Source organism: Hypanus sabinus, chromosome 12 (assembly GCF_030144855.1).
Source record: "Hypanus sabinus isolate sHypSab1 chromosome 12, sHypSab1.hap1, whole genome shotgun sequence".
NCBI classification, from domain to species: domain Eukaryota; kingdom Metazoa; phylum Chordata; class Chondrichthyes; order Myliobatiformes; family Dasyatidae; genus Hypanus; species Hypanus sabinus.
Genome location: NC_082717.1, coordinates 17,351,081 through 17,834,170, shown reverse-complemented (window position 1 = coordinate 17,834,170; position 483,090 = coordinate 17,351,081). Strand labels below are relative to the sequence as shown.

General features: G+C 44.3%; 2 protein-coding genes across 3 annotated transcripts; both read left to right on the top strand.

Annotated features, from left to right (window-relative positions):
* The first annotated feature begins 86,827 nt into the window (after window positions 1–86,827).
* crim1 (cysteine rich transmembrane BMP regulator 1 (chordin-like)) lies at window positions 86,828–348,958 on the top strand. Of its 2 annotated transcripts, XM_059985617.1 has the most exons (18): window positions 86,828–87,714; window positions 96,363–96,536; window positions 208,539–208,781; window positions 218,234–218,354; window positions 222,167–222,288; window positions 249,485–249,667; window positions 252,546–252,743; window positions 294,654–294,782; window positions 299,737–299,893; window positions 308,280–308,401; window positions 318,027–318,236; window positions 321,025–321,240; window positions 326,058–326,279; window positions 333,541–333,735; window positions 336,141–336,269; window positions 337,550–337,731; window positions 341,971–342,147; window positions 342,892–348,958. In XM_059985617.1, exons 1-18 carry the CDS (start codon window positions 87,402–87,404, stop codon window positions 342,904–342,906), a joined length of 3,108 nt encoding a protein of 1,035 aa, XP_059841600.1. In that variant the 5' UTR covers window positions 86,828–87,401; the 3' UTR covers window positions 342,907–348,958. The 2 variants fall into 2 exon arrangements, with proteins under 2 accessions (XP_059841600.1, XP_059841601.1); XM_059985618.1 differs by lacking the exon at window positions 341,971–342,147 and having other exon boundaries at window positions 86,829–87,714.
* A 33,928-nt stretch (window positions 348,959–382,886) lies between these two features.
* On the top strand, window positions 382,887–481,887 carry riox1 (ribosomal oxygenase 1). Its single transcript, XM_059985616.1, has 15 exons — window positions 382,887–383,020; window positions 389,532–389,882; window positions 408,978–409,117; window positions 411,510–411,609; window positions 414,926–415,039; window positions 418,671–418,777; window positions 426,151–426,258; window positions 429,074–429,108; window positions 429,220–429,398; window positions 442,408–442,512; window positions 456,553–456,697; window positions 465,651–465,771; window positions 475,845–475,944; window positions 476,389–476,475; window positions 481,138–481,887. The coding sequence occupies exons 1-15, from the start codon at window positions 382,949–382,951 to the stop codon at window positions 481,210–481,212; spliced, it is 1,839 nt and encodes a 612-aa protein (XP_059841599.1). The 5' UTR covers window positions 382,887–382,948; the 3' UTR covers window positions 481,213–481,887.
* The last annotated feature ends 1,203 nt before the right edge of the window (window positions 481,888–483,090 follow it).

Genomic DNA, 483,090 nt, shown 5'->3' with positions numbered 1-483,090 from the left:
CGTTTCACTTTCTTTGTAGTGTTTTATTTATGAATTTAACACTCATTATATCTATGGCTTGGTCTTGTAAAGCCTTACTTTGAACATTTGTATTACAGCCATTAGCCAATAATTAGGTTGGTTAAAAAGTAGTGAGAAGCCCCTACTACTAAACATATCTTTACCTTCCCCCACCCTCTCCGCTTTCTGCCAGGACCACTCCCTCCATGATTCCCTTGTCCATTCGTTCCTCGCCACTAATCTCCCTCCAGGCACTTATCATTAAAAGCAGCCTAAGTACACCTACCCATTCACCTCCTCCCTCACCTCCATTCAGGGCCCCAAGCTGTCCTTCCAGGTGAGGCAAGACCTCACCTGTAAATCTATTTTCTCTGGTGCTCCCAGTGTGGCCCCTTCTACACTAGACAGACCCATCGTAAAGTAGGGGACTGCTTCTTTGAGCACCTCCGTCACAAGCAGGGTTTCCCGGAGGCCAAACATTTCAATTCCCCTTCCCATTCCCATTCCCTTTCTGACATGTCAGTTCATGGCTTCCTATTGTGCCAAGATGAAGCCAACCTCAGGGTAGAGGAGCAATACCTTATATTCCATCTGTGCAGCCTCCAATCTGATGGCATTAATATCAATTTATCCTCCAGCTCAGCAAATTTCCTCCCTCCCCCTCAACTTCCTCTATTACCCACTCAGTCCTTTTACTTTTTTTTACCCGTCTATTAGTTCCCCTGGGTGCCCTTCTCCTTCCCTTTCTCCTATTATCCGCTCTCCTCTCCTATCAGATTCCTTCTTCTCCAGCCCTTGTCCTTTCCCACCCACCTGGCTTCACCTATCACCTTCTATCCAGTCTCTTACCCCACCCCCCCCAACCTTTCCCTCTTCTTTCTTAGTCCAGAAGAAGCCCGAAAAATGGTTCACAGAGATATGATGGGCTGAAAGGTCTTACTGCTTATTTCTCAACAATTATCAGTGACAAAAATTGCTGCTCTTTGAACAGAATAATATGTAAGTTATTTAAATACTGTTTGCTTGAAGCACAGTGTAGTGTGTAATGGCCACACATGAATAATGCTATTGAGAAACTGTTCAGCAACAGATCCTCTCCCAGTTAAGCAGCATAGTGTCCCAAATAAACAAAGGGAACCCAGTTATTTTCACAATAAGAATTGTCTCAAATAAGCAGCTGTCCCAATTAACTGATGGCCCAATAAATTGGAATTCACTACATATGGCAACCATAATTATATAGTTCAAAATAAATTAAAATACAAGCCTAGGCTCCTCTTAGAGTCCCCAGACCTGCAACCTCTATCACCAAGCAGGACATGGATGCAAGCTAGAGTTGACAGCCAGTCCCTACTTCCTTGGGCAGCAATGGCTAATATGAGAGGACATATTTTAAAGTACAAAAAAAATACAACTGCAGATGGGGCCCCCGTTCCCAATGAAGGGTCTCGGCCCGAAACATTGGCTACTCTTTTCTCACGGATCCTGCCTGACCTGCTGAGTTCTTCCAGCGTTGTGTACGTATTCTTTTAAAGCAGTTAGAGGGAAGTGTGAGGGGATGTTAGAGGTAGTGGTAAGTGCATGGAAAGCACTGCTGCGGATGGTGGTAGATGTCCCGGTTAATTGGTCATTGTAAATTGTCCTGTGATTAGGCTAGGGTTAAATCAGGGGTTGCCTATTCCGTGCTGCAGCTCAATAAAAACAAAAGTAAAAGGTCGGTACAACAGCATGGGCCAAAAGGCCTATTCTGTACTGTACATTTCTATGCTAACTTGACAGAATTTGTCTTCAAGGTGTGAATACAAGAAGGCAACTTTTGCAAAGTTAAACAGTTTATTGCATACCTAAAAGAATTTAATACTGGTGGAATTGTAATTATATTAGATAAACATATTTAACTCTGTCAACAAGATGAGAAAAGCACAGAAAGAGTGATGTGATTAACAAATGGGAGTGCACCATTTGCAGTGCTATTTGTTTCTAATTAGAAGGATAAAGTGCAATTACAGTTGACGACATGCTACAATATGAAGTCAGTAAGTGTAAACAAGTGAATACAGCTATGTACATAATTCTATACATCTTGTCTCAACATCTCAGAACATTTCATTCCGACTCCTTGTCACAATGTCACGTCCCAAGATGGCTCCATATTGAAACGGCATAGTCTAAACCCCTGTAGCAGTTGTGAGCAAGAAGTCAATGCCCTGTGCTGCATAAACTTTCACTGGTTTGTGGCAGTGTAGGGAAATGCCAGGTAACACAGCTCTAAAGCTTTTGCAATCTTGAAAACTCTTCTACTATATAAAAGCATGGTGACATTACAATAAACTTGTAAGAATCTATTCCAGTCTGAAGCTTCGCCCAACAATGCCTGGTAGGGGTAAAGTGGCATGTTTCAGGTGGTAAACTGCAGACTGAATCTATGCCAGTCCTGTTCTCATCTTACAACTTCACAAAACATTGGTAAGGCAGCTACTGGACTATTGTATAGTTCTGGTCACGAAAGAGTAGGAAGGATGTGATTGCCATGAAGAAGGCGCAGAGGAAATTCACCTGGATGTTGCCTGGATTGGAGTACTTAAGGAGAGATTGGAGTGGGTTGCGGCATTTCAGTTGTAAGGAGGGATCGGATAGACTGAGATTGTTTTCCCTGGAGTGAAGAAGGCTGAGTGCTAACTTCATCGACATACATGTGTAGCGACGAGCACTCGGTAACTGCACTCCATTCACGTGCACATTTGTACACCCGTACACAAACATTGCCTTGTCATTCTGCTGTTACTGTGCCGAGTGTACGCACTTCACTGTCTTCTCCGCGGTACGTTCTAATGACGGGTCCAAAAGGGTCGGCTCTGTGATTCCTTTACAACCATATACAGCACAATATTCCATTTCTTTAGGAATGGGGATGGTGTAAATGTGTTTGTATATTGCAGATACTTCTGTTTATTTGGTAATATGATTGTAACTACATTTTACGGTGCATCGTATTCTGATTCATGTGTAGTCTTAAGTTAACTTTGTGAGTAATTGAATTGGTATGTTCTGGAACCTAAAAACAGGGCTTAGGTCTTAGTGGGAGAGAGAGAGAAAGAGAGATCGAACTGCCGAGAATTCACACTGCAAATAGTATGGAGCTGTTCATTGTGTTGTCTGGAAGAAATATTTCTGTCAACCTTGGCAATTTTCTTTTTGCTATTTTTGCTCATTTTTGGAAGTTTGATTATTGACACACCAAATAAACACCATTGCACGTATGCACCAAGCAACTCCAGCTATCTTTTCTTCAATCAAAACCCACGTGTGTAACAATGTGAAATTGGGAGGCATGCATTATTTACTTATCGATTTATGTATTGAGATACAGCGCAGAATAGACTCTTCTGGCCCTTCGAGCTGCGCCGCCCAGCAATTCCCCCTAGTCTAATCACGGGACAATTTATAATGACCAATTAACCTTACTGCTATGGTGAGCACCTTTCTCCCATGGCGGGGAATCAGAGGGGGAGTGGTGGATATCTGGAACATGCTTCCAGAGGAGGCGGTGGAGGTAAATATAATTGTAACACTGAGGCATCTTGGTGGATACTTGAATAGCCAAGGCAGAGAAGGTGTTAGACCTCATACAAGCAAATGGGATGAATGTGCTGAGCACTTCACTGCTGTATGACTCTGTGACCCTGACCCTCACAAAATGATCCTTTGTAACTCAAACCCTATTTTTATTGTGCTGAATAGCTTTACACTTCCACTTGAACTTGACAGCTCTCATCACAATTCTCACGTTCCATTTTATGTCACGCAAGCAAAATTCGAAATGTTGCCATCTAAACCACATAGCTATATGAGAGAAAAGCATTTTTTTTTCCCCCTGGCTCAGGCTCAGCACAGTTCTACAATAAAGCTCTCTGCAGGAACAACCGTACAGGATTTTAATTCTATGCAACCACGTAATTGTGTTTTAAAATACACAATAAATTTAACAAAGAGGAATTTGCGGTCATGCCTTGGGTAAAGGGAAGGCATGCAGTGGAACAGAGCGGTCTCCTTGATCCTGGAGGAGCAAGGGGCCACACTGGGAAAATGCAGGTGCAATACCACTCAGATACTCTGAGGGAGAGTGATATACCTTCCTCGTCAAAGCGTGGTGACAGCTCTTTGCATGCTGATGCACTGACATTATGTGAGTTTCACGCTGCTACCTCAACACAGACACCTGAGCTGGCAATACTGTAGTGGGAGCTGTAAGTACCACACTCAGAGGTAATATCAGATGGTTCGGCTCAGGGGGATTCAGCTGGCCATAACAGTCTTGGCTCAACAAGGTCATGGTAGCCTGGATCTCCCAACTCTACTGATTCTATTGCTGTCTATACAGGAAAAGAATCACTGTAGTTACCAGCTGAAGGTGGGGAAAGCTATGACCCTCGCTGCAAGCTCTTTGAGAAAGTAGATTATAAAACAATACAGCACACTGTGGGCCCTTTTACCCACAGTGCTGTGCTGACCTGTATAAACCTACTGCGCTATCAATCCCTTTCTTCCTACACAGCCTATAACCCTACATTTCTCTTACATCCATGTGCATATCTGAGAACATCTGAAAAGTTCCTACTGTATCAGCCTCTGCCACTAACCAGGAAATAAATTACAGACAGCTGCCACTCTGTGTCAAACCCCTACATCTGATATCCCTACAGCTCCCCCCAGCTTAAATGGGTGTTCTCCGGTGTTGGTCATCGTTGCCTTGGGTAAATGGTTCTGGCTGTCCACTCTATTGATGACTCTCAAAATTTCTTACACCTCGTGTCGTCTGTCACACCAAAGAGAAAAGCCCTAGCTCGCTCAACCTTTCATCATAAGATAAACTTTAATCCAGGCAGCATCCTCGTAAATCTCTCTGAAGCTTCCATATCCTTCTTATAATGAGGTGACTAGAACTGAACAGAATACTTCAATTGTGTCTAATCAGAGCTTTCTCGAACTGCACATTACCTCACAGTTTTTGACTAATACAGGCCAGCACACCACACACCTTTTAACAACCCTTTCAACCTATGCACAATGTTTAGGGATCTATAGACTTGGACCCCCAGATCCCTCTATTCCTACATACTGCCACGAATCCTGCCTTCAAATCCTGACCTTTCAAAATGAATCATTTCACACTTTACTGGTTTGAACTCCATCTGCCACTTCTTGGCCCAGTGCTGCACTCTGTCTGTATCCTGTTGTAACTTATGACATCCATCTACAGTATCTACAGTATCCCTCCACTTCCTCATCCAAGTCATTTATAAAAATCATAAAGAATAGGGGCCTCAAAACAGATCCCTGTGGAGCACAACTAGTCACTGATCTCTAGGCAGGATACATTCCATCCATCTTCACCCTGGTGGTCTGTGGGCAAACCAATTCTGAACCGGTTCAGCCAAGTCTCCCTGGATCCCCTGCCTCCTCACTTATTGGACGAGCCGGCAATGGGGTATCCTGTCAAAGCCCTTACTAAAATCCATACACACCACATCCAACACACTACCTTCATCAATTTGCTTTGTCACCACCTCGAAAGACTGAGTCAGCCTGGGCCTTAAGTTCAAAGGTCAAAGTTTAAAGTACATTTATTATCAAAGTATGTATACCATATACAACCCTGAGATTCATCTCCTTACAGACAGCCACAAGACAAAGAAACCCAATAGAACCCATTAAAACAAAAGAAAACTGTCAAACACCCAGTGTGTGGAAAAAAAATCAATTTGTGCAAACGGTAAAAGTAAGCAAATAACATTCAGAATTGAAGGTCACAAAAATAAGTTCACAGCCATGAAGCCAGTCAGAGCCAATCCAGGAGCCCATTAGTTGCTGGCCACAGCCTTACTTCAGTGCTGAGACAAATAAACCTCGCAGAACTGTGAGATGACCCTCTCCTCCACCAGGACCTTTCCAAACTGGCCTGGTGCTTAAATCAGTCAAATATCAGCTTGTTCCTCGCTCTTGGGCTCATGGCTGTGCCCTAATGCCTCATGTTTAGTTCTGCCACTTTGAGTTGGCTCCAAGTCTGCTCCAGCAATGGCCAAACAATGGCTCACTCCCTCCTCTGAGGCCCAGACCTCACCGCCTCAATGCAGCTTGAAAACCGTGCCATAGCCATGCCGCACCCTTGAGACATTGGTTCACACTGCAGAAGTGCAGGTTGTAGAGACAGTTCAAAAACTCAACTCCGGAAGGGAAGTTGCAGGCAATTAATTGCAGTGATTGTTTTTCAGAAAAAAGTGTGATCAATAAAGTAGTTAGTAGTTTTGTTTGCTGCGAGCAAGTCATCGCTGTATTTCACCAGTGCCCTCTTAAAACTTACAAGGCCATGTTGACTATTCTTTTCTAACAGCACACATTATACTAACTTCAGCCTAGTGCAATACAGTGAAATCAAAAGCTGAGCTGAGGAAACAAATGTTATTGGTGTGATAAGACATGCTGCCTGTTGTAATATGGAACGTGGGCTGACACATAAACAAGATTGTGTTATGAAACATTGAAAGGTTACAGTTTTGTAGATGATAGGCATAAAGACCGAGTAATTAATCACTGCCATCAATTCTCAAGACATATTACAGACTTGAGACACATTGCATACAGTATATGCATTTTCTATGTAAAATTTATTTATATGACCACAAAAATTTATAGTGGTTGTAAGTAAAAGATGTACCTTAGGATTTAAGCTGATGCTGCATATGCTTCCAATGGTCAAATAAATGAGACTCAAGGTTTTAAGATTCTCATTTGCACGAACATCCAGTCTATAGTCACTTTGTCTGGTACGCCTGTGCACCTGCTCGCTAATGCAAGTATCTAATCAGCCAATCGTTCGGCTGCAGATCAATACGTAAAGGCATACAGGTCAAGGGGTCCAATTGTTGTTCTTATCAGAATGGGGAAGAATTGTGATTTAAGTGTCTTTGACCGTGGAATGACTATTGGTGCCAGATAGGGTGCTTAGAGTATTTCAGAAACCGCTGATCTCCTGGGACTTTTATGCTCAGCAGTGTCTAGAGTTTACACAGAATGGTGCGAGAAACAAAAAGCATCCAGTGGGTGGAAGTTCTAGAATGCCTTGTTAACAATCAAGGCGAAGGGACAATGGCCAGACTGGTTCAAGCTCTCAGGGGGGTGACGGTATCTCAAATAACCACGAGTTACAACAGTGGTGTGCAGAAGAGCATCTTTGAATCCACAACACGTCAAACCTGGCAGTGGACGGATTACTGAAGCAGACCACAAGCATACACTCAGAGGCCACTTGTACCTAATAAAGTGGCCACTGAACGTATGTAATTACATTTTCTCCATTTCTTGTCATCCATGGAAGTAAGAAAGCAATTTGTGCACACGGAGAGTTAAGTCCTGGGTATTGTGGTAATTAAACTTATTTTTTACCGTGTAATATGTGCTCCCTGCTGTCAGTGAACTCGTACATCCTGGTTGCAATTTGTTAAATTTAATTAATGTTCCCCCATTTGTAAAATCTGCCTTTAATCCCCCCTTCTTGGAATAATTTAATATCTCTGCCTGATTTCTCCCAAGATCTCCCTTTGAAATACTTTTTTTTTCTGTTGTGATCTATGATGAATAAACTGTTTTTTCCAGTTCTCAGTGTGATTAGAAACACCTGTTAAATCTGAGGGGTTCAGGCTTCTATTTATTTTTATGCTATGGTAGTTTCAATTAATTCATTCCATGGCTTTACCGCATATTCTGTGTTTTTCAAATACATCTGTTTGTTAATTCTTCAATAGAATAGGTAAAATTGAAATTGATCTCCTGATGAATATTAAATGCATTACAGTTTTCAATTTGTAGAAGATCAAGGAAACACGTTTTTAATTTGCTGTACGTATTCTCTATGCCCATATGCATGGATTTTAATTTCTGCAGATACGCAGAATTTGTAATTATGTGAATTTAACAGTGTTTTAATCTGAAGAAGAGTCTCAGCTCAAAACATCGACTGTTTATTCTCTTCCATAGATGCTGTCTGACCTGCTGAGTTCCTCCAGCATCTTGGGTGTGTTGCTTTGGATTTCCAGCATCTGCGGACTTTCTCGTGTTTACTATTTTATTCTAGTTTTGTAGCTAATGCAAAGATTTTACAAAAGTATATACAGCAGTTTGCATACATGCAAACTACCAAAAGGGGTGTCAGGCACACCTTCCCTCTGCTAGCCTGCAGGTCACCCTAAGGCAAGGTGTGATAACTCTTAGTCCCACTTCCCCGATCGGGGTCACGTGAAGCCATGAGAGCAGGTGGTGCATATCACAAGTCCTGCTTATGCAACCACTGAGTCCAGGCAGACAATCTCTGAAGAGTATTGATAATGGCTGGGGTCACCCGTCTCGCAAAGACACTGCCCAGAAGAAAGCAATGGCAAACCACTTCTGTGGAAAAATTTGCCAAGAACAACCATGGTGAAGACCATGATTGTGCACTTCTCACGGCACGGCACATAACAGTAATGATGATGAGTCAACATACAAGGTCGGCTATGGTCACTTGAACCCGAGTCATCATTGCACAGGTTTAAGAACAACTGGAAACCACAGCACAAAACCGGGGTTAAAATTCCTGTGAATAATACATTTTGCCTTACTGCACTCTCAGTTGTAAGTTAACGTGGTGCTGTTGTTTGAAAAGATGTAGCAAAATACTTCAACATTTACACTTCAACCAATGTTATTAAAGAATGCTTGTATCCATTCTTTATTTCTGTTCAGTATGTGGGATGTCATTGTAGGTAAATTTATTACAATTGGCTGCATCCTGCCTTGAGATGCTGTAAAAAGTGGAATAAAAAAGGCTTATGTTTCTTTCGATGCACAGAAGTGCCCAGCTGAGACATCCTCTGACCTTTGACCAGGGAAGAATGGGGGTTGTGTCCTCCGGATTTGGTTTGTAGCCTGCCCATCTTTAGCTTTAATACACGTGTTTTAGATTCTGTGCATGCACAGGCTGGGAAATTCTGCCTTTAACACCATAGCTTTACCAATTGAACTGATTTCACGATTTCCCTTTTAAATTAATAATGGAGCAATTATGATCATGAAGATAATCGTGAAGACTTGGAAATATGTCACCGTTTCTGGATCTCAAACCTAGAGCTTCTTTTCCTCTTAGTGAGCACCTTCTCCAGAAGGACAGCACCAGCTGGAGACAGTGGATGGAAGGTGGATCACCACCAACATCCCAGGGGAATTAGCAAAGGAAAGTAACTGGCAATTTTGCCAGCAATCCTGTGATCGGATAAAAATCCCAAACAGATCCTTTACACCCAGCTGAAGATGGTGCGTATTTAATATTTCAGTAATATTTGAGTAATATGGTGAATATATTGTTTCTTTAAGCATTTTTTGTTGTCATTTCTTCGGCAGTTTGAACGGGACATGACTGTGCAAGACTGATGCACGAAGCATCAGGGACAAAGGTGATGAACTGAGAGCTTGGATACATACATGGAATTATGATGTAGTGGCCATTACGGAGACTTGGCTGGCACCAGGGCAGGAATGGATTCTCAATATTCCTGGATTTCAGTGCTTTAAAACGGATAGGGGGGAGGGGAGGAGGGGTAGCATTACTGGTCAGGGATACTATTACAGTTACAGAAAGGGTGGGTAATGTAGCAGGATCCTCTTTTGAGTCAGTATGGGTGGAAGTCAGGAACAGGAAGGGAGCAGTTACTCTGGTGGGGGTATTCTATAGGCCCCCTGGTAGCAATAGAGATACTGAGGAGCAGATTGGGAGGTAGATTTTGGAAAGGTGCAAAAATAACAGGGTAGTTATCATGGGTGACTTTAACTTCCCTAATATTGATTGGCACCTGATTAGTTCCAATGGTTTAGACGAGGCAGAGTTTGTTAAGTACATCCAAGACGGATTCCTGTCACAGTATGTTAACAGGTTGACTAGGGGGAATGCCATACTAGATCTAGTATTAGGTAATGATCCAGGTCAGGTCACAGATCTCTCAGTGGGTGAGCATCTGGTGGACAGTGACCACCACTCTCTGGCCTTTAACATTATCATGGAAAAGGATAGAATCAGAGAGGACAGGAATATTTTCAATTGGGAAAGGGCAAATTATGAGGCTATAAGGCTAGAACTTGTGGGTGTGAATTGGGATGATGTTTTTGCAGGGAAATGTACTATGGACATGTGGTCGATGTTTAGGGATCTCTTGCAGGATGTTAGGGATAAATTTGTCCAGCTGAGGAAGATAAAGAATGGTAGGGTGAAGGAACCATGGGTGACAAGTAAGGTGGAAAATCTAGTCAGGTGGAAGAAGACAGCATACGTGAGGTTTAGGAAGCAAGGATCAGATGACTCTATTGGGGAATATAGGGAGGCAAGAAAGGAGCTTAAGAAGGGGCTGAAGAGAACAAGAAGGGGGCATGAGAAGGCCTTGGCGAGTAGGGTAAAGGAAAACCCCAAGGCATTCTTCAATTATGTGAAGAACAAAAGGTTAACAGGAGTGAAGATAGGACCGATTAGAGGTAAAGGTGGGAAGATGTGCCTGGAGGCTGCGGAAGTGAGCAAGGTCCTCAATGAATACTTCTCTTTGGTATTCACCACTGAGAGGGAACTTGATGACGGTGAGGACAATATGAGCGAGGTTGATGCTCTGGAGCATGTTGCTATTAAAGCAGAAGAGGTGTTGGAGTTGTTAAAATACATTAGAACGGATAAGTCCCCGGGGCCTGACGGAATATTCCCCAGGCTGCTCCATGAGGCGAGCGAAGAGATTGCTGAGCCTCTGGCTAGGATCTTTATGTCCTCATTGTCCATGGGAATAGTACCACAGGATTGGAGAGAGGTGAATGTTGTCCCCTTGTTCAAAAAAGGTAGTAGGGATAGTCCGGGTAATTATAGACAGTGAGCCTTACATCTGTGGTTGGAAAGCTGTTGGAAAAGATTCTTAGAGACAGAATCTATGGGCATTTAGAGAATCATGGACTGATCAGGGACAGTCAGCATGGGTTTGTGAAGGGCAGATCGTGTCTAACAAGCCTGATAGAGTACTTTGAGGAGGTGACCAGGTATATAGATGAGGGTAGTGCAGTGGATGTAATCTACGTGGATTTTAGTAAGGCATTTAACAAGGTTCCATACAATAGGCTTATTCAGAAAGTCAGAAGGCATAGGATCCAGGAAGGTTTAGCCAGGTGGATTCAGAATTGGCTTGCCTGCAGAAAGCAGACGGTCGTGGTGAAGGGAGTATGTTCTGTTTTGAGGGTTGTGACTAGTGGTGTCCCACAAGGATCGGTTCTGGGACCTCTATTTATCGTGATTTTTATTAACGACCTGGATGAGGGGGTGAAAGGGTGGGTTGGCAAGTTTGCAGATGACACAAAGGTTGGTGGTGTTGTGGATAGTGTAGAGGATTATCGAAGATTGCAGAGAGACATTGATAGGATGCAAAAGTGGGCTGAGAAGTGGCAGATGGAGTTCAACCCGGAGAAGTGTGAGGTGGTACACTTTGGAAGGACAAACTCCAAGGCAGAGTACAAAGTAAATGGCAGGATACTTGGAAGTGTGGGGGAGCAGAGGGATCTGGGGGTATATGTCCACAGATCCCTGAAAGTTGCCTCACAGGTAGATAGGGTAGTTAAGAAAGCTTATGGAGAGTTAGCTTTCATAAGTCGAGGGTTAGAGTTTAAGAGTCGTGGGGTAATGATATAGCCATATAACACAGAAACAGGCCATCTCCAGCCCTCTAGTCTGTGCCAAACACTTACTCTCACCTAGTCCCACTGACCTGCACTCAGCCCATAACCCTCCATTCCTTTCCTGTCCATATACCTATCCAATTTTACTTTAAATGACAATACCGAACCTACCCCTGCCACTTCTACTGGAAGCTTGTTCCACACAGCTACCACTCTCTGAGTAAAGAAATTCCCAATCATGTTAACCCTAAGCTTTTGCCCCCTAACTCTCAACTCATGTCCTCTTGTTTGAATCTCCCCTAATCTCAATGGAAAAAGCCTATCCACGTCAACTCTGTCTATCCCCCACATAATTTTAGAGACCTCGATCAAGTCCCCCCTCAACCTTCTACACTCGAAATAATAAAGACCTAACTTGTTCAACCTTTCCCTGTAACTTAGGTGCTGAAACCCAGGTAACATTCTAGTAAATCTTCTCTGTACTCCCTCTATTTTGTTGACATCCTTCCTATAATTTGGTGACCAGAACTGTACAAAATACTCCAAATTCAGCCTCACCAATGCCTTGTACAATTTTAACATTACATCCCAACTCCTATACTCAATGCTCTGATTTATAAAGGCCAGACAGCTCTATAAAAGGCAGCTCTATAAAACTCTGGTTAGGCCACACTTGGAGTACTGTGTCTAGTTCTGGTCGCCTCACTATAGGAAGGATGTGGAAGCATTGGAAAGGGTACAGAGGAGATTTACCATGATGCTGCCTGGTTTCGAGAGTATGTATTATGATCAGAGATTAAGGGAGCTAGGGCTTTACTCTCTGGAGAGAAGGAGGATGAGAGGAGACATGATAGAGGTATACAAGATATTAAGAGGAATAGATAAAGTGGACAGCCAGCACCTCTTCCCATTGGCACCACTGCTCAGTACAAGAGGACTTGGCTTTAAGGTAAGGGGTAGAAAGTTCAAGGGGGTTATTAGAGGAAGGTTTTTTACTCAGAGAGTGGTTGGTGTATGGAACACACTGCCTGAGTCAGTGGTGGAGGTAGATACACTAGTGAAATTTAAAAGACTACCAGACAGGTATATGGAGGAATTTAAGGTGGAGGGTTATATGGAAGGCAAGGTTTAAGGGTCTGCACACCATTGTGGGCTGAAGGGCCTGTGCTGTGCTGTATTGTTTTATGTTCTAAGTTCTTTACGTAATTAATTAATTTCGGGTGATATATAAAAGTATATGAATGGCTTACATCATTACGCCACCACATCATAAGGTCGCATCTAACTAAAGAAAAGGAAATTAAAAAGTAAGTAGGCACGCATCTCCCTGGTCTTTTCTCTTTCTTACAATTACTTTCTGGGATTGCAAAACATAAAAGTGGCAATGAGGGAGTTAACTACCTACTGTACCTATTTAAGCGCATAAAGTTTTACTTTGCAGGGAAGATAATGATATTCAAGTTTAAAAAAGACACAGAACATTTTTTTCCATTGGAAGAAAAAGAGACAGTTGAGTTTTGAAAAGGCAGAAAAAAACAAAATTGGGGTTCATAAACAGTGAATACCTGGTGATAATAATAATAAGTTTAAAGAAAACAGAAATGACTAACCACATTGGAAAATTAGACATGTTCAATTGCAGCGCAGGATAATGTATGCTGAACGAGTTGAGCGGCATTTTAAAGAAAATGGAATAACCGATGAGAAATAACTGCCAGTTTTGATGAGTGCAATTGGTGGAAGAGTATATAGTTTGCCTAAAAGTTTGACTGCTGCAACCAAACCAGCTGAAATGAGCATTGCTGATATTATGCACTTAATACAGAACCAAGACCACTATTGATTGCAGAATGCTTTAGGTTTCATAAACTGAATCAAAAGGATGGGGAGTCCATTTCAGCTGAATTGAAGAGGTTGTCCAAGCATGGTCAGTTCAGTAATGGACTTAATGATTCACTGAGATAATTCAGTTTGTATAATCTTACAAGGAAGCATTCAAAAATGGCTCCTAACTGAAGTACAGCTTACATTTGAAAGAACAGTTGAAATTGCTGTCTCAATGGAAACAGTGCCCAGACATGAAATTGGGTTGCAGCCAGGAATGAAAGTGAGGATGAATAAATTTGCAAAATCTAAACAGAAACCTGCCTGGCTAACAAATTCTGTTACTGTTGTGTCAGGTGGTCACATACACTGAACTACTGAAGTTTAAAGACAAAACTTGCAGAAAATTTAACAAAGTGATACACATACAAAGAGCATGTGGATCAGACAAAAATAAATGACATAAAAATAAAAAGTCAAGTTACAGTTTCAAAAGCAGCACTATTCTGCATTCTGTTGATGAAAAATGTGATATCTATGAGAGTGACACAGGGCTGAGCCTTAGGATTTACCAGGCAAAAACTAACAGAAGATAAGCAAAATGGCTTACTCAACAAGAAAACAGCAAATTAATTAAAATGGGATTGGAGTCTGGCTCATCTTTCGTTCCACAAAATGAGTCTGAATGGCTTTCAAGGGCACTGAACTGAAGCCTGCAGTTATCCAACTAAGAACGTATACTGAAGTAAAGATAACTCCTGTGGTAATGGCATTCATAACAGTAAAATACAACAATCAATGAGCCACATTGGGCTCATATGTGATAAAAACAGAAGGGTCAGCATTGTGGGGCCAAGATTAGCCGAAACAACTGCAACTTGATTGGCTGTCCATCCACTATTTGCATGCCAAATACCCTGCAATGGAGTCAACTGAAAGTGAATTAAGAAAGGTACTGGATGATGCCACAGTAGTTAACTCAAACATATTAAGGTGTCTCAGAAAGACAGCATCTATTATTAAGGACCTCCAGCAACTCACTGTTACCATCAGGTAGGAGATACAGAAGCCTGAAGGCACACACTCAGCGATTCAGGAACTGCTTCTTCCCCTCTGCCATCCGATTCCTAAATGGACATTGAAGCTTTGGACACTGCCTCACTTTTTTTAATATACGGAATTTCTGATTTTGCACATTTTAATAACCTATTCAATACATGTAATTGATTTACTTGTTAATTTAATGTTTTATTTTACTTATTGTTATTTTTTTCTTCTCTCTCTCTGCTAGATTATGTATTGCACTGAGCTGCTCTTGCTAAGCTAACAAATTTCACGTCACATGTCGGTGATAAGAAACCTGATTCTGATTCTAAAATAGAGTTAATGAAAATGCCATACCCAAGTTTTACAAAGACATCCCAGTCCAGTTCCTTATACCATCAATGGTAAAGTGGCTAGTGAGCTAGATCACATGGAGGCTGAAGAAATTCTTTCCAAGGTTGAGTGGAGCCCATTGATGAATTTAGTAGTCCCAGTGGCCAAGAAGCATGGGCTTGTCAGGATCTGTGGTGACTTTAACATTGCCATCGATCCAGTACTGAATAGACTCAGCCTAGGATAGGGGATATGTTTGCAAAATTTTTCAGAAGGAAAACACTTCAGCAAAGTTAACTTCAGAATCAGAATCAGGTTTATTATCACCGGCATGTGACATGAAATTTGTTAACTTAGCAGCAGCAGTTCAATGCAATATATAATCTAGCAGAGAGAGAAAAAAATAATAAATTAAATAAAATAAAACATAATAATAAATAAACAAGTAGATCAGTTAAGTATATTGAATAGATTATTAAAAATGTGCGAAAACAGAAATACTGTATATTAAAAAAGTGAAGTAGTGTCCAAAGCTTCAAAGTCCTTTTAGGAATCAGATGGCAGAGGGGAAGAAGCTGTTCCTGAATCGCTGAGTGTGTGACTTCAGGCTTCTGTATCTCCTACCTGATGGTAACAGTGAGAAAAGGGCTTGCCCTGGGTGCTGGAGGTCCTTAATAATGGACACTGCTTTTCTGAGACACCGCTTCCTAAAGATGTCCAGGGTACTTCGAAGGCTAGTGCCCAAGATGGAGCTGACTAGATTTACAAACTTCTGCGGTTTCTTTTGGTCCACTGCAGTAGCCCTGTGCAGTTAGCTGAGAAGAGCCCAATGTGTTTCTCACCAAAAACAATCACAAAGGGCTTTATTGTTCTAATAGACTTATTTTTAGAGTAGCATCTGCACCTGCACACTGTCAGAAAGCTATGGACCAGGCACAGATTCCCAGCACTCAATGTTACCTGGATGACATCATTGTAACATATTACATCTGCTCCGTACCACCCAGCTACAAAAGGTTTGATGGAATTATTAATTGAGTATAAAGAATTCACTGTGGGCCACGAAATCAGAACACACTACACTAGCGCTGAATCAAAAGCTCACTAATTTTCTCCTTGCATATCGCAGTGCAGCACACCTTACAACCAACAATTCACCAGAAATGCAGCTCCTGGGTTGTCCCTTGTGCTCATGCTTGGATCTCCTCAAACCAAATCTCAGAAGGAGTATGCAGGACAAGCAGCTGAGACAAATTGAGAGCTCATCACACAAGTAGGTTCATTGTTTCACTCCTGGACAAGCAGTTCTGGCAAGGGGCTGCAGAGGTGATCAGAAGTGGCTACTTGGAAAGATTAAGGACAGAACTGGGATATCTTCTTACATAGTGGAGATCTCGTCTGTTTTCATCTGGAGATGTCACATCAAACAGTTGAAGAGAGCAAAGTCAATTGTTTGAAAAGAAAGGTACCAGAACTGTCAGAACTACTCCCTGCAGTGCCAGAGTCAACTCCTACCACCACCATGAAGGAGGTTTAGTTTATACATGTATAATTAATACATATTAATATATATATATGAGTTTAGATATATTCTATATTGAGTTAGAGTTTATAGCTGAGCAGGAAGGAATGTTGCTTAATCAAATATATTGTTTGATTATGCATTCTTTGTTGTTTACACAATTCATTATGGGTGATATATAAAAGTGCATCAATGGCATACATCATTATGCTACCATGTCATAAGTGTCTGCCTCACTAAAGAAAGGGAAAGTAAAAAATAAGTAGATATGAATCTCCCAGATCTTCTGCTTTCCTTTCAATTAATTTCTGGAGTTACTAAACATAACAGAAGAAAGGTCAGTGAACCCCTGGTGGATAAAAGAAACACTTCAAAGTTAACATCAAAATCAGCCTGAAGAAATTCACATTACATCTAAAAGCTGATGTGAATGAATGAATACACCCAGAAGAAATTTGTTCAAGAGGGAGCCGCAACTTAGGAGAGCAACCTCCACTGTGATGCCGAGAACAAGCAGTAGCTGTGAAAGGAGAGACTGACCAACCAAACGACCCGACCACTGACCACAGCCGCCATTTGCTCAAGGCCATACTGCACCAGAATGAGTCGATTCCAGATCGGCCTCTAATAGACCACACCTTAGACACAAGTGATTGAACTACCACCATAAATGTGTAACTTATGGTGTTATGCACCATTCCACCACAACTATTACAACCCCAGCGACTTGGGTTCAATTCCACTGCTCTCTGTAAGGTGTTTGTTCTTTCTCCCGGTGACCACATGGGTTACCTAGGTGATCCAGTTTCCACCAGCTGCACAGGCTTGTTGGGCCAAAAGGCCTAACAGAAAATAAAAATGAAACTATAAATTGTCTGTAGATAGGTAGTTATAGAGCATTTAATGAATACTTTATATGAAAGTATTTTGGTCCTCAGCAATGGATAAGAAGCACAATTAAAGATTTTGACTGAACGATAATGGAAGAAATTAAGATAAGTAATGAAAGATTAACATGTAACTTAAGGATGATGGTGATATTGCTGCTATTATTACTTCCAGAGAGTAAAGGTGCTGTCAAAAATAAATTTGCCCGAGCCATTCCTGTAATGAATATTTTCTAGCCAATTCACCGGTAGTAAGACAGGTGAATACTGAGGATCACAGCTGAGTATTGATTCTCAGGGAAGCACATGGTGTTCTTCCACTGTGTGATCACCTTTCCAGATTGCCACTGAGTTCATTCAAATCAATGGGCAGTATTCCAACAGAAATTTGATCCAAGACGTGTAGGTTGTGAAGAGTCGCGGGCAATCAAGAAAAAAAGTGTTTTATAGTCCTGCCCTTGAAGACATAGTGCTGGTAAGCCAGCTGAAGTTCATTTTGAAGTTATTGTAATCTTTCCTGCCCTCTTCCTCTTGTTCTAAATCATTATATTACTTGTCCAGCTGACAAGACTCGGTGTGCAGAAATTTTTCCAACTAACTGCTGCAAAGACAGAATTCATTGTCCATGATTCCCAACACAAACTGCAGGACCGAGTTACCACCCACAGCAGGGGTTCCCAACCATTTCTATGCCATGGACCAATGCCATTAAGCCTTAGAGCCATAGAGTCACACAAAGGCAAAACATGCAAAGAGTCACTACACCTGCACTGACCGTCAACCATCTATATTAACCCCTTTTTAAATACCCCTTACATTCTTGTCAGCTCTGGGAACTATAGATTTCTCCTAGATCCCAAGAACTTGCAGGGAGATAGCTTAATTGTTTACTGTAAGCATGCTCTAACTTAAATGGCTGAATTTGGTGGTGGGGTGAAGGGCAGGAGCTGAAAGAAGGATGGAGAAAATAAAATGGGTTAGAATAGGATTAGTGTTGAAATAAATGCCGTACCCATCCCAGACATTCCTTCTTCCCCTTTCTCCCATTGGGACAAAGATACAAAAGCTTTAAAGCAAGTACCACCAGGCTCAAGGCCAGCTTCAACCCCATTGCCATCAAACCCTTGAACAAACCTTTTCCGTGATAAGATGGATCCTTGGCTTCAGAGTCTACTCATTATGATCTTGCACTTTATCGCTTACATACACTACACTTCTTCAGTTGCTTTTACTCTCTGCATTGTTATTGTTTTGCTCGATGCACACAAGTGCACAAGTATAAACAGTACACAAGACAAGCTTTTGGTCTGTGCAACAATACCAATACAAAGAAACCAATATAAGGCTCTCCCCATGCCCTGGATTTCCAAACTGATGTGTCCTGAAGGTTGCATTGCAAGTAGGTAAGGTGGTCAAGAAGCTACATGGCATACCATACTTGCCTTCATTGCTAGGGGGACAGAGTCAGGAAGGCCACACTTGGAGTAATGCATGCAATTCCCCATCTGGGAAGGGGAGGCTCTGGAGAGAGAGGATTCAGAAGAGGTTTACCTAGATCCTGCCTGGATTAAAAGTCCAAAGTAAATTTTATTACCAAAGTACATCTGTGTCACCATATACAAGCCTGAGATTCATTTTATTGTGAGCACACTCAACAAATCCTGAAGACCATAAGACACAGGAGCAGAATTAAGTCATTTGGCCCTTTGAGTTAGCTTTGCCATTTCATCATAGCTGATCCAATTTCCCTCTCAGCCCCAATCTCCTGCCTTCTCCCCATATTCCTTCATGTCCTGACCAATCAAGAATCTATCAACCTCTTCCTGAAATATACATAAAAATTTGGCCTTCACAGCTGCCTGTGGCAAAGAATGCCATAGCTTCAACACTCTCTGGCTAAAGAAATTGTTCCTCATCTCCATTCTAAAAGGGCACTCCTCTATTCTAAGGTTGTGTCCTCTGCTCTTAGACCCCCCCCCCCCACCATAGGAAACATCCTCTCCATACCCACTCCATCTAGGCCTTTCACCATTCGATAGGTTTTAATGCAGTCACCCCCCTTTCTTCTGAATTCTAGCAATTACAGACGCAGAACCATCAAACACTCTTCATACGACAAGCCATTCAATCCTGGAATCATTTTTGTGAACCTCCTTTGAACCCTCTCCAATGTCAGCTCATCCTAAGGGGCCCAAAACTACTCACAATACTCCAAGTGAGGCCTCACCAGTGCTTTATAAAGCCTCAACATGACATTTTGCTTTTATATTCTAGTCCAGCTGAAATGAAAGTTCACATCACATTTGCCTTCCTCACCACAGACTCAATCGGCAAATTAACTTTTAGAAAATCCTTTACAAGTCCCTCTGCACATCAGTTTTGGGTATTTTCTCTCTATTTAGAAAATAGTCAACCCTTTCAGTTCTTCTACCAAGTACATGACCATACTCTTCCCGACACTGTATTCCATCTGCCACTTCTTTACCCATTCTCCTAATCTGTCTGAGTCCTTCTATAGTTTCTCTAATTCCTCAAAACTACTTGCCCCTCCACCTATCTTCATATCACCAGTAAGCTTTGCAACACAGCCGTTGATTCCATCATCCAAATCATTGACATATAACGTAAAAAGAGTCGGTCCCAACACAGAACCTAGTGGAACTCCACTAGTCACCGGCAGCTAGCCAGAAAAGGCTCCCTTTACTCCCACTCTTTACCTCCTGCCAATCAGTCACTGCTTTATCCAGGCTAGAATTTTTCCTGTGATACCATAGACTTGTACCTTGTTAAGCAGCCTCATGTATGACACCTTGTCAAAGGCCTTCTGAAAGTCCAAATACACATCAGACAATTCTCTTTTGTCTACCCTGCATGTTATTTCTTCAAAGAATTCCAACAGATTTGTCAGGCAAGATTTTTCCTTGAGGAAACCAGGCTGACTATGGCCTATTTTATCACGTGCCACCAAGTACCCTGAGACCTCATCCTTAATAATTGACTGCAACATCTTCCCAACCACTGAGGTCAGACTAACTGGCCTATAGTTTCCTATCTTCTGCCTTTCTCCCTTCTTGAAGAGTGCAGTGACATTTGCAATTTTTCCAGTCTTCTGGAACCATTCCAGAACCTAGTGATTCATGAAAGAATATTACTGATACCTTCACAATCTCTTCAGTCACCACTTTGAGAACGCAGAGGTGTACACCATCTGGTCCAGGTGACCTATCTACCTTCAGATCTGTCAGTTTCTCAAGAAACTTCTCTCTGGTAATAGTAACTTCACAAACTTCAAGACCCGACACCTGGAACTTCCACCATACTGCTAGTGCCATTGACTTCATGACAGGCATTGATTGGGTGGATAGTCAGAGGCTTTTTCCCAGGGCTAAAATGGTTAGTGCAAGAGGCACTGTTTTAAGGTGCTGGGGAGTAGGTACAGAGGAGATGTCAGGGGTAAGTTTTTTACTCAGAGAGTGGTGAGTGTGTGGAATGGGCTGCCAGCCACGGCGATGAAGGGAGATACGATAGGGTCTTTTAAGAAACTCCTGGATAGATACATGGGCTATGGGTAACCCTAAGTAATTTCTAAGGTAAGGACAGCTTTGTGGGCTGAAGGGCCTGTATTGTGCTGTAGGTTTTCTATGTTTCTATGTGTCTTCCACAGTGAAGACTGATGCAAAATACTTATTCAGTTCCTTCGCCATTTCCTTGCCCAACATCACTACCTTTCCAGCACTGTTTCTCAGTGGTCCAATATCCAGTCTCACCTCTTTTTTACAATTTATGTATCTAAAGAAACTAGGTATCTTCTTTGGTATTACTGACTAGCTTACTTTTGTATTCCATCTTTAGCTTCTTAATGACTTTTTTAATGCCTTTTGTTGTTTTTTAAAAGCTTCCCAATCCTCTAACATCCCAATAATTTTTGCTCTATTATATGCCCTCTCTTTCACTTCTATGGTGGCTTTGACCTCTTGTTAGCCACGGTTGTGTCATTTTGCCTTTAGAATACTTCTTCCTCCTGGCGATGTATATGTCCTATGCCTTTCGAATTGCTTCCATTGCCATCTTCCCTGCCAATATTCTTTTCCAATCAATTCCAGCCAATTCTTCTGTCATGTCTCCATAATTCCTTTTATTCCACTGAAATACTGATACATCTGACTTTAGCTTCTTCTTCTTAAATTTCAGAGCGAATTTGATCATATTATGATCACTTGCCCCCAAGGGTTCTTTTAACTTAAGCTCTCTAATCAATTCTGGTTCATTGCACAACACCCAATCCAGAATAGCTGATCCTATAGTGGGCTCAACCATGAGCTGCTTTAAAAAGCCATCTCGAGGGCACTCTAGAAATTCCCACTCCTGAAATCCAGTACCACCCTGGTTTTCCCACTCTACTTGCATGTTGAAATCCCCGACGATTATTGTAACATTGCCATTTTGGCATGCATTTTCCATCTCCCATTGTAATTTGCCAGCCATTTGTAATTTCCTTACTACTGCTTAGGAATCTATATACAACTCCTATCTAGGTCTTTTATCTCCATCCACAATGATTCAGCACCTTGTGACCCTATGTCACCTCTTTTTAATGATTTGATTTTGTTTTCTACCAACAGAGCAACGCTGCCACCTCTGTCTTCCTGCTTGTCCTTTCGATACAACGTGTATTCTTGGACATTATATTCTTGGATTATAGCTCCCAGCTATAATCTTCTTTCAGCCATGTTCGAGTGATGACTCCAACATCATACCTGCCAACCTACAAATGTGCTGCAAGTTCTTCTACCTTATTCCATATACTGTGTACATTCAGATACAACACCTTCAGTCCCGTATTCACCCTTTTCAATTCTGTTCACTTTTACCATAGAACCATAGAACATTACAGCACAGAAACAGTCCTTTTGGCCCTTCTTGGCTGTGCCGAACCATTTTTCTGCCAAGTCCCACTGACCTGCTCCTGGACCATATCCCTCCATACACCTCTCATCTATGTACCTGTCCAAGTTTTTCTTAAATGTTAAAAGTGAGCTCACATTTACCACTTCATCTGGCAGCTCATTCCACACTCCCATCACTCTCTGTGTGAAGAAGCCCCCCCTAATGTACCCTTTAAACTTTTCCCCCATCACCCTTAACCCATGTCCTCTGGTTTTTTTCTCCCCTAATCTCAGTGGGAAAAGCTTACTTGCATTCACCCTATCTATACCCATCATAATTTTATATACCTCTATCAAATCTCCCCTCATTCTTCTACACTCCAGGGAATGAAGTCCTAACCTATTCAACCTTTCTCTGTAACTCAGTTTCTCAAGTCCCAGAAACATTCTTGTAAACCTTCTCTGCACTCTTTCAACCTTATTAATATCCCTTCCTGTAATTTGCTGACCAAAACTGTGCATAATACTCCAAATTTGGCCTCACCAATGCCTTATACAACCTCACCGTAACATTCCAACTCTCATACTCAATACTTCGATTTATAAAGGCCAATGTACCAAAAGCTTTCTTTACTACCCTATCTACCTGAGACACCACTTTTAGGGAATTTTATATCTGTATTCCCAGATCCCTCTGTTCTACTGCACTCCTCAGTGCCCTACCATTTACCTTGTATATTCTACCTTGGTTGGTCCTTCCAAAGTGCAATACCTCACACTTGTCCGCATTAAACTCCATCTGCCATTTTTCAGCCCATTTTTCCAGCTGGTCCAAATCCCTCTGCAAGCTTTGAAAACCTTCCTCACTGTCCACTACACCTCCAACCTGTATCATCAGCCAATTTTCTGATCCACATTATCATCCAGATGATTGATATAAATGACAAATAACAATGGACCCAACACTGATCCCTGTGGCACACCACTAGTCACAGGCCTCCACTCAGAGTAGCAATCCTCCACTACCACTCTTTGGCTTCTCCCATTGAGCCAATGTCTCATCCAATTTACTACCTCACCATGTATACCTAGTGACTGAATCTTCCTAACTAACCTCCCATGTGGGACCTTGTCAAAGGCAACTTGTCAAGTTACATTGCAACTCGTCCTATTGGCAGGAGTTTTGCCCTATCAGCAGCCTCTCATCACTACTCATTGCCTCTGTTTGTAAACCATCTACCTCATCCTCAGCATTATCATCCGCCTTTCCTATGATACTTCTTGCATTGAAATATACACTGCTCAGGACACGAGCACACCATGCACAAGCTTTAGATTCCTAACTTTCTCTGAGGTCTTACCATCATCTGCCTCCTCAACCTCTCCACTAACAGTTCTGGCACTCTGGTTCCCATCTTCCTGCAACTCTAGTTTAAACCCCATCCTGTAGCATTAGTCCTCTCCACTTCTGGTGCAAACTGGCCCTTCTGTACAGGTCCTAGCTTTCCTTGGAGAGAGCCCAATGATCCAGAAATCTTATGCCCTCCCTCCTACACCAACTCCTTAGCCACATACAGTATTACACTATATACTCTTCCTGGTTCTGACTTCACTAGCACGTGGCACGGGTAGCAGTCCTGAGATCACAACCCTGGAGATCCTGCTCTTTAACTTAGTACCTAACTCTCTGAACTGCCTATGTAGAATCGCATCACTCATCCTACCCATGTCATTGGTACCTACATGGACCACGGCTTCTGGCTGTTCACCCTCCCACTTATGAATACAGAGGACTCAATCTGAGATATCCCGGACACTGACACCCAGGAGGCAACATACCACCTGGGAGACTCGTGCTTCGCACAGAATCTCCAGTCTGCTCCCCTAACTAATGAATCCACTACAATGTACCTCTTCTCACCCTTCCCTTCTGAGTCTTAGAGGTAGTCTCAGTGTCAGATACCCGACCACTGTAACCTTCCCCCCAATAGTATCCAAAGTAATCTTCCTGTTGTTGAAGGGAATGGCCACAGAGGTATCTGCACTGGCTTCTTAACCCTTTTCCTCTTCCTGACTGTCAATCCCTTTCCTCTGTGCTGCACCTTGGGTGTAACTACCTATCTATCACCCACTCAGTCTCCCAAATAGTCCAGATTTCACCCAGTTTCAGCTCCAACTCCTTAACGCGGTTTTTTAGAAGCTGCAGCTGAATGCACTTCTCGCAGTTGTAGTCGTCAGGGACACTGGACGTCTCCCTACCTTCCCACTTCCCATAAGAGGAGCATTCAGCTATCTTGCCTGCTGTCTCTTCTGTCCCAGCTGAACAGATATAAAAAAAGGAAGGAAAAAAACTTAACCTAGAGCTTTTCTTTCCTTGTCTTTCTCTGACTGAAGCCTCTCTCTTCTGAAGCTTCAAAGGGCTAAAGCCTCAAGACCACCACTCTGACTCTATCCACTCCGAGGATAGCCGCTACGACGATGGCCACTGCACTTGCCCCTGCCTTCCTTTAATTTGCTCTTGCTAATCAATTGCAGATGCCGACTGGTCACTGGTCAAAGCTCTTTTTTGCTCTCGCGACCCACCACTTCTCGGGCACTGGACCTGAGTGAAATCCCTTCCTCTCAAAACTTCTGATGTCAGGATTGGTCACTAGTCCATATCACCATAAGGCCATAAGACATAGGAGCAGAATTAGGCCATTCAGCCCATCGAGTCTGCTCCACCAATACATCATGGTTGATCCCAGATCCCACTCAACCCCATACACCTGCCTTTTTGCCATATCCTTTGATGCCCTGACCGATCAGGAAACAAAAATATACTCACTTCAATATACCCTGGACTTGGCCTCCACCACAGTTTGTGGCAGAGCATTCCACAGATTCAATAGTCACTGGCAAAAAAAAAAATTCCTCCTTACTTCTGTGCTGAAAGATCACCACTCAATTTTAAGGCTGTGCCTTCTAGTTCTGGATACCCCCTCCACAGGAAACATCTTCTCCACATCCATCCTATCTAGTTCTTTCAACATTCGGTAGGTTTCAATGAGATCCCTACCCATTCTTCTAAGTTTTAGTGAGTACAGACCCAAAACTGCCAAATGCTCCTCCTATGTTAACCCTTCCATTCCCAGAATCATCCTCATAAAAATCCTTTGGACTCTCTCCAATGACATCACATCCTTTCTGAGATATGGGGCCCAAAACTGTTGACAATACTCCAAGTGCAGCCTGACTAGTGTCTTATAAAGGCTCAGCATTATCTCGTTGCTTTTATATTCTATTCCCCTTGAAATTAATGCCAGCATTGCATTTGCCTTCTTTACCACAGACTCAACCTGTAAATTAACCTTCTGGGAGTCTTGCACGAAGACAGATACATTAGTGGCATTCAAGAGGCTTTTGAACAGACACATGAAAAGCAAGCAATGGAGAAATGTGGATCATGTGCAAATATAAAGGATAAGTTTAATTTGGTAAGACATTGTGAGTCAGAGGACCCGTCCCTGTGCTGTACATTTCTGTAGTCTCTGCAATGCAGCTGTGGCAATATTCACAGGCCTTGAGAAAGCAGACTGTGGTGGTACCCAAAAATGATAGAACCAGTGGTGTTCAAGTTTGCAAAATGCAATGACTAAATACAGAAGTCTTGCAATTAGATGAGTCTTTCAGAAACTCAGAATCAGTTTAATGTCACTAACATACATTGTGAAATCTGTTGTTTTGCGGCAGCAGTCCAGCGGCTGGTAGTTGGCATCCATCTGTCTCGAAGGACAATGGGTAACGTTGATCATCATCACAAGCCTGGGCGGAAGGTATAGAGATCCTGAGGTGCCCTGTCATCAAGATCTCCCTCTTGGTCTCACCAGTGTAGTCCAAAGGAAAACCTATGAAGCAATATCGGCACCAGCTTGGCTGCAGGAGTTGCTGGAAGGATGTTCAATACATCTAGCTGCCTCAGGGGTTCCACTCCAGATTTACTGTCTGGGTTTACTCCCGTAGCCTCCATCTCTCCTCGGGAGTGGGACTACTTACCCATAGCTGGTGATCTGGTTCACGAGCACCAGGGTGTGTCCAAATGCCAGTGGGCCTGCATGCTACATGTGCTCTAGCCAGACCTCGTCCCCGTCCTCTGTAGTTCAGCCTGAGTCTGAAAGGAGTTCAGTTTCCATGTGTCGCCAGCGAGGAGCCATTACAGGGGGCTTGCTGTTGGAGAGGCTCTGTATTGGTAGGGAGGGTCTTGCACATTCAGCTTTGCTTTTCACAAGATTGCTAGCCATGGAAGCTGAAAGTGAGAGCGACAAGCGCTATCCACTACACTACCACAAAAGGCACATCATAACAGCCATTTTGACACCAGCATGCAATACATTAAAAACCTTTCAACTATAATGAAAAATATATACCAAAAATAAATTAAATACTGTAAGTAGTGGAAAAAGCAAAAACAGTGAGTAATATTCATGGATTGGTCCATTGTCATAGAACATAGAACATAAAAATCGACAGCACATTACAGGCCCCTCAGCCCACAATGTTGTAGCGACCATGTCACCTACTCTAGACACTGCCTAGAATCTCCGTACCGCATAGCCTTCTATGTTTTTTAGGCTCCATGTACCTACCTAAGAGGCTCTTAAAAGACCCTATTGTATCCACAGAGATACAATTGTCCATTCTGAGATCTGATGGCTGAGGGGAGAAGATGGTCCTAAAATGTTGAGAGTTTGTCTTCAAGGTCTTGTACCTCCTCTCTGGTGGTAGTAATAAGAGGAGAGCATGTCCTGGATGATGGGGGCCCTTAATGATGGATGCCACCTTTCTGATGCATCGTCTTTTGAAGATGTCCTTGATATTGCGGAGGCTAGTGTCCTCGATGAACTGGCTGAGCTTGCGACCTTCTGCAGCTTTGTCCAATCCTGTGCGTTGGTCCTTCCTTACCAGGTTGTTGCACAACCACTTAGAACGCTCGCCATGGTACATCTTAGAAATTTGCTGGAGTCTATGGTGATATGCCAAATTTCTTCAAACTCCCAAAGAAATGCACCCTACATTTCACATCTGAAGTGAGATTTCATCCTGGTGAAGCCACAGGTCTGCCTTCATGTTAAGTATCAAAACCAACATGCAACTACCTACCATCAAGGACATATATACAGAAGGGTACCAGAGAAAGGTCAACAACATCATAGAAGATCCCAACTGCCCTGCGCGTGGCCTCTTCATCCCACTCCCACCAAGGAGGAGGTTACGAGGCCGCACCAGGACCACCAGACTCAACAACAGTTGCTTTCCCCAAGTAGTAAGACTGAGCAACACCTCCACCCACTAATCCCTTCCACCATCACTACTTTCTCACCATTCCCTGTCAGGCTCACCTTATGCACAGACACTCCTGTGCCTAGTGTCACTTTATATACACACAATCAAGCTTCAAGCTTACCTTCATGTTACGTGTACTACTCTGCTTTACACCCAGGTTTGGAAATATGTTGTCTCATTTCTATATACATTATATGGTTATACATTATATACATGTATATAGTTAAATGACAATAAACAACTTGACTTGAAACTATCCTATGTATTTTTTTTTTAACTTTTTTTATTGCATTTTTAAACTATCCTATGTATTTATATTTATTGTGTTTTTTTATCATTTTATTTATTTACTTAGGCTACATTGTAAGTTCTTCCTAGCGAGCTGCACCACCTGGCTACCCACCTATTTAACCCTAGCCTAATTATGGGACAATTTGCAATGAACAATTAACCTACTAACCAGTACGCCTTTGGAGTGTGCGAGGACTGGAGTACCTGGAGGAAAGGACGTACAAACTTCTTACAGAGGACACCAGAAGGGAACTTCAAACTTCAATACCTCAAGCTGTAATAGTGTTGCACTAACCCTATGGCTATGGTGTTTTGTGTTTGTGTGTGTGTGTGTGTGTGTGTGTCTTCTTGTCCTACATCAGTTCTAGAGTATCAATTATTTCATTCTCTCCAGATTAACAATTATTTCATTCTCCTTTGCACTTGTGCACTGGAAATTATTCTAAAAAATCTTGAATCTCGTACAGACAAAGCTGCCTGATGCTAAGGATTCTCACCAATGACTGAGACTTTCCCCTTGTGATGTTAGACGTGCCACTGGTTTCACCAGGCGAGCCTGCTTACTTCAGAAGTTAGGCAGGTGAGAATGAGTTCTGTTTGTGCCCAAATTAAAACTGCCTTCGTTAATGAAGGAAGCACATTCACTGAGAAAATCCTACAATTATTAGGTGGGGGTTGATATGTCAATTGTGTCCATGTCACTTTTGTCTATTCCCTCCTGCTAACACCAACATTGATACAAGCAAAGTGGAAGTGTTTGATGCAATGTAAACTTCCCTGTGGGTACAATCTGTATTTTTCACATTTGTCCTCCAAATTAATTAAGTCACATTACATGGAGGAGATAGCAGTGCGAGGTTTATATTCAAGCTTGTTCAATTCCAATTAATTCACTGAAGTCCTGGGGTAATTCACTAATAATGTCCACTATGCAAATCATATCTAATTAGAATATTGTTAGAGAAAGGACATTGAATGCATGGAAAAATTGGCAGTGAAACACTTTGTGCCTTGTTGTTTATTGCATTCAGTAAGTTAATTCCTGAAGCATTCATCTGTAACCGTCATAAAAATAATACTGAGAATGTAATTAAAGTACAAGAGGCCACAAAGCCAGTTCAAATGATGACATGGGTCTGTTGGACCATAAAGGTTTATGGTCAATTTAATATTTTAGGAATTAGAATGTTTAGGTGCATTATTTTAATTGTTTAAGAACATATAGTACAAGGTAGTTATAATATTATTTTGTCTGAGGTACAAATTGAAATCAATGTATCTCACTCATGTTCCAGCCTCTTGTGACCTGCTCTGCCCCTGAAGCCAAACACTTTGTCTCTGGGCCTGATTAACACGCAAAGGAAGCAGTAAGGTTACAAGGATGGCAGCAATTGTTAAATTGGTCTGTCTGAAGAAAGGGCACAAAGAACAGATCTGTTCCCATTAGCAAAGACACTGTTCCAATGAGCAGATGAAAGGAAAAATACTCTTCACTTGATCTACACTCTGTCTGTGACCCTTCAAAGCTTCTGGGTCCCCGCACTTTGGCCTGTTTTTATACCACATTTGGACCGTGTGTCTGTGCCAGGATATTTGTTAGACTGCCATAATTACCACTTAGAAGATATTCATGATGCAGTACCCTGAACCTCGGGAGGAAACTGGAGCACCCAGAGGAAAGGGGGTGCAAACTTCTTACAGAGGACAGCAGAACTGAACTTCGAAGTCCAGTACCCCAAGCTGTAATAGTGCTGCACTATCCTATAGCTGTGGTGTTTTTTCACCTTACATATGTCTAGTGACAATGAAAGACTGATGATGTTTTCCAAGTCGGAATGGCGTGTAACTTGGTGGGGACAGAGGCCATAAGAGTTTTAAGAGGTGCTTTTTGTTGAGTGTTTAATTTTTCAATAATATTTGAGTAATCATGTGTATATATATATATATAAAACAATTGCATATATCATCACGCTACCATGGGATACGGTGAGCACTTTGCTTAAAGTAAACTGAAAGTTAGACCTGCATTTCAGAACTCCATGGCTTCCTTTGAATGAGTTTAACTTTTTGAAGTTACAAACCGTAACCCTTTTGGAACTGCCTGCGTGAGTAACCACAGTGTATTTTGTAGACAGTGCACACTACAGACGGATTGGTCAATATAGTTTTATTTATTATTTTGAGGTGGCGCGGCACGACAGCAGCGGCCTTTCAGACCTGGTGTTACTTTAATTTAATTTTCTATTTTAAGTTTGATACACAATTTTCAATTAGGGCACATGGATAACAGAGCAGCTATCTACCATCGCCAGGTACTACTACAATACAGAGATCGCCCAAAAACAAACCTCCACAAAGATCTGCTGGCTGAATTATGCGACGTCGGCTTGCTGAGGGGAACGGGCCTACAATCCTCGGACTTGCCTGATGTTGAGAGCTGGAGATAGAGATGGAGACGTTGAAAGCGATGTGCAAGGAAGCAGAAGTGAGGCAAACGGGCAGGGGTCTGTGCCAGGCTCAAAGCAAACCCTAGCCGGCTGGCTCTCCCGTCCATTCTGCTCTCCAATGTCCGCTCCCTGGATAATAAGATGGACTACATCTGACTCCAACGTAATACTCGGCAGGAGTACAGAGTTTGCTCTGCGTTTGTCTTAACAGAGACATGGCTCACTGATGGGATATCGGACGCCGACATCCAGCTAGATGGTCTAGCTCTGTTTCATTCGGACAGAGATGCAGTTGTCTCCGGTAAGGCTAGCGGTGGCGGTGTCTGTGTTTACATCGACACTGAATGGTGTAAGAACTCTGGGCTGGTTTCCAGACACTGCTCATCGCTAGTGGAGTTTGTGGCAGTTCGATGCAGACCATTTTATTTGCCACGGAAATTCACCTCTCTCCTTGTATTCAGTGTCTACATTCCCCCCAGCGCTAATGCTAAGGAGGCGCTCTGTGAACTGTACGGGGCTATTAGCGAACTGCAGAACGCACACCCTGATGGTCTGTTTATTGTCGCCGGTGATTTTAACCACGTGAACCTTAAGTCAGTGCTCCCCAAATTCCATCAGTATGTGGACTTCGCAACAAGGGGAGATAACGCGTTGGACCTGGTTTACACAAACATTCCCGACGCATACCGGGCAGAGCCCTGCCCCCACCTCGGATACTTAGACCACATCTCTGTTGTGCTAATCCCAGCATACAGACCGCTCACCAGGCACTCCAGACCAGTTCAGAAGCAGGTGAAAACCTGGCCAGCAGGAGCCATCTCTGCTCTTCCAGACTGCTTTGTGCACACTGACTGGCACATGTTCAGGGAGGCTGCAGCTGATGGCGACTCTACCAACTTAGAGGAGTACACAGCATCAGTGACCAGCTACATCAGCAAGTGCATGGATGATGTTACTCTGTCCAAGACCATCACTATACGCGCTAACCAGAAGCCACGGATGACTGCAGAGGTGCATGCACTGCTGAGGTCCCGCGACTCCGCCTTCAGAGCAGGAGACAAGGCAGCTTTAACAACAGCGAGGGCCGAACTGTCCCGAGCCATCAGAGGGGCAAAGCGTGTACATACCCAGCTAATCCACAGTCACTTCCAGGACAGCATGTGGAAGGGCATTCAGGACATCTCCAACTACAGGAAAACATCATCTGACTGTGCGGGTGATGCCTCCCTCCCAAATGCGCTGAATAAATTCTACGCCCAGTTTGAGGTGGAAAATGACATGGCGGCGAGGAAGTCCACCCCTCCTACAAATGACTAGGTGCTGTGTCTCTCCGTGGCCGATGTGAAAAGAACCCTGTGCAGGGTCAACCCACGGAAGGCTGCTGGACCAGACAACATCCCTGGTAGAGTGCTCAGAGGATGTGCCGACCAGCTAACAGATGTTCTCACTGACATCTTCAACATCTCCCTGAGCAGTGCCACCGTTCCAACGTGCTTCAAGGCCGCCACCATTGTCCCCGTGCCAAAGAAGTCTTTCAGTGTCCTGTCTAAATGACTACCATCCCGTTGCACTCACATCTATCATCATGAAGTGTTTCAAGAGGCTTGTCATGAGGCATATCAAGACCCTGCTGCCCCCCTTACTGAACCCCCTGCTGTTTGCGTACCATCCCAGCCGCTCAACAGATGACGCCATTGCCACCACCCTCCACCTGGCCCTAACCCACCTGGACAAAAAAGACACATACGTTCGGATGCTGTTCATAGACTTCAGTTCAGCATTCAACACAATCATCCCTCAGAAACTGATTGGAAAGCTGAGCCTACTGGGCCTGAACACCTCCCTCTGCAACTGGATCCTAGACTTCCTGACTGAGAGACCTCAGTCAGTCTGGATCGGAGGCAGCATCTCCAACACCATCACACTGAGCACGGGGCCCCCCAGGGCTGTGTGCTCAGTCCACTGCTGTTCACTCTGCTGACCCACGACTGTGCTGCAACACACAGCTCAAACCACATCATCAAGTTCGCCGATGACACGACAGGGGTGGGTCTCATCAGCAAGAACGACGAGTCAGCTTACAGAGAGGAGGTGCAGTGGCTAACGGACTGGTGCAGAGCCAACAACCTGTCTCTTACTGTGAACAAAACAAAAGAGAGATGGTTGTTGACTTCAGGAGGGCACGGAGCGACCACTCTCCGATGAACATCGACAGCTCTTCAGTAGAGATCGTAAAGAGCACCAAATTTCTTGGTGTTCACCTGACTGATGTACAATGTCCTCTGTATGTTACTCAAAATGGGTTTTTTGGTTTGTTAAGAGTAGGAATGCTTCTTTGTTTGATAAGTGTTTCTCTCGCAGTTATTTTGTTTTATACTTGTTGATATGGTAATTGTATTCATTTGTTAACCAATGGGGAATGTTATTTTGTCTTGTGAGGCTGGGAACTTGGGGGAGGGGTTTTTCACGGGTTTTTGGGAGAGAGCCGGGAGGAGGACGTCGAGGAAGGTAGACGTGCATTGCACTGCTTGGAAGACCACGTGGTCCTAAGTGCGAAGACGTAGAGAGTCAGGATGAAGACGCCGAGGAAGGTGGACGTGTGCTGCACTGCTCGGAAGACCACCGGGCGTGGTCCTAGGTGTGAAGATGTGGAGGTCGGAGGCATGCGATGAGGGGTCGAATGGTTCGATGTTTGAGCTCCAACGATGTGCACTAAACTGACTGAACTTTGATAAGTTGGCGCTTTTTTTGTTTTTCTCCCTTGCATATATATTGTATTGCCTAATACTCTTTTAATTTTAGTAAACTCTTTAAAGTGTATTTCATAACGGTATTTGTTGTGGGTTTGAAACTGTGGGCGGGTGCGAGGCATAAACTCGATTCTCACAGCACCTGTGTGTACAGGAGGTGGGATTGGTGTGTGGCTGGATCTCCTTTTCCCCTAGACATATACCAGCCTGTTGGGTAAGTGTTACACGGAGAATCTCACCTGGTCCCTCAACACCAGCTCCACAGCCCAGCAGCGTCTCTACTTTTTGCGAAGGCTGAGGAAAGTCCATCTCTCCCCCCCCCCCCCCCCCATCCTCATCACATTCTACAGAGGTTGTATTGAGAGCGTCCTGAGCAGCTGCATCACTGCCTGGTTCGGAAATTGCACCATCTCGGATCTCAAGACCCTGCAGCGGATAGTGAGGTCAGCTGAGAAGATCATCAGGGTCTCTCTTCCCACCATCACGGACATTTACACTACACGCTGCACTTGCAAAGGAAACAGCATTATGAAGGACCCCATGCACCCCTCATACAATCTCTTCTCCCTCCTGCCGTCTGGGAAAAGGCTCTGAAGCATTCAGGCTCTTACGACCAGACTATGTAACAGTTTCTTCCCCCAAGCTATCAGACTCCTCAATACCCAGAGCCTGGACTGACACCTTGCCCTATTGTCCTGTTTATTATTTATTGTAATGCCTGCACTGTTTTTGTGCACTTTATGCAGTCCTGTGTAGGTCTGTAGTCTCGTGTAGCTTTCTCTGTGTTTTTTTTTATTACGTAGTTCAGTCTAGTTTTTTGTACTGTGTCATGTAAACCACGGTCCTGAAAAACATTGTCTCATTTTTACTATGCACTGTACCAGCAGTTATGGTCAAAATGACAATAAAAGTTGACTTGACTTGACTTATTTAGAGATAGAGCACAGCAACAGCCCAATGAGCCTGCGTTTCCCAATATCAGCCACTTGATCAATTAAGCTATTAACCTGTCCACGTGCCTTTGGAATGGGAGCAGAAACTGGAACACCGATGCAGTCATGGGGAGAATGTGTAAACTCCTTTCAGCCAGCAGTAGGAATGGAACCGTGTCACTGGCACCGTAACAGTGTTACGTTAACCACTATGCTACCAAGCCGCTCGTGTCAGTACAGAATGTCAGTCAAATGGGGTGCTTTGTCCCGGAGAGTGTCAAGCTGTTTCAGTGTTACTGGAATGGCAGTCTTCCAAGCATGTGAATGCTCTTCACACTCTATCAATCTCACATCCTTCAGATACAGAGGCAGTAAGGTGAGGGCCACACTCCAGCTGTGTCGCAGAGGAACAAAAGGTCGGTTTGTGAGTAAAGGTTAGTTCCAACTGCAGTATCAAATGTAGCAGTAATGGTGGAGCATCATCATTATGTGCTCTGTTGTATGACGTTGGTGATCATGGTCTCATGATCGTGCTTGACCTTGGCAAATTTTTCTGCACAAGTAGTTTGCCATTGCCTTCTTCTGGGCAATACATACCTTCGCAATACGGATGACCCCCAACCATTATCAGTACCCTTCAGAGACTGTGTGCCTGACATCAGTGGTCACATAACCAGGACTTGTGATACGCACCAGCTGCTCAAATGACCATCAATCACCTGTTCCCACGCCTTCACGTGACCCTGATCGGGGGGGCTAAGCAATAGACAATAGACTGTATGTGCAGGAGTAGGCTATTTGGCCCTTCTAGCCAGCCCCGCCATTCACTGATATCATGGCTGATCATACACAATCAGTACCCTGTTCCTGCCCTCTCCCCATATCCCTTGACCCTGCTATCTATAAGAGCTCTATCTAACTCTCTCTTGAATGCATCCAGAGACTTGGCCTCCACTGCCTTCTGGGGCAGAGCGTTCCACATATCCACCACTCTCTGGGTGAAAAAGTTTTTGCGCATCTCTGTTCTAAATGGCCTACCCCTTATTCTTAAACTGTGGCCTCTAGTTCTGGACTCACCCATCAGCGGGAACATGCTTCCTGCCTCCAGCATGTCCAATCCCTTAATAATCTTATATCTTTCAATCAGATCCCCTCTCATCCTTCTAAATTCCGGTGTATACAAGCCCAGTCGCTCCAATCTTTCAACATATGACAGTCCCGCCATTCTGGGAATTAACCTTGTGAACCTACACTGCACTCCCTCAATAGCAAGAATGTCCTTCCTCAAATTTGGAGACCAAAACTGCACACAATACTCCAGGTGGGGTCTCACCAGGGCCCTGTACAGCTGCAAAAGGACCACTTTACTCCTATATTCCATTCCATTCCAAAGGCCAGCATGCCATTAGCTTTCTTCACTGCCTGCTGTACCTGCATGCTTGCTTTCATTCAAGCAGGTGCTACACCTTGCCCAAGGGTGACCTGCAGGCTAGCAATGGGAAGGAGCATCTTACATCTCCTTTGGCAGAGATGTATCTCCACCCCCCACCCCACCCTAGAGCACAGTGGTGGCAATTTGAGTCATTTAAGTGCGTTTTTCCATATCCCCATCCCATGAAGTCACCCATTATCCTTCTCATTATGCTGAAAACTCTCTCTAAATTTCTAAAAACAGTGTGCATATCGGAGATGAATAAACTATTCTCAGCTTGAGTTTATTCTGCACATAAGCCGGGAAAGCACTAGATCCTTTTTCACATATCAGAGATGTTGCAAATTAATTGAATGATTGTCCAAACGGCATGACCAGCTCAAGCACAGCTTCTATCAGACACTTGAACAGACCTCTGATATGATAAAATAGATCGTTGTCCATGTTATCATTATGATCTTACACTTTATCACTTACCTATACTGCATTTGTTTGGCAGCTTTTGAGCTTTATTCTGCATTGTTCTTGTTTTCTAGTTCAATGCACGGTGTAATGACCATCTATATAAAAATTGTGCAAGACAAACTTTTCACTGCATCTTGGTACATGTGACAATATTGAACCAATACCAATAGACCTTGAGGATTTGATTGTTCCTTACTAACAAAGAGCAGTTTCTTCACTGGGAGAGGTAGTGCTAATATTCTGCTACATCACCTGATTCTCCCTATGACCATATAATTTTCCTCTGAGTATCCTGACAAAGGGTCTTGGCCTGAAACGTCAACTGTTCTTCTACCTATAGATGCTGCCTGGCCTGCTGCGTTCCACCAGCATTTTGTGTGCGTTGCTTGAACTTCCAGCATCTGCAGATTTCCTCGTGTTTCCTCTAAGTGATCAGGTGTCATCCCACATCCAAAGTTAATTGTAAATTAAGGTGGCACAGTAGCATTGCGATCAGCACAATGCTTTGCAGTACAGGAGACCCAGGTTCAGTTCCTGCCACTGCCCATAAGGAATTTGTATGATCTCGCTGGTACCATGTGGGGTTCCTGCAGGTGGGAGAAAGGGAAGGAGGAGGTGAGGAGACAGGGTAAGAGGAAGGAGTGAGGAAGCGAAGAAGAGGGATGGGATGGAAAAATTACTGGAAGTTGGAGAAGTTGATGTCAAGCCAACAGGTTGGAGGCCAGACGGAATATGGGATGTTGCTCCTCCAACCAAGAGTGGCCTCATTGTAGCAGAAGAGGAAATCATAGCCTGGCAGGTCAGAATGGGAATGAGGATAGGAATTGAAACAGTTGGAAACCAGGAGGTCCCACTTTTTGGAGGCTGAGTGGAGGTGCTTGACAAAACAGTCCTCCAGTTTGCATCGGGTCCCACCAATGTAGAAGAGACCGTATCGAGAGCGCCGGGTGACAGCGACAGAATCGCGGGTGAAGCATTGCCTCACGTGGAGACACTGCTTGGGACACTGAACGTGGGTGTGGGAGGAGGTGAATGGGCAGGTGTAGCTCCTCTGTCACTTGCAGGGATAAGTGTCCGGAGGGAGATTATAGGGAGGGAAAAAATGACCGGGGGAATCACGAAGGGAGAGATCCCTGCAGAAGTGGAGAGTAGGAGGGAGGTAATGTTGTGTTTGGTGGTAGGAGTCGATGAGAAGGTGAGACAGGACTAATGTAAATGATTGGTGTAAATATGAACTTGACAGTCGGTGCAGAACTTTGATCACAATCTTCTGTTCACAAGTCTATGCTGATAAACCTAGATCAATGGAATTCGCTCATGTGAACTATTTGGTCAGCATAACAAGAAGGGCGGAAGGACCTGGTTCCATACTGTATAACACTATCACTCTATAAACTGTATGGCTCTAAACTTTGATTTGTGCCACCCCTCAGGAGCCTGGTTAGCCTCTTTTATTAGTCATTTTCAGAACCTGAATTCAGCATCTTAATTGCCCTTGATAATCAGGTGGTGGTCCTTGTGGGACCGACACTCCCACAGTGCTATTGGATGGCGACATTCAGGAGTTTGGCCCAGCAAAGATAATGGAGCGGCAATATATTTCCATTAAATTTAAATTTAAATTATAATCAGGAACTTAATGAAAAACACAATTCATCTTCATAAGGGTGACACAAAAAACTATTGCATTGTCATTGAAATCTATCTGGTTCACTTAATATCCCCTTTAGGGAAGGGAATCTGTCATCCTTGCCCAGTTTGTTCCTCCTTACCCAGGCATAACCCATGTGGTGGACTCGTAAAGACCCTCCCAAGTAGCCTGTCAAGTGACATAGGCGGACCCTTACTGCTTTGCCCACCTCTGATGTAAGACTGACTGGCCTGTAGCTGCTATGCTCTCTCAGTAAACAACAGCACAGCTGGACATTCAGGAAATGAAATCACTTCCTGCTAATGAGGCCATCAGGTGTGGTCTTTATGATTATGGCCACAAGGGTCTTCTCCATGGCAACCCAGTCTTGTAGCCCTGTAGCCACCTGGAAGGCGTTGATGCTGTCAGCTTTGCTCAGTGCCTGTGGAACTGAATGATGTCAGACGCACACATGGAGAGGGCTTCCATGGCCGGTGTGACGCAGAGAATTTGACGGGCTGCCAGTGACCACTGACCACCAGCAGCTGCCAAGAAGCGACCAGCTGCACGAAGTATACACGTTATCAGCTTCACGGAGCAGGTCCCTGCTGAAGGAAGGTTCAGGGTCAGTCTGCAGCAGCTGCCAGTTGCCGGCAGCAGCTCTCGGGAGGGGAGCACAGCTTTCCCAGGGAAGGCCGAGACAATAGAACTTCCCTTTGGCCTGACCCGCAGATCGCCTGTTGCTGCCTCCTCATGGTTTCGGTTCAGTTCTCGGATGTGTGTGCGTTGTCCAAGCACAGCCTTGCTGAACTCCCCTTGCACACTTAACATCTGTTAGCCCATTCCTTAGGAGAACGTGGATTTCTATGGTCCTTTTCATAGACTCAGGATGTCCCAAAGCACTTAATAGTCAATTACTGGGTATCTTCAACTTCAACTAGGCTCCCACAAAAGCAGTAATTAGTAAACAGCTACTCTTTTTTGAGTGAATACACATGAAGGACAAGTCATAGAGTCAAACAACTTGGAAACAGACCCTTTGGCCGATCTGTTGCATGCCGACCAAGATTCCCAGCTAAGCTAGACCCAGTTGGCCATTATCTCTCTAAACCTTTCCTCTTCTTGTGCCTGTCCATTTCCTTCCCTTTGTGAATTGGCATAGATTATATTGCATTGATACACGGGATAGGATATAAAGTCTCATTCATAAGACAGCTGCCTTGAAATTTACCCATGGTTAGGGGGGTAAAAATAAGCAGAAATTAAGCCACCAGTGCAGAAGCAGAGTAGAATGTGGCACAGGCCAGTCCTGGGATCAGAATGCCCAACTCACGGACACCTGGATAGGGCCAACAACAGGCCGATGGGACTAGCACAGGTCACTTTGATACCTTGGTCAAAGGTAAAACTTGAGCCAAAGAGCCTGCTTCAGAGCTGTTTAGCTCTATGAATTTAAGACCCCTACACATAGATGAGCTCCAATAATATATTATTAAATTTAAAAGTCCATGCACACACATACACTCACTCCTACTTCTGTCCACTTTTAGAAAATATTCTTCCTTTACAGTCTTTTGATAGAACATACGACATAGAACAGGAACTCAGAAATCAATATATGATTTTAGATACTGTTGGAGAGGTTGACCTGACAGAGGAAGACCACAGCAAGTGGGACTCTGGCACTCTGCCCAGTGCCGTGATCAAGACAGCAAGGAGAAATGCCGTTGTTGTAGGGGATTCCATAGTGAGGGGAACAGACAAGAGATTCTGCGAGCCAGACAAGGATACCAGATGGTTTGTTTCCTCCCTGGTGCCAGGGTACGGGATGTCTCAGATCGGGTCCAGAGTCTTCTGAGGAGAGAGGGCGAGCAGCCTGAAGTCTTGGTACATGTTGGTACCAATAACATAGAAAAAGAGAGGAAGTCCTAAAGGAAGATTGCTGAGAGCTGGAAGAAAATTGAAAAGCCTGACCTCCAGAGTAATAATTTCAGGATTACTGCCTGATCCACGCACTAATGAAGGTAAGAATAGCAGAATAAGCAGAAGAATGTGTGGTTAAGTAACTGGTGCAGGGGGCAGGGCTTCAAATTCTTGGATCATTGGGATCTACTTTGGGGGAGGTATGACTTGTACAAAATCTGAACTCAAAGTGTACTAATATCCTGGCGGGATTGTTTAATATAGTCGTTAGGGAGGGTTTAAACTAAATTGGCAGGGTGTTAGGGTCGAGGAAGAGGAAAATAGAAATACGTTAAAGATACTGTGCAGCAAAGATGACAAGAAGGACAGGCAGGTGAATAGACAGGATAATTTGCTGTGCGATAGAAATATAGCAAAATTGGTAACAGATACTGATCTAAATGTACTGTGCTTAAATGCATGCAGCATTAGAAATAAAGTGGATGACTTTGTACAGCCACAGGTTAAAAGATATGACATGGTGGCCATCACTGAGTCACGGCTAAATGATGTGATTGGGGGCTGAACGTCCAAGGATACACTGTGTATAGGAAAGATAGGAGGGGTAGGTAAAGGGGGTGGCATGGCCCTGATGGTAAGCAATGATATCAAATCACTAGAAAGAAGGGACATAGGATCAGAAGAAGTAGAATCCCTATGGGTCGAGTTAAGAAATGGCGAGGGTAAAAAGACACTAATAGCAGTTATATCCAGGCCTCCAAACAGCAGCCAGGATGTGGACTATAAGTTACAGCTGGAAATAGAAAAGGCGTGTCAGAAGGAAAATGTCAAGATAATTATGGGGGATTTTAATATGAAAGTGGATTGGGAAAGTCAGGAAGATACTGGATCTCAGGAGAGGGGGTTTGTAGAATGCCTACGGGATGGCTTTTTGGAGCAGCTTGTCCATAAGCCCACCAGGGGATCGGCTGTTTTGGACTGGGTGCTGTGTAATGAGCCTGAGGTGATTAGGGAGCGAGAGGTAATGGAACCCCTTGGAAGTAGTGATCATAATATGATTGAGTTCAGTTTCAAATTTGAAAAGGAGAAGCTGGTATCAGGTGTATCGATACTTCAGTGGAACAAAAGAAATTACGGTGGTATGAGAGAGGAACTGGTCCCAGTTGATTGGAAAAGTAAGCTAGATGGAGGGACGGTAGAGCAGAATTGGATGAAATTCCTACAAGAAATAAGGAAAGTGCAGGAAAAATATATTCCAAGAAAAAAAGAAAATCATGAATGGAAAAATGGCACAAATGTGGCTAACGGGAGAGGTTAAGGCTAAAATAAAGAGACGGTGTACAAGGAAGCAAAAATTAGAGGGAAAATTGAGGACTGGAGGACTTTTTAAAACTTACAGAAGGAAACTAAGAAAGTCATTAGGAAAGAAAAGATGAATTATGAAAGGAAGTTGGCAATTAATATAAAAAAGGATACTAAGAGGTTTTTTTTAATATATTAAGAGTAAAAGAGTGACACAGGTAGATACAGGACCGATTGAAAATGATGCTGGAGCAATTATAATGGGTAACAAAGAGATGGCAGAGGAACTACATGAGGATTTTGCATCAGTCTTCACAGTGGAAGACATTAGCAACATACCTGATAGCCAAAGGTCACAGGGAATAGAATTAGGTACAGTCAGGACTACTAGAGAGAAAGTGCTTGGGAAGCTAAATGGACTAAGGATAGATAAGTCTCCCAGACCAGATGAGGTGCACCCACGGGTTCTGAAGGAAGTGGCTTTGGAGACTGTGGAGGCATTGGAAATGATCTTCCAGGAATCAATAGACTCCGGCACAGTTCCGGAGGACTAGAAAGTCGCAGATGTAGTTCCACTGTTTAAGAAAGGAGGGAGGCAGCAAAAAGAAAATTACAGACCTATAAGTCTGACATCGGTAGTTGGAATGTTATTGGAGTCGATCCTCAAGAACAAGGTTATGAAATACCTCAAGGCGCATGACAAGATAGGCCCAAGCCAACATGGTTTCATGAAGTGAAGATCCTGCCTCACCAACCTATTGGAATTTTTTGAGGTAATCTCAAATAAGATTGACAAGGGAGAGGCTGTGGATGTTGTGTATTTGGATTTTCATAAGGCCTTCGATAAGGTGCCGCATAAGAGGCTGCTTGATAAGATGAGAGTCCATGGAATTACAGGAAAGATATTGGAATGGGTGGGGCATTGGATGATAGGCAGAAAGCAAAGGGTGGGAATAAAGGCATCCTCTTCTGGTTGGTTGCCGGTTACTAGTGGTGTTCCACAGGGGTCGGTGTCGGGGCCTCTTCTTTTTACACTGTATATCATTGATTTAGATTATTGATTAAATGGTTTTGTGGCTAAGTTTGTGGATGACTCCAAAATAGGTAGAGGCACAGTAAGTGTTAAAGAAACAGAAAGGTTGCAGAGAGACTTGGTCAGTTTAGGAGAGTGGACAAAGAAATGGCAGATGAGATACAATATTGAGAAATGTACGGTTGTACATTTTGGAAGAAGAAATAATTGGGCAGATTATTATTTAGATGGGGAGAAAATTCAAAAATTGCATGTGCAAAGGGACTTGGGGGTCCTCGTGCAGAATACCCTAAAGGTTAACCTCCAGGTTGGATCGGCAGTAACGAAAGTGAATGCTATGTTGGCATTCATTTCAAGAGGAATAGTGTATAAGAGTAAGGAGGTGTTGACGAGGCTCTATGGGGTACTGGTGAGACCTCATTTGGAATACTATGTGCAGTTTTGGGCCCCTTATCTTAGAAGGGATGGACTGATGTTGGAGAGAGTTCAGAGAAGATGTATGAGGATGATTCCTGGAATGCAGGGGCTAACATATGAGGAGCATTTGTTGGCTCTTGGACTGTATTCATTAGAGTATAGAAGAATGAGAGGGGATCTCATAAAAACATTTCGAATGTTGAAAGGGTTGGACAGAGTAGATGTGGAAAGGCTGTTTCCCTTGGTGGGTGAGTCCAGGACAAGAGGCCAGAGTCTTAGAATTAGAGGGTACCCATTTAAAACAGAGATGAGGAGAATTTTTTTTAGCCAGAGGGTCGTGGATTTATGGAATTGGTTGCCACATGCCGCTGTGGAGGCCCGATCACTGAGGGTGCTTAAGGAGGAGATTGACAGGTATCTAATCAGTCAGGGTATCGAGGGATATGGGGGGGGAAAAAGCCGGAAACTGGAACTAGACGGGAGAATAGTTTAGCTCATGGTGGAGTGGCGGAGCAGACTCCATGGGCCAAATGGCCTACTACTAACCCTTTGTCTTGTGATCTTGAGACCTTCGGCCCACAATGTTATGCTTACCTTTTAACGTACTCCAATGTCATTCTAACTTTTCCTTCCTGCACATCCATCCATTTTTCTTTCACTCATGTGTCTACCTAAGATCCTCGTAAATGTCCCTAATGTTTCTGCTTCAACCATCACCCCTGGCAGTGTGTGGCCCGCTTCCGCCACTCTCTGTGTAATAAACCTTCCCCTGACATTTCCACTATACTCTCCACCAATCACCTTAAATGTATGCCCTCTCTGGAAAGAAATTAATCCACATGACAGATGTATGTGTTGGGGAGCACTTCGGGTCCAGTGATCACAATAGCATTAGCTTCAATATAATTATGGAGAAGGACAGGACTGGACCTAGAGTTGAGATTTTTGATTGGAGAAAGGCTAACTTTGAGGGGATGCGAAGGGATTTAGAGAGAGTGGATTGGGTCAAGTTGTTTTATGGGAAGGATGTAATAGAGAAATGGAGGTCATTTAAGGGTGAAATTATGAGGGTACAGAATCTTTATGTTCCTGTTAGGGTGAAAGGAAAGGTTAAAGGTTTGAGAGCACCATGGTTTTCAAGGGATATTAGAAATTTGGTTCAGAAAAAGAGGGATGTCTACAATAGATATAGGCAGCATGGAGTAAAGGAATTGCTCAAGGAATATAAAGAATATAAAAGGAATCTTAAGAAAGAGATTAGAAAAGCTAAAAGAAGATACGAGGTTGGTTTGGCAAATAAGTTGAAAGTAAATCCAAAAGGTTTCTACAGTTATATTAAAAGCAAGAGGATAGTGAGGGATAAAATTGGCCCCTTAGAGAATCAGAGTGGTCAGCTATGTGTGGAACCGAAGGAGATGGGAGAGATTTTGAATGATTTCTTCTCTTCGGTATTCACTAAGGAGAAGGATATTGAATTGTCTAAGGTGTGGGAAACAAGTAAGGAAGTTATGGAACCTATGACAATTAAAGAGGTGGAGGTACTGGCGCTTTTAAGAAATTTAAAAGTGGATAAATCTCCGGGTCCTGACAGGATATTCCCCAGGACCTTGAGGGAAGTTTGTGTAGAAATAGCAGGAGCTCTGACGGAGATCTTTAATATGTCATTAGAAACGGGGATTGTGCCGGAGGATTGGCGTATTGCTCATGTGGTTCCATTGTTTAAAAAGGGTTCTAGAAGGAAGCCTAGCAATTATAGACCTGTCAGTTTGACATCAGTGGTGGGTAAATTAATGGAAAGTATTCTTAGAGATAGTATTTATAATTATCTGGATAGACAGGATCTGATTAGAAGTAGCCAGCATGGATTTGTGCGTGGAAGGTCATGTTTGACAAACCTTATTGAATTTTTTGAAGAAGTTACGAGGAATGTTGACGAGGGTAAGGCAGTGGATGTAGTCTATATGGACTTCAGCAAAGCCTTTGACAAAGTTCCACATGGAAGGTTAGTTAAGAAGGTTCAGTCGTTAGGTATTAATGCTGGAGTAATAAAATGGATTCAACAGTGGCTAGATGGGAGATGCCAGAGAGTAGTGGTGGATAATTGTTTATCGGGATATCGGGATAGGCCGGTGACTAGCGGGGTGTCTCAGGGATCTGTTTTGGGCCCAATGTTGTTTATAATATACATAAATGATCTGGATGATGGGGTGGTAAATTGGATTAGTAAGTATGCCGATGATACTAAGGTAGGAGGTGTTGTGGATAATGAGGTGGATTTTCAAAGCTTGCAGGGAGATTTATGCCGGTTAGAAGAATGGGCTGAACGTTGGCAGATGGAGTTTAATGCTGAGAAGTGTGAGGTTCTACATTTTGGCAGGAATAATCCAAATAGAACATACAGAGTAAATGGTAGGGCATTGAGGAATGCAGAGGAACAGAGAGATCTAGGAATAACTGTGCATAGTTCCCTGAAAGTGGAGTCTCATGTAGATAGGGTGGTGAAGAGGGCTTTTGGAACGCTGGCCTTTATAAATCAAAGCATTGAGTACAGAAGTTGGGATGTAATGCTAAAGTTGTACAAGGCATTGGTAAGGCCAAATTTGGAATATTGTGTGCAGTTCTGGTCACCGAATTATAGGAAAGATATCAATAAATTAGAGAGAGTGCAGAGACGATTTACTAGGATGTTAACTGGGTTTCAGCAATTAAGTTACAGAGAAAGGTTGAACAAGTTAGGTCTCTATTCATTGGAGCGTAGAAGGTTGAGGGGGGATTTGATCGAGGTATTTAAAATTTTGAGAGGGATAGATAGAGTTGACGTGAACAGGCTGTTTCCATTGAGAGTAGGGGAGATTCAAACTAGAGGACATGATTTGAGAGTTAGGGGGCAGAAGTTTAAGGGAAACACGAGGGAGTATTTCTTTACTCAAAGAGTGATAGCTGTGTGGAATGAGCTTCCTGTAGAAGTAGTAGAGGCCAGTTCAGTTGTGTCATTTAAGGTAAAATTGGATAGGTATATGGACAGGAAAGGAGTGGAGGGTTATGGGCTGAGTGCGGGTAGGTGGGACTAGGTGAGATTAAGGGTTCGGCACGGACTAGGAGGGCCGAGATGGCCTGTTTCCGTGCTGTGATTGTTATATGGTTTATATGGTTTGTCAGTTGTGGTTGGCAGCTCCTCTAGGAGAAGGAAAACTCTGATCTCAAACCTCCACTGCCTTGCAGCTATACCCACTCATGGAGAAAACTTTGGGAGTAAACCTCTAGGGAAAAATCAGGAGCTGCACTATGGCTGTCCTATGTTGAGTTCAAAGCTGACTAACAACTCCTGCGGTGCTGCTGGTACCAGACAGTATCAGTCTTTGCCACTCCTTTGTGTTCATTAGATGTGTGGAGAGGGGGAGTTTGCTACATGGGCCTGTTCTTCATATTGCACTGCCCAGGATTGCGTATCTAGACAGATGAGACACAACATCTGTGGTTGACTCTGACCAGCAAAGGCCTCACTCACTCTACCCTCTACCCCTTCTCCAGCCCTTTATCACTTCAGCAATCAACTTCCCAGCTCTTCACACCCTCCCCCTCTCCTGGTTTCATCTACCACTACCACCTTGTACTTCTTCCCTCCCTTCCCCCACCTTCTTACTCTGACTTCTCATCTTTTTTTTTCCAGTCCTGGTGAAGGCCTTCAGCCCAAAACGTCAACTGTTTACTCTTTTCCTTAACTGCTGCCCGACCTGCTGAGTTCCTCCAGCATTTTGCATGTGTTGTTTTGGGTTTCCAGCATCTGCAGATTGTCTCGTCTTTGCCATATGCAAGTTGTGCTCCTCTTCCAAAATTCGGGTGCATCCAGCATTGAGCAACGCTCTCCTGATCATTGAACTTTGCACTGCCAAAAGGAAGCAGCAACCATCAAGGACCCCACCAACAGGACAACACACTCTTCTCACTTCTCCCATCAAGCAGGAGGTACAGGAGCCTTAGGACCCACACGACCAGATTCAGGAATAATCATTACCCTCCAACCATGAGGCTCCTGAACCAGTGTGGATAACTTCACCCACCTCAACTCTGAACTGATTCCACAGTCTACAGACTCAATCTAAAGGACTCTACAACTCACGTTCTCAGTGTTATTTTTATTTGTGAAATTTGTCTCCCTTTGCACTTTGGTTGTTTCAGTCTTTGTCTATGTAGAGGTTTCATAAATTCTATGGTATTTCTTTATATTCCTGTAAATGCCTGCAAGAAAATGTATCTCAAGGTAGTATATGATAACACATACATGCGTACTTTGATAATAATATGACTTTGACTTCGAAGTTTGAAAATGTAGTGCAACACCCATAAAATTAATATATTGATTATCACAGCTATTAAGGATGAAATTTAACCCTGTATATAACTCAGTAAGATGGCTAGTTACAATTTCTAGCACAACATGAAATTGTGGCAGACTCCATTGCACGCTGTGAAATTCCAGTGGCAGATGGAACTGAGGAATGAACAATAACTCCAGTTTTATTTAGTACACAATCAAAATTGGGTGTGCTTGCACTCAGAACCCTCACACAAATCAATGCATGGTTTCCTTTGGGAGAAACATTATACAATGAAGGAAAAGCTTTTGCCTGCGGGGCATTTGTCCGTGTATTTTATGAAGTGATCGGGTTGTGCCCCAAAACTCCACAAATTTCAAGTTAAGTCAAGCTTGCCATTATGTGCAGAAGCGCATCTAGAACTGGATGGTCATAGGTTAAAGATAAAAGATGAAATAATGTAAGGGAACTCGAGGGGGATCTTCTTCACACGGAGGGTGGTGAGAGTGTGGAGTAAGCTGCCAGTGGAAGTGGTGGGTGCGGGTTCGATTTCAACGTTTCAGAGAAATTCGGTTAAGTACATGCATTGGAAGGGTATGGAGGTCTGTGGTCCAGGTTCAGGTTGACGGGACTCGGCAGAATAACAGTTTAGCATGGACTGGATGAGCTGCAGAGCTTGTTTCTGTGCTCTGGTGTTATATGACTCTATAGTGAGGCATAGGAACAATAAAAAAAATTGCTTGTAGCAGCATCACAGGTTAAGTACAGACAACAGGCAGAACAGTAACATAATGGTTAGCATGCTTTACAGTACCAGCAACCCAGGTTCAATTCCTGTCGCTGTAAGCAGTTTGTACATTCTCCACGTGACCGCGTGTCCTTCCCCTGGGTGCTCCAATTTCTTCCCATATTCCAAAGATGCACTAGTTGGTAGGTTAATTGGTCATTGTAAATTGTCCAGTGATTAGGCTAGGATTAAATCAGGAGATTGCTAGGCCAGAAGGACCTATTCTGTGCTGTATCTCAATAAAAATAAAATTAAAATTATTATACAGTACGGTGAAGGGAGAAAGAAAAAAATAGCACGGGTACAAGATCTTAGTGCAGAAGAAGACAGAGAGAGTGACAGATCTCTGGTAGTTCCAAGACAGGGACACCAGGGATGCACTTTGAACTGAAACCAAGGTGATATGTCAAAACTAATGGCCTTACGCTCATTCAGAACCAATACTGGAGGATGCTTGATTGTCCTCCTTAGAGTAGACAGAGAAGACAGCAAACGGTTCTGTTTTCAGTACGGCATGAATCAGGAGAGACTATTTCCAGGAGTAAGTGGCATGTAACCAGGAAATTGAGCTTAAAAATGAAAACCACTGGTCAATTCCTCTAAGGAATGGTAGATACAATGGTACTTTAAAAAGGAAAATTGAATTACCTGACAGGAGAATAGTTGTAATATAGAAATAGTAGTGGACTGGGACTATTGGATAACTCCATCAAAGATCTGACCCTGGGCACAATAGCCCTTACTTCATCATTCTATCAGTCCAATATCTTTAGCCAGTGGGGGGTGAATCTGTGGAATGTGTTGCGAAGGGTGGCTGTGGAGGCCAAGTCATTGGGTATAATCAAGGCAGAGGTTGATAGAATCTTGATTGGTCAGGCATGAAGAGATACGGGGAGAAGGCAGGAGATTGGGGCTAAGTGGGAAAATGAATCGGCCATGATGAAAAGGCAGAGCAGACTGAATGGGCCAAATGGCCTAATTCTTCTCCTATATCTTATGGTCTTCTGGTCGTATCTCCATTCCTGCCCACTAGCTGAAGGCGTTAGTCACTTCCTTCATCCGATCAAAATGATGTTGCATGCTCCAACTATGGCCTTCACGTAATTTGATTGGTCCATTTGATAGGAATTAATGGCCGTGATGTAAGCCATTCAATCTACCTGCTGAGCTATTAATTTAGACCCTGTCAGGGGTTCAGGGGTTCCATCAAATATAACAATGCTAGTCATTTCTCTGAGCATCTAAGTGCCTACTGCTGAATTTCTGTGTCCTCTGGGAGTGTTTATTCTCTTTCCCCTACAGCTTTGTCAGTGTGTGTGTATATATATATATATATATATATAGATATAGACAAGGTTAGTCATCCTAACACTGACTACTGAAGAACCCACTCTTTACATCCATCCTATTTAAAAGCAATTCCATGATTCCTCTACCTTCCACATTTCATCCCACCTCCTACACTTGATGTCATGTTCCCTCTAAACCCAGAAACCATGGATTTATTAACAAAACTTCTGTGCAGCACAGGTGAGTCATACTGCCAAGCTCCAAAGTTGATTATGGTGCAGCTTTTATAAGCTGAGTGCACGGGCTTTGCAGGGAGACAGATAGAGGTGCCATATTCAAGTCATCATTTGCCTATGCCATCGCTGGTCTCTCCAGGTAAAACCCATGGAGACAGAAGTCCCAAGATTGTGGTAAACTGTTTGCCACTCTTCCTCCTACCATGCCCCAGTGCTGAACTCCTGGGATGGGTAGGAAAGTGCCAGATCCCAGTTCAGTCTGCTTCTACACCCTGTGCTGTTCATTCTGTCTGCAGCAATTTCAGTCGAGGGCACACAGCGGGGAGAAACTACTATTTATTCAGCAAGTCTGGTTTAATTTATTTGAGTGTGGTAGTAGTGTGATCACTCGAGTCGAGTGTGATGTTCTCCTAAGGAGTTGTCTATTGGGGTCATGGAATGCAAGATGACTGGGGGCCCTTTGTTGCTGCAGCCTTCCTCTGCCTTCACTACTGCTATGATGTGTCGTCATCTTCTTCCAGCTCCACCATTAAAGTTCTGGTTGAATTTCTCTTTTTTCTGGAACCTCCCTCTTAACCTTACCACTATGATGACCCTGCAAGGAATGAAGTGCCAAACGGTTAAACTGCAGAGAGCATCACCCTTAGGATCTGACAAACTCACCACCATGACAAGGTGATAGTCCTCAGAGAAGGATGTGAGTATTTGAATATACTCATATGATCTTGTGTTTTAGGTTTTTGATATCTTTCGATATTTTTGAATTAATTTTTAAATGATTTTAATAGCTTTCATTGTTTGTTAAAGCCAGAAGTATTTAGAACGTTTATTGAACTAGACTAGCTGTCAATGCAGTTTCAGTTTTTCTTGCAGGTGTGGCCTGCCCTGACAACTTCCCACCTGACTGAAAAATAAGTCTTCACATTCAGGGTAGCAATTCTATAGCGTAGCAATTAATACAATGCTTTACAGCCAAAGCAATGAGAAGACTGGGCTACGATTTCTACCGTAGACTGTTTGTTACTTTGTTCCCATGACCACACGGGTTTCTCCCAGGTGCTCTGGTTTCCTCCACATTCTAGAGAGGTAACGTTAAGGTTAGCCAGTTGTGGGCACGCTGTGCTGGCGCCAGAAGCATGGTGACATTTAGTGCCTACTCAGTACATTCAATGCTGAATTGATTTGACGCAGACAACGCATTTAAATCTTTCAACGTATATGTGACAAATAAAGTTAATCTTTCTTCTTTAGCTATTGTCTCTGCTAGGAGATCTGCACTAGTGGGTCCAAACTTTGGTCAGTACATGGGCTGAGCCAGGACATTATTACTGTGACAATAAGCATCAATTTAAGATTGGAAGGAATGATTACGCGGCGAAGATTGGCATTGACAAGATTTGCTTGGTAAATCGTACAAGAATAGCAGAATTCTTTGGGATCTGACAATTTTATTTTGTGATTGTCCAGGGTAAAGCTGCCAGTTGGGAAGTACAGTCATTAACATTTGACAATTATTATCCCATATCCCGATGTATTTTTTTTACCAAGTAAGTCTACATTAATTTCCAATTTTTGAAAAAGTACACAGATACGTGCTACTGATTGGACAAGTCAGAAGGTCAACATGGCACGGACCAGATGGACTGAAGGACCTGGTTCTCTGCTGTAGCGCTCTACCAGTTTGAGATATCAAGGGGTCTTGGAGGGGAGGGACCAGAATTTGACATGTCTACTCTTTAATCTTTGCAGGATGCCGACATAGGGGAGACCGATTAGCCCACACATTAGCCCTTCTCCCAAGTCAGGTAGTCTGCCCCACTCATTCCTGATTTCCACTTCTCCTTATCAGCCATTTGCTACTGGAAAAGACCTCAGTCATAATCTTTGGAACAAAATTCCTAAATTTCTCCATTCCTGCATTTCTTTCTTCCAATTAATAGATTTTACTTATTTTTTTCAAACAGTTCAGTCCAGATGATGGGTCCCAACCCAATATGTTGACCGTCTATTTCCTGTTTCAGATACTGCTCCAGCACATTGTTCCAGATTCCTCTTGTGTCTCCATTTCAATCAATCCTAATTGTTTCCACCTTCATTATTTTTATTATAAAGCAGACAGCAAGTATTGCAGGAAGGGTACTCTATAACTATCTCACATTTGGAAAAATATGAAACAAAACTGCAGGGAGGTAAAAGCTCTCGGGATAGAGGTGGTCAAAATAAGCAACACAGGTTGTAGAAACACAGAATCATAGAATCGTTCTGTCTCTGACAGCTCCTTGTACAATTCTGCCAATCCCTTTCTCCTGATCTTTCCCCAAGTAATTCTCCCTCAAGTGTAGAGGGTATCCAATTCTCTCCTGCGAGCACAGATTGATCCTATTTTCACCACAGCAGGCAGGCAGATCCAGATCAGTATAACTAAATAGAGACACAGGAGATTCTAGAAATGAGCAACATACACAAAATGCTGGAGGAGGTCAGCAGGTCAGGCAGCGTCTATGGAGAAGGATAGTCTGCTGATACTTCAGGCCAGGACCCTTCATCAGGACTGTCCCACCTCATGAACTACCTATCAACTCCTTCCCTTTATTCCACTGAACTCTCCGATCAGATTCCTTTTTCCTCAACCATTCATCTCTTCCACTTACTTCTTCCCATCTTTTTACTTCACATCCACTCCCTTATCCACCTACCTTCTCCCTCCCCGCCTCACCTCACCTGTTACCCGCCAGCTTGCACTCTTTCCCCTCCACCACACCTTATTCTAGCTTCTGCTCTTTCCCTTCGCTGATGAAGAGACTCGGCCCAAATTATTGACTGCTTATTCCCCTCCATCGATGCTTCCTGGCCAGCTGAGTTTCTCCGGGATATGGCACTTATTATTTATAATAATGAGGCACACCCAACAAGTATGAGAAATGCAACAGCAAATTTAAGCAGAGCAAAGTCGCACAAGCAGCATTTTTGGCGTCAGCCGGATATTCGGTTTTAGACATGGGTCGAGGATCAGGGTAAATCTGATTTTCTTCAGAGTCACAAAATGGCATCTTTTATATCCATTCCTAATGGATGAAAGGCCTCATTCAGCACCCAAAGGAAAGTACCTTCTCCTGAACAGGGCAACCGGGCACATGTATAGGCTTCTGGGCTGACTTTGAATATACACCAATGCTGTTGATAGAATCTAAGGTGACAATCTGGAGGCATAAGAACATAAGAAATAGGAGCAGGAGTAGGCCATCCAGCCCATTGAGACTGGCATGCTGTTCAATAAGATCATGGCTGATCTGTCTGTAAACTCAGCTCCATCCACCTGCCTTTTCCCCATAACCCTTAATTCCCTTACTATGTAAAAATCTATCTAACTGTTTCATAAATATATTTAGTGAAGAAGACTCAACTGCTTCCCCGGGCAAAGAATTCCAGATTCACCACTCTCTGGGAAAAACAGTTTCTCCCCATCTCCGTCCTAAATCTTCCCCCTTGAATCTTGAGGCAATGTCCCGTAGTTCTAGTCTCACCTACCAATGGAAACAACTTTCCTACTTCTATCTTATCTATCCCTTTCAAAATGTTGTATGTTTCTATAAGGTCCCCTCTCTTTCTTCTGAATTCCAGAGAGTATAGTCCCAAGTGACTCAATCTCTCCTCATAGGTTAACCCCTTCATCCCTGGAATCAATCTGATGAACCTCCTCTGCACTGCCTCCAAAGCCAGTATATCCTTCCTCAAGTATGGAGACCAGAACTGCACACAGAAATCCAGATGCGGCCTCACCAGTACCCTGTATGGTTTCAGCATGACCTCCCTGTTCCTGAATTCAATCCCTCTAGCAATGAAGGCCAACATTCCGTATGCCTTCTTAATAACCTGTTGTACCTGCAAGCCAACTTTTTGCAATTCATGAACAGGCACTCCCAAGTCCCTCTGCACAACAGCATGCTGCAATATTTCACCATTAAAAATAATAATCTGCTCTTCTATTATTCCTTCCAAAGTGGATGATCTCACATTTACCAATGTTGTATTCCATCTGCCAGACCTTGGCCCACTCACTTATCCTATCTATATCCCTCTGCAGACTCTCCACATCCTCTGTACAATTTGCTTTCCACTCAGTTTAGTGTCATCAGCAAATTTTGCTACGCTACACTCAGTCCCCTCTTCCAAATCATCAAAGTAAATGGTACGGGCCCAGCACCGACCCCTGCTGCACCCCGCTCACCACCAGCTGAAGAAACACCCATTTATACCAACTCTCTGCCTTCTATTGGTTAACCAATCCACTATCCACACCAATACACTTCCTCTGACTCCATGCATCGGTATCTTATTTATAAGTCTCTTGTGCAGCACCTTATTGAATGCCTTCTGGAAATCCAAGTATACGACATCCACTCGTTCCCCTCTATCCACTGCGCTCATTGTGTCCTCAAAGAGCTCCGGTAAGTTTGGCAAACAGGACCTGCCCTTTCTGAATCCATGCTGCGTCTGTCTAATGGAACCACTCCTTCCTAAATATTTCCCTATTTCTTCCTTAATGACAGATTCAAGCATTTTCCTGACTACAGATGTTAAGCTAACTGACCTATAGTTCCCCGTCTTTTGCCTACATCTTTTTTTAAAAAGTGACTGTCTTCCAATCTGCCAGGACCTGTCCAGAGTCTAGAGAGTTTTGATAAATGATTACCAACGCGTCTACTATAACCTCCGCCAATTCCTTCAGCACCCTGGGATGCATCCCATCAGGACCAGGGGACTTATCTACCTTCAGGCCCTCTAGTTTGCTCATCACTATCTCTTTAGGGACAGTGATTTTAACAAGGTTCTCACTTCCCATTTCATCCATGATATCCTTCTTTAGCATATTAGACATGTCCTCATTCAATGCCTCAGCCATTTCCTTATCACCCAATATCAATTTCCCTTTCTTGTCTTCCAAGGGACCTACGTTGACTTTAGCCTCTCTCTTCCGCACTTTCACACTCTATCTTCCCTTTCCTTATTTCTTATTTAATTGTTCTCTGTTGCTTTGTAAGGTTTTCCCAATCCTCCAGTCTCCCACTACTCTTTGCAACTTTGTACACATGAGCTTTTAATTTGATACTATCTTTTAATTCCCTAGTTATCCAAGGTTGGCTCTCCCCTCACTTTCTGTCCTTACTTTTGACTGGAATATACTTTTGTTGAGCACTCTGAGAAACCTCTTTGAAAGTATTCAACTGTTCCTCAACTGTCCTACCATACAGCCTGTGCTCCCAATCCACATTAGCCAATCCTCCCTCACCTCATTGTAGTCTCCCTTGTTTAAGCATAATACACTAGTTTTAGATCTAACTATTTCATCCTCCATCTGTAAGTGAAATCCAATCATACTAAGATCACTCTTTCCAAGAGGATCCCTGACTACAAGATCGTTAATCTTATCTGTCTCATTGCACAGGACTAGATCTAAGATAGCATTTTCCCTTGTGGGTTCACTAACATGCTGCTCAAGAAAGCCACCATGGATGCATTCTATGAAGTCCTCCTCAAGACTTCCTTGACCAACTGGATTCACCCAGTCTACGTGGAAGTTAAAATCCCCCATGACGACTGCCATTCCGTTCTTATAAGCCTCAGTTATTTCTCGGTTAATCGCCTCTGCCACTGCAATATTTTTATTAGGTGGCCTATAGACAACACCCACCAGTGATTTTTTCCTCTTTACTCTTCTTAATCTCTACCCAGATGAACTCAACATTCTGCTCCACAGATCTTATATCACTTTCACAAATGCCCTGATCTCATCTCTAATCAAGAGCGCCACCCCACTTCCCCTGCCTTCCTGCCTATCTTTCCATATTACCTGATACCCTTGGATATTTAATTCCCAGTCATCTCCACCTTGCAACCAGGTTTTTGTAATGGCCACTAAATCATACGCCTTGGCACTGATCTGTGCCACAAGTTCACTAACCTTGTTTCTAATACTACGGGCATTTAGATAAAGTGCCCTTATACTCATTGTCCTTTTAGAATCTAGTGACCTGTGTGATTTTTGCTTTTTACTTTTATGCACTCTACTCTTATTTTTTCTTCACTAACTCTGGCTTTGGTCTCTGCATCACTTCCCTCTTCTTTTCTGTGTGGGTTCCCACTGCCATATTAGTTTAAAGCCTCCCCAACAGCACTTGCAAACAATCTCCCTAGAACATTGATCCCAGGCCTACCCAAATGTAGACCATCTGGATGGTACTGGTCCCACCACCCCCAGGAGTGGTTCCAATGCCCCAAGAATCTGAAACCCTCCCTCCTGCACCACCGCTCAAGCCACATATTCATTCTAGCTATCCTGCTATTCCAACTCTGGCAAGCACGTGGCACCGGTAATCATCCTGAAATAATTCCTTTGAGGCCCTACTCTTTAATTTAACTCCTAGCTCCCTAAATTCAGCTTGTAGGACCTCATCCCGCTTTCTCCCTATATCGTTAGCACCTACATGCACCACGACAGCTGGCTGCTCACCCTCCCCTTTCAGAATGCCCTGCAGCCTCTCTGAGACATCTCTGACCCTTGCACCCGGGAGGCAACTCACCATACGGGAGTCCCGTTTGTGGCCACAGAAGCCTCTCTCTATTCCCCTTACCATGGAATCCCCTACCACAACAGCTCCGCCACTCTGCTTTTGCCCTCTTGTGCAGCAGAGCCACCCACAGTGCCATGATCCTTCATGATGAGCCATCTTCCCCAACGGACTCTGAAGCGGTATATCTGCTTTGGAGGGAGATGACCGCAGGAGACTCCTGTACTACCTTCCTGCTACTACTCTTCCTGTTGGTCACCCATTCCCTATCTTCGCTTAGATCCTTAAACTGCGGTGTGACGAACTCTCTCGGATGCTCCAAAGTGAGCCCATACGCAGCTCCAGTGTTGCCATGCGGTCTATCAGGAGCTGCGGCTGGACACACTTCCTGCACATATGGTCTTCAGGGACACTGTCAGCCTCCCTGAGTTCCCACACGGCATAGGAGGAGCGTGGCACAGGTCTGAGCTCACCTGCCATGACAGAGCAATGGATGTTAGTGAAAGAGGACCACGGGAGAAAGGGAAGAGCCCGCTGGGGAAGTTGAAGCTCTCTCATTCTGCTGCCCACTGTATATGGCGTTCTTCTTTTTAACCTCTTCCCACTCTCTACTGGCTGACGTCACATGCCTTTTTACCCTGAGTAGCAAAATGCCTTCTCTCTGAAAATCTTTTCAAACGTTCCACTCACAGCCTTTTTGCTTCAAAGGCATTAAAGAATGAAATAGATTGGCGTTTGGCTAGTGTCTCAACGACAACTTCACACACAATGTTGGTAAGACCAAGCAATTTATTGTAGACTTCAGCAAGGGGAAGTCAAGGTGGGGGGTAGACATTGAGGGGTGGCTGGTTGAAAGGGTGGGCAGCTTTAAGTTCCTGGGCATCAATATCTTAAGGGACCCAATAGGATGATGTAATCACAAAGAACTCACACCAGTGGCTATATTTCATTAGGAGCTGGAGGAAATTTGGTCACCAAAGACGCAAATAAATTTTTACAGACGTGCTGTGGAGAGCACTTTGACTCGTTGCATCACCTTGTGGTATGGAGGCTCCAGTGCACAGGATCATAAGTGTAAACTCAGCCAGCCCCAACGTAGGCACAAGCCTCTCTACCAACTGGGACATCTTATGTGCTGATGAGTGGAACTGTGAAATAAGAAAAATATGACCACATTAGTGGGACTACAGTACAGACCACCTAACAGTCCAAGAGAGTTAGAGGAACAAATTTGCAGAGGGATCATAGACTGTTGCAAGAGACACAAGGTTGTCACAGTGGGTGATCTTAACTTTCCATGTATCGACTGGGACTCCCATACTGTAAAAGGACTAGATGGGATAGAGTTTGCCAAATACGTTCAAGGAAGTTTCCATAATCAGTACACAGAAGTCCCAATGGGAGAGAGCAATACGTGGTCTGATATTAGGGAATGAGAAAGGACAGGTGACAGAAGTTTGTGTAGGGAAACACTTTGCATCTAGTGATCACAATGCCATTAGTTTCAAAGCAAAAATTCAAAAAGGTAGGTTTAGTCCGTGGGTTGAGATTCTAAATTGGAGGAAAGCCAGAGTTGATGATATCAGAAAGAACCTGGCAAGTTTGGACTAGAACAGGCTGTCCTCAGTCAAAGGTATACTTTGTAAGTGGGAGGCCTTCTGAGAGTACAAAGCTTGTATGTGCCTGTCAGAATAAAAGGTAAAGATAACAGCTGTCGGGAACATTGGATTTCAAGAGGCATTGAGACCCTGGTTAAGAAGTAAAAGGAGAGCATCATAGGTATGGTCAGAAAGAAACAAACGAGGTGCTTATGGAATATAAGAAAAGCAAGAGAACATGAGAAATATGCTAGAAGGGCTCACAGAAGGCATGAGGTTGTACTAGCAGACATGGTGAAGGAGAATCATAATGGATTCTACAAATATGCTAAGACCATAAGGGTTGCAAGTGACAAAATTGGTTCTCTGGAAGACCAGAATGGTAATCTGTATGTGGAGCCAAAACAGATGGGGGAGATCTGAAATGCATTCCTTACGTCAGTATTTACTCGAGAGACTGATACAGAGTCTATAGAAGTGAGGCAAAGCGGCATCAATTTTCAGGACCCTATACAGATTCCAGAGGAGGAGGTGTTGGCTGTGTTGGGGTAAATTAGGGTGGATAAATTCCCAGGGCCAGACTAGGTGTTCCCTCGGTTCCTGTGGGAGGCAAGTGCAGAAATCGACGGGGCTCTAGTGGATATATTTAAATCAACCATAGCAACAGGTGAGCTCCTGCTGAATTAGAGGATAGGCAATGTTGTTCAAGAAAGGCTGTAAAAGTAAACGAGGAAATTATAAACCAGTGAGCCTGACATCAGTAATGGGAAAATTATTGGAACGTATTCTGAGGGAGTCACCATGGCTTCATTCAAGGAAGCTACCAGAAAGCTGATTAAGGCAAAGCAGTGGATGTTGTCTACATGGACTTTAGTAAAGCATTTGACAAAGTCCCACATGGGAGGCTGGTCAAGAAGGTTCAGTTGCCTGGTATTCAAGATGAGGTAGTGAATTCGATTAGATATTGGCTTTGTGGGAGAAGCCAGAGGGTGGTAGGAGATGGTTGCCTCTCTGACTGGAGGCTTGCGACTAGTCGAGTGCCACGGGGATCAGTGCTGGGTAATCCATATCAACAATCTAGGTGGTAATGCAGTTAGCTGGATCAGCAAATTTGTGGATGCTGCCAAGGTTGGGAGGTGTAGTGGGCAGTGAGGAAGACTATCATGGCTAGCAGTGAGATTTGAACCAGTTAGATAAATAGGCTGAGAAATGGCAGATAGAATTTAACGAAGACAAGTGTCAGGTGTGCCCTTTGTTAGGTCCAACCAGGGTAGGTATTACACACTAGGACACTGAGGGGTGTGGTAGAAAAGGAATCTCGGAATACAGGTCTATAATTCATTGAAAGTGCTGTCACAAGTAGATAGGGTCGTAAAGACATGTTGGCCTTCATAAATCAAAGAATTGAGCACAGGAGATGGATGCCATCTTGAAGTTCTATAAGACATTGGTGAGGCCTAATTTGGAGTACTCTGTGCAGTTTTGGTCACCTACCTACAGGAAAGATGTAAATAAGGTTGAAAGAGTACAAAGAAAACTTACAATGAGGTTGCTGTGTCCAGAGGACCTGAGTTATAAGGAAAGACTGAACAGGTTAGAACTTTATTCCTTGAACGTAGAAGACCAAGGGGAGATTTGATATAGGTATACAAAATTATGAGGGGTATAGATGGGTTAAATGCAAGGAGACTTTTCCACTGAGATAGGGTGGTACTACAAGCAGAGATCATTAGTTAAGGGTGATCGATGAAGAGTTTAAGGGGAATATGAGGGGAAACTTCTTCACTCAGAGGGTTGTGAGAACATGGAATGAGCAGTCAGTGCAAGTGGTGCATGCGAGCTTGATTTCAACATTTAAGCAAATTGTCAATAGGTATGTGGATGTAGGACTATAGAGAGCTATGGTCTGTTGCAGGTCAATGGGAGTAGGCAGATTCAATGGTTCAGCATGGACAAGATGGGCCAAAGGGCCTGTTTCTATGCTGCACTTTTCTTTGACTCTCTGACTCTCTTCCAAAAGTGGTACATCAAGAAGAAAGTATCTATCATTAAGGACTTTTGCCATCCACAACGTGTCCTTTTCTCATTAGTTCCACCAGGGAGAGGTACAGACACCTGTAGAGCCACATTCAATGTTTCAGGAACATCTTCTTCCCCTCTGCCATCAGATTTATGAACTGTCCATGAACACCACCTCATTATCCCTCCTGAGCACTATTAATTTTTTATTGTAACATAGAGTAAATTGTTTTCCCTCCACTGTACCGCTGCCACGGAACAGTAAACTACACGACTATGACAATAAACTTCATTCTGCCATAAAGGTGGAGCACCCAGCCACTGAAACATGGATGATAATGATTCTTTGGTATTCAAAAAAAAATCTTTCGGGAGGCTCCAAGTAAATGGCTAAGAAATAGAACAAGAATTCCTATGTATGCACATCAATTTAAGCCTGTGCAAACACAAGCAGATACAACAACTCTTCCACTCAAGTAAGTCAGAAAGAGCAAGGCTATAATTATAATACGCCAAGAATGTTGCACATCTCAGCAAGGCAAGACTCTTCCTGTTATTACAATTCTCAATTAGAGTCATCTTTCTTTTTTTTGTGAATTCATTTAAATCTGGGTTTCACCATTTGAAATTTAATTAGCTTTCATTACAAATATTAGGGTAATTTTGGTTGTCACAGAAAATAAAATGAAAACAAATTAATATTGTAAAACAGGAGGTTTTATGTTTGGAATGGGGATTGAAGGTGGAAAGTACTGCTTCACTCAATCCTCTGAATCTAACAGCAGAGTTGTAATCGTTTTTTTTAAATCACGTGTTCATCTTCTCACATTTGAAACTCCTGCAAATAATTAATTAGTCACCGCTCTCATAAAATAATTGATGTAAACGAGATGTTTCAATGGGCTTATCCTGAAGTCAACCCTGCACGCAGGGATTATATTCCGCGGTTCCAGTGACAGTGAAGAAATGGACTCATGGAACTCCTTTAGTGATTAAGTACAACACATTATCAGATAATAATCTATATGGCATAGAAGGTAGCACGCTTGTCTTGACGTATGTGGTGTTGGGCACTGCACTTGACTCAGTGACAACGTCAGTAACCAACAATAACAATCCAGGTGCCACCTTTCAGTTAGCGCATCTGCCTTATCAGATGGATGGAGAAGATCCCTTTTCTACAATACAAAGAAAAGCAAGGTCCTGATCAAGATTTTGGAGTGGCACGGTAGCATCATGGTTAGAGTGACGCTTTTCAGCACCAGCAACCTGGGTTCAGTCCCACCACTGTCTGTGAGGAGTTTGTACACTCACACTGTGACGGCGTGTATTTCCTCCGGGTGCTCCAGTTTTCTAAATAAAGGGTCTGAGCTGTGCCCACATTTAAAAGAGAGGGTGGCTTGGTAATGTAGTGGTCAGTGTAATGCTATTACAGCACCAGCTCCTGGGTTCATTTCCTGTCGCTGTCTGTGAGGAGTTTGTACGTTCTCACCATGACCACCGAGGCTTCACATTTAAAAATAAGGGGTGGAGGATAGCTTAGCAGTTAGTGTAATGCTATTACATCGCTAGTGACCCGGGTTCAATTCCCACTGCTGTCTGTGAGGAGTCTGTACATTCTTCCCAAGGCGCTCTGGCTTCCTCCCAAATTCCAAAGTCCTACAAACTAGCTGGTTAATTTACCACTTGGGTGCAATTTGGTGGCACAGGGTCCAATGCTGTATCACCAAATAAATAAATCAATCTTTAGCCCTTGCCAAACACGAGGCGATCTTGGGGGCCCTTTTTGCTATCATTTCCAGAATTTCACCGTGTACAAAATGTCTGCCACTTGACAAAAATGCTCCATTGATGCTGAGAGCATCCTAAGGCTGTGAAAGGCACCACATGAATGCAAGTCACATACTGTCTTTCACAATCTCAGGATGATGTCCTGGATTTGGAAAGGGGGTGCTGAAACAAATCTCTCAGGTTTCACATTGTCCTGAAGAAAGAGTGTGCATGGGGTTCAAGTCGGCAGCCTGATAGAACTCAGTGACACTACTACGTTAAGACACAGACCGGATGAGGCATCAGCAGAGGTTCAAGCTGGAAATCTGAAACAAAGGCAGAAAATGCTGGAAGGAGTTGGCAAGCCAGGCCGTTTCTGTAGAAAATGAAACAATGAACCTTCCAGGTTCTATAGTCTTCATCCGAGCAGGGAATGAGAGAAAAACAAGATAGTTTTCAGTAACAGAGAAGATGAGGGAGGGAATGTTTGGTAGAATTCTCCAAATTTAGATAACTTATGCTTCCTTGGCCCTTTCAACCCTTCATTACATTGGTTTATTTTCTCCATTACAGTTTATGGTGTCTGACCTGCTGAGCAAATCCCACAGCTGTGAGGAACACGTTACAAGAAACAAGCATAATGTGCTGGTAACTGTTCCCTTAACCTGGCTGGATTCACTCTGCTGGGGGTTTCCTTTTGTTCTACTTTTTCCTGCCCCAACTGAAAACTAAGTTGCTTGTTTTTATCCTTCTTCGTGGTTTTGCAGAGGGTCCAGTCCGGAAAAAATAACTCACATATCATAAGATGCTGGAAGTCTTGAGCAACACACATAAAATGCTGGAGGAACTCAGCAAGTCAGGCAGCATCTATGGAGAGGAATAAACAATCAGCGATTTGGTCCAAGACAATCCTGGTGATGGATTGCAGCCAACTGTTCATTTCTTCCATAGATGTGGCCTGAAATTCAGAGTTCCTCCAACATTTTGTGCGAAATATTACACCATAAGACTGAAAGATATGGGAGAATTAGGCCATTTGGCCCACCAAGTCTCTGCTGCCATTTCAGCATGGCCGATCCAATTTTCCTCTCAGCCCCAGTGGCCTGTCTTCTCCCCATATCCTCCCATGCCCTGAGCAAGAAAGAATATTAACTGCTCTTTTTTTTCCACAGATGCTGCCCAACCCGCTAAATTAAAGCAGCATTTTCCACTTCAATATCAGCGGACTCCAGGTCACGAGAAAATTGTAAAATTAATAATTGTATCACCTCAGAGATGAACAGGGTAATACAATTTTTCAGCTGTTAAAATAATTAGGACCTTTCATCATGAATTAACTTACATATTATTTCTTCAGAATGGGATCCTGTCAGGAAAAAAAGGGAATTATCCAACATCTTTAATCTTCAGTTTCTGCAGTGGTTTCTTTGATAAGCCCAACGCACAAGTCTTAGCAAGCACACTCTACTGCTTCACTTGGTTTTTGGGATGTGAATTGTATGAAGACACACATTTCATTTACATCATTCTGGAGCAGCTAAAGAGAATAATTTAGACCATGGCTAATACTTACTTCAGTGTCACTCCGCAGCAGCAATCCCCACATCCCTTGATTCCCATAATATCTAAAAGTTCCTAATAACTAAATACATTATTTAACATTTATTTAATATTTAATATTTATTTATATTTATTAATATGTAACAGTCTATTGATTTCTCATTTGGATAGACTGAGTAACTATGACTTCAGTAAGGACTATGGTTGTGCAGAGGAGTTCATAGACCACAAAATTAAGTCACTGAGAAACATTTCCAAAAGGGTTAAGACCATAGGACACAGGAGGCCATTTTGCACATCCAGTTGAATCTACCATTTCATTATGACTGATCCAATTTTCCTTTCAGCCCCAATCTCCTGCCTTCTCCCCATATCCCTTCATGCCCTGATCAATCAAGAGACTATCAGCCTCTGCCTTAAATATGCATAAAGACACGGCCTCCGCAGCTGCCTGTGGCAAAGAATTTCACTCTCTGGCTAAAGAAAATCCTTCTCATTTCCATTCTAAAAGAAACCCTCTGTATTCTGAGGCTGTGTCCTCTGGTCTTAGACTCTCCCATCATAGGAAACATCTTCTCCACATCCACTCTATCAAAGCCTTTCACCATTTGATGGGTTTTAATGAGGTCACCTCTCATTCTTCTGATTTCTAGTATATGCAGGCCCAGAGCCATCAAACATCAGACAAGCTGTTCAATCTTGGAATAATTTTTGTGAACCTTCTTTGAACCCTCTCCAGTTTCAGCTCATCCTTTCGAAGGTAAGGGCCCAAACCTGCTCACAATACTCCAAGTAAGACCTAGCCAGTCTCAACGTTACATCCTTGCTTTTAAATTCCAGTCCTCTTGAAATGACTGCTGACGATGTATTTGCCTTCCTCAACCTGCAAATTAATCATAAACAATCCTGCACAAGGACTTCCAAGTCCCTTGGCGCCTCAGTCATTTGGAAAATAGTCAATCCTTTCATTTCTTCTAAGGAAGTGTATGATCATAGGGTTGATTATCTTCTACACTATGAAAGTCATACTATCATATGACTATGATCATACACTTCCGGACACTGTAATCCATCTGCCATTTCTTTGCCCATTCTCTTAATCTGTCTTAAGTCCTTTTGTAGCCTCTCTACCTCCTCAAAACTATCTGTCTCAACACCTACCTTCATATCATCTGCAGATCTTGCAATAAAGCCATCAATTCCATCATCTAAATCATTGATATATAATGTAAAACATAGAAACATAGAAAACCTACAGCACAATACAGGCCCTTCAGCCCACAATGCTGTACCGAACATGTCCTTACCTGAGAAATTACCTAGAGTTACCTGTAGCCCTCTATTTTTCTGAGCTCCATATACCTGTCCAGGAGTCTCTTAAAAGACCCTATCATATCCACCTCCACCACCATTGCCGGCATCCCATTCCACACACTCACCACTCACTGAATAAAAAATTTACCCCGACATCTCCTCTGTACCTACTCCAAAGCACCTTAAACCTGTGCCCTCTTGAGGCAGCCATTTCAGCCCTGATAACCTCTGCCTATCTACACGATCAATGCCTCTCATCACCTTATACATCTCTACCAGGTCACCTCTCATACACCATCGCTCCAGGGAGGAAAGGTCAAGTTCACTCAACCAGATTTCATAAGGCATGCTCCCCAATCCTGGCAACATCCTTGTAAATCTCCTCTGCACCCTTTCTACGGCTTCCACATCCTGTAGTGAGGCGACCAGAACTGAGCACAGTACTCCAAGGGGGGTCTGACCAAGGATCTATGTAACTGCAATATTACCTCTCAGCTCTTAAACTCAATCCCATGATTGATAAAGGCCAATGCACTGTATGCTTTCTTAACCACAAAATCAACCTGCACAGCAGCCTTGAGTGTCCTATGGACTTGGACCCTAAGATCCCTCTGACCCTTCACACTGCCAAGAGTCTTACCATTAATACTATATTCTGTCATCATATTTGACCTACCGAAATTAACCACCTCACGCTTATCTGGGTTGAACTCCATCTGCCACTTCTCAGCCCAGTTTTGTATCCTATCAATGTCCTGCTGTAACCTCTGACAGCCCTCCACACTATCTACAACACCTCCAACCTTTGTGTCATCAGCAAATTTACTAACCCATACCTCCACTTCTCCATCCAGGTCATTTATAAAAATCACAAAGAGTAGGGGTCCCAGGACAGATCCCTGAGGCACTCCACTGGTGACCAACCTCCTTGAAGAATATGATCCATCTACAACCATTTCTGTGCCTTCTGTGGGCTAGCCAGTTCTGGATCCACAAAGCAATGTCCCCTTGGATCCCATTCCTCCTTACTTTCTTGTATGGGGTACCTTGTCAAATGCCTTGCTGAAATCCATATATACTACATCTACTGCTCTACCATCATCAATGTGTTTTGTCACATCCTCAGAAAATTCAATCAGTCTCATAAGGCATGACATGCCTTTGACAAAGCCATGCTGACTATTCCTAATCATATTATATCTCTCTAAATGTTCATAAATCCTGTCTGTCAGGATCTTCTCCATCAACTTACCAGCCACTGAAGTAAGATTGGTCTCTACATAGAACCCCTGGTCACCGGCAGCCAGCCAGAAAAGGCTCCCTTTATTCCCACTCTTTGCCACCTGCCAATCTGCCACTGTTTAATCCATGCTAGAATCTTTCCTGTAATACCATGTGCTCATAGCTTGTTAAGCTGCCTCATGTGTGGCACCTTGTCAAAAACCTTCTGAATATCCAAGTACACAACATTAAGCAATTTCCCTTTGTCTATACTGCTTGTTATTTCTTCAAAGAATTCCAAAAGATTTGTCAGGCAAGATTTTCCCTTGAGGGAACCATGTTGACTAAGGCCTATTTTATCATGTGCCTCCAAGTACTCTGAGACCTCATCCTTAATCCAGTATCTTCCCAGCCACTGAGGTCAGACTAACTGGGCTACAGTTTCTTTTCATCTGCTTCTCTCCCTTCTCAAAGAGTAGAGTGACATTTGCAATTTTCCAGTCTTCTGGAGCTACCCCAGAATCCAGTGATTCTTGAAAGATCATTCCTAATGCCTCCATGATCCCTTCAGCCACTTCTTTTAGTACTCTGGGTCCAGGTGACTTATCTACCTTCTGACCTTTCAGTTTCCCAGGAACCTTCTCTCTAGTTACGGTAACTTCACACACTTCATGCCCTCTGACACCTGGAACTTCTAGGGTCTTCCACAGTGAAGACTGATGCAAAATACTTAGTTGGTTCATCTGCTATTTCCTTGTTCCCCATTACAACCTCTCCACAATCGCTTTCCAGCAGTCCAATATCCAATCTTGCCTCTCTTTTACACTTCATGTACCCAAAGAAACTTCTGGTCTCCTCTTTAATATTATTGGCTAGCTTACTTTTGTATTCCATCTTTGCCTTCTTAATGATTTTTTTAGTTGCCTTCTGTTGGTTTTTGAAAACGTCCCAATCCTCTAACTTCCCATTAATTTTTGCTCTATTATATGCCCTCTTTGGCTTTCGATTTCCTCTTGTTGTCCACACTTGAGTCATCTATCCTTTAGAATACTTCTTCCTCTTCGGGGTGTATATACCCTGTGCCTTCCAAATTGCTTCCAGGAAATTCCAGCCATTGCTGCTCTGCCATCATCCCTGCCAGTGTTCTTTTCCAATCAACTCTAGCCAACTCCTCTCTCATACCCCTGTAATTCCCTTTACTCCACTGTAATACTGATATGTCTGACTTTAGATTCTCCACTTCAAATTTCAGTGTGAATTTGATCATATTATGATCACTTTCCCCTAAGTGTTCTTTTACTTAAGATCTCTAATCAATTCTGGTTCATTGCACAATGCCCTATCCAGAATAGCTGATCTTCCAGTGGGCTCAACCATGAGTTATCTCATAGGCACCCTAGGAATTCCCCTCCTGGAATCCAGCACCAACCTGATTTTCCCAATCTACCGGCATATTGAATTCCCCTATAACTATTGTAACATTGCCCTTTTGGCAGGCATTTTCTATCTCCTGTTGTAATTTGTATGCCACGTCATTACTACTGTTTGGGGGTCTTATGCAACTCCTATCAGGGTATTTTTACCTTTTCAGTTCCTTATCTCTATCCACAATGATTCAACACCTTCCAAACCTCTCGACTTTTTCTAATGATTTGATTTCATTTTTACCAACAGAGCAACACCACCACCTCTGCCTTCCAGCCTGTCCTTTCAATACAATGTGTATCTTGGACATTAAGCTCCCAGCTATAATCTTTCAGCTATGATTCAGTGATGCCTACAACATCATACCTGCCAATTTGTAACTATGCTGCAAGTTCATCTACCTTATTCTATATACTACACACATTCAGATACAACACCTCCAGTCCTGTATTCCCTCTTCTCATTTCTGTCCGTAAAAAAAAACTATTGTTAAGCTAATATGTGTCTCTGGAAAGTTTTAATTAAAGAAGAATCTTCATTTTAAAAAAAAGGTGAGTCACAATTAACCCAGCAGAAAGGCAGTAAAGATTTGTAAATCAATTTTGAAAGTGTCGTCTAAAAACGTAGTTAATTAACTTCAAAGTTGTGAGGGTTAAGGAAGTGTCTCGGAATTGCTGATGGAAGGAAAAAGAGCTTCTTGCTGGCTCCTGCTCCAGAGCTGATATTATGTCAATTACCAAGTGATCTGTTATTCAGAAACACAATGCAAAGTGGTCCTGTTGTCCAGATACTGTGGCAGACAAGACAGGTATGTGAAGAGAACACCTGCAGATAAAATTACATCAATGCTTCCACCTGTGGGGAGAAAACTACACAATGAAATTGAGATTAACAACCCTGGGACGCAATTAATTATTAATAAAATAACTATAAATTCAGATTTTTTTCACTGCCTGTTAATTGAAGAAAATTGCCTGTTAATTGGGACTGATGAACTTTTCTACAAAAGCCAAATCAGCCAAAGCACATGTTAAGCCCGGCGTGAAGCACCTCCTCTGGTACTTAAGCAATGGTCTTCAAACCCAGGCAAGTGTCAATTCTTCCATCTACAATGTCGTGGAGTCTTCCATAGGCAGTCACGTTGGCCTTGATTCCATTGGTAAACTGTGATGAGATCAGATGATGAGGTCATGATGTGGACACTTCAGCTGTGAGCCCAACATCAAATAGTGGCAAAGTGCCATTTCCATTCCAAAGTTCAAAGTACATTTATTATCAGTGCATGTATATGTCACCAAAGCCAAGAGATTCATTTTCTTGCAGCCATTCACAGTAGAACATAGAATTACAATAGAACGAATGGAGAAATACACACAAAGACTGACAACCAATGTTCAAAAAGACTGACTGACTAAATAAATTTTTTTAAAAATCGAGATCATGGGTTGTCAAGTCCTTGAAAGTGAAATCATGGGTTGCGGAATTGGTTCACTGTTTATTTATTTATTGGGATACAGTGAGGAATAGGCTCTTTGAGCACTGCTGCTCAGCAAACCCCGATTTAACCCCAGCCTAATCACGGGACAAGTTACAATGACCAATTAACCGGTACATCTTTGGACTGTGGGAGGAAACCGGAGAGCCCGAAGGAAACACGCGCCATCACAAGGAGATCGTGAAGACTCCTTATAGGCAGTGACAGGAAACGATCCCGGGTTTTTGGGACTGCAAAGTCTTGTGCGAACCACAATCCTACCACGCCACTTGAGTGAAGTTACCCATGCTGGTTCCAGAGCATGATGGTTGAAGGGTAATAACTGTTAACCCAACTCTCTACTGTGCATCTATAGAAGTTTGTTAAAATATTAGATGACATACCAAATCTGCTTGCCACCTTATGGAGACAAATTTTACTCGTCACTTATTTCTGTGCCTTGTTGAAACGTCCAGCTCATGCTGCAGGTGGTTAATAACTTAATAAAGACTCAAACTTTCTGCACGATAAGGTCTGCAAATACATTAAGTTTCCCATCTCAGACCTAAGCACTAAAGGTTTAAGAGCATTAATCTACTCATGGTAATAATGCATACCTCAATTAGGCTTTATTTATGGGTTTCCTGTTGAGATTATTTAGGGATTCCAAAGCCCAAAATGAGTGTGGGAATAAATCAGACGCTATTCTTTATGCTTCATATTTGATGAATGAAGTCGTTCAGCAATTCTCATTCCCAAAGTAATATTGTGAACGTAACTACCTAATTTCACACAGCAGCTTAATAAAAAATTAATACAATGAATCATCACTTAAACCCTAATAGTTTTTGTTCCTTTACAGTTGCTGAAAATTTTCTCTACCGCATGTCGGTTCTTGTGCTGGATACAGAATCGAGTTGTGTTCGGACCCAGGCTCTGACAGCTTGGACTGCAGTCACATCCTGCAGATTTAAACTATCCCATTAATCATCACGGGACCCCCTTCATGCCTGTGCAAACCTGCGATAGCTGAAAATTATTACGCTGTTCATATTTTCTTTTTTCTTTGCCCTTGTTTTCCCTTTGTCTCCCAAGGTGGCTCAAACCCTGACACAGTTTGGACTCTTTGTTTAGGGGAATTACTTTGTTAACTCCCTCAAGTATCCTTGTCTGAAAAAGCAGATTAATTCTGCTTATTTGACTCTCCTGAGCCCTATCCTCTCTCTGTCCAAACTTGCACACCTCAGGAAGGATGTAGAAGTCTTATTAGTTATCTTCTCCTTAAACAGGGTGGGGTCAGAGGGAAGCAGGCCGTTTCAAGTACTGCTGCGGCAACCCTGGCTAAGGCCACCTAGATGTGTAGATCACAGATCAAACTTGTACATTGAGCCAATAAAGGGCAAGTTTTGTTTCTTTACGATGAAAAATTGCAAATCAGAAGTAACAAGCTTGGGTGTTATCCTTGATTTAGTTTTGAATTTTAAATCCCACATAAAGGAAGTGGCCAGTGCACCATTTAGAGTCATAGAGAAGAACCGCAGAGGAACAGGCCCTTCGGCCCATCTAGTCCTTACTGAAAACTACTTACACGGCCTATTCCCAATGACCTGCACCAGCACCACAGCTCTCCATATCCCTACTATCCATGTACCTATCCAAACTTCTCTTAAATGTTGAAATCGAGCTCGCATGGACCACTATTTTTGGCATCTCATTCCATTCCCTCACAACCTTCTGGGTGAAGAAGTTTCCCCTCATGTTTCCCTTAAACTTCTCACATTTCACCCTTAACCCATGACTTATGGTTGTAGTCCCACCCAACCTTAGTGGAAAAAGCCTGCTTTCATTTACCCTATCTATACCCCTCATAATTTTGTATGCCTTTATCGAATCTCCTTGCAATCATCTATGTTCTAAAGAATACGGTCCTAAACTATTCAATCTTTCCTTATAACTCAGGTCCTCCAAACCCAGCAATATCCTTGTAAATTTTTACTGCACTCCTTCTACCTTGTTTACATCTTCCCTGTAGGTAGATGACCAAAGCTGCACAGAAGATTCCAAATATGGCCTCACCATTGACTTGTACAACTTAAACATAACATCCCATCTCCCGTACTCAATACATTCATTTATGGTCAACGTGCCAAAACCTTCCTTTATGACCCTACCTACCTGTGACACCACCTTCAACAAACTATGCAGCTGTATCCTCAGATTCCTTTGTTCTACCACACTCCTCAGTGCCCTGTCGTTCACTGTGTAAGATCTACCCTGGTTGGTCCTACCAAAGTGCAAAACCTCGCACTTGACTTCATTAAATTCCATCTGTTATTTTGCAGGCCATTTTTCCAGCTGATGCAGATCCCTCTGTCTTGTCCACTACACCCCCAATCTTGGTGTCATCCACAAGCTTGCTGTTTTGCGTATATTTCTGCACTGAAAATATATTGCAAAGGTACGTCCATTCCTGTCACATAATTATGCTGAAAAAATAATTTGAAACTTTATATCAAATAGTCTAAATTACTGCCATGCCTTCCAAAGCAATCTATTAACAAACTTCAACTCACTTTAAATACCCCTATTAAATTTTTAACTAAAACCAGATTGAGGAAGGATATCACTCCTGTCCTCACAACTCTACATTGGGTTCCTGTATATTTTAAAATTGATAAGCTCTCTTGTTTGTTTTTAAAGCTCTCAATGGTCTGGGACGAGAGTACATCACAAAATCGCTTTGGTTTTATAATTCTGCGCGAGCTCTCGGGTTTTCTTCTGCGGGTCTCTGAAACTTAAACAATCTCCCTCAAAAGAAAATTTGCAACTCAGCATTTTTTGAACTACGCTCCTAAACCATGGAACTCAATACCTAAAACTGTAAGGGATGTTGACACTTTAAACACCAGCTCAAAATCACTTAATTTAACCTTGCTTTTAACTAACATCATTTTGTCTTTAACTTTCATGTAAAGCACTTTGAATGGCATTATTTGCTTGAAAAGTGGTCTATAAATAAGTTATTATTGTTTAATTTTTCCTCAGCTCAAGCTGGTAAAATGTAGAAACATAGAAAATAGGTGCAGGAGTAGGCCATTCGGCCCTTTGAGCCTGCACCGCCATTCAGTATGATGATGGCTGATCATCCAACTCAGAACCCTGTACCTGCTTTCTCTCCATACCCCCTGATCCCTTTAGCCACAAGGGCCATATCTAACTTCCTCTTAAATATAGCCAATGTACCGCCCTCAACTGTTTCCTGTGGCAGAGAATTCCACAGATTCACCACTCTCTGTGTGAAGAAGTTTTTCCTCATCTCGGTCCTAAAAGGCTTCCTCTTTAACCTCAAACTGTGACCCCTCGTTCTGGACTTCCCCAACATTGGAAACAATCTTCCTGCATCTAGCCTGTCCAATCCCTTTAGAATTTTATATGCTTCAATAAGATCCCCCCTCAATCTTCTAAATTCTAGTGAGTATAAGTCTAGATGATCCAGTCTTTCTTCATATGAAAGTCCTGCCATCCCAGGAATCAATCTGGTGAACCTTCTCTGTACTCCCTCTATGGCAAGAATGTCTTTCCTCAAATTAGGGGACCAAAACTGCACACAATATTCTAGGTGCGGTCTCACCAAGGCCTTGTACAACTGCAGTAGAACCTCCCAGCTTCTGTACTCAAATCCTTTTGCTATGAATGCCAACATACCATTTGCCTTTTTCACCGCCTGCTGTACCTACATGCCCACCTTCAATGACTGGTGTACAATGACACCCAGGTCTCGTTGCACCTCCCCTTTTCCTAATTGGCCACCGTTCAGATAATACTCTGTTTTCCTGTTCTTGCAACCAAAATCTGGTAGCAAATCTGGATGGTTACTATGGATTGTCCTATCTGTAATAATGGATTGGTTGTAATATAATTCTGTCAGACTCTGACTCTAAAACAAGAAGTGTGGGCAAAGCCAAGCATGCTCATTTGTCAATTGGACTATTCTGGAGGTGTTTAATATTGTGGCCTTCTGAAGCTGTACAGAGGTATTGCTGTGTAGCCCGAATTGTTTAACGCTATTGTGTAGTGCCTTTGGGATGACACGAGTTGTAGATGTTACTATTGGGACAATGTGTACCCCATTCATGTTCCATAGTCTTTCAATTTCCTCTTTTAAATTCAGCGTATTTCTGGTGTTTTGCACCTATTGATTTCTGTATGTTGTGTGTTTGGAATGGCTGTGTCTATTAAGCAAGTTGTTCCTGCTTGTTTATCCAGTATTATTAAATCTGGATGGTTACAATGGATTGTCCTATCTGTAATAATGGATTGGTCGTAATATAATTTGTGGGATTCTGACTCTAAAACTGGATCAGGCTTGTATTTATAGCAAACTCTTTTATGAGTTTGTATTTTAAAGCAAGTTTTTGGTGAATGATGTTTGTCACTTGATTGTGCTTGTATAAGTGTTATTATTATTAAATGCTGAACATCTGCATCAATAAACATGCCACTCCATAGCCAGGTAGCAGGTGTAGAAAGATCCTGTTTTCCTGTGCCAGTTAATCTGTCTTCTTTAATGTTACATCAGAGAACTGATGTACTTCTCTACTTCAAATACCCAACATCACCCTCTCCAGATCTGCCAAGGTATTTATTAAATCAAAAGGAAATCTCCTTCTCAGTAACTTACAACAAACCCTCTGTTTCAAGTCCTGATAAGGAGTCGTTGACCTGAAATGTGAAGTGATCTGAAAAGTTAAGAGTACTATTTCTGAGAGATCTAAGTTCACGTGCACAACAGAAGCACCAGAAATTCTGAAGATGCTGGAAATCCAGAGCAACCCACACAAAACGCTGGAGGAACTCAGCAGGTCGGGCAGCATCTATGGAAATGAAAAAAGCAGTTCATGTTTTAGGCGGAGACCTTTCGCCAGTCCTGATGAAGGGTCTTGCCCCAAAACGTCAACACTTTGTTCCTTTCCACAGATGCTGTCTGAGTTCCTCCAGCGTTTTGTGTGTGTGTTACTCGTGTGCATGGTGTGTTAAAACTGAGAGGCGGTAAGGACAGGCAGTAACACCTACGGCACAATTACTCCAAGCACTGGTGCTCCACGAGGCCCCGACTCTGCTTCCTGTACACTCACGATTGCACAGCCAGACTTTGCTCTTACCCCTGTAAAGGGCCATATCTCAAATAACAGCGAGTATCTCCCTGAGATAGGGAGATTAGTGACATGCTGCCATTACACAACCTTTTCCTCAATAAGATCAAATCTGATTGGGTGTTTATGCTGAAGCAGCCTTGTTTTAATGTGGTCAAAAATGGACACAATATAACGGAAAAGTAATTGCAAATCCATCAGGCTTTCAAAAAATCTGTGCTCCACTGGTTCTGAATTCATGGGCTTCCCAGGATAACCCAGCTCCAAGCTCTGAAAATGCCTAACCCACTCTGCTTCTCCTTCCTCCTTGAGGAGATTCCTTAAAGCCTGCTTCATGGCCAGCATTGGATCCTCTATCTTAAAGTCATCGAATGTCTTACCGTGCCAACTTTTGCTTGACATCACTCCAGTTGAATGCATGACATGCTTCACTCTGTTAGGGCAAAGTATGAATAGGACAGCAACATTGCCTGCTGCTCCAATTGCTGTTGCTTAATTGGGGGTTTATTCGGTGGGGATGGTTTCACAGCAGCTGAAACCACTTTTAAAGTGACCTTCAAGAGCTGCGAATAAAGAGCATTTCCTCTGGGGCAGACTCACTCCCTCACCCCCACTCCCCCCCCCCCCCGCCACACCCCACCGGCCAACCCACCACCCCGCCCAGTCACTGATGTCGGTTCTGACACAAGCCAAAGCCAGCCTGAGCTGAACAAGGAGGCTTTGCCCTGGGCCCCCGAAGGCGACACTTTGAGCATCGAACAAGCTGTGCCGCGGTAGTGCCACAGCCAAGGCACAGGCAGGCCTCACTTCTTGGCAACGTTTTTACTCCCAATGATACAAGTGCTTCAGTTGCCCGGGAGCTGTCGTTGATACTGCGCCAGGTTTACAAGCATGCCATAATGATCAGCCAAGCAGCAAATGTGCATTGGTATAATTAGCTATAGATTAACATGTGACATTCTTGTCTCTGACTCAGAAGATCATGAGTTCAAATCCCACTCCAGTGTCTCCATATAATTTTGACTGGCATGCTACTGCAGGGGCGGTGGGAGAATTTTGAAAATATTTTAGAGTCATAGAATCATAGAAAAGTACAGCATCGATACATGCCCTTTGATCCATCTAGTCCATGCTGGACCATTGAAACTGCCTACTCCCATCGACTTGTACCAGAACCATAGCCCTCCATAGATACCCTTACCATCCATGTTCCTCTCCAAACTTCTCTTAAACATTGAAATCGATCTCGTATGCACCACTCACACTGGCAGCTCGTTCCACACTCTCACGGCCCTCTGAGTGAAGAAGTTTCCCCTCATGTTCCCCTTTCACCCTTAGCCCATGACCTCCATTTATAGTCCCACCCACCTTCAGTGGGAAAAGCCAGCTTGCATTTACCTTATCTATATCCCTGATAATTTTGTATACCTCTATCAAATCTCCTCTCAGTCTTCTATGTTCCAAGGAATAAAGTCCTAACCTTTTCAATCTTTCCTTATAACTCAGATCCAGACTCCAGACATTGGACAGGACATAGAATATAAATGTCCGGATGTCATGTTGCAACTTTACAAAGCTCTGGTTAGAGTAATGTGTCCAGCTGTGTTTGCCACTCCATTGGTACAATATGGTTGCAGTGAAGAGTGTGCAGAGGAGATTCCCCAGGATGTTCCCTGCGTTGAAGGACTTTAATCATGCCGAGAGATTAGAAAGATTGTGTTTGTATTCCCTGGCCCATGAGAAGCTGAGGGTTGGCCTGACATTAATATTTAAGATTATAAGAGGCATTGGCCAGGTAGACAGTCAGATTCTTTTCAGTTTGGTACAAAAGCAGGAGGACATACATTTGTGCAAGGAGGAAGATTTGCAGGGAAAGTTTCTTATACAGAGAGTGGTTGATTTTGGGAACTTGCTGCCTGAAGAAAGAAGTGGTGCTCAGATATATTTAAGGGGTATTTAGGCAGATGATTAAATAAGTAAGGCATAGAAGGATACAGACCTAATGCGGATTAGTGTAGATGGGCGGAAAGGCCATCTCACTGGTCCAAAGAGCTCCTTTCTGTGCTGTGCTACTCTATCACTATGGATTCCACTAAGACTGAAAATGTTATAACATTTAGAACAATATAACTGTCCTTTGACAGCACCTCCTTCATATATCTACATCAATCTGAAAGTCACTGTCTGGTTGTGTGCCTGTTGTCACATTTTTCTATAGTCTGGCATAGAGGGAGCTTCAGCATCAGTGACACAAGAGATTCTGCCAATGCTGGAAATGCAGAGCAATGCACACAAAATGACAGAGGAACCCAACAGGTCAGGCGATACCCATGGAGGGAAATAAACAGTCAATGTTTCAGCCTGAGACTATTCATCATGCTAGAGTCTTCTTATTCTAGCGTTTGCCCCCTTCCCTTCCAGGACTCATGAAGAATCTCAGCCAGGACATGCTCTCTTCTCTCTGGTGCCATCAGGAGAAGGTACAGGAGCCTCAGGACTCACAGCACTGGTTTCAGGAACAGTTACTGCCCCTCAACCATCAGGCTCTTACACCAAAGGGGATAACTTCACTCAACTTCACTTGCTCCATCATTGAAATGTTCCCACAACCTATGGATTCACTTTCAAGGACTCATCCCATGTTCTCAATATTTATTGATTATGTCTTTTTTATTATTGTTTCTTTCTTTTTATTATTTCTTCTTTTTATTTGCACAGCTTGTTTTCTTCTGCATTCTGGTTGAACACCTTAGTTGGGAGGTCTTTCATTGATTCTGTCCTGGTTATTATTCTATAGCTTTATTGAGTATGCCTGCAAGAAAATGAATCTCAGGGTTGTATATGGTGACATATAGATACTTCGAAATTTGAACGTAAACTCTTTATTTCCCTCCATAGATGCTGGTTGACCTGCTGAGTTCCTCTAGCATTTTGTGTGCATTTCACTGTCACTAATGCTTTTAAAAATCATACAGACTTCTAGAAACAACTTTTTCTACTCTGTAGATTTTATCGTTACTGTTTGCTTTAACAACAAATGTCAGTGACAACTGAGGAGGAAATTGATAGGAAGAGTTAAAATGCCTGATTGAACTGAATTGCATTTTAAAGATGCATAGGTGCTTCAATTAATGCCCTCAATAAACATCAAATTTAAATTAAAATAAAAGCAGTTTTGGACACAGCAATTATACATTTTCTGGCATGAAAATGCCCATTTCCGTAAAGTTCGAATCTGCTTGATCTGCTATTCCACTGACAATGTAATTGCAATGATAAATTAAAGTTGAACATCCGTCATTCGATCTTGAATGCTTGTTAAGTGAGATAATTAATTATGGTGCCATGTACAAAACTCTGTGGAACTGTAGCCACTATTCTCTATCTTATGGAGGAATGAAATTCACGTTTAGAAAGTGCTGGGCCTGTTTGGAGAGAACATGCCACATTTCTAGACAAATCCGTCAACCATTGTGATGGTTTGCGGTGGGGTATGTAGTAGTTCTGAGGGAGCAGGAACGCTTTAGAAGGGCAATGTCATCCTGAACAAAGCAAGATTTCCGCCAGGCTGTCACTCCCCTGGAAACAGCGCACTGGGCCTGCAGAGTGTGTCATCTACCGAACCCAGTGCAGCATCTCACCCAGTCACCTTCATCACCTAGATCCACCTCTGCTTTCACATGAGGAAGGGTATGTGCCCTCCAAGGGAGTGTGGTAAAGTAAGAAGGAAATGCTTTCAGAAAATGGACAGTGGTGGAGTGAAAATCAGAGAAGGTCAAATCATCAGCTGTGGGGTCCAGTTAAAAATACTTCTAGAAACTTGTCATCTGGAAGTCAGACATGAACCTGGCACCACCTCAGGTTCCTGTCCGAGACGTGTACCATCCTGATTTAGAACTTCACTGTAGTCCTTTCACTCAGAATCAGTCTGAGAAAAACAGAGATCGTGACCCTCATTGTAGACCCTCCTGTCCAGGAAGATGGCATTGACGTACCCAGCACAGGCAGATTCATCTACCTGGGCAGCATCATTCGGCAGGGTAGTGGGACCAAGGACAATATCCAGTACGGACTCAGCAAAGCTAGGAATGCCTTTGGATAAATGAGCAACACATGGGGATCAGCCAAGTTCAGCATCCTCACCAAGGTGAAGCTGTACCAGAGCTGTGTTCCATCCACACTCTTGCACGTGTCAGAATGACAGAGAATGATCTTGCTAAGCAGTCCCATGTAATTAGCCTCCAGGAGATCCTCTGGCCAAGAACAATTCCCAACCATGCCCCACTCCTTCGGTGTCACCAAGAGGACATTGCCACAATCATCATGAGGAAACATTGGAGTTGGATTGGGTATGTGATGAGAAGAGAGGGAAAAAACCATCATCAAGACAGTAGTTCAATAGACCTCTGAAGGGTGAAGGAAACGCAGGAGACCAAAGACAATTTGGTGCTGTACCATAGAGGCAGAAGTGAGGACCCTGGACCACACCTGGGCACAACAGAGAAGATGGCCAAGGACAGGCAGAGCTGGTGGACCTTCAATGCTGCCCTAAAGGCCTTCTGCGTAACAGGAAGTTAACTCCGTCATCACTGTTGCTTGTAGATCTCCATTAATCTGGCATACAGTTGCCAGACGAGCCAATTTTCCAGACCGTCTGATTTTTAAATGTAATATTCAACATAGTTTTAATGCACTTCTAGAAGAGGCGTTACACAGTAACATTTCAGTGAACCAAGTAAGTTCCAAAGAAGAGTCACTGACAGACCCGGGTGAATTTAAAGGATGCTTGGGAAACAGGGCCTCAGTGAATGACAAGGAAACTGTGGACTAAGCTCTTGATGAGTCAGAGTCATAGAACATAGAAATCTACAGCACATTACAGGCCCTTCAGCCCACAATGTTGTGCCGACCATGTAACCTACTCTAGAAACTGCCTAGAATTTCCCTACCGCACAGCCCTCTGTTTTTCTAAGCTCCATGTACCTATATAAGAGGCTCTTAAAAGGCCCCCTATTGTCGTCGTCGTGGCAATCCCTCAAGGTCAAGGATGATGGTCTTCGTTCCATTGATCTGTTTATGGGCTCTCAAGTGGCTTATGAGTCCAATCTTGGCTTTGAAAGTTCTTCCGCATTCAGGACAGGTAGTTCCAGATGGCAGATCGGGCTTTGGTTGTTGCTGCCTCTCTTTCCATTTTCTTCTCTTTTCTTCTAATTCTGCACATCTGTTGGCTTCAAAAGTTGCTGTTCCTTCCCGGATGACGGCTTGCCAGAGTTTCCTGTTCTTGGCATTGGTTTCCCAATTGTTGATGTCAATGTTACATTTCTTCCTGTTGGCTTTTAAGTCGTCTTTGAATCTCTTCTGTTGTCCGCCTCTTTTACATTTGCCTTCTTTAAGCTGGGAGTAGATTTGTTTCGGCAGACATTCGCCTTTCATCCGAACAACGTAACCGCTCCATCTTAGTTGCTTCTTGATGACGTAGGCTTCAATGCTTGTTGCTTTTGCTTCATTTAGCACGCTGACGTTGGTTCTTCTATCTTCCCGGCTGATATTTAGGATGTTTCGAAGACAGTGTTGATGGAACTTTTCAAGTGCCTTCAGATGTCATCGGTATGTTGTCCAGGTCTCTGATGCATACAGGAGCATTGTATCCGCTTCCACCCCACCGCCTGCAGTGCATTCCACACACCCACCACTCTGTGTGTGAAAAACTTACTCCTGACATCCTCTCGGTACCTATTTCCAAGCACCTTAAAACTATGCCCCCTCGTGTTAGCCATTTAATCAAAGTAAATTTATTATCAAAGTACACATAGGTCACCATATATTACCATGAGATTCATTTTCTTGTAGCCATTTACAGAAAAATAAAGAAATACAATTGAATTTATGAATACCTATAAATAGCAAAGACTAACAAACAGCCAATATTCAAAAGAAGACGAGTCTTGCAGATAATTAAAAAATGTTAATAAATACGTAGTAATGAGATGCGTTGGAGAGTTCTTGAAAGTGAGTTTATAAGTTGTGGATTCAATTCAGTGTTGAGGTATGTGCAGTTATCCACATTGCTTCAGGAGTCAGATGATCATAGAGCACTACAGCACAAAGACACGTGCATTAGCCCCATCCAGTCAGTGCAAACAGAACGTTTTCCTGGTCCCATTCACTCGCACCTGAATCACAGCTCTCCACACTTCTCTCATCGGTGTACCCATCCAAATTTCTCAGATATGTCACAATTGAACCTGCATCTATCTCACTCCATCTTCTGAGTGCAGAAGATCCCCCTCGGGTTCTCCTTAAAAATTTCATCTTTCACCATAAACTAATGACTACGAGTACTAGTCTCACCCAAGCTGAGTGAATGGGGGGCGCGGAACCGAGGCCTCAGCATGTGAAAGGCAAATGGGGCCCAATGATTGGACGGAGGAGGTGATAAACATCACCTGTGGGGAGAAACGGGGGGGGGGGGAGGTGGGGAAGAGAGAAAGAGAAAAAAAGAGAGAAAGAGTGAGAGAGAGTGAGTGTGTGTGTGTGTGTGTGTGTGTGAGAGAGCGAGAGAAACAATCTGAATTTCCAAATGGTTAGATAACAGATTATCAAACTGCAAATTCCACCCAACAGCACAGCAGAAATGCCCTCACCAGGAGGATTTCAAGAATGCAACTCACCAATAACACCCCACAATTAACTAGTGATAACCACGAAATGCTGATCTTGCCTCGTATTAAAATAAACATAAGGGATATCCCATCACGGGTAGCTCATTAACACTGCTGGCTGCTAAGTAATTAAAACATTCAGAGTGTTCAGGTATAAAATTTGAAAGTTTGCTTGATTTAATTCACTGTGGTCATTTTCTGCATTCTTGCATTCAAGAATCATACATTGCAAAACAATTTAAAGTAAAACCTGAGTTGTTAGGGAAGATTGAATAGGTTAGGACTTTATTCCTTAGAACGCAGAAGATGGAGAGGAGATTTGATAGAGGTATACAAAGTTATGAGGGTATAGATAGGGTAAATGCAAACAGGCTTTTTTCCACTGAGGTTGGGTGGAACTACAACTAGATGACATAGGTTAAGGGTGAAAGGTGAAATTTTGTATGGGGAACTTGAGGGAGAACTTCTTCACTCAAAGGGTGACGCTAGCAAAGAACAAGCTGCCAGTACAGGTGGTGGATGCAGGTTCAGTTACATTTATGAGAAATTTGGATGATGTTCCTTGATCAGTGAGGTGTGGAGGGCTTTGGTACAAGTGGAAGTTGATGGGACTAGGCAGAATAACAGTTTGGCACAAACTAGATGGGCTGAAGGGTCTGCCTATGTGCTGTAGAGCTCTACGAGAACCTAAAAGTATAGAAATTGAGGAGTATAGATGGGGTAAATGCCAACAGGCTTTTTCCACTGAGGTTGTGTGGGACTACAACTAGAGGTCATAGGTTAAGGATAGAAGGTGAAATGTTTAAAGGAAACATGAGGGGAAACTTTTTCACTCAGAGGGTGGTGAGAGTGTGGAATGAGCTGTCAGTGCAAGTGAGGCACACAAGAGCTCAATTTCAATGTTTAAGAGAAGTTCGGATAGGTACCTTGATGGTAGGGGTATGGACAATTATGGTCTGGGTGCTGGTTGATGAGAGTAGGCAGTTTAAATGGTTTGGTATGGACTAGATGGGCCAAAGGGCCTGCTCCTGTGCTGTATTTTTTCTGTGACTCTATGAAACAGAATAACCTTCTCTTAAAAATACACCAAGTACACATTCCACACTATGAATTTATAAAATACGTGACTTTGCAAGGCTGTGGTATAGTGTAGCAAGGTAGCCTTACTAACCTCTGACAGTGAATCAAAAGCTGTCACTTTGTACTGCGGTGCCAGATAACATTCACGCACTCTATCACAAGGAATTCACTGTTCCCTACTCAATTGTTAAGAACTGCATATTGAATACACGTTTAAAAGGTATAATTTGTGGCTTCGTAGGGGACTGGATATCGCTGGGTTGGTGCAATGGATTCACACACTGCCCTTTCATTCCTGTGATACAGATTTGGCTCCAAATAAGGTGAATTTCTCTTCCCTTCTCCACCCCTTTGACAGTTCTAATCAAACTGGCTTTTGTCAGTCTCAGCTGAGTTCCAAGTAGATGCAGACCAGCAGAGAAAAGATCTATGCAATGGATGTCAGTCTCACGGAAAACATACACAGAAATCACAGCAAAATGATCTGAGGGATAAAGAAGATGTTCAGGAATTAAGGAAAAAGACTTGTATGGAACATTTTTCATCCTTTTCAAGGACATGCCAAAGGACTTTGCAGAGAAAAGAGTGCTGTCTTGAAATGCTGTGTTGGTATGTCAGCCGACGTGTGAGCACAAAGACCCCAGGAACGGTAATGAGATCAGACATAAAATGCCAGAGGAACTCAGCAGGTCAGGCAGCATCTATGGAGAGAAATAAAGAGTTGACAAGGCCAGAAGCAGAATCTCCTGCGTTTATGAGATCAGCCATTGTTTATCAGCAATTCTGAGCAAGATAGAAATATTGGTCCTGGACACTGGGAAAGACCCACTGTACTTCTTAAACAAGCCCTAGGGACCTTTCACATCCACCTAAGAACACAGATAAAGCCTTAGTTTAATATCTTGGCTTGACAACTCTTGTTCTCAGTATTATTTTGTTAAAATGCTGTACAAGTCTTATTTTGCACATTGCTCGTTTGTCAGTTTTAGTTTATGTTTCGTTTTCATGCAATTCTACTGTATTTCTTTTTTCTGTAAATGTAAGGAAATGAATCTCAGGGTAGTAGACGGCAACATAAATGTACTTCGATAATGAATTTACTTTGACCTTTGTTCATCAGCATGTACTTTTGTACTCAGGATCTTAGAGCATAACTTGGAACTCATATTCAGAGCCAAGAGTACTATTGAACATCTGTGGTTGGGGAGGATGGGGATGGGGGGCAGACTTCAAGCCACTCCCCTCACCCCCGGCGCTAATGTTATGTTCTCAGTGGCGGGCTGAAGATACATCTCTACCAAAGAAGGTATAAAGCTCTCCTTCCCCCTACTAGCCTGCAGGTAATCCTTGGGCAAAGTGTAGCAGCTTCTTAGCCCAAGTGGTGGATGGCTGTATGAGCAGCTGGTCCTGGTGATGTGATCACTGATGCCGGGCAGACAGTCTCTGAGGAGTATTGATACTGGGGTCACCCATCTTGTAAAGACACTGGCCAGGAGAAGACTATGGCGAACCACTTCTGTAAGAAAATTTGCCAAGAACCATCATGGTCGTGGAAAGACCACGGTCGCACACACCATAGGCACGCCACATAACGAACGAACAAACAAACAAACAAGTGTGCGGTACTGTACAATTCAGTACCACTCAAATGTACAACTGCCTTTTGGATCTCATACATCAACAGACACAAAATCTAATTTAAAAGGCTGAGAGATAAGCTGTGGTTCTATCAGAGACACTTGCCAGCATGGGAAATGTACTCATCTTCAGCATAATTTAAAGAGCCTGCTGGAACTTCCGTAATTCAAAGGATGTTCCAAAGTGCATCACTGCCAACCAAGTAGTTCTGAACTGTCCTTATAACTAATATATCATAGTCTTACCACACAGAAGCTTGTAAGGAGGTGCTACATTCTCCCTGTGTCTGCATGGGTTTCCTCCAACATTCCAAAGACGTATGGCTTAGGGTTCGAGAGGCATGGGCATGCCACGCTGGTGACGGCTGCGGACTGCCCCCAGCGCACCTTTGGGCTGTGCTGGTTGTTGATGCAAATGACACTTTTCACTGCAGGCTTCAATGTGCCTTTGACAAATAAAGCTAATTCTTCCTTTATCTTAAATATGAGTTAACGCAGGAGACAGCAAGCATAGCGCAATGTTGTATGGAACTATCAGATTAATTCATCTGGGAGACGTTTATCGAGGATCTGGTTGCAGTGATGTCGAGAGAGTTCGCTGTTCTGACCCAAGGCAGAGTCATGGAATGTGATAGACATGTTTGCAGACAGGTACTATCTCAAAATCAAAGTCAAAGTTGAGCTTTCTGTCATCTGAACAAGTACATACATGCACAGGTGCAAAGAAAAACTTACTTGTAGCAGCATCACAGGCAAATTACATCATAAAAGTATCATTCACGACAAAAACTAAACTATACACCATTTTTACAAGAAAGGTACAAATTGGAACAAAATAACCCACTTTAGTGGCCAAAATGATCATAGTATAATGATTATGGTTTGTTCAAGAACTGAATGAGCCTACTGGTATGGGGTTTCAGGTCTCTGCATCTCCTGCCCAGTGGTAGCTGAAAAGAGATCTGTGGTGGTGATCTTTGGTTATGCACGTTGGGACAGCACCTCTTGTGGATGGCGAGAGGGGAGGTACCAGTCCAGTAGTGTAGAGATAGGATCTAGCCCTTCAAGCCCATCTTTTCCAGACATGGAGTTGGTGTACCACCATTAACACACACACTTTGCCTCACAATCTCACAGATCTGTGGTTTTTTGTGGAGAGAAAAATTTTCAGGTGCTTATGGAAATCAAGGCAGCTCTGCATAGTAGCTGTACCATCTAAACATCGCAGGACATCAGCTACGAACTGACGTTGGAAGCTGTAGATGCAGGTTAAATTGCAATGTTTAAGGAAAGTTTGGATGGGCAGATGGATGAGAGAGGTATGGAGGGCTGTGGTTTGAGTGCAACTTGATGCGATTAAGCAGAAAGACCATGGACTAGATGCACCAAATGACCTGCTTCTGTGCTGGAGTGTTCTATGAATCTATAAAATCTGATACATCAAACGCTGTCCGAAACATATGATCCGTTGTTATCAATCCACCCGCCAATCAAGTTCCTCTAGTCTACTCTATCAAAAGTGGTGAGAGTTGTGGGTGTGTGGAACTCTCTGCTGGGGGAGATGGTAGAGACAGGTATATAATAGAGACATTAATGAAACTCTACTCTTAGCAGACATATGGATGATAGAAGAATACTATATAAGAGGGAAGGCTTAGATTGATCTTAAGTATAGACATAATACTGTGGGTGAAGGGCCATAATACAATAGTGCTGTACTATGTTCTATGACTCAAGATCAAAGCTCAAAGTAAATTTTATTATCAAAGTACATATATGTCACCTTAAACAACCCTGAGATCTATTTTCCTGTGGGCATACTCAGCAAATCTATAGAGTAGTAACTAAACACAGGATCAATGACAGATCAACCAAAGAGCAGAAGACAACAAATTGTACAAATGCAAATATAAGTAAATAGCAATAAATAAAAAGAACATGAGATAAAGAGTCCTTAAAGTGAGATTGTTGGTTGTGGGAACATCGCAATGGATGGGCAAGTGAGTGTAGTCAACCCCTTTTATTCAGGAGCCTGATGGCTGAGGAGTAGTATCTGTTCTTGAACCTGGTGGTGTGAGTCCTGAGGCTCTTGTACCTTCTACCTGATGGCAGCAGCGAGAAAAGAGCATGTCCTGGGTGATGGCACTCTCTGGTGATGGATGCTGCTTTCCGATGGCAGAGTCTCATGTAGATGTGCTCAATGGTTGGGAGGGCGGACTATACCCGTGACATACTAGACCAAATCCAATACATTTTGTAGGATTTTAAACAAGTTAATGTTTAATAATCACATAAAGAATCTAATATTAACTTACATAGACATTTATATATATTTGCATCTAGCTCTTCTACCATCCGGAAGGACAAAGGTCTAGACAAATGGGAATACCACCACCTGCAGGCTCATAGCATCATCGTTACCAAACTGTCTCTGGGTGTAAGTCAGGAACTGGCACTGTAGGGGAATCGTCACCACAAGACTCCCCACCAACTTCTCCAGAACAGGGGAAAGTAGCAACAGCTGACCTTGGGAGTGGTATTCACATCCCAAGAAAGTGTATCATAAACACAAGAGGTTCTGCGGATGCTGACAATCCAGAGTAACAGACACAAAATGGTGGAGGAACTCGGCAGGTCAGGTAGCATCTATGGAGAGGAATAAACAGTTGATGTTTCAGGCTGAGACTCTTCATCAGGACTGCAGGACTGGAAAGGAAGGGGGAAGAAGCCACAATAAAGAGGAGAGGAAGAGGGGAAGGAGTACGAGCTGGCAAGTGATAGTTGAAGTCAACAGAGGGGGAAGGTAGGTCGGAGATGAAGTGAGAAAGCTAGGAGGTGATTGGTGGAAAAGGTAAAGGGCTGAATAAGGAAGAATTTGATAGGAAAGGCAAGTGGACCATGGGAAAAAGGGAAGGAGGTGGGGCACCAGAAAATGGTAACGGGCAGGTGGGGAGAAGGGTAATTGTGGAGCCAGAATGGGGAATTGAAAAAGATAGGGGGGTATGGGAGTGGGGAAAAAATTGCCAGAAGTTAGAGAAATCAGTGTGATAGAAAGTGTATAATAGGTTCATGTCCATCTCTACTCAGGTTCGCTGTAACTTTAATCGGCCACTTTAGATGGTGAAGTTCAAGCTTTAAGAAACAAAAGTCACCAGGTACTACCCAGAGATTCATTTCCTTACAGGCATTCGCAGTAGATACACAATAGAAGAAATTTAAAACTAAGTTCAGCAATATGCAAAAGACAAAAAAAATGTGCAAATACAAAAAGGAAAACAGTAAACAAACCACCGAACAAATAAATAATAACATTGAGAACACGAGTTACAGAGTCCTTGGAAGTGAGCACATGGGTTGTGGAGTCAGTTCAGTTCAGTGTTGGGGTGAGTGAAGTGAGCGCAATGCAGATTGATTTTCTCTCCTTTATTTGATGGAGACGGGCAGTGTTGGTGCAATATCCCTCTGAATTGACAATTGCGTTCCAAGGTCACCACAGTGCCAGGCTAATTTTCTTTCATGTTCCCGAACAGAACTGCAAAGGATTCCTTCCCGGCTCGCAGGTTGCTCTGGAGACTTCCCTTTAAGTCTGGGGACTGTTGCAGGAACACTGCCCTTTTCCAGTTCGGCACCTACTGGAAGTAAGATTAACTAAAGCCTCACGTGGGAAAAGTATTTGAGTAACCCCATTGGAATGTTGCACAGAAAATTCTTTCTTACCTCATCTACTCATGCTATTTGTGGGGCATTTTTATTCGGACCAGGGTAATGGGACGGGGGAAGGGACATAATCATTTGGCGGATTTCAAGTATTTAAAATTCTTGGCAGATTTAAGGAGTAAAACTGCATGTTTCTTAAGTTCTTTCTTGCACAGGTCATACAGTTACTTCCTGTAATTTTAAGTGAGTCACCACCCCCACTCCCCCATCTTGCCACTGAAGTGCATCCAGTCGCCAAATATTGCATTCATTTTGGAAGCCTGGTATAAATGTCAAAAGATCTGGTTCTACTCGGGTGCGAAATGTTTTAAATCTGAACATGTCCGTCCGGCGAACTCCTGCACAAGTCTTTTATCGGTGCCGTGGGAAGTGAACTCTTTTTAATACGTGTTTATTCATCTGATGTCTGCAGGATGCGCCCCTGCTTGTGTCTCGCTTGGTTACCTGAGGAATAAGTGGGTTCTGAAAGGTGCCCTTTGCAAGAATCCAACGGCACCCGCAGTCTTCGCATCTTATGCGTGCATTTTACTTACGAGTTTTTAAAAGAAAATACACACGGGATTGCAAGAAATATGCGAGGAAGGGAGGAGAAAAAAAGAGAGGGGAGAATTCGAAGCGGATTCCTCGCTCTGCCCGTGGAACAATGTATGGAATGCGCGCAGGCGCACTGCGCGGCCCGGGTTGGGCGGGACCTGCCGGCCGGGCCATTGGGACAGAGCAGGAAGAGACGGGGTGGGCGGGGTCTCGGGGGTCACGTCACAATAGCGGCGTGGGTGGATTGACGAGCGTGCGGGCGAGCTGATTGGCTGGAGCGGGCCAGTGTGTATGTCCATGTGTGTTGCGGATCGAGCGCCGCTCACTTCGCTCCGAGGCGTGCGATCAGCGAAAACGCTCCGTGTGACAGGCAGCCCAGGCGCTCTCAGCCCGCTCGTCCCGGCTCCAGAGGTGGGGGAAAGAAGGCAACCTTGCTCAGCTCTCAGCAGAAGAACCGCTAAGGAAGAAGGAGAAAAAAAGGCAAAAGAAGATTTTGGAATTACGGCGACAGTAGTAGCTAGAGAACAAAAAAAAATTACAGAAGTTTAAGGAGCATTAGTGGCCAGGGCGAGAAGAGGAAAAAAATAAAGAAGCCGGCTCAACTTTGCTGGTCCTTAACCAGGAAGAAACTTTTTTTGGGGGTTGGGGGTAATCCCGTTTCCTCTTCCTTTCGCACAGTGCTGTCTAATATATAAGGGCTTGCCTTTGCAACTGAGGACAGTCGTCTCACCCAGCGTCCAGTTACAAGTTTTTTTTCAACTTTGGCTGTGATTTTTATTTTACTGCGTTTTTTGAGAGGGGAGAAGAAATATTTTTTTTTCCTGAGGGGGGGAAACAGTTTAAAAACCGATTCACGCCGAAAAGTGGTGGAAATGGCCCCTTCGTGGATGTACCTGGCGGTGAGGTTTTTGGGAGTTCTGCACCTTATTAATTTATTGGCTCAGAGTGGTCGGGCTCTTGTGTGCTTGCCCTGCGATGAATCCAAATGCGAGGAGCCAAGGAATTGTTCGGGGAGTATACTGATGGGCTTCTGCGGCTGCTGCGCGACCTGCGCTAAGCAGCAGAACGAAACTTGCGGCGGCGTCTACGGGGTGTACGGCACTTGCGATCTCGGCCTCCACTGCGTTATCAGACCTCCGTTCAGCGGCGGCTCCATCACTGGCTACGAAGTTGGGATCTGCCAAGGTAGGATGTTGTGCAGCGCCGACTTTTTAACATGGCGCGACGGTAACTTCAAAGTTAACTCCAGTAACTGCTGGCGTGTTCGGTGGGAGAGAAAGGGAAGTATCCTCGGGGGTTCTCTATAAAAAGATTCACTATGCTCTTAATGCTACACCGCCCGCGCCCTATTCAGGCCGATCCGCGGACCCCGTGTTGTCCTAGGTACAAACTAATGCACCTTTCTGCAGCTTTTATGATAATTATCCTATGATTACTGATTCCAATTTTGCATTGACGTGATGCTGCTGACCCGGGATTCCTTGTTTAAAAATGCGTAGCTAATGGTTCATCTCCCTTCCCCAATTCACGGGATTTGGGGGTAAAGGAGCAACGATTTCTGTTTTTGATATTGTTGCTAACAGATTCCTTTCTGTTTCTGGACCCGGAGCTGCTCAGCTCGGCTTCTTCGCTAACTGTGGACTGTTGGAGGGTTTTTTTACTGGAATGTATGCTATGTCTGCATAGTGGATCGGATCCCAGATTTGGAAGCCACACTGTGTGCCTCAAGGAAGGGTCTGAACGATAGAGTCAGTACGAGCTGGCGAGTGGCCTCACTCTCCGCTCGCTTTACGAACCGCAGAATAGTCCTGTGTGGATTAAAAATGCGCACCGGGAACTTGTCATCGCAACTTTCGCCCATTCTGTTGGCGTCAAGCGTACGAGTCTGTGTCTTTACGTATATAAAAAAAATGCATCGTTCCAGATGTGTACCTTATGCTAGGCACTCGATGTGGCATTGATTAGTATCTTTGGAGCTGTTGTTTCTAATTGACCGGGATACAGTTTACAGTTAGCGTAGCATCAGTGCTGACTCGCTGTGGACCTGAGGTTTGCAAATGGGAAAGGGTGGCTTGAAATGCAGGGTCCTTTTTTTTACTGGAAACTTTATTGAATAAAATTGGCTAGAGAAGCAAAAACATAAATGTCAGCCAATTTTTCCCCAATACTGTATATTGGAAACACTTACATTTTCCAAATCTGGCATCAATGTGATCCGACGATTTTACTCAGTCAGCGAAGTTCTTTTATGTAAAAAAAAACTTTTATCGATAGGACTGCAGTTGAGAAAATACTGCAATGTCTGAGGCTCCCCACCCCGTTAATTCTCACTATTATTTTTTTCCCTGTGGAGGAACTTGCGGACACGACGTGTGCTCTTTCAATCTTGAAAGAGAGGCGGCAGTAGTGAGTCGTCCGAAAGAAATTCTCACGAATCAACAAACGAAACAATCACTGAATTCAAAATTTCTTCTCCCGGAGCTTAAATTTGTCGCTGACACTTGCGTCTGAGTATAATCGAGGTTAGCATCTGTTAAAGGGACGGGAGTGGGAGCTATGAGAAGTGTGTTTTTGTATAAAGTTAACAATTTTTGGCATTCGGCACAGGGAATTTCTTCCAAGTTCCTCAGCAGCAGAATGTTTCCCTTTTTCATTTCTTATCCTGAAAGTTTAGAGCCCTTCGCCCGTTCTCCTTCCTATCCCAAGGATTTCCTTTATAGTGCCGGAGGGAACTTCTCGGGCGCAGCTCCAAGCAAATGATATAGCAAAACAAGATATCACGAGGGAAAGTAGATTCAGCTAAGCTGAAACACAAACATGACCCCGTTCCGTCGCTTTTAAACAAAACAATGCGTTTTATTTTCGTGCTGAGCTTTGGGTTGAAACTCCAGGACATAAGGTGACAGAGGCAGGCTTGTTAATGATGATGTCTCTTATGTTCCCCGTTGCCTCAGCAAATTGGACGAGTTAGTTGAGGAAGGCACTTGTGGATTATAACACTCTCCGGTGTTAGGGTGTTGTGGCTGCCCTCAACATCTTTGAGGTTAGGGCAGAGAAAGAGCACTCTTCTGGTACATTTACCTCAGCTGATGTAACAACCTGAAATCAGATCAAACCAGTTTATCAATTGCTGTGGTAGTGTAGTGGTTAAGCTAAAGGGTTACGAATTCAGACCCCTGGGCAACTGAGGCAAACTCAAGTTCAAATCCCACCCTAGCTGTTAGGGAATTAAAGATTAAATTAACTATGAACTTAACTTTGCTCTAAATCTCTGATTTGGCTGCCTGTGAAATGGCCTATGAGAGTCATACTGAACAGTGGTATTTGACCAGCCAACTTGGCATGACAGCTTACCCCTCTGGGGTAGATGTCCCAGTCTCATTCCTCTCAAAAGAGGGTAGGATTATTGTAAGAACAAGTAAAAGAATATAATGACAACAAGATGTATAATGTATACCTATCTGCAGTCTTTCTGTAAGAGGAAAAGTTCAAAGTTATTATTAACCTATGTAGATGTTTCCATATATTACCCCTGAGGTTCGTTTACTTGTAAAGAAATCAATGAAAAACTACACACCAAAGAGTGACAAACAGCCAAAGAGGATGAACTGTGCAAATGCAGTAGTAATACCAATAATAATAGTTATCACCACTCACTTTGATAACTGCAAAGTATTACAGAACACCAGAAAGGACACTGTCAGGATACGAAAGGATGTAAAGAGCAACTGATACTAGAGTCTGTAATTCTAAATCAAGCCCAGTGGAAAAGCAGAAATCTTTCATGTTGTTACATTGACTACCAAAGATCATACTCATGGTTAATAGAAGTTCTTAACTACACTCAATACTTGTGAAATTCTCACAACATCTGATGAAGCATTGGCGTTCTATAATCACCATATCTATTAACAATCACCATAACGTGTCAAAATAAACTGAGACATTTTGTAGGACAACTTTCTAAGCCCACTATGATTTTGTCTAGCTTTAAACCCACTGAATCGGATAAAAAAAAAGCATATTGAGTTAAAGATAACCAAATGAATTGTACCTTAATACACCTTCTTTATATGTTTGATTTGAAATTACACACTCCTTCCTCTGTAAAGCTAAGGCAATTAATTCAAATAGTAGAACTATTTTCAAAAGATATAAACCAGTACTTTGGACTAGATAAGTGCAGAACATTAAACATAAAGAAAGGTGCAGTAGAGATAGTAGAATACAAAAAAGAGCAGCAGGATACAATACAACCGATGGATGATATGAAACATATAACTGTTTGGGATATCGACAAGCAAAGAAAATAGATCATAGTGTGATAAACTTTTGACAAAATTTACTTCAAGGCTCTTGTCAAACAGAGCTCAATAGTAAAAATATAACAAAGGCAGTAAACACTTTCGCTACACCCATAATTACATGTCCTTTTTTTTTTGGAGACCTCTTCCCAGAAACAGAAGGGTTTCTTGTGACAATACAGGGCCAGGTGGTTAACACAAAAATATATAATAAAAGACCCACAAATTCAAGATGATGAGCCGAACATGATAAAGAGAAACCAGAAACAATCCAACACATTACAGGATCCTGCAGCAGTTTAACCCAATCTGATTTACTTACATAGGCACAATCTAGTGGCAAGCATCATTCACCAGAATCTTGCTTTAAAATACAGACTCATGAAAGACACTATACCTTACTATAAATACAAGCCTGATCCAGTTTTAGAGTCAGAATCCCTCAAATTATATACAACCAATCCATTATTACCGATAGGACAATCCATAGTAACCATCCAGATATAATAATACAGGATAAATGCCATACAGGATAAACAAACAAGAACAACTTACTTAATAGAATTAGCCATTCCATCCACACATAACATACAGAAATCAATATGTGAAATGACCAGAAAGGTGCTGAATTAAAAGAGGAAACTGAAAGACTATGAAACATTAACAGGGTATACATTGTCCCAGTAGTAATATCTACAACTGGTATCATTCTAAAATCACTACACAGTACCATTATACAAATTGGCCTACACTGTAATGCATACGTCAATCCTCAGAAAGCCACTATGCTGAACATAACTAGAATAGACTGGAAAATTGAGAAATGAGCGTACTTGGCTATGCCCACACCTCAGGTTTTAACAGCTCAAGCTGAGAAAGAAGGTAATAATATTGAACAAGTAGCACTGAGAACGAGTTGCAGAGCCCATGGAAGTGAGTCTTTAGGTTGTGGAATCAGCTTACTTTTGAGGTGAGTGAAGTTGTCCATGCTGGTTCAGAAGCCTGATGGCTGAAGGGCTTCCTGAACTTGGTGGGTGTGAGAGCCAAGGCCCTCTTTCCCGATGGCAGAAGCAAGAAGGGTATGGCCTGGACGGTGGGGTATTTGATGAGGTTGATGATCCAGTGTTTGCCAAGCTCGGCAGTCAGCTCGCCAATTGCCGGTCGAAGTGGCGTCCTCAGTGCGAGAAACACTTCAACCCAAGCTACCAGTATTCTCCACCGTCCTTACACAATCAAACCCTATTTGAATTACAGCATAATGACATGAAGGGAGTATTGGGAATCTTAACAATACCTGCGTCTATTCAGAAACAAGCTGCTAAAGCAAGGCTCCCAACCTGGGATTCATGGACCCATCAGTTAATGGCATAAAAAAGGCTGGGAACCCCTCTGCAGGTCAGGCATCATCTGTGGAGGGAAATGGTCAATCAGTGTTTCAGGTCAAGACCCATCATCTGATTGTATGATGGTTGATATGTAAAGTAAGTTAATTATCAAAAGATTTTTAAATAGCATTTGCCCAATTAACTTTTAAAGGACAGTACAACTCATGTTCTCAATATTTATTGTTTGTTTACTTTTTTTCCTTTTTGTATTTGCACAGTTTGTTGTCTTTTGCACATTGATTGATTGTGGATCTTTCATTGAATCAATGTTGTGTTTCTTTGCACTTACTGTGCGTGCCTGCAAGGGAATAAGTCTCAGGATGGTTTATGGTGGCATATGTACATTGATAGTACATTTACTTTCACCTTCGATTCAAATTTAAGAAAGCTAGAAGTTCAAAGTAAATTTATTATCAAAGAATGTATATGTCACTATATACTACCCCGAGATTCATTGCTCTGGCAGGTATTCGCAATAGAAAAGAAACAAATACAATAGAATCAATAAAAAGTTAAAGCTCCTGTAAAAAGGGCTTGCAGCACAGATCTTAACCCCGTAAGTTTCATTCCTATGACAGATTATTGTGCTGAATATTGCATTGGGCTATGACGCAGTGGTGTGAACTGCAAGAGCAAGTTTACTGTCCCCAGTGGTGGCTTGTTTCATTGCTGGGACTCCTGAGACAGGCTAAGTCCTGGCAGATTGCCCATGCTAAAGTCTAGGGGCTAGCATGGTGGCAATTGCAGAAGCTAGTGCTGTAATTTGTGCCACCCGTGACTGAGCTGATTATCACCGAGTTGAAGGGGATGCTGGAAGAAATAAATGCTTTCCCGCAGAGAATTATCTGGAGACGTTAGAATGATTCACCACAAAGCCAAAAGAAATTCTATCATCACTCAAGAAGAACCGGTTAATATTTGGGAAGAATATGAAAGGAAAGAGGGAAATGCCTTGCAGCAGTTAGTGCTTGTGTTTCTAAAATGGCAACATCTACCACAGGTGGGGAGAGATTCAAAGGTATTAATTTATTTTCAAAGGCAGAGTGCTATTCAAATGTAATATTTCTAGAACAGATGTGGGAAATATAAGTACTTACATTGATTTCCTGCTACCCTTGCTGCTATTTCTCTATAAAGGCCTAAAGAAAATCTTAAGGAACTCGGGCAGCCAAACCATGTGGACCCACAGTGTAGATTAGACATCTGAGTGCGTTTTCTACGGCTGTGTAGTTACTTCCAATTTCCTAGAACTTTACATTGGCGTGGTGATTCTGATGGTATCTCCATGGAACTTTGGTAGGAATCAAACCATAGAAAATTTAGGATCAGGATCAGGTTTATTATCTCTGGCATATGTCATGAAATTTGTTGTTTTGCAGAAGCAGTACCATGCAGTGCATAAAGTATACTACAAATTACAGTAAAATACAGGTAAAAAAAGTAGTGCAAGATAGTGAGTGAGTGTTTTTGGGTTAATCGGCCTTTCAGACATCTGATGGCGGAGGGTAAGAAGCTGTTCCAAATCTGTTGAGTGTGTTGAGGTCCAGCTTTCTGTACCTCCTCCCGGATGGTGACATACGAGAAGAGGTCGTGAGGGTCCTTCGTGGTGGATGCCACCTTCTTCAGGTATCAGATTTTGAAGATGTCCTCATTTCTCGGGAAGCTGGTGCTGGTGTCTGACACAGATTGAGGCCATTCATCTCATCATGTCTGTGCTGGTATCCAGAGAGACGTGAGTCTCCACAGTACAACGCACAGAATGAGAGGACTTTATTGTCAATAAAATGAAGACCGCTTCTGTAGACCGTTATTGAGAACAGCCACTTGTATTTGTCAGTACGTATTGAAGGGACAACTCTCAGCTAAGAGAGCAATGGAGATTGATTGCTTGTCCCCTGCATAGGGGACTGGGTGGTGGGGGATCTTGATGCAGGCTGTGGGTGCATTTTAGTATCAGCAAAGAGCAAGAGATGTAGCACAGCTCTGGGAAAGAAATTACCTGGCACAAGCTTCTCAGAAGGGGTGGTGAATCCCCAGAATTCTCTATCACAGGGAGTTCTGGCAGCAAGAACATTATTTGAGGCTGATGGAGATAGAAAGGATGTGCTGAAACTGGAGAGGCTTCAAAGGAGGCTCACGAAAATGATTCTAGGGTTGAGTGGCTTGTCATATGAAGAGCGTTTGATGACCCTGGGCCTGTATTCACAGGAATTCAGAAGAATGAAGGGTGACCTCATTGAAACCTATCAAATGGTGAAAGGGTTTGATGGAATGGATGTGGACAGGATGTTTCCTGTGGTGGGCAGATGAAGACCAGAGGACACAGCCTCATAATAGAGGGACGTCCTTTTAGAACGGAGGTGAGGAGGAATTTCTTAAGTCAGAGAGTGATGAATCTGTGGAATTCGTTGCCATAGGCAGCTGTGGCCAAGGATAGGCCAAGTTTTCGTGTATATTTAAGGCAGAGATTGGTCAGGACATGAAGGGATACTGGGAGGAGATTGGGGTTGAGAGGAAAATTGAATTAGCCATGATGAAATGGCTTTAGCAGACTCGATAGGCCGAATGGCCTAATTCTGCTCCTATATCATATGGTCTTATATGAGTTTGAGTGTTCAGGGAATTGAGAACTATGGGGATCTGGCACTAAAGAAGATTGAGGTCCAGGGCAGATCAACAATGATTGGGCAGGTGGACTTCTCCTCCAATTGTGTTCTAGTCTCCTTGAGGTGATTGACAGTTGGCACAGCCCAAAAGATCTCTTGTTGCCATTGTGCTACTTTGGATACCTGTCCGTAGCAAAAGCAGACTTGGACAGCTATCCAAACTAGAATATAAAAGCAAGAATGTAACATGCGAGACTTTATAAGGCATTGGTCAGACCACAGTTGGCGTATTTTGAGCAGATTTGGAGCCAATATCTAAATATTTAAGAAAGGATGTGCTGGCATTGGAGGGTGTCCAGAGGAGGTTTGCGAGAATGATGCTGGGAGTGAAAGCGTTAATGTACGAGGAGTGTTTGATTGCTCTGCACCTGTATTCACTTGAGTTTAGAAGAATGGGGGGAGCGGTCGGCATCTTATTGAAACCTATCGAATAGAATGGACGTGGAGAGGATGTTTCTTATAGTGGGGAATCTAGGACCGAGGGTACTGCCTCAGAATACAAGAACTTCCTTTCAGAACAGAGATGAGGAGGAATTTCTTTAGCCACGGGGTGGTCAATTTGTGCAACTAATTGTCACAGAATGCGGTGGAGGCCAAGTCATTGGGTTCTTGGAGATTGGAAGGTTCTTGATTCGTAAGGACTTCACAGATTGGCTGGAGAGTGGAGTCGGGAGGGACAATAAATTAGCTGTGAACAAGTAGTGCAGCAGACTTGACAGGCTAAATGATCAAATTCTGCTACTATATCTTATAAACTCAGGCAAAGGGAAGTCAGTGCATGATATAAACTTGGTTTCTGTCAAACGTTTTAGTTGATTGTGCTTATGGAGGCAGTACAGGAAGAGAAGAAATGAGGTGCATCTTGTTAAGGCTACCAGCCGTGACCTGCCTGCTAACTGAGCATAGATGGTCTGATAAGTAAAACTGGGTATAACATGAAACTGGCCACTGGCCACTGGCCATTTCCTTTTGCTCACAGAATGTGTATGTTGACAGGCAACACGAGCATTATTATCCGTTCCCAATTGCCCCTGGATCAAGGGGAAACTCAAAAATCCAACCATGTATAGGTCAAGTTGATTGACCTTCCTTGCTGAACGTTACGATGAGTCGAGGGGGTTCGTACAACAATGCAGAGGCTCATGTGAGAGCTTCTGAGGCTGATTCCAGATTTAGTTAATCACTTAAGTTTAAATGCTGTGATGAGATTTGAACTCACGATTCCAAGTCTTTGGTCTCAGCTGCCAGTCAAGTTACTTAAGCATTATGCTTATGCCTGGAGTCCACATGTGTGTATCACAGCTAAAATAATCCTACATATGTCCACATAAATGTTTATTGGCTGTAATTACATAAATTAGTGACTAAACAGGTGCCAAGGTTGTGACTGGTTTAATGGTTAAGCCCCGTTTACAGCCGCATGCATGTTGTGCACTTGTTTTGATCTTGGCCGTGTTCTGAGAATACTTTTCTTTCAGATGAGAACTGGGAGGACGACCAGCTTCTTGGATTTGAGCCCTGCAATAAAAACCCAGCAACAGGCTGCAATATTATCAACGGCAAGTGTGAATGTGATACCATTCGGACCTGTAGTAATCCTTTCGGCTTTCCCGATCGGGAAAGCTGCCTCTCGGCTCTGAAGCGGATTGAAGGTGAGTAATGATGGTGGAGCGCCTTGGATTTGGAGTCGTACAATTTGGTAGTGTTTACTGTTCCAGCTAATATCGCATTGTAAACTGTGGGTGTGGGCAGGTGGAGGGTTGGCTAGGTAGTCCTGTAGAGGCTGACCTCTATCTCCATGGCAAAGATCAGATATCATACTTTCTCTTTGTTTCTATCTCTCTTTCTTTGTCTGCCTCTCACTGTGTAAGATTTCTGTGTCTGCTTCTCTTTGTCTCTCTCTCTCTCTCTCTCTCTCTCTCTCTCTCTGTCTTTTTCTCTGTCTCTGTACATTTAGCATTAATGCGAGAGGCTCTGTTTTGTCCCAGATTTTTTTGTCATAAAATAAAGCCGAAGTTATACTCTGGAGCAGAAAATGCAGGAAGTGCACAGGAGGACAGCTGTACCTCTGGAAAATGGAGCGCAGTTAAAAGTTTCAGCTCCATGTTGACCTTTCATCTGAACTGGGAGGAGTTTAAAGCTAGATGCAGAGAAAGCTGGGAAGAGACGAAAAACAATAGGAAAAGTATGGGATTGGGTCAAATGCAGAGTAGGATTATACTGGATCAGACACACACGTGTAACCTCCCAGAACACAGCTACACTAATGGTTACACTTACACTTGAAGCATCAGTCACATGTTTGTCCCCCCACACTGAAGAGTGCAATGGTAAACATTTGTTATGAACCGGGTTATTCTGAGATCTCACCCACAGACTTAGCCAGCTTGTTTCTGCCAATGACTTTGAACTGTTAATCATGCACACATAAAATAGGCACAATAACATAGCTATTAGTGTGACTCTTCTGCAGCACCAGCATCCCAGGTTCAGTTCTGCCGCTGTCTGTAAGGAGTTCATACGTTCTGCCCATGACTGCGTGGGTTTCCTCCCACGGTCCAAAGACACATGGAGTAGGTTAGTTGGTCACATGGGTGTAATTGGGCAGCACAGGCTCATTCTGCTAGAAGGTCCTGTTATCATGCTGTATCTAAATAAATAAGAAGTATGGTTCTGACCTAGAGGCTGTATTGTGAACCATGTCTACCGTGAATTGACCTGAATGAAGTACAACAGGATCACGATTTCACTTGCAAACGATGTTTGTGCCCTGGTTAGTGGAAATTGTGCCCTGGACGTTGAAAAACTCTGCACGCCGGCCAGACTGACCCTTTTCTCACATCAATGCGTCAAGATAGTCCGAAGTGAAAGCGGTAACTGAACGCAGAATTAAGTGTTACAGAGAGTGCAGTGCGGGGCCATGATGAGGTAGACTGAGAAGCCAAGGAGTCCGTCTTATCGTACAAGGTGGCTTACAATAGTGAGGAAAAAGTTGCCTACCCTCCTTGGACTCTGTCTGCCCTTCTCGTTATCTTGATAAAACAATCAAAACATAAATGCCCCACCTACCCTAGATATTCTCTCGTCTCTCCCCTTAGTTTGGGCAGAACATACAAGAAGCCTGACAGCACAGAGATGCCAATCCCGTTCCAGAAGCTCAAGAACTAAAAATCTAGGCTGACGGTTTAACTCAATGCCATTCCCAATTGTTCTGTGAACGAGCCGGTTAAACCAAGCCTGCCTACATGGAGTCAACGGCATCATAGAATCAGAGAGTTATACAGCACGGAGACAGGCCCTGTGGCCTAACCTTTCCATATATACCCAGCACCCTGTGGGGGAAAATGTACCTCTCATTCCTCTGTTAAATCTTTCCCTTCTCAGCTGAAACCTACACCCTCCACTTGTAGACTCTCTTAGTGTGGGGGGAGAAACACTGTCGATTTATTCTAACAATGCTCCTCATAATTATATAAAACTCTATAGGATCTCCCTTCGGCCTTCTTTAGGCATGCTGGTTATGTTGAAGAAGAGCAGGAGTCCACACCACTGTTTATTTCTCAAGTTGCATCATTATTATCTGGTGTTTGTGAAACATTGCCTGCTGCAAGTTACAAGAGGCTACACTTTGCAAGTATGACATTGGCTGGAATCCACTTTGAGGTGTCCTGTGGGGTCAAAAAACTACAAGATAAATATGTGTCTTTTCCTTATTTGTCCTTTAAGTATTGATATTTTTGGTAGCTGGAGATGTGAGGCGGCAGTGCATTTTTTTCCAAGGGAGATCCTATTTTCTCCCATGTCCCAAAGAGATAGATTCCGTGCGTTAATTAGCCTCTGTAAGTTGTCCCTTAAGTGTAGGTGGTTGGTAGGTTCTGATAGAAATGTGGAGAGAGTAGGTTATTAGGGAAATTACTCGGATGATAAGATTGCTCTGTGAACTGGCTCGGACTCAAATTGGACTTGCTTTCTTCTATCACAAAGAAATACGAAATGGTAGCCATTTAACATGTTGGAGCTCTCCACAAGACTGTAAGATGTAGGAGTAGGCCATTTGGTCCATCGTGGCTGATTTTCTTTCCTTCCCAACCCCATTCTCCTGTCTTCTCCCTGTAATCTTTGACATTCTTACTAATCAAAAATCTATCATCCTCCATTTTAAATATGCCCAATGACTTGGCTTCCATAGCCATCTGTGGCAATTAACTCCACAGATTCCCCACTCTCTGGCTAAAGAAATTTCTTCTCATCTCTGTCCTAAAGGGACATCCTTCTATTCTGAGGCTGTGCTCTCAGGTCCTGGACTTGCTCACTATTGGAAACACCCTCTTCACGTCCAACATTCAGTAGGTTTCAACGAGATCCCCCACCTCTCATTTTTCTAAATTCCAACAAGTACAGGTTCAGAGCCATTAAACACTCCTCATATGTTAATCCTTTACAGGGATCATTTTTGTAAACCCCCTCTGGAAGTTCTCCATTGCCAGTACATGTAGGACCAACAGCCAATTCCTCTCCACATAAATTACGTATTTCTGTCTCCATCTTTGTCACCATTTATACAAAGAGATCTGCTTTACTGAACTGTTCAACAGTTGTTCCAAATACTGTACAATCTGGTGATCCCACCTGGTCTGAAGTAAAAATGGGATTTGTGAGTGTTCAAAATTATTGAAGGGAGGAAGGAACACACAGTGATAGAGAGTTCACAGAGGCAATCAAAGTGATGGAGCAAGAGAATGGATAAATAATAATTTCTCTCAAAGGCCCATGGAGACCATTGAGTCAATTCGAGCTCCAGGAGAAATTCCATTCCTCTACTTCCCACCAATCTATTCTTTCTTGTATCCTCATCAGTATCCCCGATTTTCTTTTGTGAAGCACGTTTTTCCTGTATTCAAAGCAAATAAATTGAATTTCTGTGGCATCTTTCCCACATGTATTGGTTCAGAAGATTAGCTTTTTATGGGAAATTAGATGTTTGTGACTAGTGTTGTTCTTCTAGGATTGGTGCTGGGTTAATGGGTGATTGAGTATGCATCTGAGAATGGGTATATCTCTGAGTATGTATATCATATGGTCTGGTTCGCATGTATCCGTGTGTGGGTGTGTTCAGGTGTGGATACATATGCGTGTATATGTTTGTGTGTCTATGCTGCTTTGGGGGGCAGGAAGTGCATGCGTGTGAGGGGTGGCATTTCTGCAAGCGAGTGGTTTGTGTGTTTGTATATACACATGCATACCTTTCTACGTACTGTATGTGTATATGGGAGCATCTATATATAAAGTTGTTTGTGAGCATATGCATGAGTGCCTGGCAGACTGGGAGTGTCTAGGCACATGTTGGGGTGTGTGAGAGAGAGTTTGAGTGTACGTGGGTGTTTTTGACTCTGCACATGCCATGTGGTGTGTAATGGCACGACACTCTGCAAGTCTGATTTGGAAGGTGTGCATGAGTGCATGCTTGGTTTTGTATGCGAATGTTCCTGAACTTGTCGGTGTACATGTGCAGTATGTATCTGTTGTGCTGTAGCTTTGAGTGTGCAAATGAGGTGGTCAGTGTGCGTCTGAATGAGGGCAGGTCCGGGACTGTGTGAGTATCAGAATCGGGTTTAATATCTCCGGCATATGGCTTGAAATCTGTTAACTTTGTGGCAGCAGTACAATGCAACACATGATAATAGAGGGAGAAGCTGTGCATAACACTTAATATATATAAGGGTTAAATTAAATAAGTAGTGCAAAAAATAGAAATAAAAAAGTAGTGAGGTGGTGTTCATGGGTTCAGTGTCTGTTCAGAAGTCAGATTTCAGAGGGGAAGAAGCCGTTCCTGAATCATTGAGGGTGCGCCTTCAGGCTTCTGTACTTCCTTCCTGATGGAAGCGATGAGAAGAGAGCAGGTCCTGAGTGGTCCTCAATGGTGGATTCCGCCTTTATGAAAAAACCCTCCTTGAAGATGTCCCAGATACTACAGAGGCCCATGATGGAGCTGACTAATTTTATAATTCTCTGCCGCTTAATTCAATCCAGTGCAGTATCCCCCATGCACCCCACCTCCATGTCAGACTGAGATGCAGCCAGTTAGAATGCTTTCCACCGTGCATCCTTTCAAGTGTTTCAGGTGTCAAACCAATTCTCCTCAAGCTCTTGATGAAATACAGCTGCTGCCTTGCCTTTAGAGCTGCATCGCATCGATATGTTGCGCCCAGGTTAGATCCTCAGAGATATTGACAACCCAGGAACTTGAAATTGCTCACTCTCTTCCACTTCTGATCCCACTCTGAGGACTGGTGTGTGTTCCCCCGTGTTACCCTTCCTGGAGTCCACAATCAGTACTGATGTTGAGTGCCAGGTTGTTGCAGCTCCACTCCACTAGCTGGTGTAGCTGGCTCCTGTATGCCCTATCGTCACCGCTTGAGATTCTGGCAACGATGGCTGCATCATCAGCAAATTCTTGGATGGCACTTGAGCTGTGCCTAGCCTCATACTCATGGGTGTAGAGAGAGAGAGTAGAGCAGTGGGTTAAGCACACATCCCCGTGTTGCGCCAGTGCTGACTGTCAGTGAGGAGGAGATGTTACTTCCAATCCACACATATTGTAGTCTTCTGGTTAAAAGTATGAATGTGTGAGTGTGTTCTTGGGTGATTTCTGAATTCCCTCTCTGAACAATTAGGAAGTGCTGCCAGACTGGTGACCACAGTCAACCGCGACAGTATCTGCAGGAGGTATCACTGCCGATAAACCGCAGGCAGCGCCCTCATCCAGCTGTCTTGTTGGCCTGGGCTTGCCGCTGGATTTGTTTGGGTTTGCAGCGTGGCCGTGAGCAGGTCCTGACAGGTAGCTGCACAGCTGAACCATTCATTCACTGGAGCACCAGCAACGGGTGACAAGGCTCCACCTGTCTGCAGAAAAACAACATGAGGCGGGGCAGTCTGTGGAATCTGCTGCAAGTTACTTGGTGTGGTACTGATACTGACGGCCTTTCCCGTTCTCTGCTCCCACCACTGCCTCCTCACTTTGGACTCCTCCATCTATCAGTAAGGTGATAGAAGATTGAATATGTTTCCGGCCATTCCAAACCTCAGCTTTCCTTGGGAAGCTCGAGCACCCTCCGCAGTTTCCTCAGTGCAAGGTTTTAAATGTACACTTAGTTTTGTCACAAACCAGTTCTGTTACTAGAATCAGTGGTAATGCCATTCAAAGTGGCAGTTCTGTAGGAAAATGCAGAGAATGGGTTCCCAACCTTTTTAATGCCCTGAGCCCCTACCATTAACTGCGGAGTCCATGGACCCCAGTTTGGGAACGCCTGACCTGGACTGTTCAGAGTATGTTTGGATGTCGGGCCTGTGCTGATGGGTGGCACAGTAGAGTAGTGGTTCACATAATGCCATCGCAGTGCCAGTGATCAACGATGGGGGATTGGATTCCCACTGCTGTCTGTCAGGAGTTTGTACGTTCTCCCTGTCACTGCGTGGGTTTCCTCTGGGCACTCCGGTTTCCTCCCACTTTTCAAAGACCTACGGGTTCCGGTTGGTAGTTTGTGGGGCAGGAAGCTTGGCAACACCCATGGACAGCCCCCAACACAGCCTGGGACTGTAATGGTCGCTGACGCAAATGACATGTTTCAATGTGCACGTGACCAAAGAAAAGCTGAGGGTCTCGGACTGAGACTTCGACTCCATAGGTGCTACCTAACCATTTTGTGTGCGTTACTCTTTATCTTTGGATTTGCTCCTAGCGTCAGTGATGGTGTCATTCACAGCATATAACCATATAACAATCACAGCACGGAAACAGGCCATCTCGGCCCTCCTAGTCCGTGCCGAACTCTTAATCTCACCTAGTCCCACCTACCCGCACTCAGCCCATAACCCTCCACTCCTTTCCTGTCCGTATACCTATCCGGTTTTACCTTAAATGACACAACTGAACTGGCCTCTACTACTTCTACAGGAAGCTCATTCCACACAGCTATCACTCTCTGAGTAAAGAAATACCCCCTCGTGTTTCCCTTAAACTTCTGCCCCCTAACTCTCAAATCATGTCCTCTCGTTTGAATCTCCCCTACTCTCAATGGAAACAGCCTATTCACGTCAACTCTATCTATCCCTCTCAAAATTTTAAATACCTCGATCAAATCCCCCCTCAACCTTCTACGCTCCAATGAATAGAGACCTAACTTGTTCAACCTACATATGGTTCCTACATATGGTTCATGTAGGAATGTGGTGACTGTTCGAAACCTACTGGGGGAGGGGGAGAAGTTCGGGAAGGATCTAGAATGGGTTTACGATCTGTTCCGTATTGAAAGGGAATTTGACTATCATGCAGCCCCACCCAGAATCCCTTCTCCCGCTTCAGTATTGTGTCCTTGAAGCCAGCAGTTGAATCAGTCAGCGACTAGAAGCAACGTTCTCTGTTACCGGTTTGAGAACTTGTATTAGACCACTTGTTTTAGTTGCTTGGAAGCACATATTGTGGTAGTCACACCTCGCGTGCCGTGATGGCCACCGATCCAAGAAATATGCACGTTGGAAATGTGAGAGAGGACACGCTTCCCTGTGAGAGAGCAATGAAGCCACATCGATCATTCGTGCCCTTAACTTGTTTTTCTTCTAAATGCCGCAGAGCCAGTCTGCGTGCACGTGAACTCACGTCTTGTCTGCTTCGATATTTAAGGATTGCAGAGGGGGAAGGAGTAGTTTAGTGGTGAAGTCAAATAGGATGATTGGTTTAGAGAAAAATTAGCATGTCCAGGCACTGAGCTAATAACTACAGCAAGGTGCTGGATGTGAGCTTGCAAGTAATGAGTTGTCTTAAGGGTTGGTTGGAGATCATCTAGGAAAGCATGTGAAACAAATGAACAAAATACGACTGGAAAGTGCATGATAATTGCAGTTTTAACTGTACACTGTGAAGCATCTTGCTTATGAATGCAAATTCCATTGCCCTATGGAATCACTTTAGTGACAAGTGTACTGAGCTGCATAAGTGGCAAAGAAAGGAATTAGCACAAACCGAGAAAGGTCTTCGTGGGGCCCATGGCAACCTGTGTTGTTAAAGAATGTGAAGAATTGGAAAATTGGTCTGGCATCTAGTAAAGGTAGGGTAGGGTATGGGTACTAACGTTCACATACACTCAATGGCCGCTTTATTAGTTGCACTTATGTGTACAGGTGCACCTAATGCAAATATCTCATTAATGTAAATAACTAATCAGCCAATCCTGGCAGCAACTCAGTGCATAAAAGCTTGCAGACATGGTTATGAGGTTCAGTTGTTGTTCAGACCACACTTAAGAATGGGGGAGAATTGTCGGTCTAGTTGAAGCTGACAGGAAGGGGCAGTACCACAATTAGTCAGGCGTTACAACAGTGGTGTGCAGAGGAGCATCTCTGAGTGCACAACACATTGAATCTTGAAGCGAATGGGCTACAGCAGCAAAAGACCGCAATGTGTCTCACTCATGGACCAGTTTATTAGGTACGGGATTGTGGCCACGAGGTGTTGATTGGCATAAACTGACAAGTTTGTGTCTGAAGCACACAGTCTCTGAACATACTCAGAATCAGACTTTAATCGCCAAGTACCTGTGCACATACAAGGAATTTACTTCCGGCAGATGTTGTCTCTCTGCTCATAACAATAATAATGATAAATATAAATGAAAATATAGATTATACATACAAGTAGTGCAATCCAAGTAATAGTTAGCCGACAGTTAACCGGCAGTTAACTGTTCAGCAAAGTGACCGCAGTAGGGAAAAAACTTCTCCAGTGCCTATTAGTCTTAGTCTGGAGGGATCTGAAGTGCCTACCAGACGGAAGCAGTTCAAACAGTCCGTGCGCAGGATGGAAGGAGTCCTTTATGATGTTCCCCGCCCTCTTCTTCAACCTGGAAGAGTACAGGTCCACAATAGAGGGCAGGAAGGCTCCAATGATGCGCTCGACAGTCCTCACTGTGCGCTGTAGTCTGGTTCTATCCTGCTTGGTGGCGGCTCCAAACCACACAGTGATGGAGGTGCACAGGACAGACTCAATGACTGCAGTGTAGAACTGCAGCAGCAATTCCTGAGGCAGACCATATTTCCTCAAGAGCCGCAGGAAGTACATCCGCTGCTGGGCCTTCTTCAGGATGGAGCTGATGTTCTGCTCCCACTTCAGATCCTGAGAGATGGTGGTTCCCAGGAACCTGAAGTTCTCCACGGTGGACATAGGGCTGCTGAGGACTGTGAGGGGGGACATAACGGGGGGATCTCCTGAAATCTACTATCATCTCCTTTGTCTTGAGCGTGTTCAGCTCCAGATTGTTCCGACTGCACCAGAGCGCCAGTTGGTCCACCTGCTGTCGATATGCAGACTCATCACTGTTCTGGATGAGTCCGATGACGGTGGTGTCGTTTGCAAACTTCAAAAGCTTCACATAGGGGTTGGAGGAGGTGCAGTCATTGGTGTAGAGGGGGAACAGCAGTGGAGAGAGGACACACCCCTGGGGGGCGCCGGTGTTGGTGATTCGAGTATCCGAGGTGACCTGTCCCATCCTTACCTGCTGACTTCTGTTGGTCAGGAAGCTGTAAATCCAGTCGCAGAGGTCAGGTGACACAGTGAGCTGAGACAATTTGGAGCAGAGGGTATGAGGGACGATGGTGTTAAACACCAAACTGAAATCCACACACACACACACACAGGGTAGTGTTCTGTGATAGTGTGCCCTTGAATGACAAGAGTGGGCTGCATTAGATTTAGTAATGAGTAAAGAGGAAGATTTGGTTAATGGCCTAATGGTGCATGAACATTTATCCAACAGTGATCATAATAAGATTGAGTATGGTGTAATGTTTGAAAGTGAGAAATGCAAAACAGCTGCTATGAATCCCGATTTAGAAAAGGCTGACTTCACGATGAGTGAGGCTGTCTACTGTAAATTGAGTTAATCCGATAATGGGTAAAATGACGCAGGATCAGCAGGAGGCATTCACAAAAGAATTTAATGTGATTAAAAGCCAGTATATGCACCTAAGGGAAAAGAGCAGTACGTGCCAAAATAATAGCCCCGGGCTGCTAAAGGTGAGGGGCAAACTGAAATTAGCACGTAAAGCAAACAGACAGGCTGATCCGGGTAACGAAAGAGTCCACTTTACAGAATCCTTAAATTGATTTTGTCAATAAGTCAGTAAGTAGACAAAATTCACTCCGTGGTAACCACACTTCTGCAGTAATGTGATGACTGGCATCAAAAAGAACAATTACTTGAAGGAGAGAAAGAGAGAGTGAGAGAGAGAGAGAGATAGTAGGAAAAAATGTACGTACATTTGGCCCGAAGTGTCGACTGTATTCATTACCATCGATACTGCCTGGCCTGCAGAGCTCCTCCTGCATTTTGTGTGTGTTGCTTGGATTTCTAGTATCAGGAGATCAGGAGATTTTCTCTTGTTTGTAACTTCACCTGCCCCATCTTTGAAATGTTCCCACAACCTATGGATTCACTTTCAAGGACCCTTCATCTCATATCCTCAATATTTATTGCTTAATTATTTATTATTGTTATTCCTTTTTGTATTTGCACACTAGTTGAAAGTCCAGTTGGTGTGGTCTTTCACGGATTCTGTTACGGTCATTATTCAATTATAGATTTACTGAGGTTGCTCTCAAAAAAATGAATCTCAGGGTTGCATATAGTGACATATATGTAATTTGTTAATAAATTTACTCCAACTTTTTAACTTTATTGACAGTCATACAATGAGCTCCTGTAATATTTCATCTGGGTAGATGGCATGAACATCAATTTCTCAAACTTTCCGTAATGTTTCACTTCCACTTCACCGTTCTCCATCCCCTTTTCCCTCTCTCACCTTATCTCCTTGCCCGTCCTTCACCTCCCTCTGATGCTCCTCCCCCATTTTCTTTCTTCCATGGGCTTCTGTCCTCTCCTATTAGATTCCCCCTTCTCCAGCCCTGAGTCTCTCTTACACCAATCAACTTCCCAGCTCTTTACTTCACCCCGCCCCCTCCCTGCTTCACCTATCACCTTGTGTTTCTTCCTCCCCTCCCCCCACCTTTTAACTCTACTCCTCTTCTTTTTTAACTCCGGTCCTGCTGAAGGGACTAGGCCTGAAACGTCGACTGTACTCTTTTCCATAGATGCTGCCTGGCTTGCTGAGTTCCTCCAGCATTTTGTGTGTGTTGCTTGAGTGAAGTTATCCCCTTTGGCCTGATGGTTGAGGGATAATAACTGTTTCTGAAACTGGTGGTGTGGGTCCTGAGGCTCCTGTACCTTCTTCCTGATGTCAGCAGTGAGGAGAGAGCTTGACCCGGATGGTGGATGCTACTTTCATGCGATAGCGCTTTATGAAGATGTGCTCAATGATGGGGAGTTCTTCACCCATGATCCACTGGGCCGTATCCAGTACTTCCTGTAGGATTTTCCAAAAGGAGTATAAACTTTTGATGTGAGAGCAGTAAATCGTGGAGAAGCCTGTCAAACCAGCTTGAACTTTTTGAAGGGTGCCTAAAGAAGTAGAGAAGGAAAGGTTTATTAACATTAGTTATATGGACTTTTAGAAAGTTTCCCATGAAGTCTCTTGCAAGATCTCCTGCCTGCGGTGAAGCTCAATAACAGGATGCAGAGAGGTTTTTGGAAAGAGCAGGCATGTGGTAGGTGGACTGTAATACAAGTGACACCAGTGTTGAGGCTGTTTGGATTATGGAAATTTGCACTTACAGGATTCACAAGTCACTAGCTAAAAATGTGAGATACAAAATAAAAAAAAATTTTCTCGTGGAATTTTTGCGGGGGTGGGAAGTAAATAAGTAAACAGAACATTCCTTTCAACCAGTATTTCTTGAAACACGCACTAATGCAGCTTCAGGTTACGGAAAACAGTGGCACCGACTGTAGAGGAGAACCCTATAACCCAGGGGTTGCCTGTAAAGAGAAATGTGAGGAGACATATTTCACGTGAAAATATGACAAGCTGCTACAAGCATAATGACACAAAGCGTACAGGAACAGAGAGGCTTTGCGGTTCATATGTTATGGATCTGTAAAGAGGGCAACCAGATGGACTAATCTGCCCTTGTCAAATGAATCCTTCAATGTTCGTTCAGTAGTTTTCACATTAAAATCAGATTAAAATGTTGCTGCTGCTTTTTAGATTCCACTGACCTGGCATCATTTGACCTGTTGACTAGCATTGGGAGTTGGGGTCTTACTCTGGTGTTGACAGGGCTAGGGTCAGGGCCTAGCTTGCTTGGACTTGGTCTAGTGTTCACCATTACAGAGGTTCTATGGTTCATAAAAGGGGCACCTGGGAAATGTTTGTTTTAATTAATTGGGCCATTAAACTCTTATCATGTACCATTATGAATAATGTAGTTTCTTTGACTGTTTGAAATGGAGGCAGATTAAAGAGGGGGGATTGTGAAGGCATCTTCATAAATGGTGCATTACCAATGTGTCTGCGAATTTCTTTCAGTGTGGGCAGAAGTTTTTTAAAGAGTATTCATTTCTGCATTCACGTTCCATTATTTGCTTGATCTAATATATGTAATCTCTCTAATGTATTAATATGCATTCCAAAGTTATACCGAAAGGAAATCGTTTGCATGCTTATCTGATGCGTGTGCGCACCCAGAACTGTTTTCATAAGAGGGGAAGAATTCTCTCTCCCGCCCCCGTACATTTTAGCTGGCTGATATCTTGATGTTGTGACCTGGAAGTAGTACAGCATGGTGCTTCATAAACGGTCAGTTAAGAACCCATCTGGGATCAATTTGAGATGTAAACCACTCGGTGGTTATTCAGCGTAAACTTTCACCCCTGCTCTGCGCTTTCCTTTTCATTCCATCAGAAGCACAGGGCTCAGAAGCTGTTGAGAAACAAAGTTCACACATGGGGAGGCCCAGCTTCTGGATCTAGAAAGTGGCAGAAGCGCACTGCAGTGACTTCAGAAGCCTTGTTCCCTGTTGTTATTTTAAACGTGGGTAGAGGAGACGGCACTGTTTCTCCTCAGCAGAACCAGGTGGAGACATTTAAGGTGTTAATTAAATAGAAGAACAAGCATAAGTTCAAACACTTCTGCTGCCATTTAAGTGAAATTTTCCTGGAGATTCTATTCTTTAAAATTAGCTTTATTTGTCACATGTACATTGGAGCATCGAAACGTACGGTGGAATGCTCTGCTGGAGGAATCTGAAAAAAAATTAATTTAGCTTTTAGATATATATGCCATAGTTCATAGTTTTAATTGCGAATTGCAGTGTACTGCTGCTGCAAAATAACACATTTCATGACATATGCCAGTGACACTCAGCCTGATTCTGATACCTTGCTTGCGTCAAATCAAATCAACGAGTATTGTGCTGAGCAGCCCCCAAGTTTCACCACAATTCCGGTGTCAACATCACAGGACCACAGGTCTCTAAACCCTGACACTTCCAGTGTCAATGTAACAGGGCCACAGCTCTCTTGCCCTGACACTTCCAGTGTTTTTAGAATGTGAGGAAACACACATAGTGATGGGGAAAACAGGCAGCAGTGGGAGTTGGACCCCAGTCAGTGATTGCTGGTGCTGTGATGTCATTACGCTAATCACTGTGCCGCTTTTCTATGTCGTCCTGCTCTGTAGCTCACACTGCTGAAGCATTGGCACAGTGGCGACTATCCTGATTTTTTGCTTCAGGTCCCACCAGACACTACAACCTAGCAAAATGCAAGATGGTATCTGGTGGCACATGCATAACCTAATACCCTAATAACATGACCTAATCTTGACCTTTGATGACATTATTATAGCCAGTTTCCCAATCACATAGGTCACTAATGACCAGAAATTCAACTAAGCAGGCACATAAATATTCTAGTGACAGGAGCCGATCTTGTGATGAGTGATTCATCTCCGCACCACGCTGAATGCTCAGTCCTGTGCCCACCGTCCTAGTCCCTAATGCCAGCCTTCAATGCCAGTGCAGATTCAGAGCCCACAGTCGCAGTGCCTCCCGTCAGCACTCAATGCAGTGCCCTATTTACATTTGATTTCAGTGCCTTCTCTAGATGCTCATTCCCACCGTTCAAACCCACTGCTTGGTCCCAACATTCACTCCCGCAGTCTGGTCCCACGCTGGTTCAGCAGCTGGGTAAATTTAGGATAACAGCTGTTCCTGAACCAGGTGGCGTGGGACCTGTTGTTGGTGGTAGGAAGAGGGCGTGGTCTGCATGTTGGAGGATCCTCGATGATGGATGCTGCTTTGTTGTGTCACTGCTGAATTTAATTGGCTTTATTTCTCACATCCTTCACATACATGAGGAGTAAAAATCTTTACGTTACGGCTCTGTCTAAATGTGCAATCGTAGTAATTTATAATAATCCATAATAAATAGAACAGCTGCTGGGAAGGGTTTTTCCTGTGATGGACTTTCCATTACCCTGCTGATGACTGAGTGAATTTGTCCTGATTTTTCTGAAAAGGACATCCCTAAGCAATTTTCCACATGGCTAGGTTGATTCGTCCTTTGATCACTGGTGACCCCACATGCAGAATCCAATAGTTTCGGAGCTGTAGACGCAGATTAAAACCTACTGCTAGTATTCTTGCAGAGCGCCTCATTATTGTGCCGGAGAACGTGAAACGGATGGGGCTCTTACTTCTTAAGCACAGGAGATGCTGGAAATCCAGAGTACAGCACACAAAATGCTGGTAGAACTCAGTAGGTCAGGCTTCATCTACGGAAAGGAATAAACAGTCAACACTTTGGGTGGAAATCCTTCAATCAGGACTGATGAAGGGTCTTGGCCTGAAACCTCATCTGTTTATTCCCCTCTGTAGATGCTGCCTGAGCTGTTGCATTCGTCCACCATTTTGTGTGTGTGTGTGTGTCACTCAGGGGTTGCTCCTTTGGTATGTAAAAGAGGTTGAGGGGTTATCTGTCATTGTGGGTTCATGTCTGTACAGTTATTGGAGCTGTGATTCTGCATAGCAATCCCTGCTGTATTCCCAGGTAGTGACTCCAATTCCACCAAGCCTGACCCCTAAATCCATGAAGACTTACTTTCTGGAAAGTGCTGAGCTGCCACGCGCTGTCGCGATGTAATGAGCAGTGCAGACCTGGTGTTAAATGTGTGTTCTCCACGAAACTAACGTTGCTTTACTTACGGCGCGGGCGCCATGGCAGTTGACGTGATGGGACATCGGAGTTCAGAGTTAAGTTCTGCTGCTGCCTGCAAGACCCTTCCCGTAAACTCTGGGTGCTCCGGCTCCCTCCAAAGACGCACTGGTTAGTACGTTAATTGGTCATTGTAGATTGTCCTGCGATGAGGCTGGTGTTAAGTAGGTGGGTTGCTGGGAGGTACGGCACTTTAGGCTGGAGGTCCTGTTCTGCACTGCATCTCTAAATAAAATAATAATTGTCTCTGTGTGGAGCTTATCAAGCCCAGGAAAGTGCTGAAGGAAGAACTGGTCTTCCAGACCCGTGCTCCTCTGGTCTTCTGACCTTCTCAACTAGAGGACATTGAAGGGAAAATGTTTCACATTCCACTGCCTTGATTTTGTGCCTTTATAATCTTTGGCAGGGTAACAGTAATGAATATTTGTACCATGCAGTTAGCCTTGCTATTTGTAGAAGCCTTTGTGTGGACAGAGAGCGGTTATCAGTGCCAAAAGCAACATGTTTCTACTCTCTGCTCCGGGCCTGATGCTTTTGAATAATTTGTTGTTTTATAAGGAAGTTGTGGAGGGAAATAACACCTTATGCATTCCAGCTGCACTTAGAAACCACTCCTTTGTTCTTAATGGCCTCTCTTGCAGTGTCGCAGAGGAGTCTGGAGTTTTGACAGGCTTCCTTGTCACATGCTTCGTATGCTTGTCCAGTCATGCTAAGACATTTTACACGGTCGCCTTTCTCGCCTGCCTTTTCCTGCTTCTTGGCTTTGCCCTTCCGTGTACCAGGCAGCCAGGTGCAGCTGATCCTGTGCGTCCCTGGGTTTTCGCTGCCTTGGCCCTGAGCTTCTGGAATAGCCACCCTGAATATTTGTGCCCCTCCACCTCTGCTCTGCTCCGAGACCACACGTATCCGCTGCCAAGCTATCAGCCTCCGGTTCTGACACCGCCCTTGCATTGTGTGGGTGGGTTTGTATCAGACCTGGGGGGCACCAATAGAGATTCTGCGGGCGCTAGCAACCTGAAGCAACACACACAAGGTACTGCAGGAACCCAGAAGGTCAGGTAGCATCTACAGAGGGGAATGAACAGTCATCCTTTCAGGCCGAGACCCTTCATCAGGAAAGGATAAAGGGTCTTGGCCCAGAGCATCAACTGGTTATTCCCATCCATGGAAGCTTTCTGGCCTGCTGAATTCCTCCAGCATTTTGTGCGAGGAAACAATAGTTCTGCTCTACAGTAATTGCATGCAAAATGCATATTGCTGAGGGACTTATTTTTCCTCCTTTCCATCAAAGAAGTGAAGCCTGGCCTAGCAAACTTGGTTCGGAACGCCTCAGAGACTGGGAAGCTGATCTGGCTTGTCACCTTGCAGATTCCCAGTACCCATTTGCAGTGTCCTGTTGTACCTCACCCCTCCGGGACCAGCCAGCGTATAGTCAGCCTCCGTGGCTGCAGCCAAGAGCTGTTCACGTTAGCATTTGCGTTATTTAAAGGTGGTGGGGGAACCTCTCACCATCAGGACTCAACCTCGAGGAGCAGTGATTAGATTTCACAATTGCCTTTGGGCAGCAACGTGATCGCAGGCACGTAGTGTCGTGGTTAGCTTAATTCTACTGCAGTAGCAGTGACCCAGGTTCAATTCCCGCCGATGTCTGTAAGGAGTTTCTACATTCTCCCCGAGCTGCACGTGCGTCCTCCGCGCACTCCGGTTTCCTCCCATATTCCAAAGTTTTCAGGTTAGTAGGCTAATTGGGCACTTGGGTGTAATTGGTTGCTCTGGGCTCTTCGGGCCTGTTACCATGCTATATCTCTAAGTCAGGGGTTCCCAACCTGGGGTTTAGGGACCCCCTGCTTCAAGGCATTGGTCTGTGGCAGAAATAAGGTTGCGAACCCCTGTTCTAGTTAAATAAAAATTTGAAAGCCGCCACAGAAGCCGCAAAGCAGCTGAGTTATCGTGCGTGGTTTCTGTGGCGCTTTTGTGGTCTCTCTCAGGATGGATGTTTGCATCACCGCTGATGCTGATTTAACTCCACCATGCTGTCCTCCCTCCGTCAACCCCTCCCAGCTACTTCTGCTCTGGTGCTGGCCAATTACTCACCCACATGACAGGTGTAGACAGCAGAGAAAACGAGGAGGCTGCGGCGTGTCAGAGTCGAGGGCCGTTAGTGTTTGCAGTGCGCAAGTGGGGACTCTGGCTTCACGGTACAGCCGTTGCAGCTGATGCAAATGAGCTGCCTGATGCAGCGAATGTACGAGGCCTGACAGCGGGGTGTCAGGCCGGTTACTTTGCCGAGTGCAGGGGCTCCGCAGTTCCCTCTGCTGCTGCACAATGCCTGGCTCGATTTCCCAATTAACCCTACCTCCAGTTGACTGGGTTACTACGACTATATAGCACCTTTCAAATCATTGCAAAGCATCTGATTCAGGGGTTCCCAGTCTTTTTTATGCTATGGACCCCAGGTAGGGAACTCCTGACTTAAACGATATATTTTTGAAGTTTTACCAGGAGAAAAAGTGTAGGAAACGTGAGCATCTATAGGCAATGGACCAAGGCAAATGACCACATCTTGGCCTTGTCTCTGATTATGTTTTTGTTTTTATTCACTGAGATCTTTTTTTTGCATACTCTCTCTCTCTCTCTCTCTCTCTCTCTCTCTCTCTCTCTCTCTCTCTCTCTTCCCCTCCCCTCCCCCTCTCTCTCTCTCTCTCCCCCTCACTGTCCCCCTCTCTCTCCCCTTCCCCTCTCCCCTCCCCCTCTCTCTCTCCCTCTTCCCTCTCTCTCTCCCTCTCTCTCCCTCTCTCTCTCCCCCTTGCTCTCCCCCTCTCTCTCCCCCTCTCTCTCTCCCTCTCTCTCCCCCTCTCTCTCTCCCACTCTCTCTCCCTCTCTCTCTCCCTCTCTCTCTCCCTCTCTCTCTCCCTCTCTCTCTCCCCCTCGCTCTCCCCCTCTCTCTCCCCCCTCTCTCTCCCCCCTCGCTCTCCCCTCTCTCTCCCCCTCACTACCCCCTCTTTCTACCCCCCTCTCTCTCTCCCCTCTCTCCCCCTCCCCTCTCTCCCCCCTCCCCCTCTCTCTACCCCCTCTCTCTCTCCCCCCTCTCTCTCTCCCCCCTCTCTCTCTCCCCCCTCTCTCTCTCCCCCCTCTCTCTCTCCCCCCTCTCTCTCTCCCCCCCTCTCCTCCCCCACCTCCTGTCATGTACAGCTTCTGTGCAATTCATCGTCTTGGTATCTCTGATCCCACATCCCTGTGATGGAGAAAGGTGTGGGTGGGAATTGTCAGAGGTAAGTTCTTCACTCAGCAACTGGTGAGTGCGTGGAATGCCCTGTCGGGGGCAGTGGGTACAGGCATTAGGAGCATTTAGGAAACTCTTGGATAGAGTCAAATCATCACTGGCATACGTGAGATTTCTTTTTTCCTATGTCATGAAATTCATTGCTTTAGTTTTTTCTGCCTGTGATGCTGCTGGTGTTTAGGGCAGCAATGAAGGTGCTCCATCTCTGTCTGTCTTTGGCCATCCCCAGATATAGTTCAGGATCGTCATTTCTGCCTCTGTAGTACGGTGCCAAGTCGTCTGTGGTCTCCCGCATTTCCTCCGCCCTTCAGAGGTCCAATGAAGTGCTGTCTTGATGATGGATTTGTATTATATGAGGTGATTTTTTTTTGTTTGGTATGTGGTGAAATTTGTTGTCTTAAGCACGCACATGGATGATAGAAAATGAGGGCTGAGTGAGAAGAAAGGGTTAAAATGAGATTAGGGTAGGTTGAAAGATCAGCACAACATTGTGGGCCGAAGGGCCTGTACCATACTGTAATATTCTGTGTTCTTTGCTGCAGGAAGCAGGATATTTCTCACAGAATATAGAACACTATAGCACAGGAACCGGCCCTTCAGCCCACAATATTGTGTCAAACCGGCTAAGAAGCAAAGCAAAAATACCCAAACACTAATCCCTCCTACCTACACAATGTCCATATCCCTCCACCTAAAATCAACCCAAATCTGTCCAGCCTCTCGTGATAGCATGTGCCCTCTGAACCAGGCAGCATCCTTCAAAATTTCTTCTGCACTCTCTCCAAAGCCTCAACACCCTTTCTGTAGGTCTGTATGCAGTTCTTCAAATGTGGCCCAGCCATAGTTTGTGCTTGTACCCCACCATCCATGTGCACAAGACTGTAAACCAATTTGATTTGTTTGGAGAGAGACCCCCCCCCCACATGATTTCTGCTAAATCCATAAATCCACTGGCTGGTCAAGCAGTTCAATATCAGCATCCTCTTCTGGGTGAAGATCCTAACATTGAGGCCCCAATAATATCTGGTCCATTCGACACTGGAGCAGAATTAGGCCATCTGGCCCATCGAGTCTGCTCCGCCGTTCAGTCATGGCTGATCCTTTTCTCCGTCTCCTCCTCAACTCCAGTTCTCGGCCTTCTCCCCGTAACCATGCCCAGCTCCACTGGGGAGGAGACGGGAGTCTAATGCTGGCCATGCGAGCAGTGTATTCTGTCCCAAGTTGTACTGGGGAAAGCGGTTGCCAAGTAGACGAGAGGAAATTCTCCGAGCCTCCATGGACGAAGCAGAATAAGTTCCCAGCTGCTCCCGGGAGTCCTTGCCCTGTGATTGGCCAAGGTGGGGAAGGAGCATTCAGGATGGCAGGAAGAGCACCGTGTCCATGCATCAGGAGGACACGGAAGCTCACTGTAAGTAGGAGAACGCTGTCTTACATATGGACACTATGGTAGCGAGCGTTCAATTCCAGCACCATTCTGTAAGTAGTCTCCGTACGTCCTCCCTGTGGAACGTATGGGTTTCCTCCGGCTGCTCCGGTTTCCTCCAATATACCGGATAGGTTAGTTGGTCATTGTAAAATGCCCTGTGATTAGATTAGTTTAGGATTACTCGGGGTTGTGGGGTGGTGTGGGCTGGATGGGCCTATCCCACATTGCATCACTAGATAAACATTATCACATTCAGCAACCCTGGCCTCATGATTCCCACCTTCGTCTCAGCTGTCACTTCAGACCCCACCCGCCTGGAGTGGAAGCATGCTATCCTTAACCCCGAGAGACTGTCGAAGAAGTGAAAGAATACAGAAAGTGCCCCAGCTAGTTGCCTCACATCAAACTCCTACAAACTGATCTAATCTCTCAGTAATGACAAGTGGGGAATGAATATTAGTCAGGGCACCTGCTCTGTTTTTGAAATACTTCCAGGTAGAGCCTCAGAGAAAGGTCAGAAATAGGAGTAGGGGAAAGAAAGCCAGTGTAGCTTGTAAGACAAACCTAAAGCAAAAACTAACCAAAGAGTTCCGAGAAAGGCTTTGTGACTCAAAATATTGTCCTGTTTCTCTCTGCATGGCTGTTGTTTGACCAGCTGAGATCTTCCAGTGTTTTCTGCCTTTGTTTCAACCTCTCCAGCTTTCTTTGTTAGTACGTGGCTCATCTAATTAGTAGCCTCTTTTGCATTTTCCTGCCTGGTCTTTATCACCCTTGATTTTCCCTAGAATCCAAAAATCTGTCCGTCCAACCTATATGGATTACTTAGCGTGCTTGAGGTGGAGAATTGTAATGATTGACAGTCAGACAAAACCCCAAACTCAATTTTAAATCAACAAACCTTACCCTGAGACATAGGGGCAAAATTAGGCCATTTGGCCCATTGAGACTTCTGTGAGACTGTCCTTGGGTTTTAGACTACTTCTACAGGAGAGATACCTGCTATTTTCTCAAGTCCCCCTTTCATTCCCTAAGGATAAACTGTATCCGTTTTGAAGAGCTTAACTGTACTCAGTAATACAACATGCACACTGGTCTTTTGGCCCAACTCATCCAAACTGAACAAGATGCTTCACCTCTCCATCTCCTATTCTTCAAAGGTCCAAAGGTTCATTCTTCACTCATCTCAGGCAGAAGTGAACAAAGCATTACGCTGTACCTTAGTATTCAGATTAATTTAATCTCTGAAGTGAAAACTGGCACCTCCATTTTGGGCCAATCTAACCTCAGCTCAAATCCCTGGTGAGGAGATCATTAGGGCTAAGAGGTGATAGAAAGGCCTACTGAATACTACTGGTGTTATTGCATGAGCCAACAGAGGGAGTTTTTGCTAATTGGATGTGGGCTGCTGCGCTAGCATTTAATGCTCTTCCCTATTTGTTGTTAAATTTGTTGGCCGATTTTTTGGACCATTTCAGACTTGCGCCTTCAGATTAAAAGTCAAGCAGCTGGGCATTCTTCAGCTCAAGACCTAAAATATGGTGATGCACAGACCATGGGAAATAGTTGTGTGCACTTTCAATGGGAGTTACCACCAATCATCACAGTAAAATTCGGATGTCCTATTGTTCAGAAGTCCCAATGGTTGGGCACCTGCAGCATGCATTGTCGTTTCCCAGCACCCCTTATGCTCATTAACATCCCATTTCCCACATCATCTTTTCCCATGCTCTCTTTATGATCATGAGGCCCATATCCCCCTTTCCCTTTGAATATACCAGGGCCCTGTTCCTCATATTCTTCTTAAAATCACTGGGCCCAGTTTCCCACGCTGACTTTAAACATGCCTGGTACCCCATTTCCTGCATTCTATTTAAAATCACAAAGGTCCCATTTCCCATGGTCCCTTTAACTTCCTGAGGCTGTGACCCCTTCCAATGACACCACTGCAATCCTTCCCCCACCCCCACCCCATCCCTTATTCATTGTGTTAATTCCTTGCTAAGCCTCAGAGAACACAGAGCTTGTGCTGTTGTGTTGAGACCCTTACTTGAGTTAGAGCTACAAAGAAGAAGGTTATGAGAGAGTCACCAAACTTTCCTGTTTTGGTCAGCATCATCATTATGCTGTGTCATATGACATCATCTTTATGTGCCATGTCGTATGACATAGGCAGCCATGGTCTCCATGACCTTGATTGTTCTTGGCAAATTTTTCTGTCGAAGTGGTTTGCCATTGCCTTCTTTTGGGCGGTGTCTTTTTAGCATGGGTGACCCCAGTCATTATCAATACTGTTCAGAAATTTTCAGCCTGTTGTCGGTTGTCACGTCACCAGGACTTGTGATGTGCACCACCTGCTCCCGTGGCTTCACATCATCCTGATCAAGGGGCTAAGCAGGTGCTACACTTTGCCCAAGGGTGCCCCCTGCAGGCTAGCAGAGGGAAGGAGCGCCTCACACCTCCTTTGGTAGAGATATATCTTTATCCTGCCACCATTTTAACACTAGGGAAATGACGGCATGTTAGTCTTGTGAGACCACAAATCTGCGCCTGGTAAGTCTCTCTCCAGGGCACAGGCCTAGGCAAGGTTGTAAGGGAGGCTGGCTGTTGCCCATGCAGCAGGTCTCCCTCTCCACGCCACCGAAAGGGCAAGGGCTGATACAGCTGGGCACCAGTGTCATTCGCAAGAGTTGCCAGAGTGAGGTGGAAGGCAACATTGGACTGCCTTAGGGACTCCAGCTCCGGATTTGTCCTCAGGGTTTAGTCCCGAAGCCTTTCCCTTGAGTGGGTATGGCCGCAAGGGAGCGGAGGTTTGAAATCAGAGTTTTCCCTTTCCGATGGACTGCCTTCCCAGGCTGACGGGCTGAAATGATGCGAGGCTAGGGAAATGATGCAGGCATATTGCTAGGCCCATGATGCGGGAAACTAATCCAGTAGCATGCTACGGAACTGTTGTCTAAACAGGCAGAGGCAGCACATGGACCACAGGCAATAAACAGAAGCATTCGGTTTGCAATGGAATGCAATAAACATTAGCAAGGATCCCGATGATAAAATACTCATTACCTCAGAGTCACTGGAAGCATTGATTTCTGCAGAAACAATATTGTCCAACACAGTTGGTTTTCTTAAGAGGGTTTTATAGCTGGGAGCGTACCACTGCTTATAAGTGGATTGGCAGAGTAACCTGTGCAGAATACCAGAAGTCTTGGCCACCAAGTAATTGCTGTTGTTAGTGTCAAGTCACCTAGGATACAACCTCAAGACATGAAACCTCTTCCCTCATGCAGTGGAGTAAGTCAGAACCATGAGGCTGCTGTAGCTTACTCGTTGGTGTCTCTCAGCTTGAAAACAAACTTCTGTGCAACGATCATCAAAGCATACAGCACCAAGGTGAGGAGGCGGTTATGGAAGGGGTGTTGAGTTGGATTTACTCCATCAGTACGAAATTGATTTAAGATTTTCACGGCTCTGGAATGATCTCATTCCGGAATGCTTTCTGGGGTTCGAAGGGTAGGGCATTACCAGCTTCTAATAGATTACCGGTGCCCAAAGCGGTCGGTAGGAGAGTGCCCATATCACTGCACAGAAAGAGTCCACAGTTAATCTAGTTGGCTGGCTGTGTGCTTTTTGTTTACACTTGTAATGTGGGGGTTGAGGTTATGTTTGTCTATGTACATCAGAGTCAGGTTTGATATCACCGACATATGTCATGGAATTTAATATTTTGTGCCAATACAATACATAATAATAAGAAGAACATGAACTACAGTAAGAATATTTATATATTAAATAGTTAAATACTTACTGCCTGCAATGTTGCTGGTGTCTAGGACAACAATTAGCATCTCTTGATGGTGTTCGGGGCTTCCTTCATCATGTCACTAGCTTCCTCTCGGTTTTCATTACTGTCAGTCATGCAAGTCCCGAATAGGGACACAAGAATACCATCACATTCAGATGTAGAAGGATTTTTCATTGCTGTTCCCATGACAATCAAAGCTGGTAAATGGACCTGAGCTACACCCCCAAACCTGGAGGACCGGTGGACCACCGTCAGTCTGAACTTTACCCTCTGACCTGGGACCTTCAACTCCCAAAAGTCAAAGCGTAAAGCCCCGACCCCAGCCAACATAGCTGTTCAAGTCATTGAGGCTTGCAAGCCTCCAAACCACTGGAAGGTTGTGGTCTTCTTGGAGGTAAATTAAATACGTAGTGCAAAAATAAAGATAAAAAAGTAGTGAGGTCGTGCTCATGGGCTTATTGTGCATTCCGAAATTGGATGGTGGTGGGGAAAAAGCTGTTTCAGAATCATTGAGTGTGTGCTTCCGGTCTTCTGTGCCTCCTTCCTGATGGTAGCAGTGAGAACAGAGCATACAGCAGCAATGAGTCCTGTGCCTCTGGGACAGGGGCTGTAGGACAAGCTGATGGCCAGTAGACTTCCTAAGTTCACTCCAGTGAGGCAAAGAGAATGAATGATGAACCAATTCTGTGTAAGGTGTGAGCAATGCCACTGGGGAGCTTTGTCTGGGAGAACCATGCACCGTCACAGCAGAATAACAGTGATCATTAGCATATGTTTTTAATTTCTATCTAGTTCCTCCAGTTGCTTTGCATGCCCGACAGTATTGTTAATTAACTGTCGACATCATCAGGGAGCCTGCCTGGGTAAAGGTTATTGGCTCTGACAGGTTGTAGGGTTTATTTAAAATAGGAGGCAGATTTGCACTGACAAAGTGCCACTAAACTGCAAGTACCCAGTGCTTACAATGTGAAGGCTATTATTTAAGGTTGATGACCTAACCTCAAGAGACAAATATGCTCCCTGGTCTTAGGAAGAATTGTTGCTGAATTACTTGTTCCTCTTTCCCTTTCTCCAATGATCCACACTCCTCTCCTATCACATTCCTCCTTCTTCAACTCTTTACCCTTTCCACTTCTCGCCTCCCAGCTTTTGAATTCATCCCCGCCCACATACCTCCCCCCCCCCCATCTGGCCTGTCATCTTGTACACCTTCCCCTCCCCCACCTTCTTATTCTGGCTTCTTCCCCCTTCCTTCCTGTCCTATTGAAGGGTGTCGTCAAATTTTTATTCCATTCCGTAGGTGCTGCCTGACCTGCTGAGTTCCTCCAGCATTTTGAGTGTGTTGCCCTGCATCCGGTATCTGTGTTTATCACTTGCTTTGGAGGGAGGTTTCCAGATGGGCTGATTTGCAGTAGTGTACCCTTCATGGCCATTGGCTGCCTGCTACCTTACTTCATTGTATTCAGTTGGAAATGGCACAGCATGTTTCACGAGGGTGTTACCGGGATAGGAGAGGCGGCATAAATTGGGACTTCTCCTCTTGTAATGTAGGAAGCTGAAGGTTTACCTTATAGGGATACAGTGGATTCTGCTTAATAGGGGCATGTCAGGACCAGTTAATCTTGGCCCAATTAAGCGGCTGCCCAAATTAGCCAAAGGTTCATGACAGTAGTTTAAAAAGGTATAAAAAAAGACAAACCGCCACTTAACTGAGTAAATTATGTATTTATATGAAGTCCGGAACAAATTAGAACATTACAAGTACTAAAAGACTGTGTGTTGGTTCCTAATAGTTATCAATTCATCCATTGTACATATGTGGCGTTCTTTTGATTGCCTGTAGATGAACGAAATCAGCGCAGGCGCCTAGTGCAGGTAATGGACTATCTTCATAGAATGCTTTCAATGATTGCATCCTCCAACTCTTCATTTTCATTGTAACATTCAAGATGATTGTCGATATCTTCAAGTTCTTCATAGTTCCTGACTTGTTGAAGTAGGGAAACCCTGGCCGTTTCTGGCATCGTCAAGCCTGAATGTTTAAGCCACAGAGAGCAAAGCAGTTCTGAATTGTTTTACTGCTTATTTCTCACCAACTATTAGTGGCAAAAGTCACTGCTTATGGAACGCAAACACACGCAACGGACGCAATTTAAAATTGTTCGCTCTGAACGCGGTGTAGCATCTCGCGGCTACACAAGTGCTGGCAACTGACGCTAGTTGGAAACTATTAGCCAATGGTTTCTTGTCCCAATTAAGTGGCATAATGTCCCAAATAAACAAAGGGAATCCTGGCAATTTATATTTGTTCTTTGAGAGCTGTCCCAAATAAGCGGCTGTTCGATTAACCAAAAACCCAATTAACCGGAATCCACCGTACATAAAATTATGAGAGGTTTTTCCCCTGGGTGTGGGAGTCTGAAGCTACAGGGCATAGTCTTAAGATGAGTGGATACAATTATAACGTTGAAAAGGTATTTAGCCAAGAACATGGATGACTATGGGCCTAACTTGGATAGACGACTTTGTTGCTGCAGATGAGTTGGGCTGAAGGGCCTGTTTCTAAAACTCTGACTCTGACTCTGCAGCATCGCCTTAGATCATAGGACCTTGAAGACGTAGGAGCAGAATTAGGCCAATCAGTCTGCTCTGCCATTCCATTATGGCTGAATTATTCCTCTCATCTACGTTCTCCTGCCTCCTCCACATAACCATTGATACCCTGACTAATCAAGAACTTACCAATCTCCGCTTTAAATATACCCAATGAGCTGGTTTCCCCAGCCGCCTATGGCAATGAATTCCATAGATCCACTACCTTCTGCCTAAAGAAATTCCTCCTCATCTCTGTTCTAATGGGACATCCTTCTATTCTGGGACTGTGCCCTCTGACCCTTGACTGTCCCCTTATTGGAAGCATCCTTAACATGTTCACTTTGTCTATCTCTTTAAGTATTTGATAGGGTTCATTGAGATACCCCCCATTCATAAACACCAGTGAATACAGGCCTAGAGCCACCAAATGCTTTTCATACATTAACCCTTTCATTCCCAGGAATCATTGCTGTGAACGTCCTCTGGGCTCTGTCCAAAGCCAGCACCTCCTTTCCTAGATAAGGACCCAGAACAGCTCACAGTACTCCAAGTGCAGCTTGAAATGCCTTATAAAACCTTGGCAGTGTTACTGGGAGCCAGGTTCGTGCTCAGCAGGGTCGACTTGGTGTAAAGATGTTCTCTGGGGAATTTTGAGTTTGTTAATTGTAATCCATTTATCATCACTCTTGCTTCTGTTTCAGAGGATTTTGAGATTAAGTCCTATTCCACAGAACTCAAAGGGCCAGTGAGGCACCGCTGGTGGAGAATGCATTAAACCAAGCCTGTCCAGGGAGCATTAAAGATCCCAAGGCAGATTTTATGAAGTCAGGGAGCCATCCGTGTGTCCTGGTGGATTTTATTCTGCCAGGCTAACACCCTCCAAGTCAAGAGGGGATGGTCTTAAAATGAGAGGGTGGAGGTTTAGAGGGGATCTCACACAGGGAATGGTTGGAATCTGGGACATGCTTCCTGAAGAAGTGGTTGAGGAAGGTACTCTCAGAGCAGTTAAGAAGCGTTGAAATGCCGAGGCATAGAAAGCTGTGGGCTTCGTGCAAGTAAATGGCATTAGGGCAGATGGCAGTAACTGTGGGCTTGGGCCTGGAGAGCTATGACTCTATGGTTTCTGGTCCCTGGTCTCTCTGCAACATCAGCAGTGCAAATACGTTGGATGTTAGCCCCGGGGGACCACCAGAAAGAGGCTGGAACGCTCTCCAAAACTGTATTTCTCTGCGGTAAATCAAAATATTCCCAGGTCTTTCCGGATCAGATCACCTCACCCAAGGACATAGCCACTTCTATTCTTTGTTGATGCCTCTGTTGCCCTTGGTAGCACTCCAGCCGATCCACTTAGATACAAAGGATGGGGAGGGGAATGACATGACATATCAGACCGCACATTGGATTACTTTGTGTTTGCCCGACATGTCTCATTCAGTTTGAAGGCAATTGCTGTCTCCTCGAGCACAGAAGTTATTACCACCTCCCGCGGTCCACATCCGCCAAGCTGTTATTACACTCCTGTCATTATCGCAAGTCTTACTGCGGTTGTAGCTGCAGCCTCATTTTAATAGGGGAAGACAAACTATAATAAGCTATTATGATGGTGCTGTCGGGTTTGTAATAATGTGTTCTGGCTGTGTTTGGTCTATAGGTGATTAACTATTTTCTGCATACAAAAATACCAGAGCTTTTCCTTATCAGCAAAGGCTTTATTTTGATGGGGAGGCGAAGGAGGCACAAGGTCAGGGAGGAGCCCTTCCTCTCCTGGAGAATGTGCGATTACTGGTGCTGCACTGGAAAGCTGCAGCTGTCTGGTCACTGGGCAAAGTCAGGTCGCCACCCCTCTTTGACAGCCATATGTACTATCATCAACACAAGAGATTCTGCAGATGCTGGGTATAGAGCAACACACACACAAATGCTGGAAGAACTCAGCAGGTCAGATGGAGAGGAATAAATGGTCAATGTTTTGGGCTGAGACCCTTCTTCAGGACTGGAAAAGAAGGGGGAGAATCCAGAATTAGAAGGTGGAGGAAGGGGGAGAGGAAGGAATCCACGCTGGCAGGTGAGCGGGAATGTGGGTGGGCAGGGGAGCAGGGGTGAAGTAAAAAGCTGAGAGGTGATAGGTGAAAAAGGTAAAGGGCTGAAGAAGAAGGAATTTTATAGGAGTAGACAATGGACCATAGGAAAAGGGAAGGAGAGACACCAGAGAGAGGTGTCATGGGCAGATGAGGAGAGGAGAAGAGGTAAGAGAGGAGCCAGAGTGGGGAAAGGAAAAAAGAGAAGTGGGAGGGGGAGCAAAATTACCGGAAGTTAGAGAAATCAATAACCATGCGTCAGGTTGAATAAACAGTCTTGTTTCTCCAATCTGAGAGTGGCCTCATCAAGGCAGTAAAGGAGGCCATGGATTGACATGTCTAAATTAAATAGGAATTAGAATTAAAATGTGTGGTCACCAGGAAAGTCCGCCTTTTGTGGCGGACTGAGTGAAGCTACTCCATCTATGTTGGGTCAAAAATGAGTCCCATTGTCCAGGCTTACGAGTAAATTGCCCAGCTCACAGGCATTTTGAGTTCCAGCTTTCTGTGGTAGAGGCAATGGATAAGTAGTAACAGCTGCATGGAGTAGAAAGGGCTCTGGGGAGCTACCCTGAGATTGCAGTTGTACTCCAGTGGCAATTTTAACATTTAAAAACATATCTTCACTCGTTGGAAGAATGAAGAGTAATAATCAGTCTTTGATTGTTGGATGTGTGGTAGTCACAATCACCACAATGTGAGATACTGGAGTAGAATTTGGCCATTCTGCCCATTGAGTCTGCTCCCTCATTGATTGTTTTTTCTAACCCCATTCTCTAACCTTCCCCCTATAATGCTTAATCTTGAACCTGTCAATCTTTGCCTTGTGTATATCCAATGATCCGGCCTCCACTACCTTCTGTTGCAGTGAATTCCACAGATTCACCACCTTCTGGCTGCCGAAATTCCCCTTCATCTCTATACGAAAGGGATGTCCCTTTTACCCAATGCTGTACCCTGGGATCCTAGTCTCTTCTACTAATGGAAACATCTTTCCATGCCTTTTGGTATCCGGTAGGTTTCATTGGGATTCTTCAATTCCTTCTGAACTCCATGAAGTACAGGCACAGAGGCATCGAATATTCCTCATGTGTTGCGTATATTGTCATCTTGTTCCAATATTCTTTTTCATCAACTAAGACTGAACTTCAGACTTAAAAGTAAAGTTATTATCAAAGCACATATTGTATATTTCACCATATTCTTCCCAGAGATTCATTCTCTTGCAGGTATTCACAGTGCAACAAAGAATTACCATAGCATCAATGAAAAGAATTATACACAAAGACTGACAAGCAACCAAAGTTCAAAAGACAAATTGTTCAACTACGAAAGAAAAATCAAATGATAATGATAAACAGATAGGTAAATAAATAACACTGAGAACATGTGTTGTAGAGTCCTTGAAAGTGAGTCCATGGGTTGTGGAGTCAGTCAGTGTTGAGGTGAGCGACGTTAACCACAATGGTTCAGAACTTGATGGTTGAAGGATAATACCTGTTCCTGAGCGTGGCAGTGTGGGACCTAAGGCTCCTGACCCTCCTTTCCAGCGGCAGCAGAGAGAAGAGAGCATGGCCTGGATGTTGGGGTCCCTGATGATTTCTTGTGACAGCTCTCCTTGTAGGTGCGCTCAGTGGTGGGGCGGGCTTTTCCTGTGATGGACTGGGCTGTGTCCTCCACCTTTCGTAGGCTTCTCTGCTCTTGGCCGTGCCAGGCCTTGATGCATCTTGATACCTCAGAAGCAATATTATCTGCCATAGCTTATCGTTAAAACAACTTGCCCCTATGTAGCATGTCTCGCACTCTCAGGTAGTCTGGTTCTTCTTCCAGGCAGCTACTGTTGAAATATAGGAGTGGTTTTAAAAGGCAGGCCGTTCAGTATGGCATGTGGAACTAAAGCAGGTGGACGGAGATAGGTCCTGACGAAAGGTCTCGGCCCGAAATGTCGACAGCGCTTCTCCCTATAGATGCTGCCTGGCCTGCTGTGTTCCACCAGCATTTTGTGTGTGTTGTTGGACAGAGATAAGTGATGTATTAGGTTTGATCCCCTTCAATAACATTGCATCTTCAAAGGGATGAGTAACCACAGCTCTGCCTGGGCTCACATCTTCTGCACAGTGACTGAAATGCAGAAAGTGAGTGTTCACTTGCAGGCTGATCTGATGCAGAATTTGAAAAAACAGTCATCAGAGTGTTGGTGACCTCGTGTGTAAAGGGGAGGGCAGCAAACTGTGCACATGCAGTTCTGGTGAAGATTTATCCTCTCTGGAGAAGGGCTGGTGCTGCACAGAACATTTTCCCCAAATCCCAGAGCATCTAAACAAGGTAATTCAACAAATAAACTAACAGTTTCAGTAATGAGATTCATTTTCCCAGGCTTTCAAAGGTCACGTCAATCAGTTGTGCTTAGGAACCATAGTCCAAGACCTCACATTCAAGGACTCTACAACTTATGTTCTTAATATTATTTATGTTTTTACTTGTATTTGCACAGCTTGTCCACTTTTGAATGCTGGTTGTTTGTCGGTCTTTGTGGTGTAAGCTTTTCATTGATATCATTGTGTTTTATTCTACAGTGAATGCCCACAAGAAAATGAATTTCAGGTGACATATACATACTTTGATAATACATTAACCTTGAACTTTGAACTGCTATGCATGGATCTGATGAACCACAGATTGAAAGAGTACAGAGGAAATGTACAAGAATGCTACCTTGACTTGAGGAGCGGAGTTATAGGGAAATGTTGAATGGGTTAGGACTTTTTTGCCTGATGTGTAGAATGAGGGGAGGTTTGATGGAAGTTTACAAAATTAAGAGGGGTATAGATAGGATAAGAATTAAGCGGCGTACAGATAGGATGTGCAAGCTGCTTTGGTTGGGTGAGACTAGAGCTAGAGGTCATGGATTAAGGGTGAAAGGTGAAACGCTTAAAGGGAACCTGATGGGAAAGCTCTTCACTCAGAGGATGGTGGGAGTGTGGAATGAGCGGCCAGTGGAAGTAGTAGATGCAGGTTCAATTTCAGCATTTAAGAGAAGTACATGGATGGGAAGGGGTATGGAGGGCTATGGTTGATGGAACTAAGCAGTTTTATAAATCAGCATGAATTAAATGGGATGAAGGGCCTTTTTCTGTCTTGTAGTATTCTATGACATTAATGGACAAGACTCCCATCATCTTGTACTGCTGGGTAGATAATGGTGATTGATGTAGTATTTAATTTGAGATGCCCTTAAGGGTATCATACAACAGGAATAAAGGCAAGTTCAAAACAAATGGCATCATTTAAATTTAATACATTCTAGTCTGAGCATTTAATTAACATTGAATTGATAGATTAGTAGCAATGTAGTGAAATGAGACTTCATGCCAACCTGTGGATTTCGGGTCTACCTAACCAGAGAGCAACCAAGGTGGACTCAATCCATACCCTTGGTTATGCGTCACTTGTTAGCACCTTCAGCATGGCGGGGGTAAACTCTGTCTTCCATCTTTTTTTTCTTTACCCTGACATCCCTACTGGGACATAGGCCACTGACAGAGGCTCGCCAGAGTCCTGGGCCGAAGTCTGATCGGCCCTGAGGCTTCAGCTTTCATCACACAAGTGGTGTCACCGTCCACCTTTGAGGCGAAGATCCACTCCCAGGGTTGAGGTCTTTAGAGCTAATGCTGGCGTTTCCTTAGCTCCAGGTTTTGCTCAACCCTCAGCCTTTCTCAGCCAAGCTTGGGACCATCCTGGGCAGAGTCTCTGTCTCCCAAGCTCCTCTTAATTTGACAACCTCCTTGTTCCTCCACTCACTCACTCATGAGCCTGAGACCACCGGTTCAGGGTATCTGCTGAGTGATGATGGCCACCGAGTGGGGTACGAATTGGCCTCCATCGGCCGAGGAATTGCACACTCGGTCCCCAACAACTTGCTCAGGATCTTATGACTGGTAAGCAGCCGATGCTTTTCCCCAGAGAGTTTGGGAGAGGTCCAAGTGTTGCAGTTTGGGCTTCTGAGAGCAAGAATGTTTGGAGGTTGAGGATTAAGTGTAAGAATCGGGCCTCGTTACCAGAAAAGATGAAGGTCATGTGGCAAGGTGGAGGGAGGCAGCCTCTCTCTCCTGGACTCGGGCTGGAGTTGGAGGGGGGAGACAGAGGGTGATGGAGCATGAGAGAAAGAGACAAGAAAGGAAGGAAAGAGGGAAGGAAACTACGAGGGAGTGAAGTGAGAGCAGGGTAAGACTAAAGGAGGCAAGTAGGAGAAGGGAAAGGAGGTAAGCTGAGTGAGAACAGAGTGAGTGAGGGAGGAAGACCATAAAACATAGGAGCAAATTAGGCTGACTGTGGCAATGAATTCTACATATTCGCCACTAAAGAAATCCCCCCCTCGTCTCTGTTTAAAAGGGACATCCTTGAATGCTGAGGCTGTGCTTTCTGGTCTTGAGACTCTCTCCCTATCCGAAACATCCTCCTCACGTCCACTCTTATCTATGGCTTTCAATATTTGGTATGTTTCAGTGAGACACCACACCCCCCCCCCCCCCATTTCTTTTTAACTACAGTGAGTACAGGCCCAGAGCCATCAAACATACCTCATACGTTAACCCTTTCATTCCCAGAGTCATTCTAGTGAACCTCCTCTGGGCCCTCTCCAATGTCAGCACTTCCTTTCCTAGATAAGTGCCCCAAAACTGCTCAGTGTTCCAAATCCGGTCTGACCAATTCTTTATAAAGCCTTGTTTCTGTTTGGTGATGTTAACCGTGTTTTGTTTGTGATATGGTACATCCTCTCTTGTGGCGTGGCACTGGATCCAAATGTCAACACCCAATCGTTCTTAACAACCCCCACCTTAAAAAATAGCCAGACTGTAGAAGATATTGTGTTACTTAAGAAAATCATTAACTCATGCTATCTTTCAGCCTTCCCTCCACTCCCCTCCTCTGACTGCTGCATATTTGATACGGGACGACCCGCGGCAGGAACAGCTGGTCAGACCTGCTAAAGGTAAAGACAGCAGCCGGTCTGTGCACAGTGTTCATGACTAGATAATAGTTTTCCTGCGGGGCAGCCCTCTGGGTCAGGGATGACTTGCTCCCACCCAGCTCTGTGGGTTCTAATGTAGCTGAAAACTCACGTGCACCATCTATAGACTCTGTTACAACTCTTAAACGCTGGCACTTTGTTCACTTCCATAGACGCTGCTGAGTTCCTTCAGTGTTTTGTGTGCATTGCTCTGGAATTCCAGCCTCTGCAGAACCTCTTCTGTTCAAGTGCCTTCTTGAATGCTGATTTTCCGTATTGATTGAACTGTGGGAATCCCTAATCTGTAACCAATGAGACTGCTGCATTCTTGGAAAACATCTGCTCTGGAGATCTTTGCCCATGTACAGGGCTGGGAGTTGAAATCCCTGTGCTGGGAATCTGAAGTCGAACGATTGGGGCCTACCTCATTGGACCCAACTGAACATAATTTGGATCAACACACAGAAGATTCTGGAGGAACTCGGCAGGTCAGGCAGCATCCATGGAAATTAATAAACAGTCGACGTTTCAGTCTGAGACCCTTGATCAAGACTACCAGGACTGCAGTCCTGATGAAGGGTCTCGGCCTGAAACGTCAACATTTATTTCAAAGTTCAAGGTACATTTATTTTCAAAGTATGTATGCTGTATACAACCTTGAGATTCGTCTCCTTACAGGCAGTCACAAAACAAAGAAGCCCAACAGAACCCATTAAAGAAGACCATCAAACCCCCAGTGTGCAAAAAAAAAAACAAATTGTGCAAACAGTAAAAAGTAAGCAAATAACAGTCAGAACTAAATTTCAAGAAAGTGAGCTCAGAGCTACGAAGCTAGTCACCACTGAGGCCGGTCCAGGAAACTGGTAGTTGCAGGCCACAGCTTGAATTCAGCGCGAGATGAGCAATGATCCCGATCCTTGCCTTGGACCCTACAGGCTGACCTTTTGAATTGAGCCCAGTGCTTAAATCGGCCAAACATCAGCTTGTTCCTCACCTGGGCCCCACTGTAGATGCTGCCTGATCTGCTGAGTTCCTCCTGCATTTTCGTGTGTGTTTCTCTGGATTTCCACCATCTGCAGAATCTCGTATGTTTATAATTTGAGGCAGTTGAGTTTCTAGTTATGCATCTGTTAACCAGTGCAGACGGAAATAATCGTGAACCTTGAAGGATCTTCGGCCTTCCCAGGAGAGCAGAGGTGCCTTGGTTTAATACCTGATCAATACTACCTCTGACAATACAGAGTTCCCTCTAGGGAATTAGCACTCCACTCTTTGACACTTTGACATTTTAAAATGAAGTACATATATATTTTTAAAGTGCAGCTAACATTAATAGAACCTTTGAAGGGATGTTGGGATTCAGTGCATGGTGACTTGCGATGATCATTCATCTTTAATGCAGAGCTGCTTTTCCAAGGGATTTCAGCAGGCAGGGCATTAGAATTATAAAGCTGAGAACAAAGTAGAATTATAAAATTGTAGGACAGTTGTAAGTTTTGAGGAGGTTCTTAAATCTAAGGAGTGATATGGCAGATGGAGGATCTTTATGAAGTGTGCACCATCCCCTCTGCCATCATGAAGGAGCCTGAGATCCGACACTACCTGGTTCAGGAGCAGTTATTACCCTTCGAACATCAGGCTCCTGATCCCGAGTGGACAACTTATCTATTATTATCATTTTCTTGTTGTTCCTTATCGCGCCCTGTGCACATCGGGCGCCATTTTTTTGCTGTTTCCATGCCATTTGTCTGTTTTTTATGAGGCCAAGCTGCAATCTTGACGCTCCATCTGACTTGGATGGAGAGCATGCAAGGGGCCTGCGGGATTCGAACCCGGGACCATTTCCCTCAAAGTCCGGCGCTGATGCCACTTCCTTTTTGTAGTTGCACATTTTGTTGTCTTTTGCACATTTGCCTGTCTTTGTGTGTAGTTTTTCATTGATGCTATTGTGTTTCTTTGTATTGACTGAATTTACTTACAGCCCTTTACGCTGTCGACATTTGGCAATGAAGGGCCACCATTTCTGTCTGTCAATACCGTTGCACACAGACTTGTCTCTGCAACAAGTTTTCTTTTGACGTGTCAGGGTTGTTAGCCCTGAGCTGAACCCCCAAACCTGGAGGACGGCTGGACCATTCTTAGTCTGGCCTCTACCCTTTGACCTATTTGGCAAGAATCCAAAACACAAGGCCCTGAATCCAGCCAGCAGAGCTCTCCAGGTCATTGAGGCACACAAGCCTCCAAACCCTACGGCAAGTTTGTAGCCCTGTTTTGGAGGATTTATTGTGAATGCCTGCAAGCAAAAGAATCTCAGGATAGTATATAGTGACATATATGTACTTTGATAATAAATTTACTGTGAACTTTGGAGGGTTGGACTAAAGGCAGTGGAATGCTTCTGTTCTCCCTGTGAAACATCTTTTCCTTTATACATATCAGAAGTCTCCTGCCACTTACAGAGTTTCTTTGGAGATGAATTAGAATCCTAATCATATTAGCCTAAGTAGAGAATAATGGTTACCATCGCAAGGGGGATTACGCAGCTCTAATCTAATCAAGGGATTCTAAGGATGTATTTAACAGATTGTAGCTGTCATCTGATTCTTCCCAAGCACCCCCCCCCCCATGTCTCATAGTTGAAATCAGTCCCTGCTGTCCCACAGCTTATTGTCAAGCATTGTGTAAATTTTAGACCTTGTGTTTTGAAGTTATTCTTGTGCGCGTTATTGGCACTGATTATAGACACTGCAGCACGTTGCTATCTTTTATTACTGTTATTGTTGAGATACAGTACAGAGTAGGTCCTTCCAGCCCCTTGAGCTCCCCAGCAAAGCCCCGATTTAACCCTAGCCTACCCAATGACCAATTAACCTCCCAACCAGTAGGTCTTTGCACTGTGGGAGGAAGCTGGAGCACCTGGAGGAAACCTTCATGGGTAGAACGTACAGATTCCTTACAGACAGCGGTGGGAATTGAACCCAGGTCACCTGTACTGTTAAAGAGTTGTGCTAACCACTACGCCATCCGTGATCGTGGGGCTATCGATTCATTGCAGAGTGAAAAGACCACTTCACTTATTGATAGTGGCCACCCTGGCACTGGGCCTACTGTGGCATTGGACTGTACATCTCCCCTCCTCCACCCACCCACGCTCCCCATCATCTATCACCCGCCAGCTTGTACTCCATCGCTCCCCCTCCCGCCTTCTTATCCTGACGTCTGCCCCTTCCTTTCCAGTCCTGATGAAGGGCCTCACCCACTTTATTCCCCTCCACGGACGCTGCCTGACCTGCTGAGATCCTCCAGCACTTTGCGTGTGTTACTCGGGGGTTTCCAGCATCTGCGGGATCCCAGAGGTGAGTTTAGTCTGCCTACTGCTTGGCAATTGGAACTACCCTGCCCCTCCTGTAAGCTCCAAGGCACCAGGGTGGACTGATCCCTTACTGCCGTCCTCGCCCAGACTGCAGACAGGATTAGGTTCCGGCCGGCAGGGTAACCACCGATGCCTTGATTTTATTATCTCATATCCCTTCCCCAGGGCTGTATTTCACCGGCAACCCAGACAGCAGGCTGCTGGCTTGGAGCCTCCCCCGACTCTGGGCAGGGCCTGGAGCTGTGCTGATTGAGTGTAGTTGCACCACCGCTGCCCCACAACGAGGCAGTTTCACGCGGCAGGAAGCCAGGCGCTTGCTGTCCATACAGATTAGCATACCTGAGGTCTCTGTGCCGTCCCTGCACTCGCGTGCTGGAGCCTGCTCTACCATGTTGGGCTGTGGCTGTGAAAGAATTTGCAGTCACTGTGGAGGACGGCCGGCGTCCCGGCGGTGCTGTAGGCTCTCGGGATCATGAGCCGCGCTCACAGGGCGCGGGCGGTAGTCACCGCCGCTGCATGCGGCTGACCACTGTGGCAGGGAAGCTGGGCTGCGGAAGGTGCCTGTTGAGAGCGTATGCGAACATTTGGAGCACATTTGATGTACATTTATTCGAAGGACATTTATTGTCAAAGCATGCATGCAGTATATAGCCTGAGATTCGTCTTCTCCACATTCAGTCACAAAACAAAGAAGAACAGAGGAACCAACCCGTTCAAAGAAAAACCTCACGCATCAAAACCCTCTCCCAAACCATGCGCAAAGAAAATCGCGCAGATCACGACAAAAAAACGATCATAAACCCAGAATATAAAAACGCAAAATTCAAAAGGCATATTTCGGTACAATCGCCCTAAAATCAAAAATCGCCCAAAAGTAGTAACACGAAAATGTCAACCAGAACTTGAGCTAGAAACAGAACACTTCCTAAAAACGGAATTAAAGTCCAGATCTGCGATCCACATCGATCAAGCCTTGTTCCGGCTCCATCGGCTGACAGAATCGAGGGAGCGAGGGCGAACTCATAAATATTCCCAGCTCATTCTCTCTGCTGTTCCAATTCCTCTTTCCTGAAGGCAGAGAGCCATGCAGAGGCACATCAGAGAATCAGGCCCTTCAGCCCACTGACTCCTTGCTGGCCCATTTTCATTGATCCAACTCTCATTTTATTCTTCTCACATTCCTATGCCCCCTGCCAACTCTTCCCCATGGATTCTTCCAACCAACTGCACACTGCAACTTCAGGTTTAGAAGTTTATAGATCAAGTGCAGGCAAATAAGACCATAGACATAGGAGCAAAATTAGACAATTTGGCCCTTTGAGTCTGCTCTGCCATTGCATCATGGCTAATTTATCAACCCCATTCTCCTGTTTCTCCCTATAACCTAATCAAGAACCCATCCACCTCCTCTTTAAATATGCCCAATGACTTGGCTTCCACAGCTGTCCGCTGCAATGAATTCCACAGATTCACCAAGGTGGAACTCGTTTGGATGGGTGTCTTGGTGAACATGGAATAGATGGGTCGAAGGGCCTGTTGGATGACTGTGACTCAGATTGACATGGTGTCCTTTACGACCTTAAGGCAACCCAGGGCAGTGAAGCCTTAGTCTGGTTGCTGTAGGAGAAACAAGACAACCGCCAATTTATTAATGCATTTATTTATTGAGATACAGCATGAAATTGGCCCTTTCAGCCCTTCAAACCACGCCACTAGCAACCCTCGTTTTAACGCTAACCTGATCGCAGAACAATTTACAATGACCAGTTAACCTAACAAGTATGTTGTTGGACTGTGGAAGAAAACTGGAACACCCGGATTCCACGTGTGTTCCACAGGGAGGCGTACAAACTCCTTACAGAGGGTGCTGGGATTCAATTCCGGACTCCGATACCCCGAGCTGTAATAGCGTCACGGTAACCGTTGCGCTACCACGGTGCCCCACTTACATGGGGCAAACTCCCGGAGGGGGTACTAGACGAACGATCAGATTAATGGTGCCGGCTGAGGGACCGGTGAGGCAGAGCGGTGCAGCTTCTAGAACTACTGCCTCACTGAACCGGATGCCGACTTGAACTCACCTGCTGTCTGTGTGGAGTTTGCACGTCTTCCTCTCTGGAACTGAGGACCAGTTTTCCTCAACATCTCAAAGACGTGTTGGCTGATGGATAAATTGTATATGGCCCCTGGTGTGCAGTGTGGGTAAGTGGTGGAATCTGGGTGGTGTTAATGAGGATGTGGGGAGATTATCTTCTCAGTTCAAAGTAAATTCATCATCAACCTGTGTAAGTGTCAGCATATGCTACTCTTGAAATTCATTTTCTTGCAGACACTCAGTGGATGCAAAGAAATACTAAACAATCAATGAAAACTGCACATGAACAGCCAATGCACAGTGGGGGGCACGGTAGCATAGTGGTTAGCACAATGCAGGTGACCTGGGTTCAGTTCCTGCCACTGCCCGTAAGGTGTTTGTATGATCGTTCAGTGACTGCGTGGGTTTCCTCCAGGTGCTCTGGTTTCCTCCCACAGTCCAAAGACCAACCAGTCGGTAGATTAATTGGTTGTTGTAAATTGTCCTAGGATTAAAACGGGGGTTTCTAGGGTTGGAAGGGCATATTCCTCAATGTATCTCAATAATTAAAAACGACTGTGCAAATACAAAAATGATAAATAAATGACACAGAGATCACAAGTTGTAGAGTTCTTGAAAGTGAGTATAGTTTGTGGAATCAGTTCATTGTTGAGCTGTGTTAAGTTCATCATACTGGTTCAGGAAGCTGATGGTTGAAAGGTAATTACTGAGCTGGTTTAAAAAGAAAGGATTAGTGTAGGATTAGTACAAATGGCTGCTTGATGGGCAGAAGGGCACTTTTACATGCAGTGCTAGATAAAAAATGTTTCCTATTTAACTCCAGTCTTTGTAAAGAACTGGTAGCTTCATGTTTACAGTCCTTGATGCCAGCTCTTAATTAACGGATTGAAATGCTCCCGATCATGCGGTGAAGTCTGAATGTGTATCTGGTTCACTGAAAAATAATTTGCAGGGCTACAGGGCAGGGGTGAAGGGATGAATGGGATTCCTCTGCTAGGAGCTGTTAGCACCCCAACGGGCCAAATGGCCTCCTTCCATAGCCTCGTGGCTCGAAGATCCTAAGAATGATCCAAGCCTCTGAGCTGGCACCAGTAACATAACCACTGTCCTGCCGTAACCTTGTGAAAAAGCATAAAAATGTGACAAATGTAGGTTAAATCATGTGGTTTTGAGAGAAAGTTTGCTTTTGGTGGTTTGTTATGTAATCACACCAGCAGTCAGTGGTTTGCCCTCTGACAGCCATGAATCATTTAGCTCTGTGACACTTCACTTTCCCTCCTCAGTCATTGATGGTGGCTGCCCTCCTGTTTATGTTTTTGTGCCCCCAGCTCCAACCCTGAGGATTGTCCCTTCTTACCTTATTATATATGGTCTCTTGGTATTCCACTTGCTGTAAGGGGCTTCCGGGTCCTCTTGCCCTCCAGAGGCCTTGGCTTGTGGTGCAATGAGCAGAGCTTCTGTCTCACAGTCCCACCAGGGACACAGGTTTAATCCTGACCTCCGGCGCTCTCCGTGTGGAGTTCGCAAGCTCTGCCTGTGTCTGCGTGGGTTTTCTCTGCTTGCCCTCATTCCCAAAGATGTGCGGATTGGTAGGTTGACTATCCGCTGTGAATTGACTCCCCGTGTGTCGATGAGTGATGGGACTCTGGGAGAGAGTTGATAGGAATGTCGAGGGATTAACGTGGATTAGGATTGGAATTGCGTGGGAAGGGATGATGGTCAGCCTGTTCCCATTTTGTATGACTCTGACTCCATCCACCAAAGCCCACTGATCTGGTCACCCTGCCTCGGTTGCAGTGTCCCTTCCGATCCACTCCAACCTTAATGGCTCTTCCTTTCCCTTTGTTCCGAAGGCGGCTGGTCTCTACCTGTTATCTGAGCAGTGACTGTTCGGGCTTGCCTGTGGATTTACCTGCCTGGTATGTCAGATACAGTCTGTTCGCAGCATCTCCTCAGTGAGGTCACGTTGTGAGTTTGCTCCGATGATTTTTGCCTCTTGCGATCCGTTGAAAAACATAATCGCGCCTTTGTGTGCCTGTACAGTGAATAACTGCCTGGGGCTCCTTTGGTGCAATGAGGTTTTACTTGTGAGGGCATGCCAGGCTCCTGGACCCATGTAAAGCAACTGGGTATAATTTATTTGGTGGGGGGTGCTTTGGATGGTATTGTGTATGTGCTTGTGTCAAAGAATCGTTTCAGGTTTCTGAAGGGGTTTGTTACACTGCCGCTCTGTCGAGCTCCTTTTTATTTCAGAAGGAGAGGAAGCCTTCAACCTTATGAAAACTTACAAGAGCAAAAGACTGTGGAAAAAGTACCCCCCCCCAAAAAAAAACACATTCTTTATGATTTGGCTGCAATTCCTGGCTTTCTGGAGCATTTTTGGAAAGAAAAACAGAAACAGACAGCATTAGTTTCCTGTTGCCAACAGCAGACCACTGAAAATGCCCCTTTTTTCAGGCAGGGTTAGCCTAGTTTCCTACACTTCATAATCCGAGTTTGTGAGTTCAAATCTCACCCTCACCTTTTGGGAATTTGAAATTTATTTTTAAAATATGGAGTTATTCTGATATCCATAAGAATAAACAGGTTGACCAGGCATCGGTATCAATGGCTCCTCAGAAAGTTTTTGCGATGGAACATGGATTTTGATTGGAAATTTCAAAAATGGGATCAATTGTTATTAGGAATGTGTGGGAGTTCAAGGTCCTAGAGTCATAGAATGTTACAGCACAGAAATAGGCCTTTCAGCCCATCTAGTCCATGCCAAACTATTATTCTGCCGAGTCCCATCAATCTAAACCCGGACCATAGTCCTCTTATCTATGTACCTATCCAAATTTCCCTTAAATGTTGAAATCCACCAGTTCCACACAATCACCACCCTTTTAGTGAAGTTCCGCAGGTTGTGTCACTGGGTTTCAGATTGCTGGACTTCATCGCTGCATCACTGCGTCGGACGGAAACTGCACTGCGGCACACAGGCGGGCTCCGCAACGGGTATTGAAAACTGCCCATTGCATCACCGGCACCAGCCTACCCAACATCAAGGACACGTATACAGGGAAGTGCCCGAAAAGGGCCAGGACCATCATGAAGGATGCCACCCCCACCCCTGCTCATGGACCGTTTGTCCCACTCCCATCAGGGAAAAGACTTCACCAGAGTTGTTCTCCGACCAACACCTCCTCCAACATATCGATGCAGGGCGCTGCCACAAGAAAGCAGCATCCATCATCAAGGACTCCCGGCAAGCCAGGCCATGCTCTCTTCTGGCTGCTGTCATCAGGAGGGAGGTATGTCCCACGCCACCAGATTTGGGAACAGTTGTTATTCTTCAACCATCAAGTTCCTGAACCAGAGCAGATAACTTCCCTCACCTCAATGTTGAAGTGTTCTACAACCTCTGGACTCACTTTCAAATATTCTACAACTCAAGTTCTCAATATTATTCACTGTTTATTTTGGACTTGCACCATTTGTCTTCTTTTGCACATTAGTTGCCTGGGTGTCGTCTTTCATTGATTCTATTGTCTTTCTTTGCATCTGCTCCGTAGGAAATGAAGCTCAGGGTTTTACACAGTGACGCGTATGTACTTGGATAATGAATTTACTTTGAACTCTTGAATGAAAGGAGTGCGGAGTTTTCCAAGTCAGGGCTCAGTGATCAGCCAGGATTTAGAAAGGTGACGTTTGAATACCGAAACCCTAGCCACAAAGGAAAAGCAGCTTTCACTAGAATAATGGACCTGTGATGACATCAGCGTGTTCTCTTTCTCCTTGGCTGTTGACAGGACTGCTGAGCATTCTCTGACTTAACGCCATCAGCAGTTTGAGCTTGTAACCACCCCCCCCCCCCCCCGTGGGAGTTCGATAACCACACCAGTCTTCAACAAGTTGCTGTAACTAGCTCTGTTCCCCTAATAACCCCTTTGTTGGACACAGAATTCATCAACATTCCTCAAAACAACCTGAAATAAAGAATCCTTCAAATGAATCCATCGCTTAGAAATGGGCATCAAATAGAATCGCTTTCAAAGAAATCTAGCAGCATTGTAACTTGTATCATTTATTTTATATGGACTGTCCTTGCTCCAGAAAGGTATTAGTTTACATGACTGCCAGATGTTGTAAAAAGGGATTTCAGATACAGTATCCTATATTACAGTACATTTTAATCCACAGATTAAGTTTCTTCTTTGTGTGCACAGTGTTGACAGAAACTCCTGTAATGAGAGCCTGTGGCACTGTCAGCAGAGAGAGTGAGAGGGAGGTGAATGGTAGGTGAAAGAGTGCAGGGTAACCTGAGTAATTGGAAGATAATCGTTATGTGACAGGGTGCTGAGATGATCTGCATGCACGGAAATGCACTTAGCAAGAGAAGCTTGTTTCGTTTTCAGAGAACTTTTGGTGTGCTGAATGCCTCCTGGACTTGACAGGTTGTTCTGTTAACAAGCAGAGCTGGAGGCAAGTGGTGGTGTATTTCTGTTTATGTGTGTGTGTGTGTGTGTGAGCAGGAGAGGGGGGAGGCTGAGTGTGTGTGTGGGAGAGAGAAAGGCAAAGAAATGGGAAACGAGTGAGTAGAGCTCAGAAGCAGAACGTGTGTGTCAGAGAAAGAAGGTGTACCAGTGGCAAGTTATATTGTATGTGTGAGGGACTATTTGAGAGCTAATGTGCACATGTTCAAGTGTCTATATTGTGTGTATGTGTTTGTGTGAGAGAGAGCAGGCAAAAGAAAGATGGGAGGGAGTGAGTGCAGCACAGAGGGAGAGCTTGTGTGACAGAGAGAGAAATAAGTATCAAATAAGTATGTGTTTGACACCACATACAACCCTGAGATTCATTTGCTTGTTGGCATACTTAGCAAGTCTACAGAATAGTAAGAGTGGACCACTCTTTGTCTGACCTTCTACCCTTTGACCTGTTCGGCATGGGTGACCCTACCAAGAGCCAAATCATAAAGCCCAGACTCCAGCCAGCATAGTTCCCCGGGTCATTGAGGCACGCAAGCCTCCAAACCATGACAATGTAGTGGTCTCTTGGAGGCTGAGTGTAAGCTTATTTATGAGTGTGTGCCTGTGTAAGTGGTACTGCTCCCTTAGAGGACATGCTTGTAAATTTTATCGATACACATATAATTCACTAGGAAGAGGATGCCTCGCGCTCAGTTTAGATGTCAGCGCTGTCTTCCCTGCCACTGAATGATATACGCCAGGGAAAGTTGAAAGTGATTCTTTGTAAGGCTATCATAACCAAGGCAGCACAAAGTACTTTGGAGCTGGAGAAGTGCTTTTGAAGTGTGGCTGGTGTTGGAGACGGGTCTCATTGTGTCCCTGGTTCCTGCCGCGATGCCTAAGGGAGTCTGCATTGTGGCAGCTGCTGTTGTTCAGCCGACGCAGTAGACTGACGGCCTGTCTGCTCTCTCAGGTGGACTCGAGTGATCCTGTGACAGTCCTTTGTAATAAAGCAGCCTCGGTGCCCTGGTCAAAATCTGAATCAGGCTTATTAAAACTGATGTTTGTCATAAAATTTGTTGTATTGTGGCAGCGGTACAGTGTAAGACATAGTTATAAGTTACAGTGAGAAATATGTATACAGTGTATATAATGGGTAATGCATAAAGGGAGCAAGGATAGTGTTGATGGGTTCATCTCCTCCCCAATTGTAGTAACGAAAAGAGAGCACGTCCTGGGTGGTAAATATAGATGCTGATTTTTCATTCGGGACTCTCGGTGCTGGGGAGGCCAGTGCCTGTGATGGAACTGGCCTTGTTTGCAACCCTCAGCAGCATACCGTGCCTGACGGTGATGGGACGAGTTGGAATGCCCTCCACAGTACAGCTGTAGGAATTTGTGGAAGTCTTTGGTGACTTATAGCCGCTGGCATGCCTTCTTTGTAATTGCATTGACACGTGGGGCCCAGGATCGATCTTCTGAGACGTTGTCACCCAGGAACTTGAAGCTGCTCACCCTTTCCACTGCTGATCGATCAATGAGGGCCGGTGTGTGTTCCGTGACTTCCCCTTCTTGGAGATCACAATCGGTTCCTCATCTTACTGAGATTGATGTGCTGCACTTAAACACACAACCTTAAAGAGGCAGCTGATCCGCTGGTTACCTTGGTGCCATGTGTGGAAGCTTGCTGCGTTCCAGTTTAACCGCCGGATTTCCTACACTGCAGCAGTCAGTGCACACAAAAATGCTTCCTTTTCAGAAAGCGCTGAAGTCATGGAGGATGCTGTGTAAAGATAGGCTGTCTCATTCCAGAGCCCAGCAGGACTCCAGACATGTTTCCACGTTTCTTGCAGCACCGAAGTAGGTTCCCTAGATCAATACCAACCATTAACTTTGAGTCGCAAGTTGTATGACACAGAAGCAGGCCCTTGGACTGACTTGCTCCCTGCTGATTGTGCTGTAATTACTTCACTTGTACTATGTCAGGCCTTCTCATTCCAGACCCAACAGGGCTCATGTTACATTCACTAGGACTAGGCTTCTATCCCATCCAAATGCTGTCCACAGAGGAGAGGATTGTAACTGGTTGTATCACAGTCCGGTACAGAAACACCAATGCCTAAGCTACACAGGAAAGGACATCTCAGGCAAAGCCTTCCTCATCATCGAGCACATTTACAGTGCATGGAGCGCTGCCACAAGAAGGCCACCCCCATCGTCCAGTCCATGCTTCCTTCTCACCGCTGCCGTTGGGCAAGAGATACAGGAGCCTTAGGTCCTACACCACCAGATTCAGGAGCATTTAACCATCAGGCTCCTGAGCTGGTGGGCAGCTCAAGGGATATGGGGACAAGGCAGGAACCGGGTCTTGATAGTAGATGATCAGCCATGATCTCAGAATGGCGGTGCAGGCTCGAAGGGCTGAATGGTCTACTCCTGCATCTATTGTCTATACCACAACTCCGAACTGATTCTATGACCTACAGACTCGCTTTCAAAGACTCTTTATAGCTCAGACTCTCAGCATTATTTCTAATTGCAGTTTGTCCCCCCTTTGTGCACTTGTTGCTTGTCAGTCTCTGGCTGTTTACGTAGAGGTTTTTTGTAAAAAATTTAAATGTTTTTTATTGAGATACAGCGCAGAATAAGCCCTTCTGACTTTTAGAGCCACATCACCCAGCAATCTCCTGATTTAACCCTAGCCTAATCACGAGACGATTTACAATGACCAATTAACCTACCAACCGCTACGTCATTGGACTGCAGGTGGAAACTGGAGCACCCTGAGGAAACCCAGGTAGTTATGAACAGAACGTACAAGGTCCTTATAGGTAGCGGTGGGAATTGAACCCAGGTCGCTGGTACCGTAAAGTCAGTAGCTTCTCATGGGATTTGCAGCTCTCTGCAGACCCACATAACGCTCCCACGGTTGAGAGCCCTGCCTCACCCACACACTAAATCCCAAAGGATATGCCCTCCGTTCTGAGCTGAGCTGTTGTCTTCAGCATTCCCAGCTATGGTATATGAGGCAAACAACTGACGACAGCCATAATTTCAGCAGGAGGTGTGACAGGAGAGAAGTGAGGATTTGTTTGTCAGCAGGATAGCAGCGTTTAAATTGCTTTCAAATCCATTTTGATGGCATGAAACAGTAATACATCAAGATGTACAGTAAACCTTCCTGGCATTGCGCGAGAGGATAAATCAAAAGAAACGAATTTGAAATATACTATCTTTGCTAGTACATCGCTTTAAGTTATGTGAAGAAAGATAGGTTTACTTTGTACTGCACAACTGAAATGGCATCGTTTCAAAGGAATTAATTACAAGCACTGCCGGCTTGTTCCATTGACATTACATTCTTCATACAAGAAAAAAACTCTTAAATTTGAATGTGCCCCCATGTCTTTGAATTTCTGTGTTTTGCTGTCTCGTTTCCCCAATCATTTGATTGTAACTTCCTTGTTTTTTATGTCTGTTTCTGTGTCATTTGAGCCTGAAGTACCTACTCTCAGTCCCTCAATATCCTCCTGCCCATTGTTCACCACATTCTCTCTCTCTTGGCCTGCCTCTCTCCTCTATTTGCTTCTTCTTTCCCCCTTCTTTCACTGCCTCTCTGAGTCACTATTGATCTAACTTTCACTGATCTAACTCTCCATCTCCTTTTTCTCCCTTGTTTCTCTTTCTTACTCCCGCTAATTCATTCCCATGTGCAGGCTCAATTTGTCCTGCTTTCATCCTGTCTCATAATTTTCCATTCTCTGCCTCACTATCTCCTTCCCCTCTGCAGCTGTAAATCTCTTTACTGACCCAAATTCTGTTCCTTTACTTGTGTTATGCACTTTCTTATTGTGTCTTTGCCTGTCCTCCTTTTTCAGTCCCTGTCTGTCTCTGTCTCCCTTTCTCAGTATCTCTTTGACTATCTCTTTTTCAGTCATCATTTTTCACTTCCTCCCTCTCTCTTACAGGGATGTTGCCAGGACTTGAGGATCTGAGTTGTAGGGAAGGGTTGAATAGGTTCGGAATTTATTCCCTGGAGCGTAGGAGAGTGAGGAGAGATTTGATAGAGATACAACATTATGAGGGGTATAGAAGCAGGCCTCATTCCACTGAGGTTGAGTGCGATGAGAACTAGAGGTCATGGGTTAGGGGAGAAAGGTGCAATGTTTAAGGGCAACATGAGGGGGAACTTGTTTACTCAGAGAGTGGTGAGAGTGTTGAACGAGCTTCCAGCGGAAGTAACGTGGGGTTGATTTCAGCGTTTAAGAGAAGCTTGAATAAGTACATGGATTGGAGGGCTAAGGTCCAAGTGCAGATCAGTTGTACTAGATGGGCCGAAGGGCTTGTTTCTGTGCTGTAGTGCTTAATCTCTCTTTCACTCACTCTTGCTTTCTCTCTCTCTTCCCCCACCAGTTCATTGCACTCAGTTTTTCCTACACTCCGAGCGTCCATCTCCTTGCCTTTCACAATCTCTGCTGCCCTTGCTCATTCCATCGCGGTCCTCGATATTTCTGTTTACATGTTCTCCCTCTGTTAACATATTTCCCTATATTTCGAGTCTCTCTATCCCTTTTCACACTCCCCTTCTCTCTTTAGCTGTTTCTCTCTGATCACCCACCCTCTCTAACTGTAAGTGCGTAATATCTTTCTGTCACACGCTGGTGCTTGGGTCTACACCACATATGCCTGAATGTCACAGTATTTCGTATTACATAGAGCATAGAACAACCCTAGTCTCTCCTTACAGCACACACCATCCAGAAAGCAAGCTGATCATTCTCTTCTGCACCTTCTCAAAAGCTACCACTCCTTGCTTTCTGGTAATTAAAGTTAGATAGACCACCTCAATCGAGGGATACGTAAAATGGGCAGAAACTTTAGCTATAAATAGCGTGAGGAGCCCATGTAAGCCGGAACCTAAAACTGCAAATGGCTGGGAGAACTACAAGCGCCTCTTTTCAGTCAATAAGTGGTTTGACTTAAGGAATGATCAGCAAGTAAAAGATAATGAGATATTAGCAAAACCTTTCATTTACTTCAGCCATCCAAAGAAGTCATTCTCGTTATCTGATCTCATTTGTATTTTAAAAAATTACACTTAATATAAAGAAGGGCTGCTTAGCATTGTTAATGGAAATTTTAGTTATTTTTGAATTTAATATATGTGCCCTCAGGGGTAACTCTTGACTGGAAGGACACTATATCAATCTGAAATCACTGTTATAACATAGAGTCATACGTACAGATACAGATCAGATACATACAGGCCCATCGGCCCAACATGTCAGTGCTAACCGCTGCGCCCAATCAGCAGTCTCAATTTCCTGAGTTTCTCCAAACCCCACTCCTCCCTGTATCCGTCCAATTATACTTACTCAACCACTTCTTTTGTTGGTTCAATCCATACACATACGAGTCTATTTCTTCCCTCATTTTCAGCAGATCAATCCCATGAGTCTCATTTCTTCCTTCCTTATTTCCCTGTAGTTCTGCAGCTTACTCTCTCTCACACATACCCGTCAACTGTTGTGCGTGAGGGTGGAGGTTGTGCTCCCAAGCATATTAACTGCGCCAGTGATCATCGCTTGACTGCTCCCTGATGTTCCCTCACTGGCTGGCGATGGGTTGGGAATATCCCTGCACTACTTCCTTGTGCTACATGGCACCACCTCCATCTCTACCCTGTCCCCATAAGTTTCACCTAGTATTGATCTCTCCGATTTCACAGATCCAACTCTTTTAACAAGTCTTGCAAGATTGTTTCATGTCATTTTCTGTGCATTATAAGTGTAAGGAGAACAAAGTAATTGTTATTACGGATCTAAGGAAAAAAACCTCAAAAGATAAAGAATGAAATAATAATTTAAAAATAAATAAATATAATACATAAGATACGTTACGGTACGTCTCTGGCAACAATGAATATAGGATTGAGAGGTTTTTTATAAACAAATAAACATTTATTAAACTCTGCTCAACAAAAATGAAAAATAAACAAACGACACTTAACTGGAAGTCAATTGCTATACAGCAACTCGAACAGTTCTTAAAGCAATAAATATGAACACAGTTCTTAAAGTGGTAAATACGAAAGCCAAATGATTTATACAGTCAATTAGGAGAGGCTTTCCTGAAGTAACAAATTCCTCGACGATGTGACATTACTGCTGATCCCAACCGAAATATGCCTTGCCTGAAAGACTGACGATGAAGGAAATAAAAACAGCTTAAAGGAACTGACCTTTTCCTTGGCAAATAACACTGCACAACCCTTTCTGCTCTTACAGGCAGGGGTTATCTCAGATGCAGCTTACTATTTCCCTGAACCAAGATCCAATAAGGTCGATCCTGTATTAAACCACCAAACTTTACGCAATCCTTCGGGTTCCCGTACTTCGGTAAAATCTTCACTCTCCAATACTGAGACTTTAAAATTAAATTGAAGATACATCAAATACAACTGGCAGTGATTTTAAAAACTGCCAGCACAACGATTATGTACCTTACAGTAGAAATTAAAACTCCACTTTAAAATGAAACTGCATCATGAAACCAAATTTGCAGCATAACGGAGTAACTGACGTCTTAAACGGCGTCTCAACACAAAAACTCCTGCATCACAGCGGGCTTTCCAGTTTTATGCCTATTGAGAACATGTCACCATGTGACCTCACACTGGTGGGAAATTGCATCACCCACCATCACAAGACCATTACATCATGCTCACCAGATACTCAATTACATCATAGTCATAAGACAGTAACAAGATACCCACGGAGTATGTAACAGATAGCATGTATAAATGTGTGTGTGTATATGTATATATATAAAGTAATGGTGGAGTTAGCGGGTGGAGGCGTTGATCAGTTTTACTGCTTGGGGAAAGTAACTGTTTGAGTCTGGAAGCCATGGCATTGCTGTGTAACCTCCTCCCCGATGGGAGAAGGACAAACAGACCATGGCTGTGTCGGATCCTTCATGATGTTACTGGCCCTTTTCCGGCATCCTTCTACCTGTCTATGACGGTGGGTAGGCTGGTGCCAGTGATGCTTTGGGTACCTTTGACTTCCTGTTTTAGAGCCTCCCTTTCTGCCACAGTGCAGTTTCCCTTCCAAGCAGTGACACAGTTCATTAGGGTGCAGTTTCCATACCGAGCAGTGACACAGTTCGTTAGGGTGCAGTTTCCATACCGAGCAGTGACACAGTTCGTTAGGGTGCAGTTTCCATACCGAGCAGTGACACAGTTCGTTAGGGTGCAGTTTACGTACCGAGCAGTGACGCAGTTCGTTAGGGTGCAGTTTACGTACCGAGCAGTGACACAGTTCGTTAGGGTGCAGTTTCCATACCGAGCAGTGACACAGTTCGTTAGGGTGCAGTTTACGTACCGAGCAGTGACGCAGTTCGTTAGGGTGCAGTTTACGTACCGAGCAGTGACACAGTTCGTTAGGGTGCAGTTTCCGTACCGAGCTGTGACACGGTTCGTTAGGGTGCAGTTTCCGCACCGAGCAGTGACACAGTTCGTTAGGGTGCAGTTTCCATACCGAGCAGTGACACAGTTCGTTAGGGTGCAGTTTCCACACCGAGCAGTGACACAGTTCGTTAGGGTGCAGTTTCCATACCGAGCAGTGACGCAGTTTGTTAGGGTGCAGTTTACGTACCGAGCAGTGACGCAGTTCGTTAGGGTGCAGTTTACGTACCGAGCAGTGACGCAGTTCGTTAGGGTGCAGTTTACGTACCGAGCAGTGACGCAGTTCGTTAGGGTGCAGTTTACGTACCGAGCAGTGACGCAGTTCGTTAGGGTGCAGTTTCCATACCGAGCAGTGACACAGTTCATTAGGGTGCAGTTTCCATACCGAGCAGTGACACAGTTCGTTAGGGTGCAGTTTACGTACCGAGCAGTGACACAGTTCGTTAGGGTGCAGTTTCCGCACCGAGCAGTGACACAGTTCGTTAGGGTGCAGTTTCCGTACCGAGCTGTGACACGGTTCGTTAGGGTGCAGTTTCCGCACCGAGCAGTGACACAGTTCGTTAGGGTGCAGTTTCCATACCGAGCAGTGACACAGTTCGTTAGGGTGCAGTTTCCACACCGAGCAGTGACACGGTTCGTTAGGGTGCAGTTTCCGTACCGAGCAGTGACACAGTTCGTTAGGGTGCAGTTTCCATACCGAGCAGTGACACAGTTCGTTAGGGTGCAGTTTCCGTACCGAGCAGTGACACAGTTCGTTAGGGTGCAGTTTACGTACCGAGCAGTGACACAGTTCGTTAGGGTGCAGTTTCCATACCGAGCAGTGACACAGTTCGTTAGGGTGCAGTTTACGTACCGAGCAGTGACACAGTTCGTTAGGGTGCAGTTTCCGCACCGAGCAGTGACACAGTTCGTTAGGGTGCAGTTTACGTACCGAGCAGTGACACAGTTCGTTAGGGTGCAGTTTCCGCACCGAGCAGTGACGCAGTTCGTTAGGGTGCAGTTTCCACACCGAGCAGTGACACAGTTCGTTAGGGTGCAGTTTACGTACCGAGCAGTGACGCAGTTCGTTAGGGTGCAGTTTACGTACCGAGCAGTGACGCAGTTCGTTAGGGTGCAGTTTCCGTACCGAGCAGTGACGCAGTTCGTTAGGGTGCAGTTTCCGTACCGAGCAGTGACACAGTTCGTTAGGGTGCAGTTTACGTACCGAGCAGTGACGCAGTTCGTTAGGGTGCAGTTTCCGTACCGAGCAGAGACACAGTTCGTTAGGGTGCAGTTTCCGCACCGAGCAGTGACACAGTTCGTTAGGGTGCAGTTTCCACACCGAGCAGTGACACAGTTCATTAGGGTGCAGTTTCCATACCGAGCAGTCACACAGTTCGTTAGGGTGCAGTTTACGTACCGAGCTGTGACACGGTTCGTTAGGGTGCAGTTTCCGCACCGAGCAGTGACACAGTTCGTTAGGGTGCAGTTTACGTACCGAGCAGTGACGCAGTTCGTTAGGGTGCAGTTTCCGTACCGAGCAGTGACACAGTTCGTTAGGGTGCAGTTTCCGTACCGAGCAGTGACACAGTTCGTTAGGGTGCAGTTTACGTACCGAGCAGTGACGCAGTTCGTTAGGGTGCAGTTTCCGTACCGAGCAGTGACACAGTTCGTTAGGGTGCAGTTTCCGTACCGAGCAGTGACACAGTTCGTTAGGGTGCAGTTTCCACACCGAGCAGTGACACAGTTCATTAGGGTGCAGTTTCCATACCGAGCAGTGACGCAGTTCGTTAGGGTGCAGTTTCCGTACCGAGCAGTGACGCAGTTCGTTAGGGTGCAGTTTACGTACCGAGCAGTCACACAGTTCGTTAGGGTGCAGTTTCCGTACCGAGCAGTGACGCAGTTCGTTAGGGTGCAGTTTCCACACCGAGCAGTGACACAGTTCGTTAGGGTGCAGTTTCCACACCGAGCAGAGACACAGTTCGTTAGGGTGCAGTTTCCACACCGAGCAGTGACACAGTTCGTTAGGGTACAGTTTACGTACCGAGCAGTGACACAGTTCGTTAGGGTGCAGTTTACGTACCGAGCAGTGACACAGTTCGTTAGGGTGCAGTTTCCATACCGAGCAGTGACACAGTTCGTTAGGGTGCAGTTTACGTACCGAGCAGTGACGCAGTTCGTTAGGGTGCAGTTTACGTACCGAGCAGTGACACAGTTCGTTAGGGTGCAGTTTACGTACCGAGCAGTGACGCAGTTCGTTAGGGTGCAGTTTCCGTACCGAGCAGTGACACAGTTCGTTAGGGTGCAGTTTCCGTACCGAGCAGTGACACAGTTCGTTAGGGTGCAGTTTCCACACCGAGCAGTGACACAGTTCATTAGGGTGCAGTTTCCATACCGAGCAGTCACACAGTTCGTTAGGGTGCAGTTTACGTACCGAGCAGTGACGCAGTTCGTTAGGGTGCAGTTTCCGCACCGAGCAGTGACGCAGTTCGTTAGGGTGCAGTTTACGTACCGAGCAGTGACGCAGTTCGTTAGGGTGCAGTTTCCATACCGAGCAGTGACACAGTTCGTTAGGGTGCAGTTTCCGCACCGAGCAGTGACGCAGTTCGTTAGGGTGCAGTTTCCGCACCGAGCAGTGACGCAGTTCGTTAGGGTGCAGTTTCCGCACCGAGCAGTGACGCAGTTCGTTAGGGTGCAGTTTCCATACCGAGCAGTGACGCAGTTCGTTAGGGTGCAGTTTCCATACCGAGCAGTGACGCAGTTCGTTAGGGTGCAGTTACCATACCGAGCAGTGACACAGTTCGTTAGGGTGCAGTTTCCGTACCGAGCAGTGACACAGTTCGTTAGGGTGCAGTTTCCGTACCGAGCAGTGACACGGTTCGTTAGGGTGCAGTTTCCGCACAGAGCAGTGACGCAGTTCGTTAGGGTGCAGTTTCCGTACCGAGCTGTGACACGGTTCGTTAGGGTGCAGTTTCCACACCGAGCAGTGACACAGTTCGTTAGGGTGCAGTTTACGTACCGAGCAGTGACACAGTTCGTTAGGGTGCAGTTTCCATACCGAGCAGTGACGCAGTTCGTTAGGGTGCAGTTTCCACACCGAGCAGTGACGCAGTTCGTTAGGGTGCAGTTTCCGCACCGAGCAGTGACGCAGTTCGTTAGGGTGCAGTTTCCGTACCGAGCAGTGACGCAGTTCGTTAGGGTGCAGTTTCCGCACCGAGCAGTGACGCAGTTCGTTAGGGTGCAGTTTCCGCACCGAGCAGTGACGCAGTTCATTAGGGTGCAGTTTCCATACCGAGCAGTGACACAGTTCGTTAGGGTGCAGTTTCCATACCGAGCAGTGACGCAGTTCGTTAGGGTGCAGTTTCCACACCGAGCAGTGACGCAGTTCGTTAGGGTACAGTTTCCGTACCGAGCAGAGACACAGTTCGTTAGGGTGCAGTTACCATACCGAGCAGTGACGCAGTTCATTAGGGTGCAGTTTCCGTACCGAGCAGTGACACAGTTCGTTAGGGTTCAGTTTCCGTACCGAGCAGTGACGCAGTTCATTAGGGTTCAGTTTCCGCACTGAGCAGAGACACAGTTCGTTAGGGTGCAGTTTACGTACCGAGCAGTGACGCAGTTCATTAGGGTGCAGTTTCCGTACCGAGCTGTGACGCAGTTCGTTAGGGTGCAGTTTCCACACCGAGCAGTGACACAGTTCGTTAGGGTGCAGTTTCCGTACCGAGCAGTGACACAGTTCGTTAGGGTGCAGTTTCCGCACTGAGCAGAGACACAGTTCGTTAGGGTGCAGTTTCCGTACCGAGCAGTGACGCAGTTCGTTAGGGTGCAGTTTCCGTACCGAGCAGAGACACAGTTCGTTAGGGTGCAGTTTCCGTACCGAGCAGTGACGCGGTTCGCTAGGGTGCTCTCTGCTACACATCTGTAGAATGACACGAGTATGGATGTGTGAAGTCCAACTGTCTTCAGAAAGTAAAGGTGTTGGTGACCTTTCCTGACTGTGTAGGATGCGTTCTGGGATTACAAGAGGTTGTGCGTGATGTGCACTCCCAGTAGTGTGAAACTTTTTTTTTCAGTTTCCACTGCTGTCCCACCGATGTAAAGTGGGGCTGAGAGTAGTGCAAGTTCTCCTGAAGTCAATAGCCATCTCCTTTGTCTTGTTGACATCAAGGAAGAGATTATTTGCCTGACACCGGGCCTCGAGCTCTTCCACCTCTGCTCATTAGGCTGTCTCGTCGTCATTGGTGATGAGCCCTGCCACCATCGTGTCATCAGTGAACTTGACAGTGTGAATACTCAGGGATTAGGCCATGAGGTCATTTGTGAGCAGAATGTACAGCAGTGGGTTCAGCCCACAACCCTGGGGGGCACCCGTGATGGGGAGGGAGGAGTGGTTGTGCATCCTGACTGTCAGAGGTCTGTTTGTTAGGAAGTTCAATGCTCAGTTGGGGTATTTCGATCAAGGAGATGGGGACTTCCCAAGGTCTGTGGGATGTGAGTGGTCAATAAGACCATAGACAAGGGAGCAGAATTGGGCTGCTCAGCCTATAGAATGCCAAACTCAAATCCAGAAAGAGCATTCTGACATAAGTGTCCTTGTCTTCTAGATATGTCAGGGCCAGCTGAGTGAGCAGTTCTGTCAGTAAGCATATTGGTGAGTGTCCAACGTGGCAGGAATGGAGTGTTTAATATATGCCATTATCAGCCATTCGAATCAATTCATGATGACTGACGTCAGTACCACCGGGCAGTAGTCATTTAGTTCTGAAGATGTGGTAAACAGATGGTGGTGGCTGATTTGAAGCACGTGGGGACAGGAGCCTGGGTGAGTGAAGTGGTGAGGATGTCCGTGAGCTGGTGTGCGCACTCCCTGAGTGCTCGGCCTGGGACATCGTCTGGCTCTGCTGCCTTACGGAAATTAACCTTCTGCAGAGTCCTCCTCACGTCTGCTGCCGTTCCAGACAGAGGCTGCTCGTTCTGTTTCATGCCTCGATTTTGCTTGGGATCTGTTTTTTTAAATCTATCTCAATGGGAGGTGGAGCATCAGTTAAACAACTCAGTCAGAGTGTTCTAATGTTAAGGATTGCCTGGGATGAACTGATATAAAAAGTGTTTTGCCTATCACTTATGTGTACATGGTAAAGACTCTAATGTAAAGCCATATACAAGTCTTCCACTGCACATGTGGAAGCAAATATTATTTTCTGGATGACAATTCTTGATGAACATCCTGATTAAAAATTCTCAGTAGATGGTGCTGCTGGCATTGGGTGTATTTTAATGCAACACTTTTTATTTACTTGCATGAAAGTATGCAACAAATCTATCCTGAAACACAAGCCTTGAGCAAAGCTGCTTAAACATCTAAGAATGCACGATATCTGCTTTGCTTAATAAATTTTACTGCCACATGACAAGATTTGTGACCTCAACAGTGCAGCCAAGAACTAACAGAAACATTGATCACTTGGAGGTAATGTTCTAGACGGAGGTTCCAGCAGGAGAGGAGGCTCCAACTGGAAGGTGCTAGTAGATCAGGATATTACTGTATGGAAATGGGAGGGAATGGATATATTGTGCGTGGTGCAACAAGCATAGGACCTTATAGCTTTCATTTGCATGGAATTATTAAGCACTCACTATGGGCTGTGTCTGAGTGCCAGGGATGTGTTGGGTAACCAATGTGAGTCCTTCATTCTTAACGCCCTCTTCATTCCCCTCCATTCCTCCCCCCCCCCCACATTCATCTGTCTCCTCCACAAAGACCTTCTATGCTAGTCACCTCAATGAGTTCCAAGTTCCACATTCTCACCCCTTCGGGGTAGATCTGCTCCTTAATTCTCTAATGGATTCATCCGTTCTCATGTAATGATGACATGCTCTGGTCTTCCTATCCTGTCTGCCTGTCTTATTGAGCAGTACATATTCTTTCAATAGCTGATGAAGATCATTCTCTCTTTTGAAGGAGCAGCACAGTTTGTTTACACTGTTCAGTAGGCCATGGCGAGCTTTAAACCGATCAATTTCATACATTTACAACATGAACTTTGTCCTGCTATAGTATCTACTTCCACTGTTACTCCACACGGTGTGCACATATGCACACAAAGTGCACGTACGTGCTAACATACATGAAGCAACAAACCTGCACACACGCACACAACTTCGCTAGGTGGCTCAACCAACAGGGTTGCCTTGTTTCTCATCCTGTACTTTGGGTCCTAAAATAGCCGATGAGCTGTACTCTGTGGGTGAATAGCTGGGAATGTTGGGCTGTGTTTGGACTTAGGTCAGCTCTGATTGTATTGAAGAGATCTGACTGGTGTTTTGCTCCTGATCCATGTTAATTGGAATTTGTTTAATATTGTCACATGTACCAAGATACAGTGAAAAGCTCAGTGAAACACAGATCGGATCATTACACCGTGCATTGAGGTAGAACAAGGTAAAGCAATAACAACACAGATTAAAGTGTAACCTCTACAGGGAGAGTGCAGTGCAGGGAAACAATCAAGTGCAAGATCATAATGAGATTGATTGAGGGCAAGTGTCGATCTTATCATACTGGGGAACCATGTAATAGTCTTAAAACAGCAGGTTAGAAGCTGTCCTTGAACCTGGTGGTACGTCCTTTCTGGCTATTGTGTCCTCCGGCCGATTTGAGAGGGGAGAAAAAGAATGTCCGGGGTGGGTGGGGTCTTTGGTTACACTTTATTAAGGCAGCAAGAAATACAGATGAGTTTATAGTGGGTAGGCCATTTTCCATGATGTGCTGAGCCCAGTCCACAACTCAGTTTGCAGATCTGGAAAGCCAAAGCAATTCACAGAAAATGCAAGATGCTAGGGAAACTCCCGCAAGTCAAACAGCATATATGAAAAAGAGTGAATGTTTTAGGCCAAGACCCTCCTTCAGGACTGAGCCACTATCTTTATTGGGTACTAGTTAAATGTTTGCATACCAAATGCGCAAAGTCTGAGATGGATGGGTGAAAAGTGTGGGATATTTTGTCCGCTCCCTATGTGACCACTGATCTCACTGTGGAGAGTCACTGGACCACTCTCCATGTGGCAAATCAGATTCAGGCTTATCTTCGCTGACGTGTATAGTGAAATTCATTGTGTTGTAGAAATACAGTGCAATACATAAAAATCTGTAAGTTACAAAAATAATGAATTCCAATAATAATCCTTTGCACTATGTTAATGGGCTCGTGGAGCATTCTGAAATCTTGTGGCGGAAGGAAAGGAAGCGGTACTTCACGGGTCTGTACTTAGCACAGCTGTACTATGCAGGTCTTCAGCCTCCTTGCTGTGCCTCCACCTCAGTGACATAAAGTCAGATGAATCAGTGTTACAGTAGAGTAAAAGGAATTTACAGTGGCATAAGAGAGAAGTTGGGCAAAATTGATTGGAAGGGGACACTGGCAGGGATGATGGCAGAGCAGCAATAGCTGGAGTTTCTGGGAGCATTTTGGAAGATGACAAAGTATTCTAAAGGGAGGATGAGGCAACCATGGCTGACAAGGGAAGTTAAAGACAGCATAAAAACTAAATAGAGGGTATATAATATAAATCAAAAATCAAATCAAGTTTATTTATCTTTCAGAACATACATGGATACAGTTTAACGAGACAAGGTTCCTCTGGAGTCAAAGTACATAACAGACATTCAAAACAGTGAGAGAAAACAATTTCTCTCTCTCTCTCTCTCTCTCTCTCTCTCTCTCTCTCACACACACACACACGCACACACACACACTCTCTCTCACTCACTCATAATGCAAGAAAACACATGCATAGTCCAAGTCCCTGAGCAACATCTCCTGCCATACCAGCGGTAGACCACTGGAGGCAGCACCGACAGGAGAGGCCAGCTCCCAGCTGAGCACAGACTCCTGCGTCATCTCACCTGGACAGAAGCAGCAGGCAAGCCCGCTTGAGGCCTAGTTCTTGCTGCTTCCGAGGTCACGCTGTTGCCTCATCACCAAACAAGGGAGGCAGGTCTGCAGCATCTCACATTATCACTGTCCAACAGAGTCTTGTGATCACAAGGGAAATGTCCAAGGCATTCACTCACAGTTATACTGAGCGCTGTTTTCGCGCACCAACTCCAGTGACATTGAGTAGCAGGCAAGAACACAGTCTGCATCCAGGTCAGCTCCTCCGAACCCTCTCCGGCCCGATCACGAGCTTCTCCTTCTCCAGCCCGTCCAAACTCAGCGCCGGCTTCTCCTTATCACAGCCGACCGCTGGCATCTCCTCTGCAAACTGAGTCCCAGGTTCTCATTCTCCTTCTCCCAGCTGAGCTCCAGCTCCTCCTCCTGGCCGAGCACTGGTTTCACCTCCTCCGACCCACCCGCTTCTCCTTCTCCGACTCATCTGCCGGCTTCTTTGATACCTTGGCTGGTGGCTCCGAACATCCTGCCGATCACTGATGCAGCAGACTGGCTATACCTCTTGTTCTTGGAGTCCAGTCTAGTCTTATCATCATAAAAAAACATATCTTAAAAAGAAAAGGGCACCTTTGATTGGCTCCTGAGAGGCTGCTACATTTAAATGTGTCGCCATCCTACCAGAGGTATAGCAACATAAGTGGGAAGTTAGAGGGTTAGGAAGCTTTTAAAAACCAACAGTTGGCAACTAAACAGCCATAAGGAGAGAAAAGATGAAACATGAAGGTAAGCTAGCCAGTAATATAAAAGAGGATACCAAAAATTTCTTTAGATATATAAAGTGTAAAAGAGAGGTGAGAGTGAATATCAGATTGCTGGAGAGGTAGCAATGGGGGACAAAGAAATGGTGTATGAACTTAATAAATATTTTGCATCAGTCTTCACTATGGAACACACTAGCGGTATGCCAGAAATTTTAGTGTGTCGAGGGTAGGAGTGAATGCAGTTGCTATTACAGAAGAAAAGGTGCTTGGGAAGCTGAAAGATCTGAAGGCAGGTAAATCACCTGGGCCAGGTGAACTGGGTCCTGAACGAGATAGCTGAACAGATCGCGGGGCATGAGTAATGATAATTCAAGAACCGCTAGATTCTGGATTGGTTCTGGAGGAGTGGGAAATTGCAAATGTCATCCCATTCTTTAAGAAGGGAGGGAGGCGAAAAAAAAGGAAATTACACACCAATTAGTCTCACATCAGTGTTTGGGAAGATGTTGGAGTCGATTGTTAATGATCAGGTGTCAAGGTACTTGAGGACCTGTGATAAAATAGGCCAAAGTCATCATAGTTTCCGTAAGGGGAATTTTGTCTGACAAATCTATTGGAATTCTTTGAGGAAATGATAAGCTGGATAGACAAAGGAGTGTCAGTGGATGGATGTTGTGTACTTGGATTTTCAGTAGGCTTTTGACAAGGTGCCACACATGAAGATGCTTAAGATAAGAGCCCTTGGTATTACAGGAAAGATATTAGCACGGTTTGAAGATTGGTGGACTGGAAAGAGGCAGAGAGGTGGAATAAAGTGGGATTTTCTAGTTGGCTGCAGGTGACTAGTGGTGGTGTTTCGCAGGGGTTGGTGTTGGAACTGCTTCTTTTCAGGTTATATGTCAACGATTTGGATGCTGGAATTCACGGCTAAGTTTGTGGATGATACAAAGATAGGTGGAGGGGCATTGAGGAGGAAGGAGTCGGCAGAAGGACTTGGCTAGATTGGGAGAAGGGGCAAAGAACTGGGAGAGGGACTATTGTGTCATGCACTTTGGTGGAAGGAATAAAGGTATAGACTATTTTCTAAACAGGAAGAAAATTCAGAAATCAGAGATGCAAAGAAACTCCAGGAATCCCTGATATTGATGTTGATATGATAAGGCATTGTTAGGTTTTGGGCCCGTTACCTTGGCAAAAATGTGCAGGCATTGGAGAGGGTCCAGAGGAGCTTTACAAGTGTGATTCCAGGAAGGAAGGCGTTAACATATGAGGAGCGTTAGATAGCTCTGGGCCTGCTTGTATTCACTAGAGTTTAGAAGAATGGGGGTGGCGGGGGCGGGAATCTCATTGAAACCTAGCAAATATTGAAAGGAAGGTCTAGATAGAGTGGCTGTTTCCTAGTGGGTAAGTTTAGGACCTCAGAATAGGTGGACGTCCATTTAGAACAGTAGTTAGAAGGAATTTCTTTAGCCAGAGGCTGATGAATCTGTGGAATTCAGTGCCATGGACAACCGTGGAGGCCAAGTCACTGGGTGTATTTAGAGTGGAGGGTGATGGGCTTTTGTTTAGTCAGGACTCAAAGATTATGGGGAGAAGATTAAAGAATGGGGTGGAGAAGGAGAATAAATCAACCTTGTTGGAATGGTGGAGCACGCTCAGTCTTATGAGAATAGGGCACGTCCTGGATAGTGAGGGTCGTGAAAGATGGATGCCGCCTTCCTGAGTCACTACTTTTTGAGGATGTCCTCGATGGTGGGGAAGGTTGTATCTGCGTAGCTCTTCATCTGTCTCTAATTTGCGCGGTCAAGAGCTGAGGGATTCCCATTGGATGAGGAGGCACGTCTTCACAGAGCCCGAGAGAATGCATGTACGTACACGCACCCCGCATCTCCTTGTACACAAGCACAACCATGGAGACGCACGTGAGGTTCTGCAGATGCTGGAAATCCGGAACAGCACACAAAATGCTGGAGGAACTCAGCAGGTCAGGTAGCGCCTATGGTGAAGAATGAACAGCCGACGTTTTGGGCCGAGAGCCTCCGTCAGGACTCTGTGTGCAGTACATACATGAACTCACAATGGGTTCATTCAAACACATGCTCTGGAGGCATAAAAGTACACATGTAAATGTTTGTGTAGACACGTAAGAAGTACACCAGAACATGGTCAGACAGCAGGGAGTTTTTTTAATACACGTAAAAGGTCAGATGGGGCACTGATTTAAGTCTTGCCTGAAACATGACATATCCAGGACTGTAGAAATTGTAGATGTAATGTCAGAGCTGGTTTGTTTTCCCTCTGAAGGACATGAATTGACAGCGTTCTGACTCAGAACTGAGAGCTCTGCCCACTGACTCATGACAGGCACCACAGCCAGCATCACTAAGAACAGATTATCTGGTAATTAACACCTTGTCTTGCTCAACTTGGCTGCTGTGTTTCCAGGAACACCAACTGCACATCAAAGGACTTCAGTGGCTTGGAAAACAGAGAGGCGATGTTTTTCTCCTTACTCTGTGTTGGGTGCTTGCTGAGAGAGTAGGAGTCAGCCAGCATAGCACAATACTGTTCCCACAGATTGCTGGAGGAACTCAGCAGGTCAGGCAGCACCTACAGAGGGAAGTGAACCGAGGTCCACTCTCCATCCACATCCCCGTCCCCGCCCTCTCTCCATCTCTGACCCCACCCAGACCCACTCTCCATCCCCACTCAGACCCACCCAGACCCACTCTCCATCTCTGACCCCACTCAGACCCACTCTCCATCCCCACTCAGACCCACTCTCCATCCCCACTCAGACCCACCCAGACCCACTCTCCATCTCTGACCCCACTCAGACCCACTCAGACCCACCCAGACCCACTCTCCATCTCTGACCCCACTCAGACCCACCCAGACCCACTCTCCATCTCTGACCCCACTCAGACCCACTCTCCATCTCTGACCCCACTCAGACCCACCCAGACCCACTCTCCATCTCTGACCCCACTCAGACCCACCCAGACCCACTCTCCATCTCTGACCCCACTCAGACCCACCCAGACCCACTCTCCATCTCTGACCCCACTCAGACCCACTCTCCATCCCCACTCAGACCCACTCTCCATCCCCACTCAGACCCACCCAGACCCACTCTCCATCTCTGACCCCACTCAGACCCACTCTTCTGTCCCCACCCATACCCACTCCCCATCCTCACATAGACCCACTCCCTGTCTCTATCCTGACCAAATTCCCAGACACATTCTCCATCTCCATCCCCACCTGGACCAGGACCCACTCCCTGTGTCCACCCAGACTCACTCTCCATCTCTGTTCCCACCCAGACACAGACCCTTCCAGACCCCACTCTCCATCTCCATCCAGACCCACCCCTGGATTGCCTCCTAGAGCCAAACCTAATCCACATCTGCATATTGACCTGGTCTCGTTTGCGTGAGAGGTTTATGTGGTCAACTCTCCCTGTCTGCTTTCCTTTCTTCTGTAATTTCATCCATATGTACCTAGAAGTGGCACTTGCCTTCAAACCTGATCGGAGCTGCTCATTGAGCAAACGCGCAGTGCCGTACCATAGATATTGTGCAGTGATCGCAAGTCTGTCTGAGATGGAACTGTGTCTTTGAACTGTTCTTCTAGGAATAAGGTTCTAGCTTTCCCTACCTTGCTCAGGCCCTCAAGGAACAGGAAAAAAAGAAGTTCTTCTGAGATTAGCCTGGTGGGCTGATCCGTTCCAACCTCAATTATGGAAAGAGATTCCCAGGAGGACAGAGGAGGAGGTTCAAGAATGTGCTCAAGGACTTCTTGACTCTTGGGAATCCCTATTCCATAATCACTCAAATTAGAGATGGAGGGGTGACCTGATAGAAATATGCAAGATTATGAAGGGCATAGGCAGAGTGAGTGCACATCATCTTTTACCAGGAAGGGGCTGCTAAAAACAAGAGGGAAAAGGTTTAAGATCTGAGGTGAGTGATTTAAAAGGGACATCAGGATCATCTTCGTATAGAGGCTGGTTGTGTATTTGGAATGAGGTGCCAGAAAATATGAGAATATTAGCAACTTTTAAAAGCCATGTAGATAAGTACATGGAAAGGAGGGGTTTAGAAGGGTAAGGTCCAGACACGGGCAGGTGGGGCTAACTCACTAGGCAATACTGTTAGCATGGAAGATTTGGGCCAAAGGGCCTGTTTCCATACTATAGCACTCTACGACTCATTGCTTTCTAACTGATAACCACTTCTCAGTCTCCACTGAGTTAACTGCCTCCAAAGTTCCTAAGAAAAAGAAACTGAGAATGACGTTGGCCCACGAAGGCAAAGCAGTCCCTGCAGGTGACAGATCGCAGTGAGAGGGCGGCAAAAGGATTGGGTCCGTTAAATACCTCAGCGTCAGGGAGACCAGGATGAGTGAAAGTGGCCTGTTCTGCGAGGAAGACAAGAACTGTCATTTTCGGTGAAAAATTTGTGGTGGAGAAATCTTATGTGTCACGTTATTTGGGGAGATACAACGCCAGACGGAAAAGTGCTCAGAGGAATGAAAAACGTAGACGCAGATTTCCCATTCAGTGCTAAAGTAGCCAGAAATGTGAACAGAATCACTGCACTCCAGGAATTCTCAAAGCTAAGTGTGTGTGTGTGTGTGTGTGTGTGTGTGTAAGTGTGTGTGTGTGTGTGTCTTTGCTTCCTGTTTGAATAATCTCTTTTGTTACAGTGCCATGTTGTTTTATTGTGTATTATGTGCATTCGTGGACTTCATTTAATTCTGCGATGCTCTTTCCTGCTATTATCTACCTAATCACTGGTTTTGTAGTGTTGTAATCTGCCTCTTATTGAACCACACAGGGAATTCGATGCAGCGGCCTGGGTTAAGGATAAACACAGGCGTACAGCCAGCTGAGGCGCTGTCCATAACTGACAGCTCGTCAGCCGAGCCAGGGCCGCATAATGTTTATTTATTAATCACACATATATTAAAACATACAGTGAACTGCGTTCATGATCGGCACAATCTGAGCGTGTGCTGAGGGCAGCCCGCAAGGGCCGCCACACATTCTGGTGTGCCTACAACATGGCATGCCTGCGCTTGTCAGCAGAACAACACGCAGCCAACATACAACAAGTAACAACGAGCACAAGCCCTTTTCTCACCCCCACCCCACCCATAACCACACAGATGGGATGCTTCCAGGACTCTTGAACGCCGACCCAGGGGCTTCAAGCTGCGGGTCTCGACCTCCAGACTTGCCCCACTATGGCCTTCGACCTTCGGTCTGAACGACTTCTGGGCTGACCGATCACAGAACTCCGACCTCAGGACCTGCCGAGTGACCTTGGGCCTGGTCAAGCGAGTCCAGTTTGTGTGTCTGAGACTGAGATGGGTGTTAGGTGGATCTGTCAACATCATTGTGTGTGTGTGTGTGTGTGTGTGTGTGTGCTGTAGAGCCAGTACCACCAACACTTGTTCACTGCCAAACAACACACACAAAATGCTGGTGGAACGTAGCAGGCCAGGCAGCATCTATAGGAAGGAGTACAGTCGACGTTTCAGGCCGAGACCCTTCGTCAGGACTAACTGAAAGAAGAGATTTGTTAGTGGGGGGGGGGGGGAGAATGCGAAATGATAGGAGAAGACCAGAGGGGGAGGGATGAAGCTAAGAGCTGGAAAGGTGATTGGCAAAAGTGATACAGAGCTGGAGAAGGGAAAGGATCATGGGACTAGAGGCCTAGGGAGAAAGAAAGGGGGAAGGGGGAAGCACCAGAGGAAGATGGAGAACAGGCAAGGAGTGATTGTGAGAGGGGCAGAGAAAGTAAAAAGGGGGGGGGGGGAGAATGAACGAATGAACGAACAAATAAATAGATAGATAGATAGATAGATAAATATATAAGGGATGAGGGGGCATTAACGGAAGCTAGAGAAGTCAATGTTCATGCCATCAGGTTGGAGGCTACCCAGCTGGTATATAAGGTGTTGTTCCTCCAACCTGAGCTTGGATTCATTTTGACAGTCGAGGAGGCTATGGATAGACATATCAGAATGGGAATGGGACGTGGAATTAAAATGTGTAGCCACTGGGAGATCCTGCTTTCTCTGGCGGACAGAGCATAGGCGTTCAGCGAAACGGTCTCCCAGTCTGCGTCGGGTCTCACCAATATATAAAAGGTCACACCGGGAGCACCGGACGCAGTATACCACACCAGCCGACTCACAGGTGAAGTGTCGCCTCACCTGGGAGGAGACACTGCCAAGTTTGACACCTGCACTTCACGTTCACCCGGTGAAGACTCCAGGGTTAATGCCAGGCCTTGAACTGAGTTGTGGTCCAGTGAGTGCGCTGGAGGAAGTGTTAGTATGCACACTTAGCTGTCACTGTTCCATCCGGGACTGAGGCTCAGTCCCTGTTTCGCGGCCAATAACATTGTTTTAACATTACTTTTCAATTGCAGCTATTTGTAAAAGAGAAAGCATCTTGCAAACACCTTCTGGCATCGGCTAACACTGTATAAACACGTCCCCGGTGAGCTGATAACCCTCGCTTTATTCCAGGACCATTGCTGAGTGTACAAGCGGCTTCCCCGAGAGTCTCAGGTCTAACCTGACCTGAGGCCTCTTGTTCCTGGACAGCTGCTGGCATATATGTAACGTGCTAGCAGCTAAAGTTGCTTTGCTTACATTATATTTATGAAGCCAAAGAAGCAGAGGGATTTTAAACTACCCACGAAGATCTGGCCTTCCAATTTGGCTGTGTCTGGCCATGTTACAGCACAGAAAGAGGCCATTCAGCCCACCACGTGAGCTCCCAAGAAACAATATCAATTTGCTCTTTCTCTTAAAAATATTTCTCATGACCCATTAATAGTATCAAAATTGATTTTTTTAGCAGCCTAACAGCACATTAGCATTTATGTTCCTGCTTTTTATTAATGGGGACTTTTAAGAATTAGCTCAAAAGTTATTTTACAATAAAATTGTAAGTGACAGAGATCTGAAATAAAATCCGCAGTTACTGGATTTTATGTTTCAGGGTGATGACCTGACTTCAGAACTGCACCTCACCTCAGTTTTAAGGCAGATGAGGAGTTCCGGCCCAAAACATTAACTGTTTATTGCTTTCTATAGCAGCTGCCTGACCCGCTGAGTTTCTCCTGCATTTTGTATTTATTGTTCTGGATTTCCAGTGTCTGTCGATCTCTTGTGTTTTAGTTTTAAGATTCCCAACCTATGCTGCCTCACTGTCTCCCTCTTTTCAAAGTTCAAATTAATTTTTGTTATCAAAATACATATATGCCGTATATACGCTTAGATTTATTTTCCTGTGGGCGTATTCAGCAAATCTATAGAATAGTAACTATAACAGGATCAGTAAAAGATCAACCAGAGTGCAGAAGACAACATACTGTGCAAATGCAGACATAAATCTCCCTCTGACGAAGCTTTTGGCTATTCCCTCACATCTCCTTATTCCTCTCTGCGTCTGCTTCTGATTGAAATGTTCCTGCGATATTCCCTGCAACAGTCCGTCAAGGTGAAGGCACCGATAGGAACTGCCATGCGGGATCCGGAGGAAGCAGGATGAGAGTCAGAATCGGGGTTAATATCACCAGCACCTGAATTGAAATTCCTTAACTTTGGGGCAGCAGTACATTGCAATTCATGATAATACAAGAAAAGAATCTGAATTACGGTAAGTATGTATAATAGTTGCCTATGTATGTATAAAAGTGCAGAAACAGAAATAAAAAGAGTAATGAGGTAGTGTTCATGGGTTCAATGTTTATTCAGAAATTGGATGGTAGAGGGGAAGAAGCTGATCCTGAATCGTCAAATGTGTGCCTTCAGGCTCCTGTCCCTCCTTCCTGATGGTAGCGATGAGAAGAGGTTATGTCCTGGGTGCTGGGGGTCCTTGATGATGGATGCTACCTTTTTGAGGCATCACTCCTTGAAGATGGTAGCATACAGAAAATACTGGAGGAGAATCTCAGCCCGAAACGTCAACGGTTCATTCCTTTCCATAGATGCTGACTGACCTGCTGAGTTCCTCAAGCATTTTGCGTGTGTTGCTTTGGATTTCCAGCGTCAGCAGATTTTCTCACGTTGAGCTGCTTGAAGATGTCCTGGATACTACGGAGGCTCGTGCCCATGATGAAGCTGGCTGAGTGTTGTTGGGAATGACAACACTTCAATGTAGGAACGATGGTACACACTGCACCATCCTGGTTGAATGCATGGATAGTCTTTGCACAGAATTGCCTGCATTTTATTTCCTGTTTCTGTTAGCAACCACTGCAGAACAGCAGTTGAACGCGTGCCTCACGGCCAAACTTTAAACAACAGCATCAAACCGCATTTCTAAGTTTTTTGCACTGGGTCAGTATCGTCCAGGTGACTGCCAGAATCACATGGTCTGCTGTGGTGTGACCTCAGCTTGTTTATATCTCCTGGGCCAGTAGTGAAAGTGTACAAGGAGTCTCCATCAACAGCAAACAAACCCCCCCCACCCACCTCCATGTGACCCGCCTGTTGTCCAGCTGCCAAGAATAGTGTTCTGTGAAAACAGTCTCCGTTATTGGCCGCATGAAGAAACATCTGCAATCCAGATAAACGGGGTGTTGAGATCACTCAGCTGAGCACATTTCTTGTCTCCTCTCCGCTCACAGGGGAAGTGAAAAATCAGTTAGATTTTATCTCTACCTTCCCATTTGGCTGTTGAGTGAACTGCTGGTTTATTATCCTACACATGTTAGCTGCTGCTCTGAAGGGTCCTTATGAACTGGTGGGCAATTAATCAGTTTAATGTGCCTCATTATTTCTTTCCCATGCAATGCATCTTTTTCACCTAAGTGTGTTCTTGCTCAATACGAAGGGCTCTGTGGTGTACTGGTTGCCAGAGTTCCTTGTATATCAAGTTCTCAATCTTAATTGGATGGGCTTCCAGACACTGGGTACTTCCTCATGAGGTAGGAATATTCCCTTTTTGGCCTTATTCCAGTGGATAATAGTTCAGGCAGCTGGACTGTTGACGGCACTCAGTGGGGAATTCAGAATTGTCCTGTCTTTCAAAGAATGATGGGAATGCCAAACTTTCTACCTCAGGGAGTGGTTGAAGTTTACAATGGGGGTGCATTGACTGGCATTTAAGCCGGACAGGTGTATGAGGGAGAAGAGAATAGAGGATCAGAGCCTGTTTCTCTGCCGTGTACTCTGTGGAGTCACCTTGCCAACCACTTGCAGCTAACGTTCAGGCAGGACGTACTTGAAGTCCCGTGCGGTCAGGTTCGAGAACAGCTGCTTCTCTTCAACCAGGGTAACGCAGAAAATCAGGCAGCATCAATGGAGAGGAATAGCCAGTTCACGCTTCAGACCAAAACCCTTCCTCAGGACTGGAAGGGAAGGGGCCAGACAGAATAAGAAGGTGGGGGGAGGTGGTGAGGGAACGGAGAGCAAGCTAGAAGGAGATGGGTGAAGCCAGGTGAAGGGGAGGGAGGTGGGTGGGAGAGGGGGGGGGTGAAGTGAGAATCTGGGAGGTCGAAAAGGTATTCGGCTGATAGCAGATGAGAGTAGATCATGGGAGAAACGGAAGTAGGAGGGGCACCAGGAGGAAGTGAGAGGCAGGTGAGGAAGCTGGAGTAGTGAGTGGAAGAAGAGAGAAGGGAGAGAGGTAAAAGTCCCTTCAGCCAATCGGTTCTTGAACCAACATGCACAACCATAATCACTAACTCAGCATAGCAACACAATGACAACTTTCGACCACTTCGCACTACAATGGACTTTGGTTTTCTTTTATTCTTACTGAGCCATTTCTTGAGAAGTTGTGTCTGACATCTGCTTAGTTTATGTTTTTGTGTGGACATTGTGTATCTGATGCAATCTGGCTGTGATGCTGATGCAAGTCAGCTTTTCACTGTGCCCACGGCCCTGTGGCAACAAACTCGACTTTGACTTTGACAGCCGGAAAAGCCTGTTTCTGCACTGTACCTCTAAGGAAATAATAGAAAGCCTTTAGGAATATATCAGTGTTCTTGGGGTTTCACAACAGAGAAAGTCTTTATATATCTTATTGTAACCTACAGTAATTTTTAAAAAACTGCATTGTCTTGCTGACACAAAATAACAAATCTCGTGACATAATAATCCTAATTCTGATTTTGACTCCTCTCGCTTTCTTCCCGTATTTAGTGCCATTGATTTAAGATACTTGGGTGGGGGGTTTGGGAAAGATGTTCCCACTGGAGGAGCGATGAAGTGGGGCGGAGGGTAAACCACTGCCTCACCGCCTTTAGAGTGCTTGAGATGCTCGAACCTTTGTGGCCAGGACCCGAGGGTGTGGAAGTGGGATTCAGTCTCTTGCCCTGTTTTGGCGAGTGTTGAATGAACACACTAGGACTATCTTCTATACCGTCAATTTCTCGATTTTATTATCGATTCCAGTCTGGGATTCAACTGAAACATTTCGACACCACAGCATTCCCCAGGTCTTTCAGTGTGAGGCATAGAAAATCTCCAGGAATACATCGGTATTTTCAGGATTTCCGAGCAGAAAATGTCTTTGAATCTCATTGGCTTAAATTGTTAGAAGGAATTTTGTTCTAGGGGTTTGACCTAGGTCACAAAGAGCCAGCAAAGAGAAGACCTCAGTGCCCCTGGCCTGGCTTCACTTCAAACCCTGCTCATGGAGGTGAAAGGACAGTGCCTAACTCACTGCATCATTCGCTTAATGGAACTGTTGTCTAAAGGGAACATTGGGTGAAGTGCCAGTGAATTCCTTGTATAGTTCAATGGAAAAACTTCAGACATATACAGAGGAGAGTTTAGACTGAGAAGTGTTTCTTGTGTAACCAAACTGACAGCCTGCACAATGACTGATATGTTATTGGGATTCTGCAGACTGTAGCTACTTTGTAATGTTAATTGATGGAGGCATGGTACAAGGAGGCAGCTATCCTGAGATTCTTGAAAGATGATGCAGATATAGTTGATTTCAGTTGTGCAGGGTTGGAGAAATTTTGAAAGGCATCTAGAACGCCAGATGGCAGGGCCAGTAAATGCTGATCGATATAAAAGCTTTGGACCCCCAACAACCATGTGCATCAAGTATGTCCACTGTACATATACACAATGGCAAGTGCATGTGCAGACATGTGTGCACCAACACACATGCACAAGCACTTTCTCTGGCTCTCTCACTTGCTCTCGCTCTCTCTCTCTCTCTCTCTCTCTCTCTCACACACTCACACACACACATACACGTACGGTATAAACGGGAGCATACACAAGCATACATACTTTCACACATACAATGCACAACACGAATGATTCACATGCATGGTATGAAGGCACCCGCCGGTCTCGAAGGACAGCAGGTGTTTTGATACAGGAGTGATTATCCAGGGCACAAGCCTGGGCAGAAGCTATGGAGATCCTGGGATGCTCATTCATCAAGATCTCCCTCTTGGCCTCACTGGTGTCGTCCAAAAGAAAATGAAGCAATACGTTTGACACCAGCTTGGCTGCAGGAGCTGCCGGGAGGATGTTCAATGATGTCCAGCCGCCTTAGGGGCTCCACTCCGGATTTTCTGACTGGGTTTACTCCCGTAGCCTTTGTCCATCCCGAGGCTGCCCACCAGGCAGTGGGGTTATTTACCCATCGCTGGGGATCTGGTTCACAAACCAGGGGTTGTCCATACACTGGTGGCCTGCATGCTACGTGCGCAGGGGCCAAACATCCTCCCTGTCCTCTGTCGTTCAGCCTGAGTCTGAAAGGAGTTCAGTTTCCATGTGTCGCCAGCGAGGAGCCATTACAGGGGGCTTGCTGTTGGAGAGGCTCTGTACTGGCAGGGAGGGTCTTGCACATTCAACTCTCCTTTCTGCAAGGCTGCTAGCCAGCGGTGGAAGCTGAAGGTGAGAGCAACAACCACCACCCGCCACACTACCACACTCAACGCGTCACAACAAACATTTGACATAGGTGCACAGTGTACTGTATACACACAATATATGTTTACATGTACAAATCCTATGCTTATAACGCAAGTGCTCATGTAAACCACGTGCACCAGAAAACATAAACCAGCAGTGTTCACACACTATATAAACATATATATAACATGCACTCAAAGCATATATGCTCATAAATGAACATCTTGCAAGGACAGTGTACATACATACTATAAAACACAAGTACAAACTCTGCATACCATTTATGCACTCAACACATCGGATTCCAGTTAATTTGGACACATTGGGACCATACATTTTGGCCCAGTTAACCGGCTGCCCAATTAACCAAAGTTTCATGGAAATAGTTACGAGGTATAAAAAAGACAAACTACAGTTTAACTGAGTAACAATTGATGTATTTAAATGAAATACAGAGCAATTTAGAACAATGCCAATACCTTTACAGTACTATGAAACAGTGCCTTGGTTCCCTTAACAGTTATTGATGAGGGAATTCATCTGTCGTGTTCTTTTGACTGACTGCAAATGAACAAAATCAGCGCAGACACCTATTGCAGATAATGGACTGCCTTCATACAATGCTTTACACCAGGAGTTCCCACCCTGGGGTGCATGGACCCCTTGCTAAATGATACTGGTCCATGTCACAAAAAAGGTCAGGAACACCTGTCTTAGAAGATTGCATTCTCCAAATCTTCATTTTCATTGTAGCATTCAAGATTATTGTATGACCCTCAAATTCATCGTAATTACTAACTTGTTGAAGGAGTGAAATTGTTTCATTTTCACTCCCAGCCCTTCCTGGCATCTCCAAACCTGAATGCTTGAAACCACGGTGAACAAAACCGTTCTGAATTGTCTTACTGCTTATTTCTCAAGTTCCTGCTTTTTGGAGACAAACGCACATTTAAAAAAATTGTTTGCTCTGAGCGCTGAGTAGCACCTAATGGCCACGCTAGTGCGTATGTTTGACACTAGTTAGAAATTATTCAGCAGCAGTCTCTTGCTACAGCTAAGCAACGTAGTGTCCCAGTTAAACAAAGGGAATCCTGGTTCTTTTCTCAATGTAGCTGTTATTCTTTAAGATTTGTCCCAGGTAAATGGCTGCCCCGATTAACTGGAATCTACTGTGTATGTGTACATAATGTATTCAATATGTTTGCACAAAGAAAAGCATGCTCCATTGACAGTTGCGTGAAAGAATCCTGAATATTGAATTTCCTGTGTGGATGTTCAGCACTTAGCTTGTACTGTACAAACTACTCATTATGCAGACCATGAAACGTAGGAACAGATTTTGGCCATTTGGCCCATTGAGTCTGTTCCGCCTTTCAATCATGTGATTTATTACCCCTCTCAACCCCAATTTCCTGCCTTCTCCCCATACCTTTTTACAATATTACTAATTAAGAATATATGAACCTCTGCTTTAAGTATACTTGGCCTCCACATCCAACTGTGGCTATGAATTCCACAGACTTGCCGGCCTCTGGCTAAAGAAATTTCCCTTCATCTCTGTTCTAAAGGGACATCTCTCTATAAAGCCACCTACGGCTGGATATTCTTCCGAGTGAAGTTATCCTAATGTAATTTATGTTGTTTGCTGGGGGGCAGATCCTTAAAATAAAATGTAATTACCAACCATATCACTAAGGGACGCATTCAAACCAATACAGGCAAGCCCTGTGTTACATCCATTCGAATTCTGGAAATTTGTCCTTAGAGAATTTACAAATCATGACTCAAACATTTGAGATGCAGAATAAAATTCACTCTTGCAGAATTTATGTGGAAAATGTACTGTAGGTTTTAAAAAAAAGTACAAAATTACCTTCTTTTTGACTTGTGTTTCCTGACGCACGTGGGGGTGATGCTGTTTTGCATCACGGAAAGCTGTGATGTGGACCGCTTTCCAGGAAGGCAACCTCGTCCTATGCAAGTGTCGCCCGTGAAGAGTGCAGTTGGGGTTCTCCTTTACTGTAAACTGCCGGGATTGCCTGTTTAAAGCGAGTTTGTCCTTGCAAGGAGCTTTGTCCATGTTTAATCAGCTGGATTCCTTACCTGCTTTGCATGAGTATTGCTGATGACCTAATAATGTATCAGGCAATGGCAGCTCTGCTGTGAGGGATTGACACTATTATTTGTTTTTGAAACCGCTGTGGGATTGAGTGCTGTTGACTTTCAGCAGCTGTTTACAGTGATTCAAGATGCTGATAGCGGGACTGGCTTCAGTTTCACGTTCAGTTCACACAGATGTCATGCAAGAAGTGCTTGATATTTTTTGCACTGGGGCATGGCAAGAAAGGGGAGACCATTCAGCCCCTCAGTCCGAACTTGCCATTGAGTTGGCTGTCTCTGTATGGTTCAACATGAGTTGTGGTAATTCTTTGCCTTCCAAAAATGAAAAGCATAATTTAAAACATAACCCACTGCCAGGCTCAGCTGAGCTTTGAATGAAGAGTTTTCTAGATTTGGGGCACTTGCAAACTGGGTTCAATTCCTGCCGCTGTCTGTAAGGAGTCTGTATATCCTTTGGATGCTCCTGTTTCCCCATGTTCCAAAGATGTACGAGTTAGTGGGTTAAATGGACCCATGGGTGTAATTGGGTGACCGGGGCTTGTTGAGATGGAAGGGCCTGTTATAGTTCTCTATCTCTAACTATAAAAACTGAATTTGAGAGGCACTGAGAGCAGCAATATTTCCTTAGATAATCACTACCTACCAAGCTCTCATTCCTTTGACTCAGGAGCAAGAGTTGGTGTCCATTCATTCTTCCAACTCCTGTCATCTTATGCACTCAGACATCACTCAGTACCACAGTGTCAACATCATCATTACATGCCATGTCCTGTGACATGGGCGAATATGGTCTCCGTGGCCATGATTGTTGCTGGTAACTTTTTAATGCAGAACTGGATTGTCACTGCTTCCTCTTGGGCAGTGTTTGTACAAGACGGGTGACCCCCAACTATTATCAATACCCTAAAGAGATCGTCTTCCTGGTGTCAGTGTCCGCATAACCAGGACTTGTGATCAGCACTGGCTGCCTCCATGGCTTCATCAGGGAGCTATGCAGGTACTACGCCTTGCCCAAGGTGACCTGCAGGCCAGCAGAGGGAAGGAGGGCCTTCCATCTTCTTGGGTAGAACCATATCTCTACCCCACCACCCAACCACAGGGTACACAAGACAATTATACTTTATACTTTACTTTATTGTCACCAAACAATTGACACTAGAGCGTACAATCATCACAGTGATATTTGTTTCTGCGCTTCGTGCTCCCTGAAGTACAAATCAAAGTAAATATAATAAAAATTTAAATTATAGATCATAAATTAGAAAATAGAAAAGGGAAAGTAAGGTAGTGCAAGTCAGGTCTGGATATTTGGAAGGAACGGCCCAGATCCGGGTCAGGATCCGTTCAGCAGTCTTATCACAGTTGGAAAGAAGCTGTTCCCAAATCTGGCCGTATGAATCTTCAAGATCCTGAAACTTCTCCCGGAGGGAAGAGAGACAAAAAATGTGTTGGCTGGGTGGGTCTTGTCCCTGATTATCCTGGCAGCACTGCTCCGACAGCGTGCGATGTAAAGTGAGTCCAAGGATGGAAGATAGGTTTGTGTGATGTGCTGGGCTATGTTCACAATCTTCTGCAGCTTCTTCTGTTCTTGGTCAGGACAACTTCCATACCAGGTTGTGATGCACCCTAGAAGAATGCTTTCTACGGTGCACCTATAAAAATTAGTGAGGGTTTTAGGGGACAGGCCAAATTTCTTCAGCTTTCTCAGGAAGTAAAGGCGCTGGTGGGCCTTCTTAGCAGTGGATTATACATCATTCTTAATATTATTTATTCTCTACAGTGAAACATGACTAAAGGTGAATTTTATACTGGAAGTATTGTCCAAATGTGTACCATTATTGTGATATTGTGTGCTTTCCGGCCACTTCATTTCAGGAAGGATGTAGAGGTTTGGAAGAGGGTTGCCAGCATGCTGCATGGATTAGAGAGTATGAGCTACAAGGAGAGGTTGGATAATTTGGGTTGTTTTCTCTGGAGCGTTAGAGGATAGGGAAAGACGTGAGAGGAGAATGGGGTTGAGAAAGAAATGCTGGAGTTCATGTGCTTCCTGAATTATTGCAGCCCACGTCAACTGCATTGGGTTCCTACTCTGGGAGAACTGGTTAATATCGCGGTCTCCTTCCTGTGACGTGCTTGCCCAGGGCAGAAATCTTCTGAGCAGTGTGAATCGTTCCTTGTGTCTGCAATAGTTTAATTCCCTCTCTTTCTTTTGGCCTTCTACCTGCATTGTGTGAGACAGGGGACGTTCCTGAAGTTTGCTCTAAGCCTTGTCACCTTGCCAGAAGCTCTAGTGGCAACAGATGCTCGGTTAGCCTGCTTCCATGGCAACCCGAACAAAATGTTACCATAGAGATGAAAGGTCAAAAGTGAAGCATGGAAACTAGGGTCCTAATGTTTCCTTGGAGATACTTAAACTATTCAACAGCTGTTTTTTTTTCTGCAGTGGGTTTTTTATGTCTTTTATGGATGTTCAATATTAATGATAATTCCATTTTTTTGCTGAATAGGGAATACTTTACCATTATTCAGACATATTTATTGTTATATTTATCCATATTGTCCATAAAATTGATTTGTTAATCTACCACACTTCAACAAGGGAGATCTTTTCCCTCTGCCAATAGACTTCAGCACAGTTTTTTGTTCTTTTCTCAGAGTGAAAGGTTACTGCACCAACTATAATGAAAATAGGAAGAATTTGTTTAAAATCATTGGAAGGATATTCAGTCCTTCCCGTTATCTGTCAGGGACCACTTCAATCGCCCAAGTGCACTCATCAATAATTGTTATTGACAAAGCTTCTTATATGTGTATGCAGTCACAATGAACGAGTGAGATTCTGTGAACATAGACCAATACCACATATTTCCCACCCCCTTCCCTTTATCTCATGGTCTACTGTCCTCTCCTATCAGATTGTTTCTTCATCAGCCATTTCCTATCATGTCCCAGCCCCTCGCATTCTCCCTCTTGCCACCTTCCCCACCCACCCACCTGGATTCACCTATCCCTTGCATTTTCAACCTGTCACACCCTCCACCCCCTCCCCATTCTGGCTTCTGCCCAATGTTACCATTATTTAGGCGTAGTTATTATTATATTTATCCGTATTGCCCTGTCCATAGAATTGATTTGTTAATCTGCCACACTTGAACAAGCGAGACCTTTTCCTTCTGCCAATAGTCTTCTGATAGCGATGGATTATTACAGCAACGATGCTTGTCCCGTGATGAGGCTGGGGTTCAATCGGTGGGTTGTTGAGTGGCACGGTTCAGTGGGCTGCAAGGGCCTGTTTCTGTTTCTTGCTGTATCGCTAAATAAATAATGAAAATATTGTCTGTTGCGTGCTGGCTCTTGCCCTGCTGGTGTGGTCCTGAATTGATTCTGTTAGGGTTATTGTATATATTGTGTACGGCCGCTAGAAAATGAACTTCAGGGTTGCGCAGTACTGTATTTGTCAAGTGGAGCAGAGAACGAGATTGTAAATCTGGCGGAAGCAAAGGATATGGGAACGGTGAGGGTGGAGCACTGCCGGAGGGGTGTGGGCCAGGTGGCAGAGAAGGAGTGCCAGGGGCGGCGGGTGGCATGGATGCAGACACACCCAGCCCTGAGATAACAGGCAAGGTCATTTGATTCTAAACAATCGGTTTATTGATCATTTATAGAAAGTCTCTCTGGCGCTTGCTGCTCCCTCCCCTCTCCCTTCCCCTTTTCCCAACCGTGATTTCCCTCTCCCTGCCTCCTTCCCACTCTCAGACCACAATAGAGACCCACATCAGAATCAGGTTTATCATCATTTACTTGTTGTCAATTTTGTGGCAGCAGTACAGTGCAATGCATAGAATTACCAGAGTACTGAGCAAGGTCCTAGCTCTGTATACTGTATGTGCCCAAGACTTTTGCACAAGACTGTGTATGGTGACATATATATACTTGGATAATAAATTTACTTTGAAATTTATTACCAGTCCTGATGAAGAGTCTTGGCCCAAAACATAGACTGTCCATTTTCCTCCACGGATGCTGCCTGACCTGCTAAGTTCTTCCAGCATTTTGTGTTTCCTTCCCCACTCAGGGTAATGTTGTTTAGTAGTGTCACCAATAAGCAGCCTGGTTTGACATGGATACTAATTAATGAAAATCAATGAAATCTGAGGTAAACACAGAGCATACTGGAAATACACAGATTCAGAGGATGCTGGATATCTGGAGCAACATACAGAAAATGCTGGAGGAAATTGGCAGGTTGGGCAGCGTCAGTGGAGGGGAATTGACAATCGAGGTTTGGGCTGGTACTCTTTATTGGTGCAGGAAAAGAAAGGGGTATAGAAGCCAGAATATGAAGGCAGGGGTGGGGGAGGGAAAGAGATACAAACTGACAGGTGATGGGTGAAACCAGGTGGGAGGGAAGGTGGGTGGGAGGAAAGTGAAGAAGCTGGGAGGTGCCAGGTGAAAGAGGTAAGAGGCCGACAAAGAATAGGAGAGGACAGAGGACTGTGGAGTAAAGAGGAGGAGGAGGAGAACCGAAGGGATTTGATGGCACAAAAGGAGAGGGAAGGGGAGCACAGAGTAATTATTGAGGTAGGATCTCATTGGAGATGGCGGAAGTTGCAGTGAATAATAAAGTTGAAGTGGAGGTGTGGTAGGTAAGACAAGGGGAACCCTATTCATGTTGTGATGGTGGGAGAATGAAGTGGAAGCGGATGAGTGGGAAATAGAGGAGATGCAGGTGAAGACAGCATCAAAGCTGGTGGAAGAGAAACCCCAGATGTTCCAGAACTGTAGGCAGCTGTGCAGCTGTGGCAGAGGTGAAGGAAATGAGAGAAGGGAATAGCATATTTACAAGTGACAGAGTGGGAATTTGAATTTATTTAAATCTTACATCCATGCCACAATGTACAGACATGTGAATTTATAAGTCTGATGGTTTGTAGAAAGAAGCTGTCCTGTAGTCTATTGGTCCTGGCCTTAATGCTGCGGTAGCATTTGCCAGACGGAAGCAGCTGTAACAGTTTATAGATGGGGTGACTGGTGACCCAATGATCTTCCAGGCCTGCTTTCTGCACCTGCTGCTATAAATGTCCTTGACAGAGGGAAGTTCACATCCTCAGATGCGCTGGGCTGTCTGTACCACTCTCTGCAGTGCCCAGCGATGAAGGTTGCTGCAGTTCGTGTACCAGGTGATGATGCAGCCAGACAGGATGCTGAAGTGGTATTGTCAAGATAACTGCGAGAGTCAGTGGGTTTGCTTAAGATGTTAGTAAATACTCTGTCTCCAGAGATGGAGATAAAATCAAGAAAGGGGAGAGGTGTCAGGGTTGTACCAAATAAACTCAAGGGCTAGATGGAAGTTGGCAACAAAGTTGACGAGTTTGACGAGCTCAGCAAGGGTGCAAGAAGCAGCACCGGTCAGTGTAGTGGAGAAAGAGTTGAGGACCATTATCTGTGCAGGCTCAGAACACGGAATGTTCCACGTAGCCAACAAAAGGGCAGGCACGGCTAAAACCCATATGTGTGTCCGTTGCTACACATTTGGTTTGGAAAAGGTGGGATGAGCCAAAACTGAAATTGTTGAGAGTGAAAACAAGTTCCTGCAGATGTAGAAGGATGGTGGTGCAGAGGAACTGGTTAGGTCTATGTTTAGAAAGAGGCGGAGAGCTTTATGGGTGAAATTGAGTCGAGGGATGTAGACACGAGTTCAGTGCGGCAGGTGCAGGCAGAAACAATGGACCTACCAGAACAGTTAGGTATGTGGACCTTGGGCTTGGGAGTACAGTAGAAGTAAGCAGTGTGAGGAAGAAGTACAAGGTGGCAGATGTTGCATGAAACCAGGAGAGGGAGAGGGCTGAAGGAAAGAGCTGGAAAGTTGATTGGTGCAAGAGATAAAGGGCTGGATGAGAGGGAATCTGACAGGAGAGGGTATAAGACTTTGGAAGAAAGTCAGGGGGGAGGAGATAGGCAGGTAAGAGAGGGAAACAGGAATGGGAAATGGTGAAGAGGGGGGCATTTACTGGAAGTTCAAGAAATCGATGTTCATGCTGTCTGCAGGTTTCTGTGATGTTTTGTGGGTTTGGCATTGATGTGAAGAAAGCGGAGGGCAATATTTCTGAATGGTAGTGTGGAGTAGTGAAGACAACCTCTGATGTCTCATCGCATCCAGAATGGGCCGAAGGCTAGAACAGGGTGTCCACGAAAAGGAGGGTGGTTTTAAGTTGTAGACAGAGTGAATATCTCTGACGGGGTTGCCTTGGGGATAAAGAGTTAATGAGGTGACCTTGTTGCTAGATTAATGAGAGTAATTAGAGAGACAACAAGTAAGTCAAAGCTGTGAAGTGCAGGTCAGAACTGCAGGAGATCAGTAGTTTCAGTAGAGAGAAGAAAAGAAAGAGAAACTGATGGATAAGATACAGCAGAACTGGAAGTTCAGATGCAAGCAGAGAAAGTAAAGTTGTCTGAAAATGTTGATTTCAGTATGTGCCCAGAAGGCTGCCACAATGCCTATTAAGGTTTCAGTATGACTTGTGCCTTTTTATTAAGCGTGCTGTGCTGTTTATTATGTTGTACACATTACAGACAAACCCATTTTTTTACTTGCCATAATTCTAATTTTTATATAATGCTAATTTTTTTTGCAAATAATTCAGTTTACAAGTTGCTTTTATTGCCCAAAGACTACCCCCCCCCCCTCTTCTTTTTGCAAATCCAAAGAAAATGGCAAGTGCAAGATAGGAATTAAAACAAATTGCTGGAGATTTGGATTGAAATAGAAATTGCTGGAAGCACTCAGCAGGTCAGGCTGGATCTGTGGAGAGCTGACGTTTCAGGTCAAAGACCCTTTATCGGAACTGGGAATGTGACTAAACGACTTAGTGCAGAGAGAGAGTGGAGGGGGAATGAATAGGATAAAGGGAGTATGTCTGATAGGATGATTCAAGATTCAAAGTACATTTATTATCAAAGAATGTATGCGTTATACAACCTTGAGATTTGTTTGCTTACAGGCAGTCAGGATGCACAAGCCACCCAAATAGTTATTGATGACTGACAAAAATTTATGTTGACACTGTAACTTCATAAATAAAAAGGAGAAAAGTTATGGGTGTTGGGATAAGGTGCCTGGATCTGGTTAATAAATGAATGAATGAGAGATAAAACAAGAAATAAAGAAAGGGGTAGGCTGTCTTCCTCTGTCTTTGCATTATTCACTTGCCAGTCCAAATCTGTCACTTGTGGGATAATAATATTTTGGGTGAGTGTGGCCGAAGTGATTGCTCTCTTTGACAACTTGTGTAGTGTAATGGTTCCAGGATTCTATGACTGAATGGCTCTGTGCCTGTATCCACAATAGTGGGCTTCACGGCCTTCTCAGAGTGCCTGTCTCGTGTTATCGCAGCACAGCCGCATTACAAATCTGGCCTGGGACCGATGGTCAGGAGCTAAGAGTTCAAATCCCACGCCAGCAGCTGAGGGAATTTAAACCTGCATCAAATAGCAGCAGTGTCTGTACAAACTCAGAAGCTACTTGTAACCGGTTAGTAGATTGATCAGTCATTGTAAATGGTAGGCTAGCGTTGAAACAGGTGGATTGTGGATGGTGTGGCTTGTTGGGCTGGAGGGGCCTGTTCTGCATTGTATCTCTAAATTTTAGAGACTAAAGAAAATGTTGCCCTTTGGTCTTTTCTCTCTACCTAGTCTTCACCTTCACCCAGACCATAGTTCTCCATACCACCCCTCATCCAAATTTTTCTCAAATGTTACAATTCAGCCACAACCCCCACTTCCACTGGCCTGCATGCCTTCACCCTATCAAGACTGCTCATAATTTTGTACACCTCTAGAAGATCTCCCCTAATTCTCCTGCACTTCTGGGAATAAAGTCCTAACCTATTCAACCTTTCCCTATAACTCAAGTCCTCAGTTCCCAGTAAAGCCATTGTAAATTTTCTCTGCATTGGTAACTAATGGTGATCAATAAGTATTGATGGTGTCACAATGACTTCATAAATAAGACGAGGAAGTTGTCGGCGTTGGGGTAGAATGCCTGGGACTGACACTGTCTGTCTTCTAGTGGTTTACTCTTGGTCAGGAACTGCTGAGGTCGCTGCCCAGCATGTGTAATGGAATTGCTAGATTTGCCGAAGGCTCTTTATGGAGCCCTGGGGCAGTGAATTAATGCAAGTCTTTAATTAAAGCACCACGAGAGCACCATAAGTTTGCGGAAACAATGGTCTCAGAGAAATTGTGACAATACTGCCAGATTCTATTAAAGCCTGAAGCTCCCTTTCAAAGTGCATCCTCATCAAAGAACTGAAGGTTGAACAGTAGCTTATGGCGCTGGCATACCTGAGGGTATAAATTACTGGTTTACTCCTGCTTCAGGAGCGAGAGTGTAGCCACAAGAAGAGTGAGACCCCGGAGGGACCAGTAGGGTAACTTATGTGTCAAGTCAGGCATCCTAAATCATCTGTATTCACCACGGAGAAGGACATGGAAGATAGTGAGTTAAGGACAGGATACGCAGATAATCTGAATCTGGTTAGTACAAGGAAAGAAGAGATATCAGTTATGATGGGACACCTGAAGACTTGCACTCAATGTTTAGGAACCCTCAGATTTTTGAATGGTCCATGAACCCACAAACAATACCTCACTGTTCCTCTTTTGCACTGCTAACTTACTGTCTTGCAATATATTGCTACCGCATAGCAGTAAAGTGTCACAGCATACACCAGTGATAATGAACCTGATTTTGTAGGGTTGATAAATTCACAGGGTCTGATGAGAGCTGTCCCAGGTTACTCTGGGGTGGGGGGATGGGGAATGAAGGTTGAAGAAAGCTGAGGTCTTGACAGAGATTTTTCCATCTCGTAAAGTGCCAGAAGATTAGAGATTAATTTATGTTAATCCCTTATATAGGAATGGCAGCAGGAACAAGCTACATAACTACAAGGTGGGAGGAAAACTGCATCAATCACTTGTTTACTAATTTGAGTTTATTGTGGAGAAGACGCTTGATGAAGACTGGACAGCAACAGGTTGTCTATATGGACTTCAGTCAGGTGTTTGATAAGGTCCCACAAAATAGCCTGGTCCAAAAGCTTAAGCAAGCTGGCCATTTGGATCCAATGTCACCATGGTGATAGAGGGCAATGATGGAAGAATGGTTTCTGATTGGATGTCCATGATCATTAGATTGCAGCTGGGACCTTTGTTGTATTTCCATTATACAGTTGAAGTCAGAAGCTAACATACACCTTAGCAAAATACATTTAAACTCAGTTTTTCGTAATTCCTTACATTTAATCCTAGAAAGCATTCCCTGTATTAGGTCAGTTAGGATCACTATTTTAAGAATGTGAAATGTCAGAATAATAGTAGAGAGAATGATTAATTTCAGCTTTTATTTCTATCATCTCATTCCCAGTGGGTTAGAAGTTTACATACACTTTGCTAGTATTTGGTAGCATTGCCCTTAAATTGTTTAACTTGTTTTGGGTAACCTTCCACAAGCTTCTCACAGTAAGTTGCTGGAATTTTGTTCCATTCCTCCAGACAGAGCTGGTGTAACTGAGTCAGGTTTGTAGGCCTCCTTGCTCGCACACGCTTTTTCAGTTCTGCCCACAAATTTTCTATCGGATTGAGGTCAGGGCTTTGTGATGGCCACTCCAGTACCTTGACTTTGTTGTCCTTAAGCAATTTTGCCACGGCTTTGGAGGTATGCTTGGGGTCAATCTCCATTTGGAAGGTCCATTTGCGACCGAGCTTTAACTTCCTGGCTGATGTCTTGAGCTGTTGCTTCAATATATCCACGTAATTTTCCTTCCTCATGATGCCATCTATTTTACGAAGTGCACCAGTCCCTCCTGCAGCAAAGCACCCCCACAACATGATACTGCCCACCACCACGCTTCATGGTTGGGATGGTGTTCTTCAGCTTGCAAGCCTCACCCTTTTTCCTCCAAACATAACGATGGTCATTTTGGCCAAACAGTTCAATTATTGTTTCATCAGACCAGAGGACATTTCTCCAAAAAGTAACATCTTTGTCCCCATGTGCACTTGCAAACTGTAGTCTGGCTTTTTCATGGCGGTTTTGGAGCAGTGGCTTCTTCCTTGCTGAGCAGCCTTTCAGGTTATGTCGCTATAGGACTCGTTTTACTGTGGATATAGATACTTGTCTACCTGTTTCCTCCAGCATCTTCACCAGGTCCTTTGCTGCTGTTCTGGGATTACTTTGTACTTTTCGTACCAAAGTACATTCATCTCTAGGAAACACAATGCGTCTCCTTCCTGAGCGGTATGACGGCTGCATGGTCCCATGGTGTTTGTATTTGCGTATTATTGTTTGTACAGATGAACGTGATACCTTCAGGCATTTGGAAATTGCTCCCAAGGATGAGTCAGATCTGTGGAGGTCCACAATTTTTTTTCCCTGAGGCCTTAGCTGATTTCTTTTGATTTTGTTTGTAAACTTCTGACCCACTGGAATTGTGATATAGTCAATTAAAAGTGAAATAATCTGTCTGTAAACATTTGTTGGAAAAATTACTCATGTCATGCACAAAGTAGATGTCCTCAACGTCTCGCCAAAACTATAGTATGCTAATATGAAATCTGTGTAGTGGTTAAACAATGAGTTTTAATGACTTCAACCTAAGTGTATGTAAAATTCTGACTTCAACTGTATATATAGCCTAATGCTTGGATAGGTACATGGATACTAGGGGTATGGAAGGCCGTGGTCCTGGTGCAGATTGTTGGGAGTAGGCACTTTAAATGGTTTTCAGCATGGACTAGATGGGCCAAAGGGCCTATTTCTGTGCTGTACTTCACTGTGTCTCTGTGACTTTTGCATAGTACTGTATTTGTCGAGTGAGATTGTAAATCTGGCGGGAGCAAAGGATGTTGGGAATGGCGAGGGTGGAGTGCAGTGGGAGGGGTGACAGAGAAGGAGTGGTAGGGTGGGAGGTGGATGGTGTGGGTGCAGATACACCCTGAGACACCTTAAACACCAGACAAGGTCATTTAATTCCAAACAATTAGTTTATTAACCGTTACGGAATGTCTCTCTGAGGCTTCCTTTTCCCTTCCTCTTTTCCCAACCATGATTACCCTCTTCCCACCCCTCTCCCACTCTCAGTCCACAATACAGACCCATATCAGAATCAGGTTTATCATCACTCATACAGGTCATGAATTTTTTTTGTGTTGCAGCATCAGCAGTAATAATACATAATATTACTATGGTGCTATGCAGAAGTCTTAGGCACCCTAGCTTTGTATATGTGCCTATGCCTTGCATGGTGCTGTATCTGGATTGGAAATTTGAGAAGGCTACGGGCCAAAAGCTGGCAAATTGGATCAGCTTGAGTGGCCATCTTGGCCGGCTTGGATTAGATGAGCCAGTAGACTTGTTTCCATGTTGTGTGACTCCGTGATCGTATCACATGGCAAGGTATGCCTGAGGGAGCGATGGCCTACTCCTGCTCTATTTCTTAACACCTTACTCAGAGGCGAGAGTTTAAGCCGCATTGCGTCAACTGGAGAATTTAAATTCAAGTCTTTATGTAAGTCTAGAGTGCAATGCAGTTGGAAGTAATACTGATCATGAATGCAAGTGACCATCCAATTCACCAGTTAAACGAATCTGTTGCCAGGGAGTCATTTATTTATCTATCTGTCTGTCTGTTTATTTATTTATTGAGGCACAGAATGGAACAGGCCCTTCAGGCCCCTCAAGTCTCGGCACCCCACAATCCTGACAAACCCCAATTTAACTCTTACCTAGTCATGGGACAGTTTACAATGACCAATTAACCTGCTAGCTGGTAAACCATTGGACTGTGGGAGTGCCGGAGAAAACCCACCCAGTCCACGGGGGAACGTACACACTCCTCACAGAGGACGCTGGGATCGAACTCTGTACTCCAATACCCCGAGCTGTAATAGCATCACACTAATCCCTTTGCTGTCTCTCCCATCACGAACCTACCTAAAAATCTCTTGCACGTTACAATTGAATCTACATCTACCACTCTACTGGTAGGGGCTTGGAAAGGTATGTTCCAGGTGGCAGGTAGATGAGACAAGACAGATGATTGGGTTAGCATGGACTAGATGGGATGAATGATCCGTTTCTGTGCTGTAGTACTCTACGACTCTTTATATGTTTCTTCCATTTCATTGTTGCCGAACTTACATTTAAAATCATATACTCAAGTGACTGTTTATGTCTCTCTCCCAGTGCATCATTACAGATTGCTCACACCATCACTGAAAATAACTTTACCTCAGGCTGGTTCTGCGCCCTTCTTATGTTAATTGCCAGTTCCACAAGGAATGTGTTAGCCCCCAGCCATCTGCTTTTGATGCTGTCTCTGTTAGATTGCAGGACAGCAGGTAGGGAGCACTGTGAGTTGTACTGCTCATGTTTTTGCCTCATGTTGGAGTCCCACTTGCCCTGCTGCATCCCAGTGAAGCTCAGGATTGAAAATTTGCCATCGTCTCCCCCGCGTCGCCTGGCACCCTCTCTACCTCCGGAGGCCGCACCTGTCTCCGAGGTCACCGTGGTCCGCTGAGCCATGGAGGGGCAGGTGGAATTGAGAGAGGACAGCACGTGGATATCAGATGGAGGGATACAAAGAGGGAAAAAAAGGGAAAAAATGCCTCCCCTCCCCTACTGCCTCACAACAGAATACTACAGCACATTACAGACTCCTGGTCCCTCAATATTGTGCCAAACTTTTAATGTATTCTTAAGATCTATCTAACCCTTCTCTCTTACATAGCCCTCCATTTTCCTTTCATCCATGTGCCTTTCTGAGAGTTTCATAAATGCTTCTGATGTATCTGCATCTGGCGCTACCCCTGGCAGAGCTTTCCACGCACCCACCACTCTGTGAAAAAAAAACTTACCCCTGACATGCCCCTTACTTACCTCCAATCACCTCTGACTTGCCCCTATAGTTTCCTCCAATCACCTCTGACATGCCCCTATACTTTCCTCCAATTACCTCTGACATGCCCCTATAGTTTCCTCCAGTCACCTTAAAATGACATCCTCTCTTACTGGTCATTTCCACCCTAGGAATGAGGCATTTACTGCCCACCCTCTCAGTCTATACCTCCTATCGTCTTGTACACCTCCTTCATTCCAAAGAGACAAATTCAAGCTTGCACAACCTATCATCTTCACCCCTCCCCAGTCCAGTAATTATCTTGGGCTCCTGTCTTACCAATCTCACCTTCCTCTTTATACTGACCATCCTTTCCAGTCCTGATGAAAGGTCTCAGTCCGAAAAATCGACGGTTCATTCCTTTCCATTGATGCTGCCTGACCCACGGAGTTCCTCCAGCATTTTGTGCGTGTGTTCCTCTAGATTTCCAGTCTCTGCAGAACCTTGTGTCTTCACCATTTCCTTCCCTCTGCCCCGCCCCTCCTCCACAGTCGCCGCTCAGGCTGCTGTGCCCCTCCAGGTGATTATGGGCCGCCCCATACTCCACCATCAGCAACCTCCCTCGGAGTTTCCTGTCTTGATTCTGTGGAGAAATGAGGATTTGGGCACAGCCCAGCAGTCACACTGTGAGGGGATAGAGCAAGGGTTCCAGACCCCTTGCTTAATGGTATTGGTCCATGGTATAAAAAGAAGTTTTTGAACTAGAGGCATAGCCTAGAATCCTGGACCCTATATACCAGTCTGTACATAGCCCCATAGCGATGAAGTGTCCATATTATCGCAGGGTTGTAAGGAAGCTCGACAACTTGGAACTTCAATAACTGAGTGAATAAACTGGTTAAATTTTAACCCATGCTCACAAATAATCTCACTCACATGCACTTGAGAAATAAAAATGCAATTAACACAATTGATAAATAATGAATGCAATAGGCTCTCTCTAAATGTGAGCAAAGGTCAAGAAAAACATCTATAAAACTGGAGCTCGCGATCCCCTTGTCTGTGCAGTCTGCCAGCCTCGCACTAATAGGCAGACACTGGAGTCATCCATCAGACGACCTGACACTCCTCGGAGCCCTCATTGAGATATCTGCCTTGACATGCTTGAGCAGTCCATTGTCCCTTCAAAGTGGCGGGCAAGCAGCCGCTGCAGTGGATTTGTTTCCTTCTTTTATTTCTGAAGAGGGTTCAGGTTTCCCCTCGGGCTGCTGCCGAGGAACCTCCTCCGCCGGGAATCCGACTCGGATATAACTGCAGGGCTGGGTCAGCCAGACAGTAGCTTGGATGCCTCCGGGGTCGATGGCTTGTTTTCGGCCGGTTTATGAATTCCTTGATAATTAATGACGTAGTTTGGCACAGTAAACTGGATGGAAAATCTTCAGGAAGAGTTCACAAATGGCTTTACTCCCCCGTTATTAGATAGGGGGTGTAAATCTGTCCTCCGTCACCAGTGATGAATGGGTACTGCAGCAATATTGAGAAGGCAGTGGCAAGGAGTTCTGGAGGCAGAGCATTGTCCATCTCTACCAGTATGTTTCCTGTTTAATGCAAGCATCCAATGGCACATTTACACCCAATATGTAGATAGGATGGTATTCACAGCTTATCGCATTTTAGTCAAAGTTCAAAGTAAACTTATTATCAAAGCACATATAATTTACCATTTACGGTACTAACTCGAGCTTCATTTTTCTCGAGGCATTTACTGGAAAAATAAAGATACCATAGAATTTACACAAAAAAGCTATACATAAACAAAGACTGGCAAACAAAAGAAAGCAAACTGCAAATTTAAAAAAACTGAGAACATGAGCTGTAAAGAGTCCTTGAGAGTGAGTCTGTAAGTTGTGGAATCAGTTCGGAGTCGTGGTGAGTGGAGTCACCCATGTGGTTCAGGGGAGGGTGCTAGTTGCAGGATAATAACTGTTCCTGGACCCAGTGGCGTTGGACCCAAGGCTTCTGTCCCTCCTGCACGATGGTAGTTGCAAGAAGAGAGCATGGCCTGCATGGTGGAGTCCATGGTGATGGATGCTGCTTCACGTAAGTGTACTCAGTAAAGGGGAGGGCTTTGCCTGAGATGAACTGGGCATATCCACCACTTCCAGTAGACTTTTTGTTTCTGGGCATTGGTGTTTCCATACCTGGCCATGATGCAACCAGTTCAGATACTCTCCACTGTGCATCTATCGAAGTTTGTCAAAAATGTACAGTGGTGAGTATCAGGGAGTAAAAGTCAGGAAGTCATGTTGCAGTTGTATAAAACTTTGTTAGACCACATTTTAAGTATTCTTTTCACCACTTTACAGGAAAAAGATACCCATTTCCCTTACTGAAGATGCTGACTATTTGACACCTCTACATATGGTAAACTCTAGATTCTAACCACTGTCTGAGTGCAAAAGATGTTCCGCACATCTCCGTTGTACCTTTCGCCCAAAATCTTAATATTGTGACCACTGGTCTTTGAACAATTTGCCAATGGCATTAATTTCTCCCTATTTATAAACAACTTACCTACATTTGCCAGAGGAAGAGATGGAGGCAGGCACATTTAGAACATTTGAAAGACATTTAGACAATGCACAAATAGGAGCAATAAGGATCAAACACAGGAAGATGGGACCAGCTCGAGTAGCCAGTCTGGTCAATTGACATGGCTGAGTTTCCGTGCTGTGTAACTCTGTGACAAACTTTACACTGTACGCTGGAACATGCGACTATAATACCCAATAGCGATACAGTTCCTACACACATGCCATCCTGAATCCAACGCATTGGCTTACACACTGCTCCCAATGCACAGTCTTGATGGCCACAGAAGCAATTCCTGATTGGTGACAAAATGGTTAATTTTGGAATTTTGAGACCCCTGTCATATGGCAGTGAAGGTAATATATTCCACACTCATGTTTTTTTTTGCTGAAAAGTTCTGGTGCATGTTTATCAGTTATGTGTGCCTGCCAATGTTTTGGCTTTAATAAAGTTTTGCACTGTCGTCCGGGCTGAAAAACCACATTCAAACCAGCAAAGTTCCTCACGAAGTGTGGTCACTGCTGGAATGTAGTAAATGTTATAGCCAATTTAGCGAGTTTCCTCAAACAGCAACAGGATAATGATCAGATAATCTGCTTTTAGAGATGCTTGGTATAGAGCAACTATTAGCTAGGTCAGCGGGGATCTAATGTTTTTTTAATGGTGAAGAGACGGCCTTCAGGGACATCTGAATGAGGAGCAGGAGTGGACCATTCAAAGTCTGCTCCACCATCTAGAAAATCTCAGCTGATGTGTCTGTAACCTTAATTGCCCCGCTCCTGAAGAAGGTAATCTTTCAACCCCTTGCTTGTGTGAAAGTTTTCTACCACACTTTAAAAATATTCAAAGAGTGCTTCCACTGTCTTTTTAGCGAAGGAAAACAGTTCATCTCATTTGCGTTTGTAATTTTAGATAGATGCTTTTATTGATCTGAAAGGAAATTACAATGTTACAATAGTATTACAAGTGAATAGTGAAGCCTGATTCCAGATATAAGACGAATTTTTTATCTCCACGGACACAATGCTGGAGGAACTCAGCAGGTCAGGCAGCATCTTTGGAGGGAAATCAACGGTCAGCGTTTCAGGTCAAGGCCCTTCATCAGGACAGGAGAGGAAGGGGACAAAAGCCAGAAGCTGGTTCCTCCAGTACTTTGTGTGTGTGCGTTGCTCAAGATTTGCAACATCTGTAGAATCTCTTGTGTCTGTTATCACCCTATCCGCCCTGTGAAAGCATCTATGAATCGTACATCTTTCAATTCATTTTCTTCTCACTCTTATAAAGTCCAGTGGTGATAAACCTAACCGGTTCCATTAGCTAAAATCCATTCCAGCTATTAGTTTAGAAACCTTCTCTGAACTGTTGCCAAAGCATTAACACCCTTCCTTTGGTAGGGACACCACTGTAGTGTACAATACTCTAAATGTGGTTTGACTGGTGTTCCTGAAACAAATCTTCGTTGTGTCCATTTCCCCTCGCAATAAACAATAAATATTCTGCAGATACTCAAAAACAGAAATACAGACAAAAAATGTTAAGAATACCCAGCAAGTGAGGCAGCCGGAGCAGAGGAAAAAACACCGGGTCAATATCCAGAGAACATTTACAAGGATGTTGCCAGGATTCAAGGACCTGAGTTCTCGGGAATAAGTTGGGACTTCATTCCCTGGAGCTTAGAAGAATAAGGGGAGATTTGATAGAGGTATACAAAATTATGAGGGGTATAGCTAGGGTAAAGGCAAGCAGGCTTTTTCCACTGGGATTAGGTGAGACTACAACTAGAGGTCATAGGTGAAAGGTGAAATACTGAAGAGGAATATGAGGGAGAACTTCGCTGACAGGCTGCTGAGAATGTGGAACGAGCTGCCAGTGGAAGTGGTGAATGCGGGTTCAAATTCAACATTTAAGAGAAATTTGCTTAAGTACATGGATGGGAAGGGTATGGGGGAGGGGGCAAATAGGCCTGTTTCTATGCTTCAGTGATCTATGACTCTATGACAATGTCAGGTTAAAGATCAGAACTGGAAAAGGAAGAAAACAAGATAGTTGTTCTAACTTCCAGATGAGAGTGGGGTGGGAGCAAACAATCGGTTGATTTTCCTGTTAATGGAGTCATACAGTTGGCTTTCCAAATCACGTGCTGTACTTGCATACACTGGTCTTCTACGAATCATTCACAAGTTCACCCAGAGATCCCTCAGTAGTTTACAGCTCTGTAATCTTTTGTTCTATTTAGACAATATGCATTCTTTCTGTTAACATGCCCAAACATCTATTTGAAAGTCCAGCAGTAACATCTCATCCAAAAGCAACCTCCTAATATTTGATCTCAGTCCTGAAATTTTAGCCGGAGAGTGGTGAGTCTGTGGAAGTCGTTGCCACGGGCAGCTGTGGAGGCCAAGTCATCGGGTATATTTAAGGCAGAGGTTGATAGATTCTTGATTAGTCAGGGCATAAAGGGATACAGGGAGGGGGATTGGGGCTGTGAGGGGAAATGAATCAGCCATGGTGAAATGGCAGAGCAGACTCGATGGGCCAAATGGCCTAATTCTGCTCCTACGTCTTACGGGACTAGAAACCACACTTTTCAGGCCTTGACTACTCACTGAGCTATAAATGAGCACTGCAAGCATAGAGGGCATTCTGCTGGAGTTTGCAAATGAGGTGGAAGTAGGAGGTATAATTATGTACAGTCATTTGTCTCTACACTACAAATAGGACATTAAACATTAGATAGGGTGCAGTACAGATTAAACCAGGGAAACGTGAAGGTAAACATTAAGCTTTGGAATTAATATTTTATCTGTATAATGAAAACAATGAGCTGATAAAACTGTTTAATATAAAGGTTGAGTTGGGTGGTTTAGAAACATGTTGTTTCCTGCACTTGGAGGCCAGGGAGACACAAGGTTAAAAGCTGTTTATGCAGAGCTGTGCAGCTAAAGAATGGAAGGTCACTGGTTAAAGCTAAAGCATTTCTGTGTGCAAATTAAGTTCAATGGATGAAGGAAGGGGAGATAACAATTTAGGGTGGGTGAGGTACTGTGTTTGTTGAATTGGAAGATAACTGTCGATCAGCACTGGTGGTGTGTTGGCGATCGGCCTAGTTCAATGTTTAAAGAGAAGGTTTTTGAATGTAATCTTTTTTTCCATTTAGTCTTGCCCCTGGAAGCGACACTGACCTTCCACTCTCCCAAATCTGAGGCACCATCAGCGTAGTTCTGAGTGGAGGAGTGAGAGTTGGAGGTTTGGTGAAGGGGTGGGAGGAGAGGAGGCAGGGGATGAAAGTGAATTGAAGATCCACGTTGTATTCAGAGACCCCTACTGTCATCAGGAGGAATATGAGCTAATAATCAGTTCAAACTGAACTTCAGGCCTTTTTTTTTATATATATACTTTAGAGTAAACAAGAAATTAGAAGAATTTAAAAAATCAGCTGCAAGGCTTATGTATCAGGTGCTGTGAGCTGATAATGTTTCCAGTGTGCTTTGAGAGCATCTTCCCAGTGCAAATTCAATTCCTCAAAAATGCAGCACATCCCCAGTCTGAAATGTTTCATGATATAACTCTAATGACGGCCTTATTAGAGCTTAATAAATCAGTCACGATTAAATGTCAGAGCAGACTCGATGGGCTGAATGGCCTAATTAAGCCATAGGATGATAGAAGCCAAATTAGGCCCATCACGTCTGCTCCGCCATTTCTTCATGGCTGACCCATTTTCCCTCTCAGCCCCAATCCTGTCTTCTCCCCATATCCCTTCATTTCCTGACCAATTCAGAATTTATCATCCTCTGCCTTAAGTATACAGAATGACTTGGGTTCCATAGCTGCCTGTGGCAAAGAATTCCACAGATTCTCCATTCTCTGGCTAAAGAAATTCTGCTGTGGTCTCTTGTATCTTATGGACTTGATATAAAACAGGCCCTATGGTCAACATTGTTGTGTCAAACTGAGATGACCAACTAAATTTAATCCTTTCTGCCCACACAGGAGGAAAAGATTCACGAAAGAAATGAGGAAAAGTTTAGTTTCCTTGCCTCATTTGTAAACTGGCAGCAAAATGCCCAGTTGGGAGGGGTAGAGGGCAGAGGCTATTCCAGCACTGCAAGAGACTATTTGAACCAACATGTCTATCCAGAATTAAGTGGCCACTTCTGGTGTAAGAGGAGAACAAGGAAGAATGAGAGTGAGATACTTTCCATGAAGACTAAAGGAAAGGTGACTTTGACAGCAGTGCACCCTGGCATTCCGCAATTCCTCCACCATAAGGCTTAGAGCCATAGAACATTACAGCACCAAAAACAGATCTTTTAGCCCTTCTTGGCTGTGCTGAACCATTTTTCTGCCTAGTCCCACTGACCTGCACCTGGCCCATACACCTGTCATCCAGGTACCCGTCCAAGTTTTTCTTAAATGTTAAGAGAGAAAGGTTGTAGAGGGCTTGAAGGCTGTAACCTGCTCTGTCAAACTGCCCTCCCTCTGTTGGGTAGTGGCAATCCTAAAAATTACATATGATTCCTTAAACAACCTCTCTCCTGAATGTCCCACAGCATAAAAGCCAGTACCAACAGGCTCCAGGACAGCTTCTTCCACCAGGCCATCAGACTGATTAATTCATGCTGACTCAGCTGTATTTCTATGTCATATTGACTATCCTGTTGTACATAATATTTATTATAAATTACTATAATTGCAGATTTAGACAGAGACATAACGTAAAGATTTTTACTCCTCATGTATGTGAAGGATGTAAAGTAATAAAGTCAATTCAATTCAATTCAAACTGTCTAAAATGGAGAACTGACTACAATAAGTAGCTACTATAAGAGGCCACATGCAGGTCGATGGAGCAATACCTTATCTCCCGCATAGGTAGCCTCCTACCTGCCGGCATGAACATCCAACTCACTGACCTCTGTTGATGCCCCTGCCCCCCACCCTTACTCCCATCCCTATCTATAATTTTAGTCTGGTTCTCTTTCTCTCTCTTTTTTCCCCTCTCACTATAATCTCCCCCCAGCCCCACCTTTCTTTCTCTTTTATTTCCCATAATTCTGCACCTTCCCCCTAGCCCAATTCCCTCCAGTCTATCACTTCCCCCACTTCTTATCCCCCCTCATTTTACTTCACTCCTGATGAAGGATTTCGGCCTGAAACGTCGTTATTACCTCCTCCCATAGATGCTGTCTGGCCTGCTGAGTTCTGCCAGCATTTTGTGTTTTTTACTATAAGTAGCCACTCACTCACTTACTTGCTGCCCATTACAACACTGGCATTCAGGGTAGCAATGAAGATCCCCTATCTCTGGCGGTGTTCAGGGCTTCCTTCATCATGGCAGTAGCTTCCTCACGGTTTTCACTGCTGTCTGTCATGCGAGTCCTGGGTGGAGACTCAGATGTAGAACGATTCTTCATTGCTGTTTCTGTAACAATTTTGTTTTACCAATCGAAATATTCCTACAGTAACTTTCCCTGTTAACTATTCTTTACACTTTCACAGCGAACACCCCTCCCCTGCTCCAACTTTAAAACTTATCAATATCTTAGAGGGCAATTATTCTTCAAGAAGACCGCAGCCTTGTTGTGGTTTGGAGACTTGCATGCCTCAGTGACCTGGAGAGTTCTGCTGGCTTTACGCTTTTAGCTCTCGGTGGGGTCACCCACGCCGAACAGGCCAAAGGGTAGAGGCTGTCAGTAAATGGGGAGGTCCCAGCAAAACCGTGCCTGATTGGATAATAAACCAATGGGCAAGACTGTCACGAGTTCAGATCTTCTTTATTTTAATTCATTCATGAGATGTGGATTTTGCCTTGAAGGTCAGGATTTAATTACCGTAATTGGGCCCGAGTGGTTTCTGGAGAGCTGCCAGCTTAAGCTATTGCCGCTGTTGAGAAGAGTCCCATCTGGTGCTGTTGGTGTTCCCGGTGTTGAGTTGGCTGTACCCCCACTGCTCTTTCAGCTGGAGCGGAAGGCCTGCTGAAAGACTCCCCAGCTGACTCCCACTGGGAGGCTTCGAGGAGATGGTCCAGCCAAGCAATGGAAGTGGCACAGTTGGTAGAGCTGCTCCCTCAGAGCTCTTGTGACCCGCTTCAGTGCCAGCCTCCAGTCCTGTCTGTGTAGGGTTTGTATGTTCTCCTTGTGTTGGTGTGGGTTTCTTTCCACAGCCAAAGGCTATGAAGGTTGGGACGTTAACTGACCATTGTCAATTCTCCCTATTGTGTCGGTAAGCAGTAGGACGTGGGAGTCAATAAAAACGTGAGGAGTGTCAAATGGGATTGGCGTAAATGGATGATTGATGGTTGCCATGGATTCGATAGGCCGAGGGGCCTGTTTCTATGTTGCATGATGGCACAGAGATATAATAATTAGGGAATTACGGTCCAGTGGCCTGAACTGATGATTTAGGGAGCTGAATTCAAAACTCAGTATGGCATCTGGGGAGTTGAAATTGAGTTAATTAATTAAACTTAGAACCTAAATCCAGCAGAGGGAATTTTGGTGGAAAATAGTGACAGTTTGCTACCAATGTTTAAAAAGATTTGGCTCACCAGTGTCCTGCAAGGGAAGCAATCAGCCCCTCCTTACTCAGCCTGGCCTCTTTCTGACCCCAGGCTTAGAATGGTCCAGAAAGCCAAACTGTAGAAGAGCAATAAATGTAAATTTGGCCACATTATATTTCCATAAGACATCCAGTATGTGTGTATATGTAATCTAGGGTGCCAAAGACTTTTACACAATACTGTATTTGTCAATGGGGAGTGGAGAGTGACTTTGTAAATCTGGTGGTAGCAAAGGATGTTGGGAGTGCTGTGGGAGGGGTGTGGACCAGGTGGCAGAGAAGGAGTGCCAGGGACAGGAGATGCCATGGGTGCAGACACACCCAGCCGGGAGGCACCAGGCAAAGTCATTCGATTCCAAGCAATTGGTTTATTGATCATTACAGGATATCCCTCTGGTGCTTCCTGCTCCCTCCTTTTCCTGACCTTGATCCCTGCCCCCTTCCCACTCTCAGTCCACAATAGAGACCCATATCAGAATCAGGTTTATCATCACTCACGTACGTCATGAAATTTGTTTTGTTTTGCGTCAGCAGTACAGTGCACTACATAAAATGACTACAGTACTGTGCGAACTTCAGCGGCACCCTAGCTACATATATGAGCGTAAGACTCTTACACAATACTGTATAAATAGGTTTGGATGGTCTTTGTGTACTCAGTGGAGTAGAAGGCCTGTTTCTGTGCTGTATCTCTCTCCGTGAGACTTTGCATTAAATGAGTTGAGCCATTCTGAGCCAAAGTTGCATAAATATATCGCCATTCCTTCTTATTCCGCCTCTCCCTGTGTGAATACAGTTTCTTTCATAGCTCTCTTTGTGAGCACTGTGTTTTCTTCCACTCTGGTAGTTCCGAGATCCTGCTCTTTGTCTCCAGTGCTTGGCTGCAGGGTCACATGAGAACTTGCAGCACTCGTTCCCATCCAAAACAAGGTGGAGTAGATTGGCATACAAAAGTAAATGGCAGGCGCCAGATTCTTTTGCAGTGTGGTTGGATTAAGATGTCAATGTGTTCCGAACGCACGCCGTTTAAGTTATTGGCAGTGAAGTCACTTTGGATCTTTGCATGAGATTGCCTTCCCAACCCTCCGCCCTCCTGGGAGCCATTGAGGGAGTGTGTTCCAGCCAGAGGCGAGCTCCAGAGGCTTTTATGTTTTTTTAATGCTGAAGTCGTCAAGCAGAATGCTACACTGAAAGGCCGGGCTGATGCCAGAGAGAGAGAGAGAGAGAGAGAGAAGTTTTATCTAATTATTTGAGAGTGCACCTTCAGAGTTGACTCAGAAGGAGAGTACCTTGTGGAGTTATACAAGATGGAAACAGACACTTTGTCCCAACACGTCCATGCTGACTGAAATGTCTGTCCGAGCTAGTCCCATTTGTCTGCCTTTGGCCCATATCCCTTCAAACCTTTCCTATCCAGATATCTTTTAAACACTGTAATCGTATCCACTTGTGCATTATTTATTTATTTATCTGCTGACTGACTTGAGATACAGCGCAGAATAGGCCCTTCTGGTCTTTCGAGCTGGGCCCCCCAACAATCCCCCGATTTAATCCGGGCCTAACCAATTAACCTACCAACTGGTACCTCTCTTTGGGCTGTGGTTGGAAGCCCCAGCACCCAGGGGAAATCCACACAGACACGGTGAGAACATACGAGCTCCTTACAGGCAGCAGTGGAATTGAACCCGGGCTGCCGGTACTGTGAAACGTCATGCTAACCACTATGCCACTGAGCCACCCAGGCAGCCAGACTGCTTGGGAAAAAGTTGTCCCTCTGACCAATAGTTGGGGACGGCACAGTAACGTGCAGCTAACGTGATGCTATCACAGCACCGGTGAGCAATTCTGCCACTGTCTGTAATATGTTTGTATGTTCTCCCTGTGGATTTCCTGCGGGTGCTCCAGTTTTCTCCCACATTCTGAACAATTACTGGTTAGTGGGTTACTCGGTAACGTGGGTGTAATTAGGCAGTGTGAGCTCGTTGGGCCAGGAGGGCCTATTACTCTGTGGTTTCTGTAAATGAAAATAAAAGCAACCTCAGTATAGCAAAGGTTTTCCTTTTAGACTTTTTCCAATCTTCCCCCTCCCACCTTAACCCTCTAGTTTTAGACTCCTCTACCCTGGGAAGAAGTCTGCAGCTCTCAAACTTACCTACACCCCTCATAATTTTGTATACTTGTGCTCCAGGGAAAAAAGTCTCAACCTTTCCAATCTCACAACTCCAGACCTCCAGTCCCAGTGACATGCTCATCAATCTTCCCTGCACCCTTTCTTCTGTAATGACATGCTTCCTATCCGCTGAGCGAACAGAAAGCACAGAGATTTTGGAGAGCTCACAATGTCATGACTGCATTTGGGTAGGACAGACTATTCTGTTTTCTATATTACTATTCTATAGTCTATAATATATTAGAATATATAATATTCTATATTACTGACTATTCTACGGACTATTCAGTAGGCTGTTCAAGGACAGAAGTGGTAGATGTGGCTTCAGTTGTAACATTTGGATAGGGACATGGATGGGAGGGGTATGGAGAGCTGTGGCCCTGGTGCAGGTACATCAGACTGAACAGAAGACCAGGCCATCACAGACTAGATGGTGTTTCTGTGCTGTAGTTACATGTGAGGGCACCTGTGTAAAGTAAAGGGCAAAAATTTCAAGGGGGGTTGAGGAAGAACTTCCTTTATTATCTGGAAAAAAAAGCTGTCATTCAAAGTCCAAAGTAAATTCATTATCGAACTACATATATGTCACCATATACAACCCTGAGATTCATTTTCTTGCGGGCATACTCATTAAATCATTAATAGAATAATAACCATAATAGAGTCAATGAAAGACTGCACCAACCTGGGTGTTCAACCAGTGTGCAAAAGACAACAAACTGTGCAAGTACAAAAATAAAGAAGTAATAATATTAAGTAAATAATAAATATCGAGAACATGAGATGACGCATCCATGAAAGTGAGTTCATAGGTTGTGGGAACATTTCAATGAAGGGGCAAGTGAAGTTGTGTAAAGTTGTCCCTTTTGGTTCAAGAGCTTGATGGTTGAGGGGTAATAACTGTTTCTGAAGCTGGTGCTGTGGGTCCTGAGTCTTGTGTAGCTTCTTCCTCCTGGTAGCATCCAGAAGAGAGCATGATCTGGGTGATAGGGTCCCTGATGATGAATGCTGCTTTCCTCCAAGAGCGTCTCTGAGCCATGTCCACTACATTTTGTAGGATTTTCTGTTCAAGGGCATTGGTTTTTCCATACCAGGCTGTGATGCAGCCAGTCAAGATTCTCTCCACTACACATCTAGAGAAGTTTCTCAAAGTTTTAGTTGTCATGCCAAATCTTCGCAAGCTTCTACGGAAGCTGAGGCACTGCTGTGCCATCTTCGTAATTACACTTACAGGCTGGGCCCAGGACAGGCCCTCCGAAATAATAAACCCAGGAATTTAAAATTACTCAATCTATCCACCTCTGATCCTCTGATGAGGACTGGTTCATGGGCTTCTGGTTGGGGTGGTGAAAACAGAATTATAGCCTTCAAAACATAACTGGAAAGGGACAAACATAGAAACATAGAAAGCTGTGCCAAACTGTCCTTACCTGAGAAATTACCCAGGGTTACCCATAGCCCTCTATTGTTCTGAGCTCCATGTACCTATGCAGGAGTCTCTTAAAAGACCCTATCGTATCCTCCTCCACCACCGTCATGGGAGCTCATTCCAGGCACTCACCACTCTCTGCATAAAAAACTTGCCCCTGACATCTGCTCTGTACCTACTTCCAAGCACCTTAAACCGTGCCCTCTCATGCTAGCCATTTCAGCCCTGGGAAAAAGTCTCTGACTATCCACACTATCAGGTCACCTCTCATCCTCTGTCGCTCCAAGGAGAAAAGGCCGAGTTCACTCAACCTTTTCTCATAAGGCATGCTCCCCAATCCAGGCAACATCCTTGTGAATCTCCTCTGCACTCTCTCTATAGTGTCCACATCCATCCTGTAGTGAGGTGACCAGAACTGAGCACAGTTCTCCAAGTGGGGCCTGACCAGGGTCCTATATAGCTGCAACATTACCTCTCGGCTCTTAAACTCAATCCCATGATTGATGAAGGCCAATGCACCGTATGCTTTCCTAACCACAGAGTCAACCTGCGTAACAGCTTTGATTGTCCTATGGACTCAGACTCCAAAATCCCTCTGATCCTCCACACTGCCAAGAGTCTTCCCATTAATACTATATTCTGCCATCATATTTGACCTACTAAAATTAACCACCTCACACTTACCTGGGTTAAACTCCACCTGCCACTTCTCAGCCAGGTTTTACATCCTATCAATGCCCTGTTGTAACCTCTGACACCCCTCCACACTATCCACAACACCCCCAACCGTTGTGTCATCAGCAAATTTACTAACCCATCCCTCCACTTCCTCATCCAGGTCATTTATAAAAATCATGAAGGGTCCCAGAACGGATCCCTGAGGCACACCACTGGTCACCGACCTCCATGCAGAATATGACCCGTCTACAATCACTGTTTGCCTTCTGTGGGCAAGCCAGTTCTGGATCCACAAAGCAAGGTCCCCATGGATCCCATGCCTCCTTACTTTCTCAATAAGCCTTGCATGGGGTACCTCGTCAAATGCCTTGCTGAAATCCATATATAGTACATCTACTGCTCTACCTTCATCAATGTGCTTAGTCACATCCTCAAAAAATTAAATCAGGCTCATAAGGCATGCCCTGCCTTTGGTAAAGCCATGCTGACTATCCCTAATCATATTATACCTCTCCAAATATTCATAAATCCTGCTTCTCAGGATCTTCTCCATCAACTTACCAACCACTGAAGTAAGACTCACTGGTCTATAATCTCCTGAGCTATCTCTACTCCCTTTTTTGGATAAGGGAACAACATCCGCAACCATCCAATCCTCCAGAACCTCTCCTGTCCCCATTGATGATGCAAAAATCATCGCCAGTGGCTCAGCAATCTCCTCCCTCGCCTCCCACAGTAGCCTGGGGTACATCTTGCCCGGTCCTGGTGACTTACCCAATTTGATGCTTTCCAAAGGCTCCAGCACATCCTCTTTCTTAATATCTACATCTTCAAGCTTTTCAGTCCGCTGTAAGTCATCCCTATAATCGCCAAGATCCTTTTCCGTAGTGAATACTGAAGCGAAGTATTCATTAAGTACCTCTGCTATCTCCTCTGGTTCCATACACACTTCCTCACTGTCACACTTGATAGAACAATTTGCAGAGCTACAATGAATTTCACAAGTGGGAGGTAGTAGAAGCTGAAATGGGCTGAATAGTCTCCTCTCTTCCACTGTAATAACTCTCCAATCTATAATTCATCAGATGTGCTGACCCTGAAAGACAGCATTAGCATCATCCCCTGTCCTTGAATTATCTGTGATTAAATTTATCTGGGTCTTGACTTTTTCGTTTTGTAAAAGCACCCTTGAAAGAGCAGTTTATATTTCATTTCACTGATGAAACTGCCATCAATAAATGTGAAGCAGAATGTACATTTTCATTCCATTTGCTTTAAAAGAACCACAAGGCTTGCCAGCCGTTTTACCCCAGGCTTGCACTGGTAAGAGGGAAGGTGGGACAGAAAATGCACCCAGATGTGAGTCAAGAAAGTCTCTGTGGATAAGTGAAGTTGAAGGACTAATTAAACTAGATCCTAAACAACTCTGTAATTTATCAAAAGATTAAAGAATTGCTTGATTTGTCACATGTACATTGAAACATCAAAATATACAGTGAAATGTGTCATTTGTGTCAATGAGCAATGCAGTCTGAGGCTGTGCTGGGAAAAACCCACGAATGTTGACATGCTACTACTGACACCAGCAAGGCATATGCCCGTATCTTACTGACCCTAACGTGGGAGGAAACGGCAGTCACTAGGCAAATGTACAAACTCCTTATAGGCAGAGGCAAGAATTGAACCCAGATTGGTGATTGTTGGCACTGTGAAGCATTACAATAACTACTCCGCCCCTTAGTGTCATTCACTGTAACTTAGGCGTAACCAGTTGAGATACCAACTGGATGTATGTCCCCAGTAGAGTTTCCTCTCGCCTGAAAAAATATCTCAGTTTTTACTAATATTAAAATGAAAGTACTGAGGATCTAAACCAAATGAAGAACTGAGGTGTTCAAGCCATGGACGTTTCTTGTGCAGAAGCCAGTGATAACTGTCAGCTGACACTTGGGACTTGAGTTGCCCCAGGTTCCGACATCTGCAATCTCTCGTGTTTCCATTGGTACTTTATACTCCTGGTTCAAGCCTAGATGCCTGAGCTGAGCCTGATAGGAGCTGACTGTGTGTTGGGTGCTCATCAGAATGGACAATTCCTTGCTGGCCCAATTCTCTAATTTATCCAAGTCCAGATGACTTACGTGGTTTACTGTATTTGTACTATATGTGTGATTAGCTGGAGAGTATGTGGAAAAACTCTTCCATTCCCAACTTGGCTGTGAAAGAATTACAGAAAAGCTGAGAAAGGGACTTTTCTGTAATCCTTTCACAGTCAAGTTGCGAATGGAAGAATACACTGGACAAGAATTTTTTTCAAAAGTGTTGCTTCCTCAGAAATTTTCTTTGTTAGACCGCTTAAAACTGAGCACAAGTATCATTACAAACTGCTTGTTTCTCCAAATTCCTACATGATACAAGAAGTTAACTTTTATTGAATAAAATGCATTTAACTGCATAACAGTGCTGACCCTTTGCAATAGTTGAACTAAGCTAAAAGCATTTGTTGGTGATTTTCATTTGTACTCAGTGTCTGAGGCTTCTTGCTTAAGTGTCCAGCAATAATCAGACAACATTGATAGATTCCAGTTGCCCTGATTGCGTTTCTCCATGACTGTAATGTCCTGGTGAAACCCTTCACCATGCTCGTCACTGACAGTGCTAAGATTTGCAGGGAAGAAGTCTAAATGGGAACGTAGAAAATGAATCTTCAGTGGCATGTTGCATTTTGTATGCCTGAAGCATGTTGTCAACTAACTGCACGTAGTTTGGTGCTTGTAGTTACCAAGAAGAATTTCAACAACATCTTAAATGTCTTCCATGTGATTTTCTCCAGTCTCTCTAGAAGTTCTTCACATTGCCTGTCTTTGATGACCTGATTGATTTGCGAACCAAAAAAAATACCTTCCTTCGTCTTGGAGCCAATTATTCTGACTTGAATTATTAATTGAAATAACAAATACAGAATTTCAAAAAAGATGGTGCATGTCAGGGAAATTTTGTGGTGATTTTCATGGTCATCAGCCCAAAGTCCAAAAGATACACCCATAGGTATTCAGGGAGCAAAATCTTTGTTGTCCAGTGATATTAGTCCTCGGGTTCAAGCCGGGTTTGGTTGGCTTAAGCTGGATAAGGTTTTAATTTTAACCCCTGCTGACGCTTGCTCTCAGTACTCAGCTGTCTGTACATTCAAGAGAACATAATTCATTACATTCACATTGTCAAATCCAGCTGTGATCAACCACATTAATAAACTGACCACAGGTCACACTAATGAAAAACTGTGATAGGCATTTTCAGTTTTATTGCTTCCTTCTGTGAGTGTAGGCTCATTATTCACAGTACAGATAAGAATCAGTTAGTTTTTGGGGTAGAATATAAAGTGCATTCACATTTAATTATGCTGTTAGAAATATAACAGAACAGAAATTTTTAGCCATTTTCTCTCAAGCCTAAGATGACATAAAACCCTACTTGTGGAACTGCATTGAATTTTCTGGAATGATGTCAGAAAATCTGGTTTATTATCACTGACACACAGTACTATGCAAAAGTCTCAGGCGCATATATATATTGCTAGGGTGCCTAAGACTTTTGCACAGTACTGTAGTAATTTTACATATTGCAATGTACAGCTGCCAAAACAAGAAACAAATTTTGTGATCTCTGTGAATGATGATAAACCTGATACTGATATGGGTCTCTGTTGTGGACTTAGAGCAGGATGGGGGCAGGGAGAGGGGAATCATGGTTAGGAAAAGGGGAAGGGAGAGGAGAGAGCAGGAAGCACCAGAGAGACATTCTGTAATAATCAATAAACCAATTGTTTGGGATCAAATAACCTTGCCTGGTGTCTCGGGGCTGGGTGTGTCTGCACCCATGCCACCCTCTGCCCCTGGCACTCCTTCTCTGCCACCTGTCCCACAGTACTCCACCCCCGTCATTCCCAATATCCTTTGTTCCCATCAGATTTACAAACTTGCTGTCTGCTCCACGCTGATAAATACAAGCACTGTGCAAAAGTCTTGGGCTCCCTAGTTATATGTATGTGGCTAAGACTTGCGCAGTACTGTGTGACAGAAGATTTAGCAAGCCAGTCAAATCAGGAGCATTTGAGTTTGACAATAAAATCTTGCTTTCTACATGCACTTGCTGCATAGCAATTACACACGATACGGAGCAATGCTTCCAAAGCAAAAGGCATACATTTCTATTTTGCACAAATATATAAATTGTTAACTTATTGTGAACATTTTTTATTTTCAGTATCCTGTGAGAAAGTCTTTTGGATAGTCACGTGCAGCTGAAGCCGTAGAAGTTACATTCAGTTTTATGACAAATCACACATAAGCTATACTAGCATTGCCAGAGCAAAAGGCGTTATGTTACCTAAAAAAATGCTCTGTGGGAAGTTGTTGTAAACGACTTTATGTATTCTATGGTTCTGATGACTATTTATACGGCATTTTACAACAAAAGGTAAACTGAGTATCAGGAATGCTGACAAAGCCAGAAAATTCTGGAAGTACTCAGCGAATCAGGCAGCCTCCATGGGGAAGCAAATAAAGTTACCTTTGAGAGCAGTCACCGTACACCTTGAGGTGGACTATTAACTTTGTTTCTCCCTCTATCTGTCATGCTGGCTATCCCTGGCATTTCCAGATATTCTTTTCAGAATCCCTGCACCTTTTCTTGGCTTTGAGCCTGCTTGATTTATCTGCACGCCTTCAGAAAGTCCACTCCAGCACATGTGAACTGAGCTCCTGAATCATTAGATCTAATAACAAACACCCCTCCTCTCCCAAAGTTCCGGGAGTCTCCCGCTTATTGATAGCGGCTCCCTGAAGCCCGCAAATTATATGCAACATCCCTGAAATCAATTTTTTTTGAGGGAGTGCGAGAGCGAGAGGGAGCATCCTGATTGGTCTCTCTTCATACCAAGTAGACCTATCAGTTTTCTCTGTGGGCGGGCTTTACAATCGACCTCAAAAATAATGACACTGTTGCTCGCTGCACTGTTTGCAACAGTGACTTTTCTCTTGTCCCTAGTGGGTTAAAATGTAAAAGACATGTTGAGGTGAGTTTAACAGGTGTCATTCATTCATTCATTAGCATAGCTAACGCTATGTAAACTAGCTGGCTGGCTGCTAAGGAGCTACTCTGTTGATGTCCAACGTGATGAAGCCAAACTCCCTGTAGACTTGCTTAAAGTTGTAATAGAATAAAAAAAAATGACTCCATGATAATATAAGTACATATTTTAATGTCGCAATTTCTTCATATACCCAACTTGGTTTACAGATTAGACAAAATCACTTAAGAAAGTATAACGTACACCCTTGGAGTCGATGGTGGGGGGGTGGTGTATGGGGTTGTGAGGGGCGGGGGTGCTACCTCACTGAAATGAGTTTTTGCAGGGTGGGATGTTGCTAATAATTAGTCAGGAGCTTGCTGTTCGTGGTGTATCCGCAGTCTGTCACGAATACTAGCTTAATTGGATATGGGAAAAACACGGGTGATCAGATCTCACTGAGTTTAAATTGGGGCAGATTATGGCTTTGTGGAGTGGAGCAAAGCTGGCTCCTCAGTCGAGATGGCTACCTCATTCCTGCCTGTAATACATAATTTTTTCCAAGGTCAAAATCCATCCATTGTGGCAAATCAGGGTTTTTACATTGCTACATAGCGGTGGGTCAATCACAGCCTAGCTTCTACTAACTCTCGTGTCTGGTGTTGTTTGGATTTTGTCATTTCACACATCGCCAATATTCTTCTTTAACTGTGCGTGCTCACAGCTGACTGAACTGTACACCGCTGCGAACGATAGTACGCGCACGCATGAATGTTCGTATGAGCATGTGTGAGTGTGGGTGTTTTTCTATGCGTGCGTACGTTCGTATGGGGATGTGTGACTGCAAGGTTAGCGAGATTGAAGATTACTTTCATTCATCACATGTACTAAATCTACAGTGAACTATGCCATTTGTGTCAATGACCAACAAGGCCCGAGGATGTGCTGGGGACAGCCCACGGTGTCACCAAACTTCCGGCACCAATGCCCACAATTTACTAACCCTAACCCGTACAGGAGGTAACTGGAACACCCAGAGGAAACCCAGGCAGTCACAGGGGAGAATGTACAAACTTCTTACAGACAGTGGTGGGAATTCAGTCCCATTCTCCCAATTGCTATCTCTGTAAAGCATTATGCTAAATATTCCCTTTCTCCGCATATTATGTCTTTGCATTTGAGTGTGAGCGCATGTGCAATTGAATGCATGCATGATTACCTGTAGAAAAGTGTGTGTGTGTGTGCATATGAATCGGCTGATTGTATAAAGCGCTACAAAGCCTGGCCTTTTTCAGAAATAACCACAGCCCAGCTCAGATTCAGTCCCTATCCTTCCTACAGTTGTAGCCAATGGGAAAGGGAATTGAATTTGCCACAATGGGTTTAGCGAGGAATTTGTTGATGTTAAATCGTGTGTTGAGGGGAAGAAGCAGTTCATCATTAAAATATTTTTGAGGATGCACTGATCAGAAATTGCATTTTCTTTCTTGAGAGAATTAGATTCCCAGATGGCTAGATGTCCCTTAACTTACTGCATTTAATTAGATATCCATCTTTAATATGTTGCGGTAACTTCAAGATATGGGTTATAATTTTAAAACTCTAAAAACAGTTTAATCAATTCCTTTTTTTTAAGACAGAAAGCTTGCACTGAAACCAATTATTGCACTCTGTTGGCTGGGTACATTTTCCAATTGCCTGGTTTTTAAAGTAGAGAGTGATTGACAATATACCAAAGGTTAATTGCCCTAAATTTACACACAGAACACTTGATCGTCTCAAATGTCAGTGCTTTGATCAATACGAAAATGAGAAAAATGAAATGGAAAATGAGATCTTTGTCAGTGGTCCTATTGAAGCTAATTGTAAAGAAGAGCCGAGTGTGTCTGGGGGCTCCGTGTTGCTGGAAGTGGGCTTCATCCTCCACCCAGGACGCATCGCAGCTTTTACCAAGCTGCAATGGCACCTCACAGCTCTCGAACTCAATCCCCTGACTCATGGCCAACACAGCAAGTGCATTCTTACCCATCCTGTCAGTATTATCCAGTGACTCTACAAGCGACACATGACAGACGTACGTGTAAAAGAGATGGGGAAAAGTGAAGTTCTCGCCATAGAGGCTGAGTTCCTCGAGAGGTCCTCCCAAAGGCATGATACAGTGATATCGTTGAGGTAGCGACCCAGGACTGATTCTTTGCCGTGCAAATGTGTTCTTGCAGTTGGACAATAGCTTTTGTTTTACTCAGAGAGTGGTTGGTGCGTGGAATGCACTGCCTGAGTCAGTGGTGGAGGCAGAGACACGAGTGAAATTTAAGAGATGACTAGACAGGTATATGGAGGAATTTAAGGTGTGGGGGATATATGGGAAGCAGGGTTTAAGGATTGGCACAACATTGTGGGCCGAAGGGCTTGTACTGTGCTGTACCGTTCTATTTTCAATGTATTATATTTCATATTTCCTTGCAAAATGGAAGAAGGTTATACTGTCCATACTGGCTTCCAAAGCAATCCTATCAACCCCATTGCCCCTCTTAATTCCCTATAAGCCTATATTCCCTATAAAGATAGATGTTTCCTTTCAGTTAGTTGCTGACGAAGGGTCTCGGCCCGAAACGTCGACAGCGCTTCTCCCTATAGATGCTGCCTGGCCTGCTGCGTTCCACCAGCATTTTGCGTGTGATCCTTTGCTCCCGCCAGATTTATGAACTTGCTCTCTGCTCCATGTTGACAAACACAGTACTGTGAAAAAAGTGTTAAGCACCCTAGCTATATACATGTGCCCAAGACTTTTGCTCAAAAGCCTCACCAGAGCAGTGAGAAAGCAATTGTTTGCACTGTGTTCATGGAGAAGACTGAACTACAGAGGGCGGCAGCCAGGTTGGGGGAGGACGAACCAATGCTCTGGATAGTGAGCAGAGGAGAACGTAACACCAGTAAGGGAATTTTAAAAGAAAAAAAAATCCTGCAAAGTTTAATTTTCTGTGAAGGTGACAGAAGGGACAACGTTCTGCTGCCAGAGATTTGAAATTCAAATTGCATTTGTGGCATCTTTCAGAATTCTTTTTCTCTGCTGCTAGTCACTGGGGTCTGGTACTTCAACTACAATGGAAGCATTTCTGAAATATGTGTCAGAATCCAATCTAACCTGGTGTAGGAGGTGAGATTGGTTTTGTGGTCATTACCCAGCGACACATCCCACTGGGCTACATTGTGCAGTGAAGAGTGAAAGAGTAGCGGAGACATCTCAGTGATGGCTTCCAGTGTGGCAGTGTTAAGGACATTATTATGGAAAGTGCCGATCCATTTGCGGCTGCAACTGGGGACCGGAGGTGGGGGAGGGGAGCGGGGAGCTTAGCGGAGCAAAGCAGACTTTCAGTTGAACGGCTTGGCCACCTGGAGTTGTACGCTGGAGAGACTCTAGGTAGATCATAATGGGATCTCCAAGCTTTTCAATAACATGGTCACTATACGTACAGGCAGTTGTGGCCCTTGGATCTTCTGGCAATGAAGCAGTGCAAGTTTCTGCCCAGGGCAGTGACCACTGGCTGGGAACAAGCAGAGTGAAGCTGTTAAACGTCGCACTTCTGCAACCTGGCTTCATTTTGGGTGCCTCCATTTGTACTATCAGTCTTTTCAAACAGTTGAGCGGTGGGTGTGTGGGACACCCTGCCAGGCATGAAGATCCATAAGAGACATTTGATAAACTCGAAGATCAATCTAATCCTTTCCTGCTGTACAAGTCTTCCATGCTGGTAACATCCATGGGCCCATCTCAGAGTAGGTTAAGGGGTTGGCACAACATCATGGGCTGAAGGGCCTGAACTGTGCTGTAATATTCTGTGTTCTATAACACAATGGTGACCACTACCTCCCCCTCCCCCAAACACCCTTCTTCCCTCCCAAAGACTCCTCTCCAAGTATATTCTAAAGAATTTCTGGTATCTTTATTCACACACTGGAAGTTGATCCGGCTATCACAACTGATGTATGAAGTCCATCCCCCAGCACGTGTGGGGTAACTTCAGAGAAGCATTGCCATGAGTCCATTGATGTAGAGAAGTCAGGCTGAGCTTTCAAGCACAAATGGGTTTGTGATGACAGCCTACTGATTTTACAGGCTGTATGGCTTGTGTTCCATTGTGGTTAACATAGCCTCTTCTACTGAGGCCACTGCAAGGTTGGAGGAGTAACACCTCATATTCCATTTGGCTAGCCTGTAACCTGATAGCATGAATCTTTAACTTCTCCCCCACCCCCCCTCTTTTTCAATTCCCCATTCTGGCTCCCCTCTTACTCCATCCCTTCTCCTTACCTGCCCATCACCTCCCACCTCCTTCCCTTTCTCCCATGGTCCACTCTCCTCTCCTATCAGATCCCTTCTTCAGCCCCTTTCCTTTTTCCACTGATCACCGCCCAGATTCTCATTTCACCCCTCCCCACCCCCATCCACCTCCCCCTCACCTGCCAGTGTTTACTCTTTCCCCTCCCCCACCTAAATTCCGGCTCTTTCGCATTCCATTTCAAGACCTGAAGAAGGGTCTCCGACCAAGATGTCGACTGTTCATACCCCTCCACAGATACTAGCTGACCTGCTGAGTCTTCCAGCATCCTGTGTGTCGCTTTGGTTAAATGTGTGAATTTAAACCTCTCCCCGTTGTACTGGTGGGATGAGATCTCGGGCCTCCCTCTGGGTTTCTGCTACAGTAATGCTGCCTGTCCCAGTCTTGTCATCGCTCAGTGCCCACACACGTTTTCCCCAGATTTCTCCAGGTTATCAAAGCTTGAGCCTTCTGCCTTGCCTCCTTGCTTGGGACATTCCTCTCCCTCAATTCAACACATAAACCGCAACACAGGGATCAGCACAGTGCTGGTTATTTTGCCCGACTGCACCGTGCGTTTGACCGCAACCTGAGATTAGGCAAATTACACTGAGTTGCTTAGTGGTTACATCATTTCAAACCTATGTGATCTGCCCTCTCTCTCTCCCTTCCGTCCTCCCTCCCTCGCTTCTCTTATCTTTCGAAAGCCTAGTTCTCAGCCAACCTGCAGAGACGGCTGGTGTCAGATTAAAAAATAAACAGAATATATAAAGGGATAAAAGAAAGTTAAATCAAGACAGTGTTCCCAAGCATGCACTGTGACAGAAGTGGTGGAGAACAGGGCCAGCACTGACCTCAGCCCAAGGCAGCAGAAGAGACCGATGTCCTTTAAACGTGCACGCAAATAATCGTAAGGGGTGCCTGCCTCTGCTTTCTGCCCTGCATGATTTCACGGGGAAGGAAGGGAGAGGGTGGAAGGAGCACAATGAAGTAAGGAGTCTGAACATAGAGCATAACACAGTTCAGGCACTTTAGCCTGTGATTTTGTGCAACCACTTAACCTGCTCTAAGGTCAATCCAACCCTTTCCTCCCACATAACCGTCCATTTTTCTGTCATCCATGTGCCTATCCAAGAGTCTCTTAAATGTCCTTAAGGTATCTGTCTCTATCAGGTTTATTATCACTGATATGCAGTACTATGCTAAAAGTCTTAGGCACCCTAGCTGTATACTGTATATGTGCCTAAGACTTTTGCACAGAACTGTAATAATTTTGTGCTTTGCACTATACTGGTGCCAAAAAAAATGAAACACATTTTGTGACATATGTGAGTGATGATAAACCTGATTCTGATATGGGTCTCTGTTGCAGACTGAGAGTGGGAAGGGGGCAGGGAGAGGGGAATCATGGTTGGGAAAAGGGGAAGGGAGAGGCAAAACACCAGGGAGACATTCTGTAATGCTCAGCAAACCGATTGTTTGGAATCAGATGATTCCAGGTGTAACCCCTTGCCAGTTGTCTCAGGGCCGGGTGTGTCTGCGCCCATGCCATCCCATGCTCTGGGCACTCCTCTGCCATCTGTCCCAGACCCCTCCCATGGCACTCCACCATTCCCACCATCCTTTGCTCCCACCACATTTACAAACCCGCTGTCCACTCCTTGTTGACAAATACAGTACTGTGCAAAAGTCTTAGGCACCCTAGCTATTATATATGTGCCTAAGATTTTTGCAGAGTACTATATGTCGTGAAATTTGTCGTTTTGTGGAAGCATTACAGTGCAGGACCATCCCTGGCAGCATGTTTCATGCAACTATCATTCTCTGTGTAAAGAAACTACCTGTGGTATCCCCTCTGTGCTTTCCTCCAATCACTTTAAATTGTGTCTCCTTGTATAGGCATTTCTGCCCTGGCTGTTCACTCAATATGTCTCTTATTATCTTATACACCTCTATCCTTATCCTCACAGGACATGCACTCTAATTCAGACAGCACCTGGTAAGTATGGGAGGAAGAAAGAGAGGGAGGAAGGAAGGAGAACATCAAGAAATACTAGAAAGAAGGAGCATCCTTGCAGAAAGGGGGAACAACTGGTACACAAGAGATGAGGAACTCCAGAGCAAAACGCACGAAATGCTGGAGGAACTCAGCAGGCCGGGCAGCATTTAGGAAAAGAGTACAGTTGACGTTTTGGGCCGCAACCTTTCGGCAGGATTCAGACCGAAACGTCGACTGCAGTTTTCATAGATGCTGCCCGGCCTGCTGAGTTCCTCCAGGATTTCGTGCGTGTAGCTCTGGACTTCCAGCATCTGCAGATCTTCTCTTGCTTGTGATGAGATGCACAGCAGGTCAGGCAGCATCTACAGAGGGGAATAAACAGTCAACGTTTTGGGTTGAGATCCTTCATTGGAACTCTGATGAAGGGATTTGGCCCGAAACCTCAACTGTTCACCCCCCCCCCCTTTAGAAGAATTGGTCACCGGTTTATTGTTGTCATGTGTACTGTGATACAGTGAAAAACTTTGCATTCCATCCGTGCACCTTATTTCACCAGGTAAGTGCAGAGTAGTGCAAGGGAAAGGCAATCAGAGAATGCAGAATTTACTGTTACAGAGAAAGAGCAGTGCAGGCAAACAACAAGCTTCAAGGACCATGATAAAGTAAAGTTGTAAAGTAGGAGGACATCAAAGTAGACATTCAAAGTAGGTTTGTGAGGTAAGGAGTTTATTGTACAAGAACTCCATTCGGTGGGAGCTGGGTATGTGTGAGGAGGGTGGAGACCAACTGGGCTTGGTGAATTACCAGCAGCTTCCTTGCCTGAAGCTTCCAGCATTCGACATTGTTTCACGTCACTTCTAGTACTTGAGTGTAAAAGAGAACAAAACAATTATTAATCCCGATCCAAAGAAACACACAGTGAGCTAACGAACACAATAATAAAAACACACAATAAATATAAATACGTAAGATTAGCTTATGGATTGATTGTCTGTACATTACATGACACTAGACACAGGAATGTCTGTACATAAGGTGACTCTGACAGGAAATGATAAAGTAGTGGTGGTGGGGTGGGTTATTGGGGAAAGTAACTGTTTTTGAGTCTGGTGGTCCCAGGGTGGATGCTGCGTAGCCTCTTCCCGAATGGGAGTGGGACAAACGGTCCATGAAGAGGGTGTATGGGACCCTTCATGATATTGCTGGCAGGTAGGCTGGTGCTGGTCTCGCCCTGGGTCTGGACTACCTGTTGGAAAGTCCTCCTCTCCGCCACAGTGCGGTTTCCGGACCACGCAGTGATGCCGCATGTTAGGATGCTCCCTGCTGCGCATCAGTGGAAGGTTGTGAGGAGTGATGTGCGTGGTCCAACTCTCTTCAGCAGATGGGTGAGATGGCAGAGGTTGGGTGTGGGGTAGGTAAGCAGCACAGGCTTCACAAGTATCAATGGGAGGTGTGCGTCACTGACACATAGATACCCCCCACCCCCCACCATATATTTCTCTAATGTCTCCCCCTTCTGTTTGTTTTGCAGAAGAGAAGCCGGATTGCTCCAAGGCCCGGTGCGAGGTCCAGTTCTCTCCACGCTGCCCTGAGGACTCCATCCTGATCGAAGGCTATGCCCCGCCTGGCGAGTGTTGCCCGCTGCCGAGCCGCTGCATGTGCAACCCAGCCGACTGCCTGAGGAAGGTCTGCCAGCCTGGCTACCAGAGCATCCTCGTTTCCAAGGCTTCGGGGAAACCAGGGGAATGCTGCGATCTTTACGAGTGCAAGAAAGGTGAGGGAGAGCCCTATTCCTCTTTCAGACGTTACTTTAAGGGGTAGCACGGTAGTGTGACAAACGATTTACAGTGGCACCGATCTGGACTCACTCCCCGCTGCCGTCCATAAGGAGTCTGTACCTTCTCCCTGTGATCGCGCATTCCAGGGCCCTGCAGCTCAGGGTTAGTGAGTTGTGGGTGCGCTGTAGTGGTGTCAGATACACTGGTGGGCTGCCCCAGCATGTCCTCGAACTGTGTTAGTCGTTGATGCAAACAACGCACTTCACTGCATGTTGCAATGCACAGTTATTTCTTGCTCTTCCAGAAGAGGAGTTGGTGTTTCATCAGAAGCCAATCCTAGGCACTCCTCTGCCTATAGACACAGGGCGAGTGCAGACGCTGGAAACTGGGGCCAAGAGTAAACTACTGGAGGAACTCAGTGAGGAGGAAAATAGACAGTCCTGACAGAGGCCCTCAGTCCAAACATTGACTGTCCATTCCCTCCACAGATGCTGCCCGACCTACTGAGTTTCTCCAGCAACTTGTCTTTGCCAGTGTTATGCAAATCTGTCCATATTATGCATTCATATCTGGAGACAGGGAAGTCTCACAAGATAATAGAACAGGTTGACCTTGTCCTGTTCCTGTTCCTGTTCCTGTTCAGTGGTTCCATTTAATAAACAGTGTACAACCTGAAATCCTTACTCTTCACAGACATCCACAAAACGGAAGAGAACCCCAAAGAGTGAATGGCAGAAAACGTTAGAGCCCCAAAGCCCCCTCTCCCCCTCCCCCACTTCTTTCAGTAAGAAGTATTAGCACCCTGCCAGATCTATGATGAAGGGTGTTACTCTGCGTTTACACTCTCCTACCAGCGCTGGTCGTCTGGTAGGCCCTTCAGCCCGTCTAGTCCATACCAACCTAATCTCCTACCCTCCACACCCCACTTCCGCTGGTCATTCCACACTTGTACCACTCTCTCAGAGAAGATGTTTCCCCTAGGATTCCCTTGAATAATTTCACTTTTTGCCCTTAATCTATGATCTCTAGTTCTCATCCCACTCAGCCGGAGGGGAAGGGGCATGTATGCATGAGTTTATTGGGTCCAAGTGTTTTCTTGGTCTACCAAAGAGCTGGAAAGATGGGAGGTGTGACTTTGAGCATGGAACTCAGTTCTGTCTCCAGACTTCACTGAAATTATCACCTCCCTTTATCTTCCTTCAGCTTCCCATTTATTCTTTGGAGGTAATTGTAAACCCTGCAATGGGAGTTTGAGGCAGATCCTGGCCACAGCAGTTTAAGACTGATGATAAGATGTATGAGCGGTGTTTAACAGAGAATAGATAAGTTATTGCTCCTGTTGCTCTCAGTCACATTTAGTCCTCTCATCTACTGGTACGTACCAAAATCATGCCTTTGTTCCTCGCCCCTACACCTGTAAGAAATATTTTTAAGATAGAGAGAGAATAGTCACTTAGCCCAAACCTGTGAGGCATGTTGCAATCCACAAGCAGCCATCACCAACAGCACTATATCTCTGAAGTCTTTGTTCCAGTGGTCAGGTTTCCTCCTTCATTGCAAGCCACCTGAAACAGCTCAACTCCTTGTACATCTTTCTTTGTGTATTTGCACAGTTTGTTGTCGTTTGCACACTGGATGAATGTCCAAGTTGGTGCAGACATTCGTTGATTCTGTTAAGGTTATTATTCTATTATGGATTTATAGAGTATGCCCACAAGAAAATGAATCTCAAGGTTGTATATGGTGACATATATGTACTTACATGATAAATTTGCTTCGAACTTTGAAGTTTGCCTTAGTGAAATTCAATTCAATTCTTAATCTTTGCTCAAACTCTGTCAACAAAGTGAACAGTAGAGCATTGAGGAGTGTGGTAGAACAAAGGGGTCTGGGCATACAGGTACATAATTCAGTGAAAGTGGCATGAAAGGTAGATAGGATCATAAAGAAAGCTTTCAACACATTGGCCTTCATAATTCAATGTCTTGAGTACAGAAGATGGAATGTTATGTTAAAGATGTATAAGACTTTGGTGGAGCCTAATTTGAAGTGTTGTGTGCAGTTTTGGTCACCTACACAGGAAAGATGTGAACAAAGTTGAATGAATACAAAGAAAGTTTACAAGGATGTTGCTGGGTCTGGAGGACCTGAGTTACAGGGAAAGATTGAATAGGTTACAACTGTATTCTTTAGAACGTGGATTGAGAGGAGATTTGATAGAAGTATACAAAATTATGAGGGGGATAGATAGGATAAAGGGAAGCAGGCTTTTTCCCCGGAGGTTGGGTAGGATTGCAAGTAGAAGTCATGGCTTGAGGATGAAAGGGGAGAAGTTTGAAGGGAACATGAGGGAAAACTTCTTCAGTCAGAGGTTCACGAGAGTGTGGAACGAGCTGGCAACACAAGTGGTCCATTCGAGCTTCATTTCAACAGTTAAGAGAAGTTTGGATAGCTAGGTGGATAGTACGGATATGGAGGGCTATGATCCCGGTGCAGGTCACTGGGAGAAGGCAGTTTAAATGGTTTTGGTGTGGACTAGATTGGTTAAAGTGCCTGTTTTTGTGCTGTACTTCTCTCTGACTCTGAAGTGCATGGAAAGAGTGTTATGAAGTTGGGGAGAGAGAAGGAGAGAGCAAATGTGAGAAGACTTAAGTTTGAAAGTTTGGTTCCTGGCACCAGATCCCCATAGACTGAAGTTAACAAATTCTCAGTCCTGTTTTGCAGTCTCTCCATGTTCTCCGTAACCTCCTATCTCTGTAACCCCCTCCAGTCTCTGTAGCAGCCTTCTGCAATCCTCCATTTCAAGCCTCAGTTTTTGTGCCTCCTTATCTGGTAGAGATGCCTTCAGCTGCTAAGGACTTCAGCTCTGAAATTTCTCTCCCCAAATTCCCATTCATCCAATGAACTTGTTCCCCACACCTCCCTTTCTTCCTGTGAGATGTTCCTCAAGACCTAGCTCACTCACTCTGTCCACAGTCGCTTGATGTGGCTTCGTTTGCAGTGTGGTTGGACGTCTCTCTGGGAGAGACTTCAGTGCAGTGGCTCTGTTGGCATTATGTAGATGTAGCCTGCTGTCGTTCTGAGCCCTATGATCCCAGGTTTAGGTACACGTGGGCACTGAGGCACGGGGAAACCCTCCATGAGAGAAACAACATTTCAGCTGCATTTGCCATTGAATCCTTTCATTGTTAACCTCAGCACCCAAGGGGTCACTGCACAGCTGCTTCCAGCCACCAAACCCCTCCATGATTATGATTGTCCCCTGGTTGGCAGGGTGGAGATACGTCCCTACCAAAGGAGGTAAAAGGTGCTTCTCCCACCCTCCCCTTGGGTGGCGTGTAGCACCTGCTCAGCCCCCCAATCAGGGTCACATGAAGCCATGGGAGCAGGGGGTGGGTGGTCGTATGACCAGCTGGTGCATATCACAAGTCCTGGTTATGCGACCATTGACACCAGGCAGACAATCTCTGAAGAGTATTGATAATGGCTGGGGTAACCCATCTTGTAAAGACCCTGCCCAGAGGAAGGCCCTTCCCATCCCTGTGCATTTTCCATTCCCATGTCATTCCCATTCCAATGCCATTCCTATTCCATGCTTTTCTCCACTCCCGTTCCCGTGCCTTTCCCATTCCCACATACTTTCCCAAACTCCAGACACTGCTTTCTATCCCATTTCACCCAGGGCTTGGGTCAAGGGTGAATGGTGAAGGGTGAAATGTTTAAGGGGAACGTGAGGGGGAGCTTCTTCACTCAGAAGATGGCGTGAGTGTGAAACTAGCTGCCGCTGGAAGTGGTGGATGCAGGAAATTTGGATAGGTACGTGGATGGGAGGGGTATAGAGGGCCAGGTTAATGGAACTGGAAGCATAATTAATAAATTATTTAGAGATGCAACAGGGAAGGGGTCCTTCAACACCCAGCAATCCGCTTATCTAACCCGAGCCTAATCACAGGAGAGTTTTTAATGACCAATTAACCTCCTAGACGGTACGTCTTTGGACTGCAGGACCCAGTGGATACCCACACAGTCACAGGGAAAATGCCAAAGCTCCTTACAGACGGCGCAGGAACTGAACTCATAACTCTGCAGCACCCCAAGCTGTAATAGTGTCTCACTAACCACCTCGTTACCATGGTGCCCAATAATAATAGTTCAGAACTGACTAGATGGGCTGAAGGGCCTGTTTCTGTGCTCTGGTGTTCTTTAACTGTACGACTTTATTTATTTTCCATCTCTGCTCCTTCCTCTCTGTTCCCAGCCAACTCCCCTCCCCCCACCATCCTTCTCTGCTCCACCCTCTCTTTTCACAGAGCCCCTCTCCCCATCCACCAGCCTGTATTTTGCCATTACAACTGGGTCCTGATTAAAATTGCACAAATGAGGACAAGGGTATTTTTAGAATCAATTGGCCCGACTGAGCCCAGCATCTCTTTTTAGTTCTGATTTAATCCAGCCTCATGCCCAGTGCAATGGAGAGATCTGGTAAAAATCCTTCATTCATCAGCTGGTGTAAAGTGCCGACAGCAGTGTTTAGCAAATTCTGCAGTTCAGTACCATGTACATCCAAGTGCTGTTTATTTTGCTAACAAGGCTCTAAAGTAGCCAGGTCTGAAATTTTCCCATACCTGGTATAACACCAAGTGAGGAAAATTTGTCAGCACCGTGCAGTCAGCAGGGCTGAAGGAACTGGGAAAGGTTTATTGCTTTCATTGCTGTTACTGTGAAGCTCTACACCACGACCTCCTTTTGCACTACCAAGGACTGGTCTCTGATGCGGTCTTCTCTCTACAGCCATCAGGAAGTAGGCACAGGAGCCTTACGTCCCACGCCACCAGGCTTACAAACAGTTATAACACTTCAGTTATAAACCGGCGGGGATAACTTCACTGACCTCAACTCTGCATTGATTCCACAGCCTACAGATTCACTTTCAAGGACTCTACAACGCATGGGGTAGTGTAATGGTTAATGCTGCGCTTCACAGTACAATTCCTGCCGCTGCCTGTAAGGAGTCTGGATGTTCTCCCCCTGACCACATGGGTTTCCTCTGGGTGCTCCAGTTTCTCCCACAGTCCAATAACATACTGGTTGGTTGGTCAATTGGTCAGTATAAATTATCCCATGATTAAGCTAGGATTACGGTGCCTATAAATAGAATTCACCCTCCCCCCCACCTCGGAAGTTTTCATGTTTTACTGTTTTACAACATTGAATCACTGTGGATTTAACTTGGCTTTTTTGACACTGATCATCAGAAAAAGACTCTTTTGTGTCAAAGTGAAAACAGATCTCTAAAAAGTGATCCAAATTAATTACAAATATAAAAGACAAAATACTTGACTGTACAGCTCGAAGGGCTGGAAGGACCTATTCTGCACTGATTCTCAATAAATAAATAGATGTTCTCAGCATTATTTATTTACTTTTCCTAAAATTATTTGCACTTTGTATTCATTGCTTGACAGCCTTAGTGGGTAGCTTTTCATTGATTTTGTTGCATTCGTTGAAGTGCCATAGAATAAATTCAAAATGCCCGCAAGAAAACTTTGATATTAAATTTACCTTGAACTTTTAAACTGATGTTTAACATTGATCCTTTTTTTTTGCACAGTCTTTTTCTCTCCTTTGTATTGTATAATTTATATATAATTTTTGCTCTGAGAACAAAATTACACATAAATTATACAATACAGCCTGGGATGTTGTGGCAAGTAAGCTTGTCATTTTGCCTCCGCTTCACTGTACTCCTCCACCTGACAATGAACTCCACTCGACTTGATTGACAAACTCCAGGCCTTTACAGGTGAATGATTCCATTGGCCTAGAGTTTTGCATCAACCAGGATTCTGTCAAATTCCCCCCAGGTAGCTCACCTTCCTTACTTGGAAATATACCGCCGTTTCATCATCATCGCTGGGTCTGAGTTCTGGGACACTCTCCCTCTTTATCTCATGTTCTCAGTGTATATTGTTTATTTATTATTATTATTTACTCCTGGTTGTGTTTGCGCACTTTGTTGCATGTTGTATACAGGTTGAACTCAGATCTTCCTGTGGACTCTCTCCATTGGAGTTGGAGTCCCGTCTCTGTGTGCAGGTGGGGATGCAGGGAGTGGGAAAGGGAATTGTTTTGCCATTGCTGATTGTTGTATTTTGGCAGAGAGCTGTTCTACTAAACATTGCGGGCAGGCTCTGCTGGCACCAAAATGTGTGGCGACACTTGTGGGCCGTGCCCAGAAGATCCTCAGATTGTGTTGGTTATCAACACAAACAACACATTTCACTGTGTGTTTCAATGTACATGTTATTATTAAATAAATCTGATCTAAATTTTAACAATTCTCCACTTTTCTTTTTGTACAACTAAGGTGCAGAGAAACACATAGCCCCACTAAATACTCCAGCTGTCAGATCTTTTTCTCCATACACCAAGCCTCTTCTATCATTATGGTAACTTGCCACCTGCTCACCCACCACCTTACAGTTAGATGGACTTGTTTTAGACCCACTCTCCCAATATCTTGTGTTTAAACTTAACTTTTTCTGCACTGGCTCCTCACTGTATCTATCAACTGCCCCCGAAGCCTTGCCTCTCTGGCCTCCTGCAGACCCCATTCCGATTCCTTCGACCCAGTTAGTGCCCACAAAGCATCCTACTTAACCTCTGCATTGAGGTTATCCTGGTGACAGTATGTTGAGCCAAGTACCCTCCTCTGTGTGAGTTACATTAAATTGGCATGCAGTTGGCGTTCTGGCTGGGGCTGAAAGGCATTTTGCAATGTTTGGAGCGAAAGCATTGGTGTGGTCATGCAAAATCCACAGGTTGAGCTCTTTAAAATAGCACCAAGGAATTTTAAGTGAAACCATGAGCACATTTGCTACTAATAGACCAACACATGGTTTCAAGCTTTTCTGTATTCGTACAGCATTGTGTCTGTTTAGGATCAAGAAACTTGACAGTCACTTTGCCCACACCCTCCCCCCCACCAACTATCCTGCAGCCACTGATATACAAGTAATCACACACACAAATGCCGGAGAAATTCAGACACGTGCACGCTCACAAAGGCACGAGAGAAATACATACATTCTCACGCAGAAGCACACACATGCCTAAGAAATGCCGACTCTCACACTGTAAACTCAGTCTGCTAAATCATGGGCACTGGCCTCCCTAGCATCCAGGACACCTTCAAAAGGTGGTATCCGTCGTTAAGGACCCCCATCACCAGGACAGGCCTTCTTCTCTTTGCTACCGTCAAGGACAAGGTGCAGGAACCTGAAGCCGCACATTCAGCATTTCAGGACCAGCTTCTTCCCCTCCGCAATTTGAGTTTTGAATGGACAATGAACCCAATGAACCATAAGACAGTGGAGCAGAATTAGGCCATCTGGCCCATCGAGTCTGCTCCGCCATTCAATCATGGCTGACCTTTTTTTTAATCTCCTCCTCAACCCCAGTTCCTGGCCTTGTTCCCGTAGTCTTTTGATGCCATGTCCAATCAAGAACCTATCAATCTCTGCCTTAAACACACCCATCTTGACACTATCTTAGCAGTTTCCTCTCTTTTTGCACTACTTATTTAATTTAATTTATATATATATATATTTATAGTTTTCAGTATTATGTACTGCTGCCACAAAACAACAAACTTCATGACATATGACAGTGAAATTAAACCTGATTCTGATTCACACACACACTGTTGCATATATTGAGGCAAGCACACATGCCGACATCAAGAAATGTGAGCATGCTGTCCCATCTGCCTTCTCACAGAGAAATACAAATTCATTCATGAACACGCATGATTTCTTGCTGTGGGAATCTTTAGCTGTCTCATGTCTCTGTAAGGCCTGATAATCAAGGCAGCCAAGGATCTAATCCAATTGACTGCAGAAGGTAATTTGTGGAATAAAACATGTTCCAATAGTTTCCCAAATTTGTTTTAAGCTTCAGTAACTATTAAAGTCAATGCAAGATCTTTATAAACTGTAGGTAGGAGTAGGTGAAGGATCAGGAAAGGTCTAGGAAGTTGACCACTGGGTTCGTGCTGGCATTGGTCTTCCCTCACACCTCACTAGCAGAAGATACTGTAAATTCACACTTTCTTAGGCTACACTGGTGGGGCAAGCTCGGAGTGAAAAGTAGGGGTAACTATCAGTCATTGTGTGTTGACAAATCTTTGCCTCAGAAAGACTGTTTTCATAGAAATATGAGTATCCGTGCCACAGTAGGAGGCCATTTGATCTCTCACTTTCATGCTACCCTATAAAGAGCCATTTGGGGTAGCTGCCAAGTTCACAGCCTTAAATTATGACAATTGGCCAGCTCATCTGGGTACTTTTGAAATGCTGGAGCTTTTGGCCCACCAGAACTTCAAACACTGTGTGTTCCACTTCCCCTTCATCCTTCAGATTGCCTCAGCTCCCTAGTCTACCTTAAACCTTCGGTTAAGGGCGGTTCATCCTACAAGACTCTGGAAGAACTAGGTGGGTCAGGAAGCATCTATGGAGGAAAATGAACAGTCAACATTTCAAGTCAAGACCCTTCATCTGGACAAGGAAACGGTGACTGTTAGTTTCCAATCCATAGATGCTGCCGGGCCCACTGATTCCCTCCAGCCTTTGCGTGTTCCTCCAAGTACCAGCATCTGCAGTGTTTTCAGTTCATCCGTCCAGTTCCCCCAAATGAACCCCCCCCCCCCACTGAGTTCCCTCCCCCCTCCCTCTCCAAGAATTAACCCTGGGCAGATCACTGTAGCTTGGCAACTAACACGGAATAGTGAAATGAAATTTGCCTGGAGAAGGAACACTCAATGATCATGGGCACAATGGAGAATTTTGGGAATGGTGGGCCCCTCAGGGGCTCGAGTGTGTTGTAGGTAGTAATATTGCATTTTACTTTGAAGCTGCAAATAATCTATGATTTCACCCATCACCTGCTGCCTTGTCCTCCTTCCCCTCTCCCTACCTTCTTTTTTTGGCTTCTTCCCCCTTTCTTTCCAGTTCGGATGAAGGGTCTCAGCCCAGAACTTCGACTGTTTATTCCCCAACATAAATGCTGCCTGTTAAGTTCCTCCAGCATTTTTAATATGCTGCTCTAGATTTCCAGCATCTACAGAATCTCTTGTGTTGACAGTTTATGAAGCCCTGATTATTGAATGATGTAGCGTTGTTACTGAATTAAAAAAGAGAATTGGTGTAAACTGGAGGTTGATGGTCAGTACAGACTCAGTGGGCAGAAGGGCCTGTTTCTGTGCCATAACTCTCTATGACTCCCTCTATCTTCACCCTGTAGAGAAGAAAGCAAATATGGGGGAACCAGGGAACCCCAGTACACAAAGTCTCCCAAGTACCCAGGTTTGTTAACTCTTTGTATCATCATGTGCTGGACAAAGAGTGGGGATGATGTGACTAGCGTTGACTCTTTCTTTTGCCTCCCTTAGTCTACAACGTGGACTGCAGCACAGTGGAGTGCCCCGCCAGTCAGCAGGTTGACTGCCCTCCCGACAGCCAGGAGACCCCGCCCCGACTGACCGCAGATGGCTGCTGCACTCTCCCGATACGGTGAGTCTCTCACTTGGTGGTGCTCAGTGAGGGGGATCTGCTCTTGAAACGTTCAGTGGTCGAGAAGATCCGATCACGACAGTTACTTTGATTGCAGTGGCAAAGTGCACTGTGCAACAGAGAACGATGTAACAGCCTGGTCCAACATTGCTTGAATTATAACAAGAGAGAGAACAAGGCTGGGAGAAGTTAGAGGTAATGAAAGGGGTCCGACAGGGTCAGGTGAGGAAAATGGTTCCACCTGTTTAAAGCTGTAGGTCATAAATATAAAATAATCACCATTAAATTATGAGGGGTAAAGACAGGGTAACTGCAAGCAGGCTTTTTTCCATTGAGGTTGGGGGAGACTAGAGCTAGAGGTCATAGGTTAAGGATCGAAGGTGAAATATTTAAGGGAGAAGGAACTTCTTCACTCAGGGGGTGAGTGTGTGGGGTGATGTGCCAGTGGAAGTGGTGGATGCAGGTTCGATTTCGGTATTTAAGAGAAGTCTGGATGGGAGGGGTATGGAGGGCCTATGGTCCAAGTCCAGGTCTATGAGACTAGACAGAATAATAGTTTGTCATGGACTAGATGGGCCTGTGTCTGTGCTGTAATGCACTATAACAAAATGCAAGGCCCCACTTTCAATCCTGACCTCAGGCCTGTGTCTGTATGCAGTTCGTACAAACTTCCCATGATTGTATGGCTCCAGTTTCTTCCCACATCCCAAAGACATGTAGGGTCGGTAGGTAAAATGGCCACTGTAAGTTGCCCCAGCTTGTAGGTGGATGGTAGACTAGGGTGGAGTTAATGGGAATATCCTGTATTGAGAATCAGAGCCCAGAGGGAAAAAAGTGGTCAGTACTTTAGAGACTGAAGCACATATCAGTCAAATCTTGGTAACTGTTTCCAATGCCTCTTCTCAATGTTGGTTTATTAATTCACCACGATATGTTTGTGTCACCTAATGGAACATTTAGCTAAATCACCAAAAAGACTATGACGTGCAGGCCATTCAGTCCTTCCTGCTCATGCCATAGGAAAACAAATTGCAGCATGAGGTCTGGAGCCCTCTAAGTCTTTGAACAAATATCTAAGTTCTGTTTAAATATGATGGAGGCCTATGTGTGTAAAATTTGTTTCCTCTTCCCTCTAGTTGTTCTGCCAATTACTTTAAACAGAAGCCTCTTTGGTTAAAAGGGATAGGTCCTCGCTATTTCAGCCTCCCATGCTTTCTAGTTTAGGGAGCCAGTACTAGAAGTGAGCACTCCCCAGCTCGGCCCAGCATGGTCTTAGCACGAGTGTTTGTCACTGTGCCAACTTTACCTGTATAACCAAATTCTGTGGACCACCAGTTTGTGCTGCACCATGCAATACCCAATAGTGAATTAATATGAAATTAGGATAGGGATACCTCCACCCATGTATCACATGGACCGCTACAGCGATCAGATGCCGGGGTTCCCTTTCTTCCCTCTGTTGTTAACGGCCTTGAACTGAAGCGGACACAAGAGAGCTGGCAGGTGCAGGAGTCCTTGAGCAACACTTTCAGGTGGAAACCGTTCAACAAGACCTCATGAAGTTCATCACCTCATAAGTCTTGATGAAGGGTTTTGCCCCAACATGTCAACTGTTTATTTCCCTCCGTAGATGCTGTACGACCTGCTGAGCTGGTGCGGTCTTTTATTGATCCTATTATGGTTATTGGATTTATTGAGAATGCCTGCAAGAAAATTAATTTTTTGAAAATGGTAGATGGAGCTTAGAAAACTAGAGGGCTATGGATAACCCTAGGTAATTTCTGAAGTAAATGCATGTTTGGCACAGCTTTGTGGGTCAAAGGGCCTGTATCGTGCTGTAGGTTTTCTGTATTTGTACAGTACTGTGCAGAAGGCTTTGACACATATGTACAAAAGCTAGGGTGCCTAAGATGTTTGCAATCGTGTACTAGCTTTATGTATTGCACTGGACTGTAGTTGCAAACAAAATGATGACCTACAAATGAGCTGGATGAAAATGTAGATGGGGGGGTTAGTACGTTTGCAGATGATACCAAGATTGGTGGAGTTGTGGATCGTGTAGAAGACTGGCAAAGGATACAGCCTGATATAGATCAGTTGCAGATATGGGCAGAGAAATGGCGGATGGAGTTCAACCCAGATAAATGTGAGGTGTTGCACCTTGGTTGGGCAAATGCAAGGAGACAGAATATTGTGAAGGGCAAGACCTTTAATAGTGTTGCTAAGAGATCTTGGGATCCAAATTCGTGACTCCTTGAAAGTGGCTACACAGGTTGATAATGTGGTTAAGAAGGCTTATGGAATGTTTGCTTTTAGTCGAGGAATTGAGGTTAAAAGTCAAGAGGTTATGTTGCAACTTTATAAAACTCTGGTTAGGCCACATCTGGAGTATTGCATATAGTTGGGGTCACCCCAATATAGGAAGGATGTTGAGATTTTGGAGAGGGGGCAGAAGAGGTTTACCGGGATGCTGCCTGGCTCAGAGGCCATGCGCTACCACGAGAGGCTGGACAAACTTAGGTTGTTTTCTCAGAAGCGGCGAAAACTGGGGGGAGATCCAACAGAGGTTTACAAGATTATGAGAGGCATAGATAGAGTAGACATGGGATATCTGTTTTCCAGGTTTGAAATGTCTTAATGCCAAAGGGCATGCATTGAAGGTGAGGGGGGTAGGTTAAACGGGGAGGTGAGGGGTAAGTTTTTTTACACAGAGAACAGTGGATGTCTGGAATGCACTGCCTGGTATGGGAGTAGAGGCAAACACATTGGAGGCTTTTAAGAGATGTTTGGATAGGCACATGGATGGAGAGATACGGACATTGTGTAAGGAGGAGGGATTAGTATTTGCTGTTTTTGGTTTGCCCTTTGGCTGGTTCGGCACAATACTGCGGTCCAAATGGCCTGTTCCTGTGCTGTACTGTTCGATGTTCTGTGACGATAAACCTGTTTCTGATTTGGGTTTCTATCATGAACCAGAAGTGGAAAGGGAGGAGGGAGAGGGAAATCGTGGTTGGGTAGAGGGGAGGGAATGGGGAAGCACCAGACAGCCATTCTATAATGATCGATAAACCTATTTTTTGGAATCAAATGACCTTGAGTGGTGTCTCAGGGCTGGCTGTATCTGCAGCCGTGTCATCCCGTTCCCTCCCCCCCCCGGCCCACCTTCTCTGCTACCTGTGCCACACCCCCACCATGGCGCTCCACCCTTGCCATTCCCCACATCCTCTGCTTCCACCAGATTTACAAAGTTGCTCTCCAGTCCACATTGACAAATTCAGTACTGTGCAAAGGTTTTAGGCACCCTAGCTAAATTAATGTCTTTGCACAGTACTGTATGGCATGACATTTTAGAGCAAGACCCTTCATCAGGACTCATAGATGCTGCCTGTCCTGCTCTGGATTTCCAGCATCTACACAATCATGATGAGCTGCTCCACTGCAAGGTCTCTTCGAGGTATGCCTACCCTGAGGAAGTTTGAATCTTCTCTTTCTTAGATGCTGAGTTCCTCCAGCATTTTGAGGTGCTTGCCCTGCTTTTCCAGCATCTGCAGCATCAGCAGAGGTTTTTCTGCCCATCCTGTCTGCACTGAACACAGTGCCAAATTAAATGAAGTAACTTCTGCCTGCACATAATCCATATCACTCCATTTCCTGCAAATTCGTGTGTCTCATGCTCTGGAGTGTGTCTCCCTATAGCCCATACCCTAATGTTCTCTCGGAGACTTGAACAAATGCATCAGTTGCGCTCCTACACAGGCCCAGGTCTCGGCGTACTCCTGCCTCCCACTCATTGTTTCTGGTTTGTACTCCAGGTGCGAGTGTTTGCCGGGAATCTGCCGCATCCCCAAGTGCGAGCCTGGCACGGTGCCTCGGATTGTCTCTCCCGGTGATGGCATGCCTGGGAACTGCTGCGATCGGTTCGAGTGCATCAACGGTAAGTACAGATTTAACAAAAAATGCCATCAAAGGTCGCTGTGGAAAATACCGCCTATTTTCCCCGGCAGAGGGAGGGAGGGGGGCCTGTGGCAAACAGACTAGAAGGAGAAGCAGGGCTGTGGAGATGGGATGATATTGGTATTTGTTGATAATACTTCAGTCTAATTAAAAAAGGAGTCTAAACAGCGTTCATATTTTAAGTGTTTGGAAAGGTCTTAAATGCCTTCTACAAAATCTGGTCGATGGCCTTTACAATGAAGTAGCTTTAAATCTGTTTTATTATTCTGTTTACACTTTGCCTGTTCTGAAATACAGGTAAAGAATTTTTGAAGAGAACGGCAATAGGAAAAGCCATTTGTTCTCAGGGCAACCCACACACAAAATGCTGCAGGAACTCAGCAGGTCAGGCAGCATCCAAATAGCCCATGTTTTGGCCTGAGACACTTTGTCGGGACTGCACAGGAAGGGCAGGGTACCAGAGTAAGAAGGTGGGGGGGGGGGGGGGTGAAAGAAGTACAAGCTGGCAGGTGATATGGCAAGCCAGGTGAAGGAGAGGTTAAGTGGGTGGGGAAGTGGGAGGATGGGTGAACTGAGGAGCTGGGAGGTGATGGGGGAGAACGTAAGAGGCTGAAGAAGAAGAAGGAATCTGAAAGGAGAGAAGAGTGGACCATGGGAGAAAGGGAAAGAGGAGGGGAAAAGTGGGAGGTAGAATTAAAATGGATGGCCACTGGGAAATCCTGCCTGTGGTGGCAGGCAGGGGTGAAGTTGCTCGACAAAACAGTCCTCCAATCTACGTCAGGTCCCTCTGATGCACTGGGAACACCAGATTCGGCAGGTAACCCTGACAGACTTGCAAAAGAAGTGTTGCCTGCTTGGGATCTTGAGTGGAGGTGAGTGAGGAGGATTTGTTCTCAGGGTTGTAAACCCTTCTCTCCCCTCACTTCCGTGAGGTTCACTTGGATTGGGAAGCCTTCTCCAGTTTTATTTACCCTCATGACAGTCTTGTTCTGTGTGGTATGAGAGTTTCTGTGTGAACTGCTACAGATCTTGCAGTAAAGGTGCTACAGTGGCGATACTAGACAGAGAATTGCCATAGACTGGCCCAATGGTGAAGGCTCGACAGCAGTGGGAGATACCTCTGAATGACATCGGAAGCTGGGCAGCCCATTCAGTTTATGCCATCTGACAGAGCAATCCACTCTCCCGTGTAAGCTATTCTCCCCCGCATCCAAACTCCAGCTAGTACAGGCCCAGAGTCATCAATCACTCCTCGGGTGTTAACCCTTTCATTCCCGGAATCACTCTTGTAGATCTCCTCCAGACCCAATGCCTGCACATCTTTACTTTGATAAGGGGCTCAAAACTGCTGTCAGTACTCCAACTATGGTCTGGCCAATGCCTTATAAATCCTCAGCATCACGTCCTTGCTTTTATATTCCAGTCCTCTCGAAATGAATGCTAACATTACACTTGCCTTCCTTACTGCCGACTCAACCTGCATGTTTACCTTTAGGTACACAAGGGCTCCCCAGACCCTTTGCCACTCTAATTTTCAAATGTTCTCCCTGTTTATAAAATAGGCTGAACCTTTATTCCTCCTCCAAAGTGCATGATGACACAATTCCCTACAATATGTTTCATCTGCCAGTTCTGTGCCAATTCTCCCAGTCTGTCTAAGTCCTTCTGCAGGCTCTCCGCTTCCTCAACCCTACCTGCCGCTCCACCTGTCTCTGTACCTTCCGCAAACTTGACCACAAAACCGTCAATTCCACCGTCAGACCGTTGACATATAACATGAAAATAAGCGGTCCCCACACTGGCCCCTACAGGACTGCGCCAGTCACCAGCACCCAACTTATTTATGGAGACGGGAGGGGAGGAAAACGCTAACCTTACTGGAAGGAATGTATTTTGCAAAGCTTGAAGGATGCCTTGGCTATAACATTTATTATTGCTGTGGTATTCACAGTCAACATAGCAACACTGTGCACCAGCAGAAGTTAGCTATTTAAATATAGCCCAATGTTTAGACCTTGAGGCAAACTAAATATAGTGAACGCTGCGCTGTGTCTCACTGAAATGCTTGGCACGATGACAGTAATGTCTGGAAGGATAAATGAGTCCAACTGATAACTACACAATTAACCTACACTCTGTGCGCTGACATTTAGTCAACTCTAAAAGAGAGCAGTTCGGAAACATTTTGGTGTTTGAAGCTTCCCACACCCTCTCATCACACTTTTGGTTCAACAACACAAAAGCGAGACACTGCATTTGTGAAAATTTAGAAAGCAAACGCCTAGCATTAACAAAAGAACTAGAATGATTTCTGCACGCCACGGATCGCTGGGAGAGGTACAGTTGTGTGTGGTGAGAGAGGCTTCAACAGAAGCAAGTGGGGGCAGTCAGGGCAGTCTGCACGCCAGAGGTGGGACGCCAGATTGTGTGTAGCGAGAGAGGTTTCAACAGAAACAATTGGGGGGCAGTCAAGACACCCTCTGCACCACAGATCGTGAGGAGATGTTGGATTATGTGTAATTAAGCACCTGGCAAGGGCCAATAAGAAGAAGCTAGGTTTAAGCAGAGTGGCCATGGTGAAAATGCTCAGAGCTTCTGACAGAACATATATTGAGATAATCAGGGTTTTAAGCTGATAGACGCTCAGCTGAAGGTACTTGATTCAACCTATCAGCTGCCTACATATTTATGAACGGAAGAAATAAGGAGCAGGAGTAAGCCATTCAGCCTCTGAAACCTATCCTTCATTCAATGACTGATTTGCCTCGGGGTTCATGTCCTCTTCTGTACCGGTTCCTAAAGCCTTCAGCTGGTTTATGTGGAAGGGAGACAAGTGCAGTACTGCCCTCACCTGACAAACACATACCTCAGGAGGTAATGGAGCTCCATCACATGCGGCAGCCAGGCCAGCTTCCCTTCCAATCCTTGTCACCATGATGGGGCGGGCGGGGGTTTGTTAGTTCAGTCCTATTCAGTGCCTTGAGCATTAAAAACCCAGGCTCCATTTTTTTGCTGTTCTGAGGAAGTGCAGCAATGTTTGAGGTGCAGCCTTAGGACATAGAACAAAGAACGTTACCGTCCCTTTGGCCCACAGTCTAACACTTCCCTTCTAGATAAGATGTTCAAAACCTCTTTAGACCCTCAGATAGATTCACAGAGCAGGGGGCTTCTCCCTCATGTCAGGGGTCATGCGAGTCTTCAATGAATACTTCCGAAAGAAAGCAGTTCATCTGCCCATTACTTTGTTGATGTGGGCGGAATCTTACCATGCTCACAGTGTTTCCCAGGTCCCAGGTTACAGCAGAGCCCTCACTTCAAATGTACTTCACTGACTGTAAGGAATGACCTTGAAAGGTGCTGTATAAACAATTTGCTTTCTTTGCAGAGGCAAATTACATTATGTCATGGAAATTTTTAAATATATATATCTACAAATGCTGGAAATCTGAAACAAAGACAGAAACACTCAGCAGGTCAGGCGGCATCTGAAGAGAGAGAAACAACATTAGCGTTTTAGTTCAGAGGATGGGAGCTCCAGTTTTTCTCTCTCAGCAGCTCCTGGCTGAACTACTGAGAGTTTGCAGCAGTTTCTGTTTTTGTCTAAAGATTAAATAGATGAAGTAGATTTATCATATGTACATTAAAACATATAGTGAAATGTGTCATTTAGCGTCAGATCAAATCAGCAAGGAATGTATTGGGCAGCCTGCAAGTGTTGTCACATTCCTGCCCCCAACACAGCATGCCCACAGCTTACTCACCTTTGTCTGCCGTTGAAATCACATGGTACAAGCTCGGAACCAATCCCCAGTCGCTCATCAGCCACTGAGCTAAGCCCCAAGCTTTGCCCTAAAGACAGACCAGCAGCCAGGCAGGGAAATGCTTGAATCTTAGGCACATTCCAAAGAACTTGGCTAAGCAGCTTCTCACTTCTTCCCCTCTCCCCCCACCACCACCCCTGCTTCTTATTCTGACTTCTTAAACCTTCCTTTCCAGGACTGAGAAACGTTGACTGTTTATTCCTCTCCGTAGATGCTGCCTGACCTGCTGAGTTACTCCGATGTCTTGTGTTTGTTGCTTTGGGATTTTTATTTTATTGCAATACAGCGTGGAACAGGCCCTTCCAGCCACCCGGCGATCCCCTGATTTAACCGTAGCCTAATCGTGGGATAATTTACAATGGCCAATTACCCTACCAATCGGTTTGTCTTTGGATTACGGGAGGAAACCAGAGCACCCAGAGGAAACCCACAAGGTCGTGGGTAGTACGTACAAACTCCATGCATGCGTGAAATGAACCCAGGTGGCTGGTACCGAAAGCATTGTGCAACCCCAACTTTTCCTGTGCTTATGTTGTCAAAAGATCATTTTCCACTCACTCTCCCCATGCCCATGCTTTCCTTGGGAGCTCTATTTAAGTCCCATCACTGAAGATAGTTGGGCAAAGGTGAATTTTGGTTAACTACTGCCACAGTGCAGACTCGACTCTTGAGCCTGCAGAGGTTTCATTGCAAGCAGCTAAGCTTCCACGCCAACTATTATCAGAATTTAGTGGTGTTCTTTAAGCCAATTAGTGGTTACATAATTTAGTGGTGCAGTAACAAAGACTTGCAGTAAACTGAAGCTTCCCCAGCTGGAAAATAGGTCACGCATGGAGTGGTAGAAGGACAGCACAGAAAGAGGCCGCTTCAGCCGCTGAGTCCTGCTCGGCTCTTTGGTAATTCCTTGCTACCCAGATTTTGTCCACTTACAGTCATCGTTATTATTATGTGCCATTTCCTATGTCGGAGGCAATCATGGTCCCATAACCACGGCAAACTTTTCAACAGAAGTGGTTTGCCAGTGCCTTCTTCTAGTCAGTGTCTTTACAAGACCCCAGCCATTATCAATAGTCTGCCTGATGTCAGTGATCACATAACCTGGACTTGTGATGTGCACCAGCTGCTCATACGATCATTCATCTCCTGCTCCTGTGGCTTCATGTGACCCTGATGAGGGGCTAAGCAGGGGCTACACCTTGCCCAAGGGTGACCTGCGGGCTAGCGGAGGGAAGGAGCATCTTACACCTCCTTTAGTAGAGATGTATCTCCACCACACAACCCTCCACTGACAGTATTTACCCAAATTAAACACTACCGTGCCAGCAGTGGTAGTGCAATCGCTCGAGTTGAGCATGATATTTTCCCAAAGGGTTGTCTGTCGGTGGGACCTCAGGTGCCTGTGGAGGTCGATCTGGCATCCACGTATCCTAGTGCCGTGTGGGCACCAGTCAGTGGTGCCCGTGGTTAGTAGCTGGGTCCTTTGGGTGTTCAGTCCCTCCTTTTGCAGCTGACACAAGTTCTCTGCGGCACCCCAATAGAGGAGCAGCTGTCGCATCTAGGATTGTACCACAGTAACTAATCATGAGGTTTTCAGCCTACTGAAGAGTGATCCACACATAGAAGGCGATTCCATCAGGCAAAAATAAATTCTGGGATCATTTGACAATCAGATTGATGCTTTGATGGATAACATGTGATCTCCCTGTAAAGCAGGAATTCCCAACTATTTTTTAATGCCATGAGCACCTGCTATTAATTGAGGGGTCCACGGACCCCAGGTTGGAAACCCCTGCTGTAAAGTGATGAGACCGTACTCAATGAACCTTTTTCATCTGTATCTCCCCAGTCCCCAGTGAATAAGATTGTTGCTGACGCAGAAAATGAATGCCTTCTCTGGGCTGTTGCAGCATTGGGGTTATTCCAGGCAAGTGTTTCCACACCAAGACCTTGGAAGGGGCAGGAAGAAGGGGTGAGGGAGAGGTCCCTGTCTGGTGCTATCTGAGGACCATTCGAAGTGCAACACTGAATTGGTACCAACACTTCGTCTTGGGCAAATTGGCACGTTACAACCTCTCAGATCCAGCAGTCTCCAGTGTTCTGTTGTTTGCCTTTATGCCTCCTCCACACCTCTCTTTTCTTCATTCACTTACTTTAGTTTCCACCGTGCTGATTTAGAGACACAGTTCTATTCCTCCATCCTAGTCTTGTCTGACTCCATGAATCACCAAAACCAATGTCACTGTAGGTGTACGTTCATCAGGACTGCAGCAGTCCAAGAAATCTGCTCATCATTGCTTTTCCGAGAATTTTTATTTACAGGATGTACCAGAGACATTCAGTCCTCTTCCATCCTTTTTGGCCCTTTGCCTCTTCAAACTATCATCTCCCAGCTTCTCACTTCATTCCCTCACCTGTCACTTTTCAACTTGTTCTCCTTGCCCTCTCCTGTACTACCTTTTCTAGCTTCTTCTCCCACTCCCCCCCCACCCCACTTCCTTTCCAGTCGCGGGGCAGTGACTCAGCCCGAAACACCAACCGATTATTCCTCTCCACAGGCACTGCCTGACCTGCTGAGTTTCTCCAGCATTTTGTGTGGAACACTCGCTCTCTCGCCTGGGGGACAGGGCACAGTCTAGCAGAAGTAGGAAAACAAGGACGCATTGAAGGGGAGTAACATTAATGAGAAGCAGCTTGATTCATTCAGAACCTCACACACTTGTGATATGCTTCACTTGTCTTTAATGGGTTAACAATGCTAACAGAATAGCAGACAGTGGCATGTTGTGTGAACTTGTTCAGCATTCCTCAGCTGAAATTGCCAAGTGGTTCTCTCTGTGTCAATTATCAAGAAGCCCTGTTGATATCTAGTGGGGAATGCTAATATTGGTGAACGCAACACTAATGATATTGGTGTTGGTGTGGGTTTATTAATGTCACGTGTAGCAAGATACAATGAAAAGCTTGTCTTGCATCCTGTTTATACAGTAAAAACAGTATACCAGATAAGTTAAAAGGAAAGGTTGAGTAGGTTATGACTGTATTCCCTGGAATGAGGACAGATTTGATAGGTACATAAAATTATGAAAAGTATAGATAGGGTAAATGCAAGCAGGCCTTTCCCACAGATTTTGGGTGAGACTAGATCTGGGTCATGCATTAAGGGTGAAATTTATAAGGGGAACATGAGTGGTGAGAATGTGGAACGAGCTGCCGGCAGATGTTTTGGATGCAGGTTTGATTTCAACATTTGAGAGAAATTTGGCTAAGTCCATGGATGGGAGGGGTGTAGAGGGCTATGGTCTGGGTGCAGGTAAATGGGACTAGGCAAAATAATAGTTCAGTGTGAAATAGATGGGCCAAAGGGCCTGTTTCTGTAATGACTATCAAATCATTACACAGTGTATTAAGCTAGAATAAGGTAAAACAATAATAAAGTGCAGGGCAGGTAAGGTATAAATTGCAAGATCATGGCAACACACACAAAATGCTGGAGGAACTCAGCAGGCCAGGCAGCATCAGAGTCTCGAGGCACGAAACATCAACTCTTTTCCATAGATGATGAGTTCCTCCAGCATTTTGTGTGTGTGGCTCGATTTCCAGCATCTGCAGATTTTCTCTCGTTTGTAAGTACGAGGTCATAATGAGGTAGATTGTGAGGCCAGGAGTCCATCTGAACGTACAAGATGTCTGTTCGAGAATCTGATAACAGCGGGGTATTGAATCTACCCTTGGGCCTGGTTGTATGTGCTTTAAAGCAACACAGATGCTGGAAACCCAAAAAGCAACACACACAAAATGCTGGAGGAATGCTGCCAGGCTCCCCTAGCATTTTGTGTGTTTTCTGTGTACTGTGCCTTTGTGCATCTTGTACTTCCTGTAATATAACTGAGAAATTCCAGGGTTAATGATAAGTCTGTATGACGCCAGGCAGGAGACTGGGGGTGGGGGGGGGGGGGGGTTGGTTTTCTGTGTGTGTGTGTGTGTGTGTGTGTGTGAGAAGGTGGGGGGGGGAGGGGACCTTCAAGAGATTATCTAGTCTCAAATTATCTGCCACCATTGATCCTCATATGGTTGGGGCCTGTCTGAGAGTGTGGAGAAATAATGGACTGTTACTGCTAATCGCAATTCCCCTACACGACCACGTTCCTCACAGAGACGACCAGAGCAAAGGAAAGACTGTTTCTGTTTTGTGCTGACTTACTGCATCTGCACGGTATGATGCACAACCAGAAGGGAGAGTAACTTAATTCAAGATCCCAGATTGTTTAATGTCATTTCCAACACACAAGTGTAATGGAGAACAAAATAATTATCTCTGAACTGTCTGAAAAAGCTGATGTGAGTCATTCCCATCAACGACCACCGGTTTGGATTGCGGTTCGTAGCCAGCTCGTGTATAAGTTGTCTCTATATTTGTCCTGCTGTCTGTAATGGAATATATTCTAGCCGAAAAGGCACTTTCATCAGTTTGATTTTGAACAGGTGTACATACTGTTGCTCTAATAAACACGCACACACTTACAAACGTTGACATGGGCATATCGCGTACCGACAAGTGCTGATTGACACTTGTGCAGCTGATTTACATTTAGGTCACCAGCAGTGCAATTCAAGATTGTTGTCACTCTTCAGTACACGAGTGCAAAGGAGGACAAAATGATTGTTACTCCCGGTCCAATGCAGCATAAAGAAACACACTTTAAACATAAAGAACACAATAAAAAAAGCACAATAAATATAAATTCTTAACATTAGATTAGATACATAACTGAATTGTCTGTACATAAAGTGACACTTGGCACAGGAGTGCCTGTATATAAAGTGACTGACAAGAAAAGAGAAGGTGGTGGTGGTGGGGGTGGGTTAGTGGGTGGAAGTGTTGATCGGCCTGACGGCTTAGGGGAACTAACTGATCTTGAGTCTGGTGATCCTGGTGTGGATGCTGTGTAGCCTTTCCCTGTGATGGGAGTGGGACAAATCCTGTCAGTTTGGATTGGCAACAGCATCTCCATCAGTATGGATGCACCCGGAGGCTGTGAGTGCTTAGCTCCCTGCTCTACTTGCTTCACACGAACGACAGGAGGCTAAGCACAGCTCCAATGCCATATTTAACCTTGCTGATGACATCACTGCCACAGGCCAAATCAAGGGTGGTGACAAATCAGTATGTAGGAGGGAGATTGAAAATATGTCTTGAGTGGTGTCATAACAACAACCTCTCACTCAAGTCAGTAAGACCAAAGAGCTGTTTATTAAGTTCAGGAAGAGGAAACCGGAGGTCCATGAGCCAGTTCTCATTGGAGGATCAGAGGTGGCGAGGGTCAGCAATTCCTCAGTGTGGTCATTTCAGACAGCCTGTCCTGGGCCCAGCACATTGGTGCAATTACAAAGAAATCACAGCAGTGATTCAGAAGTTTACAAAGATTCGACATGACATCTGAAACTTTGAAAAACATCTGTAGGTTTGTGGTGGAGAGTGTGTAACTGGCTACATCATGGACTAGTAAGGAAACACCAATGCTCATGAACAAAAAAATCCTACAAAAAGTAGTGGACATGACCCAGTCTATCAAGGCTAACACCCTCCCACCATTGAGCACATCTACACAGAGCGTTGAAGCAAGAAGTAGCATCCATCACCACGGACCACCACCACCCGGGCCATGCTCTCTTCTTGCTGCTGCTATCAGAAGCCTCAGGACTCACACCACCAGGTTCAGGAAGTTATTACCCCTCACCCATCAGGCTCTTGAACCAGAGGGGATAACTTCACTCCACTTGCTCCATCACTCAACGGTTCCCACAACCTATGGACTCATTTTCAAGCACTCTTCGTCTCATATTCTCAATATTTATTGCTTATTTATTTATTATTATTATTTCTTTCTTTTTTTTAATATTTGCAGTTTGTTGTCTTCTGCAGTTGAGTTGTTTGCCCTGTTGGGGTGGTCCTTCATTCATCCTATTATGCTTGGTGGATTTATTAAGCATGCCTGCAAGAAAATGAATCTCAGGGTTGTATATGGTGACGTAACATACTTTGATAATAAATTTACTTTGAACTGTCCATAAGTAGGATAGGTGAGGTCCTTCATGATAATATAGTCACTCTGGGGTATTGAATTCTGAAGTTTGTTTCCAGGACTAGAGTGAGGTTTTTTTGGCAATGGGTTGCAGTGGCGATACATGGCCGTACCCCACCTTTTGCTGCATGTGACACTTACCAAAGCAGTCTTGCCACACACGCACACGGGAGCCAGGAATGGAGAGCCGCAGGGGGTTCAGTGGGCATGGTTGTTTGGGGTGGAAGGGGGTCAGGGGGTGGGGAGAGGGGAATGGGCTATGGGGTGGCAAAGAGAAATCCACCCTGAGTTTATGAATGTGTTCAGGTTTGAGCTTCTTTTGTCATTGCTCAAGAATTCACAACACAGACAAACAGGGCAGCAGCACACAGGAGTAGACAGACAGACCCCGTGATGACAGACGTCCTCAGATTCCTGCGGTTTACCAGCCTGAAACTCATTTTCATACCAGGGCTGGGCTCCACCATTGAAACGAGTGCAAACATTGCTGGCAATGAACATCATGAGGGCCTGCTTCTGTTAGGAAGTCGCCACAGACATCTGGAGGCCACACATCGAAGTAGTGCAACTCTGCCAAGAAATTAAGCCTTATTTTGCCCTCTTTTACTGAAAACAAAACAAAGGCTTAAAGTTTGGTTGTGCTTCATAAATATTTGTGGGATGAATTCTTTGAACTAGCTCCACGATGGTGACTGAAAGGGGAAGTAAGTTTTTAATTCTCTTGTGTGTCAAAATATCTTAACTCAGTCTCATGGACTCCTTTCTGATTAGTCATATCTTACTCAGGCTCTGAAGACTTTTAACTCTTCGCCCTTCACTGTAGTGATCCTGGAGCTGACGGCATTGGTAGTTTCAATCTTATTATTTAGAAGTGGTCCTGCAATATATATTTTTAAAGTCACACTGTAGAAGAAGGCCTTTTGGCCAATTTAGTTCATGGTGAACTATTACTCTGCCTAGTCCCATCAACCTGCACCTGATCCATAGCCCTAAATACCCTCCCCATCCATGTACTTATCCAGACTTCCCTTAAATGTTTCAGTCGAACCCCCATCCACTACCTCTGCTGGCAGCATGCTCCACTCTCTCCCCATCTTCTGTGTGAAGAAGTTCCCCCTCATATTCCCCTTCAACATTTCACCTTTCACCTTTGACCCATGACCTCTGGTTGTAATCCCACCAATCTCTGTGGGGAAAAGCCTGCTTGCATTTACCCTATCTATACCCCTCATAATTTTGGATACTTCTATCAAATCTGCCCCACATTCATCTACATTCCAGGGAATAAAGTCTTGACATATTCAACCTTTCCTCAAGTCCTGGCAACATCCAGGACTTTATATATTTTATATGTACTCCATCAATCTTTTTGATAACTTTCTTGTAAACTTCTTTCATTTTTTTAAAGATTAGCTTTAATTGTCCTGTGTGAGCAAGGACTGCAACAGTTGAAGAGGTCTGCTCACGCCTCTTCTACTTGACCAATTGAGGAGGAAGGCAGGCGATAGGGGCTGAGAGAGAAATTGGATCAGCCTTGATGAAATGGCGGAGCAGACATGATAGACCAAATGCCCTAGTTCTGCCCCTGTATCTTATAAGAATGAATGCCAACTCTGACAGGACAACTGACACAAAATGCTCTGAAACAAAGAAGGAACTCAGAATGTCAGGCAGCATCTATGGAGAGAAATAAACAGTCGATGCTTTGGGCTGAGATCATTCATCAGGACCTTGACATCGATGCCAAAATGAGAACAAAAGTCGTCCAATCTGTTCACCTCATGCCAAATCAGACAGGAATAACAAATCTGATTTCCAGTCTTGACGAAGGTTTTTGGCCCAAAACATCGATCATGTAAGATCATGAGGACAGACATGCAGAGCGACCAACGATGGGAGCATGGAGGCAGGCAGTGAGAATGCAGTGAGATCAGAAGTGATAGCCTCTGTGTCTCGTTGTAGAGGAGATGCGGATATCCCATCAAGCCTGCCCTTGGCACCAGAAGGTTTATAAACCACTTCTAAATACCACCCAGCACTTAGTTCTCTCTATCCCTCCCACCCCTTCCCTAAGCTGTTATGTAATTGCTTGCCAGTTCCCTACCAGTGAGAGCAATGGACATGGTGATAGAGGAAAACATAAATGAAACAATACGACCATAAGACAGAGGAGAATAGGCCATTCGGTCCATCACTTTATTCTGCCATTTAATCACGACTGATTTATTTTCCATCTCAACCCATTCTCCCACCTTCTCCCCAAAACCCTTACTAATCAAGAACTTATCAACCTCCACTTTAAATATACCCAATGACTTGGCCTCCACTGATTTAACACACTCTGGCTCCTCATCTCTGTTTTAAAGTGGCGTTCTCCTATTCCGAAGCTGTGCTCTCTGCTCCTAGACTTTCTCACTATTGGAAACTTCATGTCTACTCTAATTTGGCCTTTCAGTATTCTGCACGTTTAAGTGAGATCCCCTTTCTTGTTCTCCGATGATGTTTATCACGGTGAGAACCAGTGGCCAGCATGGACTCAGAGCGTCCATTTCTCATTTCTATGTTGCATGGTTCTATGACCAGCTGGCAGCAAACATTGTACCAGACATAATTAAGGATTATTAAGTGAAGTTGTGGGCATGCAATGTTGGTGCCAGAAACAGGGCGAGGTTTGCAGGCTGAGCTGTGTTGGTCATTGATACAAGTGACACACTCCACAGCTGTAGAGTCAGACAGTGTGAAACAGGCCCTTTGGCCCAACTCTTTCATGCTGGATGTGTTGTGCAGTGAGTTCGTTCCATCTGCCCTTTGAACCTCTCCTATCCATATACTTATCTAGATGGCTTTTAAATGTTGCTAATGGGCTCATGGGTATTATCATAGACATATGTTGTGAAATTTGATGTTATTTCTTTTATTTACATATTAATTGAGATACAGTGCAGAATAGGCCCTACAGGTCCTTTATGTCACCCCGCCCAGCAAACCCCCAATTTAACCTGAGCCTAATCACAGGTCAGTTTACCATGACCAGTTAACCTAACGACCAGTCCATCTTTGAACTGTGGGAGGAAACCAGAGCACCCGGAGGAAACCCACGTGGTCCCGGGGAGAATGTACAAAGTCCTTACAGGCAGAGGGTTGGAATTGAACCCGGGCCTCCTGTACTGTAAAGCGTTGTGCTAACCACTACGCTGCTTTGTGGCAGCCGTACTGTACAAAGCATAAAATAGATGATCGGTTACAACAGGACATACCTAATAAAGTGGCTGCTGAGTGTATGTTTGTGGCCTTCTGCCATCCACTCCAAGACCAAGTCAACCCAATTTAGCAGCTCTGACTCGTCAAACAGCCTTTGCAACTGAGTCAGAACCTCAAGTCACACTCCAGCCAGGGGATGAAAGGAGGTGGGTCCAGCAGAACAATAGGGAAGTGGTTTGAATGTTCTTGGCAAATTTCTCTGCAGCAGCGGTTTGATAATGCAATACATGATAAAAAAAATACTATAAATTAACTAATGAGAAATATAAAAAAATAAATGAGTAGTGCAGAAAGAAAGCAAATAGTGAGGTAGTGTTCCCGGGTCCATGGCCATTCAGTAAATCGGCGTTGTTAACAATGTGACTGTACAAATAAGAGATGTAAGATATTTCAACCCACAATCCAGAAAAGCGAGCTGGCCCCTGCGGCGTGGTCCCAGGGAGGACTGCGCAGAGTTGCTCTGTCTTGTGGGTGTCGTGTGGACCTGAGCCTCTGATTGTATTCTCAGGCATAGATTTATTTAAATTCCATGTTAAATTTTCTCACAACCCAGCAGAAGGCCATTCTGCCTGTTGAGTCTATGCAATTCCAGGCACCACATCCTTTTCCTGTTACCTATCCTCTCTCACAGGCTCCTCTCGACAACTCCCTCTGATGCTCCTCCCATCACCTACACAGTCAGGACATCTTGCAGCAGCCAGTTGTCCTACCAAGCAGCACATCCTAGGCATGTGGTAGGAAAATGGATGGCCTGGAAGAAACCTCTGCAGTCATGGGGATAACTTAGAGGGTCCTAACCAGTCTTTCTCCTTCAACCAGGACGCAAGGAGAAAACCCTTTGAGAAAACGGGTTAAGAGGAGTTGAAAAATGTCACAGCTGGTGAAAGGAGATGAGAAGCAGTCTCTTTGTTGGATGCTTCAAAGGCAATGGGAGTAAATTTATAACTTTATGTGAAGGATACAAAGAGGCAAGAGGAAAAACTGTTCCAGCACAGGGAGGAGTCACGATTTACAAGGCTGTTGCCAGTACTTGAGGACCTGTGTTGTAGGGAATCATTGAATAGGTTAGGACCTTACTCTTTGGAATGTAGAATATTGAGGGGAGATTCGCTAGAAGTGTACAAAATTATAAGGAGTATAAATAGGGTGAATACAAGCAGGCTTTTTCCACAGAGATTGGGTGAGACTAGAACTAGAGGTCATGGGTTAAGGGTGAAAAGTAAAATGTTTAAGGAGAACCTGAGGGAATTTCTTTGCTCGGGGTAGTGTGAGTGTGGAACGAGCTGCCAATGAAAGTGTTGGATGAGAGTTGAATTTTAACATTTAAGAGAAGTTTAGATAGCTACATGGCTGACAAGGGTATGGAAACCAATGGTCAAGGTGCAGGTTGACAGTACTAGGCCAAATAATACTTCAGCATGGATTAGATGGACCAAAGGGCCTGTTTCTGTGCTGTGGTGCTCTATGACTCTTATGATCTGCAACTCACTGACTGGTAGCAGAGCTGGTCAGGATTTGTAGAGGGAATTGGACAGATATTTAAGGGGTCTGTGTGGAAAGAATTAAGAATGGGGATGTTATACCTAAAGGAAGTACAGGATCTTTTCTGATTCTATGATTCATCAATGCTTTCTTGTTTGCACTACCTTCTGTTTCCTGCATTACATCAGTGATCACCCTTGACCACTGTCCCTGGAGCAGCACACACAAAATGCTGGTGGTCCGCAAAGTCCGCAGTAACCGTCAACCTCCAGTCTTTAAAGAATAACATTTCGGCATGGACTAGATGGGCCAAAAGGCCTCTTTCTGTGCTAAACTACTCCATATGACTCGATGACCATTTTCAACAAACAGGCTGCTCACCTTACAGCAGAACGGTTTATTCACATGGAACAGAGGAAATAATTTGTTGCAAGGCAGCAACAAAAGACGAGATCTTGACTGACGGTGTTCCCCGTGCTGCGGTTTACACTAGTGGCCTATTGTTGTGTAAAAGAAAGCTAGTGGGTCCCAGTTACTGACACAAAGGCTTCCAGGCAACTTCTCAGAGGAAGCCAGGGGACATTTCTGTACAAACAGCAGTCAAGAGGGGCCAGCTGGAATAGGGAGTGGGCGATGGTGGATTTGTCTGTTTACTGAAGCAGGCAGTGCATTTTGAACTCAACACTGTACCGTTCGCAGGTCACGGTGGGGAGTTGTGTGTGGGGGGGGGAGGATGGAATGGCGGGGCAAACGTTCTGGGGAGTGCAAGCTGTCAGCGTTCTGTTTTCAAGCTGCGTGCAAGCTCTCCGAGCTCCTGGTGTCAGCAGTCAGGAAGAAATACTCACGAGTCTGGAATTTTCAGGAAATAGCATACAAAACAAAACCAGAGCTTTCTTCCAGCACTCCTACACAGAGCTCCCACTTCCCAGAAGGAATGCAGAGCGATTCCAGGAGGATGCGTAACCGTGTTGCAAATTGTCAGGAGGAAGGCAAGCGAAGAGATGGCGCACTGAAAACCACAAAGTGCTACTGTGGGGCCAGGCAGCATGGCAGCCATATTGAACCCCACTGCTAACATTAAAAAATCTACCACAGAGAAAGCACTTCATAAAATACGTAGCAGCACAAAGGTGATCAATAACTTCACAGGGTGATCAATAGTCAAAGAGAATATAATGCACGGAAGTAAAGCTTTCTGTATTACGGAGTTTCTGGGAAGTTAAACAGGAGAGGGTGATAGATAACCTTTCAAGGCTTGCAGAGTTGCACTTAGTGTCCGCTTTAATAGGTATGTCCTGTACTTAATAAAGTGGCCACTGAATTCATGTTCATGGTCGTCTGCTGCTGTAGCCCATCCATTTCAAGGTTCAACATGTTGTGCATTCAGAGACGTTCTACTGCACATCATTGTCGAGTTACTGTCACCTTCCTGTCAGCTTGAACCAGTCTGGCCATTCTCCTCCGACCTCTCTCATTAACGAGGCGTTTTTGCCTGGAGAACTGCCACTCACTTGGATTTTTTTTTTTTACACACTGTTCTCTGTAACCTCTAGAGACTGTTGTGTGTAAAAATTCTCAAGAGATCAGCAATTGCCAAAATGCACGGATCACCCTTGCTGGCATCAACAATTATCCCACTGCCAAAGTCACGTAGTTCACATTTCTTCTGCATTCTCATCTTTGGTCTGAGCAACACCTGAGCCTCTTGAAAATGTCTGCAAGCTTTTATGTGTTGAGTTGCTGCCACACGATTGGCTGATTATTTTACTTTATATCTCAATATAAAGTATATAATACTTGTGTGGAGTAGGCCGTTCCAGCCCTTCGAGCGAAGCCACCCAGCGACCTCGACTTAACCGTAGCCTAACTATGGGATAAATGACAATGACCAATTAACCTACCAACCGGTACGTCTTTGGACCGTGTGAGAAGACCGGAGCACCCGGAGGAAACCCACGCAATCATGGGGAGAACACACAAACTCCTTACAGACAGCAGCGGGAATTGAACCCAAGTTGATGGTACTGTAAAGCGTTGTGCTAACCACTGCACCACGGTGCTGCCGCTAAGATATTCACTTTAATGAGTAGGTGTATCTGATAAAATGGCCACCAAGTGTATGCCTAAAGGGGAAGAGCATCTAACATTACCATGCCACACAACAATTATTACCGGCGTTGTATGTATAGATAAAGGATATTTCCTGTCTATAGGTTCGGGATTGAGGGAAGTTTCGGGAAGCTTGAGCCCCAAAGCGAGCTTCTATCCACAAGTTCTATGGACTTCTGGAAGAAGGGCACTAGCCCTTTAGGACATAGAACAGAACAACACAGGAGCTTGCCCTTCAGCCCACCATCTCTATGCTGACCATGATGCTGCATTAAACTGAATCTCATGATGGTAAAGCATAGGATAACTTTAAAGTCAGAGTCACTCTGTTGAGGAGAGCACTTAACAAACACTTCTCACACAGCATTGTAGATTTGCACTTTCAACCTGCAGGAAGTCCTGCTAATCATTCAAAATCTGCCAGCAGCCAGCTCCTGCCAAAAATAAGGGTATTAAGGTATACGGAGCCAAGCTACGTGTTACAATGCAGAGAAGCCATAATCCAATTTAATGTCCTCCTCCTGTTTCAATCTTCTGACTCTCAATGTGGCCTCTTCAGCGTTTACCTGAAGTGCTGTGTGGGGAAGCGGTCCTTCATTTATTTAAGCCCTGTAATCATTTCCAGCTTTGTAGTCAAGTCCGCATGCTCCAGACCTCTGAGCGATGAACTGCACATTTCTGCTCCACCGCGCTCTGGGCCACTGTCAGTACCGGGCTAGCGTCGCATTGGCCCCTTGAGTCTGCGGATTTGCCCATCACCATGGCAACCAAAAGCAAACCAGGCCCCTGGCTCCAAAAACAGCGTAGGTATTTGGAACTTCTGTCACACATCACCATCGTCTTAAATATTGGCAATGGTATATTCATTGTCACATGACAATTTTGCTTATAGTATGCTATCCAGATAGATGGCTCCTTACATAAATAGTAGAAAGGGCAAAGCAACAACAGAATGCAGAAAATATGTAAAAGTGTAGTCCAGGTATAAAATAAGGTGCAGAAACACCAGGATGAGTTAGATTGCTAGATCAAGAGCTCATCTTTATGTATAAGAGGGCTATTTAGATGTTTTATAACAGAAGTTGAAGTTGTTCTTCAGCCTGGTGGTAGGTCTTTTTGTGTCCTAGTGTAATGCTTAGGGTAAGATTTCTACTGCTATGCTGTGAGGTATTTTTTAGCAGTTTTCTGTAAGACCACTGTGTCCTGCTAGTAAGAGTGTTTTGGCTTCAGCCAGAGATACGAAGCAATGTTGCCCAACTTAGGAAATTTGTGTCAGCCAATCAAGGCCGTCTGGGTACACGTTGTAACTTTCTGCCCAATGGGATGCGAAAGAAGATCCTAGAGAGCTGGGCGGAAGCAGGTTTCTGAAGGACAGTAGTCTGGTTTGGGATTTTTTTGGCAGGAGAATGCTGTCCAAAGGAAAGACATCAATGTAAGAAGTGCTTTATGTAGATGAATGGTTCCAAAGAGGAAGAGCCAATACTCCTGAGTTAGCTGGTTCCTGCAAGATGCTCTTCGAGTGAAGTTTGAACTGTGGGTGGTGCTGGGAGTACAGCAATACATCCATCTACTTCACAAATAAGCTCCAAAGTTTACGTACATATTGGACTGGTTTAACAATAATGGGCCTTTTTCTCTTTCCTTTCTTTTCTTGTTAACTGTTTGATAAAGTTGAGAATTGATAAGTACACTTACTTTATAATCTTACGCTGCTGTATGATCTGTCATTTCTTAATGATCGATAATTGCGTGTGGCACAGTATTTACATAGCAATCGTTACAGTCAATGTTCCTTAATTGACTGTAAGAGGGTGAGAGGGTTACATAGTCATAGAACAGTACAGCACAGAAACAGGGCTTTCTGCCCATCTAGTCCATACCAAGCCACTTACAGTGCCTACTCCTATTGATCTGCACCAGGACCATAGCCCTCCATACCCCTCCCATCCATGTACCTATCCAAACGTCTTAAATATTAAAATCGAGCTGGCATGCACACTTGTATGAGCAACTTATTCCATGCTCTCATGACCCTCTGGGTGAAGAAGTTTCCCCTCATGGTTTCCTTAAATTTTTCACCTTTCACCCTTAACCCATGACCTCTGTAGTCCCATCCAACCTCTGTGGAAAAGCCTGTTTGCATTTGCCCTATCTACCCCTGTACTGAGCCACATCTTAAAAGATGGCCGCTAAAAATGGGTTTCACTCCTCATAATTTTGTATACCTCTTTCAAATCTCCTCTCAATCTTCTGCATTCCAAGAAATAAAGCCCCAAACTATTCAATCTTTCCTTATAAGTTAGGTCCTCCAGACCTGACAACATCCTTGTAAATTTTCTCTGTACTCTTTCAATCTTATTTACATCTAGGTAGACGACCAAAGCTGCATGCAATACCCCAAATTAGGCATCACCAACATCTTCCACCCAATAGGGAGGATGGGAAGAGAGAATGATGACAGTGTGTGAGGTCTTTGAAAATATCCAGTGATTTAAAGAGTCATTTATCTTGTTCCTTCTCCCAAAATGGGAACCCGCTCAAAATTCAGGACCATAGCTGAGAAAGTTTTGCCACAAATGGTACCCCATGAAATAGGAGTAGATACCAGAGCTCTGGCTCCCACCCAGCGCATTCCATACTCTCAATTTAGAAGGCTGTAGACTCCACTGCCATGTTAGAACCATTGCCATCTGAGATCACAGCAGGGCCTTTCTTGGTGTGTGCTGAAAGCAGGCTCCCTAATCACGGTTAATTCTATAAAAACATGCTTTAGTGAGGACATGCATTGCCAGTAATGTTAGCAGATGTGCATTCCCTTCTTTAAACGTCATTGTTATTTTTTTTTCTTCAAATCACTTTGTGTTGTGTTTTACTTTCTTAACTTCTGCGGGGCTGCAGGGGCAGATCTGTGAGCAGGGCCACTTGTCGGATCACCTGCGGGATGTCGTGGAGCCATGACAAGCTTGAGACCGGGTCTCCCTGCTTCTTCCTCGTCCCAGCTCCCTTCTCAAAAGGCGAGAGCTTGGCTTTGTGCAGCCCCTCCCCACACTGCAGGCCAGACCAGAGCACTTGGCACCTCTCAGGCTACTTTTGAAGTGCAGTTACGCACACCAAGATCCCATAAATATGTGGAAAACATGCAGCCACAAACCCTGTGAAAGAAAACATGCCATGGTTCCCAAATTAAAAGCATGCAAAGTCAAAAAGTAGAACTAAGAAAAACAGCATCACATACTCAGTGAAATTGTACTCCCCTGAAGCATGCCCTGATGTTAAAGGTCTCAAGTTAAGACTTTTACTTCTTTTGAACAGGCTGTGCATTAAACAGTTCAACTGGCAGAAGCCGGGTCTTGACCCAAAACGCTGACAGTTTCTTTCCTGCTATAGATGCTGCTTGACTTGCTGAGTACCTCCGGCGGACTGTTGTTTCCCATGTCATTAGGTGTATTTGAGGCAGAAATTGATGAGGTAATTAATCGGTGAAGGGGAGAAGGTGAGAGAATGGAGTTCCAAATACGTTAGCCGAAATTGAAGGGGTAGAGGAGACCCGATGGGCCGAATGGACTGCTTCTATATCTTGCAGGCTTATGCTTTGTTGCTCTGATTACAGCACCTGCTGTCTCTGGAGACTCTGACATTTTTGGTAATATCTTGTTTGAGGGCGTGGTAAATATTGTCCTCCCTCCAACCTACACCCAGCTCTTCTCAAAAGTTCAACATAAACACATCATCAAAGTACACACGCGTCACCATGTACAACCCTGAGAATCACTGCCTTGCGGACATCCTAGAAACACTATGAAAATCTCCACGCAAAGATTGTCGAACAACCAATGTGCAAAAGACAAAAGTAATTATTATACAAATAAATAAACAATAAATGACATTGAGGACGTGGCTTCTTGGGCCATGTGAGAGATAGGTAAGCAGGATCTTGGTTTGTTACCTCATCTGAAAGGTTGCAATGTGTCTCTCCCTTGGTGATGCACGGCACATCATTGTAGAGCAGGCTCTCCCAACCTTTTATATGCCATGGACCCTTGCCTTAGCCGGGGTGGGGGGGGGGGGGGGGGAGTGTCCACGGACCCCCAGGTAGGGGATCCCTGTCGTACATGGTGCTTGAGCCCCTTGTTAGGGTCGTGACCCTCCTCCCCTCCTGTTTTGCTACCTCCTTCTGGAGAGCTGCCATCGTTCATCAGTGCCACAATCACGGGCACTGTGCTGGTGCGCTCCCCTCAAGGGATAGCTCTCGGGTCTTTAGCACGATTATTCAGGGTAATTGCTAGCTAGAAGGTGCCCGAGCTCTTTTCCCACCACATTCTGCAGGCGGCATCAGTCAGATGATTGCTGTTGTTCAGAGTCAGTAAGATGTTCCAAGTGTAGCCTCGGGGAATGAAACAGCTCCTGCAGCTCCATTGAAATACCAGTGTGAGACTGAGAGAGTAATGGGCTTTTCTTGAGGCCTGTATGATTGCCTTTTGGCTTGTTTTCTCCTTTTCTTCTATAACACGGTGTCTATTGCACTATTTCCAATTTGAAAAATGATTGTTGACTCAGTTCAGCAGTAGCTAACTGTCCTGGGGACAGGAGTTTTCAACTGAGTTTGGTTAAATGAAACACCAGTGACTGGAGTAAATGGGCTGTCTTGTCCTTTAACTTCCTGCCTTCCCTGGTGTTACTTCTAGTTGTCAATGTCCTGTCCATTCGACTCTGTCTTTTTGTCTCTGTCATCTGCATGTGTGTTGCCATGAGTGTATGTACTGATATCTAAGTGTGTGTGTGTGTGTGTATGCTGGTGTGTATCTTGTCTGTGTGTGTTCGTTAAACAGCTTTAATTTCCTTGGCATCCGCATCACCGAGGACTTCACGTGGTCTGTACACACCAGCTATGTGGTGAAAAAGGTACAACACTACCTCTTTCACCTCAGACAGTTGAGGAAGTTTGTTATGGGCCCCCAAATCCTAAGAACTTTCTGCAGGGGCACAATTGAGAGCGTCCTGACTGGCTGCATCACTGCCTAGTATGGGAACTGTACTTCCCTAAATCGCAGGACTCTGCAGAGAGTGGTGCGGACAGCCCAGCGCATCTGTAGTTGTGAACTTCCCATGATTCAGGACATTTACAAAGACAGGTGTGTAAAAAGGGCCCGAAGGATCATTGGGGACCCGAGTCACCCCAACCACAAACTGTTCCAACTGCTACCATCCGGGAAACGGTACCACAGCATAAAAGCCAGGACCAACAGGTTTTTACTCCTCATGTATGTGAAGGAAGTAAGAAACAAAGTCAATTCAATTCACTCATTTTGTTCATTTGACTCCATTTCTCTGTCTCAGTCATCCCTGATCTCTGATGTTTATGTGTGTTGACATGTGTGAATGCTGGCATATATGAGCATATATATGCTTGTGTGTATGCTGGCATGTAAGTGTATGGTGTGTGTGTGTGTGTGTTAGCATTATGTATTTGTTAGCATGTATGTGTGCCTGCTGTGCCTATGTTTGTGTGTTAGCACACGCAGGTGTGATGGCACGTGTGTGTGCAAAATGCTTGTGTATGTGCTGGCATGTAAGTATGGTGTGTGTGTGTGTGTGTGTGCGCCAGTAAACATTGGACAATGAGATGAAAAATGGGAATAGATGGGATAGTTCATGTTCTTGATATTTTTTTTGGAGTCAAACTTGCTTGTTTATTATTATTTTGTTCTTATGAATTTACACAGTTTGTTGTCTTTTGCACTTTAGTTGTCTGTCTATCTTGTTGGGTGCAGCCTTTCAATGACTCTATCATGTTTCTTGGATTTACTGTAACGCCCGCAAGAAAACGAATCTCAAGATTGTATGTGGTGACGTATCTGTACTTTGATAATAAGTTTGCTTTGAGTTTTGAACTCTGTTCTCGGCCAGCGTGATCGTGATGTACAGAACGGCCCACTTCAGTGCTGTAAGTTTCCATAATTCCACAGCGGCCCAGCGAGGCATTTCCAGCGTGGAGCCCCCAAAAAAGCCAGGGCAGTCTGTAGGTGTTAACATCCTGTTCCCAATGTCAATTGGGGAACGCGCGCAAGCTGATGTTTTCCTTAAGTGGAAGTGAAGTCACGTGCAGACAACTTGCCAGGTCAGAGTTATTTTCATCAGCTCTATCGAACCGTTGCCGTCGGCTCCGTGAGATACTGTGAGCGGGGGGGGGGGGGGGGGAGGGGGCGTGGTCTGAGGGCTTCTATTTTTGCTTTCCAGATCTGAGCAATGTTGTCAGCTCCTTCTGAAAGCTGGCTGCTCGGATTTGCCAATGGAAAACATCTGCAAGAGTTCATGATGCAAGCTCGTCAGGGCAGTGTAGCATTGGGTCTTTACTTTGTGGATGGATTCGTTGCTTGGAGTAGGCCACTTCCACAGTTTTGTTGACAGACCAGTCAGTTGAAGGGATAGTTCTCTCCTCAGCACAACTACTGAGGTCAGGCAGTGCATGCCATTACTCACCGGGTACCATTAGTCAAATCAAGTTTATTGTCATTTTACTATATTCATGTATACCGTCAAATGAGACAACATTTCTCCGAACCAGGGTGTAAAGCACTGTAGTATATATAATACCGGATAACTTAAGGATGTAAGGATGAAATCTACAGATGGATTACACATAAATAAATAAACAAAATGAATAAATTAAATATTGTAAGGTACAGAATGGATTAACTAGTGACACTTTGAATACGATGTGGTAGGGAGTTCAGAAGCCTAATGGACTGAGGGAGAATGGTTTCCCATCCTGACCGTTCCTGTTTTTATGCATTGGATTCTCCTGCCTGATGGTAGAAAGTCAAAGAGGATGTTGGATGGGTGGGTGGGATCCTATATAATACTAAGGGCCCTGGATATGCAGTGCTCCTGGTGAATGTCCCTGATGGAGAGTAGGGAGACCCCTATGATCCTCTCAGCCATTCTCACAGACCTTTGTAGGGACGTCCGGTCCGATAATCGGCTGCTCCCGTACGAGAAGGAGATGCAGCTTGTCAGGATGCTCTCAATGGTGCTCCTGTAAAACAAAGTTAAGATGGAGAGGGGGAGACTCACTTGCCTCAGTCTCCTTGGGAAGTGGAGGTGCTGCTGTGCCTTCTGTTCAGGGAGGTGATATTAAGGGACCAGGTGATGTCATCTGTGATGTGAACTCCCAGGGACTTGGTGCACTCAACTCTCTGTATGGAGGAGACATGTATTTGCAGGGGGGTGGGGGTGGGGGTGGTTCATCTGCATCTTCCTGAGGTCCACAATGATTTTCTTGGTCTTTTCCACGTTCGGGCTTAGGCCATTCGTCTCAGACCAATCCACCAGCCACTCCATTTCCTCTCTGTACTCCAACGCATCATCATTGTTGATGAGGCCAACCACTGTTGTGTCATCGGCAAACTTGATGACACGTTTGAGCTGAATCCCGCGACGCAGTTATGCATCATGTATTACTGCTTGTTACTGGGGCGCCGAATTACTCTGGCTTCAGATTTCTATGACTTGTCTTCTGCTGAACCAGGGGCCCATTCTCCATTTCACTGAAGCACACAAAGCACCTGTTCCTTCACTCCAGTTTGCATTCCAAGACTCCAGTTACCATCTCCCATTGACGCAGTAGGGCCTCAGATGCTGGTTTCCATATCCTCTTTACCACATCTGTGAACTGGTACTTGCACTCCCTTTAATGCACTGGACCCCAGTTCCCTTTAACGCACCGAGACCTCAGTCCCCTTTAACGCGCTGGGACCCCAGCTCCCTTTAACGCACCAGGACCTCACCTCCTTTTTACACACCGGGACCCCAGTTCCCTTTAACAAAGCAGGACGCTAGTTCCCTTTAGCACACCAGGACCCCAGTTCCCTTGAATGCCGCAGGACCACCCCCCTTTCCTTCAACGCACCAGGGCCCCCATTTCCTGCAACACACCAGCACCCTAGTTCTCAACCTCTCTTAACACACCAGGTCTCTGGCTCCCACTTTCCAATTCAACTCGCTGAAGCCGTTTCCCATGCAACCTTGAATCTCACTGGGCAACATCTCCCACTCTTACTGTAAACTTACTGGATTCACTAGAAAAGTTGTTATAATTTTATTCAACATCTTAAAAAGTGAATGAAAAAAAGTGTTGGAGTATCAATTGGAATAATATCCAGCAGTCTGGAAAATTGGTGCCAGCATTGTCCCAGGTATGTCCGATTGTTGGTGATGGCTGTCCACTAGCTGAATGACTAGAGGGCAAGTTTCTGGCCCGGTTTCCCGGCATTCAGTCGGCATTTTCCAAATGTCCATTGATGGCTGTAGAAAAATCCTGCCTTGCTCTTTAGGAGTATGAAAGGGAGAAGCCAAAGGCAGGGAGGAGGGAGGGAGAGAGGGGGAAAGGGAGTGAGGGAGAGAGAGAGGGGGAAAGACAATGAATGAGAGAGCAGTGAGGGAAGGATCGATGAGGTAAGAGAGAAAGAGAAAGGGTCAGGAAAAAAAGGAAGATGATGAATGAGAGGGAAGAGGGAAGGATGGAGAGAGAAAGGGAAAAATAAAGATAAACTGGAAATGAAAAATGGGAGAGATGGATAAAAACAAGAAAGAGAGGAGGGAGGCAAACAGTGAGAAAGGAAACAAACAGACAGGAGAGAGAAAAAGAGGAAAGCAGTGGTCAAGACGTGTAGGAGATGGGGTAGGAGGAGATAGGGAAAGAAAGGGAATGAAACAATGAACAGGAGAGGAAGAAAAGAATGGAAGTAGGAAAGGAAAAGAAAATGAGGAACAAGAGAGAGGAGAGAGGGGAAGGAAAGAAAGAGGGAAATAGCCAAAGGGAGAGGGAGAAAAAGAGGGAAAGGAGAGTGAGTGTGGCTCCAATTAAAATGTCACAGGTAGAAGAACTGCTGCTGACAACATGATGTACCTCAGACTCTGAGCCGTGATGTTAGTGCATGGTGTTCAGAGCACAGAGTGGGGGCCGTTCGGCTGTACGCAGGCCAAATGTGGCACCATGGCACAGCACTCCGAGCCAAAATTCCAGAGCTCCAGCAGACGAGTTCCAACCCTCACCTGGCTGTACATAATTTGCGTGTCCTCGCTGTAATTTCCCCAAGTGCTCTGGTTTCTGACCACATGCTGCTTTGTTCAATTTTAAGTGTATTGGTGTGAGTGGGTGGTGAGATACTTATATCTGTGACAGTGTGTACGTAATTCTTTGTACACTGGTGTGTTGAACTGTGTGTGTGCATGCATGATTGTGTGTGTGTTGTGTATGTGATGGTGTGTGTTGTACATGTGATGGTGTGTGTGTGTTGTACATGTGATGGTGTGTGTGTGTTGTACATGTGATGGTGTGTATGTGTTGTACATGTGATGGTGTGTGTGTTGTACAGGTGATGGTGTGTGTGTGTTGTACATGTGATGGTGTGTGTGTTGTACAGGTGATGGTGTGTGTGTGTTGTACATGTGATGGTGTGTGTGTGTTGTACATGTGATGGTGCGTGTGTTGTACAGGTGATGGTGTGTGTGTTGTACAGGTGATGGCATGTGTGTGTTGTACAGGTGATGGTGTGTGTGTGTGTGTTGCGTGCATGCACACGTTTCACGTCCATAAATTTGCTCTTTACTGGTTCCAGCATTCTGAGCCCTGCCCATGGCAGGAACTTGCTCAGCTGAGAGACCAGCAGGGTACTCACCCTCACTAACCCGTTTACTGGGTTGTCCACGTCTCACAGGCCATGGCTTCCAGCTGACTGAGTACATAGTCCCTCCATAAATCCAGTGGCTCCTTATGACTCAACAAGGACATGAGATCCACAACAACTGTTTCCCTTCCCCATCCAGCCCCTCTGTCCTGTGTCCCCATGACTGGTGTTTGATAGCTCTGGATTTGTATTCAGTGGCGTTTAGAAGAATGGGGGTGGGGGGGTGGGGAGATCTCATTGAAACCTACTAAATATTGAAAGGCTCAGATAGAGCGGACATGGAGAGGATATTTCCTATAGTGGCGGAGTCAAGGAACAGAGATCACAGCTTCACAGTATAAGAATATCTCATTAGGACAGAGATGAGGAGGGATTTCTTTAGCCAGAGGTTGGTGAATCTGTGGATTCATCACAGAAGGCTGTAGAGACCAAGTCAGAAGGTATATTTAAAGCAGAGGTCAAAGGCTACATGGAGAAGGCTGAAGAATGGGGTTGAGAGGGATAATAAATCAGCCGTGATGGAACGGGAGAGCGGGTTCAATGGTGTTGTGCTCCGATGACTTATGGTCTTAAAATGAAAGAACTGCTGTGAGCCAGAGGTGCCTGCAAGATGTGTTTCCATGACATTCCTTACATTCCAATATGAATTCCTTTGTGTTTATCCAGTTTTCCCTGAAGTGTGTTTGTGACAGATTCTGAGAGAGCTGATTTATTTTGCTCTGTCCCTGCAGAGACGAAGCCCACCTGCATATTCAACGGTGTGGAGTATTACGAGGGCAACATGTTCCGAATGGATGCCTGCCGCTTCTGCAGGTGCCAAGGGGGCGTCTCCATTTGCTTCTCAGCCCAGTGCGGCGAGCTGCACTGCGACAGGTACTACGTGCCCGAAGGAGAGTGCTGCCCAGTCTGTGAAGGTAACCCTTCCTGCTTCTTGGCTCGACGACAGAACATGGTTAACAAGGGGTGGGGGGGAGCAGGGAGAACCCGCTCGTCAACCCGAATCAGCCTTCTCATATCACAAGCCATCCCATTAAAACCAGTGGATTAAGGACAGGCTGCATATCAGGCAACACGCTCTAAATGCTGGAGGAACTCAGCAATGGAGGAGAATAAATAGACTGATGTAGGGCCTTGGCTTAAAACGTAGATGGCTTATTTTTCTCCGTAGATGCTGCCTGACCTGCTGAGTTCCTCGGCCATTCTGTGTGTGTTGCTCTGCATTTCCAGCCTCTGCAGAATCTCCTATAGACTGCATATCAGTTTCCCGTTTCTTGTCATGGGCACACGCGTCCAGGGCGTAGGCGCCACGAAAGTGAGCTGTTTTTTAAACAGCAGCTGCATAGTGCAGTACAAATGTGACAACACCAATTGCATAAATTAACATAAATTACACCTAACCTACAAAATAAGCAAAGGTAAACATAACGATGTTGTCTGTCAGCAAGGTGGTACTTGCTAACATGGCTTTCGTCACTTTCTACCCTAATCCTATTGGGCGGGAGATACAATCGCCTAAAAGCAAGTCCACCCGGCTCAAGGACGCTTTCGACACTGCAGTTGTTAAAAGTCTCAAAGTTTTCAAAGACCATTTAATACCTGAGGATGTGTACAGTTTACAACCTGAAATTCATCCTCTTCACAGAGGTCCACAAAACAAAGGAACCCCGTAGAACAACAGAAACATCCAGCCCTGAAGTTCCCCTCCCTTCTCATAAGCGGCAGCAAAATAGGTTATTAGTAAATAGTTCCCGACTAAGATAAGTCGGACTCTTGACCTCACAATCTACCTCGTTAGGATCTTGCACCTTATTGATTACTTGCACCGCACTCTGTCTGTAGCTGTTACACTTTATTCTGCATTGTTATTGTTTTAACTTGTTCTGCCACATTGCACTGTGTAATGATCTGATCTGTATGAACAGTGTGCAAGACAAGTTTCTCGGTATACATGAGAATAACAAAGCAATTCCTGTTGTTATAAGTTGAGGGAAAGAAAGTCCAAGACAGAGTTACGGGTTTCAAGAACTTGGCGCTGGCAGGTCAGTGATCCGTGTATTAAACTGCCCGTCACAGTGGGGTGGTGATGGTGAGGCTTTGAAGGCACCTACTTATTTGCATTAACATCAGAAAACTTCAGAAAACTCTAAAATATTTTATGACCAGTCACCTGACAGGGAACACAGCAGTCAATTGGTCAATTACAAGATCCCGGAAAAGGCAATCACCAGATCACCTTGCTGTGTTGGCTGTGGGGACAAATGTTGACCATGGCACTGAGAAGAACCTATCCCCTTCACTGACTGCACCAGCAGCTTTGTTTTATACACAGCTGAGGTAAGTCAGTCCTGCAGAACTGCCGTAAGTCCAGTGCCAAGTTGAGCTTGACCCGTGCCTCGTTTTAGACTGAGCCACAGTTACACATGCTAATAAGTCTGAGCTGAAGATCTGCCCCCGGTAACGTGGATCAGAGGGCCTTATGTTCCAGCCTAGATCCACACTACTGTTTGCTGGCATGGCCCAGCCTGTTACTGTCAGCCTCACTGCCTCTGAGGTGGAGAGTATCGAGGCTCATGTGGAGCACTAACATTGGCACTCCCTGCCTCTACACTGTACTACTTGTGTAATTCCTGCATTTAAAGCTCTGGTCCGTGATCAGCTCTGGTTACGGTGCTCCCGGCCGGAAGGTACCTATGTGTGTGTCGCACTCAGAACCCTCTCCACTTTGATCAGCCGTGCGTTGGGACAGGCTGCTCGTACTGAATGGCCAGCACCTGGGGGCATTCACAACGGTGAGAGAACAGTGGGGCCTCCAGTCAGTGAACACGTTAAACAATCATGTATGTATCGGTGTAACATGCCAACATGCCCCTTCTTAGAGGCTTTCAGCACAGAATTAGGCACATTTCCATCACATACCCGTCTATATTTAACCCGATCACCAGAACCAGAATCAAGTTTATCACTGTGTATGTCATCAAATTTATTCACTGATCGATAAATTCCCTTTGAGCTGCACTCCCCAGCAATCTCCCGATTTAACCCTAGCCTATTCACGGGACAATTTACATTGAGCAATTATCCTACAACCACTACCTCTTTGGACTGTGGGAGGAAACCAGAGCACCAGGTGAAACGTAGAGACTTCCTACAGGCTGCAGCGGCAGTTGAATCCAGGTCGACTGTACTGTAGTGGTGACCGTTATGCTAACAGGCCGGCCTAGTTGATGTGAGCTCAATGGGGCAATTGGCCTGCTTCATTGCTCCGTGATTCTGCGACTGAATTTTGTGGCATGGTTGATTCTAATCTGGTTGTTTGCGTAGCAGTAAAATGCAAAACAAAATAAGCTACTATAAGTCACAATATAAAAGATAAATCGTGTGAAGAGAGATATTATCTTGATTTGTCACATTTACGTCAAAATTTTGTCGAAATGCTGTGAAATGCGTTGTCTTGCATCAGTGACCAACATAGTTGGTCCAAGTATTGTGCTGGGGCCACCACACTTCCAACGCCGGTATGGCACGCGTGTTACTTACTAATCTTAACAGTACATCTCTGGCATGTGAGAGAAAATCAGAGCACCCAGAGGACACGCACACGGCCACAGGAAGAACATACAAACTGTACAGACAGTGGTGGGAATTGAACCCCGATCTTCCCATCGCTGGCTCTATAAATTACTGACTTGTGCACTAGTGTCTCCCCGTCCCATCTCCCCAGCGATCGGACCATCAACCCCCTCCCGGCTAACCTTATTGTTTCTTTCTCTCCCCACCCCCCCCACCCCACAGATCCAATTTACCCGATCCACAACCCCGCCGGCTGCTATGCTAACGGACAGATCCGCGCACACGGCGACCGCTGGCGAGAGGACGACTGCACTTTCTGCCAGTGCGTGAACGGCGAGCCCCACTGCATGGCCACCGCCTGCGGACAGAGCTGCCTGAACCCAGTGAAGATCCCCGGCGAATGCTGCCCGGTCTGCGAGGGTAAGGGACCTCTCGAAATCTGGCGCGCTTGTGAGTGTGGCATCAGGAAACTTAATGAGTGCACCGATGTGATAGCGATGTGCGTTAAGTCCAAGTAAGTTTAATTGTCACTCAACCATACATGAATTCCCATAAATGGAACCAAAGGAAGCAGCGTTACTCCAGGGCTAAGGTGCAAAACTGAGTCATTTACGGCACAAGGCACATATAGCCCATATAAGACAGCAGCAAACTACAGACGCACAAAAAAAATGGACCAAGTCCCCGAGTCCATGAATATTGCAGCAGTCTGCAGTTGAACACAATCCAGCTTGCCTTCTGCTGAGCGAACACTGGGTGGCAGCACTGACTGCAGCACCACACGGCCTCCGGCACTCCAGTGGTGTGCCCGACTCCAGTGCCTCCCCCTGAGCAACTGCAAGCAGGCGACACCACGGCCTGAGGCCTAGTCCTCCCTACAGCAGAGGCCAAGCAGCTTCCCTACCATTCACCAATAAATCAGTTAATTGGACTTGCCACGTTCCACACCACCAATGTCTAAGAGGGTCTTGTGTTCAAGGAAAGTGACTAAAATGATCACTTTCTGTTAAACTGCACACCTCCTTTGTGCACAGATGCCTCTTTTTTGCAGGCAGCCTTGTGGTCCTCACCAAGTCCAACACCTTCGGTTTCTCTGCCAACAAGCAGGGGTAGACCTGAAGCACTTTTAAGTTCTTAATGATCAGCAGGGTCTTGCAATCATAAAAAATACATTTAAGGAAGACAATAAATCCTTTGGTTGACCTCCTAGAAGCTATCTTACCAGAAATTAATGGTCTGTTCCTGCTGTGCCGGTAATGACAATTACTCTTGGAAGCCAGTATGCTCTGCATCAGTAGCTTCAGAGAGTCTGATATCAAGTTGGGTTTATTGTCATGTGCACAGTGCACAGAGGTAAGGTGAGGGATATGCAACACACAAGGGCTTCCACCCAGAGAAAAGGACCATTTCATCACTTCTGCTCACACAGAGTGGATTCAGAATTATTAACCACATGTACATCAAAATATACAGTGGCACATGTCATTTGCATTAACAACCACCCAAGGATGCGCTGGGGGCAGCCTGCAAGAGTCACCACACAGACCAACACCAACATGACTCGCCCACCATGCTCAGCAGAACCACACAGAACACAACAAATCCAAACTCAGCAGGTAACAAAAGAAAACAGATACACACTCACAGACACTGAGAAACACACACACACACACACACACACACACACTCACACACACACACACACACACACACACACTCACAGACAGACACACTGAGAAACACACACACACACACACACACACACACACTCACAGACAGACACACTGAGAAATGCACACAGACACACACCCAGTTACACACACACACACACACACACACATTCACACACACACACACACACACACACACACACACACACACACACAAACAGCAAACATGGGCACGTAAACACATGCAAATACACAAGATACACACACGTGCAAATACACGCAAACTTTTGTGTACATGCACACAGTCATAGTGTATTACAACACAGAAACTGGCCCTTTGGCCCATGGTCTCATCTTCTGCTTAGTCCCATCTACCTGCAGCTGGACAATATTCATCTTACCTCTCCCATCCGTATTCCTATACAAACTTTCAAATGTTGCAACTAAACTCACATCTACCACTTTGGCTGGTTGAGGGGGAACATGTTCACTTCGAGTGAAGAAGTTCCCCGTAAGTGTTTCACCTTTCACCCTAAACCTATCTCCTCCAGTTCTAGTCTCACCCAAGCTAACACACCCACACAAATGCGCACGTGCACACGCACATACAAGCCTAGGAAATGCTTGTGCAACAGGATTAAGAGAAACACAGCCCCTTTGGTTTTTTCAAGCTCGCACCCACATCTTTGCTAAAACCAGGCAGCTCTGCTTCAAGTAAAGTAGGACATCCCCTGCTTCAGATGGGAAATCAGGAATCTGAGGAATGCGAGCAGTAAAGGAAAAGTTATTTTTGGAATGATATGTATGTTTTCACAGGGATCTTAAAACAACATTTAGAGTACATTTTCAAATTCACGCCTAGCAGGTGGCTGCTTTGAGGCAACAAGGAAACAGATAGAGTTTAGATTTATTTCCCTGTGATCTATGTTAATCCTCGATGTACCCCTAGTCATGGGTAGTGAGAATGTAATTCTCATTGGAAGCTAGCAACGTGGAAAACTGGTGATAATTGTACCACTTTGTGAATGCGAGTGTTTGAATCAGTGGGGTGGGGGGGGGGGTGTTCAAGTGCATGCATGTAACTCCGGAGGTGCATGCCTGCATTAGTTTTTGTGCATTGTGTGTAACTGCATGCACAAGCCAGCCCCATCTTGCAAATACCAGGCCCATCTGTTCTGCAGAACCCAAGAAGTGTTGAAAGTGTTACAAGCACATCTGCACAGTCTCGGGTGTTTCTTGAAAGTCTAGTCCAGGTTTCTGTCCTCTGTCAGAATGCCACCAGTCCAAGAGCCCAGCCTGGAGATCTGAGCTATTGGTTGATGCATCATGGTTTAAGTCACTGGGCCTGGTGTTCAGAGGCTTGGACTGGTGATCTGGAGACATGATTTGGAATCTCACCGATCCAGCGGAGAAACCGAAGGATCAAACATCAGTAATGCAGACCCAGAAACTACTGAAGGTCATAAAAGAAGGAAATTAGCCATCCTTGACGGACTGGCTGAACCTAGATCCTTTGCAGAGTAATGGACAGAGGCAGGAATGTCCATATCATCTCTAGGCCGACAGTCCTTACTGCCATCTATGCCACTGGCAATGAAGGCCCTCCATCTCTGTCTGTCCGTACTGTCACACACAGATATAGAAGGACTCTTCACTGCTGTTTCCATAATGATTTATTTGTTTTACCAGTCAGGGTTGTTAGCCCTGAGCTGAACCCCCCAAAGCTGGAGAACCAGTGGACCACTCTACCCTTTGAGCTGTTTGGCATGGGTGACCCTACCGAGAATCCAAAGCACAAGGCCCTGACTGCAGCCAGCAGAGCCCTCCAGGTCACTGAGGCACACAAGCCAAACCCTACGGCAAGATTGTGGTCCTCTTAGAGGAGGCTGATAATCCAGAGGAGTACAATCAGGTGCTACTGTTATACAGGAAGAGTTATCCATTCTGTCAGATAGATAGACATGCAGCTGTGTGGCTTGATCAGGGAATGTGAATAGGTTTGTCCTCAGTGCTTCGCACCAATCATGCCTACGGCCAAAATTCCATTCCATTGAAGTCAGTAGAACGGAAGTTAAGAAGCATCGCAGCCAAGTCAATAAAACTTCTGTGTTAAACCTTCTTAGAAATAAGATGCAAGTATCTGCCAGAATATTCTGAACAGGGTGAAATGAAGAAGGGTGGGAAGCAACTTATGAGGAATGCCAGCGCTGGCCTAGACTTTCAAGGGGAGATGCCCGTTCCCTGTGTGTGTAACTATGTACTGTTACAGTTGGAGAGGGTGCCACTGCAGCCACACATGGAGAATGTACAGAGTTCTGGCTTCCTTCCTTCAGAATGGAGGCAGTCCAAAAACCTTTCGCTCTGCTGATTCCTGGAATGACAGGGTTGTCCAACCAGGAGCAGCTAAAGAAGGTAAATCCTTGTTCTTTGGAGTTCGAAAGAATAAGGAGTGATCACATTGAAATATGCACTCAGTGGCCACTATTAGGTTCACCTGTACACCTGCTCATTAATGCAAATACCCAATCAGCCAATCGTGGCAGCAGGTCAATGTATAAAAGCATGCAGACATGGTCAAGAGGTTCAGTTGTTGTTCAGAGCAAACATCAGGATGGGGAAGAAATGTGATCTCAGTGGCTTTGACTGTGGAATGATTGTTTGTGCCAGACCAGGGTGGTTTGAGCATCTCAAAAACTGCTGTTCTGGGATTTTCACACACAACAGTCTCTGGGGTTCACAGAGAATGGTGCAGAAAGCAAAATACATGCAGTGAGCGACAGTTCTGTGGGTGAATAGGCCTTGTTAATGAGAGACTTTGGAAGAGAATGGCCAGACTGGTTCAAGCTGACAGGAAGGTGACAGTAACTCAGAAAGCCACGCATTGCAACAGTGATGTGCAGAAGAGCATCTCTGAATGCACAACATGTTGAACCTTGAAGTGGATGGGCTACAGCAGCAGAAGACCACACCGGGATCCACTCCTGTAGCTAATTAAAATCGTTTAATGTTATTTCCTGTACACAAGTGTAAAGGAGAATGAAATAATTGTTACTTTGATGAGTGTCTGAGATTGTTCATGGCATGGCTTAGTAAATGTCAAGATAGTCCCACTAGCGGGAGCGTCTTGAACGAGGGAGACATAACTACAAGATTAAGGGATCAGTCACTTAAAACCGAGGTGTGTAAAAACTTCTTTCATACAGTAATGAATCTCTGGAATTCAGCACCCCAGAGGGTTAGTGGAAGCTGAGTTATTCAAAGTATTTAAAGAGGAAACAGATGCATTTTTGAAAGATCACATTTTGAAAGCACGTTGGCCTTCATAAATCCGAGCAGGAGTTAGGATGTTTATGTTGAAGTTGTATAAAACTTTGGTGAGGTTGACTTTGGAGTATTGCATGCTGTTCTGGTGACCTATTACAGGAAAGGTATTAAAAAGCCTTAACTAGAACAGAGAAAATTTTCAAGGATATTGCCGGGTCTTGAGGATCTGATTTATAGAGGAATGTTGAATAGGTTAGTACTTTATTCCCTGGCGCGTAGGACAGTGATGTGAGATCTTATAGAGGTATACAAAATTATAAGGGGTATAGACTCATGTAGGATTTTACCCCTGACTAGAACTAGAGGTCATAGGCTTAGGGTGTAAGGTGAAATATTTAAGGGCAGTCTGAGGGGGAAGTTGACTCAGAGGCTGGTGCTAGTGTAGAACAAGCTGACACCAGAGGTGGTGGGTGCAGGTTCAATTCCAATATTTCACAGAAGTTTGGACAAGTACATGGATAAGAGGGGTGTGGAGAACTATGGTACAGGTGAGACTAGGCAGAAAAGACAGGTCATCACGGACTCGATGGGCCAAAGAGCCTGTTTCTGTGCTGTAATCCTGTAGGGAAGTGGTACAAGGGGGAAATAAGAACTGGAGAAGAACAGCCATGGTTACATTGAATGGTGCGGCAGGTTTGAGAAGCTTTGTGGCCTTTTCCTGCTCCTTACATCCTCCCATTACACCAGGGGTTCCCGACCTTATGTTATGCCCTGGACCTCTACCATTATCCGAGGGGTCCATGGACCCCAGTTTGGGAGCCCCCGCGTTAAGTGTTGTCTATGATATACTGATCTTGTGAGCCTGGTGTTGGCCGGTCAGTCATGGGATGCTTGTTAAAAGAAAGTACAGGTGTCGTGGCTTGGAACTGCACGACGGTGCATCACAGAGGAACTGTGTCAGTGCCAACGGAATGGAACAGTGATTACATCCTAACATTTGCCTAAAGGGAGTTTGGAGAACAAGCAGAATCTTGCAGCAGCAGTGAACATAAGCATGTGTTATTAAGGCGTGGTAATGTTTCAATCACAAAAACTGGAAGCTTTTCACTAGTTTATTTTTGGAACTTCTGAGTTAAATCTGTGCCCTCCGGCTCTCCTCTTCTCTTTTCGTCCTGATCACCCTCAATTCCAGTGTACTGTCTTTGCTTTCCACACAGAATGGGACGTAATCCTATTTGTAGCAGGGCGATGGCTCAACTCACTGGGCCTCTTTGTCTGTTTGTCAATGCTGCTCCCTTTTACTAATCCCAGTAGCTCACTCCCTGTTTTCCTTAATGGCCTCACTTCTCAAGTATTGTTAACCCACAGGTCAAGCAGCTAAGGGTAATTATGCTTTGCTAAATCAGTTTCATTTTGATACCATTGCAGTTTGGAATTTCCCTCCCTGCACTCCCAAATGCAGCAGAGATCGGCTCTTCTAGAAAGCCACAGGGTTTATTGTTTTGGCAATCGTCAAGCATTGATGGTATGTACGTATAGCATCAGGGAAGGGAGAGGGCATTTGACCCCCTGCACACCCCCCACCATTCAGTAGGGTTATGGGTCATCTATTCATCCCACACCACCCCCCTCAACTCCCTCATAGATTCACCAAACCTGATGAAGGGTTGTCAGACCAAAACACCACTCTTTATCCTCTCCTGTTGGTTTCCTCCGACATGTTGTTTGTGTTAGTCCCTCATAGATTAAAGGTCTGCCCGCCTCCACCATGAATCAGTTGCTGTCTCCACAACTCTCCAGTGAGAAGAATTCCATGGAATCAGGACCCTCAGAGATAAGAAATTCCTCTTAACCTCCATCTTAAATAGGCCCCTTATTCTCAAACAGCGTTCTTAGTTCTAGATACCCCCACTGGGAGAAGAAATATTCTGTTTGCATCACACTCAGAATATAATTTGTTTTAGTAAGGCTGCCTCTCATTCTGCTCTGCTCCAGGCTGTTCAGTCTCTTTCAGCCAGCCTTCTCCATCCCAGAAATCAACCCTTTGAACCTTCATTATTATGAAGTATTACATATAGGACGTGGAAATGTTAGATATAAATATACAAAGGGGAGTCTTGAGTTGGAACTGCTCTGTATGAGAGGGATCTGGGTGTCCTGGTAGACACATCTGGACAACGCACAGAAGCGAAAAAGAAGGCGAATAGAAGTTTGGACTATATAATGCGCTCACTGGAGTTCAAGTCAAGAGGCATTCTCCTGAAGCTGTTTAATGCGTTTGTGAGGCCACACCTTGAATTCTGTGTACAATTTCGGTCTCCATCTTGTGTGAGGGGTGTGAAGGCAGTGAAGGGCGTAAAGAGAAGGGTGACTAGACTCATTCCAAGTCTGCAGGGTATGAGCTATGAAGAAAGATTGAAAGGATTAAATCTTTTTGTCCTATGTAGATGTAGAATGAGAGGAGACATGATAGAAGTGTTCGAAATCATTAAGAGTGTAAGTAAGGGTGTCCATCATCGAGGACACAAGGCCATAGGTGGAGAAAGGTTAAAGGGAGATTTCAGACTAACATCAGGAAGCATTTCTTTACACAGTGAGTTGTGGAACAAACTACCTAGTTGTGTAGTTGAGAGTAGTACCTCAGAGACTTTCAAATCTGAACTTGATAGTTATTTCAACACACGATGTAAACGGGAATTTGACAAGCTTTGTTGGGCCAAGTGGCCTGTTCTTGGCAAAAACTTTCTAATGTTCAAACGTTCTCTGCACTGTCTACAAGGCATATGGGGACAAAAACCTTTGCGAGGTCTAAATGGCATCCAGTCAGTCCACAGAGGTTTGAAGTTACTCATTGAGCTATTGAATTCAAAAACCAGGAAGTTATTTTGCAGCTTAGTAAAAATCTAGTTGGGTCCCGTCTGGAGTACTGCTAGAGAGGGTGTGGAGTCTTTGGAAAGGGTATGGGAAATGTTCAACAGTGGTGGATTAGAGGATGTGTGAGGAGAAGGAGGTTTGAACAAACGTGGTTTGGGTTCTGTGAAACTGTAGAAGATGATGGAAGTTTATAAGATTACGAGATACATCAATGAGTTGTCAGCCATTATCACTCCCCGGGGGTCGGAATGCCTAGTACTATGGGGTGATAGGGGGCAAGTTCAAAGAAAGTGTGTAGGAAAAAGTTTTCTTACAGAGTAGTGGTTGAAATACACCGTCATGGGTGGCTGTGGAGCAAATCCTATGGAGGTGTTTAAAAGGTTTAGGTGGGCATGTGAATGTGCAGAAAATGGATGGGTAGAGACATTGTATAGGGTGGCAGGGTAGAGATGCATTTGTACCAAAGGAGGTTTAGGGTGATTTAAGTATATGGAGAGAGTTGCCAGAGGAGGTGGTAAAGGTGGGTACAATTACAATGTTTCAATGACATCTACCCAAGTTTCATGAAAAAGGAAAATTTTAGAGCAGTGGCTCTTAATCAGCGAGGATTGTCGTGGGGGCTGTGCACAAATGTCACCAGGCTTCCAGCACCACCATAGCATGCCCACAGTTTGCTGACCCTAATAGTACATATTTGGACAGTGGGAGGAAACCAGAGCACCAGGAGGAAACCTGCACAGTCACGGAGAGAACGTACAAACTCCTCACAGACAGTGACGGGAATCAAACACCATTTGGTGATTGCTGTAAGGTGATTGTGCTAACCACCATGTTACCATGCTGACCACATTTGTAAAGCAAACCAGGAAAAAAATCAAGCAAAATTTTGACACTAAGCCACTTTAAGATACATTTGAACGTAAGAGCCCAGCTCTCTGGACACAAAAGGCATTAAATGGTACAGGGACAGAGTAGCCGTATAGTATTGAGACAGAAATTTGGCAATAATGGTAGGGAATGGGAGAAGAGGCCCAAAAGGCTTATTCCATGCTCCCAATTTTCTGTTTTGTTGTCCAGGAAAAAGGTTGTAAGGAATGTCTCAAAGCAGAGGTTCTTTAACTTTGTTTTATGTCAATGGATCCTTTTGGCTCTCCGGTGAAGCCTGTGGACCCCTTCTCAGAATAATATATTTAAATATATAAAATAAAATGCATAAGATTACAACAGAAACCAATTACATTGATATACAGTTCTCAAAATATAAAAAGAAACAAATTTGTCATGCGGTAGTCGATGTGGAATCTAGCAGTGAGCTACCGTAGCTATAACTACCGTAACTTTGAAGTAGTGAATAGCGTAAATGATATTTTGAGCTATTTGTAATAACTATAATGAAATATGAAAATATCTGTGATTTCTATTGGTGCCAAAGTCACACTTACTGCCAATACTGCTGTGGTTTGTTGCCTGCATTCACAATTGAAGGAAATGCCAAATTTCAGTTAGAGGTTAGTGGAAGTAGATACGTAGATATTCCCCAACCAAGTTCACGAATTCCCTGCAGTCCGTTGACTCCCACTCCAAGTGAACAATGCCTGATTTAGGGGGATATGGACCAAGTACAGGCAAATGGAACTAATTTAGATGGGAATTTTGGTTGGCATGTCGAGTTAGGCCAAAGGCCCTGTTTCTGTGCTGTATAATTCTATGAGACTCCACAAGTACTCATAACCTAGTGAGGTGAGCCAGTGCCACATGCCAGTCCGACCACCATTCGCCTTCAGCCAGTGCCACACGCCAGTCTGACCCCCATTGTCCTTCAGCCAGTGCCACACGCCAGTCCGACCATCATTCGCCTTCAGCCAGTGCCACGGACCAGTCCTACCCCACCCATTCTCCTTCAGCCAGGGTCACAGGTCAGTCCTACCCTTGTTATCCTTCAGCACATAGATCTAAAGCTGCCATGAACCAGACCCTTTGAAGGAATTTGGGACGGCTGATGCGATTGCATTCCAGCTTTGAAATCCAGTCACGGTAAGCAAAGCTTCAGGAGCTGCATGAGTTTTATTCACATCCATGTGGAGGAGTGTTCCTGCATGAAACCTGCTGTACTCCAGGGAATCCAGAGCAGGGAGAGGAGAGGGGATTCAATACCAGCAGTATCACACAGATACGAGTAATTCTAGGCTGCCAGTTCTTGTGAATCAGCGCAAAACTTGTTGCAATTCTCAAAGCACATCATGAGTGAGAGGTTAACACTTCAGAATTAGCTCATGACAGCTGCCGCAAGCAAAGACCCGCATACCAAGAGACACATCAGCGCTCATCGGGCTGTTTCAGTTAGCAAAAAGGAGCTGGTATGAAGTCCACGGTTCAGCCTTCTCAAAATAAAACGGTACATTTTCCTAAAACAAGAATAGTTTGCTTTTCCACATGTTGACTTCAATAAATTTATAAGAGAATAAGATATAACAGAACAATATTCCCTCAGGGGAAGCTGCAGACGCTGGATGGGTGTAGATTTATATAGCACATAAACAGGCTCTTCTGCCCAGCTCGCTCATGCTGAACACGTTGTCTACCTGAGCTAGTTCCATTTGCCTGTGTTTGTCCCACCTCCCTGTGTGAGATATGAAATAAAAACAGGAAATGCCAGCAACACTCAACATAGCAAGAGGCGTCAACGGAAAAAGAAACATTTCTGGTCCAGGACTTCTAGTCAGACCTTCAGAACCATCATTTTGAAGTTCCTAGAGAGATATAACTCAGAAACAGACCCTGAGGCCCACAGAGTCTGTGCTGACCATCAACGTGTTTGCTAATCCTATATTGATCTGTATGTATTCTCCCCACATTTTTATCAAATCCCCCTGATTCTACCACCCACTCACTTTAGGGGCAGTTTGCAATGACCAATTAACCCACCAGCTCACACGTCTTCGGGAAGCAGGAAGACCATGGAAACTATGGAAACCCACCGAGACCGGGCGGGCCCTGCGGCTAGGATTGAACCCGGGTTTCTGGTGCCGTGCAAGGCAACTCAGCTAGCTGTCCTATAGTGCTGCCCTTTATTATTTTAAAGAGCTGAAGTCCATGCTTATTGACATGTAAGTTACACACTCTTAAAACTAAATAAGTTGAGGCTAAGTATCCCCCATAAGATTTATCATTAAAGCTAGTACTGCATAATTAAAATGCCTCTCTTGTTGTAACACATGAAAGAAGGAGAGGAGTAGGCCACCTGACCCCTGAAGCTCTTGACCAGTCCATGTTGCCCTCAACTCTTCCACACCCATTCATCATAACCCTTAATTCCTCCATCTTTCAAATATTTATCTATCTCCACCTTACATATATCTAATGATCTGGCCTCTACCACCCTCAGGAGCTGAGAATTCCAGAGGTTCACTGCCCTCTGAGAGAAGAAATTCCTACATGCCTCAGTTTTGAGTGAGCACCCTCCCATTTTGTAGCGACGCCCCTTTGTGACTCTTCCATTTAAGCTGTGCCAGACACTTCATGGCCGTCTCTACTGCCACAATGAGGCCGCCCTCAGCTAGGAGGAACGACCCCTCATGTGCTGTCTGATTACCCTCCATCACTCCAGCATGAGCATCGATTTCTCTAACTGGTAGTAATTTCTCCCCCCCCCCCTTGTCTTTCCCATTCCCCATTCTGGCTTCCCCTTACCCTTTCTTTTCTCCTGCTCTGCTGACCATCCTCCTACCCTTTCTCCCACACTCCACTCACCTCTGCCATCTATTTCCTTCTTCTTCAACCCTTTACCCTTGCTGCTCTCACCTCCCAGCATATCACGTCGTCCTCCTTTCCCCACCTTCTTATTCCAGCTTCAGCCTTCTTCCTTTTGAGCTCTGATGAAGGATCTCAGCCCGAAGCACCAGCTGTCCATAGATGCTACTAGACCTGCTGAGTTCCTCCAGCATTTTTTGTGTGTTGGTCTGGATTTCCAGCATCTTGTGTGTTTAAACCTGTCCAGAGTTCTCATTCTTCCATAAACATCCAAGTACTAGTAATGTGCAGCTAACTTGAGGAGCCTACCACACCCCAAGACCATTGCCCTAAAGCTTACTCCTAGCTTCGTGAGCCAGTAATCGTACATCCACAGAGAGAAGTTAAGTCTGGCCGCTGGCACTGAAGTGTAGTGGAATTTTGGACCTTGGCCATAAGACATAGGAGCAGAATTAGGTCATTCGGCCACATTACATCATGGCAGATTTATTATTCCTCTCAACCCCATTCTCCTGCCTTCGCCCTGTAACCTCTGACACCCTTCTTAATCAAGAACCTAACAATCTCTGTTTTAAATATACCCAAAGACTTGACCTCTATAGTCATCTGTGACAATGAATTCCACAGATTCACCATCCTCTAGCTAAAGAAATTCCTTCTCTTCTCTGTCCTAAAGGGACATTCTTGTTCTCTGAGGCTATGCTCTCTGGTGCTAGACAGCCTCTCCACATCCACTCTGGCTAGGCCTTTCAATTTTCAGCAGGTTTAAGTGAGATCTCCCCTCATTCTTCAAAACTCCAGTGAGTACAGGCCCGAAGCCATCAAAGGCTCCTCATACATTAATCATAGTTTCCTTTTTGTAAATCTCATCTAGGCCAACTCTAATGCCATTACATCCTTTCTTAGATAAGAGGATCAAAACTATTCACATTACTCCAAGTATAGTTTATCTAATGCCTTATAAATCCTCAGCATTACATCCTTGCTTTTGTATTCTCGTCCTTTCGAATACCTTAGTGACCTACCTCACCATGTCCTGCACCACTACTGATGCCAATATCCACAACCAGTTGTGCCCTCACAATCACATTGCACTATTAGCCTAATTTCCAGTCAATAGACAGTAGGTGCAGGAGTAGGTTATTCGGCCCTTTTAGCCAGCACCGCCATTCACTGTGATCATGGCCGATCATACACAATCAGTACCCCGTTCCTGCCCTCTCCCCATATCCCTTGAGCTCACTATCTATAAGAGCTCTTATAGATTCCATCCAAGGTCTTAATGATATGTTTTATGGATTAGGGATGGACAGGATTGGATATACATTAATGTGGGCATTACTTCCAGACTCTTCGAAGCTGCTGAAAGAATTAACTTCATGAAGATTCCTTTCCCCAGCCTCCACAACCCCCTCCGAACTTGGCCAAATGCAGTGTGTAGGGATCTCCTGAAGCAATCAGCACAGTTCAAAAGGACTTCATTGTCAGAACCACTTCAAGATGTTTCCTGGTAATAAGATGGTGCATTGAAGCAAGTGCTGTTATTATAATGGATTGCAGGAAACCGTTGCACGCTACAGGATGGAATAAACAAATGTACAAAAATAACACCATAAAGAGTAGACAAAGGTGTTTACAGCAGAAGTTAGGACATCGGCAGTTGATTTGCACATGTTTTAAAAACACGGCAACCTTCATTCACGTTGCTGGGCGAAATCCAGGATGAAGGAACATTAGCCACTGGAAAATCTTTCTAGTGTTGGGATAGGAAACCCCTAACAGTGGGCCTCATTTCCACTGTGGCTTTCTAAACCAAGCACGCCAGCTACTCTCCAAGAATGAATGGTTCTCAGGATCAGACGCAGAAGGAATTTACTTCTAGTAGACTAGACTATGACTCGCTAGAAATGACAAAATCCATCTGTGGAAGGGGGAGAGCAGACAGTGATTTTGGGCAGTGTAACAAAAGAGTAATATCCAACGAGCTTTCCCTCGCGCCCCACGGTATGTAGATTTAAGATCCAAGATTCAAGTTTATTTATCATGTATACATTGAAACATATATTGAAATGTGTCACAACAGACACAAGATGCTGGGAGAACTCAGCAGGTCAGGTAGCATCTATGGAAATGAATAATCTGTCGATATTTTGTGCCAAGAACCTTCTTGAGGACTGAAAAGGGGAAGATGCCAGAATAAAAAGGTGGGGATGGGGAAGGAGGACTAGCTATGAGGTAGTAGGTGAAGCCAGGTGGGTGGGAAAGGTAAAGGGGTGGAGAGGAGGGAATCTGTTATGAGAGGAGGGTCAACTGTAGGAGAAAGGGAAGGAGAAGGCCAGGGAGAAGTGATAGACAGGTGAGAAGAGGTAAAAGGCTAGAGTGGGGAGTAGAGGAATGGGGGGGGGAGGAAATATTTTTTTCCCCAGAATGAGAAATCAATGTTCATGCCATCAGGTTGGAGGCTACCCAGATGGAATATAAGGTTTTGCTCCCCCACCCTGAGAGTGGCCTCATCTTGGCACAAGAAGCCACAGACATCGTCATTTGTGTTAACAACCAATTGTTAATGTTTTGACAGATAGTGAAGTATAATGAGTGGCAAATTCAGCTTTTACACTGCTGCTTAAACACTGAAGTGGCCGTAATTTCTTTAGTATTTTTTGTTTCGTAGTATGTGCAGAATTTTTAGTTGCCATGTTTATAAATACCAGTGAGATATTTGGTGCATTGTTTTGCCAGCCTGAATATAAATTAACTGAGATAACAATCCCTCCCTAGCTTGGAGATAATGATCTCAGTATTTCCCTCAATGTTATGGTGTTTTTTTCCTCTGTTTATTTGTTTTGTAAATCTATTGTGACCATTGGCAACTGAACTAAGGACTTTGTGAATGATAGAGTTGCGAGCTTGTAGCTTTCACTAATAACTCTGCACAACAAATTCTTTTGGAAGTGTTGTTTCCTCAGATATTTTATTTTTGTTTATGATAGAACGCTTGAAGCTGAACACAAATATAATTTCAGACTATTTGTATCCCCTAAGAATTTGGAGAAACAATAAGTTAACTTTTATTGAATATAATGCATTTAATTGCATAACAGTGCTGACATTTTGCAATAGTTTGACTAAGCTAAAAATGTATTGTTGATGATTTTCATTTGTACTCGGTGTCTGAGCCTTCTTGCTTAAGTGTCCAACAATAATCAGCCAGCATTGATGGATTCCAGTTGCCCTGATACCATTTCTCCATGACTGCAATGTCCTGGTGAAACCTTTCACCATGCTCGTCACTGACAATGCCAAGATTTGTAGGGAAGAAGCCAAAATGGGAATGCAGAGAATGAATCTTTACTGATGTGTTGCATTTCATGGTTTTGTATGCTTGAAGCATGTTATCAACCAGCTTGGTGCTCTGTAGTTGCCAAGAAAATTTTCAAAAACCTCCTTCAGTGCCTTCCATGCGATTTTTTCCGGTCCCACTATAAGTTCTTTGAATTGCCTGGCATTGATGACCTGTTTGATTTGTGGGCCAACAAAAATGATTTCCTAAATCTTGGCATCAGTTAGTTTGGCTTGAATTATGAAATGAATTGGCAAATGTAGGTGATTTTTAAAAAAATGGTGTGTGATAGGAAAAGTTCATGGTGATTTTCATGGTCAACAGACCAAAATCCATAAGAAACACCCAGAAGTATTCAGGATCCAAATTCTTTGTTGTCCGGTATAATTTGAGCTGAAATCTCTTCAGAGCATTGAAGTGATTTAAATTTAGTTAATTTCAGAATTATCATTTAGAACACCACTATCAATAATGGTAAAGCAAAAATCCAAAAAGATGATGACACCCAGCAGATCATGCAGCTCCTGTAGAGGCAGAAACATCTAACATTTTAGCTCTGGAATCAGTCACATCCGATGAACCCTTTATCAGACCTGTATTTCTGCCTCCACAAACTCTGTCTGAGTGCTTCCAGCGTTTTCTGTTTTTATTTCAGATTCCCAGCATCTGCCATCGAAAAAAAAATCACTGGTAATAGTGGCCATATCCAGGTTGCTGCAAAACATCTTTTGGTTCCCCGCAACTTGTGGAAAAAGAAATTTGATGACCAGTAGTGGCACTAAAATGTAATGGAAGTAAATACACGCATTGCTGCTCACACCCACATTCCATGAACAAATTAATTAAGATAAAGCAACTGGGACGAAACCAGTGCACTAGACTCATATGTAGAAATGCAGTCAGTGGCCACTTTATTAGATACAGGTGTGAAGCCTGGTGTGGTCTTCTGCCACTGTACCCCATCCACTTCAAGGTCCATCACGTTATGCAGTCTGACATGTTCTTCTGCAGAGCACTGTTATAGCACATGGTGATTTGAGTTAGTGTCGCCTTCCTGTCAGCTCGAACCAGTCTGGCCAATCTCCTCTGCCTCCCTCATTCACAAGGTGTTTTTGCCCACAGAAATACTTCCTTCTTTTTTTTGCACCATTTATTCATTTTTTAATGGTTTTTATTGTAACATATAGTGATTTTTTTTAACGTATTGCTCTAAATTGCTGCCACCAATCAATAGAGTTTGTGGCGTGCACTCAGTGCCACTTTATTAGGTACATCTGTACACCTGCTTGTTAATGCAATATCTAGTCAGCCAATTATGCGGCAGCAACTCAACATATAAAAGCATGCAGGCATGGTCAAGAGGTTCAGTTGTTGTTTGGACCAAACACCAAAATGGGGATGAAAATGTGCTCTGTAACTTTGACCGCGGAATGATCTTTGGTCCCAGATGAGGTGGTTTGTGTATCTCAGAAACTCCTGATCTCCTGGGATTTTCATGTGCAACAGTTCTCGAGTGTACAGAGAACAGTGCGAGAAACAAAAAACATCTAGCGAGCGGCAGCTCTATGGGTGAGGCAGGGAACCAATGAAGAGGGTGGTTTGCGGCTGGAGAAGTTTCCAGTGTTCAGCACACTGAGGCTTGAGGGAGTTTTGATTATGCAAATAACCAAGTATGCTATTAGTGTTCCTTTGATAGAGATCAAAGTAAAAGATTGAGACATAGATGTGAAGTATAGTCAGTGAGATGGGCTTTGTAAAGACTAAAATGTCCATGAGAGTTTAAAATGCACTTTTGATTCAATAAGGTGTGGGATGGATGAAGAGAGAGCATTGGACAAGTTGGGCCTGACAATCAAAACCTTGGCCATGAGCTTCTCCCCCACTGCATTTCAAATGGAGACTCAGTTTCAGCTCAGCAGAGGAATCGTATTATATCAGCATACAATCAGCCCTCGCATCAGCAGATAATGCATTTTCCTTTTACCTTTTCTTCCACAAGGCCAGTGCAGACAATGAGTTACCATTTCAGTGGTACGGTCAAGGTGAGGTAGTTGCCATGGATTTGGCAAGAAAAGGACGTGAATGCAAAAGAAATAATTAGTTGCTTTTAGCTTGTAGATAAAGTTCCCATGCCAGAATTTACCTCACTTTTACATGAGTGGGACGATAATCCACTCTAAATTAGGGACACTTGTGCACATACTCTCTCTTTCTCTCTCTCTGTCCATCCTCACTCTCTCTCTCTCTCTCTCTCTCTCTGTCCATCCTCTCTCTCTTTCTCACTCTCTCACACACACACAATCTGTCTATCTCTCTCTCGCTCTCACACACATACACAATCTCTATCTCTCTTTCTCTCTCGATGTCTCACACACATACACAATATCTCTCTCTCTCTCTCTCTCTCTCTCTCTCTCTCTCTCTCACGTGCACACACACTGCCCCTTCACACTCAAATTTTCCTTTCGCACAGACTGTCACACTCCCTGACATTAGGTTAAGTATCAAAGGCACAGATCAAGAGGACAACCAGCGGCTTTTTCCCCGGGCAGACTTTTAAGGTGAACAGAGGAAAGTATAGGGATGATGTCAGAGCTTGCTGTTTTACACAGGGAGTGTCGGGTGCATGGAACGCATTGCCAAGGATAGTGGTAGAGACAGATATTGTAGTGTTCTCGCTCGGCATGTAAGATAACACGGAACTAAACACCGAGATAAACCTTTGTCAATAACGACAGGATCACAGTAAGATTAACCGTTTACTGTTCACTCTTCCACATTGACGTATGGTGAAAACTGTTGACAAAACAATACAAGATTTGTACAGCATTTGTTTCCTTCTTGATATTACATTTAAATCACAAATACTTGCAAGGTAAAACTACAACAACTACATTACATTAAAGTGCAGCATACAGTCAGAATCTACCTACGCCATGGACTGCTTTAAATACACTTCAACGCAAACTATCCGCAACTCTTTAACTAACGAAAACATAAACATTATCGACCGTCATTACTTTTAACAGGATTGGCGTTAACATTTTAATTCAACATATCGATTATCTCATAACTCACAGCGTCGCCTTCACAATGTTTCTGGTGCGTAGAGAGAAAACTTTGCTGGTGCTGCTCACGCTCGCATATGTCTCGACCCCCACCTTCCCGTTTCTCCAAACCGGTATTTTCCCACAGGACGCGGCGAAACCGGATGTGACGTCATCACATGCTGCAATCTCTCGTAGTCTCTAATCAGTCCTTAGGTAGAAGTAGAATGACTTCTGTAACAGGCCTTTGGTATATTTTCACATCGCCTTGGTCGGTAGTTTTCAGCCTGACATGTCTGTCCCTGCTAGGGAACGTAGTGAGACCAGGACCAATTTGCCAGAGCCTGGACCTGTCTCCATTGCTTTAAGCACAAATCCTTATCAGAGAAGTCCCCTGGTGGAGGGGGAGCTCCTGCCTTCTGTGTAAGGAGCATTGATGGCGAGAGTATGAAGGGGTTTTCCGGGTCAGAAGACACGGGTAGGAGTGGTCATGCATTTATAATGGCTGTAACCTCTGCCATTAGTGTGTGCAGTACCTCGTGGGTCAATTGGGTGCGTTGCTGCATCTCAGGTTTCCTTTTCAGGGTTTTTTGCAAGGGCGTGAACCGCTTGACCCTGCTCTTTGTTGTTTGGCAAGCACTGGCGTGGTTCTCTGAAAGGCAGTGGGGCGACCCCATTATTTGCTTCATCTCTGAAGACCTTGGTGACCTTTGTTTTTAAGGAAATGGCATCTTGAGCTGATTGAGCAAGTTTATTATCATGCTCAGTTTGAACGAAAACTGACTGACCCAGCGTCTCGTCAGTTACTTTACGTTTGTCAAAGCCTTGTCGTGCTTCCTTAATACACGGGACACTTGTGCGGGGTTGAAAAATTGAATGGCGGCCACTCTCTAGCACATTGGTCTTGAGTGTGCTAACCGTCGGTTTGTATACATTGCCAGGGCACACCTCTCCTATCACCACACAGCCTAGATCCAGGCGTTGCGCAAAGGGGGCGTTGTGTGGTCCATTGACCTGCTGCCTAACCTTGTGCACCCGAAGAGCATCTCTTCCTAATAGCAGGAGTATTTCTGCTTTTGGATCCAGTTCTGGGATGTGTTTGGCGATGTGGCGGAGATGTGGCTGGTGTAGCACCGCACTTGGCGTCGGGATCTCAGTGCGGTTCTTCAAAATTTCATTGCACTCTAAGAGTGGAGGGAGACAGATGACGATTTTACCATAGGGATGGAAGCTTTCTGCCTTCCTTCCATGAGTTTCCATGTTGCCTGAGCAAGTTCTAAGGTAGTATGGGAACTGCTCACTCTCAATGTTGAACAATTTAAAGAACTCTGGACTGACTAGTGAGCGATTGCTCTGATCGTCCAGAATTACATAGGCTTTGATGGCCTTGTCTTTGGCTCCTTTAGGGTACACCTTAGTGAGGCAGATCTTTGAACAAGAACGGCTTGACTGAGCTTGACTGCAAACTTCTGTTCAGCTCGAGCTGACAACTGTTGTCCTGGAGCGAGCCTCTCCCTCCCCGCCGTCCTGTTGTGGGGGTGAAGGAGTGTTGTCGGTTTGCGGTAACGGGCCGGGATGCATGGCCCCATCGTGATTAGTGCTATCACATTCCGGACACTTCACGGCGATCGTACACTCTCTAGCAAAGTGAGAGGTCGAGGAACAGCATTTAAAACATATTCTTTTCTCCTTGAGAAGGGCCATCCTCTCTTCAAGGGGGTTTTCCCTAAACGTTCTGCATTTTCTGAGGGGGTGGGGTTTGTTATGCAATGGGCAATTCTTGCTAGGGTCATTGTTAGTTGTAAAGACTTCAGACTTAAGCACTGAGACGTGTTTATTAATGTTGAAATTATTCGAAGAGGATTTATCTGGCTTGCTGTAAACTACTGCTTCCTGGACCCATGAGGCTAGGGTCATTTCGCTTCTTCGCCTCCCTGCACACAAACCCAGTGAAATACTCAAAGGGAGGAAATCGACCATTGTGGTCTTCTTTGTACTCTGAGGCAACAGACACCCACCTGTCCTGCAGCCCAAATGGAAGTTTGTCCACGATTTGTCTAATCCCGGATGGAGTATCTAGGTATACTAGCCCAGTTGAGTAGCCTTCTTCTTTGGTGCCTTGAATCTCCATGAGTAAATCTCCGAGCTCCCTTAACTTAATGTGGTCCTTGGCTGACACCTTAGGAAAGTTTTCCAGACATCTGTATAGCGCCGCTTCAATAATTTCGGGGGCCGCATAGCCCTCCCGAAGTCTCTGCCATGCTTTGCTTAAGGCTAGCTCGGGGTTGTTGATGTACATGGAACGTATGCATCTCACCTGTTCGCATGATTCTTTCCCCAGCCATTTCGCCATAAGATCCAACTCTTGGGTTGCTCTGAGCTGGATTCCGTCGATAGCGTTGGTGAATGTGGAGTACCATGCACGGTAATTTTCAGGATTGTCGTCAAACTGGTACAGTCCTGAAGTGGCAAGATCTCGTCATGCTAAATACTGTGCCAGGGGTTCAATTGCAAGTGGCCTGCGGCCTGGGGAAGTATGTCGGTGGGTATATGACCAAGGGCGTACCTCTGTTATGGACTTTGCTGTTCTGAATTCAGCCTTTGCCTCTCTCCTCGCCAAATCTTGTAAGTTTGGTGTTGAGAAGTATTTGTCATCAGCTCTTTCATTCTTGACTTCATCACGGAGTTGCGAGGGTAAATTGTCTCCCTCAGATGGACGTGGTGCAATTGGATCTCTCTGAGAATCCTCATGACGTGGGGCGTTATCAGATAAGTATGGAGTGGAAGAACGAATCTTCCAGACTGTTTGAGATTGGACATAGTCGCTTTTGCGTTCCAATCTGGTCTTTTCTGAAGCAGATTTTACTTCAACCAGATCTTGCATTCCTTCAGCATCTTCTATGAACTCTGCTTCTGCCCTGGCAGCTTCTTCTCGTTCCAGCGTCAGCATTTCTAACTCTGCCGCTATCCTTGCCCTTTCCAACTGGTTTTCGGCTTCTCTGGCAGCCGCTTCCATTTTCAAATCTGCTTCTTGTCTGGCGTAACGCAGTCGCACCCTGGTGGCTTCTGCCTTAGCTCTTGCATAGGTGGACTTACTTGATGATGTCCTACTGCCCCCTTCGCTGGGTGGCAACGACTTGACGCTGGATCAAGATGTCATTGCAGCACTTGAAACACCTGATAATGCCGCTTTTTCACTGTAGTGTTCTTGCTCGGCATGTAAGATAACACGGAACTAAACACCGAGATAAACCTTTGTCAATAACAACAGGATCACAGTAAGATTAACCGTTTACTGTTCACTCTTCCACATTGACGTATGGTGAAAACTGTTGGCAAAACAATACAAGATTTGTTCAGCATTTGTTTCCTTCTTGATATTACATTTACATCATAAATGCTTGCAAGGTAAAACTACAACAACTACATTACATTAAAGTGCAGCATACAGTCAGAATCTACCTACGCCTGCTGACTGCTTTAAGTACACTTCAACGCAAACTATCCGCAACTCTTTAACGAAAACATAAACATTATCGACCATCGTTACTTTTAACAGGATTGACGTTAACATTTTAATTCAACATATCAATTATCTCATAACTCACAGTGTTGCTTTCACAATGTTTCTGGTGCGTAGAGAGAAAACTTTGCTGCTTCCCCCCACCTTTCCGTTTTTCCCAAACCGGTATTTTCCCACAGGACGCTGCGAAACTGGATGTGACGTCATCGTATGCCGCAATACCTCACAGACAACTTTAAACAATCCTAACTTTAACTAGAATGCTAACAAATGAATTACTAAGCGAAAATATTATAAACTAAACAACTGCCATAAAGGCAGCACAGATATATTTAGGCAAATGGATGAAAGAAAAATGGAGTCTATGCGGGCAGGAAGGGTTAGATTGACCTTGCAGTAGGTTGAAAGGTTGGTGCAGAAGCGTGGGCCGAGGAGCCTACAGTATACTGTACTGTAATGGTCTATAATTGTATACTGTAATATATCCCACAGTTTGAAAACAGGCCATCCATTTACACTAATCCCACGTTAATCCTGTTTTATTCTCCATCAATCCCTTCACACTTCAAGTGGCCAATTAACCGACCGATCAGCATGTACTTGCAATGAGCACCGAAAGGAAACATTCTCCGTTACCGTCACAGGGACAACGTGCAGTCGGACTCCACACAGGCAGCACCAGGGCTGAGGTCTCTGGTACTACGTGGCAGCAGCTCCACCCTCTGTGCCACTCTGCCATCCAGTGCACGGGCGGCACAGTGGATATATCATCACACGTCAGTTGGGCCAATGAGTGAACTTGTGAGAGCAAATGACTTGCAGAGGAATAAGTGGGAGGAATGGGGGAGATAGCATCATTCTGAGATATAGAATTGTTGGGCAAAATTCTTATTTCAAATGGAAAATATAAAATATAAATGCACACACACACCCAACTATCTACCTTAGATACTGACTAATGCATCCAGTTTGCAGATGGGTGTTGGAAAAATGGAGAGCTATGTAGGGGAGAAAGGTTAGATTGAACCTACAGTAGGTTAAAAGGTGACATAACTTCATGGGCCAAAGGGCCTGTAATGTGCTGTTGTGTTCTATGTTCTTTCTTTCTTTCTTTTTCAATCTTTTTATTAAGTTTCATATATATATAAGAAAAAACATAACATAATAATGAATAGGTTATAAATTCAATAGACTTGAAATTACATTAGTAATAGGATAATAATATCCTATTGAACATCAACAAACAAGAAGTACATTAATCAATCAAGTGTGTTCTATGTTCTAAAAACTGACATAAATACAGCTGCCTCACATGTATGCACATACAGAAACGTTCTTACACAGACTGCCTTGCACTTGCCTGTGTGCACACACACAGACACACACAAATACACATGCATACACATACAGACACACACACACACACAGACATGAACATATGCACAGACACACACATACACTTACACTCATACACACACACACACACACAAACACACACACACACACACACACACACACACACACACACACAAACACACTCACCACCTTTGTTTCTGTGTTGCAAGGCAGATGCACTCACCATTATAAGTTTACAGGCATAAGCTCTGTTACAATCGGCTATTGAGAAACCTGCATAGCACACATTCCATCGGGCTTGGTCTCAGTAAATAATGGCACCCTTGCAGCTTAGGGAGGATCCTTGAGACCGGAGGAGTTGTCAGGGTGTCGGTGTGGGTGACAGTGAAAAAAAATCAAAGATTAAATTGACAGATTCTCTCACGGCATCGGCAAATCGGTATCTCCCCGCCAACCTCACAGAGACCTACAACAATCCCCCTCCACCTTTTTAATCCCTCGAGTCTGGTTGCTTTCCTCAATATCAGAGCACGCTGGTTGAAGGAGATTAGATTGCCCGTTATTTTCCCGATTTAGCTATGTCTGTCTATTCAAGTGCACAGGAGCCTGGTACTGGCCCTGACTTTATGTGTTAGGTCTTGCCTGCTGAAGTGAAAAGGGCAGATACTTTTCTTTCAGACTGCATATTTTTGTGGAATTATTTCCATTGTCCTCTGATCGCAGCTCATTTAATCACAGGCATGCATAAAATAAATAACAGTGTTTGAAAATGCACCTTGACACAAATTAAAATACACACAAGTCTGGTCAAAAAATGCCAGCCTGCAGGCAGATCTCAGTTCTTTATGCAGCACACTGTTTGGAGACTGAATTCCATCAGTCTCTCTGTTCTTTGCACTTTCACCTACCAATAAGGATATTGTGAGTTGAAGTCCTCTTTCCGGTATCAATGCAGAAAGTATGAGAAAAGCACAGCGGGTTCTAACAGAATAAAATTATGAGATAGAGCAGACAGTCACGATCTTCTCAGATCAGCAGTGGAAATAATGAATGCTTCAAGTTCCTGGGCATCAACATCTCAGAGGATCTGTCCTGGACTCAACATATCAATGCAGTCACAAAGAAGACAGGCCAGTGGCTATGCTTCATTTGGAGTTTGAGGAGATTTGGTATGTCACCAAAGACTCCAGCAAATTTCTGCAGATGTACGCTGGAGAGCATTTTGACTCGGTGCACAGGATCAATAAAAAGTTGCAGAGGGTTGTAGACTCAGCCAATTCCCTCATGGGTGCTAGCTTTCCCACCATCAAAGACATCTGATTGTTGGTGCCAGGTGGGGTGGTTTGAGTATCTCAGGAACTGCTGATTCCTTGGAATTTTCACATGCAACAATCTCTAGAGCAGGAGTTCCCAACCTGGAGTCGTCAGAGTCGGGGTCCACAGCATAAAAAAAGGTTGGGAACCCCAGCACTGATGTTTACAGAGAATGGTGCAGGAAACAAAAAACTTGCAGTGAGCAGCGGTTCTGTGGGTGAAAACGTTTTGGTAATGAGGGAGGTCAGAGGAGAATGGCCAGACTAGCTCAAGAATTGGGGAGACTTCCATAAAATGATGTCTGATTGATTGATGGCTTAGTGGCAAAGTTTACAGATGATATGAAGTTAGATGGAGGGGTGTGTAGTGCTGAGGAAGCAATGTGATTGCAGCAGGACTTATACAAATTGGAAGACTGGGCAAAGATAAGTGACAGATGGAATACAGTGTTGGGAAATGTATGATAATGCATTTTGGTAACAGGAACAAAAATGCAGACTATTATCTTAGTGAGAAGAAAATTCAAACATCAGAGGTGCAGAGGGACTTAGGAGTCCTTGGGCAAGATTCCCAGAAGGTTAATTTGCAGGTTGAGTTTGTGGTAAAGAAGGCAAATGCAATGTTGGCAATTATTTCAAGGGGAATAGAATATAAAATCAAGGAGATAATGCTGAAGCTTCATAAAGCACTAGTCAGGCCACACTTGGAGTATTGTCAGCAGTTTTGGGCCTCTTAAATCAGAAAGGATATGTTGTCATTGGAGAGAGTCCAGAGGAGGTTCACGAAGATAATTCTAGGAATGAAAGGGTTAACATATGAGATCCGCTTGGCAGCTTTGCGCCTGTACTCACTGGAATTTAGAACGCCGGGGGGGGGGGGGGGGGCAGGATCACATTGAAAACTACTGAATGTCAAAAGGACAGTGGATGTGGAGAGGGTGTTTCCTTTGGTAGGGGTATCCGGAACTAGAGGGCTCAGCCTCAAAATTGAGGTGCAACCCTTTCGAAGAGTGTTAATTTATTTAGCCAGAGAGTAGTGAATCTGTGGAATGCTCTGCCACCTACTGCGGTGGAGGCCAAGTCCTTGGATATATGTAAAGCAAAAATTGATAGTTTCCTGATTGACCAGGGCATCAAAGGATATGGCGAGAAGGCAGATGCACGGGGTTGAGTAGGATCTGGGTTTAGCCATGATGAAATGGCAGAGCAGACTCAATGGACTGAATGGCCCAGTTCTGCTGCTCTGTCTTATGATTGTGGAAAATAGATTAGAGGGAAAATAGTGGGGAATGGGATTGAGCTGACATGGACTTGACAGGTTTAATGTGAGGTTAATCTCTTGTTTTATTCCATAGCCCAGCAAATAATGGAAATATATAGAAATCCCTAGAGTAGAACAGACAGTAAAAGACATTTTACTCTTTATAAGATATTACCGTAACAAACAATATCTGTCATTTCAGCATGAATTCAGACATATTGCATTGCCTTCATAAGACTGAGATGTCCTGAAGTTGTGAAAGGCCCCAATGAAACACAGGCTACAGCTTGTACCTGGGTGCTGCTGAACTGAATTCTTAATACTTACTTCCCATCTATAATTAATGTTTGATGCTAGAAGTACAAGAGACTGCTGGTGCTGAAGTCTGGACGAACGGATAACATCAATGGAGGGAAATGGATAGCCGATGTGTAGGGTTATAAAGTTGTAGAGAACTACAAGCACAGAACCAGGCCCTTTGGACCATCTAGTCTGTGTCGAAGTGTTGTTCAGCCTTGTCATGTTAGCTTGCAACTCCATACTCCTTCTTTCATCTGAACCCTTAAAGCCCAACCGTCCCCTAGTCTTGACAACATCCTTGTAAATTTTCTCTGTACTCTTTCAATCTTACTTAGATCCTTCAAGACCCTTCATCTGGACAGAAAAGTAGAGAGGTGATAGCCAGTATACAAAGGTGGAAGGAAGGGGAAGAGCTGGTGAGCGATAGGTGGGCCCAGCTGAGCTGGAGCAAGGGGAGGATGGGTGAGGGGGAATGGGAATGGTGCCAGAAGCTGGGAGGTGACAAATAGAAGAGACAAAGGGCTGAAGATGTTGGAACCTGTGAAAAGACAGTAGAACCTGGAATATAGGGAGGGCAGAGGGGAGTGGGAGGGGAACCAGTGGGTGGTTGATGGGCAGATGGAGAGGGTAGGGGAGGGGTAAGAAACATGCTGATGGGAGACAGCTGGATCAGGAGGAGAGATGTCAGAATAAAGGTAAGGGAGACAAATACCAGGAGGCTAGAAACCTGTGGATCAAGAGATTCAGCAGATGCTGGAATTCTTGGACAACCCGCAGAGAATGCTGGAGAAACTCAGCAGGCCAGGCAGCATCTACGGAGGTTCAAAGGTTCATTAATTATCAAAGTATACAACTTGAAATTCTTCTTCTCTAGATAGCCATGAAACTAAGAAAGAAAAAAAAGACAGCACGGACATCAACCAGGGACATAAATAGAAGGCATTTTGAGCCTATTTCCCTCCATAGGTGTTGCCTGACCTGCTGAGTTCCTCTAGCATTTTGTGAGTGATGCTGTACTCGAGGCTAGTCCATTTAAACGTCAGATGTTGGAATGACTGCATCCATTGTAGTTCCAGGGCGATGAGTTCCTGGTCTTTTCCACAGGGAAATGTTTTGTACTTGTTCTGTGAAAGCAGGTAATGTGTGTCCCCTTGATAGGAACATACCTGAGCCCATGTTGACAGTGTTCCCTGGTGTATGGCATCATGAAAAGATGAACCAGGCATCTTGTTCCTGCTTGCTGTCCATCAGTAGATTCAGGAAAATACTTATTTTTTTAGTTATGCAGCTTGGGGGATAAAAAAGCCCTTCAGCCTTCCAAGTGCATCCCAATCAAAATCCAGAACTTTGATTTCTCCAACTACCAGTATTCTCCCCACCCGCTCGTCCCTCTTCTCCTCACCCGCCTATCATAGTACATGGTGTCCTCGCATGTACCATTTTCCCATCGGATTCCTTCTCCTTCAGCCCCTCACCTTTTCCACAAATTACCTCCCGGCTTTTTAACTTCACCCCCCCCCCACCACCCATCTGACTGAACCTACCACCTTCTAGCTTGTACTCCTTCCCCTCCACCCCCACCCCCAACCTTGTATTCTGACATCTTTCCAGTCCCGACGAAGGGTGTCGGCTCGAAACCTCGAGTGCTTTTATAGTTTCATAGATGCTGGCTGACCAGCTGAGCTTCTCCAGTGCTTTATGTGTGTTGCCCTGGACTTCCAGCATCCACAGAATTCCTTGCGTTTATCAGCCATCTATACTATGTTCATCTTGTTGTGTTTGTTTCCCCCACACCATCATCAGCTCCCCGCAGTTTCTGCACTCACCCATATACCACGGACAATGTACAGTAGTTACTTAAATTAACAGCTTGCTCTTCGCTTAATTCTAGGACTAGATAATTGTTTATCAGATTTCAAGTTCAGGTTTATTCACCACATGTACATTGAAACGTACAGTGAAGTGTGTTATCTGCGTTAATGACCAACACCCCCCCCCCCCCCACCCCAAAGATGTGCTAGGCACCAACGTTGCATGCCCACAATTTATTAACCCTGTCGTGCCTGCCTTTGGACTGTGGGAGGAAACCCATGGGGTCACGACTTCCAGACGGCAGCGGGAATCAATCCCGTACAGAGCTCCCTGGTGCTGCGAAGCATTTGCACCAGCCGCCACACCCTGTGACACCCCGGAGGTGGATGGCCTGCGTGGGGGCTGCCCAGAGATGATGTAGTGGCGGGCATTGATATAAGGTACATGAACTTGATATCACTAATAATGCAGGCAAGAGTAGCGGCTAAGTTAATTCAAGAAGAAGTTACCCTTTGGGAAAGTATTACTCAAAGTGAGATTTAAATGCCAACATGGACTGACTTCTGCTCTTTCTAACCACATTGTGTTGATACTCAATCTGGCTTTAGCACACAGGACCCCCAAGGGTCCACATCTTACAATGCTTCTCGTTTTCAGAGTTAAGTGATAAAAAACTTCGCCAGTTTCACCTCAGGCTATGAGATATTGTCCATGTCCAGATGATTAATCGCAAGAATAAGCTGAATTTTACTGCGTTCTCCCATTGCATTTAGCAGCTGTTGCAGTAGGCTGCTGTGGCACTGCAGAGGTTATCCAATCCTGCAAACTGGAGGCATTGTCCACAGGTTATTGTGGGATATGAGAACAATGATTTGCACATAGGGATGGAGTCGAGAATAGGGGTGTACGTGTGTGTGTGCTCCTCCATCTATTTTCACACGTGTAGGTGTGTGTGAAGTATGTGCATTGTGTTGTGTGTTCCTGTGAGAGGTTTCTCATGTGCATCTGTCTAGGCATGAATGTGAGTGTGTGTTCCTGTGCCTGAGTGTGTGTGTGTGTATGTGTGTCTTTGCATGTGCTATTTAAGTGTGCATTTGTGTCTTTACATGTACAGTATGTGTGCGTTGTGTGATCTTGTATACGTTTTCATACATGAGTATGTGTGTGTTGTGTGTTCTGGTATACATTTTTATGTGTGTATGTGTTACTTAAGTATGTGTTTGTCTTTACATGTAAGTTATTTAAGTATGTGCATTTGTGCTGTGTGCTCTTGCATACACTTTTACACGTGTGTGTATGTTAAGTACTTGTGTCGTGTAGTGTGTTCTTGTGTGAGATCATACATGTGCATCTGTGCAGACATGTATATGAGTGTTTCTGTGTTCGAGTCTGCGTGCATTTTGTGATTTGTGCTTACTCTGCATGGGTGTGTGTGTATCTGCCTGTCTGTCATCGTTGCCCTGTAATCGTGCCCCCCTCCCCCGATCTCCCGATAACTTTTTAATTCGGGTCTCCATGGCAACTCTGAGCCGCCATGACTGCCGTTGACCTTGCAGGGGAGCCATCTAATGAGTGAAACAATGGTGGCAGGGCAGCCTTTTCTCCGCGAGTGCTTCTGCTGCCAAGGCATTCCAGATACCTGGGATTGTGCAGCCGAGCTGGAGCTCAGATATCCGAGCAAGTGGAAAGAATGTTACACATGAGAGACAGAAAGGCCGATGGAATGTTTTCACAGGATACAATGGAAATGTTGTGCAAGAACCTTTCGAATAGTGTTTTTTTCCACTCTCCTGCCTGCTCTATTATTTATATTTTACAGCCCTCTCTTTTACTCAACATTGTTTGTGTTATTGTATGGCCAAGAAGCTCAGTAATTCATTCTCCTAGATTGCGGTTAAGTTGTCTCATAAAAATTGTGTTGCTAATTTTTTTTATTATTACCCTGTTGACGTGTGTGTCGATGCCCTAAACATAAGTTTCCTCACCAGAAAATACAATTATCGGTAGCATGGTTATTGGCTATAAACCAAGCTTAATTCCTGGAGGAAAATAGTTATTAACTTGTAAACAGGACATGCATTCAGTTGACATTTTGCTTCTCAGAGCAAGGCCTGTAAGTGAATTAATGTGATATCAGTGCCATCCTTATCATTCCCCTAAGCTCATTCATAAAAACATACAGAATACTCCCATCGTTCAGTAATTTCATCACTGGCCTCAGCTCCTGCCAATTCCCTATCATCCTTGACTCCCCTGTCGTCCAGTATCCTTGAATATATTCAGTGATTCAAGATCCACGAGGGGCACGGATAGGGTGACTGAACTCAGTGTTTTTCACAAGATTGGAGAACTAAGAACTCAAAAGGACATAAGCTTAAGGTGAGAGGGGAGAGGAACTTGAGGGACTAATTTTTTTGCACAAAGGATGTATGTGGAGTCGACTGCCACAGGAAGACTGTGAGGCAGGTACATTATCAATTTTTAAGTGACAACTGGACAGTACATGGCTTAATTGGTTGCAGGCCAAAGCTGGCAAATGGAAGAATTTGGTCAGCATCGACCGGTTGGGCAGAAGGGCCTGTTTCTGTGCTGTTTGACTCTATGCACACCTTTGTGTAGCCAATTCCAGTGATTCGCATCCCTCTCAGAGCCTTAGAAGTACCAGCAGCATCATTATGTGCTGTGTCGGATGATGTTGCCTTTGACCACGATTCTCGGCAACTTTTTCCCACAGAAGTGGTTTGCCATTGCATTCTTCTGGGCAGTGTCTTTACTCTTCAGAGGTTGTCTGGCCAGGACTTGTGATGTGCACCAGCTGCTCGTACGACCATCCACCACCTGCTCCTGTGGCTTCACGTGACCCTGATCAGGGGGGCGAAGTAGATACTACACCTTACCCAAGGGTGACCTGCAGGCTAGTGGAGGGAAGGAACACTTGGCACTTCCTTTGATAGAGACCTATCTCTACCCCACTGCCCAGTGCAAAAAAGAGGCCATTTAGCTCATCATCCCCTTGATGCCCAAGATTCAAGATTCACTTATTATTAACAAATGTATAAATTATACAACTTGAGATTTGCTTGCTTACAGGTAGCCTCAAAGCAAGAAATCCAAAAAAAAATTTAAAGGAAAAAAAGAATAAAAGTATAAGTCCAACACCCAGTGAGATAAAGAAATAAAAGAACAAGTCACACAAACAATTGAAGCAAACAACAGCATTCCGAACCAAAAGTCAGTGCTTATATCTGAACACTGGAGCAGCCCAGAGTAGGCCCAAAGCCCCACTAATCAGTTCATCATATTAGCAGCCATGGAGCCCAGCAGCTAGGGCAGTCTTCATGGCCTCGCTGCCATGGAGAGGACCATTGCAGAGAATGATCAAAATCGGCTCGTGTCCCGACTGACGCCTTGCCTTTTCAGTCTGCCTGGGCTGGCATTTAAACTGATCCAGCTACGGAACAGTAAAAGACTCCCATGCCCTAGAGAGAGAAGTGAACATCATGGAGAGCAAGTGTAATTGGCTCTCACCTCCAATCTGGGCCAACATTAAATTGTCTAAACAGCGCATTGTACCTCACATTGGGACCCAGGCACTGCTGCTGCGAAAGGCCCCAGGTCTAGACCACGGTGCCCAGCCACTCTCAAGCTCTTCAAATTGGCTTGGTGCCCAGAGCGATGCAGTTTTACACCCAGGCCAGTTGTATTGAGGAAATTGAATCTCCTCAACCTGGGCCCCGACGTCTCTTCATTGCGACAAGAGTGATCCAACCTCACCCCTGGCCGGGGCATTGGAACTCCATCTGCGTTGATTCATCCCCTGAACTCGCCTCATCATCGCTCGCCCTTTCACTGCTTGTGGCGATAATTTAACACCGTTTACCTCAGAAAAGGTATTTTTAGTGACCAAAGGTGGAGCTTCAGGTTTTGCTCATGTGGGAAACAACGAAATAGCAGACAAACTGAATAAGTATTTTGCTTCAGTCTTCACTTGGGAAGACACTAGCAGTAGGGTGGAAGTTCCAGGTGTCGGGGACATGAAGTGTGTGAAGTTACCATAACTAGAGAAGGTTCTCATGAAACTGAAAGTTCTGAAGATGGATAAGTTACCTGGGCTAGATGGTATACACCCCAGAGTTCTGAAAGAGGTGGCTAAAGAGATCATAGAGGTATTAGTAATGAATTTCCAAAAATCACTAGATTCTGGAATGGTACCGGAAGACTAGAAAATTGGAAATGTCACTCCACTCTTCCAGAAGGGAGAGAGGCAGAAGAAAGGAAACGATAGGCCAGTTAGTCTGACCTCAGTGGTTGGGAAAATTTTGGAGTCGATTATTAAGGATGATGTCTCAGGGTACTTGGAGGTACCTGATAAAAAGGACACAGTCAGCATGGTTTCCTCAAAGGAAAAATCTTGCCTGACAAATCTATTTGAATTCTTTGAAGAAGTAGCAAGCAAGATAGACAAAGGAGAATTGGTTGATGTTGTGTACTTGGATTTTCAGAAGGCCTTTGACAAGGTGCCACACATGAGGCTGCTTAATAAGCTATGAACCCATGGTATTACAGGAAAGATCCTAGCATAGATAAAGCAGAAGCTGACTGCTAGGAGGCAAAGAGTGGGAATAAGGCAGCCTTTAATGGTTGGCTGCTGGTAACTAGTGATGTTCCACAGGGTGCTGGGTCCAATTCTTTTTATGGTATATATCAGCGATTTGGATAATGGAATTGATGGCTTTGTTGCAAAGTTTGCAGATGATATGAAGATAGCTGAAGGGGTAGGTAGTTTTGAGGAAGTAGAGAGGCTACAGAAGGACAGACAGATTAGGAGAATGGGCAAAGAAATGGCAAATGGAATACAGTGTTGAGAAGAGTTGTCTGCAATCTGTGGTTAACTCATCTCTGCTACTTCCTTATTCTTGCACGATGTTCAGTAATTTCATGCTTGCAGTCATGTATTCCTTTAGTAAACACATTTCTTGCTACTTTAGTCATGTACGTACTATATATTGCAACATGTTAGATTAGCACTCCAAGTTTGTACAACTCCATTTTGTCACATCAGATGGTTACAAAAAATACAAAGTTCAATACATATTTCCACATTTTCCCTCACATCCTAAACACATGCAGGTTGGCAGATTAACTGGCCACAGTAAATTACTGCTGGCATGGTAGCGTAGTGGGTGGTGGTACAGTACGGGCGACCCAGCTTCAGTCCCCACTGCTGCCTATAAAAAGTTTGTATTTTCTCCCCATGACCGTCTGGGATTCCTCCGGGTGCTCCGGTTTCCTCCCGCGGTGCAAAGAGATACCAGTCGGTAGGTTAATTAGTCATTGTAATTTGTGGCATGATAAGGCTGGAATGAAATCCGGGGATAGCTGGGCAGACGGCTTGAAAGGCCTGTTACATACTGTACTTCAAATTAAAAAAACATAAAATTTAAAGAAAAAAAATTAAGAGCGGTGGGAATTGATGATCTGACGTGAGGAGAGCCACACATGAGATTCATATTGGATTAGATTACGTGGGTGGCTGATGGTCAGTACATATTGAGTAGGCGGAAGGGTCTGTTTTCATTGAATATAGACCGTGGGACCATACAGTACAGGAACAGAATGTTGTGCTGAAATAATAAAGATAATGATACTACCTACCTTTGTGCCTACCTAGGTGTCTCTTAAATACTGTACCTGTCATATCCACCTCCACACAGTGTAGTCTAGACACCCACCACTCTGTATAAAATCCTCTCACCAAGCACGGCCATTGAACTTTCTTCCCCCTACCTTAAATACAATCTGTGGCCAATTTATTAATCTAATTAGCCTATCATGTGGCAGCCACTCAGTGCATAAAGCCATCCTGATGTGTTCAAGAGATTCAGCCACTGTTCACACCGATTGCTGGTGCCAGACGGGGTGATTTGGGTATCTCAGAAACTGTGAATCTCCTGGGATGCACATGTACTCTAACTTACAGAGACAAAAAACATCCAGTGACACCTTACTAAGGAGAGAGGTCAGTGGAGAATGGCCAGCTGACTCAAGCCAATAGAAGGACCACAGTAACTCAAATAACCATGCGTTACAACAGTGGTGTGCAGAAGATCATGACTGAACCCACTACTCATCGAACCATGAAGTCCATGGTTCACAGCAACAGGAAACCACAAACATACATCCAATGGCCTCTTTAGGTACAGGAGGTACCTAATAAAGTGGCAACTGAGTGTACTTGCCCTCTAATGTTATCTGCTTTCCACCATGCTGAATCTCTCCATGTGTCCTGTTAATTGGCACTTCTTGCACTAATACAATACATACACAAAATCCTCTTTAAGCTTATCTTCAACCAATAAAAGAACTGCAAAGTCCATGGCGTTTGAAATCACAACAATCGATAACCAGGGATACGGCCAGCAGAGATCACTCAGCTATCCAATTGGCCAGGACCCAGCAGAGACTTGCGGATAGGGCAGTATCCAACCAATCAGAACAAAGAGTCGAACCAATATAAATGCGCGCACTCGGCAGAAGCAACATTTCAATTGAGCACTGATGATGTCACCTTGACTGGTGACAAAGTATTTTCGGCCTAACCTCCAGGCTCAGCGAGCAATCCATGAAGTGTGTCGTTGTTTTCTTGGCCGAACCACCTTATTCACTCTTCAATGCAGTTATCATTTTTGCCCACCTAGAGGGAGAAGTGAGATCAAGGATTCTGGATCCATGGAGAGTGTGGTCGTATCCATGGGTCCAAGACCAAATGAGATGATAGGCAGGGAGGAGCAGCCAGTCCATCAAGGGTCAACTGTATTCACCATACTGTGTGCATTGACTGTTAACGTGCTGGGAATTTGCTGTGGTGTGTAGGCATGGCATGCACCTAAACACTGTGACATTCAACAATCTGAAGGAATAAAGCATGCACAAAAAAAAACAAAGAATTCTATATGTACAGTCATAAAAGTTAATAAAGTTAGAGGTTAAAGGACGGTCATGGAACAAAGTGTGCACAAACCAGCAGAGCTAAACTGCCCTGCCCCATCTTCCCAGTGGCTGGATGTTCCTCACCATGCTGTCAGTAATCCCCCCCCCCCCCCCGGACAATTTAGAAGTGCCAGGGAAGATAAGGGAATAAAATAACTGATGAACCTTTGCTTTCTGTTCATTACTTGATCCCTTTGTTAAGCTTCCACCATAGAAACTTTCAACCTGATTCTCAATCAATAGTTATTTTCTCTTTCCAAGTAAGTTGATGTCTCAGTTGGCTGCAGTTCAAACTAAGCTTCTGCAGGGGGATATATATCGAGTATGAATCTTGGCAATGCCTGCTGGTAGTTTACTCAGCTCGAACAAGGGAACTGAGCCAGCCTACTGCTGCTCCCATTTCCTTTCCTCCAGAATTTCTCTCTCTTGCTTTCAAACACCAACTTTGTGAAGAAACTTTAGAGATACTAGGAGGGCAAGAAGGCGTGTACCTCAAAGCTTGGTTCAGGTACAGTAAACTGTGTTGCCGCAGGAAGCTGGTGATATTTCTATTGAATCTGAAGAGTGTGGGCTCAAGCTGCAGTCCAGAACCTTGGATATGTCCTCTGACCTAGCCCTCCACTGCATTCTTCAGGCTGCAAAGTTCTGTCCCTCTGGAGGCCAGAAAATAATTGATTTTTCCCATCAGTATGAAAGAGTTCACATTTCCCCAGCAATCTCACCCAACACCTAACAGTCTATTCCTCCAGCAATCTCACCCAACATCCCCCATTTCCCCAGCATTCTCACACAACACCTAATGGCCCATTACCCCAGCAATCTCATCCAAAACCCAACAGCCCATTCCCCCAGCAATACCACCCAACACTTAATGCCTCCTTCCCTTAGTAATCCCACCCAACACCCAACGGCCCATTCCCCCAGCAATCCCACCCAACAACAAACAGTCCATTACCCCAGCAATATCACACAATACCCAACAGCCCATTCCCCCAGCAATCTCACCCGACACCTAATAGGCCATTCTATAACTAAATATCCCCTGTCACCGACCCACCCATCCCTCCTGCCTATACATATTTTTTGAAGTTAATAACAATCCTCCTTGCCATTCACTCTGCCTGTAAGTATAATACTTCTGAAAATTGTACAAGTCATCTGTGTATATTAAGGAAAAAGAGTCTGAAAATACCACAGGTCATGCATCACTTCGGCAGATTTATCTGGTCAGATGTCTCTGAAGCCACGTGGGACCTGTTTCTGTGGCTCTATATCACAACAGTTCACAGGCTGTATAATGCTTACGAGCACACTCAGTAGCCACTTATTAGGTAGTGAGTGTACCTCCGTGGTCATCTGCCGCTGTAGCCCGTCCACTTCAAGGTTTGAAGTTTCGTGCATTCAGAGATGCTCTTCTGCACACCACTGTTTAAACATGTGGTTAAAATGAGCTCCCTGTCAGCTTGATCCAGTCTGGCCGTTCTCCTCTAACCTCGCTCATTAATAAGGCGTTTATGCCCGCAGAACTGGATTTTTTTTTTTGGTTTTCACACCAAACTCTGGAAACACTGAAGTGTGTGAAAATCTCAGGAGATCAGCAGTTTCTGAGATACTCTGACACCACCTATCACTCCTCGGTCAAAGTCACTCAGGTCACACTTCTTCCCATTCCGATGTTCGGTCTGAACAATAACTGAACCTCTTGACCATGTCCGCATACTCGTAAGCATTGAGCTGCTGTCGCATGATTGGCTGATGAGATATTTGCACTAATAAGTAGATGTACTTAATGAAGTGGCCACTGGGTGTATGTAGTCACAGAAGTTCCATCTCCATCTTCAAGCACTTCCATCCTAACACCGAGGACATCCTGTTTGTGTCAGCCAGTTAAGCTGTCAACAAACTTCATCAAATCTGAAAAGAGATATAAGTGCAAGCATTAGACATACCTGCCTAGAGCAAGCATTTACTCTGTTAAGCACATGGTGGATTTAAACCCTGTCTTTGTGTCTGGTGCAAATCCTTATTTGATCCAGTTTCATTATGTGCCATAAACTTCAGCCATGCAAGACGTCTTCCTCCGATTAAGCAGGCCATATTTTGGATTCCAATGTTGACCTGCCGGATATTAAGTGGCATTTTTTGCACGTAACCAGGTGCACCGTCAGTTGCTGTGTTTTGTCGAGCCCTTTGTTAATTTGATGCTGGGGACTGTCATGCTCCCTCACAGCCACAGCCGACTGGTGATAAATGGGCCATGCCAGTGCCCTTCGACCCTCCGGCCTCCATAAGCTTCAGTCCAGGAGACATTCCTTGCACGGTAAATAGCAGCTGAGTTTCGCTTGAAATGTGAAAAATGCTCCCCTCACTGAGGTGTTGGCAGATTTACTTAGGGCACTGCAATAAGGAGAAAAGGGATTGGGACAATTCAGTCAACTGGCTTGGCTAAGTGGAATAAAGTCCAGTTAATTTTTAAATCTTGAGTTGCATTAATCTTGAAGGGTTTCACATAAATTCTACAAGGCTTACAGTTCTGTCCTTTGCCGCAGCTAACTTCCACCACTCCACTCCTTCACCCTCTGCATTTTCTCCTCAGCAAGGAAGTGTGTTCTGAACAGATTATTTTGAAGTTTTGATGCTACTGCAAGTGTCACCTTCATCATGGGGCAGCACTGAACACCTTATACTCTCTTCCCGGGCTAGGTTGGGAATTCAGAGAAGAAGAAAAATGAATGGGGGAGGGGTGGTGTCGCCATGGTAGTGTAGCAGTTAGCACAACGTTTCTACAGCTTGGGATGTGGGAAGTTGGAGTTCAATTCCAAGGCCGTCTGTAATATTCCTCCCCATAAATGTGTGGTTTTTCCCCTACTTTCCAAAGACGTAGGTTAATTGGTCAATGTAAGCGATCATGTGATTAGGCTAGGGTTGAATAGGTGGGCCGCTGGGTAGTGCGTCACGTTGGGCCGGAAGGGCCTGTTCCGTGCTGTGTCTCTAAATAAAGAGGTGGGTGGAGGGATCACAGATAGGGTAAGGGGGCATAGATTCAGGATCACACTTATTTATCACATGTAGAGTGAATTGTGTCATTTGCATTAATACCCACAGATGTGCTGGGGCAGTCAAGAGTGTCACCACTTAGATAGACTAAATTTCCACATTGCAAAGATATCTAAAACTAGGAAGCATGAGTTGCGGTTAAGGGGTACAGAAGGGGATATGAAAGAGAACTTTCTTTCCCACCTTCAATTTTGCTTCTTGTTTTGAGAAGGGACGCAGTTTGTTGTGTGCAAGGAACAGAGACCTGGTACACACGTCAGGACAAGGGGTCACTGTCCCTTCACAGTTTCCATTGGGCAGGAGGTACTGACACCCAAAGCCCCATACCACCAGATTCAAGAATATCTACTTCTCTTCAACGATCCGTTTCTTGAACCAACCAGCACAACCCTAATCATTACTGCACTGAAGTGGACTTTGTATTTTTTAGTTCTAATTGTGTCCTTTCTTGTAAGATTTGGTATAATTTATGTTCAATTTCCATTCTTTTGTGAGTGCTGCTTACATGATGCTCCGTTCCCGTGATGCTGCAGCCAGTACGTTATTCATTGCACCGGTGCTCACAGGTACCCGCGCATATGACAGTGAACCCGACTTTGACTTTTGACCTTGAATCAAATCCCAATCAGCTTCATCCGCAGTGCCTGCTGACCCGCCTTGGTCACTGGTTAGGCAATGCCTTCATGCTGAAGTTCGTGTCTCTGTTTTCAGATCCCTCCCCATTTCTGTAACATGCACTAGCTTCACACCCTCAGAATGCTAGCACTTTATCAGTTCTCTAATCCATCGGCAGCCGTGCCTGGGCTCCAAATCTCTGCGTCTCTGGCCCCTCTTTCTTCCTGCTAAATGCTTCTTCAAATCTAATGGAGGTGCAGAAGCCCTTGGACCCACAATGCCAGGTTAAGGAACGGTTATTATTCCTCAGCCATCAGGCTCCTGAATCAGAGGGGTTAACCACGCACTCCAACACTAAACTGATTCCACAGCCTTTCAATGGCTCGCCAACTCATGTTTGCCATGCCATTTATTTATCTGTTTGTTTACTTATTATGGGATATTTTGCACATTGATTGTTTGTCCATCTTTGTGTGCAGTTTTTCATTGATTCTTTTGTGCTTTTTTGTATTTACTGTGAATGTCCACAGGAAAATGAGTCACAGTGTGGTGTACAGTAACATGTACAGTACTGAGCAAAAATCTTGGGCAAAGAAATCTGTGAAATGAAGATGCTTTCAAAAATGATGAAATGAGAAGTTTAAAAATATCAAACAATTTACTATAAAGAGCAGTAAATCAAAAAAAAAAATCAAATCAGTATTTGGCGTGACCTTTAAAGTAACATAATTTCTCTTAGGTACACTGTCGTGCAATTTTATGAGAAATCGTCTGGTAGGTTGTTCCAAGCATCTTAAGGAACTGGCCACTGTTCTTCTGCAGATTTTGGCTGTCCAGGTAATCGCAGGCAGCCTCAATGATGTTGAGAGCGGGGCTCTGTGAAGGCTATGCAATCTGCAACCATCTAAAAACTCTCAGGTGCTTAAGACTTTTGTACAGTACTATATGTACTTAGATAATAAATTTACTTTGAACCTTTGAATCCTTCCACCGCTTGCTGTGCGTGCCGCTACTTTTTGATCACTGAAGTTACATTCCAGTGAAGTGCCCTTACGCTACCAAGTTGTCACCACTGTTGTTGTCCAGTGGCTAAAGCCAGAATGCCCGGAGCCCTCTCCTGGAGTTGATGAGAGTCCATGTGTGTGGCTGGGAGAGAGTAACAGAGCTTGTTCTATGGTTGTTTATTATCCTGTTGTGTTCAGCTCAGTTGCATTTTGTGTTGTCCTACAGAGTATTATGGGTATGCTTTGTTGGGACCAGAACATGTGGCAATACGCTGCCCCCAGCACATCCCTTGCTGTGTTGGTTAACGCAAACAATGTATTTCACTGTGTGTTTCAACTTACACTTGAATCTTAATCTCAGTGTGATGGTGGAATTTCTGGATTTGAGACCAGGGAAATTCTGTTGCGTTCTTGGAAGAGTTCCTTTGATTGGATCAATGAACGCCAAACAAAATGCTGGAGGAACTCAGCAGTTCAGGCAGTATCTATGGAAATAAATAAGCAGTCAACGTTTTGGGCCAAGACCCTTCTTCGGGACCTTCAGAAGGGTCTGAAAGGTCTTGGACTGAAATGTCGACTGATTATTCGTTTCCTTAGACGCTCCCTGACCTACTGAGTTCCTACAGCATTTTGTCTGTGTTGCTTTGGACTTCCAGCATCTGCAGAATCCCTGGTGTCAATGAGCTCCTTACGTCAGAGATGTTTACAGAGTACAGTACAGCAATCCTGACTGGACGAAGTGGTTAAGGTTGCAGATTCGGGAGCTGCTGTCAGGGCAGCTTAGGACAAGTAACTTGAGTGTGTTTTGCAGATGGTGTACGCTGCAGCCACTGTGCCAGGTCCTGAAAACAATAACTAATTCAGGTGGTGTGTGAGCTATCAGTCAAAAGGGCCTGGATGTTGTTTGGCTAAATTGAGTGTTGAAGTTGAACTCATCCAGGCAAGAGTGGTCACACATCTGATGTTGTAAATGGTGAAGTGCTTTGGAATGTCAGGGGGTGACTCACTCTCTGCAGGATGCCCAGCTCGAACCCACTCTTGTAGCCGCAGTATTCATGTGGCCAAGCCACACTGGTAATTGGTTTATTATTGTCATATGTACTGATTGAGTAAGATACAGTGAAAATCATTGTTTTGCATTGCATGGCATCCATTCAGATCATTTCACCACAGCAGTGCATGGAGATAGGACAGGGAAAAACAATAACAGAGTGCAGAATGAAGTGTCACAGCGAAAGGGCAGTGCAGGCAGACGATAAAGGACAAAGCCATAACAAGGTTTACTGAGAGGTCTAGTCAGGTCAAGTGAAATTTATTGTCACCTAAGTGGGTACATGTATACTGCCAAACAAGCAATGTGCCTCCGAACCAGGCTGTAAAGCACAGTAGTACTCATTGCACACAATAACTTAGAAAAGTAAGAATTCACTCTACAAATGAATTGTGCTTAGATAAACTAAGTATGTAAATTAAATATTGTAGGGTACAGTACAAATTATCCAGTGACACTGCAAGTACGATGCGGTAGGGAGTTCAGGGGCCCAATGGCCTGAGGTAAGAAGCTGTGTCCCATCCTGACTGTTCTTGTCTTTATGCATTGGTGTCTCCTGCCTGACGGTAGGAAATCAAAGAGGATGCTGGATGGATGGGTGGGATCCTTGAGAATATTAAGGGCCCTGCTTACGCAGTTCTCCTGATAAATGTCCTCAAGGGACGGGAGGGAGACCCCCATGATCCTCTCAGTTGTTCTCACAGTCCCTTGTAGGGACTTCTGGTCTGATGCCCTGGTGCTCCCATACAGGATGGAGATGCAGCTTGGTAGAACACTGTCAACGGTGCTTCTTATTGTCCCATAGTCTCATAGCAGCAGGATAGAAGCAGTCCTTGAGCCTGGTGGTACATGGTTACAGGCTTGTGTATCTTCTGCCCGACGGGGGGGAGATGGAGAGAGAATGTCTGGGATGGGTGGGACCTGTGGTTATAATGGCTGCTCTACTGTGGCAGTAGGAAGGGTAGTCAGAGTCAGCGGAGAGGAGGCTGGTTTCTGGGATGTGTAAGTCCCTGAGTGATACCCAATAAGACCCCAGCACCAAACCCTCATGTCTGATTCTGTGATTCAGTCCATACCTCCTTGTATGTCCTGCTACAGAGAAAAACAGTGAACAGATTTCCAGATGCCCTGTGAGTGAGAATGATATTGGATTTAAAACATAAAGTTTATTGGACAGCCTAGCTAAGGAAATACTTTCCAATAAAGGAAACATCTCCTATCCTCCAGGTAACAAGCTTCCCTCCTTCCCACTTCGGATGTGGGGTCTTCATCCCAACACAACAACTCAGTTTCTCGTCCCTACCAATGTGGCCTGACTTCCTAAATAGCCAATGGTCAAGGGTCAGCTTAATTCACCGTATACATTTGCATGTATTAGGAATTTGCTGTTTAGTATTGGTGCTATATGCAACAAAATCAACATTCAACAATTATAAGATTAAACAATTCTAAAAAAAATAAATGTGGTTAAAGTATGGACATGGAATAAAACATATTTAAATACATAAATGTCATAATTTCAAGCCAGTTTCACTATAGGATGCTTGGCTGATGAAATGTTGTCCATTTAGCTGATGTGCAGTGATGTGTGCCATTAAAACTTTAAAAGACTTTAACAATGCTGTTCACTTTGGAATGTGTTGGTGCAGTGAATTGCCATTGAAATGGAGGGGTTTTACAGGCAAATTCAATAGCTGTTCTGCCTGAGAAATAGCCCCTCAATTGTTTGTGCGTTGAATAAGCCTTCAGTCTGTCGGCCTGGATAGGGTTGGTCACGGCAGCACTGCCAGTCAGGATATTGGCAGACCTCATAGCTCATCTAATACTGGCACAGGGAAAACCTTAACATCCACATGAATTATTCGAACAGACAGTGCACCTTAGACAATGGACGATGTTTCAGACAATAGCATCTGTAATGTTGACTGTTTATCCCCCTCCGTGGATGCTGCCTGCCCTGCTGAGTTCCTCCAGCAGTTTGTGTGTTGTTGCCCTAGGCTTCCAGCACCTGCAGAATCCCGTGTGCTTATGCAGGAAGGGAACAGTGTGTTTGAACTTCTGTAACATCTCTCACACTCCACCTCTCCTCCCTTACCGCTGCAGAGCCGACGTATATCACCATCGGGCCACCAGTGTGCGAGCAGCTGGCAAACTGTACCCTGACAGAGAGGGACTGCATCTACGGCTTCAAGCTCGACAACAGTGGATGCCGGAAGTGCCAGTGCAAAACGAGTGAGTGGCCTACATTTATATACTTACACACTGATCACGCACGGAGCAAGGACGACAACCAACTGAGCGTTTGTATTGAGTCATATTGGCCATGGTACGCGCTGGGCAACTTGTATTGTGGACGAAATGGGCCCGCCCAGACGAAAAATGCACCCACACAGAAAGTAAGGGGGCCTTCCACACGTAGGAGGGTCAGTCAGTTCACATGCACACTTGCCACATTCTCACAGTGCAGTTCAAATGTCATCCTGCACATCACTGAACTTTGTGTGTGTGTGAGAGAGAGAGAGAGATGGCCTACATGAATACATTTCTATGTGAATGTATGTGCACCGGACAGTTGTGTACATACATGCAAATATGAGTACACACACGTTTTCATTAGCAGGAGAGTCTAGGATCTGAGGGAATGGCCTCAGAATAAAGGGATATACCTTTAGAACTGAGGTGACAGGGAATTTCTTCACCCGGACATTGTTTGAACTTGTGGAGCTCGTTGCCATGGAAATCGGTGTATTTAAGGCAGAGGCTGATAGGTTCATGATTGATGGGGGAGAGGGTGTTCACGGATTCCAGGGATGAAGACGGAAGAATGGGGTTGAGAAGGAAAAAAAGAGGCACGATTAAAAGGCAGAGCAGCCTCACTGGGCTGATTGGCCTAGTTCTGTTCCTATATCTTACATGTTAATGATTTGATTATACATGCATCTATGTATATGTGCACGCGCACCTGGTTACTGGCGGAGTGTGTGCAGTATGCACAGATTGAAGTCAATCTGCGCCGCCAACTGAACCTAACAGGTTTATAAACAGGAACTGCACAGGCACTCTGTGTAAGATGCTAAATATTTGTGAAGTAAATTATGCACACGTTTGGTCATGGCAGCCAAACAAGTGGAAAATATATAATTTATTCCAGTTCTCTGCCACCTAGTTCATTCACAAGGCCTTTGTTGTGAGCTATCAGACCGGGTGAAGCGCTTTCTTTGCAGACAGAGTAAGTGAACTGAAAAAGCTGTTATTGTGACTCTTCAGCATTGTGGTCCTGTGCCAGAGAAAAGCCTCTATCTGTTCATTTCTCTGGTTTTGCTCCACATATTCTCATTGAGAGCAACTGTGAAGCCAAGTGATATCTCACTTCATAGGGCTCAGTGTTTGATGCCTTGAAGTTTTAAAGGCAAAAGGGAGTGGTTGTGTTCCCCCTTTAGTGTGTTTATTCCCTTTGAACAACGCACTGGAGAGCCGAGCTCAAGCACAACACTAACAGATAACGTTCACTGATGTACCCTATCAGTCTGTAGATTCTGATACTCTCAGATCTCTCAGGATCTTTTGTGGTAGGAGAGAGAAACTGCATTTAAATGGAGCCTTTTACAGGCTCAGGGCATTTCAAAATGCCTTACAGTCAACCTCATTTACCCACAATTTATGATGCTGTTTACATTGTAAATACATGCTGGTATTTATTTATTTATGCACATTTTATTCCAAAATCGATCTTTTAACCTCTAATTTTATTAGTCTGTTTTTATTTTTATATAGATCTTTATTCTTTATGATTGTTGAATATTGTTTTTTTTGTGTGTGAAATGCCCTGAGCAACACACCACAGCAGATTCCTAACACGTGTTGTATAACATTAACCCTTGATCCTTCAGTGCTCAGGCAGGCTTTGTAGGGCCTGATGGACTACTTCCTCTCCTATGTATTGTGTTCTTGAAGGGCAGTTGCAAATGGGCAATAAATACTGAGCTTGCTGAGTTACCCTCGTCGTGAATGGATTTTAAGAAGAGAGGGGGAGATGAATGAAAATTATGTGGAGGAAGCCCTCACTTAAATTTGTTAGAACCACCTTTATTAACACATCCAGGGAGTCTCTCAAAGGCTTTGAAGCCTCAACTGACTTTGAACAGAAAATCCTAGTGGATTCATTCCACTACATGACAGGTAAACCATTGAGCACATTTTACATCAAATGCTGTCACAGGAAAGCAGCATTCATCATCAGAGATCCTCGTCACCCTGGCCATGCTGCTGCCACCAGGTAGAAGGTACAAGAGCCTCAGGACTCACACCACCAGTTTCAAGAACAGTTACTGCCCTTCAACCATCAGGCTCTTGAACAAAAGGGAATAACTACACTCAGTTGCCCATCCATTGAGATGTTAGAAACATAGAAAATAGGTGCAAGAGTAGGCTATTCGGCCCTTTGAGCCTGCACCGCCATTCAGTATGATCATGCCTGATCATCCAACTCAGAATCCTGTACCTGCTTTCTCTCCATACCCCCTGATCCCTTTAGCCACAAGGGCCATATCTAACTTCCTGTTAAATATAGCCAATGAACCAGCCTCAACTGTTTCCTGTGGCAGAGAATTCCACAGATTCACCACTCTGTGTGAAGAAGTTTTTCCTTATCTCGATCCTAAAAGGCTTCCCCTTCATCCTTAAACTGTGACCCCTCGTTCTGGACTTCCCCAACATCGGAAACAATCTTCCTGCATCTAGCCTGTCCAATTCCTTTAGAATTTTATACATTTCAATAAGATTCCCCCCTCAATCTTCTAAATTCCAGTGAGTATAAGCCTAGTTGATCCAGTCTTTCTTCATATGAAAGTCCTGCCATCCCAGGAATCAATCTGGTGAACCTTCTCTGTACTCCCTCTATGGCAAGAATGTCTTTCCCCAGATTAGGGGACCAAAACTGCACACAATACTCTAGGTGCGGTCTCACCAAGGCCTTGTACAACTGCAGTAGAACCTCCCTGCTCCTGTACTCAAATCCTTTTGCTATATTCCCATAATCAATTATCTCACTTTAAGGGCTCGTTATCTTGTTATTTCATGTTCTCATTATTTATTGCTATTTATTTATATTTGCATTTGCACAGTTTGTTGTCTTCTGCACTCTAGTCGATCTTTCATTGATCCTGTTATAGATACGATTCTATAGATTTGCTGATATGCCCACAGAAAAATTAATCTCGGGGTTGTATGTAGTGACGTGTATGTACTCTGATAATAAAAATTACTTTGGACTTGGAAGGTAATTAAATATTTCCTGAGGAATTTAATCATTGCTACTATCTTTTCCTAAGGAAGATGGACCTTTGTTGAACATCTTCGCTCAACTTCGGTGAGGTTTCTTTTCTCTTGTTTAAGGCTGTTTGTTCGAACAGCCCACAATGAGTGCTCGCCATTTCTCCGACTGTCTCTAACCCAGAGCCAGAATGTTTTGATCAAAGACCAATAAAAATTCCATTCACCACATTTAATGGAATTCCTACAATACATTTTATTAATTAGCCTGCTGGAAGAACGTTTAAGAGCTGATTCATTATAAAACACTAAAGCAGAGGCCACCCTGAAGCAATCAAATGTGGGTGATTTTTACTTTAAATTTTTAGCTTATTTAATGTATTTGAACTTTTAAATCCATCTGTGTTTTAAAGGGACCATTTGTGTCTAAATTGTAGCTGGCAGAGGTGAGGAAACCAGGCCTTGCAGCCTCAGAAAAGTTCAGAGGGTTAAGAAATAAATCAGGACATCACCCTTAAGTGGTAGGATTATGCTGAAAGGAAAGGTCTTTTTTTTTCCAAACTTGTTGGCTGGATGTCCCAATGGGAATGAGGTGCTGATGGCAAGCTATTTCTTTGAGCCTGTGCCATACTGAGTCATTATATCCATTAAGATTATTATATATCCATATACTCCAGGATTTTAGTTGAGAAAGAGCAGTTGGTTTTCCAAAGGTCGAGGGGAATGTTCTTCTCTCAGCTCACATCAGCAAATACAATTATCTAGGCATATGTTGGCTGCTACTTGTGGGAATTTTCTAAATCAAATTAGCTGTGAGCTTTTCCTAATAAAGAGAAAATTTGCTGGAAATACTCAGCACACCCATTTCTGGGAGTGGAAATAGTTCCACATTTCAGCATGATCCGAAACCCACTCTCTCTCTCCTTGCATTCTCGATCTAATCTGCCACATATTTCACACATTAATTAATCTCCCTTCAGCTTTCCAATATCTGGCGGTTTTTTTTTGCTTTTGGCACTAATTGTGTCACTGAATTATAGCTGGTTCTTCACGTCCTGGTGGCTTACGAATGGCTGGGAGGAGGAGGGGAAGGAGAGACCTTCAAACCAAGATGTAGAAGATCCCTGAATATGTGAATGGCAGTTATGGATTTCAGTGAACCAGTTGGTGTTTCAGATCTGATGAGAGGTCATTGAGCTGCCATGGTAACTCGTCTCTCCCTCTACACATTCTGCCTGGCTTGTTGAACTGTTCCAGCCCTTTTAGCTTTTACAGAGGCTCAGTAATTATACTAAAGGGCAGTATACATTCCGTCAAGGTACGCACAAAATGACAGAGAAACTCAGCAGGCCAGGCAGCATCTGTGGAAAGGAATAAACCAGTCAATATGTTGGGCTGAGACAGTTTATCAGAACCTGATAATTCGGAACGTCAACTTTCCGTAGGGAGATCCCCCAGCATTTTTGTGCATTACTGTAGATGGTAGCGTTGTGGTTAGTACGACGCTATTACAGCTTGGGGCGTCAGAGTTCAAAGTTCAATTCCAGCGTCATCTGTAAGGAATCTTTGTACCCCGTGGAATGTGTAGGTATTCCCTGGGCGCTGCACTTTCTTCCCAAAGTCCAAAGATGTGCTGGCTGGGTTAATTGGGTTAAATTGTCCCATGGTTAGGTTAGAGTTAATCAGAGTTGTAAGGTGGTTGCAGGGGTTGTGGGGTTAAAAGGGCCTACTCTGTGCTGTATCGTTAAATAAATAAAATAAATAAATCTGCAGAATCTCTTGTTTTCCTTCAAGGCATCAGTAACTGTTGGCTGTGAATTCTTAAATAGTTGAGGAACAGATGCAATCATTTCCTTCCTTTCAATGGCATCTGTTCGTTGACCCCGAGTTTAATCTTGTTTTATCTTAATTGCAGGAGAGGAGCTTTGTACGGGCCTGATCTCGGGCTGTGGTTTGGACTGTCCCTTCGGCCTGCAGACCGACGTACATGGCTGTGAAATCTGCCAGTGCCGGGCACGGCCGAAAAGATGCAAACCTGTCGTGTGTGACAAGTACTGCCCATTTGGATACATGTAGGTCCTTCTTCCTAATGTCAAATTCATGTGCACAACAACAGTGAGGTACAGGTATAATTAAAAAAAACACACTACAGCCTCACAGGTACGTAGATTCAGACAACACACAGAACATAAATAGGGGTGACCTCACTGAAACCTATCAAATGGGTGAAAGGCCTTGATAGAGTGGGTGTGAGGAGGATGTTTCCTGTGGTGGGAGAGTCTAAGACCAGAGGACACAGCCTCAGAATAGAGGGTGTGTCCTTTTACAATGGAGTTGAAGAGGAATTTCTTTAGTCAGAAACTAGCGTATCTGTGGAATTTGTTGCCATGAGCAGCTGTGGAAGCCAAGTTATTGGGTATGTTTAAGGCAGAGATTGATAGATTCTTGACTAGTCAGGGCATGAAGGGATACAGGGAGAAGGCAGGAGATTGGGGCTGAGGGGGAAAATGGAGCAGCCATGATGAAATGGCAGAGCAGACTGGATGGGCCAAATGGCCTAATTCTGCTCCTATGTCTCATGGTCTAATGGTCTTATAAATTATGCATCAATTATACAGGGCAGTGAAGAAATAAAAGACTTTGCAAAATAAGGAATTAGTGCAAATAACACACAATCAGACAAGTCTATTGTAGAGCAGGAGGAGGTCCGTAGTGTTGTGTTGCTGAGGTAAGTCGATTCAAGAACCCGATGTCAGAATCAAAATCAGGTTTAGTATCAGTGGAATATGTCATGAAATTTGTTGTCTTGTGTCAGCAGTACAGAATATTGATGAGGCCTCCATCAGTCAGGGTCAACCATGGATGTTGTGTCCTGGCTGTCTATTTACACAAGCCTGGGCAGTACAATATGGAGAGCAAGCTGTTGCCCAAGTAGCAAGCTCCCCCTCTCCACATATCTGATGAACCTAAAAGAACGGCAGAAACATTTGGCACCAGCAGCATCGCAGAAGTTGCCAGTCAGCATTGAACTCAATGTAGGACTGCCTTTGGGACTCCAGCTCTGGATTTTTCCCTCGGGGTTTACTTCCCCATGAGTGGGTAGAGCTGCGAGGCAGCAGAGGTTTGAGATCAGTGTTTTCTTTCTCCTAGATGAGGTGCCTGTCAAGGCTGATGAGCCCCATCTGCCCGAAGTGACTGGTTTTAAGGCACCACTATCCCGCCTTTGCCCCTTCCCCTGTCAGTAGAAATGGTTCCTCTGTACTTGGTAGCTGAGCCACATGTGAAGGCCAGGAGCTGGACTTGGTTGTCAGAGGCTATTGGCGACACACGCCATTGGGAGCATTTAAAGGGTAGTGAGAGCTTGTCCCCACTAGCATTCCCAAACATAACAACCTTAAGGAACCTACATACTGCAGAATAATAATAATAAAAGAAGTTTTTTTTCTCTCTTTTTGCATTACTCATTTAATTTTCTGTTATACATACTTCCTATTGTAATTTATGCTTTCTATTTCTATACATAGTAATAAGAACTATAAATTACAATAAGAAGTACACATAAAAAGAAAATTTAATTAAATATGTCGTGCAAAAAGAGAGAGAAATACTGAGGTAGAGTCCACGGGTTCGTTTTCCATTCTGATGGCGGAGGGGAAGAAGCCGTTCCTGAAACTCCGATGAGGGTGTGAGTCTGTTTGTCCCTGTACCAACACACTGTTGCAAGAGGACTAGCAGGGTGACAGGGCGGATAAATCTGGCAGTGCTGTTTCAACTACCAGCTTCTTAATTTCCTCTCCAACGTGGATGTGCAACCCCAATTTATGAAGTGTCATGTATTCGGACCTGTGCTCACATGATTTGATTTTGAATGCGTGAGTCTTTTGCCATCTCTTAAAGTTATTTCCGTGACCTTATGCACGTAGCAGACAGATTAACTGCCCCTCGAACCTGGCCTGTAAGAAAGGTGGCAGATAATTTACACAGTATTAGCTTAAGAAATGTAGATGTACGAAGCCACTTGGGTGTTTTTGTACACCAATCACTGAAGGCAAGCAGGTAGGTATATTTAAGAAGATAAATGACACGCTGGGTTCAATAGCAAAATGATTTAAGTACAGGCACTAGTATGTTTTCCTGTAATATTGGTGAGTCCACACTTGGAGCGCTGTGTGCAGGTTTACTTAAGGATGGATATATTTGCCACAGGGGAGTGCAGCAGAGGTCCTGGTGGGAGAGTCTAGCACCAGAAGACACAGCCACAGAATAGAGGAGCGACCTTTTAGAATGGAGCTGGGGAAGGAATTTCTTTAGCCAGAGAGTGTTGAACCTTTAGAATTTGTTGCCACAAGTGGTTGTGGAGGCCAAGTCATTGGGTATATTTAAGTCAGAGCTTGATAGATTCTTGATTAGTCAGACCATGAAGAGATATGGGGAGAAGGCAGTAGACTGGGGCTGAGGGGGGGAAATGAATCAGCCACGACGAAATGGTGGAGCAGACTCGAACCAAATGGCCTAAATCTGCTCCTATAGCTGAAGGTCTAGATTCAGCAGACTGTTGCCTGGGATGGCGGTGTTGCCCTATGAGAAATAACTTGGAAGTTCAGAAGAATGAGAGGGAATCTAATTGAAGTTTACAACTTTCTGACAGGATTGAACGGACTGGTTGATGGGAGGATGCTTCTCCTGGCCGAGGTGTCTTGAGTAAGGGATCAGAGTCACAGAGCAAGAGATTTAAGACTGAGAAAAGGAAAGATTTCTCCATGTAGAGATGGTTTACTTTTGGAGTTTTCCACCACAGAGGACCAAAGGAGCAGAGTCACTGAATTTGTTTCAAAAGAAATAGGTATATATCTGGGTAAAGAAATCAACAAGGGGTGTAGTGGGGAGAGCACAAATATTGTATGGAGACAGAGGATTATCCATGATTGTATTGCTTGTGAAGCATGGTTTAAAGCGCTGAGTGGCATATTCCTACCCCTAGCTTCACTGTATAAGGATTTGATAGAAGCAAACATTATGAATGGGAAGCAACACACACAAATTGCTGGAGGAACTCAGCGGGCCAGGCAACATCTCTGGAAAAAAGTGCAGTCGATGTTTCGGGCCGAGACCCTTCGGCAGGACTCAGTGAATGGGAAGCGATGGATTTGATAGGAAGTAACCAGTACTGACTGGGTTAGACCCAACATCTGAAATTCATATTTTTACAGATAGATCCAATTCAGAACACTTTCCCACAAACCACAGTATAATTATTCATTTTAAATATAAGATGAAAGCATTTACGTTAACCCATTGCATTGGAGAATATGGGGAATACACGGCTTTCTGGAATTAGGTCACAGAGCGACTGTGATCCCACTAAAATAATAGAACAGACTCAAGGGCTGAATAATTTCTTCCTCACGGATTGCCGCAGGCAAGCTTGCGTAAGTCCAAATTATTTGCATCTGAGGGACACTCTTTACAAAATGCCGGCAAATCAGAAGGAAGAAGAAGCGTTCAGTCCAAGGTGCCCAACCCAATAAATCCCATTTGCCAGCATTTGGACCATAATTAAAATGCTGATTATACTGATTATGTAAATATATTCTTCAAAAGCTGCCATTTCCTTCTCCCAGCTGCCAAGCTACAGATTTCCTTAAGGTTTATTTAGAGTCATAGAAAAATACAACACAGAAGCAGGCCCTTTGGCCCATCTAGTCCATGCCAAACCATTTAAACTGCCTACTCTCATCGACCTGCACCCAGAGCATAGGCCTCCGTACCCTGTATTTAGGTGTCAATTTCATTGTCCTACAAAGAGGGTCATACACAGTCGCACCTTAGCAGAGGGGAACTAGGTATAGAGCTTCAAAAACTCTATTTCCTTGTAATCTTCTATGGAATAACCATTTCACTTGTACTTCCCTATGACACAGAAGGAGGCCATTTGTACCAACATTCCCATCCCTTTTGCTTTTCCTGATAACACCATTTTTTCTCACATGCCAATCAGCTGCATTCTGAAACTCAGATGCGAGAGGAAACAAGAGCACTCAGTGGGAACTCATGCAGTTACAAGCCTTTCTGCTTACCTAGACTGTGTTGACCTGGTCTTCTGTATAGTACCTTCTACCTGTACCTGGACCATTGCCCTCCGTACCTCTCCCATCCATGTACCTGTCCAAACTTCTCTTAAATGCTACAATTGAACCCTCATCCACCACTTGTTCTGGCACATTTCACACTCACACCACCCTCTGAGTGAAGAACTTTCCCTTCAGATACCCCTTAAGTATTTCTCATCACCTCAAGTTCTAGACTCACCCAAACTGAGGGGAAAAAGCCCCCAAGCCCATCCATACGCTCATAATTTTGTGTACTTCAGTAAGATCCCCACTCACTCTCCCGCATTCCAGTTAGGATTAAAGTCCTAATCTATTCAAACCTTTCCCTATAACTCAAGTCCTCAAATAGCAACAACATCTGTGTAAATTTTCCCTGCATTTTTTCAAGCTTATTGATGTCTTTTTTGCAGGTAGGTGACCAGAGCTGAACACTGTACTCCAAATTTCCGTATCCCAGTGTCTTGAACAATTTCAACATAACATCCCAACTCTGTGTCACCTCCCTTGGTGCCCGCCCTCCTTCCCTTTCTCCTATGGTTCACTCTTCTCTCCTGTCAGGTGCCTTCCACTTCAGTCCTTTACTTGTCCCACCACCCGGCTTCTATCTCGTCCTCCTGCCCAACCTTCCCACCTTTTTATTCTGGCATCTTCCCCTTTCCTTTCTGCTCCTGAAGTAGGGTCTCGGCCCAAAACCTTGACTGTTTATTCATTTCCATAGATGCTGCCTGGCCTGTTGAGTTCCTCCAGTATTTTGTGTAAATTGCTCTGGATTTCCAGCATCTGCAGTATCTCTTGTGTTTATGATGCTGTATGCAATGCTCTGATTTATAAAGGCCAATGTGCCATTTACAACCCTATCTATCTTTGATGCCACTTTCAATGAATTAGGGATGTATATTCCCAGGTCCCTTTGTTCTACTGTACTTTTAAGTGTAAGTTCCACCCTGGTTTGTCCTCCCAAGTGCTGCTGGCTGGAAACAGGCACCGGGCCACTGCCGACAGTAGCCTTGTGTGTAATGCGATGCGGTGCCCGGATACTGAGCATAGTGCAAGAGTTGAAACCTAGGCCATGCCTGAGTCCAGAGAAGTCAGCAGTACGTTACTCACTGAAGCATCACACAAACATTTCTTTCTTTTCAATGGAGCAAAAGCAAGCAGAGAGTCTTAGCAGATGTCCGTGGCTATCAATGCTCAGATCGTGAGTCGTGCCTAAGCAGGGTTATTATTTAATAATAAAAGATAGAATCTAAATGTGATTGTGAAGGCCTGTGATTTACAGTGAAGCCAAGATTGACAGATACACGCACACATAACAGGCTGAGGCGGACACGGTCCTGTTACCCAGAGAAATATGCACAACAATACCATTATTCAGGAATGGCATCTTGGCAAGCTCGTCAGCCGTCGATGCCTCTGCAGAGAAGACAATCCTACCCTAACCCCAGTCTCAACATGCACACTTTTAGTTTGCCTGAGTTTACTTGGCTACTATCAGGACTGAGAGGGAGGATGGGAATAACACACACGCAAACAGGCACACATACAAACATGATATACACGTGTACACGCACACGCACATGATATACACACGTACACACACATGCTCATACACAGACACGTACATATTTACTCACTTTAGAACTGGAAGAAGAGGGATTTCTTTAGCCAGAGGGTAGTGAATCTGTAGAATTCATGCCACAGATGACTGTGGAGGTGTATTTAAACAAGACATCAATAGGTTCTTGATTCATAAGGGCGTCAAAGGTGACAGGAAAGAGGCAGGAGAATGGGTCTGAGAGGGATAACGAATCAGACATGATTGAATGGCAGAGCAGACTCTGCTTCTGTGTCTTATGGCCTTACACACACACGTGAATGCATGCAGTCTTTTTTCTCAGGGAAGTAGAATCATAATCTGGGGGAGGGGGACATTGCTTTAAGGTGAGAGAGAAATTTTTTGAAAATGAATCAAGGGGAAATTTATTCACAGGTGAGGTGGTGCATATATGGAATGAGCTGCCAGAGGCAGGCATAATATCAACATTTAAAAGACACATGGATATGTGCATGACTGGAAAAAGCTTTAGAAGGAAGTGGAACAAACATGAGCAAGTGAGGCTAGCTTAGGTGAGCACTTTGGTTGATATGAATGAGTTGGGCCAAAGGATCTGTCTCCTGGATATATTATGCTCCACGATTCTATGAGTCACCAAAGTGTCATTCTTTTGTAAATTTCTGCTGAAGTTATTCCAGCTCTTCCACACTGATAGTTGCAATAATTCCTATGAAATCCAATTCTCTATATCTTGTTTAATTTTCATTAAAAGGTTATGGGGTGGGTGCAAGGCTCTCCTTCCTCCGCTAGCCTGTAGGTCACCCTTGAGCAAGGTGTAGTTCCTGCCTAGCCCTCCCCCCTCTCCTGATCAGGGTCATGTGAAGCCATGGGAGCAGGTGGTGGATGGTCGTATGAGCAGCTGGTGCATATCACAAGTCCTAGTCATGCGACCACTGATGCCAGACAATCTCTGAAGAGTATTGATAGTGGCTGGGGTCACCCGTCTTGTGAGCAGAAGGCAGCATGGTAAACCATATTTCATATTCAGTTTACCAAACTCAAGAATGTGTTTCCTTCTCTAGAGTCATAGAAAAACACAGAATAGAAACAGGCCTTTTGGCCCATCTAGTCCATGCCAAGTTATTTAAACTGCCTACTCCCATGTGACCTGCACCAGGACCATAGGCCTCTATACCTCGACATCCATGTACCTAATCAAACCTTTCTTAAATGTTGAAATTTAAAAAATCTAAATTATGTATTATTTTAGCTACTTCCCTGTTAAAGCTCCCGGCATTGCTTACGGGGGCAGCACGGTAGTGTAGAGGTTAGCACGTCACTTTACAGCACTAGCGATTACCAATCGAGGTTCAGTTCCTGCCACTGCCCGTAAGGAGATTGTACATTCTTCCCGTGACCGTGTGGGTTTCCACCCAAGACGTGCAGTTAGGGTCAATGAGCTGTGGGCACGCTGTGTTGGTGCCGAAATCGTGCCGATACTTGTGGGCTGCCCAGCCTAATCCTCCCTGAACTGATTTGATGCAAACGAAGCACTTCACTGCATGTTTCAATGTGCCGATGTACATGTGTTAAATAAGGCTGATCTTAAAACTACAGTATCTTTTCGATCTCAAGCACTGTGCAACCAAATGATTCAGCAAAAACTCTTCGAATGTTTGTCAAGAGAAATATTTAAAGCTGGGAGCAAGGTTTTAATAGAGCAGATGATGTGGGAAATGATCCAGAGGGTCATTCACTTGAAGGCGTGGATCTAAGATAATTGTTGGAGGAAGCTCAATGTATTTTTTAAACTTGGCTTGAGCAAACCGTTTCAGACATCATTAGGGATAGTGTCGGTGTTGGTTTTTTATTGTCACATGTACCAAGATACAGTGAAAAGGTTGCCTTGCATGCTGTTCGTACAGATCATACACAGTGCAATAAATTCGGTAAGGTTTATACAGATCAGAGTGCATTGAGTTGGAATAAAGTAAAACAACAGCAATGCAGAATAAAGTGTAAAAACTATTGAAAGGGTGCAGTGCAGGTAAGCAATGAAATGTAGTATCATAACGGGGTAGATTTTGAGGCCAAGGGCCCATTTTTTTTATTGTGAAAGAATCCATTCAAGAGTCTGGTTACAGTGGGATAGAAGCTGTTCTTGAACCTGGTGGTGCGTGCTTTCAGAACCTGACGGGACAGTGGAGAAGAGAGAATGTCCCGAGAGAGTGGGGCCTTTGCCTGACCCCCCCCCCTCAGCCTGATGGGAGAGCAGAGAAGAGAGAATGTTCCGAGAGGGTGGGGCTTTTGCCTGACCCCCCCCCCCCTTCCGCCTGACGGGAGAGCAGAGAAGAGTGAATGTCCTGAGAGGGTGGGGTCTTTGATTTTGCTTGTTGTTTTACTGAGGCAGCGAGAAGTATTGACTGGGCCCATAGAGGGGAGGTGTGTTCCTGTAGCGGACAGTAAATGCTGGTTTAGCAGTGGCACTCATAACCCAGAATACAAAAGAAAAACACTGAACGTGAGAGTATTGGCCACAAATTCCTTTGTTGCCCCAACCTTCCACCTTTGCATTGATAGAATTAAAGTTACAGCATGTTGTAATGCGAAGTCATAGTGGTGCAAAATCATCTTAGTGGATTGTATCTGAGCCTCTAACCAAGGGATTTGAAATTTTCAAAGCAAGTTGCCAGACTGCAATTCCTTTCTGGTGTAATATATCCATCAAGTTGTACAGGTTAGATACCCTGGTTTGCAAATTAAGTTCTCCAATAACTTTTCTTTTCAAATCAGGAAGAACAAACATGGCTGTGATATCTGTCGCTGTAAGAGGTGCCCTGAGCGTCCATGTGACAAGTATTGTCCAATGGGGTTCGAGCAGGACATATATGGCTGCCTTATCTGCAAGTGCAGAGGTAAGGGGAACTAATTGGTTTTACCTGGTGTATTGAGCTGTTGTCACACTGGTCTTAAGGAAGGAGATGATAATTGTCATGGGAATCCCAGTTCTCCGAGGCCTAAGGAAATATTTCAGTGTCTGGCATTAATTAAGATAGTCATCTTTCTAGAAGGGCTTTGATCGTACTCATCTCCCTCAAGGGAAGCAGAGAACGTAAGCTAATCATTCACACAGCAACGGTACCCTTTACAAATTGCAGACTGCCTTTCAGGAGGACAGGTAAGTGAAACGAGTGAGAATTCCTTGGAGAGGTTGCTTGCCGACAGTAATTTTTTATTTTGTATTAGTAGATTGATTGCGTGACTAACAAGCCTTTGCTGCTGAATCCTAGCTCACCAGCTGATGTGCCAGAGGGCAGAGAGGTAATACCCCCACAGACTCCGGCAGGTGTAGCTAGCTCAACAACTTTCTACTGTCTGTCCTTGTTTTCAGATCCTTCCCTGAGCACACACCTCCCTCTATCAGTACCATCTTGCGGCCTTTTGAGATTACTGTGTCTCTACCTCTATCTGTTTGAACACCCCTGGTTTTTAATTGCTTCAGCATTCAGGGCCAAGCCAGCGCATAAAGCTCAAAGTTACCTCCCTGTAGCTCCCTGATTCCCTACTTCATTCTCTTCCTATAAGGCAGGGGTTCTTAACCTGGGGTCCACGGACCCCTTGTGGAACTGTAGATAGACTCCAGTTAGCCGGTGAACTTCAAGGCACAATAATTTACATCTTTATTTTCACTAACCTTGAACTGAAATTTAGCATTTCCTTCAATAATGAATGTGGCGCAAGCCACAGTAGTATTAGCAATTTCATGTTCTTGTATAACAGCCTTCACACAGATATATATTCAACAAATAAAATTTTATTCTAACTTGTCTGTATTTTAAATGTCTAGTCTTGTTATTTATTGTACTAGTAAAGAAGAAGATACAGTATATTACTGTATCATAATTTTTTTTTATATTTTGAGAACTGGAGATCAATGTAATTGGTCTCTTTGTAATCTTATGCATTTTATTTCATATATGTAAATATATTATTCTGAGAAGGGGTCCACAGGCTTCACCGGAGAGCCAAAAGGATCGATTGACATAAAACAAAGTTCAAGAACCTCTGCTTTGAGACATTCCTTACAACCTTTTTCCTGGACAACAAAACAGAAAATTGGGAGCATGGAATAAGCCTTTTGGGCCTCTTCTCCCATTCCCTACCATTATTGCCAAATTTCTGTCTCAATACTATACGGCTACTCTGTCCCTGTACCACTTAATGCCTTTTGTGTCCAGAGAGCTGGGCTCTTATGTTCAAATGTATCTTGAAGTGACTTAGTGTCAAAATTTTGCCTGATTTTCTCCTGGTTTGCTTTACAAATGTGGTCAGCATGGTAACGTGGTGGTTAGCACAATCACCTTACAGCAATCAACAAATGGTGTTCGATTCCCGTCACTGTCTGTGAGGAGTTTGTACGTTCTCTCCGTGACTGTGCAGGTTTCCTCCTGGTGCTCTGGTTTCCTCCCACTGTCCAAATATGTACTATTAGGGTCAGCAAACTGTGGGCATGCTATGGTGGTGCTGGAAGTCTGGTGACATTTGTGCACAGCCCCCACGACAATCCTCGCTGATTTCATTTGATGCAGTGACTCATTTCGCTACCACCAGACTTTACCTTCCCCCCTCCCTCCAGTCTACCACAAACATCTTTACCTCCCCCCCTCCAGTCTACCACAAACATCTTTATCTCATTCTCCCTCCAGTCTACACAAACATCTTTACCTCCCCCCTCCCTCCAGTCTACACAAACATCTTTACCTCCCCCCCTCCAGTCTACCACAAACATCTTTATCTCACCCTCCCTCCAGTCTACACAAACATCTTTACCTCCCCCCTCCAGTCTACCACAAATATCTTTACCTTCCCCCTCCCTCCAGTCTACACAAACATCTTTACCTCTCCCTCCCTCCAGTCTACACAAATATCTTTACCTCACCGTCCCTCCAGTCTACCACCAAACATCTTTACCTCCCCCCTCCCTCCAGTCTACACAAACATGTTTACCTCCCCCCTCCCTCCAGTCTACACAAGCATCTTTACCTCCCCCTCCCTCCAGTCTACCACCAAACATCTTTACCTCCCCCCTCCCTCCAGTCTACACAAACATCTTTACCTCCCCCTCCAGTCTTCACAAACATCTTTACCTCCCCCCTCCCTCCAGTCTACACAAACATCTTTACCTCCCCCCCCAGTCTACCACAAACATCTTTATCTCATTCTCCCTCCAGTCTACACAAACATCTTTACCTCCCCCCTCCCTCCAGTCTACACAAACATTTTTACCTCCCCCCCTCCAGTCTACACAAACATCTTTACCTCCCCCCCCAGTCTACCACAAACATCTTTATCTCACCCTCCCTCCAGTCTTCACAAACATCTTTACCTCACCCCTCCCTCCAGTCTACCACAAACATATCTTTGCTTCTCCCCTCCTCTGCTCCACTAATAAACATATCTTTACCTCAGATCCTCCCCCACACCCCACTTTCCACGGGGAGCACTCCTTTGTCCATCCAGCCCTCCCCACTGTCCTCGCTCCTGGCACATAGCACTGCAAGTGGCCAGAGTGTTACACCTTTCTCCTGCGAACCTGCTCTGGTGTCTGTTGTGTTCAGTGATCCCAATGCGGCCTCCTCTGCATTGGTGAGACCTATCACAAAATGGGGGACCGCTTCGTCAAGCACTTGGGCTCCATCCGCCAAAAGTGGAACTTCTAATTCCCATTCCATTCCTGTTCCGACATATCGGTCCATGGCCTCCTCTTGAGCCACTCTGAGCTCACCTTGTGTTCCGTCCGAGTCACCTCCAACCTGGTGGATTGAATATCGATTTCTTTCCCTCCCACCTCCCCCCTTCTTCTATTCCCCACTATAACATCTTACCTCTTCTCAGCTGCCTATCACCTGCCCCCACCCCCAGGTCCCTTCCTACCTCCCTTTCTCCCATGGCCCACTCTCCTCTCCTATCAGATTCCTTCCTTTCCAGCCCTTTAGGCTTCACCTATCACCTTCGAGCTCAGGGGTTAGGAATCCCCGTATCTAGCTAGTTCTCCTCCCCCTCCCCCTCACCATTTTATTCTGGCATCTTTCCTCTTCCTTTCCAATCCCGAAGAAGGATCTTGGCCTGAAACATTGACTGTTTATTCATTTCCATAGATTATGCCCGGCCTGCTGAGTTCCTCCTGTGCTTTGTGTGAGCTGCATTTCGCTGTATGTTTTGATATACAGGCGATAAATAAAGCTAATCTCAGATCTTTAAATTCAAGAAGCCTGTTATTAATAGAAGCTGTGGTGAGTCAGGGCAGTGAGAAGAGCCAAAGTGCTTGATGTTGGCTCGGGACACTGGGGAGCAGCCGCAAGGGGCAGTTATTCATCTCAACGGTGTTGTACCAGTTTTGTTTTTTTTATCTGCAAAATGTTTTCCAAACTTCTGGAACAAACAGTTTGCAAGCATGTGGTCATGAGCCCTGCAAGGCTACTCTGCTGGGTGGTATTCGACTGGTAGTGGGATCTTTTTTATTTAACCATGGTGCATCCCCTGGGAGCCTTTCCAACTGCAGAGTAAGTGTGCACAATAATTCCTGCTTGATGTGCACCCTGTTTGCTGTTGAGCCTTTCTCAGTACACCTCCCAAGGCAGGATTAAGGTCAAAGTTCTAAACAAATTTCTAATCTAAGTATATGTATGTCACCATTTACAACCCTGAGATTCATTTTCTTGTGGGCATACTCGATAACTCTATTGACTATGGGGTGGCACAGTAGCTAATGGCTGGTGTGACACTCTACAGTTTGGGCAACCCAGCTTCATTTTCTGCCGCTGTCTGTGAGGAGTTTGTACGTGACTGCATGGGTTTCCTCTGGGTGCTCCAGTTTCCTCCCACAGCCCAAGGATGTACCGGTCGGTGGGTTAATCAGTCATTGTATATCATCCCGTGATTAGGCTAGGGTGAAATCAGGGGATTTCTGGGCTGTACAGCTTGGAGGGCTGGAAGGGCCTTTTCTACACTCTGTCTCAATCAAATAATCAATCAATAAATAAATACCTTGACAGAGTCAATGATTAAGACTGCCCAGCTAGGGTGTTCACCTAGAGTGCACGGGTACCAAAGCAAATGCGCCTAAGTTCCCCTCCACCTCAAGGGAATAATTAATAGTTCCACCTTTTGACAGGCTTTATCATAGGCAAACTGATTTTGGCTGGTAGAGGGCACAGATTTAAGATTGGTGATTTTTCTTTCTAGCACGTTGTGAGCTGGAAACTGTTAAGAATGTAGATTCTCTGGCAGGGGAACCATGTGGCTGTCGGGGGGGTGGGGGACGTGAAAGGTAGTGGGTGTGAATGAGGAGAAAGAGGATTCTGGGAAAACAGAGCTTGGCTTTGTACAGCAAGGCGGGTTTTCCATTTTAATTTTCCAGGGTAGTGTAGCAGATAGCTTAACACTTAAACAGCACCAGCTATAAGATCAGGGTTCAATTCTTGCCAATCTCTGGAAATTTTTAATCTTTTTACTGATGCACTTCCGAGTCACACCAACCCTGGTGAACCTGATTAATCACAATGGCCAATTAACCTACCCAATATGTATTTGGACTGTGGGAGGAGACCAGGGGACTGGGGGAAATCCACACATTCCACAGTGAGGATGTACAGAATGGCGCCGGTATTGAACTCCGAACTCCGGAATGCCCTGGGCTGCGATAGGTCACACAAACCACTTGGCTACCGTGGCAGCCAAGGTTTGTACATCCCTGTGACCCCATGGGCTTTCTCTGAGAGCTCCAGTTTCCTCCCACGCTCCGAGGAAGTATGAGTTGGGGTTAGTAGGTTGTGGGCATGCTTTGCTGGTGCCAGTGGTGCTTTCAGGCTGTCACAAGCACATCTTGGACACTGCCGGACATAAATATGCATTTCTCTCTATGTTTCCATCCATATGTGACAAATAAAGCTAATCTTTAAAGGATAATATTTCAGAAAGAAAACCTCTGGCCTCTAATTGACCTTAAGGTACTTGGGGAGCAATTGGTCTTTAATTAATCTCAGGGTGTGGCTGAAGAAAATTTGGCCCCTAATTGATTAAAGGATGATCGTAGTCTCAGCAATGAGATTTTATTGGGTTAAAATGACAACCTACTTCATCAGCTGAAGACTGAGACAAACCCAATGCTCGTAACAGGATCTCAAACACAAGAAAGCCTGCAGATGCTGGAAATCCAGAGTAGCCTGCACAAGATGCTGGAGGAACTCAACAGGTCAGCCAACGTCTGTGGAAATGAATAAACAGCCGATGTTCCAGTCCTGAAGAAGGGCTTCGGCCTGAAACGTCGACTGTTAATTCTTTTCCCTGGATGCTGCCTGGCCTGCTGAGTTCTTCCAGCGTTTATATGTGTTACTTTTATAGGATGTTTCCAGCCCTCTTTACATCATTGGCCACTACCATTAACCGTGGAGCCCAGGTTGGAAAATCCTGGACAAGAGAGACAGAGAGTGGTGGATGGGAGGGTATAATTTAAAAGGAAAAGATCTGTGCTGGAGTGAGGGGCAGCAGGAATGGGTTGAGTAAAGGGTGACTGGTGCAGGGTAAAGAGACGCCTAATGACCTCTGTCCCCTGATGGACTCTGAACCAAGTAAGTAGAGGATGAAACCAAAAGCGGGCCGAAAGGACTGGAGGACGTTGAGTGCTGGTGGATTTTCAGTCGTTGTGAAAGAGTCAGTCTCTCAAGCGGAGGCGGAAGTGGGGAAACAGAAAGAAAACATTCACAGTGTATCCCTGTGCATGACCCAATTCCAATGTCTCCAAGGAGCCTGCCACTGTTAATCACATTACTTGTATCTCTACTGCAAATCAGTAATTATTTAGGTCACTCGATCAGGGACTCTTTACAAACAACTGAATATTTAAATGAGATATTTTGGAATTTGTGCACACAATGTCCTAAATTGTGCTTCTAGAAGTGACCTTCTATAGTTGCACTACCTTCTGAGGAGGGTGGACTTCTAGCTCTCATTCATTCTCTATGTAGATGTTATTAACTGGGTAGTGTTGGGCTGGATGCCCATACTGATCAAATTGTGTGTCAGTGTTAATGATTGGAGCGCTCACACCAGGGCAGAATTAACTAGGACTGTCCATTCTGCCCTTCATTCCCGTCCCTCCTTCTGAATCATCTCCATTTCACCGTACAGGCCCTTCGGCCCACAATGTTGTGCCGACCCTTTAACCCACTTTGATCAATCTAACCCTTAATCCCACCCCCACATAGCCCTCCATTGTTCTTTCATCCACTGTCTATCTCTGAAATGTCCCTAATGATACTGCCCCTGCCACCACCTGGCGACACGTTCCATGCAGTTACAATTCTCTATGTAAAAACTCTGCCTCTGACCTCCCTCTTTTATTTTCATACAAGCACCTTAAAGTTAAGCCACGTATTGGCCCTGTCCTAATCCCACATCCCTGCATCTCCCTTCTACCCTTTGGCCCCAATGTTGTGAATATACATAGGAACCAAACATCTACAACATCGATGTATCTTAATTACCAGTAATTTCCCTTCCCTCTTCTTCCATTCCCCACTCTGGCTCCCCTCTTACCTCTATCACATTCCCCTGGCGTTTCTCCCCCTTCCCTTTCTCCCATGGTCTACTCTCCTGTCCAATCAGATTCCTTCTTCTTCAGCCCTTCAGCTTTTCCACCTGTCACCTTCCATCTTCTCACTTCACCCCCTCTCCCATCCCCATCCTCTTATTCTGGCATCTTTCCCCTTTCCTTTCCAGTCCTGATGAAGTCGACCCTCCATCAGGTTCAGAAGCAGGCCCGAAATGACAACTGTTTACTCACTTCCATAGATGCTGCCCAGCCTGCTGAGTCCCTCCAGCCTTTTATGTATGTTGCTCTGAACTTCCAGCGTCTGCAGAATCTCTTGTGTTTATCTATTGTACAGCCCTCTGCGTGAAGACATCTCTCCTCAGTCATTAAAGCTGGCCTTTAATGCTGACCCTATGGCCTTACCCTGCAGGCTACCCAAAAGGAAGGTAGATTATATTGGGAATGCGATTTCTGAAATAATGTTGCAGGATTCAGCTTAAGTGTCATTGATTCTGTTACAGATTATCTATTTCTCTCACAAACAGCTGAGTGTGGATGTATGTACATTGAGTGAAGACGCTTTTCCTGCCCCATCCCGAATCTGTGAAGTCCCGAGTGACAGTGTAATTCCCCTCACACACAGATGAAACAGAAAGGGGCAGTGAGGAAATGTGCTTAGCAGCCAGGTGTCTGAATGCATCAATTCAACAGGGTAAACACAGGCTTTCCAGACAGAACTGTTTAGCCGAGCGATTGATTTCACCGACTGACATGTCACCGCAGTCAATAGGAAGCTTGCCTGCAGATTCCCAGCAATCCCTCACCTCCACTGTAGAAATTCCTCCCAGCGGGGGCTGACATTGGGTCAATATGCATGAGGAGTGCTGCTAGTGGGATGGAGTGGTATTGAAAGCGTGGAGCCACTCTACAGAATATCAAACCGCAAAATCCAGTGAACTTGATCAGGAGGGAAGGGAATTTGAAGGTTGCAAGCAAGACCCAGTTATCTGAAGAATGGGCAGCTGACCATTGAGGCCACGTGTTGAAAGGAGGCATAAGAGATTCTGTACTTAATGGAAATCTGGTGCAGTGCACACAAAATACGTTATGTTTGTGTCGCGTATTTTGAAAGGAGAATCCATTTTATGAAGGCTTTTGATTGGCCTATTGTTGGGGAAGAGGAAGTGAAGCATCCAGATATCGCTAATAGGAGTTTCAAGCCCATGTGCAGACTGAGATGGACAGTCCAGCACAGGAGTACTGCGTTTTCGGTGTCCTTTTGTCTGTGTGTCACCATATCCAGTGTTTGCCTCCAGGTGCCCATTACAGCAAAATGATGGAAAAACTCAGCAGGTCAGGCAGCATCTCTGGATAAGTATAAACAGTTGACTTTTCATGTCCAGACCCTTCTTCAGGACTGACTGACAAAAAACGGGTTATCCAGTCTTTAGCACAGGGATTCCCAACTTCTTTTAAACCATGGACCAATACCATTAAACAAAGGGTCTACGGACCCCAGCTTGTGAATCTGTGGTTGAAAATATTGCTCTTTATGGAGTTTTCAGAACTGGCTATGCTTAATTTGCTGTGAAATGCTAGGCACATGAACATAAACAATTAGATCAGGAGTTGGCCATGTGCACCTGCCCCGTCTATCACCGTGGTACTTCTCCTCAGCACCATTTTCCTGCATGAACCCCAAATCCCATCATCCCCTTAAAAGCAGAGCACACTCCCCATCTCTAGCGCCACGCACGCACGCACGCACGCACGCACGCACGCACACACGCACACACGCACACACACACACACACACACACACACACACACACACACACACACACACACACACACACACACACACACACACACACGCACACACACACGCACACACACACACACACACACACACACACACACACACACACACACACACACACACACATATCTATGCAGGGAAATAAACAGTCGACCTTTTGGGCCGAGACCCTTCATCAGGACCTGGTTGAGTAGCCATCGAGAAATCACACGAGTTTCGTGCTAAAATAGTAGTTTCTTGGTCCCTGCTGGTAAACACAGCTTTCTGTTTTATTGTTGCAATGTAAATTTCTCAAGTGCCGAGGTGGGATTTGAACTCCGTGTCCTGATCATTGATGTCAAGGACTGTGGAAGCTATCTTACTATTATGTGAGAAAGGTGCAGTGATAGGGATGTTGTGTGGGTAGGAGGGATTTGTTTTGGGGTTATTTTATATTTACTCTTCAGCTGTTCAGTGCAACATTGTGAGCCCAAGGGCCTGTTCCTGCACTGTAGTGTCTGTTCTGGGTTCTAATGTTGAACCTGGAAGAGTGTAACACACCGAGTAGGAGCAGGCTGAATGGCCTGCTCCGGTTCCTGGGTCGAACTGTTTCCAGAATGCTGGAGGAACTCAGCAGGTCAGGCAGCATCTCTGTAGGGGAATAAATGGGCAGCAGTTCGGGCTGAGACCCTTCATCAGCTCTCCAACATGCTGTCGAGATTTGATTCCCCTCTATAGGTGTTGAGTTCTTCCAGCATTCAAAGTTCTCGTTTGAACATTTGCTACTACCGCAAAGATCTGCACTTGTGGCAGCTCCGCCCAGGCCCACGGCCTAGGCTTCCCGTGCTCACAGCGGCATATAGCCCTCTTGCGTGACTACCAGTGACGGTGGGGTATGGGTCTGATACCCCAGGACCATCACTTTCCAGGGCCCGTTGAGCTGGCAGAGAGGATTCCGACTTCCAGGGCCACCACCTTGCTCTCTGTATTGACCAACGCATTTTGTGGGTCTGATGAGTGTTCTGTCAAAATTTCCAGCACCCGCAGGATCCCTTGTGATTGTATTTTGTTGAGGGAGGTGACAGTGTATTTGAGGAGCTGTGCTGTGCTCCCCCCCCCGCCAGGCTGACTGTGGTTCTTGCCTCCGCAGATGTGCCCACCACCCTGGTCCCACCGGTGAAAGCCAGCTCCTGCCTCTCCATGGACGGCCGGTGGCACAAGAGCGGCGAGAGCTGGCACGACGGCTGCCGGGAGTGTTACTGCAACGGTGGGCGTGAGATGTGCGCGCTCATCACCTGCTCCGTGCCCAACTGTGGAAACCCTGCCATTCGTCCAGGACAGTGCTGCCCAACCTGCCCAGGTAAGGGCCCTGATCTGGAGGGCACTCCTTGGCCTTCATTACTGCCATCTTAATACTACATTGTCCATAAGACATAGGAGCAGAATTAGGCCATTCGGCCCGTTGAGTCTGCTACGCCATTCAATCACGGCTAATTTCATTTCCCTCTCAACCCTAATCTCTTGCCATGGCCTTTGATGCCCCTTCTAACCAAGAACTTATTGACCTCAGCTTTAAATATACCCAATGACTTGGCCTCCGCAGCCAATGATTTCCACAGATTCACCACCCTCTGGCTAAAGAAATTCTTCCTCATCCCTGTTCTAAAGATAAAAATTAAAAAAAAGAAAGATAATGATATAAAAACATGGAACAAAGGGAAAGGCCCTTCAGCACAAAATGTCTGTGCTGAACATAATGCCAAATTAAACAAAATCTTACTGCCTGCACATGATCCACATTCCTCCATTTCCAGCATACTTATGTGTCATCCACCAGCCTCTTAAAGAAGCACCTTTATTCGTAGCTGCTTCCTGGCAGCCTGTTCCAGGTACCTACCACTCACTGTGTGTAAAAAAAATCTTTCCCTGCCCCTCTCCTTAAACTTTCTCCTGCTCACCTTAAATACATCTCCTCTAAGATATGACATTTCTACTCCCCCTGGGAATCGGCTGGCGGAGTGAAGATACGCCTCTACCAAAGTGGATGCGAGGCACTCCTTCCCTCTGGTAGCCTGCAGGTCACCCTGGGGCAAGGTGTAGTACTCGCTTAGCCCCCGGTCAGGATCACATTAAGCCACGGCAGCAGGTAGTGGACGGTCGTATGAGCATCTGATGCAGATCACAAGACCTGTTTATGTGACCAACTGACGCCAGGCAGACAATCTCAGAAATTTTTGGTAATGGCCGGGGGTCACCCGTCTTGTAAAGACACTGCCCAGAAGAAGACAATGGCAAACCACTTCTGTAGAAAAATTTCCCAAGAATAATCATGGTCATGGAAAGACCCTGATGGTCCAAGTCATATGACACCACACATAATGAACGAGCAAACCCTCTGAAAAAGATTGAGTCTGCCCGTCCTGTTTACACCTCACATAACTTTATTTATGACATCTCCCTTCGACCTCCGGTACTGCGGAGAAAATAAGCCACGTTGGTCCAATAACTCCTTCCAGGTAATACCCTCTATCTCAGGCTGGATTCCCCCGCCCCCACACCCTTTCGAAAGCCTTTCCATATTCCCAGTAATTATCAAATATTGAAAGCCAAGATAGAGTGGGGAAGGTGTTTTGAAGAATCTGTGACCAGAAGACATAGCCTCAGAATAGGACTTCCCTTTCAAACGAAAAATGAGAAGTAATTTCTTTTGTAGATGGTGAATCTGTGGAATTCATTGCCACAGGCAGCGGTGGAGGTTAAATCATTGGGTATATTTAAAGCTGAGGTTGACAAGTTCTTGGTTAGAAAGGGCATCGAAGGTTACCCAAGAGAATAGGGTTGAGAGGGAAATTAAATTAGCCGTGATTGAATGGCAGAGCAGACTCGATGGGCTGATTGGCCTAATTCTGCTCCTATGTCTTATGGTCCTGGGCACTTGTGATACACAGAAGCGTACATTACAATCATGAGAAAAGAATAATTGCTTAAGATGAATGCAGAGCTCTATTCTGCCCAGTAAAAAATTAATTTCCTTCTCTCTGATAAGTTCAAGTTTAATTGTCATTCAACCGTACATGAATACAGCCAAATGAGAGCGTTACTCCGGGGCCAAGGTGCAAACACAGAACCAACAGTCAGACACAGCACAGAGCACACATAGCTCATACAAGACAACAAGAACATGTAAGATTATCAGTAAAATACAGTCACACAGGAATATATAATCCAGAACCCTGACTCTATGAATGTTGCAGCAGTCTGCAGTCGAACACAATACAGGTTATCTTCAACTGAGCAAGCACTGGGGTGCAGCGTGGACTCCAGTTTGGACGCTGCACCATACCGCCCCCGGCACTCTGCTGGAGCACACCAACCCCAACACCTCTCTTCTGGGCGGCTGTAAGCAGGCGACACTGTGGCTTAAGGCCTTGTCCTCGCTACAACCAAGGCCACGCAGCTCCCCTGCCAATAACTGACCCCTTTTCCTTCATGGCCTGCAGAAAATGGCTGAAGAAGGGGAAGCTACCCAGCACATGCCTGCCTTGGTACTGGCTTTGCAACCTGAGGCACCCACTCATTTATTTCTCTGCCCTTTGCATGGGCCTTATGTTCATGTCCTGCAATCGTTTCCATTTCTGCTTGTGTTAAAGTTCTTCCTCTGAATGGGGTGGAAGTCGATATTCTAAGTATTTTAATATGGAAATAGATCAGTACTTTAGAATCAAAAGGTTACCAGGAGGGTAAAAGGAATGCAGAGCCAACATTGCTGTCAGATCAGCTGTGATTTATTGAGTGAAGAAGACTGCATCACCTACACACTAGGGATTCTATAGATACTGGAAATCTTGGGCAACACAGACAAACTGCTGGAGGAATTCAGCAAGTCAGGCAGCATTCATGAAGGGGAATGATCAGTTGGCAGTTCAGGCCTAGACTATTCAAGGGGGCAGAAGCCGGAATAAAAAGGTGGCAGGAGGGAGAGGAGTACGAACTAGAAGGTGATAGGTGAGGCTGAGGGGGATACGTGGCAGTGTTAGTGAGTCTGGCTGTCAAAAATGGTGGAGGAGCATCTGCTAATTGGTATGTGCGTCTCTGCTGAGCTGTGCTCTCTACTGTGGTGACCTTGGTTCTGACCACTGTGTTCCCAGAGGACCTGGAGCTATGGAAGCCAGATCAAGGCGACTCGTCGATCTGCCATGCGCCTGGCGGAGAGTATTACGTGGAAGGAGAGACCTGGAACATCGACTCCTGCACCCAGTGCACATGTCACAGTGGCCGGGTCCTCTGCGACACGGAGGTCTGCCCTCCCATCCTCTGCCAGAACCCCACCAGGACCCTGGATTCCTGCTGCCCACAGTGTCCAGGTAGGTGCACAACCCACAGAGCCTCTCGCAGCGCACTCAGCGGCCTTAGCAACCGCACGGCAGCGTTGCCGCTCTGGAAGAAGTGTTAAAGGGAGGTAAATGGGTCTATAAGGGACTAGATTAGGAAAGGACTGTGCGCTTGGGGTGGCACTGTAGCACAGCAGTTCACATAGGCGGCACAGTGGCGTAGTGGTTAGCGCAATGCTTTACAGTACCAGTTCAATTCCTGCTGCTGCCTGTAAATATGTCTGTACGTGCTAATTTCTAATTTCCTCGGCGTGCTCCGGTCCAAAGGTGTACTGCCTGGTAGGTTAATTTGTCATTGTAAACTGTCCCATGATTAGGCTTGGGTTAAATCCGGGGTTGCCGAGCAGCGTGGACCGAAGACCCAGAAGGGCCTGCTCCACGCTATATCTCAATAACTAATAATAGTAATGTCATCACAGTGTCAGCGACCTGGGTTCAATTCCGTCGCTCTCTAAAGTGTTCCGGGTGCTCCAGTTGACGATACAGGAAAAAGTGGATCTGATCATCTTGGCGAATGTATTTCTGCCATTCCGGGCTGCCTTCCCACCTCAGCGTCCTTCTCAACAGAGCCAGAGTCCCCTCCTCCTCCCAGTTTACAGTTCAATTATGTCAGGACTAGCTGTGCTGATTTAGTGCATAATACTGCATGCTAATGAGTTCTGCGTGTGAACCAGACAATGTTTAAGGTCTGTAAAGGTCACTGCACCGCAATCTAGATTAAATAAAAATAAAATAGCTACAAATAAATAATTCATCTCGGAGATCCATGCAGAGGAAAGGTTTAGCAGCCATTTATCAGTGTAGGGTACCCTAAGCTCCTGTGCATCAGGGAAGTTACTCAGTCGTATTCAGGAGCAAGGGTGAGGGATGGTGGTGGGGGGATGAGGAAGGAAGTTACCAAAGTCTTAAACAGTGACCCCCCCCCCCTCCCCAAAGACAATGTAAGCTGATTAAGATAAGGATTACTGGGGATTTGGGATTTTTTTTGCTGAGCCAGTATGAGTGAGTGGTAGAATGTCAAGTGTTGAGAATGTGAGGAGAATTAATAGGCTGGGATTACTGCAGAGTGAGTGTTAATGGTGGGACTAGGTCCTGTATCTCTACGTGACTCAGAGTGGGGGGTCAGGAGCTCTCTGCTGAAAGGGTACTGGAGCCCGAAAGGCTCACCAGATGGGAAAGCCACAGTCTGTGGGGCAGCAGCTGAGATGCCGAAATTTCCAGAGACAGTGGCTACTTTCTGTACTTGTGGTAACTTCTACTTTACAAAAAGACCACTCGACAACTCGATGGCCAAAAGAGCATCTTTATCTGGGACGGCAAATGATATTTACAATACCAAGGCTTCCAGGTACCTCGTGCGGCCTGGATGGAGGAACTACATACAATGCATACTGGGAGTAAAAAGAGCGGAAGTAAAGACCCCGCCAACCCCCGATCCCATCTCTCATTACCAACAGCTTCCCGATTAGTATCAACTTACTTTTAATAATACTCGCATTAAAACAGTACTGAAATCCAACATGGAAGCAGTGGTTCTGAGATCAATCCTGGCAGGATGATCAGATCTACGGAGAGGGGGCAGAAGAGGTTCACCAGGATTCTGCCTGGTTCAGAGAGCATGAGAGGCTGGACAAACTGAGGTGGTTGTTTCTGCAGCATTAGAGGCTGAGGGGAGATCTGATAGAGGTTTATGAGATTATGAGAGGCATAGATAAAGTAGACAGGGTTGAAATGTCTTAATACCAGAGGGCACATGCATTAAGGTGAGAGGAGGTGGTAGGTTCAAAGGAGACGTGAGAGTTAAGCTTTTTTACTCAAAGAATAGCGGATGCCTGGAATGCGCTGCCTGTTATGCTGGTAGAGGCAAACACATTCGAGGCTTTTAAGAAGGCCATATGTGGTCATTATCATCATTTGGATAGGCACATGGATGTGAAGAAGATGTAGGGATGTGGACATTGTGTACATAGAAGGGATTAATTACAGACAGACAGATATACTTTATTGATCCCGAGGGAAACTGGGTTTCAATACAGCCACGCCAACCAAGAATAGTGTAGAAATATAGCAATATATTTAAATTAATAAATAAATAAAATGATTAAATGAAAATAAGTTCATCATGCCAAGTGGAAATAAGTCCAGGACCAGCCTATTGGCTCAGGGTGTCTGACACTCCGAGGGAGGAGTTGTAAAGTTTGATGGCCACAGGCAGGAATGACTTCCTATGACGCTCAGTGTTACTTATTGGGCGTTTTTGATTTACTTTTTAGCTGGTAAGATTTCAGCACAACATTGTGGGCCAGTTCCTGTGCTGTGCGACTCTGTGTTCTACGGGGTCACCAGTCACAGGGTAATACAGCATAGAAACACGCCCTTCGGCCCAACTATCCATGCTGAACAGGCGCGTCACCTTTGTCAGCTTTTGGCCCATAGCCCTTCAAAACCCTTGTATCTGTGAAACCATCCACGTGTCTTTTAAAAGCAGTTAATTTACCTGCCTCAACCACTTCCTCTGGCAACTTGTTCCAAATACTAACCATCCATGACAATGCTGCTTGTTCCTCACGTCCCTTTGAAATCTTTCACCTCTCACCTTAAACCTATGACCTGTGTATTTTTTAATACCCCCTCCCTGGGAAAAAGACTGTATGCGCTCACCTTAACTATCCCTGGCATGACTCTGTGCATTTCTAGAAGGCCATACGTGGTCATTATCATCATTGTTATGTACTGTGTCGTACTGACATTGGTGACCATGGTCTTTCTATGATCATGATTGTTCTTGGCAAATTTTTCTACAGAAGTGGTTTGACATTGACTTCTTCTGGGCAGTGTCTTTACAAGACGGGTGACCCCAGCAATTACCCCAGCAATTCCAGAGATTGTCTGCCTGGCATCAGTGGTCGCATAACCAGGACTTGTGATGTGCACCAGCTGCTCGTACAACCGTCCACCACCTGCTCCCATGGCTTCACGTCACCCTGATTGGTGGGTGGAGGAGCTAACTAGGTGCTACACCTTGCCCCAAGGGCAGCCTGCAGGCTAGGGAGAGAAGGAGCGCCTTACACCTCCTTCAGTAGAGACATATCCCCACCCCTCCACCCCCCGCCTGTGGTGCCCTGCTCAACATGGTATCTTTGCTGATGTATGGTTCTTAGGACAAGTGAAAGCAGCCCCTGAAGCCACAGCAGAGAAATATGGCCGACCAACCTAATCTGTCTTTGGCGAGATCTCTAATCCTCACAAGCTCCTCAGAGGTGGATTTCCACAGAGTTTGAGGACTCCTGCCACATTCGTCACTGCAATGTATCAGTGTAGCCTCAGAAACAGAAAATTGCGGCAGCTCAGGTGGAGGCCATTTGGTCCATCAAATCTGTTCCAGTCCTTAATGCAGTAATCCCTTTCTCCAAGGCACAAGAGCGGCAGATGCTGGAAATCTAGAACAGCACACGCAAAATGCTGGATTTGCTCAGCAGGTCAGGCAGTGTCCATGGAGGGGAATAAATGAACAATATTTTAGGCCAGGCACCTTCACCAGGACTGGAACGGAAGGGGTCAGAAAGCAGAAAGAGAAGGTTGGGGGGAGGGAGAGGATGGTGAGAGGTGAAGCCAGGTGCACGAGAAGGTAGGGTAATGGGAGAGTGGGGATGAAGGGGAGTTACGGTGGCATAGTGGTTAGCACAACGCTTTACAGCACCGTCGACCCGGGTTCAATTCCTGCCACTGTCTGTGTGGAGCTTGAACATTTTTCCCGTGACTGCTCCAGTTTCCTCCCACAGTCCAAGGACATTACCAGTTGGCAGGTTAATCTGCCCTTGATTATGCTCGGATTAAATCAGGGATGGCTGGGAGGCACCAGGAGAGCCTGGTCTCAATAAATCAATAAATAAATGTGGGAAGCTCTACAGCTTCTCAATTCATCCCTGCAGACATAGATGCTGCCTGACCTGCTGTGTTCCTCCAGCGCTTTGTATGTCAACCCCATTCCCCTCCTCCTTCCCAGGAGCCCTGTGAATAATTCTGCCACAAATCATTTCAAAGACGCTGATTGAGCCTGTTTCCAACATCCCTTACAGAGAATGTGTGTTAAATCCCACTAATCTGCATAAAACAAAACGGTCCTCACACTTCCCTTTTCTCTGGAGCTCAGAATTTAAGTGACTCCCACACCTCGAACCAGCAAACAATGGGAGCAGCTTCCCCTCTCCACTCTACCCCACTGTGGGAAGGGGTTGACCCTCCCTCTGGGTAAATTCACTGGACAGTTTCTTCCAGCCAACAGCAAGAACGAACCTGTCAAAATTCAACGGGTCAAATAGCATCTATGGATGAAAATGGACTGTCCGTGTCTTGGGGATGGGTGGGGGGTGAGGGGTGTTGGCACAGTAACGTAACCGTTAGGGTAATGCGATTACAGCACTAGTGACCCGAGTTCAGTTCCACCTCTGTCTCCGAGGAGTTTGTACGTTCACTTTATGATGGCAGAGGGCTCCTCCCACAATCCAAAGCTGTATGGGTTAGTAAGTTAATTGGTCACATGGGTGGCATGGGCTCATTGGGCCAGGAGGGTCTGTAATCTTGCAGTATCTCTCTCAGAGAAAGATCTCTCCAAGTAGAGGATCTCAAATCAAAACATTTCCCTCCACAGATGCTGCCTGACCTGCTGAGTTCCTCCGGCAGCCTGGTTTTTCTTTTTGCTTCAGATTCCGGCATGTGGGCGTTGTTTATCACAGGGGCTCAGAAACTTTCCACCCTCCACTCACTAACCTGTTATCTGTTGTGATCAGACGAGCCCCTTCAGCCGGCAGCGCCCAGCAACAGGAGCAGGCCCAGCTACTGCAAGAACGAGGAGGGCGACATCTTCCTGGAGGCCGAGTCGTGGAAGCCGAACGTGTGCACCAGCTGCATCTGCATGGAGGGCAGCATCAGCTGCTACTCAGAGTCCTGCCCGGCTGTCACCTGCCCCCGGCCCGTGCTGAGGAAGGGTCAGTGCTGTCCCTACTGCATCGGTGAGTGTGGACTCGGAGGGGCCATCAGGAGGGAGGATATAGAACAGTGCAGGCCCTTCGGCCCACAATGCTCTGCTGACCTTTCAAACTGCTTCAAGGTCAATCTAATCTTCCCCTACCACATACCCCTCCTTGTTTCTTTCATCCACGTGCCTGTCTAAGATCAATGTCCAAGTAAATTTACTGTCAAAGTACGCGAATGTCACCAGATACCACCTTGAGATTCATTTTCTTGTAGGAATTTACAGGAAAATAAAGAAGTACTGTAGAATTTATGAAGAACTATATGTAGTTTTTTGTATGGTTGCACAGTGCTTTACATTTCAGGCAACCCGGGTTCAGTTCCCACCTCTGCCCCATAAGGAGTTTGTACAATTTCCCCGGGACCGCGTGGGTTTCCTCCCACAGTCCAAAGACGTACCGGTTGCCAGGTTAATTAGTCATTACAAGTTGTTCCGTGATTAGGCGAGGGTTAAATCACAGATCGCTGGGCGGTGAGGCCTATTCCGCACCGTATCTCAGTAAAATAAATAAAGACCAGACACTGACACACATTCAATGTGCAAAGGAGGACAGAACCAGCCAGGAGGAGATTTAAAAAAAGAAATAAAACAGCCTCTTAAATATCCCTAATGTATCTAAGAAATTTAAAAGTGGATAAATCTCTGGGTCCTGACAGGATATTCCCCAGGACCTTGAGGGAAGTTTGTGTAGAGATAGCAGGAGCTCTGACGGAGATCTTTCAGATGTCATTAGAAATGGGGATTATGCCGGAGGATTGGCGTATTGCTCATGTGGTTCCATTGTTTAAAAAGGGTTCTAGAAGTAAGCCGAGCAGTTATAGAGCTGTCAGTTTGACATCAGTGGTGGGTAAATTAATGGAAAGTATTCTTAGAGATAGTATTTATAATTATCTGGATAGACAGGATCTGATTAGGAGTAGCCAGCATGGATTTGTGCGTGGAAGGTCATGTTTGACAAACCTTATTGAATTTTTTGAAGAAGTTACGAGGAATGTTGACGAAGGTAAGGCAGTGGATGTAGTCTATATGGACTTCAGCAAAGCCTTTGACAAAGTTCCACATGGAAGGTTAGTTAAGAAGGTTCAGTCATTAGGTATTAATGCTGGAGTAATAAAATGGATTCAACAGTGGCTAGATGGGAGATGCCAGAGAGTAGTGGTGGATAATTGTTTATCGGGATAGGCCGGTGACTAGCGGGGTGCCTCAGGGATCTGTTTTGGGCCCAATGTTGTTTGTAATATACATAAATGATCTGGACGATGGGGTGGTAAATTGGATTAGTAAGTATGCCGATGATACTAAGGTAGGAGGTATTGTGGATAATGAGGTGGGTTTTCAAAGCTTGCAGGGAGATTTATGCTGGTTAGAAGAATGGGCTGAACGTTGGCAGATGGAGTTTAATGCTGAGAAGTGTGAGGTTCTACATTTTGGCAGGAATAATCCAAATAGAACATACAGGGTAAATGGCAGGGCATTGAGGAATGCAATGGAACAGAGAGATCTAGGAATAACAGTGCATAGTTCCCTGAAGGTGGAGTCTCATGTAGATAGGGTGGTGAAGAAGGCTTTTGGAACGCTGGCCTTTATAAATCAAAGCATTGAGTACAGAAGTTGGGATGTAATGTTAAAATTGTACAAGGCATTGGTAAGGCCAAATTTGGAATATTGTGTACAGTTCTGGTCACCGAATTATAGGAAAGATATCAATAAATTAGAGAGAGTGCAGAGACGATTTACTATGATGTTACCTGGGTTTCAGCAATTAAGTTACAGAGAAAGGTTGAACAAGTTAGGTCTCTATTCATTGGAGCGTAGAAGGTTGAGGGGAGATTTGATCAAAATTTTGAGAGGGATAGATAGAGTTGACGTGAATTAGCTGTTTCCATTGAGAGTAGGGGAGATTCAAACGAGAGGACATGATTTGAGAGTTAGGAGGCAAAAGTTTAAGGGAAACACGAGGGGGTATTTCTTTACTCAGAGAGTGGTAGCTGTGTGGAATGAGCTTCCAGTAGAAGTAGTAGAGGCCAGTTCAGTTGTGTCATTTAAGGTAAAATTGGATAGGTATATGGACAGGAAAGGAGTGGAGGGTTATGGGCTGAGTGCGGGTAGGTGGGACTAGGTGAGATTAAGAGTTCGGCATGGACTAGGAGGGCCGAGATGGCCTGTTTCCGTGCTGTGATTGTTATATAGTTATATGGTTAAGATTATGGATTCAGGGTAAGCACATCTGCATGAAGCATTGTCGCAGGAAAGCAGCATCTGCCACCAAGGTCACACTCTTTGCTCGTTGCTGTCATCAGATAGAAGGTACAAGAGCCTCAAGAACATTTACTGCCCCTCAACCTTCAGGCTCTTGAACAAAAGGGGATCACCACAGTTACTTTCCCGTCCATTGATAGGTTCCCAGAAGCAGTGATATCACTTTAAGAACTCTTTATCTCATTGTCACATGTTCTCGTCATTTATTGCTATTTTATATTTGCATTGGCACAGCTTGCTGTCTTCTGCACTCTGGCTGATCTTTCATTGGTCCTGTTACAGTTACTCTTCTATAGATTTATTGAGTCTGCCCACAGGAAAATTAATCTCAGGTTGTATATGGTGACAGATATGTACTTTGACAATAAATTTACTTTGAACGTTTTGCCATCAGCGTGCCAGTGCGTTCTGTACACCTGGCACTCTGGAGCCCAGCTTTGGACCAGAGAAACAATACAAACAGCAGCATTCAGGTCCAAGATGGTACGCTGGCAGTGTTTGTTCTCCAATTGCACATCTCCCAGCACAGCCCAAGCCTTCGGCAGCTCCAGTATTCCCAGCTCCGATGTGGGTTTGCTGCTGGTGCAGGGCTGGAGAGAGCATCATACTAGATGAGACCCGTACCATAGACCCTCTCCCGATCACTAAGATATCTGTCAGTAACTCTCTGTGCCAGAGGACAACACGTCCCCAAAGTAGCTCTGGGAGCCCAGGCATTTCACCATCATTAACTAACACCAGTGTAACAAAAGGCCATTTGGACTATTAACATTTTTCCAAACGAATACAAGGACTGCTTCACTCTTCCCCAAACTCAGAATCAGGTTTATTGCCATATATCATGAAATTTATTGTTTACAGGTGTAAAGGTGAACAAAGTAATTGTTACTCTGGATCTGATGCAACACAAAAAACATGCACAATAAGATAAAGAATGCAATAATAATAATAAAAAGCTCATCAAGTATAAATACATAAGATAATTTATGTATTTGTGTATTGACTGTATGCCCATAACATAACGTTAGACACAGGAGTGTCTGCACAGTAGGTGATTGACAGGAAATTATATAGTTCTGGTTGGGGTTGTGGAGGGGTGAGTTAGTGGGTGGGGTGTAAATCAGCCTTTGAGCCCTGCGTTAGTCGCAGTTGACTGTGGATATTGCTTCCCGGCTGTCAATGTGATACACCAGCCAGGGCAGGACGATATGGAGGGCAAGCTGTTGCCCGCGAAGCAGACTCCCCATCTCCACACAACTGATGGATTCAAAGGAATGGCAGAGACCAATACCGTTCGGCACCAGCAGTGTCGCAGGAGTTGCCAGTCAGCGTTGAACTCAATGTAGGACTCTTAGAGACTCCAGCACCAGATTTGTCCTCAAAAAGAGAGAGTGTCGATGTGAAAGCAAGCTGGCCCTCTAATTTATGAGTAGCAGGATCTCTCCAAAGATTGCACCTTTTTCTCCAGTGAAATTCCATAAGACTATTAAACATTGGAGAGGAATTCGGCCATTCCGTCCATCAGCCTGTTGCACCATTCCAAAATGGCCAGTTTATTATCCCTCTAAATCCTTCTCCCCATAACCTGTAACACCCTTTCTAATTAAAAATCTATCAGCTTCCACTTTAAATATACTCAGTGATTTGACCTCCACAGCTATCAGTGGCAAACAATTCCACATTACACCACCCTCTGACTAAAGGAGTTGCTCCTCGTCTCTCTTCTAAAGGGATGGTCGGTCTATCCTGAGGCCTGAGGTTCTGGACTCCCCCACCACGGGAAACATCCACACTATTTAGACCTTTGCAAGTGAAGGCGATGTCAGTTTGGAATTCCTCTCATAAGATTCAGCTCAACGAGGGCATTTTTACCTGTTCACAAGGGGATCTAACTGACCTCACCTTCGACCCAATGGATATCAGTCCAGGAATTCGATCGCTGTGTTGCCAGCCCTTCCACACTGTGACCCCTGCACAGTCATGACACCACTGCGTGGGCTCATTTTGGTAATTGGTTTGTTATTGTCACATGCACTGAGATACAGTGAAGAGCTTGTCTTGCATACTGTTCATACAGATCAATTCATTACACAGTGCATTGAGGTAGAACAAGGTAAAACAATAACAATGCAGAATAAAGTGTAGCATCCACAGAGAAAGTGCAGTGCAGGAAACAATCATGTACAAGATCATAACAAGGTAGTTTATCAAAATTTGAGAGTCTAGCTGTTGTACTAGGGAAGTATTTAATCCTCTTACAACATACAGGGTGGAATCTGTGCTCGAGCCTGGTGCTATGTGCTTTCAGGCTTTTGTATCTTCTGCTGAATGGGAGAGGGGAGAGGAGAGAAAGTCCAGGATGGGTGGGGTCTTGATTATGTTGGCTGCTTTACTGAGGCAGTAGAAATACAGACCGAGTCCATAGAGGGCAGGCTGGGTTTCCATGATGTGTCCACAGCTCTCTGCAGTTTCTTGTGGTCACGTGCAGAGCCATTGCCATGCCTTTGGATTTGCAGAACCTGACACTGCAGACTGCTGTCCCACTCCCCCATGCACCGCCCGTGGATCCCCAGTGCTACACCCCATACTTTGAACGCATTGCCCACTCCGAGCCCCAGAGTTTCCTTGTCCGTGGTGCTCTTGCCCCCTCTAGTGGCCAGCCCTAAACCAAAGGGTTGAAAATCCAAGCAGCTGGGTCTGCTCTCCCAGTAAATCATTTAAATTTCCTCATTTATCGTGATTCTGGGGGATCCCTTCAGGAAGGCTGAGTCGTGCAGTTGTGTTAGATTTCCACCAGTGCTGGGTCATTAGGACCATCCAATCATTGTATCAGACAGCATTGTAACAGGGCCTTCAGGTGACAGACATTGAAAACCAAACCATACTTAGCCCACTCACCAGCCCTTGTCCTGTATCTCTCTGCACCTGAGCAATTCAAATGCCTGTTCACATGCTTCTTAAAGGTTGTAAGAGTCTCCCTGCTTCAGAGAAAACAAATTATGCAGATTCTGCCTTTCTTCCGAAGTGAAATACTCCCAAGACCACATCCTAGTGAGTGTCCTCTGTACCCCCACCAACGCTGTCATGTCCTTTAGATGAATCGGTGGAGTTCATTGCCACAGGCGGCTGTGGAGGCCAAGTCATTGGTATATTTTAAGCAAAGGTTGATAGATTCTTGATTAGTCAGGGCATGAAGGGATACAAGGAGAAGGCAGGAGATTGGGGCTGAGAGGGAAAATGGAACAGCCATGATGAAATGGCAGAGCAGACTCGATGGGCCAAATGGCCTAATTTGGCTCCTATATCTTATGGTCTGATAGTCAGGCAACCAGAACAGCCATTGGTACATCATCTTTCTTTCCCTTTCTCCCATGGTCCACTCTCCTGTCCTATCAGATTCCTCCATCTTCAGCCAGTTACCTCTTCCACCAATCACCTCCCATCTTCTTACTTCATACCTCTCCCCCACCCGCCTGCCCTCCCCCTCATCTGGCTTCACCTATCACTTGCCAGCTTGTGCTCCTTCCCCTTGCCCCATCTCCTTATTCTGGCTTCTTCCCCCTTCTCTTCCAGATCTGATGGAAGGTCTCAGCTAGAAATGTCATTTCTTGATTCCTTTTCATAGATGCTGCCTGACCTGCTGAGTTCCTCCTGCATTTAATGTGTGTACATCCCTCCGACTGCATTTCACGCCAGCTCATTGAGTACATTTAACAGGCAGCACTGCCACAAGAAAGCAGCATCTGTCATCAAAGACCCCCCCCCCCCACCCACCATCCAGGCAATGCCCACATCTCACTACGACTGGGCAGGAGGAACAGAAGCCTCATCACCTGGTTCAGGGACAGTTATTACCCCACAACCCTCAGGCTCCTGAACCAGCATGGATAACTTCACTCTGAACTAATTCCACAACCCATAGACTTTCAAGGACTCATTACATCTAGAATTTCTTCCCCTCTGCCATCCAATTTCTAAATGGACATTGAACCCATGAACACTACCTCACTACTTTTTAATTTCTTTTCACTACTCATTTTAACTTAACTAGTATTGGACATCTATAAATATGTAAATATATAAATATATATGTATATAAAAATGTAAATATATATTATATACATATATATACATACTTTATGTTAAATTTTAATTACTATTTATTGGGATATACTGTGTGTGTTTATATATATGTATGTGTGTGTGTATGTATATATATATATACATACACACAGTATAATTCAGGGTTTTTTCCTCTATATTTGTCGTGTATTTCATTATTCTGCTGGTGTAAAGTTTAATTTCACAACATATGCTGGTGATATTAGATCTGATTCTGATCTCATGTTCTCAATATTATAATTATTTTGTTTGCAGTTTGTCTTCTTTTGCACATTGGTCATTTGCCTGACATTGATGATGTGTAGTTTTTCAGAAATTCTATTGTATTTATCTCCCTGTAAATACCTGCAAGAAAATGAAACAAAGTGGAATGGCAACGTTTACGTGGTTTGATAATAAATTTACTTTAAACTTCGTATAACCTGTCCAGGGTGTTCATCCGGATCTCATCACAGCCTTAAAATGTCCCCATGTCCCTCTTAAAATGTCCCTCTTTAATTCATATGTTTTTGGTTTTGCCCTAAAATTGAAAAGTTTTAGCGGGAAGTATTCCATACCTTCTCACAAATTTTTGGGGTCCAATTTGACCCAAATCCCCTTACTGCCTTGTTTGGTATTATTGCAAATGAAGATATAACTTTAAATACTCCTAACCTGCAGTTTTAGTTTTTACCTCTCTTTTAGCAAGGAGAGCAATCTTGCTTAAATGGAAGGAGTCTACCCCTCCTACACATCTTCAATGGCTATGTGATATTATGTCTTATTTAAATTTAGAGAAGATCCGCTGCTCAGGCTTAAATTCGAAAATGTCCCCATTTTGTTTTCTTCTTAAATCCACCCCCCTCCCCCCATCACAGAGGAGACCATTCCGAGCAAAGTGGTGTGTCACTTCAATGAGAAGACGTATGCGGATGAGGAGCGATGGGACATCGATAGCTGCACCCACTGTTACTGCCTGCAAGGACAGACCCTCTGCTCGACGGTCAGCTGCCTACCCCTCCCCTGCCTGGAGCCGGTCTACATGGAGGGGAGCTGCTGCCCTGTGTGTCCAGGTAAATGGGCTACGTTGGCTGGGGAGGGGGTTGCACCCAAGTCCACCATTGCTTCTTTCCGAAGTGCAGGTGGGACTCAGAGCAGAGTACTTTAAAGTTTGCAGGCGGGTCCACTGGGCAGTTAAGCGACCTTTATTGCGAGGGGATTTGGAGTTTACAGTTAGAGGAGTGTTGTTGCAAAGTCAAAGTCAAGTTTATCATTATTTGCGCGACTACATGTCTGCACGGGTGCAATAAAACACTAACTTTCAGCCGCACGGCATCAGATAAACACCATTCACAAGAAAATCGTAAATTAAGCTGGGTCTTGAGGACCTGAATTATAGGGAAAAGTTGAATCAGTTAGGACTTAATTCCCTGGAGCACGGGAGATTGAGGGGAGATCTGATAAACATATACACAACTATGAGGAGTGTAGATAGGGTAAATTCAAGCAGGGCTTTTTGATTGAGTTTGTGTGAGGCTAGAACTAGAGGCCATCGTTTAAGGAACGAAGATAAAATATTTAAGGGGAACATGAGGGGAAACTTGAATGGACTGGGACTTTATTTTCTGGAGTGCAGGAGACTGAGGGGAGATCTTACAGAGGTATACAGAATTAGATAGATAGATAGATACTTTATTCATCCCCAAGGGAAAATTCAACATTTTTCCAGTGTCCCATACACTTATTGTAGCAAAACTAATTACATAAGTATTTAACTCAATATAAATATGATATGCATCTAAAATCACCCTCCCAAAAAGCTTTAATAAATAGCTATTAAAAAGTTCTTAAATAGTTACTAAAGTGCATTGAGTGGTAACTTAAGCTCAGTCCTAACCCCGGCACTTTAACATGTCTTGCCCCTGGTGGTTGAATTGTAGAGCCGAATGGCGCTGGGGAGTAATGATCTCTTCATCCTGTCTGAGGAGCATTGCATTGACAGCAACCTGCCGCTGAAGCTGCTTCTCTGTCTCTGGATGGTGCTGTGCAGAGGATGTTCAGGGTTTTCCATGATTGACCATAGCCTACTCAGCGCCCTCCGCTCTGCCACCGATGTCATACTCTCCGGTTCTGTGCCCACGACAGAGCCCGCCTTCCTTACCAGCTTATTAAGACGTGAGGCGTCTCTCTTCTTAATGCTGCCTCCCCAGCACACCACCACAAAGAAGAGGGCGCTCTCCACAACTGACCGATAGAACATCTTCAGCATCTCACTACAATTATGAGGGATATGGACAGAGTGGGTGCTCATGGCTTTTCCCCCTCGGGTTGGGTGGGACCACCTTCTTCCCCACCACACCTGCTTATTCTGGCCCGTTCCTTTCCATAGATGCTGTCTGACCTGCTGAGGTTGAAAGGTGAACTACTTCAGTCAGACAGTGGTGCAAGTGTGGGCTGAGCTGCCAGCAGAAATGCTGGATGTGCGTTAAATTGTAACATTTGAGAAGATTGGGTAGGTACATGGATGGGAGAGGTATGGAGGGCTGTTGTCCAGTTGTAGGTAGATGGGAATAGGCACACATAGACTAGATGGGCCAAAGGGCCTGTTTCTATGCTGTAGTGCTGTATCACTCCAAACATAAATTATACACAATATTTACAAGAACACAATTAGAACAAAAATTGAACAGAAATAAAGTTTATTCTAGTATTGTGCAAAGTGGTCATAGTGTGGCTACATGGTATGAAATGGTTAGGGTATTACAGGTTGGTTCACAAGGGAATGGTTCAATGGAAGTACAGTGTGTTGGCGAGACTACGCATGGACCAATGTGCACAATTCAGGTCCCCTTATTTAGTAAAGAAGATACTAGCATTGGAGTCAGTCCTGTAGAATTCCACCAAGTTCATTCCTGGGAGGAGACAGTTGTCCAGTGATGGAGAGTTAGATCTGTTAGGAAAATGAGAGTTGATCTTATTGAAACACGTAAAATCTAAAAGGGAATGACAGGGAAGATGTTGAGAGGTTTCCACAATAGGAGAACCTCAGATGTGAGAACCTGGGGTAATTCCTATCCATGGAATTAGAGATTGCCTGCAAGTCCTGTTGCCCAGGGTTACAGGACTGCATAGAACTGTTCCATGTGACGTTCCTGGCAAACCCAATACTGACTACCTGAACCTTATCGGATCAATTGGGAGAATGTGGCCGACTGATCGACGGTGAATTGTTTAGGCTACCAATGCGCGGAGGCTCTTTTAGATTTTCAAGTGCGCACCGTTTTGGTTTGGTGGGCCCAGTTTATTACTGCCGCACTGCGAGTTACCCGGCGTGTATTGTGACCAAAGTGACTCTGTAAAAACGCTTAATCCTACCGTTCTGTTACCATCCTTGCTCCGCGTGTACATAACACTGCCCGACCACCGAGGAACAGGGTCTTTCCCAGGTTTTCCCACTTCTCCCTCCCTCTCATTGCAGACCTGTACCTACCGGAACCCACCAATATTCCCATCGAAAAGTTCGACCAGAGAGGAGAGATTGAGGTGGAAGCACCATTCTGGCCGTCTCCCAGTGGGAACGAAATCCCTGCCCACCTCCGGGACGACGGTGAGTGAGACAGCACTCCTAGCGGCAGCATTGCAACCCGTTCACCTCTCGGCCGCGCACCCGTGCAGCTCAGGAAAACAGCACCACCCTACACCAGAGGTCCAAATCTCCCTCCATTTACCTCATGGAGGAACACCCTGTCACTATGATTGCACACAACTTAATTTACTTTTCCTATATATATTTATATTTCTTATTGTAATTTATTGTTTGTTTGATAAATTGCACTGCTGCCACAAAACAACAAATTCAGTGACACGTGTCAGTGATAATAAACCTGATTCTGATTCTGGAATCCTACCACAAAATGTACCTTTAGCTCCCTCCTCACTCCCCTCTCTGCTTTCCGCAGGAATCACTCCCTCCACGATTCCCTTGTCCATTCGCTCCCCCCCCCCCCCCCCACTAATCTCCCTCCCAGCACGTTTATCTGCAAGCAGGCTAAGGGCTACTCCTCCCCCAGCTCCGGTCGGGGCCCCAGGCAGTCCTCCCGGGTGAGGCCACGCTTCTCCTGCGATTCCGCTGGGGTCGCCCATTGAGTCCAGCGCTTCTGACGCAGGCCGCTCTACATTGGCGAGACCCGTCGTAGATTGGGGGACCGCTTTGCCGAGCCCCTCCACACCATCCGTCCGCAAGCGGGACTCCCCGGGAGCCAAGCGTTTTAATTCCGACTCACCTTCCCATTCCGACGTGTCGGTCCGTGGCCTCCTCTTGTGCCAAGATGAAGCTACCCTCAGGGTGGAGGAGCAACACCTCATATTCTGACAGGGTAGTAGCCTCCAACCTGAATATCTATTTCTCCTTCTGGTAAGCAAATTTACCACCCCCCCCCCCAACCACTTTATTCCCCATCCTGACCTTTTACCTCTTCTCACCAGTCTATTACTTCTCCCGGGTCCCCTTCTCCTTCCCTTTCTCCTATGGTCCAGTCTCCTCTCCTGTCAGATTCCTTCATCTCCAGCCCTTGACCTTTCTTCACCTGTCTTCACCTCTCACCTTCCAGCTGGCTTCTCCGTATGAATGGTGTGCAAGACGTGTTTCTCACTGTACCTTGGTGCACATGACAATGATAAAGAACTTCCCTGCAGCCGGGTGAACCCAGCATTCCGCGTCTCCATTTCATACAGCTTCTCTGCATTTGAAGCTCGCCCTCCAGGAATGTCAACTGAGCTTGCACTTGCGCTGTGGATGCGTAACCTCTCGCCTGACTGGCTTCTCCGTCTCGGTCTCCCTGGCAGCCCGCCCTCGTAACGAGGCTTTGCTTCTCTCTGTCCCCACAGAGAACCTGCGTGTGAACGCCGTCGGCGGAGACTACCCGCGGTTCAGTGAAGACTCTGCCATGCACTCGGTAGCCTGGGTGGCGGTGCCCGTCATGATCGCCCTCATTCTCGTCATCGCCCTGCTGCTGGTGAACCAGAAGAAGCAGTGGATCCCCGTGCCCTGCTACAGAGCCCCTACAAAGGTGAGGCAGCCCTGACAAAGTGTCTTTCTGTGAGGGTAGATCATAAAACAGTTCAGCACGGGAACAGACCCTTCGGCCCACAGTGTTGTGCCAAACCCATTTAGATTCTTCCTACCTGTACATGGTCCACATCCCTCCATTCTCTGCGCATTCATAAGACTTAGGACCAGACTCAGGCCATTCAGCCCATCTAGTCTGGTGCCATAGTTGATTTATTTTCCCTCTCAAACCGATTTTTCACGCATTTGTACCCATCTGACTCCACCACCATTACAGGTACCAACCACGCCTTCTGTGAAAGACTTGCCCCGCAGTTTTCTGTTTTGGATCTTTCCCCCCTCACCCTCTCGATTCATAGCTGAGGTAAAGGACCAGAGATCCATAGCACTTAATGTACACCCCACAATGGGATTTCTGTGAAACAGGACGTGCCCTTTTGGTGGAACATCAAAGGGACAGCATCTTCACATAGAGTGTGCTTGTATACATTGAGCAAGCTGACAGTAAGTGGTTGAGACAGGTTCATCTCGTTCCTTCATTATGTGCCGTGTGGTATGGCCTAGGCATCATGATCTCTCCATGACCATGATTGTCCTTGGTAAATTTTTCTACAGAAGTGGTTTGCCATTGCCTCCTTCTGGGCAGTGTCTCTACAAGACAGGTGACCCCAGTCATTATCAATACTCCTCAGAGACTGTCTGCCTGGCGTCAGTGGTCACATAACCAGGACTTGTGATATGCACCGGCTGCTCATACGACCGTCCACCACCTGCTCCCGTGGCTTCACGTGACCCTGATCGGGTGGGGAGCTAAGCAGGTGCTACACCTCGCCCGAAAGTGGCCTGCAGGCTAGTGGAGGGAAGGAGTGTCTCGCCCCTCATTTGGTAGAGATGTATCTCAACCCCACCATCCTGCAGGTACAATAACAACATCTAAAAGACACTCGGACAGGTACGTGGTTAGGAAAGGTTACAAAGGTCTAACAAGGCCAAATGTGACTATCTTAGATTGGCATAAGGGGTAAAGGGCCTCTTTTCCTGCCATGTAACTGACTCTGAGGAGCAGATGATTGAGAGAAAGGTGTCAAAAAGACAGTGAACTGGACTAAAGGGGAAATGCAAAGCTTGCTGAATTAGCAAATCCAGCGAGCCAACTCATGACCTAAATGTCTAAGTTCAAATCACACTACGACAGCTGGAGAACTTAAATCCAGTAACAAGCTATCAGTACTGATTACCACACAAGCATTAGATTGTTAAAATCCATCTGGATCTTAAGTGAGGAATGTCATAATGTGACACTGTTATAACCTCACTGTTAGAATATTAGTTTTCTGAAGAAGGGTCCCAGTCCAAAATGTTGACTGTTTATTCATTTCGGTGGACGCTGCCTGACCTGCTGAGATCCTCCAGCATTTTTTTTTTTTGTGTGTTACTTTGGATTTCCAGCATCTTGTTTTCATTTTCCAATTGCTTTATTGCCTCTTCTCCAGTGCCTCAATACTCTTCCGTTTTGTACTAAGACCAGAACTGAGCACATGTCAGTTCTACTTCAAGTTCAAGTTTAATTGTTATTCAACCACTCATAAATACAACTAAAAGGAACAGTGTTCCTCCAGGGCCAAGGTTCAAGGCCCACACAGCGCATGTAGTTACAGTAGTGCGTACAGTCACAAAAAATAATAATAATAATAAAATAACTCTTTTTCATCTGAGGTCAGTAAACTGAAATGATAAATATGTTTCTCTCCCTGCAGATGCTCCCTGACCTATTGAGTTATTTTCTGTTGCTATTCCACTACCCAATTATTCCTCCAGAAGACAGATTACAAATATGTGATCCAAATTGCTAATATCATGGGTTGACTCACTGACTCTCCCCTGAATTGGTCCAACAAGCCAATCAGTTCAATCAAAGGCAATTAACATAAGGAATAGAATTAAATGGGGGCAAGAGTAGTTCTTCTGGAGTTGGTTTATTGTTGTCACATATACCAAGGTTCTGTGAAGAGCTTGTCTTGCACATTGTTCATACAGATCACTTCATTACACACTGCATTAAGTTAGTACAAGGTAAAACAATAACAGTGCAGAACAGAGAAAGGGCTGTGCAGGCAAACTTTAAGGTGCAAGATCATAACTGTGAGGTCAAGAGCCCAACTTATCATACCAGGGAACTATTTAACAGTGTTGCAGAAGCAGTGCTTTCAGGCTTTTGTGTCTTTTGCCCGATGGAAGAGGGGAGAACAGAGAATGTTATGGGTATTGGTGGTGGAGGTGGGGGGGGGAGTTCTTTAATTACACTGGCTGCTTTACTGAGGCAGTGTGAAGTATAGACAGACTCCATTGGGGGGTGGGGAGGGGGTGGCTGCACTGTGTCCACAACTCTCAAATCCGCCCTGCAATTCAATATGATCATGGCTGATCTACATTAGGCCTCAGTTGCCAGAGGCCCTGCATTCTCCAATCTTCCAAAATTGATCTACTTTCCCTTTAAATACCCCCGGTGACCCAACCCTGAATACCTGCTGGGACAGAGAACTCCGTGATCACCACCATCTGAAGGAAGAAGTTTCCACACACCTCAGCTTTAAATGACCACCCACTAATCTAGTAACTATACACACGCGTTTAGCTTTCTCTCTCCACTGGAAATATCCTAGTATCTAATTTGTTATCTCCTTTTCTGTTTCATGAAGATCACCACTCATTCTCCAAAGAATATAGATTCAGTTTCTTTTGCTGGTGGAAGGACAACTCTTTGTCATCTATATCAATGATATGAACATACAAGGCATGTTTAGAACATTTGCAGAGGACACTAAACTAAGTTGTGTTGTAGAGAGACCTTGTTCAGCCGAGTAAGTGGGTCAAGGTATGGCAGGTGGTATTTGCTCTGGATAGGTGTGAGGTGTTGCATTTGGCAAAGACAAAAGGTACAGAGAAGACTTACATAGATGTTGTTGGGATGTGAGGACCTGAACTATGAGGAACGGTTGAATGTGTTGGGACTTTGGCACAGGAGAATGAGGAAAGATCTTCTAGAGGTATACAGAATTGTAAGGGGTATGGTTAGAGTGAATGCATACAGCCTTCTTCCCCTCAGGTTGGGTGAGACAAGAACCAGAGGTCATCGGTTTAACGTGAAAGATGACATATTTACAAGGAACCTGAGGAGAAACATCTTCACCAGAGGGAGGTGTGAGTGTGGAACGAGCTACCGACAAAACTGTTGGATGAGAGTGCATTTGTAACATTTAAGAGAAGTTTGAATCGGTAAATAAAGAAAAGAGGCACGCACACCTACGGTGTGGGTACAGGTGAATGGCAGAAGATCAGTTGGCATGGACTAGATGGGCCAGGGAGTGTGTTTCTATGCTGTAGTGCTCTTTGACTCCGTGATTCTAAGTGAGGCTTGGACCTACACAGTGAACCATGTAGCTTTGGAGAGTGTTTTAGAACCCAGGTGCACAAGTACAGGTTCCCTGGTAGACAGAGTGGTGAAATTTTGGTACGCTGGCCTTCAGCAGTTAGGGGCCTGAGCATAAACGCCGGGATGTTGTCTTGCGGTTGAAGGTGACGGTGAGACCTCATTTGGAACGATGTGTTCCGTTTTGATCACACTGATGCTAGTGACAGTGCAGGAGGGACTTACAAGGAGATTGCTGGGATTAGAGGCACTGAATTATGGAGAGAGGTTGAGCTTGCAGGGGCTTTAATCATTGGAAAGAAGGAGAACCAGTAGTCATCTTACAGTGGGTGAATGTTCAAGGTTTTTGTTCCAGGGCTGGGATAAGCGTAGATTTAGGGTGAGCGGGAAGAGATTTAATAGGAACCTGGGGGGCAACTTTTTCACCTGGAGTGTGGTCTGAATATGGAATGAGTCGCCCGGCAAAGTGGTTGAGGGAGATGCATGAACAATATGTAAAAGGCACGTGAACAGTTACGGCTTGGAGGGTTATGGACCAAATGTGGGCAAATGGGAACAGCTTAGGTGGGAATTTTGGTCAGCATAGACCAGATGGGCCAAAGGGCCTGTTTCCATGCTGTATGACTCTGTGACTCCCACTCACTCATGCCAGGAATTAGCCCAGTGAATCCGCTGTCGGAGCACAGACGGGAGAGGCAACCATTGCTGCCCTTCCAACGGTACCTACACGCCACGAGAAACAGCAGCATGGCAAACAGAGCACTGTTGTGGGCATTAAGTTTATGGAATCAATTCTGTTTGTCCCAACAGCCCTCGTGTCTGAACAACCAATTGGTGTACGTGGACTGTAAGAAAGGAACCATGGTACAAGTAGATAGTTCCCAGAGGATGCAGAGAATGGTGGACCCGGATTCCAGACACAGTGGTTTCTACAGCATGCCAAACACAAAGCAAAACAACTTGCAAGCGGACAGCTTCTATCAGACGGTGTGAGGCACCTCTCTAAACAGAAAGACTTTTTTTCTTTACCCGCTACAAAAAAAACACAAAAAAAATTACAAAAAAAAACAGCTACAATTGTGCACTTGCTTAATGGACTGTATTGGATTTGTGAATTCATGTACAACTCTGAGGCGTGAACGGGACGGGATCCATTTCGCTCCAGCAGTGTGCCAGAGAGAGAGAAAGAAAGAAATCATTCCCGCTTTTCCTTGTGATATTTGACCAAGTGTTTCCTCGAACACTCTAGCACCAAAGTTGCAGACGCTATGGTTTTTCTGCATGTAATATACAGCTGTAGAGAGGTGAAGGACATTATGTGGAAAGAAAGCCCTTTCTGGTTGACTACCAAATAGCAACTTTCCAAGCTTGTGGACTCTTTTTAAGTTTCCTCGCTCTCTGTATCTGTTATCAACAATGCCTAACCCACTGAAACTAGAGAGAAAGAGCCCTTGAGATGAATGTCCTAGAGTATGCCACGAGTACACACTACATAAGAGAATCCACATAGTCCCATGCCTGCCTTAAGGGCAATGTTTTCTGTACACATGGAAATTTAAGATAATTAGTTTTTTTTATTACTGTTTATAAGAGCATGGCAGATGTTGAGGGTGGGTCGACTGAGTCATATTAAAGTGTACTGTGTGCTGCTTTTCGATGGCCAGTTGGTTGCCAAGGACACCGTGAGGCTGCGGCCTAAACATCCTTTTTTTTTGTTTTGTATGATATTAGCACTGGATCGTGTAAAGATACTACCAGAGATGAGGACAACCACAACAGGCTTTTCCCATGAAGCTCCCAGCCTCTCTGGCGGCTTCCTAAGAGTTTCTGAAGGTGAACATAGAAGACGTTTTGTTTGGACAGAGTTCCTGCTCGATACCGAAAGAGGAAAGAGACTGGGTTTTTGTACTTACTGGTATGCAGATTAGAGACTGCTTCCGTGGAAGGAAGCTTCGTAATTATATATTACTCAAGCACCTTTTTTGAAACTGAGAAAAAGGAAATTATGCTTTGTGAAACATTAGCATTATAGGAATATTTATGTTAATATATATTATGCTGAAACAAAAGTATTTGTACATATATATAATTTTCTATGTTTTCCTGTTTAATGTATTTATATCCTAGAGAGATTTTATCCAGTTTTAAAAAAAAAATTAGCTTAACAGGCATTCCATTTTAGTGCTTGGTGGTTCACAGGACTCGTGGAAGGAAAGAGCATCTCATTTTGCCTAAGATTTTGTGCCTTTTTAATGATGCCTCAGCATTATTCTCACTCTTTCTGATTTCAGCCTACAAAGGGCTTTAAAGATCGTACAATAGGTCTCGCAGTTATCCATAATATAATCGCAGTGCTTGCCAGTCTTTATTATTCTTTTCGCTTTTTTCTTAACTTCCAGCCTTTGCAGTGTGGATGAAGTTGTGCAGCCTGTTGCCTGATCCGTTAGGGATGAAATGCACTGGGCCATCTCCCATTATACACTGTGTGCTTTACTTTTGCTTCTCCGTTTTGTTTTCCTCTGCGGAGGTTTGTCAGTCTTCCGGATCCTCCTAAGAAGCTCCAGACTCTTTGACTTCATCGAAGGATTAGCTCAGTAAAGGGCTGCGCATCCTGGAGGGGTGATCAGTTCACAGGTCAAGAAGGTTGTTGATTCAGTACCCTGGTCGGACTTGAGTTGCTCCCTCTTGGCACCAGCTGGAGGGGCGAGACAATTGGCCAATTTGCCCAGTGGTTGGAGGAACATGAGGGCTTGTGAGGCAGGCAGAGTATGAGGAGTCAGTCCTCTAGACTTCTGCCTTTGGTCATTTTCTTTACTGGACAGTGGACGTGCGTGGAATCGGAGCCAGGTTCTCTCAGATGGTGCCTTTTCAGGCTCAAGGGGCCGTTACCCAAGCACCTGTGAAGAATGGCCACTGTGAAGCAAATATTAGTCACGGGCCACTGACCCACCTCCCCTGTAGCGAGGGCAGTGGGGCTGGGAGGGCTGAGGAGAGAACGGCCACAATTATGAATGTAGTTAATCAGATTGCCCAAGGCTGTGAGATCAGCACTGAGTGAGTGCTAATTTCCTTGCTCCCTGCTGTGAGTTTGCCCTAGATCCCTCATCCAATATATATGCACCAACGTGCAGTATCTTCATGGCATCCTCTTTTCACTTGCCATCTCCAATCGCAATGCCCCAACACCCAGCCACCTGGCCATACATTCACCATCCTGCCACCAGACAGTTCAACAGATGCTTCTGCTGCCATTGATTGGTCTAATTCTTCCCCCAGATCTCACAAGGAGACAGGAGCAGGAGTCGGCCACCAGTTCCCTCAAGCCTGCACTATGATATGCTGGCCTCACCACTTCCGCTGCACCACTTCCCCATAACCCTTAATTCTCCCCTGTTGCACATGTTTATCTATCTCCACCATAAATAATGATCTTTTCTCCATCATTCTCAGAGACAGAAAATCTCAGAGGCTTACTACCCTCCGAGGAAAGGAATTTCTGTTCACCTTAGCTTTAAGTGACTAGCCCCTTGTTTTTTAACAATGTTCCTTTGTGATGCTCCCACTAGTGAAAGCACCTAAACAAACCCCTTTATATTTGAATAAGGTTACCCTTCAATCTTCTCAAATCCAAGGAACACAGAACCACAGAACCTAGCCTCTGTTGATAAGACAACCCTTTCGTCCCAGGAATTAAGCTGGAGAATCTCCTTTGGACTTCCTCTATTGCTAATATATTTTTCTTGTTAAGGGGACCAAAACTGATCGTAGTATTCCTGATATGGCGTCATCAACACAATTATAACAAAATCTCTTAATTCTTAAACTGCAACCCTTCACAATAAGCATCACGCCATTGACCTTCATGACAGTCTTGTTGGGCCTTCCTGCCAGATTACTGTGATTCATACAACAAACACATACATAGATCCCTCAGGAGTTGATTTGTTTGCAGTCTCTCTCTGTTTAGATAATAATCTGTCTTTCGGTTCCTTTCACTGAAATGCATGACCTCACACATTCCCCATATTAAGCTCCATTTGCCAGGTTATCACCCACTCATCTAGTCTGGCTCTATCCCATTACAAAAACACAGTAATCTCATCACAAAATGCCACTCCACCTATATCTGCATCATTTGCAAATATGGAAATCTCACATTTCATTTCTTCCTCCATGTCATTAATGAAAATAACTGTGGGCCAAAAACTGGTCACTCAAATACTCCACTAATTACATCTCTCCAGTCTGAAAAGGACTCATTTATTTCAACATCAATTTATTCACAAAGTACATATATGTCACATTACATATATGTTATAGTACATATAACTTTATCACAGTCAGTTTTTGTTCCATGCTAACACATTTCCTCCAATATCTTGGGTTTCTAATTTATGCACCATTCTCTTGTGAGGTAATTTGTCAAATGACTTTAGGAAATTTAGATATACTACATCTACATGTTCCCCCTGATTATGTTTGCATATATTCAGCTTTCCTAATTCATTATTTCTTCTTTGATTCATGTTGGGAACAGCAGACGTTAATCTAACTAGCTTCACCTTCTATCTTTACCCCTGTTTTTGAACAAGGAAGTTATATTGGCTATTTTCAATCCTCTGGTACCCATTTGGAATTTAGTAACTTTTATATACTTCAACCAATAGGCACACTATTCCTGCAGTCATTTCCTTGTAAACCTTTGGGTACCAATGACTTGTCCAGCTTTAGCCAGTTACGTTCCTTAATACTTTATCCCTTGCAATGGGAATTTTGCAAGTTCCTCCCTGTTATTTCAAAGTAGCCCATCTGTTCTCTTGGGGATGTTTGCAGTATCCACCATGGCAGAGGCAAAACAATTGTCTTGGCATACTTGCCATTTTTTTGTTTCCTGTAATTAATTCACCAGCCTCCTTCTCAGGAGGTCCCGCACCTAGCCATCTTCTTCCTATTTCTCTATCCATAGAAACTCTTAACTGTTTTAATATTACATGCAAGTTTTCCTTCTAAATCAATTTCCTTACATCTAATGAGCTTTGCTAGTTTGTTTGAAACTAAAAAAGATCCCGCCAGGCCTGATCACTTTCTATGGCCTACTTTTCAATTTAACATTATCCTTGACTTGATAATGTCACAGACTGTGCCTCTTTCTTATGGAAATTCTCTTTCTTATTGAAATAAATTACTGCCCATGGACCAACTGTCTGAGTATCAGCCACTGTTGATCAACTGATCTGTTCTCATACTGATAACTTCTCAGACCAACCTAGAATATTCCACTTCCATATCATTATGTTTACCCCTATTTACAATGACATCAGTGACTTTGGCCCATCCTCAAACTGGATTCTGGAGTTTTGCGGTCACTACCTCCTCGAGGATCCTTATTTGCCAGATCCTTCCTCATTTGTCATGAACAGATCTAAAATATCTTGATGCTTTCATCCTCCGTTTGAAGCCCTTGTCCCTGATGAATTCTTGCAACCTGCACGTTCCCCGAGGCACATCCTTCACTAACGTGCTCAATCCAAAAGGTACCTGTCAAGTAATTGGCCTTCAGTCAGGAGGTCTGATTGAATCAGGTGAACAGGTGTCCTCCCCTGACAAATCTACTCCCAATTTCAGGATCACCTTGAAGATCAAATATAGCTGTCCCATCCTGAAGTCTTTTCATCAGTAAACTGTCTCCATGAACTCCATTCATCCCAACAGCATATATAATGTAATACACACAGAATGCTGGAGGAACTCAGCAGGTTGGGTAGCATCCATGGAAATGAACAGACAGTGATAGACTTCCATTGTCAATACGATCCGGGCTATCTCTTCATTAGGGTATTGTGTCTTTACTGTTCCTTTCCCTCATTCCTCATGCCAGGCTGATCCCTGAAGTTGCTGTTCCTTTCCATGGACGCTCCTAACTTGGAGCTCCTGTGCTCTCTCGGCTTTTTTGCTTCCCACACAAACCCGATGTTAACTCGGTAAAGGGTTCCCTTCCATCCTGTTTTCTTCCCCTCCCTTTCACAGCTATCACAGGCATTCAGTTCAAAACAGAACGGGCAACGTCTCCTGTTCCTTAGCCACAAGGACCCTTCTCATTTTCTTCCGAATTCTTCGTCAAACTGTTGCCTCTCAGCCCCACTTTTCAGTTTCCTGTTTTCATTTGCATACTCCCTGCCCAAACCGTAAGACTCAGGTTGCAGAATTAGGAGATCTGGCCTGTTGAGTCTGCTCCGTCATTCAATCATGGCTGATTTATTTTCCCTCTCAATCCTGGTCCCTTATCTTCTCCTCACAACTTTTGATACCCTTACTAATCTAGAACCTATCAACCTCCACTTTAAATAAACTCAGTGATCCGGCTATGGCAAAGAATTGCACAGGTATACCACCCTCTCTATAAAGAAATACCTCCTCAAATACTTGCCTTCTCTTCCAAAAATAGCTGGAGGCTGCATCCTACCACTCTTTCTCCAAACACAAGAGCTCCCTTCCAATTTGTCTTCAGCACTTTCCCCTCCTTAAAGCTGATCTCTCCGACCAAACTTTAGCTCACTTTCCCTTGACGCGGCATCGGTTGTTGCCTGATGGAGTCCATAGGACCTCACTGCAATACTGGGCAGGTGCGGTTGTCGGTAGGTGGGGATGCTGGTGGAGGTAGGTTCTCTCCCATGCAGTTCGTACGGTGGGTAGTCGTGGAAAACCTCCGGATGACATCAAAGGCATCGCGGTGACAGAATGTCTGGAAAGCTGGAGGGAGAAGTGAGAACAAAGATGATCTGCCTCCTGTTGCTGAAGAGATATTAACAAAATAACTATTGGAATGCTGGCATTGATAAGCTGGACTTTTTTCTTTGTAGTAAGTCTCTTACTAAATATATTAAAAAAAAAGACCGGTCTTGGCACTTTTGTACTAATTACCCCCTCTTTGTGTAATGATTTTTTTTAAGTGCTTTCACGAGGGAATCCATTACCCATTTTGCTTTAATGTGAAGAGATTTGTACTTTTTTTCCATTGTAGAATCCCCAAGTATTGTTGTAGATACTTGGGCTCAGAGTTTGTTAAACTTTAGGCTGAAAAAAAAATCTAATTTATTGTTTGCCCTAATTTATTAATCTGGAGATTAATGAAAAGTTAGAACATTTCAAGATGTACGTGTTTTTTTTTGCGTTATTTGAATGGGACGAAAAGGAAGGTGATCTGGTTTAACGAAGGGTCGAGCTTTTCCTATCGATGTGGCTTTTTTTTTCATTTTTCCCAGAGAGTTACTTCCCGAGACCTTAGCTGCTGCCTCTTGCTCACCTCCTCCTCCCTACCCTTCCCAATCCTTGTGCACAGGAATTAGGTTGTTCCTGTTTGGCTCAGAAGAGATACGTTCTGTCAAGACCAATTGCTCTATACTTTCCCAACCAAAAGACTTTTAAATTGAGAAGTGTTTTTTTTTAAACAGATATCGTTCACTGCTTGTTTTCATTTTGTGATTGTGGTTGTATTCCGGTGAGAAAAAAAGGAACAGAGAGGATACAGGACAAGATGCTGTTTTCAACATTAAAAAAATAGGTGAGAAGGGGGAAAAACAAGATGGCTGCCCACTACGTCCTGTATCTGACATTCTTGTACTTTGGTTACTGTTGTGCTAATGTAAAATAATGCAAAATATTTCTAAAATAGATGCGTATGTGGCACTTGGAGTGCACTGCAGTTCTGCAGTTTGCTTGTTTACTTTTTTTTTAAATGTAAGGCATTTTTTTCGTGTACATTTGCTCTTGACAGCACAATAAACAATGTTAAACCCCATGTTTCTGTGTACAGTCATGATTCTGAAGCTGGACTGGGACATTTCATGCCTGCTCTTGAGTTCAATTCACCCGGCAGTAGGTTGCTCTTGTTCAATTATTTGCACTTGTCTGACAGGATGTGGTAACACCAGAGGTGGGTGCAGAGGAGATTGAGGTGGATATGGCCAGAGCTGGGAAATTGTAGCTGTAAGGAGCAACTAGCTAGACTAGTACTGTTTTCATTGTAAAGCGCTGGAAATTTTTTTTTATGTGAAGGCTGAATAGGGTAAGGAGAAAGGTCTTGGTGCCCCTGTCAGGGATGTCAATAAATAAAGAGCGGAGATGCACGTTAATTGATAGAGGGATTAGTGTGGATTTTCAACTGACTCATCTCAAGCTCACTGTAAGTGTACTGCAAACCGAAATCCTTACTACGCCTAAGAGTTGAGCAGTTAAAGAAAAGTAACCAGCAGGGTTGCAAACCAAGAACTGGGAGGTGCAAGTGACCTAAGTCCCATTCTTGACCAGGATAGATCAGGTGGAGCTAAAAGGCCTCGTTTGCTGCCAGCTTCCACGTTTGGACTGGGCCATCCTCAACGTGAGCCGCTATTGCTGGTTTACGATGTCAGCTTTTACATGGCAGGACAATGGGGTTGAGAGGAAAAATAAATCAGCCATGATCAAATGGCAGGGCAGACCAGATGGGCTGAATGGCCTAATACAGCTTCTTTGTCTTCTGGTCTTATAAGGTCCTTTCTTCCTGCTCTTTTAACTCACTGTCCCATTCCCAATCCAACACAACTATCCGTGGCCTCCTGAGCAGATGGGACATGGAATAGAATAGATTCCCCACATTAGGAGTGAGAGCTAGAAGGATCAGAGTCAGGTTTAACATCACTGGCATATGTCAAAAAATATGTTGTCTTGCGGAGGCAGTACAATGCAATACACAATAATAGGAAAACTGAATTACAGTAAGTATGTACACATATATATATTAAGTAGTTAAATAAGTAGTGCAAAAATAAAAATTAAAGAGCAATGGATTCAATGTCCATTCAGAAATCAGATGGCAGAGGGGAAGAAGCTATTCCTGATTTTGTTGAGTGGGTGCCATCAGGCTCCTGTACCAAATGAGAAGAGGACATGTCCTGGCGGGGGCGGGGGGGTGTCCTTAATGATGGATGCCACCTTATTCCGGCATCACTCCCTGAAGATGTCCTTGAACAGAACACTGAGGCAGCAACTGTGGAAAGAGAAACATCTAGAGTTTCAAGTGCAAGATCGTCAGAACTAGGGAAGGCTCCTCGCCCCTTGTCAAGATGAGAACAATGGCCAGGGTGGAGTGAAAGGTTGGGTTGGCCTTGGCCATATTGAATGGCAGAAGAGTTTTGAGGGGCTGTGTGGTGTCATCCTGACATCCCACTGTGTGCTTGCAAATTCTGGCTCATTTTGCACTAAAATGAGATGAAAACAAAATGCTGGAAACCTCCAGCAAGTTGGGCAGAATTTGTGGAAATAGAGACGGTTAATGAAAAGGATCTAGTGCTTAAATGGTTGATATTTCATGTCCAGGATCCTTCATCAAACTCCAAATCAGGATTATTATCACTTACATCTGTCATGAAATTTGCAGTTTGCAATGGCAGTTCAGAGCAATACAAAGAAAAATTACTGCAAGCCACAATAAATACAATAAAAAAATACAATCATCATCATCATTACATGCTACCTTGTATGACCTGGGTGAGCACAGTCTTTCATCTGTTTTTCATGTGAGAAGTTCCAATAAATTCTTCAAAACTTTTGCCTGTCCATCCCTTTACGTAACTCATGAATGTCATGCACTGACAGTTCTTCCCATCACTGCAAGATGTTCAAGCTTCTCTTTCCTCAGTACATGTCCCAGTAATTCCAGCTGTATGAAAAATATAATAAATTACACTTTAAAAAATTGTGCAAAAGGACTAAACCCAGCGTGGCACTGTCACGTAGTAGTTAGCATAACGCTTTGCAGAGCCAGTGATCCAGGCTTATTTCCTACCACTGTCTAGAAGGAGTATATACGTTCTCCCCGTGACTGCATGGGTTTCTTCCAAGTGTTCCAGTTTCCTCCCACATTCCAAAGACGTACTAGTTAGTAGGTTAATTGGTCACACGAGTGTGATTGGGTGCCGTGGGCTGGAAGGGCCTGTTGCCGTGCTGTAAAGTACAAGAAAGCAAGATACTGAGGTGACACACACAATGTGCTGGAGGAGCTCAGCAAGTCAGGCAGCATCTATGGAGGGGAATAAACAGTGGAAAAGGTCCTGATGAAGGGTTTCAGCGTGAAGCAATGGCTGTTTACTCCCCTCTATAGATGCTGTTTCACCTGTTGAGCTCCTCCAGTATATTGTGTATATTGCTCTAGATTTCCAGCATCTGCAGTATCTCTTCTGACTACAAAATATTGGGGTAGTGTTCACAGGTTCATGTTGAGAAATTGATGGGGGAGGGGAAGAAGCTGTTCCTAAAACATTGAGAGTGTGTCCTCAGGCTCCTGTACCTCCACCTTGATGGTAGCGATGAGAAGATGGTATGTCCCAGATGGTGAGTATGTCCGCCTTCTTAAGGCATTGCCTTCTAAAGAACTGGGAAGGTAAAAAACAAGTTAGTGTAGGCAGCAGGGAAGGTGGAGAAGGACGATGGGTGGAACAAAAGGAATTCTTCTGATGGATTGAAATAAAGCTTAGAGAGATATTGGCCAAGTATGGGGGAATGGGACAAGAAGACAACTTGGTCAGAATAAACGAGTTGGGTTTAAGGTTCCTGGCTCCATGTGGGGTAGTTAAGAAAGGTTATGGCTCTTTGTGTAATAGATTCCTAATTTTGTCCGACAGCACAAAGAAACCTGAAATACTCTCTCGAATGCTGGAAGGCCTAGATAGAGTGGATGTGGAGAGGTTGTTTTCTGTAGTGGGGTGTCTAGGACCAGAGAGCATGGTCTCAGAATGAAAGGATGCCCCTTTAGGACAGAAATGAGGGGGGATTTCTTTAGGCAGAGGGTGGTGAATCTGTGGAATTCATTGCTGTGGAGGCCAAGTCGCTAGCAGAAAGCTATGTGGAAAGTGAGATGAAAATTAACTGTTCCCCTTTTCCACAGATGCTCTCTGACCTGCTGAGTGCTTCCAGCAGTTTCTGTTTTCATTCCATGTGCATAAAATCGTGAGAGGCACAGACCTGGTGAATGCATATAGTCTTTGTCCTAGGGTAAGGGAATCGAACCAGAGGATATAGGTTTATGTCAGGGTGGGGGGGGGGGGAGATCTAATAGAAACTTTTAAAAGGGTAACTTTTTTAACCTAGAGCAGGAGTTCACAACCTGGGGTCCGCGGACCCCTTGGTTAATGTTATTAAAAAGGTTGGATACCCCCCCACCTAGACAATGGTCTGTATATGGAAGAGCTGCCAGAGGACGTAGTTGAGACAGATGCATTAACAACATTTAAAACACATCTGGAGAGGTACATGGATAGGGAGGGGCCAAGTGCTGGCAAATGGGACTAGCTAACTCAGCATAGACCAGTTGGGCTGAAGGGCCTGTTTTCATGCTCTATGTATTCCATACCTAGCAATCTATGACTAGTGATCCCATAGATCTGATCATCCTGCTGGAATTGATTTCAGAACCATTGTTGCAATTCCCAGGTTGGATTTCAGAGGCATTACAGTACAGAAGGCAGCTTCTAGCTCTTGGCCCACGCTATGGCTTTCCCATCTGGCCAGATTTTCGGCCTCTGTTGCCCTTTCTAATCTGCTAAGACTCTGTTTCCCCCACTGAAGGAGCAAGGGAGTTTGACCTCAGATGAAAAGGTGAACTATTCCGCCTGGCCCACTGCAGCCATTGATGCTGGTAGAAAGAAAGGAGCCAAAACTGTGAAATTACTGCCATCCTGAAAGTCAGAACAGTCTGCACTTTATTTTCTCAAGAACAAGAGGCCGCGAGAATGCCTAATTGATGCCTTCAAAAATTATTATTGGCTCAATTTTTATTCCCCATATTCATTTACATGTATTAGAAACTTACTGTGGTGTGTTGACGTGACAAGGAACAAGAACGTTCAACAATTTTAAGAAATAAGAACTGTATTGAAAATAAAGTTGGAGGTTGAAGTACAGATACGAATGAATGAATGAATGAATGAAATTTTATTTCCGTCAGTACAAACACAACAAAAAGCATCATTTTCAACAATGATTTCATAAGACAAAATTACAACAAAAAAAAGATATTCTTTAAAACAGAATGAAAGGGTGTAGGCTGAAGCTCAGCTTATTACGCCCACCCCTCTTACTTATACAACAACATATTTGGCGTCAATCATCACATCAAAACAAAATATTTCATAATCTTTTAACACAAAACCCAATTCCAAATATCATTTATCTACATTACTCCCATTCATTTTAAATTATGTACTTTATATTTGTTCATTAAATTATTTTTAAATAATTTTTTAAACTTAAGTGTGGTGCATGTTTTTAACTTCTTACAACTGTTCCATAGATTCCCCCCCCCCCCGACTGAAATACAATGATTTTTTACATTTGTTCTTATCCTTTGTTTGTGAAATATACATGTTCCTCTCAATCATGTTGACTTTCTCTCATTTTAAACAACCTTTGCATACTTTGCGGTAACTGTCCATTGTTTTTACCTTATACATGATTTGTATTATTTTAAAATCTACAAAATCTCTGAATTTTAAAGTGTTTAGTTGAATAAATAGTGAATTGGTTGCCTCATAATAACTTGCCTTACTTACAATTCATATGACTTTCTTTTGGAGTAGAAAAATTGAGTTTGTATTTGCTTTGTATGATTTCCCCATACCTCTACACGGTAAGTCATGTATGGGACTATAAGTGAACAGCATAATGTGAACAGTATAATGTATACAGTACAAAGATTCCTGATTTAAGAAATCTTGCGCTTTGTACAGTATTGCAATAGATTTTGACATTTTTGCTTTGATATAATTTGTATGTGGTTTCCAGCTTAATTTATTATCTAATACCACTCCTAAAAATTTTGTTTCAGATACCTTATCAATTTCGACATAATTTATTCTAAGTTTACTATCTGAGTTTAGTTCACGGTTTTCAAATATTATGAATGTAGTTTTACTTAGATTCAGTGATAATTTGTTAGTATCAAACCATTTCTTTATATATGGAATAAATTGTGCATAAATACATAAATACCAGCTTGTATTCAGAATGTGAACGGAGATATAACAAGTGGTTTAAAGGGTTTACAGTGCATTACATTGATGGGGTAATAGACAGAAGGAGATGGGAGTGGGCCACTAACTAGAATGGTTGATCAGATTAACTGCTTGGGAGAAGAAACTTTTAAGATGCTCTGCTTTGTCACTTTGCTTACCAGAGGGGATAGGGCAGTTTGCTGCATGTGCCGTGTGCACAATAACTTTTCCTGGGCACTTACAAGCCCTACAGTGATACTAGACTGAAACCAGTGATCTTTCCTGCTGACCTGACTGATTTCTGTAGTTTTCATCAAAGTTTTTTATCAACATACATGTTGTACATTTCACCATATACTAGCCGGGAGATTAATGTTCTCGTTGGCATTCACAGTAAATATAAAGAAACACAAAGAGTCAATGAAAAACTGCACACAAAAAAAGACAACCAATGCACAAAAGACAATCTATTGTGCAAATACCAAAAGGAAAAAAAACAAAATATTATTAACAAATAAAAAGGCAATAAATATTGAAAACCCGAGTTGTAGAGTTGCAGTGTGAGTCTATAGTTTGTGGAATCAGGGTGGTTTGGGGTGAGTGAAGTTATCCAATCTGGTGGTTGAGGGATGTATGTTATGTATGTTGTATATTTTATATTGTGCATGAGTGTGTATATCGTAGTTTTCATATACGATAAGGTTTGATGGAACAGATGTAGAGCAAATATGTCAACTTTTTATGGAGGATCCACAATTAGAATCGGAAAAAACAAGTACACCATGTAAAAGGGAAATCAGAGCAATGTTTTCACATGGAGAGTGGTTAGTATTTGAATCCTGTGCCGAGCTTATACATAAACAAAGTCTAATTGATCATTATAGTCTGTTGGGATAGAAATTTGCCTTCATTAAATGTACAATACATGCGCTCTAAATATGTGTTGTCTAACCTTTGCTTCTGTAGTTAACTTTCACTGAATTCCATCCTACCTACCGACGTCCCCAGACATTTATTGCTGTATTATACCTTTAGCACATCTGACAAAGGACAATTTTCTAATATGCCCTTGTGCATAAGGGTCTTTTTTAGCTGAATCTAATTAAAAATTAGACAAGGAGCTTGCGGACAGTGAACAGATGCTGTAGTAACTCTGCGGTTGAGGGGTTTTTTACAGTAGTAAAGCAGGGAGCCAAGAAATGAGTGCCTAGGGAAATTGGTTCTTACATAATGGGCTATTAGGCATTTACCTGCTGTATCAGAAAGCACTGTAAAATTGAATTGTTTCCAAATATTTGCTTTCTTGCTGTTCAGGTAATGATGTGTGAAGATCCATAGCTCTCCTGTGACTACATCAATGATGTTGGTAAGAAAAAGATGTGACAGTCCTGTTGGGCCTTACTAATCGCCTGCAATTAGGTGCCAGTTTGCTTCTACACAGATGTATGCTGCAAGAAAATAACTTGCTCTGATTATCATCAGCTTCTTCTCTTCATTCTGCAAGTTCACTCCCTCCTAGTTCTCCTCCCCATCGCCATGCCGACATGTCTGTTTTCAGCCTCCTTGATTGCCAGAGTGAGGCTACGAACAAACTAGAGGGACAGCATCTCATAGTCAACCACCCAACGACATGAGAATCAAATTCTCCAGTCTCAGGTAAACTGTTCCTCCTCTGTCCCTTTTCCCTCTGCTTCTGATCTACTCAGTTCTTCCTAAGCTCACCCCTAACACCCTGTTTCTTTCCCCTGTACTACCCACTCCCTCTGCCCATCATCCACATAGTCCTACCATTGGTTCCCTCCTCCCAGTCACCACTTTTCCTCCCTCCCCACCTCCCTTTCTTCACTCCATGCTCCACCTTCCTCACCTGTCAGATTCCATCATCTTCAGCCCTTTAACAAACAAGAGCAAATCTGCAGGTGCTGGAAATCCAAGCAACACACACACACACACACAAAATGCTGGAGGAACTCAGTGGGGCACGCAGCATCTATGGAAATGAGTACGGTATATGTTTCAGGCCAAGACCCTTCAGCCCTTTGGTGCCTCCACCTAGTATAGAAAAGCTAGCCAGCACTAACTGTGTCAATGAGCAACCAGTTCAGGGATTCAACTTTGGCTCTGAATGAATCTGCCACAGTTGTCACCGACTTCATCAAGACTTGTATGGGTGAGCTTGTGCCTTCAAGCAGATCCTGGACTTACCCAAATCGAAAGCTTTGGATGAACCATGAGATCCTGGGAGCTAGGTCAGTGGCGTTCAAGTCTAGTGATCCAAAACTCCACAATAAGTATGACCTACGGAAGGCTATCTTAAGTGCGAGAAAGCAATTCTGAGTAAAGTTAGAGATGGAATTGAACACATGCCAGGTCTGGCAGGGCTTGCAGGTCGTTACTTCCTACAAGGTGAAGCCGAATATTGTAAAGGTCTGTGATGCTTCACTCCCAGATTAGCTCACTGCTTTTTTTGCACACTTTGAAAGCGAGAATAAAACCATAACAGTGAAAGTTCCGGCAGCATCTGGTAACCCTGTGATATCTGTCTCAGAGGCCAGTGTCAGAACAGCTATCTTGAGGATAACCTGCGCAAGGCATCAGGACCTGATTGTGTAACAGGTAGAACACTCAAAAAACCTCTGCCAACCAACTGGCAGGCGTGTTGAAGGACATCTTCAGTCTCTCCCTGCCACATTCGGAGCTTCACACCTGCTTCAAAAGGGTTTTTCTTGCACTGCGAAACAACAGATGTCACCGGCATACACTCGATGGCCACTTTATTAGGTACACCTGTACACCCGCTTGACAATGCAAATATCTTATCATTCATGTGGCAGCAACTCAATGCATAAAAGCATGCAGACACGGTCAAGAGGTTCAGTGTTATTCAGACCAAACATCAGAATAGGGAAGAAATCTGATCCAAGTGGCTTTGACTATGTTTGAGTACCTCAGGAACTGCTGGTTTCCTTTGATTCTTGCACACGATAGTCTCTAGAGTTTATAGATAATGGCGAAAAAAATGAAAAGCATCCAGTGAGTGGCAGCTCTGGGGGCGAAAATGCCTTGTTAATAAGAGAGGTCAGCGGAGAATGGCCAGGCTGACAGGAAGGCGACAGTGACCACATGTTACAACAGTGGTGTGCAGAAGCATCTCCGAAAGCACAACACGCCGAACCTTGAAGTGAATGTGCTACAGTGATAGACCACTCCAAATTCCACTCCTGTGTCTAATAAAGTGGCCACTGAGTGTACGTCGATGATTATTAACCTGATTATAATTCTGAGTTGCACACCATTTATAAATTCTGAGCATTGCCCTCGTGCCTAGCCTGCTATGCCTTCAGTTTAAGGAATGATCTGACATTCACCGTGGAAGACTTCATGTGGCTTTAATACATAAATTCTTAAAGACCAGAAGACAGACTTAACATTTTGGGCAAAGGATGTGTGAGCAGAAATTTCTCGACAAAGAGAGTCATTATGAACCAGGATTCGCTGCCTCTGGGGTAATGGAAACTGAATCAATCAGGGCTGTCAAAAAGGAAATTGGAAAGCTGTTTGAGAAAAACATGGCATGTCGTCAGGGTAAGGACTAGGGAACGAGACTGAGCAGATTGCACCACTGTGCTAAAGTAGATTTGGCTGACCAAATGACCTTCTCTATTCAAGTGACAATTCTGTTATTCTAAAGTAAGGAAACTGATGAAGAGCTTTCTGGTAAATGTAACCTCGGCAACTGAGTGATATTCAAATAGGTTCTGTAATCCAGCTTCTTCAGGGCATACCTGGAACATTCTTGTAGATTATATTTAGAATTATGATGCATTATGTCATTGTTTACCTGTTTTAGAGTCATAGAGTACAGCATTGAAACACGCTCTTCGGCCCAACTGGACCACGTCAACTGAGGTACTCACATCCAATGGTCACTTGATTCAAAACACCTGTACACCTGCTCGTTAATGCAAATACTTACTCAGCCAATCAGTTGGCAGCAACTCACTCTATAAAAAAAACATGCAGACGTTGTCAAGGGGTTCAGTTGTTTAGACCAAACATCAGAATGGGGAAGAGGTGTGATCGAAGTGACTTTGACCATGGAGTGATTGTTGGTGCCTGACGGGGTGGTTTCAGAATCTCAGAAACTGCTCATCTCCTGCGATTTTCACACACAACAGTCTCTAAAATTTACAGAGGATGGTGCAAAAAGCAAAAAAAAACATCCAATGAGTGGCAATTCTGTGGGCAAAAATGCCTTGTTAATGAGAATGGTCAGAGGAGAATGGCCAGACTGGTTCAAACTGACAGGAAGGCGACAGTAACTCAAATAGCCACGTGTTACAACCGCGGTGTGCAGAAGAGCATCTCTGAACACACAACACGGTAAGATTTGAAGTGGATGGGCTACAGCCACAGAACACAAGCATACATACCTCATAAATACTGTGATCATACCTGCCTTCAATCCACCTCTGACAGCTTGTTCCACATACTAACCACTCTTTGCTCTCTGTGTGAAAAACTTGCCCCTCGGATCTCCTTTTAATGTTATCCCTCACAACTTAAACCTGTGCCCTCTAACGTACAGTGCCTATAAAAAGTATTCACCCCCCCCCCCCAACTTGGAACTTATCATGTTTTACAACCTTTAATCGCAGTGGATTTAATTTGGCTTTTTTGACACTGGTCAACAGAAAAAGACTTTTGAGTGAAAGTGAAAACTTACCTCTACAAAGTAATTTAAATTAATTACAAATATAAAACAAAATAAATGGAGATCACCTGTGTGCAGTCAAGGTGTTTCAACTGATTCACCTGTGTCAGGAGGGTCCAACTGCTGGTGAGTCAGTATCCTGGCAAAATCTACACCATGAAGACAAAAGAACACTCCAAGCAACAACTTCTTTTTCTGACTTTTATTGGCGGTTGGCAGTCCAATTTAAAGGCGCATTTGTGCCACCAGCTGAACTGGAGTGTGGTGTAGAGAGTTGGGAAATAAACCCCCTACTAGATCTTTATGAAATGAAAACTAAATTACTACAAAAAAGCCCTATAGACTTTAAATAATGAAAACTAATATTGTGAATTAAATTAAACTCACTTCCATAACTTAGTGAAGTTTTTAAATGAAAACTGTCAACCCCCAAAGCTAGTAGTGCAGCCTGTATTTGCTTTATTTCAACCTTATATGCTTCACATTGTAAAAGAAGGCGTCCAACTGTTTCATAATGATGACAAAACCTATCTTCAAGCAACTCTGTGAAAAGGTTATTGAAAAGCACAAGTCAGGAGATGGATACAAGAAAACTTCCAAGCCACTGAATATCCTTTGGAGTTCAGTTAGGTCAATCATCAAGAAATATAAAGAATATGGCTCTGCTGTAAATCTGCTTCGAGCAAGTCATCCTCAAAAACGGAATGACCGTGCAAGAAGGGGACTCATGAGGGAGGCCACCAAGAGACCTATGACAATTCTGTAGGAGTTACGAGCTTCAGTGGCTGAGATGGGAGAGACTGTGCATACAACAACTGTTGCCCAGGTGCTTCACCAGTCACAGGTTTATGGGAGAGTGGCAAAGAGAAAGCCACTGTTGAAAAAAACTCATGTGAAATCTCAGCTAGAGTTTGCCAGAAGGCATGTGGGAGACTCTGAAGGCAGCTGGAAGAAGGTTCTATGGTCTGATGAAACCAAAATTGAGCTTTTTGCCCATCAGACTAAACACTATGTTTGGCGTAAACCAAAGACCACACGTTATCAAAAACACACCATTCCTACCATGAATCAAGGTGGAGGCTGCATCTTGCTGTGCAAATGCTTCACATGACACTGATCGGGGGTGGGGGGGTGCTAAGCAGGTGCAACATCTTGCCCAAGGGTGACCTGCAAACTAGTGGAGGGAAAGAGCTCCACAAACATTCACGTCAAGAGCAGACCTAGTTGTCAGATGACAAACATTCTCATCCAAGTCATCTATAAGTTTGACAAGCAACACAGGAGGTCACTTCACCTGTTGAATCTACGCTGGCTTTCCAAGCATTCCAATTCCCATTCATTTTGTTGTAACACATTCCCTTTCTCATGTATGTGAATTCCACCTTGAACCCTCTATCATCTACCTATGTTTGGGGTAACTTGAAGACATATTTTAGGGAGATACTGCGTTAGATGTCATATGTAGTTTCTCGGAATGGTTTAGTAAGAGTAGCCATCTATTCCTGCTCTATTATAAACTCTACTTAGAGAAAGACCAAACCAGCAAAAGCATTAAGCCAAGTGCCAACCTGAGTCAGTGCAGACCTCTGCTGCAATGATTTCAGTTGATGGCTCAAACAGAAGAAAAGTTGAGCAAGCTCAAAGACACGTCACATTGGTCAAATCTGCAGAGTGACTTAACAACATCCAATGTTGTGGCACCCAAAGCAGGCAAAACTGTTCAATATTACATTCGTCCTGATGATGAGTTTCAGCCTGAATTTCGACTGTTTTCCATCTTTTCCAAAGATGCTGCCTGGCTGCTGAGTTGCTCCAGCATTTTGTGTGTGTCCTTCAATATTACAGGAGTTTCCTTAGCCTCAATTGAGCGTGCCTACATCTGCCTGGTGCATCAGTGGAGGCCTTAAGCCTTTATCAAGTTGGCCTATTCATAAACACAATTAAATACAGGAAGTAATTATTATATAGGAGGAATGCTTAACAATTAATACTTATGGTATAAGGCTTCGTTCATGTTCTGAGTTGTCTTATAGTGCAAAGTCATTACTAAAAATTTTTAGACCAACTTGGACCAGGTGTTCAAGGGAATTCAACACTATCTAAGCAGTCAAAGTGGTGTTTGACTGCAATAGCACAGAACAGTTCCTTCGAACCATGATATTGTGCTGACGTTTTAACTGCTCTCTGATAAATCTCATGATTTCCTTCCACGTAGCCCTCCATTTTTCTATCTTCCATGTGCCTATCTAAGAGTTTCTTAAATGCTTCTAATGTATCTGCCACCAACCCTACCAGCGCATACCACACACCCACCACTCTCTGTATAAAGGTTTACCTTTGACATCCCTTCATCTTCCTTTCTTTCTTTTGCCCGTTATGCCACTGGCATTTGGGGCAGGGATGAAGGCCCTCCATCGCTGGCAATGTTCAGGGCTTCCTCTCGGTTATCCCTACTGTCAGTCATGCAAATCCCAGGTGGAGACTCAGGAATGATTCACACTCAGATGTAAAAGGTTTCTTCATTGCTGTCTCTGTAACAGATTTGTTTGACCAGTCAGGGTTGTTAGCCCAGAGCTAAAATCCTGAACCTAGAGGACTGGTGGACCACTCTTAGTTTGGCCTCTGCCCTTTGATCTAACTGGCATTGGTGACCCTACCAAAAACCAAAGCATAAAGCCTTGACTCCAGCCAGCAGAGCTCTGTGGGTCAGTGAGGCATGCAAATCTCCAAACGGTCCCCTATACTTTCCATCAATATTATGCCCTCTCATATTCGCCATTTCTGCCATGGGAAAAAGCCCCTGGCTGTTCACTCAATCTATGCCTCTTACCAAGCCCTAGCTTGCTCAGCCTATCCTCATAAGTCATGCTCTCCATTCTAGGCAGCATCTTGATGAATCTCCTCTGCACTCTCCAAGTCCTCCACATCCTTTCTGTAATGAGGTGACCAGAACTGATCACAATATTCGAAGTGCGTTCCAACCAGGGTTTTATGGAGCTGCAACATTACCTCACAGCAGGGTACTTGAGTACATACTTTACCTTGAAGAACATAAACACCAGAGGGGTAAATTAAACCTCTTTCAGACGTGAGAGTGGACACAATAATTTGCAATAAGTCAAGGAAAAATTGGACCACTATTCTCAATATTGCCGTCAAACTGAGAATGTCGCTAAAGTGTGATCTTTCGTAGACATTGCTTAGTATTGGACTAGTTTTCTGCCAGACTTCACACTGAGTATTAACATGTCAATATCCCCATGTGAAGAATTTATTTGTAAAATGGAAAGGTTAGTATTGAACCTGGGCCATCTGAGCTCTGTGGCACCTCTTCTATGTGCAGTCTGCTTTGGGGTTGTTAATGAGATATGTATCGAGCATAAATGCTACTCTTCAGAGTAATGCACTAACTTTTGCATTTACTTGAGGTGGTACATGGTTTTTACGAGTGTTCTGTTTTCTTATTTTTCAAATGTTGGGAAAAGAGGGATTAATTTCTGTTCAACGATACATAAAACATCCAGAAACAACAAAAGAGAATATTGTGAAGAGAACATCCTTGTAATTCAGCCAACAAGCAGTAAATCAAAAGCACATGGGTTGGAATTGGTGGTAATGGTGGGGGGGGGGTCTCTAAGCAGGGGACAAACACGAGTCTACCCTCAGTGACAGCTTCATTAGGTACACCTGCTTGTTAATGCAACTATCTCATCAGCCAATCATGTGACTGCAATATAATACATAAAAGCATGCAGACATGGTCAAGAGGTCCAGTTGTTTGGACCAAACATCCGAATGGGAAAGAAATGTGATCTGGTTGACTTTGACCGTGGAATGATTGTTGGAGCCAGGTTGGTTTGGTTATCTCACAGTCAGCTGATCTCCTGGGCTTTTCATGCACAATAGACTCCAGAGTTTACAGAGAATAGTGCAAAAAAGACCCCAAAAAAAACATCCATTGGGCATCCGTTCTGTAGTCAAAAATGCCTTGTTAATGAGAGAGGTCAAAGGAGAATGGCCAGATTGGTTCAAGCTGACTGGAAGGCAACAGTAACTCAAGGAAAAGTGTGTTACAACAATGGTGTGCAGAAGAGCATCTCTGAATGCACAACATATCATACCTTGAAGTGGATGAGCTACAGCAACAGAAGACCGTGAACATATGCTCAGAGGCCACTACAGTACATGTTTCAGATTCAAAGTGTTCTTTTGGAAGCACCCAATGTAGATGAGTGGTGAAGGACTATCATCATTGTGATTTTGTTTCAGGAACTGGAATTTGAAATTTGATCTCAACTTGAACATGTCATCACTACTCTGAAATAATAGAATTCAGCAAATCCTGTACACTTGTCAGAAGTACAGAAACTGAAGCTTCATTATCAGAGCATGTAGACAGCTGAAAATATTTTACAAGCCTAACACAATCACAAGTTTCCAAGCCAACTTGTTTCTCTTCTCTCCGTGAGGTGATATGGCACGGTACATTTCCCTCCGTACATTCTTCATGTAGTTGTTTGTCTAATTTTTGCTTCTCAAGTTAAAACTTGAAATGCTTGGCTGTTACAGGATATCTGATCTTTTGCATGCACCGTGGCAACTCATGGGATCACAGAAAATTTGGTAATTGCGTTATTACTGTCTCGTGTACTGAGATACAATGAAAAGCTGTATTCTTGCTGCTGTCAGAATCAGACTCGGGTTTTAATATCACCAGCATATGTCTTGAAATTTGTTGACTTTGCAACAGTAGTACAATGAAATACATAATAATAGAGGAAGAAAAAATGAATTACAGTAGATATATATGTATGTACCACCTTCCTGATGGTAGAAATGAGAACTAGGCACAATTTGGGTGATGGGGGTCCTTTGTGATAGATGCTGCAGTTTTCAGACATTGCTCCTTGAAGATGTCCTGGACACTACGGAGGTTAGTGCTCTTGATAGCGCTGACTAAGTTGACAACTCTCTGCAGTTTGCTTCAACCCTGTGCGGTAGACCCCTTCCCCCAATACCAGGCGGTGGCACTGTCCAAATAGATAATTTCATCTATCTAAGTGCCAAAAGGAAAGCAGGTACAGAATATAGTGTTACCGCTACAGAGAACTTGAGGTGCAGGCAGATATATAGAATGCAAGGGCCATGACATGGTGGAATGTGAGATAGTGAGTTCATCATTATCGTACACTCTCTCTGTTCAAGGGTATAACATTGGGATCAAAGCTGTCATTGGTTCTGCTGGTACGAGTTTTCAAGCTTTTGGATCTTCTGCCCAGTGGAAATGGGAGCTGACGGAATGACTGGGGTGAGAGGGATCTTCTATTCTGTGGGTAAATAGGTTTATTATTGTCACATGTTGGGTGGCAGGGCGGAGATACGTGTCTACCAAAGGAGATGTAAGATGCTCCTTCCCTCCACTAGCCTGCAGGTCACCCTTGGGCAAGGTGTAGCCCCTACTTAGGCCCTGATCAGGGTAATGTGAAGCCATGGGACCAGCCATGGATGGTCGTACGAGCAGCAGTATATGCAACCACTTACGCCGAGCAGACAATCTTTGAAGCGTATTGATAATGGCAGGGGCCATCCTTCTTGTAAAGACACTGCCCAGAAGAAGGCAATGGCAAACCACTTCTGTAGAAAAATTAGCCAGGAACAACTATGGTCATGGAAAGAACAATTGTTGCATATATGGAGGCACAGTGAAAGACTTGTCTTTTCTGTCGTTCATACAGATCAATTGATTACAACAGTACAACAGTGAGGTAGAATAAGATAAGACAATAACAGAGTGCAGAGTAAAGTGTTTCAGTAACAGAGGAAATGTAGTGCAGGTAGGCAATAAGGTACAAGGTCATAACGATGGTTGAGAGTTAGCAACAGCAGGTGTAGACAGAGTAGGACATTTGGCTTATCATTTCTGTCCCTATTTTTGTTGTTCTACCTCATGAAAGTTACTGCTAGAGTCATGAAGGTAAATGCTGCACCATTCCATTCCCTGGTTACAGTATCAGTCACCAAACTGGCATTGGAATACAATCATGCAAGGGTCTTCCTACAACTCACACCTATTGCAAAATGGTCAGGTATTGTTATTTATTTATCACTGTCCAGTTGACCCTCTGGAGTCCCCAAACGAGAAAACTAAAACAAAGAGTGACACCCGATGTTGTGTATTTAATATTTGAGTAATATTGTAAACGTATTGTTTGATTCACAATATTTATGTTGTTTACACAATTCATTATGGGATATATGTAAAAGTACGTGACTAGCATACGTCATCACGCCACCTTGTCAAATGCGTGTGCCTCACTTAAAGTAAAAACAGAACTAAGAGTACAAGCATGTTTTTCATTTAATTAGTTTTATGTTTTGGAGTCACCATGCCTCATGGCAACAAGACTTGAATAATAAATCTGCCCTTGACAGTGCCAGCAGCATCTGAGAAAGATGCAGCATGGTAGCGTAATGGTCAGCACAACACTTCACAGTGCCAGCGACCCAGGTTCAATTCCTGCTGCTGACTTCTCCCTGTGGTGGCGTGGGTTTCCTCTGCTTTCTCTGGTTTACCCACACAGTCCCAAAGATGTCCCACTTGGGAGGTTAACTGGTCATTGTAAGTGCAGAATAGGCCCTTCCGGCCCTTCGAGTCGTGTGGCTCATCGACCCTCGATTTTAACCACACCCTAATCATAGGACAATTTACAATGACCAATTAACCTACTAACAGCTACATCTTTGGAATGTGGGAGGAAACTGGAACATTCCACGGGGACTCCTTACAGACGGACTTCAGAACTGAACTCCAAGTTCCAATGCCAGATGTGTAATAGCTTTGCACTAACCTCTGATGTTCCAGATGCTGGGAGAGTCCAGTACCAGAGGGCATGGTTTGAGAATAAGGGGTAGGTCCTTTAGGACAGAGTTAAGGAAAAATTTCTTCTCCCAGAGAGTTGTGGGGGTCTGGAATGCACTGCCTCGGAAGGCAGTGGAGGCCAATTCTCTGGATGCTTTCAAGAAGGAGCTAGATAGGTATCTTATGGATAGGGGAATCAAGGGATATGGGGACAAGGCAGGAACCGGGTATTGATAGTAAATGATCAGCCATGATGTCAGAATGGCGGTGCAGGCTCGATGGGCCAAATGGTCTACTTCTGCGCCTATTGTCTATTGTCTCTACGCATAGTATACCTTGTGCATATCCACAGGAAACAAAAAAACAGAACGAGATCAGAAGCAAACCCGCCATCAGCTTCTGCTTTATTAGTGGTGGGGATCGCAGCTGATGAAATAATTAACAAAATATTTTCTCATCATAGTTTTAAGTAAACACACACAAAGGAATATTTAAAAATAATGGTGGGGTTGAGGAATTTCTTCTCTCAAAGGGTTGTGATCTCTGGCATTCTATACCCCAGAGAGTGATGGAGGCAGAATCATTGATGATATTCTAAACTACAGGGAGTGTCAAATATGAATGAGGAAAAAACAGGAAAGTTGTGGTTAAAGACAGGTATGTATGATCTTAATGAACAAACACGAGAAAATCTGCTGATGCTGGAAATCCAAAATTCTGGAGAAACTTAGCAGGTCAGGCAACATCTGTGGAAACAATCAATGTTTCAGGCTGAGAACCTCCTTCAGGACTGAGAGGGAAGGTGGGAGATGCCTGAATTAAATGGTGGGGGAGGGGAAAGAGGCTGGCTGGAAGATGATAGGTAAAGCCAGGTGGGTGGGAAAGGTCAAGGGTTGCAGAAGAATATACGAGAGGAGAGTGGACCATAGGAGGAAAGGGGAGGAGGAGGGGACCCAGGAGGAAGTAAGAGGCAGGTGAGAAGTAAAAGGTCAGAGTAGGGAATAGAGTGGGGGGAGAGAATTACCCCCATTACCATCATTCCCACCATTCCCTTTACCATCATTACCAACATTCCAAATACCACCATTAATCACCATTCCTACTACCATCATTCCACCATTCCCATTACCCCATTCCCACCATTCTCATTACCATCATTCCCATCATTCCCAACATTCCCATTACCATCATTCCACCATTCCTATTACCATCATTCCACCATTCCCATTACCCCATTCCCACCATTCTCATTACCATCATTCCCAACATTCTCATTACCATCATTCCCAACATTCCCATTACCATCATTCCCAACATTCCCATTACCATCATTCCACCATTCCTATTACCCCTATTCCCACCATTCTCATTACCATCATTCCACCATTCCTATTACCCCTATTCCCACCATTCCCTTTACCATCATTACCAACATTCCAAATACCACCATTAATCACCATTCCTATTACCATCATTCCACCATTCCCATTACCCCATTCCCACCATTCTCATTACCATCATTCCCAACATTCCCATTACCATCATTCCACCATTCCCATTACCCCATTCCCACCATTCTCATTACCATCATTCCCAACATTCCCATTACTGTCATTCCCACCATTCCCATTACCAACATTACCATCATTCCACCATTCCTATTACCATCATTCCACCATTCCCATTACCCCTATTCCCACCATTCCCTTTACCATCATTACCAACATTCCAAATACCACCATTAATCACCATTCCTATTACCATCATTCCACCATTCCCATTACCCCATTCCCACCATTCTCATTACCATCATTCCCAACATTCCCATTACTGTCATTCCCACCATTCCCATTACCAACATTACCATCATTCCACCATTCCTATTACCATCATTCCACCATTCCCATTACCCCATTCCCACCATTCTCATTACCATCATTCCCAACATTTCCATTACCATCCTTCCCACCATTCCCATTACCGCCATTCCATCTGACTACATATTAGTCGGCACATAAGTATTGTGGTTAGCAGAGGGGTTCCTAACTTTTTTCTGCCATAGTCCCCTACCATTAACAGAAGGGTCCATGGACCACAGGTTGGGAACCCCAAGCTATTACAGCACTGACAACCCAAGTTCAATTCCACCACTGTCTTTAAGAAGTTTGTATGTTCTCCCCATGATCGTGAAGGTTTCCGTGCTTTTGCTCCGTTTTTTCCCCTCATTCCAAAGACATACAGGTTAGTAGGTTAACTGGTCACATGTGTGTCATAGGGCTGTGTGCACTCATTGGACCAGAAGGATCTGTTACTGTGCCTTACCTCTAAATAAAATAATTGTTGTCATCGTGGCTATCCTTCAAGGTCAAGGATGATGGTCTTTGTTCTGTTGATCTATTTAGATGTGGCCCACAGAGTGAAGACGCCTGTGCATGTACTTGTTTAACGTGTGCTTCATGTTGCACTCCAAGAAGCACACGATACTTCACAAATCAACCAACTGATTCCAATGGCATAGAAACCACAACAACTGGAGCTGACGGATTTGTTGCAGCCTTCATCTGCCTTCACAGCCATTGAGTTCGAAGTAACTTTGTCCGCTTGTTCCACCGTTGAGGTCTTGGTTGGATTGTTCTTTGTCAGGGACCTCACCCTCGACCTTACCGCCATGGGTGACCCTACCAGGAGCATAGCTCCAGACGGCATCGCTCTCGGGATCTCAGGACCTCACAAGCTTCTCCACCACGACAAGGTGACAATCCACGAAGAAACAAAATAAAATTATAGTGATAGTTTTGGACTTTTCAAAGGCTAATGATCATCATCATCATCATCATCATTATGTGCCATGTCATGTAAAGCAAGTGGTCATGGTCTTAACTATGACTGTTCTTGGCAAGTTTTTCTACGGAAGTGGCTTGCCTTTGCCTTTTTCTGGGCAGTGTCTTTACAAGATGGGTGACCCCAGCCATCATCAATACTCTTCAGAGATTGTCTGCCTGGTGTCTCTGGTTGCATAACCAGGACTTATGTTATGCACCGGCTGCTCATACGACCATCCAGCATCTGCTCCCATAGCTTCCCGTGACCCTGATCAGAGGATAAGGAGGTGATCCACCTTGCTCCAGGGTGATGTATAGGCTAGCAGAGGGAAGGAACACCTTACACCTCCTTTGGTAGAGACATATCTCCATTCTACCACCCAATGGTACAATTTTCAGTATTTAACATGGGGTAAAAATCTCATGGTATTGGAAATTGCAGCGAAGTTGAATGGTGTGGGGACAAGGACTAAGCAGCTTGTAGAATGTCAAAGCACTAGTGGCATGAGGTCCCAGTGATCTTAATTGTTGTCCTTGAACCTGGTGCCAAGATGGTTGGACACCTGGCAGTAGAAGCCTTTCAAACACCAAGGTTGGGGGCATGGGATGGGAGCACCGGTCTGCCGAACCTGTGGACAGGAAGCAGACCCCAGTGTGCGGTGCTGCTCAGCGAAGCAGATTGCCATCCGAAACTGTGCAGAAGCACAACAGGATAGACATAGACCGCGCAACCTCTAGCTCTGCCTGCTGGAGAATATCCCCCAAATTCATTAGACCACAAGATGCAGAAGCAGAACTAAGCGTCTTGGCCCACTGAGTATGCTCCACAATCCGACCCTGGCTGCTATATTTTCCCTCTCAACCCCACTCTCTTGCCTTCTTCTCCTCGTAACCTTTGACACCCTGACTAATCAAGAAGCTATCAACCTCCACTTTAAATATACCCAATGACTTGGCCTCCACAGCCATATTTGGCATTGAATTCCACAAAATTCAGTAACCTCTGGCTAGAAAAAATCCGCCTCATTCCTTTTCTAAAGGGGCATCCTTGTATTCTGAGGCTGTGCCCTCTGGCCGTAGACCCTCTCACTACTGGAAACATCCTCTCTAAGTCCACTCTATCCTGATGAAGGGTACTCGGCCCAAAATGCCAACTGTTTACTCTTTACATAGATGCTGCCTGGCCTGCTGAATTCCTCCAGCATTTTGTGTGTGTTGCTTTGGATTTCATGCATAGGCAGATTTTCTCATGTTTGTACCACTCTATTGAGACCTTCAATATTTGATAGGTTTCAATGAAATTCCCCCCTCCCCATTCTTCTAAACTCCATTGAGTACAGGCCCAGAGCCATCAAATACTCTGCATGTAATAACCCGTGGTGTATATTCCCCTGGAGCTACAAAAAAAAAAATTGTTCAATCCCTGTGCTAAAGATTTTTGCTTGGGCTCCCTGCGCTATCATGGCATCATTTCTCAATCGGTTATTATTTCATCCCAAGCCTGGGCCTTGATTTCTGACAATCTGGAACATATGGAAGGAATTAATCGACACAGAGCATTGCCCCGTATAAATAAAAAGAATCCTGGTCCCTGCAGATGCTGATGCCCATTTAGATAACGAATTCAATTACGTCTACTGGACAATTCATTAACACACTGATTCACCAAACGCTGCATCAGATGTGACAATGCTGACAAAACCATTCGGGATTTCCATAGACTGACTGAGAGCCAGGAGAGAATGCATATGATGCTTTTTGAGATCCTCATTACGTCCCCACACACTGCAGCACATTCATTAATCTCAAGGCAGTCACCATTCTTTTACCAACACATTCAAAATTCGAAGTAAATTTACTATCAAAGAGCACACATTTCCATGTACTGCATTGAGATTAATTTTCTTGCAAGCATTTACTAGAATAGAATTTCATGAAAAACTATACATAAACAGACAAATACACAACCAATGTGCAAAGAAAAGACGAACAGTACAAATTATATAAAAAAAAGTAGTTCAGTGTTCAGTGAAATTGCACTGGGTTTCCTTCATTAACAAACCTACCTGGAGTTTGCATTGAACTCTAATCCTTTGAGCATACCTTCAAAGGAGCAATGCCACAAGCAAGCAGCATCTATCATCAATTACCCCCACCTTCCAACCCATGTTCTCTTCTCACACCTGCCATCAGGAAGGATGTACAGGAGCCCCACAACACCAGGTTCAAGAACATTTATTACCCTTCAAACACCAGTCTCCTGAACTAGCATGGATAACTTCACTCACCTTAACACTGAACTGATTGCACACCCTGTGGACTCACTTTCAAGGACTCTACATGTTCTTGGGAGTATTATTTTTTTGACAGAGAGTTTGCTGATTCTTGAATTGGGGGGCACAAAATAAGCAATGCTGCTGATCAAAACAGCAAGGTTTTGGCCTCCCCTCTGGCTGTGGTAGGAGTGATATCTCTCTCTCAATCATTAGTGAGAGAGAGGGCCTGTTGAGACGTCAATGTATCAGGATGGAGAGTAGTTTTCTAAGGATCATGGTTTCTGGGGGCTTGCTGTTGCTTGGTGGGTGGTGGGGGTGCTCGGGCTTTCTGCAGGAGCAGGTAGGGGGTTTTCGGCCCAAAACGTTGACTGCACTTTTTTCCTAGGTGCCGCCCTGACCTGCCGAGTTTCTCCACCATTTTGTGTGTGTTGCTCAGATTTCCAACGTCTGCAGATTTTTTCTTGTTTGGGAGAGGGAGGGCTATTGCTTTCCTGCTGTTTGTGCGTGTGGGGGGGGGCTTTGGGGTTCTAACCCTTTTCTGTCGTTCGTTCTTTGGGTTTTTACTGTTTTGTGGATGTCTGTGAAGTGTAAGGATTTCAGGTTGTTTATTACTATTATTTGTGATATCTTTATATATTTACTTAGTTTGTCTTTTTCTATACCTTTGTTATGTATCCATCTTTGTTTGTGCATAATTTTTCCTTGATTTCATTCAAAGAACACCAGGGGGGTGTTACATGCCCTGTCTCAGTGCTGAAGTTAAAATCAATTGCTCAATTGTCCTGGTTGAAAGATCCCCCAGGATATTCCCATGGCTCCATCCAGAGATGGCCTGACTTGTTCAGTTTTCAATACTTCCATCAGGATGAATGAAAGGAGAACGTTGACACATGTGGAATTATGGGCAAGACCGTACTTTAACAGTACATGCTTACACATTAATTCTGGGCCATTTGTTGAGTCTAACATCGCAGAGTTTAAAGAAAAACTCTACATTCGAAGTCATTCAATGATCCCAAATTGAATGTTAATGTATTATCGAAGTACATACATGTCACTAGATGCTACCCTTTGATTCAGGGTATTGTTTCTTATGGTTTCTTGCAGGCAGAACAAAGAAATGCAATAGACTCAGTGAAAATCTACTCAAAGTAAAGATTGACAAACAACCAAGGTGCAAAAGAAGACCAACCATGCAAATACACAGAAGACCAAATATTAGTGATGATAATAAATAAATACCAAAATACGAGTTGCAGAGGCCTTGAAAGTGAGTCCATAGGTTGTGGAATCAGTTCAGTGTTGAGGTGAGTGAAGTTATCCACACCGATTCAGAAGCCTGATACTTGAAGGGTAAGAAACATTCCTGAACCTGGAGAAGTGGGACCTAAGGCTCCTTCCTGTACCTCCTTCCCGATGACAGCAGCAAGAACAGAGCATGGCCTGCAGGGTGGGCTCTTTGATGGTGAATGCTGCTTTCTTGTGGCTGTGCTCATGGTAGATGTGCTCAGTGGAGGGGAGGAGTTTTCCTGTGTCAGACTGGGCTGTATTCAGTACTTCTTGTTCAGGAACAGTTATTACCCTTTTCCATTTAAGGGCATTAGTGTATTCATACCAGGCCATGATGCAATGGGTCAGTATGCACAATAAACTGTGCACAATAAACCCATCAGGATGCTCTCTTCTGTGTATATTCAAGATGGTACTGACGATACACTGGAATGCTTTGTGGGAAAAGCCCAAAGCATCTTTATTATCACAGTAATAGACAAGGGGTGATTGATAAGTTTGTGGCCTACGGTAGGAGTCAATTTTAGAAAACCTAACACATTTATTTTTCAGCATAGTCCCCTCCTACATTTACACACTTAGTCCAGCGGTCGTGGAGCATACGGATTTTGGACCTCCAGAAAGCGTCCACAGATGGGTGATTGATAAGTTCGTGGCCTCGGGTAGAAGGAGATGAGTTACACAGCTCTCGTTACAAGAACATGCACGTCAACTCTTTGAGTGATTATGCAGAAAGTTCGAAGTTAATAACATCTCCTGCTACATTAGGCCACGAACTTATCAATCACCCCTCGTATGTCACCATATACAACGCTGAGATTCATTTTCTTCTGGGTATACTCAATAAATCATTAACAGAATAATAACCATAATAGAGTCAATGAAAGACCGTACCAACTTGGGTGTTCAACCAGTGTGCAAAAGACAACTAACTGCACAAGTATAAAAAGAGAAATTATAATAATTAATAAATAAGCAATAAATATTGATGAGATGAAGAGTCCTTGGAAGTGAGTCCAGAGGTTGTGGGAACATCTCAATGATGGGGCAGGTGAGGTTGTTATCCACTTTGGTTCAAGAGCCTGATGGTTGAGGGTAATAACTGTTCCTGAACCTGGTGCTGAGAGTCCTGAGGCTCGTGTACCTGCTTTCTGATGGCAGCAGCAAGAAGAGAGCACGGCCTGGACTGTGGGCTCCTCACTGACGGATGCTGCTTTCCTGTGACAGCACTCCATGTAAATGTGCTCATGGGTGGGAAGGGCTTTCCCTACAACACACACAAAACGCTGGTGGAACACAGCAGGCCAGGCAGCATCTATAGGAAGAAGCACTGTCGACGTTTCGGGCCGAGACCCTTCGTCAGGACTAACTGAAAGGGAAGATATTAAGAGATTTGAAAGTAGTGGGGGGAAGGGGAAATGCAAAATGATAGGAGAAGACCGGAGGGGGTGGGATGAAGCTAAGAGCTGGAAAGGTGATTGGCGAAAATGATACAGAGCTGGAGAACGGAAAGGATCATGGGACAGGAGGCCTCGGGAGAAAGAAGGGGGGAGGGGGGGAGCACCAGAGGGAGATGGAGAACAGGCAGAGTGATGGGCAGAGAGAAAAAAAACAAACAACTAAATATGTCAGGGATGAGGTAAGAAGGGGAGGAGGGGCATTAACGGAAGTTAGAGGTCAATGTTCAATAGGGCTTTACCTATGATGGTTTTGAGCTGTATCAACTACTTTTTCTAGAGTTTTCCATTTAAGGGCATTTCTGTTTCTAAACCTGGATGGTGAGGGTCCCTGATGATGGATGCTGCTTTCCTGTGACATCGTGTAGGTGTGCTCAGTGGTGGGAAAGGCTTTACCTGTGATGGACTGGGCCTTACCCACCGCTCCTTACAGCTCACAACTCATCTTCACTTGCCCCATCACTAAACTATTTCCACAACCTCTGGGTTCACAATTCAAAGACTCTTCATCTGATTTTCTCGATATCTATTGCTTATTTATTTATTATTACTATTTCTTTCTTTTTGCTTACTTTATTTCTTTAGAATGTTTAGTTTCTTTTGCATATTGGTTGTTTGTCCGTCCTGTTGGTTACTGTCTTTCATTGGTTCTGTTGCGTTTCTTGAATTTACTGTGAATGCCCACAAGAAAATGAATCTCAGGGTTGTATATGGTGACAGATATGTACTTTGATAATAAACTCACTTTGAACATTGAACATAAATTCCATAAAGGTGAATCTTTATTCCATTATCTCAAAGGTTTTGGCAGTCGCTTATGAATTTCCATTACCCAAACTGCCATTACACAGAGGTACATTGTACACGCTTTCTGCCTGATAGAAACTAACTCAGACCAGATTGTCCATCAAGCCCATAATGTGCCTGCCATAGATGGGCTCTGCCTCACAATGGGAAATCTCATTCATCGATTACACTGATGCAATTCTTTATAAAAAGTTTTTGAAACTATCACATCAAAACCCTGCATTTATGTAATGTCATTTACATCCTTTTCCCCCAAAAAAACCCAAAGCCCTGTAGAAGCAAAACTACTTTTGAAGTAGTCGCTTTAGAAAATGCTGTATTCAATTAGCAGTGATGTGATAATGACCAGATCATCAGTTTTATTGATGTTGACTGCAAGGATACTTCTTGGCTCAGGACACTTGTTAGAACTCCCTTTCTCTTTGAAAGTGTGCCATGAGAACTTTTATATTCTGAGAGAGCTGATGTAAACAACGTTTAAATTTTCATCTGAAAAAAACTTTTTGGAACGTCTTCTTAGATTTTTGAGTTCAGGCTGCCATTATGGGACTTGAACTCACAAGCTTCTGACCCAGAGACGGGAATATTACCCGCAGATGACACTAAGCAGCTGATGAAACTCAGTCTCTCAAAACAATTGCAATTATAGTCTGCGAGCTTCATTCTGACCTCTATCTGTCCAAGGGTTTCCAGACTTCATTTGTGATTCATGTATACCCATCCTCTGTAATGCATGACACATTCCATTCCATGTGCCTCAGCCTGATACTGACCTCCACAATTCATTACAGAATCTTTCGCAGTTTCATGTAAAAGATCCGTGTGGAACAGAACATCAGATACATGACCTGCAGGGGAGAATAATACGACGAACTTGGACCAAGTTCTGAAACTTACCAGATGACAATTCTTAACTTCAGTGCGGAGGTTCAGGGGGTGGGGAAGTGCCAAGGAGGGTGGGAAGACATTATGGTACCAATAAAGGTTGTCTGTCAGGACCTCTGTTGTTACAGTGCAAACCTGACCAAGCCAGCTTCTGGGGTTTAGACACTCCAGTTCTCCAGAGGAGAGGTAGCTGGCTCTGCCCCTTTAAAGGTTCAGGCCCACTCTGCTAATTGTCGGCCATGTCTTGTCACCAGGATTTTAATATTTAAAGAGCACCCGGACCCAGGTTTGGTGCTCATTTATTGGCTCAAATTTAATTCAGTCTGCGATTGCGTTTTTGGATTTCTGTCTCATCAGGTTCTCGTCTAGCATCTAGTCAAGAATCCTGCTCGTGTCTTGGTCTCAAAGTCATGCCTCAAGTCCAGTCTCTGATACTCCAACACTTGGATCGTTACCATCCTTGCCTGGTCTGTTTGTCACACGTATAGTAAATATTAATCCAGTGAAGGGAAGGTGAATATGAGGAGGTGAGGAAGGTTCAGTGAAAAACTGAAGGTGGAAATGATAAGACTCTTGGAAGTGTGGCGGATCGGCGAGATCTTGCAGTCCAAGTTCATAGGACACTCAAAGCTGCTGTGCAGGTTGACAGTATTGTTAAGAAGGCGTATGGTGTGTTGGCCTTCATCAACCATGGGATTGAATTCAAGAGCTGTGAGGTAATGTTACCGCTATACAAGACCTTAGTTAGACCCCACTTGGAGTACTGTGTCCAGTTCTGGTCACCTCACTACAGGAAGGATGTGGATACTATAGAGAGAGTCCAGAGGAGATTTACAAGGATGTTGCCTGGATTAGAGGGCCTGCCTAATGAGAATAGGTTGAGTGAACTTGGCTTTTTCTCCTTGGAGTGATGGAGGATGAGAGGTGACCTGATGGATGTGTACAGTATAAGATGATGAGAGGCATTAATCGTGTGGATAGCCAGACGCTTTTCCCCAGGGCTAAAATTACTAATACGAAGGGCATAATTTTAAGGTGCTTGGAAGTAAGTACAAGGGGGATGTCAGGGGTAAGTTTTTCACACAGAGTGGTGGGTGTTTGGAATGCACTGCCAGGGACGGTGGTAGAGGCAGATACAATGGGGACTCTTAAGAGACTCCTAGGTACATGGAGCTTAGAGAAATAGAGGGCTACGCAGTAGGGAAATTCTAGGCAGTTTCTAGAGTAGGTTACTTTGGTGATACAACATTGTGGGCCGAAGGGCCTGTAATGTGCTGCAGATTCCTATGTTCTGTGGAAATGAAGGAAAGATGAGGGTGAGGGGATTGCTGTACAGAGGGCAAATTCAAATTATTCTGGTAAAAGGGAAGTTGCTGAGCAGATATCTGTTAAATCAGGACAAAGGAGATTGGAGTGAAGATCTTCAGAACCGAGAGGAAGAAGAGGAGTCAGTGATGGTCACAACCATAAGACAGAGGAGCAAGTTAGGCCATCTGGTGCACTGAGTCAATCTGTTTCACCGTGCAATCATGACTGATTATTTTCTGCAGCATTCTCTTGCCTTCTCACCGTAATCCTTAATCACCCTGGTTTCACACTCGGCACGACAGTGTAGCTGTTAGTGTAACGCTATTACAGCAGTAGCGATGCAGGGTCAATTCCGCCACTGTCTGGAAGGAATTTGCATGTTCTATTGTGACTGTGCAGGTTTCCTCCGGGTGCTGCAGTTTCGTCCCACACTCCAAAGCTGTGTGGGTCAGTAGGACAATTGGTCACCTGGGTGTAATTGGGCTGGGCCTGCCACTCTAAAATCAATAGCTCTGTCGCTACCTCGCACAGTCTCAGGGATTCACAGCCGAGCGAAAGATCTTTGAAGTATGAGCTCGCAGTAAAGCCTTGCACATGCCACTGAGTGCTTTTATTCTTCAGCTGTCACTCAGCGTTGAGAAGCTCGATTTAGTGGGTGCAGAGGTGGCTGCTGAGCCCTGTGTGGAGACCGCAGACCCCCTTGCACAGGGGGTAGATCGGCGGGTAATTTGTGAGGTGGTTCACACCCTCTGCCGGTTGGGTGCCACTTCTCCCAGCTCTTGATGCATGGACATTAGCTTCCCAACAACATCCAAAATCCTCCCTGTCCATCTTGAGTGAACGTGGGCCGGAGATCCCCAGCATCAGCGGGGATGTTTCATTTACATTTTGTGGAGTGGAGTTGCCCGTTTCCCTCCTGCATGAACTTCACAGAGTAAGGTCTTGATCCAAAGACAGGAGGGAGGACAACTGAGACTTGGCTCTGCTACATGTCTATCACTGAGATAATGCCTTTCTGATGATCTGTTTTAGAGATGCTTCTTAAGGGCGATACTACAGAAGACAACTTCCATTGGTCTCAATAACCATCACTGTGTAGTTGTAGTCCCTAATTGGAAATCCTTGGATCAGCCTTGCAGCTTCCAGTCGTCCAGAAACATCATGATGTCTGTGCCACAAAAACCATCAGCTGTTGTTCACTCTCACGTTAGAATCAGAATCATCATCAGGTTTATTATCACTGATATGCTGTGAAATGTATTTATTTTGTGCAAGATGTAAAATTACAGTAAGTTACAATAAATAAACTGACAAATAAATAAATAGTGCACAAGCGGAGTAGCAAGACAGTCTTCATGAACCATTCAGAAATCTGATGGTTAAGGGTAAAAAGCTGTCCCTGAGTTGTTGAGCATGGGTCTTCAAGCTCATGTACCTCTTTCCCAATGGTAGCAGAGCAAAGAGGCCATGTCCCAAAGGTGAGAGGGTCCTTATGACGGAAGCCAGCTGCCTGACGCACTGTGTCTTGCGGATGTCCTCAAAGAAGGGGTAGATGTGTCCACAATGGAGCTGGCTGAGCCCCTTTTGATCCTGTACATTGGTTGCATCACAGACGGGTACAGAAGTTCCAGTCAGAACGCTCTCCACTGTACATCTATAGAAATCTATAGGATGTTTTGGTGACATACAAAATCTCAAGCTCCTAACGGAGTAGAGCACCAGATGTGCCTTCATCGTGATACAATGTGTTAGACCCAGAACAGGTCCTTGGAGATGGTGAAACCCAGGGACTTAAAGTTGCTCACCCTTTCCTCCACAGATCCCTCAGTGAGCTAATATGTTTTCACACAAATTCCCCTTCCTACTGTCCATAATCAGATTCAGAATCAACTTTTTTTAACTTCAAATTTCTCAACATATGTCAATGATAATAAACCTGATTCTGATTAACAGCAGCCTGATGAAGGTATTGCTGTCGTCCACGTGGTTCAAGGCAGAGTGGAAAGCCAGTGAGATTGCATCCACTTAAGGCTTCTTGTGGTGGAGACAAGTTACAGCGGGTCCAGGTCCTTGGTTAGATAGTAGTTAATTCTAACCATGACCAACCTCTCAAAGGACTTCATTGTGGTACATGTGTGTGCTACCAGATAATGATGAGGAGATTTAATAGGGGTATATAAAATTATGAGGGGTATGGATAGGGGAAATGCAAGCAGACTTTTCTGACTGAGGTTGGGTGGGAAAAGAACCAGAAGTCATGGGTTAAGGGTGAATGGTGAGAAGTTTAAGGGTAACAGGTGGGGAAGCTTCTTCACTCAGAGGGTCGTGAAAGTCTGGAATGAGCTGCCAGTGCAAGTGGTATATTTCAATTTCAATGTTTAGAAGTTTGAATAGGTATGAATGGTAGGGGTATGGAGGGCTATGGTCCCAGTGCAGGTCAATGGGAGTTGGCAGGTTAAATGGTTTTAGCATGGATTAGATGGGCCAAAGGGCCTGTTACTGTAATGTACTTCTCTATGACTCTATGAGGCAGCTCACCATGCTCTTCTTGGGCGCTGGTATGACTGATGCTCTGGTGAAGCAGGAGGAAGTGTTTGACTACAATAGTGAGAGATTCAAATAATAACGAGGCAGTCTACAAAGAGGAAGTCATCACCTTGACACAGTGGTGTCAATAAAACAATTTCTCCCCTCAATGTCGCAAAAACAAAGGAGCTGGTTGTGGGCTACAGGAGGAATGGAGATGAGCTAACCCCTATTGACATCAATGGATCTGGGGTTGAGAGGGTGAACAGCTTTAAGTTCCTCAGCACACACATCACTGAGGACCTCACGTGATCTGTACATACCGACTGTGTGGTGAAAAAAGCACAACAGCACCTCTTTCACCTCAGACGGTTGAACAAGTTTGGTGTGGGCCCCCAGATCCTAAGAAACTACAGAGGCATCCTGACTGTCTGCATCACTGCCTGGTACGGGAACTGTACTTCCCTCAATCGCAGGACTCTGCAGAGAGTGGTGCGGACAGCCCAGCGCATCTGTAGATGTGAACTTCCCACTATTCAGGACATTTACAAAGACAGGTGTGTAAAAAGGGCCCGCGGGATCATTGGGAACCGGAGTCACCCCAACCTCAATCTATTCCAGCAGCTAGGGGAAGCGGTACCGCAGCATAAAAGCCAGGACCAACAGGCTCCGGGACGGTTTCTTCCACCAGACCATCAGACTGATTAACTCACGCTGACGCAGCTGTGTTTCTATGTTTAATTGACTGTCCTGTTGTACATATATACACATATATACACATATGTACATAAATTGCACATTGCACATTTAGACAGAGATGTAACATTAAAACCTTTACTCCTCATGTATATGAAGGATGTAAATAATAAAGTCAACTCAATTAAGATGACCTTGAACCCTGCAATCTGTTGGTTGGCACTAGTTTTCAGTAGCCAGTCAGGCGTTGGGGCCTGTCATTGTGTAGGCTGTTCTGAAATGAGCTTTCAAGGCAGAGGTCACAGGGTCACTGGATGCTGTGGGGATTCGCATAGGTGTGGTCTAATCTTTCTTACAAATTGGCAACAGAAAGCATTATGCTCACTGGGGAGTGAAGCACCACTGCTGTTCATGTTGTTAGGCTTCAGCAAGAAATAGCACGCTAACCCTGCCACCTCTGTCGTGCATCTGATGAGTCTCCAACTTTTATAATAGCTTTTGAAGGTTTTTTTTTAAAACCTTATTCAGCAAAAGGCCCTTCCGGCCTACCCCAACAACCCCTGCCAACCCCAATTAACCCTAACCTAATCACGGGGCAATTTACAATTAGCAATTAACTTACCCTTTGGACTGTGGAAGGAAACTGGAGGATCCAGAGAAAATCCACACATTCCACAGGGAAGACTTACAGAGCCTCCTTACAGAACTGAAATCTGAACTTCCGAACACTCCGAGCTGACTGCGACACTACCGTGACCCCAATTTATCGTAGAGCTCTGGATCACTATTTTGAATGCCACAGATCTGGCCCTCAGCAAGCTGCGAATCTTCTGGCTCATCCAGGGGTTCCGGATCAGGAAAACTGGGACTGTGCTCATTAGCGCAGGTCTCAGTGAAGTTGATGAAGTCCGTGGCAGATTCATTCAGATCTGAAGGCAAACCACCGAGTAATGGCCAGTCCACCAGTTCAAAGCGGTCCTGCAAATGCTCCTGCACCGCCCCGGACTTGCCTGTGGATTGAGCAGTGGTGGCCTGCAGAGCGGTCAGACTGCAGGTGTTTCCTGCAGTGTCAAGCAGACTAAAGTATGAACACCCAATTCAGCTTTCAGAATCCCACTATCTACACTTTTTGATTTTTGACGCAATGCAACACTTTCTCAGATATTGCCATGAAATAGTTACTTTTGCTCATTTTCCTTGGCATTGCCACCCCTCTCCCCAATCCCCCTCATGATCATCCAATATTACTCAAACCCCCTGAGGCACAGGCTCTGGTCAGGGAACCTGAGCCCCAGACAAAGCCTGCCTCTCACTCCTCTGCCTACGTATCTGAGTCCCATCATCCCCAGCCCAGACCCTTGCCCAATTTCCCATGCAACCTTTCCACTACTAAGCTCCACCAATTCCCATCTTCCCAGACCAAATGAAGGCGCAAGTCCAAGTGTATTTTTTTATTTATTGAGAAACATCACAGAGTAGGACCTTCCAGTCCTTCGAGCTGTGGCACCCAGGAATATCAGATTTAATCCTGGCCTAATCATGTGACATTTTACAATGACCAATTAACCTACCAACCGGGCCGCCTTTGGACTGTGGGAGGAAACTGGAGCACCTGGAGGAAACCTACGTGGTCATGGGGAGAACATACAAACTCCTTTAAGACAGTGGCGAGAATTGAACCTGAGTTTCTGGCACTTTAAAGTGTTGTGCTAACCACTACACCTACCATGTTCTTTTTATTTTAAAAAAACATTTACAAGAAATGTAAATACAAAGGAAGAACATGATGTAATGTTCTTTACATTCTTGGTGTTGTCCCATTTATACACTCAGTGTGGCTGTGGTTCAGAATCAGAATTAGATTTATTATCACTGACATGTCCTGAAGAAGGGTCTCAGCCTAAAATGTCAACTGTTTATTCATCTCCATAGATGCTGTCTAACCTGCTGACTTCCTCATTTTGTATGTGTTGACATGAAATTTGTTGCTTTGTGTCAGCAGAATAGTGCAAAGTCAGAAACATTTATAAATTACAAATATAATGAAATAGCACAAAAGCAAATAGCAAGGTAAAAGAAGAAAAGGATAGTAGCAATAACATGTCTTTTCTATTAAGCACAATAGCCGTCCATGTGGTCCTCCAGGGTGATACCACCCTTTCGTTATCCTGGCTGTACGAGTCTGCTGAGACACAAGCCTGTGAAACGTACAGTCAATCCAAAAGCCCCCTTCTTCAGACCTCCATTTGGTGAAGGAGACGGGCGGGGGGGGGGGAGATTTCCCCAAATGTATGCCACATCAAAGGAGCTGGATCAGCTCCCTTTCCCTCTTCACCAACACTCGGCCGCCTGCAGGTCCAGATGTTGTTGACCTGTCTGTCCCTGGTTTGAGGTCCACTGGTAGGCTTGACCTTCCACCACACGTTATTACCGTGACCACTGGAGCGCATACAGCATATTGGGTGGGATATTATTTATTCAGCTCCATCTTGGGCACCAGCCTACAAAGTAACCAGGACATCTTCAGGGAGCAGTGTCTCAGAAAGGCAGAGTCCATTATTAGGGACCTCCAGCACACAGGGCATGTCCTTTTCTCCCTGTTACCATCAGGTAGGAAATACAGAAGCCTGAGAGCACACACTCAGCGATTCAGGAACAGCTTCTTCCCCTCTGCCATCTGATTCCTAAATGGACATTGAAGCTTTGGACACTACCTCACTTTTTTTAATATACAGTATTTCTGTTTTTGCACGTTTTTTAAATCTATTCAATATAAGGAATTGATTTACTTATTTATTTATTATTATTATGTTTTTTATTATTGTTTTTCTCTGCTAGATTATGTATTGCATTGAACTGCTGCTGCTAAATTAACAAATTTCACGTCACATGCCGGTGATAATAAACCTGATTCTGATATTTTACATTTCCTTTATTCTGTTGATTAGCTCAGTATTTAAGAGGAGTCCCTACAAAAACCTTTGTTGGAGTTAGCAAAGTTCATGAGGATTTCCTGCGTTTCATTCATAAAGTCTACCCTCCCGGGTGTGGGCGGAGCCACAGGAGAGCGTGCTCCAATTGGCGGAACCGTCCAGAGGTACGTCATGACGCAGGCGTGGAGCGATGGCGGAGCCTCGTGTGTCGGCGTTCTCTGTGTACCAGGCGGTGATGATGGACAGGGAGCTTCCCGGTCAGGTCAGTCACCGGGGCCGGGACATGTCGGGCGGTAGGCGGCCACCGGAATTCCGGTGGCGGCAGGGAACAGAACCGCCTGAGGAAGCCCCCGGGAAGAAGCATTCTTTGCCGGACACCCTGTTCCAGACCAGGCCGCTCCACAAAAAAAAGCCCCTCACCTCCCGTAGTCACCGTCAAACACCCCTCTAGAAAGCAGCCCCCTTCCTTCACAGACTGACCCATCCTCGTCTCAAAAAAAAACACTCTGTCCAAACATTGAACCTCCATGGGCAGACCCCCAAACACCTTCCTTCACAGACAGGCTTCCACCTCAAACTTCAGACAGTACCCCTTCAGCTCGTCCAGAGTCTTCTCCCTTTAGAGGTAACATCCCTGTCTCCACATAACTGTTTATTTATAGGCAAAGTTTGGAATAAGATCTTCAAGCCCCCCCCCCCCCCCCGGGAGAAGCACCCGTGGTTTAACCCTAGTCTAATTATAGGACAATTTACTATCACCAACTAACCTACAACCCTCCACGTCTTTGAACTATGGGAGGAAATCAGAGCACCCAGAGGATACCCTCACATTCTGCAGGGAGGATGTACAGGCTCCTTACAGATGAGGCCCGAGATGTAATGGAAACACACGAACCGCTGCACTACCGTGGGGAGCTCCCTACTGGTCATCCTGCCACCAAGTAACAGCCCCTCTCCAGGAAACTGCATTCCCCCCTCCACCCAATGATTACCCTTCTCATTTCTTCCCCACACGTTCACATCTGCCCCAAGTATCACGACACATTCACCCCAGTGAATCCTCATGTATTCAGCACACATTCCTCAACAAGTTTTATCCCACCTCACACTTTCCCACCATATTCACCTCCACCTTGAATTTCACGTTAGCTCACATACCCGTCCCTGGTTATCTACCTCCTTTCTTCAGTATAGTTTGTCTTTATCCTGTCCATATGGCACTATACTCCTCTTCTCCCCGTTACCCGAACCCTGGTCCCTTCTGGTCTCAGGGTTTTGGCATGCTTCAGACAAACAGACTTGCGTATTCTGGTATGGCTGGAAAAGGTATTATAGCCAAATGAATGTTGTAGTTAGTGAACTCAGCTGTTGGTTTTCACAGTAGTATAATTGCATGGCACAATTCTGTCAGAAGTGAGCCTGTTGTTTGATCTCCTGGAATACATAATGTTGAAATGCATCACCATGTATAAGCATCCTGAAATTGTAGTGAAAATCTTTTTAAAAAACACTAAACTTTTAAGTCAAGTTTTGTAAAGGCACCTTGGTTCATAATTCATTTCAGGTGATTGGTTTTGGGGAAACACATTTAACAAGGGTCCAAGCTGATGTTTCTATTGGTGCGTACAGTTGAATCAGTCATTTGGGGGTTGTCTCAGGTATTTCACACAGTGTTCATGGTTGACGTGAGGGAGGCCTCCGTCGGTTAGGGTTGACCATGGATGTTGCATCCTGGCTGTCTAGATACACAAGCCAGGACAGTACAATATTGAGAGCAAGCTGTTGCCCATATGGCAAGCTCCCCTTCTCCACGCATCTGATGAACCTAAAGGGACGGCGGAGTTTGGTACCAGCAGCGTCAAAGAGTTGCCTGTCAGCATTGATCTCAATGTAGGACTGCCTTAGGGGCTTCAGCTCCCAGATTTTCTCCCTCAGGGTTTACTCCTGAAGCCTTCCCTGTGAGTGGGTATAAACACAAGGCAGTGGAGGTTTGAGATCAGAGTTTTCCTTCTGGATGAGCTGCCAACCACACCTAACAAGCCCCATCTGCCCGAAGCGACTGATTTTAAGGTGCCAGTAGCCTGCTTTTGTCCCTTCTGTCAGTAGAAATGGTTCCGCCAGGCTGATTAGCTAAGCCACTGGTGAAGCCCAGGAGCTGGACTTGGTTGCCAGAGGCTATTTGAGACACACACCGTTGAGAGTATTTGATAGGTAGTGGGTACTTGTCCCCATTGTCAACCCCAGCTATAACAACCTTAAGGGACCTTGATGTGAGTCTGGAGATATTACTAGTGACTAGAATTAATTTAATTTTGTTCTAGATAAATTTAAAACCAGTGTTTTGGGCCTCATTTGATCAGACCATAAGAGAATTAGGCTGTTCAGCCCATTGTGTCTGCTCTGTCATTTCAAAATGGCTGATCCAATTCCCTCTGGACCCCATTTTCCTACTTTCTTATAATCTTTCACACCCAGACTAACTGAGAACTGATCAACCTCTACCTTAAATAAATACACTCAATGACCTGGCCTCCATAGCAGCCTGAGGCAACGAATTCCACAGATTCACCACCTTCTGGCTAAAGAAATTTCTCCTCATCTCTGTTCTATTCTGAGGCTGTGTGCGATCAATGGGAGACTCACCTACTACACCGCTGCGACCTTGGAAACAGCGTCTGAGGCGAGGGGGAAGGGGCTGGTGTCCTGGAGGGGTTGAGACAGCGTGCTAATTGGCTGCCACTCCCTAGCATACTCCTGGCTAACGTTCAGTCCAGCTGTGCGAACTGAGAGCCAGAATCTCCTACTGGGGGAAACAAAGGAATGCAATGTTTTGTGCTGCGGCTGACGGAGGGGATACCAGATCATGCCATTGAGACCTCTGGGTTCTCCCTTTTCTAGGCAAACAGGTGTAAAAACCTCTCTGGGAAGAGTAAAGAAAGTGGGGTATGCTTCATGGTCAATAATGCTTGGTGTGACCCCCCCCCCCCCCCCCCCCCCCCGGGAACATTGCATGCCCTCATATCCTCTTGTTCCCTGAATCTGGAGTGCCTGGTGCTGCTGGGTAGACCTTACTGGCTACATAGGCTTTATACATAGCATGGTCATAGCTGTGTATATCCTGCTGCAGGCTGATACTGACCTGGCTCTCAAGACCATTAGCACCCTAGAGACTGTACATCCAGAGGCTGCTTTCATCGGCGCCAGTGGTATTATGATAGTGTCACTGACTAAACTCTCTCTGAAGTTTGCCAACACATCCAGGTGAGCACACGGGGAGGTAGCATGGTCAACTGCTGCTACTCTCCCTTCCGCAACGCTTACAAAGTGCTCCTCTGCCCCCCCATTTGGAAAATCAGATCACTTCTCCATTTTGCTGTCCCCAAAGTACAGGCAGAAGCTGAAGCAAGAGGTGGCCATAGTTAAAACCAATCGGCCTCCACGCTTCAGGACCGTTTTAATGACCTCGACCAGAATGTCTTCCATGATGAGGATGCCTCTGAGTTCACGGAAGGGGTCAAACACGAGTTTCATCCAGAAGTGCATCGAGGATGTTGTCCCCCCAGAAATCGGCCAGGGTCTTTCCAAACCAGAAACCCTGGATCAACAGTTCTGAACATTTCCATTCGAGCGGCACTTACCGCGTGAATCAAAGCTTACACTGCCAGTAATCAGCAAGGTCTCGAAATGCAGCTACGATCTGCGCAATGTCATCACGGCAGTGAAACAACAACACAGACGAGATTCAAACTCAACTTTCCACAAACAACACACATAGCTTGTGGCAAGTTCCGCACACCATCGCAGACTTCGAGGCTAAATGCAGTGAAGTTTCCTACATTGATGCCTCTCTTCCAGACAAGCTAAATCTTTTTCACGCTCAATTCGATGTCGCCATTACTGAGCCCCTGAGGAGATCTGCAGATGATGTGACCGGGAGCTTGGTCATCTCTGAGGCTGAAGTACACCGGTGTTTCCAACGGGTGGACAATTGCAAGGCTGCACAGCATCCCAGGGTGGGCACAACTGGCAGGTGTATTTACAGACATTTTTAATCTTCTCTCTCTCAGTGTAGAGTGCCCTCCAGCTTCAAAACATCAACCATTGTCCCTGTACCTCAAAAGACCAAGGTAACATGTCTGAACGACTGGCGTCTTGTCACACTCACCTCAATCATAAGCAAATGCTCTGAGAGGCTGGTCAAGGACTACGCTTGCAGCTTGCTACCACCCACACCGGACCCCCTACAATTCACCTACCGATACAGTCGATCAACAGACGACACAATAGCCACTGCTCCACACACCGTCCTTACACATCTGGAGAAGGATGCTTATGTGAGAATGCTGTTCTTGGACCACAGTTTAGCATTCAACACCATAGTTCCATCCAGGCTTGACAAGAAGCTCAGAGACCTCAACCTTGACCCTGCCATGTGTAGCTGGATCCTGGACTTCCTGTCAGATCGCTGGCAGGTGCTAAGAGTGCTCCCTCACCTCTGCCCCCTGACCCTTAACACAGGTGACCCTCAGGGCTGTGTCCTAAAGCACCCGCCTTTACTCTCTGTACACCCTCGACTGTGTCACTACCCACAGCTCCAATCTGCTAATTAACTTTACCAACAACACTACACTGATTGGCCTAATCTCAAATAATATTGAGGCAGCCTACAGAGAAGAAGTCATCACCCTGACACAGTGATGTCAAGAAAACAACCTCTCCCTCAATGTCGCAAATACAAAGGAGCTGGTTGTAGACTACAGGAGGAATGGAGACAGACTAACCCCTGGACCTCAGTGGATCTGGAGTTGAGAGGGTGAACAGCTTTAAGTTCCTCAGCATAAACAGCACTGAGGAGCTCACGTGGTCTATACATACCAGCTATGTGGTGAAAAAGGCACAACAGCACCTCTTTCACCATAGACAGTTGAAGGTTTGGTGTGCCCCCCCCCAAATTCTGAGAACTTTCTATAGGGGGACAATTGAGAGCATCCTGACTGGCTGCATCACTGCCTGGTATGGGAACTGTACTTCCCTCAATTGCAGGACCCTGCAGAGAGTGGTGCGGACAGCCCAGTGCATCTGTAGATATGGGTTTGGGTTATTCTATTTGGGTTATTTACAAAGACAAGTGTGTAAATGGCTGAAGGATCATTGGAGACCCAAGTCACCCCAACCACAAACTGTTACAGCTGCTGCCATCTGGGAAACAATACCACGGTATTGAAGCCAGGATCAACAGGGTCTGGGACAGCTTCTTCCTCCAGGCCATCAGATTGCTCAATTCGTGCTGACGCAACTGTATTTCTATGTTATATTGACTATCCTGTTGTGCATAATATTTATTATAAATTACTATAAATTGCACATTTAGACAGAGACCTCAGTTAAAGATTTTTACTCCTCATCTATATGAAGGATGTAAGTAATAAATTCAATTCAATTCAGTCAAGGTCACTGATCCCAGAAATGAAGTCAACTTATTTGGTTACAGGTTTCCCCCGCTATTTGAAGTTAGAGCTTTCCTATGAAATGGTTCATAAGCCGGAAAGCGAACGTTCGAAAAACAGGGGACACCTGTATCTGGTGTTAATAAGGCAGCACATTGTTTGTAATATTTCAATTCAGTGTAATAATTATGTATCGTGATGTGCAGTGATCAGGATTGGGAGCTATGACTGATCTTCTCCTTAATATAATGTGCAGATCTATTCGGTTAAGTAAGTTCAGGCTGGCTTTCCTTTATGAACCAACCTTTCTAGAGTTTGCATTGAACTCCAAGCCTTTGTGCAAATCTATAAGGAGAGCTGCCGTAAGAAAGCATCATGCATCATCAAGGATCCAAACCTTCCAGGCCATGCTATCTTCTTGCTGCTGCTATTGGGAAGAAGGTACAGGAGCTTTAGGTCCCACACCACCAGGTTCAGGAACAGTTATTCCTCCTCAACCATCAGGCTTCTGAACCAGCGTGAATAACTTCCCTTTTTAACTCTGAACTGATTCCATAACCTATGTGGACTCACTTTCAAGGACTCTGCAACTCATGCTCTCAGTATTAAATATTTACTTATTTATGTATTATTTTTCACATAATTCGTCTTCTCTTGCACGTTGGTTGTTTGCCAGTGTCTGTGTGTGGCTTTTCATTGATTCTATTGTATTTCTTTGTTCTACTGTGAATGCCTGGAAGAAAATGAATTTCAGGATAGCATGTGGTGACATATATGGGCTTTGATAATAAATTTATTTTGAACTTTATGTGGATTAAGTTCTACAAGTCACCACTCCATGACTAGTTTGTCAGCTGATCTACACCCACTGTATCAACAGTCAACTATCTTAACTATCTACAATTCCACCAACATTCATGTCAAGAGCTGACTTAGTTGTCAGACCACAAACATTTTCATCCATGTCATTTGGCCTATTGAATTTGCTGATTTCTGAGCATTCCCACCCATTTATTTTGTTGTAACCCATCCTGTCGTGCATATGAGTTCCACCGTGAATCTTCTATCACCCACCTATATTTGGGGTAATTTGAAGGCATATTTTAGTGAGATACTACATTAGATGTTGTATGTGGTTTCTCAGGATGTCTTAGTCATAGTAGTCACCTATTTCTGCTCTATTACAAACTCTATTAAAAGCAAAAACATGGAGCCAAATCAGTGCGGACCTCTACTTTGGTAATAACTTTATATTGAACTGTGAAACAGTGATGTAACTGTTTCTGATTTTCTGCTGATTTATTAATGAACAACTTTCTATTGCAGATGAATGGAATTTCAGCAACACGTCAAAAACAAAAGAATTGCTCACGTTTGTCTAGGAAGCGCATGTTGATTAAGAGGAAACGAAAATACTTGAAGGTTAAAATGATGTCGTCAACAGGCATCCATGCAATTGTGAGTGATGCTACTTTACAAAGGGACACGCACTGCGCTGAGACAGAGCTCACAGACCACGGTGCTAAAAGAAAACTCAACAGTGAGAGGATGAATAAACATAAAAGAATGAAGTCGAAGTCTGGGAAAGCTGCTGCAACTATCAACAACCTGTCAAACCATTCGAAAGGAATGAGTACACCAGAGTTCATGTTGGAGATTCCTGGGGAACCATCCAAGGTGGGTCTTTCTCAACTTGTTCACTCCTTTTCCTGGTTTAAAACTCATTGACTGAAACTTGCTTGTGCACAGATACAAACTGAAGAGTTATTGTTTCATAACAATAGCCTATATCTGTTGAAATTCAGTTACAAACATAACAGAATATGGTCTCAATGGGAGGTCAAACCACTAAACAGTGAAATAATTTTGCAATTTATATTTATTTATTTATTGAGCTGCTGTGTACAATAGGTCTTTCCAGCCCTTCAGTCTGCGCCACCTAGCAACCCACCTATTTAATCCTAGACTAATCACAGGGCAATTTACAATGACCCATTAACCTATCAACTGATAGCCTTTGGACTGTGGGACTTTGGACCTATGCAGTCACAGGGAGAATATACAAACCCTTTACAGACAGCGGTGGTAATTGAACCCGGGTCACTGGTACTGTAAAGCGTTGTACCATGCTGCCCCAAAGGGGTACTTGGAGTGAAAGACAATTTTGGTAAAACCTCAGTTGTGGGAACTCTGTCCTCTCCCCGTTGACTTCCTAGAAATTTCCAAATTGCATAAACAGAGATCTTTGTAACCCAATAACCCCCTCAGGCAAATAACTAAAAATGTGCTCTGTTCTGTTCTAAAGTATTAACAGACATTAATACACATTAATAAACATCGAAAATGTTCAAATAGCTCGAAGGAAATGATATTGGCTAAAAAACTACTTCCATTGAATGTACTTCAAGGATTGATCTGCTTTGAAATCACACTGTTCAGCTGTGTAAACAAAGACCACAGGGAGCCACTTGAACCAAGCTATCTGGAAACAAATCATATTTGTACAGATAATGATTGGTTCTGCAAAATGTACATGTATATTCATATCTTTGTTCAAAAAATAGGAGATGGTGCTTGGCCTAGCCTCAGCAGTACAGAAGTATTTGACTTGTTGAAGGCTCTATGAGCCACATGGCCAGTCCCTTGTATTTAACACTCACGGTACAGAGAAAGGCAAATACAATGGCACGAATGAAGTTGGACTTAAGATAGTTCTTAGTCCAAAAAAGTCATCTTTATCTTAAACAAAGGTTGGACCCACTAAGTTTTAGCTGCCATTCTTTCCATTTAAAATGTAAACATAAAATTATGTTGCAAGTTATTCTACATCTGCTGTTACATTTTTCACTGGCTAAGTCTGCAGTGGTGTTCGGTGTTGGCTTAGTGTCTGGAGCAGGGGTTCCCATCCTGGGGCCCTCAGACCCCTTGCTTAGTAGTATTGATCCATGGCATAAAATTGTGGGAACTGCTGATCTAGAGAACATTGAAATCCACAGTAGAGGGGCACAATAGTGAATTATGTACATTCAGAAATGTAGATTGATAAGAACACATTGTAAAGGTGGGAAAAGTCTTAACTAGGCAGAGGAAATCATACAAAGTATAAAAGGTTGTAATTCTTTGAGTTTTATTCTGTTAGGTTTGTTTCCCTACTTAAAGAGTTAAGGTTCAGAGATACAAACTATTTTCAGCAACATGTCATTTTCTACAGATGGAATTTCATGCTGACTAGTGTGAGGTGTTGCACTTTGGGAGGGTAAACCAGGGTAGGTGAGTGGTAGAACAGGGATCTTTGAGAATACAGATCCATAGTTCCTTGAAAGTTGCATCACATAAGGTCGTAAAGAAAGGTCATGTTGAAATATTTTAAGACCTTTATGGCTTAACTTAACATGTGCCATTCTGGTCACCTACCTACATGATGGAAAAGCATCAATAAGAATGAAAAAGTGCAGAGAAAGCGTAAGTTGCTAGAACTTGAAAACCCGAGTTGCGGGGATAGATCGAATAGGTTAGGACTTTATTCCCTGGACAATAAAAGAATGACGGGAGATTTGACAGAGGTATACAAAATTATCAGAGGTATAAATCAGGCAAATGCAAGCAGGTTTTTTCCACTGGGGTTGGGTGAGACTACAATCTCTTTCAGGGAAAGAGTGAAAGGTAAAAAGTTTAAGGGGAACATGAGTGTAAAATTCACTCGAAGGACATGAGAGCGGGCAGCGAGCTGCCATTGGAAGTGGTGGATGCGGGGTCAATTTCAACATTGAAGAGCTGTTTGGATAAGTACAGGTTAGGAAGGTTGTGGAGAGCTATGGCCCTGGACTAGGCGATTAATAGTTTGGCACAAACTAGATGGGCCAAAGGGCCTGTTTTGGTGCTGTAGTGCACTGTGGTCCCTGTATTTTGAACTATGTATGGTTGTTACGGGCAGTTAATGCTCTTCATGTGCTGTTCCTTAGATATAAATATTAAATGCATTCCTGTATTATATTAATCTTGTAGACTATTTCAGGCAGTCTCACCTGTTCAGTCTTCTGTGGTTAAAATGCAATTATCTTGGTGACTTAATCCCCTGTCACTTTTGTCCAGTTACTGTTCGGGCTAATGAGGATAGATTACATCAGGAGCCACCATATGAAAGCAGAAAGTAATGAATTTAATTAAAAAATAACAGAACAAGATAGCTGAGAGTCCCATATCTGGTGCAGGATAATACCAGGGAATATGAATGAAGTGAAAACGATCTACTGAAGCACCTCAAGCTTATAAAAATTTATAGGAATAACTTTAACAGCTATTAACTGATATTGATACAGTAATGCAAAAAAAGCCATCTGCAAATGGCTGACAAAATCAATAGGGCCACAGTCGTATGACAGTTTAACTACCCAATCCTTACTTAGACCAAAACATTATAAAAGTTGCATGGTATCCAGAATTCTTAATATTTTTGTGTTCCACAGAACCTTCCTGTGTAACTGGTCCCGTAAGTTCTAGAAAATTAAAGAGCTGATTTGCTTAAAACCTGAAACAACAAAATAGAGAAAATATAGACAGCATTTATAGACAATAGGTGCAGAAGTAGACCATTCGGCCCGTCGAGCCTGCACCGCCATTCTGAGATCATGGCTGATCATCTACTATCAATACCCGGTTCCTGCCTTGTCCCCATATCCCTTGATTCCCCTATCCATAAGATACCTATCTAGCTCCTTCTTGAAAGCATCCAGAGAATTGGCCTCCACTGCCTTCCGAGGTAGTACATTCCAGACCCCCACAACTGTCTGGGAGAAGAAGTTTTTCCTTAACTCTGTCCTAACTGATCTACCCTGTATACTCAAACCATGCCCTCTGCTACTGGACTCTCCCAGCATCTGGAACATATTTCCTGCCTCTATCTTGTCCAATCCCTTAATAATCTTATATGTTGCAATCAGATCCCCTCTCTATCTCCTTAATTCCAGCATGTGTGGAGGGGAAGAAGCTAATGTTGAAGTCAATGGCCTTTCATTGTAGAAACATAGAAAACCTACAGCACAATCCAGGCCCTTCGGCAAACAAAGTTGTGCCAAACATGTCCCTACCTTAGAAGTTACTAGGGTTACCTATAGCCCTCTATTTTACTAAGCTCCATGTACCTATCTAAAAACCTCTTAAAAGACCCTATTGTATCTGCCTCTACCACCATTGCCGGCAGCCCATTCCACGCACTCACCGCTCTCTGAGTAAAAAACTTACCCCGGATATCTCCTCTGTATCTACTCCCTAGCACCTCAAACCTGTGTCCTCTTGTGGCAACCATTTCAGCCCTGGGGAAAAAGCCTCTGACTATCCACATGATCAATGACTCTTATCATCTTGTATACCTCTATCAGATCATCTGTCATCCTCCTTCGCTCCAAGGAGAAAAGGCCGAGTTCACTCAACTTATTCTCATAAGGCATGCTCCCCAATCCAGGCAACATCCTTGTAAATTTCCTCTGCACCCTTTCTATGGCTTCCACATCCTTCCTGTAGTGAAGCGACCAGAACTGAGCACAGTACTCTAAGTGGGTCTGACCAGAGTCCTATATAGCTGCAACATTACCTCTCGGCTCCTAAATTCAATTCCACGATTGATGAAGGCCAATACACCATACGTCTTCTTAACCACAGAGTCAACCTGCGCAGCTGCTTTGAGTGTTCTATGGACCCCAAGATCCCTCTGAACCTCCACACTGGCAAGAGTCTTAGCATTAATACAAAATTCTGCCATCATATTTGACCTACCAAAATGAACCACTTCACACTTATCTGGGTTGAACTCCATCTGCCACTTCTCAGTCCAGCTTTGCATCCTATCCATGTCCCGCTGTAACCTCTGACAGTCCTCCACACTATCCACAACACACCCAACCTTTGTGTCATCAGCAATCCCAGTTATAAGACCATAAGATACAGGAGCAGAATTAGGCCATTTGGCCCATCGAGTCTGCTCTGCCATTTCATCATGGCTGATCCATTTTTTCCTCTCAGCCCCAGTCTCCTGTATCCCTGTATCCCTTCATGCCCTGACTAATCAAGAATCTGTCAACCTCTGCCTTAAATATACATACAAACTTGTCCTCCACAGCTGCCTGTTGCAAAGAATTGCATAAATTCACCACTCTCTGACTGAAGAAATTCCTTCTAATCTCCATACTAAAAGTATGCCCCTCTATTCTGAGGCTGTGTCCTCTGGTCTTAGACTCTCCCACCATAGGAAACATATTCTCCACATCCATTCCATCAAAGGTTTCAATGAAATCATTCTTCTGAATTCTAGAGAATACAGGCCCAAAGTCATCAAACGCTCTTCATATTACAGGTTTCCCCCGCTATCTGAAGGTAGAGCATTCCTATGAACCCTTTTGTAAGTCGAAATGGCGTAAAGCGAAGAAGCAATTACCATTAATTTATATGTGAAAAAATTTTGAGCATTCCCAGACCCAAAAAATAACCTACCAAATCATACCGAATAGCACATAAAACCTAAAATAACAGTAACATATAGTAAAAGTAGGAATGATATGATAAATACACAGCCTATATTAAGTAGAAATATTGTATGTACGGTGTAGTTTCACTTATCAAAATCGGGAAGACAGCAAGCCAAAATCTATTTGGAGAAAAAATCAGCACATACACGTATGCGCAAACAACTGTCCGCACAAGGCTTCATGGTCATGGTAGTCTTTCTTGGGGTACACACACGTATAAAGCAGGCGTCTTCTTTTCGTAAAAGTGAAAATCCTCTTTGTTTAGTGAAAACAGGTACCGATGTAGGTCTTTTGTAACAGCGAGCTGTGGTAAAGTGAATGTTCGAAAAACGGGGGCCACCTGTACAAGCCACTCAATCCTGGAATCATTTTCGTGAGTCTCCTTTGAACCATCTCCAGTTTCAGCACATCCTTTCTAAGAGAGAGGCCTAAACCTGCTCACAGTGCTTTATAGTGTTTCAATATTACATCTTTGCTTTTATATTCTAGTCCTCTTGAAATGAAAGCTAACATTGACTTTACATTCCTCAGCACTCAAAGTCGCTTTTAATCCCAAGTCCCTCTGCACCTCAGTTTTTTTTTTATATTTTCTCTCCAATTTGAAAACACTCAACACTTTCATTTCTTCTACCAACACTGTATTCCATTTGTCAATTCTTTGCCCATTCTCCTAATCTGCCTCAAAACTTCCTGCCTCTCCACCTATCTTCATATCGTCTGCAAACTTTGCAACAAAGCCACCAATTCCATCATCCAAATCATTGACATATAACGTAAAAAGAATTGCTCCTAGCGCAGGTCCTTGGGGAACAGCACTAGTCACCGGCAGCCAGAAAAGGCTCCCTTTATTACCACTCTGCCTCCTGCCAATCAACCCCTGCTTTATCCATGCTAGAACCTTTCCTGTAAAACCATGCTTATCAAGCAGCCTCATGTGTGGCACCTTGTCAAAGGTCTTCTGAAAATCCAAGTGCACAACCTCAACAGATTCTCATTTGTTTATCCTTCTTGTTATTTAGAAACATAGAAAAGATAGAAAACCTACAGCACAATACAGGCCCTTCAGCCCACTAAGCTGTGCTGAACATGTCCTTACCTTAGAAATTACCTAGGGTTACCCATAGCCCTCTATTTTTCTAAGCTCCATGTACCTATCCAGGAGTTTCTTAAAAGACCCTATTGTTTCTACCTCCACCCCGTCACCGGCAGCCCATTCCACGCATCTTGGGATTCAAGTGCAATCCGTCCATTCTTCAAAGAATTCCAACAGATTTGTCAGGCAAGGTTTTCCCTTGCTGATTATGGCCCATTTCACATGAAGGACAAAAGTGTCGTAAAGGGGTTGCGAAGGAGAATAAATCAGCCATGATCAAATGGTGGAACAGACTTGATGGGCCAAATAGCCTAATTCTTATCCTATGCCTTAAGGTCTATTAGAGACAAGTGAGCTGCAGGAAATAGAAGATATGGGTATTTCTGAATGAATGTTTTTCTGTTCACAAGAGATAGATGACACAGCTACTGAAGATTGTGAAATATTTAAGTATGATGTACTTGGAGAGGGAAGCAGCATAGCATCTTTAAAAGTGGATAAATTGCCATGCCTGCATAAAATATACATTAGAGCAGTACTGATTTAAATGTACTTGTCACTGTACTTGAAAAATGGAAGGTTCTGGAGTTGTTAGTAAGACATGAAAACTCATCAGGTTGTTTTGCTGGTGAGCAGATGGGCAGATTATCAGGCACGATTCACATTGATAGTATGATTCATAATTTGGAATTAGTTTAATTACAAGGAGTCGGCATGGATTTATGAAGTGTGGGATGTACCTGACAAGTATTTGCAGTGTTTGATGAGAATTAATGTGGTTAACACGGAATTTAGCAAGGCGTTTGATAAGGTCCCACCTGGCAGGCTGAGTTCATGTCCACTGAATGCAAGGGAAAGTGATGATAGTACAGATAGATATCCTTTGGTCCATCATACCCATGCCAACCACCACATACCTGTCTACCTTAATCCCACTTTCAAGCAGCGAGCTTGTCGCCCACTCTGCTGTGGTGATCCAAGTGCATTTTAAATGGTGTGAGATTACCTGCCTCATGCAGTGTGTGTTCCTAATTGAAACCATCCCTTAGTTGAAAATACTTTTCCTCATATTCACTCTAAACCTTTTATCCTTCACCTTAAACCTATGCCATTTGGTTTTAGACACCTCCACCAAACAAAAAAGATTTCTTCCGATCTACCCCATCTACCTCTCTCAACTTTGTAGATTTCTATCAGTTCCTCTGTCAGCCTTCCTCCTCTGCTTGAAGGTTAACAGGTTCAGTCTGCCCTCAACTGAAGCCTTGCTTCCCAGGCAACGTCCTGGAGAATCTCATCTGCTTCCTCTCCAGTGCAATCACGCCTGTCAAACAAACAGCAATAGGAAGCAAAGAGTAATATTAGTCACAGGCTGTTTGCAGTGAGGTCTTGGGTGCTGTCATCTTTCATGGTATGTTTTAATAATTTCAGCTTAAAGTTTGTGAGTTATAATTAATGAGCCTGATGCAAACAAATGCTCAACTTCCTTATCTGACCAAGGAGAGAGTCGGCTGATGTGTACGTGGATTTGCAGAAAGGCCTTTGACAAGGTGCCTTGCAGAGGCTGTTTAACAAGCTAAGAGCGCATGGTATCACTGGAAAGATTCTAGCAGGATGCAAAGAATGGGAATAAAGTGAGCCTTTTATAAGGAGACAAATCTCAAAGTTTGTATATAGTATATATACTCTGATAATAAATGTACTTTGAACTTTTAAATAAAGACAAGCGGGTTTCATATAGGCAGTCATGATAGGCCTGTTTCTGTTTACAACTCCATGATAGTAAATTCTGTGACTAAAATATTAAGAAGAACAAAAGAGCGAAGAGACCTTGGCGTGCATGTTGCTGAGAATAGCAGGACAGATAGATGGTTGCAAAGCCATAGAGGATATTGGCTGACATTGGTTTATGCGCAGAATATAAATGCCATTTTAAGATTATACAATAAGTACTACTTTACTCTGGTTCTCTTACTCTAGAAAAGATGTAGTAATTTGTGGTAGCTTGAAAGAATGTTGACAGGTTTTGAGTTTTGACGAAAGCTAATTGAATGGGGTGATATTGTCTGAAGGTGGGATTTATTGGAGGTGTACAAAACTACAAACCCCATTTCCAGAAAAGTTGGGATATTTGCCAAAATGCAATAAAAACAAAAATCTGTGACATGTTAATTCACATGAACCTTTATTTAACTGACAAAGGTACAAAGAAAAAATTTTCAATAGTTTTACTGACCAACTTAATTGTATTTTGTAAATATACACAAATTTAAAATTTGATGGCTGCAACACACTCAACAAAAGTTGGGACAGAGGCACGTTTACCATTGTGTTACATCACCTTTCCTTTTAATAACACTTTTTAATTGTTTTGGAACTGAGGATACTAATTGTAGTAGATAAGCAATTGGAAATTTTGTCCATTCTTGCTTGATATAAAACTTCAGCTGCTCAACAGTCCGTGGTCTCCGTTGTCTGATTCTCCTCTTCATGATGCGCCATACATTTTCAATAGGAGATAGATCTGGACTGGCAGCAGGCCAGTCAAGCACACGCTCTCTGTGTCTACAAAGCCACGCTGTTGTAGCCCATGCAGAATGTGGTCTGGCATTGTCCTGCTGAAATAAGCATGGACGTCCCGGGAAGAGACGTCGCCTTGATGGCAACATTTGTCTCTCTAAAATCCTAATATATGCCTCAGAGTCAATGGTACCTTCACATAAATGCAACTCACCCATGCTGTGGGCACTGATGCACCCCCATACCATCACAGATGCTGGCTTTTGCACCTTTCGCTGATAACAATCAGGATGGTCTTTTTCATCTTTGGCACGGAGAACTCAACGCCTGTATTTTCCGAAAACTAGCTGAAATGTGGACTCATCTGACCACAGCACATGGTTCCACGGTCTTTCAGTCCATCTGAGATGAGCTCGAGCCCAGAGAACTCGCCAGCGTTTCTGCATAGAGTTGATGTATGGCTTCCTCTTTGCGTAATACAGTTTTAAGTTGCATTTCTGGATGCAGCGATGGACTGTGTTAAGTGACAATGGTTTTCTGAAGTACTCCCGAGCCCAGATGGCTGTAATTGTCACAATAGCATGACGGTTTCTTAGGCAGTGCTGCCTGAGGGCTCAAAGATCACGTGCATCCAACAGTGGTTTCTGACCTTGCCCTTTACGCACTGAGATGTCTCTGAATTCTCTGAATCTTTTCACAATATTATGTACTGTAGATGTTGAAAGACCTAAATTCTCTGCAATCTTGCGTTGGGAAATGTTCCTTTTGAACTGACTAACAATTCTCTCACGAATTTTGGCACAAAGGGGTGAGCCACGACCCATCCTTGCTTGCAAAAACTGCGCCTTTGATGGACACTACTTTTATACCCAGTCATGATACCTCAGCTGCTACAAATTAGTCTGCTTAATGTGGAGTCTTCCAAACCGGTGTTACTTGAATATTCTGTGCACATTCAATCTTATTTTAACTCTGTCCCAACTTTTGTTGAGTGTGTTGCAGCCATCAAATTCTAAATTTGTGTATATTTACAAAATACAATTAAGTTGGTCAGTAAAACTATTGAAAATCCTTTCTTTGTACTTTTGTCAGTTAATTAAAGGTTCACGTGAATCAACGTATCACAGATTTTTGTTTTTATTGCATTTTGGAAAATATCCCAACTTTTCTGGAAATGGGGTTTGTAAATAAGATTAATGGGGGAGGGGTCCATTTTGTGCACCAAGGAGGGCTGCATAAATATGGTTGATAGAATTGCAGGTTAGTTGAAGGTGTGTTTTCGCCAAAGCAGTGAGACAGGAACTCAGTGCTGGTAAAACTTCAAGCAGGTGTACCCAGCCATTTTTATGTTATGGACCCCTATGATTAACTGAAGCGTCTGTGGGACCCCAGGTTGGCAACCCCTGGCTTAGAGGATCAAGGACCCTTCTCACATTTAAAAAGTACCTGGATAACCATTTGATACTCTGTGAGGTTAAGGACTGATAATTGGGATGTGGGATTGGTCTGATCAACTTTTGTTTGTACAGCCTGAATTCAGAATGCCGAGTTGAGATTGTTATGTCTTTGCTAAAACTCATTGCGTGAATAGAAACTCTGGACATAGTACAGTTATTTTGTCTGAAGTGAAGGTCATGTAAGAATGCCTACTTAAGTCAATTCTGATTAAAGAAAGATAATTGTTGCAGCTCTCCTTATCAACCCATTATTATGACTCAGCCCTTTCCAAAGTTGCTTAAACTGAGTGGTGTTTGAGCATGGAACACTTGCTGTATCAAATAGTTTCAACAGTGAGATATCTTTTGACAAAATATGTGATAAATATTTATAGTGGATGGATGCCGACAAGAGCCGTGGGATTACATTTGGTATAATTGGCACTCTGGACTAATCAAGCTAGGAGTTTCTGAGTCTATGTATTAGGGCCAATGCTAAAAATCTATCCAAGTTCAATTATTCAACCAAACCTGAATATAGCCAATCAGTGTTTCACTGTGGCTAAGGTGCAAAACACATTACCAAGAGCACACTGCAAATAGCACAAATAACACACATGGTTACAATTTCAGAAAAACAGTCACAAAGAGAAAATAAATTAGCCCAACTCCCTGAATGGCAGGGTACAGCTTGTTCTTCCACTGAGCGAACACCAGAGGGCAGCACCGACAGGAAGGGCAGCTCCCAATCCAGTTAGCCCAGCAGAAGCCCTGCTTTCTCCCTGGGTGGCTGCAACAGGCCGCTTCATCAAAGGCGACCCTGTGGCCAAGACCCGGTCTTTGCCACGACCAAGGCAATGCAGTTCCCCAAATCACTCTCGCCAGTGAATAGACTTGTAGTATTGTGAGTCACCAATGTCCAACAGGGTCTTGCAATCCCAGTAAAAACGTCCAAGATATTCCGTCACTCTGTTTGTTGGATCGTGCATCGTCTCGGCACAATGGTGCACAAGTTCAGAGGACAACCCAACAACGATAACGCGTTCACTATGGAGCGACTCACTGATGGGATAGTTCTGCCCTACCTCACGGTCTTAGTATCTAACAATGACTTGTGATCAGCAAAAAGATTCACAAGATGAACAAATGCACCTTTGATTGGACCCTGAGTGACAGCTACGTCTGCGTGTGCCGCCGTCCTACCAAAAGATCGTTACTCATTAGCTTGGAGTAGTTACATCACAATTTATGGTGAAACACTTTCCGCTGATCCTATCATTACACATTATCTTCCTGGTAGTGGAAAATAGAGCCTAAGTTTTATTTCTGAAGTTGACATAGCTTCCAGAATACATATTGGGTATTAGTAGCTTGAAAACATTTGAACCCTTTGTGATAGACAGTGTTTTGATGCAGGTCCTCGCATTATTGATGTTTATTTCAACAGTGGTACACTTTCTCTTTCACTTCAGACGACAGATAAAGCTGGTTACAAAACAACAAATGCTGAAACACTAGCAGTGCTTGTTTAGGAATACTTAATACTTAACTAATATCTTACTTACGATGTTTACTCCACACTTCACTGCACTGAGCTGAGGCCGTGGCCTGCTCTAGATGCTCCGGACTCACTTTTATTCTAAGTGCTATTTGCTTACTTTTATTGCTGGCATAATTTCCCCCACCCCCGCACGCTGGTTTTTTCTATGGGTTATGTTGGGGTGTTTTGGGGCTGCCTGTAAGAAGACAAATCTCAAGGTTGTATAATGCATGCATACTTTCAGAATAACTGAACTTTGAACTTGAGCTTTGGTGGTCCATCGTGATCCTTGGATTTAGTAAATTGAAGTGGTTAGAGAGGGACAGTATTAATTTGAGCAGGTATGGATTAATATTTCACTGACTTCTTTTGAAGGCATAAGTTCTTTGTTTCAATACATCTGTTCCTTCAAAAAAAAACGCTGAAATAGATTTTTCCCAATGGGACTTGCTGTGGACATTTCTGTGATTTTCACTGTAATTTATTCTATATGTCCTTCCTTTAATTTGATTGTGATGTTGCCATGGCAACAGCTTGTTGCCAGGAGATATTGATTGGTAATGCTTAGAATTATGGGTAGAAAGTTTGAAAGTGCCTTTGTTTCAGATCTTGTCCCGCATATGTTTTAACTTCAGTCTTTCAATGTTGTCAGAATTGTTTGCCTTTGGTAAATGGAATTTTTTTTGCAGAGGAGTGATGACAACAAAGTAGAACTTAAACATGTGACTATTTCAATGACATTTGATGTCGTTCCATCAGCTGTTGAAATTACAATGGTCTAGCATCACTTCAGTTGTACAGAACGGATCTTCACAAGTGTTTGAAGTTTACACACTTGCCCCAGTTAATAACTTCAATAACTAATGTCGCTAAGATTTTAGAGGAGAAGGGAAGTATTCCAGGTACTGATAAAATATGGAAAGGAATGAAGCACAGGCTGAGGTGAGGACGTACAATGTTTTAGGGTTTATCCTTTAGATTGAAGTTTCTTATACATATGATACTAAAACCAAACTCCACTTAGTTATTGATAGAGATTGCCTAGCTTTGTTCATGTTTGGAGTCACTGACACTATCTTTGTTCCTTAGTAAAATATGTCCAGTAAAATCTTTCCCTCCGATTTTGTTCCTTGTTAATTGATCATCAATCAGAATAACTGAAGTGTTGATCTTTACTTTGAAATAGTGCATTTGGCTTGAATTTTATCAGCTGACTATTATTTGACCATTTTCACTGCCATGCATTGATAGCTGTGTTTTCTGTAAAATGCTTATATGGTAAGGTTGTGTCAGACTTATAACTGATTATGGGATTAATAAAAGGTAACAGGATGCTTTACAGTACAGCGACCCAGCTTTGTTTCCCTCCATTGCCTGTAAGGAGTTTGTATGTTCTCCCCGTTACCGCATGGTTTTCTTCTGGAAGTGCTCCGGTTTCCTCCCACAGTCCAAAGATGTACTGGTTAGTAGGTTAATTGGTCAGTGTAATTAGTCTGGTAGGGTAGGATTAAATTGGGGAATTGCTGGGCGGCATGGCCAGAAGGGCCACACAGAATCCCAATAAATATTTACTTTGTGATACTGTGTCCATACCTGCTTATCGTCCTAGCTGCCCTCGTTACTGCCGATCTCCTTCTCCATAGACCTGCCTTGTTCAGCTGTCCTTAAGACCATAAAACATGGCAGAATGAGGACATTAGGCCCATCGGATCTGCTCACCATTCCATCAGGGATGATTCATTATCCATCTGCCACCAGCCTCCACCCAGTAATTTTTACTAGTCAAGAACCAGTCAACCTCCACTTTAAATATGCCCAATGACCCAAATGACTTTACATTGGGTAAGTATACCCAATGATTGTAAGTGGATTTGTTTCCTTCACCACCCACTGGCTAAAGAAATTCCTCCTCATCTCTGTTCTGAAGGGACATCCTTCTATTCTGAGGATGTGTCCTTGAGACTCCCCCACACTAAGAATTATCGTCCACGCTATCTAGGCCTGTCAATACAGGTTTCCCCTGTTATCCGAAGGTAGAGCATTCCATGAAACCATTTGTAAGCCGAAATGTAGTAAAGCGAAGAAGCAATTACCATTAGTTTATATGGGAAAAAGCTTTGAGCGTTCCCAGACCCAAAAAATAACCTAACAAATCATATCAAATAGCACATAAAACCTAAAATAATTCGAACATATAGTAAAAGCAGGAATGCTATAAATATACAGCCTAAATAAAGTAGAAATATTGTATATATGGTATAGTTTCACATATCAAAATCAGGAAGACAGTGAGCCAAAATCAATTTGGAGAAAAAAAATCAGCACGTACACGCATGCGCACACAACTGCCTGCACAAAGCTTCACGGTCATTGTAGTCTTTCTCGGGGTAAACGCATGTATAAAGTGGGTGTCTTTTTTTCGTAAAAGCGAAAATCCTCTTTGGTTAGTGAAAACAGGTACTAATGTAGGTCTTTCGTAACAGCGTGCTGTCATAAAGCGAATGTTCGAAAAGTGGGGGGCCACCTGTATTGGATAGGTTTCAATGAGACGTCTCGGAGATCTGCTTTTTCTCCCCCACTGAGACGGCTGGCTTTCATGTCTGCAATACGTTGTTTGCCTATGCCCCTCTCTGCTTTGCACTTCCTGAAACACTAGATGACGTTTCTCTTAATGTTTACCTTTCGGCACACCATTGTTCAATTCCAGATTCTGTGGTTTATACCTTCACTCCGTAAAGTCCCACGTCTCCAATCATCTGAAATTTAACTGAGCTCCTCTTGGTGCCACTGCCCAGTCAGTTGATTTCAAAATGCTCTGCAAGCTTTCTTCCTCCCATGTTAATCAGGTCTTGTTCCTTTCTTCATAGAAATATGGATGCTACTGAGATATTATTGACTATTATTTCATGGAAGCTTTAGGCAACTGTGTTGCTCCTTTCTGAATATTTCATCTATCCTTCAGAATTGCTGTCATCAACTTAAGTGTATTTAAAAAAATTCCAACTATCTTTACCATGTCTGACTCCTACTGAGTTCTCCTACCACCATGTTCGATGGTTCTTGAGCCACCATTTCCTTCACTCAACACACAGTGCAACGGACGTCCCTATGTTGAGGTTATTTATTGGGTTATTTAATTATTATGGAAGGGACGTTGATTAACTTCTTGGCCCTGATTTTGATGTGTTTTCTAGATTTGATAACTTACACTGAGCTAGCTATTGTTGCCTTGGTATCAATGTTGTTCTTCCCCGAGGATGGCAGGGGCTTGATCAAGATCAAGTGTTTTATTATTTAGCCATGTACATGTATACTGTAAAATGAGATGACATTTCTCTGAACCAGGGTGTAAAACACTGTGGTATACATAACATAATAACTTGTGAAAGCAAGGATGAAATCTGCAGATGGATTACACATAAATAAACTAAAGTACATAAATTAAATATTGTAAAGTACAGGACAGATTAACCAGTGACACTTTGGTGATGCACCAGAGAGTTCAGGAGCCTAATGGCCTAAGGGAAGAAATTCTTTCCCATCCTGACTGTTCTTGTTTTTATGCAATGGAGTCTCCTGACATGAGATATAAGATGAGCGCAGACGTTTTGGCTGCAGATGTACTGGGCAGGTATTGACAGGGTATGGAGGACTTTGGCCAATGGGGCTAAATACCTTTGCAAGACTATAGAATTGCTTAATACCCAGATCAGCAGAGAATCATGGTGCTGCCCTCTAGCCTACTGCTGTGTACCACAAGGCTACGTGACTTGTGTTTTTCCTTCTAGCTTACAACAACACCAAATGTGGAAGTGTTGAACAGACCATACCCATTAGAATCAGCCACAAAGGGGGTCCGTGTACTGATTGTAAGCGGAGTTGTTGTTCTCTGGAGCCACTGTGTCGCGTAAACAAGGAGTCTCCTAAAGAATTCCTGGGTTGTGTGTGGAAAAGGAGACTCCCTAACGGGGGAGTAAAACTAGAGAAGTGTTGTAGGCTGCTGTGGTCATGGGGTCAAATAGGACTTCAAGTTTCTAAGCATTCTCATTCAGCCAGAGGCATAGGCCAGGCATGGGCTGGATTTAATAAGGGCAGAGGCCAAAACTAACAGGTTCAGTGGTTCACGTATTGGAACGTATTTCTGCCAGTCTATTATTAAAGATTGTACACCATCCCCACAATTTCTAGTTCCATTTGCAACCCTTCAGAAAAATGAAGCGGTGGTGTCTGCATGTAACAAAGACCAGACATTGTTTGAATGTGAGCTGATCAGTGGCGAACTGTACTCAAGACGCACAGTTGTAATAACTGGAAAATCAACAGTACACTCAGACCCTGCATAGCACTGATTCATTACAATACAGTTATTCAATTCTTTATTTAAATCTTAATAAGTGACAGAAATTCATTCTAAACAACACTCAAAACTGCTCGAGAGCACCCACCATTACACTAGACATTCAATCAGCCAATGAGAGTACTTTACATACAGTCTGAGCCAGTCAGTCATGTATTATTTCACACTCTGCCTCTCCCATGTGTGTAAACGTTCTTGCTCCCTCGCCAATTTATTCCATTGTTCTCACCCATAATGTCTGGAAAATGGCCTGTAACTTCCAGCGAGGGGTGGTGCATCTAAGATGTCTGGGAAAACTATTAGCATGGATGTGAAACTGCAAGTGATATGGTGTGAGGATGTTAATGATGGTGATGTGAAGAGTTACTGCATTGTCATGGTGAGAGCCTTAATAACGAAGAGCTTCGAGAATTGGCAGAGCAACGTATCCTGGGTGAATCTGAGGATTCTGGTGGAGAAGAGGAAGCTCCAGCAAGAAATCTCACCACAAAATCCCTCAGCACTTTCATCACCACGATCACACAAATCATGGACCAGTTCATCGACAATGACCCCGACTGGGAGCGAAGCAATAAGGCAAAGAGAGCTGTTCTCATCATGATTTCCTGCTACAGAGAACTGCTTTGTGAGAGGGAACTTAAAAGGCTGTCAAATCGCCATATCTACTTGAAGGAGAAGCCAGAGTTAGAGGAGGGCCCACAGCCTGGTCCCTCCTCTACGATGTAATCACCACCTGCTTCCCTCGGCTGCTGCTGTGACGTGTTGCTGCTCCATCGATGTCCAGCTTAGGCCTATTTACGTGTTTGTTACTCCACAAATTACTGTGTGTACATAAAATAATACATCATATATCTCCGGTGTGATTTTTTTAATATAGCAGGCACACATGTCCAGTTACATAATGTTATAATGACCCCACATAGAGCTGATTTACATAACACTCCACCTCTGAGGAACACATCCTCAGCTTTAAGCGGGGTCTAAGTGTAGTAATACTCCTGCCAACAATATTGACTACAAAATGAATTAGCCACATCAACTCTGCTTCAAGAGCAAGTTAGAGACTAGGTGCCCATGTGACAATAGACTCAAGTCTTCTCTTCCTAAAGCTTGCGACAAGTCAAGAGGGCAGCGGCATTCATTGCTACTGATGGCTGTGGAGGTATCTCAAAAAAATACCTTCAGACAAATTAGTGAATCGTCCTGTTGAATGTTAGAAATTATTTGAAATCTGCTTGCCCTCAACAAAATTGGGAATATTTAAAGCGAAGGTTGATAGCTTCTTGGTTAGTAAGGGTGTCAAAGGTTGTAAGGAGAAAGCCGGAGAATGGGATTGAGAAGGATAATAAATCAGCCATGATGGAATGGTGGAACAGACATGGGCCGAATGGCCTAGTTCTGCTCTATGTTTTGTGGCTGGGTAGTTTCAGGTGTGAAAACTTAAGAAGCATAGTACCATTTGGGACAAATCAGTCCATTTAATTCTTACCCCTTCTACCATCTTTAACATCCTCAATGTGGTTAAACCATTCTTGCATTAAGTTTTTCTTTCTTGACTAATTGGCTCCTCAGCACCTCTCAAGCATTTGACTTTTATCAATGAGTGGAATGCGTGGCAGCATCTGGGAAGATAATCATTTGAGGGTACCTCTGAATCTGACTTGGAGATCTTGTAGTGGCTAGCGTAATGCTTTTACTGTGCCGGTTGCCAAGGTTTAATTCCGCCACTGTCTGTACTGAGTTTATTTGTTCTCTCCTTGACTGCACGGGTTTCCTCTAGGTGCTCCAGTTTCCTCCCACAGTCCAAAGACTTGCGAGTTCGTAGGTTAATTGGGCAGTGCAGGGTCATTGGGCCAGAAGGACCTGTTACCGTGCTGTATCTCAAAAAAATACCTTCAGACAAATTAGTGAATCGTCCTGTTGAATGTTAGAAATTATTTGAAATCTGCTTACCCTTTCACTCTGTCAGTTCTGCATTCAAAGGATCACCCTCCATAATTTCCACTGTCTTTCCCGTCCAGAACAAGGATAAGATTTCCCTCGTTCTCATTTCCACCTGGCCAGCTTCCTCATTCGGTGGATCATACTTCATAATACCTGTCACCATAATTACAGATATTACATCAGTCTGTTCTGTATCTTATATGAAACATTTGAATTTGAATTACCAGCATTGTTGAAGCAGTTTACAGAATATATTTAATAGTTCTTTAGTGACTCATTTTGTGTCATTATAATACAGGTTTGGAGCAAATTAAAAACAAAATGCAGCTCTGAATGACATCAAAGAATCTACAAAAGCATTTATCATAGCACAAACAAATTATAGCTTTGTAACATGATGTAATATTTGTGTGGGAAGCTAGTGAGCAGTCTCCTTTCATTTAGTGTTGCTGATAAGGGGAACATTATGACTTATTCCCAACTGTCCTTGAAAGTCGCACCAAGTCCCCTGAAGCACCACACTCTGGATACATTTTCTCAAGTACTTAAATTCAAATAAATCTCTCAGTGAGGCTGTCAAAACTCCAGCTGTAAATGTTTACTTGATTTAATCATGCAGCAGTTTCACATCAGTTTCTAATGGGTGTGTATTGATAGCACACATTTGGTACCAATAAAGCACTTTCGGTTGAAGAGGCTGTAAGAATATTTCGTGCAGGAAATGCGAAAATCTCATGTGAAACCATAAGACATAGGAGTGGAATTAGGCCATTCAGCCCATTGTGTTTGTGCTAGTATTCCATCGTTATTCCTTTCAACCCTATTTCTCCCCATAACTTTTGATGTCCATAATAATCAAGAACCTAACAAACCTAGTTTTAATTATATCCAATGACTTGACCTCTGCTGCAGTCTGTGGCAATGAATTCCACAGATATGCCACCCTCTGGTTGAAAAAATTCCTCTTCATCTCTGTACTAAAGGGACTTCCCCTATAGTGCAGAGTCTAGAACCAGAGGGCTATACTCTCTGGTCCTAGACGTCCTATTGTAGGAAACATCCTCTCCATGTCCACTTATCTCGGCCTTTCAATATTCAATTCGTTTCAGTGAAATCCCCCTCATCCTTCTGTACTCCAGCGTGTACAGGCCCAGAGCCATCAAATGCAAGGAGTATTCTAATATGGGTTTACCTGAGTGTGTACTAATGAGGCAAAAGGAACACCTTCTTTGTGCAGCATTTACTCCATTCTGCAGCATAACCATTTCTTGTCCTAATGCGTAACAGAAGCGGAAGTACTTTTAAGATGTCAAGTTGAAGAGATATTCCCATGGTTTTTAAAATGTAAAATTGTCCTTCCTCAGAGCAAAGATATAAGACCCTGGACAGGACCATCATTATCAGTACTTCTTCGGGATCTACGTCATATACATAACAGCAGGGAGAGAGCGATGAAACTCTTTGAATGGTTAATAGCACCTGTTGCTTCAAAGAAGTTCTTCAAGTAAGTATCTGCAGAACAACAGCACAGATTTTAATAAACTCACGCATTTAATAAAGTGACTAAAATAACCCCATCTGGATTGAAGTGCAGTAAATGAAATGTCAGAAATAATTTCTAAATGAAGTGCTGATTTGAGATTATAATTGTCAGTATTATTTAAGGTGATAACTGTTGTAAGATAACTTAAGACATTAGAGATTGTACTGTGGGTATGCCATTGCATCATTTGCAAAGAAATAACTTCAGTGACTGTCTAAAAAGATGCCCATTGCCCATTTGTCTTCATGGGGTGGATTATGTTTGCTTGGTGAGCTTGTCCTGTCTATTTAATGCAGACATTAGAAAGGCACAGAAATTGTTTAGTTAGCTATTGCCCGTTACGCTCCCGGCATTTAGGGCGGCAGTGAAGGTCCTCTATCTTTGCTGGTGTTCAGGGTTTCCTTCATCATGTCAGTTGCTACCTCCTGGTTTTCGCTACTGTCCGTCGTGCAAGTCCTAGATGGTGGCTCAGGAATACTGTCACATTCAGCTGTAGAAGGATTCTTCGTTGCTGTTTCCATAACAATTTAGGTTTACCCCTCAGATTTGTTAGACCTGAGCTGGAGGGTCAGTGGACCACAAACGGTCTGGTCTCTATTGTTTGAACTGTTTGGCATGGGTGACCCTGAGAGCCAAAGCATAAAACCCTGACAGTAGCCAGCATAGCTCTCTGGGTCATTGAGGCATGCAAGCCTCTAAACCCAACGACAAGCTGGTGGTCTTCTTGGAGAAATAATTGTTGAGAGACGATGAGTATTTTGATTTATCATGTCCCCTTCCCTATCCATTCAAGCTAACTAATTCTGCTGACAGAGCGTCCCCAAGCCTTTAAAGGTTTAAAGTTCAAAGGCCTTCATTAACTTGGTTCTCTTTCCTTATACTGTCCCTGGTAAATTTGCACCATTACTATGCTTGGAATTATCATCCCAGAGACTGCAAGAGTAGCTCTGTTTTCCGGTGCTTGGATTACTGGACTCTTCTTTGATTGATGAGAGTTGGCAGAAATCAGTCACATAAGTCGTTGGTGCAGCCGCACTTGGAGCACTATGTATGGTTTTGATCACGGTTACGGAAAAGACACAGTTAAACTGGAAAGAATGCAGAGAAGATTTACAAGGGTGTTGCCAGGACCTGAGAGATGAGTTATAGAGAGAGGTTGGTCAGCTAGGTCTGTATTCCTTCAGAGGTAGGAGAGTGAGGGACAACCTTATAGAGATATTTAAAATTATGAGAGGCAAAGATAAAGTGGTTGGTAGCAGTCTTTTCCTTTAGAGGAGGGGAGTCCAAAATTCTGGGCATAGGTTTAGGGGAAGGATTTAAAAAGGACCCGAGGGGTAACGTTTTCCAGGCGGATGGTGATGAGGATCTCAAATGAGCTGCCAGAAGACATTCTGGTGTTGAGGCATGCATTATAATATTATTTGAAAAGCACTTGGATGGGTACACGGTGGGGCTGGGCTTAGAGGGATGCGAGATGAATGCAGGAAAATGGGACCAGCTGGGTGGGAACTGTGCCTGGACTGGTACTATATTGTTTAATGATTCCGAGTATGAAGCAGTATATCAAAATGATGCATAGACTTTTATTTCTTGTTCAACTATTGTAGATTGTTGTAATATCCTTGGTTTTGTGCAATTCTCTCACCCATTCCCTGCTCCAAGAACATGCATCATGACCTTCTTACTCCGAAGATCTCCCCCAAAGTTGGTAGTTGGATGTCTGATGTTAAACCCACTATCACACCCAGGAAGAAGCCAGGTTGAACTTCCAATTCATGCATGTGCAAATGTGGCCATGCAGTTTTATTCCAAGTTTTCCTTGTAAAGTTCTCCAAAATCTCGGAAGTCTCCAGCTGCAAAAGTGAATATACAAATCAAATTGGACTCTCTTTGTAAATAGATCGGATTTTTATGAGATCTGGATCGTGCGTGAATGCTGGGAATTTCAAAAGAGAAAATTATTTCAGAATACAGTGAGGAAGTTGTCAACAGTGCTGACACCTTATGAGTAATTGAATGGGATAGCATTGGGAATAGAAGATCTTTGTTTTGAATTGTTTGAATTGGACAGATGGGTTGTAGCAGCTGTTAACAGCTATAACAATGCAACCATTGTGGGGAAAAAATCATCCCTTGATTCAAAACTTAATTAGAGTGCAACCTTGATGTAAAGCAGCTGTCAGCAGGACAAATTTTAACACCCATATTATAAATTGAACTAGCATTTGCCTAATTTCTGTCTAGAGAACCATGATAATATCCGCAATGTAAAGAGGTGTGAGGCTTTTCGGACGTTGCACTGTGTGTATTTATAGAGAAAGGTCTCGCTCTTAATTGGATTTCTGCATTTCAGTGACATTTGGGAGAAGACCCCAGCCTTGATCAGACGCCACAATGCAAACTACTACAAGGGATTCTTCTCTTCAGAAGATTTTGACAGAATACTGAGAGAGGTAAATGCATGGTAGTGTAGCGGTTATCGCAGTCACTTTACAGTACCAGCAACTGCGGTCAGTCGTTATGGCTGTCTATAAGGAATTTGTACGTTCTCCCCGAGACCTCATGGGTTTCCTCCAGGTACTCTGGTTCCTTGCCACATCCCAAAGATGTGCACGTTAGTAGGTCAATTGGTCACATGGGTGCAGTTCAGCGGAGCAGACCAGAAGAGCATGTACCATAATGTATCTCTAAATAAATTGATAGATAAGCAAATAAGTATATAAATAAGTAGATAGATATATTTTATTCTCAATCTCTGACCAAGTCAACCAGAATGGTTGCTTAAGTGCCAGAGCAATTATTCTGTGTCAGCCGTCTTAATCTTAGTCAGTGGTTATGTTTCAAGTAATCTTCTGGAAACTAGCGTGATATTACATTGGACATTTGTGTCTGGCAGAGTGGATGTGTAGGGAGCCCTCAGGAATGAAACAGGAATATTGTTCGAAAGATGTGATTTGTTCTGCTATCTGCATAATTAAAGCAGGGTGAATCAGAAGCTTTGTAACTTGTATTTTTATGAGTAATCAAATAGCCTTTGCACGTCTAGTACATATGCAATCTCTCAAGGCAAATGTGTGCTCCTAAAACAACACACAATCTTATTTAATTACAGATTTTCTATTTACTGGTTTGCTTCACTTCCTTCCCATTAGAGGAAAAACTTGATTCAAGTTGAACTTTTTCATAAAGTTTCGACGTTTCTGCACTGCCACTCATACCAAATATTTTTACTTCCTATCTTCCCAAAAAAACAAGAACAAAGATTGAGCATTTTAAATTCTACATTCTACAATAATTTTTTAAAAATTATTTATCTAGAAATGTAATCATGCCTACTTGTTGCCTGACCTGAAGTTGCCACACATAAAGCCTGGAAGCCTAGACTTGTGTAGACTGCATCACACTGGCCTTCTCTGCCATAGAATCCAAGGGTAGATGTTGACACCACAAATAGCAGAATAGAGGAAGGGACCATATTTGAAAGAAAGTGTCAAAGCTGGGGACGTGTTTCAAAAATATTCCAAGATTTTAAAAAATTCATTAAAGGAATTTTTTAAAGTTAATTTTTTAAAAAGGTTAACCTAAACCAAAGCAGCATTTAAAAATGAATCATTAAAACAAAATAAATTTCAAGCAATAACTTGCCCTTCTCTGCAACCTCTCAATCTGTGTTTTGTAATCCATATTGAAATTAGCAAGGTTTCAGATCCTGCACCCAGGTCTTACCACAAAGAAGAAGAAGAAGAAAGCCCTTAACTCTTGAGTGAAGTCATCGGGATGCTGTCATGGTGTTTTCTTAGCAGGCTTTCTTGTTTTTACAAGGATGAGTTGCTAGCTCGATGTGCAACCTAGCATGGATGGAAAGCGTGCAAAGGAGCCGGCTGGATTCGAACATGGGAGCCTTTGCCCCGAAGTCCGGTGCTAATGCCACTACGCCACTAGCCGGGTTCTTACCACAAAACCTGAGGCAATTTTCCAGCAGAAGTTTGGGAATTCCTAACAAGATCCCTGGGGTCCAGTAGTGGGCTGAACTGATAGATCCATTTTCAAAATCTATCCGTAAATCCCAGAATACACAGAAATACAGGCAGGCACTTTAACTTGGATGTCAAGATTATGATCAAGATTATGACATGATCAAGAGATTCATTTGTTCAGACCAAACATCAGAAAGGGAAAGAAATGTAATCTAAGTAACTTTGACTGTGGTATGATTGTTGCTGGCAGATGGGGTAGTCTGAGTATCTCAGAAACTACTGATCTGGGATTTTCATGCACAGCAGTCTCTAGAATTTACAGAAAATGGTGCAAAAAACAGAAAAAAACATTCAGTGAGTGGCAGACCTGTGGGTGAGAAATGCCTTGTTAATGAGAGGTCAGAGGAAAATGGCCAGACTGCTTCAGGTTGACAGGAAGGCGACATTAACTCAGATAACCACGTGTTGTGCAGAAGAGCATCTTTGATTGCACAACACATCGAAATTTGTTGTGGATGGGCTAGAGCAGAAGACCATGTACATACACTCAGTGGCCACTTCATTAGGTACAGGATGTACCTACTACAGTACTGCTGAAGAGACCTATGCTACATGTTAAGTGTGCTTCACTGAATCGGTTCAAAAAGTGTTTATTCTGAGTTAACATACACATATACGATTCAACTTGACCACAAATCTCATGCAGAATGCAAATGGGTGTTCTAGAGGATAAATTATTTTGATGTGTTGCAAACAGATGGCTTATCTGCCAAGTGATTTCCTTAGAAAAAAGACTGCAGAGTGAAATACCTTACTTCTTCACACATGAAGGAAGCAACTTTATTACACTGCTGAAAATGTTCTGAGTTCAGTATTTCCTGATGGCTTATCAGAATAAGGAGCAAGTTAATGAATTGTTCAGCCTTGCTTCTCCATCCAGTTAGTTCATACACATCATTCCCAATTTCCTGTCTTTGTTCCAAGTCTCAACACCCTTAACAAAAGTCGGTTGCTTTAGCCTGTGCAGCCTTTCAAGGGAAGTCTTCCAGATTTTTTTCTATGGGAGTGGAAGGAAGTACTTGCTTTTAATCCTGAAGAGTTTAATTCTAATTTCAAGGTTAGCACCTCTTGTTTTTAATTATCCATCACCAGAAAAATGCTTGTTTGACCAGGGTGTCTAAGACTTGCACGGTACTGCATATCAACAAAAAAATACAGTAAGGGTAAGAAATCAAAAACGAGTAAGAAAGCTAAGTGCAAGGCAAAATTCTATGAAATGGTAATGTTTCACATAAATGTGTGAATGCTAGGAGAGCATCAGCCATATATCTAGATAGATGTTATAATCTACAAGTGTACACATAATGATGTCGATGATGACAGGGTGACAGAGATAATAAGTAATCACGTTGGTTTTATACTACAAGTGGGAATAACAAAAGACGTTTAAAAGATATGACAGCATCTAAGTTACCAAATACAAATACTCACGTGACATTAATCACAGTGTACCCCAACTTTTCTCACCTCTCAATATTCTGGCAGTTTGCAGATTATAGCAAACTTAAAGTGAGAGTTTTGCTTCTTTTATTTTTATGTAGGGATTCAGTGCAAAACCTTATTTCGTTCTGTATACAGAGGGAAGGCTGCTTCCAGACAGAGACTCCAGCTGTAATGATTTAGAAATTCTACTGCCTCAGCATTTTGCACATCTGAGTTGGATGTGTGTCATCAGAGTGTTCATCTTTGTTTCAGAATCAATACTGATAAGTTCTCTTTTTTTATTTTCAAGGACGTTGTCAATTTTGAAGTAAACCTGGATGTAACGAGTTATTTTGATGGGGAAAAGGAAACACATACTCCTACTGGCAGGGCATTACCCGCGGTGGTGTGGGAATTCTATAAGGTAAGCTGCAGCTGCACTTACAGTGCCGGTCTGACAGTGGCTAAAACATTATTTCAAACTGGGCTGGAGATTTCAATACTTTTTCTCAGCTGTTAGAAATTCTGCATAGGTCTATGGATAAGGGATTTTTTTCGTAAGTGGGTCGTATTTCGGAGTTAGTCATTTGTTTGGACTAACCAGATGGGAAATCTGTAATATGAATTTTCAGCATTCTGGTCCATTGTGCATCTGCACACCAAGTTTTTTTTTTCCGCTGGAGTCACTTACTTCCTGGACAGTGAAAACTGCTAGTTATTAATGAAATGTAGCTCCGTAACGTTGATGGTCATCTACTGAAACCTTATCTGGCTGTTCACCCTTCATATCCATGAGCGATTGTTGTTTCTTCTCTTGCGTATCAGTCATTTGGTATCAGTCAAGTCTGGCTGTTTTATGCCATCTAAATTGACTAGGCAGGTAATTTCCAAGCTAGGAAATGGTTCCAAAATGACAAGTCAAAGTCAAAGTATATTTATCTCACCATATACTACCTTGAGATTCATTTTCTTGTAGACATTTACAGGAAAATAAAGAAATACAATGGAATTCATGAAAAGCTAAACATGCCAAAGACTAACAAACAGCCATTGTGCAAATTGAGACAAAATGCAAATACAAAAATAAATAAATAATGCTGAGAACTTATTAAAAGTGGGTCTGTAGGTTGTGGAATCATTTCACAGTTGAGGTGAGTGAAGTTATCCATGCTGCTTCAGAGGACTGTTAAGTGTAGAGTAATACCTGTTCCTGAACCAGGTGATGTGGGACCGAAGGCTTTTGTACCTCCTCCCAGATGGAAGTAGTGAGAAGAGACCATTGCCTAAATATTGGCTTCCTTGCAAAGCCATAACTCGCAATCCCACAGCCTGTTTCCTCATGGTTCAGGAGTCTGATGTTTGTAGGGTGACTGCTCATGAACCTGGTGGTGTGGACCTGAGGCTCCTGTTCCTCCCGCCAAATGGTAGTAGCAAGAAGAGAGCATGGCCTGGATGGTGAGGGTCCTTGATGGATGCTGCTTTCTTGTGGCACCCCTCCTTATAGATGTGCTCAATTATACTGAGCGCTTTGCCTGTGATGAACTGGCTGATATCTACCACTTTCTGCAGACATTTCTGTTCCTGGTCATTGGTGTTTCCATACCAGGCAGTGATGCAACCAGACAGGATTCTCTCCATGGGGCATCTGTAGAAGTTTTTCCATGTTTTGGATGACATGCCAAATCTGCGTCAATTTCTAAGAAAGTAGAGTAGAGATAGTGGTGGACTGGCAAATGGATCCGAAATTGGCTTGGTAGCAGGCAGAGGGTAATGGTGGATTGGCATTTTTCTGATAGGAAATATGTAATAAATGGTGGATCGTGGGGATTGGTGCTGCGACCATTCTTTTTGTAATGTATGGATGAGAGTGTAAATGGTCTGATTAGTGGTTTGCAGATGACAAAGTAGAGGAGCCATGGATAACACTGGAGGTTTTCTAAGTATACAGCAGGACATAGATCAGCTGGACATTTGGCTAGAGTGGTGGCATATTGAATTTAATCTAGACAACTGTGAAGTGATGCACTTTGGAAGGCAAGTTCTGGTAAGATTTATAGAGTAAATGGCGGGAGCTTTAGGAACATTGACCACTTTTGCTGTATTGTGTACAGTATGGGGTCACCACACTGCAGGAAGGATGTGACAATGCAGAAGAAAGTTCAAATGATTGAATTTAATATCAGAGAATGTAAACAGTGTACAACATAAAGTTCTTACTCTTCACAGACTTTCATGAAACAAGAAACCCCAAAGAATGAATGGTAGAAACTCCCTCCCCTCCTACACACAAGCAACAGTAAAAGCATTGACTCCCTCCTCTCCACTTGTGCCAGCGGAAGCATCGACCCCCCCACCATCTAGCAATAGTAAACCCCCCCCCCCCCCCCCCAAAGAGACCTTGATAAAGAGTCCATCAAAAACTACAGACAATCCCAGCACTTCCGTATCTCAGACAGGCTCTCTCTCACCAACAAGGGAGGGAGAAGTCACTCCTGCATCAGCAAGAGCAGAGAGCAGCAGCTCACTGTTCCGATGTTATAATCTTTCCACGTCACTTCTCCCGAATTGAAGACCGACAGGTTGTCGCTCTTCATCAAAAGAGAGAGAGTGGGGGCACGGCTATCACTCGAATGCCTGGTCCTCCTTCCGACAGCAGCACACGCCACCTGCTGTCCTGATGTTCCTGTCTCCCACAATGTTTCAGTCAGCGAAATCGGGACGTCCACAGGGCCGCTCCCCGAAGTCGCACGTCTTCCAGGCTGTTCCTGGAGATAGTAAAGCGCCAGGCCACAACAGCCGGTGCAAAGACTCGCTGCTTGTGAAGAACTGTACTTTGAGCTGTAGGTCGAGGTCACCTGTGTGTTGCCTGGAATGGAGGGTTGTAGTTATAAGGAGAGTTTGGAAAAGGTGATCTTACAGTTTACAAAACAATAATAGGCCTAGATAAGATAGATATTGTCTGTTACCAAAGGCAAGGGAATCTAGAGCAGAGGCAAATACAATGACAATGTTTAAAAGGCATTTAGACAGTTACTTGGATAGCAAAAGCAGAGGGATATGGGCCCAATGGAAGTAAATGGGATTTTCGTAGAAAGGCATCATATGTCGGCATGGATAAGGTGAGCCAATTGAACTTTATTGTCATTGCTCACAACAAGATTGTGGGGCTACTCTGGTCCATGCAGTGTATATGCATGTGGTATGGCTTAATTTAAAAGAAAACCGTATTTACATGCAACGAGTGACTTCAATAGCCATAACACTCGAAGGCCATTGGCAAGCCATGGTGAAGCGTTAATCACATGCTCAACAGCCCTTGGAAAGAAGCCGTTTTTCACTCTTATTGCCTTGGCTAAGATGTTTCTGTATCTCCTACCAGAAGGCTGGAGATTGAATAGACAGTGCCTGGGATGGGATGGGCATTTAATAATATTACAGACGTGCTGTAGGTATCAAGAATTATAGGTTGTCTCCGGGTCCGGTAGTTGAGTTCCAGTGATATGGTGGGCCATGCGAATCACTGCACCTAAAGTACCACACTATCTTTTCATATGTCAATATGCTCTCTGTCACACATCGATAAAAGTTGGCCAGTAATTTTTGGGGCAGAGCTTGTTTCTCTGATGTATGATTTTATGATCCGTAATTGTGCATTCGGTCAGGACGAGCAATGCAGGAACTTGCATCCCGGTAATGAAAAGTCACAGTTAATTCATTGAAATACTCGGGTTTCATTGTTAAATTAATCTCAGAAGCATTTGTCTGCAATATGCTTTCTCTGATTGGCTTTTTTAGCTTGGAACATGGCTGTTTTATTTTTGTTAAAATTGAATTATTTGGTCATGTAAATTTTGAAGATTCTTCACCTGATGTGTTGTCAATGTGTTGTCATAAGTCATAATTGTTTGGAGCTCCATTAAGACCAAAGAAAAGAGTTACAAGTTTTAAATCCTGTTTTTAGTACAGTCCTTCCAAGTGCTGTCTGATTTGCAATGCAAATATGGTGTGAAAATTAATCAGAAATTTGCTAATTAAATTTGTGTTTCTGTTGGCAGAAAGGGTGTTCTTTGCGCTTGCTGAATCCTCAGGCCTTTTCTGGAACTGTTTGGAATGTGCTGTCTATTCTCCAGGAAGCTTTTGGAAGTATGGTTGGAGCTAATGTGTAAGTACCTGTATTTTTTGTTTTGTTCATAAGTGAGGGAGGTTCACTCCTGTACAAAATTGGCTAAATAGCAGGAATCCAAATCAGAATGAGCTGCCTTCACTGGCTAAGGGGAATACCATAGAATTTCTTTATGACAGGAGAATGGGTCTGAGAGGGCTAATGGATTAGCAGTGATGAAATTGGCAGATGCGAACGGCCAAGTGGCCTAATTCTGCTTCTATATCTTATGGTCTTGTATATCTTATGATAATAAAATCAGCCAGGATGGAATGATGGCGTAGACTCGATGGGCCTAATTCTGCTCTTGTGTCTTTTGGTCCAGTTTCTCCTTGTTGTTTCTTTTCATGTGAACACAATAATCAAATATTCTGCCCAACTGTGTTATCAATACAATGGGCATTTAGGAATATTCAGGCTTTTCTTTTGTTTCCTACTACAGATTCCTGAATTTAGGATCGAAATGTTACTTATTAAATGAGGCTAAGACTTCAAGATAGATATTTATTTTCAAATTGTTTGAGGCATCTTGCACTGTTAGCAAGTTCAGCATAGGTTGTCCATCCCAACCTGCTGGTGGTGGTGTGACAACTTTGAACTGCTGTAATCCTTCCAGTGAAAGCACTTCCACAGTGAGATTGGGTAGAACCGCAGCACCGTAAGACGTAGGAACAGAAATGGGCGATTCGGCTAATCAAGCCTGCTCTGCCACTGTATCATGGCTGATTTTATTACCCCTCTAACCCCATTCTCCTGCCTTCTCCCCATAACTTTTGATGCCCTTATTAATCAAGAAAACAGCCCTCTGTTTTCAAACAGCAATCATTTGTCCAGAGTTACCACCCTTTGACAAAAGAAATTCCTGCTCACCTCTGTTCTAAATAGACATGCTTCTATCCTGACGCTGTGCCCTCTGGTCCAAGACTCCCCCACTAAAGGAAAGAACCTCTCCACCTTTAGTCTATCTTAAGGTCCTTCTTTGGTCCAGGTCAGCCATGGATACTGCATCGTAGCTGTCTATGTATTGATATGCAAGCCAGAGCGGTACAATATGGAGAGCAAGCTGTTGCCATGGAGCAGGCTCCCCCCTCCACGTAGCTTATCAATCCAAAGGAATGGCATAATCCAGTGCAGTTTGGCTCCAGCAGTGTTGCAGGAGTTGGAATTCAGCATTGACTCCAGTTCTGGATTTTGCCTCTTGAAGCCTTCCCATTGAGTGGGTATAGCCACAAGGTAATGGAGGTTTGAGATCAGGGTTTTCCTTCCAGATTGAGCAGCCAACCATGGCTGATGAGCTCCATCTGCCCGAAACGACTGGCTTTAAGGCGCCTTCAGCCCTTCTCTTTTCAGTGGAAACAGTTCCGCCATGCTTTGTAGCTCAGCCACATGTGAAGATCAAGAATTGCACTTGTTGTCAGAGGCAACTTGAGACGCACACTGTTGGGAGCAATTAAAAGATAATGGGAGCTTATCCCCATTAACACAACCAGTCGTAACAACCTGAAGAAACCCCATTCTCTCTTGGCAGCGCACACAAATTGTGGAGAAGCTCAGCAGGCCAGACAACATCTGTGGAAAAGAGTAAAGAGTCGACGTTTCAGGGCGAGACCCTTCAGCAGGATCATTGAGTCCATTGTCCAGTGCCTTTACAGTGGTCCTATTTGTTGATTTGATTTATACTAATTGACAAATTATTAATAGTGAGGACTTGGCAAAGAAAAGGCAGTGAATTTCAAAGCTAGGATCTGGAATTACTTTTTAGATTGTTTTTTCCACAGCAATTCTTTGGCTTGAATGTTACTGGCTGCTTATTATTTAAACTCTTTGAAATCTTGTACTTAATCCTTTGGTTCTAAAACTATTGGTTAAGTGCTTTGGTCTTACATGATGTTTCCCTGTGACTTTAATAACTGACGTTATTCCCAAAGCAGAAATAAATTCATTGTTTTATTTCTGATACGCTAGTTTATTTTATTACAATATAAAAATACTTTGGTAATTTGTATCACAGTATTTGGAATTCCCAATAGTCTCACTTTTGGCTTAGCTGGGTTCTGTTCCCAACTTCACTACAATCACAAAGGGCCCAGTTCACACACTATCGAGAAAGAGAAACACACTGGGACCCCATTCCCACACTCACTGCAAACACACTGGGACCCCATTCCCACACTCACTAGAAACACACTGGGACCCCATTCCCACACTCACTACAAACACACTGGGACCCCATTCCCACACTCACTACAAACACACTGGGACCCCATTCCCACACTCACTGCAAGCACACTGGGACCCCAATCCCACACTCACTATAAACACACTGGGACCCCATTCCCACACTCACTACAAACACACTGGGACCCCATTCCCACACTCACTGCAAACACGCTGGGACCCCATTCCCACACTCACTGCAAACACACTGGGACCCCATTCCCACACTCACTAGAAACACACTGTGACCCCATTCCCACACTCACTGCAAACACACTGGGACCCCATTCCCACTCTCACTAGAAACACACTGTGACCCCATTCCCACACTCACTACAAACACACTGGGACCCCATTCCCACACTCACTGCAAACACACTGGGACCCCATTCCCACACTCACTACAAACACACTGGGACCCCATTCCCACACTCACTAGAAACGCACTGGGACCCCATTCCCACACTCACTAGAAACACACTGGGACCCCATTCCCACACTCACTAGAAACACACTGGGACCCCATTTCCACACTCAGTAGAAACAAACTGGGACCCCATTCCCACAGTCACTACAAACACACTGGGACCCCATTCCCGCACTCACTAGAAACACACTGGGACCCCATTCCCACACTCACTACAAACACACTGGGATCCCATTCCCACACTCACTATAAACGCACTGGGACCCCATTCCCACACTCACTAGAAACACACTGGGACCCCATTCCCACACTCACTAGAAACGCACTGGGACCCCATTCCCACACTCACTGCAAACACACTGGGATCCCATTCCCACACTCACTACAAACACACTGGGACCCCATTCCCACACTCACTGCAAACACACTGGGACCCCATTCCCACACTCACTACAAACACACTGGGACCCTATTCCCACACTCACTATAAGCACACTGGGACCCCATTCCCACACTCACTATAAACACACTGGGACCCTATTCCCACACTCACTGCAAACACACTGGGACCCCATTCCCACACTCACTGCAAACACACTGGGACCCCATTCCCACACTAACTAGAAACACACTGGGACCCCATTCCCACACTCACTAGAAACACACTGGGACCCCATTTCCACCCTCACTAGAAACATACTGGGACCCCATTCCCACACTCACTACAAACACACTGGGACCCCATTCCCACACTAACTATAAACACACTGGGACCCCATTCCCACACTAACTATAAACACACTGGGACCCCATTCCCGCACTCACTGGAAACACACTGGGACTCCATTCCCACACTCACTACAAACACACTGTGACCCCATTCCCACACTCACTACAAACACACTGGGACCCCATTCCCACACTCACTACAAACACACTGGGACCCTATTCCCAACACACTGTGACCCCATTCCCACACTCACTACAAACACACTGGGACCCCATTCCCACACTCACTACAAACACACTGGGACCCTATTCCCACACTCACTGCAAACACACTGGGACCCCGTTCCCACACTCACTGGAAACACACTGGGACCCCATTCCCACACTCACTGCAAACACACTGGGACCCCATTCCCACACTAACTAGAAACACACTGGGACCCCATTCCCACACTCACTGCAAACACACTGGGACCCCATTCCCACACTCACTGGAAACACACTGGGACCCCATTCCCACACTCACTGCAAACACACTGGGACCGCATTCCCACACTAACTATAAACACACTGGGACCCCATTCCCACACTCACTGCAAACACACTGGGACCCCATTCCCACACTCACTACAAACACACTGGGACCCCATTCCCACACTCACTAGAAACACACTGGGACCCCATTCCCACACTAACTATAAACACACTGGGACCCCATTCCCACACTCACTGCAAACACACTGGGACCCCATTCCCACACTAACTATAAACACACTGGGACCCCATTCCCACACTAACTAGAAACACACTGGGACCCCATTCCCACACTCACTAGAAACACACTGGGACACCATTCCCACACTCACTAGAAACACACTGGGACCCCATTCCCACACTCACTAGAAACACACTGGGACCCCATTCCCACACTCACTACAAACACACTGGGACCCCATTCCCACACTCACTACAAACACACTGGAACCCCATTCCCACACTCACTGCAAACACACTGTGACCCCATTCCCACTCTCACTGCAAACACACTGGGACCCCATTCCCATACTCACGACAAACACACTGGGACCCCATTCCCACACTCACTATAAGCACACTGGGACCCCATTCCCACACTCACTTCAAACACACGGGGACCCTATTCCCACACTCACTATACGCACACTGGGACCCCATTCCCACACTCACTATAAACACACTGGGACCCCATTCCCACACTCACTATAAACACACTGGGACCCTATTCCCACACTCACTGCAAACACACTGGGACCCCATTCCCACACTCACTGCAAACACACTGGGACCCTATTCCCACACTAACTAGAAACACACTGGGACCCCATTCCCACACTCACTACAAACACACTGGGACCCCATTCCCACACTCACTATAAACACACTGGGTCCCCATTCCCACACTCACTGGAAACACACTGGGACCCCATTCCCACACTCACTGCAAACACACTGCGACCCCATTCCCACACTAACTGGAAACACACTCGGACCCCATTCCCACACTCACTGCAAACTCACTGGGACCCCATTCCCACACTCACTGCAAACACACTGGGACGCCATTCCCACACTCACTACAAACACACTGTGACCCCATTCCCACACTCACTACAAACACACTGGGACCCCATTCCCACACTCACTACAAACACACTGGGACCCTATTCCCACACTCACTGCAAACACACTGGGACCCCGTTCCCACACTCACTGGAAACACACTGGGACCCCATTCCCACACTCACTGCAAACACACTGGGACCCCATTCCCACACTAACTAGAAACACACTGGGACCCCATTCCCACACTCACTGCAAACACACTGGGACCCCATTCCCACACTCACTGGAAACACACTGGGACCCCATTCCCACACTCACTGCAAACACACTGGGACCGCATTCCCACACTAACTATAAACACACTGGGACCCCATTCCCACACTCACTGCAAACACACTGGGACCCCATTCCCACACTAACTATAAACACACTGGGACCCCATTCCCACACTCACTAGAAACACACTGGGACACCATTCCCACACTCACTAGAAACACACTGGGACCCCATTCCCACACTCACTACAAACACACTGGGACCCCATTCCCACACTCACTACAAACACACTGGAACCCCATTCCCACACTCACTGCAAACACACTGTGACCCCATTCCCACTCTCACTGCAAACACACTGGGACCCCATTCCCATACTCACTACAAACACACTGGGACCCCATTCCCACACTCACTATAAGCACACTGGGACCCCATTCCCACACTCACTTCAAACACACGGGGACCCTATTCCCACACTCACTATACGCACACTGGGACCCCATTCCCACACTCACTATAAACACACTGGGACCCCATTCCCACACTCACTATAAACACACTGGGACCCTATTCCCACACTCACTGCAAACACACTGGGACCCCATTCCCACACTCACTGCAAACACACTGGGACCCTATTCCCACACTAACTAGAAACACACTGGGACCCCATTCCCACACTCACTAGAAACACACTGGGACCCCATTCCCACACTCACTGCAAACACACTGGGACGCCATTTCCACACTCACTAGAAACATACTGGGACCCCATTCCCACACTCACTACAAACACACTGGGACCCCATTCCCACACTCACTATAAACACACTGGGTCCCCATTCCCACACTCACTGGAAACACACTGGGACCCCATTCCCACACTCACTGCAAACACACTGGGACCCCATTCCCACACTAACTGGAAACACACTCGGACCCCATTCCCACACTCACTGCAAACTCACTGGGACCCCATTCCCACACTCACTGGAAACACACTGGGACCCCATTCCCACACTCACTGCAAACACACTGGGACCCCATTCCCACACTAACTATAAACACACTGTGACCCCATTCCCACACTCACTGCAAACACACTGGGACCCCATTCCCACACTCACTGCAATCACACTGGGACCCCATTCCCACACTCACTAGAAACACACTGGGATCCCATTCCCACACTCACTTCAAACAGACTGGGACCCCATTCCCACACTCACTAGAAACACACTGGGACCCCATTCCCACACTCACTACAAACACACTGGGACCCCATTCCCACACTCACTGCAAACACACTGGGACCCCATTCCCACACTCACTGCAAACACACTGGGACCCCATTCCCACACTAACTGGAAACACACTGGGACCCCATTCCCATACTCACTACAAACACACTGGGACCCCATTCCCACACTCACTACAAACACACTGGGACCCTATTCCCACACTCACTGCAAACACACTGGAACCCCATTCCCACACTCACTGGAAACACACTGGGACCCCATTCCCACACTCACAACAAACACACTGGAACCCCATTCCCACACTCACTATAAACACACTGGGACCCTATTCCCACACTCACTATAAACACACTGGGACCCTATTCCCACACTCACTATAAACACACTGGGACCCCATTCCCACACTCACTATAAACAGACTGGGACCCCATTCCCACACTCACTATAAACACACTGGGACCCTATTCCCACACTCACTATAAACACACTGGGACCCCATTCCCACACTCACTATAAACAGACTGGGACCCCATTTCCACACTCACTAGAAACACACTGGGACCCCATTCCCACACTGACTACAAACATACTGGAACCCTTTTCCCACACTAACTGGAAACACACTGGGACCCCATTCCCATACTAGAAGATAAATTTTTAGCCTTGCTTTAATTCAATACAATTCTGTAATCTCTTGATCGTTATATTCTGTGAGCTCTTGTCAAGCTCTTACTGATTTTGTTGTATACGAAATTCTTATCTGTTTATCATCTCCAAAGCTGCCAAATTGAATTGGAATGTCAAACCTTCGGTTTATCACGGTGATATTTTGATGTGCACTTTGTTGTCTTCTGAAGTTATCTAACTCCTCCTGGGAACCAGGGATTTGCACCACACTATGACGATATCGAAGCGTTCATCATTCAGCTGGAAGGAGCGAAGCACTGGCGCGTCTATGACCCTAAGTATGTAATACAGTCTGTTTCTGTGTGATACTGTCTGCTCCTTAGACTTACCTCAGGTCTGCTACGTTCCTGCATTGCAATTAAACCTTTCTGCTTCGTTTGACCAGCTGTCAGCAAATCGTATCATTGGATGGAAGTTAATGGAAAATGCCCTATGGCTGAAGGAAATTTCACACTTTCACTAGTCAAATAATATCTTATGCTAAGTACTGATGGTTAATTCAAACATGTGGACTTACATAGACAGAAGCAGTCAGTTGCTGATCTGAGCATAAAAATCTTTGTGGGCGAAGGATGTTGGAATAAATATTCTTAACGCACTTTAAGAACATGAACCCTGCATTCCAGTCCTCCCAGTGCCATGGGAAGAAAATGATGGATTAGGCTACTCTCTTCTTAATTGGAGGGATGTTGACTCACTGAGATCCCCCAGTGGACTGGTTTTTGCTTTCCCAGTCACCTCGCTTATCTAATGACAACATGACACTGCACAGTTCAGGCAATCATTTAGGTGTCCTCTGTTCTTCATTGCCATCCATGGAGTGATGTGGTGTAGCTCACTTTGTACAGTATGGTCAGCTTTTGTCTCACTGTTATAGGACTCCTGAACGGACCTCTTCTGCAATGTAGCAGAGCTCTAGATTGATTGATTTATTGAGATGCAGTGCGGAGTAGTCCTTTCCTGCCCCTCGAGCCACACCAATCAAATTGCATCAGTTTAACCCTAGCCTAATCACAGCCAACCTTCAATGTTCAATTAACCTACCAACTGGTATGTCTTTACTCTGTGGGACGAATCGCGCACAGTCACAGGGAGAATGTACAATCTTCTTACAGGCAACGGTGGGATTTGAGCCTAGGTCACCTGTACTGTAAAGCATTGTGCTAACCACGATGCTACAGTGCCCATTGACTCTCTCTGTAACTACAACACTATATAACCTCATTATGATCTTGCACTTTATTGTTTGCCTGTGTTGCCCTTTCTCTGTAGCTGCTATACTTTATTCTTCAGTGTTTTTGTACTTTTGTTGTTTAATCTGTATAGTCAGTATGCAAGACAATCTTGGTACATGTGACACTAATAATCCAATTCCATATTCCACATTTATCATTGCTTTTCTTTTGTACTTTCTCAATGTACTTATAAGTGAAATAATCTCTCTGATGGCCAGCAAGTAAAAGCTTGTCTCTGTACATATGACATTAATAAACTAATTGCTATTGTAGAACATATCGACCTGAAAAATATTTTTGTTTTCCTCCAGAAAATTCCTGACTATTTTTATGCTCAGTTTCATTCACTCTAATAGAAAGGGGTCTCATATCCTTAAGAATATGTTCAACCCAGATAAGTGTGAAGTGGTTCATTTTGGTAGGTCAAATATGATGGCAGAATATAGAATTAATGGTAAGACTCTTGGCAGTGTGGAGGATCAGAGGGATCTTGGGGTCTGAGACAATAGGACACTCTAAGCAGCTGCACAGGTTGACTCTGTGGTTAAGAAGACATACAGTGTATTGGCCTTCATCAACCACGGAATTGAATTTGGGAGCCGAGAGGTAATGTTGCAGCTATATAGGACCCTGGTCAGACCCCACTTGGAGTACTATGCTCAATTCTGGTCGTCTCACTACAGGAAGGATGTGGAAACCATAGAAAGGGTGCAGAGGAGATTTACAAGGATGTTGCCTGGATTGGGGAGCATGCCTTATGAGAACAGGTTGAGTGAACTCGGCCTATTCTCCTTGGAGCGACGGAGGATGAGAGGTGACCTGATAGAGGTGTACAAGATGATGAGAGGCATTGATCGTGTGGATAGTCAGAGATTTTTTCCCAGGGCTGAAATGGCTGCCACAAGAGGGCACAGGTTTAAGGTGCTTGGATGTAGGTACAGAGGAGATGTCAGGGGTAAGTTTTTTATGCAGAGAGTGGTGAGTGTGTGGAATGGGATGCCAGTGACAGTGGTGGAGGCGGATATGATAAGGTCTTTTAAGAGACTTGGATGGGTACATGGAGCTTAGAAAAATAGAGGGCTATGAGTAATCCTAGTAATTTCTAAGGTAGGGATGTGTTCGGCACAACTTTGTGGGCTGAAGGGCCTGTATTGTGCTGTAAGTTTTTTATGGTTCTCCGTTTTAGTATTCAGAATCAGGTTTATTATCATTGATGTATGTCGCGAAATGTTTTGTTTTACTGATGGCAGAGAGGAAGAAGCTGTTCCTAAAATATTGATTGTGGGTCTTTGAGCTCCTAAACCACCTCGCTGATGGTTACAGTGAGCAAAGTGGTGAGGTCCTTAATGATAGATGCTGTCTACTTGAGGCACGGCCTCTTAAAGAAGTCCTTGAAGGAGTCGTGGGCTCTTCATGTGATGAAGATTTCTTCTTTGAGAGATACAGCACGATAACAGGCCCCTTCCAACCCTGCGCACCCATGGCGCCCAATTGTGCCCATGTGACCAATTAACCTACTAACCCGTATGTCTTTGGAAGGTGTGAGGAAACCGGAACATCGTAATCTCCTTACAGTCCGCGGCAGAATTGAACCGAAGGGTGTTACGCTAACCATCATGCTAATGTGCTGCCCATACTTCAGTCTACTTTGGCATAGCACTAATGAGACGTCATCAGTCTGAAGATTTTCCCTGTTACCCTCTCCGCATATGCTGAATATCTCTAGCATTTTTATTTTTGTGTTGCTTTTCTAGCATGTACAGTGCTATGTTGAATTACTTCATTATGTTAACTTACTTTATTTCTGCTGCATCAACAAAGTATTTTGGTGCCAAAATCTGTTCAATTGTATTCACAGATCAGCTGAACAAGTCCTTCCTTGTGTTTCAAGCCGTAAGTACCTTCAGAAAGTTGTATTCTGTTTATTTTGTATTATGGAGTCATTTTGCACTGTATAATGAGCATTTGAAGCAGGAGTAATTGTGCCTCCTTGTGCCGGCCCAGGTAACTTTAGTCAGCAGGAATTGGGTGATCCCATTATGGAAACCTTGCTGGAGGCTGGAGACATGCTGTATTTCCCAAGAGGCTTTATCCACCAAGCAGATTGCACACCAGACACACATTCGCTCCACATCACCATGTCAACTTACCAGAAGAACTCATGGGGAGATGTGCTACGTAAAGTAGGTGGATATTTCCGATATTTATTCAGAAATGTTGCTTACAGGTGTTTTTTTGCCCCCCAAATAATCCTGTTCCTCCAAGAACTCCACATTTCTTCCATTTTGCAGCAAACTAGTCAATAATCACCATCTGGAGTGATAATGACCTGTCGGTGAATTTTAGAATCAGAGTCAGGTTTAATATCACTGACATACGTTGTGAAACTTGTTAATGTGGCAGCAGTATATTGCAATACAGTAAAAAGTGTGTGTACATATATAAGTTAAATTAAGTAGTGCAAAAAGAGAAAAAAGTGTAGTGAAGTAGTGTTCGTGAGTTTAATGTCCATTCAGAAATCTGGTGGCAGAGTGGAAGAAGTTATTCTTGAATCATTGAGTACACACTATAGGCTTGAGATTGTTGATCCATTTTAGGTTGAATGGTACCTTGTTGAAGAGGTGTCTCCTTTTCCTCAACAATTGCTCCCTTAAGAAAGCAGATTGCAGGCAGGCTCCATCATTTATTGGAATTACCAGTAATGGATGTCCAAATGACTTCAGGTTCAGTTCTTCATCTGTGATAAGTTCAGTGGAAGCCTGATAACAAGTGACATACAACCATTGATCAAGTTCGTGAGTTGCAAATGCTGACCATTGAATCTTGTTTTTTTTTCCATGTACAGTGCTAGACAAGCCATTCAGCCCACGTAATTATGCCATTCTTGATGGCAATTTATACCAAATGATCTGTATACTACCCATGTCCCTCCATTCACTTCATATTCATGTGTCTACTTCAAAGTACAAAATAAATGTATTATTGAAGTACACATATGTCACCATATACAACCCTGAGATACAATAAATCCAGTTACAGTAACAGAATCAATAAAGATCACACCAGCTGGGCAAACAAGTGCAAAAGACAACAAACTGGGCAAGAACATAAGATGAAGAGTCCATGAAAGTGAGTCCATAGATTGTGGGAACCTTTCAGTGGTGTCAGAAAATAAGACCGTAAGACATCAGTGCAGAATTAGGCCATTCAGCCCATCGAGTCCGCTCCGCCATTTCATCATGGCTGATCCCGGAACCCATTCAACCCCGTACGCCTGCCCTCTCACTGTATCTCTTGATGCCCCGACTAATCAGAAATCTATCAACTTCCACTTTAAATATATCCACGCACGTGGCCTCCACTGCGGTCTGTGGCAGAGCATTCCACAGATTCACCATTCTTTGGCTAAAAGAATTCCTCCTTACCTCTGTTCTAAAAGGTCGCCCGTCAATTCTGAGGCTGTGCCCTTTAGTTCTGGGTATTCCCACCAGAGGGAACATCCTCCCCACATCCACTTTATCCAGTCCTTTCAACATTCGGTAGGTTCCAATGAGATCCCCACACATTCTTCTAAATTCCAGTGAGTCCAGATGCAAAGTTGCCAATCGCTCCTCATAAGTTAACCCCATTCATTCCCGGAATCATACACATGAACCTCCTCTGGATTCTCTCCAATGACAACACATCCTTTCTGAGATAAAGGGCCAAAAACTGTTGACAATACCTTTGGTGCGGCTTGCCCAGTGTCTTATAAAATTTCAAAATTATCAGCTTGTTTTTATATGCTACTCCTCTTGAAATAAGTGCGAACATTGCATTTGCCTTCTTTACCACAAACTCAACCTGTAAATCATCCTTCTGGAAGTCTTGCATGAGGACTCCCTAGTCACTTTGCACCCCTGATGTTTGAACCTTCTCCCCATTTAGATAATAGTCTGCACTATTGTTTTATCAAAATGCATTATCATACATTTCCCAGCACTATATCCCACCTGCCACTTTTTTGCCCATTCTTCCAATCTGTCACAAGTCCTGCTGCAATTGCATTGCTTCCTCAGCACCAACCACCCCTCCACCCATCTTTGTATAATCCGTAAACTTTGCCACAAAGCCATCAATTTTATGATCTAAATCATTAGCAAACAATGTGAGAACACCAGTAGTCACTGGCAGCCAACCAGAAAAGGCTTCCTTTATTCCCACTCACTGCCTCCTGCCTGTCAGCAGTTCCTGTATCCATGCCAGTATATTTCCTGCAACATCATAGGAGTTTATCTTGTTAAGCAGCCTCGTGGTGCACCTTATCAAATGCTTTCAGAAAATCCAAGTAAATGACATTCACTGCCTCTCCTTTGTCTATCCTGTTTGTTACTTCCTTGAAGACTTCTAACAGATTTGTCAGGCAAGATTTCTCTTTACAGAAACCATGCTGACTTTGACTTATTTTATCTTTAGTCTCCAAGTACCTCAAAACCTCATCCTTAATAATGGACTCTAACACTTTCCCAAACCACCGAGGTTAAGTTAACTGGCCTGTGATTTCCTCACTTCTTAAAGAGAGGAATGACATTTGCAATTATCTAGTCCTCCATGCCAGAATAAAGTGATTCTTGAAAGATCACGACCAAGGCGTCTGTTATCTCTTCAGCAACCTCTCTCAGGACTCTGGGATCTAGTCCATCTGGTCCAGGTGACTTATCCAGCTTAAGATCTTTCAGTTTGCCCAGCACTTTTTCCTTTGTAATACCAATGGCACTCACTCCTGCTCCCTAACACTCCCGGATCTCTGGCATACAGCTAGTGGTGTCTTCCACAGTAAAGACTGAAGCAAAGTACTTATTAAGTTCATTTGCCATTTCTTTGTCCCCCATTACTACCTACTAGCATCATTTTCCAGTGGTCCAATATCAATTCTCACCTGCCTTTTACTCTTTATTTAACTGAAAAAAATCTTTCAGTATCCTGCTTTATATTATCAGCTAGTTTGCCCTCATATTTCATAAAAGCATAGAAATCTACAGCACATTACAGGCCATTCGGCCCCCAATGTTGTGCTGATCATGTAACCTACTGTAGAAATTGCCTAGAATTTCCTGATGCATAGTCCTCTATTTTTCTAAACTCCATGTACCTATCTTCGAGTCTTTAAAAGACCCTATTGCATCCACCTCTACCACCTTCACTGGCAGTGCACTCCATGCACTCACCACTCTCTGTGTGGAAAAACTTGCATCTGCCATCTCCCTTGTATCTGCTTCCAAGCACCTTAAAACTGTGCCCCCTTGTGTTAGTCATTTCAGCCCTGAGGGGAAAAAGCCTCTGACTATCCACATGATCGATGCCTGTCATCATATACACCTCTATCAGGTCACCTCTCATCCTCTGTTGCTCCAAGGTAAAAAAGGCCAAGTTCACTCAACCTATTCTCATAGTTCATGTTTTCTCTTCTTATAGCTTTTTTAGTTGCCGTTTGTTGGATTTTACAAACTTCCCAATCATCCACCTTCCCATTCACCTTTGCTACCTTATATTCCCTTCCTTGGCTTTTATGCAGTCCCTTGACAGCCACGGTTGCCTAGCCCTACTGTTAGAGAACAACTTCCCATATCTATCCTGTGCCTTGTGAACAATTCCCAGAAATTTCAGCCACCTCTGTTCTGCCGTCATCCCTGCCAGTGTACCCCATCCAGTGCACCTCGACAAGCTCCTCTCTCCTGCCTTTGTAAGTCCCTTTATTCCATAATGATACTGATACATGTGACTCACGCTTCTCCCTCTCAAACTGCAGTATGAATTATCTCATATTATGATTACTGCCTTCTAAGGATTCCTTTATATTAAGCTGACTAATAAGATCTGAGTTATTATACCACACCCAATCTAAAACAGCCTTTCCCATAGTAGGCTTGAGCACAAGCTGCTCTAAAAAGTCACCACGTAGGCATTCAGCAAATTCTCTTTAATGCAATCCAACACCAAGCTGATTTTTCCAATCCCCTTGCATATTGAAGTCTCCCATTACAATTGTGACATTACCCTTATTACATGCCCTTTCCATCTCCCTTTTGCAATCTCAACCCCACATCTTGGTTACTATTTGGAGGCTTTTGTATGACTCCCATAATGGTTTTTTTACCCTTGCAATTTCTTAACTAAGCCCACAAAGATTTGACGTTCTTCGACCCAATGTCACCTCTTTCTAAAGATGTAATTCCATCACTCACCAATAAAGCCACACCACTGCCTATGCCTGCCTGCCTGTCCTTTCAATTCAAAGTATATCCTGTGATTTTAAAATCCCAACAATGGCCTTCTTTCAGCCACGACTCAATGAAGCCCACAGTGTCATACCAATCAGTCTCTAATTGTGCCACGTTCGTCCATCTTATTCCAAATGCTATGTGCATTTAAATACAACACCTTCAGTCCTGTTTTCTTTTGAATTTTGCCTCTGTGGTACAACTTAACTCTTTGCTCTGTAAAACCTTGTAAACCTGATTCCCATCCCCCTGCCATATTAGTTTAGACCACTCCCAACAGCGCATGTAAACCTGCCCACAAGAATATTGGTCCCTCTCAGAGTGAAGGACCATGTTGAGTGAAGTAACGTAGAATATAGTACAGCACAGGAACAGGCCCTTCAGCCCACATTGTTGTGCTGAACTGGCTAAAAGCTAAATCAAAAACCCCTAAAGTTAATCGTCCTACCTATACAATGTCCATATCCCTCCGTTTTCCTGGCATCCATGTGCCCATCAAAATGTCTCTTAAGAGCCTCTAATGTACTTGCTTCTACCACCATACCAGGCAGTGCATTCCATGCATCCATGACTCTCTGAGTAAAAAACTTACCTCTCACATCCCTTTTGAACCTAACCCCCCCCCCCCCCCCCCATGCATGCCCTCTGCATTAGACATGGCTCCCCTGGGAAAGAGACATCCCAGACAACTCTGTCCATACCTCCCATAATCTTGTAAACCTGCATCAGATCTTCCCTCAGCATCTGCCACTCAAGAGGAAGCAACTCAAGTTTATCCAGCCTCTTGTGATAGCGCATGCCCTCTAAACCAGGCAGCATCCTGGCAAATCTCTTCTGCACCCTCTCCAAAGCCTCAAACATCCTTCCTATAGTGGGGTGACCAGAACTATGCAATACTCCAGATGTGGCCTAACTAGAGTTTTATGAAGTTGAAACATAGCCTCTTGACATTTGAGCTCAGTTCCTCCACTAACAAAAGCAAGCATTCCATAAGCCTTAACTACCCTATCAAACTGTGTCGCCGCTTTCATGGAGCTAAGGATCTTGCCCTTGTCTCCTTGCACTTGCCCTACTGAGGGCAACACATATTTATCTGGGATAAACTCCACCTGCCATTTTTCTGCCCTGTCTGCGACTGATCTTTATAGCACTGTATTCTTTGCCAGTCTCCTACCTACACCACCCACTGCTCCACCAGTCTTGGTATCATCCGCAAACCTACTGACCCCACCCGTCTACGTTTTCATCCAGATAATTTGTAAACGTCACAAACAGCAGAAGTCCCAGTACAGATCTCTGAGGAACACCACTAATCACAGAGCTTCCATTTGAGTGACTCCCTACAACCACTACCCTCTGCCTTTTATGCGCAAGCCAGTTCTGAATCTAAACAGCAACTTCGCCGTAGACCCTATGCATCTTAATCTTCTGGATTAGCCTCCCATTTGTCAAATGCCTTACTGAAATCCATGGAGACAACAGTCAGTATTCTACCCTTATCAAGCTCTCTCATCACCTTGTCAAAAAAACTCAAATCAAGTTGGTGAGACACAAACTGCCCCATACAAAGTCATGCTGGCTCTCCCCTTGAGTTCAAGGGTCTGTTGGCTGAGGGGTAGTAACTGTTCTTGAACCTGATTGTGTGAATACTGAGGCCCCTGTAAATTCTTCCTGATGGCAGCAGTCTATTTAAAAGCCTTTTTAAAAAATGTTAATATAACTTGGAAGGTACACTTGTTATTGCCTCTGTAATGTCATCCCCTTTGTATCCTACGCTATGGCGAATGAAGTCCTGGCCTACCCAGCTTCTTCCTGTCACTCAAGCAACATTCCAGCAACAAGTCCAGGCAACATTCTCCTCTATCTTTGCACTCTTTCCAGTTCTGTGAAGTAGTTCCTCTAACAGAGTGACTAAAACTGTAACAGTATTCCAAGTTATGTCCTAACATCTATGTTTGCCTGTCCACCTGTAAGGCCACAACTTCGTATCACCTTCCCCTAGTTCCCACCATTATCAACACAGTTGTCCCTCCGTATCCACGGGGGACTGTTTCCAGGAACCCCCGCAGATACCAAAATCCGCGGATGCTCAAGTCCCTTATATAAAATGGCGTGTTATTTGCATATAACCTACACAGATCCTCCCGTATACTTTAAATCATCTGTAGATTACTTATAATGCCTAATACAATGTAAATAGTTGTTATACTGTATTGTTTAGGGCTGGGGTCCCCAACATTTTTTGTACCCCGGACCGGTTTAATATTGACAATATTCTTGCCGATCAACCGATGGGGAGAGGAGGTGTTAATCATAACTGGAATGTAGGTGATAAGTCAACTGTAAGTCACTTGTAAGTGGCTAATACACTCAATTTGGTTTCTAAAAGTGTTTATCTAATGAATTTACTATTAAACACACAGCACATATTTTCCTTGCATGAATATAGTGATAAGTTGATCATAAGTCAATAGCGTCATAACATTTTAAGTAACGTTTGGATATTAAACACCATATAACCATATAACAATCACAGCACGGAAACAGGCCATCTCGACCCTCCTAGTCCGTGCCGAACACACAGTGCATATTTTCCTCGTATGAACATATAAAATCATTGCCACACACCAATATCGCTGAATCAGTGGGAGCCCTGGGCTTGTTTCCCTGCAACAAGACGGTCCCATCGAGGGGTGATGGGAGACAGCGATACTCGAAGGGGTTCCTTATGTCCAATCGATGCCACAATTTAGTTTTCGTTGCATTCATTGCAGAAAAGCCTGCTTTGAGAGACGTGATGTTGAAAATGGAAGCAACGTTTTCGGTGCTTTTGTGGCATCTCAGGATATTCTGCCTTGACTTTGATCCAGAATGCCGGCAGAGATGTTATGTCAAACATACTTTTCAGCCCACCGTCATTTGCAAGCTCAAAGAGTTAATCTTCTTCCCGTGCTGACATGGATGATTCACCGGGGACGTTCACAAATGGGTCACGGACCCATTCCCTTGCACGTCTTGGGTCATTCGCGGTTGGGAAGTAACGCTCGAATTCTGTCGACAGCGAAGATAGGGGAACGTGCACCAGCTGTGAGAAGGACAGTGCAGCCTCAGTCTCTCCCAAAATCCCAGCTAATGTCGGGAACATGTCAAATATACCCCTGTCCACTCGCCGTCCCCACGGTTTCAGTTTGGCTTTGAAAGCAGACAGTTTATCTGCCAACTTGAAGACAGTTGTCATTCTCCCCTGAAGTGACAAATTGAGTTCATTGAGCAGGTAGAAGATGTCACACAGATAAGCGAGTTTTGCTATCCACTCCTCGTCACTGGTGTGCTTCCAGTGATGAATTTTTTCTAGAAAGAAATCTCTAGCGGCTCCCTTAACTCACAAACCCTGGCTAGGTCTCTCCCCCTCGATAGCCACATGACTTTAGTGTGTAAGAGAAGGCATTTATGCTCTGCATCCATTTCCTCGCAAAGCTGCTCAAACCGATGGGAGTTAAGGGCTTTTGCTTTGATGTGATTGATAACTTCAACAATGTCACTCAATACGCTGTTAAGATCAGGTGACATTTTTCGGCTAGCCAGCATTTCCCTGTGTATGACACAGTGTGTAGACTGGCATTCAGGAGCAACCTCTTTGACTCGGGTAGTGAAACCAGACAGCCGTCCAGTCATAGCTGCAGCCCTGTCTGTGCATATTCCAACACAGAATGACCAGTCCAGTTTGCCTGACATGTAGTCATTCAAAGACTTGAATAGTTCTGCCCCAGTTGTGTTAGTTGGCAGCGGCAGTGGACACAACACATCCTCGTGCACATCATCTTGAAATATATATCATGCATAAACCGGCAGTATTGCCTTGTTGTCGACATTGGTAGACTCATTGACCTGGATGGCATACCATGGTGACTTGTTAAGCTGTGCTTCGATGTCCTCCGCTATGTCATCGATTCTCCTTGAAACTGTGGTAGCTGAAAGAGGAACCTGTGCCATCTTGTTAGCTGCAGCTTCTCCCATCAGTTCATGTCACATGTCCTTGGCAGCAAACAGAATCAATTCTTCACCAACAGTGAAAGGCTCCTTAGCCTTAGCAATACGGCCAGCCACTAAGTACGATGCTCTCAGAGCAGCAGCATTGTGGTGGTGGCTCTCCGCACTTGCTTCTGTCACGCTTGCTCACGTTTTTTCTGCTCAAAAAACTCAACAGGTTTGTTTTTAAGTGCAAGGTGCTGAAGCAGTTTTAAGGGCTTCATTGCCTCATTAGACAGCTTGTCTCCACATATCACACACAGGGGGCTTGGAGCATGCGAGTCACCGGTCACATTAAAGCCATATTTTATGTACGACTCGTCGTATTTTCTGTTGAAGGAAGCTTTCTTTTTTTTTGCAGTCTCGGCCTCAGATGTCTCTGCGTTATCATCACCGTTAGGACTTTTATGTCCCCTACCACCTCTTCCAAAGAAACTCTCAAGCGATGTTTGTTTTTCACTCATCGAGTAGTTGTCAGTTAATGACCAACTGATGACCTTGAGTGGGTAATGACCTCGCGTGTGTTCAAGTTCAACGGTGGGCGTGACAGGGAATGAGGAAAGGTGCAGCTGACTCATATCGTTTCATATCACCAAATCATATCGTTTCCTCGTGGCCCGGTAGTACATGCTTTGCGGCCCGCGGCCCAGTGGTTGGGGACCACTGGTTTAGGGAATAATGACAAGAAAGTAAAGTCTGTACATGTTTAGTACAGACGCAACCATCGTAGCTCTTCTGGGAATGCTGATGCTGCCTCAGCATCAGCCGATGCCAATTCTCCCGTGATCTTTAAGTTCTTGAGGCTATAGCGCTTTACATAGCTAACCAGCCATCCCTTACTAGCCTTAAACTCCTTCCTCTCGCTCACAACATAAGTAGCAAACGAAGTAAGCGAGGCGAACAATGCTCAATCAATGAATGCTGGAGAGAGACTGAGGATCTGTGAAATGGTGGGAGGCTACAGCAGGGTATGGGTGGGTTCAACGTCGTGGATACAGAGGGCTGACTGTACACAAACATGCCAGGGACTGTTAACCTACCAATCTGAAATAAAGTGGGTGAATGCAAGGGAAATGAAGTTCCAAAAGAGACTGAAAAAAAGGTTGCATTCATTGTTAGAATGGAAAAATTAAAGGTGTAATTGTAAGTAACCTTTTTAATGGATAAGATTGAACAGTGTAAATTGTTCCATTTCTGCCGCAGAGTGAGAAAGGGTTTGGCTTTACGTTAAGGAGTTGTCACAGTGACTTGTGCTTTTAACTTCCTGTTATAAGTTTATTTGGTAGTTAATATGCGAATCTAGCAAGTCCACAGAGCCAGCAATGCAGAGAAAAGGTGAGAAGCCATTTTTTTGTGAAGTTGGTGACAGAAATTAACTGGTAGATCTGCAGATGAGTAATTCATATCGGTGGGGGGGGGGGATCAGGTAAGAAGCTGGGGGATGATTGGTGGAAGAGGTTAAGTGCTTAAGAAGAAGGAATCTTATAGGAGAGAACAGTGGACCATGGGAGAAAGGAGAGGATGAGAAGGGAAACCGGAGGGAGGTAATGAGAAGGGGTGAAAGGGTAACCAGAAAGAGGAATGGATAAAAGAAGAGCAGAGGGAGAGAAATTATCATAAGTTAGAGAGATTGATATTCATGCCATCAGGTTGGATTATGAGGTGTTACCCCTCCACACTGAGGATGGCTTCATTGTGGCAGGAGAGGAGGCCAGGGACATTCACGTCAGAGTGGGAAATTGAATTGAAATGGGTAGTCATCGGGAAATTGTGCATTTTGTGGTGAACAGAGCAAAGGTGCCTGGTGAAGTGACCTTCCAGCCTGCATTAGGTTTCACTGGTGCAGTAGATGACTGCAAAAAACTCGCAGGTGAAGTGTCGCTTCACTCGGAACTACTGTTCGGGGCCGTGAATGACTGTGAGAGGGGAGTTACAGGGGCAGGTATAGCCACTTGCCACGCTTGCAGGGATAAGTGCCAGGAGAAAAATCAATGGGGACGGACAAAGTGGAACGTCGGCTATTTATTCCCCTCCATAGGTTGACTTGTTGAGTTCCTCTAGCATTTTGTACCACAAGGCTATGTGCATAGTCCCCTGCTCTATTCCCTTTATGCTAATGATTGTGAGGCTAAGCACAACTCCAAGGCCATATTTCAGTTAGCCGATGACACTATTGGCATCATAACAACAGCCTCTCAGTCAATGCCACTAAGACCAAAGAGATGATTATTGACTTCCAAGATGAGGAAACTGAGGTTGATGAACTAGTCCTCATTGGGGGATCAGAGTTGGAGATGGTCAGCAACTTTAAATTCTTGGGTGTTTTCATCTCAGAGAACCTGCCCTAGGTCCAGCACGGCGGTGCCTCTACTTCTTCAGAAGTTTGCAAAGATTCGGCTTGACATCCGAAACTTTGAGAAACCTCTATAGATGTGTGGTGGAGAGTATATTGACTGGTTGCATCATGTCCTGGAGTGGAAAATCCAACAAAAAATAGTGGATACAGCCCAGCCCATCACTGGTAGAGCCCTCCCCACCACTGAGCAGATCTACAAGGAGCGCTGTCGCAGGAGAGTAGCATCCATCATCAAGGACCCCCACCATCCAGGCCATGCTCTCTTCTTGCTGCTGTCATCAGGAAGAAGGTACCGGAGCCTCAAGACTCACACCACCAGCTTCAGGAGTAGTTATTACCCCTCAAATATCGGGCTCTTAAAGCAGAGGGGATTGCTTCACTCAACTTCACTTGCCCCATCATTAAAATGTTCCCACAACCAATGGACCCACTTTCAAGGACTCTTCATCTCATGTTGCTGATATTTATTGATTATTTATTTATTATTACTCCCCCCCCCCCCCCCCTTTTGTATTTGCACAGTTTGTTGTCTTTTGCACATTAATTGTTCATCCTGCTGGGTGTTGTCTTGTATTGATTCTATTGTGTTTCTTGGATTTACACTATATGCCCACAAGAAAATGGATCTTGGGTTGTGTATTTACTTTGAACTTGATTTCCAGCATCTGCGGAATCTCACGAAGTAATAATTAAGTGTATGCTACAGCAGCCTCTGGTGGTTATGCTGGTCTGCTACAGCACCATCTTGAGCTGTACCATCCTGGATCTGGTGGGGTTACATTCAACACAACATAAAATACCAATTAGTGGATTTTTACAGCTGATTTATGGCAGCTTCTTTATCTTTTCAGCCAGGTTAAGAGTAACACCACGTAACTATTAATTAGATGATTCAAAGGTTTTATTGAAATGTATAAGCTCAAACGAAACTTCATCCTGTCACGATGCTCTACCATGACTGATTTACCTCTGTTAAACTATTCTATCCCCACATCACTTTATGAGCAATCCCCACATTACAACTTTGGGGGTAATGTGAAATTCACCCTTGCCAAATTCACAAATCACTACCCAAAATTTTGACGCAATAAAATTTGTTCTCACAGAGAAGAAAGTAAATAAACCAACCACTTTTCTAACTGGCATTTCCTGTTGCGTGCACAGTTGACAATGGTTTGCATTATGGAATCTCACAGAGCTTTCCTGGAAGATTGGGTAACGTAGCAGATGGAATTATCCTCCCCCAATACACAGGGGTCACCTGTATTCCCTTAATATCCAAAAACCTACAAAGCTCGGTTTGGTTTGCAATCAGTGACTTGGTCGTCACAGCCCCTGGGGTAGAGAATATCAGTGAACCACACTCATCTCCATAAAATTTTTATATATATATAATACACAGACACAGACACAGACACAGACACAGACACAGACACACACACACACACACACACACCCCGCCCCCCAGGGTGCCTACTACTTTTACTATATTAGTCAACATGGAGCGGAGAGCGAGTTTGTAAATCTGCCGGGAGCAAAGGATGTTGAGAATGGCTAGAGGGGAGCACTGCAAGAGGGGTATGGGGCAGGTGGGAGAAGGAGTGGCATGTATAGGGGGAGGGGATGGCGCAGGTACAGACACACCCAGCGCTGAGACACCAATTAGATTTATTGATCATTATAGAATGTCTCTCTGGTGCTTCCCTCTCCCTTCCCCTTTTCCCATCTATGATTCCCCTCTCCCTGCTCCCTGCCCCCTTCCCACTTTCAGCCCACAATAGCCCCATATCAGAATCAGGTTTATCATCATGAAATTTGCCTTTTTTTAATTGAAGCAGCAGCCAAGTGCAATGTGTAAAGTTAGACCTGCACAGTACAGTACATAGAAACACAGCATTGAAACAGACCTTCAGCCCATAGAGATCGTGCCGACCATCAACTACCCATGTAATATTACTGCATTAATCCCTTTTATTATTCTTCCTATGTTCTCATCAACTGCCCACACTATAGGGGCAGTTTAGAGTGATTGAGTACCAATCCATACATTTTATGGATGTGGGGGGAAACAGGAGCCCTTGGGGTGAAAGTAGAGGACCCACGTAATTACAGGGTGAACATATGAACTCTGTAATTGAGCCTGGGGTTCTGGCACCGCAAGGCAATGGCTCTTCCAGCTATCATGCCTGGTCTCAGGAGTGGTCTGATGAGGGGGTGCAGCCGGAAACGTCGATTGTTTATTTCCCTTCATAGATGCTGGCTGGCTTGCTGAGTTTCTGTAGTATGTTGTGGGTGTTGCTCAAGATTTCATACATCTGAAGAATCTCTTGTGTTGCCAGTAAGATTTGAAATCACGTCATGTTCCTCCTCTGTACCCCACATCTCGTGTAAATTAGCCCACCTTCCTGCATTATCAGTCCAGTGACATAACTGCAAAGTTAAAGTACCCTAACTCTGTAACTGTGAATAGTTTGAATCCATGTTTATCACTACAGATACATATTTCAAAGGCATGATTAAAATACGATTTATTTCTTCATGTTGCAGATGTTTCCTGCTGCTTTGGACTTGGCAATAGAAGATGACGTCGAATTTCGTGAAGGCTTGCCTCTTGATTACCTGGATTACATGGGAGTGCAGAATTCTGAAAGAGTAAATACCCTCTGTTTTGTCAGAATAGGTTTTTATTACAATTGAAAGTAAGCTTTTCGGGAAAGTCTCTGTTAATAATGTCTTGTCGTAATACTTCACGATCTTTCTAAAGAATGGAAGATTTCTTTTTGTTGCCTAGTGATGCTCACAACATGATCTTCTCTCTGTTGAGGACACTAAATGCAGATTGGGTAGGCATCTTACAGAATGTTTTTGTGCAGTTTATATAGATCGCAGGCTCACCTCTTGAATTCACCTTGCACTCTGACCTCTGCACCCAACTCATTGAAACTCCATGCAAATTTGAGAAACAGATCATCATCTGTTGGATAGGCATATCTCACCTTTCTAAACTCAACGGCATGTCGGATCATTTCAAATTATCTTTCTGTTCTTCCCATTTGACATCTTCAGCTTTTATTTCTACAACTTGACTTACACAGTTCGATTTTTGCATTGTACAGTTTTATCACTGAATTTCTTCCCCATTCCACCACCACACCCTCCTCCAGCCATCCATCGTGGAACTTTCCTCCTTGTTCCTCTCTCTATCCCTGTATCTGTCCCAACTCGTCCTTCACTCTAGGCTGGTACAGAAGATCAGATTGTGTGGAATCCAGAGTGAGCTAGCCTATTAGCAGAGGGAGTCAGAGGGTGAAAGTGAAGGACTGGGATTTTAGAGTGGAGGCCATGTGAAAAGTGGTGTGCTGCAGGGATTGGTGCTGTGGCTCCTGTTCTTGTCATGCTTTTTAATGATTTGGTTGAGAATGTAGCTGACACAGACAGGTTTGATACCACACTGGACAGTGAACGTTACAATAGGCTCTAAGTCAATTAGAAAAGAGGGCAAAGGAATGTTAGATGGCATTTAACTCGGACACCCGAGTAGAGTTGCGTTTTGAGAAATTAAACCAGTATGTAACAGCGTGTCCAGGCAAGTGTTGTGGAACAGAGGGGGCACAGTACACAGGTTCGTAGTTTTCTGGAAGTGGTGACATAGGTATGCAAGGTGGTGAAGAAGATGTGAGGCATGCTTGCCTTCCGTGGACAGGGCCTCGAGTACAAGAGCGGGAGGTCATGCTGCAGTTATACAAGACAATGGTGAGACTGCACCCGGAATATGGTGTGCAGTTCTGGTCGCCATACTGGAGGAAGGATATGACTAAACAAGAGAGGGTGTTGCATGAACTGGAGGACTATAGTTAATAGAAACATAGAAAATAGGTGCAGGAGTAGGCCATTCGGCCCTTTGAGCCTGCACCGCCATTCAGTATGATGATGGCTGATCATCCAACTCAGAACCCTGTACCTGCTTTCTCTCCATACCCCCTGATCCCTTTAGCCACAAGGGCCATATCTAACTTCCTCTTAAATATAGCCAATGTACCGCCCTCAACTGTTTCCTGTGGCAGAGAATTCCACAGATTCACCACTCTCTGTGTGAAGAGGTTTTTCTTCATCTCGGTCCTAAAAGGCTTCCCCTTTATCCTTAAACTGTGACCCCTCGTTCTGGACTTCCCCAATATCGGAAACAATCTTCCTGCATCTAGCCTGTCCAATCCCTTTAGAATTATATACATTTCAATAAGATCCCCCCTCAATCTTCTAAATTCCAGTGAGTATAAGCCTAGTCGATCCAGTCTTTCTTCATATGAAAGTCCTGCCATCCCAGGAATCAATCTGGTGAACCTTCTGTGTACCCCCTCTATGGCAAGAATGTCTTTCCTCAGATTAGGGAACCAAAACTGCACACAATATTCTACGGGCGGTCTCACCAAGGCCTTGTACAACTGCAGTAGAACCTCCCAGCTTCTGTACTCAAATCCTTTTGCTATGAATGCCAACATACCATTTGCCTTTTTCACCACCTGCTGTACCTGCATGCCCACCTTCAATGACTGGTGTACAATGACACCCAGGTCTTGTTGCATCTCCCTTTTTCCTAATCGGCCACTGTACAGATAATAATCTGTTCTCCTGTTCTTGCAACCAAAGTGGATAACCTCACATTTATCCACATTAAATTGCATCTGCCATGAATTTGCCCACTCACCTAACCTATCCATGTCACCCTGCATCCTCTTAGCATCCTCCTCACAGCTAACACCACCGCCCAGCTTCGTGTCATCCGCGAACTTGGAGATGCTGCATTTAATTCCCTTGTCTAAATCATTAATATATATTATAAACAACTGGGGTCCCAGCACTGAGCCTTGCGGTACCCCACTAGTCACTGCCTGCCATTCTGAAAAGGTCCCGTTTACTCCTACTCTTTGCTTCCTATCTGCCAACCAATTCTCTATCCACATCAATACCATACCCCCAATACCGTGTGCTTTAAGTTTGCACACTAATCTCCTGTGTGGGACCTTGTCAAAAGCCTTTTGAAAATCTAAATATACCACATCCACTGGCTCTCCTCTATCCACTCTACTAGTTACATCTTCAAAAAATTCTATAAGATTCGTCAGACATGATTTTCCTTTCACAAATCCATGCTGACTTTGTCCAATGATTTCACCTCTTTCCAAATGTGCTGTTATCACATTTTTGATAACCGACTCTAGCATTTTCCCCACCACCGATGTCAGACTCACCGGTCTGTAATTCCCTGGTTTTTCTCTCCCTCCTTTTTTAAAAAGTGGGGTTACATTAGCCACCCTCCAATCCTCAGGAACTAATCCAGAATCTATGGAGTTTTGAAAAATTATCACTAATGCATCCACTATTTCTTGGGCTACTTCCTTAAGCACTCTGGGATGCAGACCATCTGGCCCTGGGGATTTATCTGCCACTTCCCTACTAACATGTATTTCTCTCAGTTCCTCCATTTCACTAGACCCTCAGTCCCTTACTATTTCCAGAAGATTATTTATGTCCTCCTCAGTGAAGACAGAACCAAAGTAGTTATTCAATTGGTCTGCCATGTCTTTGTTCCCTATGATCAATTCACCTGTTTTTGACTGTAAGGAACCTACATTTGTCTTGACCAATCTTTTCTTTTCACATACCTATAAAAGCTTTTACAGTCAGTTTTTATGTTCCCTGCCAGCTTTCTCTCATAATCTTTTTTCCCTTTCCTAATTAAGCCCTTTGTCTTCCTCTGCTGGTCTCTGAATTTCTCCTAGTCTTCAGGTGTGCCGCTTTTTTTTGCTACTTTATACGTTTCTTCTTTGGACTTGATACTATCCCTAATTTCCCTTGTCAGCCACGGGTGCACTACCTTCCCTGGTTTAGTCTTTTGCCAAACTGGGATGAACAATTGTTGTAGTTCATCCATGCGATCTTTAAATGCTTGCCATTGCATATCCACCGTCAACCCTTTAAGTATCATTTGCCAGTCTATCTTAGCTAATTCACGTCTCATACCTTCAAAGTTACCCTTCTTTAAGTTCAGAACCTTTGTTTCTAAATTAACTATGTCACTCTCCATCTTAATGAAGAGTTCCACCATATTATGGTCACTCTTACCCAAGGGGCCTTGCATGACAAGATTGCTAACTAACCCTTCCTCATTGCTCAGTACCCAATCTAGAATGGCCTGCTCTCTAGTTGGTTCCTCGACATGTTGGTTCAGAAAACCATCCCGCATACATTCCAAGAAATCCTCTTCCTCAGCACCCTTACCAATTTGGTTCACTCAATCTATATGTAGATTGAAGTCACCCATTGTAACTACTGTTCCTTTATTGCACGCATTTCTAATTTCCTGTTTAATGACATCCCCAACCTCACTACTACTGTTAGGTGGCCTATACACAACTCCCACCAGCGCTTTCTGCCCCTTAGTATTATGTAGCTCTACCCATATCGATTCCACATCCTCCAGGCTAATGTCCTTCCTTTCTATTGCGTTAATCTCCTCTCTAACCAGCAATGCTACCCCACCTCCTTTTCTTTCCTCTCCTGAATATTGAATATCCCTGGATGTTGAGCTCTCATCCTTGGTCACCCTGGAGCCATGTCTCTGTGATCCCAACTATATCATATTCATTAATAACTCTCTGCACATTCAATTCATCTACCTTGTTACGAATGCTCCTCGCATTGACACACAAAGCCTTCAGGCTTGTTTTTACAACACTCTTAGCCCTTATACAATTATGTTGAAAAGTAGCTGTTTTTGCTTTTTACCCTGGATTTGCCTGCCTGCCATTTTTACTTTTCACCTTACTACTTTTTGCTTCTACCCTCATTTTACACCCCTCTGTCTAGTGGCCACCCCTTCCCTTTCTGCCTGTGTAGCTTTTACCTGCGGTGTGGCCAACTCACTGAACGTGCTATTCACGACTTTCTCAGCATCGCGGATGCTCCAGTATGAATCCAATTGCGGCTCTAGACGCTCAATGCGGTCTGCCAGAAGCTGCAGTTGGACACACTTCCTGCACACATAGTTGTCAGGGACACTGGAAGTATCCCTGATTTCCCACATGCTGCAGGATGAACAAACCACGGGGCCGATCTCAGCTGCCATGACCTACCCAATACTTGCCTCAACTTTTGAAACTTTCTCCTTTGAAAGGAACTTACCCAGCCTTACCTCACTTGGAGTGAAGCTCGTCCTCAGCCTCTTCTTGTCGAAGCCTCTCGAGTCAATGCCTCAAATCTCCACTCCTTCACTGGCCCACTCATTCACTGGCTGCTTTCCACAAGGAGAAGCTTTCCCTTTTTAAAGGGAGAGACTGTTTTCCTTGGAGTCAAGGAGACAAGAGGTCACCTTATAAAAGTTTAAAAAGTTATATGGGGCATGCGTAAGGTGGATAGTCACAGTGTTTTCCCCAGGGCAGGAGAATCTTAAACTGGAGGGCTTAAGGTTTAAGGTGAGAGGGGAAAGATGTAAAGGGAATGTGTGTGAGAGAGCTTTTTCACACAGTGGGTGGTGGGTACTTGGAACAAGCTGCCAGAGGATGTGGTGGAGGTGGATATAATTACGCTATTTAAAAGACATTTCGACAGGTACATGGATAGGGAAAGTTTAAAGAAATAGAGGCCTAATACAGATAAATGGGACTCGCTCAAATAGCATCATGGGTAGTTGGGCTGAATGGTCCGTTTCTGTTTTATATGACAATAACATAAAACTGCAGGTCAAATTCTTAAGCTCCAATGAAAAGTTGTCAGCCTGATTTGATAATTTTGTTGATGAGGGGAAGGTAGTGCACATTGTATAGATGGACTTGAGCAAGGTCTTTAATAAAGTCCGTATGGGAGGCTGGTCAAGAAGGTTCAGTCACTTGGATGAGGCAGTAAACTGGATTCAGTGCTGTCTTCATGGGAGAAGCCAGAGAGTGATAACTGTCTTAACCGGAGGCCTGTGACTAGTGGTGCACTGCAGGGGCCGGTGCTGACTCTGGTTTGTCATCAAGATCATGATGAGTCTTAGTACAGAGAGGAAATTAAGGACCTGGTGGCATGGTGCGAAGACAATAACCTATCCCTGAACGTCAGCAAGACGAAGGGATTGGTTGTTGACTTCAGAAGCAGTAGCGGACCACATGACCCCCATCTACATCGGTAGTGCGCAGGTGAAACAGGTCAATAGCTTTAAGTTCCTCGGGGTGAATATCACAAATGACCTGACTTGGTCTAACCAAGCAGAGTCCACTGCCAAGAAGGCTCACCAGCGCTTTTACTTCCTGAGAAAGCTGAAGAAATTTGGCCTGTCTGCTAAAACCCTTACTAATTTTTATAGGTGCACTGTAGAAAGCATTCTTCTAGGGTGCATCTCAACTTGGTATGGAAGTTGTCCTGTCCAAGACCAGAAGAAGCTGCAGAAGATCGTGAACATAGCCCAGCACATCACACAAACCAATCTTCCATCCTTGGACTCACTTTACACCACACGCTGTCGGGAGTACTGCTGCCAGGATAATCAAGGACACAACCCACCCAGCCAACACACTTTTTGTCCCTCTTCCCTCCGGGAGAAGGTTCAGGAGCATGAAAATTCGTACGGCCAGATTTGGGAACAGCTTCTTTCCAACTGTGATAAGACTGCTGAACGGATCCTGACCCGGATCTGGACCGTATCTTCCAAATATCCAGACCTGACTTGCAATACCTTACTTTCCCTTTTCTATTTTCTAATTATGATTTATAATTTAAATTTTTATTATATTTACTTTGATTTGCACTTCAGGGAGCGCGAAGCGCAGAAACAAATATCGCTAATATGATTGTACGCTCTAGTATCAATTGTTCGGTGAAAGTAAAGTAAGATCAATGATCTGTGGTAAAATAGATCAGCAGATTTGCAGATGACATGAAGATTTGGGATGTCATGGGCAGCTTAGAACAAACAGAAAAGCTACAGAACAATACAGGCCCTTCGGCCCACAATGCTGTGCCAAACATGTACTTACTTTAGGGTTATCCATAGCCCTCTATTTTTCTAAGCTCCATGTACCTGTCCAGGAGTCTCTTAAAAGAACCTATCGTCTCCACCTCCACCACTATCGCCAGCAGCCCATTCCATGCACTCACCACTCTTTGTGTAAAAAAACTTACCCCTAACATCTCCTCTGTACTTGCTTCTAGGCACCTTAAAACTGTGCCTTTTTGTGCTAGCCATTTCAGTCCTGGGAAAAAGCCTCTGACTCTCCACACAATCAATGCCTCTCATCATTTTAATACACCTCTATTAGGTCACCTCTCATCCTCTGTCGCACCAAGGAGAAAAAGCCAAGTTCACTCAACCTGTTCTCATAAGGCATGCTTCCCAATCCAGGCAACATCCTTGTAAATCTCCTCTGCACCCTTTCTATAGTTTCCACATCCTTCCTGTAGTGAGGTGACCAGAACTGAGCACAGTACTCCAAGTGGCATCTGACCAGGATTGTATGTAGTTGTAACATTACCTCTCAGCTCTTAAACTCAGTCCTACTGTTGATGTATGCCTTCTTAACCACAGAGTCCACCTGCACAGCAGCTTTGAGTGTCCTATGGACTTGGATCCCAAGATCCCTCTGATCCTCCACACTGCCAAAAGTCTTACCATTAATACTATATTCTGCCATCATATTTGACCTACCAAAATGAACCACCTCACACTTATCTGGGTTGAACTCCATTTGCCACTTCTCAGTCCAGCTTTGCATCTAATCAATGTCCTGCTGTAACCTCTCACAGCCCTCCACACTATCCATAACACCCCCAACCTTTGTGTCATCAGCAAATTTACTAACCATCCCTGCGCAAGCACGTGGATGTCAGCGAGTTTGACCAGTGGGAAGGATTTAAAAGAAGACAGCTTTATAGAGTGGGCTTCTGAGGAGCAAGCGACGAGTAGAGGGAGACAGAGTAAGAGAGCTTTGGTTCAACGGGGGCTTCAGCGATAACGGTTTGAGGCGAGGTAAGCTACTTGTGAGGAGTAGGAAGTACGTCTGTGAGGCTGGTGTTCTGTACTGGGTGTCAGATGTGGGATGTCCGGGAGACTCCCAGCCTCCCAGATGGCCACATCTGCGCCAGGTGCGTCGAGCTGCAGCTCCTTAGGGACTGGGTTAAAGAACTGGAGATGCAGCCAAGTGACCTTGGTCTGGTCAGGGAAAGTGAGGAGGTGATAGATAGGAGCTATACGTGAGTAGTAACACCGGGGCCTCGGGAGACAGGCAAGTGTGTAACAGTAAGGTGAGGGAAGAGCAAGAGTCGGATACTAGAGAGTACAAGGTGGCTGTCCCCCTTAACAATAACTACTCCTGTTTCAGTACTATTGGGGGGACAGCCTACCTGGGGGAGGCAACAGTGGCCGTGCCTCTGACACAGAGTCTGACCCTGTGGCTTAGAAGGGTAGGGATAGGAAGAAGATGGCAGCAGTGATAGGGGATTCTATAGTTAGGGGGTTAGACAGGCGATTCTGTGGACACAGGAGAGAAACTCGGATGGTAGTTTGCCTCCCAGGTGCCAGGGTCTGGGATGTTTCTGATGGCATCCACGCTATCCTGAAACGAGAGTATAGGGAGTTAGGAAGGCAGTTAAGAAGAAGGACCGCAAAGGTAGTAATCTCGGGATTACTGCCTGTGCCACGCGACAGTGAGAGTAGGAATAGAATTAGGTGGAGGATGAATGCGTGGCTGTGGGATTGGAGCAGGGGGCAGGGATTCAAGTTTCTGGATCATTGGGACCTCTTCTGGGGCAGGAGTGACCTGTTCAAGAAGGACGGGTTACACTTGAATCGTGGGGGGACCAATATCCTAGCGGGGAGGTTTGCTAGGGCTACAGGGTGGACTTTAAATTAGTAAGATGGCGGGGCGGGAGACTATTTGAGGAGACTATGGGAGAGGAGGTTAGTTCACCAGTGGAGCAAGTAAATAGACAGTGTGTGAGGGAGGAAAGGCAGGTGATGGAGAAGGGATGCGCTCAGCCCGAAGATGTAGGGGAGAAGAAAGAAAAGGATAATAAATTTGAATGCATTGTTAGGGATGGAAAGAGAGGAGGAGATGGAGAGTATCTTAAATGTATCTATTTTAATGCTAGGAGCATTGTAAGAAAGGTGGATGAGCTTAAAGCGTAGATTGATACCTGGAATTATGATGTTGTAGCTATTAGTGAAACATGGTTGCAGGAAGGATGTGATTGGCAACTAAATATTCCTGGATTTAGTTGCTTCAGGTCTTATAGAGTAGGAGGGGCCAGAGGAGGAGGTGTTGCATTGCTTGTCCGAGAAAATCTTATGGCAGTGCTTTGGAAGGATAGATTAGAGAGCTCCTCTAGGGAGGCCATTTGGGTGGAATTGAAGAATGGGAAAGGTGCAGTAACACTGATAGGAGTGTATTATAGACCACCTAATGGGGCGCGTGAGTTGGAAGAGCAAATGTGTAAGGAGATAGCAGATATTTGTAGTAAACACAAGGTGGTGATTGTGGGAGATTTTAATTTCCACACGTAGACTGGGAAGCTCATTCTGTAAAAGGGCTGGATGGTTTAGAGTTTGTGAAATGTGTGCAGGATAGTTTTTTGCAACAATACATAGAAGTACCGACTAGAGATGGGGCAGTGTTGGATCTCCTGTTAGGGAATGCGATAGGTCAGCTGACAGATGTATGTGTTGGGGAGCACTTCGGGTCCAGTGATCACAATAGCATTAGCTTCAATATAATTATGGAGAAGGACAGGACTGGACCTAGAGTTGAGATTTTTGATTGGAGAAAGTCTAACTTTGAGGGGATGCGAAGGGATTTAGAGAGAGTGGATTGGGTCAAGTTGTTTTATGGGAAGGATGTAATAGAGAAATGGAGGTCATTTAAGGGTGAAATTATGAGGGTACAGAATCTTTATGTTCCTGTTAGGGTGAAAGGAAAGGTTAAAGGTTTGAGAGCACCATGGTTTTCAAGGGATATTAGAAATTTGGTTCAGAAAAAGAGGGATGTCTACAATAGATATAGGCAGCATGGAGTAAAGGAATTGCTCAAGGAATATAGAGAATGTAAAAGGAATCTTAAGAAAGAGATTAGAAAAGCTAAAAGAAGATACGAGGTTGGTTTGGCAAATAAGGTGAAAGTAAATCCGAAAGGTTTCTACAGTTATATTAAAAGCAAGAGGATAGTGAGGGATAAAATTGGCCCCTTAGAGAATCAGAGTGGTCAGCTATGTGTGGAACCGAAGGAGATGGGAGAGATTTTGAATGATTTCTTCTCTTCGGTATTCACTAAGGAGAAGGATATTGAATTGTCTAAGGTGTGGGAAACAAGTAAGGAAGTTATGGAACCTATGACAATTAAAGAGGTGGAGGTACTGGCGCTTTTAAGAAATTTAAAAGTGGATAAATCTCCGGGTCCTGACAGGATATTCCCCAGGACCTTGAGGGAAGTTTGTGTAGAAATAGCAGGAGCTCTGACGGAGATCTTTAATATGTCATTAGAAACGGGGATTGTGCCGGAGGATTGGCGTATTGCTCATGTGGTTCCATTGTTTAAAAAGGGTTCTAGAAGGAAGCCTAGCAATTATAGACCTGTCAGTTTGACATCAGTGGTGGGTAAATTAATGGAAAGTATTCTTAGAGATAGTATTTATAATTATCTGGATAGACGGGATCTGATTAGAAGTAGCCAGCATGGATTTGTGCGTGGAAGGTCATGTTTGACAAACCTTATTGAATTTTTTGAAGAAGTTACGAGGAATGTTGCCGAGGGTAAGGCAGTGGATGTAGTCTATATGGACTTCAGCAAAGCCTTTGACAAAGTTCCACATGGAAGGTTGGTTAAGAAGGTTCAGTCGTTAGGTATTAATGCTGGAGTAATAAAATGGATTCAACAGTGGCTAGATGGGAGATGCCAGAGAGTAGTGGTGGATAATTGTTTATCGGGATATCGGGATAGGCCGGTGACTAGCGGGGTGCCTCAGGGATCTGTTTTGGGCCCAATGTTGTTTGTAATATACATAAATGATCTGGATGATGGGGTGGTAAATTGGATTAGTAAGTATGCCGATGTTACTAAGGTAGGAGGTGTTGTGGATAATGAGGTGGATTTTCAAAGCTTGCAGGGAGATTTATGCCGGTTAGAAGAATGGGCTGAACGTTGGCAGATGGAGTTTAATGCTGAGAAGTGTGAGGTTCTACATTTTGGCAGGAATAATCCAAATAGAACATACAGAGTAAATGGTAGGGCATTGAGGAATGCAGAGGAACAGAGAGATCTAGGAATAACTGTGCATAGTTCCCTGAAAGTGGAGTCTCATGTAGATAGAGTGGTGAAGAGGGCTTTTGGAACGCTGGCCTTTATAAATCAAAGCATTGAGTACAGAAGTTGGGATGTAATGCTAAAGTTGTACAAGGCATTGGTAAGGCCAAATTTGGAATATTGTGTGCAGTTCTGGTCACCGAATTATAGGAAAGATATCAATAAGTTAGAGAGAGTGCAGAGACGATTTACTAGGATGTTACCTGGGTTTCAGCAATTAAGTTACAGAGAAAGGTTGAACAAATTAGGTCTCTATTCATTGGAGCGTAGAAGGTTGAGGGGGGATTTGATCGAGGTATTTAAAATTTTGAGAGGGGTAGATAGAGTTGACATGAACAGGCTGTTTCCATTGAGAGTAGGGGAGATTCAAACTAGAGGACATGATTTGAGAGTTAGGGGGCAGAAGTTTAAGGGAAACACGAGGGGGTATTTCTTTACTCAAAGAGTGATAGCTGTGTGGAATGAGCTTCCTGTAGAAGTAGTAGAGGCCAGTTCAGTTGTGTCATTTAAGGTAAAATTGGATAGGTATATGGACAGGAAGGGAGTGGAGGGTTATGGGCTGAGTGCGGGTAGGTGGGACTAGGTGAGATTAAGGGTTCAGCACGGACTAGGAGGGCCAAGATGGCCTGTTTCCGTGCTGTGATTGTTATATGGTTATATGGTTATATCCTGAAGTGGGAAGGAGAACAGCCAGAGGTCATGGTACACATTGGTACCAACAACATAGGTAGGAAAAGGGAGGAGGTCCTGAAAACAGACTACAGGGAGTTAGGAAGGAAGTTGAGAAGCAGGACCTCAAAAGTAGTGAACTTGGGATCACTGCCTGTGCCACCCGACACAGGGGGAGGTGGAGGGTAAATGCATGGCTGCAGGATTGGACCAGGGGGCAGGGATTCCGATTTCTGGACCATTGGGACCTCTTGGGGCAGGCGTGACCTGTACAAAAAGAACAGGTTGCATTTGAATCAGAGGGGGACCGATATGCTGGCAGGGAGGTTTGCTAAGGCTATTGGGGAGAGTTTAAACTAGAACTGCTTGGGAGTGGGAACCGATTAAAATTTAATACAGAGAAGTGTGTGATATTGCATTTTGGGAGGACCAGCCAGGGTAGGATTTGCACAATGAATGGTAGTACACTGTGCAGTGCAGTAGAACAAAGGGCTCTGGGAATAGAGGTTCAGGACTCCTCTGAAGTAGTGTCACTGATAGGGCCATAAAGAGAGCTTTTGGTATCGTGGCCTTCATAAAGCAAAGTATTGAGTACAGGAGTTGGAGTGCTATGTTGAAGTAGGTGAGACCAACTTTTGAGTATTGTGTGCAGTTCTGGTCACTCCTACAGGAAATATATCAATAAGGTTGAAAGAATGCGGAGAAAAAAATTACAAGGATATTACCAGGACTTGAGGTCCTGAGTTATAGGGAAAGGTTGAATAGGTGAGGATTTTATTCACTGGAGCTTAGGAGAATGAGAGGAGATTTGACAGAGGTATGCAAAATTATGAGGGTATGGATATGGTAAATGCAAGCGGCTTTTTCCACTGAGGTTGGGTGATACCAGAAGTAGAGGTAATGGGTTAAGGGTGAAAAGCAAAATATTTCAGGGGAACCCAAAGGGTTAACTTAACTCAGAGGGTAGTGAGAGCGTAGAAGTGGTAGTTGAGGGCTCAACTGTGACATGTAAGAGAAGTTTGGATAACTACATGGATGAGAGGCTTATGGAGGGCTGTGTTACAGGTGTGACCATTCCACGTTGATGCATAGAATAACAGTTCAACACAAGACTAGATGAGCCAAAGGGCCTGTTTCTCTGCTGACTCTCTCTGCTTGGTTGCAGACTGATCTACTGAATAAGTCTATTTCATTTTGCCTACCTCAATGTTTGGTTCTTGAATCATAACCATCTAATCAAGTCTTGCATTGGATTTTTGTATGGCACCCCATTGAAAACAGGATCACATTGCCTGCAAGTGAATACAGAAAAAAACAATACTTTGTTCTTTGAAATACAACTTTGACAAGTCTCAGTGACATTAAAATACTACTCTTTGAAAACAAGGACTGAAGCAATTTCTAACAGGAAGATACTGTTGACAACTAACAAGGCAAAAGAAAGATAAAAATTTATCCAGAGGGCCTTTTTTTTTAACCTGTTATTCTAGTTTTAAAAGAAGCCTTTTTTTTATTTCCAAGCATCGACTTTATACATCATTTAGATTTGTTTAGTTGTTTTTTCAGGAAAAGGAAAGCTTTGTCTTTTTTGTATTCACCTTCAGAGAGAGTTAACAATCTGGGATTCAATCTGCAATTCTATTCTAGCACCTTCATGTGAGCCTCCAAGCTGAGATATTGTTACCAGTGGCTGATTATAACTGAACTGGCAATGGCATCATCATTGCTTTACAATTTGTTTACGTTTTCTTTGTGTGTACAGTGGGAAGGCAGTCCTGATGTAGAGTTTCAGCTGGAAACTTTGGTTCTTGCTTTCCTCCCACAGATGCTGTTCAACACACTTGACATCGGCAATAAGACATAGGAGCAGAACTAGGCCATTCCATCCTGGCTAGTTTATTATCTCGCTCAACCCCATTCTCCTGCCTTCTCCTCATAACCTTTGACACCCTTACTAATCAAGAACCTATCAACCTCCACTTTAAATACACCCAGTGACTTCGACTCCACAGCCATCGGTGGCAGTGAATTCCACAGATTCACCAACCCCTGGCTACAGAAATTCCTCTTCCCTCTGATCTATGGCTCAGAGCCATCAAATGCTCCTTGTGTGTTAACCCTTCCATTCCTGGGATCAGTCTCGTTCTTTCAGCAAGCTGTTTGTTGCTCCATGTTCCAGGCGGCCTCTTGTGTGTTCAGGTTTCCCTTATCTCTTTAAGTTACTCTGCAGTCAGGACGGCAGATTTCCTTATCAAGGGTCAGTAATGCAGAGGGAGCTTTTGTAATTATCTGGCGATTGCATTGCCAGACAATTTTTTCTGTATTTCATTAATCATGTTTAATTCTGCAGTTGCTGTGCTAGATTGGAACTCTCTCCTGTTCTTTGGTCCAGGTCTCCGGAGTGCTAATGTGATAAGACCACAAGATATAGGAGCAGAATTAGGCCATTTGGCCCATCACGTCTGCGCTACCATTTCATCGTGGCTGATCCGTTTCCCCGTCTGCCCCAAACTCTGGCCTTCACTCCGTATCCCTTCAGGCCCTGACTTGATTAAGAATCTAATAAGGCCATAAGATGTAGGACTTTAACCACAGACCCATAATGCTGATATTGCTCATGTGTGCTTAGGCTGTCCCTTACCAGATTAATTCCCACTTTGCAACAAACGATTGACATCTGAATTTTATTTCTCAGGAAGATGATCCACGGAGGGAAGCATTTAATAATAAGATTTACAGTCTAATGAGAAAGTTACTCAAGTATGTACCAATCGATGCTGCTGTCGATCAGAAAGCCAAGGATTTTATTCACGATTGCCTCCCGCCCATCCTTACTAAAGGTATGTTGATTATTTTATGAATTTCAGCATTTTGAGGGGAGTGGAAGAAGCAGTAATGAGCAAATCCAGCCCTCTCAGAGTCATTCGCCCACAAGGAATGCAAGTGATTGCTGTACACTTAATGTTTTGGCCCTTCATCTCGTACATAGTGCTCTTGAGACTTTGTCTTGAGCTATTATTCACTAACAGCTCATTTTTATTGCTGTGAGCCAGAAAAAAATCACATTTTAAATCTTTTGTTCTTTCTGTAAGAAAAAGATAAGTCAGATTGATTTTTTTCCTTGTGCCTCCAATCAAACTCCTCTGAAATGCTGTGGTAGATTATTATCAACTGTGTAAGTTTTAAATATACAGTTTTCTAACAATTTGTTTCATCTTTTATTTCCTGAGTCTGTGTCACTTTATACCATTTATCTTTAACAAATCCCCCCCCCCCCCCATTTGCAATGTTTCTGGTTTGTAAAGCTCATAACACCCTTAGCTTTCTCCATAATCAAGCTTTTCTTTCTGCTGCTTTATTATTTTTGGGTATGTCCTGTTAAAATGTTCACTGTGTTCAAAGACATAAGGGATAATTAATAATATCCCAACACTGTCTGAGTAGCCCTACAGTGCCCGTACATCCCAGCGCTCTGGTGCCTCTAATTGAATCGTTCCATTGTGTTATAAGTTCCATGCTGATTTGGTAGATTCATATGCTGTCATGGTTCTTTTATGTTCTTATCAGTATTCAAAATGAAGCAGTTGCATCTATTTTGCATTTCATTAGATGTGCTGCTTATCTGCCTGTTTGCGTCTTGGTTCTGAATCCTTTGCCTTACCATCAGCTTGATCCTGCAAAACGATTCCAGTACTGAGGAACTTCGTTAATATCAGTGGATTGGGGATGTTCTTGGGACAAGAAGCACATCATCTAAGTGCCTCGCTGAGCTAGTCCCATTTGGTTGTGTTTGACCCACATTCCTATCCATGAACCTTCATTCCATATGGATTCTAAATGTTATAATTGTACCAGCCTCTATACTTCCTCTGTGCAAAAACAGGTCTCCTTTAAATCTTCCCCTTCTCACTTGTGCTCCCGTTTTAAACTCCACTGTGACCATTCACCTTAGCAATGCTTCTTGTCATTAATCAGGTCAGTCCCTAGAGGCTATTTTTTCAATGAATTCAGGTAAAGCCCCTGGTCCGGATAGTTATACTGCAGAATTTTTTAAATCCTTTTCCTCTATACTCTCTCCTTGGCTTTGTAAAAATTTTTAAAGATGTGTTAACTGTAGGTAAATTGCCACAATCTTTTTAGGATGCCTCTATTTCTCTAATTCTTAAAAAAGATAAAGACCACACTGAATGTGTATCCTGTCGGCCTATATCTTTGCTGAATACGGACTTTAAGATTTTTAGTAAAATTTTGGCCACTAGATTAGAAAATATATTACCTCGAATTATCTCTGAAGATCAGACTGGATTTATTAAAAATCGTTATTCATCTTTTAACATCAGAAAATTGATTAATATTATTTATACTCCTTCATCCAAAATACCAGAATGTGTCATTTCTTTAGATGCTGAAAAAGCATTTGATAGAGTTGAATGGCCATATTTATTTAATAAGTTGCAGCATTTTAATTTTAGTTCGAAATTTATATCATGGATTAAGTTGATATATTATAAACCTTTGGCTTCGGTTTTCACCAATAATCAAAGATCTTTTTTTCAGTTATTCCATGGTACGAGGCAAGGCTGTCCTTTAAATCCTTTACTATTTGACATTGTTTTGGAACCTTTAGCTATCGCCATTTGTGAATCACCTAATATTGTGGGTATTACCCGTGGGGAAGGGACTTATAAGTTATCATTATATGCTGATGATTTGTTATATACATATCTGACCCTGAGAGATCTATTCCTGCTATTTTGTCCTTGCTTGCTCAGTTTAGTAGCTTTTCTGGTTACAAACTGAATTTTAATAAGAGTGAATTATTACCAGTAAATATGCAAGTTCCAATTTATAAACACTTACCATTTAAAGTTGTCACAGATCATTTTACTTATTTGGGTATTAAAATTACCAAGAAACATAAGGATTTATTTAAAGTTAATTTTTTACCTTTAATTGACCAAATTAAGCAACTTGTTACCAGGTGGTCCCCATTATCTTTGACATTGGTTGGTCGAATTAATGCTATTAAGATGATAGTGTTACCCAAAATTTTATATTTATTCCAAGCACTACCAATTTTTATTCCTAAATATTTTTTTGATATTATTGACTCTAAAATATCTTCATATCTGTGGCAGAATAAAAATCCTAGACTAAGCAAAAAATATTTACAGAAGCCTAAGATGGAGGGTGGTTTGGCTTTGCCAAACCTGAGATTTTACTATTGGGCAGTCAGTATTCGATATTTAATATTTTGGACACAAGAAATGATTATAGCAACTTGCCCACAATGGGTAAATTTGGAATGTAAATCTGTACAAGACTTTTCATTGTTTTCAATTTTAGGATCTTCACTTCCTTTTTCTTTATCTAAATTGAATAAACAAGTAACTAATCCCATAGTTAAACATACATTGCGAATATGGTTTCAATTTCGTAAATTTTTTGGCTTGAATAAGTTTATCTTATCAAGCCCTATTATATCTGACTTTTTTTCTCGACCCTCTTTTATGGATCAAGTCTTTGTATTATGGAAAACAAAAGGTATAACATGTTTTTGTGATCTATTTTTAGATAATAGTTTTATGTCCTTTGAATAGCTATCTAATAAATATAATTTACCTAAAACTCAGTTTTTTAGATATTTGCAAGTTAGAAATTTCTTGAATAATATGTTACCGTCTTTTCTGAAATTATGTCCAATGGACATTACGGAAAATTTTTTAGCTCTGAATCCTTGCCAGAAGGGTTTAGTAGCCATCATTTATAATATGATCATGAAAATACAGCCAGAAGTATCAGAAAAAATTAAAAAGGAATGAGAAAAAGAACTTTGTTGTCTTATACCCACTGAGCAGTGGGAGAAAATTTTACAATTAGTCAATTCCTCTTCTATTTGTGCTAAACATGCCTAATACAATTTAAGGTTGTACATAGGGCTCACATGTCCAAGGATAAACTTGCTCGATTTTACTCTCATGTTAATCCGACCTGTGACAGATGTCATTCTGAAGTAGCTGCATTGACCCACATGTTTTGGTCTTGCCCTTGCTTGCAAAATTATTGGAAAGATATTTTCGGTATTATTTCAACAGTTCTGAATATCAAATTGCAACCGCATCCTATTACTGCAATTTTCGGTTTGCCAATGGTGGATAATAGTTGTTTATCCCCCTCAGCCCGGCGGATGAATGCATTTGTTACGTTAATGGCTAGAAGATCTATCCTATTGAACTGGAAAGAAATTAATCCTCTAACTATATTTCAGTGGTTTTCTCAATCTATTTCTTGTTTGAGCTTAGAAAAAATTAGAAGTGTTGCCTTTGATTCTTCAGTTAAATTTGAAGAAACTTGGAGACCATTTATCCAACATTTTCGTATCATTTAAACTGACTTTTCCTAAACCCTGCTTTTATTATCCTTAATTATTTGGATGGAGGTGTGGAGTTATTGACGTTACTGTGTATATTTGACATAATGAAATGGCCCATGTTGGTTAGGTTTTTTTTTCTTTTTTGGGTATTTTTTTTTCTTATTTACTCCCTTTTTTCGTAATTACTATGAGTTTGGGTGGTTATTATATATGGATTATCATCTATATGAACATATAATACTTAACCTATTATGTACTTTCAAACTCTCTATTCATGTTTCATTTATGTTTGTTTAAAATTAATAAAAAGATTTAAAAAGAAAGAAAGAAAGGTCAGTCCCCTGCCTCCTCCATGCCAGGGAAAACAATCCCAACCTATTCAGTGTCTCGTTATAACTCAAGCCCCCTAATCTCAGCAACGTCCTTGTGAATCTTTTCTGCACCCTCGCTGGCTTAATCACATTCTTACTAAAGTCTGGTCACAAGATCTGTGCACAATATTCCACCTGCTCTCCTACTGCAGCTGTTAAATGACTTCCCAACTCTTGTTCCCAGTAATCCAAATGATGGAAGCAAGTGTGCTTCTTTCACCACCTTATCTACCTTGCATGGAACTACGTATTTGTAACCTTAGGCCTCTGTTCTGCAACACTCCCAAGGGTGTGTCATTCACAGTTTATGCTATGCCCCAGTTTAACTTTCCTAAATACATAATTTCATCCTTGTTGGAGTTAAATTCCTTTTGCCTTTCCTTCCCCGTTGATCTCTAACCTGTGGACAATCTTCTTCGCTGTCCAATGTTACGAACCCCGTAACTGGGTCACTTACCAGCAAAGATAGAGAGGTCTGTTGAAGTCTGATGGTACTATTTTCAACAGTATTTATTGGTAAAAATACACAAAAATAATATCAATGCAAACATACAGATAATATACATCAATACTAACTCTAAAAGGGTATAATAATAATCAATAAGAAATAAGCTCTGTCGTTGTCTAGGGGATAATGTATTGTCCGATGGAAATATAAAAGTCACTAGTTCATTCAAGCTGCAGCCTTTTGTTGGAGAGAGACTGATGTTTTAAACTTGCCAGCTTTTCCTTTTTATGATGTCGATCCTTTGAGAGTTCCGTTTTTGTAGTTGTCCTTTAGCTAAGCCATTCTGTGGAAAACTCGTCATCCGGGCAAGGATGGACACACACACGAGTCACCACCGGCAGTCGCTATTAAACGCTGTCACGGGATTTCTAGCGTTTCTCCTGGTGCGTCTAAAGGGGTTGTTCCCCAGACCCTCTTTTATCCTTACTCATGGGGTCTCTGATGTCAATCAGGTTGGGATGATGCCATCCCTCAACCAGCCCACTTTGTTCATTCCCTGAGGGCTTCAATGAATAGTACAGTACTCACTACACAATCCCGTCTCCCAGAGACAGCGGCCGTTATCCGTGGCTTTGTCTTTCGGAGGCCCAGGACACATTCCAAACCTTGAGGATCCTGCGTGTCTCTCTCTCATTTCCTGGGTCCCAGACCTGAATTAATAGCGATCTTGCGATTCTCAAAAAGGAGGGGGCTACTTTGTACCCTTCGGCCCCTCAGAGTTGTGGCACATTCGTAACACCAACACACCACCAATTACAGTGTTATCCAAAGACCTACTTATCATGTCATCTATATACTAAACCAGTTAGTTAAAATAGATGCCAAACAACAGATGATCCAGATCTGATCCCTGTGGCACAGTTACAGTCATGCAAATCAGACCTTTACTACCACCCCCTAACCCCTTCCACCAAGAGGGAGTCATAGAGAGGTAATTTAAACGCATAGAAGGAAGATAGAGAGAAACTGTCCTTATATGGAAAAGGGGTGAAGAAATGAGAACAAAGAATGAAGAACCAAAACGAAAACAGGAATAATTCTTGCATGGTGCTGGCAGAATCAGCTTTACTGGGAGCATGGAAATGGAGCTGGTAAATACCTCAAAGGAAGGTATTTGTAAGGGATGGGGTTATTTTTAAATAGAAAATTTTGTTTATCCCTTGGTTTATAGGGGAGAACTTGATTTTAGCTAACAATATGTTCTCAGACTATTTCAAAAACTTTATTTAATGAATTGTTAGAATATTATTAATGAATTGCGGATCAGTACTTGGGGCTATAATATTGTGGCCATTACAGATGATTCAGGGGCAGAAATGGTTACTTAGAGTGCCAGGCTATAGATGTTTCAGAAAGGACAGGGAAGGAAGGAGGCAAAGGAGGTGAGGGTGTGGCACTGTTGATCAGAGATAGTGTCACGGCTACAGAAAAGGAAGAAGTCATGGAGGGATTGTCTACTGATTCTTTGTGGGTGGAAGTTAGAAACAGGAATGGGTCAATAACTCTACTGGGTGTTTTTTATAGACCACTCAATAGCAACAGGGACATTGAGGAGCAGTTAGGGAGACAGATTCTGGAAAGGTGTAATAATAACTAGGTTGTCATGGTGGGAGATTTTAATTTCTCAAATATTGATTGGCGTCTCCCTAGAGCAAGGGGTTTAGATGGGGTGGAGTTTGTTAGGTGTGTTCAGGAAGATTTCCTGACACGATATATTTAGATAAGCCTGCAAGAGGAGAGGCTGTACTTGATCTGGTATTGGGAAATGAACCTGGTCAGGTGTCAGGTCTCTCAGTGGGAGAGCATTTTGGAGATAATGATCACAACTCTATCTCCTTTACCATAGCATTGGAGAGGGATAGGAACAGACAAGTTAGGAAAGTGTTTAATTGGAGTAAGGGGAAGTATGAAGCTATCAGGCAGGAACTTGGAAGCATAAATTGGGAACAGATGTTCTCAGGGAAATGTACGGCAGAAATGTGGCAAATGTTCAGGGGATATTTGCGTGGCCTTCTGCGTAGGTACATTCCATTGAGACAGGGAAAGGATGGTAGGGTACAGGAACCATGGTGTGCAAAGGCTGTTGAAAATCTGGTCAAGAAGAAAAGAGGAGCTTACAAAAGGTTCAAAAAACTAGGTAATGATAGAGAACTAGAGGGTTATGTCTGGCAGAAAGGAGCTTAAGAATGAAATTAGGAGAGCCAGAAGGGGCCATGAGAAGGCCTTGGCGAGCAGGATTAAGGAAAACCCCAAGGCATTCTACAAGTATGTGAAGAGCAAGAGGATAAGACAAAAGAGAATTGGACCAATCAAGTGTGATAGTGGAAAAGTGTGTATGGAACCGGAGGAGATAGCAGAGATACTTAATGGATACTTTGCTGCAGTGTTAACTATGGAAAAGGATCTTGGCGATTGTAGGGATGATTTACAGCGGATTGAACAGACAGACATTAAGAAAGAGGATGTGCTGGAGCTTTTGGAAAGCATCAAGTTGGATAAGTCTCCAGGACCGGATGAGATGTGCCCCAGGCTACTGTGGGAGGCGAGGGAGGAGATTGCCGAGCCTCCAGCAATGACCTGAGCATTATCAATGGGACGGGAGAGGTTCCGGAGGATTGGAGGGTTGTGGATGTTGTTCCATTATTCAAGAAAGGGAGTACAGATAGCCCAGGAAATCATAGACCAGTGAGTCTTACTTCAGTGGTTGGTAAGTTGATGGAGAAGATCCTGAGCGGCAGGTCTGTGAACATTTAGAGAGGCATAGTATGATTAGGAATAGTCAGCATGGCTTTGTGAAAGGCAGGTCGTGCCTTATGAGTCTGATTAAATTTTTTGAGGATGTGACCTAACATGTTGATGAGGGTAGAGCAGTAGATGTAGTCTAAGGCATTTGATAAGATACCCCTTGCAAGGCTTATTGCAAAAGTAAAGAGGCATGGGATCCAAGGGGACCTTGCTTTGTGGATCCAGAATTGGGTTGGTCACAGAAGGCAAAGAGTGGTTGTAGATGGATCATATTCCGCATGGAGGTCAGTGACCAGTGGTGTGCATCAGGATGACCTGGATGAGGAAATGGAGGGATGGGTTAGTAAGTTTGCTGATGTCACAAAGGTTGGAGGTGTTGTGGATAGTGTGGAAGGCTGTCAGAGGTTACAATGGGACATTGATTGGATGCAAAACTGGGCTGAGAAGTGGCAGATGGAGTTCAACCCAGATAAGTATGAGGTGGTTAATTTTGGTCGGTCAAATATGATGGCAGAATCTAGTATTAATGGTAAGACTCTTGGCAGTGTGGAGGATCAGTGGGATCCTGGGGTCCGAGTCCATAGGACACTCAAAGCTGCTACGCAGGTTGACTCTGATTAAGAAAGCATCCGGTGCACTGGCCTTCATCAACTATGGGATTGAGTTTAGGAGCAGAAAGGTAATGTTGCAGCTATATAGGACCCTGGTCAGGCCCCACTTGGAGAACTGTGCTCAGTTCTGGTCACCTCACTACAGGAAGGATGTGGAAACTATAGAAAGGGTGCAGAGGAGATTTACAAGAATGTTGCTTGGATTAGGGACCATGCCTTTTTAGAATAGGTTGAGGGAACTTGGTCTTTTCTTCTTGGAGCAGTAGAGGATGAGAGGTGACCTGAAAGAGGTATATAAAATGGTGAGAGGCATTGATCATGTGGATAGTCAGAGGCTTTTTCCCGGGGCTGAACTGGCTATCATGAGAGGGCATAGTTTTAAGTTTTTTGGAAGTAGGTACAGAGGAGATGTCAAGGGTAAGTTATTTTTTTACACAGAGTGGTGAGTGCTTGGAATGGGCTGCCGGCGGCAGTGGTGGAGGTGGATACAATAGGGTCTTTAAAGAGACTCCTGGATAGGTATATGGAGCTTAGAAAATAGAAGATTATGGGTAACCTTAGGTAATTTCTGAGTAAGTACGTGTTCGGCACAGCATTGTGGGCCGAAGGGCCTGTGTTGCCCTGTAGGTTTTCTATGTTTTTAATATGTAGGACATGGAATAGAACCAACTGTGCTGACAGAAATGGCCAGTTAGAATGGTTCACTGACCCTTGCGTGGGGGATAACAGGATACTGGTAACTTCTTGTAATAAAGTGGAATCTGGCAAGTACACAGGACATGTGAATGATAGCAATTCTTTCACTGCAACAGACCAGCAGGCCAGATTAAGTGCTCCAACTCTTTAAAACCTGAAATCTAATCTGCTAATTCTAATCTTGTGCCCCTGAAGTTGTGATACTTGTCCCTTTTACAAACATTTATTTGCATGAAATCTAAATAAATCTACATTTTCAGGGAGTTCCCAAACAGATGTTTCGTACATAAGCCTGTGGTTTACTTAGGAAATTTTGTACTTAAATGTCCTGAAGTTTGGGATCCTCTGGCTTACTAGATGGAGGTTGATGCCGGAGTATTAGGTGTGTATAAAAGTTCAGACTGAGCCTGGAGTTCTGCTACAAAATGTTCTAAATAGAATTAAAGTTACATCCTTACTACTGAAGAATAATTGTATTTTCCCTTCTAGAGGAACTGGCCTGCACGGTGTACAGTTCACCAGTCCGATGGAGAAATGGCGGGCCACACAACAATGTCATGCAGTTACGAGGAAATACCCGGATACGAATGGTTCGCAGTAATATTGCCAGGTCTTCTAATTCTACTCATTTTGTTTGTAAAATAGGTTTCATAATGACGTGGTGAAATCTCACTTTTTGGTTACATCTTAGCACATGCCATTCACACCTCTAGTGGGGAAATACCTGTAAATTTGTTGAGCTTGATCTCTCAATTCTATAATTCCCTGTTTGCTCTCTTCCTCATTTCACATAGTGGGGTTACATTAGCTGCCCTCAAATCATTTTGTCTGATCTGGAATTTAAAGAATGATGGGAAATGACTACCAATGCAAGAACTATTTAGAGCACAGAACACTACAACACAGTACAGGCCCTTCAGCCCACAATGTTGCGCCAGCACTTTAACCTGCTCTAAAATCCTACGTTTTCTATCATCCATGTGCCTATAGTCGTAGAACACTACAGTGCAGAAACAGGCCTTTCAGTCCATCTAATGCATGCCAAACTATTAATCTGCTTAGTCCCATCAACCTGCACTCGGACCTTAGCCCTCTATACTCCTCCCATCCATCTACCTATCCAAATTTCTCTCCAATGTTTAATTGAACCTGCATCCACATTTGCACTGGCTGCTTGATCCACACTCTTAAAACCATTTCAGTTCCCCCTCATGTTCCTCTTAGACATTCCACCTTTCACTCTTAACCCACGACCTCTAGTTCTAGTCTCACCCAACATCAGTGGAACATGCCTGCTTGCATTTCCCTTAACTATACCACTCATAATTTTATCTACCTCATCAAATCACCCCATTCTTCCACACTCTAGGGAATGAAGTCCTAAACTGTTCAACCATTCCCTATTACTCAGGTCCTCAAGTCCTGGAACCATCCTTGTAAATTTTCTCTGCACTCTTTCAATCTTATTGACAGCCTTCCTATAGGCAGATGACTAACACTGCACACGATAATCCAAATTAGACCTCAGCAACGTCTTATACAACCTTAACATAACATCCCAACTCCTATACTCAATACTTTGATTTATGAAGGTCAGTGTGCCAAAAGCTTTCTTTACAACCCGATCTAGCTATGACAGCACTTTCAAGGAATTCCCAGACCCCTCTGATCTACTGCACTCATCAGTGCCCTCCCGTTCACTGTGTAAGTCCTACGCTGGTTTGTCCTCCCTGAGTACAACACCTCCCATTTGTCTTAAATTCTGTCTGCCATTTTTCAGCTGATTTTTCCAGTACAGGTTTCCCCCACTATTGGAAGGTAGAGCTTCCCTATGAAACCGTTCGTAAGCCGAAATGTTGTAAAGCGAAGAAGCAATTACCATTCATTTATATGGGAAAAATTTTTGAGTGTTCCCAGACCGAAAAATAACCTACCAAATAGCACATAAAACCTAAAAAATAACTCGAACATATAGTAAAAGCAGGAATGATATGATAAAGACACAGCTATATAAAGTAGAAATATTGTATTATGGCGTAGTTTCACTTATAAAAATCGGGAAGACAGCGAGCCAAAATCAATCTGGAGCAAAAAAAATCAGCACGTGCGCGCATGCGCACACAACTGCCCGCACGAGGCTTCATGGTCATTGTAGTCTTTCTCGGGGTAAACACATGTATAAGGCGGGCGTCTTTTTTTCGTAAAGGTGAAAATCCTCTTTGTTTAGCGAAAACAGGTACCAATGTAGGTCTTTTGTAACAGCGAGCTGTCGTAAAGCGAATGTTTGAAAAACGGGGGTCACCTGTACTTCCAGCTCCCACTGCAAGCTTTGATAGTGTTCCTCACTGGTCCACTGCACCCCCAGTCTTGGTGTGATCTGCAAATTTGCTGATCCAGTTTACCACGTTACCATCCAGATGCAAAAACCAACGGACCCAGCACCAGTTTCTGCGGCGCACCTTTAATCACAGGCCTCCAGTCAGATCTACCACCATTCTCTGTTTTTTCCCACAAAGCCAATTTACTACCTTGTTATGAACCTTCTTGACAACCTTCCTTGTGGGACACTGTCAAATGCCTTTCTAAAGCCCATGTAGACAATATCCACTGCCTTGTCTTCATCAACTTTCCCAGTAACTTCCTCCGGAAACTCTATAGAATTGGTTAGACACAACTTAGCGCGCACAAAACCATGTTGGCAATCTCAAATACTGAGATATCTGTTCCCTTGGAATATTTTCCAACAACTTACCCACTAGTAATGTTAGACTCACTGGCCTGTAATTTCCTGGCTTATTCTTAAAGCCTTTCCTGAACAACATTAGCTGTCCTCCAATCCTCCAGCACCTCACCAATAGCTAACGATATTTTAAATACCTCTGTAAAGGCCCTTGCAATTTCTGCATTAGCCTCCCACAGGGTCTGAGGGAACACCTGTCAGGCCACACACAAAATGCTGTAGGAACTCAGCAGGCCCTGGGGATTTATCCACCCACAAGACAGCAAACACCTCCTCGTCCTTAATCTGTGTAAGATCCATGACACTGCGGCATTACCTAACTCCATCCTTTCTTCACAATGGCATTTTTGTTCTGGGCCAAGGATAGGTTCTCTGAAATAACACTGAGGAATTTAAATTTGCTGACCCTCGCCACCTCTGATCCCCTCTTGAGGACTGATTCATGGCCCTCTGGTTTCCTCCTCCTGAGGTCAATAATCAACTCCTTGATCTTGCTGATACAGAGTAAGAGGTTGTTGTAGTGGCACCACTCTGCCAGGTTTTCAGTCTCCCTCCTATATACTGATTTGTCACCACTTTTGATATGGCCCAAGATGATGGTGACATCAGCAAACTTGAATATGGCATTGGAGCTGTGCTCAGCCCCACAGTTGTAAATGTAAATTGAATAGAGCAGAGGCCTAATCACTCGGCCTTGTGAAGCTGAGCTGATGGAAATTGTGGAGGAGTTGTTACTGGCCATGAAAACTGACTAGGGTCTGCAAGTGAGGAAATTGGGGATCCAATTGCACAAAGAAGTATTGAGGACAAGGTTTTGAAGGTTATTTATTAGTTTTGAGGGGATGATGACATTGAATGCCAAGCTGTAGTTGATAAAGAACATCCTGATTTACGCAGCTTTGCTGTAGATGTTCCAGGGTTGAGTCGAAAGCCAGTGAAATGGCACCTGTTGTGTCAGTTGGCAAATTGGAACGGATCCAAGTTGTTTTTCAGGCAGAAGTTGATATGTTTTATCACCAACTTCACTAAACACTTCATCACTGTGGATGTAAGTGCTCCTGGACAATAGTCATTGAGGTGGGTTATCACATTCTTCTTTGGCACCAGTGTAATTGAAGCCTGCTTGAAGCAGGAGGGTACTTCAGAGGGCCAAGCTAGAGGCTAACGATCTCGGTAAACACTCCAGCCAGTTGATCAGCACAGTTCTTTAGCACTCACCCAGGTAACTCATCTGGACTAGATGTTTCCCTTGGGTTCACCCTCCGGAAGGATGCTCTCACGTTGGCTTCAGAGACTGAAATCACAGGATCATTGGGTGCTGTGGAAAATCGTGAAGGTTCCTCCATGTTTTGATGTTCAAAACAAGCATAGAAGGCATTGAGCTCATCTGAAAGTGAAAGTGTCACGTATGCCACTTGATTTCACTTTGTAGGGGGTGATAGTATTCAAACCCTGCCACAGCTGTCCAGCATCCTTCATTGATTCAGGTTTAGTCCAGAATTGCCACTTTGCCTGTGAGGTGGCCTTGAGGTCAAACCTTGACCACTTGTAACTTTCTTGGTCATCTGACTTGAATGCCTCTAATCTGGTCCGCAGCAGATTGCAGATCTCATGGTTTATCCAGGGCTTCTGTTTGGGGAAGAATCTGAATGACTTTGTGGGGGCACCCTTGTCTACGGCTGTTTTTGATAAAGTCTGTGCTCACTGTATTGTATTAATTTAGATCCACAGATGAGTTTCTGAACACGGCCTAGTCCATAGACTTGGAAAAAAAAATCCCTTTGCCTCCCACAGCCGCCTCTTTTTTGCCCTAATCTCTGGAGCTTTACTCTCTAGCCTCTAGGTAGAAGGCTGCCACGTGATCAGATTTCCCAAAATATGGTCTGGGTATGGACCAGAAGTCGTTCCTTATCCTAGTAGAGCAGTGGTGTAGCGTGTTAGGACCTCTGGTGCTATAGGTAATATGCTGATAGTAACAGGGCGCAGATTTCTTCGAACAAGCCTGATTGAAATCCCAAAGTGTGCGTCAGAGTGGACTGTTTCTTGTTTGGTGCCAACTAATCTCAAGTGCCTGATTATAGTCGGCTAATGGTGGTATGTAAACTGGAGTCAGGATAACAGAGGAGAACTCTGTTGGTCATTGACTGGTCAGCATTTGATCATTAGGTGTTCAAGGTGGGAGGAACACGAGTACGTCAAAACCACCGCGTCAGAGCACTACAGAGAGTATATCGTGAAACACAGCTTCACTGGTAGCCTGCAGAATGTAGTCGCCTCTCATTCTCCTTCACTCCAAAGAGAAAAGCCCTAGCTTGGTTAACCTGTCTTCATAAACTACGCTCTTTAATCCGGGCAACGTCATGCTAACCCTCCTCAGTACCCTCTCTAAAGCTTCTATATCCTTCCAAAAATGAGACAACCAGAACACAATATTGAACACAATATTCTGAGTAATTTCTGGGGCCACTTCCTTACATACCAGGATGGAGGCTATTGGGTCTTCTGGGATTTATCGTCCTTCAATCCCATCAACTTTCTTAGCACTATTTTCCTAATAATTTCCTGCAGTTTCTCTCCTCTCCCTCTTTCTTCCTTCCTCCCCCTCTTGCTTCTCTGCCCCTGCTTTTCCTCTCCTTCTCTTTCACACGCACACACGTTGGTTCCTCAGTGTTTTGTTGGTCCTGTGTCTCAGGCACTGGGGTCACTGTTTCATACATGAGTTGCACAGGTGCTACAGTTTTAGAGTCATTTATCACAACTGTATCTCAGAGAGAGGAACAGCTGCTCATGTTCTTGCCTTGTGTATTAGAACACTAGGCCCTCTCTGAAAGAAATGTATTCAATCAATATTTTATGTTGCTGAGTTAAAGGGAAAGAAGAAACTTATGGAGGGAAATTCTATCAGTAGAATCTCAAGTAATAATTAGTTGGTAAAAAGTGAATACATAATGAAGACTGCACACCTAAAAGTGTAGTGGATGGGAATTATCAGTAGAAAAGATAAGAAAGATCAGTTTTTGCAAATAAATTCAGTCTTGATCTCTTTTGGAAGAGTCTTGTACATACAAATTTTATTTTTGCCTGAATAGTGCAATTTATCAAAACTCTACCATTGAAAATGCTTAGGAGCTCAAATGCTCATTTTGTTTTGTTTGTTTGTTGATTGTGTGCTGTGTCACGTGGCATGGGTGATCATGGTCTTTCCGTGACCATGGGTTTTCTTGACAAATTTTGCCATTGCTTGCTTCTGGGCAGTGTCTTTACGAGTCGGGTGACCTCAGCCATTATCAATACTCTTCAGAGATTGTCTGCCTGGTGTCAGTGGTCACATTAGCTAGGACTTGTGATATGCACCAGGTATTCATTTGACCATCCACCACCTGCTCCCATTGCTTCACATGACCCTGATTGGGGGCTAAGCAGGCGCTACACCTTGTCCAAGGGAGACCTGCTGGTTAGCGGGGGAGCTTGCACCTTAGACTTTACGCCTCCTTTGGTAGAGACGTATCTCCTCCCCATCACCCTGAACTTTAAGTGAAAAAAAACAAGTATAGATTATATTTTTGCTGATTATTTGCAGAAATCTTCTTACCTGTTTGTTGTGGATGGTTGGGCTTTCAGTTGGCTGTGCATTCAGATCTTTCAGCTACCTGATGGTTTGGTGCATAGAGTAATGGTGAAAATGTTTTAAAATGAAAACTTGTTTGAAATAAATAGAGAGGCAGTGAGAAAGTATCTCACACTGAAAATATTTTCCTGGTTTATACTGATATGAAGGTTATAAAATTGAAAGGACTCTTCACCAGAAGGTAAATAAACTGTGGATATGGAAAGGACATGTGACTACACAGGATGAATTAGCAGGCAGAATTAGCAATATTCTCACTTCTTCCCCACCCACTCATCCGCCAGAAGATATTGAAGTTTTGAAAGCACATACCACCAAACGCAAGGGCAGCTTCTATTCTGGTGATATTGAGTGGTTCCCTTATAAGATTCTGCCTCCAGGCAGAGGTTCTGAGTAGGTTTACAGTAAGTTTGTTTTTCTCTCTGTTTGTATGTAGGTAGTGAGCTGAGACTGGGTCCAGAGTTAGTGCTATGTTCCTTGTGTGAGATGTGGGAACTTTGCGAGACCTCCGGTCACCCTGATAACTACATCTGCAGGAAGTGCAGTGAGCTGCAGCTCCTTAGAGAACTGGATCTGCAGCTGGATGACCTTAGGCTCATACGGGAAAATGAGGGGGTGATGGGAGCTACTGGGAGGTAGTCACCCAAGTTGCAGGAGGCAGATTCCTGGGTGACTGTCACAAGAGGGGCAAGTATAGAGTACCCTTGTGGCCATTCCCCTCAATGATACTGTTGGGGTGGGGACCTACCAGGGAGAAGCTGCAACGACCTGAACTCTGGCACTGAGTCTGTCTCGGTGGCTCAGAAGGGAAGGGGAGAGAAGCAGTAGTGATGGAGGATTCCATAATTAGAGGAGCAGACGGCAGATTCTGTGGATGTGAAAGAGACTCCCAGATAATATGTTCCCTTCCAGGTGCCAGGGCCAGGGATGCCTTGGATCAGGTCCACAGCATTCTGATTCTCCAGCGTTAATCTCTGGATTACTGCCTGTGCCATGCGCCAAAGAGGGTAAAAATAGGATGATCTAGCAGATGAATGTGTGGCCGAAGAATTGGCGGGTTTCAGATTTCTGGTTCATTGAGATCTCTTCTGGGGAAGATATAGGCAATAGACAATAGGTGCAGAAGTAGACCATTCGGCCCCTCGAGCCTGCACCGCCATTTTGAGATCATGGCTGATCAATTACCATCAATACCCGGTTCCTGCCTTGTCCCCATATCCCTTGATTCCCCTATCCATAAGATACCTATCTAGCTCCTTCTTCAAAGCATCCAGAGAATTGGCCTCCACTGCCTTCTGAGGTAGTACATTCCAGACCCCCACAACTGTCTGGGAGAAGAAGTTTTTCCTTAACTCTGTCCTAAATGACCTACCCCTTATTCTCAAACCATGCCCTCTGGTACTGGACTCTCCCAGCATCTGGAACATATTTCCTACCTCTATCTTGTCCAATCCCTTAATAATCTTATATGTTTCAATCAGATCTAATCAATAAAGACAGGCTACACGTGAACCCAAGAGGGACTAATATCCTTGTGGGCAGATTTGCTAGAGCTGTTTGGGATGGAACCAGAGTGACAGAGCTGAGGAGGAGACAGTTGGTATACACTAGGTGCTATGTGTAGTGAGACAGTGAGGAAGGGCAGGCAGGTGGTAGGGCAAAATTGCAGTCAGTGGGTTGACTTAGAAAATATAACAGGAGGCCAAAATCAAAAAAGATTACAAATACAAGAATGAAGTTGTTATCCTTGAATGCAAGCAATATATGGAATAAGGTAAATGGTCTTGTCTCGCATTTAGAGATTGGAAAGTATGATGTTGTCGGCATTGATGAGGCATGGCTGAATGAAGATTATACTTGGGAGCTTGACATGCAGATATACAACTTTTATCAAAAGGACACAGGTAGGCAGAGTGGGTGGGATGCCTGTGTTGGTAAAACAAAATGAAATCAAATCCTTAGAAAGACGTTATAGGATCGGATGATGAAGAATTAAGAAAATGTAAGGGTAAAAAGACCCTGATGGGAGTTATGTACAGGCCTGCGAACAGTAGCTAGGATGTGGGCTACACATTACAATGTGAACACAAAGTACACTGCAGATGCTGTGGTCAAATCAACACATACAAACAAGCTGGCTGAACTCAGCAGGTCGGGCAACATCCGTTGAAATAAGCAATCAGCATCTCGGCCCGAAACGTTGACTGCTCATTTCAATGGATGCTGCCAGACCTGCTGAGTTCAGCCAGCTTGTTTGTACATTACAATGTGAGTTAGAACAGGCATGTAAGTAAGGGAGATGTTACAATAGTCATGGGGGAATTTCAATATGCAGAGTGGATCTTGAGAGAGAATTTGTAGAATGCCTAAGAGACGGCTTTTTAGAGCAGCTTGTGGTTGAGCCCACCAGGGGAACAGCAATTCTGGATTGGGTGTTATGTAATGACCCAGATCTGATTAGGGAGTTTAAGGTAAAGGTAGCCTTAGCAGACAGTGATCATAATGTGAGAATTTACCCTGAAGTTTGAGAAAGAAAAGCTAATATTTAATGTATCAGGATCATAGTGGAGTGAAGGGAATTACAGAGACATGAGATAGGAGCTGCCTAAAGTTAATTGGAAGGGGACACTAGCAGGGTCAATGGCAGAACAGCAATGACTGGAGTTTCTGGGAACAATTTGGAAGGTACAGGAAAGATTCATCCCAAAACTGAAGTCTTCTGAAGGGAGGATGAGGCAACCATGGCTGACAGGGGAAGTCAAAGGTAGCATAAAAGCGAGAGAGGGAGCAAAAAATAGTGGGAAGTTAGAGGATTGGGAAGCTTTTAAAAACCAACAGAAGGCAACTAAAAAGTCATAAAGAAAGAAAGGGTGAAATATGAAGGTAAGCTAGCCAATAATTTAAAAGAGGATACAAAATGTTTTTTCAGATGTATAAAGAGTAAAAGAGAGACAAGAGTGAATATCAGACTGCTGGAAAGTGACGCCGGGGAGTTAGTAATGGAGGACAAAGGAATAGCAGATAAACTTAATAAATATTCGTGTTAGTTTTCACTGTGGAACACACTAGCAGAATGCCAGAAGTGTGTTGTTGCTGAAAAGTCTTAAGACAGGTAAGTCACCTGGACCCGATGGAGAACACCCCCAGGGATTGGAAGGAGGTAGCTGAAAAGATTATGGAGATACTGAAATGAACTTGCAAGAATCACTAGATTCTGGAACGGTTCTAGAGGACTGGAAGATTGCAAATGTCACTCCACTCTTTAAGAAGAGAGGGAGGCAGAAGAAAGGAAATTATAGGCCAGTTAACCTGACTACAGTAGTTGCGAGAATGTTGGAGTCTATTATCAAGTATGAAGTTTCAGGGTACTTGGAAGCACATGACAAAATAGGCCAAAATCAGCATGGTTTCCTTAAGGGGAAATCTTGCCTGACAAATCTGTTGGAATTCTTTGAGGAAATAATAGTCAGGGTAGACAAAAGAATCTGAATGTTGTTTAGTTGGATTTTCATAAGGTCTTTGACAAGGAGACACATATGAGCCTGCTTAAAAAGATAAGAGCCCCAAGATACTAACATGGATAGAAGATTGCCTGACTGGCCTTTTCTAATTGGCTGTCGGTGACTAGTGATATGCTGCAGGAGAGGTGTTGGAACTGCTTATTTTCACGTTATATGTCAATGACGAAGGAATTGATGGCTTTGTGGCTAGGTTTGTGGATGTTATACAGATTGGTGTGGGGGCAGTTAGTGTTCTGGAAGCAGGGTGTCTGCAGAAAGACACAAATTGGCGGAATGGTCAAAGAAGTGGCAGATGGAATATAGTGCAGAGAAGTGCATGGTCGTGCACGTTGGTAGAAGGAATAAAGGTGTGGATTATTTTCCAAATTGGAGGAAAATTCAAAAGTCTGAGATATAAAGGAACGTGGGAGTGTTCATGCTGGATTCTATAAAGCTTAGCGTGCAGTGTTAGCTTTAATTTTCAGGAGACTAGAATATAAGAGCAAGGATGTAATGCTGAGGCTTTATAAGGCGTTGGTCTGACCACAGTTGAAGTATTGTGAGCAGTTTTGGCCCCCTTATCTCAGAAAAGCTGTGCAAGCATTGGAAAGATTCACAAGAATGTTTCCAGGTTTGAAAGGATTGACATATGAGGAGTGCTGCAATGGATTTCTCAGAAATTGAATTCTCTTGACCTAGATGAGACAGTCAAGGGTACTTTATGCCTTAACTTATAATACTAAATGCAGTTATTTCTCCCACATAGACTTCTCGTACACGCTGACTGATGTGTCTCTTTTGTCCATTCTCCATAGGTTATGTGGCGAGAATGGTAGCATTTTGCTCTATTATAGCATTGAAAATTCTAGAGAATACCACAAGGAGGAAAATAAATGCATAGAAATAGATCCAGAGGTAAGATGGATTGTTTTGAGTTCATTGATATTTTAGAAAAAGTAAATATCCTTTCTTTTCTGTTGAGATTTTCTTTCAGATGTTGAGCATCTGCACAATGTGGCTGGACAAATCAGACACACGAAATTCTGCAGATGCTGGAGATCCAGAGCAACGCACACAAAACGCTGGAGGAACTCGGCAGGTCAGGCAGCGTCTATGGAGGGAAATAAACAGACAGTGTTTCTGGCTGAGGCCCGATGAATAGCCTCGAACCAAAATGTCAGCTCTTTCTCTCCAGCAGTTTGTGTCTGTGGCTGGACAAATACTGGTCTGAGCATGCTAGTCATTTGCTTTGTTCATATGGGTAATATCTGGAGGTGGAAGTGTAAGATGCCATGTTTGAAAGAACTGAATAATTATCAATATTTCTGTGAACATAAACTTGCCCCTTTTCTTTTGCAGCTTGCAGATGGGGTGGAGCTCTTGCTTTGCTCGTACCCACAGTTTATAAAGATTGATAGTCTTCCTGCTGGAAATCTTGATGACAAGGTAGGAAAAAGATCACAGGTGACAGTTCTGTGCTCAGTATCTGACCTTAACTGGGATTGAAAGAACTGCCGTACCATCGGGAGTCACCTTGAATATACATAAAAAGTCTGTCTAAATAGGCTAAATAAGAGCTTCACAGGAAGTAACAGCAGCAATATGATCACTTGAGCCTGCTCCACCACTCAGTGAGGTTGTTGTTGATTTCATCTAGACCTCAAATCCACTTTTCTGCTCAGTCCCCATAGCCCTTGATCCCACTGAAGCCAATGTCAACTTGAATATATTTCACTCTCCACAGTTTTGTACAGTTGAGAATTTTGAAATTTGCAATCCTTTGACAGAAGAAATTTCTCCCCATTGATGTCTTAATTGTCTAATGCATTATCCTGAGCTGTGCCTTCCAAATCTAGATATCCCACCAGAAGGTAAATGTCTTGGTATCTTCCATGTCAAATCTTGCAATCAATCAGCTCTTCCTGACAGTCTCAACTTGGAGAGCAGAAACCCTCCTCTCCTCAGTTGCTAGAGCCCTGGGAGGACAGCGGGCGTTTGTGGAAAGAGCAGAGAACATTACAGTACAGGTCCTACGACCCAAAATGTGATGCCAACCTTATACCCTAGTCTAAGAGCAATCTAAACCTTCCTTCCCACAATATCTTACACTTTTCTTTCATCCAGGTGCCTATCTAAGAGTCTCTCATATGTTCATAATGTATTCACCTCCACCACATCCCTGGCAGCTCGTTCCATGCACACACAACCCTCTGAGTAGAAAAGAACTACCTCTGACATTCCCCCATTCTTTCCATCAATGCTTCCTCATACTAGACATTTTTACCCTTGGAAAAAGTCTGGCTTTTGATGCGATGTCTTATCAAGTCACCTGTCATTTTCTTTCGCTTCAAAAAGAAAAGACTCAGCTCACGCAATCTATCCTCATAAGAGATGCTCTCTCATCTAGGCAGCAACCTGGTAAATCTCCTCTGCATCCTCGCCAAAGCTTCCACATCCTTCCTTATAATGAGGCAACCAGAACTGAACACAATATTCTAAGTGTGCTCCAACTGTGGTTTTATAGAGCTGCAAATTACCTCGTGGCTCTTGAACACAATCATCTGTCTAACGAAGGCTAACATACCATAACACCTTTGTAACAACCCTTATCAACTTGCAGGACAACTTTGAGGGATCTGTGGATGTGGGCCCCTAAGGTCCTTTTGTTCCTCTTCATTGCTAAGAATCCTGCCATTAACTTTCCAGATTGAATCACTTCACACTTTTCCAGGTTGAACTCCATCTGCCACTTCTCAGTCCAGCTCAATGGCCCACTGTAACTCTCAACAACCTTCCACACACTGCACAAAACTGCCAACGTTTGTCACCAGCACCATCACTGATTTGCTGTAGGACAGAGCTCATTGTTATGCCATTCAATGTCTGCAGTGTTGGTACTCGCTGGAGTTTAGGCTATCATTGAAACCTATCAAATACTGAAAGGCCTAGAGAGAATGGAGGTGGGGAGGATGTTTCCTATAGTGGAGAATCTAGGACCAGATGGCACAGCCTCAGAATAGAGTGGCATCTACTTAGAACAGAGAATGAGGAAGAATAGCCAGAGGATGGCAAATCTATGGAATTCATTGCCACAGGAGGCATGGAGGCCAAGTCGTTAGGTATATTTAAAGCAGAGGTTGATAGTTTATTGATTAGCCAGGACATCAAAGCTTCAGGGAGAAGACAGGAGAATGCGGTTGAGAGGGATAATAAATCAGCCATGGAGCAGACTCGATGGGCCAAATGGCCTAATTCTGCTTCTGTGACTTATGGCCTTATTAGGTGCTGGAGTGTTAGTTCCTGTGCTGTTCTATTCAATGTACCTTTCAGCAGCATTCACCATCAACCCCAGACATTTGAAGCCATTTTGCTTATAGAAGCTGGAGAGACAAATACAGCAGTCAGAATGAACGCTGTGGGCCGAAGGGCCTGTTTCTGTTCCATGTGACTCTATGCAATGGGTCCTAAAGAAACTTGAGATTCAGTGGTGTTGTTCAAATTTGTGAAGGGCTCTGGCAGGTTAAATGAGGAGAAACAATTTTTTAGAGAAGATGCAGTAACCAACGGACACAGGCGTACAATAACTGGCAAAAGAGCCAGAGGGGAGTGGAGAAGTCATTTACACAATGTGTTGTGGCCAGGGATATGCTGCCTGTAAGGGTGGAGGAAGCAGATAAAATATTTCTTTGCAAAGGGAGTTGGATAAATACACAGAGGAAAAAGGTTTGGAGGCTGTAAGGGGTATAAAACAGCAGTGGGGCCCTTTCAAAGAACCAGCATAGACGCAATAAGCCAGGTGGCCTCTTTGTGTTCTGTGTTGTTCACTGAGTGTGTCCTGGCCATTAGCCTTTTTCCACAGCTGTGTGACATTAAGGCCAATTGTAATGCTTCAACTACTGTCCCTGTTAAGATCAGCAATCTCGGCACAGACTGATGCCTACACCTCCAGATGTTTCTCGGCTTATTGTTCATTGCCACACTGGCCATTTATACACACAATTATGGAGCAGTCATTTCAAATCATCTGATACCTAGAGGCATTTACAAAATGTCTTTCACGTCCATTTTAGGAAGCTCTGGAGAACTTCACAACCAAGAAAATATTTAAGCATAATCACTGTTGTAAAGTTGGAAAACTCGGCAGCCAGCTTTAGCACAGCAATCTCCCGCTAACAATAGACTGATTAAACTTTGGCTTGTATTTAGCATAGGGAAATTATTGGCAGGTCACTAGGACTCCTGCGCTTTTTTGAGAGAGTTGTTTAGAACTACAGCACCAACTGAAAGCAAGGGTCTATGTCGGGTTTTCTACCTTTTCAATGCCATGGATCTGAGGGGTCTGTGGACCCCAGGATGGAAAGACGGCACCTTCAGCAGTTCTGTACTTCCATAGTTATGATAGGCTGAGGCAGAGTGAGGCATCACTTATACAGGCTGCAGCTCAACTCGTCTATGCTGATGAAAATGCTCATCTAAGCTAATCTTGTTTGCCCACAGTGACCAATATCCCTGTAATCCTTTCCACCCATTTACCTGTCCAAATACCATGTTGTTTCTTTTCTTTGCACTATTTATTTATTTTCTAATTCATGATCAATTTTATATCTTTGCACTGTACTGCTGCCCCAAAACAATAAATTTCACTTCATGTAATTCAGGGACAATAAGTCTGATTCTGTCCCATATAGACCCCACCCTCAGGTCTCTTTTAAACCTTTGCCCTCTCACCTTCAACCTTTTCCTTTTCCCTGGGGTAAAAAGATTATCTCTGTGGGTGGCATGGTCGCGTGGCTGTTATTGTAACGCTTCACAGCGCCAGTTCAATTCCTGCAGCTGCCTGTAAGGAGTTTGTGATATCCCCCCTCCCCCTGTGACCGCGTGGGATGCCTCTGGATGCTCAGTTTTCCGCCTGCATTTCAAAGACCCGCGGTTAGGATTAGTAAGTCATGGGCATGCTACGTTGGCGCCGAAAGCATGCGAGCTGCCCCAAGCACAATCCTCAGACTAATAATACATTTCACTGTAGATTTTGATGTATGTGTGACAAGTAAAGCTACTTTATCTTTCATCAATGCTCCTCATGATTTTGTATATATTTCTGTAAATTCTTCTGCACTCCCAAGTCCTGGCTTGCCCAACCTCTCCGTATAACTTGGGCTCTCAAGTACTGGCAACGTTCTCCTAAATCTTCTTTGTACTCTTTCTGTCTTAATGATGGCTTTCCTATAGCAAGGTAACCCAGACTACACAGTACTCATCAACGTCTTGTAAAACTGCAACAACCCAACTAATACACTCATGAAGGCTAGGATGCCACCTCCCCGTTTACCTGTGATACCACATGTACACCAAACTCCCTCTGTTCTACAACGGCCCCCAGGGCCTGACCATTCACTGTGAAAGTCCTACTCTGGTGTGACTTCCTAACAGGTTGAAGCATCTGGAGTGGGAGTTGAACCCTTAGCTCGGGTGTGAATGTTGCTCAGTAATGCATTCCCTGACATTCCAATTAGATGGGAAGATGGTATTAAATGTCTTAATTGTGGTTTCCATAGTGTTATGAAGTGTTGGTAGCAGTATTTTTGATTAGGTTAGTTCTATTAATGGGAATGCATATTGTTTCAATTCATCCAATCACCTTTGATCATATTCTGTGCTGACTGGAGGTAAAATTTTGTGATTAAATCAGTATTCTTGGTTTTGTTGCCAGCACTTTTTATTCCCATGCTCTTTCCTGGAATTGTTGACATTGTTGCTACGGTAGCTGATTACCTCCCACTATCTTGTGGCTCCACACTTACCTTGATGACTTTCTGTCAGCCAACTGTTCAAACATGCAGTTGTGGTCCTGGGTTGGTCCAGCAACCTCACAAATGGCTTTAGCTCATCGAGGCTTTGCAGTGAGAACCCAAGGCACCAATCCCACCTCACTGAGAAAGGCAGGCCACTTCAGTGACCTTCCTGGCAAATGGCAGGAGTCATAACTTCTCAGTGAATCAGCCCCACTGTCATAGTGTTGCTACTGGTGTTTGGTATACTTTACATGTGGAAATTACAGTCAGGAAGTATCTGTAACCATCCAACTATGTGCTTCCTTTCTTTCTACAGATCTCCTTAGCCATTGCCTTGTACGAGAAAGGTCTGCTGATGACTGAATATCCACTCCTTCCTAAAAGGGATTGACCTCAGACCTGAACCTTGTAAAGAAGCTTTCTATCCAGTTATACGCTATTTCATACTTGCCTGCAATTGATCATTGTATAAAATACTCCAGAAATGATTTAAATATGATTCTGTTTCCAGTTTGACTGGCCATCGTTTTATTGTAATTATCAGATATTTAAGTTCAAAAATGAAGCGAAGTCACAATGCTTTATTATCCAGAATGAATGTGTGTTCAGTGATTTGTGCCGTTAACCCTTTGTTAATGGAGCAGCCTTTAAATTTTGCAGTACTTCCTATGTATAGTTACTGCAGGATCTTTAAGTGAAATCAGAATGTGCACAATTTTCTGATGAGTTTGAATTATGATCTTATGGTTGTTGCCATAAGGGGCAGGCAAAAGACAATTAAAGAAAATGATGTAACCCACCTTCTTTGGCTTCCCGCTTTCATTGATGGGGAGAAATGTGAGGCATAATTTTAATGTGATTGAAAGAAAGTTTAAGGGGGTTTTTAGAGGTAGAGTACTGTGCAGAAGTCTAAGGCATTTATAGCTAGGGTGCCTAAGACTTTTGCACAGTACTGTAGTAATTTTATGGATTATATTGTACTGCTGCCACAAAAAAATTCAGGACATAAGTGAGTGATGATAAACCTGATTCTGATATGAGTCTCTGTTGTGGACTGAGAGTGGGAAGGGGAGAGGGAGCAGGAAGCACCAAAGAGACATTCTATAATGATGAATAAACTAGTTGCTTGGACTCAAATGACCTTGCCTGGTGTCTCAGGGCCACACCCTTCCCGTAGCGCACCACCCTCACTAATCCCAACATCCATTGCTCCCACCATATTTACAAACTCGCTCTCCACTCCACGTTGATGTGCCTAACATTTTTGCACAGTTCTTTAGTTTTTTTTACAGAGTGGTAGGTGCTAGAACATGCTGCCAGGGACGGTGTCAGAGGAGGATACAATAGGGACATTAAACAAACTCATAGATAGGCATATGGATGAAAGCAAACTGGAGAGTTGTACAGGAGGGAAGGGTTAGAATGATCTTAAAGTACACTTAAAGTACAATCTTGAGATTTGTTTGCTTACAGACAGTCCCAAAGCAAGGATGCTGAAAGAACCCAATTTAATAAAATAAAGACCAGCCCCCAATGTGCATGGAGAAAGAGAGAAAAACAACAAATCATACAAGGGATAGAAGCGACCGACAACAACAGCATTCCAAAGCAGACTGAGCCCTTTGGAGTAGGTCCAAAGCAAAGTTCATATATACAAAGCACTGCAGCCGGGGCAGTCTCATAGCATCGCAGAGAGAAGAGCCCCCTGTCTGTCTGGGCCAGCGTTTAAGTTGTCCAAACAATGGATCGTACCTCACATTAGGACCTGGGCCCTGCCATGGCTCGGGGCCTAGATTTTGATGCTGAGGAAGCTCAGAGCGATGCAAACTTGCCCAACTCTCGACACTTTGCTTTTCCAGTCTATCTGGGTCAGTATGTAGATTGTCCAAACAGCGGATTGGGACCCAGGCCTCACTGTGGTGAATGGCTCGGGCCACTCAGCAATTCACTGTGTGCCTAGATTTTGCTGCTGAAGAAGCCGTCTCGACCTCTTGGCATTTACAGTGATCCACCTTCACATCCAAGTAAGTTGGAACTCCTCTCTCACCTTCTCATCTCCTAATCATTCACCACAACCAGCACGACTTCAACTCCAAGGGTGTCAATTTTGGAGCACACCAGCAGGGCGCATTTCGCAAATTCACTTTGCCTTTGCTTACCTCTTCAACATTGTGGTGATAGTTTACCACAACTTGCTTTTTTAAGAAATGTTGTTACTAATGTTCTTAATTAAATTCCTTTGCTTTCAAACCACCAGTGAGCTATCGCA

Excerpts from the sequence above, each read along its gene's own strand:
- crim1 (XM_059985617.1), top strand. The coding sequence starts at position 87,402 with ATGGCCCCTTCGTGGATGTACCTGGCGGTGAGGTTTTTGGGAGTTCTG. Across the intron at positions 87,715-96,362 it reads CGAAGTTGGGATCTGCCAAG|ATGAGAACTGGGAGGACGAC; the intron begins GTAGGATGTTGT and ends CTTTTCTTTCAG. Across the intron at positions 222,289-249,484 it reads TCGGTTCGAGTGCATCAACG|AGACGAAGCCCACCTGCATA; the intron begins GTAAGTACAGAT and ends CTGTCCCTGCAG.
- riox1 (XM_059985616.1), top strand. The coding sequence starts at position 382,949 with ATGGCGGAGCCTCGTGTGTCGGCGTTCTCTGTGTACCAGGCGGTGATG. Across the intron at positions 383,021-389,531 it reads ACAGGGAGCTTCCCGGTCAG|ATGAATGGAATTTCAGCAAC; the intron begins GTCAGTCACCGG and ends TTTCTATTGCAG. Across the intron at positions 442,513-456,552 it reads GAGTGCAGAATTCTGAAAGA|GAAGATGATCCACGGAGGGA; the intron begins GTAAATACCCTC and ends TTTATTTCTCAG.